At 40.9% G+C, this 556,909-nt stretch overlaps 7 protein-coding genes across 29 annotated transcripts in view; 3 read left to right on the forward strand and 4 right to left on the reverse strand.

The window, feature by feature from the left end:
* The window catches only part of LOC139752238 (ionotropic receptor 21a-like), a 30,565-nt gene extending 25,426 nt beyond the window's left edge, over positions 1-5,139 (reverse strand). Inside the window, exons 1-4 of the mRNA XM_071668273.1 lie at positions 4,952-5,139; positions 3,910-3,941; positions 1,964-2,134; positions 1,385-1,660 (exon numbers count right to left, since the gene is read on the reverse strand). Of these exons, the coding sequence (XP_071524374.1) occupies positions 1,385-1,660; positions 1,964-2,134; positions 3,910-3,941; positions 4,952-5,139 (667 nt within the window). The remainder of the gene's footprint in view (positions 1-1,384; positions 1,661-1,963; positions 2,135-3,909; positions 3,942-4,951) is intronic.
* A 14,652-nt stretch (positions 5,140-19,791) lies between these two features.
* Positions 19,792-34,874, reverse strand: LOC139751813 (glutamate receptor ionotropic, delta-1-like). Of its 2 annotated transcripts, XM_071667401.1 has the most exons (10): positions 33,407-34,874; positions 32,555-32,761; positions 30,639-31,611; positions 28,084-28,267; positions 27,220-27,461; positions 26,844-27,028; positions 26,285-26,521; positions 25,200-25,378; positions 24,660-24,822; positions 19,792-24,496 (listed from the first exon to the last, which is right to left on the reverse strand). In XM_071667401.1, the coding sequence occupies exons 3-10, from the start codon at positions 30,745-30,747 to the stop codon at positions 24,365-24,367; spliced, it is 1,431 nt and encodes a 476-aa protein (XP_071523502.1). In that variant the 5' UTR covers positions 30,748-31,611; positions 32,555-32,761; positions 33,407-34,874; the 3' UTR covers positions 19,792-24,364. The 2 variants fall into 2 exon arrangements, with proteins under 2 accessions (XP_071523502.1, XP_071523503.1); XM_071667402.1 differs by lacking the exons at positions 32,555-32,761; positions 33,407-34,874 and having other exon boundaries at positions 30,639-32,539.
* A 6,241-nt stretch (positions 34,875-41,115) lies between these two features.
* Positions 41,116-266,215, forward strand: LOC139751815 (microcephalin-like). 6 transcript variants are annotated; one of them, XM_071667407.1, is made up of 12 exons: positions 41,116-41,803; positions 114,837-114,942; positions 115,193-115,318; positions 131,722-132,923; positions 144,476-144,618; positions 157,939-158,094; positions 159,085-159,246; positions 168,912-169,066; positions 177,509-179,110; positions 180,885-181,125; positions 208,010-208,123; positions 236,167-247,950. In XM_071667407.1, the coding sequence occupies exons 4-12, from the start codon at positions 131,756-131,758 to the stop codon at positions 236,356-236,358; spliced, it is 3,933 nt and encodes a 1,310-aa protein (XP_071523508.1). In that variant the 5' UTR covers positions 41,116-41,803; positions 114,837-114,942; positions 115,193-115,318; positions 131,722-131,755; the 3' UTR covers positions 236,359-247,950. The 6 variants fall into 6 exon arrangements, with proteins under 6 accessions (XP_071523508.1, XP_071523507.1, XP_071523510.1 ...); XM_071667410.1 differs by lacking the exons at positions 41,116-41,803; positions 114,837-114,942; positions 115,193-115,318; positions 236,167-247,950 and adding exons at positions 130,425-131,486; positions 264,532-264,602; positions 265,184-266,215; XM_071667406.1 differs by lacking the exons at positions 41,116-41,803; positions 114,837-114,942; positions 115,193-115,318 and adding an exon at positions 128,116-128,234.
* LOC139751814 (XK-related protein 6-like) lies at positions 67,146-111,796 on the reverse strand. 2 transcript variants are annotated; one of them, XM_071667403.1, is made up of 8 exons: positions 111,538-111,796; positions 99,055-99,173; positions 95,724-95,825; positions 90,283-90,503; positions 86,368-86,523; positions 83,663-83,819; positions 76,732-76,895; positions 67,146-72,876 (listed from the first exon to the last, which is right to left on the reverse strand). In XM_071667403.1, the coding sequence occupies exons 1-8, from the start codon at positions 111,682-111,684 to the stop codon at positions 72,710-72,712; spliced, it is 1,233 nt and encodes a 410-aa protein (XP_071523504.1). In that variant the 5' UTR covers positions 111,685-111,796; the 3' UTR covers positions 67,146-72,709. The 2 variants fall into 2 exon arrangements, with proteins under 2 accessions (XP_071523504.1, XP_071523505.1); XM_071667404.1 differs by lacking the exon at positions 111,538-111,796 and adding an exon at positions 110,570-111,111.
* Nprl2 (Nitrogen permease regulator-like 2) lies at positions 247,223-280,422 on the reverse strand. 12 transcript variants are annotated; one of them, XM_071667417.1, is made up of 9 exons: positions 280,277-280,346; positions 280,013-280,076; positions 277,537-277,624; positions 276,846-276,953; positions 270,694-270,828; positions 269,738-270,473; positions 260,925-261,113; positions 249,587-249,783; positions 247,223-247,864 (listed from the first exon to the last, which is right to left on the reverse strand). In XM_071667417.1, exons 6-9 carry the CDS (start codon positions 270,467-270,469, stop codon positions 247,561-247,563), a joined length of 1,422 nt encoding a protein of 473 aa, XP_071523518.1. In that variant the 5' UTR covers positions 270,470-270,473; positions 270,694-270,828; positions 276,846-276,953; positions 277,537-277,624; positions 280,013-280,076; positions 280,277-280,346; the 3' UTR covers positions 247,223-247,560. The 12 variants fall into 12 exon arrangements, with proteins under 12 accessions (XP_071523518.1, XP_071523513.1, XP_071523517.1 ...); XM_071667412.1 differs by lacking the exon at positions 280,277-280,346 and having other exon boundaries at positions 280,013-280,251; XM_071667416.1 differs by lacking the exons at positions 270,694-270,828; positions 280,277-280,346 and adding an exon at positions 274,482-274,582 and having other exon boundaries at positions 280,013-280,251.
* Positions 280,423-280,788: 366 nt separating this feature from the next.
* Positions 280,789-487,180, forward strand: LOC139751820 (uncharacterized protein KIAA2013 homolog). 5 transcript variants are annotated; one of them, XR_011713427.1, is made up of 18 exons: positions 280,789-280,914; positions 283,829-283,903; positions 294,257-294,310; positions 294,501-294,610; positions 300,186-300,422; positions 305,288-305,442; positions 305,923-306,011; positions 332,258-332,378; positions 342,914-343,030; positions 355,282-355,446; positions 359,158-359,261; positions 363,425-363,512; positions 366,062-366,201; positions 385,506-385,658; positions 388,903-389,027; positions 400,126-400,297; positions 479,042-479,230; positions 482,758-487,180. XR_011713427.1 is itself a non-coding variant. In XM_071667425.1 (17 exons), the coding sequence occupies exons 2-17, from the start codon at positions 283,848-283,850 to the stop codon at positions 419,282-419,284; spliced, it is 1,890 nt and encodes a 629-aa protein (XP_071523526.1). In that variant the 5' UTR covers positions 280,789-280,914; positions 283,829-283,847; the 3' UTR covers positions 419,285-419,963. The 5 variants fall into 5 exon arrangements, 4 of the variants coding, with proteins under 4 accessions (XP_071523526.1, XP_071523525.1, XP_071523527.1 ...); XM_071667425.1 differs by lacking the exons at positions 479,042-479,230; positions 482,758-487,180 and adding an exon at positions 419,281-419,963; XM_071667424.1 differs by lacking the exon at positions 479,042-479,230 and having other exon boundaries at positions 280,790-280,914.
* Positions 487,181-522,563: 35,383 nt separating this feature from the next.
* LOC139751819 (LHFPL tetraspan subfamily member 3 protein-like) overlaps positions 522,564-556,909 on the forward strand; it is a 41,648-nt gene continuing 7,302 nt past the window's right edge. Inside the window, 4 exon segments of the mRNA XM_071667423.1 lie at positions 522,564-522,716; positions 523,267-523,459; positions 537,478-537,494; positions 537,496-537,712. Of these exon segments, the coding sequence (XP_071523524.1) occupies positions 523,273-523,459; positions 537,478-537,494; positions 537,496-537,712 (421 nt within the window). The 5' untranslated portion in view covers positions 522,564-522,716; positions 523,267-523,272.

Consider the following 556,909-nt stretch of genomic DNA (forward strand, 5'->3'; position numbering starts at 1 on the left):
TCAGCGGTGCTTGGGGTCAGCGGTGCCTGGGGTCAGCGATGCCTGGGGTTAGCGGTGCCTGGGGTCAGCGGTGCCTGGGGTCAGCGGTGCCTGGGGTCAGCGGTGCCTGGGGTTAGCTGTGCCTGGGGTCAGCGGTGCCTGGGGTTAGCTGTGCCTGGGGTTAGCGATGCCTGGGGTCAGCGGTGCCTGGGGTCAGCGATGCCTAGGGTCAGCGGTGCCTGGGGTTAGCTGTGCCTGGGGTCAGCGGTGCCTGGGGTTAGCGGTGCCTGGGGTCAGCGGTGCCTGGGGTTAGCGGTGCCTGGGGTCAGCGGTGCCTGGGGTCAGCGGTGCCTGGGTTCAGCGGTGCCTGGGGTCAGCGGTGCCTGGGGTCAGCGGTGCCTGGGGTTAGCGGTGCCTGGGGTTAGCGGTGCCTGGGGTTAGCGATGCCTGGGTTCAGCGGTGCCTGGGGTCAGCGGTGCCTGGGGGTCAGCGAGGCCTGGGGTCAGCGGTGCCTAGGGGTCAGCGGTGCCTGGGGTCAGCGGGTGCCTGGGATCAGCGGTGCCTGGGGTCAGCGGTGCCTGGGGTCAGCGTGCCTGGGGGTCAGCGGTGCCTGGGTCAGCGGTGCCTGGGGTCAGCGGTGCCTGGGGTCAGCGTGCCTGGGGTCAGCGGTGCCTGGGGATCAGCGGTGCCTGGGGTCAGCGGTGCCTGGGGTCAGCGGTGCCTGGGTCAGCGGTGCCTGGGGTCAGCGGTGCCTGGGGTCAGCGGTGCCTGGGGTCAGCGGTGCCTGGGGTCAGCGGTGCCTGGGGTCAGCGGTGCCTGGGGTCAGCGGTGCCTGGGGTCAGCGGTGCCTGGGGTCAGCGGTGCCTTGGGTCAGCGATGCCTTGGGTCAGCGGTGCCTGGGGTCAGCGGTGCCTGGGGTCAGCGGTGCCTTGGGGTCAGCGTGCCTGGGGTCAGCGGTGCCTAGGTTCAGCGGTGCCTGGGGTTAGTGGTGCCTAGGGTCAGCGGTGCCTGGGGTTAGCGATGGCTGGGGTCAGCGGTGCCTGGGGTTAGCGGTGCCTGAGGTTAGCGGTGCCTGGGTTCAGCGGTGCCTGGGGTTAGCGGTGCCTAGGGTCAGCGGTGCCTGGGGTCAGCGGTGCCTGGGTTCAGCGGTGCCTGGGGTCAGCGGTGCCTGAGGTTAGCGGTGCCTGGGTTCAGCGGTGCCTGGGGTCAGCGGTGCCTGAGGTTAGCGGTGCCTGGGTTCAGCGGTGCCTAGGGTCAACGGTGCCTGGGGTTAGCGGTGCCTGGGGTCAGCGGTGCCTGGGGTCAGCGGTGCCTGGGGTCAGCGGTGCCTGGGGTCAGCGGAACCTTGAGGAAGATGTGCGTCAACTAATCTATCCTCCATCCTGGGTAGGTGTGTCGTAAGTACTGATAAACGCATGTTCCTGCATCCTGCTGCTCTGTGTCTGGAAGATGTTGATCACTTTACACACATCTATGGTGGTGATGGGTGAGGACGGTGGGGATTTGAGGGAGATCTTGCTCAAATCAGGTTTGGCTGAAGGGTGAGGTTCTTGGGATGCGCCTGCAAGGTGTTGTAGACCCATTGCCTCGACATCGGGACATAACTGCTTGATTTCGTGCCGAGCAGGTTGGGAAACAGCAACACCGGACGTTCCCACCTCAGATGAGGGGAGGATGGAGCCTAAAATGGATGACGGGGCAGCAGTATCACATCCTCAGACATCACATGGCATGACTGGTGTCTGTAAGAGAGAGAGAGAGAGAGAGAGAGAGAGAGAGAGAGAGAGAGAGAGAGAGAGAGAGAGAGAGATTATTATCTAAGGAAGTTGCTCTGGACAGGAATTTCACTTTACTCTAATTGACAGTATTTCTGTTGTAGTTGCTCTTCTCTAAATACTCTGTGATAGCAGCTTACACATATGTTTTCTCTACATCAGTCGGCTTTCATTGGTATTGGAAAACAATGCGCCATGGTAGAACCCACTTTCTCTGGTGTTAAGATCAAGAGAAAACGTATAGGATGCAGCTCCAGGGGTGTCTGAAGTATGGTTACATGGGAGGTACGGAGTGTGAAGGCCCGTGAGCAAGAGATAATCTTTTGTCACTTTTTCATTCATCTCTACATCTCCGTTATTTGATTCAAAGCCTTCTCCATCTGTAGTTAGGAGTCAGACTGCAAAATGTCTCCCAGGAGAATAGTATTGTAGATATTTTAAAAAATCAATTTTTTGGCCAATTTTTGACAAAAAAAAATGACAAAAAGGGAGCGATCCTTTCTTTTACTCATGCGAGCTGATGACGAGATGTGATGTGTTCTGACTACTCCATGTTCCACAGGTCACAATCTCTTAGGAACATTTCGACAACTTTTCTCATGCCTTGCCTTCTGTTCTTAGATGTGTTTAGTACCGTCGTTCTCAAGGGCCGTACCGTCGGGCTCAAGGGTCATACCGTCGTGCTCAAGGGCCGTACCGTCGGGCTCAAGGGTCATACCATCGGGCTCAAAGAGTCGTATCGTCGTGTTCAATGGTCGTACCGTTAGCTCAAGGGTCGTACCGTCAGTTGATGGGTCGGTTGTGCTCAAGGGTCATAACACCGTGCCCAAGCGCCATATCGTCGTGCAGAAGAGGTTCTTAGAAGGCCAGAGAGTGACCTGGAGCCTCGCCTATCCCCTCACACACACACACACACACACACACACACACACACACACACACACACACACACACACACATTACCCTAGTGTTGGCCGTCAAACATTCATGGATGTGACAACATTTTTCATATATACATAATGTTTAGTAAACACAGTGGTATAGTGATGGTCGCTGATCACAACACATGTGCTCAGCTTGGCTGATGTGAACCTCCTGAAATACAACACTGTTATAATGAGGCTGATTTTTCAGTGTGTGAAAAATAAGGAGTTATTTCTTCACGTCAGAGTGACCTGTGTGTTGATGTTGTTATTTGCAGATTATTCCTCTGTACTTCCCTTGTGTAAGAATGAGAGAAAATGAAAGACAAATAAATGTGTCATTTCTTGAATGTGTTTATCCAGACGATGATATTCAGTCGTTTCCTTTGTGTTTGCTGGACATTCCAAGTTCGAAAATGTCGATCGAAATTTAGTAGTTCGTTGTAGAAACGGTTTGGGAATATACTTAAATGTCACAGAAAAGATCAAGTAGCGAACTTTAAAAAACCTTTCTAACTGTGAGAAAGTTTGAAGCCAAACGTCTTACAACTTACAACAGGCGACTTGCCTACAACATCCTTCGGGGCAGACTGACTCACAACCAGCTCTCATATGTTGATAACAACCACCAATAACATCCTGCAGGGCAGAGTGACTCACAACCAGCTAATATGTTGATAACAACAACCTCATATCATTACCAGAAAAACATCCTGCGGGGCAAAGTGAATTACATGCAGCTCTCATGTGTTGATAACAACAACCTCATATCATTATGCGAATTGATTATGTATAGATCAGGGAAACATATTATCTCAAGTGAGACAATGAAAAATTCCACGTAACAGTTGACATGGATAATCCATAACAATAAGTCATGAATAACAATCATAATATTATCATCAGTGACGTTCTGTAATGTTTACACTTTATGTATCAAAATGATGATGGAGATAACACAACTCCTCTGTACCAGGTAACCTAAACTTAAGATCATCTCCAAGTGTTATGATAATGTCAATAGCAAGATCTCAGTATTATGCAGAACACAGCAAACAAACATATGATTTGTGTATACCACAGAGGATCAAGCAAGTGACCATGCTCCCTCCTCGTTTCTAGATCACCATATGGTCATAGAGCGGGTGGTGTTGAAGCCAGATGTACGAGACTGACATGTACACTTCAGCAGCAGGTTTGTACAGAGTCAGATAAGCTAAACCTTTACTGACCACACGAAGGAATGATCTCAGGCAGAGCCGACCTGCGGGATGAGCGGTGGTCATACATTGACAGCAGCTACGGGGGCTTGTGACACACTTGTCTCGCATCATCTTGGCAGAAGGAAAGATGCAACACGTAACGCCACAGGCATGGTGTTCGTGAGGCTGGAGTGGTGGTAGTAATGGTTATGTTGGTGGTGGTAAAATCTAGGGTTAAGGTGATAATGGTGGTGGTGGTAGCTGGAATGGTGATAATGGTGATGGTGGAAGCTGAGATGGTGGTTGTCGTGGTGGTGGTACCATTGATTGGGTTGTAGTTGTTGTTGGTTGTGGAGAAGCGTTGTGATCCCCTGCAGGAGACGTTATAAAGGAACAACCAGAGGTAAGGGAGAATGTCATCTGTCTATCAAGTGAGTCACCTCACACAGAACCAGCACCGACGTCCAGGTCGGGCGATCTGTATCTCATCTCCCGCAGCTTACGCTAGGCGGCGCCCATTCATCAACCAATCCTGGGGGAAGAATGAAGTGTTATGGCGGCCGTGAGCTGAGTTTGTCTCCGTCAGAGGAGCTCCTCGGTGCCACAGAAGACTATCCACCTTGCTACTTGATGCACGTCTCATCCCTTTGTAGGTTAGGGCCAAGCGCCGCCGTGCCACATGTGCGTTAGCGAAGATTCCCCACTGCGGCGATGACCCCAGCAGACTGGAGAGATGGCCGTGGAAGCTGCCACCCTCCCACAAATGCCTCCTGTGACTCCTGCCATTATGGAAAATGCACCTGAAGGGTGAACTGCCCCCCTCTGTCGGCTTTTATAAGGCAAGTGAAGAAGTGTGGGAAGATATCCCTCCTGCTACGATCTACAGGTCTTCTGAATATCACCCATCCTGCCACCATTGCTTCGACAGCGTTGCGCTCCCTCTAAGGACAAAGGTGTGTCGGTCGAGTGACCAGAGGAGCACCGATACACTTCAGGATATCGGGAAGTGAGGCTGTTGGTGCCACTGGCAGGAGGTAGGCCATCTCTTAAGATATCTACAAGTCTTCATTACATTCGAGAGCCCAGCTCTCTGCATGACATTGTGGTCATTTCGTGAGAGTCATAGATATCCCTAGTTGGCGCCATTAAGTAAGGAGTTATGAACTCCTGGCACCTTCCAGGGTTAAGTCCTGGTAGATGATTTATCTGCACAGCGTGTGGACTTGGGTATGTCTGCAGCTGGGAGATGGGGCTTCGCATGAGGGACAGAGACAGCAGCCGTCACCACCGTGGCAGTGTTGTTGAGTTATAGATGTCGTCTTATCTCTAATGTTTCTTTGTTATTAACTTGTCCTCAAGATGAGTGCCATCATATCTCATGACTGAGATAATGGAGACTATCATAATCCTAGTGAAAAAAGAGGGTGAATTTCTTTTATTATTATCATTCTTTTGATAGCTGTACAAAAGAACAGATACTGGGAAATAGGACGGTAGAAGGGACATTCAACTGATAGGGAGGTGGACGGTGGGAGGAATAGGCTACTGGAGGGGAGATGGTCGGTACGGGGAGGTGATCAGTAGAAGGAACAGCCAAGAGAAGGGAGGAGAATGGTAGGAGTCACAGCCCAATGATGGGGTGGATGACAGGAGGAACAAACCAGTTGAAGGGAGATGGGTGGTAAAAAAAAAAATAGTCCAGTGGTAGGGATGGTTGTTGAGAATAGCCATGTACTGTAGATGGTGAACGGAAGGAGAAGCGGTCAAACTGTGGGAAATGGACGGTGAGAAGAATAATCTAATAACACTGGTCAACAACGCATTTTCATCACACATGGCGCGTAGTGTACTTGATGTAGTTTTGGACGTAGATTTCGAAAATGCAATCCATATTTTGGTACCAAGTCTACTTTTCATGAGAGATTTGGCTCTGCCGACTGATAAAGCTGCACTTTTACCATCTCGCCTTAACGAAAAATGTCAGCTCGAGTGGGACGCAGGCATAACGTATCTCAGGAGAGCGGGTCAGACTCTTACTTCTCATTTTTCCGTGATTGGGCCGATCTGTCTGTGCAACAGCATTGACACATCATTCTACTGCTTATCTCAAGAACGTGATCCCTCTCAATGGTGCTTGTTCATCGACTTAGAGAAGTCTGAAAGCGGTGCTGCTCCACAATGGGACCAAGAAACCCTCCGCTCCTGTAGGTCATCAGTGCACATGAAAGGGTATTATGAGAACATGCAGGCGCTCCTAGATGCCATGAAATACAGACACTACGATTGGAAAATATGTGGGGACTTGAAAGTGATCGGCATGCTGATGGGAATACACTCAGGATTCACGAAATGCAGCTGTTTTCTCTATGTCTCTGGGAGGGTCGAGCAACTTCCAGGCCTTTCGTGGAGTCGGACTAGCCTCATTGAAGATCATATGAGCCAGGAATCTCGAATGTCCAGGACAGGCCTGTGGTTGATCCACAAAATGTTCTTTCCCCGCTGCTCCACCTAAAGCTTGGTCTCATGAAGCAATTTGTGAAAACACTAGCCAAGGATGGCGTGGAAGTCTGTCCATATATACTTGGTCGTAACTTTTGTATACTCAAGAACACTCATTAATGAACTAACCGACTGTTTATGTAATCTTCTGACCTCCCTATCTCTGTACCTGATATTTACCATCCACATTCCACAGTGTGGCCCCCTGACTGCTGCTGTACCATACCCATGATACTGTGCAGGTACAGAGTACCACACAGTGTGGGCCCCTGACTACTGCTGTACCATACCCATGATACTGTGCAGGTACTGAGTACCACACAGTGTGGGCCTCCTGACCAATCTTGTACCACACTCAAGGTTTTCAGTACCACACTAAGGTAATGGAACACATTAGATACAAGAAACTCCAAATACATTTTTCACTTAATCCTTGGCACCACTGACATTTGACCTGACCCTAATGTGACAAACACGTTTTCATGACACAATCATATTTGTTTTGTCAGTCAACACCCATTGATATTTTCTACAGAAATTAATATCATCCTTTTGATTTCACGCATGGGCTTGCCCGGGTTCGAATCCTGGCGTGGTAGTCGGTCCACAGTTCACCCAGCTGTTCATCCTCCCCTTGTGGTTGGTTGATAAATAATGACACACTCCGATGTTCAGGATGATTCGGGGTCATAACTCAGTACCTTTAGCCCCGTCCTGACCTGTCCCCAGCCTACTGCTCCCACTGGTCTCTGCTGACCTGTGGTGACCCTCGGTCCTCGGCAGGTTCCTGGAGGTGTCGGGGCTGTGGCGACACCCGGAGACGTACGTCATCCTAGTGGGAAGGAACGAAGGAGAGCAGGATGTCCTTCTTCACCCTGGCCTGCGCAACACCATCCACGCCCTCTGGGTCCTCCCCAGCATCCGCGCCCTCCACGCCCGCCCGAGGTCCCATATACTCCACCTGGAGGAGGGTAACGTTACGCCTGTAGTAGCCAAGGTAGTAGAGTCTACTTAAGACGTGGTAACACAGGTAACACGTTACCTTACCACATGTTAGAAGGTCAGCTGGGATGACTGCAGTAAAGAACATATTTACTCAAACTTATCCAGAAGTTGGAAGACTGAATCTTGTTAATGATTGTCTTGTCATTATGGAAATAAGTAATTAAGTACTTCCTCTGCCAAGGTTTAACATAAGTTTTCGTCATCTGTGTATACAAACAGTCACAAATACAACAGTTTTCTTTATCTTTTGTTCATAATCTTACGACAGTCACAGTTAAGGACTTCAACAGATAGTAATATCTTAGTCTCTACATTGTAAAACGGGTCAAGGATTTACCAGCATTAGACAATCGACTGCCACCTAGTTACTTATATCACCAACATACTGACACAATCCTCGCAGCTCCAGTCAACACTCTGCCATTGTCTAAATGGTGACAGAATCATGAGGCCATCATGCTGTAACACAGCTTCCAGCGTCTTGATCACTGACAACACAACACCTGCATATTTTTTTTTTAACTGTGTATTACATTTCCTGACGACTACAGTGGACAAGAGGCCACACGAGCAGTCCGGATGATCGTAGGGTTGTGGATGTGATGTGGTTAACGAGGTTCCATTACTGTGGTCGCCAGCAGGAGACAGAGGAGGCGGTGGCTGGTGACAACAGGAGGTGCAGATGTTGGGTGTCTATACTGCAGTGAGGGGCAGGGCCCGGCCGTCAACGGCCCCGACCCTATCTCGGCCTCACGACCCCGCCCCGCAAGCACCCACTGTTCTTCCCGCGTAAATATCAGTAACTACCACAAAGTCTTTGTGATATTGTTGTTGATAAACTATTTAGCTTTATGACAGTTTACCTCCCTCGTCCCCCCCCCACCCCATCCCAATCATGATATTCACTCCTTGTTCCAAGGCCCTGGCATTTTCCTTCCTAACCATTCCGTCCATAAACAGATCAAACAGCCATGGTGACGTTACACATTTTTTGACGCAAACCCTTCATCACCGGAAACCACTCACCTAATACTCTTCTTGCTCTTCTGGGAAAAACTTTTATCTATCTATCTCGTTCCCGAAAACATATTGTTCCTCCTATAGTCTTATGGTCTTTCTACGGCATTTCCATTCCAATCACCACTCAACTACACCTTACCAGGTGTACTGAACAGACTCTATAATCATAGTATTGTAATCATTTTTGTTCTTATCACTTTACACACGGACGCTAAGTATCGCCAATCCTTTGCTCATGCACGACTCGAACAGCCTGCCGAACCAATCAGCAACATTGTCATCCACCTCTCTCGAGACTCATCTTCATTCCTATCCACTACCGACGCTTCGCCACGTTTTGACTTGTGCAGTTTCCACTCCTTCCTTCCTTCCTTCCTTCCTCTCTTGTTACCACTCCATTGGCCATGACTGTCACTTTGCAGCCCACTTCGTCCCAAACACGCCACAGGCCTGCCCAGTCATCGGTCCTTCGAAATGCTGTCTACTTCTCCTCATCATATTTGCCTGTCAACACTTCCTCATCTGTTGTCCCCAATGCCACCTTCATTTCTTCTCCTGATCTCTTCTTCTCCTGATCTCTTTACCCGAGTCAACCTCCTGAATAAATTTCCTAGTCCTTCTGAAGCTCACTGATCCTCTATCTCTTTACCCATCTCTCACTTGCCATTCCTCATTTCTTGTTTCAGAATAAGCAAAAGTAATATACTAATGAGTGTGAAATACGTTATGTATGTTCCCAGTAATGAATGATATATTTACGGATTCAAAACACAGATTATATATTTCCAGTAGTAAGAGATTGTGTCTTAGCGACATATATGAAACAGGAGAATTTCTCTCATCCAGGCTCAGTTTGCCATATCGTCGGCCAGCTCTCTGCTATGTAGACCTTCCTTACTAAGTTATTTCTCCAGGTTAAGACGTTCTTCAGCTCCAGATTTTGTCATGACGTCGACAGATGACGTTACTGGGTACATGGTCGAGACGCGGGATATATTTCCTCAATATAATGATAACATTTGTAGACACGACGGACTTATTGTTGACAACAGACAGCCTGAACTGTCAAGTAATAACAGAAGCTGTATGAAGGATTCCTTAACAGTGGAAAGAGATCATTTGACCTTAAACGACAGCCTTGGGATGAGGTCATTATGAGTGGAAGGTTAACGTCAACAGTACACTTACAGCATTTTAGTTTATTAATGTTATCACTAAGGTTCCGTAGGTCACACACTGAACGTCGACCAGCGTAGCTCAACACCAGGTGTCAGGTGGTGACCAGACTCCCCCATGATAGCATTAGATCCCACACGCAAGTCCCTTACGATGTTGGTACATCAACAGTGACGTAAATCTCCGTCTCAGCAGAGCGTGGGACAGACCTCATGGGTCGGCGACTGAGGGTGGCGATGCTTCCATACTTCCAGTTAAGTGACCACGAGAAGAGCCTCAGGGAGGAGGGGGAGGAGGAAGAGGGCTCCGTCCTCCTGACGCCCCGGGACTCACTGGACGTGCGCATCATCAACACCATGGCTGCCCACCTCAACTTCACGTATGGCTCACCTGTAAACTTACTACTGCTGATATGACCAGTGTACGGGAAGGAAGACTCGTAACTGCATCACACGAGTAATTCCTCACTAATGATAACGAGTTTACCTTCTCAGATCAGGTCCAGGTCCAAGGCTGAGGAGACGAATATTATGAATATTCTTCTTAACTGTTGACAGGAGGGACGGGTGGTAGAATCTGGCATGGTTTGGATAGACTGTTTGTTGCAGTTCTGACTAGAGACTGGTAAGAGAGGCGACTGAAATGAAGTATTTATGGGAGGGTTTTTGGGATTGTATCTTGAGGGACAGGTTGGAGGGTTTAACGTATTTTTACGATAGATGTATTGGAAGGTTTTTAGGACTTTTTCCCGGAGGAGCGGATCATCGGGGCTGAAGAATTTTGGAGGGGTTTGTTAGAGGTGTCCTGGGAGAGTTACCCTGAGTGAAAGGTTTCAGGAGTTGAGGAATTTGGAGCGGGTTTTCTGGAGTTGTTCAACTGTGTTGATGAAAAGAGAAAAAGGAAAGCAGCGTAGGAGGGTAACAGATCCCGATGCATCCCAGGTCCTTCATGATCAACCGAGTGCTGCCGGTAGAGTACATGCAGGTTTGTATGTTCTATGAAGGTGCGCGTTCATATACACTTTATTCGTATTCATATAACTCCGCGTTGTACAGCCAGGTTCGGTAAAACGCTATCAGCTGGCTATGTGTTCTGTTCGGAAACAACCGATAGACCCCGTTGCTCACCATTGTGAGACGAAGGGTATTCGAGTACTTAGTATTTCGAGTAGTTGTTTCCTATTATACAGTCCCTTAGCCTAGCGGTTAGCATGCCTGCCTCTTGCACAAGGTGTCCCAGGTTCGATCCTGGCTGTTGGAGGTTTGTATGTTCTATGAAGGTGCGCGTTCATATACACTTTATTCGTATTCATATAACTCCGCGTTGTACAGTCAGGTTCGGTAAAACGCTATCAGCTGGCTATGTGTTCTGTTCGGAAACAACCGATAGACCCCGTTGCTCACCATTGTGAGACGAAGGGTATTCGAGTACTTAGTATTTCGAATTGTTGTTTCCTATTATACAGTCCCTTAGCCTAGCGGTTAGCATGCCTGCCTCTTGCACAAGGGGCCCCAGGTTCGATCCTGGCTGTTGGAGGTTTGTATGTTCTATGAAGGTGCGCGTTCATATACACTTTATTCGTATTCATATAACTCCGCGTTGTACAGTCAGGTTCGGTAAAACGCTATCAGCTGGCTATGTGTTCTGTTCGGAAACAACCGATAGACCCCGTTGCTCATCATTGTGAGACGAAGGGTATTCGAGTACTTAGTATTTCGAATAGTTGTTTCCTATTATACAGTCCCTTAGCCTAGCGGTTAGCATGCCTGCCTGTTGCACAAGGGGCCCCAGGTTTGATCCGGGCTGTTGGAGGTTTGTATGTTCTATGAAGGTGCGCGTTCATATACACTTTATTCGTATATATATATATATATATATATATATATATATATATATATATATATATATATATATATATATATATTCTATTTATTATACTGTGTCGCTTTCTCCCGCGTTAGTAAGGTAGCGCAAGGAAAGAGACGATAAATGGTCCAACCCACCCACATAACCTGTATATACATACACGTCCACACACACACATATACATGCCTATACATCTCAATGTATACATATATATAAACACATAGACATATACATATATACACATATACATAATTCATACTGTCTGCCCTTATTCATTTCCGTCGCCACCCCGCCACACATGAAATGAAAACCCCCTCCCCCCGCATGTGCGCGGGGTAGCGCTAGGAAAAGACAACAAAGGACACATTCGTTCACACTCAGTCTCTAGCTGTCATGTAATAATGTACCGAAACCACTGCTCCTTTTCCACATCCAGGCCCCACAGAACTTTCCAGACGCTTCACATGCCCTGGTTCAATCCATTGACAAGCACGGCGACCACGGTATGCCACATCGTTCCAGTTCACTCTATTACATGCACGCCTTTCACCCTCCTGCATGTTCAGGCCCCGATCACTCAAAATCTTTTTCACTCCATCTTTCTACCTCCAATTTGGTCTCCCACTTCTCGTTCCCTCCACCTCTGACACATATATCCTCTTGTGTCCTTTGTTGTCTTTTCCTGGCGCTACCTCGCGCACATGAGGGGGAGAGGGGTTGTTATTACATGTGAGGCGATGTGGCGATGGGAATGAATAAAGGCAGACAGTATGAATCATGTACATGTTTATATATGTATATGTCTGTGTTTGTATATATATGTATACGTTGAGATGTATAGGTATGTATATGTGCGTGTGTGGACGTGTATGTATATACATGTGTATGTGGGTGGGTTGGGCCATTCTTTCGTCTGTTTCCTTGCGCTACCTCGCTAACGCGGGAGACAGCGACAAAGCAATACATATATATATATATATATATATATATATATATATATATATATATATATATATATATATATATATATATACTTAGAAAAGCAAATGGATTTGTATGTAGCATTTATGGATCTGGAGAAGGCATATGATAGAGTTGATAGAGATGCTCTGTGGAAGGTATTAAGAATATATGGTGTGGGAAGCAAGTTGTTAGAAGCAGTGAAAAGTTCTTATCGAGGATGTAAGGCATGTGTACGTGTAGGAAGAGAGGAAAGTGATTGGTTCTCAGTGAATGTAGGTTTGCGGCAGGGGTGTGTGATGTCTCCATGGTTGTTTAATTTGTTTATGGATGGGGTTGTTAGGGAGGTGAATGCAAGAGTTTTGGAAAGAGGGGCAAGTATGAAGTCTGTTGGGGATGAGAGAGCTTGGGAAGTGAGTCAGTTGTTGTTCGCTGATGATACAGCGCTGGTGGCTGATTCATGTGAGAAACTGCAGAAGCTGGTGACTGCGTTCGGTAAAGTGTGTGAAAGAAGAAAGTTAAGAGTAAATGTGAATAAGAGCAAGGTTATTAGGTACAGTAGGGTTGAGGGTCAAGTCAATTGGGGGGTAAGTTTGAATGGAGAAAAACTGGAGGAAGTAAAGTGTTTTAGATATCTGGGAGTGGATCTGGCAGCGGATGGAACCATGGAAGCGGAAGTGGATCATAGGGTGGGGGAGGGGGCGAAAATTCTGGGAGCCTTGAAGAATGTGTGGAAGTCGAGAACATTATCTCGGAAAGCAAAAATGGGTATGTTTGAAGGAATAGTGGTTCCAACAATGTTGTATGGTTGCGAGGCGTGGGCTATGGATAGAGTTGTGCGCAGGAGGGTGGATGTGCTGGAAATGAGATGTTTGAGGACAATGTGTGGTGTGAGGTGGTTTGATCGAGTAAGTAGCGTAAGGGTAAGAGAGATGTGTGGAAATAAAAAGAGCGTGGTTGAGAGAGCAGAAGAGGGTGTTTTGAAATGGTTTGGGCACATGGAAAGAATGAGTGAGGAAAGATTGACCAAGAGGATATATGTGTCGGAGGTGGAGGGAACGAGGAGAAGTGGGAGACCAAATTGGAGGTGGAAAGATGGAGTGAAAAAGATTTTGTGTGATCGGGGCCTGAACATGCAGGAGGGTGAAAGGAGGGCAAGGAATAGAGTGAATTGGATCGATGTGGTATACCGGGGTTGACGTGCTGTCAGTGGATTGAATCAAGGCATGTGAAGCGTCTGGGGTAAACCATGGAAAGCTGTGTAGGTATGTATATTTGCGTGTGTGGACGTATGTATATACATGTGTATGGGGGTGGGTTGGGCCATTTCTTTCGTCTGTTTCCTCGCGCTACCTCGCAAACGCGGGAGACAGCGGCAAAAAAAAAAAAAAAAAAATATATATATATATATATATATATATATATATATATATATATATATATATATATATATATATATATATATATATATATATATATATATATATATATATATAAGTGTGTGTGTGTGATTACTAATATACCTTTGAGGTGTAGACATATAAGGGTAGAGAGAGTTCATGGAAGAGGTAAGGACGAAAGAAGGCAGAGAACTTCATAACTGCTTGAGAAAAGGTGGTATCATTACGGTCTCCACACAATCTATGTGAAGCAGCCACCTGATTTATGCCACAGGTCCAAACCTCTGTGGCAGAGACACAGGCAAACATCTCACGAGATGATATAATATCAGTTAGGCCAGGGAGAGGACAACAACATCATGGTGGACGGATAGTAAAGAAATGGTTCAAGAGAAGGGATAGGTATACAGCTGGATGGTTAATACGCAGGAAGACTTACGATTTCACTCAAGAGAAACATTCTCTTTGTTCGTGTCTGCTTACGTTAGTTTTCTCTTGAACAATCAACACCTTAGCCTTCAGGTCAAAGGCTAGGGTGTGGTAAGTGTGAGTTTAACTTGTATCTTATGTATTTCATTCTTATCTGGAGAACTGTAGCAGATCTTGGGAGTGAGCATCATTATCTGGGGCGTGACCACCTGGCTATTGCAGGAAGCAGGGGTCGTGGATGTCCGGGAGCGGGGCCGTAGGGCTGGACGACGCCCAGAGCTCTGGCCAGCTAGGGCGCAATGATGGCCAACCCTTCCTCCAACACCACACTCGTCGCTAGACAGCGAGTACGACATAAAACAATAGCTTTTGAGTTATCACTGAAAAGAGTTTCTTTTTATCGCTATCATATATTCTTATCGTAGACGTTCGAATCTTTGATAAAAATAAGCTGTAAAGATGTGCACAGTTGGATCGTTGAAAAGCGTGATAAAAGTTGAGGAGGAGGGGCAGTTGCCAGTTTGCTTACCATTCGTGGCTTTTCACATAACAACATATAGCAGCACTAGTCTCTATCCATCTTTAGATGCCGCAGGTTGTCTCACAATAGTTTACTAAGTTCATTGCTCAGAGTGGAACTCGGTCAAAGAACACCTGGTAAGTGGTAAGAGTTATACAGTAGCTGTTGTGGACACAGCCTGTTGCCGCTACTGGTGGATGTTGGTGTAGACTCAACCGGTCGCTGTAGATGTAGCAGGTTGCTAGAGGAGTACCCGAACACTGTAGAGGTATGGTGATAGATGAATGGGGGGCGCCGCATGGGTACGCTGGTGAGCTGTAAACAAGCTGGTACCTGGGTGTTTCGTTTGTTTATTGGCCGCTTAAGACTTATCAGCTGTCAGGGTCATTCAGTTCGTCAACATCAAGCTACGTCTACCAATTGGAAACTCTTTACCACCTTCTTCAGATGTTGAGGATAATTATAAGACATACACTCATGGTGCATACTGCCCATGTTGTTTCTGCGATAGACACGTAATGAAAACCCATAACGGATCAAATCAGACAAAGCTAAACAGAGAAAGATTTCGGTTGGTAGATGTTGTTATGTTCATGTTTACGCACGCCTGCTAGGATAGAATCAGTACTCTTCACAGTATACTGTGAAGAGTACTGACGAAAACAAAGTTAAATGATTCAACGAACCATACTTACATATCTTTGTCATGAATGCCATGTATATTAAAGTGCATGTAGATACTTTGGAAACTGGCAACTGCAAATGATGGTATGGTGTGGGATTTTTTTTTTTTTTAATGATGAAGTTAAAGAATTTTTTGAGTCATTTTAGACAGTAACACCGGTATGTGCTCCCACTTCCCTGTTTAGCCATAATTGTAGCTTCCTCTTTCCTCATTTTCCATTCTAGAGCTTTTTCTTTGTAGTGAAGTAAACCTGGGAGAAAATAATTCTTAGTCATAAATAGATATATGCAGGTGGAAATAAATCTCAGGTAACAATTATAGTTGGCAAGCTACATCGCTCGGGAACTTTTCCATATGAGTTTACCCTAACTGATTTTCTGAAATCATGATATTCATTTTCTTTTGATGTCTGTTGGAATACCTATTCATTTATCTTGGTTAACGAAGCCAGTTATTTCTTACTAGATTCTTGCGTTAGGTTTTCGGTAAACAAAGTTCTGAATTGACAGTGAAGCTTAGATATATTTGATATATATTGTATATAAAAGATTAGAAATTTAGCTCTGTGAATACTTAGTAAATAGCCATCGCATTGGTCAACACACACTTGTCATTGATATCTTTTCTAAATTCTTTCTCTCGTCCGTGTGCTAGAATGTCCTCCTTTTGTTGCTGTTCAGCCCTTTCATACCCGATATCATACATGAAGGAGTTATGTGGTTAGTGTTCGGTGGGTTCTACACTTCCATAGATGTAAGTAGGTGTTAGCGGTCAGTATCCAGGCTGGACTAGATTTTGTAGCGTCTTTAGTTTTGACAACTGTAGAGATGATACATTTCATAGCACCGTGGCCTGACGAGTTACAACCTGACCTCCAAATCCCCGGAAGGAACAATGGTAAAGAGCTTGGCTTCACGAAACCAACAGTGGTGATGTCCCACGTATGTCATACAGTTGGGCGTCGGAGGAAGTCGCACTGCAGAGTCCCACCGGAGGATATCAAGAGTCACATGGTGGAGTTCTGCTGACGGTGCAGGAACCCACAAGGGTTCCTTGAGTCAGAGAGTAATGGCACAAAATTTCAGACATTAATTAGCACACATGTGTGTCTGAGTCATGGACTGCATGACTGATTTTCTTTCAGTGATGCCCTGGTAAACGAGGGGCGGCCTACACAGGCGACAAAGACGGTCTTTGGGAGCTATACAAGACGTTATATTGGCTTGAAAGAATAGAAACGTGCACATTATTGTTGATTGGCTGGAGATGAAGGGAAGGTGTTAAGGTCAAAAGTGGGTTTTTAGAGTCGAAAGTAGCAAGTCTGGTGACCCTGGTCAGGTTAGTCAAGCTGTGTGGCGTGGGCTGCCATTATCATTGTTACTTTACCATATGGGGTTTCAGGGCTCATGTGAGGTCACACATCTTAGTCATTCCATGTAGCGTCATAGCTACTGACTCAACATAACTCCCCTTACCCATGTGGTGTCATTAACTATTTCTTCTCTACCTGCAGATACTGTTGGGCTGGTGGCTGGTGTTCTGTCTGGTCATCACAACAGCCTATCGTTTGTTCCGTATGGCCTACCTCACTGTCCAGGGCAAGAGTGTACCCATCAACAGCTTCCAGGACTTGCTGGACAGAGACCATTGGAAGTGGAGCGACGAAAAGGCTTTGCGAACAAGTGCTTATGTGTAGATATTTAACAAGTCCTCGGACCCAACGTTGCGGAGGATGTATGCAATGACTGAGGTGAGAGATGGTTGTCACATAACTGAGGTCAGAAGTAGTTGTCATATATCTGAGATGAGTGTTAGTTGTCATAGGCTTAGTTATCAGTCGACGAGGAACGTTGCCTCCGCTCTGTTCTTACCGTAATTCTAGTTTTCTCTCGTCCTAAATCTATCCGTTGCAAGAGCTCCACGCTGTTTATAGAAACACCCTTTGACCCTTTCCCTCAACTACATCCTCCATCATCTGATTCTCAGTTTAGTATTCTAAAATGAAAATGAGATGATTGTGAACTTAAGCATTTCTCACGAGTTTTCTCAATAGTTCTTCAGAGCTTTTGGTAGCTACTGATACTGGTGTTTACTGGTACAGATCCAGGATGGTCTGACGCTGGTTCTCTAGGGCTGCTACTCCTTCATCACCTGGAAGTATTCCATCAGGTCCATTATTGCTATGAACTACACCGTCGATCTGGGCTACACTCCCTTCTACACCAGTAGAGAGGAGTACTCCTTGCTTGTAGGATACGTCTGGGGATTAATGTAGCTCTTATAGGTAACTCTTTTGTCATACTTAAAGGAAGGACTGACTACTCCTAAACTGTGTAAGCGCCTGTAGACCCAAAATCTTATATCATCAAAGTCCAGTCAGAAATATTGCAATCACTTGTCTTTTTTATGTAAGTAGCGTTCATACCATTTTACACAGTTTCAGAGGAAGTAGAACAGATTTTCAGTCCAGTGTATCACTTTTACCTTCCGTGATTTGTGTGTAGACCAGCCATACGAGGATTGACCGTTATAATGCCTCCACATATCCAGTTTTCCAGGAAGGATGACAGGTATAGAGGAAGGTAACTCATGTACTGTCAGTGACCTTTCATTGATATTTCATTTGTTTTTTGGAGCTTTTCTCATCCCAGCATAAATGTCTTCAGTCTAGTCCAATAATAACGTCAGTTATTATGTCGTCCTCCGTTAGAAAGGGTGTTTTTCGCTTTTGTTTTACTTTCTGATAATTAGCACGTCCATACTCGAAATGTACTGAAGGATTTAACAAAGAGGTTATCGTAAAGATCACTCAGAGGGATGTAGTGAAGATGAGGCTGTAATGAAAATGGTCTTTGTTCCGACCTTTATTGGTCAGGACGAAGGCCAGTGGTGTCTAGGATGTAACGATTATGAAGATGGCCTTTGACCTGACCCTCAAGGGTGTGCTGAAGATAAGGATCTAATGGAGATGAGAGTATCAAAGTCGGCCTTTGACCTGACCCGTCAGGGTATGTTGAAAGTAAAGACGAAGTGTAGCTAAGATAAGTTTGTAGTGAATGTGGGCTTATGGTGTGGTAGTGAACCTGTTTGGTCGTGTCTCCCTCCACAGTGAACTTCATGGTGAGTGATAGTGTGGAGAAAGACAAATGCATTCGTTGTCAAATGTTGGCTTTTCCAGGAAGGAAAATTGCTTTCTTATTTTCCCTCTTTCCAACAATCAGCACCCGAGCCTTGGCTTAGTGAAGATGGCTTTAATCCGATCCCTTAAAATGAATCTGGATTAATCGAAGATGTCGAGGGTGAAATGAAGATGGGAGTTGTTGGGGGTGGAGTGAAGAGACATATCGTTTTAAGGGTGAAGTTAATTTAGGTTTGTTGAGGGAATAGTGAAGATGAGCTTAGTCCTGTCTCCCTCGATAGTGAACATGCTAGTGAGTGATAGTGCAGAGGAAGGCATACTTCATCTATTCATATATATTGTTATGTCTTATATTAATATGATTTCGATGGGCTGGTTATCAATTTGTTATGTATTTTAGTCTTGATAAGTTTATCATTATTCTTAAACCCCAACAACAGTAACCTCAGATATGAAACAAACGATATCTATTTGTCTGTGGCTTTAATGGAGTCTGTCTGCTTGTGGTTACGCCGAGAGTGCAAAGTCGCCTCCAACGAGGCTACATTGTCGGAACACAATCTCGTCCTAGAAGTTCTCATTCCACAGGAGTCCTTTCCCACTCACCGACCGTAGCGCAGCCTGGAAGCTTCAGAAACTATGAGAACGGTTCTTAGTATTACTTATCAGTAACGATTATAATATCTTTCAGTTATCCTTAAATCCATTCCTTTACATAAGGTGGATCAAGTTCTCACACTAAGACGTCTGAAATTTTCTGTGATTTTTAGTTTCCAGTCAAGAACGTTGATCATCAGTGTCGTGACTGTTGACATACATGATGGCTACATAGGCAGTAGTTTCCTTGGGGGGTTTAAGATGTGAAATACAGTTGTGTGACATCTTCACAGCGCAGATAGATGTCATCTTCTGTAGGAAAGGTGCGCCTTCGGCCAGCTGGAGGCGCGGCTGGTGGACTACTGGACCAATGACGTCATGGAGACCGCATCAGAAACGACAAGAAACGAAGAGGAAAACAAACTTCAGTCGTCGTCTTCGTCAAAGAAAAGATTTGTTCTAGGCAAAGGAGAGAGAGAGAGAGAGAGAGAGAGAGAGAGAGAGAGAGAGAGAGAGAGAGAGAGAGAGAGAGAGAGAGTGTGTGTATCAGCATCACTAATATGTTAGTAATGTAGCCGCACATGAGAGCAGGCTAACACATACAGTGCCTCTACTGAACACCTTCCTCCCCGTGTTCAGGTTGATGGGGAGCGGCAGGTGGTGCTGGGGCTCAGCCATCTGCTGAGTGTCTTCCTCCTCCTCCTGCTGGGCTGCTGCCTCGCCTTCCTCGTCCAGCTGACCGAGCACCTCGCAGCTAACCACGAGAACATTGTATGATGCAGCAGAGCCTTTCATGCGACCGGTGCTGTCCTCGAGAGTTTCTGCTGCTGAAGAAGTGACCAGTTACTCACCTCACTCACCTCTCATTCACCCAGATAGAAACCTCTCCTAATAGAGGGCCACTCTCACCCTCAGCGGTGAGGTGTGGAACATTGCTTGAGAGGCATTGGTGAACTCGGGAATTATCGTGTTTAATTCTCTTTCTTGGTTGTCGGCAAATGTATATGTATCATACATGATCGATGTTTCCCGCGTTGGCGAGGGAGCGCCAGGGACAAACAAAGAAAGGCCACATCCACTCATATCTTTTCTTCAGTTGTCATGTGTAATGCAGCGATACCACAGCTCCATATCCAAATCCACTCTCTAGTTGTGATGTATTTTGCACCGAAACCAGACCCTACCATCCGCAGCCAAGTCCCATGGACATTTCCGTTGTTTTTTCCTGATCATTTTCTGTGTACTGAATCAGCCTGTTGACATCACGTTGCCTCACCTTCCATGCACTTCACGATACAATCATGACCTGAGCCCTCTATCCCACCCTATGACTCTCTTCAGCTCTCATGGCTTCCTGTGCCACTTTCTTCATTACCAGGCACCTAAAGCGATCTACTTTCTCCAGGTTCTCGCCATTCAAACTAGCACTCAAATCATCTTGCTTGGCTCCCCTACTTCACCTTATGACCGTACATTTGTTCACACGATATTCCAAACTCGGAAACCAGACTAGTCTTTCTCTCGAGTCTACCACCGGAGCCGCGTCAACTGCAAACAGTAACCAATTCACCCAGTCATCAAAGGCATTCAACAATCGCTCAGAATGTCACTCCATCTCCTATTAATGTCTGTTAACAGCTACCCATTTCCTTCGTGATTTTTTTCTTTTTACACCTGGCCTTCTTAATCAGTTGTTAGTCATCTTTCATTGTGGCTCAAACTGTATTATAGTTAGTCTAACGCTCGACGAGTGGCTCACTGTGAGGTAATCTAGAGAGGACATCGGGGGATCGAGTATGGTAATACCTGTTTACTGACACCTGAAGACCCCGAGACTGGTGATACTAGTGTTATTAGTGACCGCACGGAACCTGCTGACCTTATCAGCACATCGTCTCCCTAATGTGATTATTTCAGGGGCTCAGGTGCTGAAGGCCTATATCGTATGCTTATGGATCATGTATATATAACCAGCCTATCAGGAAGCTGGGATGAGATCTGAACCTATGAATGAAGGTATAATGAGTGAAATTACAGATTGTATCGCTTCCATTATCAAAGGAAGTCGGATTTAAAATCATGGAAATTTATATTCTCTGGTAATGTTTATACAACGTGCACGATACAGATGCTGACATAAGGACCATTCACCTGTGGACTGACATCAAATATAACAATATAAGCTTTAAAACGCCAATGGCAGTATCTCTTCTGCAATACCTCTTGTGCACCTGTCTGACTTCGAAGTCGGTGGGTTGTGTTAGAGCAGATCATTAACTCGCTGTGACGACAAACATTCAGATTAGTCGCCTGGAGCGTGTGTTCCCTTCTGCTGCGTCTATTAGCGACCCGTTCTGGGTATCAGCTGACGGAGGAATCGAAATTCTTAAGCCTAATCCTGGCTCCGTTTCATCCTGTACTGGTTGTAGCTGTGTAACTCGGTAGGTGTAGCTCCACACAAGAACACAGTGTATACTACGCTCCTGGTACACTTGACACTTGTCTGTTAAGTAAATAAAAATCATACTTGTGTGAGATTCATTTATCCAGCCCGCCTGGTCTGTTGCTCTGCTGTTATGACTTGTCATGAGATGAAAAGCTGGTCTGCAGGTTCGATGCCAATGCCTCCCAAACAATGTTCCACGCCTCACCGCTGAGGGTGAGAATGGCCCTCTGTTAGGAGAGGTTTATATCTGGGTGATGAGAGGTGAGTGAGGCGAGTAACTGGTCACTTTCCCCTGCAGGAGAAACTCTCGAGGACAGCACCGGTGTTCTTTAACTGTACTTTGTGCACGACGATTCGACCTTTGATGTAGACGGTACCGTTATTGGCCTGGCCTTTCACTTGATCCTGAGGAAACGGCAAATGACTAGGCCTTTATACCCGATAGTCGTACACTCGTGCTCAGGGCAGAACAATTTGCTAAGCTTGTAAAGTCTTTCCGTATGAGACTCATATTAGGATTAATTGAAACTATATATAACTAGATGCTCTCATTTTCCTACATTCATACCATCATTTTCTCATATTCGTAGCATCACAATGAAAACCTGTTTAATTTTTTCAACTAACGTCTCTCCTAGGCAAACATTTCTAATTCTGTTCAGATACGGGCTATTTTAGCAAACAAAAACCTGCCAGTACTTGCCATTACACAAATCTCTGATCACATCCTCATATCATATTAGAGGTCCCTAAGATTCTTTTTGGAATTACAGATATCCTAATTAGTACTCCCAGCACTACAAGCTTCCTACAGCTACCCTAAAACCTCTAAGTGGTGCTCTGTCCTGAATTACTTTGTTTTTCATGATGAACGACAGTCAGACTGTCCTACAGTGCTCACTTAACTTCATCCTGGGTGCCTACTCCTGTTTCTGTTCTCACTACAAAGCTCTATATCTAAATATTTAGTTAAAGTGCTCCCGACACGGTTAAGGCTAGGCTCATCTACCTTTTAATCTTACAACAATTTAAACCTTGTCTGTTACCGTTCATTTCTTATTACCTTGGGCTTCTAACCATTCTTAAGCACGTAAACTACTAATGCTACCTATTGTCATCTCTCAGTAAGTTACCAGTAAATTTACGTGACATCACAAGCTTAAGAGCACTGAGGAAAGCGCGATCGCCCTCGACCAGGGGTAGGTGAGAGGGAATATAGTATATGGTATATATATCATTATACATCACATTAAGATAGGTAGATATATATTATGTTTGACCATATGTCAATGGTATTTTTTTTTTCAAAGTTCAACCGTTTGTAGAGCTTTATCAACTTCATGTTTGAGAAAACGAAAGAAGATATTCTAAACATCATTTTTTATCAGTACGTACTAAAGACCCCATGTCAAAGTTTTCTTTTCACGATCCTCAAGCAAGAAATCATTAATATTTCTTGCCAGTGTCCCTAGGTAGCAAAAGATGTTGCCGTTTTAATGTTAATGAGGAAACTGTCAAAACCGAGCGACATTTGAGGTCTGCATCATCCAAAGCGGTTGACTTCCAATGGTCGTCCATTAACTGGGAAGACATTTTATCCAAGCAGGCCCACCTGCTCCTCATATCTGAACTTAACCCGCTGGAAAAAGTTGTTGTTTATAGTAACATTACGTATAAAGTGTCAGAAATTTTATGAAGCGTGAAAGCGTCTTTTAAAAGCAAAACTTTTTTCCTTTGACTCTTTATACTTTGCATGTATCTCGATCCGGCCCTGCTATTACTAACCGAAGAAAATATTTCTACTCGTAATGAAAATTTCTGAGGGCTAAAGATAATTTGCTAAAAAGTATATAGATAGATAAAATAAGATCAATACCAGAGTTTATCTTGTTTTTAGATAAACTCTACGGGGGACATGTTCATAACAACCAACCCTAGAGATATGAAAGACGTAAGTGTATACTATATATCACCGTGTAATGAACCATCAGATAAAGAAACCTGACAGAAGACAATGATGAAAAAGAGGTAAAGGTACGATCCCTTCTGGGCATATACGTAATCCTCGATTGAATATCGAGTTTTCCACAGCCTGTCTTTTGAGCGTTGCTGAAACGAAAACGGAAGATTGGATCGGACACAGTCACGAGAGCCACATTCATACATAAAAAAAAGACTAAGAAACAGTATGACACAACAGACGAAGCATTTTGAGGAATGCCCATTGTTCTGGCCTCACATTGTTAGCCCTGCATTCATGATATTATAATATATCGATTGTTAGCGACATTTCTTGTCAGTTGCCTAAGATATGTTATATTGATATCATAAGTCGATAGAAACAATCATAAACTGGGTCTACCTTGATTATTAGGATATTTGTTTCACATTCAGGCTTACCAACCCTACCGATACAACGCGAGTCGTATTGATCATTTTGAAAGTCATCGGACCCATCTGGGAAGATACTTTTTTTTTAACGTATGTACATAAAAAGTTCCAAGGGGGCACAGGTACTTTCTTGGGTCTTGGGGTGCCAAACTTGAGGTGTGTTGAGTGCATGCTACAGTAGAGGAAAATATTCTTGACTGAGTTTTTAAGTCTAGGCGAGATTCTTGGGTTCTCGAGATCATATCTCGTAGTAGGTAAGGTTATCTGTGATGGCGTGAAACAAATTTCTTGAGGCCAGCGGAGGCGAAGGAGAGGGTGAATTCAGTGGCGACGATAGGCGAAGTTCCAGAGGTTACCAGGGGAAACGGTGAGCAAAGTTTTCGGCCAGGAGGACGAGGAAGGCGAGGGAGTAGCCCAGCAGGAGGAGGAGGAAGACACTCAGCAGATGGCTGAGCCCCAGCACCACCTGCAGCTCCCCATCAACCTGAGCACGGGGAGGAAGGTGTTCAGTAGAGCCACTGTATGTGTTAGCCTGCTCTCATGTGCGGCTACATTACTAACATATTGTGATGCTGATACTCTCTCTCTCTCTCTCTCTCTCTCTCTCTCTCTCTCTCTCTCTCTCTCTCTCCTTTGCCAGAACAAACCTTTTCTTTGACGAAGACGACGACTGAAGTTTGTTTTCCTCTTCGTTTCTTGTCGTTTCTGATGCGTGTCTCCATGACGTCATTGGTCCAGTAGTTCACCAACCCTGCCTCGAGCAGTCGCTGCTTCAACATGCTCAACGACCGGCCGAAGGGCGCACCTTTCCTGTATATATATATATATATATATATATATATATATATATATATATATATATATATATATATATATATATATATATATATTGTCAAAATTTTGTTATAATACTTTCAAAACAACGACTGATCAGTGAGATGGGAACACAGATGTTCAAGAAATATATATCATACTCTATATAACCATTATCGTTCGCAATGTTCTGATAAACAAGGAGCTTATACCTCACCTATACCTTTGATATACTACCGTTACCAGTAGTGGAACCCTCACATCTGCTGGCTGACTGGTTGTACCCCACTGGCTGGTTGATCTGTTGGTTCGATGCCTCAGCTGAAATACCACACTACTTATTGAATCTTTTTTGTCATAGTTAAGTGAATTACCTGAAGGCCCAGATGAACCCCGCCCACAGGGTGTACTCCCTCCTGCTGATGTAGAGGGGCGTGTAGCCTCGGTCGTCGGTGTAGTTCATGGCGATAATGGACTGGATGTAGTACTTGCCCGTGATGAAGGAGTAGCGTCCCCGCAGCACCAGCGACAGGCCTTCCCCAGCCTCCCGGATCTGCTCACACCACACACAAAGACACACACACACCAGGGGAGACATAGAGACGTAGTTGTATAACTATGGCACCAACAATGTGTATTCAACAAACACACTTCAGCAGACCCACGTCACAAACTTTCCTCTTTAAAACTACTTCGTATTTGTAGCACTTTGCTTGCTCCGGCCAACCCCTTTTTTGACTCACTAACCACCAGTGATATAGAAAAGCGATAACCAATTGAGTTAGGCTTTACGTGTAAATCATATTCCTGTTTTACTTTCTTTTAATTTGAAGAGATTTTCAAGTTTCATTTCGGCGTCAGGCAAAATTTCTGCCCCGCGAAATAACCATTAAGGTGCCAGCGCGCATGCGCGCAGACTGAACACTGCCTCAGCTCGTATATTTGGCAAGGTTTTATACACGTTATTTACTCATAATCATTACTCACATTAGATGTTATATCTATCATATTCAGATCTCCCTTATCTCTAATTCCCTGTCTGATCTTATAACGTCGAAAAAGATTTCGACTTAGAGTGTATTGTTCCTTGTCGTCCTGATGAAAGTGAACTCTGCGCACTCTGGTGGCTCGTTTTAAAACCCTAGCCTGAGATTCTGTGCCAGCCTTGGCAGTGGAGGAAAAGAGGGCTTCATATATTGATCTAACGAGGGATTCGATCAATTACATATGTTTCGCTTTCAAGGTATAGATCTCTTGTGTATGTATATTAAGGAAAATTTAGAATTTCGTCGAAGCGAACGTTAGTAACTTAAACATCCATGATTATTGAGAAGGTTTCTGTTTATCAGTTCAGCCTGACGGAAAACTGAGAAAAACGATAATTTACGGAATCAGATCATGCCTCAAGAGATGAGTGAATCACTTCATGATGTTAATCTCTGGACACGGCAGATCTTACCTCGACCTTCTCATACATCTTCCTCAGCGTTAGGTCAGGTGTCTTCTGGAATATCTGCACATATGCACTCATACGGAAGGAGCTGAGGCTGCCCCAGGCCCACTGGTCTCTGTCCAGTAGGTCCTGGAAGCTGTTGATGGGTGCGCTCTTGCCCTGGACGGTGAGGTGGGCCACTAGAGACGAACGGTAGGCTGTCGTGATGATCAGACAGAACACCAGCCACCAGCCCAGCAGTACCTGCCGGTATAAGTACAGGTTATGAGACGGATCATCCACTATCCCTACACCAACATTACAAGGTGTGAGGCAAGTCAACCACTGTCCCTACACCCGCAGTATAAGACCCTAGACTTACTATGAGTGGAATCCAGGCCTCTTTGTTTCCAGGGAAGCGATACTAACAAGAACCCTTGATTTTCCTTTTTGGGATTATTTTGCGGTGGAAGAGGTGGTGAATATGGTACGTCACGGAAAATATTGCATATTACAAATCACCGGAAGTATTATCCTCACTAAAGGTCGTGCAGGCTGTAAGGAATAAATAGAACGAGCAACATACTCTCTCCACGACGTTGAGGCTCTGGTTGGTAGGTGGGTTGGCCAGCATGGTTCCCCAGCTATAAAGAAGGGCGTAGTCCAGCTCCACACCCGGCCTCCCAGACACCCAAGACCACGCCTTCTGCAGCAGCCAGGTGACGAAGCCCCAGCCTGCGATGCTTAATGCTAAGATCTCCCACAGTTCTCCTGCAAAGATGAACTTTAAGGATGATATGGCCAGTGAAATCGTGAGTGTTAATTGCTGGAGCCACTGTATATACTCAGCAATATATATGATGTTAAATGCACTATATGACGCACTGAGTGGCACTGAAAGTTTCATGTACGTTATGTAACGCTAATTCGGTCTTTTGAGTGGGTTCGGCTGCATGACTTACCTGTCAAGGGTCTGACTGTAGACAGATACTGCGGGAGAGGTTTTGGCTTGAGTGAGATGATGACGAGCGGGTCGTTAGTGTAGATCCTGGAGAAATCCATGACTGGCAGCCGGGGTGACGTGATGGTCAGACAGAAGGAGAGGTCGGCCCGCTCCTGCTGTATCATGCCTACCACGCCCGTCCAGTTCCCGTGGTCGTCCACGACCCCCCATTGGCCATCTGGAGGCTCCACCAACTCATACCTGGGGACCAGAAGAGCTAATATTACTGTACCGGCAACACTCGGTTGATCATGAAGGACCTGGGATGCGTCGAGATCTGCTACCCTCCTACGCTGCTTTCCTTTTTCTCTTTTCATCAACACAGTTGAACAACTCCAGAAAACCCGCTCCAAATTCCTCAACTCCTGAAACCTGTCACTCAGGGTAACTCCCCCAGGAAACCTCTAACAAACCCCTTCAAAATTCTTCAGCCCCGATGATCCGCTCCTCCGGGAAAAAGTCCTAAAAACCTTCCAATACATCCATCGTAAAAATACGTTAAACCCTCCAACCTGTCCCTCAAAGATACAATTCCAAAAACCCTCCCATAAATACTTCAATTCAGTCGCCTCTCTTACCTGTCTCTAGTCAGAACTGCAACAAACAGTCCATCCAAACCATGCCAGATTCTACCACCCGTCCCTCCTGTCAACAGTTAAGAAGAATATTCATAATATTCGTCTCCTCAGCCTTGGACCTGGACCTGATCTGAGAAGGTAGACTCGTTACCATTAGTGAGGAATTACTCGTGTGATGCAGTTACGAGTCTTCCTTCCCGTACACTGGTCATATCAGCAGTAGTAAGTGTACAGGTGAGCCATACGTGAAGTTGAGGTGGGCAGCCATAGTGTTGATGATGCGCACGTCCAGTGAGTCCCGGGGCGTCAGGAGGACGGAGCCCTCTTCCTCCTCCCCCTCCTCCCTGAGGCTCTTCTTGTGGTCACTTAACGGGAAGTATGGAAGCATCGCCACCCTCAGTCGCCGACCCATGAGGTCTGTCCCACGCTCTGTTGAGACGGAGATTTACGTCACTGTTGATGTACCAACATCGTAAGGGACTTGCGTGTGGGATCTAATGCTATCATGGGGGAGTCTGGTCACCACCTGACACCTGGTGTTGAGCTACGCTGGTCGACGTTCAGTGTGTGACCTACGGAACCTTAGTGATAACATTAATAAACTAAAATGCTGTAAGTGTATTGTTGATGTTAACCTTCCACTCATAATGACCTCATCCCAAGGCTGTCGTTTAAGGTCAAATGATCTCTTTCCACTGTTAAGGAATCCTTCATACAGCTTCTGTTATTACTTGACAGTTCAGGCTGTCTGTTGTCAACAATAAGTCCGTCGTGTCTACAAATGTTATCATTATATTGAGGAAATATAGCCCGCGTCTCGACCATGTACCCAGTAACGTCATCTGTCGACGTCATGACAAAATCTGGAGCTGAAGACCGTCTTAACCTGGGGAAATAAACTTAGTAAGGAAGGTCTACATGACAGAGAGCTGGCAGACTACAGGGCAAAATGACTCTGGATGAAGTTCAAGTCTTCTCTTTCATCCATCTTACTAAGACAGTCTCTTATTACTAACAATATGTAATCCATGTTTTAAGACCGTAAAGAGGTTGCCAATGAGCTGTAAGTGTTATTAGACATTTTATATAATTAATCACTGATACATGTTATGTCCACATCAAAGCTTGGTCTTAATTGAAATACAGAGATTAATTTTGAAAGAGAAAGTAGAGAGACAAGGAAAAGTCATTACGAATTTTGGAGGAAGTGAAAAATAATCTGCCATTTGCTATATGCCAGGTCGTAGTTATTGGGAAAGACACGAGAGGATAGAGAGCTCCAAAGCTTTTAGGTGTCAGAAACTTATCATAACGGCTCACCCTAGAGTTGCCGACTGCCACCAAGGAATCATAGGACGCAGCAACTTGACGAGTATTGCGTAGTCTAAACCTTGATTAAGATTATATTCCATAACCTGCTGATTGTGACGAAGTAATAGTGACAAATTCTGTGTTTCATTTGTGTACGTTTATGCACATCTCCCGAAGAAGGAAGAACGTGTTTTACATCCCTTGTTTTACCGAGGTTGCAGTAAGGATGTATATGTCATGGATGAAGCGAATTTAGCTTTATCAAGGATGTAGTGAATAAGGGTTTAATAGTGTTTAACCTTGTGAACAAGATTGTGAATGATAGTACGATTGGAAACACTGCATTCTTTCTTGAATGTTGGTATTTCTTTTTATATCTGTGTAAATGTCTCAGGAAGTTAGTACTTGAGTGTCAGTTTTGTCATTTGTGTTGTTGGTGATGTAGAGGCAAGTTAGGCTATTCCGTTCTGTTGTCCATATAGCAGAGGGTTATTATGTTTGATCAATTTTCCTTTCTTATTATTTTTCTCTAACCATTTAGGGCTAACTCTCGATGTGGACCTCAGTCCGTGACTGGAGTCTCAAACATATGTATATAAAGTAATCGTGTACTTTTGATATTTTCACCACACACACACACACACACACACACACACACACACTCAAGCGCGCGCGCATATGAAACAGAAAAGGTAGGTGTTTGTTTGGTCGGAATCCTAACGGACCGAAGTACGAATGATTTAGAGGACTTTCAGAGAAAACGGAGGGAAGTAAACAAAATGAAAGGATAACAGTTCAAGGAGTGATGGGATTTTAGTCGATGTTCTAAAGAAGGATGATGAGATTTTGATTGATTGTCAGGTTTTTAAACATTTATATAACCTGAGGACAAGCGATTTAACACTTTTGTGAATGATCTAATCACAAAGGCACAAGTCTGTAAAGTGTATCTGGTAAGATGTATAGGAGAGTGGTGCCTGAACGAGTGATGGCATGCCCAAAGCAGCTGACTGGAGAGGAGTAATATGGCTTTGGGAGTCATAGAGGAGTGTGTGGACCAGGTATTTGCCTTGAAAAATTTGTGTGAGATAGATTTAGAAAAAGAAAGGAGTTGCATCTGGTGTTTATGGATCTGAAGTTAGGGCTGAGAGAGATACCTTTTGGAAGATGCTACGGATGAGATGTATAGAAAATTACGAAATGGATTAAGAGCTTTGACGGGAGAGTATAGTAAGTGGGCTTGTTGGAGGAAGGAAGAATGTGTGGTTCTGGTAAAGGTGGGTTCGTGTCAAGGATGTGTAGTATCACCATGGCTGTTTGATTTGCTCATGGACGGAGCGGTGAGGGAGGTGAATTACGAGTCTTGGAGCAAGGTGTGAGCCAGTATCATGGTAAGGGTAAGGGTCATAAGAAGGAAACTGTTATAACGCTAATTCATTCATGAAAACCAATAATCATGACACTATACAGCGTGATGAGAGATACTGACGAGGGAAGAGCAGAGAGTGTGTGTGGGGAGGGACTTGGAGGCCGGGATAGGGCACGGGGTAGACGTCCGGCCCCTGCCCCTCACTGCAGAACAGACACCGGCCCAACATCCGCACCTTCTGCCGCCGCCACCCGTCGCTGCCGCTCTCTCTGCCTCCTGCTGGCGACAACAGTAATCACGTTAACTACCTTATGGTCATTCTGATTGGTAGCAAGGCCTCTAGACCCCTGTAGTAGTCAGGGAATACAATAAGGAAGGTTGAATGCTTTCCAATCGTTGTGTAGTCTGTGATCAAGGCGCTGGACACTGTGGTGCTGCAGGAGGATCTCACAGCAGAGTGTTGACAGGAGCTGCGAGGATTGTGTCAGTATGATGGTAATATCAGAGACTGGGTGGCAGTCGCTTGTCTAATACTGGTAAATCCTTGACTCTTTTTTTACCATATAGGAACTAAAACCTTATTGTCTGTTGAAGTCGACTACTGTGAGTGTCTTAAGAATATGAGTAAAAGAAAGAAAACTGTTGTTTTTGTGACTGAGTCTACACAGAAGGCAAATTCTAACCTTAAACCTTGGCAGAGGAAGTACTGAATTACTTATTTCCATAATGACAAGACAATCATTAACAAGATTCAGTCTTCTAACTTCTGGAGAAGTGTGAGTAAATATGTTCTTTACTGCAGTCATCCCAGCTGACCTTCTAACATGTGGTAAGGTAACGTGTTACCTGTGTTACCATGTCTTAAGTTGACTCTACTACCGTGGCTACTACAGGCGTAACGTTACCCTCCTCCAGGTGGAGTATATGGGACCTCGGGCGGGCGTGGAGGGCGCGGATGCTGGGGAGGACCCAGAGGGCGTGGATGGTGTTGCGCAGGCCAGGGTGAAGAAGGACATCCTGCTCTCCTTCGTTCCTTCCCACTAGGATGACGTACGTCTCCGGGTGTCGCCACAGCCCCGACACCTCCAGGAACCTGCCGAGGACCGAGGGTCACCACAGGTCAGCAAGGACCAGTGGGAGCAGTAGGCTGGGGACAGGTCAGGACGGGGCTAAAGGTACTGAGTTATGACCCCGAATCATCCTGAACATCGGAGTGTGTCATCATTTATCAACCAACCACAAGGGGAGGATGAACAGCTGGGTGAACTGTGGACCGACTACCACGCCAGGATTCGAACCTGGCCAAGCCCATTCGTGAAATCACAAGGATGATATTAATTTCTGTAGAAAATATCAATGGATGTTGACTGACAAAACAAATATGATATTCTGTGTCATGAAAACGTGTTTGTCACGTTAGGGTCAGGTCAAATGTCAGTGGTGTCAAGGGTTAAGTGAAAAATGTATTTGTCGAGGAAGTAGTGAAGTTGACTTTGGCGGTGTCTTTCCTCGTACTGAACATTATGGAAAGTGGCAGGACAACCGGGGAGACAAACTGTATTGGCTGGAGAATGTTGGAGTTTCTTGTATCTAATGTGTTCCATTACCTTACTGTGGTACTGAAAACCTCTAATGTGGTACAAGATTGGTCAGGAGGCCCACACTTTGTGGTACTCAGTACCTGCACAGTATCATGGGTATGGTACAGCAGCAGTCAGGGGCCCACACTGTGGAAGGTGTATGGTAAATATCAGGTACAGAGATAGGGAGGTCAGTAGATTACATATACAGTCGGTTAAATCATTAATGAGTGTTCTTGACTATACAAAAGTTAAGATTGTTAAAGAGATAATTCAGCAGTTATTGCTGTTGGTAGAATAGTTTTACAGGTGGGGGTAGTAGGGTAGTAGTAATAGAGAACTAGACATGATGGTGATTCTGGTACAATACTATCAACAGAGGGAGGCGAGTGATAGGTATGGGATGGTAGGCACTGCGCCAACCTGGTTCTCCTGAGTGGTCACTGGGTCATTTACCTGGTAGCCAGGGTGTGGTTGGTGAGGTCGAGGACCACGGCGCTACACACCACCCGGGGATCCTCCCACAGCGCCTGCAGGAAGTGTGTTCGTGCTGCCTGACTCAGAGAGAACAGGGACTCCAACTCCACCGCCACCACACTCGTCTCTGTGTCACATCCTCCCTCACCATCCACACACTCTTCACCACCACCAGACACGACGCTCCTGCAACACAACAGTTCACAATGTATTGTATGGTGTATAGTACACTTGGTGGGTGTCAGTGTCTCCTGCTGGTGTTGGGTGTACTGTGTACGTCTTCCCTTGTCTCCTGCTGGTGTTGGGTGTACGGTGTATATCTTCCCTTGTCTCCTGCTGGTGTTGGGTGTACGGTGTATATCTTCCCTTGTCTACTGCTGATGTTGGGTGTGATGTCTACATCTTCCCATCATCAACACAGATGACAGTCTGGAACTTGCTAACATCTTGTGTACTTGATTTGTTCCTGTAGTTGTGACTGATCCGTCACCTGAGTCGGAGACAGCCTTCACGTCTTCTGTCACGTGGGTCATTATACTAACTAAGGTTCAGGTTGACAGGCCGTCATCTGTCACGTGGGTCATTATACTAACTAAGGTTCAGGTTGACAGAGCCGTCACCAGTGGGGTTCCAGTGGGCCACGAGAGAGTTGCTGGTCTCACCGTCCGTCAGTTCATGTGTCATGTGTTGTTCACGACACGTACGGGTAAAAGGCTAATCCCAGTTGTCAGTAAATGTTCACACTATACACCTGGTCTGTGTTGCTGGTACTCCTAAGACATGGCCGGTATTATGGACAACTAGTTATATTAGGGATATAAATGTTCTTACTTGGTGAGGTCCGTGGCTGCAGATGAGGTGGTCACCACAGCCACCTGACAACCAGCTAGATGCTCGCCCACCATCTGCCTCACCACCACGCCCACACTACCACCTACCACTCCGGCCACACGCCTCGTTACCACGCTGACCACGCCCTCCACCTCTTGGTTAGTCTCCTGCCGCTCCTCGCCACCAGCAATAACAGCAGCTAGAAGAACGGCCAAGTATATATGGACAGACTTCCGCGCCATCCTGCTGGAAGATGAAATGTTGTTTCCCTGTCACACAAGTTGATTACCAGTCATCATAACGAGCATCGTATGCATGGTCCATGGTGAGGTGCCTCGAGACTGGCAGATCGTCTGACTAGTGCCACTGTATCATGGTGAGGGAGACAGAAATTAATGTTCGAATTACGCATTTATAAAGCTGTTGAGTGTACCTGATTAGATGTATGGGAGGATGGTGGCAAGTACAGAGCATCAGACTCGGGTGGAACAATATGGTTTCAGAAGCGGTAGAGGATGTGCGGAGCTGTAAAAGATTTGTGTGGGAAGTAACCGGAGAAACGGATTTGAAGAAAGCGTAAGATAGGGCAAGCAGAAATGCCTCGTGGTAGGTGTTACAAATATACGGCGTAGGAGGAAAACTGCTAGATGCAATGAAGAGTTTTTATCGAGAAAATAAAATTTTTATGGGAGCAACAGCATAGGAGGATGACTGGTTCCAGACGAAATTGTCTCCGTCAAGGGTTTATGATGTCACTATGGCTGTTTGATCTGCTTGTAGATGGATTGGTAAGAGAGGTGAGCGAGAGGATCATAGACTGAGAGAGGTGTCGGCAGTATTTTGATGTGGTAAGGAGACATGGGAGGAGAGATACTTACTGTTTGCAGATGACGTGGCTCTGATGGTAGAATCTACTGGGGAGAGAAACTCAAGGAACTGGTGGTAGAGTATGGGAGAGAGTGTGAGGAGAAAGCTGCGAGGTGATATGTATAAAAGTAAGATAATGAGATGTTTTGGGAAAATGAGGCTGGATGGGTTGTGTGTGATCTTGAATAAGGTACAGTTTTACATAGAATGACATGAAAGATGTAGCAAATTGGTCAGCTAGAATATGTTATCATGAAATCCGTGTGGTATTATTTTTTATCTTTGCTGTGACGGCATGAGCAACTGAATGCCCTAATCAAGGCCATCTCATTAACGGCGTGTATATATATATATATATATATATATATATATATATGTTACACATGTCAGCTAGAGACTGAGTGTGAACGAATGTGGCCTTTGTTGTCTTTACCTAGCGCTGCCTTGAGCGCGCGTTGGGGGAAGGGGGTGAACTTTTGTGTGGCGGGGTGGCGACCAGAATGGATAAAAGCAAGTATGAACATGTACATGTGTGTATATGTATAAGTCTGTGTATGAATATGTATGTATTCGTTGAAATGTATTGGTATGTATATGTGCGTGTGGGGGCGTTTGTGTATATACATGTGCATGTGGATGGGTTGGGCCATCCTTTCGTCTGTTTCCTTGCGCTACCTCGCTAACGCGGGAGACAGCGACTAAGTATAACATATATATATATATATATATATATATATATATATATATATATATATATATATATATATATATATATATATATATATCAGCCTTGAAAGGTAAATCCTCACTTGACTTCTTGCTGTTTCTTCTTTTGGAAAGTAATACAGGAAGGGAGGATCTTAATCGCCTTCTGCAACATGCAGGGTCTACGTGGGCAGTGTTCTCACTGCACTATCCCCTTATCAACCTTTTTATGCATGTAATAACGTTCTTCTGACTCATTTTGATATTTTGATCTATCTTTTTTTTCATATTCGTATTTTCTGCTTCCTTTCTTTTTTTGTATTTTCTCTGACATTATTCACTAATGTCAGAGTTTACTGATGATGCTTTGTATTTCCTTACACCAATTTCCACCGAAGGTGGCCTGGGCATAGTGTGTCTTTCAATGATTTTCTGTTTATCAAAATTGTTCCACATTCCTTGGCAGTATTTCCCCCTGAAATATGTATTGATACCAGGAAACCTGTGCGTTTCCTCTAAAATCCACGAACCCTTAAACAGTGGTCAGTATAAAGTAGTATCTATCATAATTGTCAGGAGATTCAGTGCTGAAGTGGTTAAAAACTCGACACCAGGGGTTCAAGGTCTCGCCTGAGCAGTCGAGGATTCAGACTGTTGACACTATCCTAGCTCACATATGGTAAACATTGTAGTGCTGAGTGATGATGATTAATCCCGGTGAAGTGTACAGTAACACATTAGTTATCTTGAAAACGTACGAATCAGAATTTTTGATAGATTTGAAATTTCAAAAGAGATCAGTCCCGAAATGTACCAGTTCTGTATTCAGTGACTTGCCATGTTTTTGTAGCCAAAAAGATATTTTTTTCTTTTACTTTTCAGTAAATCCGTGTGATACACAGAGGCTTTCACATGTGATTATTAATCCCAGTCTTACACACGATGTGTCTATAGAAAAAATCAAAAAATAGAAAAGTACATTGATTTATACAACATGTACTATTTAACCCCTAAATTCATACGAAAATTTTACGGAGGTATAAATTATTTGGTTTGGGCTTTACGCCTATTATGCACCGAGGTCATTAAGAACATGAAACATTCATCAAAAAAATAAGATTAGATTAGCGTATTCTTCGGTTGTTAACTAGGTATGTCTGTAACTGTACTTGGACGTACTCAGCACAGCGGCTGCAATTGTGTTGAGAGAAGCTGCCTCCTCTCGCCCTCGTTCACATTCGAAGTCACCCTTTCATTTAGGTATGTGAAGTTGCTTTATGTCACACACAACTATGATTAGCATCGGGAAAATGAAATAATAATCCTGCTGCTGAGTCAGTTACCCGTGGGTAATAGGGGTCGGTAGAGCTGCCTCGTCCGACCCACGGGTGTGTTCACACATTTCCTCACCGTGCAGCCGTGTCCGCTCGGCCCAGCAAATCAGTGATTGTTCTTAGGGCACCAGCGATAAGTGTTGATTCGTTAGATGTTGAACGTAATTTTGGTCACAATAGGAATACTTCCCACGTATTCCCTGCGTGTCGTAGAAGGCGACTGAAAGGGGAGAGAGCTAGGGGCTAGAAATCCTCACCTCTCGTTTTTAGTTTTCCAAAAGAAGGAACAGAGAAAGGGGGCTTAGTGAGGATTACCCTCAAAGGCTCAGTCCTCTATTCTTGACACTACCTCGCTGATGCGGGAGGTGGCGATTAGTATGAAAAAAACAAAAAAATGTTCTGGAACAAATGAGGGCAGGCATATATGTATATAGTTCATGTCAGTGTACAGTAAATAAACGTTTAATACTACAAACAAATTTGGAAATAGTCGCAACCGAATATTATGTAGATAAGACTCGACAAGTAATGTATCTGAAAATTACGTAGAAGTCATGTTGAAACCCTACGGTTAGTAGTGGAACATTCTATGTGGTCTTTATCTATTAATCCCTGAGTATTGTGTTGCAGTCTCGAAAACTGATGTGTGTCATTATTATGAAATCAAGACAAATACATGTAACGTAACTAAGCGTATTGATGGTCGAGCGCCCAGTTGACAACATAATGTAGCAGGTTAGCAACGATGACCACAGGCAGCGCACCATCGTCTGGTGAAGGAAGATTTAATGTCAAAAGCCCCAAACTAAGTAAGTTTTCTGGATTGTTTTTGTTCTTATCTTTTCTTATATTTTATAGCAATTGATATGACTAGAATCTCTGGACTAGGGCTCCCCCAAAATTTACGGGGCTTCTTAGTCAAGACCACATACAATATATATTTGAGGCGCATAATATTGGTCTGATTCGTCTTGATTTTTTTTAATAAGCGAAAGTATAATTTTATGGAAACATATTTGAATATATACGTGATCTAGTTTATGCATAAAACCACGAGGAAAATTATACACGATAAGTTCCCTAGTGCACTTTCGTGTAATGATCACATCGTCATGGGAGATACAAGAATAAAACAAGTAGTACAGTCAGTTAATATACCTGTCAAAAAGATTATATGTTTGCAAATTTTGTCTACGACAAAGCCATCCGGTCTGTATAGATCTTCATTGATAATGTTACAATTCTTTATGTATTAAATAATATTTCTTGTGGTAAAGGAGTTACAGTTAATAAATGAATTGTCGTTACTCAACTCCATACAATGGTCATAATTTTTTAATATGATTAAACAAAGCATTTGATTCTTGTCTTGTTCTTATAATATATTTATGTTGCTTAAGTCTGACATAAAGAGCCTTACCAGTCTGCCCAACGTACTACAGTTTTTACAAGGGATTCTGTAAACACAGCCCGCAGAATTTTCTGAGTATTTGATTAAAATTTTCTTTATAGTACTGCTATTGCAGAGGGTACATTTGCATTAAAGGATTTAAGCAACCTGAGAAGTAATATGAAATTATCACTAAAAGGGAGGACTAAAAGATTCTTGGTATCCAGGGAAGGTTTGGATTTAACTCTATCTTCTCAAACTCATCATCATCCTACATTGCGCAGAATAGAGACGAGGTCAGTGAGCATCAGTTCACCACATAGGTGAGAGAGTTATCCCAGCCCGTGGGACATAACGTTAACATCTTCCAGGAATCCCGGACAACAGTAGGAGCCGAGTGTCAACGGTTAGGGCCGTATGCCAGCTTGAGCCCAAAGAGAATCTTAGCAGTGTGTGTACGCAAACAGGGAGCTGTACCAAGGACGTAAGCCAGGCGAGGACTGCCGCAATGCCGGATCCCCGTGCACGTATAGACCAACCTGACCGGAAGGACATGTACATGTACTTTTCACATGCGATGATTCAGTGCATTGACAGCACGTAGAAACCCGTATACCCCATCGTTCCACTTCACCCTATCCCATGCAAGCCTTTCACCTTCCTGTATGTCAGTCCGCGATCGCTCACAACCTTTCCCACTTCATTACTGGCACAGATCGGATGTGTGTGTTCGCGGTGTCAATACTACCATAGGTCGGGTATGTGTGCTCGGGGTACCATTACTGGCACAGGGCAGCCCATATATAACTGCCGTGTTGTGGGCTTTTATGTGGATATGTGTGTTTGTAGTGTAAAATGTGATGCATCGCTTCATCCCAACAGGCTGAGTGATTAGATCTCCATGACGTGGTCCATGTCCTCTATTCTGCTAGTCTTCTGTTTGCTTATCTTACTATCTAATTGCAAATTGATTTAAAGAAAGTTTTCGACTCTTTATCTTGTCCTGCTAATCCTTTTCTTTTAATGGAAGTGTATATTGTTGGTTTTTGTGAAATCCATTTTCGTCATTGATCTGATTAACTTGGGTTCGTAAGCCTGTCACAAAAAAAATTATTTCCAGGAAGTGATACCATAGAAAATCTTGCTAATTTTCTTTTACATATGTCTTGCAGGATAAGTCCAATTACTTGAACAGATATTAAGAGCCATTTATTTTTATTTTCGGCCAGCAACTTAGTAAGAGCAGAAACAAGTTATGATTGGAGGTGTGGCATTTCCTGTCAAATCCTCGCTCATAAAATCATTGCTGTCGTCACATCTGTAATTGAATCCGATTCGCTTTACGTCTTACATATTGTGTTCGTGGTATTGGGTATTGTACGGCTAGTCTTACCTATGGTGAAGTCTGATAGCAGCGTCCGTCCAGCCCTGTGTGAGTGAAGCCAGGATGGTAGTAGTCTGGCAGCCTCGCCTGTAGGATAAATACCCGCCGCAGGGTTGCCAAGCAAAATGTTCACCACCCCAGCGTAGCACAGCACCAATCACAAGCCAGAAGCAAATGCCACCTGCAACACACCATTGTTAAGTTTCATACCTATGATTATGGTTCATGTGTCGTATTATATAGGCATTGGCATGTACTGTCTTGAATACCATATTCATACTTTAAGTATAAAAGATAACGAGTCTAGTAGTATTATGTAGATTCGACTTCCCCATTTACAATTAAAATATAGGAAGATGAAGCTTGAGTGCGAGTTTTGCAGATAACGTCAACAGTAATTCTGAGATGAACCATTGTTAGTAAACTTTGAGGATTTTCTTTTTATATAGAAACCGCCTTACAGCTTTAAATGCATGAATTATGCACGTCCTCTGATGTATGTGTAATTTCAGTTATGAACATGCCACGCAAAGTGAGAATGAATGGAGAACTAGCTTACAGATCAAGCGATGTAATAACCAATTATTGATATAAAGTGGAGGGGAAGAGAAGACCATTTTGAAGGGTAATGTGTGCCGGAGATATCTGAAGCTGAGCTGTTAAACCCTTCTTTTGAGAGGCTGAGTGGATAGGGTATTTCACTCATATTTGTGCCGGATCCAGAGGTCGTGGGCTGGATTACATATTTTTGGTTAAAGAATATCGTTAAGGGTAATTCCTAATATGGAGCTTTGTGAATAGAGAATCAATGCTTCTATGAGATTCACTTATTTCAAAAATTTCACTTATTTCAGAATGTAAATATGTATATACATAGAAGGCAGAGGGTGTCCAATTCAGGAGTACCCCACCTCCCACCCTGTGCTCCCAGACTAATACTGATTTAGTCGGGACATTCTTACAGAATAGTGTTCGTGTGACTCCGACAAACGAAAGAATCAGTTTCAAAACTTGTCATTTTTGTAGTATCATTCATGTTCTTGTTTACATGCTCATTCGCAAAGCATTCTCGTTCTTGCAATACACGCATTTTATCTTTGTCAGTAGCCATATAGGGATTGTGACTTTAGTTTGTTTTATATTTATCATCTCACCAGATTATCATCTCCCAGTTATTTTGCATCACTATTTGAAGGGTTGTATTCGATCGAACTGCTTCCATCAGTCATCTAAAGGTTCAATCCAGAGCTGGAAATAGGTCACAGGTGGGTCAGCGGGTCACTTGGGAGTAAAGTCAAGATGGGTCACGGGTCATACGGGTAATCCCCTTGATCCCAACCGCACTGAGGTTGAATAACCGCCCAGGATCCACCGTTTTTGCTTAGGAAACCAGCGTTAAGCTAGGTACGTTGTGGTTTGTCATATCCCTTCATTTAACGTCACATTTTGCTTTATCATCAAAGTCCAGCCATTTCTTTTATATTGACTTTTAAGTCACGACTCTTAACCCCGTGAATTACCTCAAATAAAGTGTTTTCAATGCCTTTTATTTTAGTATGAAAACGAGTAAATGCCAGACGTCACTGGACTAATGATACTACTTGTTGAAATATATATTTTGCAGTTTGGATGTGTCTCTGTCTTATTCATATTGTCTCATGTTAGTTAAATCCCGATCGTGTTGCATTTTCACATGAACGAATGCATCCAGCGAGTTATATGTACGCTGCGTGATGCCGCCATGTGGACAAATAACAGTTGCCCCGACCACTCGTTTACTGGTGTCTACGTTCGTGGGGTTTTATAAGCCTTCCTCGACTCTCAATTAGTAGGAAAACAAATGTCGTACGTTGTAGGCCTTAAAGGCTGTCTTTTTCACTAAAACAGAAAATCCAGGCGACTGGCATAAGTTTTTTACATGTAATAATAACTCGGTCAGACTCCCGGTTCGATGGTCAGACTGCAGCCACGACCCTTTGCTGCTTTTTCCCTCCCACACCAGAGGACCAGGTCAACGGTCAGTTTTCACTTAACCTCCTTGGTGGCAGGACGTGAGACAGACACAGTGCAGTATAGCTAGTGTGTGATATATTTCTCCAATACGTAAAGATCGGTTAAGTGAAGGTGATGTTAATATGATCATAACGTGCAGTACTTCTGTTTCACAGCGAAAATAAAGTCAGAGCAATCACTGATAATTCAAACTGCCACTGATTCATTTCCAAGGAAAAAAATCAAATGGAGTAATATGTAGAAATAGTCAGTTACATTTGTGATGCCAAAAAAAAATGCAGTGATAAGTTTGTGTTTGCTGAACTCGCGTGACTTGGGTTAGGTAGTGATGCAAAGACTGAGTGCAACATCCAGTCTAGTGTTGTTCAGGTCAGACTGAATTCTACCTTGGAAATGTTAGTTGTTCCTGCGCTGAGTAGCGTCAATTGTAATGGCTTTGCTGTAACATATATCACTTATGATTTGAAATGATGGGAAAAAAAGTGTATAGTGAGAGTGAACACCACAAAAGATACGAACATTAACCATTTGTAAAGAAAAGGATAAAATACTGGAGTTTGGTGAATAATGTGGTGAAAATATTGTTGTTTGAGTGATGGTAATGCGTACGTGCTTTTGGAAATGCATTCATTTCCTGAATATAACCAGGGAAAAACTTGAGTCTGATCACTCATGACTGATGGCTGTATGTTGGGCATCATAAGGTAAGTGATATATATACTTATTTATCCCCTTGTTTGTTGGGTTTCATTGAGGTTTAGGTAAGGTGACAGGACGTCACGATTTAGGCGGGACAGTGCCCTCCTCTTGAGCTCAATGTCTCGCTGTAACCTTGAGATTTTAAGGGAGGTAAAAATGCTCAGCTTTAGGAGATAATAACTTGAAATAAGCCACTTTCTCAAAAGTGTTTCCTGTTAACTTTGTGACCTCTTGGAACTTTTGCTGCCATAATGCAAGTATTTGAAATTATAAAAGGTACGATGTGATTATGAATTATAGGTAATATCTTTGTTAAACATGTTTAGAGGAAAAGCTTTTTAGCCAACTTCCGTCCTTCTTATTTTAACTTTCAAATGCGTAATTGTATCATAATTTCAGTGATAATGTATTCATAATTGTGTACTGTTAATCATGAATTGTTGTATATTGCTATTTGTTAACTTTAAACCATTTGACAGCATGTAGGAAACTCTTCGCTGACGAGACTTCCTTTCTTTGGTATTTTTTCTGTATTCTCAAATGCGTTATGTGTTTTTCCAGTTGCTCCGTTGACGTAGTCAGTGATGGAGCAATGTGTTACTATATCAACAGTGTTGCCCTTCAGGATTTTGCCCTATCACTTACCCTCTTCCTTCTCTCCATGAATGATCTTTCTTCACCCGCCAAACTCATTCACCCTTATACCGACTTTTCCATTCTGCATATTTTCCTTCCCACCCCCGCACTTCGACGCGCCTCTTTCTAACAGTAAACAATGAATATGGTTCCTCTCTTCATTTTGGACCTGTGCAACATTGCAGAATGGGGTAACAGTGACTTAATTAGATATAACAAAAACGGCAATTCCACCTGAATCTCTTTCGGTTTCATGAATATTCTGCTATTCATTTTCTAAGCATCTCCAACGCTGCTCGGCACACCACTCATTCATTCTGTCCTGGAAAACCCCACATACAGAACATCACAAAATATCTGCTTTCTAAATGCTAACAGTCTTGGGACCGCCCTTGTTCGTTATATAAACGATGTAAATGATATGGGAATGGCCGTAATTGACTCAGAAGAAAATTCATTGAATTTGCAGAGGTACTTAAATAGATTATCAGACTGAGCGGATACATGGAAAATGGAATTCAATATAGATGAATGCAGAACACTTAGTGTGGGTAAAGACAGGAACACTGATTACAAACTGGACAACATTACTATTGGTAAAACAGAATGCGAGAGATTTAGGATTACTGGTGAGCAAGGATCTTAACCCGGGGCAACAATATATTAGAATGTGTAATAAGACTAATAGGTTGTTAGGGTTCATTAATAGGACTGTAAGGTATAAAACTCCCAGAGTATTATTGAAACTTTTTCTTGCGTTGATGAGACCACATTTGGACTATTCGGTACATTTTTGGGCTCCATACTATGCAGTTGATATAAATTGTTTAGAGTACAAAGGCGATTGACAAAAATGATCCCTGGAATTAGAAACCTCGCTTGTGAAGAAAGGTTGAAGAGACTGAATTTACACTCACTTCAGAGGTGGGATAGAGGGAATATGATTGAAGTTCTTAAATGGGTGAAAGGCATTGATAAAGGTAACATGAATAAAGTTCTTAGAATGGCGCCACCGGATAGGACATGAAATAATGGATTCAGATTAGAAAAAAAAAAATCATGTAGGATGTGGGTAAATTTTGGTTCGGGAATGGGGTAGTAGATTTATGGAAGAAGCTGCCAAGTACAGAAGTGAAAGCTAGGTCTTTAGGTAGCTTTAAACGAAGGTTTAACTGTTCAGGGTTCAGGCGGTTGGCTGTAGGGTGGACAGACTCAGGACCTGCCTAGCATTAGCCATAAGTCTCTTACAGAGTCCTCACTTGTTCTTATATGTCACAGTTGCTACTGTGGTGAGCATCTATTTCCTATCTACAGAGGTCTCATTTATGTGTGTGTGTGTGTGTGTGTGCAGCGCTTTTACCTAGTACGGCTCCTCTTCAGCCTCTCTCGTGATCAGAAGCCTTCCACCCCATAGATATTCCTGCTGTCACCTCTTCAACCATTCCTTACATCGTCTGTAATCCTGTTTCCCTCCCTCTTTTTGTTACGGATATTATTTCGCTGGCTGTCTGCCTACGTCCCAGACTCCGAAAAATGCGTCCCCCTGCTGCTATCCGTAGCGCTTCCCTGTGGAGATCGTTGACACCCTTCCTTGGGCAGCGAAGCTGCTGGATTCTCTTCCATCTTCAGTCTTTCACTTTTCCATCGTTAAGGCAGAACAGCAAATTCTTGCTTGCTTTCTTGTTATACTTTTCATACAAGATGGTCATTACTGGGGCATGATTTTCTTTTGCCTGTTTCATCATGGCTATGACACACACACACACACACACACACACACACACTCACACACACACACACACACACACACACAAATATATATATATATATATATATTCTATCCCTGGGGATAGGGGAGAAAGAATACTTCCCACGTATTCCCTGCGTGTCGTAGAAGGCGACTAAAAGGGGAGGGAGCGGGGGCTGGAGATCTTCCCCTCTCGTTTTTTTTTTTTTTTTTTTTTTTAATTTTCCAAAACAGGGAACGGAGGGGGGGGCCAGGTGGGGATGTTCCCTCCAAGGCCCGGTCCTCTGTTCTTAGCGCTACCTCGCTGGCGCGGGAAATGGCGAATGGTTTGAAATATATATATATATATATATATATATATTTGTCCGAGCGGGTGGCTGGAAATCCTCCCCTCTCATTTTTTTTTCTTTAATTTTCCAAAAGAAGGAGCAGAGAAGGGGGCCAGGTGAGGATATTCCCTCAAAGGCCCAGACCTCTGTTCTTAACGCTACCTTGCTAATGCGGGAAATGACGAATAGTATGAAAAAAAAGAAAAAATATTTGTGTGTGTGGTTGTGTGGGTGTACATATTCATACTCTTTTCTTCATCCATTCCCAGCACCATTCCGCTCCAAAGGAAACGGCATCGCCACCCCCTGGGCCAGCGAGGTAGCGCCAAGAAAACTGACAAAAAAGGCCACATTTGCTCAACTCCCCATTCACATCCAGGCGCCCCAGAACTTTCCATGGTTTACCCCGGACGTTTCATATGCCCTGGTTCAGTTCGTTAACAGCACGTCGACCCCGGTATACCACATCGTTCCACTTCACTATGTTCTTTGCGCGCCTCTCACCCTCATGCATGTTCAAGCCCCGATCACTCAAAATCTTTTTCACTCTATCCTTCCACCTCCAATTTGCTCTCCCGCTTCTCCTTGTTCCCTTCACCTCTAACACATATATCATCTTTGTCAACCTTTCCTCACTCATTCTCTCCATATGCCCAAAACATTTCAGTACACTCTCTTCTACTCTGTCAACCACACTTATTATTACCACGCATCTCTCTTACCTTTTCATTACTAACTCGATCGAACTACCTCACACGACATATTATCCTTAAACATACCATTTCCAACACATCCACCCTCCTCCGTACAACCCTGTCATAGTATAGCCCATGCCTCGCAACCATATAACATTGTTGGAATCACTATTCCTTCAAACGTATCCGTTATCGCGCTCCGGAATAATTTTCTCATTTTACCCATTTTTGCTTTCCGAGATAATGTTCTCAACTTCCACACATTCTTCAACTGTCCCAGAACCTTCGCCCCCTTCCCACACTGTGACTCACTTCCGTTTCCATGGTTCCATTCGCTGCCAAGTCCATTCCCATATATCTAAAACACTTTACTTCCTCCAATTTTTCTTCATTCAAACTCACATCCCTCATCCCTGCTGAACCTAATAACCTTGCTCTCATTCACATTTACTCTCAAATATCTCCTTTCACACACTTTTCCAAACTAAGTCACCAACTTCTGCAGTTTCTCACTCGAATCAGCCACAAGTGCTGTATCATCGGCGAACAACAACTGACTCACTTCCCAGGCCCTCTCATGCCCAACAGACTGTATGCTTGCCCATCTCTCCAACATTCATGCATTTACCTCCCTAATCATCCCATTCATAAACAAATTAAACAACCATGTAGACATCACACACCCCTGCCGCAGACCGACCTTCACTGGGAAGCAATCACTCTCCTCCCTTCCTACTCGTACACGTGCCTTACATCCTTGATAATATATATATTTTAGCGAGGTAGCGCAAGGAAACAGACGAAAGAATGGCCCAACCCACCCACATACACATGTATATAAATACACGTCCACACACGCAAATATACATACCTATACATCTCAACGTATACATATATATATACACACACAGACATATACATATATACTCATGTACATAAACTCATACTGTCTGCCTTTATTCATTCCCATCGCCACCTCGCCACACTTGAAATAACAATCCCCTCCCCCATCATGTGTGCGAGGTAGCGCTAGGAAAAGACAACAAAGGCCACATTCGCTCACACTCAGTCTCTAGCTGTCATGTAATAATGCACCGAAACCACAGCTCCCTTTTCACATCCAGGCCCCACACAACTTTCCATGGTTTACCCCAGACGCTTCACATGCCCTGGTTCAATCCATTGACAGTACGTCGACCTCGGTATACCACATCGTTCCAATTCACTCTATTCCTTGCACGCCTTTCACCCTCCTGCATGTTCAGGCCCCGATCACTCAAAATCTTTTTCACTCCATCTTTCTACCTCCAATTTGGTCACCCACTTCTCCTCGTTCCCTCCACCTATGACATATATATCCTCTTAGTCAATCTTTCCTCACTCATTCTCTCCATGTGACCAAATCATTTCAAAACACCGTCCTCTGCTCTCTCAACCACACTTTTTATTACCACACATCTCTCTTACCCTATTATTACTTACTCGATCAAACCACCTCACACCACATATTGTCCTCAAACATCTCATTTCCAGCACATCCACCCTCCTCCTTACAACTCTATCCACAGCCCACGCCTCGCAACCATATAACATTGTTGGAACCACTATTCCTTCAAACATAGCCATTTTTGCTTTCCGAGATAATGTTCTCGACTTCCACACATTCTTCAAGGCTCCCAGAATTTTCGCCCCCTCCCCCACCGTACGATTCACTTCCGCTTCCATGGTTCCATTCGCTGCCAAATCCACCCCCATATATCTAAAACACTTCACTTCCACATTTACTCTCAGCTTTCTTCTTTCACACACTTTACCAAACTCAGTCACCAGCTTCTGCAGTTTCTCACATGAATCAGCCACCAGCGCTGTATCATCAGCGAACAACAACTGACTCACTTCCCAAGCTCTCTCATCCACAACAGACTGCATACTTGCCCCTCTTTCCAAAACTCTTGCATTCACCTCCCTAACAACCCCATCCATAAACAAACTAAACAACAATGGAGACATCACACACCCCTGCCGCAAACCTACATTCTCTGAGAACCAGTCACTTTCCTCTCTTCCTACACGTACACATGCCTTACATCCTCGATAAAAGCTTTTCACTGCTTCTGACAACTTGCCTCCCACACCATATATTCTTAATACCTTCCACAGAGCATCTCTGTCAACTATATCATATGCCTTCTCCAGATCCATAAATGCTACATACAAATCCATTTGCTTTTCTAAGTATTTCTCACATACATTCTTCAAAGCAAACACCTGATCCACACATCCTCTACCACTTCTGAAACCACACTGCTCTTCCCCAATCTGATGCTCTGTACATGCCTTCACCCTCTCAATCAATACCCTCCCATATAATTTCCCAGGAATACTCAACAAACTTATACCTCTATAATTTGAGCACTCACTTTTATCCCCTTTGCCTTTGTACAATGGCACTGTGCCAATCCTCAGTCACCTCACCATAAGTCATACATACATTGAATAACCTTACCAACCAGTCAACAATACAGTCATCCCCTTTTTACATAAATTCCACTGCAATACCATCCAAACCCGCTGCCTTGCCGGCTTTCATCTTCCGCAAAGCTTTTACTACCTCTTCTCTGTTTACCAAATCATTTTCCCTGACCCTTTCACTTTGCAAACCACTTCGACCAAAACAACCTATATCTGCCACTCTATCATCAAACACATTCAACAAACCTTCAAAATACTCACTCCATCTCCTTCTCACATCACTACTACTTGTTATCACCTCCCCATTAGCCCCCTTCACTGAAGTTCCCATTTGTTCCCTTGTCTTACGCACTTTATTTACCTCCTTCCAAAACATCTTTTTATTCTCCCTAAAATTTAATGATACTCTCTCACCCCAACCCTCTTTTTCACCTCTTGCACCTTTCTCTTGACCTCCTGCCTCTTTCTTTTATATATCTCCCACTCATTTGCATTATTTCCCTGCAAAAATCGTCCAAATGCCTCTCTCTTCTCTTTCACTAATAATCTTACTTCTTCATTGCACCACTCACTACCCTTTCTAATCCGCCCACTTCCCACGCTTCTCATGCCACAAGCATCTTTTGCGCAAGCCATCACTGCTTTCCTAAATACATCCCATTCCTCCCCCACTCCCCTTACCTCCTTTGTTCTCACCTCTTTCCATTCTGTACTCAGTCTCTCCTGGTACTTCCTCACACAAGTCTCCTTTCCAAGCTCACTTACTCTCACCACTCTTTTCACCCCAACATTCTCTCATCATTTCTGAAAACCTTTACAAATCTTCACCTTCGCCTCCACAAGATAATGATCAGACATCCCTCCAGTTGCACCTCTCAGCACATTAACATCCAAAAAGTCTCTCTTTTGCGCGCGTATCAATTAACACATAATCCAATAACGCTCTCTGACCATCTCTCCTACTTACATACGTATACTTATGTATATCTCTCTTTTTAAACCAGGTGTTCCCAATCACCAGCCCGTTTTCAGCACAAATCTACAAGCTCTTCACGTTTTCCATTTACAACACTGAACACCCCATGTACACCAATTATTCCCTCAACTGCCACATTACTTACCTTTGCATTCAAATCACCCATCACTATAACCCGGTCTCGTGCATCAAAACCACTAACACACTCATTTAGCTGCTCCCAAAATTCTTGCCTCTCATGATCTTTCTTCTCATGTCCAGGTGCATATGCAACAATAATCACCCATCTCTCTCCATCAACTTTCAGTTTTACTCATATCAATCTAGAGTTTACTCTCTTACACTCTATCACATACTCCCACCACTCCTGTTTCAGGATTAGTGCTACTCCTTCTCTTGCTCTTCTCTCAGTAATCCCTGACTTTACTCCCAAGACATTCCCAAACCACTCTTCCCCTTTACCCTTGAGCTTCGTTTCACTCAGAGCCAAAACATCCAGGTTCCTTTCCTCAAACATACTACCTATCTCTCTTTTTTCTCATCTTGGTTACATCCACACACATTGAGACACCCCAGTCTGAGCCTTCGAGGAGGATGAGCACTTCCCGCGTGACTACTCCTGTTTCCCCTTTCAGAAAATTAAAATACAAGGAGGGGAGGGTTTCCAGCCCCCCGCTCCCGTCCCCTTTAGTCGCCTTCTACGACACGTGAGGAATGCATGGGAAGTATTCTTTCTCCCCTATCCCCAGGGATATATATATATATATATATATATATATATATATATATATATATATATATATATATATATATATATATATATATATATAAGAGTAAATGTGAATAAGAGCAAGGTTATTAGGTACAGTAGGGTTGAGGGTCAATTCAATTGTGATGTGAGTTTGAATGGAGAAAAACTGGAGGAAGTGAAGTGTTTTAGATATCTGGGAGTGGATCTGGCAGCGGATGGAACCATGGAAGCGGAAGTGGATCATAGGGTGGGGGAGGGGGCGAAAATTCTGGGAGCCTTGAAGAATGCGTGGAAGTCGAGAACATTATCTCGAAAAGCAAAAATGGGTATGTTTGAAGGAATAGTGGTTCCAACAATGCTGTATGGTTGCGAGGCGTGGACTATGGATAGAGTTGTGCGCAGGAGGATGGATGTGCTGGAAATGAGATGTTTGAGGACAATGTGTGGTGTGAGGTGGTTTGATCGAGTAAGTAACGTAAGGGTAAGAGAGATGTGTGGAAATAAAAAGAGCATGGTTGAGAGAGCAGAAGAGGGTGTTTTGAAATGGTTTGGTCACATGGAGTGAATGAGTGAGGAAAGATTGACCAAGAGGATATATGTGTCGGAGGTGGAGGGAACGAGGAGAAGAGGGAGACCAAATTGGAGGTGGAAAGATGGAGTGAAAAAGATTTTGTGTGATCGGGGCCTGAACATGCAGGAGGGTGAAAGGAGGGCAAAGAATAGAGTGAATTGGAGCGATGTGGTATACCGGGGTTGACGTGCTGTCAGTGGATTGAATCAAGGCATGTGTATGGGGGTGGGTTGGGCCATTTCTTTCGTCTGTTTCCTTGCGCTACCTCGCAAACGCGGGAGACAGCGACAAAGCAAAAAAAAAAAAAAAAAAAAAAAAAATATATATATATATATATATATATATATATATTAGTAAAATAATTTGATTAGGAAGACAGCACAACGAGAGAATTTTGTCTTAACTTCTTTTGGCAGAGATAAATCAGAAAGGTGCTTGGGGAGAACAGGTACACAGGTAAAATGAGTGTGCTTTTATTGGCATGTGTGTATGTATGGTGGTGTAATTGATAGGCGAGCTGCTGCTTCTAGTTGGGCTCTCGTGGTCTGTGGGGAATCTTCGCTAACACACATGTGGCACGGCGGCGTTTGGTCCTAACCCTCGAAGGGATGAGACGTGCATCAAGTAGCAAGGTGGATAGTCTTCTCTGGCACCGAGGAGCTCCTCTGACGGAGACAAACTCAGCTCACGGCCGCCCCAACACTTCATTCTTCCCCCAAGATTGGTTGATGAATGGGCACCGCCTAGCGTAGGCTGCGGGAGATGAGATACAGATCGCCCGACCTGGACGTCGGTGCTGGTTCCTGTGTGAGGTGACTCACTTGATAGAGAGATGACATTCTCCCTTACCGTTGGTTGTTCCTTTATAACGTCTCCTGCAGGGGATCACAACGCTTCTCCACAACCAACAACAACTACGACCCATATCAATAGTACCACCACCACGACAACCACCATCTCAGCTTCCACCATCACGATTATCACCATTCCAGCTACCACCACCACCATTATCACCTTAACCCTAGATTTTACCACCACCAACATAACCATTACTACCACCACTCCAGCCTCACGAGCACCATGCCTGTGGCGTTACGTGTTACATCTTTCCTTCTGCCAAGATGATGCGAGACAAGTGTGGCACGGGAGGTTCAGTCAGCCACAAGCTCCCGTAGCTGCTGTCAACGTATGACCACCGCTCACCCCGCAGGTCGGCTCTGCCTGAGATCATTCCTTCGTGTGGTCAGTAAAGGTTTAGTTATCTGACTGTACAAACCTGCTGCTGAAGTGTACATGTCAGTTGTACACCTGGCTTCAACACCGCTCGCTCTATGACCATATGGAGATGTAAAGACGAGGAGGGAGCATGGTCACTTGCTTGATCCTCTGTGGTATACACAAATCTTATGTTTGTTTGCTGTGTTCTGCATAATACTGAGATCTTGCTATTGACATTATCATAACACTTGGAGATGATCTTAAGTTTAGGTTACCTGGTACAGAGGAGTTGTGTTATCTCCATCATCATTTTGATACATAAAGTGTAAACATTACAGAACGTCACTGATGATAATATCATGATTGTTATTCATGACTTATTGTTATGGATTATCCATGTCATCATGTTACGTGGAATTTTTCATTGTCCCACTTGAGATAATATGTTTCCCTGATCTATACATAATCAATTCTGATAATGATATGAGGTTGTTGTTATCAACACATGAGAACTGCATGTAATTCACTTTGCCCCGCAGGATGTTTTTCTGGTAATGATATGAGGTTGTTGTTATCAACAACGTTACGTAAACAAACTGGTCTGTGTTATCGTTAGGGCATACAGTACATGTGATATTGTGACTTACAAAGGCAATAGGATGAGAGCTGGTTGTGAGTCACTCTGCCCCGCAGGATGTTGTAGGTTGTCTTAATTAGTGATGGCAAGTCGCCTGTTGTAAGTTGAGATGTTGGGCTTCAAACTTTCTCACAGTTAGAAAGGTTTTTTAAAGTTCGCTACTTGATCTTTTCTGTGACATTTAAGTATATTCCCAAACTGTTTCTACAACGAACTGCAAAATTTCGATCGACATTTTCAAACTTGGAATGTCCAGACAAATCCGTTGGTAGATTTTCGTTACGCAAACAAACTGGTCTGTGTTATCGTCAGGGCATACAGCACATGTGATATTGTGACTTAAAAAAGGCAATAGGATTCCTTATTCTTCATTTGCTTAGAATTCAGCCTCATTATATCAGTGATGTAATTTAGAAGATTCTTTCCTGCATCACTTTAGCTTAGGTGCTATGATCGGCAGCCATCACTATACCACTTTGTTTACAAAATACTTTGCTACATGATGAATGTTTTCACCCATGAATGAATACGAGTTATCACGATGACGGTGTGGGGGTGTGTAGCCTCTTTGACCTCTTGTGCACGACGGTATTATCCTTGAGCACCGAGGTATGATGTGCTCTCTGCAGCAAAGTAGGATTTTATAATTCCATGGAAAGGAACACAGGAATCTCCATTGTGTCGACTTCTTTATAAAGTAACATTATTAATTATTGATCCCCACATAAAGAAAAAGATGAAGACGGCTTTGATATGCAGGGAAAACGTATGGTTTAAACTTGCTGTCAATCTTTCAGTTATTCTAATTCCTGGAAGTGCGCAAGCGTCGCTTGAGGGTGGTCGTATACAAATATCCTTCGGGTATGAATCTTATGAAAAAAAACATCAGTGCGGCTCCTTACCTACAGGTCAAGGCTTCGGCAGACACCTAATGTCCAGTGCTACTAACATATTGTGAACGCTGCTCCCATAGCTTGTGCCACAGATATCCAAACGACGCTTATTACCACCGTTAACCCCGTCACTCCTTTATGCGTGACCTTTCCGTCATGGCTGACCGGCTTACCTAGGTCTACATTTCCTAACTGGTTTCATCTTCTATCCAAGATGACCTCCGGCTAGGTCCACACACTAACACCCTCGGCCATCGGGAAGACGTTTTTGAATTAACTCGCCGCTCGACTTTAGCAGTTGTCAATAACCCCCAACAAAGAACTGCATCCATTGCCTTCACCACACCACAGCAGCCGGGCCTCAGCTGCTGCCACAGTTGTTGTTGTGCACTGGTCATCATATGCCAGGCTCCCTGGCAGGAAGTATTGATGGTTAGCATTCTCTCCTATCTGAAGGTGTTACTATCCATGGGTCCTATCTATCTCTGTCCGCCGGTTCTTCATCGCTGCCGTCACCGTCATCTTTCGTCAGCAAGACCCAAGCTCTGCCGTTCACCTCAGCATGACCTCCCTGCCACTGGTAACTCAGTCCCAACTTTTGGTTAGACGTCTCACCACAAACCTTGGGCTCCAACAGAAATTACAGGGGGTTTCTTCGTCTCATACCTGTTTCCAGACTACAGAAATAAAATTTTTCATCACTTCCACATAGGCACAACTGTGCTGTAACTCCAACCCCCTCCACACATGGTGCCAAATTCTGCCTCTGTTGAGTGGTATCCTTGTGGCCATTACCGTGTTGGTTGGGCCTCACACTCCATGTTCTAAAGGATACGTTCCATTGTGGATTAGTTTTACACTCTGGGTACCGAAGACGCAAGTGGTACAGCACGGTAAGAGGAGAGGTAGTTTGTGGTTAGGAAGATTTTGGCAGAAGCGGCGGCAGCTTCTAAAAAGTGTGGTGGTGGTGGGGGAGGAGCCCACTGGAGCAAAAGCTAGAGATCTGAAGGCGACGATGCAGCTTACTACAGGTCTGTACAAGTTAGTCTTAAAAAAAAAAATGGGAGGCTGAGACCCCTTGCTTTTTAAACTAGGAGGCCTCAGTCCCACACACACACACACACACACCGTGCCACCGCCACTGTTTAGGATTGGTACTTTGTTGTTGCGATTTCAGATATCAGGGATTTTGTGTAGCCATCATTGTTTGAAGATGACTGTAAGTGCTTACACTGCTATTGAACCAAAATGTTTTAAGGAAAAGTTTGATATGTTGTCAGAGTGTGATACAAGAAAATTCGTAAGGTTCATTAGATTGTGGCAGAGTTGTTTCTGGATGAATTTTATGTATAATTTTTTATAACTACCTTGTTGAGTGATATGACTGGTTTGTAGTTTATTTTTGAGTAGTGTTTCATGAGTATATTTGTGTGGTCGTTGGGAAAAGGGATGTCCATGGACTGGTTCAAAAGTGCTTCATGTGTGGAGTCTGGTTTAGGCGTGGGAGGTGTGGATTTACTCTGACGTTCGCCAGAGTTGGTTGCTGTGTTTCACTGTTCTTTTTCTGAGTGAAGGAGTATCAGTTTCAAGGAGTCAGTTTCGTTTGTGTCTTTATCAGAGATTAGGTTAGTGATGGTGTCGTTTGGGATTTGCACTTGTTCAGTGATTTCTGTCATTGGTTTTGTTTGAGCGGAGAAGTTTAGTTTATATTACTTTCTTGTGTGCTTTCTGTTCGCTTGGTTGATGTTGATGTTGTGGGACATAGGTAATATAAGGATGAGAAATCATTTGATATAAGATTGTTGGAGCCATGTGGTGAGTGAATGCTGACCAGTATACTTTCCTGTAATTTGTGTCTGTTTTTGGTGGCTGTGTGGATTGAATGGGTTTACGTCGTTATCAAAGGGTGTGTGAAGACAAAGGAGAGTTTGTTATAGCGTATCAAGATGGTCCTTGTGTGCAGAAACTAATATCTAGTAAGCTTGGCTGCTGGAGGTGGTGGATTAGTTGTCTGGGAGGTAAGTTACATAGGTAAAGGGTACAGATGATGTGTGAGTAGTTCATCCTCGGAGATCTTGTGTGTGAACGTTGAGTCATGCAGGAAATTGAGCTCTGCTTTGAAATTTGCACATAGGTGTTGAGCATGTTGATCATGTTCTGCAGTTGATAGGTGAGTTAGGTTGAACGGAAAGGTAATTTCGAGTTGATCATGTTGTAGTTAGTGTTATTTAGTTTTTTATGAATTATATGTCAGGTGTTTTCCTTGATTGTGATGTTTTGTGCTTGGAATAGTGTCTGAGAATAGGATGTTCTGGTGTATAAATGTCATGAGCCCTGTTCGTCTATATTGTTTGTCTTATCTTGGGTTTGTGTAATTATAGAAGAGAAACAGGAAGGATCTGAGTATAAGTTTGGTTTCTTAGAAGAGGGCCACTGTATGTGTATGTTATGTTCTTGATGGAGTACTTCCGCCTGCTCTCTTTCTGCCATTGGTGTTGAATGGGACAGTTTTAGTGAGTAAATTGTTTTTGGGGTGGAGGAGTTAGCTGATGAAGGGATAAGTTGTGTAATTTTTGCTGTTTAGACTGTTTCCGGACTGTGACGGCTTGGGTGGGTAGCGCCAGAATGTATGAAGGCAAGCATGAATATGTACATGTGTATATATGTATATGTCCTTGTATGTGTATGTATATGCGTATATTTTGATATCTATATGTGTATGTATGGGCATATATATATATATATATATATATATATATATATATATATATATATATATATATATATATATATATATATATACATATATATATATATATATATATATATATATATATATATATATATATATATATATTGTTTTTTTTATTTATTTTGCTTTGTCGCTGTCTCCCGCGTTTGCGAGGTTGCGCAAGGAAACAGACGAAAGAAATGGCCCAACCCACCCCCATACACATGTATATACATACACGTCCACACACGCAAATATACATACCTACACATCTCAATGTACACATATATATACACACAGAGACATATACATATATACACATGTACATAATTCAAATTCATACTGTCTGCCTTTATTCATTCCCATCGCCACCTCGCCACACATGGAATAACATCCCCCTCCCCCCTCATGTGTGCGAGGTAGCGCTAGGAAAGGACAACAAAGGCCCTATTCGTTCACACTCAGTCTCTAGCTGTCATGTAATAATGCACCGAAACCACTGCTCCCTTTCCACATCCAGGCCCCACAAAACTTTCCATGGTTTACCCCAGACGCTTCACATGCCCTGTTTCAATCCATTGACAGCACATCGACCCCGGTATACCACGTCGTTCAAATTCACTCTATTCCTTGCATGCCTTTCACCCTCCTGCATGTTCAGGCCCCGATCACTCAAAATCTTTTTCACTCCATCTTTCCACCTCCAATTTGGTCTCCCACTTCTCCTCGTTCCCTCCACCTCTGACACATATATCCTCTTGGTCAATCTTTCCCCACTCATTCTCTCCATGTGACCAAACCATTTCAAAACACCCTCTTCTGCTCTCTCAACCATACTCTTATTATTTCCACACATCTCTCTTACCCTTACATTACTTACTCGATCAAACCACCTCACACCACATATTGTCCTCAAACATCTCATTTCCAGCACATCCACCCTCTTGCGCACAACTCTATCCATAGCCCACGCCTCGCAACCATACAACATTGTTGGAACCACTATTCCTTCAAACATACCCATTTTTGCTTTCCGAGATAATGTTCTCGACTTCCAAACATTCTTCAAGGATCCCAGAAATATCGCCCCCTCCCCCACCCTATGATTCACTTCCGCTTCCATGGTTCCATCCGCTGCCAGATCCACTCCCAGATATCTAAAACACTTTACTTCCTCCAGTTTTTCTCCATTCAAACTCACCTCCCAGTTGACTTGACCCTCAACCCTACTGTACCTAATAACCTTGCTCTTATTCACATTTACTCTTAACTTTCTTCTTTCACACACTTTACCAAACTCAGTCACCAGCTTCAGCAGTTTCTCACATGAATCAGCCACCAGCGCTGTATCATCAGCGAACAACAACTGACTCACTTCCCAAGCTCTCTCATCCACAACAGACTGCATACTTGCCCCTCTTTCCAAAACTCTTGCATTCACCTCCCTAACAACCCTATCCATAAACAAATTAAACAACCATGGAGACATCACACACCCCTGCCGCAAACCTACATTCTCTGAGAACTAATCACTTTCCTCTCTTACTACACGTACACATGCCTTATATATGAGTGGATGGGCCATTCTTCGTCTGTTTCCTGGCGCTGCTTCACAGAAGCGGGAAATGGCGATCAAGTATAATGAAATTGATATATATATATATATATATATATATATATATATATATATATATATATATATATATATATATATATATATATATATATAAGAGGGATAGGGGATTAAGAATACTTCCCACGTATTCCCTGCGTGTCGTAGAAGGCGACTAAAAGGGGAGGGAGCGGGGGGCTGGAAATCCTCCCCTCTTTTTTTTTTTTTTTAATTTTCCAAAAGAAGGAACTGAGGGGGCCAGGTGAGGATATTCCAAAAAAGGCCCAGTCCTGTTCTTAGCGCTACCTTGCTAACGCGGGAAATGGCGAATAGTTATATATATATATATATATATATATATATATATATATATATATATATATATATATATATATATATATATATAAGAATGGCCCAACCCACCCACATACACATGTATATACACATACACGTCCACACACGCACATGTACATACCTATACATTTTAACGTATACATTTATATATACATACACAGACATATACATATATACACATGTACATAATTCATACTTGCTGCCTTTATTCATTCTCGTTGCCACCCCGTCACACATGAAATAGCATCCCCCCTCCCCCCGGCGAGGTAGTGCTAGGAAGACAAAAGGCCACATTCGTTCACACTCAGTCTCTAGCTGTCATGTATAATGCACCGAAATCACAGCTCCCTTTCCACATCCAGGCCCCACACAACTTTCCATGGTTTACCCCAGACGCTTCACATGCCCTGGTTCAATCCATTGACAGCACGTCGACCCCGGTATACAACATCATTCCAATTCACTCTATTCCTTGCGTGCCTGCACCCTCCGATCGCTCAAAATCGTTTTCACTCCATCCTTCCACCTCCAATTTGGTCTCCCACTTCACTTTCCCTCCACCTCTGACATATACCCTCTTTGTCAGTCTTTCCTCACTCATTCTCTCCATGTAACCAAACTATTTCAATACACCCTCTGCTCTCTCAACCACACTTTTTTTTTTATTACCACACATCTCTCTTACCCTTTCATTACTTAATCAAACCACCTCACACCACATATTGTCCTCAAACATCTCATTTCCAACACACCACCCTCCTCCGCACAACCATATCTATAGCCCATGCCCCACAACCATATAGCATTGTTGGAACCACTATTCCTTCAAACATACCCAATTTTGCTCTCAGAGATAATGTTCTCGCCTTCCACACATTCTTCAATGCTCCCAGAACCTTCGTCCCCTCCCCCACCCTGTGAATCACCTCCGCTTCCATGGTTCCATCCGCTGCCAAATCCACTCCCAGGTATCTAAAATGCTTCACTTCCTCCAGTTTTTCTCCATTCAAACTCACCTTACAATTTACTTGTCCCTCAACCCTACTGAACCTAATAACCTTGCTCTTATTCACAGTTACTCTCAGCTTTCTTCTTTCACACACTTTGCCAGACTCAGTATGTCTGTATATATATATATATATATATATATATATATATATATATATATATATATATATACGTTAAAATGTATATACATGTGTATGTGGGTGGGTTGGGGCATTCATCTGTTTCCTTGTTACCTCGCTAACGCGGGAGACAGCGACAAAGTATAATAATAATAATTATATATATATATATATATATATATATATATATATATATATATATATATATATATATATATATATATATCCCTGGGGATAGGGGAGAAAGAATACTTCCCACGTATTCCCTGCGTGTCGTAGAAGGCGACTAAAAGGGGAGGGAGCGGGGGGCTGGAAATCCTCCCCTCTCGTTTTTTTTAATTTTCCAAAAGAAGGAACAGAGAATTGGGCCAGGTGAGGGTATTCTCTCAAAGGCCCAGTCCTCTGTTCTTAACGCTACCTCGCTAATGCGGGAAATGGCGAATAGTTTGAAAGAAAGAAAATATATATATATATATATATATATATATATATATATATATATATATATATATATATATATATATATATTCCTGCTACTAGAAGCAGCATAACCTTTAGAAGGGTTGACCATTTTGATACCAGCTTCCTTTAAACAGCAAAGCTGTGGAATGCTCTTCTTTCATGTTTTCCTCTTCCTATGGTCTTTTTACCTTTAAGGTTCAGTTCTAGAATCACCTTTGGAGCCCTGATAAATTTCTACTATTTTTCTCTCACTCTATTCCCTCTACCTGGGATAGCCTGTGCCATTTTAATCCTATGAAAAAAAAATGAAATAGGCTATTTCCGAACATCCTTCTAGGGGTTACACTACAAGTGAGAAGTCATCTTTGTAAAGGCTGTATCATCATCAAAAAATGAAAATGACTACAGTCTCACTTCAAAGGAGTCCATCATTTTCTGCATTTATGTGGAGTGCTTCCTCAAAGCTGCAGGAGCCTCATAAGAGTCTTGGGGTTGTACAATGATATGGTACAATGAATTTTGCCTCTGTATTCCCTGCATGTCGTAGAGGGCAATGAAAGGGTGCAGGAGAGGAGGGCTGGGAACCCTGCCCTTCTTGTATTTAAGTTCTAAAAGAAGGAACTGAAGAAGCCAAGCAGGGAGTGCTCATCCACCTCAAAGGCTCAAGCTGGGGGTGTCTAAATGTGTGTATGTAACAAAGATGAGAAGAGAGGAGAGTTAGGTAGTATGTTCGGGCAAAGAAACTGGGTTGTTCTGGTTCTGAGTGAAATAGTAACAGTACTCTAGAAGCAGTTGTGGAAGTGTGTTCTAGAGAGTAAAGAAGTAAATTGTAGATTGATGTGGGTAGAATTGAAAGTGGATTGTTAGGGTGAGTGATTGAGTACTTGTGCACCTGGCCATAAAGGAACGTCCTGAGAGGCAAGTATTTCGGGAGCAACTGAGTGTGTCAGCAGTTTTGATGTACGATACCTGGTATTAGTGATAGGTGATTTAAATGGGAAGATAACTAATGTGGCAGTTGTGAGGATAATTGAGGTGCATATGGTATTCAGTGCTATGAATGGAAATGGTGAAGAGCTTCTGGAGTTGTGTGCTGAAAAAGGACTGGTGATTGGGAATACCAGGTTTATAAAAAAGAGAGGTATGCAAAAGAATACATTCATATGTGAATAGGTGGGATGGTCAGCAGGGTTTTTTTATATTACATATTAACTGATAGGTGTGTTACATTGAGAGGTGTCTGATCACTATCTTGTGGAGGCAAAGATAAAGATTTGTAAAGATTTTCAAGAGAGGAAACATCTACGGGGAAAAGAGAGCGGTGAGAGTAAGTGAGCTTGGAAAGGAGACTTGTGTGAGGAAGTCCCAGGAGAGATTGACTGTAGAATGGCAAAAGGCGAGAGTAAATGGAATGTTGGGTGCGGGTGAGAAATGGGAGATATTTAGGGAAGCATTAATGGCATATGCAAGAGATGCACGTGGCATACAAAAGGTTGGAGGTGTGCAGATAATAAACCCTAGTGAGTGCAGGATAAAGAAGTAAAGTTGCTAGAGAAAAAGAAAAGAGGTGTTTGGGCAGTGCTTATAGGAAAGGATTGCAAATGATTGGGAGATATGTAAGAGAAAGCAGCAGAAGGTCAAGAGGAAGGTGCAAGAGTTGAATAAGAGGGCAATTGAGAGTTGGATTGAGCAAATATCAGTAAACTGTAGGGAGGATAATATGTTTCTGAAAGAGGTAGATGTGCAAAAGACATGAGAACATAAGGAGAGTGGTTCGGTGAAGAGATGAGCTGGTGAAAGCTTTGTGTAAGATGAAACGCTGCAAAGCAACTGATGTTTATGTTTTGCAGTTGAGTTTATTTAAAATGGGTTGATTGCTTTGTTGATTGGTTGGTACGAATTTTCATTGTATGCATGGATCATGCTGAGGTGCCTGAGGATTAGCAGAATGCAGGTATAGTGCCACTTTGTAAAGGTAAGGGGGATAAAGGTGAATATTCAAACTACAGAGGTATACAAGATTGTTGAGTATACCTCGTACATTGTATAAGAGAGATTGAGAAGGTGAAGGCATGTAGAGAGCATCGAAGTGGGGAGGAGGATTGTAGTTTCCGAAATAGTAGAGGATGTGTGGATCAGATGTTTGCTTTAAAGTATGTGAGTGAGAAAAACAGTTGAATTTATTTGCTGCATCTATAGATCTGGAAAAGACATATGATAGCATTGATAGAGATGCTTTGTTGAAGGTCTTAAGAATATATGGTGTAGGAGGAAAGGTGCTAAAAGCGGTGAGAAGTTTTCATCAAGGGTGTAAGTCTTTTGTATGAATAGGAAGAGAGGAGAGTGAATGGTTCCAAGTGAAGGTTGGTCTGTGCTAGGGATGTGTGATGTCACCTTGGTTGTTCATTTTGTTTATAGATGGGGTAGTGAGGTAGGTAAATGCAAGAATCTTGGAGAGAGGTGTGAATATTCAGTCTGTTGGGGATGATAGAGCTTGGGAAGTGAGTCAGCTGTTGTTTGCTGATGATACAGCACTGATGGCCAGTTTGAATGAGAAACTACAGAAGTTGATGGCAAAGTTTGGAGGAGTTTGTGAAAGGAGAAATTTGAAAGTGAATATGAATAAAAGCAAGGTTAGTAGGTTCAGCAGGGTTGAGGGACAGGTTAGTTGGGGTGTGAGTTTGAATGGAGCAAAATTGAAGAAAGTGAAGTGTTTTAGGTATCTGGGAGTGGATATGGTAGCGAATGGAACCATGAAAGCTGAAGGTCCTGGGAGAGCTGAAGAATGTGTGGAAAGAGAGAACATTATCTGGGAGGGCAAAAATGGGTATGTTCATTGGAATAGTAGTCCCAACAATAATATATGGTTGCAAGGCATGGGCTATAGATGGGCTGTGCAGAGAAAGGTGGATGTTTTATAAATGAAATGTTTGATGACAGTAAGTGGTTTGTGGTGGTTAGATTAAGTAATGAAAGGGTGACAGAGATATGTGGTTATATATAGAGTGTGATTGAGAGCGCACAAGTGTTATGCTCAAATGGTTTGGACATATAAAAATAATGAGTACGGATTGGTTGTCAGAAATGGAGAGAATAAGGAGAATGGTGAGGTCAAATTAGAGATGGAAGAATGGAGTGAAAAAGATTTTGAGTGATCGGGACCTGAACATGCAGAAGGATGAAAGGTATGCATGGGATAGAGTGAACTGGAACAATGTGGTATACTGGGGTCGATGTGCTGTCATTGGACAAATCCAAGGCATGTGAAGTGTCTAAGGTAAATCATGGAAAGGTCTGTGGGACCTGGTTGTGGATAGGGAGTTTTGGTTTCACTTCTTTACATACGACAGCTAGAGAATGGATGCGAGTGAATGTGGCATTTCTTTGTCTGTTGTTGGCACTACCTTGTTAATGCGGGAGAGGGTAATCAAGTATGAAAAAAGGAATATCTAATAATGATAATAATATAGACAGCCATATAGATAGATATACACATTTAAGACTGATTATCTGGATGTATTGGTTGTGAAGGTGGTCCAGGTGACTGAAATTTCCTAAGAAGCAAGAAATTTGAAATCACACTAACATGACCTGAAAGCATGGCATCATTAAATGTTAAATGAAAAACATAAAATTGGTATGCATCTGACATGCTGAGGGGTGATACTATCCATTTATAGTGGGCTGTATGTGGTGATGATTGCTTGACATCAGTGCTCTCCAGTGGTGGACGACTCAGGTGTTCAGAGTTGTGGTCCATTAGGTCCCCAGGAAACTTTGAAGCAACCCTGGCAGTCACATAGGTTGCAAAAGAGGTCTTGAAGGATTGAAGAAGGTGGTGGTGTTGATGAGGGCCACCTTCAGCTTAATCACTGAGGATGATATCCAATGAAACTGGACAATCTCATTTATGAGAGTTCATAACGACAAGGAAATTGTCACTTTTTTTTTCTATCACCCATATCTGCCTGTGTTTCTTCTTTTAATCTGATTCTGTGATCCTTGACATGGTCATAGAATAGATGGCTTTGACAGTTGTAGTCTTAGTATGTAAATTAAGCATTAACTCCAGGTAACAGCTTACATCACACAACTTGGTTTTGGACCCTGAATTAGCAGCAGCCTCCCCCTCTTCTAAGGAAATAGTAGAGGGATTTGATGAGAGCATTGCAAGGAATTGCTCTTCAGTTTCTTGATGCTAACTTCAGTGATCTTCATCCATATAGAGCCAATCCTTTTTAGTGTCAACAGTGACTTTTGTTTCTTTTTTGCTGTCTTGTAGATTTTTGGGATCTACCAGTTGCAAGTGTTCAAAATCAGCATTTTCCTCCTCATTTTCTTGTTTTTCCACTTTTTCATTGTTTGACATCTCTCACCATTGATCAGTGTTCCTCTCTTTGTAAGATGGTTTTCAACCTAATTTGTTCTAAGCATCATTTTTCTCTTCTACTTGATTCAGAGTTCCTTGTCTTTTACCTAGAGGCCTCTTCTTTCAGTAAACAGTGTTTTCTGGACAGCATTTACAGTCACGTTGGATCAAGCTTTGTTAAAGGGTGCTTGAGCAGCTTCCAAGTTGTATGTGGGCTGATTTGCTGGCTCCTCAAGGCTCAGAATAAGTCTTGGTAGTAAGAAACTTTCCTGAGCCTGGATGTTGTAAGTTGGAGGTGAACACTATTATACTACTCATCTCATTTGTTTGTTTACTCAAAGCAAGTGCAATTTGAACCTTAATAAGTAATATGACCAAAAGTAGTTGTGATACCATCTAGTAAATTTAGGTGCTACAGAAAACTGTTTAATATGGTTTACAAAAAGTTTACTATTTGCAGTCACTCAAACATTGTGGGTTGGACCACGACACTGCTGATTTTGACTTACCATTTAATTGATAGTCATTGTGGGCATGAACAGCAATGAAAGTAAATACATGGCAAGGCTAGATAAGTTTTATATTGATAACTGTAACTGGTAAACTTACAGAAACCATCCTATCAGAACAAAACTTTTAGATAATTTAGAGCAACCCTAACACTTTTGGCTGCATAAGGCCAGGAATTATGTATATGTAGCAGGAAAAGTTATGTACAAAGTATGTTATCTGTGACCAACAAGCTTGGAAAGGTGACTAAGTTTGATTTGATTAATTGCATTTTGGTTAAACAAGAAACAGAAACAAGCAAAAGGAGGAAAGGTTCTGGAGAGAGGGAAATGACTTTGAAAGAATCACATTACAATACAGTATTTTTATAGGCTGTTATCAATTTTACCATGTTTGGTACTGAAAAAAGTTCTGTGTTGCCATTTTTAAATGGTCCCATATTAGGCTGGCTACTTTTTTGTTCTGAATATTTCAATATACAATTTAGATCTACATTTCTGATTGTTCATTTTTAGTTTTAATCCTTTCAAGTAGTTTTTTTTATATATATTGCCAGATCACTACATGTGGCAGTTGTGGCCAATTACTGATCACTTGCTTGTACAGTGGCCAATTAATTCATACACGTTGTGAACCAGATTTAGAGGATCACAACTTTGAAAATGTTCTGGATAGTTTTTAATAAAATCATTTACATATGATGATTCTGCATTATTTCTTTCATGATATAATCAACATGCATGATAAAACTAAAGAAGTAGAAGTCATCTGCTTAGAAATTCAGAGAGTATTTGATAAAACAACAGAGCATTGTACTTAGGTAATTATGAAATTGATTGACTAGCCATAAACAAAGTTGTGATTGATGGTAAAGGCTTAAAATGTCTAGACATAACAAGCAGTGTGTCATAGCAATCAGTCTTAGGATCAGTTCTCTTTCTCCTGTGTATTAATATTACTAGCATATTGAAGGCCCTTCTAAGCTTAGCCTACCAGAGGCTTCATTGCTTTCAGCACCAACATGGCACTTGTGGTACTAAGTTAGCTCATTTCACACACTTTTCACCTCAGTCTGTTATGTGAAGGAAACCAGTAAGAAATGTTAGAGAATTGGGTCATCTATGTGTAACAATAAAGTATAAGACCTCTTAGTATCTCTGTTTACTTTTTGCCAACTTTGCCAAAGGTCTTCTTTGTCACTAAACATTTGATTTAAAAACAGTCCCAAGTAAACAAATTACTGTATATCTCAGTATTTCAAGATTTTTAGACAATTTTACCACAGAAACTTTGACAAATATAAATCTGCAAATTAACACACAAATTGTTTTTTATGCATATCGCCACTGATTTGCACCCATTATCTGAGACTGATAATGGGTTACATTGTATGACACTAAAATTTGCAAATGATACAAAGCTGGGAAACAAATTTGCAACAGATACTGAACTTCTTCATAGACAAATTGAAGGACTGTGCTGATAGGTGGCAAATGATTTTAATATTGATGAGTGCTAAAGTTTTACATATCAGTGGTGTAAACTGGAGGGCAAGCTACAGTATGAATTCTTGTGAAATATAGAAGGTAAATTAGGAAAAGGACTTGGTGTAATTATCTCTGGTGACCTAAAGCCAGGTAAGCATTGCAAAAAGGTTGTAAAATGGGTGAACAAAATTCTTTGATTCATAGCTAGGACTTTCAAATTCATATCAAAGGAAATTCTCACTCTTTACAACTCATTTGTGCATCCTCACCTTTAATATCAAATTCAGTTTTGTTCACCCTCTTTGAAAAAAGATGTATACAAAATGGACAGAGTACAGCAGTGAGCTATCATGATTCCTCACATGAAACAAATCCTGTGACTGTTGGTTAACTGACTTAAAAAATATTTAGCTTAGAAATGAGAAGTTTAAGAGGTGATCTAATAGAGATGTTCAGAATTATCACAGGCTTTGATGATCATAATCTCACAAGCTACATACAGCTGGACTTGTTTGATATCACTCAAAGTAATGGATACAAACTTGTGGTCAAGGGTTTAACTTTGAATGAGGTGAGGTACTTTTCCTCAATAGGATTGCTAGTATATGGAATGATTTATGGCTAAAGTAGTTGAAATAGTATCAACTGATACACATGAGAATGGAATTGATAAATACTCTGCTTCAAGTCCATGGCTGACATTGCTTGCATCTCCTTAGTTACACTAAATTCTGCAGATATATGTTTGAATCACCCATATGTCTTTATACTCTTAAAACACTAATCTACGCGTTTTTGAGCCCTTACACTCATATCCTCGATAGGACTCTGTGGTCTGTTGCTAATGGAATTTATTTGTATTCCTCTTTACCTAAGATAGTCTGTCAATGCTGGAAAGGTTTTTAGATCTGAAAGCAGCATGCACTGTGCTCCTCAGATGTTGTACAGAAAGAAAGACGTGTTGTACATAGTTTTGTTATACAATGATTTTTCCTATACTTGCATTAAATTGCTGGAATCTCAGAATTCTCATAAAGTTCATATTTCAAGATACAAGTAAATAAAAAATACAATACAGCAAAATAATATGAAGGTTTAAAAAAATTCAGGGAATGCTGTGTGACTTATTTAATCAAAATTTTTTTATATCAATAGTTTGTTTGAAGTCACTTGTCACTGCATCCCCCTAAACCTAATAAATGTATTCTTCACAATGGCATGAAACTATACAGAAAGTATAAATAAGAGCAATAATTACAGAAGGGAAAATTCATCAATGAGTTAAGTCAAAAGTATTGCTAAATGTATAAACATATCCAATAGAAAAATCCAACTTCATCGCTTCTCATTTCAGCAAGTAAACAACAATCATGATCAAAGTCCAAATCATGCAGTGTCAGCTAGCTTTTAGCAAAGATCAGGAAATGCCCCTCTCTTTTTCTTTCAAGTGTTCATTATTCCTGCATAAGCAAGGGAATGTCATGAACATATAAATGAGGCTTGAGAGGAAATAATCCTTACTTAGCTCCTTCCTGTATTCAGTCCTTTGAAAACTAATACAGAGGGGAAAATTTCCAGTACCCATTCCCTTCTCTCTTAATCACCTCCTGTAATGGATGAGATATGTGGACAGCATTTTGTCTTCCATATCCTCAAGGATAAACCATTTAATATCAGTAAATAAACTCTCATAATCTGACAGTATTTTTTTGCTTTTCTGTTGTCCATGTGAATCTTTCTTGATCTTTTAAGGTAAATGAGGAAATAATATTCATTTATTATCAATGTATAATAAAGATTCGTACAGTACCAAACTCTCAGGTGTTTAAAACAGTAATACAGTTCAATGAAAATCCTCCAGAGGGAACAATTCTCCATTTTGTAATACAATAACTTTGTACTGTGCTATATTTTTACATGAGTATTTTCACATATTTTTCAGACCATTATGAAGAAGACTTGTAAATGAAGTTTTTTCTTCTGACAACTATAATCTACACCGCTTACAGCAGTACTATGAGGACTAGGTATTTACTTTTAGAATAACAGTCTTAGAAACCTAGGGGGATAAGAAAGCATACATGACTTTAATTCTTAACCTAATTATATTATATAACCCCAGGGCCCCTTTTATGGAGCTCTCACAGCTTCATGGCTGCATTACAATCAGTAGCTAGGAAACAATGAATTCCTTTGGAGCAAGAAGTTCCTCCATGAGATTGTACTCATTTTTGTTCATTAATGATGTTACAATCTTGCTGAAGGTAAGCAGTGTAGGTAGAGTCTGGTAATGCCCATGAATCTTATGAATCCAGAAAAGCTTAATAATGAGAAGACATATGCGAGGTATTTGATTTGTTAAAGGTGTTACCACCTTGTTGGATGTAAACAACGTAAGTAGAGTCTAGTAATTCCAGTGACTCTTATGAATCTAAAAAACTTAATGATGAGAAGACATGTATGAGGTATTTGATCTGTTAAAGATGTATAGTGAAGTGGTGAAGGTATTCTGCTCAACAAAAATATCTAAGAACAACCAGTGAAATGAGTGAGAGGTTTATAGTTTAGGTTAGCAATAAGAGAGAAATGTGTTCAGAATCAGTATCTTAATGTCTGTAACTCAGTATGAAAAAATCAAATAATTTTTTCCATACAGAATATGTCTATACCTTATGTTATTGAAAGAAAAAGTAATATACTTTCCTCTTTGTTGCTATGGGAGGGTGTTGAGTGGAAGGCCTGCATTGCTGGAATGGATGCTCTCTATTTATGTAAGTATATGATAAGTATGGCATTTTACCAGACATAATTTCATTCTGCCTATACATGTAATCACACTACACACTGTGTAGAATCATGGCTTTGATATCACACTTGCCATACATACCATTTTTGTGTCTTTTACCTACAGAGGTCCCTTGCCTGACACAGTTTTACCGACAATGGTTTTGAGTGTACACACTTAGAATAATGTATACCATGTTACAAACCAAAGCATGAAGTTCTGAGTATCTTTGGTTTTCCATGGCAGCACCAAAATTTTATCCATGAAATCAGTGAGTGCCATGTGGCTGTGAGCTGCTTGTGGCTCAGCCCAGCAGACCACCATAGGGAAAGGCAGGAGAGTATCATAACTAAGTGGTATTCCTTGGGCAAAGATGGGAGTAGCCTTTTGAGAAGCGTAGATGGTTGGCTGTATATGTAGGCACAGCATCAGTGGTGATATGTTACTATCATGGTATTACCTTACAGTTTCGTGCATAATTTCTTTTTTTTTTTTTTTTTTTTTTTTGAATAAGCATGTTGTTTTTGAATTCTTGAGGTAAAATGTGCTTATTTTCAATTTTGAAGTTTTCATTATAGGACTTTAGGTAGTATCTCAGGAGTTACTCGCCGTAACCCCTAATTTCCCATAGACCCTGTGCCTTGCCATCCATGCTTGACCAACCTCAGGGTCCTCTAGAAACTTTGTATGTTGATGGTTGGCAAGGGACTTCTGCATATATTCTATATATCAAACATATTCATATAAAGTATTGATACATAATTTGCATACACAGATCTTCATTTACAATGAAAAATATTTCTATCTTTATCAAATTATAAATACTTTTTCAAGATTTTTTTTATTAAAAAAGTGACTACAAACTTAGACATATAAATCTATCATATCAAGATGAAATATCTGCACTCTCTGATGATCTATGTTCCAGATCTGCGTGATACTTTTTCCAGCTGTGGTGGCCGGCCACTAATGATACCCACAAATAAGTCTTGGAATGAAACATCAGTTGGGAATTCAAAGAAGGGTAGGAACCATTAAATTTATGTATAGTCCAGAGCATCCCACGTTCATTCCTCACATGAGATCCAGAGCAGTGTTAAGCTTAAAGAGAGAGCTGTTACAAAGACTTTGGCTAGTAGTATGGGAAAATTAATTAAAAAAGAGAGAGTAGAAGGGGAATGAGAGCTGGAAATGTATGTGGTTTCAGTGTATTACACATAATGGCTAGAGACTGCATGTTAGCGGATGTGGCCTTTCTTCATCTGTTCTTGGCACTACCTCATTAATGCAGAAAATACAGAAAATAGTCATTGAGTAAAAAAAAAATAGATAAATATTCCTCTTTTCACCAAACCACTACAATCCATATTCATCCCTACCAACATGTGATTGGACATCCTACCAGCTACCTCTCTCAGCACTTTTACTTTCATATCTAACAGTCTCTCTTTTGCAAGTCTGTCCATTAGTGTGTATTCCAATACCTGTTGACCTCAAACCCTACTTTTCTAAGCATACTTATGCATGCAAGCCTTTTTCCAAAATTAATTAACAATGCTTTTTCAGCACATATCTAGAGAAGCTATTCACCATTTTCATTTACACTGAGTACCCCATGCTCCCAAATTATATCCTCTACTGACTCATTACTCACTCTTGCATTCAAATCTCCCACCATCTCACAACCAGGTGCATAAGCACTGACAATCACACATCTTATAGCCTGTTTTCATTCTCATCCACATCAATCTGGAACTTGCTTCCTTGCACTCTTTAACCCTTTGAAAGTGGTTGACCTCATATGAGAAATAGACATTGGAAGCAGTCAACTCCATTTGAGACATTTCAAAACCTTGAATGGCCATCTCTGCCTCCAGACAAACTATACAGCCAGTTATACAAATAGTGGCAACCCAGGCACTTGTTTCCAGACACTACAGGCCTAATCTTATTCACATACGGGTTAGTAAATGTAGAAATGTCAAGAACACCTGTAAGATATTTGCATCCTCATGTTAGGTAATATTTTTTGAATTTGTCTTACTCTTAAAAGATAATAGATATTACTGATGAAAACAGTAATTACATTTGTTTGTGATAAAAAATACTTAGGAAATATCATGCATCTTGCTCAGAATGCCTGAAAATATTCCTACAGTTCCCCATATGCCTGATAGTGGTGCAGCATACATTAAAGGATGCATTGCACTTATGAACAATGTCATGTAAAACCCACAAAAAAAAGGCAATGACATCTGATCACCCTCTTACCAAAAGACTAGAAATAAAAGTGAAGATCCTGCAGACGATTGTTATTAGGTCCAAACAGTGTAAGTGAGCATATGTAAATAAATTTGGATGAGGGACACTCGGCATCACTTTACCTCTGTGATGACATACTAAGCCTGAATGAGTTGGTATACAGTGGCTAAGTCCTGTGAATGACCATCTGTTAATCTAATATATTCTATGATAGTAAGGTGGGTGAATCATCATGGATAAATCTCATTAGGAGAATCAAAATGGTGTTTTAACTCTCAGAAGAGAAAGCGATCTCTTATATAATCAGAGGGTTCTGTCCATAATGGAATAGATGAAATTATATTTCAATGTTTGGTTCAACATTCTCTTTTCTTACCACCTGTAGTACAACAATATTGAAATATTATTAATTATACTGCTAACATTGTAAACTGGTACAAGAACAAAGTTTTTTGTTCAAAGTTACGTAAATGCTGTTGGCTTTGATCCTCTTGCAGTGTCCTCTACAAAAATCTGACAATACTGTTTAAAATAAGACTTTCAAGTGTTAGGATTTGTTATGCAAATGAAGCCAGACACATGAAAGCATTATCTTAGATGTTGTCATTTTTCTTTTTTGACACTACAGTAATACATCATCTGCAAAAAACCGAGTCCACCTCCCATCTATTTTCAAAGATGATACATGGCTTAGGTATATTGTGGGTACAAGCATCTGATGCTCTCATGGAGAAATCATCATACATCTGTTTGCTGAGACTCATGTTTGTAACAGTGTAAGCACCAGCAACCTGTCTTACTGTGTATCAGGCTATCTTTAGGGATATTCTTTCATTACTCTACCTGGCTGCCACTTCAATTTGGGAATTTTGCTTCTAGGCATTGTCTTTCGTCCACCTGTGCATCTAGGATCTTACCTTTCTAAGGAGGAAAAAGCCTGAATTCTCACCTGGAAGCAAGTAAATGTGGGTACATTTGACATTTCTATGTGCATTGGACACTCAGAACGCAAGACCAGGCAACTGCTTGCCAGCACTCATGCCTTCCCTGAAAACATCATCCAACCACCAAAACCTATCCTTGGTTACCCAAAGAAGACTTCTAGATCTACAGATACCCTCCATTTCAGCCACCAAACTCATGAAAAGCCATCCAAAACTTTTAAGAAACACCTCTCAAAGACAAGTCATCATCTCCAAAATGGAATGAAATGCAAATGACTCACTTTTGCAGGAAATAATAGGAATGGAGAGAGCACAGTGGATTAAGGCAGGGAAGGGCAAGGATGGGTGCCAGCTAGTATAACTCATTTCACAGTAAAAATGGTGAAATACCCAGATAGTGTGATGATAGAGGATTGCTTTAGTGGTGCAATGGGTAGGGGAGGGTTGTAATCCTTACCTAAAAACACTACATTGAAGAAAGAGCAGTGCATTAAGGTGCTAGAGGACCATCTGCTTCCTCTTTATGAGGTTGAAGGTGTGATCACTTTATGCAGGATAATGCCCCCCTGCCATAAAGCCGGAAAGGTGATGAACTGGTTATCAGAGAAAAATATTCAACAATGGCCAGGGAACTTCCCAGACCTTAACCCAAGTAACACTGCTCAAACCAGATGAAAATCAAGCTTGCTTCCTGCAATACCTCATCAGTGTCTCGCCTCATTCAGATCAAGACACTATGGACCCAAAACTTTGATGTAGAATACTTCAGGAGCCTTGCGAATTTCATGTTCAGCTGTCTGCAAATGGTAATCAAGGCTAAAGGAGAGATGACAGAGTTCCAAAATGTAAGTGTGATATTGCCTTTGAAAATATATGGGAGACAACCAATGTGTCTTGCAGATACTGTAACTAAAATAGTTTTTAGAACTTATAAGAAAGACTATTGAAGTCAAATCAAACTGCAATATTTACTTCACAAGAGGAACGTTTCTTCAGCTAACATAAATATGACAATTAAGAAGTACTTATCAGCACATGAAATTATACGACCAGAATTTCATGACAAAATAAGTAATTGAGAAACAAAATTATCTATTCATACAAATTCACAATATACATATAATTTACCTTTACTTTCATGTTTCATGTTTGCAAAACAATGAAATGGAAAAATGATATATGTACAACTTTGCCTAAGAAGTTCATAACAAAAGGGAACACAATATATTATACATAGTATATGAATAATGCTAAAACTCCTTTAAGGCACTATGGTGAGTAAAGCACATAAATACAAATAATGTCAGTCCTGAAAACACTGACTGTCATCAGACTGAATTACTTCAATCTGTTTCAGGAACATCTTGACTCTCTGAAAATCCACTTGGGGCTCCTGTTGTGTTTTGGCTTCCAGAAAGTAAAGTATGGGGCACCGTGGGATGCAAGAATCTGTAGTATATACTCATGAACGTTATTCCTAAAGCAAATGAAAAGAAGTGGAACACCACACCTGAAAAGTAAAAGTCAACTCAGTACAGTACCCTTACACATTATATGGTATCAGTGATTTTAAATTCATCAGATCTACAATTTTCAAACACAAGATATGCCACTTCCCATCATTCTCATGCAGAATTTCTGCCAAAACACTTCACAAGTTGCTCATAATTGTCCTTCTCTATGTTTTTCCAACTTATTTCTGCCTCATCCTACATTTACTGCTACTTTACTTCTCTTAAGACTTTGGCATTATCCACAAACATGTCTAGATAAGAGTTTAGTCCATCAAGCAAGTCGTTTATTGTATACCAAGAATTCCAGTGGGCCCAGGACCAAGCTCTGTAGCACACCACAGGTGACCCAACACATTTCAAGAATACCCTCTTAACTTGTGTCCTTTGCATCCCCTATGGTAATCTTCAAACCTATGAAGAAATCTGCCCCTTATTTCTACTTGTAAATCTAGCTTCTTAATCAAATTTTAATGGAGTACAGTGTCAAAGGCTTTTGGCGTCAAGGAATACACAGTCTACTCATTCATTACTTTGATATCAGATAGAGCTCACACTGTCATGAAAGTCTTGGAAATTCTCTGAATCTGTGGTGCCTCCCAGTTAAATGGCTTCTCTTTTTGCAATTGGTCATGTGTTTGCTTTCTGATTATCCTTTTCATGTATTTATGAACCACACTTGTTAGGGAGAGAGAGGTCTGTACTTCAGAGATATTTCCTGATCACATCTTAAACAAAGACACATATACCTTTTTTCACACCTTCCTCTGATGACCTGTTGAACAATATTTTAGTGTCCCAGCAAATGTCACTAAAACATTTCTTCAGGTAAACATCATCAGGATCATGAGCTGTTTTAATCCTAACTTGTTAATGTTGGGGCAACAGAGTCCTCCACTTTGAAAACACTTAAACTTATCATTAAGCTCAGCACATATTTTCTTATCATCCTTAATAGTTCTTCTGAATCCTTTAGCCTTATCAGCTGCTTTTTAACTGATAATTCATTCCTGATAAAGTTATGGAAGAAGTTTTGGGCAGTCACTTGCCTTATCCACAATACTATCTTCAAGGTTTCTGTGCTCCTCCCCCCTCATCTTGCATCTTGTGATCATTTCTTGCTCTCTCATTTCCTTTACAAGCTGGCTGATTATATCTAAGCTCCTTTGCTTTTTGGCACTCATTTCAACATATACGTATATATACATACACAGACATATACATACATAAACATGTACATAATTCATACTTGCTGCCCTTATTCATTCCCGTTGCCTCCCCGTCAAGCAAAACATTATCACTTTTTCTGAATGACGTAATATAACTGATATGTTTGATTTTCATGCTACTATATGTAAAGACAAAGTCAAACAGATATTTCATATCAGCCCCATGGTTGTGTCTCCCTGGCTCTTTCTCTACATGAAATTCCATGTTTTCCTAAAATGTATCCTCATATCTACAATCCACCAATATCTGGACTTTACCATATCTAAAGAAAAAGCATCCTTCTGCTACTTTTACCATCCTAAGTGTTCCTTCACTGTTCTCAATGTACATTAGATAAGGGTCACTGCAATTCCTTGTAGGGTTGTAAACTAACATCACCTCCTACAGTAATTTTACCCCATATGTTCTGTCTGAATATGCCATCCACTGATATTTCCTGAGATTTCATGGTACAAGTACACCATTGAATTTCCGGCAACTGATGGTTTGGTACCTCCTTTAGTTTGGACAAAATTACGTGAGGGAACTTGAAATTACTGCGGCCACCAGACTAGTTTACTGGGCGGCCACAAATGGCTTTGTGTTTAGGGCGTGCTTATTTACATTCTTTACACTGCACTTGTTGGTGGTGATACCACAATTCTGTGAGATTCTTAGCTTATTTTGCTTAGATTTAACCCTTGCTATGGCTTCTAAGACATATGAGAGTGTCAGTCGTGTTGTCAAATGTAAACACCAGTCCATATCGATCAAAGATAAAGTAGAACTGTTGAAAAAATGGGTCGTGGTGTTTCAATGCATAAGCTGTGTGACATCTACAGTATTGGTTGTACAACTGTTTATGGTATAAAGAAGCAAAGGGAAAAAAATATTGAAATTCTGTGCAGACAGCATTTCCAAGAAGCACTAAGCATGATCAAAAGATGATGGAATGGTTTTGACAGTGTTGGAGTGATGGAGGGGACTTGTCAGGTAGCATGATAATGAACCGGGCTAAGTTGTTCCATAAAGAACTTAAATTACAGCATGAGCGTAACTAATAGTGAAGGATGGATTCAAAGATTCAAGAAGCATCATGGAATTTCCATGAATAAAGTGTGCCGAGAAAAGCAGTCTGCAAACCACAAAGGAGCTGCCAAGTATGTGGACAAATTTGCGAAACTTGTAGCAGACGAGCACCCAGTCCTGAGCAGGTGTATAATGTATTTCATTTATTTATTTAATTTACATTTCATATTTGTTTAATTTAAATTTCTAGCAGTCCATGGTATACTTTAGACACATGGGAGATGTATAATTAGTGTCAGAGGTGTGTTGATGAATTATTATTATTACGTGACCACGGTTGGTCTGGTAAAATGGTTAATCTGGCAAGGCTTTGGAACCAAGAGTGCCGGAAAATTGGTGGCGTACCTGTATACCCTTTCCCTTATCTTTTTTGCCCCTCTTTGCTATCATGTACCCCTCTGAACTGGTTGTATCATACTTAAGCTCATTTTGGAGTTTTGTCTCCACTACCACAATGTCAGGCCTGCTTCCCCAGATAAAGCCTTTGAACTCTATCTCCTTTCCATACATCACTATTCTGTCTCATCTGAACAAAAACTTCTTCAGCCTAAGGCACACACTACTAATCAATTACAGCATCCCTGATCTAGAAGGGTAAATGTTGTTCCTCCCTCTGGCCTTATTGGATTTCTGTCATTCCCTGCCTTCTGTGTGGTTTCTCTGGCTGTCTCTTTCTCTCTCCTCTTTTGGTTTGTCACTCTTGAAAAATACTCCTTTTGATCCCCCTCCTTTCTTGACAAGTTTACCAGCCCACACAAGTAACTCTTGGCTGCACATCTCCATATCAAAGGTAATCCTCTATGTCCATCCTTTAACAATTTGAAAATTATCAATATTTCTACCGTTGGGACTAAAAGGTTTTCAAAATTATTAAAAACATATATTAGGCATCAATGAATAGGAAATATTAATAATTGAAAAAATGCTAAATTAACCATATTTGTTGCTGCAAAGACATTCATATTTGGCATTCTGCACATTCTGCACATGCCAGGCTTATCACATGTTAAATGACATTTGCTGAATCATCCATCTTTGTTCCTTCTCACCGACTAACAATGGATTCATGAAACACAAAGAACTTTTCTCAGTACTAACAGTTCAACACTTGCCAAATCATTATCACTATAACTAATCCCCTAAAGACTAAGGCCATTTAGCCACTAATCAACATGAGATGTGTTAGCATGCTTGCTAGAGATGTGACTTAATTCCTTGTACTATGTGTGTAAATGACACTGTAGGATTTTTCTCCAGTTCTAATTCTGCCCTGCCTTTCTTTGTTTTCTCACATACATACCGACTGTGCCTTTCTGTGGGTTGCCACCTGTGATCTGTAAATTTTGAGCCTTACTAGGCTAGAAGTAAATAGATCAACAACTTCAGCCTGATGGCAATCTCTGATTGGCCATGGGTAGGCCTGGAATTATTAGCATTTTTCTGAAATGAATGTGGAGTGAACTCTGTCCTGATCACACTTAGACGTTAAAAAAAACCACTCCCTACACTATATGTCAAACACTATACACTCATAAATAAAATATACCCAAACTTACCTGGTATGTAATACCAGAGAGAGGAGTCAGCATAGATTAGCCACAATATAACCATCAACAAATTCTCAATACCACAGAGAGTATAGTATGCTACATATTTTGTTCGTGTTTGTTCGTCCTTAACATTGATGAAGGTGAAAATGTAGACAGCACCCAAGATAAAACTGAAATGTTAAAATATCCGCATTAATGAACAAAGTATGGATTCATAAAGGGAGATTAAAATGTTATGAAAACTAAACACAACAGATAATGTAAAGTCCAGTATAGTCAGGATAATAGAATACCAAAAATTTCTTTCACTCAGATGTACATAATTATGTTAGTTTTTGTTCTTCAAACATCTCAATTTTTTATAAACATGGCACAAGCAAAAACATGCCCCAACTGTGGCCATCTTGGATGGAAGGAAAAAGATTAAGAGAAGAAGAATGCAAAAATTAATCAGGACTCCTGGAGATTGGGGAGAAAGAATATTACCCACATCTTCCCTACGTGTTGTAGAAGGCAACTAAAAGGGATGGAGGGGGGGCTGGAAATCCTCCCTTCCACTTTTACATTTCCAAAAGAAGGAGCAGAGAAGGGGTCATATAATAATTTTTCCCTCTAAGGCTCAGTCTCCTATTGTTGACACTACCTCACTAAAGTGAAAAATAGCAAATATGTATGATTATGTTATTATCATCATTATCATTATCATACTTGATCACCGTTTCCTGCATCAGCAAGGTAGCGCCACGAAACAGATGAAAGAATGGCCCATCCACTCATATGCACATATATTTACATAAACACCCATACATGCACATTTACATATACATATCAACATATACATAAACATAAACATTTTTTTTTTTATTTTTTTTTTTGCTTTGTCGCTGTCTCCCACGTTTGCGAGGTAGCGCAAGGAAACAGACGAAAGAAATGGCCCAACCCACCCCCATACACATGTATATACATACGTCCACACACGCAAATATACATACACAGCTTTCCATGGTTTACCCCAGACGCTTCACATGCCTTGATTCAATCCACTGACAGCACGTCAACCCCGGTATACCACATCGCTCCAATTCACTCTATTCCTTGCCCTCCTTTCCCCCTCCTGCATGTTCAGGCCCCGATCACACAAAATCTTTTTCACTCCATCTTTCCACCTCCAATTTGGTCTCCCTCTTCTCCTCGTTCCCTCCACCTCCGACACATATATCCTCTTGGTCAATCTTTCCTCACTCATTTTCTCCATGTGACCAAACCATTTCAAAACACCCTCTTCTGCTCTCTCAACCAAGCTCTTTTTATTTCCACACATCTCTCTTACCCTTACGTTACTTACTCGATCAAACCACCTCACACCACACATTGTCCTCAAACATCTCATTTCCAGCACATCCATCCTCCTGCGCACAACTCTATCCATAGTCCACACCTCGCAACCATACAACATTGTTGGAACCACTATTCCTTCAAACATACCCATTTTTGCTTTCCGAGATAATGTTCTCGACTTCCACACATTCTTCAAGGCTCCCAGAATTTTCGCCCCCTCCCCCACCCTATGATCCACTTCCGCTTCCATGGTTCCATCCGCTGCCAGATCCACTCCCAGATATCTAAAACACTTCACTTCCTCCAGTTTTTCTCCATTCAAACTCACCTCCCAATTGAATTGACCCTCAACCCTACTGTACCTAATAACCTTGCTCTTATTCACATTTACTCTTAACTTTCTTCTTTCACACACTTTACCAAACTCAGTCACCAGCTTCTGCAGTTTCTCACATGAATCAGCCACCAGCGCTGTATCATCAGCGAACAACAACTGACTCAGTTCCCAAGCTCTCTCATCCCCAACAGACTTCATACTTGCCCCTCTTTCCAAAACTCTTGCATTCACCTCCCTAACAACCCCATCCATAAACAAATTAAACAACCATGGAGACATCACACACCCCTGCCGCAAACCTACATTCACTGAGAACCAATCACTTTCCTCTCTTCCTACACGTACACATGCCTTACATCCTCGATAAAAACTTTTCACTGCTTCTAACAACTTGCCTCCCACACCATATATTCTTAATACCTTCCACAGAGCATCTCTATCAACTCTATCATATGCCTTCTCCAGATCCATAAATGCTACATACAAATCCATTTGCTTTTCTAAGTATTTCTCACATACATTCTTCAAAGCAAACACCTGTGGAGGCTAAGGTGAAGATTTGTATGGGTTTTCAGAAAAGAAGAGTTAATGTTGGGGTGAAGAGGGTGGTGAGAGTAAGTGAGCTTGGGAAGGAGACTTGTATGAGGAAGTACCAGAAGAGACTGAGTACAGAATGGAAAAAGGTGAGAACAATGGAAGTAAGGGGAGTGGGGGAGGAATGGGATGTAATTAGGGAATCAGTGATGGAGTGCGCAAAAGATGCTTGTGGCATGAGAAGTGTGGGAGGTGGGTTGATTAGAAAGGGTAGTGAGTGGTGGGAGGAAGAAGTAAGATTATTAGTGAAAGAGAAGAGAGAGGCATTTGGACAATTTTTGCAGGGAAAAAATGCAATTGAGTGGGAGATGTATAAAAGAAAGAGACAGGAGGTCAAGAGAAAGGTGCAAGAGGTGAAAAAGAGGGCAAATGAGAGTTAGGGTGAGAGAGTATCATTAAATTTTAGGGAGAATAAAAAGATGTTCCGGAAGGAGGTAAATAAAGTGCGTAAGACAAGGGAGCAAATGGGAACTTCAGTGAAGGGCGCTAATGGGGAGGTGATAACATGGAGTGGTGGTGTGAGAAGGAGATGGAGTGAGTATTTTGAAGGTTTGTTGAATGTGTTTGATGATAGAGTGGCAGATATAGGGTGTTTTGGTCGAGTTGGTGTGCAAAGTGAGAGGGTTAAGGAAAATGATTTGGTAAACAGAGAAGGGGTAGTAAAAGCTTTGCAGAAGATGAAAGCCGGCAAGGCAGCAGGTTTGGATGGTATTGCAGTGGAATCTATTAAAAAAGGGGGTGACTGTATTGTTGACTGGTTGGTAAGGTTATCTAATGTATGTATGACTCATGGTGAGGTGCCTGAGGATTGGCGGAATTCGTGCATAGTGCCATTGTACAAAGGCAAAGGGGATAAGAGTGAGTGCTCAAATTACAGAGGTATAAGTTTGCTGAGTATTCCTGGTAAATCATATGGGAGGGTATTGATTGAGAGGGTGAAGGCATGTACAGAGCATCAGATTGGGGAAGAGCAGTATGGTGACAGAAGTGGTAGAGGATGTGTGGATCAGGTGTTTGCTTTGAAGAATGTATGTGAGAAATACTTAGAAAAGCAAATGGATTTGTATGTAGCATTTATGGATCTGGAGATGGCATATGGTAGAGTTGATAGAGATGCTCTGTGGAAGGTATTAAGAATATATGGTGTGGGAGGCAAGTTGTTAGAAGCAGTGAAAAGTTTTTATCGAGAATGTAAGGCATGTGTATGTGTAGGAAGAGAGGAAAGTGATTGGTTCTCAGTGAATGTAGGTTTGCAGCAGGGGTGTGTGATGTCTCCATGGTTGTTTAATTTGTTTATGGATGGGGTGAGGTGAATGAAAGAGTTTTGGAAAGAGGGGCAAGTATGAAGTCTGTTGTGGATGAGAGCTTGGGAAGTGAGTCAGTTGTTATTCGCTGATGATACAGCGCTGGTGGCTGATTCATGTGAGAAACTGCAGAAGCTGGTGACTGAGTTTGGTAAAGTGTGTGAAAGAAGAAAGTTAAAAGAGTAAATGTGAATAAGAGCAAGGTTATTAGGTACAGTAGGGTTGAGGGTCAAGTCAATTGGGAGGTAAGTTTGAATGGAGAAAAACTGGAGGAAGTAAAGTGTTTTAGATATCTGGGAGTGGATCTGGCAGCGGATGGAACCATGGAAGCGGAAGTGAATCATAGGGTGGGGGAGGGGGCGAAAATCCTGGGAGCCTTGAAGAATGTGTGGAAGTCGAGAACATTATCTCGGAAAGCAAAAATGGGTATGTTTGAAGGAATAGTGGTTCCAACAATGCTGTATAGTTGAGAGGCGTGGGCTATGGATAGAGCTGTGCAAAGGATTGTGGATGTGCTGGAAATGAGATGTTTGAGGACAATGTGTGGTGTGAGGTGGTTTGACCGAGTAAGTAATGTAAGGGTAAGAGAGATTTGTGGAAATAAAAAGAGCGTGGTTGAGAGAGCAGAAGAGGGTGTTTTGAAATGGTTTGGGCACATGGAGAGAATGAGTGAGGAAAGATTGACCAAGAGGATATATGTGTCGGAGGTGGAGGGAACGAGGAGAAGTGGGAGACCAAATTGGAGGTGGAAAGATGGAGTGAAAAAGATTTTGAGTGATCAGGGCCTGAACATGCAGGAGGGTGAAAGGCGGGCAAGGAATAGAGTGAATTGGATCGATGTGGTATACTGAGGTTGACGTGCTGTCAGTGGATTGAATCAGGGCATGTGAAGCGTCTGGGGTAAACCATGGAAAGTTGTGTGGGGCCTGGATGTGGAAAGGGAGCTGTGGTTTCGGGCATTATTGCATGACAGCTAGAGACTGAGTGTGAACGAATGGGGCCTTTGTTGTCTTTTCCTAGCACTACCTCGCACACATGAGGGGGGAGGGGGATGGTATTCCATGTGTGGCGAGGTGGCGATGGGAATGAATAAAGGCAGACAGTGTGAATTGTGTGCATGGGTATATATGTATGTGTCTGTGTGTGTATATATATGTGTACATTGAGATGTATAGGTATGTATATTTGCATGTGTGGACATGTATGTATATACATGTGTATGGGGGTGGGTTGGGCCATTTCTTTCATCTGTTTCCTTGTGCTACCTCGCAAACGCGGGAGACAGCGACAAAGCAAAATGAATATAATAAAAATAAATATATATATGTTTTAGATATCTGGGAGTGGATCTGGCAGCGGATGGAACCATGGAAGTGGAAGTGAATCATAGGGTGGGGGAGGGGGCGAAAATTTTGGGAGCCTTGAAGAATGTGTGGAAGTCGAGAACATTATCTCGGAAAGCAAAAATGGGTATGTTTGAAGGAATAGTGGTTCCAACAATGTTGTATGGTTGCGAGGCGTGGGCTATGGATAGAGTTGTGCGCAGGAGGATGGATGTGCTGGAAATGAGATGTTTGAGGACAATGTGTGGTGTGAGGTGGTTTGATCGAGTAAGTAACGTAAGGGTAAGAGAGATGTGTGGAAATAAAAAGAGAGTGGTTGAGAGAGCAGAAGAGGGTGTTTTGAAATGGTTTGGGCACATGGAGAGAATGAGTGAGGAAAGATTGACCAAGAGGATATATGTGTCGGAGGTGGAGGGAACGAGGAGAAGAGGAAGACCAAATTGGAGGTGGAAAGATGGAGTGAAAAAGATTTTGTGTGATCGGGGCCTGAACATGCAGGAGGGTGAAAGGAGGGCAAGGAATAGAGTGAATTGGAGCGATGTGGTATACAGGGGTTGACGTGCTGTCAGTGGATTGAATCAAGGCATGTGAAGCGTCTGGGGTAAACCATGGAAAGCTGTGTAGGTATGTATATTTGCGTGTGTGGACGTGTGTATGTACATGTGTATGGGGGGGGTTGGGCCATTTCTTTCGTCTGTTTCCTTGCGCTACCTCGCAAATGCGGGAGACAGCGACAAAGTATAGAAAAAAAAAATATATATATATATATATATATATATATATATATATATATATATATATATATATATATATATATATATATATATATATATTTTTTTTTTTTCAAGCTATTCGCCATTTCCGTTAGTGAGGTAGCATCAAGAACAGAGGACTGGGCCTTTGAGGGAATATCCTCACCTGGCCCCATTCTCTGTTCCTTCTTTTCGCAAATAAAAAGAAAACGAGAGGGGAAGATTTCCAGCCCCCCGCTCCCTCCCCTTTTAGTTGCCTTCTATGACACGCAGGGAATACGTGGGAAGTATTCTTTCTCCCCATCCCCATGTCCTGTATATATACAGAACATGGCTTTAAAATCATAGCTTTGATTTGGGCATTCAGTTACCCATGTCAACTCAGCTAACATGTAAGAAACAAAATATGACTACCACAATTTCTTTGGGCACAATAATAGCAGTAACCTAGACAGCAGAATCAGCAATGAATCAGATGAAAGCAAAGTTGCTGCAGTAAACATTTGTAGTTAACATCTATATACCCTCATCATGCTCTTTAAGTAACCACAAATGCAATTTATCACCAGTAATCACATAGAGTATATTTCAAACATTTAATCTTTCCTCTTTACAAATGAAATCACTGAAATACAGACTGAGTATACTTGCTCCAATAATCTGAAGGGCTGTGCTGTGTATCCTTGAAGGTCTTAGGTAGAATTTCTAGGATACTTTTTCATTAAATAATTTGTAATATGGAGTGCATCCTTCAGGGTTTGGATAGAACTTATACATTTAAATAGACCTTATTTTTCAAGAAAACAGACTTTCTCTCTAAAAATGAGTTAACTAGACTCAAAGTTTACTCCCAGAAATGAGTTAGAAGATTCAACGGATCAGAGATGTGTAATGAATTAGAAGAGCAGATATGGAAGAATGAGAGATGTGCCAAATACCATGGCACTAAGCAGAGACTGAACACATGCCATTCTATTATTTTCTCAGAATTTACCAGAAATGCAAATAAAAAATATACATCCAGTAGTTTACGTGAAGCAAAGCAGAGAATTTCCAAACAAAATAATTAAACGCTTCATCAATGATTAACTTCACAAGTATTCTACGGTCTCTGGTTAACAGACTGTCCTTGATGACCAATGCTGGTATCAGCAGGGCTCTGAGTCACACCATTGTCAAATACAGGCAGTAACACATACAACCATCATTACAATTGAAGTTTACAAGTATTACAAGTCATATTGACTACTGACTAATTAATTTACTTACCTCAGAATACATTCTCCTAGTGGTGTGGGACATGCTTTTTTCAATGACCTGTGTGCCATTAACCACACCACCATGAGAATCCAATGTCCCGCACACACAAGCAAGAGATGGAGTTGAAATCTGGATGCAAAAAGAACCATGGCTGTGACCCGAGCACCTATGAAAAGAATTATGATACCATTGAGAATAACTTTATCCAGAAAGAATAATAATTAACTGATTACAGTAAAATACTTCTTTACAACCACATGCTTCTCCCTTCATAAGAAAGGAGCATCAAGAACAAATAATTGGCAGCTTCTTTACAAACATCCATTCTCTAGTTGTCATGTATAATGCACTACTAAATGCAGAGCCTACTATCCACGGTCAAATTCCACAGACTATTCCATGGTTTACTATAACTGTTAAATATGCCTGGTTCAGCCCACTGACAGCACCTCATCCCCTCCACCTCCACACACCACATCCAACCAGTTCATCCTTTTCCATGCATGCCTTTCACCTGGATGTTGAAGTCCTGATACCTAAATGCATACTTCACACCATTCATCAACCTCTTTCTCAGTCTCTCTCTGCTTCACATTAGCCTTATTATCATGGCAAAATCTCACTGTAGGTACTCATAAGTAGGAGGATACTCCTTACTCCCTCCACTCCTGACATACAGATCCTCTTGGTCAGTCTATCTTCATTCATCCTCTCCATAAGTCCAAACCATTTCAGTAAACCTTGTTCAGCTTTCTCAATCAGACTGTGCTTACTACCTTACCTCTCTCTTACAGACATTCCTTACTTGATCAATCAGCCTAACACCACTCACTATCCTCATGTGTTTCATTTCCAACACATTTACTCCCTACTTTCCTGTGTTTAAGGTCCAAAACACATCCATACAACACAGTCAGGACAAATGTATCTTCAAAAAAATTCCTATCAGTACCCTAACTGACAATGGCTACTCCTTCCACACGCACACTAAATGCACACAGGACCTTAGCACCCCCTCTCCCACCCTGAGACTCATTTCAGTCCCAGTGGTTGCTAAAGGTACCTAAAGCACTCCACTTCTTCCAGGTCATCCCTATTAAGACTTACATTCAAACCATCCACTCTCATCACCATGCTGCACCTCAAAACCTTATTTTTGTTTATATGTATTCTCAACTTTCTCCTTTCACACACTTCCAAACCCTCATCACAAGCATCAAGAGTTGCTCTCTTCAGTTTGCTACCAGGGCTGTTTTCTGCAGATAGAACCAATTTACCCCATACCCCTCAAACCTCAGGATACCATAAACACAACCCTAATTCTAACATCCAAGCATTCACTTCCCTCGTCACCCTGTCCAAATAACAGTTCAAACAACCATGGCGACACCATTCTTCATTGACGCAGACCCACCTTAAACAGAACCCACTCACTCTTGTCCCTTCCTGACTCTCCTGGTAAAAACTCCTTAAAAAATTTAGTACCTTTCAATTTACCCTATATATTCATAGCATTTTCTAAAGAGCCTCTATGTTAACCCATGTATTCACAGCATTTTCCAAAAAGCCTCTATGTTAACTCTATGATTCACTTTTCCTAATCCATATATGCAACAAAGAATTTCCTTTCACCAAGCATTTCTCACACATATTCTTCCAAGCATGCACCAGGAGGTTTTTCACGTACCAAAGCAGAAGATATGCCACAAAAAAATGACAACTGTTCCAGGAATGGATATGTTGTCCTCTCCTAGAGTCACAAAATGATCCTCCCTAAACACATGTTTTGTGCATGCCACCAAACTCTCAGTCACCATTCTCGCATTCACCTTACAGACTTATACCTCTGTAATCTGGGCATTAATATTTATCTGCTTTGCCTTTATATAAGAGCAATATACATCCATTCTTCCAGTCATCAACACTTCACCTTGGGAATACAAAAAATACCCAGACTATACTTAATGCTGGAAAAGGAAAATGTGCTACAAATCAGTAATACCATGTCTATCAGTCCAATATCAATAGCATTAACCTCATCTCATTTACAGATAGATATTATGAAGCAAAATGCATAATGTACATGAATTTTTCTAATTGTTTTTTCGTGAGGGCACTGTTTCTCGTGTTAGTGACGTAGTGCCACGAACAGATGAAGAAAAAGCCTTATTCGTTCACAGATATTCTCTCGCTGTCATGTGTTATGCTCGAAAAATCACAGCATCTATCCACAACCATGCCCCATAGACCTTTCTGTAGCCTCCCCTGGCTGTTTCATATGCCCTGGTTCAATCCATTGACAACATGTCAACCCCTGTATATGACAGCACTCCAATTCTGTTTTATGCATACCCTTCACCCTCCTGCATTTGCAGGTCCCAAAAACTCAAAATTTTATTCACTCCATTCTTCCATCTTCAGCTCAGTCTCCCAGTTGCCCTTGACACTTCTTGCACATATATCCTCTTTGTCAACCACACCTCCATCATTCTCAATATGTCCAATCCATTTCAACGCACCCTATTCAGCTTTCTCAACCATACTCTTTTTATTACCACACCTCTCTCTCACCCTATAATTACTTAACTTTTCTTACATCATCATACATTGTCCTTAAGCATTTCATTTCTACTACATTCAAACTTTTTCTTACATTCTCATGTATAGATCATGCCATTATATCATATAAAAACAGCAGGAGGTTTTTCACATACCAATGCAAAAGATATGCCACAAAAAAATAACAACTGTTCCAGAAATGGATATGTTGTCCTTTTCAGCATCAGTAAAGCGACTGCATCGTGCATATGCTGTCACTCCCCAGGCCAGGCTCAAGAGTGAAGTGATGCACCCAAGGAAGAGAACATACTCTGCAAATCAAAATATAAATGTATAACTGTCAGATTCATTTCATTTTATTTGTGAATTTTATCATTATAAATACCCTGGATCACTTTCTAAGAAAGAGTTCTAGTGTTACCTTTGACCTCTTTCCAAACATCAGAAGGGCAGGTTAACAGATTTTGAATTTGGGGTTCAGTTAAAATCCTGAGGATGGCATGTCTACTGGGTTGGCAGCATTGTTGAGCAACTAGGGATAAACAAACACGTGGTCCAGGGCCCAGGGAGTTATTGCCTTAATTGAAGCAGGTATGTATTCATGTCTTGGGGAAAGGGTGAATGTCATGTGCAAACAAGTGTAGATTGCTGTGGTATTAACTGGAAGCACAGGCGATAAGGATGTCATCTCAATTTTGGAAGGAATCTTGTGCATCTAAGCCTGAGGGGGGGGAGCCAGTTTAGAGCAGTGGAAATCAGGGAATAACTTATATGAGGGAGATTGGCTTTCTTTGGGTTGTGTCAATAGTAGCTATAGTAGCCCAGCTGTCCCTGTCAGCATGAAATGGAACTCAGTCCTTGCGTGAGGTTAGGCATTGTAACTCACAAGTGAAAGCCTGCAGCAGACAAACACCCATGACCGACAGAAGATATCCAGTGCCCACAGTGAACAGGAAAAATTGTTGCTTGGATTCACCCAAAGGATGACATTCTCAATTCTAATAACTAACAGGTGAATAAACTAATAGTTAATGGTGGTGAAGTGGAATTAAGAAAGAGATAATCCCTGTAATCTGAGGCCTTATTAGGTTAAGTGTATCATGATGTATTTTCACAGGAATTATTATGGACCAGCTATTATTTAACTTACTATATAAACAAACTTGAAGTTGTAACCCGAGCAAAAATATTGCATGTGGTGAGGTCAGCCAGCAGTGTTAGCTGGTAGTGGAGGGATGATTCTTTTTCTATATTTGTAATAAGGTGTGGGAGGAATGTGTGGCTATGAGATCATGAGATGTGGATGAGATCATGAGATGTGATAAGTGTATATACAAGATATTCTGTGCTGTTGTGTAATAAACAAGTTGAGCATAAATTTTATCATCATTCGCCCCTTGCAGGAATTTGGCAGTACATAGAAATTTTCCTGTAAATGAGGTGGGGTTAGCTCCAGGCAATAGGCTTTTAAAGGTGTTAGTTATTTAACCTCATTACACAAAGGTTCCAGCAGCACAATGCTGCACTACTTCCAGCAGCAGGGAAATGCTGACTCCTTCGGAGTGAGGAGCTCTTTAATGAGAATGTACTCCCAGTGACACAGCATCACCAAAAGTGACCCTTGCAGGTGGAGCCTGGTATCATCTGTGAATAATAATCTATATAAACTGCAAGACTGATAATTTTTTGAGCATGACTAGTGAGCTGCAGGTGCAACAGTCTTCATTATCTATCTATCTATCTATCTATCTATCTATCTATGAGTAAAAGGGATGAGTGAATAAGAGTGATGGCCCTGAACATTAATGGGATGGCTGCTGAGAAAAATTTAAAAGCTATAGATTGGATGTGCAGGGAATAGGGAAAGCCCATATCCATGTGTAGGGTGTACGGAGTGAAACTGGAAATGAGTACAAGTTGTGGGAGAGTAGCAGTATGAATGGGAATGAATGAAAATTATCAGGGTAGAAGGAAAGAAGAATGTTCAATTGTCCTGTCACTAAGAGTGTGGAAGGGTATTATAGGGCATGGATGGAATGCTTCAAGAACAGTATCGGTCAAAGGAAAGACTGGAATTGTATATGTGCCTGTGAATATAGAGACTGTCTGAGGTAAGGATGAAATGATGCATTTCTGGGAAAATATGTATGACTCTACTAATGGGTTTGAGAAAGAAAGAATGGAGTTTGTAATGGGTGATATGAATGTGAAGATGGGATGGGATGAAACTGGCGAGATAGTTGGTAAATGGGGAACAGCTGGAGTATATATGAATGGAAGTTATCTTGTGAATGTCTGTGATGAGAGGGGTTTATTCCTTTTTTCGACACAAGATGGTCCACCAAAGTAAGTCAATGAGAAATGATGGAAGAGAGGAACAAAAGGTTTGGACTGACTATTTAGCAGTGGATGAAAGGTTCAGAAAGGTTGTGCTGGGATGCTACGATAGAGAGAGGATTCTTTGGAGATTCTGAACATTTTGCAATTCTTGTGGTGATGAGGATAGGGAGAAGTGGAAGTATGGCATAATGAAGAATGGAGAGGAGAGGTAAAAGTTTTAGCAAGCAAGAGATGAATCAGAAAGAATGCAAGGAGTATGAAAGAAGGGTGACAGAAAGTTAGAATCTCATAGACCATTCCATGGTTTCCCCCAGCTGCTTCACATGTCCTAATATGTATAACCATATATATACATATTATTTTTTTTTTTATTTTGCTTTGTCGCTGTCTCCCACGTTAGTGAGGTAGTGCAAGGAAACAGACGAAAGAATGGTCCAACCCACCCACATACACATGTATATATATACACATCCACACACGCAAATATACATACCTATACATCTCAATGAAATTAAGAAGTGTGTGAGAAAAGGAGGGCAGGAAGGTAAACACATGACCCATACAAACACTTGAGACTCACAGGTGATGATTATGCTGGAAGACTGTGTGTACACTTACTGACCATACAGTAAACCAGTGTATACATTTCATGTAGGTATACCAAGTGGATATCAAGTGCATATATTTTCACAGTTGTGTTTTTGAATACCCAGTCTCAATAATTTAAATAAAAGTCCTTAAATAGTACCCATATCCCCAGTTAAGTCAAACATGGATATTTTTCCATGTAAGAATGGAAGAATCTAGCTGGCATGGTGTCCTCTTTGCAAATATCAGAAACAGTGGAGGCTGCTGATGAATCAAGGGGAGACTCACAGGTGATGATTATGCTGGAAGACTATGTGTACAGTTACTGACCATACAGTAAACCAGTGTATACATTTCATGTAGGTATACTAAGTGGATATCAAGTGCATATATTTTCACAGTTGTGTTTTTGAATACCCAGTCTCTATGATTTAAATAAAAGTCCTTAAATAGTACCCATATCCTCAGTTAAGTCAAACATGGATATTTTTCCATGTAAGAATGGAAGAATCTAGCTGGTATGGTGTCCTCTTTGCATATATCAGAAACACAGTGGGGGCTGTTGATGAATCAAGGGGAGGTCCTGGGTTAAGCCAGATCATTAACCATCTAGCAAAGGATTAACAGGGTGATAGGCATATACCTCAGCAGTAAGCTATGGAGTTATGATGTATGTATCCCCTGGAGGTCCACAATATTTCTATTATGGCTCAGAAGACAAATCAACTCTGGAGAGAAAATTCCACCTTAAATAATACATGAGACATGATTATGGTTTGGATTAAGTGTTTTTCTAGTTCATTTACCATAATATATTTTTCACTCAAACAGCCCATTACTCTGTCATTTGATTTAACATTTGTTTCTGACATTTCACCTCTTACCACATACTTCACTCATGGTTGATCTCTCATAGTGCCCTTCTTCAATACATATAAAAAAATGCTGTGAGGTCTTACAATGGGGACTTCTTGCGTAAATCTTTGTTACATCTTACAAAGATTATGAAATGATGATGACATAGTACAAGATAAAATCACAATCCATGTACTGTTTGAGATATGTGTTCAAAAAAGACTGTTATGGAAACCTATATGAATATATAGTAGTACTGCTCCTCTTAAAGATGTTGTAGGGCTCACCCCATTTTCGACCATATTCCTCAGACTCTGGCTGCTGGGTCAAGATGTAGAGCTGGAGTACCAACTGTGGAGCTGCCTCCATAAAGCACTCAAAAAGACGTAGAAGAACACAATCACTCTCCTCGTAAAGCATCAAGGTGTAAAACTCTTGCTGTTGTTTCTTATCACCTTTTTTCCAGTATCTTCGGCTGATTATTCCATAATACAAAGAATCACAGTACCTGTCAAGAAAAGGAGAGATAAAAAGCAAAAGCATTCCCATAAATCAAATTTACGTGTCAAACTTGTTTCAATAATTGGACAGAATATAAAAAAAAAATGTATTATGATATTTCAGGTAGTGTTCCTCAGAAGCCTAACAAAAATGAAAAAGACCTCAAAAACATTAACACTTTCTCAGGTGAAACACCTGTAAGAGCATCAATTATGGAACGAGCTTAACTGAATCCTCCAACCAGGATGTCCTCTCTTGGCTGGCTAGCACCCAACATCCTTCATCCCACTTGTAACTAGTGACACACTTTGTGATTAGTAATAGAAAGCTAGCTCCTCACTCAAGATTCTCCTATGAGACATCAACAGGCAACAAAGGTAAATGAGTGAGCAGTTAACTGTGTACTTCATACTGTGGCCAAAAACAGTATGAAGTATATCTAAAACTGTATCTGACACCAACCTACAATGAAAGTTGCTTCATGACCTCTAATTTGCAATGACATCCAAGCAATGAAATCTTAATTATTAACTACACCTACCATCCCTTAAAGCAGGTAACCTAATATTACATTTAGCAAAGGTCACTGAAAAGTATCCAGCCTCATGTCAGAGATGGAGAAAAATGTTTGTTCTGAGGTATGAGAACAATTTCTTTATCAGAGACTGAGCCCTTTGAGCATTATATAAAGCACATACTTACAATTGGCAGTTAATGCTCATTTATTGAGAGTCAACAACCATAGAGCATACTGTGCTGGTCTATGATGTTATTGGCACTTGTAATGCATGTAGTTTCCCAGCCTCATATCCACATTTTTCACTATCCAGTGGACTCAGTGTCTTGGATCTATTACTGTCAGGACTCATGCAGTTGTTCTTCAAAAAGAATGAAAGTATATCAAAATAAAGTTATCTGCCTTAAGTAATGTTTTCTACACTGGAAAACCTAATTTTTGTACCTCACGAAAGACACTTATGAACATTAGACAGCTTACCCTAATGAATGAGGAACCTTACATAAATCCCAAGTAAAATGAAATACAAAAAGATACATATCCTTAGTCCTTTCAAACTATACTATGAACATCTATTGATGCTTTACATAGCAGGATACTGTTGACATCTATGTACAAACATAATTTCCCACCACATGGTCCATAGGCTCTGATAGCTGGCCAGATATCTTTTGATTAGCTAAAGACATCAACCCAAACAAATGGTGAGTCACTGGAGCTGCCTAGGGGCCTTGGTAACCTGTTAGCAATGGATGGTCATGTGCCTTCCCAAAGAACAATCACCATGTCTGCGGTAATAATTGCCACCAATAGTACCCACCACTCATATCAGCACTGGCCAGCCTGATAAATTTTTTTTTTCTAAATGCTAAATCCTTGATTCATAAGAAAAATAATAGTTTTGATAACTTTTGTACATTAATCACATAGAATTTTATGATTTTTTTCCATACTAAGGATTGGGCAGTCTGGTAAATAATGTCTTTTTCTAAACTAGGAATGATGGTCTTATATTTTGTGTGCACATGCTCATAGTTTGAAAAGAAAATTTTTGTATTTTGTGCACTAAGGGAAAAACAATCAACTGTACACCAAAAGCACTAATGACAATTTGGCTATTGCTCTGGACTGTTCTGTTCTCAGTGCAGCACACCCAGAGTTACACCTGACATAGGCTACAGTGTGTGTGTGTGTGTGTGTGTGTGTGTGTGTGTGTGTGTGTGTGTGTGCATAAATACATGGGAGTAAAGATATGCATACAAAGCTGAGATGGGTCAACACACAAATAGTCATCACAAGGAAGATTAAACAGGTGTTTGATGAATGCCATAAACCAATTTTGATAAAACCACTTTTAATAATCTCATCTAAAGACAGACTCCATAAGGAAGCCAAGATGGAAGCCACTTTCCATACATCGTGGGCTCTACTAATCAGTTCTGGCTATAAAAGGAACACAAACTTTCTTCATCTAGAAAGAAATGTTCCTTGTCAACAAAGTTTTACTGAAGCTTGGATGAAAAAACAAATGTTCAGTTATGTAATTTTGTATATGAAAGATGACTAGATAAACCAAATCCTTGATGCTACTTACATAAGACTCTGGTCAGTCATCAACAGATGAAGAATATGCACAATTCAATCAACAGCTGTGGTTATGACCACCATAAACTAGTCCTTAACCAAGCCTTATATCATTCAAGATGTTGCACAGGCAAGAGTGAGGGGACCTGGGAATATAAGTTGCTAAAGTGTGAGGCAAGAGCAAGTTTCCTATTTCTATAAGCAAGTTAGAGATTAGTTATGGTTTGGTTTGGACACGATGGTTTTAGGACCATTGCAAAGAACTGACAGCCAAGAATATTGAAGTGAGATTGTATTGGAACAATTTTTTGTTTGATGTTAGTGATAGCTAGACAGCTATGTTATTTTTGCTTTTGGAAGGGTGGACAACCAGGCAGGGAAAGTGTGGAGTTTAGGGAGGAGCAGAAGAATTGTAAGTACAGGATACCAAGGAATTCTTTGTCTTGTCCAAATCTAGGGCAAGAGGGGCCATCATAGAACAACAAAGTTCCTAGAGATCTGTTATTGTTATGGAGTATTGTTGTATGGGTAATTGGAACCAATGTTTCCAGGGGGTTATGTTCCAGACCGAAAATTCATCCAATCTTATTCTCATGTACAGACTATACCCACAACATCTTAACTTATCATCACTATACCACAGTCTACCTTGATGTAAATCGGACTCTGATTCAGCAACTGTTGCCATTTCACTAACGAATCATATGATAATCAGTGAGTCTACTGAGAATGCTGGTGATGAGGGATTGAAGAAGGTGGTGGAAGAGTGGGATGGAAATAGCCTTCCAAAGTAAATTTATCCATTTGTACATTACAGTGATGTCTGCTGATGTCTTTAGCCATTATATTACCTTGTCTGCTGATGTCTTAGGCCATTATATTACCCATCTTAATGTTTTCAAGTTAGAATTCGCTTTTATTCAGAATTAAGAATATAACAACCTGGTGTTCCTTATTAGGTGACAGTCAGTGGCTGAAACACAATAAGAATTTGATGTTATTTTGATTTTACATTATAAAAGGACTTATGACTGAAAAACCTTACAATATAGTTGAATATTTCATTTGATTAAAGAGTAATTGAAAAAATATGAATTTTTTTCAAATCTGTCATCACTGTGAAAACTGTTATTCAATGAAATTCTGCTCTAATTCTCAGATGTCACCATAGAGAAACATCTCAATATGAATCATTGTTCTGTGAGGGTTATCTGTGGCATTTAATCTATATGTTGCTTTTGTATTGATGTTTGTGGTGCAGGGAATGAATGCCATGTGAGCATCATATGTGATGACCAGAACAGTTCATAGATGGTACTGTGCCACTGAGCCATACTACATATGCACATGATTATGCTCTAAGTTAAAAAGTCACCTTCAGAAAAGTTGTATCACCATCACTGGATTGAAAAGAGTACAGTGTCATTGAAGAACTTCTCTTTCCAAAGGAGTCCATTGTATCTTTGCTACTGGATGTAGTGCAGCCTTAGAGTTACAGGAGCCCCATAACAAAGGGGTCCTATGGTTAAAAACAACAATAATAATTATAATAGACATAAATGGTGTTGCTAGACTCTGCCTGCATGTGGTTACATTCCAACTGAAAAGTCTCCTTCAGCAAGGGTGTATCAATTCCAATGGACAAAACAAGAGTATAATATCTTTAAGCAACTTCTTACTCTGAGGGAATCCATCATTTTCTGGCAGCTACCTTGAATATGCAGGAACCATGTATAAAGGATCCTGGGATTATATAATCAAAGTGAATTTTTTTCATGATCACTGTTTCCTGCGGTAGTGAGGTAGAGCCAGGAACAGATGAAGAAAGGCACATCCATTCTTTAGCTGTCATGTGTAATGTACTGACAACTACAGCTCCCTATACACAACCAGGCCCCACAAGCCTTTCCATGGTTTACCCCAGATGCTTCATATGTCTAGATTCAGTCCATTGACAGCACACTGACCTCTATCCCATGCACACCTTTCACCCTTCTGCAAGTTCAAACCCGATTAGCTCAAAATCTTTTTCACTCCATCCTTGAATTAAGTAAATCATATGTATGATAAAATTCATAAATCAATGTCATATACACAGAAGTACCCAGACTGATGCCTGAGATGTGTTCCTGAAAACTAAATATTAACTGAAATGTCACACAATAAGGTAATTAGAATAAAACTCCAATTGTGATTCATGTTAGACGTCACCATTGCTCACCTGTACATGATATAGAAGGGCTTTATTCAAATTAAAGTAACAGCTCAAATACAGTAATGACTGAGTGCATATGATAAATGTTGTAAATGATAATGCCAGAGGAAAAATATAATTACAGTATCCACCAGTACAAATGGTCAGAACAGTATAAAGTAACCAGTGTCTGTCAACACTCCTACATGACAGAAGTGTGTAATGAAGAGAGAGAAGCTACTGCTTTGAGGATGAGCCAGGCTGAACTGCTGTCTTGGTTGAAAGTAATGAACAGGTGAAATGTAGAGAAGCTTACATCTTATCCTTATTCTTAAGAATTGATCAAATCATGGAGGTAGGCATGCCCAAGCTCCAACCATATTAGCTTGTTGTTCATCAGTCTTGGCAAGGCTTAAGGCATGCATCTTCTTTTCTAAACTGAAGTTTGTCCATAGTTATTTGGCTACATTACCAGTACTATCAACTGCCAGCATTTTTCCAGACAATTTGTGCAAACTGAACACATAAAGATAAGCAAAAATGAGAGAAATACAAGAGTAACCACTGTGCTGTAAAGATAGGTTTGAGGAGAACATTCAAAACTGAAGCAAGGCACTGATTTGCCAAGTGCTGATCAGCACACACTGTTCTCACTGACTGAGTATTAAGATTAGAGAAAAGAAGAGACAAGTGCATGAGACTTCTGAACCACTTGAGGGATCTTAATTTTTTTCCGGCAAATAAGAAATCTAACAGAAGTGGAGGTGTTCTAACAAAGCACCACTAAAAGGACTGTTAATCAAGGTACCTCTGTGCATGGTTACAACATAAATGCTTGTTTAACATGACTTTAAAACTATCATAATCCACTAACTTTCTTTTTCAATATACATTATGTTTAACAATATCATATAAAGATGAAATATGCATACCTAAGTACTGGTCCAAGCTGAAACATGAGTAAAATAATGCGTACAACCCAACGAGATAATGAAACCTCTGGAACATTTGGATCATCAGCATCTTTAATGTACCTGTAAATGAATGATAAAACTTAGTTGTTTTCAACTTACAAGTATGTACAGTGGTATAAGATATTGTCAGCAATGAAGGAGAGAGTAGTAAAAATAGGTTTACCAACAAAAACTATTGCTAAAACTTAAATTCTTTTGAATAATGATATTACAAAATTACTTGCATGATCCAGCATATGCTATAAAAGGCTTTCCTTGGCAATGGATGCACATATGGATGTATCTCAAAGTTACTCATGACTGCTCACATTCACTTTTAATTGTGATGGCTTTCTTCAACTCAGGGATGGTGCTGAGCCTCCCTGTTACACACTATACACTATCTCTGATAATTCCCCACAGGTAATGATCTGGGGGATTAAGATTAGGGGAGTGTGGGGACCACTTGACATTAGGAGGATGATTGATGATTTCCTCTAATATGAGAGGAGTTGTTCCTCATTCAATTAACATCAAACCAAGAATGCTTGACAGAGCACTTTGGTGAGAAAATCATCAGTTGCCATTGTGATGACAAACAGTCCCCATACTCCCCACAGATTTTCATTATAAAAAGACCTCAAGGACAGTGTCTATCAGAATATGTCAAGCATCATCCCTGAGCTGAAGGAAGCCACTGTAGTCGAAATTAGATAAATTCCTTTGAACAAATGAGAATGAATTATTAGTAACTCTGTGGGATGCATCCAAATAAATGTCCAGCACCAATGCTGAGCACTTAGAGCATATCCTTAATCATGCCTAACTCTGTAATGTTACACATTTAAATCTATGAAATTTTACTCCTAGTTTTGACATATGGAATTCATCTAAGTCTGTAATATCATCTTTTTTTTATAAAATTGAAATATTAACACTTCATTGGTTAGCCTTTTTTTACCACTCTTTTCTTTGCAATATAAAGGCAAACTGAGTGTATTCTTGGAACATCACCATGATACGGGGATTGGATATTAGTAAAAAGTACAAAACTTTCAAAAGTAAGAGCTAGAGATCAAATATCCATATCATATAATGATAAGGGTGTACAGAGTGAAAAAGTATGACAAGCTTGTACCATTATCCCCAAATTTGTAATCAGGAAATTCCTGGAAACCCTGTCACAAGGTAAGGCATTGTAAATCTGGGAAACCCATTATATAATGGAGGTTATGTTCCTGACCATATTCAACTTTTAAGCATGGAATATACATGAAACAGCATAAAAACGATATACAGGTACACTACCAAATTTCAGGCAACTGATGGTTCGGCACCTCCTTTAGTTCGGACAAAATTACATGAGGGAACTTGAAATTACCACAGCCACCAGACTAGTTTACTGGGCAGCCACAGATGCCGTTGTGTGTAGGGCATGCTTATTTACATTCTTTACACTGCACTTGTTGGTAGTGATACTGCAATTCTGTGAGATTCTTAGCTTATTTTGCTCAAGTTTAACCCTAGCTATGGCTTCTAAGAGGTGAGAGTGTCAGTCGTGGTGTCAAACTTAAACACCAGTCTATAACGATCCAAGATAAAGTAGAACTGTTGAAAAAAATGGACCATAGTGTTTTAGTGCGTAAGATGTGTGACATCTATAGTATTGGTTCATCAACTGTTTTATGATATAAAGAAGCAAAGGGAGAAAATTTTGTAATCTTGTTTCACTAATGTACAATTGTATAAGTACCTGTATTTCATTTATCTATTTAATTTACATTTGATGTTTGTTTGATTTAGATTTCTACCAGTCCATGGTATGCTTTAGACACAGGAGATGTATAATCAATGGGTTAGAGGTGTGTTGATGAATTATTAGTACATGACCACAGTTGGTCTGGCAAAATGGTTAATCTGGCAAGGCTTTGGGAATCCATAGTGCCAGAAAATTGGTAGTGTACCTGTACCACATTCTCTAATCATATATTTCAGACTTCTAGCACATTCTTTCAATCCGTGCTGGATACATATGTTAAGTCAAGCCAAAGCACAACCAATCAGTCACACTGGGTGGATGTACATGCCATCACATAGATGCACACACAACATCACTACATTTTATGACATATGGGCCCAACCAGTAGAGATGGCCAGTTTCCTGAGCCTAAGATAGAAGGGACTCCTGGGGCATAAGTAGAGTATAATGATAATGGTGAAAATCCTAGTACTGTTCTTGCTATGGTTAAAAAAGGAACAGCCCCAACTTTGTGCTTCTAGGAATATCCTGATGATTTTAATGAATATCCAAGAAGGACATAGTCTTGTGCTGGTAGACTGAAAAAGAGCCTCTCACTTCTTCAAACTGTAGTTTTAGTTAACTGGATATTTCCGAGATATAAATAACTGACAAATTCTGTGAGGGCTGCTTAGCATCAAACTAAACATTCCTCCAAGGTGAAATCTGAGAGAGTGAATAGTCAGACAATGACTGAACTAAGCTCCTTGAGTGCTGATGTCTAAGTTGTTCGAGTCATTAGGCAATAATTGGTCTCCATGAAAATAGCAATAAAGACTGACTTAAAGACAGATTCTGCAAGTGTGGACTCATGATCTGAAGTACCAGAATCATAGTACCCTAGGCCAAGAGATGGTGAATGATACCTTGCTGTACTGGGGTAACAAGAATTTTCCCTATTTTTTACTGTGATATTTCTCTTTTGTTTTTAATCATATAAACAATGCACTGTGCTTTCATTTGTTCACTGCTTACTCTTTTTTGCATGTATAATTCAATTACAATGTTTCACTACAATTATTTTACTTTTCCACCTTGATCATAAGAATTTTATTTATCATCTTTGGTTATTGCAGGGCAATGCTCTCTAATCAACTCTTTCTTCTGGTTTCTGTCACAGCATTCACTCATTTGTTGCAGAAAGAAAGTACTGAAGTAGCATGTGCATAAGGAGAAAATGAATATGGGTGAGGAAAGATTGTAAAGCAGTGGGATAGTATGGTAAATACATGTAGGAGGGCTGTATGATAAGTGGATCACTGGGAAATATACATGAATATTGTTGTACTGAGGTTCTAACCTACCCATTTCTTACAGAGTAAAAGAATAAATTAACGATTCAAACAGAAGTACCTAAATATGTACAATGATCTTTTAGAAGTCTGTACAGTTTCCTGCCCATTCATTCAATTAAGCTTCATATGAACAAACTTGATCATTCAGTTCAACACTGAATCATGTGTATCATAAACCAATTAAAATAAACTCAAAAATATTAGAGTAGGAAATTACCAGCAGAGTGAAACAACAGTCATAACTATAGACGGAAGGCTTATGAAAATTATGGTAAGCGTAAACCAGGTGACATCATTATGCCTCCAATGGGTAGTTGCAGTTACGATGTCCAAAGACTGAAAGGGAAAAAGAAATTATATGTTTTATATGATTGTAATATGATTTCATATCATATTTATACTTAATATACTAGAAGCTGACCTGAACTTTTGGAAAGAGACTGCCTTAATTCAGGAGTGTCTGACATTTGAATGAATAATGTATCTAGAATGTAGGGAAAGTCCTGTGAACTTATTTGTGCAAGGCATAGGCACTGTGTTTTCTTTCAAGATTCTAGGAAGCTGATTTACAACACATAGTCTCTGATGAACCAAGGTTGATTTCATTGAAAGTTTGATGACTTCTAGTAATACAAACAAAAATATCATAAACTCCACACTGCATTCCTTTGTAGATGAAAAGACTGACTCTCAAAAGAATGTTCACACCAAGAGGCTGTCTGCAGCATGGATCATTTGAAAAACTGAAGGATTACATGCAGAAGAAAAAAATCAGAGTTAAATACTGCTGCAAGCAGGCAAGTCCCACAATGAAACCTCACTACCTGCACAGAAAAATTTCCCTAAACTGTAGGATTTTAAGAACATGAAATTAAAAGCATTGTCAAGGCAAACAATTCCATGTGTCATTAACCTTATATTGATGGTGTCAGCTGTACTATAACCCTATTATAAAGCAAACCTTCATGGAAAAATTCTTGTACAAAACAAATTACCAATGTCAATTAAATGTGATAATACAGATAACCAGAAAAATACATTCATAGGGCTTCATTACAAAATAGAAAGGGGTACTTTATTACTTTACATGAGTCAGTTATACTTTAAGCACCTAAAGCTACATAAATATACTCAGTATGCATTATTTCCATATCTAAGAAAGACCTCAGAAATACATAAATGAAGTTTGATAAAACTATCGGCTAACACAACAGAATAGCTAATTATAAAAGTCAAGCTACACACTACCAGAGTAAGTCATTCTAATCATGGTAAAGCCATATAAAGTTCTGTCTGATAATTAAGGAAGAACTGTGTAGGTTGATGACAAAACCTTTTTGAAAAGTGTTAAGGGTTTAAAACCCTTGTCTGGAATATTCCTCCTTTGAAGGTTATTCATATATATTTAGTCATTATACATAATCGCTGCTTCCTGCATCAGTGAGGCAGCACCATGGCCCATCCACTCATATACAAGTACATATAATCAAACGCCCACATACGCTCATATACATACATATACATATCAATATACACAAACATACACATACATATACATACACACACAGACATATACACATGTACATATTCATACTTGCTTGCCTTCATCAATGCCTGTTGCTACCCTGCCCCACAGGAAACAACATTGCTTGTCCATTTCATCACAGTAAGTTTCTGGCTGATGCTCTGTAAAGTGACCTTCTTGAGTTTGTTTTAGTATGAGGGTGTTTAGAAAATCCATATCCAAAATCAAATGTTAACTAATGACTCTCTTTTTTGGACCAGAAAAAGAGTATTGATAAAATTGGTCCACTGCAGGCTCTAGATTTCCTTACAAAAATTTTAATGGGTGTCAGATTCCCAGGAACTTTTAACAACAAAAGTTCCTATCTCTCGGACTTCAGAAAACCTTGAAAGTTCTGGAATTGACCCACGATTGGTGAGGAGCTATTTTACGGGGAACCTAACTATAGATCCACCTTGATGGCCTCTGAAAGGGTTGCCTTGAAAAGGCACCTCTACCTACAGCAGAGCTGTACTGGCATGCAGTAATGCTCTTCCATCTCAATGAAATATGGAAAGAATGGCAAAGCCCTCTAGAATTAATCCTTTTAAGACATAAGATTTGGAGTAACAGTCCCAGCCTTAGTGTCTATTCCCTTCACTTTCCTTTGAAGGGTTAGGATTAATAACAAGTTTTCTTTACACTGATAGTTCCAGAAAGTCAAGTTCTAAGGACATTATAAATGGCCTCAAGGGGAAAAGGGAGTCACAGAATGAAGACTGAAACAATTCTAACTTCCTCCTTATCAAGAGAAAGCAGCCTGTCATCTGCTATATTGCCTAGTATCAGCAGTTGCATTAAAGTCCCTGTATGGAAAGGAAAGTTGCTTTAAAGTATGCCCTAAGACTCTCCCAAGGAGCTCCATTTTAACCAGTTTCTCTGTTGTGAGGAACAAAAGTCAAAAAAGAAACAAAAATCTCGTATTAGGACTTTGAGTAAGCTTCCAAATGAAATGGAGATTAATTAAACAACAGGGAGGTTAGATTTCTTAAAACCCATTTTACTTGGTAAGGCCTGCAAATCAGACAGACTGATAAATAAGACTCCTGCATCAGGGAGTTACAGTAAGGTGTACTATTTATATAAACACACACACACACACACACACACACATATATATATCCCTGGGGATAGGGGAGAAAGAATACTTCCAACGCATTTCCCACGCGTCATAGAAGGCGGCTAAAGGGGACGCAAGCAGGGGGCTAGAAAACCCTCCCCTCCTCACACAAGTCTCCTTCCCAAGCTCACTTACTCTCACCACTCTCTTCACCCCAACATTTTCTCTTCTTTTCTGAAAACCTCCACAAACCTTACTAGCTGTCATGTATAATGCACTGAAACCACAGCTCCCTTTCCACATCCAGGCCCCACAGAACTTTCCATGGTTTACCCCAGATGCTTCACATTCCCTGGTTCAATCCATTGACAGCACATCAACCCAGGTATACCCCATCGTTCCAGTTCACTCTATTCCATGCATGCCTTTCACCCTCCTGCATGTACAGGCCCCAATCGCTCAAAAGAATACTTCCCACGCATTCCTCACATGTTGTAAAAGGTGACTAAAGGGGACAGGAGCGGGGGGCTGGAAACCCTCCCCTCCTTGTATTTTAACTTTCTAAAAGGGGAAACAGAAGAAGGAGTCACACAGGGAGTGCTCATCCTCCTCGAAGGCTCAGATTGGGGTGTCTAAATGTGTGTGGATGTAACCAAGATGAGAAAAATGGAGAGATAGGTAGTATGTTTGAGGAAAGGAACCTGGATGTTTTGGCTCTGAGTGAAACAAAGCTCACGGGTAAAGGGAAAGAGTGGTTTGGGAATGTCCTGGGAGTAAAGTCAGGGGCTAGTGAGAGGACAAGAGCAAGGGAAGGAGTAGCACTACTCCTGAAACAGGAGTGCTGGGAGTATGTAATACAGTGTAAGAAAGTAAACTCTAGATTGATATGGGTAAAACTGAAAGTGGGTGGAGAGAGATAGGTGATTATTGGTGCATATGCACCTGGGCATGAGAAGAGAGATCATGAGAGGCAAGTGTTTTGGGAGCAGATGAGTGAGTGTGTTAGTTTTGATGCACGAGACCGAGTTATAGTGATGGGTGATTTGAATGCAAAGGTGAGTAATGTGGCAGTTGAGGGAATAATTGGTGTACATGGGGTGTTTAGTGTTATTAATGGAAATGGTGAAGAGCTTGTAGATTTATGTGCTGAAAAAGGACTGGTGATTGGGAATACCTGGTTTAAAAAGAGAGATATACATAAGTATACGTATTTAAGTAGGAGAGATGGCCAGAGAGTGTTATTGTATTACATGTTAATTGATAGGCACGCGAAAGAGAGACTTTTGGATGTTATTGTGCTGAGAGGTGCAACTGGAGGGATGTCTGATCATTATCTTATGGAGGCAAAGGTGAAGAGTTGTAGAGGTTTTCAGAAAAGAAGAGAGAATGTTGGGGTGAAGAGAGTGGTGAGAGTAAGTGAGCTTGGGAAGGAGACTTGTGTGAGGAAGTACCAGGAGAGACTGAGTACAGAATGGAAAAAGGTAAGAACAAAGGAGGTAAGGGGAGTGGGGGAGAAATGGGATGTATTTAGGGAAGCAGTGATGGCTTGTGCAAAAGATGCTTGTGGCATGAGAAGCATGGGAGGTGGGCAGACTAGAATGGGTAGTGAGTGGTGCGGTGAAGAAGTAAGATTATTAGTGAAAGAGAAGAGAGAGGCATTTGGATGACTTTTGCAGGGAAATAATGCAAATGACTGGGAGATGTATAAAAGAAAGAGGCAAGAGGTCAAGAGAAAGGTGCAAGAGGTGAAAAAGAGGGCAAATGAGAGGTGGGGCGAGAGAGTATCATTAAATTTTAGGGAGAATAAAAAAGACTTTTGGAAGGAGGTAAATAAAGTGCATAAGACAAGGGAACAAAGGGGAACTTCAGTGAAGGGGGCTAATGGGGAGGTGATAACAAGTAGTGGTGATGTGAGAAGGGGATGGAGTGAGTATTTTGAAGGTTTGTTGAATGTGTTTGGTGATAGAGTGGCAGATAGACAGTGGCAGATATAGGGTATTTTGGTCGAGGTGGTGTGCAAAGTGAGAGGGTTAGGGAGAATGATTTGGTAAACAGAGAAGAGGTAGTAAAGGTTTGCAGAAGATGAAAGCCAGCAAGGCGGCAGATTTGGATGGTATTGCAGTGGAATTTATTAAGAAAGGGGGTGACTGTATTGTTGACTGGTTGGTAAGGTTATTTAATGTATGTATGACTCATGGTGAGGTGCCTGAGGATTGGCGGAATGCGTGCATAGTGCCATTGTACAAAGGCAAAGGGGATAAGAGTGAGTGCTCAAATTACAGAGGTATAAGTTTGTTGAGTATTCCTGGTAAATCATATGGGAGGGTATTGATTGAGAGGGTGAAGGCATGTACAGAGCATCAGATTGGGGAAGAGCAGTGTGGTTTCAGAAGTGGTAGAGGATGTGTGGATCAGGTGTTTGCTTTGAAGAATGTATGTGAGAAATACTTAGAAAAGCAAATGGATTTGTATGTAGCATTTATGGATCTGGAGAAGGCATATGATAGAGTTGATAGAGATGCTCTGTGGAAGGTATTACGAATATATGGTGTGGGAGGCAAGTTGTTAGAAGCAGTGAAAAGTTTTTATCGAGGATGTAAGGCATGTGTACATGTAGGAAGAGAGGAAAGTGATTGGTTCTCAGTGAATGTAGGTTTGCAGCAGGGGTGTGTGATGTCTCCATGGTTGTTTAATTTGTTTATGGATGGGGTTGTTAGGGAGGTGAATGCAAGAGTTTTGGAAAGAGGGGCAAGTATGAAGTCTGTTGTGAATGAGAGAGCTTGGGAAGTGAGTCAGTTGTAGTTCACTGATGATACAGCGCTGGTGGCTGATTCATGTGAGAAACTGCAGAAGTTGGTGACTGAGTTTGGTAAAGTGTGTGAAAGAAGAAAGTTAAGAGTAAATGTGAATAAGAGCAAGGTTATTAGGTACAGTAGGGTTGAGGGTCAAGTCAATTGGGAGGTAAGTTTGAATGGAGAAAAACTGGAGGAAGTAAAGTGTTTTAGATATCTGGGAGTGGATCTGGCAGCGGATGGAACCATGGAAGCGGAAGTGAATCATAGGGTGGGGGAGGGGACGAAAATCCTGGGAGCCTTGAAGAATGTGTGGAAGTCGAGAACATTATCTCGGAAAGCAATATATATATATATATATATATATATATATATTATTTTTTTTTTATTATACTTTGTCGCTGTCTCCCGCGTTTGCGAGGTAGCGCAAGGAAACAGACGAAAGAAATGGCCCAACCCGCCCCCCCCCCCCCATACACATGTATATACATACGTCCACACACGCAAATATACATACCTACACAGCTTTCCATGGTTTACCCCAGACGCTTCACATGCCTTGATTCAATCCACTGACAGCACGTCAACCCCGGTATACCACATTGCTCCAATTCACTCTATTCCTTGCCCTCCTTTCACCCTCCTGCATGTTCAGGCCCCGATCACACAAAATCTTTTTCACTCCATCTTTCCACCTCCAATTTGGTCTCCCTCTTCTCCTCGTTCCCTCCACCTCCGACACATATATCCTCTTGGTCAATCTTTCCTCACTCATTCTCTCCATGTGCCCAAACCACTTCAAAACACCCTCTTCTGCTCTCTCAACCATGCTCTTTTTATTTCCACACATCTCTCTTACCCTTACGTTACTCACTCGATCAAACCACCTCACACCACACATTGTCCTCAAACATCTCATTTCCAGCACATCCATCCTCCTGCGCACAACTCTATCCATAGCCCACGCCTCGCAACCATACAACATTGTTGGAACCACTATTCCTTCAAACATACCCATTTTTGCTTTCCAAGATAATGTTCTCGACTTCCACACATTCTTCAAGGCTCCCAGAATTTTCGCCCCCTCCCCCACCCTATGATCCACTTCCGCTTCTATGGTTCCATCCGCTGTCAGATCCACTCCCAGATATCTAAAACACTTCACTTCCTCCAGTTTTTCTCCATTCAAACTCACCTCCCAATTGACTTGACCCTCAACCCTACTGTACCTAATAACCTTGCTCTTATTCACATTTACTCTTAACTTTCTTCTTTCACACACTTTACCAAACTCAGTCACCAGGTTCTGCAGTTTCTCACATGAATCAGCCACCAGCGCTGTATCACCAGCGAACAACAACTGACTCACTTCCCAAGCTCTCTCATCCCCAACAGACTTCATACTTGCCCCTCTTTCCAAAACTCTTGCATTCACCTCCCTAAGAACCCCATCCATAAACAAATTAAACAACCATGGAGACATCACACACCCCTGCCGCAAACCTACATTCACTGAGAACCAATCACTTTCCTCTCTTCCTACACGTACACATGCCTTACATCCTCGATAAAAACTTTTCACTGCTTCTAACAACTTGCCTCCCACACCATATATTCTTAATACCTTCCACAGAGCATCTCTATCAACTCTATCATATGCCTTCTCCAGATCCATAAATGCTACATACAAATCCCTTTGCTTTTCTAAGTATTTCTCACATACATTCTTCAAAGCAAACACCTGATCCACACATCCTCTACCACTTCTGAAACCACACTGCTCTTCCCCAATCTGATGCTCTGTACATGCCTTCACCCTCTTAATCAATACCCTCCCATATAATTTACCAGGAATACTCAACAAACTTATACCTCTGTAATTTGAGCACTCACTCTTATCCCCTTTGCCTTTGTACAATGGCACTATGCACGCATTCCGCCAATCCTCAGGCACCTCACCATGAGTCATACATACATTAAATAACCTTACCAACCAGTCAACAATACAGTCACCCCCTTTTCTAATAAATTCCACTGCAATACCATCCAAACCTGCTGCCTTGCCGGCTTTCATCTTCCGCAAAGCTTTTACTACCTCTTCTCTGTTTACCAAATCATATATATATATATTCATACATACGGACTTCCATGGTGTATCAGTTAGCGTTCCTGACCATGATGCACTGAAAGCCTTACTTACATTTTTATAGTTTCTGTTTTTAACATTAGTCATCTGGAGAATCATAGGAAAAAATTAGTGCAGTCACTATACTTTACAAATCTATGTAGTACAATACTGGAGTAAGTCATAAGTAAGCATGAACTGGTTGTTATCGTTTATCAATTGCATTAACATCTGACAATTCTCAGTTTTATCAAGTTAGCAGGATAATTACAGAAAAAGTTACAAAGGAATGTTTTACTATCATTTTATGTGTTGTCATACTGAGATTGAAAAAGTAAAACAACCAGATGACTCAGTAAGATATGAACACAATATCTACAGAGGTGCAAATAATGTCAGTTATTTATCAATGAGTGCACCAACATTGTGTGTCAGGGAGTGAGCTGCTGATGGGTGTCAAGAAGTAAGCCGGTGGTATGTATCAGGAAATAAGCTGCCATCATGTAAGGGAGTGAGCCACCATCATGTGTCAGGGAGTGAGCTGCCAATGTGTGTTAGTAAATGAGCCACTTTCATGTGACTGGGAGTGAGCTGCCAATGTGTCAGGAAGTGGACCATTTGATGTGTGTCAGGGAGTGAACCATCAACATGCATCAGAAAGCAAGCCACAGATGTGTCAGGGGCTGTGCTGCCTACATGTGTCAGGAAGTGAGCTGCCATCATGTATCATGGAGTGAGCCACTGACATGTGTCAGGGAGTGAGCCACTGACACGTGTCAGGGAGTGAGCTGCAATCATGTGTCAAGGAATGAGCAGCCATAGTGTGTCAGTGAGTAAGCCACCAGCTAGTGGTGGTGAGTGAGTCATTGACTTGTACTGGAATGAGCTAGTGACGTGTCAGGGAGTGAGCCAGCAACAGATATCATGGAGCGATACACTAATGTGTGTCAGGAAATAAGTCACTGATATGTGTCAGGGAGTGCACTGCCAATGTGTATCACAGAATAATCCACCACTGTGTGTCAGGGAGTGAGTCACTGGCATATGTCAAGGAAATCTGTGACAGTCATGACAACACTTCATTCATCTTGTAGGTATCAAAGACATGCACAAGAAAATACGAGAGGAGCTACTGGATGAATTTCACCAACTCATTTGTTGATTCATGAGTAAAACTACTGATATCACTGAATCTTTGTTACAAGACATTAAAAAAAAACTTCTTTGCCATATATATATTTTTTTTTTTTTCATACTATTCGCCATTTCCCGCGATAGCGAGGTAGCGTTAAGAACAGAGGACTGGGCCTTTGAGGGAATATCCTCACCTGACCCCCTTCTCTCTTCCTTCTTTTGGAAAAAAAAAAAGAAAAACGAGAGGGGAGGATTTCCAGCCCCCGCTCCCTTCCCTTTTAGTCGCCTTCTACGACACGCAGGGAATACGTGGGAAGTATTCTTTCTCCCCTATCCCCAGGGATATCCATATATATATATATATATATATATATATATATAACATCAACATACACTTACCTATGACAGAAGAAATAAAGCAAGCAATGATGTTTATAATTAGTTACCCTTACTTCCTTAAGACATAAAAAAAAGAGTACAGGAGTGAGCTACTAATAGAGTTCCTTCACTCAAATATCAATCCCATGAAAGCAGTCTCAGAGACCCTAATCTATTCAATTTAGAAAAGACAAGAAGAAGAGGAGATTTCAAAGACCAGCAGACTTCATCTAAGTACTTATATAAGGCTACATTTGTCTGATTTCACTCAAAATAATGGTTACAAACTTGTAGGCAAATGTTTTACTTCAAATGAGGCAAGGTACTTTTTCTTACACAAGATTGTAACATATGGACTGATTTACCAACAAATATAGTTGTATAAATCATATTCAAAATAATACGTGTTGAATACTGACATTGTTTGTGCCCCTGTAGATATCAAGTTCAAAAGTACTCTGTTTAATAATCACACAAATTCAATAAAAGGGATAAGGGTCTGATGCAAATACAATGACCAATTCAAATTCAAATGTTATCATTCTTACTCATGACTAATTTGACCATAATGCGCACAATTCTTTAAAATGAATTCAGACAAATTCAGTAATTACCTATTTTTGTTGGCATCAAAATATTGGAAAACATTTCATAGCAATGGGGAAAAATAGCCAGATCTTGTGATATGGTGATGTCTTAAATCAGGCCAGTATAAGATCCTTGTTGTACAGTACTATGGCTTTAGTATTCAGCAGTGTTAAGTGTATTACATTATGGATTAAGTCAACCAAAATATAATTATCTGTTTAGTACAATATAAGCATATCAAGGTGAATGCATATAAATCTGTAAAGCTATGTTAAGAAAATAATATTCATAAATGAAGTGATTGCAGCGTTTAATAGCATAGAAATAAGAATTAAGAAATTTGAGACTTATGAGTGCAGTGATATTTGGGTTTGGTCTAGGCTTGGTCTGGTCTTCCTTAAAATGAAAGTCATCACTACAGTCTACATAAGAGTGAGTCATATACTAATGTAATTCATATTTTTTCATGAACTCTGTTATTACTTAATGATGTTTGTGATGACCATGAACCTTTCAGAGTTAGTGATAATAGATTATGAGAACATCCTTAGTTCTGAAATACATTTGCAATATTCAGTAATTCTGAAATTTCGGTATTTCATTTATGGTAGAGTCCCTGAAGACAGCAAATAACTGAGACTGTCCTGTAAAAACTTCAAACAGCAGCAGATCACTATGTCCAAAGGCCATTTGTGATTGTGGAAGAGATCAGAAACTCATGGATTAGTGTGGTAAGAATAGAAAAACATACTGATGCTTTAAACTGAAAAGCCTTTAAACTTTCCATGAAACTAAGGAGGCACAAATGATGTCATTTGTGAATCTGAAGCAAATTATTTATTGTCAGCTTTTAAATGTAACCATGATACTACTTTCAAATGATATCAATAATGATATTAATGATAAGAATGAGTTGAGATTGTTGGGTGGATCATTTCAGTTGTAGATTTAATATGAAGTGGGTTTTGTGTCTGTGTATGTAATGAAGGAGAATGAATCATCATCTCATCACTCATTGATGATTACATCAAGATCAGTGGGCTGGGATCCAATTGGGCCAAAATGCATGGCACTCCAGCAGATATGGCCATAATAGCATATAGAACACCAATACACAGAAACCACAGAAAGGTATCCAAACTAGTGCCATAAAATATGGAGAAGTTAACCTAACATCAAATATAAAAAAGATAAAAATAACTATGAAACATCTGATTAGTAACAATGTCAAAAACAAAGGCCAGCACCAATTTGTACCTTGTTCAAGTACACAAATGTACTTAGTACACTACAACAATATCAAAAGACTCTGTTACCAGGTAGAAAATTGGGACATTTTCCAGCTTCTGCTAAAGCATTTGACAAAAGTAAGTGCATAATACTATTAAAGAATGTGGTGAGATGAAGTAAATTATGAAATTGGATTAAAAAAGGGAAACCATGTCTGATGAGGAAGAGATTCTATCTAGTGTACCACAAAGAACAGTATTAGAATGATTATTTGTATTTATGATTTTAGATACAGACAAGAATGTTAAGGAAGTTATCAACATATATTTTGCAAAAGATATCAAAGTGATGAAAATATCCTAATCAAAAGGGGAAAACAGCAAAAAGGCATGGATATGATTTACAAATTGGCAGAAGAGAACCTAATGGATTTCATAAAAAGAAATCCAAGCAAATAAGTCGTGGAACAATTAACAATATATCAGCATCCTTCTACAAAAGCCCTACTGGGGGAAAAATGCAAATTGAAGAAAATACCAAAGATCTAGGAGTTACTACAGCATAGAAATGTGAATTCAGAGAGCACACTGCTAAGACATTACTTTTACTCCAATAATGAGTAGTATCGTGGTGAGAACTTTCAAACAAGAGACAGAGAAATAACGAAATCATTTAATGCATAGACTGCAAAGACAGCAAAATTTAATGCTGCTTAGTTTCAATAGCCTCCAGTCAAACAAATGGCAACAAACAGAAAGACTACAGAAAGGATTGATTTACCTACTTTTACATTACAAAGGTCCCTTACCTACAACAGTTTTGAGTATGTACACTTAGAATTATGTATATTATTTTACCAACCAATGCATGAAGTTTTGAGTGTCCACGATTTTCTACAGCAACATGAAAATTTTATCCACATGGTCTCGGGCTGCTTATGGCCCAGCATGGTGATCACCATTTCCATGGAGAGGCATGATGAGTGTCATAACCAAGCAGGGTTGCTAGGGCAAGCGTTGAAATGGCCTTTTGTGAAGTAGCTGGCTGGCTGCTTTGAGGGAATACGGAGATGTGCATCAAGTGGTGACATTCTGTCATTGTATTATTACTTTACAGTTTTGAATTTCTTTGTACTTTTATAAAATAATCTTGTTGTTTTTAAGTATAACATGCTTATATTATACCCAGAAGTGTTTATTATAAGACTAATGTTATGAACCTCAATAATCACTCCCCCGAACCCCAATTTGTCATAATCCCTGCACCTTGCCAACCACGGATTAGCCAACCAAATGGTCTTCTAAGAATGTAACCCCAGTGGGTGGCAAGAGACTTATGTAAATAACTGAGTTTTTCCCTGTTATGAATCATCTTCATTTCAGTCGGCTTCTTTCATATCGTTCAATAAATTCTAATCTTCAGAGTCATCCTATTCTCTATACACTAGCACTGTGGAGCAAACTCGCTTATTATAAAGTTTATGGCGATATGGAGCTAAACTTTAACTTAAAGATGATCCAATTGCACTCTGTTTGTCTTATCATATTCTCCACACAGTACATTAGCATTTCAATACAAAAAGGATATCTAAAAAGTGATCTTGCCAAACTAGAGTTTTAGCCGGCCACACCCCTACATCTAAAACACCTTTCTAATAACATGAGAGTTTTCTTTCCTGTAAGAAGGCTTCCCCTAAACTTATCCATTATCCTTAATTGATAATATAAGCCAAAAAATCGGGGGAAAAAAAACAACAAAACTGTATATGGATTACTAAAGCAAGAAGTTAAACGGTCCCAGCCATGTTAGTATGGGGCTCAGAAACTCACCCAGTCTAAGAAATATGTGGCAATTCCTCCTATGATAAATGCAATATCTATCCTCCGATATACATAGTTATTTGGAGGAAAATCAACTTCATCGACACTGTTAGATAAATTATCGGTTTCATTAGGTGCTTGTTCCATTATTTCCATTGTTTGTAAACATTGAAAAGCTGTCACGATCCTCTTACAGAGGTATACAAAATATATATAATCATTTCCTCTTAGCTTTAAAAAATATTTCTTTTGCAGTTAAAGAAATAAGTTTACAATTACTTTAGAATTATTTATACATGAAGTAATAGCAGATAGAACTGGATGTTGAGAAGCTAATCGCAAATATTCTCCATGGCAACGAAAGTAAACATAGGAGCATGAACTTCCTGGTCATATTATGTGTGCAAACGCTATAAAAGATTTTTTTAGTCATATCTTTTATTTCAATAAAAATGGAAACACTATATATATATATATGAAAAGGCTGAATTTGCAATTAATTGATTTTGACTTCCATACGAGGCTTTACACACTGTAAATTGAGAAATTAGGATGAACACGGAATTGGACAAAAAACGCGAAGATATTAAGAAAAGGAGAAAAGAACTGTAAGTACGCAATTCAAGTGAATATCAAATCTACCATTTGTAATTCCTAATCGGAAATAGGGGATAATATATATGTTTATCTAGATGTATTCAGATTATATAAACACACACACACACACACACACACACTTATATATATATATATATATATATATATATATATATATATATATATATATATATATATATATATATATATATATTTAATTATTTATTTATTTTGCTTTGTCGTTGTCTCCCGCGTTAGCGAGGTAGCGCAAGGAAACAGACGAAAGAATGGCCCAACCCACCTACATACACATGTATATACATACACGTTCAACACACGCAAGTATACATGCCTATGCATCTCAATGTATACATATATATACACACAGACGTATACATATATACACATGTACATAATTCATACTGTCTGCCTTTATTTGTTCCCATCGCCACCTCGCCACACATGGAATAACAACCCCCTCCTCCCTCATGTGTGCGAGGTAGTGCTAGGAAAAGACAACAAAGGCCCCATTCGTTCACACTCAGTCTCTAGCTGTCATGTAATAATGCACCGAAACCACAGCTCCCTTTCCACATCCAGGCCCCACAAAACTTTCTATGGTTTACCCTAGACGCTTCACATGCCCTGCTTCAATCCATTGACAGCACGTCGACCCCGGTATGCCACATCGTTCCAATTCACTCTATTCCTTGCACGCCTTTCACCCTCCTTCATGTTCAGGCCCCGATCACTCAAAATCTTTTTCACTCCATCCTTCCACCTAAAATTTGGTCTCTCGCTACTCCTCGTTCCCTCCCCCTTTGACATATATATCCTCTTTGTCAATCTTTTCTCACTCATTCTCTCCATGTGACCAAACCATTTCAAAACACCCGCTTCTGCTCTCTCAACCACACTTTTTATTACGACACATCTCTCTTACCCTTTCATTACCTACTCGATCAAACCACCTCACCACATATTGTCCTCAAACATCTCATTTCCAGCACATCCACCCTCCTCCGCACAACTCTATTTATAGCCCACGCCTCGCAACCATACAACATTGTTGGAACCACTATTCCTTCAAACATACCCATTTTTGCTTTCCAAGATCACGTTCTCGCCTTCCACATATTTTTCAACGCTTCCAGAACTTTCGCCCCCTCTCCACCCTATGACTCACTTCCGCTTCCATGGTTCCATCCGCTGCCAAATCCACTCCCAGATATCTAAAACACTTCACTTCCTTCAGTTTTTCTCCATTCAAACTTACCTCCTAATTGACTTGTCCCTCAAACCTTCTGCACCTAATAACCTTGCTCTTATTCACATTTACTCTCAACTTTCTTCTTTCACACACTTTAGAAAACTCAGTCACCAGCTTACACAGTTTCTTACCCGAATCAGCCACCAGCGCTGTATCATAAGCGAACAACAATGACACTTCCCAAGCTCTCTCATCCACAACAGACTGCATATTTGCCCCTCTCTCCAAAACTCTAGCATTCACCTCCCTAACAACCCCATCCATAAACAAATTAAACAACCATGGAGACATCACGCACCCCTGCCGCAAACCAACATTCACTGAGAACCAATCACCTTTCTTTCTTCCTACTCGTACACATGCCTTGCATTCTCGATAAAAACTTTTCACTGCTTCTAACAACTTGCCTCCCACACCATATGTTCTTAATACCTTCCACAGAACATCTCTATCAACTCTATCATATGCCTTCTCCAGATCCATAAATGCTACATACAAATCCATTTGCTTTTCTAAGTATTTCTCGCATTCATTCTTCAAAGCAAACACCTGATCCACACATCCTCTACCACTTCTGAAACTACACTGCTCTCCCCAGTCTGATGCTCTGTACATGCCTTTACCCTATCAATCAAGACCTTCCCATACAATTTCCCCGGAATACTCAACAAACTTATACCTCTGTAATTTGAGCACTCACTCTTTTCCTCTTTGCCTTTGTACAATGGCACTATGCAATCATTCCGCCAGTCCTCAGGTACCTCACCATCAGCCATACATACATTAAATAACCTTGCCAACCAGTCAACAATACAGTCACCCCCCTTTTTTGATAAATTCCACTGCAATACCATCCAAACCCGCTGCCTTGCCGGCTTTCATCTTCTGCAAAGCTTTTACTACCTCATCTCTGTTTACCAAATCATTCTCCCTAACCCTCTCACTTTGCACACCACCTCGACCAAAACGCCCTATATCTGCCACTCTATCATCAAACGCATTCAACAAACCTTCAAATTACTCACTCCATCTCCTCACATCACCACTACTTATCACCTCATTAGCCCCCTTCACTGATGTTCCCATTTGTTCCCTTGTCTTACGCACTTTATTTACCTCCTTCCAAAACATCTTTTTATTCTCCCTAAAATTTAATGATACCCTCTCACCCCAACTCTCCTTTGCCCTCACATCACCACTAATTGTTATCACCTCATTAGCCCCCTTCACTGATGTTCCCATTTGTTCCCTTGTCTTACGCACTTTATTTACCTCCGTCCAAAACATCTTTTTATTCTCCCTAAAATTTAATGATACCCTCTTACCCCAACTCTCCTTTGCCCTCTTTTTCGTTAATGAGTTCGCCCTGATTATGGTAGTCACTTGTCTGTGTTAATCACATTTCGTGAACATATTGTATATAGTATTCTACTATTGGCAGGGCAGAGCGGCGCAAAACTCTGCAGAAACAGAGGCAAGAGGTTGGAAGTGAGTACTGCATAGGGAACTTAGCGGCGTCGTCTGCGCGTAACGCTCGTCTGATTCAGGTGCGTCTCCCGATAGCCTTCCTTCATACAGGTGCAACGTCAAAGCTTGCCATACTATTCTTATGTCGGTTGCCACAACAAAATTTTGTAACCTCTGAAACAGGAATCACATTGCAAAATGTTGTAAATTCTGAAAGAGGAAGGGAAGCATGAAATATGATTTCCAAGCAATTATGCGATGTTGATGTTTATTCGTTATTCTCTCCTCAAATAACAACTGTCACTGTTATATGTTAACCTTTCGTTACAGGAAGTGCAACGAGAAATGGCTAGGCTACGGACTCTCCAATCATCTCCCCTCACTTCCCGCATTCAAATGTTGAGGGACGACTACCTGGCTTCATGAATTTCCACTCAGATTGGCTGCATTCTTGCAGTATGTATTTAGAATTTGTTTCATTTGCCAGGTTGAGTATGAAAATAAGGTTACAGGGAAGGGATACATGCTTTAGATTTGCAGACCTAGCAAGAAAGAGGAGTGGGAGAGTGAAAATTCGAAGTGAGCCAGCTATTGTTTGCTGATGATACAGCACTGGTGGCAGATTCGGATGAGAAACTGCAGAAGTTGATGAAAGAGTTTGGAAGACGATGTGAAAAGAGGAATGGCTTTTGAGACCTGGCTGTAGATAGAGAGCTGTAGTTTCGGTGCATTACATATGACAGCTAGAGAATGGGTTTGAGCAAATGAAGCCTGGTCTTGATGTGGACTTTGTCCATAAGGAACCTCCAACGTGGAAAATAAAATACCAGGATCTTGACCCATGTAAGACACATAATCCTAATGAAATTTCTTCATAAGTGCTGAAGATTTATATAGTTGTACTTGACAGACTATTAGTAATTTTCAAGATGTCATAGGAGAGATGAAAATATGATACAATGGGAGAGGAAGAGGGGCAGATTACGGATGGGGTCTGTAACGAACAGGTAGAGATAATCCTAAAGCACTTTTACGCTGTTTTAGGTTAGTTTTTAGAGGAATTTGGATATGAACGACCGTAGAGAAATACACAGACACGTACATATATACACATGAACATATTCATACTTGCTGCCTTCATCCATTCTCGCTGCTACCCCGCCACACAGGGAATAGCTCCCCCCCCCCCCTTTCGGCAAGGTAGTGACAAGACAAAAAGGCCACATTCGTTCACACTCAGTCTCTATCTTTCATGTGTAATGCACCGAAACCAAAGCTCCCTTTCCACATCCAGGCCCCACACACCTTTCCATGGTTTACCCCAGACGTTTCACATGCCCTGGTTCAGTCCATTGGCAGCACGTCGACCCCGGTATACCACATCGTTCCAATTCACTCTATTCCTTGCACGCCTTTCACCCTCCTTCATGTTCAGGCCCCGATCGTTCAAAATCTTTTTCACTCCATCCTTCCACCTCCAATTTTGTCTCCCACTTCTTGTTCCCTCCACCTCTGACACATATATCCTCTTTGTCAATCTTTCCTCACTCAATCTCTGCATGTGACCAAACCATTTCAAAACACCCTCTTCTGCTCTCTCAACCACACTCTTTTTATCACCACACATCTCTCTTACCCTTACATTACTTACTCGATAAACCATCTCATACCACATATTGTCTTCAAACATTTCATTTCCAACACATCCACCTTCCTCCATAAACCCTATCTATAGTCCATGCCTCGCAACCATATAACATTGTTGGAAACACTATTCCTTCAAACATACCCATTTTTGCTCTTCGAGATAATGTTCTCGACTTCCACACATTCTTTTACGCTCCTAGAACCTTCGCCCCTCTTCCCTCCTCCACCCTGTGACTCACTTCCGCCTCCATGGTACCATCCGCTGCTAAGTCCTTTCCGGGATATCTAAAACACTTCACTTCCTCAAGTTATATATATATATATATATATATATATATATATATATATATATATATATATATATATATATATATATATATATATATATATACACCAATCTTTCTGCAGGCACATAGGCCTTGCTGTGTCTCAGATCATAACTCGAGCTGAGGTACTAGCTATCAGTTGTCACAACTGTGATGCTTTACTCCATCCAAAGTTAGAACTCCTTTATCCCTAAGCAGAGGAAAGATGAACACGTAGGTGAAATGCGCGCTGTCAGTCCGCGCAGGGGATCGAATCGAGGCTTATGAATTAGTTGTCAGCAAAGCTAACCACAGACTTCAGGCATTGCTCTCTCTCTCTCTCTCTCTCTCTCTCTCTCTCTCTCTCTCTCTCTCTCTCTCTCTCTCTCTCTCTCTCTCTCTCTCTCTCTCTCTCTCTTTTTCTTTTTCCAAAAGAAGGAACAGAGAATTGGGCCAGGTGAGGGCATTCCCTCAAAGGCCCAGTCCTCTGTTCTTAATGCTACCTCGCTAACGCGGGAAATGGCGAATAGTTTAAAAAAAAAAAAAAAAAAAATATATATATATATATATATATATATATATATATATATATAAATATATATATATATATATGTGTGTATATATATATATATATATATATATATATATATATATATATATATATATATATATATATATATATATATATACACACACATATATATATATATATATATACAGGCAAAGGGGATAAGAGTGAGTGTTCAAATTACAGAGGTATAAGTTTGTTGAGTATTCCTGGTAAATTATATGGGAGGGTATTGATTGAGAGGGTGAAGGCATGTACAGAGCATCAGATTGGGGAAGAGCAGTGTGGTTTCAGAAGTGGTAGAGGATGTGTGGATCAGGTGTTTGCTTTGAAGAATGTATGTGAGAAATACTTAGAAAAGCAAAGGGATTTGTATGTAGCATTTATGGATCTGGAGAAGGCATATGATAGAGTTGATAGAGATGCTCTGTGGAAGGTATTAAGAATATATGGTGTGGGAGGAAAGTTGTTAGAAGCAGTGAAAAGTTTTTATCGAGGATGTAAGGCATGTGTACGTGTAGGAAGAGAGGAAAGTGATTGGTTCTCAGTGAATGTAGGTTTGCGGCAGGGGTGTGTGATGTCTCCATGGTTGTTTAATTTGTTTATGGATGGGGTTGTTAGGGAGGTAAATGCAAGAGTTTTGGAAAGAGGGGCAAGTATGAAGTCTGTTGGGGATGAGAGAGCTTGGGAAGTGAGTCAGTTGTTGTTCGCTGATGATACAGCGCTGGTGGCTGATTCATGTGAGAAACTGCAGAAGCTGGTGACTGAGTTTGGTAAAGTGTGTGGAAGAAGAAAGTTAAGAGTAAATGTGAAGAAGAGCAAGGTTATTAGGTACAGTAGGGTTGAAGGTCAAGTCAGTTGGGAGGTGAGTTTGAATGGAGAAAAACTGGAGGAAGTGAAGTGTTTTAGATATCTAGGAGTGGATCTGGCAGCGGAGGGAACCATGGAAGCGGAAGTGAATCATAGGGTGGGGGAGGGGGCGAAAATTCTGGGGGCCTTGAAGAATGTGTGGAAGTCGAGAACATTATCTCGGAAAGCGAAAATGGGTATGTTTGAAGGAATAGTGGTTCCAACAATGTTGTATGGTTGCGAGGCGTGGGCTATGGATAGAGTTGTGCGCAGGAGGATGGATGTGCTGGAAATGAGATGTTTGAGGACAATGTGTGGTGTGAGGTGGTTTGATCGAGTGAGTAACGTAAGGGTAAGAGAGATGTGTGGAAATAAAAAGAGCGTGGTTGAGAGAGCAGAAGAGGGTGTTTTGAAGTGGTTTGGGCACATGGAGAGGATGAGTGAGGAAAGATTGACCAAGAGGGTATATGTGTCGGAGGTGGAGGGAGCAAGGAGAAGAGGGAGACCAAATTGGAGGTGGAAAGATGGAGTGAAAAAGATTTTGTGTGATCGGGGCCTGAACATGCAGGAGGGTGAAAGGAGGGCAAGGAATAGAGTGAATTGGAGCGATGTGGTATACCGGGGTTGACGTGCTGTCAGTGGATTGAATCAAGGCATGTGAAGCGTCTGGGGTAAACCATGGAAAGCTGTGTAGGTATGTATATTTGCGTGTGTGGACGTATGTATATACATGTGTATGGGGGGGGGGGTTGGACCATTTCTTTCGTCTGTTTCCTTGCGCTACCTCGCAAACGCGGGAGACAGCGACAAAGTATAAATATATATATATATATATATATATATATATATATATATATATATATATATATATATATATATATATATATATATGGAAAGTTGTGTAGGGCCTGGATGTGTAAAGGGAGCTGTGGTTTCGGTACATTACACGTGACGAGTAGAGACTCAGTGTGAACGAATGTGGCCTTTAGTCTTTTCTCAGGGCTACCTCTCGGGGAGGGGAGGGATGCTATTTCATGTGTGGCGGGGTGGCGACGGAATGAATTAAGGCAGCAAGTATGAATATGTACATGTGTATATATGTATATTTCTGTGTATGTATATGTATGTATATTTGCGTGTGTGGACGTGTATGTATATACTTGTGTATGTGGGTGGGTTGGGCCATTCTTTCGTCGTTTCCTCGCGCTATCTCTAACGCGGGAGACAGCAACAGTGTAATATATATATATATATATATATATATATATATATATATATATATATATATATATATATATATATATATATATATTCATCAATTCATTTTGCTTTGTCATTGTCTCCCGCGTTAGCGAGGTAGCGCAAGGAAACAGACGAAAGAATGGCCCAACCCGCCCACATACACATGTATACACATACACGTCCACACACGCAAATATACATACCTATACATCTCAATGTACACATATATATACACACACAGACATATACATATATACACATGTACATAATTCATACTGTCTGCCTTTATTTGTTCCCATCGCCACCTCGCCACACATGGAATAACAACCCCTTCCCCCCTCATGTGTGCGAGGTAGCGCTAGGAAATGACACCAAAGGCCCCATTCGTCCACACTCAGTCTCTAGCTGTCATGTAATAATGCACCGAAACCACAGCTCCCTTTCCACATCCAGGCCCCACACAACTTTCCATGGTTTACCCCAGACGCTTCACATGCCCTGGTTCAGTCCATTGACAGCACGTCGACCCCGGTATACCACATCGTTCCAATTCACTCTATTCCTTGCACGCCTTTCACCCTCCTGCATCTTCAGGCCCCGATCACTGAAAATCTTTTTCACTCCATCTTTCCACTTCCAATTTGGTCTCCCACTTCTCCTCGTTCCCTCCACCTCTGACACATATATCCTCTTGGTCAATCTTTCCTCACTCATTCTCTCCATGTGACCAAACCATTTCAAAACACCCTCTTCTGCTGTCTCAACCACACTCTTTTTATTTCCACACATCTCTCTTACCCTTACATTACCTACTCGATCAAATCGCCTCACACCACATATTGTCCTCAAACATCTCATTTCCAGCACATCCACCCTCCTGCGCACAACTCTATCCATAGCCCACGCCTCGCAACCATACAACATTGTTGGAACCACTATTCCTTCAAACATACCCATTTTTGCTTTCCGAGATAATGTTCTCGACTTCCAAACATTCTTCAAGGCTCCCAGAATTTTCGCCCCCTCCCCCACCCTATGATTCACTTCTGCTTCCATGGTTCCATCCGCTGCCAGATCCACTCCCAGATATCTAAAACACTTTACTTCCTCCAGTTTTTCTCCATTCAAACTTACCTCCTAATTGACTTGACCCTCAACTCTACTGTACCTAATAACCTTGCTCTTATTCACATTTACTCTTAACTTTCTTCTTTCACACACTTTACCAAACTCCGTCACCAGCTTCTGCAGTTTCTTACATGAATCAGCCACCAGCGCTGTATCATCAGCGAACAACAACTGACTCACTTCCCAAGCTCTCTCATCCCCAACAGACTTCATATTTGCCCCTCTTTCCAAAACTCTTGCATTTACCTCCCTAACAACCCCATCTATAAACAAATTAAACAACCATGGAGACATCACACACCCCTGCCGCAAACCTACATTCACTGAGAACTAATCACTTTCCTCTCTTCCTACACGTACACATGCATTACATCCTCGATATATATATATATATATATATATATATATATATATATATATATATATATATATATATATATGTGTGTGTGTATATATATTTTTTTTTTTTTTTTTTTTTTTTATACTTTGTCGCTGTCTCCCGCGTTTGCGAGGTAGCGCAAGGAAACAGACGAAAGAAATGGCCCAACCCCCCCCCCCCCATACACATGTACATACACACGTCCAGACACGCAAATATACATACCTACACAGCTTTCCATGGTTTACCCCAGACGCTTCACATGCCTTGCTTCAATCCACTGACAGCACGTCAACCCCTGTATACCACATGACTCCAATTCACTCTATTTCTTGCCCTCCTTTCACCCTCCTGCATGTTCAGGCCCCGATCACACAAAATCTTTTTCACTCCATCTTTCCACCTCCAATTTGGTCTCCCTCTTCTCCTCGTTCCCTCCACCTCCGACACATATATCCTCTTGGTCAATCTCTCCTCACTCATTCTCTCCATGTGCCCAAACCATTTCAAAACACCCTCTTCTGCTCTCTCGACCACGCTCTTTTTATTTCCACACATCTCTCTTACCCTTACGTTACTTACTCGATCAAACCACCTCACACCACACATTGTCCTCAAACATCTCATTTCCAGCACATCCATCCTCCTGCGCACATCTCTATCCATAGCCCACGCCTCGCAACCATACAGCATTGTTGGAACCACTATTCCCTCAAACATACCCATTTTTGCTTTCCGAGATAATGTTCTCGACTTCCACACATTTTTCAAGGCTCCCAAAATTTTCGCCCCCTCCCCCACCCTATGATCCACTTCCGCTTCCATGGTTCCATCCGCTGACAGATCCACTCCCAGATATCTAAAACACTTCACTTCCTCCAGTTTTTCTCCATTCAAACTCACCTCCCAATTGACTTGACCCTCACCCCTACTGTACCTAATAACCTTGCTCTTATTCACATTTACTCTCAACTTTCTTCTTCCACACACTTTACCAAACTCAGTCACCAGCTTCTGCAGTTTCTCACATGAATCAGCCACCAGCGCTGTATCATCAGCGAACAACAATTGACTCACTTCCCAAGCTCTCTCATCCCCAACAGACTTCATACTTGCCCCTCTTTCCAGGACTCTTGCATTTACCTCCTTTACAACCCCATCCATAAACAAATTAAACAACCATGGAGACATCACACACCCCTGCCGCAAACCTACATTCACTGAGAACCAATCACTTTCCTCTCTTCCTACACGTACACATGCCTTACATCCTCGATAAAAACTTTTCACTGCTTCTAACAACTTGCCTCCCACACCATATATTCTTAATACCTTCCACAGAGCATCTCTATCAACTCTATCATATGCCTTCTCCAGATCCATAAATGCTACATACAAATCCATTTGCTTTTCTAAGTATTTCTCACATACATTCTTCAAAGCAAACACCTGATCCACACATCCTCTACCACTTCTGAAACCGCACTGCTCTTCCCCAATCTGATGCTCTGTACATGCCTTCACCCTCTCAATCAATACCCTCCCATATAATTTACCAGGAATACTCAACAAACTTATACCTCTGTAATTTGAGCACTCACTCTTATCCCCTTTGCCTTTGTACAATGGCACTATGCACGCATTCCGCCAATCCTCAGGCACCTCACCATGAGTCATACATACATTAAATAACCTTACCAACCAGTCAACAATACAGTCACCCCCTTTCTTAATAAATTCCACTGCAATACCATCCAAACCTGCTGCCTTGCCGGCTTTCATCTTCCGCAAAGCTTTTACTACCTCTTCTCTGTTTATCAAATCATTTTCCCTAACCCTCTCACTTTGCACACCACCTCGACCAAAACACCCTATATCTGCCACTCTGTCATCAGACACATTTAACAAACCTTCAAAATACTCATTCCATCTCCTTCTCACATCACCGCTACTTGTTATCACCTCCCCATTTACGCCCTTCACTGAAGTTCCCATTTGCTCCCTTGTCTTACGCACCCTATTTACCTCCTTCCAGAACATCTTTTTATTCTCCCTAAAATTTACTGATAGTCTCTCACCCCAACTCTCATTTGCCCTTTTTTTCACCTCTTGCACCTTTCTCTTGACCTCCTGTCTCTTTCTTTTATACTTCTCCCACTCAATTGCATTTTTTCCCTGCAAAAATCGTCCAAATGCCTCTCTCTTCTCTTTCACTAATACTCTTACTTCTTCATCCCACCACTCACTACCCTTTCTAAACAGCCCACCTCCCACTCTTCTCATGCCACAAGCATCTTTTGCGCAATCCATCACTGATTCCCTAAATACATCCCATTCCTCCCCGACTCCCCTTACTTCCATTGTTCTCACCTTTTTCCATTCTGTACACAGTCTCTCCTGGTACTTCCCCACACAGGTCTCCTTCCCAAGCTCACTTACTCTCACCACCTTCTTCACCCCAACATTCACTCCTCTTTTCTGAAAACCCATACTAATCTTCACCTTAGCCTCCACAAGATAATGATCAGACATCCCTCCAGTTGCACCTCTCAGCACATTAACATCCAAAAGTCTCTCTTTCGCACGCCTGTCAATTAACACGTAATCCAATAACGCTCTCTGGCCATCTCTCCTACTTACATAAGTATACTTATGTATATATATATATATATATATATATATATATATATATATATGTGTGTGTGTGTGTGTGGGAACTTCAGTGAAGGGCGCAAATGGGGAGGTGATAACAAGTAGTGGTGATGTGAGAAGGAGATGGAGTGAGTATTTTGAAGGTTTGTTGAATGTGTTTGATGATAGAGTGGCAGATATAGGGTGTTTTGGTCAAGATGGTGTGCAAAGTGATAGGGTTAGGGAAAAGGATTTGGTAAACAGAGAAGAGGTGGTAAAAGCTTTGCGGAAGATGAAAGCCGGCAAGGCAGCAGGTTTGGATGGTATTGCAGTGGAATTTATTAAAAAAGGGGGTGACTGTATTATTGACTGGTTGGTAAGGTTATTTAATGTATGTATGACTCATGGTGAGGTGCCTGAGGATTGGCGGAATGCGTGCATAGTGCCATTGTACAAAGGCAAAGGGGATAAGAGTGAGTGCTCAAATTTCAGAGGTATAAGTTTGTTGAGTATTCCTGGTAAATTACATGGGAGGGTATTGATTGAGAGGGTGAAGGCATGTACAGAGCATCAGATTGAGGAAGAGCAGTGTGGTTTCAGAAGTGGTAGAGGATGTGTGGATCAGGTGTTTGCTTTGAAGAATGTATGTGAGAAATACTTAGAAAAGCAAATGGATTTGTATGTAGCATTTATGGATCTGGAGAAGGCATATGATAGAGTTGATAGAGATGCTCTGTGGAAGGTATTAAGAATATATGGTGTGGGAGGCAAGTTGTTAGAAGCAGTGAAAAGTTTTTATCGAGGATGTAAGGCATGTGTACGTGAAGGAAGAGAGGAAAGTGATTGGTTCTCAGTGAATGTAGGTTTGCGGCAGGGGTGTGTGATGTCTCCATGGTTGTTTAATTTGTTTATGGATGGGGTTGTTAGGGAGGTGAATGCAAGAGTTTTGGAAAGAGGGGCAAGTATGAAGTCTGTTGTGGATGAGCAAGCTTGGGAAGTGAGTCAGTTGTTGTTCGCTGATGATACAACGCTGGTGGCTGATTCATGTGAGAAACTGCAGAAGCTGGTGACTGAGTTTGGTAAATTGTGTGAAAGAAGAAAGTTAAGGGTAAATGTGAATAAGAGCAAGGTTATTAGGTACAGTAGGGTTGAGGGTCAAGTCAATTGGGAGGTAAGTTTGAATGGAGAAAAACTGGAGGAAGTAAAGTGTTTTAGATATCTGGGAGTGGATCTGGCAGCGGATGGAACCATGGAAGCGGAAGTGGATCATAGGGTGGGGGAGGGGGCGAAAATCCTGGGAGCCTTGAAGAATGTGTGGAAGTCGAGAACATTATCTCGGAAAGCAAAAATGGGTATGTTCGAAGGAATAGTGGTTCCAACAATGTTGTATGGTTGTGAGGAGTGGGCTATGGATAGAGTTGTGCGCAGGAGGGTGGATGTGCTGGAAATGAGATGTTTGAGGACAATGTGTGGTGTGAGGTGGTTTGATCGAGTAAGTAACGTAAGGGTAAGAGAAATGTGTGGAAATAAAAAGAGCGTGGTTGAGAGAGCAGAAGAGGGTGTTTTGAAATGGTTTGGGCACATGGAGAGAATGAGTGAGGAAAGATTGACCAAGAGGATATATGTGTCAGAGGTGGAGGGAACAAGGAGAAGTGGGAGACCAAATTGGAGGTGGAAAGATGGAGTGAAAAAGATTTTGTGTGATCGGGGCCTGAACATGCAGGAGGGTGAAAGGAGGGCAAGGAATAGAGTGAATTGGATCGATGTGGTATACCGGGGTTGACGTGCTGTCGGTGGATAGAATCAGGGCATGTGAAGCGTCTGGGGTAAACCATGGAAAGCTGTGTAGGTATGTATATTTGCGTGTGTGGACGTGTATGTATGGGTATGTGTATGGGGGTGGCTTGAGCCATTTCTTTCGTCTGTTTCCTTGCGCTACCTCGCAAACGCGGGAGACAGCGAAAAAAAAAAGAAATATATATGTATCTTTTTTTCTTTTCTTTTAAACTATTCGCCATTTCCCGCTTTAGCGAGGTAGCGTTAGGAACAGAGGACTGGGCCTTTTTTTGGAATATCCTCACCTGGCCCCCTCTGTTCCCTCTTTTGGAAAATTAAAAAAAAAAACGAGAGGGGAGGATTTCCAGCCCCCCGCTCCCTCCCCTTTTAGTCGCCTACGACACGCAGGGAATACGTGGGAAGTATTGTTAATCCCCTATCCCCAGGGATATATATATATATATTTTTTTTTTTTTTTTCATACTTTGTCGCTGTCTCCCGCGTTTGCGAGGTAGCGCAAGGAAACAGACGAAAGAAATGGCCCAACCCCCCCCCCCATACACATGTACATACGTCCACACACGCAAATATACATACCTACACAGCCTTCCATGGTTTACCCCAGACGCTTCACATGCCTTGATTCAATCCACTGACAGCACGTCAACCCCTGTATGCCACATCGCTCCAATTCACTCTATTCCTTGCCCTCCTTTCACCCTCCTGCATGTTCAGGCCCCGATCACACAAAATCTTTTTCACTCCATCTTTCCACCTCCAATTTTGTCTCCCTCTTCTCCTCGTTCCCTCCACCTCCGACACATATATCCTCTTGGTCAATCTTTCCTCACTCATTCTCTCCATGTGCCCAAACCATTTCAAAACACCCTCTTCTGCTCTCTCAACCACGCTCTTTTTATTTCCACGCATCTCTCTTACCCTTACGTTACTTACTCGATCAAACGACCTCACACCACACATTGTCCTCAAACATCTCATTTCCAGCACATCCATCCTCCTGCGCACATCTCTATCCATAGCCCACGCCTCGCAACCATACAACATTGTTGGAACCACTATTCCTTCAAACATACCCATGATACAGCGCTGGTGGAAGGTATTAAGAATATATGGTGTGGGAGGCAAGTTGTTAGAAGCAGTGAAAAGTTTTTATCGAGGATGTAAGGCATGTGTACGTGTAGGAAGAGAGGAAAGTGATTGGTTCTCAGTGAATGTAGGTTTGCGGCAGGGGTGTGTGATGTCTCCATGGTTGTTTAATTTGTTTATGGATGGGGTTGTTAGGGAGGTAAATGCAAGAGTCCTGGAAAGAGGGGCAAGTATGAAGTCTGTTGGGGATGAGAGAGCTTGGGAAGTGAGTCAGTTGTTGTTCGCTGATGATACAGCGCTGGTGGCTGATTCATGTGAGAAACTGCAGAAGCTGGTGACTGAGTTTGGTAAAGTGTGTGGAAGAAGAAAGTTAAGAGTAAATGTGAATAAGAGCAAGGTTATTAGGTACAGTAGGGTTGAGGGTCAAGTCAATTGGGAGGTGAGTTTGAATGGAGAAAAACTGGAGGAAGTGAAGTGTTTTAGATATCTGGGAGTGGATCTGTCAGCGGATGGAACCATGGAAGCGGAAGTGGATCATAGGGTGGGGGAGGGGGCGAAAATTTGGGAGCCTTGAAAAATGTGTGGAAGTCGAGAACATTATCTCGGAAAGCAAAAATGGGTATGTTTGAAGGAATAGTGGTTCCAACAATGTTGTATGGTTGCGAGGCGTGGGCTATGGATAGAGTTGTGCGCAGGAGGATGGATGTGCTGGAAATGAGATGTTTGAGGACAATGTGTGGTGTGAGGTGGTTTGATCGAGTAAGTAACGTAAGGGTAAGAGAGATGTGTGGAAATAAAAAGAGCGTGGTTGAGAGAGCAGAAGAGGGTGTTTTGAAATGGTTTGGGCACATGGAGAGAATGAGTGAGGAAAGATTGACCAAGAGGATATATGTGTCGGAGGTGGAGGGAACGAGGAGAAGAGGGAGACCAAATTGGAGGTGGAAAGATGGAGTGAAAAAGATTTTGTGTGATCGGGGCCTGAACATGCAGGAGGGTGAAAGGAGGGCAAGGAATAGAGTGAATTGGAGCGATGTGGTATACAGGGGTTGACGTGCTGTCTGTGGATTGAATCAAGGCATGTGAAGCGTCTGGGGTAAACCATGGAAAGCTGTGTAGGTATGTATATTTGCGTGTGTGGACGTGTGTATGTACGTGTGTATGGGGGTTGGGCCATTTCTTTCGTCTGTTTCCTCGCGCTACCTCGCAAACGCGGGAGACAGCGACAAAGTATAAAAAAAAAAAAAAAAAAAAAATATATATATATATATATATATATATATATATAAGAGACGTTAGGTTATTTGACATCTGACCACTCTTATCCTTCTTTTTTTTGTCATTAATTCTTAGTAAATGACAAGTCTGTTATGTAAGTTTGTTTTCCCATGGCTAAACTTTCTACGCCTCTTCTACGCTCGGTGGCACTTACAGTACAAAACTTTACGTTGAAATCATGATTAGATGTCTTGAAAGGGATCAAAGAAGGCAACATCAAAATAATATTGCGTTAATTCGTTATAATTTCAAAGAAATATACCTACAGTTACTAAAGATTTATATAGGAATTTATATGATACGTGACATGAATTTCTTAAAGGTATGTATCGTAGTAGATCTCTCTTTTTTTCAAGATTTATGTGTCGTTTTAAAACGTAGCCTTTGTTGTTCCTGGCTGGTTCTACGAGGCCGCGGAATAAACGCTTGTTTGAATTAGGTTGCATAATAACTCAGGAATTAGTGGTATGCATATATTTTTATCTTATTCTGGATTTCAGTTAATCATTAGATATAAACCTGTCGTAGTGATTGATATTTGTGTAGTGTTATTACTCTAGTGACCTTAACATTACTGTGTGCCAGAAGCTTAACGACTACGTTAAGTGGCAAAAATCACTTGTTTATCTATGTGTTGGGATGATAATTGAGTGATAATGGTGTTTGTTTCTTGTCAAACGAATGAACAGTGCTTGCTGATACCGGACGGGATGCGATTTTTGAATATATCGAGTCAGTAGCCCGAAAAAAAGCAAATTATGTTTTATTGATTTAGTTTCGTCACATCATTAAGTGTGGCATTTAGTAGTATTTACTTTGAAATGGAAGGATTTATAGTAGATGGTACATTTAGACCGGGTAAGTTTGATGAGTATCGTATTTGGTAACAGTATGGCTGTAAACTGGATCAGATTGTAATCTTGTGATAAGTATGAGTTATTTTGCCGATTGATTGATTGGTGGGTCTGAGGTTTTGCTAACTAGTATGTTTTTCTTTTTTGATTTTTTATTATGTCTAGATCTGCAGCATTCTAATGGAGAAGATATTGCAGATATAGAATAGATTTTAATTGCACTAAATTTATCTGGGTCATGGGAGAGCTCATACCGTCACCTCGAATTTTTGGCAAAGTTGTTGGCCAAAACACTTAAACCATTCAACCTCATGCAACCCCAGCTGGAGAGCTTAGTTCATATACCCATCAGCCCTTGCCCAATTTACTGCCAGATGACACAAAGGAATATACTTAATGTTGAAAATAAACTTCAACGTACTTTTCATTTACCAGCACTATCTAGTGGGCAAGATAATCACTGTCCAATGCTTCACTATCTAGTGCTCATGGAGAAATATGTTTGATTATGTAACACAAAATTAATGTTTTTTGTACAACCTCAGATGGCATGTCTGTTTTATCTCTGGTGTAACCGTTTTTGGGAAATGGCTGTTTTTGTTATAGTTGCTCTATGTATTTCATTGTCATTACAGAAATACTTTCAGAGCTTAATTTGTCAAAATGTATTTTATTGACCAATGGTAAATAAGTTTATGATTATGTGAAAGTTGGTTATACAAGTGTAAAATATCAAGGAAACTTTCAAAACTTCACTATACATCACCTAGAAGTCAAAAATTATGGTAGAAATACACTAACATATTTGTCTCTTGTTGATAGTGCTTCTGTTTACATTTTTACATTTGGTACAATTGTTGGTGGTGCATTTACGTGAGCAAGACAGCCATATTCAGGCAAGAATTTTTGAAATTAAGATAAATCTTGACCCTTATAGGGAGGTTAAGTGAGGTGAGTTTACATAAGTTCTGTGGATTTCTTTTAGAAGTGTATTACCTACTTTTACCCCTCATTCTTCTAACTGTTATGAGTGGGAAGTGCCCAAGTGAGTTTTTGTGCTTGTGAGAGGGAGTAGAGTTGGAAGAGCTTTAGCTTGGAGGTAAAGGTAGAGATTTAGTAAGATTTTGACTTTGTCCAATATAGAGCTGATGTTATCAGAGTCCTTGACTTCCCCGTTGCATCAATAAGATCAACTGGGCATGAATATGAAGTGGGGCAGTAAGTTTTCTTTCTGACACCTTTATGTGCAATGTAAATAACTCATACAAGAGATGATGTTATGGAGAACATGGACCAAATGTTTAGTGTAAGGTTCAAAAATCAGAATCATTATGAAATGCATGTACTTAGTAAATATTTTTTTTTTTTAAATCAGTATGTATTCTAATGGTGTTTCTGTACTGCACTGCATGTTTTTCAGCACTTTATTTTTACTTTTTTGAGTGAAAATTTTGTCAAGATCTCTCTGAGGAATGTAACCCTCTTATCCAATTGACTTTAGTCTTGAACACTTAAATACTGCTTAGATACTAGAATAGAAAGATATGCAAGCAGAATTCAGATTTGGGAAACACCTGTAATTTTATGAGATACGCATTATCGGGGGATCGTGCTTGTCACAACATCATTTTTACATAGTTCAGTGATAGTGTACCATGGCAATTCACGAGATGTCTTATGGGCCAGAAAAGCAATTACTTGGCTCTAGTGAATTGAACTGATTAGATGTAATGTTATATTTAATGTTGTGAAACACAATGAGTCTTTGTAAACTAAACCATTTGATGTCACATTATTGAAAAGAGATCTCAAAACAAAATCAGAAGATATACACAAAAGATCGATAAACTGCTAATATGAACATAAACTAGCTGATTTGGTCTCAACCAGTAGCACCAGTGTATTTTGTAAACCTGGTTGCAATCCTCTTGTGTTTTAATGTATTTCTGTGTATTTTGGGGTTCATAAGTTCACTTGTTATGGAAACTTTTACCATGTTGATGAATATGTTAATTTTTTTGTGTGAATTTCTGAAGGCTTTGACAGTACCTTCATTATTGGTTTATGAGTGCTTTGGGTGATGAAAGCTCTCATTGGTTATCAATGGTATTTTTCAACTTTATCAAAATATACCAGACACACCCACAAATCAGCTTATCGCTAACTGTCAAAAGAAATAGGTGATACTCTGCAGCTGCTAGCTCCATTGCCCTGCTGTTCTTTACACGTAGTTATTCAATGTGGACTTAAGCATTTAAACAGCAACCTATATTAATGTTGGGATATTTCTACAAAACTGTAGGTGTTGGGGAAGTTTTCATAGATTTGTTTGATTTCTACAAGTGTTTCATCACTTTTTGCAATAATAAACCCCATACTTTTCCACATTCTTCATAGACCTCTGCACTCGTGGTTATCGAATAACCAAAGGTAAGGAATTAAAGTTTTGTGCCTTTTATTCTAATATTGTATCACTGTATTGGTGTACCAAAACAAGATTGATCATTTCCAGAAGCTAGTTACGTTGTGGAGCTTTTTTTTTTTCATTTTGCCATTGGATATGGGGGATTTAGTGGTACAGTATCTGTCCTTCCCATGTGCTTCCCTGTACAAACATTTTACCCCCCTATACATTCAGCTTTATTTTGCTCAGTCAAAATATGCAAGTTTTTCTTTTGAAACATAGCACTTATCCCTCACTTTTTTCATCCTTGTTCCAGCCATGCCCATGACTCCCCAGCTTGAACCCTTCAAGGATAAATCTTCACTTGGCACCTTTTGTTCTTTTTGATAATAGTAATACAAGAGGGTAGGGTTTTCAGCTCCCTGTTTCTGCCCACTCATCAACTTATATGACACACAGGTGATATGTAGGTTGTATATTCACTCCTTTATTCCCTTAGATAGAGGATGTAATTCATACTTTCACTTAAATTACCATTGGATTCACCTTTTGGACTACAAATTAATGGGATTTTACTGTACTTAAGGATATTGAAATGTTGAACATCAAATTAGCATGGAATTTGCATTCATAGTAAATTAACATTATAATTATCGTGATTATCTGGCTTGATATGTTTTGTTTATAATTTCAGATTGTTTCAATGTGGTCAGCTTAAGTGTCACAATATGAAGAGAAAAGGGAGACGTTCATCTTTTGCAAAGAAAATTCTGTTTGATACATCAAAAGAAACGCCTCAAAGTATGCAGTCTGTGCTTTTTAATCCTCATCAGAGTGATGGTTCCACCTCAGTAGTCGTGCCAGAAACTCCGAACAGTTCTCCTTGCCCGAGTTCCAGTTTAACTACACATCCCACTTTTCTATCAGTAATGGAAACTCCAGAAAATGAATTGCAAAATCTCATGGCAGACAACAGTACGTCAATTAAACCTGGTATTTTAAGAGACAAGTATTGTAAGAAGAGTACAAATAGTTTAGAGAAAAATAGTGGTAGTAAAAGAGAAGGTGATCTTTCCAATAATTTTGATATTACACCCGACTTAAATTTAGACAAGAGAAAAAAACTATTGTCTCTTTTAGAGTCTGAACATTCTTTTACACAATCACTTAGATCACAGAAGACAAAAAATAGTTCAATGGTATTTGGTCCTAAAAATGATGGGAAAACAAGGATGGAATTAGAGGAGAGAGATATTGTTTCCTTTGGCAGAGGGAGAAAGAAAAGAAAATCATTTGCTGAGATTATATTACCATTTGATCTAAACAGTTCAGAAAATTTATCTAACAAATTAGATATGATAAAAGAAAACAAACAGAAGGTTAGATCTGTAAGTTCTATGAAATCTACTCAAGCAAACTCAAGGAAAGCTTTGCCAACACAGCAATTGAAAACTAATGATGATGATGGAGGTAAAAAGAATTTGACAATGCTGTTTGATAGTGAAGATGTCAATTTAACGCCAATCAGAAGTAACAGTCAGATATTGATGGAGAGCACAGTGCACAGCATCATAGATGGACTTTCAACACATTTGGATGAAACAGATGGTACAAGAATTGAGACCTGTTCAGTTAAAGAGAACCAGAAGGTCCCAGGGCTCAGTTTTAAGGAGTTCAGCACTTTTGGAGATTTACAAAGTCAGGCACGGACAGGAGGAACATTGCCAAAAGATCAAATGAATAGAAAACTTTGTGATAAGATAGGAAAGGGAGAGAAGGCAGGGATATCGTTAGTACCATCTAGTAACCCTGCTGATGATGTGAGGAAAGAAGACTCAGACATCACACAGGAGGAACTTACAATCCCTCAGTCAGCACTGAACTCCGCTTTGCAAGGTAAGAGTTTTCATTGTCATAATATTTTTTGGATTTTATTCATTAGACATTAAGATGTTTTTATTATTGTATTAGACCAGATAGGTAGTATGTTTGAGGAAAGGAACCTGGATGTTTTGGCTCTGAGTGAAACGAAGCTCAAGGGTAAAGGGGAAGAATGGTTTGGGAATGTCTTGGGAGTAAAGTCAGGGGTTAGTGAGAGGACAAGAGCAAGGGAAGGAGTAGCAGTACTCCTAAAACAGGAGTTGTGGGAGTATGTGATAGAATGTAAGAAAGTAAATTCTCGATTAATATGGGTAAAACTGAAAGTTGATGGAGAGAGATGGGTGATTATTGGTGCATATGCACCTAGGCATGAGAAGAAAGATCATGAGAGGCAAGTGTTTTGGGAGCAGCTGAATGAGTGTGTTAGTAGTTTTGATGCACGAGACCGGATTATAGTGATGGGTGATTTGAATGCAAAGGTGAGTAATGTGGCAGTTGAGGGAATGATTGGTATACATGGGGTGTTCAGTGTTGTAAATGGAAATGGTGAAGAGCTTGTAGATTTATGTGCTGAAAAAGGACTGGTGATTGGGAATACCTGGTTTAAAAAGCGAGATATACATAAGTATACTTATGTAAGTAGGAGAGATGGCCAGAGAGCGTTATTGGATTACGTGTTAATTGACAGGCACGCGAAAGAGAGACTTTTGGATGTTAATGTGCTGAGAGGTGCAACTGGAGGGATGTCTGATCATTATCTTGTGGAGGCTAAGGTGAAGATTTGTATGGGTTTTCAGAAAAGAAGAGTGAATGTTGGAGTGAAGAGGGTGATGAGAGTAAGTGAGCTTGGGAAGGAGACTTGTGTGAGGAATTACCAGGAGAGACTGAGTACAGAATGGAAAAAGGTGAGAACAATGGAAGTAAGGGGAGTGGGGGAGGAATGGGATGTATTTAGGGAATCAGTGATGGATTGCGCAAAAGATGCTTGTGGCATGAGAAGAGTGGGAGGTGGGTTGATTAGAAAGGGTAGTGAGTTTTGGGATGAAGAAGTAAGATTATTAGTGAAAGAGAAGAGAGAGGCATTTGGACGATTTTTGCAGGGAAAAAATGCAATTGAGTGGGAGATGTATAGAAGAAAGAGACAGGAGGTCAAGAGAAAGGTGCAAGAGGTGAAAAAAAAGGGTAAATGAGAGTTGGGGTGAGAGAGTATCATTAAATTTTAGGGAGAATAAAAAGATGTTCTGGAAGGAGGTAAATAAAGTGCGTAAGACAAGGGAGCAGATGGGAACTTCAGTGAAGGGCGCAAATGGGGAGGTGATAACAAGTAGTGGTGATGTGAGAAGGAGATGGAGTGAGTATTTTGAAGGTTTGTTGAATGTGTTTGATGATAGAGTGGCAGATATAGGGTGTTTTGATTGAGGTGGTGTGCAAAGTGATAGGGTTAGGGAAAATGATTTGGTAAACAGAGAAGAGGTAGTAAAAGCTTTGCGGAAGATGAAAGCCGGCAAGGCAGCAGGTTTGGATGGTATTGCAGTGGAATTTATTAAAAAAGGGGGTGACTGTATTATTGACTGGTTGGTAAGGTTATTTAATGTATGTATGACTCATGGTGAGGTGCCTGAGGATTGGCGGAATGCGTGCATAGTGCCATTGTACAAAGGCAAAGGGGATAAGAGTGAGTGCTCAAATTACAGAGGTATAAGTTTGTTGAGTATTCCTGGTAAATTATATGGGAGGGTATTGATTGAGAGGGTGAAGGCATGTACAGAGCATCAGATTGGGGAAGAGCAGTGTGGTTTCAGAAGTGGTAGAGGATGTGTGGATCAGGTATTTGCTTTGAAGAATGTATGTGAGAAATACTTAGAAAAGCAAATGGATTTGTGTGTAGCATTTATGGATCTGGAGAAGGCATATGATAGAGTTGATAGAGATGCTCTGTGGAAGGTATTAAGAATATATGGTGTGGGAGGCAAGTTGTTAGAAGCAGTGAAAAGTTTTTATCGAGGATGTAAGGCATGTGTACGTGTAGGAAGAGAGGAAAGTGACTGGTTCTCAGTGAATGTAGGTTTGCGGCAGGGGTGTGTGATGTCTCCATGATTGTTTAATTTGTTTATGGATGGGGTTGTTAGGGAGGTGAATGCAAGAGTTTTGGAAAGAGGGGCAAGTATGAAGTCTGTTGGGGATGAGAGAGCTTGGGAAGTGAGTCAGTTGTTGTTCGCTGATGATACAGCGCTGGTGGCTGATTCATGTGAGAAACTGCAGAAGCTGGTGACTGAGTTTGGTAAAGTGTGTGGAAGAAGAAAGTTAAGAGTAAATGTGAATAAGAGCAAGGTTATTAGGTACAGTAGGGTTGAGGGTCAAGTCAATTGGGAGGTGAGTTTGAATGGAGAAAAACTGGAGGAAGTGAAGTGTTTTAGATATCTGGGAGTGGATCTGGCAGCGGATGGAACCATGGAAGCGGAAGTGGATCATAGGGTGGGGGAGGGGGCGAAAATTCTGGGAGCCTTGAAGAATGTGTGGAAGTCGAGAACATTATCTCGGAAAGGAAAAATGGGTATGTTTGAAGGAATAGTGGTTCCAACAATGTTGTATGGTTGCGAGGCGTGGGCTATGGATAGAGTTGTGCGCAGGAGGATGGATGTGCTGGAAATGAGATGTTTGAGGACAATGTGTGGTGTGAGGTGGTTTGATCGAGTAAGTAACGTAAGGGTAAGAGAGATGTGTGGAAATAAAAAGAGCGTGGTTGAGAGAGCAGAAGAGGGTGTTTTGAAATGGTTTGGGCACATGGAGAGAATGAGTGAGGAAAGATTGACCAAGAGAATATATGTGTCGGAGGTGGAGGGAACGAGGAGAAGAGGGAGACCAAATTGGAGGTGGAAAGATGGAGTGAAAAAGATTTTGTGTGATCGGGGCCTGAACATGCAGGAGGGTGAAAGGAGGGCAAGGAATAGAGTGAATTGGAGCGATGTGGTATACCGGGGTTGACGTGCTGTCAGTGGATTGAATCAAGGCATGTGAAGCGTCTGGGGTAAACCATGGAAAGCTGTGGAGGTATGTATATTTGCGTGTGTGGACGTATGTATATACATGTGTATGTGTGTGGGTTGGGCCATTTCTTTCGTCTGTTTCCTTGCGCTACCTCGCAAACTCGGGAGACGGAAAAAAAAAAAAAATAGACCAGAAATGTAATCTTATGTTTTTGTAGGAGGTCATCTGCTGTATGTTCTCCAAAGCATTACCTGAATTATTGATCAATAAAAACCATGTGTAAATCCGAGAATTCCGGCCAGTTTCTTGTGGAAAGTTGATGTTGTATAGAAGAACCTGAAGTATGAGCTTAGGAGTATGGCATAGTGCATAGTTGAGGGAGCATCACCTTGCAGCTCCTAACATTACTAATCACAGGAAAACAACTTGTTTAGGTTTAGAGGAGCTTTTCCAAGATTTTTTTTTTTTTTTTTTTATACTTTGTCGCTGTCTCCCGCGTTTGCGAGGTAGCGCAAGGAAACAGACGAAAGAAATGGCCCAACCCCCCCCCATACACATGTACATACGTCCACACACGCAAATATACATACCTACACAGCTTTCCATGGTTTACCCCAGACGCTTCACATGCCTTGATTCAATCCACTGACAGCACGTCAACCCCTGTATACCACATCGCTCCAATTCACTCTATTCCTTGCCCTCCTTTCACCCTCCTGCATGTTCAGGCCCCGATCACACAAAATCTTTTTCACTCCATCTTTCCACCTCCAATTTGGTCTCCCTCTTCTCCTCGTTCCCTCCACCTCCGACACATATATCCTCTTGGTCAATCTTTCCTCACTCATTCTCTCCATGTGCCCAAACCATTTCAAAACACCCTCTTCTGCTCTCTCAACCACGCTCTTTTTATTTCCACACATCTCTCTTACCCTTACGTTACTCACTCGCTCAAACCACCTCACACCACACATTGTCCTCAAACATCTCATTTCCAGCACATCCATCCTCCTGCGCACATCTCTATCCATAGCCCACGCCTCGCAACCATACAACATTGTTGGAACCACTATTCCTTCAAACATACCCATTTTTGCTTTCCGAGATAATGTTCTCGACTTCCACACATTTTTCAAGGCTCCCAAAATTTTCGCCCCCTCCCCCACCCTATGATCCACTTCCGCTTCCATGGTTCCATCCGCTGACAGATCCACTCCCAGATATCTAAAACACTTCACTTCCTCCAGTTTTTCTCCATTCAAACTCACCTCCCAATTGACTTGACCCTCACCCCTACTGTACCTAATAACCTTGCTCTTATTCACATTTACTCTTAACTTTCTTCTTCCACACACTTTACCAAACTCAGTCACCAGCTTCTGCAGTTTCTCACATGAATCAGCCACCAGCGCTGTATCATCAGCGAACAACAACTGACTCACTTCCCAAGCTCTCTCATCCCCAACAGACTTCATACTTGCCCCTCTTTCCAGGACTCTTGCATTTACCTCCCTAACAACCCCATCCATAAACAAATTAAACAACCATGGAGACATCACACACCCCTGCCGCAAACCTACATTCACTGAGAACCAATCACTTTCCTCTCTTCCTACACGTACACATGCCTTACATCCTTTTCCAAGATGTTCTGGGTAAAAATATATCTTGATCCAGTTATTCCTATCCAAGGACAGTGTTTGTGGCAACTGTCCCCTTGTGTAAAACTGGAGATACATATGTTGGTAGTAACACATTGATTCTGATGGAATGGAGATATACTTGGGGAGCTACTCCTAAGGAAAGGATCCAGTTGAAAGCATCCTTCTATAAGGATTTGACTTTTTATGTGTTCTTGAAAGGGCATCTGCCCATAGGCTGCATGCTTCATGGAAATAAGAGGCACATGGAAAAAGACTTTTGGACTTGGTAGGGAGAGAATCTTGACTTTGTATTTGTTCTTGAAAGGGCATCTACCCATGGGCTGCATTCTTCATGAAAATATGAGGCACATGGAGAAATTCCTGTGGACTTGTAGGGAGGTAATCTTTTCCACACTCTTAAGAGATACAGATTTTCAAAAACCAAAATCCATGGAACCAAGAGCTACTTTTTGTTAATACTAGTGGACTTTTGTACCTCTTTCCATTGTTCTGCACCTAAATGACCCTCCAAATAATGGAAGCCGTGGTTGGGAATAGGTTAATGGCTACTCTCACTCCTCCTTTCATTGCCAAGCTGTGAGCAGTACTGTCAATGCAGTGACAAGAAATTCTGGGTGATTGTTATCTGTAACAGATGATTGGCTATACAGTTTTTGACTAGAAAGCATATGCCTTCGCTTGTTTGTACTTGCTTTGTGTTAGGTCCTCTTTTAAAGCGTGGGCTTTGTTCAGATATTTTTATTTACACTCAAGATGATAGTTAACTTATTTTTTAGGAAAACCAATGTTACCAATCTTAGTCGACATGATAAAGTCATGTAGGACTGGTGCAGCTTCTTTCTCACTTCTCTGGATTGTCATAGTTGCATTTAACCAAGTGAAATCTTTTTTCCTCTGATATTTATCATGCCTTTCCACAGAAAATACGTTCTTTTTGAACACTCTTCTTGTCGATGCTGAATATCATGCCATAATACCCTTTTCCTGCCACTCTCAGGAACAGTATGGCATGAATCTTTGAAGATAGCTGTGAAATTCTTGTAACAGAGAGTGTGTTAGCTATCATTGGATGATCATATCCATAGACTACAACAAATGAAGTTTATTGAACTGACTGAATATTTTCCAAGATTTTCTTTTGCTGTTGCTGAAACCTTTAAAACCTTTATACAAGTATGAAAGCTGGCAAGGCAGCAGGTTTGGATGGTATTGCAGTGGGATTTATTAAAAAAGGGGGTGACTGTATTATTGACTGGTTGGTAAGGTTATTTAATGTATGTATGACTCATGGTGAGGTGCCTGAGGATTGGCGGAATGTGTGCATAGTGCCATTGTACAGAGGCAAAGGGGATAAGAGTGAGTGCTCAGATTACAGAGGTATAACTTTGTTGAGTATTCCTGGTAAATTATATGGGAGGGTATTGATTGAGAGGGTGAAGGCATGTACAGAGCATCAGATTAGGGAAGAGCAGTGTGGTTTCAGAAGTGGTAGAGGATGTGTGGATCAGGTGTTTGCTTTGAAGAATGTATGTGAGAAATACTTAGAAAAGCAAATGGATTTGTATGTAGCATTTATGGATCTGGAGAAGGCATATGATAGAGTTGATAGAGATGCTCTGTGGAAGGTATTAAGAATATATGGTGTGGGAGGCAAGTTGTTAGAAGCAGTGAAAAGTTTTTATCAAGGATGTAAGACATGTGTACGTGTAGGAAGAGAGGAAAGTGATTGGTTCTCAGTGAATGTAGGTTTGCAGCAGGGGTGTGTGATGTCTCCATGGTTGTTTAATTTGTTTATGGATGGGGATGTTAGGGAGGTGAATGCAAGAGTTTTGGAAAGAGGGGCAAGTATGAAGTCTGTTGGGGATGAGAGAGCTTGGGAAGTGAGTCAGTTGTTGTTCGCTGATGATACAGCGCTGGTGGCTGATTCATGTGAGAAACTGCAGAAGCTGGTGACTGAGTTTGGTAAATTGTGTGAAAGAAGAAAGTTAAGAGTAAATGTGAATAAGAGCAAGATTATTAGGTACAGTAGGGTTGAGGGTCAAGTCAATTGGGAGGTAAGTTTGAATGGAGCAAAAGTGGAGGAAGTAAAGTGTTTTAGATATCAGGGAGTGGATCTGGCAGCGGATGGAACCATGGAAGCGGAAGTGGATCATAGGGTGGGGGAGGGGGCGAAAATCCTGGGAGCCTTGAAGAATGTGTGGAAGTCGAGAACATTATCTCGGAAAGCAGAAATGGGTATGTTTGAAGGAATAGTGGTTCCAACAATGTTGTATGGTTGCGAGGCGTGGGCTATGGATAGAGTTGTGCGCAGGAGGATGGATGTGCTGGAAATGAGATGTTTGAGGACAATGTGTGGTGTGAGGTGGTTTGATCGAGTAAGTAACATAAGGGTAAGAGAGATGTGTGGAAATAAAAAGAGCGTGGTTGAGAGAGCAGAAGAGGGTGTTTTGAAATGGTTTGGGCACATGGAGAGAATGAGTGAGGAAAGATTGACCAAGAGGATATATGTGTCGGAGGTGGAGGGAACGAGGAGAAGTGGGAGACCAAATTGGAGGTGGAAAGATGGAGTGAAAGATTTTGTGTGATCGGGGCCTGAACATGCAGGAGGGTGAAAGGAGGGCAAGGAATAGAGTGAATTGGATCGATGTGGTATACCGGGGTTGACGTGCTGTCAGTGGATTGAATCAGGGCATGTGAAGCGTCTGGGGTAAACCATGGAAAGCTGTGTAGGTATGTATATTTGCGTGTGTGGATGTATGTATATACATGTGTATGGGGGTGGGTTGGGCCATTTCTTTCGTCTGTTTCCTTGCGCTACCTCGCAAACGCGGGAGAAAGCGGCAAAAAAAAAAAAAAAAAGTATCTGCAGTTAAGGAATTGAAATAATCATTTTTTTTTTTTTTTTTACACTTATAGAAAAATGTATAGAATGTACAGATGATTTATTCTGTTTCATGACAAAAATTATTGTTTCAAATTGGTTACATCTCTAGAAACTTTTTGTAATATGTCAAACTCTCCATTTCACATACTAGTCCCTAAATGACCCCAGAATGAATTATGGCAAGTGGTTCAGTAAAAAGAGAAGAGTTGGTGAAAGCCTTGCTTAATATGAAATGTGGATGGTATTGCATTAGATTTTCATATGAAAGAGGGTGTTTGTTTTGTTGATTGGTATGTTAGGAATTTCAGTTTCTGTATGGATCATGGATTGGTGGAATGCACATATAGTGGTTTGAAATAGAGGATATATGGATCAGGTGTTTACTTTGATGAATGCATATGAGAAATACTTGGAGAAACATAAGGATTTGTAGGTGGCAGTTGTAGAAATTAAGAAAGTATGATAGGGTTGACAGAGAGGCCTTTTGGAAGGAGCTATAAATGTGTTGGATGATGGAAAATTGCTGAATGTAGTGAAGTTTTTGTTAGGGCAGTAAGGCATATGTGCAAAAAAGGAAGGGAGGAAGGCAAATGATTCTTAGTGGAGTTGGGTTTCTGTCAAGGAAGTGTGATGCCACCAGGCTTATTTGATTGATTAATGGTTGGGGTGGTGAGGGAAGTGAATGCTGGAGTTTAAGAGTAGGTGGTAGGTTTACAAAATATTGAGGCTGGTTTTTTTTTTTTTTTTTTTTTTTTTTTTTTTTTTTTTTGACTCCGTTGTTGTTTGCATTCTGCATAGTTTTGGTGGTAGACTTGAGAAAGAAACTCCAGAAGTGGGTGATAAAGCTAGGAAGAATGAATGGTTGAGAGGTAACATGAACTAAAGTAAGATGATGGGATGCAGCAGGAAGATGAAACAGGATAATTTGAGATTAAGTGTGAGTTGTGAGGGACCTTGAGGAATACCTGGGTGTGAATTTGGCAGAAGATGGAGGTTGAATTTAATCTTAGGTGGGAGAGGTGGACAAAGGTCCTGGGTGCATTGAGAAGTGTGTGGAAGAATAGATCACTGTCTGTGAGAGCAAAGATGGGTTTGTTTGAAGGCACACTGGTCATGAGTGTTGTATGAGTGTGAATCTTTGACCATGAATGGAAAAGAACAGGTGTGGGTGGAAGTGTTGGAAATGAAATGTCTGAGGATGATCTATGGTGTCAGGAGGGTTGATCGTGTAAGGCATGATTGTATGAGAGATGTGTGGTAGTAAGTGGAGCATGATTGAGAAAGCTGGCCAGATTATGCTGAAATGGTTTATGCATATGATGGAGGATAAGCAAAGAGAGACTGAGAAAGAGGTATATGTGTCAAAAGTGGAGGAAGCAAGTGGGAGACTGAAAAGGAGATCGAAGGATTGAGTGAAAGAAACTTTGAGTTATGTGGTCCTGAACATTAAGAAAGGTAAGAGGCAAGCATGGGGTAAAGCAAATTATAGTATTGTGTTATTCAGGGTGTAATGTGTTGTCTGTAGACTGAAACATGGCACATGGTGTGGTCATAGGAAACTGTACAATGGTCTGTAGGGTTGACAGTGCATGGTTTCTCTGGTTTCATTGAAATATAATCTCTTATTTGGTCTGTAAGGGAGGGAATTTTATACTCATAGAGCCCCACTTCTTTAATAACATTCTTGTCTATCATATATCTTCAATGTTCTGTAAGCTCTACATTTCCCACATTCTCGTTCAGTTCATTCCAGTCACCTAATACTGTAAGAGTACTTCTTCACGTCTTTGATAAGTTTCTTGCTTGATTTCATGTTATGTCTTCTGGTTATCCTGTGCCTACATATCCTGAATAGCAGAACTGTCTATATCATCAGTTTTTTAAAAACTTAAAGGCTGTGATGTGGTCATCCCTCATGCTTTTCTTTTCCATGGTGGATAAACTGAACACCTTTACTCTTTCCCTTTAACTCAGCTCTTTTGATTCTCAAACCATCATTGTTGATGTTTTTTACTCACTTTTCATTAACTCCCGGTGCCCTTTTTAGATGTGGTAACCAGATCTGAAAGGCATATTGTAGATTGGCATAATCCAGTAGGTAGGAGGCTCAGGGTGATACTACCATCCTGACTGAGGAACATTAAGGTGGTGCCTGGAACCATATTAGACCCCCCCATGTTAGGATTGCTGATCTTACTTTCAGTCTCTTGACTTAATGATCTTACTTGGTATTACTGTAACATGTGCCTGTTTAGATTTTGAAATTTTTTTCTTTAGAACAGTTGCTCTGTTTTTACATAGGATTGATCCATGCTTGTATGGAGTTCTGCTCTCACATCTGGGGTGCTTCTAGCTTTGTATCCTTACTTGACAGAGGTGAGTCAAAAGCTGTCCAATTTATAAACTCCTCTTGGCTAACTTTAAGAATTAGTTCACTTTCCCTCTTGTATAGGTATTACTATGATTTTTAACTTCTAGGACCTGGCCTATTGTGCGGATCCACCACTATCAAGACCACACAATACTCAACAAGCTGCTGTGTCACACAATTACCGTTTGGCCATTGGCAACTCAGGGGTGGACCATTTTGAGGACTGTTTCTTTCCCGGTACCTTCAAGCTCTAGATCTTTCTACCCTCTTATGTCTTTCCCAATGACTATGAACTGGCACATTTTAAAAGACAGGTTTTTCCTTCTTTCAAAATTTGTAAATTATACTTTCCCTTCTTTTTTCTTTTTCCCTTTCATTAACCTCAATAACTGTCGAGTAAGGCCCAGCCTTGATGTGGACTTTTGTCCGTGACTGGAGCCTCCAGCATGAAAAATTGATTTTGGCATTATGTATGAAGCAAACAGCTTGCTAGATATTTCCTTATCCATGAACTTGAATGCATGTTTAGTATATGCTAGCAGATATTTCATCTCAACTGTTCTTGTAGGGTAGGACCCTGTTAACAGGTTGGTATCATTGTGTGCTCCCAAGTCTCTCTCACAGAGTCTAGCAGCTTATTTCCTGCTAGTTGATATGCACATTAAGGCTTTCTTTCACTGTTACCCATCCTCATTGCTCTACATATGCTTAGGTTGAACTTCAGTCATGACTGCTAGATACTGAATGTAAACAGATGAGGCTGTATCATTTGCTTCTATCTCTGCCTTGCTGATGTGGAAATTAGATAAATATCTATTTTCTTGACAGTCTTAAGTCACGTACAGCAGCTATTGCTGTGTAGCTTTGAATTAAATACAATGCCAAAACAAGATGAGCTTGAGAAATAATACATCAATGTTAGGTAAAGAAATAAGGAATATGTTTTTATTAAGTCATATTTAAAGAATTTGTATCAAATTAAAACCCAATGGTTTGATTTTGATGAGACAAAAAGGGAAACCCATAATCCCGATGAGGATGATGTAAGATTGTTATGAGCATGCATCACCTGACCATTCCAGGATTTGAACAGTTGTACCATTAGAGGTTTTGAGCCGAATATATTTACGCCTTGGGGGTTAGAGATACACACCACCATATCCAATAGAGTAATGCATTAGTGGTGCATTGAACAATTTCATGAATACAGTTTACACTCTTCCTACTTACTTATCCTAACTTTGTTCGTGAACTTATATGAGTGATGTTGAGTTGGTGCAACAGTTGGATTGTTTTGTTACATGCTGCTTGTAAGATGGCCTCCTTAAATAACTGAATGTTAGATCCTCTGCTTCTTGAAAGGTTGGTTGCTGTTTTGGTCCTTCCAGGCTAGTGTAAACAGTCTCCATGGGATTTTGGTAAAAAGCTGGACCAGAGGAATAAGAAAGAAAGTTAGGGTGGGTGCAGTGAATGTGCAGTGCAAAAGGCATGGCCTCCTCCTTATCTCCTGAATTTTGTGAGGAAATGAAGGCAGCCCACACATCTTGAACAAAGCTGCATAGGACATTCTGATTAATTTACAGAATGAAAGCATATAATACTAATGTAATCTTCTGAAATTTCTATTATAACTTGATATTTATTAAAAAAAATTTGTCAGGTATTGTTGCATATGTTGAGGTACGGATGGGAAGTGACAATCGCTCTGCAGTCATTAAAGAACAATTAAAAGCTCTGGGGGCAGAGGTGCGGGAAAGGCTTACTGCAGACGTTACCCATGTTATCTTCAAGGACGGTTCAAAGGTTTGTGATGTTTATTTGAATTTAAGAATTTTTTTATTTTATGAAAATCATAGAGCTAACCTAGAATTAATTACAACCAATGTAGCACATTATATAGTGTCCACAAAAAAACATTGTCTGCTCCCCATATATCTTCAGAGATGATATACGGCTAAGGTTTATTGTGGGCACAAGTATATGGTGCTCTCAAGGTGAAATCATTGTACATCTGGTGATTGGAATTAGTGGATCTTCGAGATGATATACGGCTAAGGTTTATTGTGGGCACAAGTATATGGCGCTCTCAGGGTGAAATCAATGTACGTCTGGTCATCTGTGGCTATCTTGAGGGAAGGATGTTCTTTCTTTATTCTTCCTGCCTGCCACTTTATTTTGGGAATTTCAATTCTTGGTGCTGTATTTCTTCCACCTAGTTCCAAGATGGTTGGCTCTTACCTTTTGAAAGAGGAGGAAACCTGAATTTTTGTTTGGCAGCAAGAAAATGTGGGTTCATGTGAGGTTTCTGGATGCACTGGTTGCTCATAATGCATGATCAGGTGGCTGCCTTTTGGAACACCTCATCATTGCCTTGCTTCATTCAGATGAAAACCCTATGGACCCAAAACATGGACATAGAATACTTTAGAAGCCTTGCCAGTTCTATGCCCAAATGTTTGCAGATGGTAATCAAGGCCAAAGGAGAGATGACAAGGGACTACATTGCAAGTGTGACATCGCCTTTGAAAATGTAAAGGGAGAGGCGGACAAGGTTTTTTGGCAGACACTTTGGTATGCCGTTATTGTACAATATTTACAGATTTCCCTTACAGTATGTTGCAAGTGTTTGAATGGTTTTTGAATATCATAATTATTTGTCTCATAATCATCATTTCTCATCACAGGTAAAGGTAGGGGAGAAAGAATTCTACCCCCGCATGTTCTGTGGGAGACTGGAAACCCTCCCTTCATCTATAAGCTCTTCCCAACATACCACCAATGTGACTAATGACCATCCAAACATATGACTTGAAGAAATATGAATAGAAAATAAAAATGAAATATGAAGTAAAGAATCTTAAAAAGTAAAAAGAAACTACAGAATCATATGATAAAGCTGGCAAATAAGAAATGAGATATTCATGCTGACATACATCCAATCAGTTGGTCAGCTTGGGACTCGAATGTATGTTGGGGAATGGTTGTATTTCAATTTCTAAAAGGGGAAACAGAAGGAGTCATTGTACAAAGGCAAAGGGGATAAGAGTGAGTGCTCAAATTACAGAGGTATAAGTTTGTTGAGTATTCCTGGTAAATTATATGGGAGGGTATTGATTGAGAGGGTGAAGGCATGTACAGAGCATCAGATTGGGGAAGAGCAGTGTGGTTTCAGAAGTGGTAGAGGATGTGTGGATCAGGTGTTTGCTTTGAAGAATGTATGTTAGAAATACTTAGAAAAGCAAATGGATTTGTATGTAGCATTTATGGATCTGGAGAAGGCATATGATAGAGTTGATAGAGATGCTCTGTGGAAGGTATTAAGAATATATGGTGTGGGAGGCAAGTTGTTAGAAGCAGTGAAAAGTTTTTATCGAGGATGTAAGGCATGTGTACGTGTAGGAAGAGAGGAAAGTGATTGGTTCTCAGTGAATGTAGGTTTGCGGCAGGGGTGTGTGATGTCTCCATGGTTGTTTAAGTTGATTATGGATGGGGTTGTAAGGGAAGTGAATGCAAGAGTTTTGGAAAGAGGGGCAAGTATGAAGTCTGTTGGGGATGAGAGAGCTTGGGAAGTGAGTCAGTTGTTGTTCGCTGATGATACAGCGCTGGTGGCTGATTCATGTGAGAAACTGCAGAAGCTGGTGACTGAGTTTGGTGAAGTGTGTGAAAGAAGAAAGTTAAGAGTAAATGTGAATAAGAGCAAGGTAATTAGGTACAGTAGGGTTGAGGGTCAAGTCAATTGGGAGGTGAGTTTGAATGGAGAAAAACTGGAGGAAGTAAAGTATTTTAGATATGTGGGAGTGGATCTGGCAGCGGATGGAACCATGGAAGCGGAAGTGGATCATAGGGTGGGGGAGGGGGCGAAAATCCTGGGAGCCTTGAAGAATGTTTGGAAGTCGAGAACATTATCTCGGAAAGCAAAAATGGGTATGTTTGAAGGAATGGTGGTTCCAACAATGTTGTATGGTTGCGAGGCATGGGCTATGGATAGAGGTGTGCGCAGGAGGATGGATGTGCTGGAAATGAGATGTTTGAGAACAATGTGTGGTGTGAGGTGGTTTGATCAAGTAAGTAACGTAAGGGTAAGAGAAATGTGTGGAAATAAAAAGAGCGTGGCTGAGAGAGCAGAAGAGGGTGTTTTGAAATGGTTTGGGCACATGGAGAGAATGAGTGAGGAAAGATTGACCAAGAGGATATATGTGTCGGAGGTGGAGGGAACGAGGAGAAGTGGGAGACCAAATTGGAGGTGGAAAGATGGAGTGAAAAAGATTTTGTGTGATCGGGGCCTGAACATGCAGGAGGGTGAAAGGAGGGCAAGGAATAGAGTGAATTGGATCGATGTGGTATACTGGGGTTGATGTGCTGTCAGTGGATTGAATCAGGGGATGTGAAGCGTCTGGGGTAAACCATGGAAAGCTGTGTAGGTATGTATATTTGCGTGTGTGGACGTATGTATATACATGTGTATGGGGGTGGGTTGGGCCATTTCTTTCGTCTGTTTCCTTGCGCTACCTCGCAAACACGGGAGACAGCGACAAAGCAAAAAGAAAAAGAAAAAAATTAATTGATAGGCATGAAGAAGAGATACTTTTGGATGCAAATGTGCTGAAAGGGGCAGCTGAATCGGGAGAAGGCATATGATAGGGTTAGAAAAACAGATGGATTTGTATGTGGCATTTATGGATCTGGAGAAGGCATATGATGGGGTTGATAGAGATGCTAGAAGCAGTGAGTGTTTATCAAGGGTGTAAGGCATATATACAAGTTGGAAGAGGAGAGTGATTGGTTCCCAGTGAAGGTTGGTGTGCGGCACAGGCGTTTGATGTCACCATGGTTGTTTTATTTGTTCATAGATGGAGTGGTTAGGGAGATAAATGCAAGAGTTTTGGAGGGAGGGGCAAGTATGAAGTCTGTTGGGGATGATAAGGCCTGGGAAGTGAGTCAGTTGTTTGCTGATGATACAGCATTGATGGCTGATTCGACTGAGAAACTGCAGAAGAATTGGGAAAACTGTGGGAAAGAAATTTGAGAGTAAATGTGAATAAGAGCAAAGTTATTAAGTTCAGCAGTGTTGAAGGACAAGATAGTTGGGATGTAAGTTTGAATGGAGAAAAATTGGAGGAAGTAAAGTGTTTTCGATATCTGGGAGTGAACTTGGCAGTGAATGGAACCATGGAAGCAGAAGTGAATTATAGGGTTGGGGAGGGGGCAAAGGTCCTGGGAGAGATGAAGAATATGTGGAAAGAGAGAATGTTATCTCAAAGAGCAAAAAAATGGGTATGTTTAAAGGAATAGTAGTTCCAATAATATTGTTTAGTTGTGAGGCATGGGCTATAGACAGGGTTGTACAGAGAAGGGCGGATGTGTTAGAAATGAAAAGTTTGAGGACAGCATGTTGTATGAGGTGGTTTGATCGAGTATGTAATGAATGGGTAAGAGAGATGTGGGGAAATGTGTGTGCTTGAGAGAGCAGAAGAGGCTGTGCTGAAATGGTTTGGACTTGTGGAAAGAATGAGTGAGGAAAGATTGACATAGAGAATGTATGTGTCAGAGGTAGAGGGAACAAGGAGAAGTGGGAGACAAAATTGGAGGTGTAGGATGGAGTGGAAATTATTTTGAACAATCGAGGTCTGAACATACAGGAAGATGAGAGGTGTGCAAGGATTAGAGTGAATTGGAATGATGTGGTACACTGGGGCCATGTGGTGTCAGTGGACTGAACCAAGGCATGTGAAACTTCTGTGGTAAACCACTGAAAGGTGTGTGGGGCCTGGATATGGATAGGGAGCTGTATTTTTGGTGCATTACACATGACAGCTAGAGAATGAATGTGAACAAATGTTGCCTTTTTTTTGTCTGTTTTCCTGGTGCTACTTCGGCGAAGCAGGGGGTAGCAATCCTGTTTCCTGTGGGGTGGGATAGTGCCAGGAATGGATGAAGGCAAGTAAGTATGAATATGTACATGTGTATATATGTATATGTCTGTGTATGTATATGTGTATAAGTTGATATGCATATGTATGTCTACGTGCAAGTATGGGCATTTATGTATTTATATATGTATGTGAGTGGATGGTCCAATCTTTGTCTATTTTCTGGCGCTTCCTCACTGGTGTGGGAAACGGCGATCAAGTATGATAAACGAATAAAATGTATGTATTTATTATACTTAATTTCTATCTCCCGCATCAGTGAGTCAGCGCAAGGAAATGGACAAGGAATTGCCCAACCCACCCACATACACATTTATGCTGCTTTCATCCATTCCCGTCACCACCTCACCACACATGAAATAGCATTCCCCCCCTTCCAGTGAGACAGCATCAGGGAAAGACAAAATGAGACCACATTCGTTCACACTCAGTCTCTAGCTGTCATGTGTAATGCACCAAAATCACAGCTCCCTTTCCACATCCAGGCCCCACAGACCTTTCCATGGTTTAACCCAGACGCTTCACATGCCCTGGATCAATCCAGTGACAACACGTCGACCCCAGTACACCACATCATTCCAAATCACTCTATTCCTTACACACCTTACACCCTCCTGTATGTTCAGGCCCCAATCGCTTAAAAGTTTTTGCACTCCATTCTTCCACCTCCAGTTTGGTCACTCACTTCTCCTTCTTCCCTCCACCTCTAACACATATACCCTCTTTGTCAATCTTTCCTCACTCATTCTCTCCATGTGTCCAAACCATCTCAACACTCCCTTCTCTGCTCTCTCAACCACACTCTTTTTATTACCACACATCTCTCTTAACCTTTCATTACTTACTCGATCAGACCACCTCACACCACATATTGTCCTCAGATATTTCATCTTCAACACATCCACCCTCCTCCGCACAACCATATCTATAGCCCATGCCTCGCAACCATATAATATTGTCGGAACCATCTTTCCTTCAAACATACTCATTTTTGCTCTCCAAGATAATGTTCTTGCCTTCCACACATTCTTCAATGCTCTCAGAACCTTCACCCCATCCCCCACTCTGTGACTCACTTCTGCTTCCATGGTTTCATTCGCTGCTATGTCCACTCCCAGATATCTAAAACACTTCACTACCAGTTTTTTCTCCATTCAAACTTACCTCCCAATTAACTTGTCCATCATCCTTACTGAACCTAATAACCTTGCTCTTATTCACATGTACTCTCAACTTTCTCCTTTCACACACTTTACCAAACTCAGTCTACAACTTATGTGGTTTCTCACCCGAATCAGTCACCAGTGTTGTATCATCAGCGAACAACAACTGACCAACCTCCCAAGCCCTCTCATCCACAACAGACTGCATACTTGCCCCTCTCTCCAAAAGTCTTGCATTCACCTCCCTAACCACCCCATCCATTAACAAATTAAACAACCATGGGGACATCACACACCCCTGATGCAAACTGATATTCGGTGGGAACCACTCACTTTTCTCTCTTCCTACTCATACCCAAGCCTTACATCCGTAGTAAAAAACTTTTCACTGCTTCTAGCAACTTACCTCCAACACCAAATGCTCTTAACACCTTCCACAGAGCATTTCTATCAACCATATCATATGCCTTTTCCAGATCCATAAATGCTACACACAAATCCATTTGCTTTTCTAAGTATTCCTCACATACATTCTTCAAAGCAAACACCTGATCCACACATCCTCTGCCACTTCTGCAACCACACTGCTCTTCCCCAATCTGATGCTCTGTACATGCCTTTACCCTCTTAATCAATGTCCCTTATAATTTCCCCGGAATACTTAACAAATTTATGCCTCTGTAATTTGAAGACTCACCTTAATCCTCTTTGCCTTTGTTCAGTGGCACTATGTATGCATTCTGCCAATCCTCAGGCACTTCACCATGATCCATATATACATGAAATATCCTTACCAACCCATCAACAACACAATCACCTTCTTTTTTGATAAATTCTACTGTATTGCCATCCAGACCCGCTGCCTTGCCAGCTTTCATCTTTTGCAAAGCTTTCACTACCTCTTCTCTGTTTACCAAACCATTCTCCTTGACCCCTCTCACTTCGCACACCATGCTGACCCAAACACCCTATATCTGCCCTCTATCGTCAAATACATTTAACAAACCTTCAAAATACTCACTCCTTCTCCTTACTTCATCACTACTTGTTATTACCTCCCCATTTGCCCCTTCACCGATTGCACTACTCCATGATGATAGTTATGAAGGTGAAATCATTCTTTAGTAGGAGTTCATATGATTTTATTTAACATGTAATTTTTGTATACATGTGGCACATGTTCCATGGAGACACTCCATCTCATCAGGTGCCAATTATTGATAAATTTATTTTAACTCAGCATGACAATAGAGGTACCATCTTGCACCTACCATCAGAGACAAAACACTGGCCTGACTGAGAGTGACCATTAAAGGGAGAGTGGGGATGTCTTGTGGTTCAGGGGTGTTGTGTGTTGGGGAATGACCTGGTTAGCTGGATGTGCCTTGGACCATTTTTTTATGATTTTGCTTCTTGTTAATTCTTTCATAATGACTTAGTTGAGTATAGGACATGCTTTAAAGTTGCCAGGGGACAAATTAAAGTTCTTAGTATTAGCAGTTAAGACAGATTCAATGATGTTACGGGTAGCATAATCAAAAGAAGGGTATGAAATAACTGGATTTTTAAGGTCTGCAGGGTGATCATTTTCATAAGTGTTTAGTGATTGCATTTTTGTGGTCATCCCAGCATACTGAGTGATGGTGCTACTAACATCTCCCAGGTACTGTTTTTCCGGTCTGGCCAACATATACACCTTTACATGCCTTACATATAATGGAGTAAAGACTCCAAATGTGATGATATATTTTTTATTTTGCTTTGTCACTGTCTCCTGCGTTAGCGAGGTAGCGCAAGGAAACAGACGAAAGAATGGCCCAACCCACCCACATACACATGTATATACATACACGTCCACACACGCAAATATACATACCTATACATCTCAACGTATGCATATATATACACACACAGACATATACATATATACACATGTACACAATTCATACCGTCTGCCTTTATTCATTCCCATCGCCACCTCGCCACACATGAAATAACAACCCCCTCCCCCCAAATGTGTGTGAGGTAGCGCTAGAAAAGACAACAGAGGCCCCATTCGTTCACACTCAGTCTCTAGTTGTCATGTAATAATGCACGAAACCACAGTTCCCTTTCCACATCCAGGCCCCACAGAACTATCCATGGTTTACCCCAGACGCTTCACATGCCCTGGTTCAATCCATTGACAGCACGTCGACCCCGGTATGCCACATCGATCCAATTCACTCTATTCCTTGTACGCCTTTCTCCCTCCTGCATGTTCAGGCCCCAATCACTCAAAATCCTTTTCACTTCATCTTTCCACCTCCAATTTGGTCTTCCACTTCTCCTCGTTCCCTCCACCTCTGACACATATATCCTCTTGGTCAATCTTTCCATACTCATTCTCTCCATGTGACCAAACCATTTTAAAACACCCTCTCCTGCTCTCTCAACCACACTCTTTTTATTACCACACATCTCTCTTACTTACTCGATCAAACCACCTCACACCACATATTGTCCTCAAACATCTCATTTCCAGCACATCCACTCTCCGCACAGCTCCATCCATAGCCCACGCCTCGCAACCATACAGCATTGTTGGAACCACAATTCCTTCAAATATACCCATTTTTGCTTTCCTAGATAATGTTCTCGACTTCCACACATTCTTCAAGGCCCCCAGAATTTTTGCCCCCTCCCTCACCCTATGATTCACTTCCGCTTCCATGGTTCCATCCGCTGCCAAATCCACTCCCAGATATCTAAAACACTTCACTTCCTCCAGTTTTTCTCCATTAAAACTCAACTCCCAATTTACTTGACCCTCAACCCTACTGTGCCTAATAACCTAGCTCTTATTCACATTTACTCTCATCTTTCTTCTTTCACACACTTTACCAAACTCAGTCACCAGCTTCTGCAGTTTCTCACATGAATCAGCCACCAGTGCTGTATCATCAGCGAACAACAACTGACTCACTTCCCAAGGTCTCTCATCCACAACAGGCTACATACTAGCCCCTCTTTCCGAAACTCTTGCATTTACTGCATACTAGCCCCTCTTTCCGAAACTCTTGCATTTACCTCCCTAACAACCCCATCCATAAACAAATTAAACAACCATGGAGACATCACACACTCCTGCCGCAGACCTACATTCACTGAGAACCAATCACTTTCCTCTCTTCCTACACGTACACATGCCTTACATCCTCGATAGAAACTTTTCACTGCTTCTAACAGCTTGCCTCCCACACCATATATTCTTAATACCTTCCACACAGCATTTCTATCAACTCTATCATATGCGTTCTCCAGATCCATAAATGCTACAAACAAATCCATTTGTTTTTCTAAGTATTTCTCACATACATTTTTCAAAGCAAACACCTGATCCACACATCCTCTACCACTTCTGAAACCACACTGCTCCTCCCCAATCTGATGCTCTGTACATGCCTTCACCCTCTCAGTCAATACCCTCCCATATAATTTACCAGGAATACTCAACAAACTTATACCTCTGTAATTTGAGCACTCACTCTTATCCCCTTTGCCTTTGTACAATGGCACTATGCAAGCATTCCGCCAATCCTCAGGCACCTCACCATGAATCATACATGCATTAAATAACCTTACCAACCAGTCAACAATACAGTCACCCCCTTTTTTGATAAATTCCACTGCAATACCATCCAAACCTGCTGCCTTGCCGGCTTTCATCTTCCGCAAAGCTTTTACTACCTCTTCTCTGTTTACCAAATCATTTTCCCTAACCCTCTCACTTTGCACACCACCTCGACCAAAACACCCTATATCTGCCACTCTTATCATCACACACATTCAACAAACCTTCAAAATACTCACTCCATCTCCTCACATCACCACTACTTGTTATCACCTCCCCATTAGCCCCCTTCACTGAAGTTCCCATTTGTTCCCTTGTCTTTTGCACTTTATTTACCTCCTTCCAAAACATCTTTTTATTCTCCCTAAAATTTGATGATACTCTCTCACCCCAACTCTCATTTGCCCTCTTTTTCAACTCTTGCACCTTTCTCTTGGCCTCCTGCCTTTTCTTTTATACATCTCCCACTCATTTGCATTATTTCCCTGCAGAACCGTGCAAATGCCCCTCTCTTCTCTCTCACTAATAATCTTACTTCTTCATCCCACCACTCACTACCCTTTCTAATCTGCCCACCTCCCATGCTTCTCATGCCACAAGCATCTTTTGTGCAAGCCATCACTGCTACCCTAAATACATCCCATTCTAACCCCCGCTCGCCTTACCTCCTCTTTTCTCACTTTTTTCCATTCTGTACTCAGTCTCTCCTGGTACTTCCTCACACAAGTCTCCTTCCCAAGCTCACTTACTCTCACCACTCCTTTCACCCCAACATTCTCTCTTCTTTTCTGAAAACCTCTATAAATCTTCACCTTCACCTTCACAAGATAATGATCAGACATCCCTCCAGTTGCACCTCTCAGCACATTAACATCCAAAAGTCTCTCTCGTGCACCTATCAATTAACACATAATCCAATAATGCTCTCTGGCCATCTCTCCTACTTACATATGTATACTTATGTATATCTCTCTTTTTAAACCAGGTATTCCCAATCACCAGTCCTTTTTCAGCACATAAATCTACAAGCTCTTCACCATTTCCATTTACAACACTGAACTCCCCATTTATACCAATTATTCCCTCAACTGCCTTATTACTCACCTTTGCATTCAAATCACCTATCACTATAACCCGGTCTCATGCATCACAACCGCTAACACACTCACTCAGCTGCTCCCAAAACACTTGCCTCTCATGATCTTTCTTCTCATGCCCAGGTGCATATGCACCAATAATCACCCATCTCTCTCCATCGACTTTCAGTTTTACCCATATCAATTTAGAGTTTATTTTCCTACACTCTATCACATACTCCCACCACTCCTGTTTCAGGAGTAGTGCTACTCCTTCCCTTGCTCTTGTCCTCTCACTAACCCCTGATTTTACTCCCAGGACATTCCCAAACCACTCTTCCCTTGAGCTTCGTTTCACTCAGAGCCAAAACATCCAGGTTCCTTTCCTCAAACATACTATCTATCTCTCCTTTTTTCTCATCTTGGTTACATCCACACACATTTAGACACCCCAATCTGATCCTTTGAGGAGGATGAGCACTCCCTGCGTGACTCCTTTTTCTGTTTCCCCTTTTAGTAAGTTAAAATACAAGGAGGGGAGGGTTTCTATCCCCCCGACCCTGTCCCCTTTAGTTGCCTTCTACGACACGTGAGGAATGTGTGGGAAGTATTCTTTTTCCCCTATCCCCAAGGATAATTGATGATATATTCACATGTATATATTCATACTTGCTTGCCCTCAATCCATTCCTGGCACCATCCTGCACCATAGGAAACAGCATTGCTATGCCCTGCTTCAGTGAGGTAGTGTCAGGAAAACAAACAGACAAAGGCCACATTCGTTCACACTCAGTCTCTAGCTATCATGTGTAATGCACCAAAACCAATCCTGTATCGTCTGTGAACAACAACTGACTCACTTCCCAGGCCCTCTCATCTCCAACAGAGTGCATACTCACCCCGTTCTCGAAAACTCCTGCATTTATCTCCCTAACCACCCAATCCATTAACTGAATAACATGAATACATCTCGCACCCCTGCCGCAGACCGACCTTCACTGGGAACATTCACTCTCCTCTCTTCCTACTCATACACATGCCTTACATCCATGATAGAAAGTTGTCACTGCTTCTAGCAGTTTACCTCCTACACCATACACTATTAAGACCTTCCACAGAGCATCTATATCAACCCTTTCATATGCCTCTCCAGATCCATAAATGCTACATACAAATCCATCAGTTTTTCTAAATATTTCTCACACATTCTTCAAAGCAAATACCTGACCCACACATCCTCTACCACTTGTGAAATCACACCGCTTCTCCCAAATCTGATGCTTTGCACATGCTTTCACCCTCTCACTCAATACCCTCCCATACAATTTTCCAGGAATACTCAACAAACTTATGCCTCCGTAGTTTGAAGACTCGCCTTCATCCCCTTTGCCTTTGTACAATGGCACTATACATGCATTCCACCAATCCTCATGCACTTCACAAAGATCCATACATACATTGAATATCCTTACCAATCAGTCAACAACACAGTCACTCCCTTTCTTCATAAATTCAACTGCAATACCATAACTACATACACACACAAAGAAACCTCTGCCTCACGCTTCAGTATCCTCTAATCATTGATCCCATCTCCAACAGCATATATAACAGTAATAGAAAGCATACCCATTAAAATAACCTGACATGCAGTATAACAGCTAACCTTTCAACTTATTCTTAAACTCCAAACCACCAGACTAACACCCATAAGAATCCTGACTTGCCAGACAAACAAGAGTCACTCTCCTTCTTAAGCTCTGAACCTTACCCATCACTGCAACACTGTAAATGCTGTTTCAGCACATCTCAACACCTCTCCTTCCTATGATGCAGCCTTCTTTAAAGAAGACAGCAGCTCAATATTCCTGCACTCTTTGCACAAAGACTTGCACATAACACAGCACCTTATGACCTGTGGTCACGACTAGTGGATGTGGCTAGCTTTGTAAGTACTGCAAGAACTTCCTAATAATAAAAGGGACCATTGGGACAGGAAGTTGAATTGTAAATTTATAGTCATGTTTTTCTTTTTCAATGTTGGAGGCTCCAGTTATTGACAGAAGTCCACATTAAGGCCAGGCCTTAATTGAAATATAAAGAGGCTAACAAAAGGGAAAAAGAAGAGACAAGGGAAAGTATCTATGAATTTTGGAGGGAGTGAAAAATCAGTCTTTTTAGACATGTCAGGTCATAGTTATTGGGAGAGACATGAGAGGGAAGAGATTTCAAGATTCAAGTTGCAGGGAAAGAAACATTTATCAAAACTACCCACCTTTTAATTGCCAGTGGCCACACAGTAATTGTGTGACACAATAGCTTGCTGAGTAATGTATGGTCTTGCTAGTATTGGGAGCACACAAGCAGCCAGGTCTCGAGAGCAAAAACCAAAGTAACACCTACTGAAGAGGGAAATGAACCAACTTTGTGTCATTGGGTTGCAGGATCAAGTTTTGAAGTTAGCTTGGGTGAGTAGATAAGTTGGACTGTTTTTGACCCAAGTCAAGTTAGGATACATAGTTAGAAACACCCCAGATGTGAGAGCAGTACTTCATACGAGGATGGATCAATCCTTTATATAAGTATGAAATTACATTATTAGATATAGAAATACACCTTTTGAAAATGAAAACATCGCCAAGTGAAATTTGTGCCTGATGCCCTCTTAAATCCTTAAAGACTTTTCGTTTTTTATAGAGACTATGAGGTGAATATTATTTATGCTCCCTGAAACCTTGAAACCCCTTTGGCAGTGAATGTGTTTACATGGATTATGAAACGTTTTATTGGCTAAACCTGGACTTTACAAGAGAATGCATGATGTGAGGAAGTTGGCTGCTATCTTAACATTTCTTTGGAGAAAATGAGAAAATCAGGGTCTTTGAAACTCATTTGCCATTTGCCACCTACCTGAGACATCACCTTAGCTTAGATGTTGTGGTTCTGGGGATTCCTCTTTTAGGAGAGTGAGATTTAAGTATGCCCCGATTCATCATGGATGATGTTCTTTTCCAGCTTTGAGTTTACTTGTAGTATTCTTAACTAACAGCTTTTATAAACCATCATCCTTCACATGGGTATACTCTCTTGCTCAACATTTCCATACCATTTGGTATTTATTTCTTCTCTTTGTGTTCCTGGACTGCCTGCTTTGGTTTTCTTTTCCATTTAAACCACCAAGTTAAAGAAAATTGTATAAGAAAATTATTGAAGTAAAATTCAAAGCTTACTTAGGTTGTAGGAAAATATTAAAACTGAAGTTCTTTTTATCTGAATTTTTTTGATTCCAAAAGAGTTCTTACTTTGCTATTAATAGAAAGGATTTGATGGTGTGATTTCAGTCTGTTTTTGACCGAGCAATGAAACGTGGACTTCACTTAGTATCATCACTTTGGGTTGAAGCTTGCCGGGAGAAACGTCAACGTATATCAGAAGTCCTTTTCCCTAGTTCCTCAATAGAGTCTTACATGAAACCTCTTCATGTTACTAGACTTAGGGTGAGTTATTTAAATGTTTTTTTTTTCAGAATTTTCATAAAACTCAAGGTTTGCATATACACTGAGATATGTGGGGCTCCTAGGGACTGATGAATGGATTTTTAGGTGTGTGGGGCAGTGGCTGTGTAATTGTGTTCATAAACAGGTGGTTATCTTGTTGTAAGATGTGTGAGAGTATGCTTGTGAGTGGTGAAATATGACAATTTGTTTTGGAAGTTTTAGTTAGAATTGAGGTATTGCATTAACAGATCATCTAATCAACTATACATAGCAACTGAACCTGGTCTATAATTAGAAGATTCAACTAAAGCTGTAAGGGTCAGTTCAAATGCACCAAACTGTATACTTTATATGGTTGTTTCCAAAGTATCTAAAAAGAACTTTATGGTATAAAATCTCTCACTTTTGTTTGGCTCTTACATGACTTACTCCCCTAATAGAAATATGTAACCTTTGGCAGTGGACCTTGATGCAGGTGATTTTGATGTTTTATTGTATTCCTGATAACTGTGTTGGAGTGCAGGTGACAAAAGTGTCCCATGGAATACCCATTTAGTTGGCTTATTCTGTTCTTCCTTTTCTCAACAAATAGTTTTATGGTAACCTGTTAATTTTGTAGTGTTACCATGCCTAATACTCATATATCCCATTGAATAACTGACTGATTTGGAAGGAGGTAAATGGATTCAGAAGAGAATTTTAGGTTAGGTGTGAGTGTATTAAGCATGTCTAGGAAACTACATATGACAAAAGACTGAAATATGGAAAAGATGAAAACAACATTGTAAAGGACTGATTGAAAATAATGGTAAAAGATAAGGGGCGTTTGGAGCAGTGGTATTAGTGGTTACAAAAAAATTTAGTTTTAGGACAGCGCTTGTAGATAAAGAAAAAAATGGTGTTAGGACAGTGCTTGTAACACTGTGGAACATGAGTAAGATGGTTGTTGAATGTTAAGCAGAAATAATTATTTAATATATTTTGTAACAGAAAATGAGGTCCATGCAACCAAGAGAGTTTTCAGAAGAAGAGAAGTTAGCAGCTGCTCGTGTACAACGTCGAATGAAGACCTTGAAATCCCAATCATCCCCATCTCCTGCGCCAGCTGATTTGCAGTCGCTTTCTCCACAACATAATTCTCTCATGAAAGAGGTGTGTTGATGTATTAGATATTTGTATCGAGGAAAAGGTTTGGTCAAGTGATTTAGATTCAAACATGTAATAGTCTGATTATCTGTGATCATGTGACTTTAAGGAATGACAGTGAAAGAGAGAGGTATGATGGTAAGCAAAGTAAAATTGAGAAGGCTGAAGATGATATGCTGAAATGGTTTGTATGTATGGAGAGGATAAGGGAAGACAAACTGACTAGAGGATATATGTCTCAGAAGTGGAGGGAGCAAGGAGGAGGAAGAGGCTAAGAGGGAGATGTAAGGATGAAGTAAAAGAGGCTTTATTGGAGCCTAAACATGTGGAGGGGTGAGAGGAATGCAGTAGATGCAGTGAATCTGGACAGTTTGGTACACAAGGCATATGAAGTGGTCAGGAAACCACAGAAAGGCCATTTCCTGCATCATTGAGGTAGCACTAGGACCAGATGTAGAAAGGCTACATCCACTCACAACCATTCTCTAGCTTATTTATATAATGCTCTGAGACCACAACTACCCATGCACAACCAGGCTCATAGACCTTTCCATGGTTTACCCCAGATGCTTTGCATGCCCTGGTTCATTCCATTCACAGCACGTTGAACCCAATGTAACACATCGTTCCAGTTCACTCTATCCTCTACGTGCCTTTCACCCTCCAGCATGTTTAGGCCCCAGTCGCTCAAAATCTTTTCACTCCATCCTTCCATCTCCAATTTGGTCTTACTGGTCTCCTTTTTCTTTTCACTTGTGACACATATATCCTCTTTGTCAACCGTTCCTCAATCATTGTTTCCATGTGTCCAAACTATTTCAACGCACTTCTGTTCTCTCACCCACACTCTGTTACCACAAATCTGTCTTACTCTTTCATTACTTACTCGATTAAACCACCTCACACCACATATTTTCTTTATACATTTAGTATCCAACACATCCACCCTCCTCCTCACTGCCTTATCAATAACTCATGCCTTGCATCCATATCATAATTTTGGGACTACTATATACCTTCAGACTTACCTATTTTGTCCTCCCAGATAGCACTATTTCTTTCCACACATTCTTCAGTGCCCCCAGAACCTTTGCTCCTTAACCATCCTTTTAACTCACTTGTTTTTCCATATATTTTATATTTTATTATACTTAGTTGCTGTCTCCCGTGTTAAGGTAGTGCAAGGAAACAGACGAAAGAATGGCCCAACCCACCCACATGCACATGTATGTACGTAACTGCCCATACACACACATATACATACCTATACATTTCAATGCATACATATATACATATACATACACAGACATATACATGTATACACATGTACATATTCATACTTGCTGCCTTCATCCATTCCTGTCGCCACTCCACCACACATGAAATGGCACCTCCATCCCCTACGCTTGAGGTAGTGCTCGGAAAAGACAACAAAGGCTACATTTTTTCACACCCAGTCTCTAGATGTCATGTGTAATGCACCGAAACCACAGCTCCCTTTCCACATCCAGGCCCCACATAACTTTCAATGGTTTACCCCAGATGCTTCACATGCCCTGGTTCAATCCATTGACAACACATCGACCCCGGTATACCAGATAGTTCCAATCCATTCTATTCCTTGCATGCTTTTCACGCTCCTGTATGTTCAGGCCCCAATTGCTCAAAATCTCTCACTCCATCCTCCCACCTCCAATTTGGTCTCTCACTTCTTGTTTCCTCCACCTCTGACACATATATCCTCTTTGTCAATCTTTCCTCACTCATTCTCTCCATGTGACCATATCATTTCAATACACCCTCTTCTGCTCTCTAAACCACACTCTTTTTATTACCACACATCTCTCTTACCCTTTCATTACCTACTCGATCAAACCACCTCACACCACATATTGTCCTCGAACATCTAATTTCCAACACTTCCACTTTTTAATGATAAAAAAATATATTTATTTATTTATTTATTATACTTTGTCGCTGTCTCCCACGTTAGCAAGGTAGCGCAAGGAAACAGATGAAAGAATGGCCCAACACACCCATATGCACATGTATATGCATACACATACACACACGCACATATACATACCTATACATCTCAATGTATACATATATATACACACACAGACATATACATATATACACATGTACACAATAAAGGCCACATTCGTTCACACTCATTCTCTAACTGTCATGTATAATGCACTGAAACCACAGCTCCCTTTCCACATCCAGGCCCCACAGAACTTTCCATGGTTTACCCCAGATGCTTCACATGCCCTGGTTCAATCCATTGACAGCACGTCGACCCCGGTATACCACATCATTCCAATTCACTGTATTCCTTGCACACCTTTCACCCTCCTGCATGTTCAGGCCCCGAAACACTCAAGATCTTTTTCACTCCATCTTTCCACCTCCATTTTGGTCTCCCACTTCTTATTCCCTCCACCTCTGACACATATATCCTCTTTGTCAATCTTTCCTCACTCATTCTCTCCATGTGACCAAACCATTTCAAAACACCCTCTTCTGCTCTCTCAACCACACATCTCTCTTACCCTTTCATTACTTATTTGATCAAACCACCTCACACCACTTATTGTCCTCAAACATCTCATTTCCAGCACATCCACCCTCCTCCGCAACCATATATCATTGTTGGAACCACTATTCCTTCAAACATACCCATTTTTGCTTTCCAAGATAACGTTCTCGACTTCCACACATTCTTCAACGCGCCCAGAATTTTCGCCTCCTCCTCCACCCTATGATTCACTTCCACTTCCATGGTTCCATCCGCTGCCAAATCCACTCCCTGATATCTAAAACACTTCACTTCCTCCAGTTTTTCTCCATTCAAACTTACCTCCCAGTTGACTTGTCCCTCAACCCAACTGTACCTAATAACCTTGCTCTTATTCACATTTACTCTTGGCTTTCTTCTTTCACACACTTTACCAAACTCAGTCACCAGCTTCTGCAGTTTCTCACCCGAATCAGCCACCAGTGCTGTATCATCAGTGAGCAATAACTGACTCACTTCCCAAGTGAGTCAGTTATTGCTGACTCATCCACAACAGACTGCATGCTTGCCCATCTTTCCAAAACTCTTGCATTCACCTCCCTAACAACCCCATCCATAAACAAATTAAACAACCATGGAGACATCACACACCCCTACCGCAAACCAACATTCACTGAGAACCAATTACTTTCCTCTCTTCCTACACGTACACATGCCTTACATCCTCGATAAAAACTTTTCACTGCTTCTAACAACTTACCTCCCACACCCTGTGTTCTTAAAACCTTCCACAGAGCATCTCTATCAACTCTGTCATGTGCCTTCTCCAGATCCATAAATGCTACAAACAAATCCATTTGCTTTTCTAAGTATTTCTCACATACATTCTTTGTCATTTCCTGCATTAGCAAGGTAGTGTTAAGAACAGAAGACTGGATCTTTGAGGGAATATCCTCATCTAGCCCCCTTCTCTGTTCCTTCTTTTTGGAAAAAAATAAAAAAAAGAGGGGAGGATTTCCAGCCCCCCCCCCCCCTTTAGTTGCCTTCTCCGACACGCAGGGAATACAAATCCATTTGCCCTTCTAAGTATTTCTCACATGCATTCTTCAAAGCAAAGCACTGCTCCTCCCCAATCTGATGCTCTGTACATGCCTTCACCCTCTCAATCAATACCCTCCCAAACAATTTCCCAGGAACACTCAACAAACTCAGACCTCTGTAATATGAACACTCACCTTTATCCCCTTTGCCTTTGTACAACGGCACTAAGCAAGCATTCTGCCAGTCCTCAGGCACCTCACCATGAGTCTCACATACACTTAATAACCTTACCAACCAGTCAACAACACAGTCACCCCCCCCCCTTTAACAAATTACACTGCAATACCATTCAAACTCGATGCCTTGCCAGCTTTCATCTTCTGCAAAGCCCTTACTACCTCTTCTCTGCTTACCAAATCATTCTCCCTAACCCTCTCACCCTGCATACCACCTCAACCAAAACACCCTATATCTGCCACTCCATCATCAAACACATTTAACAAACCTTCAAAACACTCACCCCACTCACTCTCCCACCACCACTACATGTTATCACCTCCCCACCTTCCAAAATATCTTCCCATTCTCCCTGAAATTTAGTGATACTCTCTCACCCCAACTCTCATTTGCCCTCTTTTCCACCTCTTGCACCTTTCTTCCAACCTCCTGCCTCTGATTTATACATCTCCCAGTCATTTGCATTATTTCCCTGCAAAAATTGTCCAAATGCCTCTCTCTTCTCTCTCACTTATAATCTTACTTCTTCATCCCACCTCTCACTACCCTTTCTAATTTGCCCACCTCCCACGCTTCTCATGCCACAAGCATCTTTTGCACAAGCCATCACTGCTTTCCTAAATACATCCCATTCCTCCCACGCTCCCCTTATGTCCTTTCTTCTCACCTTCTTCCATTCTATACTCAGTCTCTCCTGGTACTTCCTCACATAAGTCTCCTTCCCAAGCTCTTTAACTCTCACCACTCTCTTCACCCCAACATTCTCTCTTCTTTTCTGAAAACCTCTGCAAATCTTCACCTTCGCCTCCACAAGATAATGATCAGGCATCCCTCCAGTTGCACCTCTCAGCACATTAACATCCAAAAGTCTCTCATTCACATGCTTATCAATTAACACATAATCCAATAACGCTTTCTGGCCATCTCTCCTACTTACTTACGTATACTTTTGTATATCTCTCTTTTTAAATCAGGTATTCCCAATCAAGCACACAATTCTACAAGCTCTTCTTCATTTCCATTTACAACACTGAACACCCCATGTACACCAATTATCCCCTCAACTGCCACATTACTCACCTTTGCATTCAAACAACCCATCACTATAACCCGGTCTCATGCATCAAAACTACTAACACACTTACTCAACTGCTCCCAAAACACTTGCCTCTCATGATCTTTCTTCTCATGCCCAGGTGCATATGCACTAATAATCACCCATCTCTCTCCATCCACTTTCAGTTTTACCCATATCAATTTAGAGTCTACTTTCTTACACTCTATCACATACTCCCACCACTCCTGTTTCAGGAATAGGAGTAGACTCCCACCACTCCTGTTTCAGGAATAGTGCTACTCCTTCCCTTGCTCTTGTCCTCTCACCAACCCCTGACTTTACTCCCAAGACATTCCGACACCACTCTTCCCCTTTACCCTTGATCTTCGTTTCACTCAGAGCCAGAACATCCAGGTTCCTTTCCTCAAACGTGCTACCTGTCTGTCCTTGACTCCTTCTTCTGTTTCCCCTTTTAGAAATGTTATATATATTGTATTTACTTTATGGATGGGGTTGTTAGGGAGGTGAATGCAAGAGTTTTGGAGAGAGGGGTAAGTATGCAGTCTGTTGTAGATGAGAGAACTTGGGAAGTGAGTCACTTGTTGTTCACTGATGATACAATGCTGGTGGCTGATTCGGATGAGAAACTGCAGAAGCTGGAGACTGAGTTTGGTAAAGCGTGTGAAAGAAGAAAGCTGAGAGTAAATGTGAATAAGAGCAAGGTTATTAGGTAGAGTAGGGTTAAGGGACAAGTCATTTGGGAGGTAAGTTTGTATGGAGAAAAAGTGGAGGAAGTGAAGTGTTTTAGATATCTGGGAGTGGATTTGGCAGCGGATGGAACTATGGAAGCTGAAAGGAGTCATAGGGTGGGGGAGGGGGCGAAAGTTCTGGGAGCGTTGAAAAATGTGTGGAAGGCGAGAACATTATCTTGGAAAGCAAAAATGGGTATGTTTGAAGGAATAGTGGTTCCGACAATGATTTTTGGTTGCGAGGCGTGGGCTATATATAGAGTTGTGCGGAGGAGGGTGGATGTGCTGGAAATGAGAAGTTTGAGGACAATATGTGGTGTGAGGTGGTTTGACTGAGTAGGTAATGAAAGGGTAAGAGAGATGTGCGGTAATAAAAAGAGTGTGGTTGAGAGAGCAGAAGAGGGTGTTTTGAAATGGTTTGGTCACATGGAGAGAATGAGTGAGGAAAGATTGACAAAATGGATATATGTGTCAGAGGTGGAGGGAATGAGGAGAAGTGGGGGACCAATTTGGATGTGGAAAGATGGAGTGAAAAAGATTTTGAGTGATTGGGGCCTGAACATGCAGGAGGGTGAAAGGCGTGCAAGGAATAGAGTGAAATGGAACGATGTGGTATACCAGGGTCGACGTGCTGTCAATGGACTGACCTAGGGCATGTGAAGCGTCTGGGGTAAACCATTGAAAGTTTTGTGGGGTGTGGATGTGGAAAGGGAGCTGTGGTTTTGGTGCATTATACATGACAGCTAGAGACTGAGTGTGAACGAAAGTGGCCTTTGTTGTCTTTTCCTAGTGCTACCTCGTGCACATGCAGGGGGAGGGGGTTGTCATTTTATGTGTTGTGGGGTGGCGACGGGAATGAATACGGGCAGAGAGTATGAATTATGTACATGCGTATATATGTATATGTCTGTGTTTGTATATATATGTATACCTTAAGATTTATAGGTATGTATATGTGCGTGTGTGGACGTGTATTTATATACATGTGTATGTGGGTGGGTTGGGCCATTCTTTTGTCTGTTTCCTTGCGCTATCCTCGCTAATGCGGGAGACAGCGACAAAGTATAATAAATAAATATAAATAATTTAATTTATTTATTATACTTTGTCACTGTCTCCCGCGTTAGCGAGGTAGCGCAAGGAAACAGACAAAAGAATGGCCCAACTCTCCCACATACACATGTATATACATACATGTCCACACATGCACATATACACACCAATACACTTCAATGTATACATATATATACATGCACAGACATATACATATATACACATGTACATAATTCATACTTGCTGCCTTTATTCATTCCTGTCGCCACCCCGCCACACATGAAATGACCCCCCCCCCCCCCCCTTCCATATGAACGAGAGGTAGCTCTAGGAAAAGACAACAAAGGCCACATTTGTTCACACTCAGTCTCTAGCTGTCGTATATAATGCATCAAAACCACAGCTCCCTTTCCACATCCAGGCCCCACAAAACTTTCCATGGTTTTCCCTAGACGCATCACATGCCCTGGTTCAATGCATTGACAGCACATTGTCCCCAGTATACCACATCGTTCCAATTCAATCTATTCCTTGCATGCCTTTCACCCTCCTGCATGTTCAGGCCCCAGTCGCTCAAAATCTTTTTCACTCCATCCTTTCACCTCCAATTTGATCTCACACTTCTCGTTCCCTCCACCTCTGACACATATATCCTCTTTGTCAATCTTTCCTCACTTATTCTCTCCATGTGACCAAACCATTTCAATATACCCTCTTCTGCACTCTCAACCATACTCTTTTTACTATCGCACATCTCTCTTACCCTTTCATTACTTACTCGATCAAACCACCCCACACCACATAGTCCTCAAACATCTCATTTCCAACACATCCACCCTCCTCCGCACAACCTATCTATAGCCCTTGCCTCGCAACCATATAACATTGTTGGAACCACTATTCCTTCAAACATACCCATTTTTGCTCTTCTAGATAACATTCTCGCCTTCCACACATTCTTCAACACTCCTAGAACCTTCGCCCCCTCCCCACCCTGTGACTCACTTCTGCTTCCATGGTTCCAGCATTTGCTAAATCCACTCCCAGATATTTAAAACACTTCGCTTCCTTTAGTTTTTCTCCATTCAAACTTACCTCCTAATTAACCTATCCCTCAACCCTCCTGAGCCTTATAACCTTGCTCTTATTCACATTTGCTCTCAGCTTTCTTCTTTCACACACTTTACCAAACTGTCACCAACTTGTGCAGTTTCTCACCTGAATCAGCCACCAGCACTGTATCATCAGCGAACAGCAACTGACTCACTTCCCAAGCTCTCTCATCCACAACAGACTGCATACTTGCCCCTCTCTCCAAAACTCCGGTATTCACCTCCCTAACCACCCCATCCATAAACCAATTAAACAACCATGGAGACATGCCACAAACTGACATTCTCTGCGAACCAATCACTTTCCTCTCTTTCTACTTCTTAATATTGATAAATTATTATTATTATTATTTATTTATTAACTTATATTTATTATACTTAATCGCCGTCTCCCATGTTAGTGAGGTAGCGCAAGGAAACAAGAGGAATCGCCCAACCCACCCACTTACACATGTATATACATAAACTCCCACTGACTCACACATACATTTCAGTGTATACATGCATATACATACACAGACGAAAATAGGGGAGAAAGAATACTTCTCACGTATTCCCTGCATGTGAAAGAAGGCATCTAATAGGGGAGGGAGCGTGGGCTGGAAATACTCCCCTCCCATTTTAATTTTTCCAAAAGAAGGAACAAATAGGGGAGCTAACTGAGGATATTCCCTGTAAGGCTCAGTCCTCTGTTCTTAACACTACCTTGCTAATGCGGGAAATGGTGAATATATATGAAAAAAGATATTATTATTGGTTATTATGTTGGTGTATTTTCAATGATATAAGTTGAATTTTTGTTGTATTGAGTTGGTTTAAGGCATTTGCTTGTTAGACCATGGCCTTGGATCCTTCACCCTGGGGGGGTCCCCTGTCTCTGCACTTACTCTTTGGGATGAAGCCTTAAACAGTCATAGATGTATAGATCAAGGGATAAGTAGATTGTCTGTTTATATCCCACCACATTCATGTGCCCATTTAAAATGGATTAGGGTCCCACAATTCTTAATTCATTTCTTGTACTGTGGCTTTAAATGTTTGAGAATTTTGGTCAGGGAGGTGTGGAAGATGTGCCTCACTACCTACCCTGCCTCCTTTGCCTCTTTTTCCTTTGAAGGTTCTTATAAAGATATGATACAGATAGACCTGTTGTTGCACTGATCTGGTTAGGGCTTTTTCATTATGCTGCTGTCTCTTTCTGGCATTTTTTTCCTTGCTGCAGAACAAAAAGCTGCCTCCTGAACTCAGTCTGCTTATTTTTCACTTGTGTAGTGGTAGCTGCATAGTGTCTTATGAAGAACTCTCTGTTACCTTTCATGAGTACAGGTGCAAGATGGGGGGAGGTTTTTAGTATGTTGTGTGGTACACATGTTGAGTCTGGGTATTGGATGGTCTTTGCATCATGCCACGTGCTATGCTGTTTCTTGTGGAAATGTCATGTATTCTGGCAACGTATCAGTGAACAAATGGAATTGTCAGTGAAACTTTTTAAGTTGGTCTTTTCTTCAAAACTTAGTTTTTTGTCAATCTTGCCTCATTTTATTAGTTATTAAAGTTGTTCAGATCTTTCTTGGACACTCTGTAGATTAAAGTAAAGCAGTTGACACTGATTTTTGACTTCACAGGTTGCAAAGTCATCTGTCATGAATTAGGATAATATTTTCATGTGTAATGATTGTGGAGCACAGGAATATTATGACAGAAAACCAAAAAAAGATGAATATTGAAATGAAAAGATTTACTGTTAGAATGGAATACTAGTAGTTATTCAGCATTGTCTTAGAATGTGTTAGAAAGTAGTATGTGTAGATTCAGTCATTGAAACAAAATTGACACTTTCCAAATGATTTCTTGTTCATTTCCATCATAGATTCTAAAGGTTATTTGTTTCATTATAGGCTGTAGACTCACCACTGTTTGGTATTAGTCACCTTTTAACCCCACGACGAAAAAACTCTGGTTCATCATCATCAAGTGAAGAGGAGGAAAACAACTCAGGAATGGATTTGCCAACTAACCTTAACACCCCTCTAGCAAAACGCCTTTATGATTGGTATGATCTTGTTTGAATAGATATTTTGCATCCCTTAAAGGTTGCATGTCATATACGAAAGGAGGGTAACAGGGATGTTGAACATTCTCTAGAAGCATGGTCTTGAAAGTTATGTTGGTGAGTGTTGTGCATGTAGTTATCTTTACTGTAATGGATGATGACTGTTTGGGAGAGGTAGTTTTTAAGATAAGCGTACTAGTTTTTCTTGGTTAAGTTAGCTGTTTTTCTTGAAAATAAGATTTTATACATATTAAACATTATGTAAGTTGAGTGTAATTTATATTGATATCACTACTTGTAATAGATCATACCTAACATTTAATCCTTAAATGCCAGCAGAAAGTGTGCAAGTTGCTCTTCAGTGTTTCTGTTTCCCTTTACAAAATGAGAGAAATGCATTTGAAGGTAAAGGAAATGTACAAAAAAATTGCGTGAACATAACTTGTATGGCCCTAGCACAGGGCCTAAGTTAACACAGAGCTCCTGGCAAGGGCTTGAAGAGAGGGGGGTGGAGGAGAGTGGAGGAAGGGAGCCTCTGATGCAAATTCAATATGACTTTTGTAGCTGTTTATGAAAGAAGTGGATGTAAACAGAGGATCTTTAAGAAATTCATTCAGGTAACCCCATTCTCTCTGACAGAGCTCTCCAAGTCCTCATCCCATTAAACACAAAGTATTTTCACAAGGCTCGCTTGCCTACAGTGATTACCTTTAAAACCAAGGCAAGGAATAGGTTGAATCTTGCTCATGACTTGTGATGTGCTCTAACTTTTACAAAATCTGAAAAGAAGAAGCAGTTACAGCCATCACACTGGTGTTTACATCTGTGAAGTATTGCTTATTTAAGTATTTGATCAATCTTAAGATAGAATTAATGGTGCTAGGGCATGTGAATTTTGATTCTAAGTAGGTTTTATTTTTAGTAACTAATAGATTGAAAATATCTTAGATGAATTATGAGAATATGATAAACTTGATATTCCCTCTTAATTTTGAGTCTTTTTCATATTTGTTGTTTAAAGAGGAAGGGATGGTAGGGATGATTTAAGTTTTTTTGGCTAGTATAAGGAGTAAGGATGCAAAAAGTATTCCCTGCGTGTCGTAGAAGGCAACTAAAAGGGGAGGGAGTGCGGGGCTGGAAATCCTCCCCTCACATTGTTTCTTTTCCAAAAGAAGGAACAGAGGAGGCCAAGTGAGGATATTCCCTCAAAGGCTCAGTCCTCTGTTCTTAATGCTGCCTTACTAATGTGGGATTTTGTGAATATGTATAAAAAGAAAAAAAATGATACACTTACATGATAGATTTATTTCCAAAGGGTGGTAGTATATGCATTAACCACCTATGATAACCAAGAGACACTTAGTTGCCATACAAAAGTCAAAATTTTGGCAGGTTCAAAATAAGCTTGCAAAATTTAGTGCTCATGTGATGACTCCCAGTGCCTGTCGCACAAGTTGTCATTTGATGACTTTTGATGTTTAAGGGTTAACATGGGATGGTGTTGCATAATGATTTCCACAGTTACAGCGTACAGTAAAAAAATCAAAAGACCATTATTCTTTGCACTTGAGATCAGAATGGTGCTGAGTTACAGGAGTCCTCCTTCACTGACAGATCAGATTCCTCACTACCACCTTCCATTGTTTGTGGGTATAGTGCTGTCACATTCTGCAAATGCCCATGTGAGTGTAATTTTCTTTTCACTGCTATATAAGACAGCATGGGCAACTGAGTAACACTGTTTGTGTATACCCTAGCCTCAGCCAGGTACCCATTTTATCAACCATCCCTGGCTTAACTGTGGACTAGCTGTTATGACCATTGTTGACAATGAGTTTTAAGAAAAAAGGGAAAAATCTATAGAATAAGATTTTTATGTTTACTACTAGTAGCTGAACAGAAGTGTTCAGCTGTTGACTGACTACACACACCAGAGTCCACCATGTTGCTAAAGTCTACAATCTGAAGACAGAACTGTGTCAGACCTTTACCCACCATGTGACAAACAAATCCTGTGAAAAGGATAAATTCCATGCACTCCAATTTTGCCCTGCTTACCATTCTGATATATTTGGCTCTCCACCTTATATAAATTTTCATCAAAAATATTCAAAAACTGTGTAGTAGTTCATAATTTAGTTGGTTGGCCATGATAAAATCTCAGCTGTACATGATTCTCCAATATCTGAGTGGACATTCCTACCATACTAGTGGCATATGGTATGCGAGTCACCCCTACTCTTAGTTATGAAATGGAATCCAACCCAAGTCTAAGAGCTCACAATCAGGCTAGCTGCAACATTGACAGAGCAGCTTCTCCAGCACTGCCGAGAGGGCAGGAGCATTAGAGATAATATTAGAATAAAGTTATACATTATGATGCTGATGGATTACCAGTTAATGGTAAAGAGCAGGAATTCAAGGATTTTATAGGGGAAATTGCTCTCAATGTTTTTGGAGTTGAGGAAACAAAGTTTACTAAAGAGATGAGATCTTCCAATTCTGCCCAGAGATGTACATGATAGTAAGGAGGGAAAGAGAAGTAAAGGAGAGAGAGGATTGTCAATTTTAATCAAAAAATGTTTTGATTTTCAATTAATAGTGGAGGGTGGCCCATTCAGACAATACATATTGAGAAGAATAACTTTAGGGAAGAAATGCATAGTGTTGTTGATAATATATAATCCTCCAAAGAATTGCAGCTATCCAAAACATTTGTACAATGAAGGAACACTCAGGATGGCATGTGAAGCAGTAAAGCGCTGACTTTTCAGAGATGGTAAAGAGTTAGTAATATGGGACTTCATTTATACAGAGATAGAATGGGGAATTTGGATTCCCTTGTTGATAGGGAGTCATTGAGACCCAGGTCTTTAGAGTGCATACAGGAGAAATTCCCATGCCAGCATATCTGAAAAGATGCGAGGATGAGAGCAACTAGATCTCATCGTCACATTACTAGTATGGATATTGAGAATATTACCAGAATACACCAGTTGGAAGAAGTTATCGAGTAATGCTCTAGTCTTACTCTACTGTAAATGAGGACATTAAAAGAGTGGAGGTGATGCAAGATATGAAGAGGAAATGTAATCATGGAAACTACACAAACCTTAACAATATCTGAGGTAACAGAGTGGAGAAATGAAGTTCAGTAACCTGGAGCCAGGGTTTTATGATAGGGGTTATATGAAATTTACAGTGAAGGAGTAGGAACAAGGGTACCTAAATCCTCAAATACAAAGAATAGTAAGCAAGAGCAGAAAATGATGTCAAAAAGCAGAGATTCTTCAAGATGTGCAGTGGCGAAGATTATAGACGGTACCCCAGCCAGCCAGCATATGTAAGGTATTAAGAAGCAAGTAGTGTGTGTTACAGGATAAGAAGGATGAACAAAAAAATTCAAAAGAATATCGTGGACAAATCAGTAAAAAATCCAAAACTTTTCTGTACAGTCTTCAGGAGTCAATTGTGTCGAAGAACAGCTAATTAGGCTTCTGGATTCAAAGGGAAAAATTGTAGAGGATGGTGTAAGGATGTGGGAGGAACTGCATAACAAGTTCAAAAGTGTTTTTAATGTGGAACTGTAGTTCCAATACCAGTGAGATGGAATGGGGAGGAGGTTTTTGAAATCATTGAGATATCTAGAAAAGTAGGAAAGTGGAAAGAGGGCATTTATGGAATAAGAACTAATTGATATGCAAAAGAGAGACTTTTATGTGAATGTGCTGAAAGGGACAGCTGTGGGGTGCTTGATTATTACTTGATTGGGGTGAAGGTGAAGATTTGCAGAAGGCTTTAGGAAGGGAAAATGATATGGATGATGAGAGGGTAAGCTGGGAAAAGAGGGATTTCTGAAGAGATTTTTTTGGAGAGACTGAGCTTAGAAAGGCAAGAGGTTAGAGTAAATGAAGCCATAGGAGTGGGCATAGAATAAGAGATATTTAAGGAACCATTGCCAACATGTGCAAGAGAAGCATGTGGAAAGTAGGAGTTGGGTATTTGAGAGAGGGTGATATGTAGTAGGATCAAGAAGATAAGTTGCAAGTTAAAGAGAAAAGAGAGATGTATGGGAAATGTCCAGGGAATGTGGCAGGAGGTCAAGTGGAAGGTGTATGTGCTGAAAAAGAGGGCAGGTGAGTTGGGGTGAGCAAGTATCAGTAAACTTCAGTGATTAAGAAAATGTTTTGGAAGGATGTTGACAGTAGGAGAAAATTAAGAGAGCAAATGGGAACATTGGTGAAAGGGGCAAATGATGATGTGGTAACATGTAGAATTGAGGTGAAGAGATGTGGTATGTTGAAGGATTTTTGAATTTTTTTGATGATGGGGTGGCACATGTAGGTGTGTTTGGGTCAGGGAAGTATGCTAATTAAAGGAGTCTTTGCTAGTGGTGCGATGAAAAGAGCTAGAGTGATTGGTTGTTTTATTTATTTATTATACTTTGTCGGTCTTCCGAGTGATTGGTATTGCAGTTAGATTTCTTAAGAAAGGAAAGGAAAGACTGGTTAATTAGTTGATTGGTTATTTAGGATTTTCATTGTATGTTTGGATCATGGTGGAATGCCATATTTATAAAAGAAAGGGGAGACAGAGGTGAGTGTTTGAAATACAAAGGTATAAGTTTGTTGAGTGTATCTTGTAAGTTGTATGGAAGAGTGGTGATTAAGGGTGTAGTGGTATGTACTGAGTATCTAACTGGGGGGACAGTGTGGTTCCAGGATTGGTAGAGTTGTGTTCATTGACGAATGTGTGTGAAAAATACATAGAGAAACAGGGATCCAAATGATCTCCCTTTTCAAGTACAAGCCAAAAAAAAGTTGGATATTGGTTATAGTTTCTTAGGCATAGTTCTTTCACTATTTTTCAAGGCATTTTAATCAGATGTAAGTATTGCAAACTAATGTATTGCACTACTACTGTAGTTTTTATGAGAAAATAATGGCTATACAGTATCACTCGAGAGAAGTTTTTTAGGTGATAGATCAGTAGCTACTCACGCTTTCCTAATGTAATTGCTAAGCAGGTATATGCAGAATTCTGTAGCATATGTGGAAATTATAATATTTTTTTTTTTTTTATTATACTTTGTCGCTGTCTCCCGCGTTTGCGAGGTAGCGCAAGGAAACAGACGAAAGAAATGGCCCAACCCACCCCCATACACATGTATATACATACGTCCACACACGCAAATATACATACCTACACAGCTTTCCATGGTTTACCCCAGACGCTTCACATGCCTTGATTCAATCCACTGACAGCACGTCAACCCCGGTATACCACATCGCTCCAATTCACTCTATTCCTTGCCCTCCTTTCACCCTCCTGCATGTTCTGGCCCCGATCACACAAAATCTTTTTCACTCCATCTTTCCACCTCCAATTTGGTCTCCCTCTTCTCCTCGTTCCCTCCACCTCCGACACATATATTCTCTTGGTCAATCTTTCCTCACTCATTCTCTCCATGCCCAAACCATTTCAAAACACCCTCTTCTACTCTCTCAACCACGCTCTTTTTATTTCCACACATCTCTCTTACCCTTACGTTACTCACTCGATCAAACCACCTCACACCACACATTGTCCTCAAACATCTCATTTCCAGCACATCCATCCTCCTGTGCACAACTCTATCCATAGCCCATGCCTCGCAACCATACAACATTGTTGGAACCACTATTCCTTCAAACATACCCATTTTTGCTTTCCGAGATAATGTTCTCGACTTCCACACATTCTTCAAGGCCCCCAGAATTTTCGCCCCCTCCCCCACCCTATGATCCACTTCCGCTTCCATGGTTCCAACCACTGCCAGATCCACTCCCAGATATCTAAAACACTTCACTTCCTCCAGTTTTTCTCCATTCAAACTCACCTCCCAATTGACTTGACCCTCAACCCTACTGTACCTAATAACCTTGCTCTTATTCACATTTACTCTTAACTTTCTTCTTCCACACACTTTACCAAACTCAGTCACCAGCTTCTGCAGTTTCTCACATGAATCAGCCACCAGCGCTGTATCATCAGCGAACAACAACTGACTCACTTCCCAAGCTCTCTCATCCCCAACAGACTTCATACTTGCCCCTCTTTCCAAAACTCTAGCATTTACTTCCCTAACAACCCCATCCATAAACAAATTAAACAACCATGGAGACATCACACACCCCTGCCGCAAACCTACATTCACTGAGAACCAATCACTTTCCTCTCTTCCTACACGTACACATGCCTTACATCCTCGATAAAAACTTTTCACTGCTTCTAACAACTTTCCTCCCACACCATATATTCTTAATACCTTCCACAGAGCATCTCTATCAACTCTATCATATGCCTTCTCCAGATCCATAAATGCTACATACAAATCCATTTGCTTTTCTAAGTATTTCTCACATACATTCTTCAAAGCAAACACCTGATCCACACATCCTCTACCACTTCTGAAACCACACTGCTCTTCCCCAATCTGATGCTCTGTACATGCCTTCACCCTCTCAATCAATACCCTCCCATATAATTTACCAGGAAATTATAAATTACATATAAATTATCAATTAACTTATAAATTACAGAGGTATAAGTTTGTTGAGTATTCCTGGGAAATTATATGGGAGGGTATTGATTGAGAGGGTGAAAGCATGTACAGAGAATCAGATTGGGGAAGAGCAGTGGGGTTTCAGAAGTGGTAGAGGATGTGTGGATCAGATGTTTGCTTTGAAGAATGTATCTGAGAAATACGTAGAAAAGCAAATGGATTTGTGTGTAGCATTTATGGATCTGGAGAAAGCATATGATAGAGTTGATAGAGATGCTATGTGGAAGGTATTAAGAAAATATGGTGTGGGAGGCAAGTTGTTAGAAGCAGTGAAAAGTTTTTATTTAGGATGTAAGGCATGTGTACATGTAGGAAGAGAGGAAAGTGATTGGTCCTCTGTGAATGTAGGTTTGCAGCAGGGGTGTGCAATGTCTCCATGGTTGTTTAATTTGTTTATGGATGGGGTTGTTAGGGAGGTAAATGCAAGAGTTTTGGAAAGAGGGGCACGTGTGCAGTCTGTTGTGGATGAGAGAGCTTTTGAAGTGAGTCAGTTGTTGTTCGCTGATGATACAGCGCTGGTGGCTGATTTGTGTGAGAAACTGCAGAAGCTGGTGACTGAGTTTGGTAAAGTGTGTGAAAGAAGAAAGCTGATAGTAAATGTGAATAAGAGCGAGGTTATTAGGTAGAGTAGGGTTGAGGGACAAGTCAATTGGGAGGTAAGTTTGAATGGAGAAAAACTGGAGGAAGTGAAGTGTTTTAGATATCTGGGAGTGGATTTGGCAGCAGATGGAACCATGGAGGCAGAAGTGAATCATAGGGTGGGGAGGGGGCAAAAGTTCCGGGAGCATTGAAGAATGTGTGAAAGGCGAGAACGATATCTTGGAAAGCAAAAATGGGTATGTTCGAAGGAATAGTGGTTCCAACAATGTTATATGGTTGTGAGGCATGGCCTATGGATAGAGTTATGTGGAGGAGGGTGGATGTGCTGGAAATGAGATGTTTGAGGACAATATGTGGTGTGAGGTGGTTTGATCGAGTAAGTAATGATAGGGTAAGAGAGATGTGTGGTAATAAAAAGAGTGTGGTTGAGAGAGCTGAAGAGGGTGTTTTGAAATGGTTTGGTCACATGGAGAGAATGAGTGAGGAAAGATTGACCAAGAGGATATATGTGTCAGAGGTGGAGGGAACGAGGAGAAGTGGGAGACCAAATTGGAGGTGGAAAGATGCAGGAGGGTGAAAGGCATGCAAGGAATAGAGTGAAATGGAACGATGTGGTATACTGGGGTCGACATGCTGTCAATGGATTGAACCAGGGCATGTGAAGCGTCTGGGGTAAACCATGAAAAGTTTTGTGGGGCCTGGATGTGGAAAGAGAACTGTGGTTTCGGTGCATTATTACATGACAGCTAGAGACTGAGTGTGAACGAATGTGGCCTTTGTTGTCTTTTCCTAATGCTACTTCGTGCATATGTGGAGGAGGTTGTTTTTTTTCATGTGTGGGGGGGTGGCGATGGGAATGAATAAAGGCAGACAGTATGAATTATGTACATGTGTATATATGTATATGTCTGTGCGTGTATATATATTTATACATTGAGATGTATAGGTATGTATATTTGCGTGTGTGGACATGTATGTATATACATGTGTATGTGGGTGGGTTGGGCCATTCTTTCGTCTGTTTCCTTGCGCTACCTCACTAACGCGGGAGACAGCAACAAAGCAAAATAAATAAATAAATATAAAATGTGGAAATTGTCAGTGACGATATTTGAAAGGAAAATTCAGCACATTACACCTTGCACTTAATGTAGGAAATGATTCAAACATAATAGAAAAATTAGGAAAGAATTACTTTGTTCATGTTTTTACCTCTTAATTTTTATTCATATTTTCAGGTTTGTCTCTCCCAAAACGGATAGTCAGAAAAGAGAACAACAGGGATTGTCCAGCAGGAAGGAACATTCTTCTTTAGACTCATCTTTAGAAGATATTACATTTGGAAGTAATGAGAAGAATTTAGGAAAAGGAAAGGTAGATACCTTGGCCATTGATAATATTGAGTGTGATATGAATGTTGGAAATAAAGATGTGCAAAGGAGTAAAGTTGTTGATTTAGATCACATTCAAGATGACTGTGTGACTGATGATAATAGTAATGCTGAGTTGATAGAAATGCCAGTAAGAATTGGTGTAAAATTATCAAATACTGAAATTGTGAACCCCATAAAATTAAAAGATCAAGCTCAGAATCAGGCACATATTTCAGAACCAAAACATAGAAGATCTTCTAGAATAAGTACAAGACTCACTAGACATTCAAAAAACAATAAGAAGTTAGCATTGGAGTGTGGAGATTCAGAATACAATGATTATAGTGCAGACTCTAGCCATGTACAGTCACATTTTGAGAGTAAGTCTAAGTTATGGAGCCATGTTCCTGAAAAATCTTCAGATTTAGAAAAGTGTAATTTAGACTGTAATGCTGATGATATTAGGTATCAAGCCTTGCAAAGAAAGTCTACATCATCTGAAGAGGAAGCTATATCTAAAATAAATGATATGATTGCTGAATGTGTTGATATGCCAGCACAAGCAGACTGCAAAATGAATACAGATATATCACAGAATAATGCATTTAGAGTCGCTAGATCTGTCCTGAACATAGATAATGACAAAACAGTTCAAGAGGGAGTATCGGATTTTCCAGAAGGAAAACCACACAAATTAGTAAGAGATTCAAATAAAAGAAAATTGGAAGTTCAAGCTTCATCAGGGAGAGAAACAGTCTTATGTACTTCTAAATGCAAGCAAAAAACATATGGGCATACCGTGTTTAGAAATAATGATAAAGAATTAAGTGGTGACTTACATAAAAAAGAAGGATTATGTGACAAAACCTATTCACTGAATGAAAATAATTTCACTTTTCCAGAGTCCCAAATGACTTCAACCCTCTGTTCTTCTCAAGCTAGGGGACGAAAACTTCTCTGTGTAGATGTTTTGGAGCCATCTCAGGATCTTATAATACCTGTTACTCCAGATAATCATAAAAGATCTGCTCAAGATCCATACACAGGATTAGAGATAAAGGGCAGCAAAACCCAACGTGCATCACAAAGGAATCAGAAAGGTAGTTCATCTATGCCACTTCCACGTAATACCACATCAGTTCATATAAGAAAAAGAGAAGTGAATTTCTCTTCTTCAGCTGTAGGAACAAACTCCTCATTTATTGAAGAAGATATACTCAAACTGCAATTAAGTACTTCATCAACTCAAAACTCATCATTTGAATCATCCAAACTTGAAGATGAAATAGGAAATAGCTCTGGGGATGACAGTGTTTTCCCAGAATCTAAAATCTTGTGTCTTCCACGACCTAGAAGATCTACTGATGAATTTCAGCAGAGTAAAGAGTTGAAGCCAAAAGGAAGAAGAAAATGTAAATCTAAAAGTGGCAGCCATCCATCAATATGTTTAACTAGTGTTCATTCCAAGTAAGTTAAGTTGTAGCTTCCTTTTATTTGTTCATGCTAAGAGATTCACTGTTTATGTTTGATAAAGAAAAAGGTTGTGGTCTTGTTGCTGCATGTTGTGAACCAGGTTTAAGGGGAATTTCAGCAACTGTGTCATAAGTTATGTCTGTAAACTGTTTCTGTGGTGTTTTAATTAAGTATCGGTAAGTTTCAGTTTGTTGTGCTGAGATTGAAAACTTAGGAGTGGTTTGTCAAGGACTGGATGATAAGATGCTATGCAGAAATCTGTTGCCTTTCCAGGAAAAGTAAAAGGGAGATTTTGTGGGATAACTGGCAACATTGAATTGTAGGAGTGGGCCTGTAGAGTCATTGGCATTTTCTTGGGTGTAAGATTTAGACCCCTAACCCCTAACAGTGCTTGTATAAGATGTAGTAGGTGTTGGAAGAAAAATTCTAATAATGTCTGAAAATTATGCATACATAAAACCACCTATGTGTAATACAGAGGCACAAATTAGATAAACCATTCAGTGCTTGATTACAAGCATGCCATGGTGTTATAATTAGACCTTAGGAAACTGGTAGGGTCAGATCTCTAAGGTGAATTATCTGCAGGAGCATTGGAGAAAACAGCAGGCTTAAAAGGAGAGGTTTCTCTCCAAAAGGTGAAGTGGGGATTCTCATAGGTCCTTAAGGTTATCTTCCTATCACTCTGTCTTCCCTGAAAGATAAGAGGGAAATTCAAGCACTGGTAGCAACTTGAATCATGGTTCAAGTAAGAGTGTAAACTTGGCCATCCACATTGTCTTGAAAGCTGGTACCCAAGGTGTGGTTACATAACCCACTTTGTGTGCCAGATCACCAGAGTAAGTGTTAGGCAGTGTGATAGAGAATCTTATTCCATCGGTGCCTGTTTGACCTAAGTCAAGTATCATCACCCTTTGAATTAGAAGAATAAAGACTTTGGTTCACACTGTTGGCTTCTTCAGGATTTTGAGATAATATAGTGTTCACAAAAAAAAAAAAATCCACACCCCAAAATTAAAGGTGATAATCGGTTAAGGTTTATTGTGGGTACAAGTAGATGACACTCTCAGGGTGAAATCATCGTACTTCTGGTTGCTGACACTATTGTTTTTAATGATGTGAGGACAAGCAACCTGCTTTAGTGTGCCTTAAGCTATCTTTATGGAAGGATGTTCTTTCTTTACTCTTGGCTGCCACTTCATTTTGGGGACTTATCTTTGGGGCGCTGCATTTCTTCGATCTGTGTTTCAGGATGGTTGGCTCTCACCTTTCAAAGGAGGAGAAAGCCTAAATTCTTGCCTGGAACAAGAAAATACAGGTACATGTGAAATTAATAGGTGCACTGGGTACTCAGATTGCACGACCAGATGGCTGCTTCCTGGATCACCTCATCAGTGCATCATGTCATTCAGGAGATTTAGACCCTATGGACCCAAAACATGGACCTAGAATACTTCAGGAACCTTGCCAGTTCCATAACCAGACATCTGACGATGGTGATCAAAGCCAAAGGAGATGTCAAAGTGCTAAGATATAAGTGAGGTATCACTTTTGAAATATATGGGGGGTTGGTCAAGGTTTTTTGCAGACACTGCATATTGCTGCATATTGATAGAGCAAGGTTCTCAGGTACATCTCCTCAACCTTATAACTTCAGTATTACCATCTCCATTATTTCATATATGTATAGATGTATGGTAATTATGATACAGAATGGCTATATCAGTGAGAAATAAGGAGATTTATTAGTCTATTGAATTATCAACAGAGACAGGAGCAGCCTAATTCCAATAATCAAGAAACTGGGAAGCTATGAAGTGACAGAGCAAGTAAACCACAGCACAACGCACGTCGTATGTGGGGAGGCCCGTCGTACATTAAACCTTCTGTTTGGCATTGCAAGGGGATGCTGGATTTTAGATGTGTCATGGCTCTACCAGTCCCTGGAAATGGAAGCTTGGGCACCAGAGGAGCCTTTTGAATTGTTTTCATTTTGTCCAGGAGCTAAGGTATTGAATTATAACTATTATTTCCTTTAATCTCTGTATTTATGTATTTTCCCCTCCCTTTATGATTCTCTGTATTTTTCTTTCTATGTCTGTTTCTCTTACCCAGTCTCTACCACTTACCTTCATTACCCATTTATGGTTATCTTACCCTCTTTTTTACTTCCCCTCGTCCCCACCCACACAGGCACGTACACACACACACACTGACACACACACACACACACACACACACACACACACACACACACACACACACACACACACACATACAGAGTTAAGTCTTCTTGATGTTACAAAAAAATGAATGAGACAGGGCCCCATAAGTGCAGATCTCTTTCCAAGTAATGACCAAATTGGTAATTTCACACAGAGGTACTAGATGGCTGTCAACCACCAACAAGGGACATACTTCCATCTAGTATCAGGTGCCTAGTGAAGGCAGTGCATTGAGACAGCACTACAATGGCTTTCAAGTTCCTCTCCCAAGTCTAGGAAACTGTTTTCTTTTTCTTTCTCATATAGACATGTGTTGTTGACATTCAAACCACAGTCACACACTCTCCCTATCATACATTGGAGAAATGTTGGGTGGTGTGGAGAACAAAGATGAAAAGTTGCCCAATATTCTTTCAACAGTTTCACTTAATTCTTTTTGCATCTTTGTACAACACTAGGTAAAGCTTTGTTCCTCTACATCAATCTTCATACTTGATGGCAGTTGATCACCAGTCAAAAGTGCTCTATCCTAAATTCCCTGCTCACTGTTGTCATTAGGTTCTGTATGTGTTCTAGTCCTTTCCCCTTTGCTGAATAAATGCAAAGATTGCTATGTCTGCCCCTCCCAACCCACTGTCGTCAGTATATTTTGTATGTGTTTTAGTCCTTGTCTTTAATTGAACAGCCTTTCAGACATTTAGGAAAGACCATCAGAACTTCTTTACTATTTTAAATGAATTCATCTTCTTTTCTCTGATTATTTATGTTTTATTTATTATACATTGTCGCTGTCTCCCGCGTTAGCGTGGTAGCACAAGGAAACAGATGAAAGAATGGCCCAACCTACACACATACACATGTATATACATACACGGCCACACAGGCATATATACATATATACACATGTACATAATTCATACTGTCTGCCCTTATTCATTCCCATCGCCACCTCGCCACACATGAAATGAAAACCCCCTCCCCCGCATGTGCGCAAGGTAGCGTTAGGAAAAGACAACAATGGCCACATTCGTTCACACTCAGTCTCTAGCTGTCATGTATAATGCACCGAAACCACAGTCCCCTTTCCACACCCAGGCCCCACAAAACTTTCCATGGTTTACCCCAGATGCTTCACATGCCCTGGTTCAATCCATTGACAGCACGTCGACCCCGGTATACCACATCGTTCCAATTCACTCTATTCCTTGCATGCCTTTCACCCTCCTGCACGTTCAGGCCCCAGTCACTCAAAATCTTTTTCACTCCATCTTTCCACCTCCAATTTGGTTTCCCATTTCTCCTCATTCCCTCCACCTCTGACACATATATCTTCTTAGTCAATCTTTCCTCACTCATTCTCTCCATGTGACCAAACCATTTCAAAACACCCTCTTCTGCTCTCTCAACCACACTCTTTTTATTACCACACATCTCTCTTACCCTTTCATTACTTAATCAAACCACCTCACCACATATTGTCCTCAAACATCTCATTTCCAGCACTTCCACCCTCCTATGCACAACTCTATCTATAGCCCATGCCTCGCAACCGTATAACATTGTTGGAACCACTATTCCTTCAAACATACCCATTTTTGCTTTCCAAGATAATGTTCTCGACTTCCACACATTTTTCAACGCTCCCGGAACTTTTGCCCCCTCCCCCACCCTATGATTCACTTCTGCTTCCATGGTTCCATCCACTGCTAAATCCACTCCCAGATATCTAAAACACTTCACTTCCTCCAGCTTTTCTCCATTCAAACTTACCTCCCAATTGACTTGTTCCTCAACCCTACTGTACCTAATAACATTGCTCTTATTCACATTTACTCTCAGCTTTCTTCTTTCACACACTTTACCAAACTCAGTCACCAGCTTCTGTGGTTTCTCACCCGAATCAGCCACCAGCGCTGTATCATCAGCGAACAACAACTGACTTACTTCCCAAGCTCTCTCCTCCACAACAAACTGCATACTTGCCCCTCTTTCCAAAACTCTTTCATTCACCTCCCTAACAACCCTATCCATAAACAAATTAAACAACCATAGAGACATCACACACCCCTGCTGCAAACCAACATTCACTGAGAACCAATCACTTTCCTCTCTTCCTACACGTACACATGCCTTACATCCTCGATGAAAACTTTTCACTGCTTCTAACTACTTACCTCCCACACCATATATTCTTAACACCTTCCACAGAGCATCTCTATCAATTCTATCGTATGCCTTTGACAGATCCATGAATGCTACATACAAATCCATTTGCTTTTCTAAGCATTTCTCACACACATTTTTCAAAGCAAACACCTGATCCACACATCCTTTACCACTTCTGAAACCACACTGCTCTTCCCCAATCTGATGCTCTGTACATGCCTTCACCCTCTCAATCACTGCCCTCCCAATAATTTACCAGGAACACAACAAACTTTTTTTTTTTTTTTTTTTGCTGTCCCGCATTTGCGAGGTAGCGCAAGGAAACAGACGAAAGAAATGGCCCAACCCACCCCCATACACATGTATATACATACGTCCACACACGCAAATATACATACCTACACAGCTTTCCATGGTTTACCCCAGACGCTTCACATGCCCTGATTCAATCCACTGACAGCACGTCAACCCCGGTATACCACATCGATCCAATTCACTCTATTCCTTGCCCTCCTTTCACCCTCCTGCATGTTCAGGCCCCGATCACACAAAATCTTTTTCACTCCATCTTTCCACCTCCAATTTGATCTCCCACTTCTCGTTCCCTCCACCTCCGACACACATATCCTCTTGGTCAATCTTTCCTCACTCATTCTCTCCATGTGCCCAAACCATTTCAAAACACCCTCTTCTGCTCTCTCAACCACGCTCTTTTTATTTCCACACATCTCTCTTACCCTTACTTTACTTACTCGATCAAACCACCTCACACCACACATTGTCCTCAAACATCTCATTTCCAGCACATCCATCTTCCTGCGCACAACTCTATCCATAGCCCACGCCTCACAACCATACAACATTGTTGGAACCACTATTCTTTCGAACATACCCATTTTTGCTTTCCGAGATAATGTTCTCGACTTCCACACAATCTTCAAGGCTCCCAGGATTTTTGCCCCCTCCCCCACCCTATGATCCACTTCTGCTTCCATGGTTCCATCTGCTGCCAGATCCACTCCCAGATATCTAAAACACTTTACTTCCTCCAGTTTTTCTCCATTCAAACTTACCTCCCAGTTGACTTGACCCTCAACCCTACTGTACCTAATTACCTTGCTCTTATTCACATTTACTCTTAACTTTCTTCTTTCACACACTTTACCAAACTCAGTCACCAGCTTCTGCAGTTTCTCACATGAATCAGCCAAACTTATACCTCTGTAATTTGAGCGCTCACTCTTATCCCCTTTGCCTTTGTACAGTGGCACTATGGAAGCATTCAGCCAGTCCTCAGGCACTCATCATGAGTCATACATACATTAAATAACCTTACCAACCAGTCAACAATACAGTCACCCCCTTTTTTAATAAATTCCACTTCAGTACCATCCAAACCTGCTGCCTTGCCGGCTTTCATCTTCCGCAAAGCTTTTACTACCTCTTCTCTGTTTACCAAATCATTCTCCCTAACCCTCTCACTTTGCACACCACCTCGACCAAAACACCCTATATCTGCCACTCTATCATCAAACCCATTCAACGAACCTTGAAGATACTCACTCCATCTCCTTCTCAAATCACCACTATCTGTTATCACCTTCCCATTAGCCCCCTTCACTGATGTTCCCATTTGTTCCCTTGCCTTACGAACTTTATTTACCCCCTTCCAAAACATCTTTTTATTCTCCCTAAAATTTATGATACTCTCTCACCCCAACTCTCATTTTCCCTCTTTTTTGCCTCTTGCACCTTTCTCTTAACCTCCTGCCTCTTTCTTTTATACATCTCCCACTCATTTGTATTCTTTCCCTGAAAAAATCATCCAAATGCCTCTCTCTTCTCTTTCACTAATAATATTACTTCTTCATCCCATCACTTACTACTCCTTTCTAATCTGCCCACCTCCCACGCTTCTCATGCCACAAGTATCTTTTGCACAAGCCATCACTGCTTCCCTAAATACATCCCATTCCTCCCCCACTCCCCTTACATCCTTTGTTCTCACCTTTTTCCATTCTGTACTCAGTCTCCCTTGGTACTCCCTCACACAAGTGTTCTTCCCAAGCTCACCTACTCTCACCACTCTCTTCACCCCAACATTCTCTCTTCTTTTCTGAAAACCTCAACAAATCTTCACCTTTGCCTCCACAAGATAATGATCAGACATTCCTCTAGTTGCACCTCTCAGCACATTAACATCCAAAAGTCTCTCTTTCGCACACCTATCAATTAACACATAATCCAACAGCGCTCTCTGGCCATCTCTTCTACTTGCATACGTTTTTATTATTTATTTTATTTATTTTGCTTTGTCGCTGTCTCCCGCGTTAGCGAGGTAGCGCAAGGAAACAGACGAAAGAATGGCCCAGCCCACCCACATACACATGTATATACATACACGTCCGCACATGCATATATACATACCTATATATCTTAATGTATACATATATATACACACACAGACATATACATATATACACATGTATATGATTGATACTGTCTGCCTTTATTTATTCCCATCGCCACCCCACCACACATGGAATAACAACCCCCTCCCCCTTCATGTGTGCGAGTTAGTGCTAGGAAAAGACAACAAAGGCCCCATTCATTCACACTCAGTCTCTAGCTGTTATGTAATAATGCACCGAGACCACAGCTCCCTTTCCACATCCAGGCCCCACAGAACTTTCCATGGTTTACCCAAGACGCTTCACATGCCTTGCATCAATCCATTGACAGCACGTCGACCCCGGTATACCACATCATTCCAATTCACTTATTCCTTGCACGCCTTTCACCCTTCTGCATGTTCAGGCCCCGATCACTCAAAATCTTTTTCACTCTATCTTTCCACCTCCAATTAGGTCTCCCACTTCTCCTTGTTCCATCCACCTCTGACGCATATATCCTCTTTGTCAATCTTTCCTCACTCATTCTCTCCATGTGACTAAACCATTTCAAAACACCCTCTTCTGCTCTCTCAACCACACTCTTTTTATTTCCACACATCTCTCTTACCCTTACATTACTTACTCGATCAAACCACCTCAAACCACATATTGTCCTGAAACATCTCATTTCCAGCACATCCACCCCCCTGCGCACAACTCTATCCATAGCCCATGCCTTGCAACCATACAACATTGTTGGAACCACTATTCCTTCAAACATACCCATTTTTGCTTTCTGGGATGATGTTCTCGACTTCCAAACATTCTTCAAGGCTCCCAGAATTTTTGCCCCCTCCCCCACTCAGTGATTCACTTCCGCTTCCATGGTTCCATCTGCTGCCAGATCCACTCCCAGATATCTAAAACACTTTACTTCCCCCAGTTTTTCTCCATTCAAACTTACCTCCCAATTGACTTGCCCCTCAACCCTACTGTACCTAATAACCTTGCTCCTATTCACATTTACTCTTAACTTTCTTCTTTCAAACACTTTACCAAACTCCGTCACCAGCTCCTGCAGTTTCTCACATGAATCAGCCAAACTTATACCTCTGTAATTTGAGCGCTCACTCTTATCCCCTTTGCCTTTGTACAGTGGCACTATGGAAGCATTCAGCCAGTCCTCAGGCACTCATCATGAGTCATACATACATTAAATAACCTTACCAACCAGTCAACAATACAGTCACCCCCTTTTTTAATAAATTCCACTTCAGTACCATCCAAACCTGCTGCCTTGCCGGCTTTCATCTTCCGCAAAGCTTTTACTACCTCTTCTCTGTTTACCAAATCATTCTCCCTAACCCTCTCACTTTGCACACCACCTCGACCAAAACACCCTATATCTGCCACTCTATCATCAAACCCATTCAACGAACCTTGAAGATACTCACTCCATCTCCTTCTCAAATCACCACTATCTGTTATCACCTTCCCATTAGCCCCCTTCACTGATGTTCCCATTTGTTCCCTTGCCTTACGAACTTTATTTACCCCCTTCCAAAACATCTTTTTATTCTCCCTAAAATTTATGATACTCTCTCACCCCAACTCTCATTTTCCCTCTTTTTTGCCTCTTGCACCTTTCTCTTAACCTCCTGCCTCTTTCTTTTATACATCTCCCACTCATTTGTATTCTTTCCCTGAAAAAATCATCCAAATGCCTCTCTCTTCTCTTTCACTAATAATATTACTTCTTCATCCCATCACTTACTACTCCTTTCTAATCTGCCCACCTCCCACGCTTCTCATGCCACAAGTATCTTTTGCACAAGCCATCACTGCTTCCCTAAATACATCCCATTCCTCCCCCACTCCCCTTACATCCTTTGTTCTCACCTTTTTCCATTCTGTACTCAGTCTCCCTTGGTACTCCCTCACACAAGTGTTCTTCCCAAGCTCACCTACTCTCACCACTCTCTTCACCCCAACATTCTCTCTTCTTTTCTGAAAACCTCAACAAATCTTCACCTTTGCCTCCACAAGATAATGATCAGACATTCCTCTAGTTGCACCTCTCAGCACATTAACATCCAAAAGTCTCTCTTTCGCACACCTATCAATTAACACATAATCCAACAGCGCTCTCTGGCCATCTCTTCTACTTGCATACGTTTTTATTATTTATTTTATTTATTTTGCTTTGTCGCTGTCTCCCGCGTTAGCGAGGTAGCGCAAGGAAACAGACGAAAGAATGGCCCAGCCCACCCACATACACATGTATATACATACACGTCCGCACATGCATATATACATACCTATATATCTTAATGTATACATATATATACACACACAGACATATACATATATACACATGTATATGATTGATACTGTCTGCCTTTATTTATTCCCATCGCCACCCCACCACACATGGAATAACAACCCCCTCCCCCTTCATGTGTGCGAGTTAGTGCTAGGAAAAGACAACAAAGGCCCCATTCATTCACACTCAGTCTCTAGCTGTTATGTAATAATGCACCGAGACCACAGCTCCCTTTCCACATCCAGGCCCCACAGAACTTTCCATGGTTTACCCAAGACGCTTCACATGCCTTGCATCAATCCATTGACAGCACGTCGACCCCGGTATACCACATCATTCCAATTCACTTATTCCTTGCACGCCTTTCACCCTTCTGCATGTTCAGGCCCCGATCACTCAAAATCTTTTTCACTCTATCTTTCCACCTCCAATTAGGTCTCCCACTTCTCCTTGTTCCATCCACCTCTGACGCATATATCCTCTTTGTCAATCTTTCCTCACTCATTCTCTCCATGTGACTAAACCATTTCAAAACACCCTCTTCTGCTCTCTCAACCACACTCTTTTTATTTCCACACATCTCTCTTACCCTTACATTACTTACTCGATCAAACCACCTCAAACCACATATTGTCCTGAAACATCTCATTTCCAGCACATCCACCCCCCTGCGCACAACTCTATCCATAGCCCATGCCTTGCAACCATACAACATTGTTGGAACCACTATTCCTTCAAACATACCCATTTTTGCTTTCTGGGATGATGTTCTCGACTTCCAAACATTCTTCAAGGCTCCCAGAATTTTTGCCCCCTCCCCCACTCAGTGATTCACTTCCGCTTCCATGGTTCCATCTGCTGCCAGATCCACTCCCAGATATCTAAAACACTTTACTTCCCCCAGTTTTTCTCCATTCAAACTTACCTCCCAATTGACTTGCCCCTCAACCCTACTGTACCTAATAACCTTGCTCCTATTCACATTTACTCTTAACTTTCTTCTTTCAAACACTTTACCAAACTCCGTCACCAGCTCCTGCAGTTTCTCACATGAATCAGCCACCAACGCTGTATCATCAATGAACAGCAACTGACTCACTTCCCAAGCTCTCTCATCCACAACAGACTGCATATTTGCCTCTCTTTCCAAAACTCTTGCATTCACCTCCCTAACAAACCCATCCATACACAAATTAAACAACCATGGAGACATCACACACCCCTGCCTCAAACCTACATTCACTGAGAACCAATCACTTTCCTCTCTTCCTACACGTACACATGCCTTACATCCCCGATAAAAACTTTTCACTGCTTCTAACAACTTGCCTCCCACACCATATATTCTTAATACCTTCCAAAGAGCATCTCTATCAACTCTATCATATGACTTCTCCAGATCCATAAATGCTACATACAAATCCATTTGCTTTTCTAAGTATTTCTCACATACATTCTTCAAAGCAAACACCTGATCCACACATCCTCTACCACTTCTGAAACCACACTGCTCTTCCCCAATCTGATGCTCTGTACATGACTTCACCCTCTCAGTCAATACCCTCCCATATAATTTACCAGGAATACTCAACAAACTTATACCTCTGTAATTTGAGCACTCACTCTTATCCCTTTTGCCTTTGTACAGTGGCACTATGCAAGCATTCTGCCAATCCTCAGGCACCTCACCATGAATCATACATACATTAAATAATCTTACCAACCAGTCAATAATACAGTCACCCCCTTTTTTAATAAATTCCACTTCAGTACCATCCAAACCTGCTGCCTTGCCGGCTTTCATCTTCCGCAAAGCTTTTACTACCTCTTCTCTGTTTACCAAATCATTTTCCCTATCCCTCTCACGTTGCACACCACCTCGACCAAAACACCGTATATCTGCCACTATATCATCAAACACATTTAACAAACCTTCAAAATACTCACTCCATCTCCTTCTCACATCACCACTACTTGTTATCACCTCCCCATTAGCCCCCTTCACTAAAGTTCCCATTTGCTCCCTTGTCTTACGCACTTTATTTACCTCCTTCCAAAACATCTTTTTATTCTCCCTAAAATTTAATGATACTCTCTCACCCCAACTCTCATTTTCCCTCTTTTTCACCTCTTGCACCTTTCTCTTGACCTCCTGTCTCTTTCTTTTATACATCTCCCACTCACTTTCATTTTTTCCCTGCAAAAATCGTCCAAATGCCTCTCTCTTTTCTTTCACTAATAATCTTACTTCATCCCACCACTCACTACCCTTACATAGGTATATTTATGTATATATATCTTTTTAAACCAGTTATTCCCAATCACCTGTCCTTTTTCAGCACATAGATCTACAAGCTCTTCACCATTTCCTTTTACAACACTGAACACCCCATTATACCAATTATTCCCTCATCTGCCACATTACTCACCTTTGCATTCAAATCACCTATCACTATAACCAGGTCTCGTGCATCAAAACTACTAACACACTCACTCAGCTGCTCCCAAAACACTTGCCTCTCATGATCTTTCTTCTCATGCCCAGGTGCATATGCACCAATAATCACCCATCTCTCTCCATCCACTTTCAGTTTTACCCATATCAGTCTAGAGTTTACTTTCTTACACTCTATCACATACTCCCACCACTCCTGTTTCAGGAGTAGCACTACTCCTTCCCTTGCTCTTGTCCTCTCACTAACCCCTGACTTTACTCCCAAGACATTCCCAAACCACTCTTCCCCTTTACCCTTGAGCTTTGTTTCACTCAGGGCCAAAACATTCAAGTTCCTTTCCTCAAACATACTACCTATCTCTCCTTTTTTTCTCATCTTGGTTACATCCACACACATTTAGACACCCCAATCTGAGCCTCGAGGAGGATGAGCACTCTCCACGTGACTCCTTCTGTTTCCCCGTTTAGAAAGTTTTAGATACAAGGAGGGGAGGGTTTCTAGCCCCCCGCTCCCATCCCCTTTAGTCGCCATCTACGTTACGTGAGGAATGTGTGGGAAGTATTTTTTTCCCCTATCCCCCACTTCCTAAATCCCTTCCACTAAACTGAATTTTTGTTCGTACCAAGTTATTGTATTTTTCTGATTCTCACTCATTTCATGATCCTTAAATTGCTTTTTCAGTTTCTTTGACTCGTCCTCTATTTGTGTTAGCTTTAAACTTTTCTTTATAACAATATCTCGTGCTTGAATGTAGTTGACCACTTTTGAAACTGTGTCTACTATATTGCTTAGATTTAGAACACTTACAAAAGACCTTTTGGTAAATGATGCAGTGTAGGGAGTATTGGGGAGAAACATTAGGTAGAAGAATTGGATAGAAGTGGTCAGTAGAAACTTTAGGTAGGAGCCTCTGCAAATACTGCACTAGAGTTGCCTTCTGCCAGTGGCCTGTTAAGGGTAAGGCACTAAAGGCTTAAAAGTGGCACTAGATTTCACTAGTTATGGAGACTGTTGCTGTGGCCACCTCCTTGAAGGAGTTCTAGTTGGAACAGACATCAGAGATATAGATAGATAGTTAGACAGGGAAACAGTATTCTGCTCAGCATTCATTTCTTTGACTTAGTCATGAGTTCTTTTCAGCATCCCTATTTCTTTTGACTGTCAAACTTGGAAATCCATGAATGATCTCCACCAATACACATTTATTGCCTTCAGTAAGTTTTATCCAGTCGCCATATCTTTCTTTGACAGTATTATTGCCAGTTCTTATGTTAACTCAAAAATTCTTGTGTAACTTGATTGAAAATTATCAGCCATGTTGTGTCTTGGACATCACAAGTCTCATTGAGTGCTAGTAAAAAATATTCAAAATTGCTAGCTTTGTCCTTTACCTGATATTAAAAGTTTAATATAATGATAGATCAAGTGGTGAGGGAGGTGGATGTGAGGATCTTGAAGAGAGGGGCATGTTTGCAGTCTGTTGGAAGAGAGTAGGGCTTGGGAGGAGTCAATTGCTGTTTGTTTGGCTCTGGTGGTAGATCTGAGTGAAAAATTGCAGATGCTGGTGTCTGAGTTTTGGGAGATGTGTGAAATGAGAAAATTGAGAGTTAATATGAATAGAAATAATGTCATCAAGTTGAGCAGTGAAGGGAGACAGGTTAGTTGGAGTGTGAGTTTGAAAGGAGAGAACCTGAAGGATTTTTTTCCCTGTTGGAGGCTCCAGTCATGGACAGAAGTCCACATCAGGCCAGGCCTTAATTGAAAGAAGTTAATGGTAAGGTAAAAGGAAAGACAAGGTTAAGTATTTACAAGTTTTGGAGGAAGTGAAAAACCTGTCTTTTAAAGAGTGCCAGGTCATAGTTTTTAGGAAAGACATGAGAGGATAGAGTTCTAGAGCCTTGAGTGTCAGAAAAGAAACAGTTTTCAAAACAGATACCCCCTTGAGTTGCCAATGACATGGTCATTATGTGATGCAGCAGCTTACTGAGTTTTGTGTGGCTAGTTAATGATGGGGGCACACAGTCAGCCAGCTCTCTGGTAATGAAAACCAGATTGATAAATATAGAACAGGGAAAGTGAACTAATATTGCAGCATAGGGCTGTGGTTTAGGGCAAGTGGGTCAAGTTTTGAAGTTAGCCTGGGAAAGGTGATGTCTCACTGTTTTTAATTGTCAGGTATGGATGCAGAGCTAGAATTACCATAGATATGAGAGCAGTGATCTATACAAGGATGGATCAGTTTCTGTTTAAACAGCAACTGTTCAGAAGAAAAGAAATTTCAACATCTTTATAGGACTCCCAGTTTCTTTTCGGCAGACTTAGCTGTTTCCATAATGTAAGGTTTTCAGAGATAGTGTGGATGTTATGGTAATACAAGTAAGTTCTTTGAGTCAAGAGGTGGAATTACAGATCCATCATAGAAGAGAGGAAAGTTGCGAAGAATTTTTGATGGAGAGATGGGCATAAGTTAGGACTTGGAGGCATCAAACTCAACCATATGTCATCTACCCCACTGAGATATCCTGTCCAGGTCAAAGTTTACTAAGGGAATTCTTTCAGGAGAAGATGAGATAGATTTACCAGATAGGAAACTAGATTTGAGGTAGGAAAGTGAGGGAGGGAAACCAAAAGTGGGATGCTTAGTCAAAACCTTTGGATTTATCAAGGGCAACTTTGTAGGATCCCAAAAATTTTAGGGATGATGACCAGACATTATTAAGATAGGAAAGAATATAACCAGTGGACCTCACCTTATGGAAGCCATACTGGTGAGATTCAAGATGTCTGAGGATATGGGAGCTGAGGAGGGATTCATAGGCTTTGGAAATAGTAAATGTCAAAGCAACAGGATGATAGTTAGCAGAGTTAAGATGATTGGCCTTCTTAGAGATGGGATGTACCAGAGCGTTTCCAGTAAGAAGGAAAAGTTCTGGTTTTTAAAAAGAAATATGGGGATGGATACCATCAAGTCCATAAGCTTTGCTTGTGTCCACAGAGAGAAGATTTTTTTGGACTTCAGAAAGTGATTATGATGTGCCTCAGGAGGAGGAGGAATGTTAGTCATCCATGGTAGAGTTAAAGGAGAAACAACCAAAGAGAGTTGCTGTGTCTACGGGAGAGACCACTAAAGTACTGTCAGAACGGAAAACTTAAGGAAAGGTAGAGTGATAGAACTTGTTAGTGATGAACTTAGTTAAAGACTAGAAAGACTTATTAGTGGATGAAGAAGAGATGATGTTGCACAATCTTTGAATAAAGGAATGCTTTTCCTCTTGGATATGTGAGAGTGGATATAGCAGCAGATGGGAGCTGAGGGAAGTCTTAGGGTGAGTGAGGGGGCTAAGGTTCAAGGCACATTGAGATGCGTGTGGAAGGAGAGGTCACATTGTTGACAGCAAAGATGGGAATGTTTGATGATTAAGTATTCTTGACAGTGTTGTGTGGGTGGGAGTCATGGGCCATAGATAAAAAATTATGTAAGTTAGTTGATGTGTTGTAAAGGAAATGTTTAAGGTCAAAATGTGATGTGAGGAGGACTAATTGAATAAGATATGATGGTTAAGAGTAAGGTGTGTAGTAGTAAGAGGAGTGCAGATGAGAGAGCTGAAGAGGCTGTGCTAAAATAGTTTGGACACAAGGAGAGGATGTTTGAGGAGAGGCTAGCTAAGAGTATGTGCATTTTGGAAATGGAGGGAACGAGGAGAAGGGGAACTGAGGAGTAGGGAGAAGGATGAAATGATGATCTGAGTGATCACGGGCTGTCGATGCAGGATGAATGTGATGTGTGCATGGAATAAATCAAATTGAAGCAATGCGGTATACAGGGGAAATTTGCTATCAGTGAGCTGAGTGAGGGAATGTGAAGCAGTTAGGGGAAACCATGGAAAGATCTTTTGGGCTTGGCCATAGATAGGGAGGCTGTAGTTTTAGTGCATTATGCTTGACAGCTTGAGAATGGTTATAAACAGTTGAGGCCATTCTTTGTCTGTTACCTTGGTTCCATAGACTTTGCTTCATGGGAAACAGCTAACAAATATTAGATAAAGAAATAACAACTGATTCAGTATCCTCAGCAAACTCATTTTCTCAGACTATTTTTTAGTGTGTGGACATAAGATAAAGGCAGCCAGCCATGTATTTCTTTATAAATTCTCCTTCTGAGAATGGTTTTCTGTTTTTGGTAGCTTTGTGATCACAGTTCATTCTTGTAGTGAAAATATGTTTCTTCTTTTGCACTTGAACAACCATTCCTAGGTTTTTTCTTTATAATGAACCTGCTTGTATGTGCTTGCATGTTTGCTCTCAAAATGGCATTGCAACTTGTAATTTTTTAGATCTTCCATACTTTCTTTGAAATTAAGCACACAGCTTTTCTACCTACACTAGTAAAGAAATATTTAGAAGTGTATTCTTTGATGAGTATTCAGCATTATACCCATTTTTCTCTTCTTTTGTAAACTTATTCTGGATGAACATGAGCAGGTATGATGTGAATACAAAATCCACAAATTGGCACGTATAGAGATTGATAATTCACAATGATGTCATTTTCAGTGAGAGGTACAGAGAAGAAAGTGCTTCTCATTGAAATGACCCATGATGTGCAGAAAGACAAATAATATACTAAGTGCCATTGAGGAGAGGTTATCCCAGGATAAGATTTTGTTGCCCATCTCTGTAACTTAGAATTACATTCTCACTCACTTACCCAAAGGTCAAGGAAAGGTACTCTCAGGTAAAGACTTAGTCACCTGCAGCCTTATTATTGGATCATAGTTTACCACATTACCCTAAACCATAACTTTTGTTAGGTCTTGGCAATCACATCAAATGATATATGACTTACCAAATCCTGAACAGATATTCAGTAGGACCTTGATTGGGTTGAAAAACTGAATAAATTTTCTAACTACTATACATGATGATATGTTGGATAGAATTATGTGATGGGCTTCATGTTGTCCACCTTGGCTGTTCATGCTGAAACTTAGTGAAAATGGAGATCATCTGGCATGTGTGGGAAGGATATTCAGGGTTTTGTTTTTTAAACTTTGTTTCACACTACTCTTATTTCATACATAAGCACAACATTAATGGTGAATAACATGAATATATATAAAGGAATACAATATTTATATATCCCTAGGGATAGGGAAGAAAGAATACTTCCCATGTAATCCCCGCATGTCATAGAAGATGACTAATAGGGGGGGGGCCTGGAAACCCTCCCCTCCTTGAATTTCAATTTCGAAAAGGGGAAACAGGTGTCAAGCGGGGAGAGCTCATCCTTCTTGAAGGCTCAGACTGGGGCGTTTGAATGTGTGTGGATGCAACCAAGATGAGAAGAAAGGAGAGATAGGTAGTATGTTTGAGGAAAGAAACCTGGATGTCCTGGCTTTGAGTAAAATGAAGCTCAAGGGTAAAGGGGAAGAATGGTTTGGAAATGTCTTGGGAGTAAGTCAGAGGTTGGTGAGAGGACAAGAGCTAAGGAAGGAGTAGCACTACTCCTGAAGCAGGAGTTGTAGGAGTGTGTGATGGAGTGTAAGAAAGTAAATTCTAGATTGATATGGGTAAAACTGAAAGTGGATGGAGAGAGAGATGGTTGGTTATTGGTGCCGATGCACCTGGTCTTGAGAAGAAAGATCATGAGAGGCTATTTTTCTGGGAGCAGCTAAGTGGGTGTGTCAGCAGCTTTGTTGCACAAGAGAGTGATGTGTGATTCAAATGTGAAGGTGAGTAATGTGGTAGTTGAGGGTATAATTGGTGTACTTGGGGTATTCAGCATTGGGAATGGAAATGGTGAAGAGCTTGTAGATTTGTGTACTGAAAAAAAGACTGGTGATTGGGAATACCTGGTTTAAAAAAGAGGGATATACGTAAGTGTAAGTATGTGAGCAGGAAAGATGGTCAAAGGGCATTATTGGATTATGTTTTAATTCATAGGCATGTAAAAGAGAGACTTTTAGATGTTTAATGTGCTGAGAGAGGCAGCTGGAAGGATGTAAGATCACTATCTTGTGGAGGCGAAGGTGAAGATTTGTAGAGGTTTTTAAAAAAAGAAGAGAGAATGTTGGAGAGAAGAGAGTGGTGAGAATAAGTGAGCTTGGAAAGAAGACTTGTGTGAGGAAGTACCAGGAGAGATTGAGTGTAGAATGGCAAAAACTGAAAGCAAATGTTGTGAGGGAAGCGGATGAGGAATAGGATGTATTTAGGGAATCATTGATGGCATGTGCAAAAGATGCATGTGGCATGAGGAAGATGGGAGGTGGGCAGATTAGAAATGGTAGTGAATCATGGGATGAAGAAGTAAAGTTGTTAGGGAAAGGGAAAAGAGAGGTGTTTGGACAATACTTATGAAGGAGAGGTGCAATTGATTGAGAGATGTATAAAAGAAAGGGACAGGAGGTTAGGAGGAAGGTGCAAGGGTTGAAACAGAGGGCAAATGAGAGCTGGGGTGAGAAAGTATCATTATACTTTTGGGAGAATAGAAAGATGTTTTGGAAGCGGGTAAATAATGTGTATAAGACAACAGAACAAATGGGAACATTGGTGAAAGTGGCAAGGGGGGAAGTGTAAACAGGTAGTGATGAAATGAGAAAGAGATGGAAGGAGTATTTTGAAGGTTTGGTGATGTGTTTGATGATAGAGTGGCTGATATAGTGTTTTGTTTGGGATGGTGTGCAAGGTGAGAGGGTCAGGGAGAATGGTTTGGTTAAGAGGGAAGTGGTAGTGAAAGCTTCACGGAAGATGAAACCCAGCAAGGCGGCGGGTTTGGATGGTATTTCAGTAAAATTTATTAAGAAAGGGGTTGACTGTGTAGTTGATTGGTTGATAAGGATATTCAGTGTATGTATGGATCATGGTGAAGTGCCTGAGGATTGGTGGAATTCATGCATAGTACCATTGTTCAAAGGGAATGGGCATAAAGGTGGGTGTTCAAATTTCTGAGGTATAAGTTTGTTGAGAATTCCTGGGAAATTATATGGAAGGGTATTGATAGAGAGGATGAAGGCATGTACAGAGCATCAGATTGGGGAAGAGCAGTGTGGTTTTAGAATTGGTAGAGGATGTGTGGATCAAGAGTTTGCTTTGAAGAATGTATGTAAGAAATACTTAGAAAAACAAATAGGATTTGTATGTAGCATATATGGATCTGGAGAAGGTATATGGTAGAGTTGATAGAGATGCTTTGGGAAAGCTGCTAGAAGCAGTGAAAAGTTTTTACAAATGATGTAAGGCATGTGTATGAGTAGGAAGAGAGGAAAATGATTGGTTCCTAGTGAAGGTAGGTCTGTGGCAGAGGTGTGTAATGTCCCCATGGTTCTTTGATTTCTTTATGGATGGGTTGGTTAGGTAGGTGAATGCAAGATATTAGGAGAGAGGGAGGAGTATATAGTCTATTGGGGATGATAAGGCCTGGGAGGTGAGTCAGTTGTTGTGCATCAATGATACAGCTCTGCTAGCTAATTAAGGTGAGAAACTGCAAAAGTTGGTGACTGAATTTGGAAAAGTGTGGAATAGGAGAAAGTTGAGAATAAATGTGAATAAATGGATGGGGTTGTTAGGGAGGTGAATGCAAGAGTTTTGGAAAGAGGGGCAATTATGAAGTCTGTTGGGGATGAGAGAGCTTGGGAAGTGAGTCAGTTGTTGTTCGCTGATGATACAGCGCTAGTGGCTGATTCATGTGAGAAACTGCAGAAGCTGGTGACTGAGTTTGGTAAAGTGTGTGAAAGAAGAAAGCTAAGAGTAAATGTGAATAAGAGCATGGTTATTAGGTACAGTAGGGTTGAGGGTCAAGTCAATTGGGAGGGAAGTTTGAATGGAGAAAAACTGGAGGAAGTAAAGTGTTTTAGATATCTGGGAGTGGATTTGGCAGCGGATGGAACCATGGAAGTGGAAGTGAATCATAGGGTGGGGGAGGGAGCGAAAATCCTGGGAGCCTTGAAGAATGTTTGGAAGTCGAGAACATTATCTCTGAAAGCAAAAATGGGTATGTTTGAAGGAATAGTGGTTCCAATAATGTTGTATGGTTGTGAGGCGTGGGCTATGGATAGAGTTGTGCGCAGGAGGGTGGATGTGCTGGAAATGAGATGTTTGAGGACAATGTGTGGTGTGAGGTGGTTTGATCGAGTAAGTAATGTAAGGGTAAGAGAGATGTGTGGAAATAAAAAGAGCATGGTTGAGAGAGCAGAAGTGGGTGTTTTGAAATGGTTTGGGCACATGGAGAGAATGAGTGAGGAAAGATTGACCAAGAGGATATATGTGTCGGAGGTGGAGAGAACGGGGAGAAGTGGGAGACCAAATTGGAGGTGGAAAGATGGAGTGAAAAAGATTTTGAGTGATCTGGGCCTGAACATGCAGGAGGGTGAAAGACGGGCAAGGAATAGAGTGAATTGGATTGATCTGGTTTACCAGGGTCGACGTGCTGTCAATAGATTGAATCAGGGCATGTGAAGCGTCTGGGGTAAACCATGGAAAGTTGTGTGGGGCCTGGATGTGGAAAGGGAGCTGTGGTTTCGGGCATTATTGCATGACAGCTAGAGACTGAGTGTGAACGAATGGGGCCTCTGTTGTCTTTTCCTAGTGCTACCTCGCACACATGAGGGGGAGGGGGATGTTATTCCATGTGTGGCGAGGTGGCGATGGGAATGAATAAAGGCAGACGGTGTGAATTGTGTGCATGTGTATATATGTATGTGTCTGTGTGTGTATATATATGTGTACATTGAGATGTATGGGTATGTATATTTGCGTGTATGGATGTGTATGTATATACATGTGTATGGGGGTAGGTTGGGCCATTTCTTTCATCTGTTTCCTTGCGCTACCTCGCAAACGCGGGAGACAGCGACAAAGCAAAATAATGAAAAAAAAGTAAGAGCAAAGTTCACTGGGGTTGAGGGATAAGTTATTTGGGATGACAGTTTGAATTCATCCCTGGGGATAGGGGAGAAAGAATACTTCCCACGCATTCCTCACGTGTCGTAGAAGGCGACTAAAGGGGACGGGAGCGGGGGGCTGGAAAACCCTCCCCTCCTTGTATTTTAACTTTCTAAAAGGGGTAACAGAAGAAGGAGTCACGCAGGGAGTGCTCATCCTCCTTGAAGGCTCAGATTGGGGTGTCTAAATGTGTGTGGATGTAACCAAGATGAGAAAAAGAGAGATAGGTTGTATGTTTGAGGAAAGGAACCTGGATGTTTTGGCTCTGAGTTAAACGAAGCTCAAGGGTAAAGGGGAAAAGTGGTTTGGGAATGTCTTGGGAGTAAAGTCAGGGGTTAGTGAGAGGACAAGAGCAAGGAAGGAGTACCACTACTCCTGAAAGAGGAGTGGTGGGAGTATGTGATAGAGTGTAAGAAAGTAAACTCTAGATTAATATGGGTAAAACTGAAAGTGGATGGAGAAAGATGGGTGATTATTGGTGCATATGCACCTGGGCATGAGAAGAAAGATCATGAGAGGCAAGTGTTTTGGGAGCAGCTGAGTGAGTGTGTTAGTAGTTTTGATGCACGAGACTGGGTTATAGTAATGGATGATTTGAATGCAAAGGTGAGTAATGTGGCAGTTGAGGGAATAATTGGTGTACATGGGGTGTTCAGTGTTGTAAATGGAAATGGTGAAGAGCTTGTAGATTTATGTGCTGAAAAAGGACTGGTGATTGGGAATACCTGGTTTAAAAAGAGAGATGTACATAAGTATACGTATGTAAGTAGGAGAGATGGCCAGAGAGCGTTATTGGATTATGTGTTAATTGATAGGCGCGTGAAAGAGAGACTTTTGGATGTTAACGTGCTGAGAGGTGCAACTGGAGGGATGTCTGATCATTATCTTGTAGAGGCGAAGGTGAAGATTTATAGAGGTTTTCAGAAAAGAAGAGAGAATGTTGGGGTGAAGATAGTGGTGAGAGTAAGTGAGCTTGGGAAGGAGACTTGTTTGAGGAAGTACCAGGAGAGACTGAGTACAGAATGGAAAAAGGTGAGAACAAAGGATGCAAGGGGAGTGGGGGAGGAATGGGATGTATTTAGGGAAGCAGTGATGGGTTGCGCAAAAGATGCCTGTTGCATGAGAAGCTTGGGAGGTGGGCAGATTAGAAAGGGTAGTGAGTGGTGGGATGAAGAAGTAAGATTGTTAGTGAAAGAGAAGAGAGAGGCATTTGGACGATTTTTGCAGGGAAATAATGCAAATGAGTGGGAGATGTATAAAAGAAAGAGACAGGAGGTCAAGAGAAAGGTGCAAGAGGTGAAAAAGAGGGCAAATGAGAGTTGGGTTGAGAGAGTATCATTAAGTTTTAGAGAGAATTAAAAGATGTTTTGGAAGGAGGTAAATAAAGTGCGTAAGACAAGGGAACAAATGGGAACATCAGTGAAGGGGGCTAATGGGGAGGTGATAACAAGTAGTGTTGATGTGAGAAGGAGATGGAGTGAGTATTATGAAGGTTTGTTGAATGTGTTTAATGATAGAGTAGCAGATGTAGGGTGTTTTGGTAGAGGTGGTGTGCACAGTGAGAGGGTAAGGGAAAATGATTTGGTAAACAGAGAAGAGGTAGTAAAAGCTTTGTGGAAGATGAAAGCCAACAAGGCAGCAGGTTTGGATGGTATTGCAGTGGAATTTATTAAAAAAGGGGGTGACTGTATCGTTGACTGGTTGGTAAGGTTATTTAATGTATGTATGACTCATGGTGAGGTGCCTGAGGATTGGTGGAATGCTTGTATAGTGCCATTGTACAAAGGCAAAGGGGATAAAAGTGAGTGCTCAAATTACAGAGGTATAAGTTTGTTGAGTATTCCTGGGAAATTATATGGGAGGATATTGATGGAGATGGTGTAGGCATGTACAGAGCATCAGATTGGGGAAGAGCAGTGTGGTTTCAGAAGTGGTAGAGGATGTGTGGATCAGGGTTTTGCTTTGAAGAATGTATGTGAGAAATACTTAGAAAAGCAAATGGATTTGTATGTAGCATTTATGGATCTGGAGAAGGCATACGATAGAGTTGCTCTGTGGAAGGTATTAAGAATATATGGTGTGGGAGGCAATTTGTTAGAAAGCAGTGAAAAGTTTTTATCGAGGATGTAAGGCATGTGTATGTGTAGGAAGAGAGGAAAGTGATTGGTTCTCGGTGAATGTAGGTTTGCAGCAGGGGTGTGTGTTGTTTCCATGGTTTAATTTGTTTATGGATGGGGTTGTTGGGGAGGTGAATGCAAGAGTTTTGGAAAGAGGGGCTAGTATGCAGTCTGTTGTGGATGAGAGAGCTTGGGAAGTGAGTCAGTTGTTGTTCGCTGATGATACAGCGCTGGTGACTGATTCATGTGAGAAACTGCAGAAGCTGGTGACTGAGTTTGGTAATGTGTGTGAAAGAAGAAAGCTGAGAGTAAATGTGAAGAAGAGCAAGATTAGGTACAGTAGGGTTGAGGGTCAAGTCAATTGGGAGGTAAGTTTGAATGGAGAAAAACTGGAGGAAGTGAAGTGTTTTAGATATCTGGGAGTGGATTTGGCAATGGATGGAACCATGGAAGCGGAAGTGAATCATAGGGTGGGGGAAGGGGTGAAAATTCTGGGAGTGTTGAAGAATGTTTGGAAGTCGAGAACATTATCTCTGAAAGCAAAAATGGGTATGTTTGAAGGAATAGTGGTTCCAACAATGTTATATGGTTGCTAGGCGTGGGCTATGGATAGAGTTGTGTGGAGGAGAGGGGATGTGCTGGAAATGAGATGTTTGAGGACAATATGTGGTGTGAGGTGGTTTGATCCAGTAAGTAATAATAGGGTAAGAGAGATGTGTGGTAATAAAAAGAGTGTGGTTGAGAGAGCAGAAGAGGGTGTTTTGAAATGGTTTGGTCAGATGGAGAGAATGAGTGTGGAAAGATTGACCAAGAGGATATATGTGTCAGAGGTGGAGGGAATGAGAAGTGGGAGACCAAATTGGAGGTGGAAAGATGGAGTGAAAAAGATTTTAAGTGATCGGGGCTTAAACATGCAGGAGGGTGAAAGGCGTGCAAGGAATAGAGTGAATTGGAACGATGTGGTATACCGGGGTCAACGTGCTGTCAGTGGATTGAACCAGGGCATATGAAGCGTCTGGGGTAAACTATGGAAAGTTCTGTGGGGCCTGGATGTGGAAAGGGAGCTGTGGTTTCGGGGCATCATTACATGACAGCTAGAGACTGAGTGTGAATGAATGTGGCCTTTGTTGTCTTTTCCTAGCGCTACCTCACACACATGAGGGGGAGGGGGTTGTTATTGCATATGTGGCGAGGTGACGATGGGAATGAATAAAGGCAGACTATGAGTTATGGACATGTGTATATATGTACATTTCTGTGTGTGTATATATATGTATACATTGAGATGTATAGGTATGTATATTTGCGTGTGTGGACGTGTATGTATATACATGTGTATATGGGTGGGTTGGGCCATTCTTTCGTCTGTTTCCTTGCGCTACCTCGCTAATGCAGGAGACAGCGACAAAGCAAAATAATAATAATAATAATAATAGTTTGAATGGAGAATAATTGGAGGAAGTGTAGTGTTTTAGATATCTGGGAGTGGACTTAGCAGTGAATGGAGCCATGGGAGCGGAAGTGAGTCACAGAGTGGGGGAGGCGGCGAAGGTTCTGGGAGTGGTGAAGAATGTGTGGATGGAGAGGATGTTATCTCAGAGAGGAAAAATGGGTATATTTTAAGGAATAGTAGTTTCAAGGTAGGAAGAGAGGAAAGGGATTGGTTCCCAAGTGTATTTGTGTATGTCAGTGGACCTACCCAACCAACCCATCCATAAACATATCAAACCACTATAGGAACATTATGTGGTTGTGAGGAGGATGGATATGTTAGAAATGAAATGTTTGAGGATATGTGGTGTGGGGTGGTTTGATCAAGTAAGTAATGAAAAGGTGAGAGATATGTGGAAATAAGTAGAGTGTGGTTGAGAGAGCAGAAGAGGGTGTATTGAAATGGTTTGGACATATGAAGAGAATGATTGAGGAAAGATTGATAAAGAGCACATATGTGTCAGAGGGTGAGGGAACAAGTAGAAGCGAGAAACCAAATTGGAGGTGGAAGGATGGAGTGAAAATGATTTTGAGTGATCAGGGCCTGAACATACAGGAGGGTGAGAGGCATGGAAGGGGTAGAGTGAATTGGAATGATGTTCTATACTGGGGTTGATGTGCTGTCAGTGGGCTGAACCAGGGCATGTTAAATGTCGGGAGTAAACCATGGAAAGGTCTATGAGGCCTGGATGTGGATAGGGAACTGTGGTTTCAGTGCATTACACATGACAGCTAGAGATAGTGTTAGCAAATTTGGTCTTATTTTGTTTGTTTTCATGGGGCTACCTCGCTGAAGCAGGGGATAGCAATGCTATTTCCTGTGGGATGGGGTAGTGCCAGAAATGGATGAAGGGAAGCAAGTATGAATATGTACATATGTATATATGTATATGTTTGTGTTTGTGTATGTATATGTATGTATATGTGTATATTCTGATATGTATATGTGCGTGTATGGACATTCGTGTATGTATATGTGTGGATGGACCATTCATCGTTTATTTCCAGGTGCTACCTCGCTGATGCAGGAAACGGCGATCAAGTATGATATATATATATAGACATTTCCATGGTTTACCCCAGACACTTCACATGCACTGGTTCAGTCCATTGACAGCACGTCGGCCCCAGTATACCACATCATTCCAATTCACTCTATTCCTTCCCTGCCTTTCACCCTACTGTGTGTTCAGGCCCTGATCGCTCAAAATATTTTTCACTCCATCCTCCCACCTCCAATTTGGTCTTATGCTTCTCCTTCTTCCCTCCACCTTTGATACATATATCCTCTTTGTCAATCTTTCCTCACTCTTTCTCTCCATATGTCCAAACCATTTCAACACACCCTCTTCTGCTGTCTCAACCATGCTCTTTTTATTTCCACATATTTCCGTACATCTCTCTTACCCCAAATATTGTCCTCAAACACTCCATATCCAACACATCCACCCTCCTCCGCACAACCCTATCTATAGCCCATGCCTCTCAACCATATGACATTGTTGGAACCACTATTCCTTCAAACATACCCATTTGAGCTCTCCAAGATAACATTCTTGCCTTCCACATATTCTTCAACGCTCCCAGAACCTTTTTACCCCTCCCCCACCCTGTGACTCACATCTGTTTCCATGGTTCCATCCGTGGTTAAGTCCAACCCCAGATGTCTAAAACATTTCACTTCCTCCAGTTTTTCTCCATTCAAACTTTCCTCCCAATTAACTTGTCCCTCAACCCTACTGAACTTAATAACCTTGCTCTTATTCTCCCCTGACCCTCTCACTTCACACACCACTCTGACCAAAACACCCTACATCTGCCACTCTATCATCAAACACATTCAAAAAACCTTCAAAATACTCGCTCCATCTCCTCACTTCATCGCTACTTGTTATTACCTCCCCATTTGCCCCCTTCACAGATGTTCCCATTTGTTCTCTTGTCTTACGCACTTTATTTTCCTCCTTCCTAAACATGTTTTCATTCTCTCTAAAGTTTGATGATACTCTCTCACCCCAACTCTCATTTGCCCTCTTTTTCACCTGAATGCAAAGGTGAGTAATGTGGCAGTTGAGGGAATAATTGGTGTACATGGGGTGTTCAGTGTTGTAAATGGTGAAGAGCTTGATTGGGAGTACCTGTTTAAAAAGAGAGATATACATAAGTATACGTATGTAAGTAGGAGAGAGGGCCAGAGAGCGGTACTAAATTACACGTAATTGATAGGCACTTGCAAGAGAGACTTTTGGATGTTTATGTGCTGAGAGGGGGAACTGGAGGGATGTCTGATCATTATCTTGTGGGGGTGAAGGTGAAGATTTGTAGAGGTTTTAGAAAAGAAGAGAGAATGTAGGGTTGAAGAGAATGGTGTAAATGAGCTTGGAAAGGAGACTTGTGTGAGGAAGTACCAGAAGAGATTGAGTGCAGAATGGAAAAAGGTGAGAGCAAATGATGTAAGGGGAGTGGGGGAGGAATGAGATGTATTTATGGAAGCAGTGATGGCTCATACAAAAGATGCTTGTGGGATAAGAAAGGTGGGAGATGGGCAGATTAGAAAGGGTAGTGAGTGGTGGTATGAAGAAGTAAGATTGTTAGTAAAAGAGAAGAGAAAGGCATTTGGATGATTTTTGCACGGAAGTAGTGCATATGACTGGGAGATGTATAAAAGAAAGAGGCAGGAGGTCAAGAGAAAGGTGCAAGAGTTGAAAAAGAGGGCATATGAGAGTTGGGGTGAGAGAGTATTATTAAATTTTAGGGAGAATAAAAAGATGTTTTGGAAGGAGGTAGATAAAGTGCATAAGACAAGAGAACAAATGGGAACATTTGTGAAGGGGACCAATGGGGAGGTAATAACAAGTAGTGATGAAGTGAGAAGGAAATGGAGTGAGTATTTTGAAGGTTTGTTGAATGTGTGTGATGATAGAATGGCAGATATAGGATGTTTTGGTCAAGGTGGTGTGCAAAGTGAGAGGCTCAGGGAGAATGTTTTGGTAAACAGAGAAGAGGTAGTGAAAGCATTGTGGAGGATGAAAGCCGGCAAGGCGGTGGGTTTGGATGGTATTGCAGGGGAATTCATTAAAAAAGGAGGTGACTGTGTTGTTGACTGGTTGGTAAGGATATTCAGTGTATGTTTGGTTCATGGTGAGGTGCCTGAGGATTGGTGGAATGCATGCATAGTGCCATTGTACAAAGGCAAAGGGGATAAAGGTGAGTGTTCAAATTTCTGAGGTATAAGTTTGTGGAGTATTCCTAGGAAATTATATGGAAGGTTATTGACTGAGAGGGTAAAGGCATGTTCAGAGCATCAGATTGGAGAAGAGCAGTGTGGTTTCTGAAGTGGTAGAGGATGTGAGGATCAGATGTTTGCTTTGAAGAATGTATGTGAGAAATACTTAGAAAAATGAATGTATTTGTATGTAGCATTTATGGATCTGGAGAAGGGATATGATAGAGTTGATAGAGATGCTTTATGGAAGGTATTAAGAGTATATGGTGTGGGAGGTAAGTTGCTAGAAGCAGTGAAAAGTTTTTGTCAAGGATGTAAGGCATGTGTAAGATTGGGAAGAGAGGAAAGTGATTGGTTCCCAGTGAATGTCGGTTTGCAGCAGGGATGCATGATGTCTCCATGCTGTTTAATTTCTTTATGGGTGGGGTGGTTAGAGAGGTGAATGCAAGAGTATTGGAGAGAGGGGCAAGTATGTGGTCCATTGTCGATGAGAGGGCTTGGGAAGTGAGTCAGTTGTTGTTCGCTGATGATATCTCTTGCCTTTTCTGTAATATTCTTTGCAGACATTGTCTTTTCCTCTTTTCTTATTTTGATATACTCATTTCTAGCTTTCTTTTACCTCTCAAATTTTAGCTAGCTGCTATACTATCAATATCTCTTCTATATCATATCCATAAATTATTCCTCTTTATTTCATATTGAAACACAAATGGCAATTTTTTTAAACTACCCTCCTTTTTTGCATTTAAAAGTACCCATATTCCTACTTTGTCATTGTAAATTCACAGGACCATCCATAACAGAGACCCATATCATGGCTGCATATCTCCATTTCCCACTTTATGTTTATGTGTTATGTATTATTTTTCGAAATTTAGGTTAGTTTCCTCTCTCTCCATGTTATGTTCTCATTTACTTCATACTTAGTAATCAAACTCAGGCATTACTTTGTGCCTTTTTACAACTGATTTCATATATTGTATTTTTGATTATTAAGTAAGCTACAATATGTAAAGATAAGATATAGTAATGATGGTGAATCAACTTACCTGAGACAGTTGATACACTAAATTTTCCTTTATTCATCCTGAGAACTTGTCTCTCTATGATCCTTGAGAATCCATATTCTCTGTATGACTGAAATACCCCATTATTAGAACTTTACCATCCTTGAGTACATGTTTCACTGCATCATTTACCATTTATCATTTTCTATATATTTTGACAGTCAATTGATTTTGTTTCTTTTATTTCAAAAATTGCATATGACATTTGTAGCTTCCAGTAGTCTGTTTATCAGTATTTCTTCCTTTCCACCCTTTCCTCTTTGGATGGTCTTCATCCAGTTCAAAAATAATCAGAAACTTAGGTCTATCTACCTCTTCCTTCACAAATGTTCTTAATTTTGTTTCTGCCCACTTGTCAGCTGTCTTCCAGTGTTGATTTGTTCAACTTTCATTGAAAATGTAAAGGTAGGTAGTCGTGTCTGTTAGAAATGTTTAGACACAGATGATATCCTCAGCTATCATGCAGTGTTATTTTCTCAATGATTTCAGATTTGTCGCCAGCAAAAAGAAAACCAAGGGGCTTCTTATCAACAGACATTGTTCTCTGGGGTAGGCAGCATTTGTGTCCTTGAGGGATGTATACCTTCATCAGCCCACTTAAGAGTAAGTATTCTCTATATTTATATATTTATTTTGCTTTGTCGCTGTCTCCCGCTTTAGTGAGGTAGCGCAAGGAAACAGACGAAAGAATGGCCCAACCCACCCACATACACTTGTATATACATACACGTCCACACATGCAAATATACATACCTATACATCTCAGTGTACACATATATATACACACACAGACATATACATATATACACATGTACATGATTCATACTGTCTGCCTTTATTTATTCCCATCGCCTCCTCGCCACACATGGAATAACAACCCCCTCCCCCCTCATGAGTGCGAGGTAGCGCTCGGAAAAGACAACAAAGGCCCCATTCATTCACATTCAGTCTCTAGCTGTCATGTAATAATGCACCGAAAACACAGCTCCCTTTCCACATCCAGGCCCCACAGAGCTTTCCATGGTTTACCCCAGACGCTTCACATGCCCTGGTTCAATCCATTGACAGCATGTCGACCCCGGTATACCACATCGTTCAAATTCACTCTATTCCTTGCACGCCTTTCACCCTCCTGCATGTTCAGGCCCCAATCACTCAAAATCTTTTTCACTCCATCTTTCCACCTTCAATTAGGTCTCCCATTTCTCCTCGTTCCTTCCACCTCTGACACATATATCCTCTTGGTCAATCTTTCCTCACTCATTCTCTCCATGTGACCAAACCATTTCAAAACACCCTCTTCTGCTGTCTCAACCACACTCTTTTTATTTCCACACATCTCTCTTACCCTTACATTACTTACTCGATCAAACCACCTCACACCACATATTGTCCTCAAACATCTCATTTCCAGCACATCCACCCTCCTGCGCACAACTCTATCCATAGCCCACGCTTCGCAGCCATACAACATTGTTGGAACCACAATTCCTTCAAACATACCCATTTCTGCTTTCCGAGATAATGTACTCGACTTCCAAACATTCTTCAAGGCTCCCAAAATTTTCGCCCCCTCCCCCTGCCCCACCCTATGATTCACTTCCCCTTCCATGGTTCCATCTGCTGCCAGATCCACTCCCAGATATCTAAAACACTTTACTTCCTCCAGTTTTTCTCCATTCAAACTTACCTCCCAATTGACTTGACCCTCAACCCTACTGTACCTAATAACTTTGCTCTTATTCACATTTACTCTTAACTTTCTTCTTTCACACACTTTACCAAACTCTGTCACCAGCTTCTGCAGTTTCTCACATGAATCAGCCACCAGCGCTGTATCATCAGCGAACAACAATTGACTCACTTCCCAAGCTCTCTCATCCACAACAGACTGCATACTTGCCCCTCTTTCCAAAACTCTTGCATTCACCTCCCTAACAACCCCATCCATAAACAAATTAAACAACCATGGGGACATCACACACCCTTGCTGCAAACCTACATTCACTGAGAACCAATCACTTTCCTCTCTTCCTACATGTACACATGCCTTACATCCTCGATAAAAACTTTTCACTGCTTCTAACAACTTGCCTCCTACACCATATATTCTTAATACTTTCCACAGAGCATCTCTATCAACTCTATCGTATGCCTTCTACAGATCCATAAATGCTACATACAAATCCATTTGCTTTTCTAAGTATTTCTCACATACATTCTTCAAAGCAAACACCTATTTTTCAGTTTATTTTACTCGGTTCAGCTTGGAATTTTTAATGTAGAAAAAATGTATTTGTTACATGTATAATCAGATACATACTTTTGCTGTGGTCCTTTATTGGCTTGAGTAAATGTCATTGTTTAAGAATGTATCCCTCCTATATCATCTCTCAGATTCAACCAGTAACATACACTGTACTTAGGTAATGAAAATAAATTCAAGCACAGTTACCCTCTCATGAAAGTGCACAATTTGATGTACCAGGTAACTCCTATCTCCTTATACCAGGCCTTACCTTGCAGTTGCATTGCTGATTCACTTTATGTTTTTTCCTGTAGGTGTTTCTCTTAGAGTTTTAGAAATTGGCAGCTTATAAGATTAAAGTGAAATATGAAGTCCTGAAATTGTTAGCCGGATCTTACCCGTTTTGGATGGCTCAGACTGAAGAAGCATAAAAGAAAGAACAGTTGTTCTTGGGCTTGATGATTTGTTTTAGAATTTGACTTTGTGTCATATTTGTGAATTTTTGATGCTCCTCCATTACTTTTTCCAATAATTAGGTAAGTGTAGGAATTTTTTGTTCCCTAAAACATTAAAGAAAAGTTAGTGATGTGCGTTATTCCTTTAACTATCACAATTGGGCATATTTGCCATGTGATCAACATCCACCAAGAGAGATCACCATGCTCAGTCTCCACCCAGCATTTAACCCATTCACTGTGATGTGGTATTTATTCCCCTTGATACCTCTGACAGTTGATTGTGGGTTTGCCTTATATGATCATGGGTATTTACAAATCCCAGATGCACTAAATAGCAGAGTAGTGACTTCAGAACTAACTACTGGCATCTCAGATAAATTTTCATATCCTTTACCTTTGTTTTCAGCTTAACTGCCCAGTAACTATTAAAATGCCATTGGGGTAGTAAATAATTTTTGTGCTGCAAAGGCAATAAAATCTGTGTAGATTGTGTACATGAAAAATCTATAGGGCTTGGTTGTCGATAGGGAGCTGTGGTTTCGGTCTGTTATGCAAAACATCTAGAGAATGGATGTCAGTGAATGAGGCCTTTTCTTCATCAGTTCCTGGTGCTACCTTGCTAATGTAAGAAACAGAAGACAAGTATGAAAAAAGTACATAGATTTATACAAATATTTCATACAGATTTACAATAAATAAATTCATAGTATTATTATTTCTTATTATACTTTGTCACTGTCACCTGTATTAGCAAGATAGCGCAAGGAAACAGATGAAAGAATGGCCCAAACCACCCACATACACATGTATATACATAAATGCCCACACACACATATACAAACCTATATATTTCAACGTATACATACATGAAAAAAGTATATATATTTACACAAATATTTCATACAGATTTACAATAAATAAATTCATAGTATTATTATTTCTTATTATACTTTGTCACTGTCTCCTGTATTAGCGAGGTAGCGCAAGGAAACAGATGAAAGAATGGCCCAAACCACCCACATACACATGTATATACATAAACGCCCACACATGCACATATACAAGCCTATATATTTCATCGTATACATACGTGATATATCCCTGGGGATAGGGGAGAAAGAATACTTCCCACTCATTCCTCACGTGTCGTAGAAGGTGACTAAAGGGGACGGGAGCGGGGGATAGAAACCCTCTCCTCCTTGTATTTTAACATTCTAAAAGGGGAAACAGAAGTAGTCCCGCAGGGAGTGCTAATCCTCCTCGAAGGCTCAGATTGGGGTGTCTAAATGTGTGTGGATGTAACCAAGATCAGAAAAAAGGAGAGATAGGTAGTATGTTTGAGGAAAGGAACCTGGATGTTTTGGCTCTGAGTGAAACGAAGCTCAAGGGTAAAGGGGAATAGTGGTTTGGGAATGTCTTGGGAGTAAAGTCAGGGATTAGTGAGAGGACAAGAGCAAGGGAAGTAGTATTACTACTCCTGAAACAGGAGTTGTGGGAGTATGTGATAGAGTGTAAGAAAGTAAACTCAAGATTGATATGGGTAAAACTGAAAGTTGATGGAGAGAGATGGGTGATTATTGGTGCATATGCACTTGGGCATGAGAAGAAAGATCATGAGAGGCAAGAGTTTTGGGAGCAGCTGAATGAGTGTGTTAGTGGTTTTGATGCACAAGACCGGGTTATAGTGATGGGTGATTTGAAAGCAAAGGTGAGTAATGTGGCAGTTGAGGGAATAATTGGTATACATGGGGTGTTCAGTGTTGTAAATGGAAATGGTGAAGAGCTTGTAGATTTATGTTCTGAAAAAGGACTGGTGATGGGGAATACCTGGCTTAAAAAGCGAGATATACATAAGTATACGTATGTAAGTAGGAGAGATGGCCAGAGAGCGTTATTGGATTACGTGTTAATTGATAGGCGTGCGAAAGAGAGACTTTTGGATGTTAATGTGCTGAGAGGTGCAATTAGAGGGATGTCTGATCATTATCTTGTGGAGGCGAAGGTGAAGATTTGTAGGGGTTTTCAGAAAAGAAGAGAGAATGTTGGGGTGAGGAGGGTGGTGAGAGTAAGTGAGCTTGGAAAGGAGACTTGTGTGAGGAAGTACTAGGAGAGACTGAGTTCAGAATGGAAAAAGGTGAGAACAAAGAAGGTAAGGGGAGTGGGGGAGGAATGGGATGTATTTAGGGAAGCAGTGATGGCTTGCGCAAAAGATACTTGTGGCATGAGAAGTGTGGGAGGTGGGTTGATTAGAAAGGGTAGTGAGTGGTGAGATGAAGAAGTAAGATTATTAGTGAAAGAGAAGAGAGAGGCATTTGGACGAGTTTTGCAGGGAAAAAATGCAAATGAGTGGGAGATGTATAAAAGAAAGAGGCAGGAGGTCAAGAGTTGAAAAAGAGGGCAAATGAGAGTTGGGGTGAGAGAGTATCATTAAATTTTAGGGAGAATAAAAAGATGTTTTGGAAGGAGGTAAATAAAGTGCGTAAGACAAGGGAGCAAATGGGAACTTCAGTGAAGGGGGCTAATGGGGAGATGATAACAAATAGTGGTGATGTGAGAAGGAGATGGAGTGAGTATTTTGAAGGTTTGTTGAATGTGTTTGATGATAGAGTAGCAGATATAGGGTGTTTTTGTCGAGGTGGTGTGCAAAGTGAGAGGGTTAGGGAAAAGGATTTGGTAAACAGAGAAGAGGTAGTAAAAGCTTTGCGGAAGATGAAAGCCAGCAAGGCAGCAGGTTTGGATGGTATTGCAGTGGAATTTATTAAAAAAGGGGGTGACTGTATTGTTGACTGGTTGGTAAGGTTATTTAATGTATGTATGATTTATGGTGAGGTGCCTGAGGATTGGCAGAATGCTTGCATAGTGCCATTGTACAAATGCAAAGGGGATAAGAGTGAGTGCTCAAATTACAGAGGTATAAGTTTGTTGAGTATTCCTGGTAAATTATATGGGAGGGTATTGATTGAGAGGGTGAAGGCATGTACAGAGCATCAGATTGGGGAAGAGCAGTGTGGTTTCAGAAGTGGTAGAGGATGTGTGGATCAGGTGTTTGCTTTGAAGAATGTATGTGAGAAATACTTAGAAAAGCAAATGGATTTGTATGTAGCATTTATGGATCTGGACAAGGCATATGATATGGTTGATAGAGATGCTCTGTGGAAGGAATTAAGAATATATGGTGTGGGAGGCAAGTTGTTAGAAGCAGTGAAAAGTTTTTATCGAGGAGGTAAGGCATGTGTATGTGTAGGATGAGAGGAAAGTGATTGGTTCTCAGTGAATGTAGGTTTGCGGCAGGGGTGTGTGATGTCTCCATGGTTGTTTAATTTGTTTATGGATGGGGTTGTTAGGGAGGTGAATGCAAGAGTTTTGGAAATAGGGGCAAGTATGCAGTCTGTTGGGGATGAGAGAGCTTGGGAAGTGAGTCAGTTGTTGTTCGCTGATGATACAGCACTGGTAGCTGGTGACCGAGTTTGGTAAAGTGTGTGAAAGGAGAAAGTTGAGAGTAAATGTGAATAAGAGCAAGGTTATTAGTTACAGTAGGGTTGAGGGTCAAGTCAATTGGGAGGTAAGTTTGAATGGAAAAAAACTGGAGGAAGTAAAGTGTTTTAGATATCTGAGAGTGGATCTAGCAGCGGATGGAACCATGGAAGCGGAAGTGAATCATAGGGTGGGGGAGGGGGCAAAAATTCTGGGAGCCTTGAAGAATGTTTGCAAGTCGAAAACATTATCTCGAAAGGAAAAATGGGTATGTTTGAAGGAATAGTGGTTCCAACAATGTTGTATGGTTGCGAGGCGTGGGCTATGGATAGAGTTGTGCGCAGGAGGGTGGATGAGCTGGAAATGAGATGTTTGAGGGCAATATGTGGTGTGAGATGGTTTGATCGAGTAAGTAATGTAAGGGTAAGAGAGATGTGTGGAAATAAAAAGAGTGTGGTTAAGAGAGCAGAAGAGGGTGTTTTGAAATGGTTTGGTCACATGGAGAGAATGAGTGCGGAAAGATTGACAAAGAGGATATATGTGTCAGAGGTGGAGGGAACAAGGAGAAGTGGGAGACCAAATTGGAGGTGGAAAGATGGAGTGAAAAAGATTTTGAGTGATTGGGGCCTGAACATGCAGGAGGGTGAAAGGCGTGCAAGGAATAGAGTGAATTTGAACGACGTGGTATACCGGGGTCGACGTGCTGTCAATGGATTGAACCAGGGCATGTGAAGCGTCTGGGGTAAACCATGGAAAGTTTTGTGGGGTGTGGATATGGAAAGGGAGCTGTGTTTTTGGTGCATTATTACATGACAGCTAGAGACTGAGTGTGAACGAATGTGGCCTTTGTTGTCTTTTCCTAGCGCTACCTCGCACACATGAGGGGGAGGGTGTTGTTATTCCATGTGTGGCGAGGTGACAATGGGAATAAATAAAGGCAGACAGTATGAATTATGTACATGTGTATATATGTATATGTCTGTGTGTGTATATATACATATACATTGAGATGTATAGGTTTGTATATTTGCGTGTGTGGACGTGTATGTATATATATGTGTATGTGGGTGGGTTGGGCCATTCTTTCGTCTGTTTCCTTGCGCTACCTCGCTAACGTGGGAGACAGCGACAAAGCAAAATGAATAAATAAATAGATACATACATGAACATACACAGACAAATACATATACGCAAATGTGCATATTCATACATGCTACCTTTATCCATTCTTATCGCCTCTGCACTCCACATGAGATGGCACCCACCTCCCCTCCCGCGTGCATGAGGTAGTGCTAGGTAAAGACAACAAAGGCCACATTTGTTCATGCTCAGTCTCTAGCTGTCATGTGTAATGCACCAAAACCAGAGCTCCCTTTCCACATCCAGGGCCCACAAAACTTTCCATGGTTTACCCCAGACACCTCACATTCCCTGGTTCTATCCAGTGACAGCATTTCAACCCTGGTATACCAAATTCGTTCCTATGCATTCTATTCCTTGCATGCCTTTCACCCTCCTGTTCAGGCCCCAATCGCTCAAAATCTTTTTCACTCCATCCCTCCACCTCCAATTTGGTCTCCCACTTCTCCTCGTTCCCTCCTCCTCTGACACATATATCCTCTTTGTCAGTCTTTCCTCACTCATTCTCTCCATGTGACAAAACCATTTCAATACACCCTCCTCTGCTCTCTCAACCACGCTCTTTTTATTACCACACATCTCTCTTACCTTTTCATTACTTACTTGATCAAACCACCTCCCACCACATATTATCCTCAAACATCTCATTTCCAACACATCCACCCTCCTCTGCACAACCCTATCTATAGCCCCTGCCTCACAACCATATAACATTGTTGGAACCACTATTCCTTCAAACATACCCATTTTTGCTCTCTGAGATAACGTTCTTGCCTTCCACACCTTCAACCCTTCCAGAACTTTTGCCCCCTCCCCCACCCTGTGACTCACTTCCACTTCCATGGTTCCATCCTCTGCCAAATCCACTCTCAGATTTCTAAAACACCTCAGTTCCTCCACTTTTTCTCCATTCAGACTTACCTCCAAATTAACTTGTCCCTCAACCCTACTGAACCTAATAACCTTGCTCTTATTCACATTTACTCTCAGGTTTCTTCTTTCTTACACTTTACCAAATTCAGTCACCAACTTCTGCAGTTTCTCACCAGAATTAGCCACCAGCGCTGTATCATCAGCAAACAACAACTGAATTGCTTCCCAAGTCCTCATGCACAACAGACTGCATACTTGCCCCTCTCTCCAAAACTCTTGCATTCACCTCCTTAACAACCCCACCATCCATAAACAAATTAAACAACCATGGAGACATCACACACCCCTGCCGCAAACTGACATTCACTGGGTACCAATCACTTTCCTCTCTTCCTACTGGTACTCATGCTTTACATCCTTGATAAAAACTTTCCACTGGTTCTAACAACTTGCCTCCCACACCATATACTATTAATACCTTCCACAAAGCATCTCTATCAACTCTATCATATTCCTTCTTCAGATCCATAAATGCTACATACAAATCCATTTGTTTTTCAAAGTATTTCTCACATACATTCTTCAAAGCAAACACCTGATCCACACATCCTTTACCACTTCTGGAACCACACTGCTCTTCCCCAGTCTGATGCTCTGTACATGCCTTTACTCTCTTAATCAGTACCCTCCCATATAATTCCCCAGGAATACTCAACAAACTTATACCTCTGTAATTTGAACACCCACCTTTATCCCCTTTGCCTTTGTACAATGGCACTGTGCATGCTTTCTGCCAATCCTCAGGCACTTCACCATGAACCATACATAAATTGAATATCCTCACCAACCAGTCAACAACACAGTCACCCCCTTTTTTAATAAATTCCACTGCAATACCATCCCAACCCGTTGCCTTGTCTGCTTTCATCATCCGTAAAGCTTTCACTACCTCTCATCTGTTTACTAAACCATTCTCCCTGATCCTCTCACTTCGCACACCATCTCAACTAAAACACCCTATATCTGCCACTCTATCATCAAACACATTCAAAAAACCTTCAAAATACTCACTCCATCTCTTTGCTTCACCACTACTTGTTATTACCTCCCCATTTAGCCCCCTTCACAAATGTTCCCATGTTCTCTTGTCTTATGCACTTTATTTACCTCTTTCCAAAACATCTTTTTATACTCCTTCAGATTTAATGATACTCTCTAACCCCAACTCTCATTTGCCCTCTTTTTCAACTCTTGCACCTTTCTTTTGACCTCCTGCCTCTTTCCTTTATACATCTCCCAGTCGTTTGCATTATTTCCCTGCAAAAATCATCCAAATGCCTCTCTTTCCTCTTTCTTTAACAACCTTTCTTCTTCATCCCACCACTCACTACCATTTCTAATCTGCCCATCTCCCATCTTTCTCATGCCACAGGCATCTTTTGTGCAAGCCATCACCACTTCTCTAAATACATCCCATTCCTCCCCCATTCCCTTTACATCATTTGCTCTCACCTTTTTTCCATTCTGCATTCAATCTCTCCTGATACTTCGTCACACAAGTCTTTCCCACTCTCTTATTCTCACCACTCTCTTCACCCCATCATTCTCTCTTCTTTTCTGAAAACCTCTGCAAATCTTCACCTTTGCCTCCACAAGATAATGATCAGACATCCCTCCAGTTCCCCATCTCAGCACATTAAGATCCAAAAGTCTCTCATTCACGCACCTATCAATTGACACATAATCCAGTGATGCTCTCTGGCCATCTTGCCTTCTTACATATACTTATGTATATCTCTTTTTAAACCAAGTATTACCAATCACCAGACCTTTTTCAGCACACAAATCTACAAGCTCTTCACCATTTCCATTTACAACACTGAACACCCCATGTATACCAATTATACCCTCAACTGCCTCATTACTGACCTTTGCATTCAAGTCATTCATCAGTATAACCCAGTCTCGTGCATCAAAGCTGTGAACACACTCACTCAGTTGCCCCCTAAACACTTGCCTCTCATGATCTTTCTTCTCATGACCAGGTGCATAGGCACCTATAATCACCCATCTCTCTCCATCCACTTTCAGTTTTATCCGTATCAATCTAGAATTTACTTTCTTACACTGTATCGCATACTAGCACAACTCTTGTTTCAGGAGTAGTGCTACTCCTTCCTTTGCACTTGTCCTCTCACCAACCCCTGACTTTACTCCCAAGACATTCCCAAACCATTCTTCCCCTTTACCCTTGAGCTTGGTTTCACTCAGAGCCAAAACATCCAGGTTCCTTTCCTCATCTTGGTTACATCCACATACATTTAGACACCCCGATCTGAGCCTTCGAGGAGGATGAGCACTCCCTGCATGACTCCTGATTCCCCTTTTAGAAAATTGAAAATACAAGGAGGCAAGGGTTTCTAGCCCCCCGCTCCCATCCCCTTTAGTCGCCTTCTTTGACACGCGGGGAATGTGTGGGAAGTATTCTTTCTCCCCTATCCTTGGGGATATTTCATAGTATGGGAAATTATAACATGACTGCATAGTTATGTGTGTATACATTACTCCATAAGGGGAACACAATGTATGCTTGGCAGTGTTGCAGCCTAAATATTTATAGATTTAGTAATGTTCATATGCATGGAAGTAATGTGTTATTGTGTTATGCATAAATGTAACTTTAAAAACAGCTCTTTCAATTACTAAGGAAAAATGATGACATTTTATTCATTTTATTGAAAATTGCCCCAGAAGGCATACTAGATATCAAGAATACCTTGTCAGTAGGTTAAAAGCTGGTCCAAAGGAATGGAGGGCTCACATAATTGCCACATACCAGGAGAATTTTTCACATGGGAAGAAATGGTGGGGATCACATAATTGCCTCCTACCAGTATAATTTTACGCATATGCAATCAGGCCCCAATCAGACTTAAGAGAAGGGAGTATCACCAGTTGATGAGCAATGAAACTGAGAAAATTTGGCTAGATGTAGAGCAAATTGTAGCTGATTGTCCAGAGGAATTATACTCTAAGAAATTATTTTCGAATGATGAAGGAAGTGATTTTGAGGGTGCAGGAGGGGTCCCTAGCACAAGTGGAGGCAATGTTACAGTGGGACTCTGCGTACCACTTCACTTTGCAAGCACTATGTGGTGGTACGCAGCTGGCAATTTTTCACCACAGCTGTTTGCTTTTAAGAGGACAGATAGTGATGTCTCCTAATGAAAGAATTAGTGAGCAAAGCAAAGATTTTTTAAGCCCATGATAAACTGATAGTGAGTATCTGTATGGGACACTGCCTCACTCATGCAGGAAAAATGTACATGTTTGAAACAATGAAAGAATATAATAATCATGATATATCTATATATCTGTATATCTGATACCTGTTCCTACCTGGAACTCCCTCAAGGAGGTGGCCATGGCAGTACAGTCTCTATAATTAGTGAGCTCCAGTGTCACTTCTTATCCATTAGTGCCTCACCCTTAACAGGTCATTGGCAAAGGGCAACTCTGTTGCATTGTTTGTAGAGGCTCCTGCCTGATGTTCCAACTAACTACTTTTTCCTAATCCTCCTGCCTATATGTTCCTACCTACTACTTCTTATTGCTCCTACCATTTTGCCAAAAGGCAGGGCTTGCGCTTAGTGCTCACAGCACGAAAATGTAGAGTTATGAAGACTGAGCTGTGTGAGTGAAATGTTGTCAGGTGTTATATATGAGAAGGAGAGATCAAATGTTTGTGGATAGAATGCCAATAGTCCACATGTGGGTGAGGCAGAGAGTAAAAGCAGCTACTTGGGTCAGAGGAGTGCAACTTGACGACTTCTGAAGTGCTGGCTTACTATGCAGCCGTCACTGACCCTCCTTATACCCAGGTTGGTAGTATTGGTAATATACCTCCTTGGTTGTTTGAGGCCTACCAACTATTACATACCTAAGAGTTATGATAATAATAATAACAATAATGCTTGAGACTTGGATAAGCATGTTTTTTCTATATTTCTAAGTATATGAAATTTATTAAGAAATCAAACTTGTGCATCTAGTTAGTATCCTAGGCTGTCACACTGGTATGAACGTATACCTGTGCTATTTTGTTATAATTTGTTAGTTATGTGCACAATGTCAGGTTTTCCTAGACTGTCACACCAGTGTGGGAGTATACTTACACTTTTTCTTGTGTTTGTTATGTGCACAATGTCTTAATACTTGTAAGTTGAATAAGAATTATGTAAATGATGCTTAAAGTCTAGAATTTTATCTTGACAAAGTTTTCCAGATTTCAGAAGTTACTAAATTCTGTCTTGATTTTTAATGTTGTGCCTCATACATTGTTCTTATATTATTGCATTTTGATATTAAAGCATATGTTAAAAGAATTGGCTCTTATTTGTAGGATATATGTGTGTGGTAATAAAAAGACTGTGGTTGAGAGAACAGAAGAGGGTGTGTTGAGAAGGTTTGGACACATGGGGAGAATGAGTGAGGAAAGATTGACAAAGAGGATACATGTGTGAGAGGTGGAGGGAAGAAGGAGAAGCTGCTAAATCCACTCCTAGATAACTAAAACACTTCATTTCCTCCAGTTTTTCTCCATTCAAACTTACCTGCCAATCATGCTTGAGACTTGGATAAGCATGTTTTTTCTATATTTCTAAGTATAAGAAATTTATTAAGAAATCAAACTATTGCATCTAGTACGTATCCTAGGCTGTCACACTGGTATAAACGTATACCTATGCTATTTTGTTATAATTTGTTAGTTATGTGCAAAATGTCAGGTTTTCCTAGCCTATCACACCAGTGTGGGAGTATACTTGCACTTTTTTCTCGTGATTGTTACGTGCACAGTCTTAATACTTGTAAGTTGAATAAGAATTATGTAAATGATGCTTAAAGTCTAGAATTTTATCTTGACAAAGTTTTTCCAGATATCAGAAGTTACTAAATTCTGTCTTGATTTTTAATGTTGTGCCTCGTATTACATTGTTCTTATGTTATTGCATTTTGATATTAAAGAATGTGTTAAAAGAATCGGCTCTTATTTATAGGATATATGTGTGTGGTAATAAAAAGACTGATTGAGAGAGCAGAAGAGGGTGTGTTGAAAAGGTTTGGATGCATGGAGAGAATGAGTAAGGAAAGATTGACAAAGAGGATACATGTTTTTTCTCGTGATTGTTACGTGCACAGTCTTAATACTTGTAAGTTGAATAAGAATTATGTAAATGATGCTTAAAGTCTAGAATTTTATCTTGACAAAGTTTTTCCAGATATCAGAAGTTACTAAATTCTGTCTTGATTTTTAATGTTGTGCCTCGTATTACATTGTTCTTATGTTATTGCATTTTGATATTAAAGAATGTGTTAAAAGAATCGGCTCTTATTTATAGGATATATGTGTGTGGTAATAAAAAGACTGATTGAGAGAGCAGAAGAGGGTGTGTTTGAAAAGGTTTGGATGCATATGTGTGAGAGGTGGAGGGAAGAAGGAGAAGCTGCTAAATCCACTCCTAGATAACTAAAACACTTCGTTTCCTAAGTTTTTCTCTTTAAACTTACCTCCCAATTAACTTGTCCCTCAACCCTACTGAACCTAGTAACCTTGCTCTTGTTCACATTTACTCAGCTTTCGTCTTTCACACACTTTACCAAACTCAGTAACCAACTTCTGCAGTTTCTAACCTGAATCAACCACTATCATTGTATCATCAGCGAACAACAACTTACTCACTTCCCAAGGCTTCTCATCCACAACAGACTGCATGCTTGCCCCTCTCTCCAAAACTCTTGCATTCACCTCCCTAACAACCCCATCCACTAACAAATTAAACACCATGGAGACATCACACACCCCTGCTGCAAACTGACATTCACTGGGAACCAGTCACTTTCCTCTCTTCCTACTTGTACACATGCCTTACATCCTTGATGAAAATTTTTCACTGCTTCTAGCAACTTACCTCCCACACCATATACTCTTCATACCTTCCACAAAGCATCTCTATCAACTCTGTCATATTCATTCTCCAGATCCATAAATGCTACAGACAAATCCATCTGTTTTTCTATGTATTTCTCACATACATTCTTCAAAGCAAACACCTGATCCACACATCCTCTACTACTTCTCAAACCACACTGCTCTTCCCCAATCTAATGCTCTGTATATGCCTTTACCCCTTCAGTCAATACCCTCCCATATGATTCCCCAGGAATACTCAACAAACTTATACCTCTGTAATTTGAACACTCACCTTTATCCCCTTTGCCTTTGTACAATGGCACTATGCATGCATTCCACCAATCCTCAGGCACTTCACCAGGAACCATACATACATTGAATATCCTCACCAACCAGTCAACAACACAGTTACCCTCTTTTTTAATAAATTCCACTGCAATACCATCCAAACTCACCGCCTTGCTGATTTTCATCTTCCGCAGTGCTTTCACTACCTCTTCTCTGTTCATCAAACCATTTTCCATGACCCTGTCACTTCGCACACCATCTCAGTCAAAATACCCTATATCTGCCACTCTATCATCAAACACATTCAACAAACCTTCAAAATACTCGCTCCATCACCTTCTCACATATGTATACATTTCAGTGTATGTATTGAAATATATATGTTTTTTTTTTTAATATACTTTGTCGCTGTCTCCTGCGTTAGTGAGGTAGCGCAAGGAAACAGACGAAAGAATGACCAAACCCACCCTCATACACATGTATATACATACACGTCCACACACGCAAATATACATACCTATACATCTCAACGTATACATGTATATACACACACAGACATATACATTTATACACATGTACATAATTCATACTGTCTGCCTCTATTCATTCCCATCGTCACCCCGCCACACATGAAATAGCAACCCCCTCCCTCTGCATGTGTGCGAGGTAGTGCTAGGAAAAGACAACAAAGGCCACATTCGTTCACACCCAGTCTCTAGCGGTCATGTATAATCACCGAAAGCACAGCTCCCTTTCCACATCCAGGCCCCACAGAACTTTCCATGGTTTACTCTAGACGCTTCACATGCCCTGGTTCAATCCATTGACAGCACGTCGACCCCAGTATACCACATCATTCCAATTCACTCTATTCCTTGCATGCCTTTCACCCTCCTGCATGTTCAAGCCCCAATCACTTAAAATCTTTTTCACTCCATCTTTCCACCTCCAATTTAGTCTCCCACTTCTTGTTCCCTCCACCTCTGACACATATATCCTCTTGGTCAATCCTTCCTCACTCATTCTCTACATGTGACCAAACTATTTCAAAACACCCTCTTCTGCTCTCTCAACCACACTCTTTTTATTACCACACATCTCTCTTACCCTATTATTACTTAATCCCTGTTTCCCGCTTCAGTGAGTTAGCGCAAGGAAACAGACGAAGAATGGCCCAACCCCTCATATACACATATACAGAGTGTCCCAAGAAATGTACTCACCTTCCGACACCCTATAAGTCAATGAATTCTTTTTCTTTTTTTCAGATCCAGTTGACCCTAAAAAAGAAATCAGTGAGTTATAGGGTGTCAAATATATGTATATGTATGTATATATGTATGTATAGGTGCATATATATGTATACATATGTGTATGTGAGTGGTTGGGCCATTTTTCGCCTGTTTCATTTTGCTATCTTGCTGATGCGGGAAACAGTGGTTAAATATAATAAATAATATTTACTTTTTTTTATTATACTTTGTTGCTGTCTCCCGCATTGGCGAGGTAGTGCAAGGAAACAGACGAACGAATGGCCCAACCCACCCACAGACACTTGTATATACATTCACGTCCACAGACGCACATATACTTACCTATACATTTAAACGTATACATATATATATACATACATAGACATACATATATACACATGTACATGATTCATACTTGCTACCTTTATTCATTCCCGTCACCAACCCGCCGCACATGAAATGACACCCCCCTCTCCCAGCACATGTGCGAGGTAGCGCTAGGAAAAGACAACAAAGGCCACATTCGTTCCCTCTCAATTACTAGCTGTCATGTATAATGCACCAAAACCACGGCTCCCTTTCCATATCCAGGCCCCACAAAGCTTTCCATGGTTTACCCCAGATGCTTCACATTCCCTGGTTCAATCCATTGACAACACGTCGACCCTGGTATACCACATCGTTCCAGTTCACTCTATTCCATGCACACCTTTCACCCTCCTGCATGTTCAGGCCCTGATCGCTCAAAATCTTTTTCACTCCATCCTTCCACCTCCAATTTGGGCTCCCATTTCTCGTTCCCTCCACCTCTGACACATATATCCTCTTTGTCAATCTTTCCTCACTCATTCTTTCCATGTGACCAAACTATTTCAATACACCCTCTTCTGCTCTCTCAACCACACTCTTTTTATTACCATACATCTCTTTTACCCTTTCGCTATTTACTCGATCAAACCACCTCACACCACATATTGCCCTCAAACATCTCATTTCCAACACATCCACCCTCCTCCGCACAACTCTATCTATAGCCCCTGCCTTGCAATGATATAACATTGTTGGAACCACCATTCCTTTAAACATACCCATTTTTGCTTCCCGAGATAATGTTCTCACCTTCCACACATTCTTCAACGCTTCCAGAACCTTTGCCCCCTCCCCCACCCTGTGACTTACTTCCACTTCCATGGTTCCATCTGCTACCAAATCCACTCCCAGATATCTAAAATACTTCACTTCCTCCAGTTTTTCTCCATTCAAACTTGCCTCCCAATTGACTTGTCCCTCAACCCTACAGTACCTAATAACCTTGCTCTTATTCACAATTACTCTCAGCTCTCTTCCTTCACACACTCTACCAAACCCAGTCACCAGCTTCTGCAGTTTCTCACTCGAATCAGTCACCAGTGCTGTATCGTCAGCAAGCAACAACTGACTCTCTTCCCAAGCCCTCTCATCCACAATAGACTGCATACTTCCCCTCTCTCCAAAACTCTTGCATTCACCTCCCTAACAACCCCATCCATAAACAAATTAAACAACCATGGAGACATCACACACCCCAGCTGCAAACCGACATTCACTAGGAACCAATCACTTTCCTCTCTTCCTGCTTGTACTCATGCCTTACATCCTCAATAAATACTTTCTACTGCTTCTAGCAACTTGCCTCCCACACCATGTACTCTTATTACCTTCCACAGAGCATCTCTATCAACTCTATCATATGCCTTCTCCAGACCCATAAATGCTACATACAAATCCATTTGTTTTTCTAAGTATTTCTCATACATTTTTCAAAGCAAACACCTGATCCACACATCCTCTACCTCTTTTGAAACCACACTGCTCTTCCCCAATCTGATGCTCTGTACATGCCTTCACCCTCTCAATCAGTTCCCTGCCATATGATTTCCTAGGGATACTCAGCAAACTTATACCTCTGTAATTTGAACACTCACCTTTATCCCCTTTGCCTTTGTACAATGGCACTATGCATGCATTCCGCCGATCCTCAGGCACTTCAGAGAACAAGGAGAAGTGGGAGACCAAATTGGAGGTGGATGGATGGAGTGAAAAAAGATTTTGAGTGATTGAGGCCTGAACATGCAGGAGGGTGAAAGGCATGCAAGGAATAGATAGAATTGGAATGATGTGGTATACTGGGGTCGATGTGCTGTTAATGGATTGAACCAGGGCATCTGAAGCGTCTGGAGTAAACCATGGAAATTTTTTGAGGGCCTGGATGTGGAAAGGGAGACTGAGTGTAAACAAATGTTGCCTTTGTTGTCTTTTCCTAGCGCTACCTCCCACGTGTGCGGGGAGGAGGGGGGTGTCATTTCATGTGTGGTGGGGTGGCGACGGCAATGAATAAAGGCAGGAAGTATGAATTATGTACATGTGTGTATGTCTCTGTGAGGATGTTCCCTCAAAGGCCCAGTCCTCTGTTCTTAACGCTACCTTGCTAACGCAGGATATGGCGAATAGTTTAAAAGAAAAAATATATATATATATATATATATATATATATGTATATATATATATATATATATATATATATATATATATATATATGAAGGCATGTACAGAGCATCAGATTGGGAAACAGCAGTGTGGTTTCAGAAGTGGTAGAGGATGTGTAGATCAGGTGTTTGCTTTGAAGAATGTATGTGAGAAATACTTAGAAAAGCAATTGGATTTGTATGTAGCATTTATGAATCGGGAGAAGGCATATGGTAGAGTTGATAGAGATGCTCTGTGGAAGGTATTAAGAATATATGGTGTGGGTGGCAAGTTGTTAGAAGCAGTGAAAAGTTTTTATCGAGGATGTAAGGCATGTGTACGTGTAGGAAGAGAGGAAAGTGATTGGTTCTCAGTGAATGTAGGTTTGCGGCAGGGGTGTGTGATGTCTCCATGGTTGTTTAATTTGTTTATGGATGGGGTTGTTAGGGAGGTGAATGCAAGAGTTTTGGAAAGAGGGGCAAGAATGAAGTCTGTTGTGGATGAGAGAGCTTGGGAAGTGAGTCAGTTGTTGTTCGCTGATGATACAGCGCTGGTGGCTGATTCATGTGAGAAACTGCAGAAGCTGGTGACTGAGTTTGGTAAAGTGTGTGAAAGAAGAAAGTTAAGAGTAAATGTGAATAAGAGCAAGGTTATTAGGTACAGTAGGGTTGAGGGTCAAGTCAATTGGGAGGTAAGTTTGAATGGAGAAAAACTGGAGGAAGTAAAGTGTTTTAGATATCTGGGAGTGGATCTGGCAGTGGATGGAACCATGGAAGCGGAAGTGAATCATAGGGTGGGAGAGGGGGCGAAAATCCTGGAAGCCTTGAAGAATGTGTGGAAGTCGAGAACATTATCTCTGAAAGCAAAAATGGGTATGTTTGAAGGAATAGTGGTTCCAACAATGTTGTATGGTTGCGAGGCATGGGCTATGGATAGAGTTGTGCGCAGGAGGGTGGATGTGCTGGAAATGAGATGTTTGAGGACAATGTGTGGTGTGAGGTGGTTTGATCGAGTAAGTAATGTAAGGGTAAGAGAGATGTGTGGAAATAAAAAGAGCGTGATTGAGAGAGCAGAAGAGGGTGTTTTGAAATGGTTTGGGCACATGGAGAGAATGAGTGAGGAAAGATTGACCAGGAGGATATATGTGTCGGAGGTGGAGGGAACGAGGAGAAGTGGGAGACCAAATTGGAGGTGGAAAGATGGAGTGAAAAAGATTTTGTGTGATCGGGGCCTGAACATGCAGGAGGGTGAAAGGCGGGCAAGGAATAGAGTGAATTGGATCGATGTGGTATACCAGGGTTGACATGCTGTCAGTGGATTGAATCAGGGCATGTGAAGCGTCTGGGGTAAACCATGGAAAGTTGTGTGGGGCCTGGATGTGGAAAGGGAGCTGTGGTTTCGGGCATTATTGCATGACAGCTAGAGACTGAGTGTGAACGAATGGGGCCTTTGTTATCTTTTCCTAGCGCTACCTCGCACACATGAGGGGGGAGGGGGATGGTATTCCATGTGTGGCGAGGTGGCGATTGGAATGAATAAAGGCAGACAGTGTGAATTGTGTGCATGGGTATGTATGTATGTGTCTGTGTGAGTATATATATGTGTACATTGAGATGTATAGGTATGTATATTTGCGTGTGTGGACGTGTGTGTATATACATGTGTATGGGGGTGGGTTGGGTCATTTCTTTCTTCTGTTTCCTTGCGCTGCCGCGCAAATGCGGGAGACAGCGAAAAAAAAAAAATAATATATATCTGTTTGAAGGAATAGTGGTTCCAACAATGTTGTATGGTTGCGAGGCATGGGCTATGGATAGAATTGTGCGCAGGAGGGTGGATGTGCTGGAAATGAGATGTTTGAGGACAATGTGTGGTGTGAGGTGGTTTGATCGAGTAAGTAATGTAAGGGTAAGAGAGATGTGTGGAAATAAAAAGAGCATGGTTGAGAGAGCAGAAGAGGGTGTTTTGAAATGGTTTGGGCACATGGAGAGAATGAGTGAGGAAAGATTGACCAAGAGGATATATGTGTCAGAGGTGGAGGGAACGAGGAGAAGTGGGAGACCAAATTGGAGGTGGAAAGATGGAGTGAAAAAGATTTTGAGTGATCGGGGCCTGAACATGCAGGAGGGTGAAAGGCGGGCAAGGAATAGAGTGAATTGGATCGATGTGGTATACCGGGGTTGACGTGCGGTCAGTGGATTGAATCAGGGCATGTGAAGTGTCTGGGGTAAACCATGGAAAGTTGTGTGGGGCCTGGATGTGGAAAGGGAGCTGTGGTTTCGGGCATTATTGCATGACAGTTAGAGACTGAGTGTGAACGAATGGGGCCTTTGTTGTCTTTTCCTAGCGCTACCTCGCACACATGAGGGGGAGGGGGATGGTATTCCATGTGTGGCGAGGTGGCGATTGGAATGAATAAAGGCAGACAGTGTGAATTGTGTGCATGGGTATGTATGTATGTGTCTGTGTGTGTATATATATGTGTACATTGAGATGTATAGGTATGTATATTTGCGTGTGTGGACATGTATGTATATACATGTGTATGGGGGTGGGTTGGGCCATTTCTTTCATCTGTTTCCTTGCGCTACCTCGTAAATGCGGGAGACAGCGACAAAGCAAAATAAAAAAAAAATAATTTTCCAAAAGAAGGAACAGAGAAGGGGGCCAGGTGAGGATATTCCCTCAAAGGCTCAGTCCTCTTTTCTTAACGCTACCTTGCTAATGCGGGAAATGGCGAATAGTTTCAAAGAAAAGAAAAAAGATATATATATATATATATATATATATATATATATATATATATATATATATATATATATATATATATATATATATATATGTATTCTTTTCTTTCTTTCAAACTATTCGCCATTTCCCGCATTAGCGAGGTAGCGTTAAGAACAGAGGACTGGGCCTTTGAGGGAATACCCTCACCTGGCCCAATTCTCTGTTCCTTCTTTTGAAAAAAAAAAAAAAAAAAAAAACGAGAGGGAAGGATTTCCAGCCCCCCGCTCCCTCCCCTTTTAGTCGCCTTCTACGACACGCAGGGAATACGTGGGAAGTATTCTTAATCCCCTATCCCCAGGGATAATATATATATATATATATATATATATATATATATATATATATATATATATATATATATATATATTTCCCTGGGGATAGGGGAGAAAGAATACTTCCTACGTATTCCCTGCGTGTCGTAGAAGGCGACTAAAAGGGAAGGGAGCGGGGGGCTGGAAATCCTCCCCTCTCGTTTTTTTTTTTTTTTCTTTTTTTAATTTTCCAAAAGAAGGAACAGAGAAGGGGGCCAGGTGAGGATATTTCCTCAAAGGCCCAGTCCTCTGTTCTTAACGCTACCTCGCTGTCGCGGGAAATGGCGGATAGTATGAAAAAAAAAAATATATATATATATATATATATATATATATATATATATATATATATAGTGGTGGGAGTATGTGATTGAGTGTAAGAAAGTAAACTCTAGATTGATATGGGTAAAACTGAAAGTGGATGGGGAGAGATGGGTGATTATTGGTGCATATGCACCTGGGCATGAGAAGAAAGATCATGAGAGGCAAGTGTTTTGGGAGCAGCTGAGTGAGTGTGTTAGTATTTTTTCTGCATGAGACTGGGTTATAGTGACGGGTGATTTGAATGCAAAGGTGAGTAATGTGGCAGTTGAGGGAATAATTGGTCTACATGGGGTGTTCAGTGTTGTAAATGGAAATGGTGAAGAGCTTGTAGATTTATGTGCTGAAAAAGGACTGGTGATTGGGAATACCTGGTTTAAAAAGAGATATACATAAGTATACATATGTAACTAGGAGAGATGGCCAGAGAGCGTTATTGGATTACATGTTAATTGATAGGCGCGCAAAAGAGAGACTTTTGGATGTTAATGTACTGATAAGTGCAACTGGAGGGATGTCTGATCATTATCTTGTAGAGGTGAAGGTGAAGATTTGTAGAGGTTTTCAGAAAAGAAGAGAGAATGTTGGGGTGAAGAGAGTGGTGAGGGTGAAGGAGACTTGTGTGAGGAAGTACCAGGAGAACCTGAGTACAGAATGGAAAGAGGTGAGAACAAAGGACGTATGGAGAGTAGGGGAGGAATGGGATGTATTCAGGGAAGCAGTGATGGCTTGTGCAAAAGATGCTTCTGGCATGAGAAGCATGGGAGGTGGGCAGATTAGAAAGGGTAGTGAGTGGTGGGATGAAGAGGTAAGATGATTAGTGAAAGAGAAGAGAGAGGCATTTGTACGATTTTTGCAGGGTAATAATGCAAATGAGTGGGAGATGTATAAAAGAAAAAGGAAGGAGGTCAAGAGAAAGGTGCAAGAGGAGAAAAAGAGGGCAAATGAGAGTTGGGGTGAGAGATTAGCATTAAATTTTAGGGAGTTTCTCACCCGAATCTGCCACCAGCGCTGTATCATCAGGGAACAACAACTGACTTTCTTCCTAAGCTCTCTCACCCAACAGACTGCATACTTGCCCCTCTTACCAAAACTCTTGTATTCACCTCCCTAACAACCCCATCCATAAACAAATTAAACAGCCATGGAGACATCACGCACCCCTGCTTCAAACCTACATTCACTGAGAACCAATCACTTTCCTCTCTCCCTACACGTATATCCTCAATAAAAACTTTTTACTGCTTCTAACAACTTACCTTCCATACCATATATTCTTAATACCTTCCACAGAGCATCTCTATCAACTCTATCATATGCCTTCTCCAGATCCATAAATGCTACATACAAATCCATTTGTTTTTCTGAATATTTCTCATACATTTTTCAAAGCAAACTCCTGATCCTCTACCACTTCTGAAACTACACTGCTCTTCCCCAATCTGATGCTCAGTACATACCTTCACCCTCTCAATCAATACCCTCCCATATAATTTCCCAGGAATACTCAACAAACTTATACCTCTGTAATTTGAGCACTTACTCTTATTCTCTTTGCCTTTGTACAATGGCACTATGCAAGCAATCCTCAGGCACCTCACCATGAGTCATACATACATTAAATAACCTTACCAATCAATCAACAACACAGTCACCACCTTTTTTAATAAATTCCACTGCAATACCATCCAAACCCGCTGCCTTGCTGGCTTTCATCTTCCGCAAAGCTTTTACTACCTCTTCTCTCTTTACCAAATCATACTCCTTAACTCTCTCTCTTTGCATACCACCTTGACCAAAACACCCTATATCTGCCACTCTATCAACAAACCTTCAAAATACTCACTTCATCTCCTTCTCACATCACTATTTGTTATCACCTCCCCATTAGCCCCCTAATTTATTCATTTATTATACTTTGTTGCTGTCTCCCGCATTAGCGAGGTAGTGCAAGGAAGCAAGACGAAAGAATGGCCCAACCCACCCACATACACATGTATATACATACACATCCATACACGTACATATACATACATATACATATATACACCTGTACATAATCCATACTGTCCCCCTATTCATTCCCGTCACCACCCCGCCACACATGAAATGACAACCTCCTCCCCCCGCATGTGCGCGAGGTAGTGCTAGGAAAAGACGACAAAGGCCACATTTGTTCACACTCAGTCTCTAGCTGTCATGTATAATGCACCGAAACCACAGCTCCCTTTCCACATCCAGGACCCACAAAACTTTCCATGGTTTACCCCAGATGCTTCATATGCCCTGGTTCAATCCATTGACAGCACGTCAACCCCAGTATACCACATCGTTCCAGTTCACTCTATTGCATGCCTTTCATCCTCCTATCCCTGGGGATAGGGGAGAAATACTTCCCACGCACTCCTCACATGTATTTGAAGGCGACTAAAGGGGATGGGAGCGGTGGGCTAGAAACCATCCTCTCCTTGTATTTTAACTTTCTAAATGGGGAAACAGAAGAATGAGTCATACAGGGAGTGCTCATCCTCCTTGAAGGCTCAGATTGGGATGTCTAAATGTGTGTGGATGTAACCAAGATGAGAAAGAAGGAGAGATAGGTAGTATGTTTGAGGAAAGGAACTTGGATGTTTTGGCTCTGAGTGAAACAAAGCTCAAGGGTAAAGGGGAAGAGTGGTTTGGGAATGTTTTGAGAGTAAAGTCAGGGGTTGGTGAGAGGACAAGAGCAAGGGAAGGTGTAGCACTACTCCTGAAACAGGAGTGGTGGGAGTATGTGATAGAGTGTAAGAAAGTAAATTCTAGATTGATATGGTTAAAAATGAAAGTGGATGGAGAGAGAGGGGTGATTATTGGTGCATGTGCACCTGGGCATGAGAAGAAAGATCATGAGATGCAAGTGTTTTGGGAGCAGCTGAGTGTGTGTGTTCGTAGTTTTGATGCACGAGACTAGTTATAGTGATAGGTGACTTGAATGCAAAGGTGAGTAATGTGGCAGTTGAGGGAATAATTGGTGCACATGGGGTGTTCAGGGTTGAAAAATGGAAATGGTGAAGAGCTTGCAGATTTGTGTGCAGAAAAAGGACTGGTGATTGGGAATACCTGGTTTAAAAGTACAGATATACATAAGTATACGTATGTAAGTAGGAGAGATGGCCAGAGAACGTTATTGGATTACGTGTTAATTGATAGATGTGCAAAAGAGAGACCTTTGGATGATAATGTGCTGAAAGGTGCAACTGGAGGGATGTCTGATCATTATCTTGTAGAGGCGAAGGTGAAGATATATAAAGGTTTTCAGAAAAGAAGAGAGAATGTTGGGGTGAAGAGAGTGATGAGAGTAAGTGAGCTTGGAAAGGAGACTTGTGTGAGGAAGTATTAGGAGAGACTGAGTGCAGAATGGAAAACAGGTGAGAACAAAGGACGTAAGGGGAGTGGGGATGGAATGGGATGTATTTAAGGAAGCAATGATGGCTTGCGCAAAAGATGCTTGTGGCATAAGAAGCGTGGGAGGTGGGCATTAGAAAGGGTAGTGAGTGGTGGGATGAAGAAGTAAGATTATCATTGAAAGAGAAGAGAGAGGCATTTGGACGATTTTTGCAGGGAAATAGTGCAAATGACTGGGAGATGTATAAAAGAAAGAGGCAGGAGGTCTCCTGCATTAGCGAGGTAGTGCAAGGAAATGTCGATAGAATGGCTCAACCCACCCACATACACATGTATATACATACACATCCACACGCACATATACATACCTATAAATTTCAACGTATACACACATATATATATATATATATATATATGTATATGTATATATATGTATGTATGACTCATGGTGAGGTGCCTGAGGATTGGCGGAATGCGTGCATAGTGCCATTGTACAAAGGCAAAGGGGATAAGAGTGAGTGCTCAAATTACAGAGGTATAAGTTTGTTGAGTATTCCTGGTAAATTATATGGGAGGGTATTGATTGACAGGGTGAAGGCATGTACAGAGCACCAGATTGGGGAAGAGCAGTGTGGTTTCAGAAGTGGTAGAGGATGTGTGGATCAGGTGTTTGCTTTGAAGAATGTATGTGAGAAATACTTAGAAAAGCAAATGGATTTGTATGTAGCATTTATGGATCTGGAGAAGGCATATGATAGAGTTGATAGAGATGCTCTGTGGAAGGTATTAAGAATATATGGTGTGGGAGGCAAGTTGTTAGAAGCAGTGAAAAGTTTTTATCGAGGATGTAAGGCATGTGTACGTGTAGGAAGAGAGGAAAGTGATTGGTTCTCAGTGAATGTAGGTTTGCGGCAGGGGTGTGTGATGTCTCCATGGTTGTTTAATTTGTTTATGGATGGGGTTGTTAGGGAGGTAAATGCAAGAGTTTTGGAAAGAGGGGCAAGTATGAAGTCTGTTGAGGATGAGAGAGCTTGGGAAGTGAGTCAGTTGTTGTTCGCTGATGATACAGCGCTGGTGGCTGATTCATGTGAGAAACTGCAGAAGCTGGTGACTGAGTTTGGAAAAGTGTGTGGAAGAAGAAAGTTAAGAGTAAATGTGAATAAGAGCAAGGTTATTAGGTACATTAGGGTTGAGGGTCAAGTCAATTGGGAGGTGAGTTTGAATGGAGAAAAACTGGAGGAAGTGAAGTGTTTTAGATATCTGGGAGTGGATCTGGCAGCGGATGGAACCATGGAAGCGGAAGTGGATCATAGGGTGGGGGAGGGGGCAAAAATCCTGGGGGCCTTGAAGAATGTGTGGAAGTCGAGAACATTATCTCGGAAAGCAAAAATGGGTATGTTTGAAGGAATGGTGGTTCCAACAATGTTGTATGGTTGCGAGGCGTGGGCAATGGATAGAGTTGTGCGCAGGAGGATGGATGTGCTGGAAATGAGATGTTTGAGGACAGTGTGTGGTGTGAGGTGGTTTGATCGAGTGAGTAACGTAAGGGTAAGAGAGATGTGTGGAAATAAAAAGAGCGTGGTTGAGAGAGCAGAAGAGGGTGTTTTGAAGTGGTTTGGGCACATGGAGAGGATGAGTGAGGAAAGATTGACCAAGAGGATATATGTGTCGGAGGTGGAGGGAACGAGGAGAAGAGGGAGACCAAATTGGAGGTGGAAAGATGGAGTGAAAAAGATTTTGTGTGATCGGGGCCTGAACATGCAGGAGGGTGAAAGGAGGGCAAGGAATAGAGTGAATTGGAGCGATGTGGTATACCGGGGTTGACGTGCTGTCAGTGGATTGAAGCAGGGCATGTGAAGCGTCTGGGGTAAACCATGGAAAGCTGTGTAGGTATGTATATTTGCGTGTGTGGACGTATGTATATACATGTGTATGGGGGGGGGGCCATTTCTTTCGTCTGTTTCCTTGCGCTACCTCGCAAACGCGGGAGACAGCGACAAAGTATAATAAAAAATAAAAAAATAATATATATATATACACAGACATATACATATATACACATGTACGTAATTCATACTTGCTGCCTTTATTCATTCCTGTCGCCACCCCGCCACACATGAAATGAACCCCCCCCCCCCCCCCCCCCACACACACACACACACACACACACACACACACACACACACACACACACACACACACACACACACACACACACACATGCAAACGAGGTAGTGCTAGAAATAGATAACAAAGGCCACATTGGTTCACACTCAGTCTCTAGCTATCATGTATAATGCACCGAAACCACAGCTCCCTTTCCACATCCAAGCCCCACAAAACTTTCTATGGTTTACTCCAGACACTTCACTTGCCCTGGTTCAATCCATTGACAGCACATTGACCCTGGTATACCACATCGCTCCAATGCACTCTATTCCTTGCATGTCTTTCACCCTCCTGCATGGTCAGGCTCCGATCGCTCAAAATCTTTTTCACCCAATCTTTCCACCTCCAGTTTGGTCTCCCACTTCTTCTCATTCCCTCCACCTCTGACACATATATCCTCTTTGTCAATCTTTCCTCACTCATTCTCTCCATGTGACCAAACCATTTCAAAACACCCTCTTCTGCTCTCTCAACCCCGCTCTTTTTATTCCCACACCTCTCTCTTACCCTTTCCTTACCCACTCAATGAAACCACCTCACACCACAAATTTTCCTCAAATATATCATATGCAACACATCCACCCTCATCCACACAAATCTATCTATAGACCACACCTTGCAACCATATAACATTGTTGGAACCAATGTTATACCCATTTTTGCTTTCCGAGATAATGTTCTCACCTTCCACACATTTTTTAAGCTCCCAGAACCTTCGCCCCCTCCCCCAACGTGTGACTCACTTCAGCTTCCATGGTTCCATTCACTGCCAAACCCACTCCCAGATATCTAAAACACTTCACTTCCAGTTTTTCTCCATTCAAACTTACCTCCCAATTGACTTGTCCCTCAACCCTACTGTACCTAATAACCTTGCTCTTATTCACATTTACTCTCAGCTTCCTTCTTTCACACACTTTACCAAACTCAGTCACCAGCTTCTGCAGTTTTTCAACTGAATCAGCCACCAGCACTGTATCATCAGCAAACAACAACTGACTCACTTCCCAAGCTCTCTCATCCACAACAGACTGCATACTTGCTCCTCTCTCCAAAACTCTTGCATTCACCTCCCTAACAACCCCATCCATAAACAAATTAAAGAACCATGGAGACATTACGCACCCCTGCCGCAAACCGACATTCACTGAGAATCAATCACTTTCCTCTCTTCCTTCTCGTACACATGCCTTACATCCTCGAGAAAAACTTTCCACTGGTTCTAACAACTTGCCTCCCACACCATATATTCTTAATACCTTCCACAGAGCATCTCTATCAACTCTATCATATGCCTTCTCCAGATCCATAAATGCTCCATACAAATCCATTTGCTTTTCTAAGTATTTCTCACAAACATTCTTCAAAGCAAATACCTGATCCACACATCCTCTACCACTATATATATATATATGGTTCTATGTGGATGAAAAAAATATTGAAAACATTGCATTTTTCCAGGAATTGTTACATTTGTGTGGTGCTGTACTAGTATCAAGCTCTCGTAATGCAAACTTAGTGATTGGAAAATACACTGTTGCATCAGGAGCAAGAGGAAGCATTGCCCAAATAACCCATGTCTCAGAAAAGTGGGCTCTGGATTCTATACAGCAGCATAAAATTCAGCCACTTGCAGACTACAAACTAAGTTAGATACCACAGGGCATAGCTCTGATTATTTTTCTAGACTGTTAGAGAATACCTGTAGTCTGTCAACAGTATTATTATAGTAACTTTCATTGTTGATTTTTAAGACAAAGCAACATTAACATCAGTCTGACTTTCATTATTAATCTTAAGAGTTACTCCCAAATAAAGCTCATCCTTTTTGCCATCTTTTGTGAAATAAGTAAATAGTAGTTGCCTCCTTATCTTCAGTACTGTAGTATGTTGATTAGTGTATTATGAAACTCTGTGAAATTTATATTCATATTTAACTTAAGTTATGATATTGATTAGGGTATGAAGAGATCCATATTATGAATTTAATTTATTGTGTTGTATTGTTATTATATGAACAGCTTCACTTTATGAATTTAATTCATTGTATTGTATTGTTATTATATGAACATCTCCACATTATGAATTTAATTTATTGTATTATATTGTTATTATATTTGCTATTTTATTCTGAGATGGCACAGGCATCTGAGTGCCATACTTCAGGCAGTTTCAGTCATGCTGTATTATTTATTTTATTTATTGTACTTGATTGCCATTTCCCGCATCAGCAAGGTAGTGCCAGGAGACAGATGAAGAACGGCCCATCCTCTCACGTACACATATATATACATAAACGCCCATACATGTACATATACATATTAACATATGCATACACAGACATATATACATACACATGTACATATTCTTACTTTCTTGCCTTCATCCATTCTCGGCACTACCCCACCCCACAGGAAACAGCATCACTACTTCCTGCTTCACCAAGTAAGCGCCAGGAAAACAGACAAAAAAGCTCACATTCGGTCACACTCAGTCTCTAGCTATCATGTGTAATGTACTAAAGCCACAGCTCCCTATCCACATCAAGGCCCCACAGACCTTTCCATGGTTTCTCCAGACGTTTCACATGCCCTCGTTCAGTCCATTGACAGAACATCAACCCCGGTATACCACTTTGTTCCAATTCGAATATTCTATTCCTTGCGCGCCTTTCACCCTCCTGTATGTTCAGGCCTCGATCACTCAAAATCTTTCACTTCATCTTTCCACCTCCAATTTGGTCTCCCGCTTCTCTTTCTTCCCTCCACCTCTGACACATACATCCTCTTTGTCAATCTTTCCTCACTCATTTTCTCCATATGTCCATACCATTTCAGCACACACTCTTCTGCTCTCTGAACCACATTCTTTTTATTTCCACACATCTGTCTTACCCTTTCATTTCTTACTCGATCAAACTTCCTCACCCCACATATTGTCCTCAAACATTTCATTTCCAACATATCTACCCTCCTCCATACAACCCTATCAATAGTTCATGCCTGGCAGCCACATAACATTGCTGTTTCAGTGTGGTAGCACCAGGAAGACAGACAAAAAAGGCCACATTCATTCACACTCAGTCTTTATCTGTCATGTGTAATGCACTGAAACCACAGCTCCCTATCCACATCCAGGCCTCACAGACCCTTCCATGGTTCACCCCAGACACCTCACATGCCCTGGCTCAGTCCATTGACAGCATGTCAACACCAGTACACCTCATCGCTCCAGCTCACTCCACTTCTCACACGCCTCTCACCCTCTTGCATGTTCAGGCCCCAATCGCTCAAAATGTTTTTCACTCCATCCTTCCACCTCTAATCCAGTTTCCCGCCTCTCCTCGTTCCCTCCACCTCTGACACAAATATATGTGTGTGTGGATCAGGCGTTTGCTTTCAAGAATGTGTGTGGAAAGCAGATGGATTTGTGTGTACCTTTTATGGATCTGGAGAAGGCATATGATACGGTTGATAGAGATGCTTTGTGGAAGGTCTTGCGAGTTTATGGTGTGTGAGGAAAGCTGCTAGAAGCAGTGAGTTTTTATCAAGGGTGTAAGGTATGTGTATGAGTAGGAAGAGAGGAGAGCAATTGGTTCCCAGCAAAGGTTGGTCTGCAGCAGGGTTGTGTGATGTCCCCATGGTTTGATTTGTTTGTGGATCAGGTGGTTAGGGAGGTAAATGCAAAAGGTTTGGAGAGAGGCGAGTATGCAGTCTGTTTGGGATGAGAGGGCCTGGGAAGTGAGTCAGTTGTTTTTTACTGATGATACAGCACTGGTGGCTGATTCAAGTGAGAAACTGCAGAAGTTGGTGACTGAGTTTGGAAAAGTGTGTGAAAGGAGAAAATTGAGAGTAAATATGAATAAGAGCAAGGTTAAGTTTAGTAGTGTTGAGGGACAAGTTAAATGGGATGTAAGTTTGAATGGAGAAAATTTAGAGGAAGTGAAGTGTTTTAGATATCTAGGAGTGGGCTGGTTGTTAAAGTTATTTAATGTATGTATGATTCATGGTGAGGTGCCTGAGGATTGGCGGAATGCGTGCATAGTGCCATTGTATAAAGGCAAAGGGGATAAGAGTGAGTGCTCAAATTACAGAGGTATAAGTTTGTTGAGTATTCCTGGTAAAATATATGGGAGGGTATTGATTGAGAGGGTGAAGGCATGTACAGAGCATCAGATTGGGGAAGAGCAGTGTGGTTTCAGAAGTGGTAGAGGATGTGTGGATCAGGTGTTTGCTTTGAAGAATGTATGTGAGAAATACTTAGAAAGTCAAATGGATTTGTATGTAGCATTTATGGATCTGGAGAAGGCATATGATAGAGTTGATAGAGATGCTCTGTGGAAGGTACTAAGAATATATGGTGTGGAAGGCAAGTTGTTAGAAGCAGTGAAAAGTTTTTATCGAGGATGTAAGGCATGTGTACGTGTAGGAAGAGAGGAAAATGATTGGTTCTCAGTGAATGTAGGTTTGCGGCAGGGGTGTGTGATGTCTCCATGGTTGTTTAATTTGTTTAGGGATGGGGTTGTTAGGGAGGTGAATGCAAGAGTTTTGGAAAGAGGGGCAAGTATGCAGTCTGTTGTGGATGAGAGAGCTTGGGAAGTGAGTCAGTTGTTGTTCGCTGATGATACAGCGCTGGTGGCTGATTCATGTGAGAAACTGCAGAAGCTGGTGACAGAGTTTGGTAAAGTGTGTGAAAGAAGAAAGTTGAGAGTAAATGTGAATAAGTAGCAAGGTTATTAGGTACAGTAGGGTTGAGGGTCAAGTCAATTGGGAGGTAAGTTTGAATGGAGAAAAACTGGCGGAAGTAAAGTGTTTTAGATATCTGGGAGTGGATCTGGCAGCGGATGGAACCATGGAAGCGGAAGTGAATGATAGGGTGGGGGAGGGTGCGAAAATCCTTGGAGCCTTGAAGAATGTGTGGAAGTCGAGAACATTATCTCGGAAAGCAAAAATGGTTATGTTTGAAGGAATAGTGGTTCCAACAATGTTGTATGGTTGCGAGGTGTGGGCTATGGATAGAGTAGTGCGCAGGAGGGTGGATGTGCTGGAAATGAGATGTTTGAGGACAATATGTGGTGTGAGGTGGTTTGATCGAGCAAGTAATGTAAGGGTAAGAGAGATGTGTGGAAATAAGAAGAGCGTGGTTGAGAGAGCAGAAGAGGGTGTTTTGAAATGGTTTGGGCACATGGAGAGAATGAGTGAGGAAAGATTGACCAAGAGGCTATATGTGTCGGAGGTGGATGGAACGAGGAGAAGTGGGAAACCAAATTGGAGGTGAAAAGATGGAGTGAAAAAGATTTTGAGTGATCGGGGCCTGAACATGCAGGAGGGTGAAAGGCGTGCAAGGAATAGAGTGAATTGGATCGATGTGGTATACCGGGGTCGACGTGCTGTCAATGGATTGAATCAGGGTATGTGAAGCGTCTGGGGTAAACCATGGAAAGTTGTGTGGGGCCTGGATGTGGAAAGGGAGCTGTGGTTTTCGTCATTATTGCATGAGAGCTAGAGACTGAGTGTGAACGAATGGGGCCTTCTTTGTCTTTTCCTAGCGCTACCTCGCACACATGAGGGGGTAGGGAGATGTTACTCCATGTGTGACGAGGTGGCGATGGGAATGAATAAAGGCAGACAGTGTGAATTGTGTGCATGTGTATATATGTATGTGTCTGTGTGTATATATATATGTGTACATTGAGATGGATGGGTATGTATATTTGCGTGTGTGGACGTGTATGTATATACATATGTATGGGGGTGGGTTGGGCCATTTCTTTCATCTGTTTCCTTGCGCTACCTCGCAAACGTTGGAGACAGCGACAAAGCAAAATATATATATATATACCTATCAACATATGCATATATATACATACACATATGCTGACCTTACGTACACATGTACATATTGATACTTGCTATGTGCACATATTGATACATTGCTATCCCCTGCTTCAGTGAGGTGGCACCCGGAAAACAGACAGAAATGGCCACATTCGTTCACACTCAGTCTCTAGCTGTCATGTGTAATGCACTGAAACCAAAGATCCCTATCCACATCTAGGCCCCACAGACCCTTCCATGGTTTATCGCACATACTTCACATGCCCTTGTTCAGTTCATTGACAGTATGATGACCCTGGTATACCACCTTGTTCCATTTCACCCTGTTCCTTGTACACCTCTCACCTTCTTGTATGTTCAGGCCCCGATCGCTCAAAATTGTTTTCACTCCCTCCTTCCACCTCCGATTTGGTCACCTGCTTCTCCTTGTTCCCTCCACCTCTGATACATATATCCACTTTGTCATTCTTTCTTCACTGATTCTGTCCATATATCCAAACCATTTCAACACACCCTCTTCTGCTCTCTCAACCATACTCTTTTTATTTCCACACCTCTCTCTTACCCTTACATTACTTACTCGAACTAACCACCTCACCCCACATATTGTCCTCAAATACTCCATTTTCAACACATCCACCCTCCTCCGTACAACCCTATCGATAGCCCATGCTTCGCAACCATATAACATTGTTGGAACTACTATTCCCTCAAACATACCCATTTTTGCTCTTCGAGATAACATTTTCTCCTTCCACATATTCTTATTGTTGTTTGTGGATGATACAGCACTGGTGGCTGATTTAAATGAGAAACTGCAGAAGTTAGTGACTGAGTTTGGTAAAGTGTGTCAAAGAAGAAAGTTGAGAATAAATGTGAATAATAGCAAGGTTATTAGGTTCAGTAAAGTTAAAGGACAAGTTAATTGGGAGGTAAGTTTGAATGGAGAATAACTGGAGGAAGTGAAGTGTTTTAGATATCAGGGAGTGACTTAGCAGTGGATGGAACCATGAAAGCGGAAGTGAGTCACAGGGTGGGGATGGAGCAAAGGTTCTGGGAGCATTGAAGAATGTGTGGAAGGCAAGAATGTTACCTCGGGTAGCAAAAATGACCCGGTATGCTTGAAGGAATAGTGGTTTCAACAATGTTATATGGTTGCGAGGCATGAGCTATAGATAGGGTTTTTTCTAATTTCTCAAAAGAAGGAACAGAGAAGGGGGCCAAGTGAGGATGTTCTCTCAAAAGCTCAGTAATCTGTTCTTAAAGCTACCTCACTAATGCAGGAAATGGTGAATGTGCATGAAAAAAATATATATATGTATGTATGTATTGTATGTATATATTTATAATTACCCCAGGACCACTTTCTAGAAAAAATCCTGATATTACTCAGGATCTGTTTCCAGAGGCTCCTGCAGCTCAAGGCTATTATACCTCTAGGACCAGGGAATGTAAAGTCCTTTGGAGTAAGAAGTGTTGTGATAATACTCTACTTTCAGTGATATAGCTTCACTAAAGGTAGCTTTTCACTTTCAGTGTAACCTCAAGCAGGCAGAGTCTGGGGTAAACCATTGAAAGGTCTGTGGAGACTGGATATGGATTGGGAGATTTGGTTTTGATGCATTACACATTACAGCTAACAAATGGATGTGAGCGGATATGGCCTTTCTTCGTATGTTTCCTGGTACTACCTCACTGACGCAGGGAGTCTGGGGTAAACCATTGAAAGGTCTGTGGAGACTGGATATGGATTGGGAGATTTGGTTTTGATGCATTACACATTACAGCTAACAAATGGATGTGAGCGGATATGGCCTTTCTTCGTATGTTTCCTGGTACTACCTCTCTGACGCAGGGAGTAGTAATGCTGTTTCCTGTGGGGTAGGATGTCACAGGGGATAGGTAAAGGAGAGCAAGTATGAATATGTACATGTGTATGTGTTCCTATGAGTCCACAGGGAAATGAAACACGATATATACAGCCATTCCCCAACATACGTCCATGGTCTGTTCTGACCAACCAGTCAGATCTCAAAAATGGATGTAAGTCGGACAATAGATGCTGTGATGTACACAATGCCAGGATATCATCTGACAGTCACTGTTGTGTCCATGCAGCTGTTAGCACTGTGTGACCAAGAGTATTTCCTCTATTTATGTTTATTTTTTTATATATATTTTTCCCAGTGGTATGTACAAATGGTCGTAAGTTGCATAGGTTGTAAGTATGGGATCAGATGTATGTATATATTATTTATTTTACTTGATCGCTGTTTCCAGTGTCAGCGAGGTAGCACCAAGAAACAGAAGAAGAAAGACCCTTCCACTCATATTCATACAAGCACACATACATATACATATCAACATACACATCCGTACACAGCCATATACATATATACATGTACACATTCATACTCACTTACCTTCATCCATTCCCAGTGCCACCCCACCCCTAAGGAAATTGCAGTTTCGTAACCAGCGAGGTAGAAGTTGCTGCTACTGTGGAATGTAAAGAAGCTTGGAATTGGGATGAGTAATGAGTTTCATTACCTCGAGGGGTACTCTAGTTTTGCTGGAGTAACCAAGTTTCACCCTGCCTTTTTGTGGTGACTTCGTTAGTACAACCCTTAGGGGTGGAACTAAAGGGAGAGGCATTACCCAGTTGCATCAGGGCAATAGTTTTAGATTTGGACAAACACCTGAGATGTACTGTTACTTTTAGTTTTGACAATTTTGTAGCCTTGCTGCCTCTGGAAATGCTGTGCTGGAGTTGCCCTCTGCCAGTGATGCATCATGGGTGAGGCATAAAATGCTAAGAAGCGACACTGGAGTCTACCAGTTATGCCGAGGGTTAAAAGGAACAAGTGATTAAGGGTGATGGTGCTGAATGTGAATGGGATGGCTGGTAAAAGGAGGGAGAGTGTAGGGAGGTTTGAAAGTTGTAGCATAGATGTGCTAGTGATTTGGGAAACCTATATCATCAGGCAGGGTGTGTAGAGTGAAAATAGACATGATGAATGCAAGTTATGGGAGGGCATGGAAGGAGGTATGGTATGGATAGGAACAAGTGAAAATTATCAGGAAGAAGGAAAAGAAGGATGTGCAATTTTGCTATCACCACGAGTAAGGGAGGGTGTTACAGAGGATGAATGGAATGGATCAAGAATAGTGTAGGTGAAAGGAATGATTGGGATTGTGAAATATGCATGGATATGTGTATATGCACCTGTTAATTTGAAGACTGTATGAGGTAAGGATGAAATGAAGCTTTTCTGGAGGAATTTAAATGTATAAATGGTTTTGAGAATGAGAGAAACATGGTTATATTGGGTGATATGAACGCGAAAGTGGGATGCGATGAAATTGGTGAGATAGTTGGTAAATGAGGAGTTCCTGGAGTAAATGAGAATGGAAGATATCTTGTGGATATTTGTGATGAGAGGGTTATGTTACTTGCACACTTTTTTTTTTCAGCACAAGATGATTCACAGATATACATGGATGTGGAGTGATGGAAGAGAAGTGCAAAGGGCTTTGATTGACTGTGTTGCAGGGGATGAAAGATTGGGAAAGGCTGTGCTGGATGCTAGAGTCATGAGAGGATCTTTGGAAACTCTGACCATTTTGCAGTGCTTGTGGGGATGAGGATCAGGGAGAAATGGAGGTATGGTGTGACCATTTTGCAGTGCTTGTGGGGATGAGGATCAGGGAGAAATGGAGGTATGGTGTAAAGAAGAATGGAGAGGTAAAAATGTTAGTAAGTGAGAAGATGAATCAGGAAAAATACAGGGAGAAGTATGAAAGGAAGGTAACTGAAAGCTTAGATGAAAGTGCAGTGAATGTTGGAATGCAGTCATGTGTGAATGAGGTATTTAAAATATATAGAGAAATACTAGTAAAGGTTGTAGAATCAGGAGTTGGATACAAGGTAGTAAGATACAGGAATAAAAAGGGATACAAGGTAGTAAGATACAGGAATAAAAAGGGATACAAGGTAATAAGATACAGGAATAAAAAGGGTAATGCATAGTGGACAGAAGAGATTAGAAATGCTCTTGAAGAGAAGAAAAAAAAGAAAAAGGCATATGATAGATTGCTCTATAGGAATGTACCGGTGGAAGTTCAGCAAAGGAGGGGGGAAGAATACAAAATAGTAAACAGAATGTTGAGAAGCTGGTGGAGAAAAGCAAAGAAAGAGTAAATAAAGATTTTGGAAGAAAGTTAAGTGAAAAGTTTTAGGATAATAAGAAACTATACTGGAAGGAGGTAAAAGAGGAAATTGGTGGATGTAAGATTAAAAATGTTGATGTGAGAAGTAGGGAAGGCGAATTGCTGTATCAAAAGGAAGAAGTGAAAGGAAGTATTTTGAAGAACTGGAGCATGTGGGAGAAGGGGAGGCAGAAGTTGTTACATGCATGGGTATGTTGGAGGGAAGGAAGAGGATACAAGTGCAGGGGCCTATAGCAAAGAGAAAGGTCAAAAGGGCAATAATGAGGCTGAAGTTAGGAAAGTCACCAAGAGTGGATGGGATTATGGCAGAAATGCCATCTTATATGTAATTTACGATGGAAACAGAAGGTTGTGCCTGAGGATTGGGTAAAAGCTATTACTGTTACTTTATTCAAAGGAAAAGGTGAAAAGGATGTATGTAGCAATCATAGGGGAATAAGTCAAGTATACCAGGAATAGCTATGCAAGAATATTAATTGAAAAAGTTTTTCTAAGTATTTCTCACTTGCATTCTTCAAAGCAAACACCTGCTCCACATATCCTCTACTCCTTCTGAAACCACACTGCTCTTCCCCAATCTGATGCTCTGTACATGCCTTCACCCTGTCAATCAATACCCTCCCATATGATTTACCAGGAATACTCAACAAACTTATACCTCTGTAATTTGAACACTTACCTTTATCCCCTTTGCCTTTATACAGTGGCACTGTGTGTGCATTCCGCCAGTCCTAAGGCACTTCACCATGTACCATAGATACATTGAATATCCTCACCAACCAGTCAACAACACAGTCACCCCCTTTTTTGAATAAATTCCACTGCATTGCCATCCACACCCGCCACCTTGCCGGCTTTCATCTTCCACAAAGCTTTCACTACCTCTTCTCTCTTCACCAAACCAATCTCCCTGACCCTCTCACTTCGCACACTACCTCAACCAAAACACCCTATATCTGCCACTCTATCATCAAACACATTCAAAGAACCTTCAAAATACTCACTCCATCTCCTTCTCACTTCACCACTACTTGTTATTACCTCCCCATTATCCCCCTTCACTGATGTTCCAATTTGTTCTCTTGGCTTACGCACTTTATTTACTTCCTTCCAAAACATCTTTTTATCCTCCCCCAAATTTACTGATACTCTCTCACCCCAGCTCTCATTTGCCCTCTTTTTCACCCCTTGCACCTTTCTCTTGACCTCCTGCCTTTCTCTTTTATACATCTCCCAGTGATTCACACTACTTCCCTTCAAAAATCATCCAAATGCCTCTCTCTTCTCTTTCTCTAATAATCTTACTTCTTCATCCCATCACTCACTACCCTTTCTAATCTGCCCACTTCCCACCTTTCTCATGCCACAAGCATCTTTTGTGCAAGCCATCATTGCTTCCCTAAATACATCCCATTCCTCCCCCACTCACCTTACATCATTTGCTCTCACCTTTTTCCATTTTGCACTCAATCTCTCCGGGTACTTCCTCATACAAGTCTCCTTTCCAAGCTCACTTACTGTCACTTACCTCTCAATTAACTTGTCCCTGAACCTTACTGAACCTATTAACCTTGCTCTTATTCACATTTACTCTCAGCTTTCTTCTTTCACATACTTTACCAAACATATACATACATACATACACATATTCATACTTGTTTGCCTTCATCCATTCCTGTCTCTATCCCGCCCCACAGGAAACAGCATCGCTACCCCGTGCTTCAGCAAGGCAGTGCCAGGAAAACAGACTAAAAAAGGCCACATGCATTCACACTGAGTCTCTAGCTGTCATGTGCAATGCACCGAAACCACAGCTCCCTATCCATGTCCAGGCCCCACAAACCTTTCCATGGTTTACCCCGGAAACTTCACATACCCTGGTTCAATCCATTGACAGCATGTCAACCCCGTGTATTTATTTATTTGGGAGAGTGTTTGAGAGGAGCGAGTTGAGGGTAAAAATGATTAAAAGCAAGGTTATTAGGTTTAGCATAGGAGAGATGTTAGATGGACTGTGTTAGTATGGAATGAACCTGGAGGAGTAGGGATGTTTTACATAACAAGGTGTGGATATGGCAGCAAATGGAACTATGGAAGCTGATGTGCGCCAGAGGATGGGTAAGGGAGCTCAAGGCCTGGGCATAGTGAAGATTTTGTTGAGAGAAAAAGGTCATTGTTGGGGAGAGCAAAACTGGTCATGTTTGATGGTATATTAGTCCTAATAGTTTTGTATGGATGTGATGTAAGGGCTCTAGAAGAGAAAGTATATAAGAGGGTTAATGTGTTGGATATCAAATGTTTGCTGACAGTATGTGATACAAGCAGGGTTAAGCAAGAAATTATATAGGGGGAGGTGTGGTAATAAGGAGAGAATGATTGAAATAGCTGAAGTGGTTTAAACATAAGTGTGAAGTGTAAAACAATGAGCAGGTATGAAAGAAAGACATGGCTGAACACAATCATCTTTACTTGACTGTATTATCTTTAACATCATGTATCTTATTCATGTAAATCATATTTATACTGCAATACAGGTACCTCAGTTTTCATATGTAAAAACCACATGGTCTGTTCAGTAAATTGCTCACTACTTAAGTAAGCTAACGCTGTTTGCTCTTTTTTCCACTGTGAGAAGATGTATCCACTTTAACATGAACTTTTAACATACTGAGAGTTAATTGCTTTGCATTTAGAACATAAAAAGACACTGTCAAACTGTGAAATTCAAATCTAAGTTTTACTGGAATGTGCGTGTTATGAATCTGTGACTATTGAAGACACTAAGTGTTTATTTCCATAGAATTAAAATGTTAGGATCTCTTTCTATTTTGTCATTTAGTTCTCTGAATGTTAGCCCAAATTTACAACAAATTTCATCATAGGAATGTAATCCATTGCACATTGTATGGATTGCACTTTGTTTGGTAGGAGTGTGATGTGGATCCTCTGATGGTAACAGGATGGGATAACAGTGGAGGCGCCGAATCAATCCATTTTGAAGGCCAAACTGAATTAACTTCCGTTCATCTATATTGAGAGCTTGAGGATTGAAACGAATACACAGATCCCTTACTGTTACTCCATATGTCATACTGTGGATAAATAAATTCATTATTAAGTTCTGCATAGAGAATGAAATTAATAATACAGCACAGTAAAAAGAATGCATAAAACGTTACCCTCTGCTTTGATTACCATCTAATATATACAGACATTTGTATAAAGGCGAGGAGGCCAAAAGGTGTGTTCAAATTATAAGAGGTACAAATATGTTGAGGGTAACTAGGTGGTTGTATGGAAGAGTGGTGACTGGGGAGAAACAAAGTGGTTACAAGACTGGCAAAGGATGTCTGGGTTAAGAGTTTGCTTTGAGGAATGTTTTGAGGACAAAAGTAGTTTCAAGAGTGGGAGAGGATGTATGGGTCAGGTGTTTGCTTTGGAGAGTGTGTGTGAGAAATACTAAAGGAAATAGAAGGATTTTTATGAGTTTTTTATCAAGAGAGTAAGGTGTGTGTAGGTAGGCAGAAAGAAGGGTGAATGCTTCCAAGTGAAGATGGGTCTGCAGCAAAGGTGTACAATACCAGCATGGTTGTTTAATTTGTTTTTGGATGGGGTGGTGAGATAGGTTAATGCAAGAACCTTGGAGTGAGGAGCATTTATACAGTCTGTTAGGGTGGAGGGGGCCTGGGAAGTGAGTCAGTTGTTTGCTGATGACATGGTATTGGTCATTAGGAGTTGCATTAGTTGGTGTCTGAGTTTAGAGAATGTGCAAACAGAGAAAGCTGAGAGTACATGTGACTAAAAGCAATGTTATGTAGTTTAGCAGTGCAAAGAGACAAGTTAGCTTGGAGAAAATTTAGAGGAAATGAAGTGTTTGGGATACTATGGCAATGAATGGAACCATGAAAGTATAGGTGAGTCATAGGGTGGGCTAGGGGACATAGGTTCTTGGAGTGAGAGGAATACACAAAAAGAGGTCACAATCTGGATGGGTAAAAATGGGTATGTTTGAAGGTATGGTATGTTATGATGCAAGGCTTGGGCTATAGATGAGAATGTATAAAACAGATTGGTGCCATAAACTGAAATGTTTGTAAGTAACTGATAGTGTGAGGAAAGTTGATGGAGTTTAATGATGAGGTAAAAGAGAGATTTGGTATTAAGAGCATGGTTGACAGAGCTGAAGATGTATGCTGAAATGGTTTGGAAACTTGGAGAGAATGAATGGGGAGAGATTGACAAAGATGTTATACATGTTAGAAGTGGAGACCAGAAGGGGAAGAACAAAATTGTGATGGATCAAGGAATTTTTGGTTTTCTCCATGTCCTCATATCTTCCCCAGGTCTACCATAGGTTTTCCCCAGGTCTTCCTAATAGGGTAATGCAGAGAAGCCTAATGCCCCTTCCTATTCCTCCCAGTAACTCTCACTCTATCCCAGACCAATCCACCACCACCACCACAAGCCCTCATCACCAGCAGCATACTAATTAGCATTAAATATTGTCCAGTTCATCTACAATATGGCAGCTGTTGTTGAATCAGATAGTCTAAACTGCATTATGATAAGAGCATGGTACACTTATGGTGAGCTGTTTTGGGTATAGTCCATTCAAGTGTGGATAGATAAATTTTTGGTTTGGAACATAATCCTCCTGATATCATGGGTTTCAATGGCTCATGTAAGAAAAGACCACTAGAACAACAAATCTCCAGGAATATAACAATGTTATATGAGGGCATGTGAAACTGTACATGATGACAATGCTGGATATTCTAGCTCTCGTACTTGAAATCAAAGACTACTTACAGTACCTGCAATAAAGCATTAAAATATGTGACTGCTGTGGTTGTGTAGAACAGTGTTTACAGACTGCTCGCTGACATTCCTCCTGAAGGTCTCGATCTTCATATAGCTTTTGGATACCAGAAGTAACTGTGTATATGTTTGAGTACTGGAAAATTGGAAGTAGTTGTACTTGATCATAGTACAGGAGGTTTTCTACACATGCCTGAAATATAAAAGATGCATTGTGGAGTCACACTTAAAATCTAACATGCCATTTTCTTCAAATGATTTAGGTTAAAACTCATATTTTTTTTTATGAAACATTTCTCGTGGCAAAGTTGGAAATTCTTTATATTACAAAGGTTTTTATCACTGTAAACAAAGATTTTATACTTCATGAACCAAAGTATTTTTCTAATGTAAGATGGCATAAAATGCAAATGCATGAGAATCAGAAATCAATTTCATGGGAAAGGCCTACCATTCTGTAATATCCCCCCCCCCTTATTTATTATACTTTGTCGCTGTCTCCCATGTTAGCGAAGTAGTGCAAGGAAACAGACGAAAGAATGGCCCAACCCACCCACATACATGCATATACATAAATGCCCACACACGGACATATACATACCTATACATTTCAATATATACATACATATACATACACAGATGTATACATATATACACACATACATATTCATACTTGCTGCCTACATCCATTCCTGTCGCCACCCTGCCACACATGAAACAGCACCCCCATGAGTGGGGAAGGTTTCCATCCCCCTGCTCCCTCCCCTTTTACTCGCCTTCTACAACACATAGGGAATATGTGGGAAGTATTCATTCTCCCCTATTCCCAGGGATATATATATATGAGTATGTTTGAAGGAATAGTGGTTCCAACAATGTTATATGGTTGTGAGGCATGGGCGATAGATAGGCTTGTGTGGAGGAGGGTGAATGTGTTGGAAATGAGATGTTTTGAGGACAATATGTGGTGTGAGGTGATTTGATCAAGTAAGTAATGAGAGGGTAAGAGAGATGTGTGGTAATAAGAAGTGTGGTGGAGAGAGCAGAAGAGGATGTATTGAGATGGTTTGGTCACATGGATAGAATGAGTGAGGAAAGATTGCATGTCTCTCTGCATGTTCAGGCCCCGATCACTCAAAATCTTTTTCACTCCATCTTTCCACCTCCAATTTGGTCTCCCACTTCTCCTCGTTCCCTCCACTTCTGACACATATATCCTCTTTGTCAATCTTTCTTCGCTCATTCTCTCCATGTGACCAAACCATATATATACATATAGGGGATAGGGGAGAAAGATTACTTCCCATGCATTCCTCACGTGTCGTAAAAGGCAACTAAAGGGGACGGGAGCAGGGGGCTGGAAACCCTCCCTCCTTGTATTTTAACTTTCTAAAAGGGGAAACAGAAGAAGGAGTCACATGGGGAGTGCTCATCCTCCTCGAAGGCTCAGACTGGGGTGTCTAAATATGTGTGGATGTAACCAAGATGAGAAAAAAGGAGAGATAGGTAGTATGTTTGAGGAAAGGAACCAGAATGTTTTGGCTCCGAGTGAAATGAAGCTCAAGGGTAAAGGGAAGAGTGGTTTGGGAATGTCTTGGGAGTAAAGTCAGTGGTTACTGAGAGGACAAGAGCAAGGGAAGGAGTAGCACTACTCCTGAAACAGGAGTGGTGGGAGTATGTGATAGAGTGTAAGAAAGTAAACTCTAGATTGATATGGGTAAAACTAAAAGTTGATGGAGAGAGATGGGTGATTATTGGTGCATATGCACCTGGGCATGAGAAGAAAGATCATGAGAGGCAAGTGTTTTGGGAGCAGCTGAGTGAGTGTGTTAGTAGTTTTGATGCTCGAGACCAGGTTATAGTGATGGGTGATTTGAATGCAAAGGTGAGTAATGTGGCAGTTGAGGGAATAATTGGTATACATGGGGTGTTCAGTGTTGTAAATGGAAATGGTGAAGAGCTTGTAGATTTATGTGCGGAAAAAGGACTGGTGATTGGGAATACCTGGTTTAAAAAGCGAGATATACATAAGTATACGTATGTAATTAGGAGAGATGGCCAGAGAGCATTATTGGATTATGTGTTAATTGATAGGCACACAAAAGAGAGACTATTGGATGTTAATGTGCTGAGAGGTGCAACTGGAGGGATGTCTGATTATTATCTTGTGGAGGCGAAGGTGAAGATTTGTAGGGGTTTTCAGAAAAGAAGAGAGAATGTTGGGATGAAGAGAGTGGTGAGAGTAAGTGAGCTTGGGAAGGACACTTGTGTGAGGAAGTACCAGGAGAGACTGAGTACAGAATGGAAAAAGGTGAGAACAAAGGAGGTAAGGGGAGTGGGGGAGGAATGGGATGTATTTAGGGAAGCAGTGATGGCTTGCACAAAAGATGCTTGTGGCATGAGAAGCGTGGGAGGTGGGTTGATTAGAATGGGTAGTGAGTGGTGGGATGAAGAAGTAAGATTATTAGTGAAAGAGAAGAGAGAGGCATTTGGACAATTTTTGCAGGGAAAAAATGCAATTGAGTGGGAGATGTATAAAAGAAAGAGGCAGGAGGTCAAGAGAAAGGTGCAAGAGGTGAAAAAGAGGGCAAATGAGAGTTGGGGTGAGAGAGTATCATTAAATTTTAGGGAGAATAAAAAGATGTTTTGGAAGGAGGTAAATAAAGTGCGTAAGACGGGAGCAAATGGGAACTTCAGTGAAGGGGGCTAATGGGGAGGTGATAACAAGTAGTGGTGATGTGAGAAGGAGATGGAGTGAGTATTTTGAAGGTTTGTTGAATGTGTTTGATGATAGGGTAGATGTAGGGTGTTTTGGTCGAGGTGGTGTGCAAAGTGAGAGGGTTAGGGAAATTGATTTGGTAAACAGAGAAGAGGTAGTAAAAGCTTTGCGGAAGATGAAAGCCGGCAAGGCAGCAGGTTTGGATGGTATTGCAGTGGAATTTATTAAAAAAAAGGGGGTGACTGTATTGTTGACTGGTTGGTAAGGTTATTTAATGTATGTATGATTCATGGTGAGGTGCCTGAGGATTGGTGGAATGCTTGCATAGTGCCATTGTACAAAGGCAAAGGGGATAAGAGTGAGAGCTCAAATTACAGAGGTATAAGTTTGTTGAGTATTCCTGGTAAATTATATGGGAGGGTATTGATTGAGAGGGTGAAGGCATGTACAGAGCATCGGATTGGGGAAGAGCAGTGTGGTTTCAGAAGTGGTAGAGGATGTGTGGATCAGGTGTTTGCCTAGAAGAATGTATGTGAGAAATACTTAGAAAAGCAAATGGATTTGTATGTAGCATTTATGGATCTGGAGAAGGCATATGATAAGAGTTGATAGAGATGCTCTGTGGAAGGTATTAAGAATATATGGTGTGGGAGGCAAGTTGTTAGAAGCAGTGAAAAGTTTTTATCAAGGATGTAACGCATGTGTACATGTAGGAAGAGAGGAAAGTGATTGGTTCTCAGTGAATGTAGGTTTGTGGCAGGGGTGTGTGATGTCTCCATGGTTGTTTAATTTGTTTATGGATGGGGTTGTTAGGGAGGTGAATGCAAGAGTTTTGGAAAGAGGGGCAAGTATGCAGTCTGTTGTGGATGAGAGAGCTTGGGAAGTGAGTCAGTTGTTGTTTGCTGATGATACAGCGCTGGTGGCTGATTCATGTGAAAAACTGCAGAAGCTGGTGACTGAGTTTGGTAAAGTGTGTGAAAGAAGAAAGTTAAGAGTAAATGTGAATAAGAGCAAGGTTATTAGGTACAGTAGGGTTGAGGGTCAAGTCAATTGGGAGGTAAGTTTGAATGGAGAAAAACTGGAGGAAGTAAAGTGTTTTAGATATCTGGGATTGGATCTGGCAGCAGATGGAACAATGGAAGCGGAAGTGGATCATAGGGTGGGGGAGGGGGCGAAAATTCTGGGAGCCTTGAAGAATGTTTGGAAGTCAAAAACATTATCTCGGAAAGCAAAAATGTGTATGTGTGAAGGATAGTAGTTCCAACAATGTTGTATGGCTGCGAGGCATGGGCTATGGACAGAGTTGTGTGCAGGAGGGTGGATGTGCTGGAAGTGAGATGTTTGAGGACAATATGTGGTGTGAGGTGGTTTGATCGAGTAAGTAATGTAAGGGTAAGAGAGATGTGTGGAAATAAAAAGAAAGTGGTTGAGAGAGCTTAAGAAGGTGTTTTGAAATGGTTTGGTCACATGGAGAGAATGAGTGAGGAAAGATTGACCAAGAGGATATATGTGTCAGAGTGGAGGGAATGAGGAGAAGTGGGAGACCAAATTGGAGGTGGAAAGATGGAGTGAAAAAGATTTTGAGTGATCCGGGCCTGAACATGCAGGAGGGAGAAAGGCGTGCAAGGAACAGAGTGAATTGGAACGATGTGGTATACCGGGGTCGACATGCTGTCAATGGATTGAACCAGGGCATGTGAAGCGTCTGGGGTAAACCATGGAAAGTTCTGTGGGGCCTGGATGTGGAAAGGGAGCTGTGGTTTTGGTGCATTATTACATGACAGCTAGAGACTGAGTGTGAACGAATGGGGCCTTTGTTGTCTTTTCCTAGCGCTACCTCGCACATATGAGGGGGGAGGGGGTTGTTATTCCATGTGTGGTGAGGTGGCGATGGGGATAAATAAAGGCAGACAGTATGAATTATGTACATGTGTATATATGTATGTGTCTGTGTGTGTATATATATGTGTACATTGAGATGTATAGGTATGTATATTTGCGTGTGGACGTGTATGTATATACATGTGTATATGGGTGGGTTGGGCCATTCTTTTGTCTGTTTCCTTGCGCTACCTCGCTAATGCGGGAGACGGCGACAAAGCAAAATAAATAAATAAATAAATACGTATATAAGTAGGAGAGATGGCTAGAGAGCGTTATTGGAGAGATGGCTAAAGAGCGTTATTGGATTACGTGTTAATTGAAAGGCGCGTGAAAGAGAAACTTTTGGATGTTAATGTGCTTAGAGGTGCAACTGGAGGGATGTCTGATCATTATCTTGTGGAGGTGATGGTGAAGATTTGTAGAGGTTTTCAGAAGAGAAAATGTTGGGGTGAAGAAAGTGATGAGAGTAAGTGAGCTTGGGAAGGAGACTTGTGTGAGGAAGTACCAGGAGAGACTGAGTACAGAATGGAAAAAGGTGAGAGCAAAGGAGGTACGGGGAGTGGAAGAGGAATGGGATGTATTTAGGGAAGCAGTGATGGCTTGCGCAAAAGATGCTTGTGGCATGAGAAGCGTGAGAGATGGGCAGATTAGAATGGGTAGTGAGTGGTGGGATGAAGAAGTAAGATTATTAGTGAAAAAGAAGAGAGAGGCATTTGGACGATTTTTGTAGAGAAATAATGCAAATAACTGGGAGATGTATAAAAGAAAGAGGCAGGAGGTCAAGAGAAAGGTGCAAGAGGTGAAAAAGAGGGCAAATGAGAGTTGGGTTGAGAGAATATCATTAAAGTTTAGGGAGAATAAAAAGATGTTTTGGAAGGAGGTAAATAAAGTGCGTAAGACAAGGGAACAAATGGGAACTTCAGTGAAGGGGGCTAATGGGGAGGTGATAACAAGTAGTGGTGATGTGAGAAGGAGATGGAGTGAGTATTTTGAAGGTTTGTTAAATGTGTTTGATGATAAGAGTGGCAGATGTAGGGTGTTTTGGTCGAGGTGGTGTGCAAAGTGAGAGGGTTAGGGAGAATGATGTGGTAAACAGAGAAGAGGTAGTGAAAGCTTTGCGGAAGATGAAAGCCGGCAAGGCGGCGGCTTTGGATGGTATTGCAGTGGAATTTATTGAAAAAGGGGGAGACTGTATTGGTGACTGGTAGGTAAGGTTATTTAATGTATGTATGACTCATGGTGAGGTGCCTGAGGATTGGAGGAATGCTTGCATAGTGCCATTGTACAAAGGCAAAGAGGATAAAAATGAGTGCTCAAATTACTGAAGTATAAGTTTGTTGAGTATTCCTGGGAAATTATATGGGAGGGTATTGATTGAGAGGGTGAAGGCATGTTCAGAGCATCAGATTAGGGAAGAGCAGTGTGGTTTCAGAAGTGATAGAGGGTGTGTGGATCAGGTGTTTGCTTTGAAGAATGTATGTGAGAAATACTTAGAAAAGCAAATGGATTTGTATGTAGCATTTATGGATCTGGAGAACTCATATGATAAGAGTTGATAGAGATGCTCTGTGGAAGGTATTAAGAATATATGGTGTGGGAGGTAAGTTGTTAGAAGCCGTGAAAAGCTTTTATCGAGGATGTAAGGCATGTGTACGTGTAAGAAGAGAGGAAAGTGATTGGTTCTCAGTAAATGCAGGTTTGCTGCAGGGGTGTGTTATGTCTCCATGGTTATTTAATTTGTTTATGGATGGGGTTGTTAGGGAGGTGAATGCATGAGTTATGGAAAGGGGGGCAAGTATGCAGTCTGTTGTGGAGTCAGTTGTTGTTCGCTGATGATACAGCACTGGTAGCTGATTTGCGTGAGAAACTGCAGAAGCTGGTGACTGAGTTTGGTAAAGTATGTGAAAGAAGAAAGGTGAGTAAATGTGAATAAGAGCAAGGTTATTAGGTACAGTAGGGTTGAGGGACAAGTCAACTGGGAGGTAAGTTTGAATGAAGAAAAACTGGAGGAAGTGAAGTATTTTAGATATCTGGGAGTGGATTTGGCAGCGGATGGAACCATGGAAGCGGAAGTGAATCATAGGGTGGGGGAGGGGGCGAAAGTTCTGGGAGTGTTGAAGAATGTGTGAAAGTCAAGAACATTATCTCGAAAAGCAAAAATGGGTATGTTTGAAGGAATAGTAGTTCCAGCAATGTTATATGGTTGCGAGGTGTGGGCTATAGATAGAGTTGTGCAGAGGAGGGTGGATGTGCTGGGAATGAGATGTTTGAGGACAATATGTGGTGTGAGGTGGTTTGTTCGAGTAAGTAATAATAGAGTAAGAGAGATGTGTGTTAATAAAAAGTGTGGTTGAGGGAGCAGAAGAGGGTGTTTTGAAATGGTTTGGTCACATGGAGAGAATGAGTGAGGAAAGATTGACCAAGAGGATATATGTGTCAGAGGTGGAGGGAACGAGGAGAAGTGGGAGACCAAATTGGAGGTGGAAAGATGGAGTGAAAAAGATTTTGAGTGATCGGGGCCTGAACATGCAGGAGGGTGAAAGGTGTGTAAGGAATAGAGTGAATTGGAACGATGTGGTATACCAGGGTCGACGTGCTGTCAATGGATTGAATCAGGGCATGTGAAGCATCTGGGGTAAACCATGGAAAGTTCTGTGGGGCCTAGATGTGGAAAGGGAGCTGTGGTTTTGGTGCATTATTACATGACAGCTAGAGACTGAGTGTGAACGAATGTGGCCTTTGTTGTCTTTTCCTAGCGCTATCTCGCACACATGAGGGGGGAGGGGGTTGTTATTTCATGTGTGGTGAGGTGGCGGTGGGAATGAGTAAAGGCAGATAGTATGAATTATGTACATGTGTATATATGTATGTGTCTGTGTGTGTATGTATATGTATACGTTGAGATGTATAGGTATGTATATTTGCGTGTGTGGACGTGTATGTATATACATATTGTATGTGGGTGGGTTGGGCCATTCTTTCATCTGTTTCCTTGCGCTACCTCGCTAACGCAGGAGACAGCGACAAAGCAAAATAAATAGATAAATAAAATATATATATCAATAAACATTTCATGTTTATTTATGTCATTTCATGTGTGGCTGGGTGACGACGGGAATGGATAAAGGCAAGTATGAATTATGTACCTGTGTATATATGTATATGTTTATGTATGTGTATATATATGTATACGTTCAAATATATAGGTATGTATATGTGCGTGTGTGAATGTGTATGTATATACATTTGTATGTGAGTTGGTTGGGACTCTCTTTTGTCTGTTTCCTTGTGCAACCTCGCTAACGCAGGAGAGAGCAAGAAAGTATAATAAATAAATAAATACAATAAATAAACATTTATTGTACTTAGTCTCTGTCTCCCACGTTATCGAGGTAGCGCAAGGAAACAGACGAAAGAATGGCCCAACCCACCCACATATACATGCTTTTTTTTTTTTTTTTTTATACTTTGTCGCTGTCTCCCGCGTTTGCGAGGTAGCGCAAGGAAACAGACGAAAGAAATGGCCCAACCCCCCCCCATACACATGTACATACACACGTCCACACACGCAAATATACATACCTACACAGCTTTCCATGGTTTACCCCAGACGCTTCACATGCCTTGATTCACTCCACTGACAGCACGTCAACCCCTGTATACCACATCGCTCCAATTCACTCTATTCCTTGCCCTCCTTACACCCTCCTGCATGTTCAGGCCCCGATCACACAAAATCTTTTTCACTCCATCTTTCCACCTCCAATTTGGTCTCCCTCTTCTCCTCGTTCCCTCCACCTCCGACACATATATCCTCTTGGTCAATCTTTCCTCACTCATTCTCTCCATGTGACCAAACCATTTCAAAACACCCTCTTCTGCTCTCTCAACCACGCTCTTTTTATTTCCACACATCTCTCTTACCCTTACGTTACTTACTCGATCAAACCACCTCACACCACACATTGTCCTCAAACATCTCATTTCCAGCACATCCATCCTCCTGCGCACAACTCTATCCATAGCCCACGCCTCGCAACCATACAACATTGTTGGAACCACTATTCCTTCAAACATACCCATTTTTGCTTTCCGAGATACTGTTCTCGACTTCCACACATTTTTCAAGGCTCCCAAAATTTTCGCCCCCTCCCCCACCCTATGATCCACTTCCGCTTCCATGGTTCCATCCGCTGACAGATCCACTCCCAGATATCTAAAACACTTCACTTCCTCCAGTTTTTCTCCATTCAAACTCACCTCCCAATTGACTTGACCCTCAACCCTACTGTACCTAATAACCTTGCTCTTATTCACATTTACTCTTAACTTTCTTCTTCCACACACTTTACCAAACTCAGTCACCAGCTTCTGCAGTTTCTCACATGAATCAGCCACCAGCGCTGTATCATCAGCGAACAACAACTGACTCACTTCCCAAGCTCTCTCATCCCCAACAGACTTCATACTTGCCCCTCTTTCCAGGACTCTTGCATTTACCTCCCTAACAACCCCATCCATAAACAAATTAAACAACCATGGAGACATCACACACCCCTGCCGCAAACCTACATTCACTGAGAACCAATCACTTTCCTCTCTTCCTACACGTACACATGCCTTACATCCTCGATAAAAACTTTTCACTGCTTCTAACAACTTGCCTCCCACACCATATATTCTTAATACCTTCCACAGAGCATCTCTATCAACTCTATCATATGCCTTCTCCTGATCCATAAATGCTACATACAAATCCATTTGCTTTTCTAAGTATTTCTCACATACATTCTTCAAAGCAAACACCTGATCCACACATCCTCTACCACTTCTGAAACCACACTGCTCTTCCCCAATCTGATGCTCTGTACATGCCTTCACCCTCTCAATCAATACCCTCCCATATAATTTACCAGGAATACTCAACAAACTTATACCTCTGTAATTTGAGCACTCACTCTTATCCCCTTTGCCTTTGTACAATGGCACTATGCACGCATTTCGCCAATCCTCAGGCACCTCACCATGAGTCATACATACATTAAATAACCTTACCAACCAGTCAACAATACAGTCACCCCCTTTTTTAATAAATTCCACTGCAATACCATCCAAACCTGCTGCCTTGCCGGCTTTCATCTTCCGCAAAGCTTTTACTACCTCTTCTCTGTTTACCAAATCATTTTCCCTAACCCTCTCACTTTGCACACCACCTCGACCAAAACACCCTATATCTGCCACTCTGTCATCAGACACATTCAACAAACCTTCAAAATACTCATTCCATCTCCTTCTCACATCACCACTACTTGTTATCACCTCCCCATTTATGCCCTTCACTGAAGTTCCCATTTGCTCCCTTGTCTTACGCACCCTATTTACCTCCTTCCAGAACATCTTTTTATTCTCCCTAAAATTTACTGATAGTCTCTCACCCCAACTCTCATTTGCCCTTTTTTTCACCTCTTGCACCTTTCTCTTGACCTCCTGTCTCTTTCTTTTATACTTCTCCCACTCAATTGCATTTTTTCCCTGCAAAAATCGTCCAAATGCCTCTCTCTTCTCTTTCACTAATACTCTTACTTCTTCATCCCACCACTCACTACCCTTTCTAGACAGCCCACCTCCCACTCTTCTCATGCCACAAGCATCTTTTGCGCAATCCATCACTGATTCCCTAAATACATCCCATTCCTCCCCCACTCCCCTTACTTCCATTGTTCTCACCTTTTTCCATTCTGTACACAGTCTCTCCTGGTACTTCCCCACACAGGTCTCCTTCCCAAGCTCACTTACTCTCACCACCTTCTTCACCCCAACATTCACTCCTCTTTTCTGAAAACCCATACTAATCTTCACCTTAGCCTCCACAAGATAATGATCAGACATCCCTCCAGTTGCACCTCTCAGCACATTAACATCCAAAAGTCTCTCTTTCGCACGCCTGTCAATTAACACGTAATCCAATAACGCTCTCTGGCCATCTCTCCTACTTACATAAGTATACTTATGTATATCTCGCTTTTTAAACCAGGTATTCCCAATCATCAGTCCTTTTTCAGCACATAAATCTACAAGCTCTTCACCATTTCCATTTACAACACTGAACACCCCATGCATACCAATTATTCCCTCAACTGCCACATTACTCACCTTTGCATTCAAATCACCCATCACTATAACCCATCACTATACATGCATATTCGTATATACACATATACATACCTATACATTTCAACGTATACATACATATACATACATAGACATTTACATATATACACATATACATATTCTTACTTGCTGCCTTCATCCATTGCCGTCGCCACCCAGCCTCACATGAAACAGCACCCCCCCCAAGGATAATATATATATACACATACACATATATACATAAACATTTATGTTTCCATACATGCTTGTCATTTCCTGCATGAAAAAGGTTGCATTAAGAACAGATGACAAAGCCTAAAGGGGAAAAAATCCTCCAATGGCCCCTTGTTCTGTTCTTTTTTTCTTTAAAAGTAAAACAGGAAGGGATGATTTCCAGCCCTCTTAGAAGCCTTCTACAACACACAAAGAATACATGTGTAGTATTTCACCACATGAAAACTGGCAGATGTTCAAAGTGAAAAGGTATAAGTGCTATCTTTGATACCTGACCAAGGAACTTATGTATGGGCAAAGGCCATTACTTTTACAATATACTTTGAGATAAAATCATTAAACCATACCTTCACCAAATTATTTTCGACATCTGCAGCAGCAGCTATTTTAGCAATGTGAGCAAACCCATCTATGTAGGGTAAAATCTGCTGAGTAGTGAGGTCCCAGTGATCTCCACGACTGTATACACGTTCAGAAATAAGAACAGGAACATGATGATCCAGTACACGTGGTGGATCGGGCCAGACACCAACAACCTAAAGATATATTGAAAATGAACGTGAGACTTTTAATAACAATTACTTAGTTCTTTGAAACAAAATCTGAAAATCCCAAAAATCAACTTCCCATGACATTCCAAGTTATTTATGTGAATTCTTTTTCAGCATCCATTAGTACTGTACATTTGGGACTAAAAATTTCATAACACTTACTTAACATAAAGAAAACAAAATAAGGCTAACAGATGGACATAAGGATGACAGCAGAATTCACAGTTTACATCTGATGGTTATAAACTATTCTGTATGGAGGTAAAATGTACACTACAAGAATGGAGTTTCTATGAAGACATGCTAATGAAATGAAGTACATGGTAAGAGAAATTTCTAGTTTCAGTGAAGAGAACCTGGGGAAGTGGACTGTTTTTAATACTTGGAAGTGGACATGGTAGTGGATGGAACCACATTTAGTGAAAGAGCCCAAAGGATGGCTTGGAGGGTTAAGGTCCTGCCTGGGTGTACTAAGGAACATGTGGAAAGAGAGGTCACTTTCTACAAAGGTAAATGTCTGATGGTATAGTAGTTGTGACAGTGTTTTATGTGAGGCATAAGCCATAGATACAAAAGTACAAAACAAGGCGGATGTGTTGAAAATTAAATGTCTGAGGGTAGCATGTGGTGTAAGAAGAGTTGATCAAATGAGAAATGGCAGGGTAATAGAGAAGTGCAGCATTAAGAAGAGTATGTTTCATAGAGCTGGAGAGTGTGCTGAAATGGTTAGAACTTATAGAGAGTATAAACAAGGAAAGAATAACTAAGGGAGTAAACATGTCCGAAATGAAATGAAGAAGGAGAAGAGAAAACTAAGGTGGTGAAAGGATGGACTGAAAGATATTATGATTGCTCTAGGCGTGTCAAAGGGTTGTTCAAGAGCATGTGATGCCACCAAAGGACACCATGATAAGGTCTGTAGGGCTTAGCAGTAGATAGGAGTTTCTGGTTTTGGTGCATTATGCATAACAGATAGAGAATGGATCTGAGTGAATGAGGCCATTCGTTGTCTATTTCTGGGGAACAGTGAACGAGTTTGAAAAAAAAAAGTAGAACACGTAATCATTTGTGCTTCTTTAAGTGCAGAGACCATAATTGAGAAACATTCTAATTTTGGCCTTATGTATGATGTGAACACCTTGCTGAGTATTTCCTTATCCATTTACTTGAATGCAGTTCTTATATATATATATGCCAGAAGACATTTTGTCTCCCTTACTATTTTCCTATGGTGGAACTCTGGCAATAGTATGGAAATTAATTTAAATTCCAAAGTCTGTCTTGCATATAGATTTCTGCGGCTTATTTCCTACTAGATAACATCCATGTGGAGGCCTTCTTTCTCTTTGTCTCATCCTCATTAATTTATATTTGCCTGCATTAAATTTCATTAACCACGTGTCAGACTAACTATGGAGTTTGTTTAGGGCTCCTTATAAACTGTAAACTGATCCAGTCTCTCTTACATACAGCTTATTACCTGCTAGTTAACATCCATATGGAGGCCTTCTTTCACTTTGTCCCATCCTCCTCAATTTATATTTGCATAGGTTAAATTTCATTAACCACATATCAGACCAACTCTAAAGTTTGTTTAGGGCCCTTTACGAACTGTAAACTGATCTATTCCTTTTCACTTCCCTTATAACCCCTGCATCATCTACAAACATATTCAGAAGGAATCCAGTCCTTCTGCAGTCTTGTATAAAGATAAAAAAGAACAGTGGTCATAAAAGAGAATTCTGTAGCATGCCACTGGTCATCTCAACCTATTTAGAAAAGGTTCCTAATATGCACCCTCTGGTTCCTTCCTCTTAAAAAATCTCCAGTTGATCAAAGTATTTCTTCCTCTTATTCCAGAGGTCAAGCTTCTTTACCAACCTTCTATATGGTACTGTGTCAAATTCTGGCAGTCCAGAGACAGTCTGCCCAGGATTCTCTTTTGTCTAGAATTGTGCACACTTGTTGAATCTTAAAGGTTCATTACACACAACATCCTTTCCCTGAAATCATGTAGCCTCTCAGGTAGATTCTTCTCTAAACAAATCAATCATTTGCTTTTTAATTATCTATAACAATACAGATTAATATTGTCAAGGAAATTGGTCTGTGGTTCACTAGATCCTCTTGGTCATCTTTCTTATAAACATGTATGACAATTGCCCTCTTCCACTCTCTTTGGCACTTCACCTTTCTTAAGTGACATCTAGAAAAATATTTCAAGTGGCTAATCAATTATATCAGTGTACACAGAGTAATTAAACAGGGCCATGAGCCTTATGTAGGTCATAACCCATGAGTATTTTGTCGATGCCTCTCCTAGATATTTCAATGCTTTCCAAGACCTCATTCCAGCTTACTTGTGATGGGGCTATAGTGTTTTCCATTGTGAAAACATCTCTAAACTTGTCTTTCAGTTCCTCACACATTCTTGCATCCTCTACAACTCTTCCATTTAAATCTCTTATTCTGATTACCTACTCCTTAAATGACAAATTATTCCCAATGAATTTATTGAAGAGTTTTGGATTATCTCCTGCCTTATCCACAATATTCTTTTCAATGTTTCTTTAATCCTCACATCTTATTTTACTATATCTGTATTTTCCTCTTACACCTTTCAATTGCTGGCCACCTGTACTTTCCCTCTGTATTTAAGGCTAAAGGTACCCATGTTCACACTTTTTTTCTGTAAATCTCGAATTTTTCACAGTACTGATTTGGTTCCTGGGTACTGAACCCCATTTCCTAATTAATGGAAACAATGAAAGTTTTAAGTAGGATGTAATCTTCATGATCATATCTTCTCTTTGGGTAAATTTTCATTCCTGCTCATTTTGTCCTCATTTATCATATAATCAGACTCCACTATTACATGACTGTATCAAATATATTCTCAATATCCATGCTACTATGTGTGAAGGTAAAATCTTGTAGTGATAATGTTCAGTCCCTTTGATCTTGGTGAGCTCAGTGACATGCAGGTATGGGAAATTTTAATGCACACACTTTAAGAACTCGGCTCCACAACTCTCTCTTTCCATGAGAATCCAAATTCTGCGAGTCAGTTCCTTTAAACTTCATCTCTGGCAAGTGCATGTTTTACTGCTTTATTTACCATCCTGATCGTTCCTTCAGTGGTATCATTGTATACTTACTCCATTAAAATTCACTAGAGGATTTTCTTATTAACATCAAAGTGCACTTCTTTCCTACAGTTCCTCTTCCTATTATGTATTGTGTGAGAGTGCCATTCACTTGTATTTCCTGAAATGTAAGGCCATCTCTTATAAAGAGGGCCAATCCTCCTCCAGATTTATTTTCTCTTCCCTCCTTGCTAACATGTATTTCTCCTGACGGAAAAGATGAGATCCTATCTATTTAATAAGTTTTTCATCCACAGCTCCAACAGTATCAGATGCATTTTCCCTACTCCAAAGTACAGCGTGTCTTCATTATATGTAAAGAATACAGGTAATTATAGTTTGTTATTTCTTAACGTTGTAAGGCTGTTCCATTATTTGCTGACTAGAAAGCACTTTTCACATTCTAAATATTTTTGTTTGTGTTTGAGATTATCCCAAGCTGCATCTAGTAAGACTTTCAGCAACAGTGTTGTTTCCTACCAGTTTCTTTTTAATGTGTGGTAAGTTGAAGTGCCCTATGAAGATTATGTTTGGGATTGGGTTTGCAAGGAGTTCAAGGGAGACTCTTATAATGAATGTTTTGAATTGTTTTTGGGCTATGCATGTGGTGCCTTAAAGCTTAGTGCAGTAACCAGGTTCTGGAATTCAACTTCAACAATAAGCATATATCCATCATTTGAGGAGAATCTTCTACATAAAGTCCACCTCCTCCAAATTTTCTTCAAGTTCTGTCTCATCTGTTCAGATTGTAATTAGATATGTAAACCTCACTTTTCGTGAGATCTTTAACCCTATCAAGTTCTGACTTGATCCACAATTCTTAGCCCATCGACATATTATGCCACAGAATGTATCACTAGGCACACATCATTGGATTTTCTTTATCAAATACACCATCTATGTACTCAGGTGGCATCTCTAAATCCATACATACATGATGCTACTTAGTTGCTGAGCCTGGTGAGTGGAGTCTGGATTTCCATAGCTGCCAACCCAGTCACAGCAAACCAGTTTCGTCCCCTGTGCTTACCACTGCAATGCAGCTCTTTCACTTTTATGGACTACTTTCCGTATTGACTATTGTTTTGATTTTCTGACACTGAAATGTGAAGAATGGCAACTATTTGAGTGTTTTTATATTTTGAAAAACTGATGAAAGTGTGGAAATGGAAGGATATCAAGGTATAGGCTCTGGGCTGTCTGCTCATGTCTATGTAGAAGGGTAAATTAAATATTAATGGATGGAAAATTTTGTTAACCCCACCCAAAATAAGTCACATATTGCTTGGGAGTCATTCTAGTAGTGACAGTGATGAAATGCACATGCTCCTGTATGGTTTCATGATTAAAGTGATGCCTCATGAAACTGGGAAATTCAGCTTTGTCTAGATAATGGGCAAAAAGAAGTACTGTAAATATGATACAGCAGACATCCACTCATCTGCACCATCACATACTTGTCTCGTTGTCAGTGGAAGGATTTCCTTATATCTTCATCATCAATCATAACTTGTGGTAACAACAGGCATCATTGGGGTAAGTGCAAATTTTATAGTCATGAGTTATTTGATGCGTAAAGACAGACATACAGAGAGACAGACAGACAGCTGTGACACAAGGTCAACAGGGACAAAGAAACTTTTATATTGCATCTGTTGCTTATGAAGGATTTTTTTTTCTATGTTGAAGGCTCCTGTCACAAACAAAAGTCCACATCAAGGCTAGGCCTTAATTGAAATAGAGAATTATGAAGTGGAAAAAGAAAAGACTAGAGAGAGTATTTATGAATTTTTGAGGCCATGAGATACCTGTCTTTTGAAAAGAGCTAGGTCATAGGTATTGGGAAAGACATGAGAAAATTGAGTTCCAAAGCTTCAACATGTAGGGAAAGAAGTTAACAAAATGGCCCACCCTTGAGTTGCCGATGGCCACACAATAATCATTCACTTTTGCTTTTTCATATAAAAAACTGTGAATATTGTATAAACACTACATGATGATTACAATTACAGCATGAAATACGAAAGTAACACAAAACTTTACAATACTCTTTATATTATCTCGTACACACACACATAATTTCATGCGTTTATTTATTCAAGATGGTACATAAACTAATGTACAAATTATATGAATAAAAAATGACAGCAATTCATCAAAAAACTTTTACTGCAACTGCAGCCATCAACTGAATGAGAGGAATCTGCTCTCTCAGAGTGGACAGCTAGCGGGATGGGTTGTTGGAGCCACGGGAGCCTTAATGACATATTCATTGTCATAGTCCTACATAAAGGTAAATGTTTATTTCCAATAAAGCTGTAAATTTCACATTCGTAAAAGGGATTTTGTTTAATTTGTGTGATTTAAGCCTATGTATGTTATTAAATATGAAGGAAGTTACACAGCTTATTTATGAGTTGTAGAGGGTCAATATGCCCTACTCTCCTCATCTTGAAGGAAGTTACATAGCTTGTTTCTGAGTTGTAGGGGGTTAATATGCCCAACTCTGCTCATGTTGACAGAGTGCATCAAGTTCCTTTATCATTTTGAAGAAATAAGCCAGTATTGTTTCTTCCTCTTATCTCTCCTGCTTCCATTTGACTCTATGCATGTCTGAATAAAAAAAATGGCCCCATTTTTATTTCTGCAATTACATGCATAGTATGCATTGTGATCAACTCAATATATACATCACATTGTCCCTGCCACATGGAGACCTTGGGAGTACTGATTTTGTCTTTCCTTCAAAGATATGTGCACATTTCTAGTTGGTGAAATCTACATCTGTCTACATCTCTCCCTCTAGTGGTATTTGTATTTCTTAAGTTTATACATTTTACAAGGGTGTTGAATGATACATTCTCCCATGTATAAAATGCTAGTCTTGCCAAATGTTTAAATTCCCTTCACATAGTGTCTATATACAGCAGACTTTGAGCGATTTCCTTGTTCTTTTAATGTTTTTGTTTTCTCATTTCCCTTCATATCTATGTCCTATCTGCTAGCTTCTTGGGCTCCACTTCCCATGTCACTTTCCACAGTATTTGCTCACTCTCTTTCCATATCTTGAGTCATTATCTATTGTGACTAATAATATACCTCCCACTGCATCACTTCCCATAGTATTTTCTATCTCACTTTCTATAGTTGGGTGCCTTCCAGATCACTTTCCATTGTATTATTTCCAATAAATCCTCTCTCTCCCTCAAACATAAAGTGTCAGACTGGATGCTGGATTTAAGAATTTAACTAACAGAAAATTCAGTGGTAGCAAATGAAACCATGTCTGAGGAAGATGATGACCTATCTGCAATACCACAAGGAATGGTATTAGCCTCAATACTCTTTATACTCAGTAGTGATATCAAACATTGAAAGAGAAGTAAAGAAAAGCATAGCAAGGAGCTTTGCTGATGAAACCAGAGTAAGTGAACCGACTGGATCAGAAATGGGAGATGCAAAGAGACTGACACAATTTGCAAATGGGCAGAAGTGAACCAGATGGAATTTACCAAAGAAAAATTTGAGCAAACAAGTTATGGAACAAGTAAAAATACATTGACGAGACCAAAGGCTCAACAGCGAAAGTGACAGAAAGTGAAACAAATATATAAGATTTGAGTATCATCAATGAGAAATTAGAATTCAGAGAATATACTGAGAAGATAACACTAGAGAAGCAAGTTTGAATGGTATGATTCTGAGAACAGAAACCTGCTGATGAAAATGTTTAATGTATAAGAAGTAAAATTTAATACCGATATGCTGTATAGTCATAAACATTACAAATAGAATTAAACAAATTAGAATACTGATGTACTGTACAGTTATAAACATTACAAATAGAAACAAATAATTTAGAATTTACAAGTGCTTCATAAGCAGATTCAAAGGAACAAAGTGTAATTATTAATAGGAAGGACAAATGAATTAGATCTATGTAGCCAAGAAAAATGAGAGATATATGATAATCTACACATGGCAACAAATTAAAGGTGTAAAGAAAAATGTAATCAACCTGAAAGTCTCTGAACATAGATAATACGGAACTATCAAATCTTCAAGAATACCATAGAACATGCCAAATATAAATCACACAAAAATCCATGACAGCCCAACCAGGGAGCTTAAACAATTTTTTTAGTAAACTACCAATAGAAAAAAACATTTATGGAACAACTACAGCTATGATTAAAAGAATACTTGACATATGGTGAACATTGAAACTGGTCCCAGATGAACCAAGAAAAGCTAGTTATGTAAAGCAAGATGTGCAGAAACGTTTAACACTATTCCTGCTATTATGGCAAACTCTTGTTATAGATACCCATAGGTAGGTAGACTTCTTCTATCAGTGTCTGTATTAATTGTGAGATGTTAAGTGTGCTTTTCCTCTCGTTTGTTGGAAAAGGTAAAAACTCGGCAAAATTTTCTCCTGACTATGGGAGAGTATTCCTACTGTGTTCCCACATGAATGATGGGATGAATCATCTGTAGAACATACCCATATGATATAATCTTTTTGGGCTACACTTCCGACTGCTTTTGTTTTGTTGGTGGACAATGGAATGTTTGCTCGAAAATCAAGCATTTTGATACCTTGATGTTGTCTGTTAAGGGTAGACTTACATTCAAAAGTTGTCAGACATCTTTTTTTCTTCTAATGATATTCCTTACTTTATTTTTCATTTATATTTCTTTACTTTTTATATCCACTGCTCTCCAGGATGCCAACTTACACTAATCATGTATCTCCTCACCACAAAATATTTTCTCTGAGTTAGCTGGGATAACCATTTCAAGAATTCACTGACATCTTGCATATTACAGTAAAATACAGCTCAGGCATGCCCTATTAGCCACAATTCACCACAAATACATATTTACTTCACAAACATCTCCACTATCTCCAACCACTTACAAGTTTCACAGAGGATGAACATTTTGGTCCACCTAACCCCCTAGGCCTGTGGTACATTAAATGTGCTGCACCTTATATATCCCCTGATAACCCGTTTTCAGTTGAAATAATCTTGAAATATGTTTACACACAATTACTCCCAAAACTGATAGCTTCACAAAAAGCAATCATGAAGGTGAACATGTGAAAATGAGACATTCTAAAACTTAAATGCAATGATGGCAGAAAAGTGCACATTTTTTTTTTTAAAGAAAGGAAAATGGATGACTTTATTAAAAAAACTTAAAAATATAAGACAAAGAGATGCAATTGCAGTGTTGCCACTTATTTTTAAACATTATGAATTGTTATGAACAAGGACAGTTTTGTCTACCATATTAAAGTATTTCAAGTTGCCATCTAAAGTGCACAACAACCCTAGTAACAGAATCATCATCATTTTGTCTCACTAATCCAAAGAAAATATGTATGAAACATATTACTTCAACCATCATATAACTGTTTAACCAATTTCACACTACAATTCAAAGGCTGTATATTACCTTCAAATGAAGAACAGATGTTGTTGAGCTGTCAGCTGAATTACGCCGAATTTTTGCCTCTGAGTATGATTGTTTTCTAAATCCTTTGAAGGCTGAGTCTACTTGTCTCTGATCAGTGATCATGCTCAATCGCCTCTCATGTCCATCATATGTAATCTTCCCCTCAGTGACTTGATGTCTTCTCTCATTTAGAAGACTTGGCCTGCGTTCTCCCTTGTCTCCGCCTTTGCGCTCTGAATTTTCATTCACACTTAGTTTCTGTTCACTAAGAGTAATGGTTACTGTGCATTTTCCAGTAGCATTCAGTTCTTCCAGAATATGCTTTAGCATATCAGGAATCTGCTCTCTACTGTCTTCATTTGAGAGAAACCCATTTTCCTGCTCTAAATTTTCTAGGTATTCTGAGAGTTTCTTAACAGCTGGCTCATAGTGAACAGTTCGAGCTGTCGAATCACATACAAAACACAAATTGAAAATCAATGCATTTCTTGCATACTTTGGATTCTTGATTTCATTAGGATACCCAGTAATTTTGACACCAAGGACATTCACAGTAATAATCCTTTTTAGTATTTGTGGTTTAGGTATGATAAACACTGACACAGCATCAAACACCTCCTTTGTAACATACTTTTCTGGATACTGATACAAAATTTTTGGTCCAGCAATATGGTGAAACTCAGAAAGGAATATACTACGGATTGGGCCTTCTTTACCAAACTCCTCCGTCATCTTCCTGTAAATGCAAGAAAAAGTTAAAAACCACTGACTGGCCAAGAGCAAAGAAATTATATTTCATGTATAACATGGTAACCTGAATAATAATGTTACTGAAACATTTAAATGTTCAAAACTGGTTTTCTCGTGTGAAGGACATCATGGAGATAGGAAGCTGACACCCTAGGAAAACTTACAGTGCATTCTATGGTTAGCTGAACTGAAGTGAAGTCCATTACCTGTGTGGAGTGGAAGGTCAACGTGAATTCAACTAGGATGCACCCATCCACCCATTGCTTCTTAAATGGGACAAGCAATTAAGAGAAACAGGAAGCATGTTAGAATGACCAGAAAGCAACCAAAGCACAAAGTTTCTGAGGAGAATATTGAGTGAATTAGTGATGTACTTTCATGGAATTCCTGTAAAATGATACAGACATACAGCTATGACTTGAGAATCCATTTGACAGTCCCTGATGATGACCACAAAAGGCAGCACATATAAAGTTACAAGCTACAAATGGTTCAGGAAGTTAAACCTACAGATAACAGTATCTGTAGGGACTTCACAGTGAACATGCTTTCCTGAGTTGACAATGCATATCTGGAGAAACGACTTTTCATAGATGTTATATTCCATATCGTCAAACAAGTAAAAAGCCACAAGTTTATCATCACGAAAGTAAAAATCCTTATACATATACATATACATATATATATATATATATATATATATATATATATATATATATATATTTTTTTTTGCTTTGTCGCTGTCTCCCACGTTTGCGAGGTAGCGCAAGGAAACAGACGAAAGAAATGGCCCAACCCACCCCCATACACATGCCTTGATTCAATCCACTGACAGCACGTCAACCCCGGTATACCACATCGCTCCAATTCACTCTATTCTTTGCCCTCCTTTCACCCTCCTGCATGTTCAGGCCCCGATCACACAAAATCTTTTTCACTCCATCTTTCCACCTCCAATTTGGTCTCCCTCTTCTCCTCGTTCCCTCCACCTCCGACACATATATCCTCTTGGTCAATCTTTCCTCACTCATTCTCTCCATGTGACCAAACCATTTCAAAACACCCTCTTCTGCTCTCTCAACCACGCTCTTTTTATTTCCACACATCTCTCTTACCCTTACGTTACTTACTCGATCAAACCACCTCACACCACACATTGTCCTCAAACATCTCATTTCCAGCACATCCATCCTCCTGCGCACAACTCTATCCATAGTCCACGCCTCGCAACCATACAACATTGTTGGAACCACTATTCCTTCAAACATACCCATTTTTGCTTTCCGAGATAATGTTCTCGACTTCCACACATTCTTCAAGGCTCCCAGAATTTTCGCCCCCTCCCCCACCCTATGATCCACTTCCGCTTCCATGGTTCCATCCGCTGCCAGATCCACTCCCAGATATCTAAAACACTTCACTTCCTCCAGTTTTTCTCCATTCAAACTCACCTCCCAATTGACTTGACCCTCAACCCTACTGTACCTAATAACCTTGCTCTTATTCACATTTACTCTTAACTTTCTTCTTTCACACACTTTACCAAACTCAGTCACCAGCTTCTGCAGTTTCTCACATGAATCAGCCACCAGCGTTGTATCATCAGCGAACAACAACTGACTCACTTCCCAAGCTCTCTCATCCCCAACAGACTTCATACTTGCCCCTCTTTCCAAAACTCTTGCATTCACCTCTCTAACAACCCCATCCATAAACAAATTAAACAACCATGGAGACATCACACACCCCTGCCGCAAACCTACATTCACTGAGAACCAATCACTTTCCTCTCTTCCTACACGTACACATGCCTTACATCCTCGATAAAAACTTTTCACTGCTTCTAACAACTTGCCTCCCACACCATATATTCTTAATACCTTCCACAGAGCATCTCTATCAACTCTATCATATGCCTTCTCCAGATCCATAAATGCTACATACAAATCCATTTGCTTTTCTAAGTATTTCCCACATACATTCTTCAAAGCAAACACCTGATCCACACATCCTCTACCACTTCTGAAACCACACTGCTCTTCCCCAATCTGATGCTCTGTACATGCCTTCACCCTCTCAATCAATATCTTCCCATATAATTTACCAGGAATACTCAACAAACTTATACCTCTGTAATTTGAGCACTCACTCTTATCCCCTTTGCCTTTGTACAATGGCACTATGCACGCATTCCGCCAATCCTCAGGCACCTCACCATGAGTCATACGTACATTAAATAACCTTACCAACCAGTCGACTGTATTGTTGACTGGTTGGTAAGGTTATTTAATGTATGTATGACTCATGGTGAGGTGCCTGAGGATTGGCGGAATGCGTGCATAGTGCCATTGTACAAAGGCAAAGGGGATAAGAGTGAGTGCTCAAATTACAGAGGTATAAGTTTGTTGAGTATTCCTGGTAAATTATATGGGAGGATATTGATTGAGAGGGTGAAGGCATGTACAGAGCATCAGATTGGGGAAGAGCAGTGTGGTTTCAGAAGTGGTAGAGGTTGTGTGGATCAGGTGTTTGCTTTGAAGAATGTAAGTGAGAAATACTTAGAAAAGCAAATGGATTTGTATGTAGCATTTATGGATATATATATATATATATATATATATATATATATATATATATATATATATATATATATATATATATATTATTATTACTACTACTATCGGTGTCATCAGTGAGAAGCCATGCATCACAAAATTCCACACCGTTCCTTCCTTCACCTTAGGCAACCACACCAAAGACACGTTACTACTGCCTTGCTTGCCTGCACCACTTGACTACTACAGCCCTGCCTGCACACGTGTATGCATAGTCATACGACAACAGCAGCAGCACAGAAAAAGAAGTAGCAGAAACACAGTACAGGGGCAACACGGAGATGTGCCAACAATGGGTGGCGGGTGAGGAGGAAGAAGAAGAAGAACTTTGCTGTGATGATGCAGAGGGCTTGGACACAAAATCAACAACACCAAAAGTAAGTCCAACACCACCACTACAACCTCCTTCACCTCGTCCAGTCCTGCGCCTGAACCCAGGCCCGCTTCCTGCACAGGCCCGACTGGCTCAATCCTCAGAGCCAATCCTTTTCCCGAGGTTCCAAAAGAAGGAACAGAGGGGGCCAGGTGAGGATATTCCAAAAAAAGGCCCAGTCCTCTGTTCCTAACGCTACCTCGCTAACGCGGGAAATGGCGAATAGTTTGAAAGAAAAAAAAAAAAAAATATATATATATATATATATATATATATATATATATATATATATATATATATATATTATATATATATATATATATATAGGTGGAAAATGCACTTAACAGCCCTAAGCAATTGTAATGACATCACAAGGCTTTTTTTTCTTTGCTGAGTCCACAGTCATGGGCATAATTTATCTGGACATGCTACTGATCAATGTAGTATTCCAAATGACTACAAGAACAACCTTTCAATATGATGGAGCTCCTCCATTTTTAATGCCTGTGTGTGACTTCTTGAATGAGCATTATCTGAACTGGTGGATTGGCAGGCATAGCCCCATTTCTTGGCCATTACGGTCTCCTGAAGTGACCTTACCGGACTTTTTTCTTAGAGGCTTCTCCAAAGACAATGACTTTGGACCCACAGAGAATAGTCAGGAAGAGCTGTGAGACAGAATAATTCGTGCAGGAAATGTATGGCAAGAGATCTAGCACTGGATAGACAGCTGTCATACAACCAATGGTGGACATATTAAAGTCTATTAACCATAACAAAACCTGAACACTCCATCAGACAATGAAAACAGATTCAAAATAAGCAGTTTTAGCATCAACATATGAGGCACCCCAAGTGAGAATTAGACAAGCAACAAGAAACTAGAAATATGTCTTAATGTACCATTATAATCTTGTAACTTCCCTCTTTGAAACAAAATACTGAGGCAACCAATTATGACATAAATAGTATGGTTAATTCTCCCAAAAATAGAAGTTCACTTTGCCTTTTCTTCTGAGTAGACTGGATTGTGCTGACTCATTTCATTACAGAGAAATCTTTGCCTATTCTGCCAACACCATCACCACTTCATTTCTTGTGTTTCTACTGAAATCAAATATAATTTGTACAATATATTAATATATTAATATGTATGTGAGAAATACTTAGAAAAGCAAATGGATTTGTATGTAGCATTTATGGATCTGGAGAAGGCATATGATAGAGTTGATAGAGATGCTCTGTGGAAGGTATTAAGAATATATGGTGTGGGAGGCAAGCTGTTAGAAGCAGTGAAAAGTTTTTATCGAGGATGTAAGGCATGTGTACGTGTAGGAAGAGAGGAAAGTGATTGGTTCTCAGTGAATGTAGGTTTGCGGCAGGGGTGTGTGATGTCTCCATGGTTGTTTAATTTGTTTATGGATGGGGTTGTTAGGGAGGTGAATGCAAGAATTTTGGAAAGAGGGGCAAGTTTGAAGTTTGTTGTGGATGAGAGAGCTTGGGAAGTGAGTCAGTTGTTGTTCGCTGATGATACAGCGCTGGTGGCTGATTCATGTGAGAAACTGCTGAAGCTGGTGACTGAGTTTGGTAAAGTGTGTGAAAGAAGAAAGTTAAGAGTAAATGTGAATAAGAGCAAGGTTATTAGGTACAGTAGGGTTGAGGGTCAAGTCAATTGGGAGGTAAGTTTGAATGGAGAAAAACTGGAGGAAGTAAAGTGTTTTAGATATCTGGGAGTGGATCTGGCAGCGGATGGAACCATGGAAGCGGAAGTGGATCATAGGGTGGGGGAGGGGGCGAAAATCCTGGGAGCCTTGAAGAATGTGTGGAAGTCGAGAACATTATCTCGGAAAGCAAAAATGGGTATGTTTGAAGGAATAGTGGTTCCAACAATGTTGTATGGTTGCGAGGCGTGGGCTATGGATAGAGTTGTGCGCAGGAGGGTGGATGTGCTGGAAATGAGATGTTTGAGGACAATGTGTGGTGTGAGGTGGTTTGATCGAGTAAGTAACGTAAGGGTAAGAGAGATGTGTGGAAATAAAAAGAGCGTGGTTGAGAGAGCAGAAGAGGGTGTTTTGAAATGGTTTGGGCACATGGAGAGAATGAGTGAGGAAAGATTGACCAAGAGGATATATGTGTCGGAGGTGGAGGGAACGAGGAGAAGTGGGAGACCAAATTGGAGGTGGAAAGATGGAGTGAAAAAGATTTTGTGTGATCGGGGCCTGAACATGCAGGAGGGTGAAAGGAGGGCAAGGAATAGAGTGAATTGGATCGATATGGTATACCGGGGTTGACGTGCTGTCAGTGGATTGAATCAGGGCATGTGAAGCGTCTGGGGTAAACCATGGAAAGCTGTGTAGGTATGTATATTTGCGTGTGTGGACGTATATGTATATACATGTGTATGGGGGTGGGTTGGGCCATTTCTTTCGTCTGTTTCTTTGCGCTACCTCGCAAACGCGGGAGACCGACAAAGCAAAAAAAAAAAAAAAAAAAAATCAATATACACAATATTAGAACATAAGAATTTGGGTTGTTTCGACACCATAGGTGAAAGGGAGTGGAGGATTGAGTTAGCAGTAGTGTTTTTAATTTTACCCATCTCCTCTCCTGCAACCATTACCACTGTCTCCAACCACCACCAACTCTACCATTCAAAAGCATCACAAAATACACAAAGTTAATTGAGGTCAGAGGACCATATGGATGATTTTGTTTGGTATTGGTATGACAGACTTGGAGAGTGAATATCATGTTTGACAGCTCTCTTAGGGGGATAGAGGCAGATGACCTTTCTTTCTTGTTAATGAAATAATTTTCCCACTAAAGTGTACTCCTGTCTCATATAAACCAACAATATTGATGGTAAATACAATACTGTAAATTTATTTACAAATACTCTATAGGAGAATAGGTACCCTAAATCCTTGCATCTTGAGGTTAAGCTGTATTTCTTACATCCTGAGGTTTAGGAATGTGAATTTAATATTGAGTTCAGTTGTAACATTAAATCTTTAACTTTCTCTTGGGTTTTATTTCTAACCCCAGTCATTCTAGAATGTATATAACTACAATTTTCAAAGATATTCATATAACAATGAAAACAATCACTTCAGAAATATACTTTGTCCTCAACATTAATTCTGATAAAATGTAGAATTTTTCCAGGTGTTTTGGCATAAAATGCTAAAAAGTGGAGGAGAAAAGGGTAAGTGTCGAGTTAACACTGCAAGATTTACAATTCATTTTACCAACATCAAAAATTATATTTCTTATATTTTTCTTATCTAATAAATTTTTCTTTGTTATAAGCAATGTGATTCACTAATAATTCTTTTTATAAGAGCAAAATTATAAAAGTTCGTAAAATTACCAGCTGCATCAGTTAGACACTGAGGTGTCACAGTCAGGCAGGTGCTGGCAACACTGCCTCCACTTGTGCTAAAATTACCTTCTGGTCCAGCTTGGTCAACTGTCAGTGCTGGAAAAGTCCATGTCCATAAAAACACTCTGCACATGATACAAAGACAGATCATCACAGTCAAGTAATTCAGGATCATTTGCCTTGTCTTCTAAATCCAGCTAAATGTCAATCAATATCCTTTTCTTTGAAAACTTACATGAATGCACTGTTATTGGCTCGACTGAAGAGGAAAGTATTATGCACGCTATCTTGGCAACCATCAGGCTTAGTGCACAGCCTTGAAATAGAGGTGTGCAACAATGCGTAAATTTAAAACTAAACTGTCACTGTGTTTGATTTAGAATTAACTCAAAAGTGCATAATATTTACTTTGAAGAGGTTATTCAAAGATTCAGAAGCATAGTGAGTAAAGTTCTAATCCATTCACAAAGGTGTCTGATAATACTTTCAAGTCTGGACCTTATCCATATTCATTGTACATAAGCACTACTTACAACCCGAAAAAACAAAAAATCACTGATTGCAAGAAACAGTCAAATGAATATAAGATAGATATAGAATTAGGAGTCAAGTGTGTACCAGTGCATACAGGAAAAGACAGAACATAAACTGTATGTACACCTTCTGTTTAATGGCTCACCTTATAGAGGACTTGGCTTTATAAAGAGGGCCTGGATCAGTGAGAAAGTTTTCCAATTCAGCTTCACTGGTAAGGATGTATCTTAGACCTGTGGAGGTTTTGTAAGCAATGTTTTTACTATACTTTACAAAACAGTGATAACTTAAACATGCCATGAAAAGTCACATTCATTGGACCAACCTGACTGATGCTCTGTCATAAATGTAGAAAAAGTACTCTGTGTTTATTACAGGTACAGAGGTTTTTGGTGAACCCCCACTTCAAAAGTATCACAACTAACATACTAAAAAATTCATAACAAACTTTCTTTTCAAAAAAGTTACCACAAGCATTTACCTTCTCTCAGTGGATAAAGCTTAAAATTACTATGACAACTCAGCAACATGTACAATATTTTCATACTTCACTTTCCCATGGCAATACTGAAATATTAGTGTACAATTTTAATAAATGTAATGAGCATCAAGGCTGTTATGTTCCTCCACCTGTCTGATTCTGATGACAGGATATACAAAACATATCTAGTTATCAAGCATCTGACATGCAGCAAGTTGGGGATTTTGTAATGATGCCAGTACATAAAACCTTAAATCAATGTTCTCTCTTTCCACACATTCTTCATCGCTCCCAGAACCTTTGCCCCTTCCCCCACCCTATGACTCGCTTCCACTTCCATGGTTCCATTCGCTGCTAAGTCCTTCCCCAGATATCTAAGACACTTCATTTCCTCCAATTTTTCTCCATTTAAACTAACATCCCAACTAACTTGTCCCTCAACCCTGCTGACTTAATAACCTTGCTCTTATTATATTTACTCTCAACTTTCTCCTTGCAAACACTTTTCTAAACTCAGTCACCAACTGCAATTTCTCACTTCAGTCAGCCACCAGTGCTGTATCATCAGCAAACAACAACTGACTCACTTCCAAGGCCCTCTCATCCCCAGTAAACTCCATACTCACCCATCTCTCCAAAACTCTTGCATTTATCTCCCTAACTGTCCCATCCATAAACAAATTAAACAAACATGGAGACATCACACACCCTTGCCGCAAACCAACATTCACTGAGAACCAATCACTTTCCTCTCTTCCTACACATACAAATGCCTTACATCCTCGATAAAAACTTTTCACTGCTTCTAGCAGCTTACCTCCCACACCATATACTCTTAAGACCTTCCATCAACACTATCATATGAATGCGTGCTTTTTTTCACAGAACACACAATGCCTTCCAAGAGCATGGATTCAAACCCCACACCATTTACATAGTTGCTGGGAACATTAACCACACAAATGGGGTAGAGTTCGAATCCTTGCTACTGAAGGGCTTTATGTGTTATGTGTACACAAATATATGTATATGTATGCTTATACCTTTTTGCTGATGAGGCAAAAATTCTCAATCTGATATTCAGCCAAAAAAATTGCCAAAGATTACAAGAGAACCTCAAGAAGATTGAGAATTGGACTGACAAATGGCGGTTGAAGTTCCACCCTTGAAAAATGGAAACGCATGCATATTGGAGAAGTCTAACTGAAAGTGCAAAATTAATGTGAATGAAGTACATCTGATATCAACAAAAAGAGATAAAGTTGAAATCTGAAGATCATATTGTAGAAAAATATAAGCCAATTCAATGACAGGTATAATAACATTCCAATTCCTTGATGTTAATACTTTCTTGCCCCGCCCCTTTATAAAGCAATGGTGAGATCTCACTTAAATTTTGCAAGTACAGTCTGGTGCCCTTGTGCCTAGAAAACCCTCAATAAGATTGAGGCAGAGCCATATATGGCTATCAGACAATGCCCATGGATAAGGACAATGCCCATGGACAATGCCCATGGATAAAGAAAGATTGAGAAAATTAAAACTGCTCAGCTTAAGCTCTAGACTACTTCGAGGAGATATGACATTTATTCACAATGATTCACAGCACTATAACAACAAAGTATATGACATAGTCCAAGTATGGATAGATTAAATGGTCTATACAAAGACTAGACATCAATACTACAGGAAAATAATCCTTTGCTTTGACTGCAGTTAAGGTATTGAATAATTTGACAGAGGAGGCTGTAACTGCTGGCAACAAATCACTTTAAAAATAGATCAGATAGACATTGGGCAGAATCATATTTATTTTACAATGACCTGAGAGCCGTCATTCCCTGCTGCACCTCTACGACACATAAGAACAAGGAGTCCAGTATGGGGGAACCCTGAGGAGGCTCTTTAATTGGAAATCAACTTTTTAGGTAACTAAACTAGTAAATGTCAATAATATTCCAAAGGTAATAAGTTAACCAGGTCAAATTAGTATATCACCTCAACCTTAACCCCACACAATGGGGTTGGACCCCCGTAATCCATAATACCCAAGTTGCCTGATGAAGACCTGAAACCAATGTTATCAAAAAACATTTTTTTGTCGACTTATGTCGGCAAAACGACCGCTTCATACACTTACTGATGGTAAAGATTTACTCCTTGATGGGAGACAATGGTTTCGGCCTGTCACTCTTGTCTTGATACTATTTCGCCACAATGCAGAAACCATGGAATAATGATAATAAAATATATTTACACGCCGAGAAAAGCGCAAGCTACCATTACTCTTCATATCTCACAAGTCTTTCACACTTAACACAATCCAGCCATAAAAGCAATTTATATAATTAGGTAAATATTCCTGACAGGTTCATAAAATATCTAAATTATTCTTGCAACATACATAATGATATATATTCTCCGACTACCGCTCGTCCATAGTAAATGTTTTGCTCTCCGGACCACAACAAACCGATTTTTATGTAATTATGAATGTAATTGTAACATTATATGTAATACATCCATAAATAGCTAATTTTCTGTCATTTTCATATGTGCGAAATGTAGACTATGTTTTCTGTTAGTATACTTCAGAAGTAAAATTATACTGTTATCTGATGATATCAACTTTGTTTGATACTGATATTCATCTTTGACGTTATTTGTCAAGGGACATTAATAAATAGAATGTTTTTCCTTTTAGTAGTCTATCTCATAATTAAATCAATGATGTCTACAGAAAAGATCCCTAGTGGAAACAATAATGTTATGAATTCGAATGCCTTGCCGAATTAAATGTTTATGAAATCTTGCAAAGGAGTGACATTCTAATCATTACTAGGTTTTGAAGCTTTTTTTGTATACCGAGGTAAATACACATGATTTTTTTCCCTGTATATATGAAGTCCTTTAAGAAATTTTACCAGATTTGGATACTAAGCCAGAGTCAGTGAAGACGAACATGTAGTATGACGGTGGCAGTGTGTGGGTCACAACACTGGGATGATGACGTTTGTGTCCTGCATTATACGCTAACTCTAGGTAATGCTTATTATTCACAGTCATCTTCACCACGCCCATTTATTCTAAGAAGAATATTATCTGTCATGGAAAGACGAAATATCCTGATGATGTCAGTGTAGTGGTTCAAAGGGATTTAGATTTGGACTTTCCTACCGAACTCTAAAGTACAGGGAATTTACAGCTGACTAATTATCATGGGACGTTAACCGCACATCGTTTGTGGGCGGGTTAGGTTAGGCTTCCATCTGACAGACCAATCAGGGAAATACAATATTCCACTGATTCACAATGGGAATGGTACTGTTTGATATGTTTTGATGTAGAACTTTTTAAGGATAAACCCTTAACTGAGGTCTGACACCTCACCTTAAGCTTAGCATTGTCTTGTGTCTTGCAAGTATTTACAGATTCTGACTTCAAGTTCGTTTGTATTTTGGCCGATTACATAATAGAACACTGTACCATTTAATTGCAGTTCTCTGGTTGAAGAAGTCGTTAAAAGAGTATGTTACCTCTGCACAGAAACTAGCTTTACAAAATGACTAATGTTTTAAGTGTTGTTATATGCTTACAGAATTGCATGCAGAGAATCAAGCTTTCATTTGTATTTATAAAAGTAACTGCAGAGAATTGGTCTTTCTTTTGTATTAAACTACAGTAGACGAGGTGGTAGAAATTAGTCTTTGCAAAAGTTAAGTTGTTCATGTATAAATTTTAAACAGAACCTGTGAACAACTAGCATGAATGTCTGATATTCTAAAAGGAATACTGTATATTGGCTTACACTGGTGAAGTGCAGAACACAATGGGCCAGTATTCAAAACTAATAATAATGATGAGCTGCTAAAGACATTTGCCAAGAACTTTTGTGTCATCTGTAATCTAGACCTCTTTATGTTCAATTTTACTGAAGAATTTCCTCCAAAAGTGTGATTTTGCATGTTTAAAGAACTACTATCTGTTTTCTCTTTACCTGTACTTATTTTGTAAGTTTATGTCAGATCTCATGTCCTTTTCTTCATTGTTTATAGCTTCAAGATCTTGCACCTTTCATCATAGCTTTTATTTTGTAGGTTGTCAGCAAGTTTGGTGGCTCTGTGTCTGATGTTTTTCAAATGAGTAATATGCAATATGGTAAAGCTTGAGCATGATATATGAGAAATGGACTTGTTAATGTTTTGTATAGTATGAAAAATAATTTTCTATCTGTCTGGCAAAAAGTTTTCTTTATACATCTTATAGTTAATACTGCTTGCTTTCCAGGCAGCTCTGATAAACTGCTTTGATGTTTTAATATTATTGCTTATCCACACTTCATTGTCTTCTTCAGTCTCATCCAGCATTCTTTTGTTACTCTGGTCTCTCATCCTTTATTTATGTCTTTCAATTTCCCTTCTAGACTGCATTCTTTGGCATTTTTCTGTATAGAATTTCAAAAACCATTCTCTTGACCAATCCTTTTACTTGCCTAAGTCTTCTTGTAGTAGCGCTATCCATGATGCTCTTTATGACATTCCAGGATTTTATGACATCTGCAAACATCACATAGCATTTTACAGTTTTAGGTATATGGCATTTACATAACTACAAAGAAAATACTGGTTGGTCCCAAAGCAGATACTTTACAAGCTGCTGCATCACATGATTGCTGTGTGGCTATTGGCAACTCAAGGTCTACTGTTTTGATAGAAGTTTTTTCCTACACCATGAAGCTTTGGAACCCTTTACCCTTTCTTGTCTTTCTCAATAATAATGACCTGGCGCATTTTTTCTGTTCCTCCAAAATTCGTAAACATTATCCCTCTTTTTAACGTCTTTGCATTTCAATTAAGGCCCAGCCTTGATGTGGACTTTTGTCCATAGCTAGAGCCTCCAACATAAAAAAAAGAATGTGGCCATGTCCACCAGGCAGGACACCGATCATAAAATTTGGTGATGTGTTGTCTGTCCATGTTAGGAGAGTGTGTAGCTACTGAACAGTAAATGTTCAGTGTTTTTGTTAGTTGCATTGTGGGTTTGAGGAGTCTTGTGCAGTGTTGAAATGGTGCTTTTCATGTTTGAGTGATGGTTAGTGTCCAGAGCATAGACAGGAAAGAGTAAATTATATGTCCAGAGAGTGGTTTTGATGGGTGTATGTCTGGCAGGGTGGTTATTGCTATAGTGCTTGTTAGGCCATTTCAGTGTGTATATGTTGTGTTTATTGGGAGTAGGGATTTGTGGGTATAGGTTGCTGAAATATGAGGTAGGTGTAAATTTTTTGATACCTACTTTGGGTTTGGGGTTTGGTTATGTAGTGGTTGGTTGCTACAGAGAGCTGTGTGCCATATATTTTATGATGAGACTGTATTTAGAGGATTTTTTTTTTTTTTTTTGCTATGCAAGTGTGAATATTGCAGTTGCTGGGTAGCTGGAGGTTGTTTTGAGTTTTCTGTTTTGTTAGGGTTTGCTGCTTGATTATGTGTTTTTGAAAAAGGTTAGATGACTAGGCAAGTGAAATGTAATTTACGGTGGTGGAGATGAATTGTTTGTAGGGGTTACGATTGGATTCTTTTTCTTGTCTAAAGTAGGTGATGGTAAGTGTTTTGAGGGTGTTTAGTTTGTTTATGGCCTTTTCTGTTGAAATATGTGGTGTGAGGAGTAAATGTCATGTGTGTATCATATGTGATACCCAGTATAGTTAGAGTTCTGGTAATCGTAATGCTGTGAAAGAAAAGTAGTCTTTAGCAAGGCTGTATCATTGTCAGTGGATGGAAAGTAGCACAGTCTTATTCTCCAAGGAGAAGCTGAAGGAGCTCCATAAAAGTGTACCTGAGGTTATATAATATCAATATATACCTTACCCAGCCTTCCTGCTGGATCCCCTCCTGTGGGGCTCCCACAGTGCCCACACTCACACACACAGTGTAACTTGTGTTTTTCTGCTTCATTTCAGTAACGTTGATTTGATCATCATGGATGTTAATGAACTGATAAAGAGGGCCAAGCGTGCTTTGGATGGTTATATATCGTAAGTTGAATAAAGTATTTTGTAATAGGTAAATTTTTTCATATGTTTTGAATTTGTTTCTTTTTTGTTACTGTCTATCCTTTTGAATCCTTTGGGATATTCCAAACACAATTCAGTGTGTATAGTGGTGTATGTTGTAGTTGGAAAGAGATTTTTGTGCTTTAAATTTGTTTGTTTAAGGGCTCAGACCACATGCTGATTACACCTGTTAGTGAATTAAGATGATGTTTGCACTTTTTCCACCTCATGTAACTGGGAGCGGAGTTGAAGATAGTAGTGTAGATAGTAAAGTTACACTTGTTTCAGATTCATATTGCAATATTCCCTCCCTGGTTCATCCCCCTTTTTTGAAAGAATGAGTAAATAGAAAGGTCAAAATTTTTTCTCCATGAAATTATAGATTTGCTTGCAAAGTACGGAAAACACTCAACAGCATAAAATACACAAAAGCGTCATATACCTACCTTTGTTTTGGCTTGTTGACTCCCTGAAAGTCACAGTAGATCTGAGCACTGATGTGCCTGGTGTGATTTTCATCGCTGTGGTGATAATGGTAGGCATGAGGGTTGTTTTTCTTTTTTCCCTTATCTCTGTTTGTCACATTACATTGATTTCTCACACAGGCACAGAGTTAGTGATGAATGAGATTAATGATATCTACCCAACTAAACTTTGACATACTTTCTGCACATTTTTAATTTACATACACAAAAATTTAATTTTCAGTGCTGTTATTGTTAAATAGCATACGGATATATCTACCTTCATTTTGGCACGTTTTAAGATGCAGTGATCTTTCCTTAACATAGTATAAGAATGATGCATGTATTTGTCATATTTTTGTTTGTTTCCAGCACATTTTGTCACACTTTACACTGATTTCTTACAGAGGCAAAGTATTGATGGTGAATGATATTTACACTTACCTACACCTTTATGTAATTCCCATACTTTTTGCTTTAATTTACAGTATAACTTTTATATGATTTTTGTATACTACAATTTTATGTATATGTTCAGCACTGTGTTATTGATACTAGTGCTTATGCAGGGGCACTTATGAATACACAACCTAACAACACATTCTTACCCCACGTCCCAACAAATTTTCTTTTTACACTTTTTTCTTACAGAGTACTTACATACATGGTATTGTCTTTGTTCCACTGTTATTTGTTCTTCTGGTGGTCTGGTTCTAAAAAGTGTTGTGACTTACCTTCATTGGCCAATGGTTTGTCAAGGGCATGGGTACCACTACCAGTTTGTTAGGGGTGGTGGTGGTGGCTTCTTATGCTGGCCTTCCTTATCTTTGTATAATACCACTTAAACCATTCTCTATGTCATTTAAGTATTCACATTTTTCTCATTTTTCTTTACTTCCCTTGTTAGTGGATACATATAATTGTTCCTTGTATTAAGTTACGTTATCAAACAAGATGCATATTTTCCATGGGGTCTCCGTGCATATGACCTCAGGTCAGTAGCCATGCACTGTTAATGATGGCTTCAAAGATTATGAAGAGAGCAGAAAATTTTTAAGCACATTTTGGGTAATGGAAGAAATGTCTGTAGGCTACCACTTTAGTGGGAGGAAAGTTTGTCTTCTCATGATGATGGAAGCAATCCTGTAAGGTTCATCAGATGACAATGGGAGCACTTGTTTAAGGATCATCAGATGAAAATGGTGGCAGTTTAAGTCTTAAAGGAAGATTTGATTCTCTTTCCTCTTTGCACCTCAAAATTTTATGACTTTTTAAGATAACTCAGAATTAGTTAGAGGGGAAAATGTCTGAGATCGAGGATGAATGAACACCTCTTGATGCATCTTTTATTTCTATTGACATTAGATTGACTTACTCACTCTTTAAATCTCATTACCATATAGTTTTATTATTCTGTCATATTGTATATAATGCACCTTATTAAAGACAGATTTGACATACACCACCTTACTGTTTGACTTGAATGATGCAATGTCTCCTCTTGTAGCTCTTGCAGGTTGAACCACTATAATCTGGCATTCCGTAGTTCCAGAAATATCTATGGTTTGGAGAGTTACAGTAGGGAATCAGTTGGTTTCATTATGAATAGAGGGCTCATGACCAAAGCCCAAAAATGTAGACAAAAAAAGCTTGCTAACTTTCAGGCCACAAATAAACATGCACTGTATGATTTTGAATAAAAAAGCATTGTGTGTTGAGGTAGAATATGGGAAAATTATAGTAAAAAATTAATGCTCAGGGTTTTCATAAATGTATAGTATACTCTCAGCCACCACTGTGCATTGTTTCATTATTCACTGTTTATTATATGTGGTGTCTATGAAAATGTAAACGATAATGTAGACATGAAAAAGAAATAAGAATTTCAAAAGCTGTGGGTGATTGCTCGTAAGCAGTGAAGGTAAGATGGTTGATTCACTTGAACATATGATAATTGTACAACTTTCATTTTTTTTTCCATAGTATTGCTTTTTTCACTTGAGCATACAGTGATAAAACAACATGCATTTTTGTGCTGTAGTATTGCTTGATAACTACCTTAAACTCCCAACATTTTTGAGTGGAAAGTGCACAGTTTTCCCTAATTAGCTGAGTATGGGAGACACCAGTCTTTATGGAAAGTGAGCATTATCTGTCTCTGATATTGAGCCTCCCACATTTTTTTTAGCAAAGTTCTAATTAGTGACTTATTCAGAAATGGATATTCAAGCAGTTTGTCATGGTTACATATCTCTGTTTCTTCACTTATGTAATGTCTTAGTTTCTCACTGATAGTGGCACTGCCAGATTTTTAGCAGTGTATTTTGATATACTGTACAAATTGATACTTTATTTATAGTGAACTCGAACATATCAGGAAAGAAGTAAGATCTTTATACAAGAGTTTCTAAAAACATGTGTCTATTTTATCATAAATTTTTGCAGAACATCATGTTTTCCCTTGATATCAAATCCAGCTCATTTGTAGTTAATAAAAATGATAATTTTTGCTCAAAAAATTAACAGGCCAATCCATGAGTGACATTGGGAGTTGAATGTAAGAGATGTTGGGGTAGGCATTGAGGATGTAGCCTCAACACCACTGCTTGTCATTTCTTTGCTGTACCACTGCCTCTGTCAATGGGCTTTTATAATTGGTTGTTTATTTGTTGCACAGTACTTCCAGTATTTTTTTTTGTTCGCCTCAAACATGATAGAATCAATACAGGATTGGTGGAATGCTTGTATAGTGCCATCATATGAAGGCAAGGGGGACAGAAGTGAATGTTTGAATAACAGAGATATAAGTTTGCTGAGTGTATCTGGAAAGTTGTATGAGAGAATGGTATGTTAGCAGGTGATGGTATGTACAGAGCTTAAGACTGTATATGGCCAATAAAACTTCAGGAGTGGAAAAGGAAATGTTGATAAGGTGTTAGTTTTGAAGAATTGTTTTAGAAATAACTAGAGAATCTGAAGGATTTGGAGATGGATCTGGAGAGTGTGTGGTAGGGTTAATAGTGATGCTCTATGGAAGGCATTATGAACATATGGTGTGGGAGGAAAAGCTATAAGAACAAGTGGAAAGTTAGTGTCAAGAAAGTGCACATGGGAAGAGTTATAGGGGTTGTTATGTTGACAATGCTGTTTAACCTTTTTATGGATGGTGTGTTCAATGAGGTGACTGTGAGCATCTTTGGGGAGAGAGGAAAGTCTGCAATCTGTTGTGGTCCAGGGAGGTGGGTCATTTTGCTGATGACATGGCACTGGTGGCAGTGAGAAACTGCAGAAGCTGGTTTCTTAGTTTGGGATAGTGTTTGAAAGGAGAAAGTTGAGAGGAAATTCTAATAAATGTTAGGTTATTAGGTTTAGCAAAAGTGAGAGACATGTTGGTTGTAGCATGAGTTTGAATGGATAGTACCCATTAGAAGCAAAGTGTTTTAAATGCTTAGGTGTGGATATGACAGCAGCTGGGCCATCAGAGCTGAAGTGAGCCATAGGGTAGGTGAGGAAGCTAAGATCCTGGGCACATTGAGGATTTTTTGGAAAGAGAGGACACAGATGGATGTATGATGGTGATGCTTGGATGTGAAGCATTGGCCCCAGAGTAAAAAGTATGGAGGAGGATGGATGTGTAGGGATTAAAATGTTTAAGGACAATATTTAGTGTGAGGACAGTTGATTGAATAAGAAATAAATGGGTAAGAGAGATGTTTGGTATTAAGAAGAGTATGTTTGAGAGAGATGAAAAAAGTGTGCTGAAATGGTTAGGATGTAAGAGAGCATGAGTGAAAGAGGCTAACTAAGATATACATGCTGGAAATGGAAAACAAGAAGAGGGGGAACTGAGGCAGAGGTGAAAGGATAGAGTGATAGATGCTTTGAGTGATCAAGGCCTGACATGGAATAAATGGATCTTCCTTTAGTACCACATTCCTAGAGAAACATACTGATGATATGTTTGGGTACTTTGAAGAAATGGCTTATCATTTACTTTTTTTTTCTTTTTTTTTTCGCTGTCTCCCGCATTTGCGAGGTAGCGCAAGGAAACAGACGAAAGAAATGGCCCAACCCACCCCCATACACATGTATATACATACGTCCACACACGCAAATATACATACCTACACAGCTTTCCATGGTTTACCCCAGACGCTTCACATGCCTTGATTCAATCCACTGACAGCACGTCAACCCCGGTATACCACATCGCTCCAATTCACTCTATTCCTTGCCCTCCTTTCACCCTCCTGCATGCTCAGGCCCAGATCACACAAAATCTTTTTCACTCCATCTTTCCACCTCCATTTTGGTCTCCCTCTTCTCCTCGTTCCCTCCACCTCCGACACATATATCCTCTTGGTCAATCTTTCCTCACTCATTCTCTCCATGTGCCCAAACCATTTCAAAACACCCTCTTCTGCTCTCTCAACCACGCTCTTTTTATTTCCACACATCTCTCTTACCCTTACGTTACTTACTCGATCAAACCACCTCACACCACACATTGTCCTCAAACATCTCATTTCCAGCACATCCATCCTCCTGCACACAACTCTATCCATAGCCCACGCCTCGCAACCATACAACATTGTTGGAACCACTATTCCTTCAAACATACCCATTTTTGCTTTCCGAGATAATGTTCTCGACTTCCACACATTCTTCAAGGCTCCCAGAATTTTCGCCCCCTCCCCCACCCTATGATCCACTTCCGCTTCCATGGTTCCATCCGCTGCCAGATCCACTCCCAGATATCTAAAACACTTCACTTCCTCCAGTTTTTCTCCATTCAAACTCACCTCCCAATTGACTTGCAGGGAAAAAATGCAATTGAGTGGGAGACGTATAAAAGAAAGAGACAGGAGGTCAAGAGAAAGGTGCAAGAGGTGAAAAAAAGGGCAAATGAGAGTTGGGGTGAGAGAGTATCATTAAATTTTAGGGAGAATAAAAAGATGTTCTGGAAGGAGGTAAATAAAGTGCGTAAGACAAGGGAGCAAATGGGAACTTCAGTGAAGGGCGCAAATGGGGAGGTGATAACAAGTAGTGGTGATGTGAGAAGGAGATGGAGTGAGTATTTTGAAGGTTTGTTGAATGTGTTTGATGATAGAGTGGCAGATATAGGGTGTTTTGGTCGAGGTGGTGTGCAAAGTGAGAGGGTTAGGGAAGATGATTTGGTAAACAGAGAAGAGGTAGTAAAAGCTTTGCGGAAGATGAAAGCCGGCAAGGCAGCGGGTTTGGATGGCATTGCAGTGGAATTTATTAAAAAAGGGGGTGACTGTATTGTTGACTGGTTGGTAAGGTTATTTAATGTATGTATGACTCATGGTGAGGTGCCTGAGGATTGGCGGAATGTGTGCATAGTGCCATTGTACAAAGGCAAAGGGGATAAGAGTGAGTGCCCAAATTACAGAGGTATAAGTTTGTTGAGTATTCCTGGTAAATTATATTATCATTTACTATGTCCCAGTTTGTTCCCATATCATGTATCAGTCATGTCTTATAGTTCCATGAGATGGAGCTTCATTCAGCCAGTTAAGAGAACTATTATGACTATGAATACATGAATTAGAATGGATAGATAGATAGATAGTTAAATGGTTACTTTGTCATTGATTTTTTAGGAATTAGGTAACTTCTGGGAGGCTCATGCCTTGATCCATTGAAGAGCATGAGTAATTTCCTGTTTTGTCAGTAGATCTGTAATTATTAGAAAAATGGTGAGACAAAATATCAAAGGAAAACTTGGAATGAGGGTTGAATAGTTTTTGACCTACAGAAAATTCGTAGTGATTGCAAATGAAACCACATCTGATGAAGATATGCTTTTAGGTGTACCACTAGGAACAGAATTAGCTTCATTACTACTGTATTTGTAATCTTGATGTCAAGAATAGAGAAGGATATAAGGGAGAGCATAGGGAGGGACAGTATAGGCTGGTGATATGTGGATGATGTGAAAGTGAGCGGTAAAGAATACCAAGAAAAATTTCAGAAAGAACTGGATATTATGTATAAGTGAGTGGAGGAGGACTTCATGGATTTTAATGAGGAGAGATTTTAGCGAATAACTAATGAAACGATTAAGCATATACCAGCATCTTCCTACAAAGGCCCTGCAGGGAACGAGACAAGGTTGAAGGAAATGTCAAAGACTTGGAAATTATTGTAAATGAAAAACTTGAATTTGGAAAGCACATTTGGCTTTCAAGCCAAATAATGAGTGGTATGATAATCAGAATTTTCGAGAGAGATAGAAACCTAATGATTATAATGTTTAACGAATATGCAAAATAGAATACTGCTGTGTTATATGGTTCAATGGAAAAAGAAAAGTTAGGAAGAATACGGAAACACTTCAAAAGCAAAATCAATGGTCCAAAGCCTATGACCTACCATGAGAGGCTGAAGAAAATTTGAATTCAGTATTTTAGAAAGCAGGAAGAGATACATGATGATATATGCATGGTAGCAAATAGAATGGAAAAAGGATATTCAATAGTAGGAAATTCATGGAATGAGTGCAGAAACATTTAAAAGATTCAACTTATGGCTGAGATCAGTCCCTGATGAACTTGGAATTGATGATTAATCAGAATTAGTAGCTGTTAAGGGAAGCGTTTTTAATAAGTGAGCAAGACATTGTGAAGAGTACCCACTAGCTGTACCTGGCTGGCAAGATTTTATTGTAGGAACTCATACGTAGGTGGATTAGATATGTGCATTAGAAAACTTGTTTGTTGGGCTCAACCTGGGCTCTATGCTATAGCATATGATGTGAGGAAACAGACCTTTGCCTCAGCCATCATCAGAAGTCTTTTATTGGAAGAAATAAAGAAAATTGGTCTTTGGTATTCATCGAACAGCTGTATCAGATGGTACCTTAGTTTTGACATTATACAGTGTCTACAAAAAGCCCCCCATATATCTTGAAAGGCAATTCATGGCTGAGGTTATTGTGGATGCAAGTATATGATGCTTTCAGAGTGACATCATTGTACATCTGGTCAATAAGAACTGGTGTTTATAATGATGTGAGCACTGTCAACCCACCTCAGTGAGCCTCAGGCTATCTTGATGGAATAATGTTCTACCTTTACTCTTCCAGGCTACCACCTCATTTTGGGAATTTCTTTTCTGGGCACTCTATTTCTTCCTGCTGTGCTTCAAGATGGTTGGCTCTCACCTTTCTAAGGAAGAGAAAGCAAAATTCTTTGCCTGGTAGCAAGAAAAGTGGGTACACTTGACTTTTAGGTGCACAGGGCGCTCAGAACCCAAGAATAGGCATCAGCCTCCTGCAGCACTTCATCAGTGTCTTGCTTCAGTCTGGAGGTCAAGACCACTTAGAACCAAAACATGGACCTGATATATTTTAGGAACCTTGCCAATTTCATGCCAAGATGTCTGTAGATGTAAATTAAAGCCAAAGAAGAGATGACAAAGTAATAACGTGTAAGTGTGACATTGCCTTTGAAAATGTATGGGGAAGCAGACAAGGGTTTTTGCAGTCACTATATATCTGCTTTGTGTGGCTTCTAGGATTCTTTTTTCAGGATAGGTTGATTCCACCATGCCTGCAGATCAGATCGCAGAAGAGAGAAATGAAAACTTAAAAACTTTTTCGTACCAAAATTGTGAACCTTGAACATGCTTATGTAGTTTTCTTACCCTGCTCTATTTTTGTTTTTTTTTCAAAAACATATCTCCCCTCACAAATATGAAAGATTTTGAGTTGATTCATGTGATCTTTGAAGTTGATGACATCACCTCCACTGTGGATCTCTGCTTTGACAAGGGTAGGCCTGAAATGACCAGTTTGCTTCTATCATGGGTGAGTGGACAGCAATAGGTGGGAAAGGAAGGACATCACTCCCTAACTGGAAACACTGAGAATCAGATGGTCCTAAATTTGATTTTCCAAGTGAATGACTTAAAAAGATATGCTCAAGGAGCATTGCCTCATGGACAAAACATTTTTTGATTCCCAAAACATACAGTTTTAAGAGGTTTTCATTTGGTTTTCCTGCCTTATGGTACTTTTGGGTTCTGGTTTGCTTTCTACATGTTGGAAATTTTATATTGCTGTTGATAATCAAAAGCTAGTTAAACTTAGAAGAATGACCTCCTTTGAAAGGTATTAGCAAATCAGGTGGGTTTTATGATAAGCTTGCTTGTGTCTTGTGATGTTGCTGGGTTCATGAGCTCAAGTCTGTTTATTTAATGGCTTGCCTTTTGGGGCAACTCATTGTAATGAAAATTGATTTGTGGTTTATGAGTGAAAAATGTAGCCAAAAGCGTCTTGAGTCTAATGGTGTATTGCATTTAGGCCACAAAGGAATTGGAAACCTTCATATCCTTATGAGAATAAAGAAGTGTGGAATGCTTCTTCATCATAGAACTTGGCACTTTGTCACCAGCCTAACACAGCTAATTACTTAGTGGATCTTGTCATATGGCTATGCTCAGCTGATTATGGTACTGCCCCTTTCTCTTGGGTAACAGTGCTGGTTCAGTGTTTATACAGCTTGTGGGAACTTTCAGACATGCTACTCTTGTTATTGATTAGTGGTAAATAATTTCTTCAGTGGAAGCAAGTTCTACCCTAGCCACCTTAGGATTTGGTTCACCTGAACCATCTGGTGTAATCAAACATTCCAGGAATATGGCATAGAGGAAAATGAAGGCCAAAATGTTACAGATGAGTCCAATAACACACAAAAGTGTGGAGGTGAAAAAGTTTAAGTATTTTCAGAGAAGTACTTGTAACATGAAGAAATTTTTTGTGACCATGGTGTTACAGCTTTTGTTGTGAAAATATTTTACTTATTTTCCATGGCTTAAGTAGAAGTTGTATGGATACTTCTTGTGTTAAGGAAGAGGTTGCTAATGGTATTCCTCTTCCTAATATCAGAGGTAAGGCAGGTACTAACAGAAAGTGAAAATTGTAGTACTTAAAATAGTGTAATTGTTTGTGCTGAAACAGTGAATACTAGTATTCAAACACTGACTTTTGTATCAATGTTTTAGAATGATTACCATAAAATTTATGAAATCTGTGAAATCTTAAGTTTTGAGAAGCTTAAGTAAAGAGATAAGTTTAATAACATTCCATATTATTCATTATGGTATGGAACTTGAAATATATTTTAAGTTTGGCCAGTAATCAGAAAAGGGTTCCATACCCGAGATGAAAACCACAAAGGATGAAGTAAGTGGTATGTACCAAATTCATACTCCATATTTAATTTTTCTAGTCTTAAGAACAGAATGCTTTACAGTGGTATTTCACTTCACATTTATGTATAATGCTGTTTGTAAGCAACAATATAATGAATAACTGTTATTTTCATAATTGTTACAGTAGTATGTAACACTGAGGCAATGATGAAATGATATCCACATGTCTTCGAGCATCTAATGTAGATGGTGCGGTATGGTCGTTGTTTATCATCACCACGCGTTCTCTCTCTCTCTCTCTCTCTCTCTCTCTCTCTCTCTCTCTCTCTCTCTCTCTCTCTCTCTCTCTCACTCTCAGAATCATTTATCCAGCAGGGTTCTCTTTTGGCTTTTCAGTTTTGGGACTTTAGGTGATCAACTCAGTACATCTATTGCCAGAATTCCATGCTCTTGTTTTCAGTAAGATGAAATCCCCAGAAGTAATCATAAAATTTTGAATGGCTAGATTGTGCATAATATGTTGGAAAACTTGTTTGAGATGTAGATTTTAAACATCAAGTATTTCCAGTTGTTTACTTGAAAAGAACCTTCATTATACATTTTCATAGTCATATAGCCTTTTGAAAATCTTATTTCTTTTTAGGTTTCATATAGAATCATGACATAAGGATTGCCAATATTACTTACTCCTCAGCCGATGGTGCTCGGAAATGCTGGTGTTTGGACGAGTCATCTTGCCTCGAAAACGGTAAAAGAAAGTTTATTAACCCTCTAGGTTTAAAACTATGTTTCAATATAGATTCTGATGTAGAATGACAGGCACCTTTGTAGAATTTGGGGTTCAGATTTATTATTCAACTGGTATGTTCAACAAAATTCCATATATTTGTAGTTTATGAAATGCTATGGCCTTAAGATTAAGGGGTTTATTTCTTCAGGTACCGGAAAGCAGTCTTGGTGGTTTTGGTCCTCTTGGTAATCCTCCTGTATTCTGGACCATCAATATTCAGACTAGTTCTTCACACAAGGCCATCTCTTACTGGTCAGGGTAAGTACTTTTGTCATTCTTCTGAAAAGGTTTACTAATTTCCTTTAAATTGCAATAGACCTCTCCATCTGTTTTGCTAGTATTCTTTTTATAGTATATTACATACATTAAAGTATTGTATTTCTTTTTAGCCCAACTGCTTTTCCCACCATGACATGTCAGCATTAAAATGAACAATCTCCTCATATGCACACATCACCTTAGCTCAGCTCTTGTATATGATATATCGAAACTAAAGCTTACCATCCACATCCCAGCCCCACACATTGTTAATATCGAAACTAAAGCTTACCATCCACATCCTAGCCCAACACATTGTTCTGTGGTTTACATGAACTGTTTCATATGGCTTAGTTCAGCCTGTTAATTACATGTCACTGCCCCATATAACACATTGAGCTAGTTCATTGTATCCCATGCACACTTCTCATCCTCTTACCCTTATAGATGTTCAGGTTCTTATAGCTCAAAGCCTCTTTCACACCATCCTTCTTTTGCCTTCTCAGTCTCCAGTATAGAAGATATACACTACATGGTCATACATAAACACTAGTAAACAAAAGGAAATCTAAATTAACATTAGAGAATGTAGATCAGTCAGTCTGACATCGAGAGTAGATGGTTTTTTTTATATAGTGACCAAAATGTATTGGACAAAAACGCTCCAAATGACATCTCGGGTGAAAGAAATAAAGTGACAGAAAAAGAAAATCGAAGTTGATAAGGGCTCCCCAGGTGTTTTTGAACTTGAAGCTTAAAGTTAGATAGATAGTAGGAAGAGGGAAAGACAAAAGTAGGAAGAGAATTCCATATTTAACTGTTCAAGGGAAGAAGGAGGTATCATAATGGTTAATCCATGAGTGAACAATCTCCATGCAGAAACTTCGGAAAGCAGCAACCAGAAACATGCCTGAAGTCGAAGCCGTAAGGGTGGGGATGTGTATGAGCAGCTCATGAGAATAGTGGCCAAAAAAAGACAATTAGAAAAGAGGGAGGGCAAAAGTATTGTGTTGTTCAGGGTTAAGGAGAGGCAATGTCAGGAAAATTATTAAAAGAGAAGGCTTTTAATTCCACTGTGAGTGATAGAGAGGTGAAGGAAGAGCCACCCTAGATATTTGAGCAGTACTCCATACTAAGGCAAAAAAACTGTGCAGATATGAAATAGCTGCTTACATGAAAAATGATTATGGCACATATACATTAACCCCAATTTTAGGAATCAGATTTTGTGATATTAAAAGAGAAGGCTTTTAATTCCACTGTGAGTGATAGAGAGGTGAAGGAAGAGCCACCCTAGATATTTGAGCAGTACTCCATACTAAGGCAAAAAAACTCTGCAGATATGAAATAGCTGCTTACATGAAAAATGATTATGGCACATATACATTAACCCCAACTTTTAGGAATCAGATTTTTTGATATTAATTTTGTGGGGTTTCCAGTTTAGGTTAGAGGTTATGGTTATACCCAGGTCCTCCTTGTTTTTAATCATTTAGAGGGTCTACAGCTCTTGAAAGCTATCCTGTACAAGTAAAGGGGGAAGGTAATAGAATGAAAAGGGGCCCCTAAATGATATATGCATCACCAATTTAGTTTGAGCATACTAAGTTTTGGGAGTTGAATAGGGCTGGTAGTGAAGGTTTCTTAAGTTCAAAATGAATGCTGAGGCTTGTTTCCCACTTCAATGAATCAGTTTCTTTTAATTATTGTGCTTTTAAAGGAGATGCAGTTATGAAAAAAGTGAGTAGCTAACATGTGGGAAATGAAAAAAGATTATCTAAGTTTTATTGTATGAAAATGCATCAGTAACCTAGACAAAAGTAGGAAAGTTTTAGTGCAAGCAAAAGGCAACACTGTCTTTGTTTTATGTTTGTATACTTGATTACTGTTGCTAGTATTCATTTGAGGAATTAATTTAAGGGCTTTATTATTACCTGTGCCAGTAAAGATATAGAGATCTCAAAGAAGGTAGAGAAATTAGAGAGGAAAGCTTGGACTAACCTCTCAAGAAACACTAACAAAGCCAAGTCCTAAAGTTTTCTACAATATGGTATTGGCTTTAATGAGGGAGTGTACCAAGGTCAGACAGTTATGATAAGGTCCACAAGGAAAGGGCAGTAGGGAGAGAACAAACGTTCAGAGATGTTATGAGATATTGTCAAGAAGGAAGACCAGAAGTCAACACAAGTAGAGGAGGAGTAAAAGAAACTGAGGAATCAGTTCAAGGATCAGAAAGTGTGTCACAAGATGACAGAAAAACTAAAGAAATTAAAGGTACATAAACCAAGGATAAGAAGGTAAAATTATTAACGAATAGGAAAGGTCAGAAGAGGCTATTCTAGATGTCCATAGAATGTTGAACAGGAGGATTATCTAAAATACGAGCTAGAGAAACTTGAAAATAGTGGGTTGGGAGGGGGAGGAGAATAATTTTTTTAGGGCTGCTCTATGGTTTCTGAACATGATTGCCAATGCAGTGGGATAGGAACCTGAAGACATTGTATCAGAGGAACCCAGGGGATTGAGCAAAGCTATGGATAGATGATATGCATTGTTAGTGACAGAGCAGTCAGGAAAATTTATGGAGTATATGATACATTCAGAAAAGTGCAGAGCATATAGAATCATTGTGTGTTTCTAAAGAGGGGAAGTTATAGAAGAAGGCAGAAGAGAGAGAAAAAAAAGCAAAGAATACAGTCAGATGGCAAAAGGTGGGAGAAGCCAGGTGAGGTAAGAGGTTCCTTATCACAGCAGTCACATCAGGAATCTTAGGTGATGGAAATATCAGAGTGAATTTATTATGTATAAATTCTGATGGATTAGTAGCAAATGGTAAAGAGGTGGAATTTAGGGGTGCTATTAAGGAAAATATTCCCTGATTTTGTTGAATTTGTGGAAACAAAGCTTACAAAAGAGATACTATATCAGATGTTTTACCCTGAGGGGTACATGATAGTAAGTAACTGTAGGATAGAAATGCATATTGGTGTTCGTATTATGTAAAACTCCAAAGAATTGGAACTATGCAAAACAAATATATGGTGAGAACAGTGGAGGAACAGTCATGATGGTACAGAAATCCATAAAACATGCTTTATCATAGATAGCAAAGAACTGATGTTGGGGATTTCAATTATAGGCAGACAGATTAGAGAATTATAGTTTCTCATGGTGACAGGGAGTTTTGAAAATGCAAGTTTTTACGGTATAAACAGGTAAGTTTTTCATACCATTATGTCAGTACATGTACTAAGATGAGAGAGAGTGATACCCCATCATTACTGGACCTTATCTTCACACATTCTAGCATGGATATAGAGAATATTATGTATGATATACCAGTTAGAAAAGTGATCATGTCATGCACAAGTTTGAAGACGAGGTGAATGAGGATATTTAAGGAACAGAGATAAAACAATCTTGGGAACGACATAGAGCCCCAAAATTTCTTTGGTAACATAAACTGGAAAGTGGATCTCAGTAGTGAAGAATCGGAGTATTGTGTTAAAAGGTTCTGTGAAATTTACATTTAGATTGCAGGAAATTGTGTGCTTTTAGCCTCAAACATGGAAGGACAGTTAAGAAAGATAGAAGAATGGTTTAATTAAGAATGTCAAAAAGCAAAGGAACATCAAGTTGTGCAGCGATGAAGATAAAGGGGACACCCCAGCTAGCCAGCTTTTACTAACTTTAAGAGAACAAAGGAATAGTTTAGCAGGCTAAGAAAGGAAGAAAAAAAGAATTTAGAAGAAAATTGTGTACACAGCAGGGGAAAATCCAAAAGTTTTCCTACAATTCATCAGGATTAGATTCTCAGTTAAAGAGCAGTTAATGAAGCCAAGGGATTCACAGTGAAGAACTGTAGATGATGATGTAAGGATATGTGAAGAACTGCATAACAAGCTCAGATGTGTTTTCTCAGTGGAAGACACTATAGCCTTATCACCAGTAAGCTGAAGTGGTGAAGAATTTTTAGAAAACATTACGATATCTAGAAAATTAGTTTACAGAATGCTAAAAGGTCTTGACCCATACAAGACTTATGGCCATCATGAAATATCACCGGAAGCACTTAAGATGTCCGTAGAGACAATAGAGAAAATACTGTCCAAGATGTCGCTGGAGAAAGGCAAAGTGCCAAAGGAGAAGAAAAAGGGCAAGTGACGTAGCTGTGTGTGAAAAAGAGCCTTGGAACAGATGCTGCTTTACAGAAGGAAAGTGGAAGACTTTCTTCAGAAGAGAAATTACCTGGATGAGAGACAGCATGGTTTTAGGGAAAGGAGGTGACAAACTTCTTATATTTCTTTGAAAGAGCATCTTAGGCAGTAGGGAAGCTGGATGTGTTTTTTGTATGTGGACTGCAGGAAAGCGTTTGACATTTTACCTTATCAACATTTTCTTGAATAAAGACCTGCATGGATTTGAAACATGTAAAAGAATGCAGAAACGACTGTTAGTTCACTTGAATGACACATATGAAACTATAACGTAAGGGAAGAGAATGACCGCTGTTTTTCTGAATTTTGCAAGAGCATTGGCAAAATAAACTAGGGAGTGTTATCAGAGAAAGTGGGCCTGTGGTAAATATAAGTGAGATATGGCAGAATCAAGTGAGAAACTGCAGAAACTAGTTCTGAGTTTGGGAGTGTTGAAAGGAGAAAATTGAAAGTAATGTAAATCAAAACAAGGTTGTTATAATGGTTTAGGAGTGAAAAGAATGAGTTTATTTGGAGTGTGAGTTTGAATGGAGACAACTTGGAGAAAGTGGGGTGTTTTACTGGAAGTGGATATGGCGGTGAATGGAACCATGTGAGCTGAAGCAAGCCATAGGGGGAATGAGTGGGCAGAGGTCCTAGGTGCATTGAGGAAAAGGTGGAAAGAGATCACTGTCTTTAAGGGCAAAGATGGTTAGTAGTCTCATCAGTGCTGTATGGATATAAGGCATGGGCCCGAGGCAAAAATGTAAAGAAGAGGGTGGAAGTGTTGTAACTGAAATGTTTAAGGACAGTGTGTGGTGTGAGGAGGTTTAATCTAATAAGAAATGATAGGGTAAGAGAGAGATGTGATGATAAGAGGGGTATGAATGAGAGAGCTGAAGAGGGTTTGCTGAAAGGGTGTGGACATATGAAGAGCATGAGTGAGGGAGGATGACTGACAAGGCATCCACATCAGAAGTGAATGGAACAAGGGATAGGGGGAAATGAAGGAGGTGGATGGATGGAATGTAAGATAATTTGAAGGTTTTTGGCTGAACATGCAGGAGGATGTGAAGCGTGCAAGATACAGAGCAAATTGAAGCAATATGGCATCCTGTACACACCATTACATACTCTCAGTGGGCAGAACTTGGACATATAAAGTTGGGGAAACCATGGAAAGGTCTTTGGGTTCTGGTTTTGGACAGGGTTCTAAGGCTTCAGTGCATTGTATGCGACATCTAGAATGTGTATGTGAGCAAATGAGGCCATTTCCTTTGCTCCTGCTGCTACTTTGCTGATGCAGAAAATGGTTAACATGTAAAAAAAGTTATACCTGAATATATGAAATTTTTCTTTCATAACTTATATTATTCCAGATTCAGCTAGTAGAAGCCTTTCACTCCGTCTAGATCGGTTTTGGCAGGCAGCTCAAGAGTACGATGCCCACATTCTTCATAATCCTGCATTGAGTGATGAACAGCCTTACCTTCCATATGTTGGCAATGGTCTTCTTGCCATGACTATGGATCAAGAAAGCCCAATTTACATTAGAAATGGGAGGACACTTTCATTACCTATCAATTATCGTCCAATTACTCTGGTCTCTCTTGATGGTAAGTTTTTGATTCCTTTGACTAAACCTGTGTCAAATGAAGTGTTTTCTCCCACCTTTTGCTGAATTCCAAATATTTGTTCATTGGATAACTTGGTATAATTTTCCACTCAAACATTTCTTCTCACTCTGAATTGTATCATAATTTCTCTTTGGGTTTCTTGCCTCATGAGCTAATAAGAATCCCCATGTATCTAGGAAGTTGGCAGCATCCAGCACCCCTACCTCTCTGGTAAGATCTATGCCTCTCACCTCTGTTAACCACTTAAGTAGTGGTTACAGCACCACTTCTTCTAGGATACCTGTCCAATTAACTACCTCTACAGTAAATACAAAGACAGCTGATAAAGCTGTTGCCAGGTAAAGATTTGTGAGAATAATAAACATGCCATAGGTATGCATTAAAAAGATGAAAAGCTGAAGATTAGGGTTAAGATTAAAAGTACCTTCACTGTTTAACCTGCACAAGATAAACCTTTTGAAAAACTGTTCAAGATGTCACTGGAGTGAGGCATGGTACTAAGGGAATGGAAGAGGGCAAATGTCATACCTGTCAGTAAGAAAGCAGACTGGGAACAAGCTGTAAACTACAGACCAGTCTCACTGTTGAGTGTGGTCTATAAGTTTCTGGAAGAGATAATTAGAAAGTAAATGGATGACTTTTCTACTGAGGAAAAATTACCTAAGTGAGAGAAAGCATGGTTTTAGGGAAAGGAAACCATATGCAACATACCTCTTTGATTTCTATGAGAAAGAGGGCTCAGTCTTAGACAAAAGAGATTGTTAGGTGGATTGTATGTATATGGACTTCCAGAAAGCATTTGACATTACCACATGGGAGACTGATGAGGATGCTGGATTGCTAAGCAGGAATAAGGGGGAAACTCCTTTGATTAAAGGATTATCTTTATAAAAGGGAACGAAGGATGCATGTTAGTGGAGCCTTCTCTAAATGAGTAAAGGTGACCATCTAGGAAGTGGCTCAGGGTTCTGCTCTGGAACAATTACTCTTCTTGATGTGTTTAGATAACTTGCCTGAAGGTATGGATGCCTACCTGAATATGCAAAGGTTGTAAGGGAAGTGAAAATAGAGGAGGATTGCATCATATTACAAATGTGTACCTAGATAGACTATCCCTGGGGATAGGGGAGAAAGAATACTTCCCACGTATTCCCTGCGTGTCGTAGAAGGCGACTAAAAGGGAAGGGAGCGGGGGGCTGGAAATCCTCCCCTCTCATTTTTCTTTTTTTTTTTTCCAAAAGAAGTAACAGAGAAGTGGGTCAGGTGAGAATATTCCCTCAAAGGCCCAGTCCTCTGTTCTTAACGCTACCTCGCTATCGCGGGAAATGGCGAATAGTATGAAAGAAAGACCTAGATAGACGTCAAATTTGGTCAGATGCATGGTTAATGAAATTCAGTCAAAACAAATACGAAATAATGAGGACGGAAGAAAGTGAAAGAAAGGCTTCAGTATGATAATTATTTCGCAGGAAATGAGTTTCAGGAGTGTGTGTGAGAAGGACTTGGAGAGTCAGCATCATCCCTAACTTGTCACCAGTCCCACATTATGGGAATAGTTAAGGAGACAAAGAGTCAGCTGTCAGTTGGCAAATATTAGAGTAGCTTTCAAGTATATAGACAATAAATATTTAGCAAGCTATTCATATCCTGCTTAAGGTCGAAACTAGAATGTGGAAAATAGTCAAGAGTCGTGTACCAGAAGAGCTAGGTGTCTTAGGAGAATCCAGTACGGAAGCTGCCTTGGGAATCATCTTTATTGACAGCTGAGTCAATTGGGCCATGTGCAGATTGACTTAATCTTTGTTAAAGATGTTGGATCTAGTTTTAATGCATTATGGCAACATAGGGGTAATTGTGTGCAAATGACATTATTTTTCATTTGTTCATGATGCTGCCATTCTAAGGAGAGGGAAAAAGTCATATATAAAAAAGAAAAGAGAAAGGGGGGTTAAAAACAAGAAAGTGAACACAGTGTTGATGGTTGTATTGTGTATGATGGGAAAAGATATTTTGTATAGCTTTAGTGCTTTAGTTTTAATGACACTGAAGGGAAGACTAGCAGTCCTGCCATAGGTGCAAGATGGTTTTGGATACTTCAGCAGGCATAATTCAGGTTAATATCACACTTGGGCTTAATCTTTGCAATCTTTGGACCCAGCATGAAAAACACCCCTGCCTCAAAAGCATTCTTTACAGGAGAGACCTACCACAGCAGCCCACTGCCTGCAACAGTAGCATAATTGTGACCTTTTTTTTTTCAATGCCTGCTCTCTGTCACCTGCCTTAGCAAAGGAGCATCAGAAACCAATGGCAGATTTCGAGGAGAAATACAATTAGGATAAAGGAGTCATTTCTTCCTTCCATGGTACTCTTTCCAGTTTGCATATTAGTGGGATCATTGCATTATTTAAGTTAATCTTTTGGTGCTTACTTTGATTCATCTCTTTATATGATGGCTTTATTCTACTACAAGTAGGGATGAAAAAAAGACAAATTTCATCAGAATCACGGTATGACAGGAATTTGTATTGCTAGCCTTCAGGTTTACAGGGAAATCTGTACATAAATTGCTTCTTTATGTAAGTGTTTGCAGATCACCTTGTCTCTCTCTTTCATGAATGCTGTATTAGTATTGTTTACATTTTATAATTCATCATATCATTCAACATATTGTCTGTTCTGCTCTGCTTTTAACTCTAACTCTTCGTATTGTATGAATAATGGTCTATTCAGAACCCTCTCCAGATGTTTGGTCCCCATCCATCACTTTGTTACATATCACGTCAGTGCCTTTCTCACCGACTTACTTTTTTGATAAAGAGCCCAATGTCAGTTGAGTTACAGAATATAACTTAGCACTTTATTTCATTTGTACTTTGTCCTTTATTCAAAGAAGGATGATACTTGCTGAACCTTTTACAAACACTTTGGGTATCAACCATTCAGCATCCTCAGTCTGATTTGCAGTGCTCAAAATGATTGTTTTTTTTCAGTTTTCTTTTGGCTTGGCTTTTCCTTTCTCTTTTAATGGCTTTTACTTCTTAAGTTTTGCACAGATATGTCTCTTAAGAACCCTCTTATGTTTACAAACATGAATCCCATTTCTCCATCATAACTCATCATCCTTTTTTTTTTTCTACTGCACATCTCTTTCACACACTCAACTGAAATTTTTTTTTTTTTTTGCTTTGTCGCTGTCTCCCGGGTTCGCGAGGTAGCGCAAGGAAACAGACGAAAGAGTGGCCCAACCCACCCACATACACATGTATATACATACACGTCCACACATGCAAATATACATACCTATACATCTCAACATATACATATATATACACACACACAGACATACACATATACACACATGTACATAATTCATACTGTCTGCCTTTATTCATTCCCATCGCCACCTCGCCACACATGGAATAACATCCCCTCCCCCCTCATGTGTGCGAGGTAGCGCTAGGAAGAGACAACAAAGGCCCCATTCGTTCACACTCAGTCTCTAGCTGTCATGTAATAATGCACCGAAACCACAGCTCCCTTTCCACATCCAGGCCCCACAGAACTTTCCATGGTTTACCCCAGACACTTCACATGCCCTGGTTCAATCCATTGACAGCACGTCGACCCCAGTATACCACATCAATCCAATTCACTCTATTCCTTGCCCGCCTTTCACCCTCCTGCATGTTCAGGCCCCGATCACTCAAAATCTTTTTCACTCCATCTTTCCACCTCCAATTTGTTTTCCCACTTCTCGTTCCCTCCACCTCCAACACATATATCCTGTTGGTCAATCTTTCCTCACTCATTCTCTCCATGTGCCCAAACCATTTCAAAACAGCCTCTTCTGCTCTGTCAACCACTCTCTTTTTATTTCCACACATCTCTCTTACCCTTACATTACTTACTCGATCAAACCACCTCACACCACATATTATCCTCAAACATCTCATTTCCAGCACATCCACCCTCCTGCGCACAAGCTCTATCCATAGCCCACGCCTTGCAACCATATAACGTTGTTGGAACCACTATTCCTTCAAACATACCCATTTTTGCTTTCCGGGATAATGTTCTTGACTTCCAAACATTCTTCAAGGCTCTCAGGATTTTCACCCCCTCCCCCACCCTATGATTCACTTCCGCTTCCATGGTTCCATCCGCTGCCAGATCCACTCCCAGATATCTAAAACACTTTACTTCCTCCAGTTTTTCTCCATTTAAACTTACCTCCCAATTGACTTGACCCTCAACCCTACTGTACCTAATAACCTTGCTCTTATTTACATTTACTCTTAACTTTCTTCTTTCACACACTTTACCAAACTCAGTCACCAGCTTCTGCAGTTTCTCACATGAATCAGCCACCGAGCGCTGTATCATCAGCGAACAACAACTGACTCACTTCCCAAGCTCTCTCATCCACAACAGACTGCATACTTTCCCCTCTTTCCAAAACTCTTGCATTCACCTCCCTAACAACCCCATCCATAAACAAATCAAACAACCATGGAGACATCACACACCCCTGCCGCAAACCTACATTCACTGAGAACCAATCACTTTCCTCTCTTCCTACACGTACACATGCCTTACATCCTCAATAAAAACTTTTCACTGCTTCTAACAACTTGCCTCCCACACCATATATTCTTAGTACCTTCCACAGAGCATCTCTATCAACTCTATCATATGCTTTCTCCAGATCCATAAATGCTACATACAAATCCATGTGCTTTTCTAAGTATTTCTCACATACATTCTTCAAAGCAAACACCTGATCCACACATCCTCTACCACTTCTCAAACTTTTAATAATATACACTGATATTCTCTTACAGGTATGATTGTTAAGGAAGCTCTTGTAACAGATTATACAACAGGCCTAGTCCATCGCATTCAGTCATGGGATCAACCGGGTATTGGGCCCTTGGATGTGACGTACCAGACTTATGCACACCGATCAATGCCAGCTTTACTTTTACAAGATATCAAGGTCAGAGCATAATTGCTGATTTTACTCTTAAGTTACAATATATGTTACATGCATGCAGTCCTTATTTAGATAAGGATTGCATGCATCTACCACAGATTTTAACATGAATAAAAGAAAAAATTAGGACTTTTCTTGTTGCTTAAGCTTGAGCATGAGTCTTCTTGTGTGCAGTTAACCTTTACTTAGCTTGTTCCACTCATCCATCAATGTTTTTATGGAAATACTATTTCATATGTCTGACTCATATCTTGCTAGGTTTCTTATTGTGTAAGATACATAATTTGTTCCTTTATGTTTCAAAGAACTGCTTAGTACCTGTGGGTTTGAGAAAAGCAGTAAGGTATGATAAAAGTTAATGAGAAAATTGTTACAGAAGTATTAACTTCATGTGTAGTGCTTTTTTTTTTTCTTTTTTCCACAGGTGATTGAGTTGATAGATTTTAACCAAGTATAACTTGTATTTCATTGTTTGTTCCACAGGTGATTAACCCAACTGATCAAGATGCTATAGTGGATGTAGAGCAGATTGGTCTAGGAGACTGGCCTATGGCTACTACCGAGACAATTAAGTAAGCATCTAATATAGTACAAGGTTTGAATTTAAGTCATATATCTAAATGTGTATTCATTTTGTTTGCTTTATTACGTACATTATATGAAAAAGAAAATTGTCGAAAGGTGAAACAAGAATTGAACACAGTAATCGACAGTTTAACAAGTAAAATTCTTTTTATATGGTGAGATGGCATGAAAATGAACCCTTAATCAAAGCCATCCCATTAATGCTGTGGTTTCAGTGCCTTACACATAACAGCTAGAGGCTGAGTGGTAATGAATGTGGCCTTTTTTTTATTCTTTTTCTGTCGGTGCCTTGCTGAAGCAGGACGGATAACGATGTTGCTTCCTATGGGGTAGGGTAGTGCCAGGAATGGATGAAGGCAAGCAAGTATGAATATTTACATGTGTATATATGTGTTTATCTGTGTATGTGTATGTATATATTGATATGTATGTGCATGTATAGGCATTTATGTATATATATGCGTACTTTCTGGCTCTGAGTGAAACGAAGCTCAAGGGCAAAGGATAAGAGTGGTTTGGGAAAGTCTTGGAAGTAAAGATAGGGGTTGGTAAGAAGACAAGAGCTAGGGAAGGAGTAGTAATACCTCTGAAGCAGAAGTTGTGGGAGTATGTGATAGAGTGTAAGAAAGTAAATTCTAGATTGTTGTGGGTAAAACTGGAAATGGATGGAGAGAGATGGGTGATTATTGGTGCCTGTACACCAACTCATGAGAAGAAAGATCATGAGAGACAAGTGTTTTGGGAGCAGTTGAGTGGGTGTTTTAGCAGCTTTGATGCATGAGACTTAGTTATAGTGATGGGTGATTTAAATGTGAAGGTGAGTAATGTGGCAGTTGAGGGTATAATTGGTGTACATGGAATGTTCAGTGTTGTAAATGGAAATGGTGAAGAGCTCGTGGATTTGTGTGCTGAAAAAAGACTGGTCATTGGGAATACCTGGTTTAAAAGAGAGATACACATAAGTATACATAAGTGAGTAGAAGAGATGGTCAAAGGGCATTATTGGACTACGTGTTAATTGATAGGCATGTAAAAGAGAGACTTTTGGATGTTATTGTGCTGAGAGGGGCAACTGGAGCAATATCTGATCACACTGTCTTGTGGAGGCAAAGGTGAAGAATTGTTGGGGCTTTCAGAAAAGAAGGAGAATGTTGGGGAGAAGAGAGTGATGAGAGGAAGTGAGCTTGGATAGGAGACTGGTGTGAGGAAGTATCAGGAGAGATTGAGTGTAGAATGGCAAAATGTGAGAGCAATTGATGTGAGAGGAGTGGGTGAGGAATGGGATGTATTTAGTGAAGTAGTGATGGCTTGTGCAAAAGATGCATGTAGTATGTGAAAGGTGGGAGGTGGGCAGATTAGAAAGGATAATGAGTGGTGGAATGGAGAAGTAAGATTGTTATTGAAAGAGAAAAGAGAGATGTTTGGATGATATTTGCAGGGAAGTAGTGCAATGACTGGGAGATGTATAAAAGAAAGCAGTAAGAGATCAAGAGAAAAGTGCAAGAGTTGAAAGAGAGGGCAAATGAGAGTTGGGGTGAGAGAGCATCATTAGATTTTTAGGGAGAATAAAAAGATATTTGGAAGGAGGTAAGTAACTTGTGTAAGATAAGAGGACAAATTGGAGCATTGGTGAAGGGAGCAAGTGAGGAAGTGATAACAGGTAGTAATGGAGTGAGAAGGAGATGGAGTGAGTATTTTGAAGGTTTGTCGAATGTGTTTGATGATAGAATGGCAGATATGGGGGTTTTGGTCAGGGTGGTGTACAACGTGAGAGAGTCATGGAGAATGATTTGGTGAAGAGCGAAGAGGAAGTGAAAGCTTTGCAGAAGACGAAGTCCGGCAAGGTGGCGGGTTTGGATGGTATTGCTGTGGAATTTATTAAAAAAGGGGGTAACTGTGTTGTTGATTGGTTGGTAAAGATATTCATTGTATGTATGGACCATGGTGAAGTGCCTGAGGATTGGCGGAATGCATGCATAGTGCCATTGAACAAAGGCAAGGGGGATGAAGGTGAGTGTTCTAACTACAGAGGTATAAGTTTGCTGAGTATTCCTGAGAAATTACATGGGAGGATATTGATTGAGTGTCAGATTGGGGAAAAGCTGTGTGGTTTCAGAAGTGATAGAGGATATGTGGATCAGGTGTTTGCTTTGAAGAATGTATGTGAGAAATACTTAGAAAAACAGATGGATTTGTATGTAGCATTTATGATCTGGAGAAGGCATGTGATAGGGTTGGTAGAGATGCTTTGTGGAAGGTTTTAAGAGTATATGGTGTGGGAGGTAAGTTGCTTGAAGCAGTGAAAAGTTTTTACCAAGGATGTAAGGCATTTGTATGAGTAGGAAGAGAGGAGAGTGATTGGTTCCCTGTAATGTTGGCCTGTGGCAGGGGGTGTGTGATGTCCTCTTGGTTGTTAAATTTGTTTAAGGATAGGGTGGTTAGGGAGGTAAATGCAAGAATTTTGAAGAGAAGGGTGAGTATGCAGTGTGTTGTGGATGAGAGGGCCTGGAAATTGAGTCAGTTGTTGTTCACCAATGATACAGCTCTAATGGCTGATTCATGTGAGAAACTGTCGAGGTTGGTGAATGAGTTTGGAAAAGTGTGTGAAAGGAGAAAGTTGAATGTAAATGTGAATAAGAGCAAGGTTATTAGGTTCAGTAGGGTTGAGGGACAAGTTAATTGAGATGCAAGTTTGAATGGAGAAAAATAGGAAGTGAAGTGTTTTATGTATCTGGGAGGGGACTTAGCAGCAGATGGAACCATGGAAGTGGAAGCGAGTCACAGGATGGGGAGGGGGCGATGGTTCTAGGAGCATTGAAAAATATGTGGAAGGTGAGAACATTATCTTGGAGAGCAAAAGTATGTGTGTTTGAAGGAATAGTGATTCCAACAATGTTATATGGTTGCGAGGCTTTGCTATGGGTAGGGTTGTATGGAGGAGGGTGGATGTGTTGGAAATGAAATGTTTGAGAACAATATGTGGTGTGAGGTGGTTTGATCGAGTAAGTAATGAAAGGGTAAGAGAGAGGTAGGGTAATAAAAAGAGTGTGGTTGAGAGAGCAGAAGAGGGTGTGTTGAAATGGTTTGGACACAAAGAGAGGATGAGTGAGGAAGGATTGACAAAGAGGATACATGTGTCAGAGGTGGAGGGAAGAAGGAGAAACGGGAGACCAAATTGGAGATGGAAAGATGGAGTGGAAAAGATATTGAGCGATTGGTGCCTGAACATACAGGAGGGTGAAAGGCGTGCAAGGAATAGAGTGGATTGGAACGATGTGGTATACCGGGTTGACATGCTGTCAGTGAACTGAATCAGGGCATGTGAAGCGTCTGGGGTAAACTGTGGAAAGGTCTGTTGGGCCTGGATGTGGAAAGGGAGCTGTGGTTTCGGTGCATTACATGTGACAGCTAGAGATTTAGTGTGAGCGACTGTGGCCTTTTTTGTCTTTTCTTGGTGCTACCTCACTGTATGGGGTGGGGGCTATATACTGTGTGACAGGGTAGTGACAGGAATGGATGAAGGCAGCAAGTATGAACATATACATGTGTATGTATGTGTCTATTTATGTATATGTATGTATACATTGATATGTATATGTATGTATATGTGCAGGTATGGGCCTATGTGTATATATATGTGTATATGAGTGGTTGGACCATTCTTTGATTGTTTCCTTGTGCTCCCTCACTGACACTGGAAACAGTGTTTAAGTATGATGATGATAATAATTATCTATTTCATTTGTTATACATAATCGCTGTTTCCCGCATCAGTGAGGTAGTGCCAGGAAACAGATGAAGAGTGGCTCATCCACTCATATACACATATATATACACAAACTCTCACATATGCACATATACATACATATACATATCAACATATACATTTTTTTTTTTTTTGCTTTGTCGCTGTCTCCCGCATTTGCGAGGTAGCGCAAGGAAACAGACGAAAGAAATGGCCCAACCCACCCCCATACACATGTATATACATACACGTCCACACACGCAAATATACATACCTACACAGCTTTCCATGGTTTACCCCAGACGCTTCACATGCCCTGATTCAATCCACTGACAGCACGTCAACCCCGATATACCACATCGATCCAATTCACTCTATTCCTTGCCCTCCTTTCACCCTCCTGCATGTTCAGGCCCTGATCACACAAAATCTTTTTCACTCCGTCTTTCCACCTCCAATTTGGTCTCCCACTTCTCCTTGTTCCCTCCACCTCCGACACATATATCCTCTTTGTCAATCTTTCCTCACTCATTCTCTCCATGTGCCCAAACCATTTCAAAACACCCTCTTCTGCTCTCTCAACCATGCTCTTTTTATTTCCACACATCTCTCTTACCCTTACGTTACTTACTCGATCAAACCACCTCACACCACACATTGTCCTCAAACATCTCATTTCCAGCACATCCACCCTCCTGCGCACAACTCTATCCATAGCCCACGCCTCGCAACCATACAAAATTGTTGGAACCACTATTCCTTCAAACATACCCATTTTTGCTTTCCGAGATAATGTTCTTGACTTCCACACATTCTTCAAGGCTCCCAGGATTTTCGCCCCCTCCCCCACCCTACGATCCACTTCCGCTTCCATGGTTCCATCGGCTGCCAGATCCACTCCCAGATATCTAAAACACTTCACTTCCTCCAGTTTTTCTCCATTCAAACTTACCTCCCAATTGCCTTGACCCTCAACCCTACTGTACCTAATAACCTTGCTCTTATTCACATTTACTCTTAACTTTCTTCTTTCACACACTTTACCAAACTCAGTCACCAGCTTCTGCAGTTTCTCACATGAATCAGCCACCAGCGCTGTATCATCAGCAAACAACAACTGACTCACTTCCCAAGCCCTCTCATCCACAACAGACTGCATACTTGCCCCTGTCTCCAAAACTCTTGCATTCACCTCCCTAACAACCCCTTCCGTAAACAAATTAAGCAACCATGGAGACATCATGCATCCTTGCTGCAAACCGACATTCACCGAGAACCAATCACTTTCCTCTCTTCCTACTCGTACACATGCCTTACATCCTTGATAAAAACTTTTCACTGCTTCTTGCAACTTACATCTCATGCCATATACTCTTAATACTTTCCACAGAGCATCTCTATCAACTCTATCATATGCCTTCTCCAGATCCATAATTTTTTTTTTTTTTTTTTGCTTTCTCGCTGTCTCCCGCGTTTGCGAGGTAGCGCAAGGAAACAGACGAAAGAAATGGCCCAACCCACCCCCATACACATGTATATACATACGTCCACACACGCAAATATACATACCTACACAGCTTTCCATGGTTTACCCCAGACGCTTCACATGCCTTGATTCAATCCACTGACAGCACGTCAACCCTGGTATACCACATCGCTCCAATTCACTCTATTCCTTGCCCTCCTTTCACCCTCCTGCATGTTCAGGCCCCGATCACACAAAATCTTTTTCACTCCATCTTTCCACCTCCAATTTGGTCTCCCTCTTCTCCTCGTTCCCTCCACCTCCGACACATATATCCTCTTGGTCAATCTTTCCTCACTCATTCTCTCCATGTGCCCAGACCATTTCAAAACACCCTCTTCTGCTCTCTCAACCACGCTCTTTTTATTTCCACACATCTCTCTTACCCTTACGTTACTTACTCAATCAAACCACCTCACACCACACATTGTCCTCAAACATCTCATTTCCAGCACATCCATCCTCCTGCGCACAACTCTATCCATAGCCCACGCCTCACAACCATACAACATTGTTGGAACCACTATTCCTTCAAACATACCCATTTTTGCTTTCCGAGATAATGTTCTCGACTTCCACACATCCATAAATGCTACATACAAATCCCTTTGTTTTTCTAAGTATTTCTTACATACATTCTTCAAAGCAAATACCTGATCCACACATCCTCTACCACTTCTGAAGTGACACTGCTCTTCTCCAATCTGATGCTCTGTATATGCCTTGACCTTCTCAATCAATACCCTCCCATATGATTTCACAGGAATATTCAACAAACTTATACCTCTGTAATTTGAACACTCACCTTTATCCACTTTGTCTTTGTACACTGGCACTATACATGCATTCCGCCAATCCTCAGGTACTTCACCATGAACCATACATCCATTGAATATCCTCATCAACCAGTCAACAATACAGTCACCCCCTTTTTCATAAATTCCACTGCAATACCATCCAAACCTGCCGCCTTGCCGGCTTTCATCTCGCGCAACGCTTTCACTACCTCTTCTCTGTTTGCCAAACCATACTCACAGACCCTCTCACTTCACACACCACCTCGACCAAAACACCCTGTATCTGCCACTCTATCATCTAACTTATTCAACAAACTTTCAATCAAAATACTCCATCTCCATCTAACATCACCACTACTTGTTATTACCTCCCCATTAGCCCCCTTCACTAATGTTCCCATTTGTTCTCTTGTCTTACACACTTTATTTACCTCTTTCCAAAACATATTTTTATCCTCCCTAAAATTTGCTGATACTCTCTCACCCCAACTCTCATTTGCCCTCCTTTTTCACCTCTTGCACCTTTCTCTTGACCTCCTGCCTTTTTCTTTTATACATCTCCCAGTTATTTGCACTATTTCCCTGCAAAAATAATCCAAATGCCTCTCTCTTCTCTTTCATTAATAATATTACTCCTTCATCCCACCACTCACTACCCTTTCTAATCTGCCCACTTCCCACGTTTCTCATGCCACAAGCATCTTTTGCACAAGCCATCACTGTTTCCCTAAATACATCCCATTCCTCCCGCAGCCCCCTTACCTCCTTTGCTCTCACCTTTTTCCATTCTGCACTCAGTCTCTCCTGGTACTTCCTCACACAAGTCTCCTTCCCAAGCTCACTTACTCTCACCGCTCTCTTCACCCTAACATTCTCTCTTCTTTTCTGAAAACCTCTATAAATCTTCACCTTTGCCTCTACAAGATAACGATCAGACATCCCCCCAGTTGCACCTCTCAGCACGTTAACATCCAAAAGTCTCTCTTTCACGCATCTGTCAATTAACACGTAATCCAATAATGCTCTCTGGCCATGTCTCCTACTTACATATGGATGCTTATGTATATCTCTCTTTTTAAACTGGGTATTCCCAATCACCAGTCCTTTTTTCAGCACACAAATCTACAAGTTCTTCACCATTTCCATTTACAACTCTGAACACCCCATGTATACCAATTATTTCCTCAACTGCCACATTACACACCTTTGCATTCAAATCACTCATCACTATAACCCGGTCTCATGCATCAAAACTGCTAACACACTCACTCAGCTGCACCAATAATCACCCATATCTCTCCATCCACTTTCAGTTTTACCCATATCAATCTGGAGTTTACTTTCTTGCACTCTTTAATCCTTTAATATAAATGTATCCTTCAGCAGTAACAGTGCTATAAAGAATATCTTAATGAAAAACTCACCAGAAAATTCTACAGACTATGTTTACACTGTACCTTGTAAAAATTGTGTTTTACGTTGGGCAGGCTGGTAAGGATCTGTATGTTAGACTTGAGCTCCAACATAAGTCAGAAGAATATGATGCATTTGCATTTAAAATATCAACAAATTTTTTTTTTTTTTTTTTTTTTTTGCTTTGTCGCTGTCTCCTGCGTTTGCGAGGCAGCGCAAGGAAACAGACGAAAGAAATGGCCCAACCCACCCCCATACACATGCCTTGATTCAATCCACTGACAGCACGTCAACCCCGGTATCGTACCACATCGCTCCAATTCACTCTATTCTTTGCCCTCCTTTCACCCTCCTGCATGTTCAGGCCCCGATCACACAAAATCTTTTTCACTCCATCTTTCCACCTCCAATTTGGTCTCCCTCTTCTCCTCGTTCCCTCCACCTCCGACACATATATCCTCTTGGTCAATCTTTCCTCACTCATTCTCTCCATGTGACCAAACCATTTCAAAACACCCTCTTCTGCTCTCTCAACCACGCTCTTTTTATTTCTACACATCTCTCTTACCCTTACGTTACTTACTCGATCAAACCACCTCACACCACACATTGTCCTCAAACATCTCATTTCCAGCACATCCATCCTCCTGCGCACAACTCTATCCATAGTCCACGCCTCACAACCATACAACATTGTTGGAACCACTATTCCTTCAAACATACCCATTTTTGCTTTCCGAGATACTGTTCTCGACTTCCACACATTCTTCAAGGCTCCCAGAATTTTCGCCCCCTCCCCCACCCTATGGTCCACTTCCGCTTCCATGGTTCCATCCGCTGCCAGATCCACTCCCAGATATCTAAAACACTTCACTTCCTCCAGTTTTTCTCCATTCAAACTCACCTCCCAATTGAATTGACCCTCAACCCTACTGTACCTAATAACCTTGCTCTTATTCACATTTACTCTTAACTTTCTTCTTTCACACACTTTACCAAACTCAGTCACCAGCTTCTGCAGTTTCTCACATGAATCAGCCACCAGCGCTGTATCATCAGCGAACAACAACTGACTCACTTCCCAAGCTCTCTCATCCCCAACAGACTTCATACTTGCCCCTCTTTCCAAAACTCTTGCATTCACCTCCCTAACAACCCCATCCATAAACAAATTAAACAACCATGGAGACATCACACACCCCTGCCACAAACCTACATTCACTGAGAACCAATCACTTTCCTCTCTTCCTACACGTACACATGCCTTACATCCTCGATAAAAACTTTTCACTGCTTCTAACAACTTGCCTCCCACACCATATATTCTTAATACCTTCCACAGAGCATCTCTATCAACTCTATCATATGCCTTCTCCAGATCCATAAATGCTACATACATGTGAATGAATAATTGTTTTGTATTTTTCCTTGTGTTCACAAACAAGGATTGACTGAATCCTTATTGGTTTTATACATAACTTTTTGGCTTTTGTGGGAAGGCAGCAGATTTATTTTAACTAAATTTGATAACATTGTAAAAAAAGTGACTTGGTAAAAAAAAAAAAGTGAATTGGTAAAAAAAGTGACTATCTGAGTGGAGGTCGGATGCATTCAACTCTGGCAGCATGCATATCATAAAATTTATTATAAGATAAGATAAGATAAGATACTTTATTCGTCAAATTGTTATACAAAATGTAATACAAAATGAAATTCGTTTTGGCTTTAGAGCTCCTTAGTAGTTGTAAAAAAACACATTAAAATATTAACAAGAAATATTGCATAGGTTATTTCATATAAAATGTTACTTTGCTATTGTGTACTTGCGATATCAGCTTGTCACCATCCCTATCATGAACCATCATGTGGACAAGAAAGGGAAGTTTAGAAATTTTATCCACAATAGAGCTATCCAATATGTATAGACTTTCATTAATAGTAATGTTACAATTCTTTGTGTATTTTATGGTAGAAGATTCAGTGATATTTCTCGTGGTACCGGAGTTAGAATTAATAATGAGATGGCATTACTCCAGTCAGTACAGTGATCACATTATGATTATTATGATTATTATGATTAAGCAAGGTATTTGATTCTTGTCCTGTTCTTATACTATATTTATGTCGTTTATCCCTGGGGATAGGGGAGAAAGAATACTTCCCACACATTCCTCACGTGTCGTAGAAGGTGACTAAAGGGGACGGGAGTGGGGGCTAGAAACCCTCCCCTCCTTGTATTCTAACTTTCTAAAAGGGGAAACAGAAGAAGGAGTCACGCAGGGAGTGCTCATCCTCCTCGAAGGCTCAGATTGGGGTGTCTAAATGTGTGGATGTAACCAAAATGAGAAAAAAGGAGAGATAGGTAGTATGTTTGAGGAAAGGAACCTGGATGTTTTGACTCTGAGTGAAACGAAGCTCATGGGTAAAGGGGAAGAGTGGTTTGGGAATGTCTTGGGAGTAAAGTCAGGGTTACTGAGAGGACAAGAGCAAGGGAAGGAGTAGCACTACTCCTGAAACAGGAGTGGTGGGAGTATGTGATAGAGTGTAAGAAAGTAAACTCTAGATTGATATGGGTAAAACTGAAAGTTGATGGAGAGAGATGGGTGATTATTGATGCATATGCACCTGGGCATGAGAAGAAAGATCATGAGAGGCAAGTGTTTTGGGAGCAGCTGAATGAGTGTGTTAGTGGTTGTGATGCACAAGACCGGATTATAGTGATGGGTGATTTGAATGCAAAGGTGAGTAATGTGGCAGTTGAGGGAATAATTGGTATACATGGGGTGTTCAGTGTTGTAAATGGAAATGGTGAAGAGCATGTAAATTTATGTGCTGAAAAAGGACTGGTGATTGGGAATACCTGGTTTAAAAAGAGAGATATACATAAGTATACTTATATAAGTAGGAGAGATGGCCAGAGAGCGTTATTGGATTACAATTAATTGATAGGCGCATAAAAGAGAGACATTTGGATGTTAATGTGCTGAGAGGTGCAACTGGAGGGATGTCTGATCATTATCTTGTGGAGGCGAAGGTGAAGATTTGTAGAGGTTTTCAGAAAAGAAGAGAGAATATTAGGGTGAAGAGAGTGGTGAGGGTAAGTGAGCTTGGGAGGGAGACTTGTGTGAGGAAGTACCAGGAGAGACTGAGTACAGAATGGAAAAAGGTGAGAACAAAGGAGGTAAGGGGAGTGGGGGAGGAATGGGATGTATTTAGGGAAGCAGTGATGGGTTGCGCAAAAGATGCTTGTGGCATGAGAAGCGAGGGAGGTGGGCAGATTAGAAAGGGTAGCGATTGGTGGGATGAAGAAATAAGATTATTATTGAAAGAGAAGAGAGAGAGGCATCTGGACGATTTTTGCAGGGAAATAATGCAAATGAGTGGGAGATATATAAAAGAAAGAGACAGGAGGTCAAGAGAAAGGTGCAAGAGGTGAAAAAGAGGGCAAATGAGAGTTGGGGTGAAAGAGTATCATTAAATTTTAGGGAGAATAAAAATTGATGTTTTGGAAGTAGGTAAATAAAGTGCATAAGACAAGAGAATAAATGGGAACTTCAGTGAAGGGGGCTAATGGGGAGGTGATAACAAGTAGTGGTGATGTGAGAAGGAGATGGAGTGAGTATTTTGAAGGTTTGTTGAATGTGTTTGATGATAGAGTGGCAGATATAGAATGTTTTGGTCGAGGTGGTGTACAAAGTGAGAGGGTTAGGGAAAACGATTTGGTAAACAGAGAAGAGGTAGTAAAAGCTTTGTGGAAGATGAAAGCCAGCAAGGCAGCGGGTTTGGATGGCATTGCAGTGGAATTTATTAAAAAAAGGGGGTGACTGTGTTGTTGACTGGTTGGTAAGGTTATTTAATGTATGTATGACTCATGGTGAGGTGCCTGAGGATTGGCGGAATGCTTGCATAGTGCCATTGTACAAAGGCAAAGGGGACAAAGGTGAGTGCTGAAATTACAGAGGTATAAGTTTGTTGAGAATTTCTGGGAAATTATATGGGAGGGTATTGATTGAGAGAGTGAAGGCATGTACAGGGCATCAGATTGGGGAGGAGCAGTGTAGTTTCAGAAGTGGTAGAGGATGTGTGGATCAGGTGTTTGCTTTGAAGAATGTATGTGAGAAATACTTAGAAAAGGGAATGGATTTGTATGTAGCATTTATGGATCTGGAGAAGGCATATGATAGAGTTGATAGAGATGCTCTGTGGAAGGTATTAAGAATATATGGTGTGGGAGGCAAGTTGTTAGAAGCAGTGAAAAGTTTTTATCGAGGATGTAAGGCATATGTACGTGTAGGAAGAGAGGAAAGTGATTGGTTCTCATTGAATGTAGGTTTGCGGCAGGGGTGTGTGATGTCTCCATGGTTGTTTAATTTGTTTATGGATGGGGTTGTTAGGGAGGTGAATGCAAGTGTTTTGGAGAAAGGGGCAAGTATGCAGTCTGTTGTGGATGAGAGAGCTTGGAAAGTGAGTCAGTTGTTGTTTGCTGATGATACAGCGCTGGTGGCTGATTCATGTGAGAAACTGCAGAAGCTGGTGACTGAGTTTGGTAAAGTGTGTGAAAGAAGAATGTTGAGAGTAAATGTGAATAAGAGCAAGGTTATTAGGTACAGTAGGGTTGATGGTCAAGTCAATTGGGAGGTGAGTTTGAATGGAGAAAAACTGGAGGAAGTGAAGTGTTTTAGATATCTGGGAGTGGATTTGGCAGCGGATGGAACCATGGAAGTGGAAGTGAATCATAGGGTGGGGGAGGGGGCGAAAGTTCTGGGAGCATTGAAGAATGTGTGGAAGTCGAGAACATTTTCTTGGAAAGCAAAAATGGGTATGTTTGAAGGAATAGTAGTTCCAACAATGTTATATGGTTGCGAGGCGTGGGCTATGGATAGAGTTGTGCGCAGGAGGGTGGATGCGCTGGAAATGAGATGTTTGAGGACATTATGTGGTGTGAGGTGGTTTGATTGAGTAAGTAATGTAAGGGTAAGAGAGATGTGTGGTAATAAAAAGAGTGTGGTTTAGAGAGCAGAAGAGGGTGTTTTCAAATGGTTTGATTACATGGAGAGAATGAGTGAGGAAAGATTGACCAAGAGGATATATGTGTCAGAGGTGGAGGGAACGAGGAGAAGTTGGAGACCAAATTGGAGGTGGAAAGATGGAGTGAAAAAGATTTTGAGTGATTGGGACTGAACATGCAGGAGGGTGAAAGGCAGGCAAGGAATAGAGTGAATTGGAACGATGTGGTATACCGGGGTTGACGTGCTGTCAATGGATTGAACCAGGGCATGTGAAGTGTCTGGGGTAAACCATAGAAAGTTCTGTGGGGCCTGGATGTGGAAAGGGAGCTGTAGTTTCGGTGCATTATTACATGACAGGTAGAGACTGAGTGTGAACAAATGGGGCCTTTGTTGTCTTCCTTAGCGCTACCTCACGGACATGAGGGGGGAGGGGGATGTTATTTCATGTGTGGCAGGGTGGCGATGGGAATGAATAAAGGCAGACAGTATGAATTATGTACATGTGTATATATGTATATGTCTGTGTGTGTGTATATATGTATACGTTGAGATGTATAGGTATGTATATTTGTGGGTGTGGATGTGTATGTATATACATGTGTATGTGGGTGGGTTGGGCCATTCTTTCATCTGTTTCCTTGCGCTGCCTTGCTAACACGGGAGACAGCGACAAAGCAAAATAAAATAAATAATGAATGTTGTTTAAGTCTAACATATATATCCTTACCACGCATTCCTCACGTGTCGTACAAGGCGACTAAAGGGGACGGGAGCAGGGGGCTAGAAACCTTCCCCCCTTGTATTCTAACTTTCTAAAAGGGGAAACAGAAGAAGGAGTCATGCAGGGAGTGCTCATCCTCCTCGAAGGCTCAGATTGGGGTGTCTAAATGTGTGTGGATGTAACCAAGATGAGAAAAAAGGAGAGATAGGTAGTATGTTTGAGGAAAGGAACCTGGATGTTTTGGCTCTGAGTGAAACGAAGCTCATGGGTAAAGGGGAAGAGTGGTTTGGGAATGTCTTGGTAGTAAAGTCAGGGTTACTGAGAGGACAAGAGCAAGGGAAGGAGTAGCACTACTCCTGAAACAGGAGTGGTGGGAGTATGTGATAAAGTGTAAGAAAGTAAACTAGATTGATATGGGTAAAACTGAAAGTTGATGGAGAGAGATGGGTGATTATTGGTGCATATGCACCTGGGCATGAGATTAAAGATCATGAGAGGCAAGTGTTTTGGAAGCAGCTGAATGAGTGTGTTAGTGGTTTTGATGCATGAGACCGGGTTATAGTGATGGGTGATTTGAATGCAAAAGTGAGTAATGTGGCAGTTGAGGGAATAATTGGTATACATGGGGTGTTCAGTGTTGTAAATGGAAATGGTGAAGAGCTTGTAGATTTGTGTGCTGAAAAAGGACTGGTGATTGGGAATACCTGGTTTAAAAAGCGAGATATACATAAGTATATGTATGTAAGTAGGAGAGATGGCCAGAGAGCGTTATTGGATTACTATTAATTGATAGGCACGAGAAAGAGAGACATTTGGATGTTAATGTGCTGAGAGGTGCAACTGGAGGGATATCTGATCATTCTCTTGTGGAGGTGAAGGTGAAGATTTGTAGAGGTTTTCAGAAAAGAAGAGAGAATGTTTGGGTGAAGAGAGTGGTGAGCGTAAGTGAGCTTGGGAGGAGACTTGTGTGAGGAAGTACCAGGAGAGACTGAGTACAGAATGGAAAAAGGTGAGAACAAAGGAGGTAAGGGGAGTGGGGTAGGAATGGGATGTATTTAGGGAAGCAGTGATGGGTTGTGCAAAAGATGCTTGTGGCATGAGAAGCATGGGAGGTGGGCAGATTAGAAAGGGTAATGAGTGGTGGGATGAAGAAGTAAGGTTATTAGTGAAAGAGAAGAGAGAGGTATTTGGACGATTTTTGCAGGGAAATAATGCAAATGAGTGGGAGATATATAAAAGAAAGAGGCAGGAGGTCAAGAGAAAGGTGCAAGAGGTGAAAAAGAGGGCAAATTAGAGTTGGGGTGAGAGAGTATCATCAGATTTTAGGGAGAATAAAAAAAGATGTTTTGGAAGGAGGTAAATAAAGTGCGTAAGACAAGGGAACAAATGGGAACTTCAGTGAAGGGGGCTAATGGAGAGGTGATAGCAAGTAGTGGTGATGTGAGAAGGAGATGGAGTAAGTATTTTGAAGGTTTGTTGAATGTGTTTGATGATAGAGTGGCAGATATAGGGTGTTTTGGTCGAGGTGGTGTGCAAAGTGAGAGGGCTAGGGAAAATGATTTGGTAAACAGGGAAGAGGTAGTAAAAGCTTTGCGGAAGATGAAAGACTGCAAGGCAGCAGCTTTGGATGGTATTGCAGTGGAATTTATTAAAAAAGGGGGTGACTGTATTGTTGACTGGTTGGTAAGGTTATTTAATGTATGTACGACTCATGGTGAGGTGCCTGAGGATTGGCGGAATGCTTGCATAATGCCATTGTACAAAGGCAAAGGGGACAAAGGTGAGTGCTCAAATTACAGAGGTATAAGTTTGTTGAGTATTCCTGGGAAATTATATGGGAGGGTATTGATTGAGAGGGTAAAGACATGTTCAGAGCATCAGATTGGGGAAGAGCAGTGTGGTTTCAGAAGTGGTAGAGGATGTGTGGATCAGGTGTTTGCTTTGAAGAATGTATGTGAGAAATACTTAGAATAGGGAATGGATTTGTATTTAGCATTTATGGATCTGGAGAAGGCATATGATAGAGTTGATAGAGATGCTCTGTGGAAGGTATAAGAATACATGGTGTGGGAGGCAAGTTGTTAGAAGCAGTGAAAAGCTTTTATCGAGGATGTAAGGCATGTGTTTGAGTAAGAAGAGAGGAAAGTGATTGGCTCTCAGTGAATGTAGGTTTGTGGCAGGGGTGTGTGATGTCTCCATGGTTGTTTAATTTGTTTATGGATGGGGTTGTTAGGGAGGTGAATGAAGAGGTTTGGAAAGAGGGGCAAGTATGCAGTCTGTTGTGGATGAGAAAGCTTGGGAAGTGTCAGTTGTGTTCGCTGGTGATACAGTGCTGGTAGATGATTCATATGAGAAACTGCAGAAGCTAGTGACTGAGTTTGGTAAAGTGTGTGAAAGAAGAAAGTTGAGAGTAAATGTGAATAAGAGCAAGGTTATTAGGTACAGTAGGGTTGAGGGACAAGTCAGTTGGGAGGTAAGTTTGAATGGAGGAAAACTGGAGGAAGTGAAGTGTTTTAGATATCTGGGAGTGGATTTGGCAGCAGATGGAACCATGGAAGCGGAAGTGAATTATAGGGTGGGGGAGGGGGCAAAAATTCTGGGAGCCTTGAAGAATGTGTGGAAGTGGAGAACAGTATCTCGGAAAGCAAAAATGGGTATGTTTGAAGGAATAGTGGTTCCAACAATGTTGTATGGTTGTGAGGTGTGGGCTGTGGATAGAGTGTTGCAGGAGGAGGGTGGATGTGCTGGAAATGAGATGTTTGAGGACAATATGTGGTGTGAAGTGGTTTGATCGAGTAAGTAATGTAAGGGTAAGAAAGATGTGTGGTAATGAAAAGAGTGTGGTTGAGAGAGCAGAAGAGGGTGTTTTCAAATGGTTTGACCACATGGAGAGAATGAGAGAGGAAAGATTGACCAAGAGGATATATGTGTCAGAGGTGGAGGGAACGAGGAGAAGTGGGAGACCAAATTGGAGGTGGAAAGATGGAGTGAAAAAGATTTTGAGTGATTGGGGCCTGAACATGCAGGAGGGTGAAAGGCGTACAAGGAATAGAGTGAATTGGAACGATGTGGTATACCGGGGTCAACATGCTGTCAGTGGATTGAACCAGGGCATGTGAAGCGTCTGGGGTAAACCATGGAAAGTTGTGTGGGGCCTGGATGTGGAAAGGGAGCTGTAGTTTCGGTGCATTATTACATGACAGGTAGAGACTGAGTGTGAATGAATGTGGCCTTTGTTGTATTTTCCTAGCGCTACCTTGCACACATGAGGGAGGAGGGGGTTGTTATTTCATGTGTGGCGGGGTGGCGATGGGAATGAATAAAGGCAGACAGTATGAATTATGTACATGTGTATATATGTATATGTCTGTGTGTGTGTATATATGTATACGTTGAGATGTATAGGTATGTATATTTGCATGTGTGGACGTGTATGTATATACATGTGTATGTGGGTGGGTTGGGCCATTCTTTCGTCCGTTTCCTTGGGCTACCTCACTAACGCAGGAGGCAACAACAAAGCAAAATGAAAATGAAAGAAAAAATTATATACACAGCCTGCAGAGCTTTCTGGTGTGTTCTTGATTGAAATATTCTTTATAGTATTGTTGTTGCTGAAGGCAACATTTACATTAAAGGATTTAAGCAAAATGGGAAGTAGTTCAAAATTATTACTGAGAACCAAAAGGTTCTTGGTGTCAAGGGAAGGTTTGTGTTTAACTATAAAATGATTTCTTTGCCAACTTGAGGGGTAAATTTTTCAATGAAATATCTAGTACTTCTTTCTCTGGACACAAATAAGGCTTGTCTGTTCTGTTTTTGTTTAAAATCCAGAACTTTTGCCTCTCCTTGGAAACATGCATTGATTCATCCCATCCCTAAGAAGGGTGACTGTTCTGACCCCTCTAACTGTCCTTCTGTTGCTTTGACATCTACCATTCCCAAAGTCTTTGAATCCCTCCTCAACTCCCATATCCTTAAACACCTTGAAAATCACAGTCTTTTCTCAGTTTACCAATATGGCTTCCGTAAGGGAAGATCCACTGGTGATATTCTTCCTTACCTCTCTAATGTCTGGTCATTATCCCTGGAAGATTTTGGGGAGTTGTGTAAAGTAGCCAGTGACATATCTAAGGCTTTTGACAGTGTGTGGCATCAGGATCTCATCTCTAAGCTCCCCTCTTTTGTCTCCCCTTCCTCACTATGCTTCATCTCTAACTCCCCTCTTTTGGCTTCCCTTCCTCACTATGCTTCATCTCTAAGCTCTCCTCTTTTGGCTTCCCTCCTTCACTATGCTCCTTCATATCTAGCTTCCTCTCTGGCCAATCTATCTCTGTGGTTGTTGATGGATCAGCCTTTCTCCTTTTCTCCACCAACAGCAGTGTCCCTCAAAGTTCTGTTCTGTTCCCTACACTTTTTTCTTTTTTTTCCAATGATTTCCTCCTCTCCACAAATAAATCCAATGCACTCATATGCTGATGACTCAATGCTGCATTTATCCACATCTTTTAATTCTGTTCCCTCTTCTCTCACTTGATCTACATCATGTCTTGACACAGCTTCCTCACAAAACTCAGACTTGGACCGGATATCTCGATGGGGTAAACAAAATCTTGTTAGTTTTAATGCCTCCAAGACCCAATATCTACCCATCTGTCTATCAGAAACTCCTCACACCATTTGTCTTTCCCTTTGGCGGTTCTGTAGTTCCACCTCTTGACTCAATGAACATACTGGGTATTACTGTAACATCCACTCATTCTTGGAAACCCCTTATTACAGGAATGGCTAAATCCATTTCTAAAAAACTGGATGTCCTGTTTTGTTGTTGAAATTTCTTCTCTTTTGAACAGTTGCTCTATTAATACAAGGAATTGAATCATCTTTTATGGAGTACTGCTTTCACATTTGGAGTGGTTCTATCTCTGTATGCTTACTTGACAGAGTTGAGTCGAAAGCGATCTAACTTATAAACTGCCCTGTGCCGCAATGTTGGTTCACTTTTCCTCTTCCATAGGTATTACTTTGGTTTCTGCTCCCAAGAGCTGGCTGTTTGTTTGCTCTCACCACTAGTTAGACCATGCAATACTTGGCAAGCTGTTGCATCACATGATTATTGTGTGGCAATTGGCAACTCATGGGTGGGTGGCTTTGATGCCTGCTTCTTTCCCTACATGTCAGAGCTTTGGATCTCCCTCCCCTTTCATGTTTTTTGCAATAACTATGACCTGGCACATTTCAAAAGACAGGTCTTTCTCCAAGATTTGTAAATTCTTTCCCTTGTGTTTTCTTTATCAATTTCATAATTCTCTCTCTCTCTCAATTAAGGCATGGCTTTGGTGGAAACTTTTGTCCATGACTGGAGCCTTCAGCATAAAAAGAAAATATGTAGGGTATTTTGGTCGAGGTGGTGTGTGAAGTTAGAGTCAGGGAGAGTGGTTTGTTGAAGAGAGAAAGCCTTGCGGAAGATGAAATCCGGCAAAGCAGTGATAGTGAAGGGTATTGCAGTTGAATTTATTAAGAAAGGGGGTTACTGTGTTATTGATTGGTTAGTAAGGATATTCAGTGTATGTATGGAACATGGGAAGTGCCTGGGAATTGGCAGAATGCATGTGTAGTGTCATATTATAAAGGCATAGGGGATAAAGGTGAGTGTTCAAAATACAGAGGCATAAGTTTGCTGACAGTTCTTGGAAAATTGTATAGGAGAGTATTGATTGAGAGGATGAAGGCATGTACAGAGCATGAGACTGGGGAGGAGCAGTGTGGTTTTGGAAGTGGTAAAGGATGTGTGGATCAGGTGTTTATTTTGAAGAATGTGAGAAATACTTTAAAAAACAGATGGATATGGATTAGATATATGATAGGGTTGATGGAGATGCTTTGTGGAAGGTCTCAAGAATATATAGTGTGGGAGGTAAGGTGCTAGAAGCAGTGAAAAGTTTTTGTCAAGGGTGTAAGGCACATGTATGAGTAGGTAGAGAGGAGAGGGATTGGTTCTCAGTAAAGTTTGGTCTGTGGCAGAGGTGAGTGATGTCGCCATTGTTGTTTGATTTGTTTATGGATGGGGTAGGTAGGGAGGTAGATGCAAGAGTTTTGGAAAAAGAGGTGAGTATGCAGCCTGTTGAGGATGAGAGGACCTGGGATGCGAGTCAGTTGTTGTTCACCGATGATACAGCACTGGTGTCTGGTTCATGTGAGAAACTGCAGAAGTTGGTGACTGAGTTTGGAAAAGGATGTGAAAGGAGGCTGTTGAGAGTTAATGTGAATAGGAGCCAGGTTATTAGGTTCAGCAGGGTTGAGGGACAAGTTAGTTGGGATATAGATTTGAATGGAGAAAAGCTGGTGGATGTTGAGTGTTTTCAATATTTGGGAGTGGACTTGGCAGTGAATGGAACCATGGAGGCAATTGTGAGTGATAGGGTGGGGGAAGGGCAAAGGTTCTGGGAGTGATGAAGAATGTGTGGAAAGAGAACGTTGATGAATTCAACTAACCATGCCTTTCCATCGCCTTGCTGGATTTATCATCCGCAAGGCTTTTGCCATCTCTTCTCACTCACTACCCCAACCAAAACACCCTTCAAAATACTTGAGCTTGAGCCAGGTACCCATTTTATCGACCAACCCTTGTTAGTGGATGAACAGCTGGGTTGACTGTAGACTGACTGCCAATGCACTGCTGCCAGTATAATGGTTTGAAACACATGTAGCAGCTTGATGTGATCTTAAAATCTTCAAAACATTTCATTACCTTATTTCATGTTTTTCCCATATGATCCCCATGTCCCCCATTTGTATCTTTCCCTTACACTTGTCCTTTGCTGTGAAATTGTTCTCTGTAAATGAATTGCTAAATAAAAGAATTGTTTTTTTGTCTAAAGATTTGATATGCAGAGGTGTGTTTTCCATTTTGATAAACATGATAGGGTGGGGAAGAGGCAAAGGTTCTGGGAGTGATGAAGAATGTGTGGAAAGAGAACGTTGATGAATTCATCTGACCATGCACTCCCATCACCTTGCTGGATTTCATCATCCACAAGGCTTTTGCCATCTCTTCTCACTCACTACCCCAACCAGAACACCCTTCAAAATACTTGAGCTTGAGCCAGGTACCCATTTTATTGACCAACCCTTGTTAGTGGATGAACAGCTGGGTACTGTAGACTGACTGCCAATGCACTGCTGCCAGTATGATAGTGTGAAATACATATAGCAACTTGATATGTTCTTAAAATCTTCAAAACATTTCATTATCTTATTTTATGTTTTCCCCCATTTGAGCCCCATGTCCCCCATTTATATCTTTCCCTTACACTTGTCATTTGCTATGAAAATGTTCTCTGTAAATGAATTCCCAAATAAAAGAATTGTTTTTTGTCTAAAAATTTGATATGCAGAGATGTGTTTTCCATTTTGATAAACAATCACAAATATGACTTGCACCATACATTTCATATTATAGTTGTTGCAGTTAATCATGAGAAGCTTGACTTATTATTTGCCAGTTTGCGTGTGGTTTTTGTTCTGTGAGGTCATTCTGAACATTGTGGTCATTCAAGAAGAATACTGACAAAATTAAAAGCTCTCTGAATTGATTAAGCATACCTTCTGCCTAGGTGAGATCAACATTGAGGAATCCATTATTGGAAAGTGTTGAAAGCAGTTGGCTCTGGAAATCAAAATAAAAAGTTGGTTGTACTGAGCTGTAGCAAGTGATGCCACAGATTGTTGTGAGGTTACATCTACAAATTAGAATACCACAGTTGAACAATGAAATTTGCTAAAAAGGAGCTTAAGCGAATTAGGAGATAAGTAATATTTAAATCATATATATAAGTTACAGTTTAACCCCGTAGACACCAGGTTATATTCTGTTTTTTCACCATGAAATGGGCCACAAAATGAAGGTCTTTAAATTTTCTGTTTTCGTTTATGAAGTTGAAGAAATACTTGTTAAAGAAAGAAAATATACAAACAGTTGAGCTAAGATAACTTATATGACCATGATTAATCATGAAGTTGATATGTAGATCACCTGGTAAGGTGGCTGAGGAGTTAGACGAAAGTGTAATGCAGTGGAGGATTGGTTGGGGAATGAGCCCCATGAGCAGATTCACTTTTGATATTTGTTAATATTTGTGGAAGAAATACATTTACGGATAAAAGATATTAACAAGTGAGTTAATATAACTTATTTGACAATTCGTGGGTCATGTGGGAGTAAATAATTTTCTACAAATATACCACTTGGAAAACAGGGTTAAGAAGCTGGAAGACATGGCTAGAGATCATGGAAAGTGAAAAATGGTATTAGAGAATGATATAGCTGACAGATTGAAGAAGCTGGAGGCCTGTGCTTAGGAAATACCTGAAAGAAATAGAGGTGGAAGAGTTAAGCAGAACTGTGGTGGAGTATGACAGTAAGTTTAGAAAAACTGGAGGATGCTGTCAGCATGGGTGTACAAGCTGAAGACAATAGACTAAGACCAAGACAGAATTTCAGAATAGAAAATGACTGCTCAGAAGTTGAAACAAGAGTGCTCAGAAGTTGAAACAAGAGGAAAACTCAAGCCTAGAAATCTTGAAATGGTTAGGCATAATTAAATATTGTGCAGTGTCATTGAGGAGGAAGTAAATGCAATCATGAACTGGTTAGATGAGAGTTAAAAGGGGCGAATATTGTCCAAGACAGCTGTTCAGCAGCAAAAATACAAATTTTAGATGAGATGCAAAATAAAGAGGACAATGCAAAACTTCAGGAGATAACAGATGAGTCACTGTGCAAATTGAGAGAAGCCATGCTGGAGAAAGATCATCTCCCAAGCAAAAAGGAAAGAGTTGCCAGAGAAGAGTAGAAGGCTCTTTAAGTACTTTAAGTGATGGATTTACCAAAAGGAAGTGGAGAAAAAAAAGAATTGAGGATTGGAAAATACAGATGAAACACCAGGAGTACACCAATTAGGGTAAGACTTAATTTGGAGATGTGCAGCCACAAGGCTTATACACTTAACAGAAATGTAAAATTCAAAAGACTGTCTCTTGAGTGATAGACTGAGGGTAATAAAAGAAATGGCAAAGAAGAACAGGCAAAAAATGGGAAAAGTTTCTCAAGAGAGACAGACTGAGGGAAGTGAAAGAAATAGTTAAGAAGAACAGACAAAAAATGATTGGCATTAGATCAGCCAGAGGGAGGGAAGCCCCCTTCCACTTCTTGTCCAAGGAGGTCAGAACTAGCTGGTAGCAAGTGCCTTAGGCTAAAGTTTCTGTTTACAAATACAGATGGCAAATGGAAAGGAGCTAGAATTTAGTTACCATTTATAAGAATGCAGCCCAGATGTTTTGGGAGTGTTGGAGATGAAACTCAAAACAAATGTAACTCCAACCTAGTCACTCCAGAAGGGTACACAAGAGCAGGAAGGATTAGAGAAAATAAAGAAGTGGTGGGCATAGTCCTCATGATGAGGGATTTCATTTGTTTCCTGGAAATATCAGTGAATGGTGTCTTCAGGGAGTGCATAACAAGGAAGATTGCGATCTATGTGTATCTCTGATGCCTGTTCCGAAGTGGAACTCCCATAAGGGCGTATCTTCGGCAGTAGAGTTTCCATAACTATTGAACTCCAGTGCCACCTCCCAGCCTCCAGTGCCCCACCCCTAACAGGCCACAGGCAGAAGGCAACTTCAGTGCAGTGTTTGCAGAGGCTCCTACCTGATGTTCTTACTGACAAATACTGCCTAATGCTCCTGCCTGATGTTCCTAACTATTACTACCTAAAGTTTCCACCTAATGCATCTGCCTAAATGTTCCTACCTACTAATTCTATCTACTGCTCCTACCATTTTGCCAAAAGGCAGGGCTAGTGCAAAGTGCTCTCTGCAGGAAAAGCTAGAGTTATGAAGAATGAGCTGTGTGAGTTAAGTGTTGTGTATGGCAAGGAGAGATTGTATGTTGTGGCCAGAATGCCAGTAATCCACATGTGGGTGAGGCAGAAGTTAAAAACATTTAATAGAGTATATGAGAGCTAGGGGAGATGATATGCCATCTGTACTTGACCTTACCTTTACACATTGCAGAATGAAAATAGAACTTATGAAGTATGATGCCCCTTTTGGAAAAAGTGATCATGTGTCACCTGTTTTTGAATATGTGATAATGGAGGATGCAAGAAGGGGATCAGAGTCAGTGCATGACAAGTGAGAAATTACAGTCATGGCAACTAGGTGAAACTGATCAAGTTCTTTAAGAGTATTGATGGGGAGAGGGAGTTTCATGATAAGTGTATGGATCAGTACTACAAAAGGTTCTGTAAGATCTACATTGAAGGGGTGAGTACTTGGGTATCTTTGATGGCCAATGGGGATGACGATCAAAATGGAAAGAGGTGTGGTTCAGTGAGAAATCTCATAAGGCAAGAGAGCTCATGGATGTACTATGGAGGAGGTATAAAAGACACTGCAGCCAACCAGCATATGAAAGATACAGGAGAATAAGGAGGGAGGAGCAAAGAGAGATTTTAATAAAAGTGAAATATAGTCAAACATACAAAAGTTCAAGAACAAAAACTTGGTGAAAGAGTAACTATTCAGGCTAAGTGTTCGAAGGAAGAATTATTTTAGGTGATGATGAAATGTGTCAGGAGGTGAGAAATGAGTTCAAAAGTGGTTTTACTGAGGAGGCAATAATGCTCTAGCATTACCAAGGTAGAAGGGGTATGAAATCTTGGAACATCTAGCAATCTACAGAAAGGACATTAACAAGCTGTTAGAGCAACTTGTTGTATATAAAGCCCATGGTCCTGATGAAGTCTTGCCATACATGCTGAAAGAATATGTGGATGCACATGCTAGACCACTAGAAATGTTGTTCAATAAGTTATCATTGGAAGGTGTAGTTGCAAAGTTGTGGAAAAGGGGAAAGGTTGTTCCTATATATAAGAAAGAGGATTGGGAAACTGCACTGAACTATAAGCCAGTCTCACAAACGAATTTGGCTTGTAAGGCATTGGAAAAATTAATCAGAAAGCAAATGAATGACCTTATACAAAGGAGAGATTTTCTAACTGGGAAACAGTAAGATTTAAGGAAAGGGGTTTATGCATGACCAATCTTTTAGACGTCTTTGAAAGGCTGACATCCATCTTTGATCAAAGAGAGGGATACATAAACTTTGTGTTCTTGGACTGCCATATCTTTGACATGGTTCCTCATTGAAAGCTGCTTAAAATGCTAGATCTATAGGCAGGAATAAGGGATAGGCATCTTCAGTGGATAGAAGACTACTTTATTGGAGAGTAGCAAAGAATGCATGAGAGGTGCATCCTCAAAGTGGGCTGGAGTTACAAGTGGCATACCACAGGGCTTAGTTTTGGTCTTACTATAATTCATGGTGTGTACAACTGACTTGTTTGATGGGCTGAAGTCATATCTAAACATGTTTGTAAACAATGCCAAGATCATGGGGAAGTAAAGAATAACATTGATTGCATGAGCCTCTCCAAAGTTGGTGAGATAAGTGGATGATGAGATTCAGTCAGACTCAGTGCATGGTGATGAGGATGGGACAGAGTGAAAGGTGAAAGAAGGCTTAGAGAAATTATTATTTACTGGGAAGTAGGAAGTAATTACTGGAATCTGCATATGAAAGAAATTATGGGGTTGACATTATGCCTATTTTATCGCCAGAACAGTACATTAGAAGAATTATGAAAGTAGCAAACTGGCTGCTGGCAAATATGATAATTGCATTCAGATTTACAAATTAGACTGTATTTGTAAAAATATTCACTACATATATCTGACCAAAGCTGGATTATGCCTCAGTTCTGGTCACTGCACCCAAAGAAGCATGAAAAGAAGCATGGGTACAGAGAAGAGCAATTAAGATAGTACAGTGAGAAGGCAACATCTTTACTCCTTTTAGGGCAAAAAAGTCAGCAACCTTGCCTACCACAAACAAATTACACACACATTTATACTATCCCTTTTGCACAGACAAGCACAGTTTCTCTTTCCTTTACTTCAATACTGCTATACATTGCAGATTCATCTCTTGTAGCAAGTCTTTATCTTGGTAGGCAAAGTCAGGAAAGTCTAGATTCTGTTGCATTTTAGTTCTGTCCAGGACAAAGGTTTTCATCTTTCACTAGCAAAGAATACTTGTGAACATACTTTTCAGCAGCCTTTTAGTCCTTTGGGATTTACTCTCCTCTCATAAAAGAAGTGAATGTTATGATCCATCTTAGATTTATACTACTCAGCCATTAAGTCATAAAGGCTCACTAATTCTAATTCCATACGCATATTTTGACATTTTCTCACAAAAGTGAAAAGTGACCCAGTAATAGGCACACCATCGCCATGATGTTTAAACCATCCTTGCACAAACCTTTCAAGGTTGTCTAATTCACTGTTATTTGTGCCCTTATTAGATTTGCTCTTAATTTAGAACTTTAAAATCTTTTCATGCTGCCTCTTGATATCATTGACAGTCATGTTACTGGTACCATAAGACTCAGTCAAGGCACCAAGACACCCATATTTGATTTTTTTAGGTCCTTTTTTTCCATAATGATAAGCACATTACGTGAGTGTTTGGTTTTAAAAAGCTTAGATTATCAAATCTTGACCTCTGTAATGCCCTTTGCACTTATAAAATAGGACTTAAATGTTTTGTATATTGCACTTATAGGGTAGGACTTAAATGTTTTGTTTATTTAAACAGTAAGTTGATATGTGGTTACACATGAAAGGGCTTGCTTTCCTAGAGTAGCCTGCCATCAGGTAATCCATTTTGTTCAAAGTTTTTGCTTCTGTCACACTCTTTGCTAGAGTTATGACTTGAGACTGTATTTCAAACTCACTTTGGTTTTGATCTTATTTTTTTAAAACTTCTCTCTTATTATCATTAAGACTAAGAAGATTTTTTTTTTCATAATGACAGTACAGTCATTAAATTTCCTCTTTTACTTTTTTGAGGGTTCAGGCCTGAAAAGATGAACTTTAAACATGTTTTTCCTTTTGCAGACTACAGCATGGTGAAGGGGAACATGAGTATGTTATGATCTCAGGAAGTATTGACTTGCCTAACTCATCAAAAGTTGTTCCAGTGGCAATAGTGACACTCAAAGTTCCATCCAGTTTACAGGTAAGGTAGTTACATTAGTGGAGTCTAAACCCATTCATTGGACTTTTTTATGGTAAGTCAGAGTCCTTCGGTTTGAATGATTTATATCTTTTACAGATTCATTTTGGTAAGTGGAAAAATAAGAATGGAATGAGGAAATGCACTATACTAAGAATTTTGGCTGCAAAAATGAGAAAAATTGAATCCCCAATCACATGAAAATTTTAGTAAATATTTTGATAAGATTGACAGGATCATTATTTTTTGCAACTCATTTTATCCAATCAATAGCAATAGCATAGTGATAATGTGACTAAGTGAAAAGTATGAGGAAATTTTATGTGTCAGAGTCCATGTTTCATAAAACACACTGGTCATTGACTGATGCTATGTGTAAGTGATTTTCAATATCTGATCGTACCCATTTATTTGGAAATGGAGTTATGATAATAGATGGATGGACAGTAATTTAGATCACATGTTCAGAGGGCCTCATATTAAGTAAGGATTGTATTTTATACCAGACGAAGTAAATTTGTGTCTCATGATAGTGCATTTTTAGAATACATTTTTTAAGTGGGTGTTATCGAGGCCCAGCTCAACTCGTATCATAGAAGAATCCTAACCTCCAAATCTTAATCTCCTCACATAATTCCCATACTCAGATACTATCATATTTTTTATCACTTGCAATCATACTCACACTGACAAGTGGACTGCAAGTTTGTGGTTTATTGCATTGTATTAACAGTATGCCAGATAACTGATGGACAGGTGCGGTAATCTTCAGAAATGTGTACCTGTGGTAAAAGCCATTACCTTCTTCTTTAATTATTTGAGGATTTTTCGCTACAGATTATGTCAGTGAAGAATACTAATTAATATTCAACGGATAGAATATTTTTTGTTTGATGTTAGTGAACCTTTTGTTATGCAAATTTGGTTACAGTTTGTAAATTTGATCTGCTCTGATATTCTTGCATAGTATTTTCCTTCATTAGTCTAGCTTTTTTTATTTTCAGTACTGATAACTTAGATGATGAAGAAAAGGTTTGATTAAGAAATGAATGAATGTGGAGTGTGTGTGAATTACATTTTTGAGTGAACAATTGTGCACTGGTCTATCTGACAATATTCCTCTTTCCTTGGTCCCCAGAAAACTTCTTGTTAGAGGGATAGTTATGGCAGAAAAGCGTCTAGGCTGTCTCATCCAAGCACATCTTGCTTGCCTTCTCCATCTCCCTCATGCTTTTTTGGATCCTTTGACCAGTACATTCCTTCACTTTCTCTTTCCAGAATGCTGGCTGTCTCTCCTTAGTTTCATTTCCTTCTACCTCACTTTATAGTCACTCATGTATATTTTCTTACCAACCTATCATTATGCATCTTCTCCCTTTGACAAAACCTTTGATGATTTACTTAGCCTACTTTATGATGCTACACCCTTGCTCTTACCATTCCCAGAACGTATCAGAATTTCTTACTCCAATCCACTTGCTAACACTGCAAGTATCCCTCTGATAGCTTTATTGTATATTCATGGCCACCAGTATTCCTCTAATTGTATGGGAGGGTATTGATTGAGAGGATGAAAACATGCACAGAGCATCAGATTGGGGAGGAGCAGTGTAGTTTTGGAAGTAGGAGAGGATGTGTGGTTTAGGTGTATGCTTTAAGGAATTTGTATGAGAAATAGTTAGAGAAGCAGATGGATTTGTATGTAGAATTAATGGATCTGAAGCAAGCATATGACAGGGTTGATAGAGATACCTTATTTGTTTAACTATATAGAACAGCAAGAGACAGATGATTTGGGGTGGGGCCCTGTGAGGAAGACAGGCGTAGCATAATGATGAAGGTGGGTACAGCTCTGCACTGGGTTCAGTTGATATAGTTATAGCTGATCGTAATGACACAGCAGTTCTTTAAATCTGTAGGTGCCACAAACAAGCAGACTACACAACTTTGAAACAGATATGTATGAAACTGAGTGATTGCACACAGTTTGGGAGACACAAGAGGAAGAAAGGAGGAAAATGCTGTCTGGTTTATGCCAGTAATAACCGTAAATAGAAAGCAACCACCCTCACAATACATGCTCAGAAGGATTAAATGAAACCAACAAATGTATGAAAGATACTACCACATGGATGTATCACTGTAGTCCTGAAGCCAATTACAGATGCTTCAGCCAACATATGTATAACGTAACACATAATCAAAATTAAATATTGGCAACTTTTCCCTAATAGTAGGCTAGTTGAATGTTAGGATGGTCAGTAGGCAATGAATGCATTATGTTTGTCACTAAATGTTATGATATGCGAGTATTACAGCATGCAAGTCACGCATATTGTAATATATCATAACAAATAACCTCAAAATAGGATGTAGACCAATTCCTGCAAAACTAACTACATGGTCAGGTAATTGCTTACCACTGTCCTGGTGTATTTACTGACGTTGTTGAAACATTGTTTATTATTTAGATTAGACGTTAAGATGATTTCATGTGAAGATGACGCAAAATATCCATAATGTATGTTAAGTTATAAAGTACGATATATAATTCACATGTCACGTGGTAATATTTATAGGATGAAGGAACTAAATGCAGAGTTGTCTACCATATTATCACAAACTATTATACTTTGTCACTGCCTCCTGCGTTTGCGAGGTAGTGCAAGGAAACAGACGAAAGAATGGCCCAACCCACCCACATACACATGTATATACATAAATGCCCACATACGCACATAAACATACCTATACATTTCAACGTATACATACATATACATATATACACATGTACTTATTCATACATGCTGCCCTCATTCATTCCCATTGCCACTCTGCCACACATGAAATGGCGCCCCCCTACCCCCGCATGTGCGTGAAGTAGCACTAGGAAAAGACAACTAGGCCACATTCGTTCACACTCAGTCTCTATCTGTCATGTGTAATGCGCCGAAACCACTGCTCCCTTTCCACATCCAGGCCCTACAAAACTTTCCATGGTTTGCTCCAGAACATGCCTTGGTTCAATCCATTAACAGCACGTCACCCCCTGGTATACCACATCATTCCAATTCACTCTGTTCCTTTCACGCCTTTCACCCTCCTGTATGTTCAGGCCCTGATTGCTCAAAATCTCTTTCACTCCATCCTCCCACCTCCAATTTGGTCTCTCAATTCTCCTCGTTCCCTCCATCTCTGACACATATATCCTCTTTGTCAATCTTTCCTCACTCATTCTCTCCATGTGACCAAACCATTTCACTTCACCCTCTTCTGCTCTCTCAACCACACTCTTTTTTATTACCACATATCTCTCTTTCCCCTTCATTTCTTACTCGATCAAACCACCTCACACTACATATTGTCCTCAAACATCTCATTTCCAACACATCCACCCTCCTCCACACAACCCTATCTATAGCCCATGCCTCACAACCATATAACATTGTTGGAACCACTGCTCCTTCAAACATACTCATTTTTGCTCTCCAAGATAACGTTTTTGCTTTCCACACATTCCTTAAGATTCCCAGAACCTCCGCCCCCTCCCCACCCTGTGACTCACTTCTGCTTCCATGGTTCCATCAACTGCCAAATCTACTCCCAAATATCTAATACACTTCACTTCCTCCAGTTTTTCTCCATTCAAACTCACCTCCCAATTTACTTGACTTGTCCCTCAACCCTACTGAACCTAATAACCTTGCTCTTATTCACATTTACCCTCATCTTTCTTCTTTTACACACTTTACCAAACTCAGTCACCAACTTCTGCAGTTTCTCACCCGAATCAGCCACCAGCGCTGTATCATCAGCAAACAACTACTGACTCACTTCCCAAGCCCTCTTATCTGTAACAGACTTCATACTCGCCCCTCTCTCCAAAACTCTTGTATTCATCTCCCTAACAACCCCATCCATAAACAAATTAAACAACCATGGAGACATCATGCATCCCTGCCGCAAACCAACAATCACTGGGAGCCAATCACTTTCCTCTCTTCCTACTCGTACACATACCTTACATCCTCTATAAAAACTTTTCTCTCCTTCAAGCAACTTACCTCCCACACCATATACTCTTAATACCTTCCACGGAGCATCTCTATCAACTCTATCATATTCCCTCTCCAGATCCATAAATGCTACATACAAATCCATCTGTTTTTCTAAGTATGTATGTATGACTCATGGTGAGATGCCTGAGGATTGGCAGAATGCTTGCATATAGTGCCATTGTACAAAGGCAAAGGGGATAAAAGTGAGTGCTCAAATTACAGATGTATAAGTTTGTTCTATTCCTGGGAAATTATATGGGAGGGTATGGACTGAGAGGGTGAAGGCATGTACATAGCATCAGATTGGGGAAGAGCAGTGTGGTTTCAGAAGTGGTAGAGGATGTGTGGATCAGGTGTTTGCTTTGAAGAATGTATATGAGAAATACTTAGAAAAGCAAATGGATTTGTATGTAGCATTTATGGATCTGGAGAAGGCACATGATAAGAGTTGGTAGATATGCTCTGTGGAATGTATTAAGAATACATGTTGTGGGAGGCAAGTTGTTAGGAGCAGTGAAAAGTTTTTATTGAGGATGTAAGGCATGTGTGCGTTTAGGAAGAGAGGAAAGTGATTGGTTCTCAGTGAATGTAGGTTTGCGGCAGGGGTGTGTGATGTCTCCATGGCTGTTTAATTTGCTTATGGATGGGGTTGTTAGGAAGGTGAATGCAAGAGTTTTGGAAAGAGGGGCAAGCATACAGTCTGTTGTGGATGAGAGAGCTTGGGAAGTGAGTCAGTTGTTGTTTGCTGATGATACAGTGCTGGTGGCTGATTCGTGTGAGAAACTGCAGAAGCTGGTGACTGAGTTTGGTAAAGTGTGTGAAAGAAGAAAGTTAAGAGTAAATGTGAATAAGAGCAAGGTTATTAGGTACAGTAGGGTTGAGGGACAAGTCAGTTGGGAGGTAAGTTTGAATGGAGGAAAACTGGAGGAAGTGAAGTGTTTTAGATATATTTGGGAATGGATTTAGCAGCGTATGGAACCATGGAAGCGGAAGTGAATCATAGGGATGGGGAGGGGGCCAAAGTTCTGGGAGCATTGAAGAATGTGTGGAAGTCGAGAACATTATCTTGGAGAGCAAAAATGGGTATGTTTGAAGTAATAGTGGTTCCAACAATGTTATATGGTTGCGAGGCGTGGGCTATGGATAGAGTTCTGCAGAGGAGGGTAGATGTGCTGGAAATGAGATGTTTGAGGATAATATGTGGTGTGAGGTGGTTTGATCGAGTAAGTAATAATAGGGTAAGAGCGATGTGTGGTAATAAAAAGAGTGTGGTTGCGAGAGCAGAAGAGTGTGTTTTGAAATGGTTTGGTCACATTGAGAGGATGAATGAGGAAAGATTGACTAATAGGATATGTGTGTCAGAGGTGGAGGGAACTAGGAGAAGTGGGAGACCAAATTGGAGGTGGAAAGATGGAGTGAAAAAGATTTTGAGTGATCGGGGCCTGAACATGCAGGAGGGTGAAAGGCGTGCAAGGAATAGAGTGAATTGGAACAATGTGGTATACCGGGGTCGACGTGCTGTCAATGGATTGAACCAGGGCATGTGAAGCATCTGAGGTAAACCATAGAATGTTCTATGGGGCCTGGATGTGGAAAGGGAGCTGTGGTTTCGGTGCATTATTACATGACAGCTAGAGACTGAGTGTGAACAAAAGTGGACTTTGTTGTCTTTTCCTAGCGCTACCTCGCACACATGAGGGGGGAGGGGGTTGTTATTTCATGTGTGGCGGGGTGGCAATGGGAATGAATAAAGGCAGACAGTATGAATTATGTACATGTGTATATATGTATATGTCTGTGTGTGTATATATACATGTATACGTTGAGATGTATAGGTATGTATATTTGCGTGTGTGGACGTGTATGTATGCACATGTGTATGTGGGTGGGTTGGGCCATTCTTTTGTCTGTTTCCTTGCACTACCTCGCTAACGTGGGAGACAGCGACAAAGCAAAATAAATAGATAAATATCCTTCAAAGCAAACACCTGAGCCACACATCTTCTTCCACCTCTGAAACCACACTGCTCTTCCCCGAACTATTATTACAAACTTTTGTTGACACATTACATTCATCTGGTAGGTTATTAATATCACACATTATGAAATACTATTAGTATGTAGATCAGATCATAGTGACACATTAGTAACATGCAACAGCATTGAATATCCAACTACAAACATGAACTAACACATCTATATTCTGTCATTCCTCCTTCATGGTCATTCACACTCTGCAAGCATTTTGGCATTGATTCTACCAGTCGTCTGACTATTTCCAGCTTTCTCCAAAATAGTTCCTACTCCTGATTTGTGTGTTGTTGCAAGGTTTGTGAAGTTCTTTCTGCAGCAGGTTCCCACGTATTCACTATGTTTGCCAATGAATTTTCAATGGAACTTCATTCAGTCTCAGGCTTTACTTGGCCAGTCTAATAGTTAGATGACAATGATCAGTGAACCAGCATTATACTACTCATGCTGTATGGAAGGGGGATCGGTCATGCATAAAGATAAATCTTTCTGGGTAGGGAAACGCATATGCTCACACCAACAGTTGCATAATTTCCTTGAGAATTTCTGGATATTGGTCAGTTGTGAACCATCCATGTATAGGTGTGATTTCTCCAGTGCCGTGTACGAACATTTACCCCCAATCATTACATGTCACATGACCACTTCGCAACTTCATATATATATTTTCATGCTCATATCTTGGATTATTTTGTCACTAACAATGTTGTTTACCATTGGTTATTGAAGAAAATGTCTTCATCACTAAATATGACATATCCCAGAAATCTATATCATTGTTGATGTGCTGCCTTGCAAATGTGAGTCGTCTTTCACAATGTCTGCCAGTTAGTGTTTCTTTATTTGTGGGTATTCTGTGGTGTATGCCAGTTTCATGCAATTGTCGTCATACTGTTTGTGCTGAAACATTGATGTGCAAATTTTCTGTAATGACAACCGCATTCTGGGAATGGTCTCCATCAGAAGCATCTCTGATGACCTGATCTTCATTTGCAGTTGTCACACATGGTCATCCTGTTCTCTGATGATCAAATAAACTGCCTTCTTCTTGCCATCTTTGTAACCACAGGTATACTGTGTCTCTAGTAATTCCCAATTCTCTTGGTACTTTTGTTGGTGATTTACCATTTTCTCTCATGCCAAAAATTCTTCCTCTGATTGTTACTTTATCACGATGATAGTCATTCATCTTGTATTGGCTGACACTTTTTCATGACAATAGTAGATATGATGTATTCTGAGCTGCTATGGAGTGATAAGTCACATGTTACCCACCCCAGCAAACTTTGACACCTCACATACGTTGTTTGTCTCTGGTTTTGTTAAGATGTCCCCACATTTATTCTCCAAATAACACATAGTAACACATGTATTTTGTACTGTGTCTGATATCTTACACAGGAATAGTCATATATATGATATAGAAGAAATTTCTTTAATAACCTGTTGTCATTCGTGAACGCTGCGAAGCCAGTTCAGTAGTTTTCAGTAATACAGCTGCCAGGTGTTGTCATGTTTTTAACTCTCAGAGTGGACACTAAATATTCCCTTGCTTACTGGTAGTGTAACTCACGTAGTATGTTGTGCATACAGCATAATTATGCTGATAGAGGCATTATATTGTTGGATCTAAGTATATTCAAGCAGTAATATAGTCCACTCATACTCTGTTTTTATGAGATGTTATACATATTGGCAAACATATTACGAACATACAAATAACTACATTACTTTCATAAGTGTGACGATCTTCATATGAACGTGTAATTATATTTTTTGTTTTTTACCACTTCAGACCATTGTAACTTGGGTAGGCTGGTTCATATTGTGTATTAGGACACATCCAGTGAATATGAAAGGATTATGAAGCATGTGTCCCTATTATTTGTTCCTGTTTAATTATGTCGTGTCCTTCTCCCTACCCTTGTCACTATTCCACACTTTAGTCTTCCTCACCAGACCCCACCCCAAATCATCTGCCTCCTCCTGTTCTGCAAATAATAATTCATGTTTCCAGTGTTGCCTCTTTTTTCTTTTTTTTTCAAACAGGGAATTAACACACAGTATAGGGATATATACCGGGTTTACTTCATATAGCATCCAGCAATAGCTAAGTAGTAGATGGATAATTTCTTATGCCAGAGTGTCACATATATCATTGTATTCCCTCATTAACTGTCACATTGTATCATCTGGTATTCTTTTAGTTTTTCCGTCTGGTATTCATTTTTAAGACATTACACCTGTGCTTCAACATATTTGATATGTCAGTATTATGCATGCTGTTTATAGAGGTTTCAAATTGATTACCTGACTGTTGACAAATTCATACCTGCACTGTTGTCTATGAATACAAGAAGAGCATTCAGCAGCAATGAACTAATAACTTGTCCCTTATATATGCTTTCGGAACCATAAATGAATACTGCGATTACTATATGTTTACAACGTCTGCCAGATGCCAGGTTTCACCAACAGTGTCAAGTGAATTTTGGCCAGAGCTGTACTTTCTTCCCATGGTAAATGTGGGTAACGGAAACTAGAATTTTTCTCAGGCGATGATGTAGTTACTTGTGATAATTGAACTTCTCTACATGTTGATGAATTCAGGTTTTTGACATGCAGGCAAAAACATGAACCCAGCAGTAATTGCTGACCTGTGTCAAAAGGCAGACTCCATGGTAACTTGTCATTAATGGTTAATGTGGTAATTAAAGAAGAGTGTAAAGCCCTCCATGTTTCTAGAGAATTTTTGTAGGCCATTGAAGTTTTTAGCTCCATTTGAAATTGTACTCCATGCAGAGAAAACTGTGCCATGCATTTTCTATCACATTTACTCAGCAATTGCTGACATAGTAGTCCCTCACACATTGTCAGACGTCGTATAATATCATATAATTCTGTAGATGTGAGAATGTGAGAAACTGCAGAAGCTGGTGACTGAGTTTGGTAAAGTGTGTGAAACAAGAAAGCTGAGAGTAAATGTGAATAAGAGCAAGGTTATTAGGTACAGTAGGGTTGATGGTCAAGTCAGTTAGGAGGTAAGTTTGAATGGAGAAAAACTGGAGGAAGTGAAGTGTTTTAGATATCTGGGAGTGGATTTGGTAGCGGATGGAACCATGGAAGCAGAAGTGAATCATACGGTGGGGGAGGGGGCGAAAATTCTGGGAGCGTTGAAGAATGTGTGAAAGTCAAGAACATCATCTCGGAAAGCAAAAATGGGTATGTTTGAAGGAATAGTGGTTCCAGCAATGCTATATGGTTGCGAGGCGTGGGCTATGGATAGAGTTGTGTGCAGGAGGGTGGATGTGCTGGAAATGAGATGTTTGAGGAAAATATGTGGTGTGAAGTGGTTTGATCGAGTAAGTAATAATAGGGTAAGAGAGACGTGTGGTAATAAAAAGAATGTGGTTGAGAGAGCAGAAGAGGGTGTTTTGAAATGGTTTGGTCACATGGAGAGAATGAGAGAGGAAAGATTGACCAAGAGGATATATGTGTCAGAGGTGGAGGGAACGAGAAGTTGGAGACCAAATTGGAGGTGGAAAGATGTTGTGAAAAAGATTTTGAGTTATCGGGGCCTGAACATGCAGGAGGGTGAAAGGCGTGCAAGGAATAGAGTGAATTGGAACGATGTGGTATACCGGGTTCAACGTGCTGTCAATGGATTGATCCAGGGCATGTGAAGTGTCTGGGGTAAACCATGGAAAGTTCTGTGGGGTAAACCATGGAAAGTTCTGTGGGGCCTGGATGTGGAAAGGGAGCTGTGGTTTCGGTGCATTATTACATGACAGCTAGAGACTGAGTGTGAACGAATGTGGCCTTTGTTGTCTTTTCCTAGCGCTACCTCGCGCACATGAGGGGGGAGGGGGTTGTTATTTCATGTGTGTCGAGGTGGCGATGGGAATGAATAAAGGCAGACAGTATGAATTATGTACATGTGTATATATGTATATGTCTGTGTGTGTATATATAAGTATACGTTGAGATGTATAGGTATGTATATTTGCGTGTGTGAACATGTATGTATATACATGTGTATGTGGGTGGGTTGGGCCATTCTTTTGTCTGTTTCCTTGCACTACCTCGCTAACGCAGGAGACAGCAACAAAGAAAGATAAATAGATAAATAAATAAATTCTGTAGAGATTGCTTTATCTATTATTGGTGCCTTTTCGTGCTTTTCTTGTGCTGTGCTTCTGGTATTGGTTAATTCTGTATAACTCTTGATTTTTTATATATATTTTCTTCCTTTCTTTGAATTTGAAATGCAGCCTATACAGAAAAGATATGCAGTACAAGGTATCAAAATATGACTTTTTAATGATTCTTTATTTACCATGAACTGCTTGTAAGCAAGTCCTTTTCTTCTTTGCATACTTTTTGTTTTGTATAGTTCCGAGTTACGATACTTTCATTTTATTTACTTGTGGCTTCATTTTTTTTTTACAGATCAAATCAAAGATGTCTACAACACTACATGTTGTGACAGCTGTTAACTACACGGATCCCATCCCAAAAAAAGCCTACTCAACCATAAAAAACAGTGCTAGCCAGAATGCTCTTGCAGTAAGTATAGCATATTATTTGTTATATCCAACTGCTATTTATATATCCCTCTGCATGGAAGTATTACCTCATAAATTTTTTCTTGGTAATATCACTGTTGGGCACTGTTTTTGCTTCTTAGAGCTGGCTGCTTGTATGCTCCCACCACTAGCAGGACCACAAAATATTCACCTCATAACTGTGGAACTCTAGCCTCTCCTGTCTTTCCTAATAAGTATGCCTTGGCACATTTTAAAAGGCAGGTTTTTCACTTCCTCCAAATTAATGGATACTTTTCTTTGTCTTTTCTTTTCCCATTCATTAACCCTTGTATATTTCAGTTGAGACCTGGCTTTGATGCAGACTTTTGTGACTGGAGCCTCCAACTTCAGAAAAAGTGAAAAGAAAATAACTTCCATATAGACAGTCCTTCATTCCTTATGATAAACAGTTGGAAATTTTATTAGGTAATTCAAGGACAGTTACTGGCACATACTACATTATCCCAGAGTAAGGAAGCTTTTGGCTTTTAAGTTTGGGAACCAGCATGGAAGTCCAAGTGATGCCCTTTCGAGTTCCACAGGATTTTCAAGACTGATAGCCTCCATGGTTACAAGAATTTCTTGTGCACAGTTCACAGTTGTTGTTTTTCTTCTTTCTGAAGAGAGTTCTGTTAGTTGAAAATTCAGAAGAAGAATGTGCCAGGCAAAGCTCAGGATTCCAGGGTGTCCTTTCTAGAAATAGGCTGTATTATCAACCACAAAAGTTTCGATTAATTCCCAGACACAAGTATTGGTTTGGAATAGATTGTTACACTTGGATGGGTTCTTCATGTCTTTCTAGCAAAAATGTTTTCATTAATATTGCTTCAAATCTGAACCCACTTTATGAGGTCTTGATGTTGATTGGAGCAACTGTCAGGTAACTTCATTTTGCAGCACAGTGCAAGGTTAAGGGCTAAGAGTGTGACTTTCTTGGTGTGCAAAGCCTTCACTTCTTCAAGTACACCCTTTGAAACTGATTGATGTGTTCTGATGGGACCCTTAAGATGTCATTGTTTTGATATTTTAAAAAATTCCTTTGGATAATATTTTAGTCTTGCTAGAGATTATCAAGAGAATTTATAAAAGGAAAAATCTGGTAAATCAAATGTATTTGTTATTGAACAGACATTTAATTTGGCATGCCCTGTTCATGCAGCTTATCGTGTGTTTGTTAAGTTTTGCTGATGAATTTTATCTCTTTTCTGCTACCCACAGATAGAGATGCTCTGCAGGGGGTATTAAGAATATATGGTGTGGGAGGCAAGTTGTTAGAAGCAGTGAAAAGTTTTTATCAAGGATGTAAGGCATGTGTACGTGTAGGAAGAGAGGAATGTGATTGGTACTCAGTGAATGTTGGTTTACGGAAGGGGTGTGTGATGTCTCCATAGTTGTTTAATTTGTTTATGGATGGAGTTGTTAGGGAGGTGAATGCAAGAGTTTTGGAAAGAGGGGCAAGTATGCAGTCTGTTGTGGATGAGAGAGCTTGGGAATTGAGTCAGTTGTTTTTTGCTGATGATACAGGTCTGGTGGCTGATTCATGTGAGAAACTGCAAAAGCTGGTGACTGAGTTTGGTAAAGTGTATGAAAGAAGAAAGCTGAGAGTAAATGTGAATAAAAGCAAGGTTATTAGGTACAGTAGGGTTGAGGGACAAGTCAATTGGGAGGTAAGTTTGAATGGAGAAAAACTGGAGGAAGTGAAGTGTTTTAGATATCTGGGAATGGATCTGGCAGTGGATGGAACCATGGAAGCGGAAGTGAGTCATAGGATGGGGGAGGGGACGAAAGTTCAGGGAGCATTGAAGAATATGTGGAAGTCGAGAAAGTTATCTTGGAAAGCAAAAATGGGTATGTTTGAAGGAATTGTGGTTCCAACAATGTTATATGGTTGTGAGGCATGGGCTATAGATTGAGTTGTGTGGTGGAGGAGGGTGGATGTGCTGGAAATGACATGTTTGAGGACAATGTGTGGTGTGAGGTGGTTTGATCGAGTAAGTAATGAAAGGGTAAGAGAGAGATGTGGTAATAAAAAGAGTGTTGTTGAGAGAGCAGATGAGGGTGTTTTGAAATGGTTTGGTCACATGGAGAGAATGAGTGAGGAAAGATTGACCAAGAGGATATATGTGTCAGAGGTGGAGGGAACAAGGAGAAGCTGGAGACCAAATTGGAGGTGGAAAGATGGAGTGAAAAAGGTTTTGAGTTATCGGGGCCTGAACATGCAGGAGGGTGAAAGGCGTACAAGGAATAGAGTGAATTGGAACGATGTGTTATACCAGGGTTGACGTGCTGTCAATGGTTTGATCTAGGGCATGTGAAGCGTCTGGGGTAAATCATGTAAAGTTCTGTGGGGCCTGGACGTGGAAAGGGAGCTGTGGTTTCGATGCATTATACATGCAGCTAGAGACTGAGTGTGAAAGAATGTGGCCTTTGTTGTCTTTTTTAGCACTACCTCACGCACATGAGGGGGAGGGGGTTGTTATTTCATGTGTGACAGGGTGGCGACGGGAATGAATAAGGGCAGACAGCATGAATTATGTACATGCGTATATATGTATATGTCTGTGTGTGTGTATATATATATATATGTATATTTGAGATGTATAGGTATGTATATTTGTGTGTGTGGATGTGTATGTAGGGGGGTTGGTCCATTCTTTCGTCTATTTCCTTGTGCTACCTCGCTAACACAGGAGACAGCGACAAAGTTTGATAATAACTCTGCTACTAGCACTGGATTACTGATGTGCAAAAAACTTTTCTTGGGGCTAATAGTTCAACGCACACTGAATAATTATCACTAATTAGTTTCCAGAAAAATTTCTAATTGGTCTTTAATTAGCATGGGCAAAGGAACACACATGCCAGGGTGATATTTTCCCTTTCATGGTGTATGGGTAACTGACACTGGAGAATTTTTACTAGTGATAGATATAGGTCTGTAACATGAGGTGTATCTTCTTACTGATAAAGCATGCCTTCCCGTGTAAATACTTGGCATGCTAACAAAAATGCAGAGCCTTCATCTTGGCCACCATCAAAATGCAGAGCCTTCATCTTGGCCACCATCAAAATGCAGAGCCTTCATCTTGGCCACCATCAAAATGCAGACCCTTATTAGTAAAGGTACTAAAGGGATGAAAAGTTTCTGCTGAAAGCCTTGCCCCCAAATTTTATCATTTCACTGATGTGGTGGACAGTTAAGAGAAAACCCCTAATGACCTTTACCATGGAGCACTTCACATAGGTTGGGCTTCCATTCTTCAGTGCCGACTTTTGGGAAGACAAGCAGCAGTCTGTACACATCAGTGTTAAGGAACTTTGGGCTCATTTCTTCATTTCCCATATTGTCCTAGATTTTGGATGCGATGTTGTTTTTTGATGGATAATGTAAATGGAGTTTGTTGGTTTATAAAAAGAAAAATCATGCTTCTACAGTGGACAAGTTTTCCTTATTTACAAGGAGCATGCAGAGTATGAGCTAATGCTTTATCAAAGTTTGTGTCCATTATTGTTATTATACAACCTTGGGCCCTTTTATGGGGCTCAAGCAGCTTAGAGGCTGCACTCCGCATAAGATTAGAGAAGAGCTTTGACAGGACTGTACTCCATTTCAACCATTGACCAGGAAGCAGGTTTGCCAAAGGTGATTTCTCACCAGTGGTGTAACCACTAGGAGGTGGAGTCTGGAAACACTGATTGGTGTCCATGTTAAGAGATATATTAAGGAGAGAGGCACTCAGGTAGAACCTTTCTTGTGTGGTAAGTATACTGGTAGATCCCTTCATCTCCATATGACTGCCCTATTACCAACATGTATCTCTGAGGTTTGATATTAGGCATTGGCTTTAGTCACCCTAATTGTACATATCCTAGAGAGAGTTTTCCCAAAACTTTCTGTTTTTTCAGTAGCCCCAAGGAGAATAAACATATAGCCTGAAATATGGGGAATGTGGAACAGTGACTTACTTCATAATGTTCATGTGTGAATAGAGAAAGTATCATGAAACTTTGGAAGCTTTTCAACTGTAGCAGAAAGATTCAGATTTTTATGTGATTTCTAAAGTTCTCTCTTTAGAATTCTAGCTTTTTTCATTATTATTTTTATTATTATTTTGCTTTGTCGGTGTCTCCTGTGTTAGCGAGGTATCGCAAAGAAACAGACGAAAGAATGGCCCAACCCACCCACATGCACATGTATATACATACATGTCACACACGCAAATATACATACCTATACATCTCAATGTACACATATATATAAACACACAGACATATACATATATACACATGTACATAATTCATACTGTCTGCCTTTCTTCATTCCCACCGCCACCCCGCCACACATGAAATAACAACCCCCTCCCCCCTCATGTGCGCGAGGTAGTGCTAGGAAACGACAACAAAGGCCACATTTGTTCACACTCAGTCTCTAGCCGTCATGTAATAATGCACCGAGACCACAGCTCCCTTTCCACATCCAGGCCCCATAGAACTTTCCATGGTTTACCCCAGACACTTCACATGCCCTGGTTCAATCCATTGACAGCACGTCGACCCCGGTATACCACATCGTTCCAATTCACTCTATTCCTTGCACGCCTTTCACCCTCCTGCATGTTCAGGCCCCGATCACTCAAAATCTTTTTCACTCCATCTTTCCACTTCCAATTTGGCCTCCCACTTCTCCTAGTTCCCTCCACCTCTGACACATATATCCTCTTTGTCAATCTTTCCTCACTCATTCTCTCCATGTGACCAAACCATTTCAATACACCTTCTTCTCTCTCAACCACACTCTTTTTATCACCACATATCTCTCTTACCCTTTCATTACTTACTCGATCAAACCACCTCACACCACATATTGTCCTCAAACATCTCATTTCCAGCACATCCACCCTCCTCCGCACAGCTCTATCCATAGCCCATGCCTCACAACCATATAACATTGTTGGAACTACTGTTCCTTCAAACATACCCATTTTTGCTTTCCGAGATAATGTTCTCGACTTCCACACATTCTTCAACGCTCCCAGAACTTTGGCCCCCTCCCCCAACCTGTGATTCACTTCTGCTTCCATGGTTCCATCCGCTGCCAAATCCACTCCCAGATATCTAAAACGCTTCACTTCCTCAAGTTTTTCTCCATTCAAACTTACCTCCCTATTGACTTGTCCCTCAACCCTACTGTACCTAACAACCTTGCTCTTATTCACATTTACTCTCAGCTTTCGTATTTCACACACTTTACCAAACTCAGTCACCAGCTTCTGCAGTTTCTCACATGAATCAGCCACCAGCGCTGAATCATCAGCGAACAACAACTGACTCACTTCCCAAGCTCTCTCATCCACAACAGACTGCATACTTGCCCCTCTTTCCAAAACTCTTGCATTCACCTCCCTAACAACCCCATCCATAAATAAATTAAACAACCATGGAGACATCACACATCCCTGCCGCAAACCTACACTCACTGAGAACCAATCTCTTTCCTCTCTTCTTACACGTACACATGCCTTACATCCTCGATAAAAACTTTTCACTGCTTCTAACAACTTGCCTCCCACACCATATATTCTTAATACCTTTCACAGTGCATCTTTATCAACTCTATCATACGCCTTCTCCAGATCCATAAATGCTACATACAAATCCATTTGCTATTCTAAGTATCTCTCACATACGTTCTTCAAAGCAAATACCTGATCCATACATCCTCTACCACTTCTGAAACCACACTGCTCTTCCCCAGTCTGATGCTCTATACATGCTTTCACCCTCTCAATCAATACCCTCCCATATAGTTTCCCAAGAATACTCATCAAACTTATACCTCTGTAATTTGAGCACTCACTTTTATCCCCTTTGCCTTTGTACAATGGCACTATGCAAGCATTCTGCCAATCCTCAGGCACCTTAGCTTTTTCATATAATGATTAATTTCGTAATATGTATGTCTTTGACAAATGCACCCTTGGGAGTCCTAATGTCGTTGTCTTTTGGATTAACCTGGATTGGATCTGCTTAGGATAGCGTTTTATATTTCATTATCTGGAGGAAGCCAGAAAATAACCTAGTTTGAGGTTGGGAGAGGTCTCTGTGCTGATATAATCAAGGTGTTTACTGGCAGTCCAACCATAAGAATGTAATTTTTGATAATAGCATGCTTTAAGATCATTCCAGCATATAACTCCTCAGAGGCTGCTTTTATCCTGTTTACTGATCTCATCCTCTGTGTCCAACAATCAGTTTTGGATTCCTCATGGTAAAAGATTTCCATATTGTATCTTTATATAGTGTTTATCTGCTGCTCACTGGCTTCCCAGGAAATGCTGCCCTTGCCTGAGGATGATTTGCACTACACCTAGGTGGGTTATGTCATCAGATGCCTCAGTTATCAAGTGATTTTTGGAATGAGATGTGGCTCAAAGAATGAAGAAATCAAGGGAATATTGAGAGAATATGGCTCAAACAATGATAAAAACACCTTTGAAATAATATGTTGGTGGTGATTTAGATGCTACCAGCCCTCTTCTTGTAGAGAAACTGATGATTTAGGAGAATGATGATGAAAAAGTGTTTGGATTCCAATACTGCCTTTGATTTCATCCGCTACTCTGGACTTTCAAGTCCCACAAACCAGGAAGAGCAATGAACTAGGAAGATGTGATGCGAATTAAAGCACCATGCTTGAAAATAAATTGCGGTGCCATTTTGCCTTTTTTTTCGTCATGCTTGATTGCCATATCCTGAGTTTGCGAGATAGCACCAGGAACACCTTTGAAGTAATATACATATGGGTGGTGATGATTCAGATACTGCCAACTCTTTTCATGTATGGTAAATGATGATTTCAGTGAATGATAATGAAAAAGTGTTTAGATACCTATACTGACTGTGACTTCATCAACTACTTTAGTCCCTCAAGTCCTGCAAGCCAGTAAGAGCAGCAAACTAGAAAAATATAATGAAAATGAAAGCACCATGAGGGAAAAAATGTTACGATGCTTTTCTTCATATTTGATCACCACATCCCGTGTCTGCAAGGTAGCACCAGGAACAGTTGAAGAAAGGCTGATTTTGCTCTCATTCATTCTCTTGCTTTCATGCATAATGCACCTAACCAGAGCTCTCTATCCACAACCAGGCTCTACAGACATTTCCCTGGTTTCTCCCTGTCACTTCATATGCTCTGGTTCACTCTACTGACAACAAGTTGACCCCTACATCCCGCATTGTTCCATTGCATTCTATCCCAAGCATGCCTTTTGCCCTCTTGCATGTTCAGGCCATGATCACTTCAAAATCTTTTTCTCTCCATCCTTTCCTCTCCAGTTTAGTTCCCCCTTCTCCTTCTTCCATCCACTTTTGATACATATATCCACTTTGTCAACCTCTCCGTACTCATTCTCTTGATATGTCCAATTCATTTCAGCACACCCTCTTCATCTCTTTCAGCCACACCCAATTTATTACCTTATCTCTCCTTTGGATCTGGCAGCGGATGGAACCATGGAAGCGGAAGTGAATCATAGGGTGGGGGAGGGGGCGAAAATCCTGGGAGCCTTGAAGAATGTGTGGAAGTCGAGAACATTATCTCGGAAAGCAAAAATGGGTATGTTTGAAGGAATAGTGGTTCCAACAATGTTGTATGGTTGCAAGGCATGGGCTATGGATAGAGTTGTGTGCAGAAGGGTGGATGTGCTGGAAATGAGATGTTTGAGGACAATATGTGGTGTGAGGTGGTTTGATCGAGTAAGTAATGTAAGGGTAAGAGAGATGTGTGGAAATAAAAAGAGCGTGGTTGAGAGAGCAGAAGAGGGTGTTTTGAAATGGTTTGGGCACATGGAGAGAATGAATGAGGAAAGATTGACCAAGAGGATATATGTGTCGGAGGTGGAGGGAACGAGGAGAAGTGGGAGACCAAATTGGAGGTGGAAAGATGGAGTGAAAAAGATTTTGAGTGATCGGGGCCTGAACATGCAGGAGGGTGAAAGGCAGGCAAGGAATCGAGTGAATTGGAACAATGTGGTATACCGGGGTCGACGTGCTGTCAATGGATTGAATCAGGGCATGTGAAGCGTCTGGGGTAAACCATGGAAAGTTCTGTGGTGCCTGGATGTGGAAAGGGAGCTGTGGTTTCGGTGCATTATTACATGACAGCTAGAGACAATGTGAACGAATAGGGCCTTTGTTGTCTTTTCCTAGTGCTACCTCGCACACATGAGGGGGGAGGGGGATGTTATTCCATGTGTGGCAAGGTGGCGATGGGAATGAATAAAGGCAGACAGTATGAATTATGTACATGTGTATATATGTATATGTCTGTGTGTGTATATATATGTGTACATTGAGATGTATAGGTATGTATATTTGCGTGTGTGAACATGTATGTATATACATGTGTATGGCGGTGGGTTGGGCCATTTCTTTCGTCTGTTTCCTTGCGCTACCTCACAAACGCGGGAGACAGAAAAAAAAAAATCTCTCTTTTAACCTTATATTACTCAATCAGATCTTTCCAAACCACATAGTATCCTCATATGTTTCTATAGCCCATGCTTGTCCGTATGGAATTTTTGGAACTACTTTACCTTCATACATATCCATTTTTGCCATCCCAGGTAACGACTTCTCATGCCACACATTCTTCAGTGCAATCAGGACCTTTACTACCTCACTCACACTGTGACTCACTTCCACTTTCATGGTTCCATTGATTGCCATGTCCACCCCAAGATTTCTAAAACACTTCACTTCCTCCAATTTCTCCCCATTCCAACTCACACCCCATCTAACCCATCCCTCTACTGTGCTAAACCTGGTAAACTTCTGTTAATCACATTTAGGCTCAACTTCCTCCTTTGACACACTTTTCTTTCAAACTCAGTCACCAACTTCAGCAATATCTCTCTAATCTGCCACCAGTGCTGCATCATGAGCAAACAACAACTGACTTACTTACCATGCATGAGCAAACAACAACTGACTTACTTACCATGCCCTTCTCATCCTACAGACAGCATACTTGCCCCTCTTCAAGATTCTTGCATATACCTTTCTCTGCATCCCATCCATAAACAAATTTAATTGCCATGGTGACATCACTCACCCTGATGCAGACCACCCTTCACTTGGAACTACTAACTCTTCTCCCTTCCTACTTTTTCTCATACCTTACACCCTTAGTAAAAACTTCTCTCTGCTTCTAGCATCTTTCTGCCAGGACTATATATTCTTAAAACCTTTTACAAGGCACCTCTATTAACCCTATCATATGCTTTCTCCAGATCCTTGAATGTTATGTACAAACTCTGTTTCTGTAAGTATTTATCATACACATTCTTTGAAGTGAACACATGATCCACACATCCTTTAATGCTTTGAAACCATACTGCTCCACCCCAGTTTGATTCTCTGTGCTTGCCCTCACCCTCTCATTCATTACTCTCTACATACAACTTACCAGTGTACTGAACAAGTTTGTACCTGTGTAGTTTGAACATTCACCTTTATCCCCCTTGCCTTTATACAGCGACACTATAAATGCATTCTGCCAATCCTTAGTTACCTCACCATGATCTTACATACCTTAAAATCCTAACCTGACTAGTCAATAACACCTTTCTTTAAAAACTCAAATGCAGTACCATCTACTTCAACTGCCTTGCCATATTTCATCCCATGTAAGGTTTTCACTACTTTTTTCATCAAACGTCTCTCCTAAACTCTCTCACTTTGCAAACAACCCAGACCCAAACACTAAACATCTGCCACCCAGTTGTTTGCTCCATTCACCGACGTTCCCATCTGTTTTCTTGTATTTTGCACACTATTTACTGATATTTACCTACCCCAAATCTCGTTTGTCCTGTTTTTCAACCCCTGCACCTTCCTCTTTATCTCCTGCTGCTTCTCTTATATATCTTCCAATCATTTGCACTCCTTCTCTTTCTTCACAAAGATGTCTTCCTTTTTCACTTACTATCATCACTCTTCTCACTCTCTTTTCCAAAAAACTCTACAAATCTTCACCCTAGCCTCCTCAAGGTAATGAGCAGACATTCCAAAAGTTGACTCTCTTAGAACTTTCTCATCCAAAAGTCTCTCTTTTGCATACCTATCAATAGAAAGTAATGCTCACTAACCATCTTTTGTCCTCACATGTGTATGCCTGTCCCTCTTTTTAAATCAGGTATTGCCAGTCACAAGTTATATTTCTTCACACAACTCCAGAAGCAGTTCATCATTTCCAGATATAATACTGAATACCCATGCCCCCAATTATTCCCTCAGCTGCCACATTACTCACCTTCACAGTTAAATCACCCACCTCCAATACCCAGTCTCTTGCATCAAAACTGCTGACACACTTACTCAGCTGCTCCCAGAACACTTGCCACTCATGATCTTTCTTCTCTTAGCTAGGTACATGAGCATTAACAGTCACCCATATCATGTAATCCATTTTCACTTTTACCTACACCAGTTTAAAGCTCACTTCCTTGCAAACTGTCACACACTCCTACATGGTTAACATTGATATTTATTTTTTAGCTGTAAACAGTGATATAAGCACAAATATCAGAATACTGTGACTAACCTTTTCCATAACTCATCTTTTTTTTTTCTCAAAGACAGTGCCAATCATTGAAGAATCTTTCGAAGAAGTGACTGAAGCCTCATGTTTGGAGTTCTTCTCTAGCTTTTCATGACAGGGATGATTGTAATAGTTGGTAGTAGTTGAGGATAATTGTAATAGTTGGTAGTAGTTGGTAGACAGCCAATGACCAGTAAGGTATATTATTAGTATTACCCACCTGGGTATAGGGAGGGTTAGTGACATCTGCTTAATTAGCCAGCACTTCATTGAATGTCAAGTTGCACTCCTCTGACCCAGGTAGCTGTCTTTTCTTTCTCCTCACTAACATGTGGACTATTGGCATTCTGTCTGCAAATGTACAATCTCCTTGTGACACTTGACAACACTTAACTCAGACAGCTCATTCTTCATAACTAGTTTTCCTGCTGTGAGCACAATGTGCTACCCCTGCCTGTTGGCAAAATGGTAGGAGCAGTAGATAGAAGTAGTAGGTAGGATCTTTTACGATAGAGCATTAGGTAGAAGTAGTTGGTAGGAGCATTAGAAAGAAGTAGTCAGTGGGAACATTATGTAAGAGCCTCAGCAAGCATTGTGCTAGAGTTGCCTTTTGCCAGTTAAGGATGAGGCACTAAAGGCCCAGAAGTGGCACTGGATTTCATTTGTTATGGTGACTCTATTGCCTTGGCCATCCTTTGAGGGAGTTCCAATTGGAACAGGCGTCAGAGATGTAGATAGATAGATTTTTCTTTCAAACTATTCGCCATTTCCCGCATTAGCGAGGTAGCATTAAGAACAGAGGACTGGGCCTTGAGGGAATACCCTCACCTGGCCCAATTCTCTGTTCCTTCTTTTGGAAAATTAAAAAAAAACGAGAGGGGAGGATTTCCAGCCCCCCGCTCCCTCCCCTTTTAGTTGCCTTCTACGACACGCAGGGAATACGTGGGAAGTATTCTTTCTCCCCTATCCCCAGGGATAATATATATATATATACACGTACACACACATATATATATATATATATATATATATATATATATATATATATACATATATATATATATATATATAACACATACATATGTATATATATATATATATATATATATATATATATATATATTTTCTTTCTTTTCTTTCATACTATTCGCCATTTCCCGCATTAGCGAGGTAGCGTTGAGAACAGAGGACTGGGCCCTTGAGGGAATATCCTCACCTGGGCCCCTTCTCTATTCCCTCTTTTGGAAAATTAAAAAAAAAAAAAAGTGAGAGGGGAGGATTTCCAGCCTCCCGCTCCCTCCCCTTTTAGAGATAGCTTTATAGAAAGTCATGGTAATACTGATTTAGTCAGTGTCTGCATATGTATCCTGTGCATTGTATCCCATTGTAGATAATGATGAAGAACTTCATCCTAACACTTCTCTCTCTACGTCTTCTATATACTAGTCACGTGCGCAGTTTCCATATATTTGGCCATTCACATTAATTTCTTCTTTCCCTTTAACTATTTCCACTCACCATGTTCAGTCACATTACTCTCTTCTTCCCCTTTACCAATTCCCACTCACGCTATTCAGTCACGTTGATATATATTTTTGATGGTATGTTAACCATGACGATCTTCATAGGTATTGAAGAGAGCAGTCACAGGAAACATCAAGAAACTTCGCAATGACCACTCACAAGTTTGGAAGGAGCTCTGGTCCTCAGGATTTGGCATTAGTCATTCAAAAGCTGAGAGTGCCCTGAATGGTGATCTCATCAATGCTACACTCTACCATGTGTTGTCTCAGGTATGTAAATGAAAATGCATTTCTTATATTGTTATTTGCGACAAAGCAAAAAAAAAAAAAAAAAATATATATGTTAAACATTACTGTTTTTGCTAATGTTCCCTGCTTTGAGGAACCTGATTCATGTCAATAGTGGAAAAAATGTGGCTGCAAGGCACCCACAACTAGGTTGCAAGGTATATATAATTTTTATGATTACCCCAGGACCATTTTCTGTTAAAGAATCCTGGTGTTATCCAAGACCTTTCTAAAGACTCATGCATCCTAAGGATGTGTCCTTCTGTTAGTGGAAAGATATAGACTACTTTGGAGTGATAAGTTCTTTGATGAGACTGCACTCACAGTGATACAGCCTCACCAAAGGTGACTTCACTCAGTGTAACCTCAAGCACGTGGAGTTTGGTAACATTTGTAGGTATGGTAGAACTTTTAGATATCATGTTATGGCCATGGACTGAAAGACCCAGCCTTATGTAGTAAAATGCCATCATACTTATTTATGTCATGAATAGATATTGTACAAGGCTGACTGAAAGTATTTTGGCAAATAAGTTTTTTTCGTAACTTACAACTTTATTTAAAAAGTGATAAGATACTAGCATTCAGGAAATAAGTGAATATGTTGAATATAAAAATGAAAGGGTGAAAAGTTGAATCAGAGAACCATGAAGGATTTTGTTTGAAGTTAATAAAGAAAATGAAGAAAGTTCTTTTTTTTTATTTATGAAAATAATTTTTGGGTAAAAGTTCTTGGAACACCAGAGCTCTGCTAGAAAACTATTATATGACATAATGGTTGAAAAGCAAGAAAGTTTTGAAGAGTGTTTATTGATTTATATAGAAAAAAATAGCAAAAATACATAAGTATTGAACGAAAATGTAGAAGAGCAAAGGTAGATAGTAAGCTGTGTCAGATGCAGAAATAATTTACAACTGATGTAATGTTTGGATTGAAACTTTTGTTGAAATTTGGAAATGCATTAAAGTTATGGTTCATTTTATTCTGTTACATATTGTTTATGTATGGACTACCATGGTGTAGCGGTTAGCATTTCTGACCGTGACATATTCAAGCGCCGCTCAGGGTCAAGTGCATAGGTTCGAATCCTGGTTGCAGCAGTTGGTCCACAGTCAACCCACTTTTTATCCTTCCCAAGGGGTTGGTCATTAAAATGGGTACCTCACTTAGGCTAGGTATAACATAGATAAGTAAATATTTATATATGATTATTTGTTTATTTTATTATACTTGATTGTTGTTTCCTACATCAGCGAGATGGCACCAGGAAACAAAAGAAGAATGACCCATCCACTTATACACACACACACACACACACACACACACACAAATATGTACATGTGTATATATGTATATGTCTGTTTATGTATATGTATGTATACGTTGGAATGTATAGTTATGTATGTGTGCGTGTGTGGGCGTGTATGTATAAACATGTGTATGTGGGTGGGTTGGGCCATTTTTTCATCTGTTTCCTTGCGCTGCCTCGCTAACGCAGGAGACAGTGACAAAGTATAATAAAAGATGGAAATAGTGATATATGGTAAAGTGTGTGAAAGAAGAAAGCTGAGAGTAAATGTGAATAAGAGCAAGTTTATTAGGTTCAGTAGAGTTGGGTGACAAGTTAATTGAGAGGTAAGTCTGAATGGAGAAAAGTTGGAGGAAGTGAAGTGTTTTAGATATCTGGGAGTGGATTTGGCAGTGGATGGAACCATGGAAGCAGAAGTAAGTCACAGGGTGGGGAAGGGGGCGAAGGTTCTTGGAGCATTGAAGAATGTGTGGAAGGCAAGAACATTATCTCGGAGAGCAAATATGGGTATGTTTGAAGGACTAGTGGTTCCAACAATGTTATATGGTTGTGTGGCATGGGCGATAGATAGGGTTGTGCAGAGGAGGGTGGATATGTTTGAAATGAGATCGGGATATGTTGGAAATGAGATGTTTGAGGACAATATGTGGTGTGAGGTGGTTTGATCAAGTAAGTAATGAAAGGGTAAGAGAGATGTGTGGTAATCAAAAGAGTGTGGTTGAGAGAGCAGAAGAGGGTGTATTAAAATGGTTTGGTCACATGGAGAGAATGAGTGAGGAAAGATTGACAAAGAGGATATATGTGCCAGAGTTGGAGGGATTGAGGAGAAGTGGGAGACCAAATTGGAGGTGGAAGGATGGAGTGAAAAATATTTTGAGTGATCGGGGCCTGAACATACAGGAGGGTGAAAGGCGTGCAAGGAATAGAGTGAAATGGAATAATGTGGTATACCGGGGTCGACATGCCGTCAGTGAATTGAACCAGGCCATGTTTCCTTGCGCTACCTCACTAACGCAGGAGACAGCAACAAAGTGTTATAGATAAGATAAATTTATATTTTATACTCAATCGCCGTCTCCCACATTAGCAAGGTAGCACAAGGAAACAGAGGAAAGAATGGCTCAACCCACCCACATACACATGTATATACATAAACACCCACACATGCACATATACATACCTATACATTTCAACATATACATACCTATACATACACAGGCATATACATATATACACATGTACATATTTGTACTTGCTGCCTTCATCCATCCCTGTTGCCACCCCACCACACATGAAATAGCATTCCCACCCTCCCCATGAGGTAGTGCTAGGAAAAGACAAAAAAAGGCCACATTTGTTCACACTCGGTCTCTAGCTGTCATGTGTAATGCACCTCCCTTTCCACCTCCAGGACCCACAAAACTTAACATTGTTTACCCTAGATGCTTCACTTGCCCTGGTTCAATTGATTGACAGCACATCAACCCCTGTATACCACATTGTTCCAATTCGCTCTATTCCTTGCACACCTTTCACCCTCCTGTATGTTCAGGCCCCAGTCGCTCAAAATATTTTTCACTCCATCCTTCCACCTCCAATTTGGTCTCCCGCTTCTCCTTGTTCCCTCTACCTCTGACACATATATATCCTCTTTGTCAATCTTTCCTCACTCATTCTCTCCATGTGACCAAACCATTTCATCACACCCTCCTCTGCTCTCTCTCAACCACTTTTTTTTTTAATACTAAACATTAGCGAGGTAATGTTCTCGCCCTCCACACATTCTTCGATGCTCCCAGAACCTCCCCCCCCAACCCTGTGACTCACTTCCGTTTCTATGGTTCCATCTGTTGCTAAATTCACTCCCAGATATCCTCCAGTTTTTCTCCATTGAAACTTACCTCCCAATTAACTTGTCCCCCAACCCTACTGAACCTAATAACCTTGCTGTTATTCACATTTACTCTCAACTTTCTCCTGGGAGGAACTTGATTTGGGCCTCAGCTACCCATGCCATCTCAGCTGAGAAAAAAAAATAATTTTTTTTGAGAATTATTACTGATCACTTATTTTGACTTTGCTCTGGGAAGTATTTTGGCCTAACTTGGATGTTGTGTAATTGAAATCCACAAGGTTATGTCAGTTCAGTTACCAGACAAGTTAAATATCCATGAGTAGAGGCTTGTTTTTACATTGCACCTTTATTCTTTTGCCCCTTGGGTTGGCACCAGGCTCAATCATAGAAATTTGAAACCTTACTGTATGCTGTTATAGCCAGAGAGTTGGTAGTTAGCAACTGAAACTTTGCTACCTTTAATCTGAAAGGTTTGATTTTGATATATAGTGAGTTCTGTGAATATATGATATTACTTTCACTATTCAGGCACCAGCTCCACTGCATGAAGTTTCAACTACTGAAGAACAGAGAGCTTCCATCCTCCGTGATATAGCATATGCTGAAGGTTGTTATGGTGATCTTCAAACGCTGTAAGTTTTATTCCATGATTTGTTATTATTGATTATAACCAAGTATTTTACTTGTAAGTTGTAAGTAGTAGTTGGTATGCAGCCAATGACCTGGGAGGTGCGTTACCAGTACTACTCACTTAGGTATCGAGAAGGTTAGTGACGCCTGCGTAGTGAGCCAGCATGTCATTGCTTGTCAAGTTACACACCTCTGACACAGGTAGCTGTCTTTTCTTTCTGCCTCACCCACATGTGCATTACTGGCATTCAGTCTACAAATATACAATCCCTCCTTGTCATACAAAACCCTTGACATTACTTAACTCACACAGCTCATTCTTCATAACTTTAGATTTTCCTCTGTTGAGCACTATGTGCTACTCCTGCCTTTTGGCAAAATGTTAAGAGCATTAGACAGAAGTAGTAGGTAGGGACATTTAGGTAGGAGCATTAGGCAGAAACAGAAGGTAGAAGTAGTAGATAGGAACATAGGCAGGAGCATTAGGTAGCAGTAATCTGCAGGAACATTAATTAGAGGCCTCTGCAAACACTGCACTAGAATTGTCCTCCAACAGTGGTCTGTTAAGGGTGAGGCACTAAAGGCTAAGAAGTGGCACTGGAGTTCACTAGTTATGAAGACTTTTGCCATGGCCATCCCCTTGAGGGAGTTCCAGGTGGGAACAGCCATTAGAGATATATGTAGATAGATAGTTGTCTTCAGTAATACAAAAGGCTATTTTTATCTGATCCATCCTGAGGTATTGGAAATCATTTTTATCGTGATTGACAGATATGTAGAAAGAATACACTGTTAGTTAGGGTTAGAAGTACTATGCTGTCCCTTGATCACCTCTTCAGTTCCAGTAAGGGACTTCAAGACTCTTACACATTGTGCTGCTCTCACCCTTATCTATCCTTGCATATCACCAAGCTTACCCAAGACAGCTTCTAAATACTTAGAATCTTTCACCTCTTCTGGTCTTTCTCCTCACTTATACAAAACACAGTTTAATACACTTTTCTTCTTTCACTCTGTTTCCTTTTAAACACCATTACATAAATTTACCTTCAATAGCCTATGCTTACACTCATCATAAAGCACACAACTTTCTGCAACTCCTCTTCACTCTCAGCACACATCACAGAATATCTGCAAACAGGCTTACCATTAGCCACCATACCTCACTACAACTCCATCTCTGCACCTCCTTTCCCTAGTTTTGCTTTCATCTCTGGAGAGAGATGGGTGATTATTGGTGCCTATGCACTTGATCATGAGAAGAAAGATCATGAGAGGCAAGTGTTGTGGAGCAGCTGAGTGAGTGTGTTAGCAGTTTTGATGCACGAGACTGGGTTATAGTGATCAGTGATTTAAATGTGAAGGTGAGTATGTGGCAGTTGAGGGTATAATTCGTGTACATAGGATGTTCAGTGTTGTAAATGGAAATGGTGGAGAGCTTGTGGATTTGTGTGCTGAAAACGACTGGTGAATTGGGAATACCTGGTTTAAAGAGAGAGATACACATAAGTATACATATGTGAGTAGGAGAGACAGTCAAAGGTCATTATTGGATTACTTGTTAATTGATAGGCATGAAAAAGAGAGACTTTGGGTTTATAGAGATAGATATACATGAGTATACATATGTGAGTAGGAGAGACAGTCACAGGTCATTATTGGATTACTTGTTAATTGATAGGCATGAAAAAGAGAGACTTTTGGATGTTAATATGCTGAGAGGGGCTCCTTGGGGGATGTCTGATCACTATCTTGTGGAGGTGAAGGTTTCAAAAAAGAAGAGAGGATGTTGGGGATAAGAGAGTGACGAGAGTAAATGAGCTTGGAAAGGAGACTTGTGTGAGGAAGTACCAGGAGCGATTGAGTGTAGAATGGCAAAAGGTGAAGCAAATGATTTGAGGGAAGTGGGTGAAGAATGGGATGTATTTAGGGAAGTAGTGATAACTTGTGCAAAATATGCATATGGCATGAAAAAGATGGGAAGTGGGCAGATTAGAAAAGGCAGAGTGGTGGGATGAAGAAGTAAGGTTGTTGGAGGAAGAGAAAAGAGGGGCTCTTGGATGATACTTACAGGGAAGTAGTGCAAATGACTGGGATTAGTATATAAGAAAGTGCCAGGAGGTCAAGAGAAAGGTGCAAGATGTGAAAAAGAGGGCAAATGAGAGTTGAGGTGAAAGAGTATCATTAAATTTTAGGGAGAATAAAAATATGTTTTGGAAGGAGGTAAATAATGTGTGTAAGACAAGAGAACAAATGGGAACATGAGTGAAGGGGACAATAACAGGTGGTGATGAAGTGAGAAGATGGAGTGAGTATTTTGAAGGTTTGTTGAATGTGTTTGGTGATAGGGTGGCAGATATAGGGTATTTTAGTCAGGATGGTGCGTGAAGTGATAGGGTCAGGGAGAATGGATTGGTAAACAGAGAATAGGTAGTGAAAGATTTGCAGATGAAATCCAGCAAGGCTGCGGGTTTGGATGGTATTGCTGTGGAATTTATTAAAAAAGGGGGTGACTGTGTTGTTGACTGGTTGGTAAGGACATTCATTGTATATATGGACCATGTTGAAATGCCTGAGGATTGGTGGAATGCATGCATAGTGCCATTGTACATAGGCAAAGGGGATAAAGCTGAGTGTTCAAACTACAAAGGCATAAGTTTGTTGAGCATTCATGGGAAATATATGGGAGGGTATTGATTGAGAGGGTAAAGGCATGTACAGAGCATCAGATTGGGGAAGAGCAGTGTGGTTTGAGAAGTGGTAGAGGATGTGTGGATCAGGTGTCTGCTTTGAAGAATATATGTGAGAAATACTTAGAAAAACAGATGGATTTGTATGTAGCATTTATGGATCTGAAGAAGGCATATGATAGGGTGGATACAGATGCTTTGTGGAAGGTTTTAAGAGTATTTGGTGCGGGAGGTAAGTTGCTTGAAGCAGTGAAAAGTTTTTATCAAGGATGTAAGGCATATGTATGAGTAGGAATGGAGGAAAGTGATTGGTTCCCAGTGACTGTCAGTTTGCGGCAAAGCTGCGTGATATCTGATTTGTTTATGGATGGGGTTGTTAGAGAGGTGAATGCAAGAGTTTTAGAGAAAGGGGCAAGTATGCAGTCTGTTGTGGATGAGAGGGGCTTGGGAGGTGAATCAGTTGTTCTGCGCTGATGATACAGCATTGGTGGCTGATTTGGGTAAGAAACTGCAGAAGTTGGTGACTGAAGTGTGTGAAAGAGGAAAGCTGAGAGTAGATGTGAATAAGAGCAAGGTTATTAGGTTCAGTAGGGTTGAGGGACAAATTGTTTGGGAGGTAAGTCTGAATGGAGAAAAATTGGAGGAAGTGAAGTGTTTTAGATATCTAGGAGTGGATTTGGCAGCGGATGGAACCATGGAAGCAGAAGTGAGTCACAGGGTGGGGGAGGGGGCGAAGGTTTTGAGAGCATTGAAGAATGTGTGGAAGGCGAGAACATTATCTCGGAGAGCAAATATGGGTATGTTTGAAAGACTAGTGGTTCCAACAATGTTATATGGTTGTGAGGCATGTGAGCCTTCAACATGAAAGAAAATGTGCATAGGGTTTAGATTGATGTTATTTGTGTTGCTAGAACTTGTTTTGAATATATGTACTGTACAGTAGAATTTTGATAGTTTGGCATCCAAGTACTCATAAAATACAATTGCCTGATTATAATGGTATCTCACAAAAATATATGAAACCATGTCCTGGAGTCCATGTTATGATACTCTCTGCATGTTAACAGAACTTACATCTCCACATTAGAAATGCTAGTATGATGGAAAGAGAGTGGAATGATTTCCTGAGAAATGGAAAGAGGAACTTGCTGAACTTGCAGTAGTTTTATGTAAGAAGTGCTTGTTAACATAAAAGGTAGAGTGCTGAGGTGTTGTGGGTATGTGGAAGGAATAGATGTTATCAGATAAGTGTTTTTAAGTAAAATTAGGGAATAAATGCAGAGGAAATCAGAAGATATAATTGATGGATAAAGTAAGTGGTGTTTCTCAGTGAAGCATTGTGCAGAACCTTGGTGGAACACGTGTGAAAAGAAGGATCTTCAAGAGCTTTGCAAGTGCAGAGGAAAGAGTAACAGGCCGATGATGAATAAATGATATATTGTCTAGGTAAATCTAATTGTTTTCTCTGTTCTCAGTCAAGCTAAACGCCTGTGGTCCAGACTCAACACGATTGATGATGTCAACAGAGTGGTTGGCTATTGGATGCTTACACTTGAAAAGCAAGTAAGTTATTGCACCAGGTGTTTTATTTCAGGTTTCTTTACTATTTTTTTTTGTTATTGACGTGGAGAAATTTTCAGTGAACTTATTTGCATTGGAGTTAGTGTTTGCTTTTTTTTTTTTTTTTTTTTTTTTGCTTTGTCGCTGTCTCCCGCGTTTGCGAGGTAGCGCAAGGAAACAGACGAAAGAAATGGCCCAACCCACCCCCATACACATGTATATACATACGTACACACACGCAAATATACATACCTACACAGCTTTCCATGGTTTACCCCAGACGCTTCACATGCCTTGATTCAATCCACTGACAGCACGTCAACCCCGGTATACCACATCGCTCCAATTCACTCTATTCCTTGCCCTCCTTTCACCCTCCTGCATGTTCAGGCCCCGATCACACAAAATCTTTTTCACTCCATCTTTCCACCTCCAATTTGGTCTCCCTCTTCTCCTCGTTCCCTCCACCTCCGACACATATATCCTCTTGGTCAATCTTTCCTCACTCATTCTCTCCATGTGACCAAACCATTTCAAAACACCCTCTTCTGCTCTCTCAACCACGCTCTTTTTATTTCCACACATCTCTCTTACCCTTACATTACTTACTCGATCAAACCACCTCACACCACACATTGTCCTCAAACATCTCATTTCCAGCACATCCATCCTCCTGCGCACAACTCTATCCATAGTCCACGCCTCACAACCATACAACATTGTTGGAACCACTATTCCTTCAAACATACCCATTTTTGCTTTCCGAGATAATGTTCTCGACTTCCACACATTCTTCAAGGCTCCCAGAATTTTCGCCCCCTCCCCCACCCTATGATCCACTTCCGCTTCCATGGTTCCATCCGCTGCCAGATCCACTCCCAGATATCTAAAACACTTCACTTCCTCCAGTTTTTCTCCATTCAAACTCACCTCCCAGTTGACTTGACCGTCAACCCTACTGTACCTAATAACCTTGCTCTTATTCACATTTACTCTTAACTTTCTTCTTTCACACACTTTACCAAACTCAGTCACCAGCTTCTGCAGTTTCTCACATGAATCAGCCACCAGCACTGTATCATCAGCGAACAACAACTGACTCACTTCCCAAGCTCTCTCATCCCCAACAGACTTCATACGTGCCCCTCTTTCCAAAACTCTTGCATTCACCTCCCTAACAACCCCATCCATAAACAAATTAAACAACCATGGAGACATCACACACCCCTGCCGCAAACCTACATTCACTGAGAACCAATCACTTTCCTCTCTTCCTACACGTACACATGCCTTACATCCTCGATAAAAACTTTTCACTGCTTCTAACAACTTGCCTCCCACACCATATATTCTTAATACCTTCCACAGAGCATCTCTATCAACTCTATCATATGCCTTCTCCAGATCCATAAATGCTACATACAAATCCATTTGCTTTTCTAAGTATTTCTCACATACATTCTTCAAAGCAAACACCTGATCCACACATCCTGTACCACTGCTCTTCCCCAATCTGATGCTCTGTATATGCCTTCACCCTCTCAATCATACAATTTGCCAGGAATACTCAACAAACTTATACCTCTGTAATTTGAGCACTCACTCTTATCCCCTTTGCCTTTGTACAATGGCACTATGCACGCATTCCGCCAATCCTCAGGCACCTCACCATGAGTCATGCATACATTAAATAACCTTACCAACCAGTCAACAATACAGTCACCCCCTTTTTTAATAAATTCCACTGCAATACCATCCAAACCTGCTGCCTTGCCGGCTTTCATCTTCCGCAAAGCTTTTACTACCTCTTCTCTGTTTACCAAATCATTTTCCCTAACCCTCGCACTTTGCACACCACCTCGACCAAAACACCCTATATCTGCCACTCTATCATCAAACACATTCAACAAACCTTCAAAATACTCACTCCATCTCCTTCTCACATCACCACTACTTGTTATCACCTCCCCATTTGCGCCCTTCACTGAAGTTCCCATTTGCTCCCTTGTCTTACGCACTTTATTTACCTCCTTCCAGAACATCTTTTTATTCTCCCTAGAATTTAATGATACTCTCTCACCCCAACTCTCATTTGCCCTTTTTTTTACCTCTTGCACCTTTCTCTTGACCTCCTGTCTCTTTCTTTTATACGTCTCCCACTCAATTTCATTTTTTCCCTGCAAAAATCATCCAAATGCCTCTCTCTTCTCTTTCACTAATACTCTTACTTCTTCATCCCACCACTCACTACCCTTTCTAATCAACCCACCTCCCACTCTTCTCATGCCACAAGCATCTTTTGCGCAATCCATCACTGATTCCCTAAATACATCCCATTCCTCCCCCACTCCCCTTACTTCCATTGTTCTCACCTTTTTCCATTCTGCACTCAGTCTCTCCTGGTACTTCCTCACACAAGTCTCCTTCCCAAGCTCACTTTGCTTTATTCCATGTAATTAAAAATGCATAAGAACTATTTGGGCATGCTGCTAGATTTGCCATTCATTTGATATTTTTAAGTAATCTCTTTATATTCATATTTTGTCTTTCAGGGTTGTCACCAGCTGGTTCGCGCAGGAGCTAATGGCATCATGCAAGCTATGCTACTCAGCTTTGGTGGGATGCGCTTCAAGAATCAGCACCTTGAGTTTAATACCCATCCAAAGGACCTGCATAGAGATTATTACTTTAGGTTTGTTTTTAGAATTTTTACTTGATGTGCTATGATGTGCATTAGTTGTGTAAGTACCTAGAATGAGAGAGGTTTGGTAACAAAGTTTGATTAAGAGGGTTGACTAGGGTATACAACAATGTGGTTTGGGAATGTGGAGAGGATAAACGAAGAAAGACTGATGAAGAGGATCTGTATTTCAGAAGTGTAGGGGGAAAGTGAGAACACCTAGTTTGTTATAAGTGCTTCCAATAAGATTAGCCAAATAGGCAGTGCTAGTGCAAAGCACTGTTGCACATCTTTGTTGATGAATAAGGCTATTGTTCTCAGCATTACATAATTATTGATTTTTGGTTCATCTGTGACTGATTTAAACCATATGACAAGTTTTCTTTTAAATTTTTTTATAGCTGTTCTATGCATGTTTATTATTTCTCCTGGCAGTACATTGAATGATTGTTCTAGCTTCCTGGTAGGGGTGTCGTATATTTTTGTCTGATTTATTTTTTGTATATTCCCGATGATTTAACATCTACCCTGCTGAGAAGCTTTCAATCTTCAATCTGTTGCCATGTGCAGATTATCATGTATCTTTTTCATCTTTCTAGGCTATGTAGTAGCAGTTCTTTCAGCCTTTTGGGTAGTCTGTATGTTTCATCCCCTTAGATTTGCTTGTGAACTGCTTCTCAATTGTCTCTAATATGTTTATTTCTGATTTTTTATGTTGGTGACTCTACAACACAGCAGTATTCAATTTTGCCTCGTATATATACATTAAATTGGAGGTGGAAGGATGGAATGAAAAAGATTTCAAGCGATCGGGGCCTGAACATAGAGGAGGGTGAAAGGCGTGCAAGGAATAGAGTGAATTGGAACGATGTGGTACACCAGGGTTGATATGCTGTCAGTGGACTGAACCAGGACATGTGAGACATCTGGGGTATACCTTAGAAAGGACTGTGGGGACTGGGAGTAGATATGGAGTTGTGGTTTTGGTGCATTACACGTGACAGCTAGAGATGGAGTGTGAACAAATGTGGCCTTTTTTTGTCTCTTTTTCTGGCGCTACATCGCTGAAGGAGGGAGGTAGCGATACTGTTTCCTGTGGGGCAGGGTGATGCCAGGAATGGACAAAGGCGAGCACTATGAATATGTACATGTGTATGTATGTATATGTTTGTGTATGTGTATGTATGTATTTTTTTTTTTTTTTTTATACCTCGTCGCTGTCTCCCGCGTTTGCGAGGTAGCGCAAGGAAACAGACGAAAGAAATGGCCCAACCCCCCCATACACATGCACATACATACGTCCACACACGCAAATATACATACCTACACAGCTTTCCATGGTTTACCCCGGACGCTTCACATGCCTTGATTCAATCCACTGACAGCACGTCAACCCCTGTATACCACATCGCTCCAATTCACTCTATTCCTTGCCCTCCTTTCACCCTCCTGCATGTTCAGGCCCCGATCACACAAAATCCTTTTCACTCCATCTTTCTACCTCCAATTTGGTCTCCCTCTTCTCCTCGTTCCCTCCACCTCCGACACATATATCCTCTTGGTCAATCTTTCCTCACTCATTCTCTCCATGTGCCCAAACCACTTCAAAACACCCTCCTCTGCTCTCTCAACCACGCTCTTTTTATTTCCACACATCTCTCTTACCCTTACGTTACTTACTCGATCAAACCACCTCACACCACACATTGTCCTCAAACATCTCATTTCCAGCACATCCATCCTCCTGCGCACAACTCTATCCATAGCCCACGCCTCGCAACCATACAACATTGTTGGAACCACTATTCCTTCAAACATACCCATTTTTGCTTTCCGGGATAATGTTCTCGACTTCCACACATTTTTCAAGGCTCCCAAAATTTTTGCCCCCTCCCCCACCCTATGATCCACTTCCGCTTCCATGGTTCCATCCGCTGACAGATCCACTCCCAGATATCTAAAACACTTCACTTCCTCCAGTTTTTCTCCATTCAAACTCACCTCCCAATTGACTTGACCCTCAACCCTACTGTACCTAATAACCTTGCTCTTATTCACATTTACTCTTAACTTTCTTCTTCCACACACTTTACCAAACTCCGTCACCAGCTTCTGCAGTTTCTCACATGAATCCGCCACCAGCGCTGTATCATCAGCGAACAACAACTGACTCACTTCCCAAGCTCTCTCATCCCCAACAGACTTCATACTTGCCCCTCTTTCCAAGACTCTTGCATTTACCTCCCTAACAACCCCATCCATAAACAAATTAAACAACCATGGAGACATCACACACCCCTGCCGCAAACCTACATTCACTGAGAACCAATCACTTTCCTCTCTTCCTACACGTACACATGCCTTACATCCTCGATAAAAACTTTTCACTGCTTCTAACAACTTGCCTCCCACACCATATATTCTTAATACCTTCCACAGAGCATCTCTATCAACTCTATCATATGCCTTCTCCAGATCCATAAATGCTACATACAAATCCATTTGCTTTTCTAAGTATTTCTCACATACATTCTTCAAAGCAAACACCTGATCCACACATCCTGTACCACTTCTGAAACCACACTGCTCTTCCCCAATCTGATGCTCTGTACATGCCTTCACCCTCTCAATCAATACCCTCCCATATAATTTACCAGGAATACTCAACAAACTTATACCTCTGTAATTTGAGCACTCACTCTTATCCCCTTTGCCTTTGTACAATGGCACTATGCACGCATTCCGCCAATCCTCAGGCACCTCACCATGAGTCATACATACATTAAATAACCTTACCAACCAGTCAACAATACAGTCACCCCCTTTTTTTATAAATTCCACTGCAATACCATCCAAACCTGCTGCCTTGCCGGCTTTCATCTTCCGCAAAGCTTTTACTACCTCTTCTCTGTTTACCAAATCATTTTCCCTAACCCTCTCACTTTGCACACCACCTCGACCCAAACACCCTATATCTGCCACTCTGTCATCAGACACATTCAACAAACCTTCAAAATACTCATTCCATCTCCTTCTCACATCACCACTACTTGTTATCACCTCCCCATTTACGCCCTTCACTGAAGTTCCCATTTGCTCCCTTGTCTTACGCACCCTATTTACCTCCTTCCAGACCATCTTTTTATTCTCCCTAAAATTTACTGATAGTCTCTCACCCCAACTCTCATTTGCCCTTTTTTTCACCTCTTGCACCTTTCTCTTGACCTCTTGTCTCTTTCTTTTATACTTCTCCCACTCAATTGCATTTTTTCCCTGCAAAAATCGTCCAAATGTCTCCCTCTTCTCTTTCACTAATACTCTTACTTCTTCATCCCACCACTCACTACCCTTTCTAAACAGCCCACCTCCCACTCTTCTCATGCCACAAGCATCTTTTGCGCAATCCATCACTGATTCCCTAAATACATCCCATTCCTCCCCCACTCCCCTTACTTCCATTGTTCTCACCTTTTTCCATTCTGTACACAGTCTCTCCTGATACTTCCTCACACAGGTCTCCTTCCCAAGCTCACTTACTCTCACCACCTTCTTCACCCCAACATTCACTCTTCTTTTCTGAAAACCCATACTAATCTTCACCTTAGCCTCCACAAGATAATGATCAGACATCCCTCCAGTTGCACCTCTCAGCACATTGACATCCAAAAGTCTCTCTTTCGCACGCCTGTCAATTAACACGTAATCCAATAACGCTCTCTGGCCATCTCTCCTACTTACATAGGTATACTTATGTATATCTCGCTTTTTAAACCAGTTATTCCCAATCATCAGTCCTTTTTCAGCACATAAATCTACAAGCTCTTCACCATTTCCATTTACAACACTGAACACCCCATGCATACCAATTATTCCCTCAACTGCCACATTACTCACCTTTGCATTCAAATCACCCATCACTATAACACTATAATGTATATGTTTGTGTATGTGTATGTATGTATATTTTGATATATGTATGTATATGTACATATGTGAGCGTTCGTGTCTATATGTGTGTATATGAGTGGATGTGCAATTCTTCGTCTGTTTCCCGGCACTAAGTCGCTGACACGGGAAACAGTGATTATGTAAAATAACTGAAAATATATGTATATTAATTTTTTTTTAAACTCAATTGCCGTCTCCCGCATTAGCAAGGTAGCGCAAGGAACCAGAGGAGGAATGGCCCAACCCACCACCATACACAAGTATATACATACACGCTCACACATGCACTTATACATACATATACATTTCAACAGATACATGTATCTTTCTTCTTTCATACTATTCGCCATTTTCCGCATTAGCGAGGTAGCGTTAAGAACAGAAGACTAGGCCTTTGAAGGAATATCTTCACCTGGCCCCTTCTCTGTTCCTCCTTTTGGAAAATTTAAAAAAAAAAAAAAAATGAGAGGGGAGGATTTCCAGCCACCTGCTCCCTCCCCCTTTAGTCGCCTTCTACAACATGCAGGGAATACGTGGGAAGTATTCTTTCTCTCCTATCCCCAGGGATACCACAGCTCCCTTTCCACATCCAGGTCCCACTCACATTTCCATGGTTTACCCCAGACACTTCACATACACTGATTCAATTCATTGACAGCACGTTGACCCCGGTTTACCACATAATTCCAATTCACTCGATTCCTTGCATTCCTTTCACCCTCCTGTATGTTCAGGCCCCAATCGCTCAAAGTCTTTTTCACTCCATCCTTCCACCTCCAATTTGGTCTCCTGCTCCTCCTTCTTCCCTTTACCTCTGATACATATAGCCTCTTTGTTAGTCTTTCCTCACTCATTCTTTCCATGTGTCCAAAACATTTCAACACACCCTCTCGTGCTCTCACAACCACACTTTTTTAATACCACACATTGTCCTCATACATCTCATTTCCAACACATCCACCCTCCTCCACACCACCCTATCTGTAGCCCATGCCTTGCAACCATATTACCTTGTTGCAACCACTATTCCAAAACATACCCATTTTTGCTCTGCGAGATAACATTCTTGCCTCTCTCACATTCTTCGCTACTCCCTGAACCTTCATCCCCTCCCCGACACTGTGACTCACTTCTGCTTCCATGGTTCCATCTGCTGCTAAGTCCACTGCCAGATATCTAAAACACTTCACTTCCTCCAGTTTTTTAACCTCCCAGTTAACTTGTCCCTCAACCCTACTGAGCCTAATAACTTTGCTCTTATTCACATTTACTCTCAACTTTCCTCATTCACACACTTTAACAAACTCAGTCACCAACTTCTGCAGTTTCTTACCGAAATCAGCCACTAGTGCTGTATCATCAGCGAACAACAGCTGACTTGCTTCCCAAGCCCTCTCATCCAGAACAGACTGCATACTTGCACCTCTCTTCAAAACTTTTGCATTCACTTCCCTAACCACCCCATTCATGAACAAATAATCAACCATGGAGACATTACGCACCCTTGCTGCAAACTGACATTCACTGGGAACCAATTACATTCCTCTCTTCCTTCTTGTACAAATGCCTTACATCCTTCGTAAAAACTTTTCACCACTTCTAGCAACTTACCTCCCACACCATATACTCTAAAGCCTTCCACAAAGCATCTCTATCCACCCTATCATATATATATATATATTTTTCTTTCTTTCATACTATTCGCCATTTCCCGCATTAGCGAGGTAGCGTTAAGAACAGAGGACCGGGCCTTTGAGGGAATATCCTCACCTGGCCCCCTTCGCTGTTCCTTCTTTTGTCGCTATCTCCCACGTTTGCGAGGTAGCGCAAGGAAACAGACGAAAGAAATGGCCCAACCCACCCCCATACACATGTATATACATACGTCCACACACGCAAATATACATACCTACACAGCTTTCCATGGTTTACCCCAGACGCTTCACATGCCCTGATTCAACCCACTGACAGCATGTCAACCCCGGTATACCACATCGCTCCAATTCACTCTATTCCTTGCCCTCCTTTCACCCTCCTGCATGTTCAGGCCCCGATCACACAAAATCTTTTTCACTCCATCTTTCCACCTCCAATTTGGTCTCCCACTTCTCCTCATTCCCTCCACTTCCGACACATATATCCTCTTGGTCAATCTTTCCTCATTTATTCTCTCCATGTGCCCAAACCATTTCAAAACACCCTCTTCTGCTCTCTCAACCACACTCTTTTTATTTCCACACATCTCTCTTACCCTTACGTTACTTACTCGATCAAACCACCTCACACCACACATTGTCCTCAAACATCTCATTTCCAGCACATCCATCCTCCTGCGCACAACTCTATCCATAGCCCACGCCTCGCAACCATACAACATTGTTGGAACCACTATTCCTTCAAACATACCCATTTTTGCTTTCCGAGATAATGTTCCCGACTTCCACACATTCTTCAAGGCTCCCAGAATTTTCGCCCCCTCCCCCACCCTATGATCCACTTCCGCTTCCATGGTTCCATCCGCTGCCAGATCCACTCCCAGATATCTAAAACCCTTTACTTCCTCCAGTTTTTCTCCATTCAAACTTCCCTCCCAATTGACATGACCCTCAACCCTACTGTACCTTATAACCTTGCTCTTATTCACATTTACCCTTAACTTTCTTCTTTCACACACTTTACCAAACTCAGTCACCAGCTTCTGCAGTTTCTCACGTGAATCAGCCACCAGCGCTGTATCATCAGCGAACAACAACTGACTCACTTCCCAAGCTCTCTCATCCCCAACAGACTTCATACTTGCCCCTCTTTCCAAAACTCTTGCATTCATCTCCCTAACAACCCCATCCATAAACAAATTAAACAACCATGGAGACATCACACACCCCTGTCGCAAACCTACATTCACTGAGAACCAATCACTTTCCACTCTTCCTACACGTACACATGCCTTACATCCTCGATAAAAACTTTTCACTGCTTCTAACAACTTGCCTCCCACACCATATATTCTTAATACCTTCCACAGAGCATCTCTATCAACTCTATCATATGCCTTCTCCAGATCCATAAATGCTACATACAAATCCATTTGCTTTTCTAAGTATTTCTCACATACATTCTTCAAAGCAAACACCTGATCCACACATCCTCTACCACTTCTGAAACCACACGGCTCTTCCCCAATCTGATGCTCTGTACATGCCTTCAGCCTCTCAATCAATACCCTCCCATATAATTTACCAGGAATACTCAACAAACTTATACCTCTGTAATTTGAGCACTCACACTTATCCCCTTTGCCTTTGTACAATGGCACTATGCACGCATTCCGCCAATCCTCAGGCACCTCACCATGAGTCATACATACATTAAATAACCTTACCAACCAGTCAACAATACAGTCACCCCCTTTTTTAATAAATTCCACTGCAATACCATCCAAACCTGCTGCCTTGCCGGCTTTCATCTTCCGCAAAGCTTTTACTACCTCTTCTCTGTTTACCAAATCATTTTCCCTAACCCTCTCACTTTGCACACCACCTCGACCCAAACACCCTATATCTGCCACTCTATCATCAAACACATTCAACAAACCTTCAAAATACTCATTCCATCTCCTTCTCACATCACCACTACATGTTATCACCTCCCCATTTGCGCCCTTCACTGAAGTTCCCATTTGCTCCCTTGTCTTACGCACTTTATTTACCTCCTTCCAGAACATCTTTTTATTCTCCCTAAAATTTAATGATACTCTCTCACCCCAACTCTCATTTGCCCTTTTTTTCACCTCTTGCACCTTTCTCTTGACCTCCTGTCTCTTTCTTTTATACGTCTCCCACTCAATTTCATTTTTTCCTGCAAAAATCGTCCAAATGCCTCTCTCTTCTCTTTCACTAATACTCTTACTTCTTCATCCCACCACTCACTACCCTTTCTAATCAACCCACCTCCCACTCTTCTCATGCCACAAGCATCTTTTGCGCAATCCATCACTGATTCCCTAAATACATCCCATTCCTCCCCCACTCCCCTTACTTCCATTGTTCTCACCTTTTTCCATTCTGTACTCAGTCTCTCCTGGTACTTCCTCACACAAGTCTCCTTCCCAAGCTCACTTACTCTCTATCCACCTCTATCATATGCCTTCTCCAGATCCATAAATGCTACATACAAATCCATTTGCTTTTCTAAGTATTTCTCTTATACATTCTTCAAAGCAAACTTCTGATCCACACATCCTCTACCACTTCTGAAAGTACACTGCTCTTCCCCAATTTGATGCTCTGTACATGCCTTCACCCTCTCAATCAGTACCAACACCCACCTTTATCCCTTTGCCTTTGTACAATGGCACTATGCACGCATTCCGCCAATCCTCAGGCACCTCACCATGAGTCATACATACATTAAATAACCTTACCAACCAGTCAACAATACAGTCACCCCCTTTTTTAATAAATTCCACTGCAATACCATCCAAACCTGCTGCCTTGCCGGCTTTCATCTTCTGCAAAGCTTCATGTATATTGCTTCCTGAAACCACAGCTCCCTTTCCACATCCAGGTCCCACTCACATTTCCATGGTTTACCCCGGACGCTTCACATGCCTTGATTCAATCCACTGACAGCACGTCAACCCCGGTATACCACATCGCTCCAATTCACTCTATTCCTTGCCCTCCTTTCACCCTCCTGCATGTTCAGAGCCCCGATCACACAAAATCTTTTTCACTCCATCTTTCCACCTCCAATTTGGTCTCCCACTTCTCCTCGTTCCCTCCACCTCCGACACATATATCCTCTTGGTCAATCTTTCCTCACTCATTCTCTCCATGTGTCCAAACCATTTCAAAACACCCTCTTCTGCTCTCTCAACCACACTCTTTTAATTACCACAAATCTCTCTTACCCTTTCATTACTTACTCGATCAAACCACCTCACACCACATATTGTTTTCAAACATCTCATTTCCAGGACATCCACCTTCCTCTGCACATCTCTGTCTATAGTTCATGCCTCACATCTATGTGAAATTGAAGAATGTAACCCCATTCCATAGATTGATAAAGAAGCTATGTGGCTGTACAATTACAGGCACAAGGAGGAGTATACTGTGGAAAAGATGGAAAGATGCACTGATCAGGGCTAAGGGTATACCAAATGATATACCAGAGGAATGATTTGGGATTAAATGCAGAGTAATTATTCTGTATAGAGAATGAATGAGAATGGAGATATTGGTCAAACTGGACAAATCAACTTTAACGTACAGAGAGAAAAAGTAATATGTGTTTATAGATGGGGTTGTTAGGGAGGTGAATGCAAGAGTTTTGGAAAGAGGGGCAAGTATGCAGTCTGTTGTGGATGAGAGGGGCTTGGGAGGTGAATCAGTTGTTCTGCGCTGATGATACAGCATTGGTGGCTGATTTGGGTAAGAAACTGCAGAAGTTGGTGACTGAAGTGTGTGAAAGAGGAAAGCTGAGAGTAGATGTGAATAAGAGCAAGGTTATTAGGTTCAGTAGGGTTGAGGGACAAATTGTTTGGGAGGTAAGTCTGAATGGAGAAAAATTGGAGGAAGTGAAGTGTTTTAGATATCTAGGAGTGGATTTGGCAGCGGATGGAACCATGGAAGTGGAAGTGAATTTTTTTTTTGTTTTTTTTTTTTTCCGCTGTCTCCCGCTTTGGGCGAGGTAGCGAAAGGGAAAAGACGAAAGAAAGGGCCCCAAACCCCCTCCCAAAAAACCCCCCCCACACATGATATCCAACAAACACGCAAATAAAACAAAACCTACACAGCTTTCCAGGGTTTACCCCGGACGCTTCAAAACCTTTGATTCAATCCACTGAAAAGCCGTAAACCCCCCGGTATACCACATCCCCCCAAATTCACTCTATTCCTTCCCCCCCTTTCCCCCTCCTGCATGTTCGGGCCCCGATCACACAAAACCCTTTTTCCCCCCACCCCTTTTCTTTCCACCCCCCCAATTTGGTTCCCCCCCCCACTTCTCCCCCCCCCCCCGTTCCCTCCACCTCCGACACAATACCTCTTGGCCCAATTTTTCCTAAACTCATTCTCTCCATGTCCCCAAAACCCATTTCAAAACACCCCCCTTCTCTCTCTAAACCCCGCTCTTTTTTTTTCCACACATCTTTTTTAACCCTTAGGGTTATTTACTCGATCAAACCCCCCACCCCCAACATTTTCCTCAAACTCTCATTTCCAGCACACCCATCCCCCTGCGCACAACTCATCCATACCCACGCCTCGCAACCATAAAACATTTTTGGGAACCACTTTTCCTTTCAAACATACCCATTTTTTGCTTTCCCCGGATAATGTTCTCGACTTCCAAAACATTTTTCAAGGCCCCCAAAAATTTTTTGCCCCCCCCCAAAAACCCCTATAAACCACTTCCGCTTCCAGGGTTCCATCCGCTGCCAGATCCACCCCAGATATCTAAAACTTTTTACTTCCTCCTTTTTTTTTATTTTTTCCATTCAAACCCACCTCCCAATTGACTTGACCCTAAAACCCTACTGTACCAAAAAACCCTTTGCTTTTTATTCACTTTTACTCTTAACTTTCTTTTTTCCACACCCCTTTTCCAAAACTCAGTCACCAGCTTCTGCAGTTTCTCAAAATGAAAACAGCCAAACCCGCCCTGTATCATCAGCGAACCCAAAAACTGACTCACTTCCCCCAAACTCTCTCATCCCCAACAGACTTCCCTAAATTGCCCCTTTTTCCAAAACTCTTGCATTTACCTCCCCAACAACCCCACCATAAACAAATTAAAAAAACCAGGGGGGGCATCACACACCCCTGCCGCAAACCTACATTCACTGAGAACCAATCACTTTCCTCTCTTCCTACACGTACACATGCCTTACATCCTCGATAAAAACTTTTCACTGCTTCTAACAACTTGCCTCCCACACCATATATTCTTAATACCTTCCACAGAGCATCTCTATCAACTCTATCATATGCCTTCTCCAGATCCATAAATGCTTCATACAAATCCATTTGCTTTTCTAAGTATTTCTCACATACATTCTTCAAAGCAAACACCTGATCCACACATCCTCTACCACTTCTGAAACCACACTGCTCTTCCCCAATCTGATGCTCTGTACATGCCTTCACCCTCTCAATCAATACCCTCCCATATAATTTACCAGGAATACTCAACAAACTTATACCTCTGTAATTTGAGCACTCACTCTTATCCCCTTTGCCTTTGTACAATGGCACTATGCACGCATTCCGCCAATCCTCAGGCACCTCACCATGAGTCATACATACATTAAATAACCTTACCAACCAGTCAACAATACAGTCACCCCCTTTTTTTATAAATTCCACTGCAATACCATCCAAACCTGCTGCCTTGCCGGCTTTCATCTTCCGCAAAGCTTTTACTACCTCTTCTCTGTTTACCAAATCATTTTCCCTAACCCTCTCACTTTGCACACCACCTCGACCCAAACACCCTATATCTGCCACTCTGTCATGAGACACATTCAACAAACCTTCAAAATACTCATTCCATCTCCTTCTCACATCACCACTACTTGTTATCACCTCCCCATTTACGCCCTTCACTGAAGTTCCCATTTGCTCCCTTGTCTTACGCACCCTATTTACCTCCTTCCAGAACATCTTTTTATTCTCCCTAAAATTTACTGATAGTCTCTCACCCCAACTCTCATTTGCCCTTTTTTTCACCTCTTGCACCTTTCTCTTGACCTCTTGTCTTTTTCTTTTATACTTCTCCCACTCAATTGCATTTTTTCCCTGCAAAAATCGTCCAAATGCCTCTCTCTTCTCTTTCACTAATACTCTTACTTCTTCATCCCACCACTCACTACCCTTTCTAAACAGCCCACCTCCCACTCTTCTCATGCCACAAGCATCTTTTGCGCAATCCATCACTGATTCCCTAAATACATCCCATTCCTCCCCCACTCCCCTTACTTCCATTGTTCTCACCTTTTTCCATTCTGTACACAGTCTCTCCTGATACTTCCTCACACAGGTCTCCTTCCCAAGCTCACTTACTCTCACCACCTTCTTCACCCCAACATTCACTCTTCTTTTCTGAAAACCCATACTAATCTTCACCTTAGCCTCCACAAGATAATGATCAGACATCCCTCCAGTTGCACCTCTCAGCACGTTGACATCCAAAAGTCTCTCTTTCGCACGCCTGTCAATTAACACGTAATCCAATAACGCTCTCTGGCCATCTCTCCTACTTACATAGGTATACTTATGTATATCTCGCTTTTTAAACCAGGTATTCCCAATCATCAGTCCTTTTTCAGCACATAAATCTACAAGCTCTTCACCATTTCCATTTACAACACTGAACACCCCATGCATACCAATTATTCCCTCAACTGCCACATTACTCACCTTTGCATTCAAATCACCCATCACTATAACACTATAATGTATATGTTTGTGTATGTGTATGTATGTATATTTTGATATATGTATGTATATGTACATATGTGAGCATTCGTGTCTATATGTGTGTATATGAGTGGATGTGCAATTCTTCGTCTGTTTCCCGGCACTAAGTCGCTGACACGGGAAACAGTGATTATGTAAAATAACTGAAAATATATGTATATTAATTTTTTTTTAAACTCAATTGCCGTCTCCCGCATTAGCAAGGTAGCGCAAGGAACCAGAGGAGGAATGGCCCAACCCACCACCATACACAAGTATATACATACACGCTCACACATGCACTTATACATACATATACATTTCAACATATACATGTATCTTTCTTCTTTCATACTATTCGCCATTTCCCGCATTAGCGAGGTAGCGTTAAGAACAGAAGACTAGGCCTTTGAAGGAATATCTTCACCTGGCCCCTTCTCTGTTCCTCCTTTTGGAAAATTTAAAAAAAAAAAAAAAATGAGAGGGGAGGATTTCCAGCCACCTGCTCCCTCCCCCTTTAGTCGCCTTCTACAACACGCAGGGAATACGTGGGAAGTATTCTTTCTCTCCTATCCCCAGGGATACCACAGCTCCCTTTCCACATCCAGGTCCCACTCACATTTCCATGGTTTACCCCAGACACTTCACATACACTGATTCAATTCATTGACAGCACGTTGACCCCGGTTTACCACATAATTCCAATTCACTCGATTCCTTGCATTCCTTTCACCCTCCTGTATGTTCAGGCCCCAATCGCTCAAAGTCTTTTTCACTCCATCCTTCCACCTCCAATTTGGTCTCCTGCTCCTCCTTCTTCCCTTTACCTCTGATACATATAGCCTCTTTGTTAGTCTTTCCTCACTCATTCTTTCCATGTGTCCAAAACATTTCAACACACCCTCTCGTGCTCTCACAACCACACTTTTTTAATACCACACATTGTCCTCATACATCTCATTTCCAACACATTCACCCTCCTCCACACCACCCTATCTGTAGCCCATGCCTTGCAACCATATTACCTTGTTGCAACCACTATTCCAAAATATACCCATTTTTGCTCTGCGAGATAAAATTCTTGCCTCTCTCACATTCTTCGCTACTCCCTGAACCTTCATCCCCTCCCTGACACTGTGACTCACTTCTGCTTCCATGGTTCCATCTGCTGCTAAGTCCACTGCCAGATATCTAAAACACTTCACTTCCTCCAGTTTTTTAACCTCCCAGTTAACTTGTCCCTCAACCCTACTGAGCCTAATAACTTTGCTCTTATTCACATTTACTCTCAACTTTCCTCATTCACACACTTTAACAAACTCAGTCACCAACTTCTGCAGTTTCTTACCGAAATCAGCCACTAGTGCTGTATCATCAGCGAACAACAGCTGACTTGCTTCCCAAGCCCTCTCATCCAGAACAGACTGCATACTTGCACCTCTCTTCAAAACTTTTGCATTCACTTCCCTAACCACCCCATTCATGAACAAATGATCAACCATGGAGACATTACGCACCCTTGCTGCAAACTGACATTCACTGGGAACCAATTACATTCCTCTCTTCCTACTTGTACAAATGCCTTACATCCTTCGTAAAAACTTTTCACCACTTCTAGCAACTTACCTCCCACACCATATACTCTAAAGCCTTCCACAAAGCATCTCTATCCACCCTATCATATATATATATATATATTTTTCTTTCTTTCATACTATTCGCCATTTCCCGCATTAGCGAGGTAGCGTTAAGAACAGAGGACCGGGCCTTTGAGGGAATATCCTCACCTGGCCCCCTTCGCTGTTCCTTCTTTTGTCGCTATCTCCCACGTTTGCGAGGTAGCGCAAGGAAACAGACGAAAGAAATGGCCCAACCCACCCCCATACACATGTATATACATACGTCCACACACGCAAATATACATACCTACACAGCTTTCCATGGTTTACCCCAGACGCTTCACATGCCCTGATTCAACCCACTGACAGCATGTCAACCCCGGTATACCACATCGATCCAATTCACTCTATTCCTTGCCCTCCTTTCACCCTCCTGCATGTTCAGGCCCCGATCACACAAAATCTTTTTCACTCCATCTTTCCACCTCCAATTTGGTCTCCCACTTCTCCTCATTCCCTCCACTTCCGACACATATATCCTCTTGGTCAATCTTTCCTCATTCATTCTCTCCATGTGCCCAAACCATTTCAAAACACCCTCTTCTGCTCTCTCAACCACACTCTTTTTATTTCCACACATCTCTCTTACCCTTACGTTACTTACTCGATCAAACCACCTCACACCACACATTGTCCTCAAACATCTCATTTCCAGCACATCCATCCTCCTGCGCACAACTCTATCCATAGCCCACGCCTCGCAACCATACAACATTGTTGGAACCACTATTCCTTCAAACATACCCATTTTTGCTTTCCGAGATAATGTTCCCGACTTCCACACATTCTTCAAGGCTCCCAGAATTTTCGCCCCCTCCCCCACCCTATGATCCACTTCCGCTTCCATGGTTCCATCCGCTGCCAGATCCACTCCCAGATATCTAAAACCCTTTACTTCCTCCAGTTTTTCTCCATTCAAACTTCCCTCCCAATTGACATGACCCTCAACCCTACTGTACCTTATAACCTTGCTCTTATTCACATTTACCCTTAACTTTCTTCTTTCACACACTTTACCAAACTCAGTCACCAGCTTCTGCAGTTTCTCACGTGAATCAGCCACCAGCGCTGTATCATCAGCGAACAACAACTGACTCACTTCCCAAGCTCTCTCATCCCCAACAGACTTCATACTTGCCCCTCTTTCCAAAACTCTTGCATTCATCTCCCTAACAACCCCATCCATAAACAAATTAAACAACCATGGAGACATCACACACCCCTGTCGCAAACCTACATTCACTGAGAACCAATCACTTTCCACTCTTCCTACACGTACACATGCCTTACATCCTCAATAAAAACTTTTCACTGCTTCTAACAACTTGCCTCCCACACCATATATTCTTAATACCTTCCACAGAGCATCTCTATCAACTCTATCATATGCCTTCTCCAGATCCATAAATGCTACATACAAATCCATTTGCTTTTCTAAGTATTTCTCACATACATTCTTCAAAGCAAACACCTGATCCACACATCCTCTACCACTTCTGAAACCACACTGCTCTTCCCCAATCTGATGCTCTGTACATGCCTTCACCCTCTCAATCAATACCCTCTCATATAATTTACCAGGAATACTCAACAAACTTATACCTCTGTAATTTGAGCACTCACTCTTATCCCCTTTGCCTTTGTACAATGGCACTATGCACGCATTCCGCTAATCCTCAGGCACCTCACCATGAGTCATACATACATTAAATAACCTTACCAACCAGTCAGTAATACAGTCACCCCCTTTTTTAATAAATTCCACTGCAATACCATCCAAAGCTGCTGCCTTGCCAGCTTTCATCTTCTGCAAAGCTTTTACTACCTCTTCTCTGTTTACCAAATCATTTATTTATTATACTTTGTCGCTGTCTCCCGCATTAGCAGGGTAGCACAAAGAAACAGATGAGAGAATGGCCCAACCCACCCACATACACATGCATATACATACATGTCCACACATGCACATTTACATACCCATACATTTCAATGTATACATATATATTTTTTTTTTATTTATTTTTTTTTTTGCCGCTGTCTCCTGCGTTTGCGAGGTAGCGCAAGGAAACAGACGAAAGAAATGGCCCAACCCACCCCCATACACATGTATATACATACGTACACACACGCAAATATACATACCTACACAGCTTTCCATGGTTTACCCCAGACGCTTCACATGTCCTGATTCAATCCACTGACAGCGCGTCAACCCCGGTATACCACATCAATCCAATTCACTCTATTCCTTGCCCTCCTTTCACCCTCCTGCATGTTCAGGCCCCGATCACACAAAATCTTTTTCACTCCATCTTTCCACCTCCAATTTGGTCTCCCACTTCTCCTCGTTCCCTCCACCTCCGACACATATATGCTCTTGGTCAATCTTTCCTCACTCATTCTCTCCATGTGTCCAAACCATTTCAAAACACCCTCTTCTGCTCTCTCAACCACGCTCTTTTTATTTCCACACATCTTTCTTACCCTTACGTTACTTACTCGATCAAACCACCTCACACCACACATTTTCCTCAAACGTCTCATTTCCAGCACATCCATCCTCCTGCGCACAACTCTATCCATAGCCCACGCCTCGCAACCATACAACATTGTTGGAACCACTATTCCTTCAAACATACCCATTTTTGCTTTCCGAGATAATGTTCTCGACTTCCACACATTCTTCAAGGCTCCCAGAATTTTCGCCCCCTCCCCCACCCTATGATCCACTTCCGCTTCCATGGTTCCATCCGCTGCCAGATCCACTCCCAGATATCTAAAACACTTTACTTCCTCCAGTTTTTCTCCATTCAAACTTACCTCCCAATTGACTTGACCCTCAACCCTACTGTACCTAATAACCTTGCTCTTATTCACATTTACTCTTAACTTTCTTCTTTCACACACTTTGCCAAACTCAGTCACCAGCTTCTGCAGTTTCTCACGTGAATCAGCCACCAGCGCTGTATCATCAGCGAACAACAACTGACTCACTTCCCAAGCTCTCTCATCCCCAACAGACTTCATACTTGCCCCTCTTTCCAAAACTCTTGCATTCACCTCCCTAACAACCCCATCCATAAACAAATTAAACAACCATGGAGACATCACACACCCCTGCCGCAAACCTACATTCACTGAGAACCAATCACTTTCCACTCTTCCTACACGTACACATGCCTTACATCCTCGATAAAAACTTTTCACTGCTTCTAACAACTTGCCTCCCACACCATATATTCTTAATACCTTCCACAGAGCATCTCTATCAACTCTATCATATGCCTTCTCCAGATCCATAAATGCTACATACAAATCCATTTGCTTTTCTAAGTATTTCTCACATACATTCTTCAAAGCAAACACCTGATCCACACATCCTCTACCACTTCTGAAACCACACTGCTCTTCCCCAATCTGATGCTCTGTACATGCCTTCACCCTCTCAATCAATACCCTCCCATATAATTTACCAGGAATACTCAACAAACTTATACCTCTGTAATTTGAGCACTCACTCTTATCCCCTTTGCCTTTGTACAATGGCACTATGCACGCATTCCGCCAATCCTCAGGCACCTCACCATGAGTCATACATACATTAAATAACCTTACCAACCAGCCAACAATACAGTCACTCCCTTTTTTAATAAATTCCACTGCAATACCATCCAAACCTGCTGCCTTGCCGGCTTTCATCTTCCGCAAAGCTTTTACTACCTCTTCTCTGTTTACCAAATCATTTTCCCTAACCCTCTCACTTTGCACACCACCTCGACCAAAACACCCTGTATCTGCCACTCTATCATCAAACACATTCAACAAACCTTCAAAATACTCACTCCATCTCCTTCTCACATCACCACTACATGTTATCACCTCCCCATTTGCGCCCTTCACTGAAGTTCCCATTTGCTCCCTTGTCTTACGCACTTTATTTACCTCCTTCCAGAACATCTTTTTATTCTCCCTAAAATTTAATGATACTCTCTCACCCCAACTCTCATTTGCCCTTTTTTTCACCTCTTGCACCTTTCTCTTGACCTCCTGTCTCTTTCTTTTATACATCTCCCACTCAATTGCATTTTTTCCCTGCAAAAATCGTCCAAATGCCTCTCTCTTCTCTTTCACTAATACTCTTACTTCTACATCCCACCACTCACTACCCTTTCTAATCAACCCACCTCCCACTCTTCTCATGCCACAAGCATCTTTTGCGCAATCCATCACTGATTCCCTAAATACATCCCATTCCTCCCCCACTCCCCTTACTTCCATTGTTCTCACCTTTTTCCATTCTGTACTCAGTCTCTCCTGGTACTTCCTCACACAAGTCTCCTTCCCAAGCTCACTTACTCTCACCACCCTCTTCACCCCAACATTCACTCTTCTTTTCTGAAAACCCATACAAATCTTCACCTTAGCCTCCACAAGATAATGATCAGACATCCCTCCAGTTGCACCTCTCAACACATATACATCCAAAAGTCTCTCTTTCGCGCGCCTGTCAATTAACACGTAGTCCAATAACGCTCTCTGGCCATCTCTCCTACTTACATAAGTATACTTATGTATATCTCGCTTTTTAAACCAGGTATTCCCAATCATCAGTCCTTTTTCAGCACATAAATCTACAAGCTCTTCACCATTTCCATTTACAACACTGAACACCCCATGTATACCAATTATTCCCTCAACTCCCACTGGTCTCTGGCAACAGTGGGATCACATATTGTGAATATTTCCTCTAACATGAATTACAGTCTTCAGATGGCCAAGGAATATCACTGTTTCGCAGTGTAAACACTTGAGCAATGAATTATGTATATGTGTATATATGTATATGTCTCTGTGTGTATATATAAGTATACGTTGAGATGTATAGGTATGTATATTTGCGTGTTTGGACGTGTATGTATATACATGTGTATGTGGGTGGGTTGGACCATTCTTTCGTCTGTTTCCTTGTGCTACCTCGCTAATGGGGGAGACAGCGACAGAGCAAAATAAAAAAAAAATAGAAAAATAAAAAACATTTAAGTTCGGAAGCTGATGCTTAAGCACACTGGTCATAGGTTGACAGTGTGTACAAATGCCTTAGATGCTGTTTGTTTCTGATCCACCTAATGGTATTTGGAGAACATTTTCTAATGGGTAGATGTTTCAGTGGATTTCAGTTTTTTGCGTGACTTAAAAGATAATAATTTCTTCCTGTGTTTCATTTCAGGAGGCTAAGCTATGGTAATGCAACTCATCTCAATATCTCTGTGATGGTTCAAGAAGAAGACTATAAAGCTGTCATCTATGCTGCTCTTGATAGATCTGACAGAAACTATTATGCCTGTGATGCTGGCTGTTTAGACCCTCCAGTTGAACTTAAGTAAGCAGTGGTTTAATTTTTAGATTTTAAGAATGCAGTTGTTTTAAGGTTGTAGTCATATTTAAAGTTATGATAAAGTTATGATAATGATTGGATTAATTTTTATGTATTTATTGGGATTATGGACAACTTTGATACCAAAAGAATTACTTGCTAAGGTTTTATTGGACCACTTATGTGATGTTTTTGGTGGTCCATCTAGGACACATATCCTTGAGTTTTCCACATTATCCTTTTTAGCTTTGGGGACACAGGACTTGTTATTGTACACTGCATTAACTGGGAGAGAGGTTGGAGACTGAGCACCACATGTATAATTACCATTCTTTTCAGTGGTGTTAATAGGTTCTGTGGGTGGCAGGTTACAATGTGAGGCTCCAAAGAATCTTCTCACAGCTTCAGCATCTAGCACAGCCTTTCTCAATCTTTCATCCACTGCCACATAATCAGTGAAAGCCTTTTGTTCTTCTCTTCCAGTTTTTCTCATCGATGTGTGCCTGTGGATCATCTTGTGCTGAAAAAAGATGTTTGCAAAGAATGAACTCCTCTCAGCACAGACATCCACAAGATAACTTCTATTCTTATTTACTCCAGGCACTCTCATTCACCAACTATTTTGCCAAATTCATCACATCTTACTTTTGCATTCATATTACCCAGAACAACCACATTTCTCTCATTCTCAAAACCGTTTGTACACTCATTCAAATTTCTCCAGAAATGCTTCATTTCATCCTTGCCATGTACAGTCTTGATATTCATAGGTGCATATACTCATACCCATGCATACTTTACAATTTGAATTTTTCTTCTCACCCATTCCATCCATATTCTGTAACACCCTCCCACAGTCTCTGTGATAACAACAATACATGTCCTTCTTTCCCTCTTCTTGATAGTTTTCATTCATTCCTGTCCATAGCACTCCTTTCATGCCCTCCCATAACTTACGTTCATCATTTCCATTTCACTCTATATACCCTACCCAAGGATATGGGTTTCTCCAATCCTTAGCACAACTTTTAAACTTCTTCACAAGTTCCCTGCTTTTACTCTCACTTTCTTTCTTTCTTTCAAACTATTCGCCATTTCCCGCATTAGCAAGGTAGCGTTAAGAACAGAGGACTGGGCCTCTAAGGGAATATCCTCACCTGGCCCCCTTCTCTGTTCCTTCCTATTTACATTCAGTGCCATCAGCTTCAATTGCTCATCTCTTTTACTCCTTGGCCAAACTGGTAGACTCCAGTGCTGCTTCGTAGCCCTTTGAGCCTCATCCTTGACATACCACTGGCAGAGAACAACTCCAGCACAGTGTTTCCAGTGGCAGCAAGGCTCCAACATTGTCTGAAAAACTAGAAACCCAGCACACCTCAAGTGATTGTCTGTATTTAAAAGGAAAATTACCATTACTATTGCACTGGTGCAGTTGGGCAACATCTCTCCTGCTTTAGTTCCACCCCCTAAGTGTGTAGTAATGAGATCACCACGGAAAGGCATGGTGAGACTTGGATGCTCTAGAAAACTAGAGCATCGCTCGGAGATAATGAAATTTGAAACTTTTCCCAATTCCGAGCCTGTCACAGTAGCAGCACCTAACCTGACTGGTTACAATGCTGCCACTTCGCACTGTACTTACATGAATAATGAGGATCTATTGTGCTAGTCAGGGTTTGCCCAATTCAACACTCCAACACCATTGTAGAGGAAAGTATGGTACTTTTAGGGTATTTCATTCATTGATATATTATGTAGAGATATTCTTTTAGGATTTTTCTTTTCCAGAGGGTAATACATTAAATAGAAAGCATGTGAAATGAATGGTTAAAGGACAACTAAGGTATTGCCATATTCTGAAACACAATAGATTGAGGAGGTTTTTAGCATTCAGAATTAGTACACTGGTCTGGCAGTTCTAGATGATACGTCTTATATGCATACCCAACAATTTTTTTTCAGAGAAATTTAATCTCTGCTTCCAAAGCTTATGTCCTCCGAAGTGATAGTTCTGGTTTACCGGGACAGCTTTTTTATTTCAGCTTCCAAAGAATAATGTACCGGACAAGGTCTTCAAGTTTTGAATGCCTTTCAAAAAGTGAATTTCATCTTCAGTCTGGTTATTTCACCTTGTATTTCCCAGCTAGAGTTTTTGTAGCTCCTTCTCTCCCTGAGAACAGTACTGGGAATACTTTACACTTCCTTAGATACCTTCTGACCTTTGTACTTTATTAGATATGTAACATTAGACCTCTTCATGGGACTCCAGTAGATTTGAGGCTGCACCCCAAATGGGAGGAAGTTAAGATGGACTCCACTAGGGTGAGAAGATTCTTGGCAATGCTTCACTCAATTTCATCCACTGGTGATGATACAGCCTTAGTGAAAGTGAATTCTCACTTGGAGTGTTACCACTTGCAGGCTGATTTCAGGAACAGTTTGTTTTGTTGATTATTCAGTCATTAATTATTTGACATTTTGTGAGGTGCTAGAGGACTAGCAGAATGAATATATTGTTCCCTTACAGAACGTCAAGGGAAATAAAAGGTAATGCTTCATTTACGTAAGTGTGATGAGAGCACCTGATAAGGTTTATTGAAGAGTTGTGATTGAGAGGGTAGTGACTGGGGAGGAGCATTATGACTTAAAGGGAGGAGGTTAGGAGTGTGTGGACCAGATGTATACTTTGAAGAAGCTGTGTGAGGAAATCGTGGAAGAAGAGAGTGAATTCTTTGTGGCATTTGTGGATCTGGAGAAAGTGTATGATAGGGTTGATAGAGAGACGTTGTGGAAGTTGCTGCAACTATGTGGGCCCATTTGAGAGCTATTAAATGCAGTAAGGAGTTTTTAAAGAGAGAGTATATCATGTGTATAATTAGGAAGGGAGAAGGGTTCCTGGTTCCAGGTAGCCTGCATCAAAGTTGTAAAATATTATTATGGCTGTTGAATGTCTTCATAAGTTCTATTACATAACAAATCTTAGAAGGCCACTAAGAGGGGTAGGAATGAGGGAGACTGGAAATCCTCCTCACCCTGATTATATCTTCCTAGAAATAGGAACAGAGAAAGGAGCTAAGAGAGAATTCTTTTCTGAAAACTTGGTTAGCCATTCCTGGTGCTACCTTACTGAGGTGGAAACAACAAAGAAGTACAGAAAAAGTACTTTATTCTGCTTAGTGAATTACATGATAGAGACATTTTCTTGTAATGTGTTTCATGGTATTTATGAGTATTTCTTTTCATGTTTCAGACAAGAAAAGCGGTCATTTCCTGTAAAATTGACAGACCCTGTAACTGCAATCTTGTATATTACTTCTGACAAAGCTCACATGGAGGAACTGAAGCACACTATACATGTCAAAGAGATTGCATTGGGTAAGCCTTTTTTTAAATACTTATGTGGTATGCTGGAATTAACATTAATTTGCATTGGGTAAGCCTTTTTTTAAATACTTATGTGGTATGCTGGAATTAACATTAATTTACTATCATTGTAAATAGCTGAGAAGTTGCTGATCAGGATCAAGGGTTATGGTTACCATTTATCTTCATCAGTCATCATGAATTTTGATCTTTTCTCACCTCTTTAAATAAATTAATGTTGTAGACATACACTCGTTGTCTATAGTCTGTTTGTTAACACTGTGTAAATGATCTCTCATAGATTGCATCTTTTTAGATTTTATGTGAATGATTCATCGTATACATTTAGTCACATGAGACCAGGGCCTTTCAGTAAGAGACTTGGAATTCATACATCTTTTTTTTTTCTTCACCCTTTTGCTGCATCAAGTGGGTTTGTCCACTCACACATTTATTCCCATAAATGACATTTCCCAATACTGTGATAAGCAGAAATACTCTTAACATCCTTGGCAAGCCCACTACATCTCCATGTGTGCTACCGTCTGTGACTGACCACACAGTAAATTGACCTCTTATTTTCTGTTTTGAGGTGAATTTTATTGCCTTATTGTGCATTATATCTTACAGATATATTCAGTTTTAATGCATTTACCCTCAGATATACTTTTATATGCCTGATATTTATTCATAAGTCGCAAAAATGCCTTTGTATGTTAATTTTACAGTTTCTGTGCTCATTATTCTTCATTCAGAGTCCATATATACAAAGTTTAAGTGTGGATTTTTATTTGTAGGAAAGATGCAGGTGTTTTATTATTTTCTGATATTTATGATGATGTTTTATATCCTCTTATAAATATATATAAGCCAAAGGTTATGGAGAGTGTCAGCAGTGCAAGTTAGTAACCATTAACTCTTGTGTCATTAAACTGTTTTGATCATGATAATTTTGTTTTATTTGTCGAGTATCTATTAACTGCTTTGTAACTAATGTAATTTATTTCCTTCTTATGCTGATATAGGCTAGAGGTTATAGAATAAACTCCTTAACAGTATTTTGTATCTTCATGGTTATGATTTTTTGAAATGTTTCATTTATCTCATAACAATCATGAGTAGCAATGATAAGAGGGCTGCAACTGATGGATTGATTCAGAGAGAACTGGTTAGGGCTATGGATGATTCAAATGCGATATAAGGTGAATGATTTTGAGTTCGGTGAATTTGAAAAATTTTGTGTATGAAGGTGGCGTGCAGGGAGATGTTGGTCTAACTTGAAGAATGAAATTAGTGTGCAAAATAAAATATAATAACTTATGTGAGAGTTAAAATCCATGTTTTGATTTTTGCACTCTGGTATTGGGTGGAGGATGTGTATAAGTGATGGTCAGAAGCCTTATGTACCTGATTCATCCCTTGAAAATTGGTATTAGATTGGATGAGGATAGATAGGACAGTAGACAATATCTCTTTAACTTTTATTTGTTATTACATTTATTTATTATACTTTGTCACTGTCTCCCACTTTAGCGAGGTAGCGCTAGGAAATAGACGAAAGAATGGCCCATCCCATCCACATATACGTATATACATATACGCCCACACACACATATACGTACCTATACATTTCCTGTCACCACTCCGCCACACATGAAACAGCACCCCCCTCATCCCGCGTGAGCATGAGGTAGTGTTAGGAAAAGACAACAAAGGCCACATTCGTTCACATTCAGTCAATAGCTGTCATGTGTAATGCACCGAAACCACAGCTCCCTTTCCACATCCAGGCTCCACAAAACTTTCCGTGGTTTACCCCAGACACTTCACATGCCCTGGTTCAATCCATTGACAGCACGTCGACCCTGGTATACCATATCTTTCCAGTTCACTCTATTCCTTGCACGCCTTTCACCCTCCTGCATGTTCAGGCCCCAATCCCTTGAAATCTTTTTCACTCCATCCTTCCACCTCCAGTTTAGTCTCCCACTTCTCCTCTTTCACTCCACCTCTGACATATATATCCTCTTTGTCAATCTTTCCTCACTCATTCTCTCCATGTGACCAAACCGTTTCAATACACCCTGTTCTGCTCTCTCAACCACACTCTTTTCATTACCACACATCTCTCTTACCCTTTCATTACTTACTCGATCAAACCACCTCACACCACATATTTTCTTCAAACATTTCATTTCCAGCACATCCACCCTCCTCTGCACAACCCTATCTGTAGCCCATGCCTGGCAATCATACAGCATTGTTGGAACCACTATTCCTTCAAACATACCCATTTTTGCTTTCTGAGATAACATTCTTGCCTTCCACACATTCTTCAACGCTTCCAGAACCTTGGCCCCCTCCCCCACTCTGTGACTCACTTCCACTTCCATGGTTCCATTTGCTGCAAAATCCTCTCCCAGATATCTAAAACACTTTACTTCCTCCAGTTTTCCTCCATTGAAACTTACCTCCCAATTACCATGTCCCCCTCAACCCTACTGAACCTAATAACCTTGCTCTTATTCACATTTCCTCTCAACTTTCTTCCTTCACACACTTTACCAAACTCAGTCATCACCTGCAGTTTTTCTCCATTGAAACTTACCTCCCAATTACCTTGTCCCCCTCAACCCTCCTGAACCTAATAACCTTGCTCTTATTCACATTTCCTCTCAGCTTTCTTCCTTCACACACTTTACCAAACTCAGTCATCAACTTCTGCAGTTTCTCACCCAAAATACCCACCAGCACTGTATCATCAGCGAACAACAACTAACTCATCTCCCAAACCCTCTTATCCACAACAGACTGCATACTTGCCCCTCTCTCCAAAACTCTTGCATTTACCTCCTTAACAACCCAGTCCATAAACAAATTTAGCAACCATGGAGACATCACGCACCCCTGCCGCAAATCAACATTCACTGGAAACCAGTCACTTTTCTTTCTTCCTACTCATACACATGCCTTACATCCTTGATAAAAAGTTTTCACTGCTTCATGCAATATACCTCCCACACCTTATACTCTTAAAACCTTCCACAAAGCATCTGTATCCACCCTATCATATGCCTTCTCCAAATCCATAAATGCTACATACAAATCCATTTGTTTTTCTAAGTATTTCTCATGTACATTCTTCAAAGCAAACACCTGATCCACACATCCTCTACCACTTCTGAAACCACACTGCTCTTCCCTAATCTGATGCTCTGTACATGCCTTTAACCTCTCAATCAATAGCCTCCCATATGATTTCCCAAGAATACTCAACAAACTTATACTTCTGTAATTTGAACACTCACCTTTATCCCCTTTGCCTTTGTACAGTGGCACTATGCACCCATTCTGCCAATCCTCAGGCACCTCACCATGAACCATACATACGTTGAATATCCTCACCAACCAGTCAACAACAGTCACCCCCTTTTTTGATAAATTCCACAGCAATACCATCCAAACCCTCTGCCTTGCCAGCTCTCATCTTCCGCAAAACTTTCACTACCTTTTCTCTGTTTACCAAACCATTCTCCCTGACCCTTTCACTTCGCACACCACCTTGACCAAAACACCCTATATCTGCCACCCTATAATCAAACACACTCAATAAACCTTCAAAATACTCACTTCACCACCACTTGTTATTACCTCCCTATTTGCCCCCATCACCAATGTTCCCATTTGTTCTCTTGTCTTACGCACTTTATTATTTACCTCCTTCCAAAACATATTTTTATGCTCCCTAGAATTTAATGATACTCTCTCACCTCAACTCTCATTTGCCCACTTTTTCCAGTCTTTGCCTTTCTCTTGACCTCCTGCCTCTTTCTTTTATACATCTCTCTGTCATTTGCACTACTTCCCCACAAAATCATCCAAATGCCTCTCTCTTCTCTTTCACTAACAATCTTACTTCTTCATCCCACCACTCACTACCCTTTCTAATATATCCACCTCATCCCACCACTCACTGCCCTTTCTAATATACCCACCTCCCACCTTTCTCATGCTACAGGCATCTTTTGTGCAAGCAATCACTGCTTCCCTAAATACATCCCATTCCTCCCCCACTCCCCTTACGTCATTTGCTCTTACCTTTTTCCATTCTGCACTCAGTCTCTCTAAGTACTTCCTTACAAAAGTCTCCTTTCCAAGCTCACTTACTTTCACCACTCTCTTCTTTTCTGAGAACCTCTACAAATCTTCACCTTTGCCTCCACAAGATAACGATCAGACATCCCTCCAGTTACCCCTCTCAGCACATTAACATCCAAAAGTCTTTCTTTCACATGCTTATCAATTAACACATAGTCCAATAACGCTCTGGCTGTCTTTCCTCCTTGCATACGTATGCTTATTTACATCTCTCTTTTTAAACCAGGTATTCCTAAGCACCAATCCTTTTTCAGCACACAAATCTACAAGCTCTTCACTATTTCCATTTACAACACTGAACACCCCATGTACACCACTTATACCCTCAACTGCCACATTACTCACCTTTGTATTGAAATCACCTATCACTATAACCTGGTCTCATGCATCAAAGTTGCTAACACACTCATTCAGCTGCTTCCAAAACACTTGCCTCTCATGATCTTTCTTCTCATTCCCAGGTGCATAGGCCCCATTAATCACCCATCTCTCTCCATCTACTTTCAGTTTTACCCATATCAATCTAGAGTTTACCTTCCTACACTCTATCACATACTCCCACAACTCCTGCTTCGGGAGTAGCGCTACTTCTTCCTTTGCTCTTGCCCTCTCACTGACCCCTGACTTTACTCCCAAGACATTCCCAAACCACTCTTCCCCTATACCTATCTCTCCTTTTTCTCATCCACACACATTTAGACACACCAATCTGAGCCTTCGAGGAGAATGAGCACTCCTCGCATGACTCCTTCCTCTGTTTCCTCTATTAGAAAGTTAAATACAAGAGGGGAGGGTTTCTAGCCCCCCCGCTTCTGTCCCCTTTAGTTGCCTTCTTCAACACGCAGGGAATGTGTGGAAAGTATTCTTTCTCCCCTATCCCCTATTTGTATTTATTATTTATTATACTTTGTCGCTGAGACAGACTTCCCCAGAACTTTTTTTTAAAGGGGAAGTAAATGTTTATAGTTGTGTTACTGGAGTGATAGTTTTCATACATGGTGTTTTGACAAGAAAATAGTGAAATTGGAGAAAAATGTAGCTTAGACATTGAAGTTTATTGATACAGTGGTTAAATTGATGAGAACTGCTATTGACGTTTGTGTAAATAAATTATACATTTCCTTTTTCCATAGCCAGAGGTTGAACCATTATGTGACATTCATTTTTTTCATTCATTTCAAGCTAGAAGTTTCAGTTTTCTAAATTGTTTCTTACATTTTTCATATGTATATATATGTATGTGTGTGTGTGTATATGTGCGTATGTATGTGTATGTGTGTGTATGTGTATATGTATATTTTTTTTTTTTTTTTTTTTTTTTTTTATACTTTGTCGCTGTCTCCCGCGTTTGCGAGGTAGCGCAAGGAAACAGACGAAAGAAATGGCCCAACCCCCCCCCCCCCCATACACATGTACATACACACGTCCAGACACGCAAATATACATACCTACACAGCTTTCCATGGTTTACCCCAGACGCTTCACATGCCTTGCTTCAATCCACTGACAGCACGTCAACCCCTGTATACCACATGACTCCAATTCACTCTATTTCTTGCCCTCCTTTCACCCTCCTGCATGTTCAGGCCCCGATCACACAAAATCTTTTTCACTCCATCTTTCCACCTCCAATTTGGTCTCCCTCTTCTCCTCGTTCCCTCCACCTCCGACACATATATCCTCTTCGTCAATCTCTCCTCACTCATTCTCTCCATGTGCCCAAACCATTTCAAAACACCCTCTTCTGCTCTCTCGACCACGCTCTTTTTATTTCCACACATCTCTCTTACCCTTACGTTACTTACTCGATCAAACCACCTCACACCACACATTGTCCTCAAACATCTCATTTCCAGCACATCCATCCTCCTGCGCACATCTCTATCCATAGCCCACGCCTCGCAACCATACAGCATTGTTGGAACCACTATTCCCTCAAACATACCCATTTTTGCTTTCCGAGATAATGTTCTCGACTTCCACACATTTTTCAAGGCTCCCAAAATTTTCGCCCCCTCCCCCACCCTATGATCCACTTCCGCTTCCATGGTTCCATCCGCTGACAGATCCACTCCCAGATATCTAAAACACTTCACTTCCTCCAGTTTTTCTCCATTCAAACTCACCTCCCAATTGACTTGACCCTCACCCCTACTGTACCTAATAACCTTGCTCTTATTCACATTTACTCTCAACTTTCTTCTTCCACACACTTTACCAAACTCAGTCACCAGCTTCTGCAGTTTCTCACATGAATCAGCCACCAGCGCTGTATCATCAGCGAACAACAATTGACTCACTTCCCAAGCTCTCTCATCCCCAACAGACTTCATACTTGCCCCTCTTTCCAGGACTCTTGCATTCACCTCCTTTACAACCCCATCCATAAACAAATTAAACAACCATGGAGACATCACACACCCCTGCCGCAAACCTACATTCACTGAGAACCAATCACTTTCCTCTCTTCCTACACGTACACATGCCTTACATCCTCGATAAAATGTATATATATATGTATATTATCCCTGGGGATAGGGGTGAAAGAATACTTCCCACGTATTCATCGCGTGTCGTAGAAAGCGACTAGAGGGGACGGGAGCGGGGGGGCCAGAAATCCTCCCCTCCTTGTATTAACTTTCTAGAATGGGAAACAGAAGAAGGAGTCACGCGGGGAGTGCTCATCCTCCTCGAAGGCTCAGAGTGGGGTGCCTAAATGTGTGTGGATGTAACCAAGATGTGAAAAAAGGAGAGATAGGTAGTATGTTTGAGGAAAGGAACCTGGATGTTTTGGCTCTGAGTGAAACGAAGCTCAAGGGTAAAGGGGAAGAGTGGTTTGGGAATGTCTGGGGAGTAAAGTCAGGGGTTAGTGAGAGGACAAGAGCAAGGGAAGGAGTAGCAATACTCCTGAAACAGGAGTTGTGGGAGTATGTGATAGAATGTAAGAAAGTAAATTCTCGATTAATATGGGTAAAACTGAAAGTTGATGGAGAGAGACGGGTGATTATTGGTGCATATGCACCTGGGCATGAGAAGAAAGATCATGAGAGGCAAGTGTTTTGGGAGCAGCTGAATGAGTGTGTTAGTGGTTTTGATGCACGAGATCGGGTTATATTGATGGGTGATTTGAATGCAAAGGTGAGTAATGTGGCAGTTGAGGGAATAATTGGTATACATGGGGTGTTCAGTGTTGTAAATGGAAATGGTGAAGAGCTTGTAGATTTATGTGCTGAAAAAGGACTGATGATTGGGAATAACTGGTTTAAAAAGCGAGATATACATAAGTATACTTATGTAAGTAGGAGAGATGGCCAGAGAGCATTATTGGATTACGTGTTAATTGACAGGCATGCGAAAGAGAGACTTTTGGATGTTAATGTGCTGAGAGGTGCAACTGGAGGGATGTCTGATCATTATCTTGTGGAGGCTAAGGTGAAGATTTGTATGGGTTTTCAGAAAAGAAGAGTGAATGTTGGGGTGAAGAGGGTGGTGAGAGTAAGTGAGCTTGGGAAGGAGACCTGTGTGAGGAAATACCAGGAGAGACTGAGTACAGAATGGAAAAAGGTGACAACAATGGAAGTAAAGGGAGTGGGGGAGGAATGGGATGTATTTAGGGAATCAGTGATGGATTGCGTAAAAGATGCTTGTGGCATGAGAAGAGTGGGAGGTGGGTTGATTAGAAAGGGTAGTGAGTGGTGGGATGAAGAAGTAAGAGTATTAGTGAAAGAGAAGAGAGAGGCATTTGGACGATTTTTGCAGGGAAAAAATGCAATTGAGTGGGAGATGTATAAAAGAAAGAGACAGGAGGTCAAGAGAAAGGTGCAAGAGGTGAAAAAAAGGGCAAATGAGAGTTGGGGTGAGAGAGTATCATTAAATTTTAGGGAGAATAAAAAGATGTTCTGGAAGGAGGTAAATAAAGTGCGTAAGACAAGGGAGCAAATGGGAACTTCAGTGAAGGGCGCAAATGGGGAGGTGATAACAAGTAGTGGTGATGTGAGAAGGAGATGGAGTGAGTATTTTGAAGGTTTGTTGAATGTGTTTGATGATAGAGTGGCAGATATAGGGTGTTTTGGTCGAGGTGGTGTGCAAAGTGAGAGGGTTAGGGAAAATGATTTGGTAAACAGAGAAGAGGTAGTGAAAGCTTTGCGGAAGATGAAAGCCGGCAAGGCAGCAGGTTTGGATGGTATTGCAGTGGAATTTATTAAAAAAGGGGGTGACTGTATTGTTGACTGGTTGGTTATTTAATGTATGTATGACTCATGGTGAGGTGCCTGAGGGTTGGCGGAATGCGTGCATAGTGCCATTGTACAAAGGCAAAGGAGATAAGAGTGAGTGCTCAAATTACAGAGGTATAAGTTTGTTGAGTATTCCTGGTAAATTATATGGGAGGGTATTGATTGAGAGGGTGAAGGCATGTACAGAGCATCAGATTGGGGAAGAGCAGTGTGGTTTCAGAAGTGGTAGAGGATGTGTGGATCAGGTGTTTGCTTTGAAGAATGTATGTGAGAAATACTTAGAAAAGCAAATGGATTTGTATGTAGCATTTATGGATCTGGAGAAGGCATATGATAGAGTTGATAGAGATGTTCTGTGGAAGGTATTAAGAATATATGGTGTGGGAGGAAAGTTGTTAGAAGCAGTGAAAAGTTTTTATCGAGGATGTAAGGCATGTGTACGTGTAGGAAGAGAGGAAAGTGATTGGTTCTCAGTGAATGTAGGTTTGCGGCAGGGGTGTGTGATGTCTCCATGGTTGTTTAATTTGTTTATGGATGGGGTTGTTAGGGAGGTAAATGCAAGAGTTTTGGAAAGAGGGGCAAGTATGAAGTCTGTTGGGGATGAGAGAGCTTGGGAAGTGAGTCAGTTGTTGTTCGCTGATGATACAGCGCTGGTGGCTGATTCATGTGAGAAACTGCAGAAGCTGGTGACTGAGTTTGGTAAAGTGTGTGGAAGAAGAAAGTTAAGAGTAAATGTGAATAAGAGCAAGGTTATTAGGTACAGTAGGGTTGAGGGTCAAGTCAATTGGGAGGTGAGTTTGAATGGAGAAAAACTGGAGGAAGTGAAGTGTTTTAGATATCTGGGAGTGGATCTGGCAGCGGATGGAAACATGGAAGCGGAAGTGGATCATAGGGTGGGGGAGGGGGCGAAAATTCTGGGGGCCTTGAAGAATGTGTGGAAGTCGAGAACATTATCTCGGAAAGCAAAAATGGGTATGTTTGAAGGAATAGTGGTTCCAACAATGTTGTATGGTTGCGAGGCGTGGGCTATGGATAGAGTTGTGCGCAGGAGGATGGATGTGCTGGAAATGAGATGTTTGAGGACAGTGTGTGGTGTGAGGTGGTTTGATCGAGTGAGTAACGTAAGGGTAGGAGAGATGTGTGGAAATAAAAAGAGCGTGGTTGAGAGAGCAGAAGAGGGTGTTTTGAAGTGGTTTGGGCACATGGAGAGAATGAGTGAGGAAAGATTGACCAAGAGGATATATGTGTCGGAGGTGGAGGGAACGAGGAGAAGAGGGAGACCAAATTGGAGGTGGAAAGATGGAGTGAAAAAGATTTTGTGTGATCAGGGCCTGAACATGCAGGAGGGTGAAAGGAGGGCAAGGAATAGAGTGAATTGGAGCGAAATGGTATACCGGGGTTGACGTGCTGTCAGTGGATTGAATCAGGGCATGTGAAGCGTCTGGGGTAAACCATGGAAAGCTGTGTAGGTATGTATATTTGCGTGTGTGGACGTATGTATATACATGTGTATGGGGGGGGTTGGGCCATTTCTTTTGTCTGTTTCCTTGCGCTACCTCGCAAACGCAGGAGACAGCGACAAAGTATAATAAAAAAAATAAAAAATATACTTTGTCGCTGTCTCCCGCGTTAGCGAGGTAGCGCAAGGAAACAGCCGAAAGAATGGCCTAGCCCACCCACATACACATGTATATACATACACGTCTACACACGCACATATACATACATATACATCTCAACGTATACATATATATACACACCCAGACATATACACATATACCCAACTCATAGTCTGCCTTTATTCATTCCCATCGCCACCCCACCACACATGAAATAACAACCCCCTCCCCCTGCATGTGCACGAGGTAGCGCTAGGAAAAGACATCAAAAGCCACATTCGTTCACACTCAGTCTCTAGCTGTCATGTATAATGCACCGAAACCACAGCTCCCTTTCCACATCCAGGTCCCACAGAACTTTCCATGGTTTACCCCAGATGCCTCACATGTCCTGGTTCAATACATTGACAGCACGTCGACCCTGGTAGACCACATCGTCCCAATTCACTCTATTCCTTGCATGCCTTTCACCCTCCTGCATGTTCAGGCCCTGATCACTGAAAATCTTTTTCACTCCGTCTTTCCACCTCCAATTTGGTCTCCCACTTCTCGTTCCCTCCACCTCTGACACATATAACCTCTGTCAATCTTTCCTCACTCATTTGTATTTCATTAATATTTATTAGTTCAGTTTTCACTGAGAGAGAAAAAGAGAAACTATTTTCTCTTTGTGATAGAAAGTCTTAAAGCTATAAAAGTCTTTGGGATGAGTTTCAGATTTAGAACAAGTTCATTTTGTAGGTGGCATCAAACCACAAATCTGTCCATCATTTTTTACATACTTTCTTATGTTGCATTATTGGAGCAGGAACTTTTCCATCAGCATATGGTGGATTTGGTCAGACTCATACTAGTGATCTAAACATGTTACATCCTGCACTGTAGATTATGATAATGAATTTTTTTATTATCCTTGATAAGATGCCATTTCAATGCTGTCAAGTCAATCTAACGTAGCCTTCAGTTGGGCAATATGTTGCCCTCCAACCAGTTTAGCAATATATGTTATATATGTTTTAGAGTCATTATCTTGTAGCTGCTGCATTCTAAATAATACTTTACATTTTCATCCTTAGATGTCTTGTCTTTCGTTTACAGCACCAGCCCATGAGCATCATGTCATAGCAATGCACAAACATGGCCATAAGTGGGGAGGATTGCCAACTATATTTTGGTTAACCATCATTGCACTTATTGTGATTTTCCATCTCTTTCTCATCAAACTGGTCATTAATGAATATTGTGGAGGTGATGTCAAACTCAGATACAGGTAAGGAGGTTTAAACTATTTTATGTTTTGATGTTTTCCTTATTATTGCACTATTAATGCTGTAGCAAAACCACTGTTAGCCTTGCACTTAGTTCTGGCTTCAGAATATATATGTATTAAATTTCTGCAAGCATCACATGCCTAACACTTCCCTTTCACTTTTCAGGTAGAAAGAATGTTGATTTGATTATTTTACTTGATTTTTCTGTCTTAGTCATAACCAGCCTAAGCTAGATTTTAGATGGTCCTTTCTTGCATCACTCATAAATGGCACACACACATAGTACGTCAGACTTAACCCCAGGAGCAGGTCATTCATAAAAATGGATTTTTTCAAGTAAAGAGAAAAGAAAGGACATCATGTAAGGGGAAAAAAAAGGAAGCAAGTAACACAGGGTTCAGCTTACCCAGGGACACATAACAAAGTTTTGGTAGAAGCTTATTTGCTTGGAGGGCACCAAGTGCTATCACCACCTCATTTATGTGGTGTTTTGATGCACTTGGCTAATTTCATAACCCAGTGTTTTGAGTTTTTTGTACAGAGAACTGCTGCTTTTTTTATATATTACAAAATTACAATCAGTTTGCAATACATATTTATTTTCTTTTTTTACATCGTGTAAGATGAAAGGTGTAGCAAGTACTATCAAGTTTTCTTATTTTTCACATATTTTTTCATCACACATAACACTTATGTATTTAGAATGAATTTGTGGCTTTGGGAAATGATTGACAAGCATCCTGTCTGTGATCGTGAATGACTGATTTTATGCTATAATTTTCATGACGATTGGTGCGTAGACCCCAATAATCACCCATCTCTCTCCATCAAATTTCAGTTTTATCCATATCAATCTAGAGTTTACCTTCCTACACTCTATCACATACTCCCACAACTCCTGCTTCAGGAGTAGCGCTACTCCTTCCTTTGCTCTTGCCCTCTCACCAACCCCTGACTTTACTCCCAAGACATTCCCAAACCACTCTTCCCCTATACCCTTGAGCTTTGTTTCACTCAGAGTCAGAAATCCAGGTTCTTTTCCTCAAACATACTACCTATCTCTCCTTTTTTCTCATCTTTGTTACATCCACACACATTTAGACACCGCAATCTGAGCCTTCGAGGAGAATGAGCACTCCCTGCATGACTCCTTCCTCTGTTTCCTCTTTTAGAAAGTTAAATACAAGGAGGGGAGGGTTTCTAGCCCCCCTCTCCTGTCCCCTTTAGTTGCCTTCTTCGACACGTAGGGAATGTGTGGGAAGTATTCTTTCTCCCCTATCCCCTATTTGTATTTCATTAATATCTATTTGTTCAGTTTTCAGTGAGAGAGAGAAAAAAGGAAACAAGTAATACAGGGTTCAGCTAACCCAGGGAGATATAACAAAGTTTTGATAGAAGCTTATTTGCTTTGATAGCTCCAAGTGCTGTCACCACCTCATTTATGTGGCGTTTTGATGCACTTTGCTAATTTTATAACCCAGTGTTTTGAGTTTTTTGTACAGAGAACTGCTGTTTTCTTTTATATATTACAATATTACAGTCACATTGCAATATATATTTATTTTCTTTTTTTTACATCATGTAAGATGAAAGGTGTACCAAGTACTATCAAGTTTTCTTATTTTTCACGTATTTTTTCTTCACACATAACACTTATGTATTTAGAATGAATTTATGGCTTTGGGAAATGATTGACAAGCATCCTGTGTCTGTGATCGTGAATGACTGATTTTATGCTATGATTTTCATGACGATCGGTGCATAGGCCCCAATAATCACCCATCTCTCTCCATCCACTTTCACTATCACCACCTCATTTATGTGGTGTTTTGATGCACTTGGCTGATTTTATAACCCAGTGTTTTGAGTTTTTTGTATAGAGAACTGCTGATTGTTTATATATTATTATTATTATTATTATTATTATTATTTTGCTCTGTCGCTATCTCCCGCATTAGCGAGGTAGCGCAAGGAAACAGACGAAAGAAATGGCCCAACCCACCCCCATACACATGTATATACATACACGTCCACACACGCAAATATACAGACCTATACATCTCAATGTACACATATATATATACACACACAGACATATACATATATACACATGTACATAATTCATACTGACTGCCTTTATTTATTTCCATCGCCACCTCGCCACACATGGAATAACAACCCCCTCCCCCCTCATGTGTGCGAGGTAGCGCCAGGAAAAGACAACAAAGACCCCATTCATTCACACTCAGTCTCTAGCTGTCATGTATAATGCACCAAAACCACAGCTCCCTTTCCACATCCAGGCCCCACAGAACTTTCCATGGTTTACCCCAGACGCTTCACATGCCCTGGTTCAATCCATTGACAGCACGTCGACCCCGGTATACCACATCGTTCCAATTCACTCTATTCCTTACACGCCTTTCACCCTCCTGCATGTTCAGGCCCTGATCACTCAAAATCTTTTTCACTCCATCTTTCCACCTCCAATATTGTCCCCCACTTCTCCTCGTTCCCTCCACCTCTGACACATATATCCTCTTGGTCAATCTTTCCTCTCTCATTCTCTCCATGTGACCAAACCATTTCAAAACACCCTCTTCTGCTCTCTCAACCATACTCTTTTTATTTCCACACATCTCTCTTACCCTATTATTACTTACTCAATCAAACCACTTCACACCACATATTGTCTTCAAACATGTCATTTCCAGCACATCCACCCTCCTGCGCACAACTCTATCCATAGCCCACTCCTCGCAACCATATAACATTGTTGGAACCACTATTCCTTCAAACATAGCCATTTTTGCTCTCCAAGATAATGTTCTTGACTTCCAAACATTCTTCAAGGCTCCCAGAATTTTCGCACCCTCCCCCACCCTATGATTCACTTCCGCTTCCATGGTTCCATCCACTGCCAGATCCACTCCCAGATATCTAAAACGCTTTACTTCCTCCAGTTTTTCTCCATTCAAACTAACCTCCCGATTGACTTGACCCTCAACCCTACTGTACCGAATAACCTTGCTCTTATTCACATTTACTCTTAACTTTCTTCTTTCACACACTTTACCAAACTCAGTCACCAGCTTCTGCAGTTTCTCACATGAATCAGCCACCAGTGCTGTATTATCAGCAAACAACAACTGACTCACTTCCCAAGCTCTCTCATCCACAACAGACTGCATACTTGCCCCTCTTTCCAAAACTCATGCATTCACATCCCTAACAACCCCATCCATAAACAAATTAGACAACCATGGAGACATCACACACCCCTGCCACAAACCTACATTCACTGAGAACCAATCACTTTCCTCTCTTCCTACACGTACACATGGCTTACATCCTCGATAAAAACTTTTCACTGCTTCTAACAACTTGCCTCCCACACCATATATTCTTAATACCTTCCAAAGAGCATCTCTATCAACTCTATCATATGCCTTCTCCAGATCCATAAATGCTACAAACAAATCCATTTGCTTTTCTAAGTATTTCTCACATACATTCTTCAAAGCAAACACCTGATCCACACATCCTCTACCACTTCTGAAACCACACTGCTCTTCCCCAATCTGATGCTCTGTACACGCCTTCACCCTCTCAATCAATACCCTCCCATGTAATTTACCAGGAATACTCATCAGACTTATACCTCTTTAATTTGAGCACTCACTCTTATCCCCTTTACCTTTGTACAATGGCACTATGCAGGCATTCCGCCAATCCTCAGGCACCTCACCATGAATCATGCATACATTAAATAACCTTACCAACCAGTCAACAATACAGTCACCCCCTTTTTTAATGAATTCCACTGCAATACCATCCAAACCTGCTGCCTTGCCAGCTTTCATCTTCCGCAAAGCTTTTACTACCTCTTCTCTGTTTGCCAAATCATTTTCCCTAACCCTCTCACTTTGCACACCACCTCGACCAAAACACCCTATATCTGCCACTCTATCATCAAACACATTCAACAAACCTTCAAAGTACTCACTCCATCTCCTTCTCACATCACCACTACTTGTTATCATCTCCCCATTAGCCCCCTTCACTGAAGTTCCCATTTGTTCCCTTTATTTGCCTCCTTCCAAAACACCTTTTTATTCTCCCTAAAATTTAATGATACTCTCTCACCCCAACTCTCATTTGCCCTCTTTTTCACCTCTTGCACCTTTCTCTTGACCTCCTGCCTCTTTCTTTTATTTATCTCCTACTCAATTGCATTTTTTCCCTGCAAAAATTGTCCAAATGCCTCTCTTCTCTTTCACTAATAATCTTTCTTCTTCATCCCACCACTTGCTACCCTTTCTAATCAACCCACCTCCCACACTTCTCATGCCACAAGCATCTTTTGCGCAAGCCATCACTTCTTCCCTAAATACCTCCCATTCCTCCTCCACTCCCCTTACCTGCTTTGTTCTCACCTTTTTCCATTCTGTACTCAGTCTCTCCTGGTACTTCCTCATACAAGTTTCCTTCCCAAGCTCACTTACTCTTGCCACTCTCTTCACCCCAACATTCTCTCTTCTTTTCTGAAAACCCCTACAAATCTTCACCTTCACCTCTCAGCACATTAGCATCCAAAAGTCTCTCTTTTATGAGCCTATCAATTAACACGTAATCCAATAACGCTCTCTGGCCATCTCTCCTACTTACATACGTATACTTATGTATATCTCGCTTTTTAAACCAAGTATTCCCAATCACCAGTCCTTTCTCAGCACACAAATCCACAAGCTCTTCACTATTTCCATTTACAACACTGAACACCCCATGTATACCAATTACTCCCTCAACTGCCACATTACTCACCTTTGCATTCAAATCACCCATCACTATAACCCGGTCTTGTGCATCAAAACCACTAACACACTCATTCAGCTGCTCCCAAAACACTTGCCTCTCATGATCTTTCTTCTCATGCCCAGGTGCATATGCACCAATAATCACCCGTCTCTCTCCATCAACTTTCAGTTTTACCCATATCAGTGTAGAGTTTACTTTCTTACACTGTATCACATACTCCCACAACTGTTTCAGGAGTGGTGCTACTCCTTCCCTTGCAATACATATTTATTTTCTTTTTTTACATCGTGTAAGATGAAAGGTGTAGCAAGTACTATCAAGTTTTCTTATTTTTCACATATTTTTTCTTCACAAGCATCCTGTGTCTGTGATCGTGAATGACTAATTTTATGCTATGATTTTCATGACTATTTTGTCAATAATTTTCCTGTTTCCATTTATAAAAGTAACATATAATGATAATGATGATAGTAATGATGAAAAAGAATACCTCCCACGTACTCCATGTGTCATAAAAGGAGGGAGCTGCAACCTGGAAATCCTCCCATCCAGTTTTTACTTTTCCAAAAGAAGGAACAGAGAAGGGGGCCTAGTGAGGATTTTCCCGCTTAGGCACAGTCCTCTGTTCTTGATGCTACCATGCTAATGTGGAAAATGGTGAATATGTATGAATTTTTTTTTTTTTCATACTATTCACCATTGCCCGCATTAGCGAGGTAGCTTTAGGAACAGAGGACTGAGCCTTTGAGAGAAATCCCCACTTGGCCCCCTTCTCTGTTCCTTCCTTTGGAAAATCAAAAATGAGAGGGTAGGATTTCCAGCCCCCCGCTCCCTTCCCTTTAAGTCGCCTTTTACAACACGGAGGGAATACGTGGGAAGTATTCTTTCTCCCCTATCCCCAGGGATAATATATATATATATATATATATATATATATATATATATATATATATATATATATATATATATATATATATATATATAAAAAAGAAGGAACAGAGAATTGGGCCAGGTGAGGGTATTCCCTCAAAGGCCCAGTCCTCTGTTCTTAACGCTACCTCGCTAATGCGGGAAATGGCGAACAGTTTGAAAGAAAGAAAAGAAAAGATATAAAAAAAAAAAAAAATATATATATATTTATTTATTTATTTTATTATACTTTGTCGCTGTCTCCCGCGTTTGCGAGGTAGCGCAAGGAAACAGACGAAAGAAATGGCCCAACCCCCCCATACACATGTATATACATACGTCCACACATGCAAATATACATACCTACACAGCTTTCCATGGTTTACCCCAGACGCTTCACATGCCTTGATTCAATCCACTGACAGCACGTCAACCCCGGTACACCACATCGCTCCAATTCACTCTATTCCTTGCCCTCCTTTCACCCTCCTGCATGTTCAGGCCCCGATCACACAAAATCTTTTTCACTCCATCTTTCCACCTCCAACTTGGTCTCCCCCTTCTCCTTGCTCCCTCCACCTCCGACACATATATCCTCTTGGTCAATCTTTCCTCACTCATCCTCTCCATGTGCCCAAACCACTTCAAAACACCCTCTTCTGCTCTCTCAACCACGCTCTTTTTATTTCCACACATCTCTCTTACCCTTACATTACTCACTCGATCAAACCACCTCACACCACACATTGTCCTCAAATATCTCATTTCCAGCACATCCATCCTCCTGCGCACAACTCTATCCATAGCCCACGCCTCGCAACCATACAACATTGTTGGAACCACTATTCCTTCAAACATACCCATTTTTGCTTTCCGAGATAATGTTCTCGACTTCCACACATTCTTCAAGGCCCCCAGAATTTTCGCCCCCTCCCCCACCCTATGATCCACTTCCGCTTCCATGGTTCCATCCGCTGCCAGATCCACTCCCAGATATCTAAAACACTTCACTTCCTCCAGTTTTTCTCCATTCAAACTCACCTCCCAATTGACTTGACCCTCAACCCTACTGTACCTAATAACCTTGCTCTTATTCACATTTACTCTTAACTTTCTTCTTCCACACACTTTACCAAACTTTACCAAATATATATATATATATATATATATATATATATATATATATATATATATATATATATATATTTTTTTTTTTTCATACTATTCGCCATTTCCCGCATTAGCGAGGTAGCGCTAAGAACAGAGGACTGGGCCTTTGAGGGAATATCCTCACCTGGCCCCCTTCTCTGTTCCTTCTTTTGGGGGGAAAAAAAAAAAAGGTAGCGCAAGGAAACAGAAGAAAGAAATGGCCCAACCCACCCCCATACACATGTATATACATACGTCCACACACGCAACTATACATACCTACACAGCTTTCCATGGTTTACCCCAGACGCTTCACATGCCTTGATTCAATCCACTGACAGCACGTCAACCCCGGTATACCACATCGCTCCAGTTCACTCTATTCCTTGCCCTCCTTTCACCCTCCTGCATGTTCAGGCCCCGATCACACAAAATCTTTTTCACTCCATCTTTCCACCTCCAATTTGGTCTCCCTCTTCTCCTCGTTCCCTCCACCTCCGACACATATATCCTCTTGGTCAATCTTTCCTCACTCATTCACTCCATGTGCCCGAACCATTTCAAAACACCCTTTTCTGCTCTCTCAACCACGCTCTTTTTATTTCCACACATCTCTATTACCCTTACGTTACTTACTCGATCAAACCACCTCACACCACACATTGTCCTCAAACATCTCATTTCCAGCACATCCATCCTCCTGCGCACAACTCTATCCATAGTCCACGCCTCGCAACCATACAACATTGTTGGAACCACTATTCCTTCAAACATACCCATTTTTGCTTTCCGAGATAATGTTCTCGACTTCCACACATTCTTCAAGGCTCCCAGAATTTTCGCCCCCTCCCCCACCCTATGATCCACTTCCGCTTCCATGGTTCCATCCGCTGCCAGATCCACTCCCAGATATCTAAAACACTTTTCTTCCTCCAGTATTGCTCCATTCAAACTTACCTCCCAATTGACTTGACCCTCAACCCTACTGTACCTAATAACCTTGCTCTTATTCACATTTACTCTTAACTTTCTTCTTTCACACACTTTACCAAACTCAGTCACCAGCTTCTGCAGTTTCTCACATGAATCAGCCACCAGTGCTGTATCATCAGCGAACAACAACTGACTCACTTCCCAAGCTCTCTCATCCCCAACAGACTTCATACTTGCCCCTCTTTCCAAAACTCTTGCATTTACCTCCCTAACAACCCCATCCATAAACAAATTAAACAACCATGGAGACATCACACACCCCTGCCGCAAACCTGCATTCACTGAGAACCAATCACTTTCCTCTCTTCCTACACGTACACATGCCTTACATCCTCGATAAAAACTTTTCACTGCTTCTAACAACTTGCCTCCCACACCATATATTCTTAATACCTTCCACAGAACATCTCTATCAACTCTATCATATGCCTTCTCCAGATCCATAAATGCTACATACAAATCCATTTGCTTTTCGAAGTATTTCTCACATACATTTTTCAAAGCAAACACCTGATCCACACATCCTCTACCACTTCTGAAACCACACTGCTCTTCCCCAATCTGATGCTCTGTACATGCCTTCACCCTCTCAATCAATACCCTCCCATATAATTTACCAGGAATACTCAACAAACTTATACCTCTGTAATTTGAGCACTCACTCTTATCCCCTTTGCCTTTGTACAATGGCACTATGCACACACATATATACATATATACATATATACACACACATATACATATATATATATAATGACAATAATAATAATGGGTATAGGGAAAAAACAATACTTCCCACGCATTTCCCACATGTCGTAGAAGGCGACTAAAGGGGATGGGAGCAGGAGCCTAGAAACCCTCTCCTCCTTGTATTTTAACTTTCTAAAAGGGGAAACAGAAGAATGAGTCATGCGGGGAGTGCTCATCCTCCTCGAAGGCTCAGATTGGGGTGTCTAAATGTGTGGATGCGACCAAGATGAGAAAAAAGGAGAGATAGGTAGTATGTTTGAGGAAAGGAACCTGGATGTTTTGGCTCTGAGTGAAACGAAGCTCAAAGGTGAAGAGGAAGAGTGGTTTGGGAATGTTTTGGTAGTAAAGTCAGGGGTTAGTGAGAGGATAAGAGCAAAGGAGGGTGTAGCGCTACTCTTGAAACAGGAGTTGTGGGAGTATGTGATAGAGTGTAAGAGAGTAAACTCTAGATTGGTATGAGTAAAACTGAAAGTTGATGGAGAGAGATGGGTGATTATTGGGGCCTATGTACCTGGGCATGAGAAGAAAGATCATGAGAGGCAAGTGTTTTGGGAGCAGCTGAGTGAGTGTGTTAGCAGTTTTGATGCACAAGACCGGGTTATAGTGATGGGTGATTTGAATGCAAAGGTGAGTAATGTGGCAGTTGAGGGAATATTTTGTTGTAAATGGAAATGGTGAAGAGCTTGTAGATTTGTGTGCTAAAAAAGGACTGGTGATTGGGGAATACCTGTTTTAAAGAGAGAGATATACATAAGTATGCGTATGTAAGTTGGAGAGATGGCCAGAGAGTGTTATTGGATTATGTGTTAATTGATAGGCTCATGAAAGAGAGACTTTTGGATGTTAATGTGCTGAGAGGTGCAACTGGAGGGATTACTGATCATTATCTTGTGGAGGCGAAGGTGAAGATTTGTAGAGGTTTTCAGAAAAGAAGAGAGAATGTTGGGGTGAAGAGAGTGGTGAGAGTAAGTGAGCTTGGGAAGGAGACTTGTTTGAGGAAGTACCAGGAGAGACTGAGTGCAGAATGGAAAAAGGTGAGAACAAAGGAGGTGGGGGAGGAATGGTATGTATTTAGGGAAGCAGTGATGGCTTGCGCAAAAGATGCTTGTGGCATGAGAAGCATGGGAGGTGGGTAGATTAGAAAGGGTAGTGAGTGGTGGGATGAAGAAGTAAGATTATTAGTGAAAGAGAAGAGAGAGGTATTTGGACAATTTTTGCGGAGAAATAGTGCAAATGAGTGGGAGATGTATAAAAGAAAGAGGCAGGAGGTCAAGAGAAAGGAGCAAGAGTGGAAAAAGAGGGCAAATGAGAGTTGGGGTGAGAGAGTATCATTAGATTTTAGGGAGAATAAAAAAATGTTTTGGAAGGAGGTAAATAAAGTGCATAAGACTAGAGAACAAATGGGAACATCGGTGAAGGGAGGTAATAACAAGTAGTGGTGATATGAGGAGATGGAATGAGTATTTTGAAGGTTTGTTAAATGTGTTAGATGATAGAGTAGCAGATATAGAGTGTTTTAGTTGAGGTGGTGTGTGAAGTGAGAGGGTCAGGGAGAATGATTTGGTAAACAGAGAAGAGGTAGTGAAAGCTTTGTGGAAGATGAAAGCCGATAAGGCGGAGGGTATGGATGGTATTGCTGTGGAATTTATTAAAAAAGGGGGTGACCCTGTTGTTTACTGGTTGGTGAGGATATTCAGTGTATATATGGCTCATGGTGAAGTGCCTGAGGATTGGTGGAATGCATCCATAGTGCCATTGTACAAAGGCAAAGGGGATAAAGGTGATTGTTCAAATTACAGAGGTATAGGTTTGTTGAGTATTCCTGGGAAATTATATTAGAGGGTATGGACTGAGAGGGTGAAGGCATGTACAGAACATTAGAATAGGGAAGAGCAGTGTGGTTTCAGAAGTGGTAGAGGATGTGTGGATCAGGTGTTTGCTTTGAAGAATATATGTGAGAAATACTTAGAAAAACAGATGGATTTGTATGTAGCATTTATGGATCTGGAGAAGGCATATGATAGAATTGATAGAGATGCTTTGTGGAAGGTATTAAGAATATATGGTGTGGGAGGTAAGTTGCTGGAAGCAGTGAAAAGTATTTATCGAGGATGTAAGGCATGTGTATGAGTAGGAAGAGAGGAAAGTGATTGGTTCTCAGTGAATGTTGGTGTGCGGCAAGGTTGCTTGATGTCTCCATGGTTGTTTAATATATTTATGGATGGGGTTGGTAGGGAGGTGAATACAAGCATTTTGGAGAGAGGGGCAAGTATGCAGTCTTTTGTGGATGAGAGGGCTTGGGAAGTGAGTCAGTTGTTGTTTGCTGATGATACAGCGCTGGTGGCTGATTCATGTGAAAAACTGCAGAAGCTGGTGACTGAGTTTGGTAAAGTGTGTGAAGGAAGAAAGCTGAGAGTAAATGTGAATAAGAGCAAGGCTACTAGGTACAGTAGGGCTGAGGGACAAGTCAATTGGGAGGTAAGTTTGAATGGAGAAAAACGGGAGGAAGTGAAGTGTTTTAGATATCTGGGAGTGAATTTGGCAGCGGATGGGACCATAGAAGTGGAAGTGAGTCATTGGGTGGGGGAGGGGGCGAAAGTTCTGGGAGCATTGAAAAATGTGTGGAAGTCGAGAACATTATCTTGGAAAGCAAAAAATGGTTATGTTTGATGGAATAGTGGTTCCAACAATGTTATATGGTTGCGAAGCATAGGCTATAGATAGATTTGTGCAAAAGAGGTGGATGTATTAGAAATGAGATGTTTGAGGACAATATGTGATGTGAGGTGGTTTGAGTAAGTAATGAAAGGGTAAGAGTGATATGTGGTAATAAAAAGTGTGTGGTTGAGAGAACAGAATAGGGTGCTTTGAAACGGTTTGGTCACATGGAGAGAATGAGTGAGGTAAAGGAATGAGGAGAAGTGGTAGACGAGATTCAAGGTGGAAGGATGGAGTGAAAAAGATTTTGAGCGATTGGGGCCTGAATATACAGGATGGTGAAAGGCGTGCAAGGAATAGAGTGAATTGGAACGATGTGGTATACTGGGGTTGATGTGCTGTCAGTGGATTGAACCAGGGCATGTGAAGCATCTGGGGTAAACCATGGAAAGTTTTGCGTGGCCTGGATGTGGAAAGGGAGCTGTGTTTTCGGTGCATTATAAATGACACCTAGAGACAGAGTGTGAATGAATGTGGCCTTTGTTGTCTTATCCTAGTGCTACCTCGCGGACATGCAGGGGAGGGAGTTGTCATTTCATGTGTGGTGGGGTGGCGACGGGAATGAATAAGGGCAGAAGGTATTAAGAATATATGGTGTGGGAGGCAGGTTGTTAGAAGCAGTGAAAAGTTTTTATAGAGGATGTAAGGCATGTGTACGAGTAGGAAGAGAGGAAAGTGATTGGTTCTCATTGAATGTTGGTTTGCGGCAAGGGTGCATGATGTCTCCATGATTGTTTGATTTGCTTATGGATGGGTTGTTAGGAAGGTAAATGCAAGAGTTTTGGAAAGAGGGGCAAGTATGCAGTCTGTTGTGGATGAGAGAACTTGGGAAGTGAGTCAGTTGTTGTTCGCTGATGATACAGCGCTGGTGGCTGATTCGGGTGAGAAACTGCAGAAGCTCATGACTGAGTTTGGTAAAGTGTGTGAAAGAAGAAAGCTGATAGTAAATGTGAATAAGAGCAAGGTTATTAGGTACAGTAGGGTTGAGGGACAAGTCAATTAATTGGGAGATAAGTCTGAATGGAGAAAAACTGGAGGAAGTGAAGTGTTTTAGATATCTGGGAGTGGATCTGGCAGCGGGTGGAACAATGGAAGCAGAAGTGAATCATAGGGTGGGGGAGGGAGCAAAAGTTTTGGGAGCGTTGAAGAATGTGTGGAAGTTGAAAACGTTATCTCGGAAAGCAAAAATGGGTATGTTTGAAGGAATAGTGGTTCCAACAATGTTATATGGTTGCGAGGCGTGGGTTATAGATAGAGTTGAGCGGAGGAGGGTGGATGTGCTGGAAATGAGATGTTTGAGGACAATATATGGCGTGAGGTGGTTTGATCGAGTAAGTAATGAGATGTGGGGTAATTAAAAGAGTGTGGTTGAGAGAGCAGAAGAGGGTGTTTTGAAATGGTTTGGTCACATGGAGAGAATGAGTGAGGAAAGATTGACCAAGAGGATATATGTGTCAGAGGTGGGGGGAATGAGGAGAAGCAGGAGACCAAATTGGAGGTGGAAAGATGGAGTGAAAAAGATTTTGAGTGATCAGGGCCTGAACATGCAGGAGGGTGAAAGGCGTACAAGGAATAGAGTGGTTTGATCGAGTAAGTAATGAGATGTGTGGTAATAAAAAGAGTGTGGTTGAGAGAGCAGAAGAGGGTGTTTTGAAATGGTTTGGTCACATGGAGAGAATGAGTGAGGAAAGATTGACAAAGAAGATATATGTGTCAGAGGTGGGGGGAATGAGGAGAAGCAGGAGACCAAATTGGAGGTGGAAAGATGGAGTGAAAAAGATTTTGAGTGATCAGGGCCTGAACATGCAGGAGGGTGAAAGGCATGCAAGGAATAGAGTGAATTGAAATGATTTGGTATACCGGGGTCAACGTGCTGTCAGTGGATTGAACCACAGCATGTGAAGCGTCTGAGGTAAACCATGGAAAGTTTTGTGGGGCCTGGATGTGGAAAGGGAGCTCTGGTTTTGGTGCATTATACATGACAGCTATAGACTGAGTGTGAAAAATTTGGCCTTTGTTGTCTTTTCCTAGCGCTACCTCACGCACATGCAGGGGGAGGGGGTTGTCATTTCGTGTGTGGTGGGGTGGCGACGGGAATGAATAAGGGCAGACAGTATGAATTATGTACATATGTATATATGTATATGTCTGTGTGTGTATATATCTGTATACATTGAGATGTATAGGTATGTATATGTGCATGTGTGGACATGTATGTATAAACATGTGTATGCGGGTGGGTTGGGCCATTCCTTCGTCTGTTTCCTTGCACTCGCTAACGCGGGAGACAGCGACAAGTTATAATAAATAAAATAGATAGTATGAATTATGTGCATGTGTATAGATGTATATGTCTGTATGTATATATACATGTATATGTTGAGATGTATAGGTATGTATATGTGCATGTGTGGACGTGTATGTATATACATGTGTATGTGGGTGGGTTGGGCCATTCTTTCGTCTGTTTCCTTGCACTACCTCGCTAACACGGGGACAGTGACAAAATATAATGAATAGAGAAATGAATTAATAATAATAATATAATGATCAGTATACGTATATTCACATGTATATATATCCATGATTATTTTTTATTACATTTGGACCCTGTGAGTAAATTTCTCTAGGACCCGTTATCCAGGGGCTCATAGAGCCTAAAGCCTTACTACACCCAGTTGTAGGGACAGGATGGACTCCTTTGAAGTGAGAAGCTCTTGATGAGATTAGATGCTGTTTCATCTGACAATAATATAGCTTCTCCGAAAAGGACTTTTCACTCACGATGTAATCTAAAGCAGGAGTTCAGTAACACTTATATGTATTTACATTTTTTTATTTGATTGCCATTTTATGGGTTGATGAGGTAGCACCAGGAACAGGTGAAGAAAGGCCACATTTACTCACATCCATTTTGTGGCTGTCATGTGTATTTCACCGAAACCACAACTCCCTACAGGCCTTACAGACTTCCCCATGGTTTATCCCAGGCATTTCACATGCCTTGGTTCAGACCACTGACAGCACTTCTGCTTCTATATACCACATCATTGTAATTAACTCTATCCCATGCATTTTCAGGCCCTCATCACTCAAGATCTTTTTCACTCCATCCTTCAATCCCCAGTTTGGTCTCTCTCTTCTTGTTGCTCCCTCTACTTCTGACACATATCCTCTTTGTAAACCTCTCCTCACTCATTCTTTTCATACATCTTAACCTTTTCAGCACACCTTCTGAGTTCCGCTCTCTCACCCACACTTTTTTATTAACTAGTCTCTCTCTTACCCTTTAATTACTTACTCGATCAAGCCACCTCAGACTGTATATTGTCCTCAAACATTTCATTTTCAGCATATCCACCATCCTCTGCACAGCTTTATCCATAGTCCATGCCTCATCCATATGATGTTGTTGGGACTCCTGTTCCTTCAAGGATACCCATTTTTGCCCTCTCAGATAACATTCTCTCTTTCCACATATTCTATAGTGCTCCCAGAACCTTGACCCCCCCTCTCCCATCCTATGACTAACTTCCACTTTCATGGTTCCATATGTTGCCATGTCCACTCCCATGTATCTAAAACACTTCACCCTATCTAACCTGTCCCTCAACCATGCTAACCCTCATGACCTTGCATTTATTCACATTTACTCTCAATTGCCTTCTTTCGCATGCTCTTCCAAACTCAGTCATCAACTTCTGCAGTTTCTCACTCAAATCTGCCACCAGTGCTGTATCATCAGCAAACAACTTACTCATTTCCCAGGCTCTCTCATCCCCTACAGACTGCATACTTACCCCTCTCTCCAAGACTTACACATTTACTTCCCACACCACCTCATCCTTAAACAAATTGAACAATTATGGTGACATCACACACCTCTTCTGCATAACAATCATCACTTGGAACTATTCACTATCTCCTCCAACTCATACACATGCCCTATACTCTCTACAAAAACTTCCCACTACTTCCACAGGGCATCTTTATCAACCTTTCTCCAGATCCATAAATGTCACATAAAAATGCTTCTGTTTCTATAAGTATCTCTCACACTCATTCTTTAAAGCATACACCTAATCCACACATTGTCTATCACTTGTTTTTATGACAGCATTTTATTTTGTGTTTTTAATTATATTAGCATGTTACCATGTAATATATTATTGTCACCCAAGATATAATGCTATTCTACTATGTATAATTTTCATGGATAGGGAGCTGTGTTTTGGTGCATTACACAAGGCAGCTAGAGACTGAGTGTGAACGAATGTGACCTTTTTTGTCTGTTTTCCTGGCGCTACCTTGCTGATGCACGAGGTGGTGATACTGTTTCCTGTGGGACAGGGTGGTGCTAGGAATGGATGAAGGCAAGCAAGTATGAATATGTACATGTGTATATTTGTTCTGGGAGCAATGAAGAATGTGTGGAGAGAGAGAACATTATCTCAGAGAGTAAAAATGGGTGTGCTTGAGGGAATTGTACTTTCAACAATATTATATGGTTGCAAGGCATGGGCTATAAATAGGGTTGTACAGAGAAGAGTGGATGTGTTGGAAATGAAATGTTTGAGTGGTGGTGGACTTAGCAGCAAATGGAATATGGAAGCGGAAATGAGGCACAGGGTGGGGGAGGGATAAAGGTCCTTGGAGCAATGAAGAATGTGTGGAAAGAGAGAACGTTATCTCAGAGAATAGAAATGGGTGTGTTTGAGGGAATTGTAGTTCCAACAATATTATATGGTTGCAAGGCATGGGCTATAGATAGGGTTGTACAGAGAAGAGTGGATGTGTTGGAAATGAAATGTTTGAGGACGATATGTGGTGTGAGGTGGTTTGATTGAGTAAGTAATGAAAGGGCAAGTGAGATGTGTGGAAATAGAGAGACTGTAGCTGACAGAGCAGAAGAGGTTGTGTTGAAATGGTTTGGACACATGGAGAGAATGAGTGAGGAAAGATTGACAAAGAGGATATATGTATCAGAGGTGGAAGGAAGAAGAAGAAGCAGGAGACCAAATTAGAGGTGGAAGGATAGAGTGAAAAAGATTTTGAGTGATCGGGGCCTAAACATACAGGAGAGTGAAAGACGTGCAAGAAATAACGTTTTCTCCTTCCACAAATTCTTCGTTGCTCCCAAAACCCTAGCCCCCTCCTCCACCCTGTGACTCACTTCCACTTCCGTGGTTCCATTTGCTGCCAAGTCCTCTCTCAGATATCTAAAACACTTCACTTCCTCCAATTTTTTATCCATTCAAACTTACATCCCAATTAACTTGTCCCTCAACCCTACTGAACCTAATAACCTTGCTCATATTCACATTTACTCTCAACTTTCTCCTTTCACACCCTTTTCTAAACTCAGTAACCAACTTCTGCAGTTTCTCTCTTGAACCAGCCACCAGAGCTGTATCATCAACGAACAACATCTGACTCACTTCCCAGGCCCTCTCATCCCCAACAGACTGTATACTCTACCTCTCTCTCCAAAACTCATGCTTTTACCTCCCTAACCACCCCATCCATAAACATATTAAACAACCATGGGAACATCACACACCCCTGCTGCATACCGACCTTCACTGAGAACCAATCACTCTCCTCTCTTCCTATTCGTGTACGTGCCTTACATCCTTGGTAAATACTTTTCACTGCTTCGAGCAGCTTACACCCACACCATATACTCTTAATACCTTCCACAAAGCATCTCTATCAACCCTTCTCCAGATCCATAAATGCTCATACATATCCATCTGTTTTTTTAAGTATTTCTCACACACATTTTTCAAATTAAACACCTGATCCACACAACCTCTACCACTTCTAAAACCACACTTCCCTTTCCAAGTCTGTACATGCCTTCACCTCTCAATCAATACCCTCCCATATGATTTCCCAGGAATACTCAGCAAACTTATGCCTCTGTGGTTTGAACACTCACTTTTATTCCCTTTGCCTTTGTACAATGGCACTATGCATGCATTCCACATTCCTCAGGCACTTCATCATGATCCATACATACTTTGAACATCCTTACCTACCTGTCAACAACACAGTCACCCCCTTTCTTAATAAGTTCAGTTGCAATACCATCCAAACCCCCTGCCTTGCCAGATTTCATCTTCCGCAAAGCTTTCACTACCTCTTCTCTCTTAACCAGACATTCTCCTGGACCCTCTTGTATCACACACCACCACAACCAAAACACCCTACATCTGCCACTCTATCATCAAACATATTTAATAAACCTTCAAAACTCATTCCATCTCCTCACTTCATCACTACCTGTTATTACTTCCCCCTTTGCCTTCTTCACCAATGTTCCCCTTCGTTCTCTTGTCTTATGCACGTTATTCACCTCCTCCCTAAATGATACTATCTCACCCCAGCTCTCATTTGTCCTCTTTGCACCTTCCTCTTGACTTACTGCCGCTTTCTTTTGTACATCTCCCAGTCATTTGCATTCCTTCTCTGTAAATATCGTCCAGACGCCTCTCTTTTCTCTTTCACTAACACCTTTACTTCTTCATCCCACCACTCATTACCCTTTCTGATCTGCTCACCTCCCACCTTTCTCATACAACATGCATCTTTTGCATATGCCATCACTGCTTCCCTAGATACATCCCATTCCTCACCCACTCCCCTCATGTCATTTGCTCTCATTTTGCCATTCTACACTCAATCTCTCCTAGTACTTCCTCACACAAATGTCCTTTCCAAGCTCACTTACTCTCACCACTCTCTTCTCCCCAACTTATGTGTAAGTGAACTGCATTTTCTTGGGTTTCTGGAATGCATTTAATTCTCTTGTAGGAGGCTTATGAAATTATTAAAATTTGAGGCAGGCATAACAAGGGGAACTCTTTGAATCAGTAATTGCTGTAAGCAGGAGGAAACAAAGGACACATATGAGGGATGCCTTTCCAAACTGAATTAAAAAACCATTGTTGTCTCGCACTGCTTATTCATAAAGCCACTATTGCTTTTACTGAAGATAATTAGTAGGTAGTAGTTGGTAGGCAGCCAACGATTAGGGAGGTATTTTACCAGTACTACCCACCTGTGTATCAGGAGAGTTAGTGACATCTGCTTAGTGAGCCAGCACTGTAATGGTTGTCAAGTTGCACCCCTCTAACCCAGGTAGCTGTCTTTTCTATCTGTCTCACTAACATGTGGACTATTGGCATTCTGTCCACAAACATACAATCTCTTCTTGTCATATGTAAATTTTTACTCATGCAGCTCATTCTTTGTAACTCTAGATTTTCCTGTTGTAAGCACTGTGTGCTAGCCCTGCCTTTTGGCATAATGGTAGGAGCAGTAGACAGAAGCAGTAGGCAGGAACATTTAGGCAGGTGCATTAGGTAGAAACATTAGATAGTAGTAGGTCGAGCATTAGATGGAAGTAGTCATTAGGAACATCAGGTAGAAGATTCTGCAAACACTGCACGAGACTTTCCATTTGCCACTGGCCTGTTATGGGTGAGGCACTAAAGGCACTGGAGTTCTTTAGCTATGGAAACTGTTGCCGTGGCCTCCCCTTTGAGGGAGTTCTAATTGTAACAAGCGTCAGAGATACATAGATAGATATAAGGAAATAAAATGTCAGATAGACTAGAATCATATTGGAATATATTTTCAGGTGATTATGAAATTTTTAAGTAAGAAGAGTGCAGGACTGCAGCAACTTACAGAGAGACCTAAACATGTTCCAGCTTTTGTCAGATATGTGGTTGATGAAACTCATCTCATCAACAGCTGAGTGATAATGATGGGACACATATAGACGAGAGCAGGTTATGGCTGTCGTGTGATAGGAGATGAATTGCAGAAATCATTGTATGAAAGGAGCATCAAGGCTGATACTTTAATATGCATGTTAAGAGGATCACATTAGGAAAATTGTAAAAGTTTTGAATTTTATCGGCTATTGTCTATATTGCAATATATATCAAGAGAAAAAAGGAATTGGGGAGCAGTTATTATAAGTCAGGTTTCAAAATTTGCATATTGTTGATATTGATAATACACTCCTATTGTAAGCTGTTTGTATGTGTTCCTTCCTTTAAGGTTTAAACACATGCACACAACTGGCTGCTGCTTCTCTTAGATTCTTACAGAGGCCTGCCACATAAGATCAACCAGTATGATATTTTCTTTTTTCCTCAAACAGCAAACCCAGGGGATCTTATTTTTTCCTTTTTTTTCTTCTTCCTAATCTTTCCACCTGTAAGAGTCAGGTGTGCAACCACTAAGGAGGTCTGAGTAATTTTATTATTTTTCTCTATTATCTATCAATATCTCTAATGCCTATTCCAAGTGGAACTTCCTTTAGGTAGTGGCCACAGCAATAGCATCTCCATAACTAGTGAACTCAAGTGCTGCTTCTTGGCCTTTAGTGCCTCACCCTTAACAGGCCACTGGCAGAGGGCAGCTCTAGTGCAGTGTTTACAGAAGATCCTCTTTTTCTTGTATTCCTCATATATTCTTTTCTTTTGAGATGACCATGATAAGGGCATGGTTGGCCAGTTCCATTTTAGTTTCTATAAAAAAGTAAGTTTGCTGTAGATCAGTAAGAGGAAACAAGAAACTAAGAAATGAGGTATAGAGTTGTGGAGAAATTATGTTTTACTGTGATGATGAATGTTGGATCTGTGGCACAAACCAAGTGAATAGCGAATGCAAAAAGTGATGAAACTTCAAAAGAGTTGCTTGATGGAAAAGGTAAACAAAGGATCCCTTGCATGTAAAAAGTTCCTTCCTTTGTGCACAGCTGAGTATTTCATGTCCATATGCACAAACAAACAGATGCACAGACATATGTTTAGTTTTTCTTTCATCATAGCTTTCAAAGCTTTAATAATATATTTGTCTATTCTTATACTTAGAATTGATTCTTGGCTTACATTTTCTGAATAATTCATGAACTGGGTGATAAATAGATTTGCACTTGGTGTCTAATTTTTACTTTCTTTTTTCCTGTTAGATTGTTAGAGAAGGAATGTTGCATACAACCAGGCCAGCCAGTTTAGTAGTGTGAGTTTGGTAGTCGGTATTTTCACAATGATGCTTTTTTGCACCTTAACATGTCAAAAATATGCAGAGGATGATAGCAGCATTTCAAAATCAGTTTCACTTTTCAAATTGAAGGGAAAACTACAGAGATAGCAAGTGTATCTTTAGAACGGTTTTTGCATGATATTAACATCAGGTATGTGTAAGTCCAAAGGGAGTGCTTACTTTTTGGATAACAGTCAAAGGTTTATGTGAAGTTGTTAATTTTCAGAAGATATGTTGATGTAGTTAACTGTGTTGATCAAAGAATATATCTACTACATCAGAGATGTAAATGCTACTGCTTTGTTCTCTTGTCTTGCGATTAGGTGAAAATTCAAAGATGTTAGTGCTAAATGGATGAAGTGACTGCTTGAGTCATTGGGATGTAGTTGCCTTTACTCTTTAATTGTTGCAGTGAACTACATAGTTTTGAGTGCTGTATTCTTCTGTTGAAACCTGAGTTATTCCAAACTAACTATGTCGATTGCTATATCATTGTTTGAGCACAACTAGCAAGCATGCATGGAACAAATTCTGCTCTTTTTCTTTGAAAATTATGCAGGCAAAGAAAGTTTTCTTTTATTTTGTGTACTGTATTACAATGTCAGTCATTGTTTATGACTTCTTTCTGCATATGTATGTTTTTTTGTGTATGCATGGTCTTCCAGAAGCACTTTAGTTGCCATGAATCTCAGGAAAATCAAGAGTTAAAGACTAAATAGCAGCATCAGAACACTTGCCAAAGAATTGTACATCCTTGTTTGGTTGCACTGTAAGCTTTAAGAATTTGAATTTCAAGAATAATGGCTGTCTCTATAAGCAAGTTGATTTACCAAAGGAGAAAAGTAAGATTTGGAAGCAAAACATTACATCAGAAAAATATGAGTAGGATAGTAAGAAAGATTAAGTAAACTATCAATGCTGTCTATTTAGATCTATTTAGATCCTCCCCTCTCTTTTTTTTTTTATTTTCCAAAAGAAGGAACAGAGAAGGGGGCCAGGTGAGGATATTCCTTCAAAGGTCCAGTCCTCTGTTCTTAATGCTACCTTGCTAACGCTGGAAATGGCGAATAGTATGAAAGAAAGAAAAAAGAGGATTCAAGGAATGTATAAGTGGTTGGAGGGAAATGGTTAGATGGAATTGAAGAGTTTAGATGTATGAGACTAGAAATGTATGCCACAGAACGTTAGTGAATTTGTGCTGTCATATATGAGAAAAGGATTAAAGAGAGATAGTTCGAACTAAATGTAGAGGAGTAAGCATTTACCAATATTTCCTCTACATATAAGGGGCAACAAGCACTGGGAAGCTGGAAACCCTCCCCTATTTATTTTATCACTTTCCAGAATCAAGAACAGAACAAAGAGCCAAGCAGGAATTTGATAGGATGAGAAGGGAGAGGTACATGCTGTGTTTGATGAGAACCTAGATCTTCATGCTTTCAGTAGAATTAAATTGAAGGGAAATGGGTGGGAGGTTAAGGATTGTATGTGGGTAAAGTATGCTGTAAGTGATAGGGGAAGAATAAGTGAGTACAGGATAATTATTATTGGACTATAAAGAGTTTAATATGCAGTGTTTTAAAAAGAGAATGAATTGTGATACATGTGATTAAAGTTCTTTTGATAAGAGTTGGTTGATGAGCTCAAAACATCAGTGAAATAGGTAGGAGAATGTCATTAAGAACAGTAATTAGTGGACAAGAGAGGAGATCCATGGAGAATATTAGAAAAATGAATATCAATAAATTGTAGTATATCATTACTTTTATTCCTCGTAGAAATCACTTGGCATAGATTCCTAAATATGTGTGTATATATATATATTTATTTATTTTCATTTTGCTTTATCGCTGTCTTCTGCATTAGCGAGGAAGCGCAAGGAAACAGACGAAAGAATGGCCCAACCCACCCACATACACATGTATATACATACACGTCCACACATGCAAATATACATACCTATACATCTCAATGTACACATATATATACACACACAGACATATACATATATATACATGTACATAATTCATGCTGTCTGCCTTTATTCATTCCCATAGCCACCTCGCCACACATGGAATAACAACCCCCTCCCCCCTCATGTGTGTGAGGTAGCGCTAGGAAAAGACAACAAAGGCCCCATTCGTTCACACTCAGTCTCTAGCTGTCATGTATTAATGCACCGAAACCACAGCTCCCTTTCCATATCCAGGCCCCACAGAACTTTCCATGGTTTACCCCAGACGCTTCACATGCCCTGGTTCAATCCACTGACAGCACGTCGACCCCGGTATACCACATCATTCCAATTCACTTTATTCCTTGCACGCCTTTCACCCTCCTGCATGTTCAGGCCCCGATCACTCAAAATCTTTTTCACTTCATCTTTCCACCTCCAATTTGGTCTCCCACTTCATCTCATTCCCTCCACCTCTGACACATATATCCTCTTGGTCAATCTTTCCTCACTCATTCTCTCCATGTAACCAAACCATTTCAAAACACCCTCTTCTTTTTATTACCACTTATCTCTCTTACCCTATTATTACTTACTCGATCAAACCACCTCACACCACCTATTGTCCTCAGACATCTCATTTCCAGCACATCCACCCTCCTCCGCACAAATCTATCCATAGACCATGCCTCGCAACCATACAGCATTATTGGAACCACTATTCCTTCAAACATACCCATTTTTGCTTTCCGAGATAATATCATCGACTTCTACACATTCTTCAAGGCTCCCAGAACTTTTGTCCCCTCTTTCCAAAACTCTTGCATTCACCTCCTTAACAACCCCATCCATAAACAAATTAAACAACCATGGAGACATCACACACCCCTGCCACAAACCTACATTCACTGAGAACCAATCACTTTCCTCTCTTCCTACATGTACACATGCCTTACATCCTCGATAAAAACTTTTCACTGCTTCTAACAACTTGCCTCCCACACCATATATTCTTAATACCTTCTACAGAGCATCTCTATCAACTCTATCATATGCCTTCTCCAGATCCATAAATGCTACATACAAATCAATTTCCTTTTCTAAGTATTTCTCACATACATTCCTCAAAGCAGACACCTGATCCACACATCCTTTACCACTTATGAAACCACACTGCTCTTCCCCAATCTGATGCTCTGTATATCCCTTCACCCTCTCAATCAATACCCTCCCATATAATTTACCAGGAATACTTAACAAATTTATACCTCTGTAGTTTAAGCACTCACTCTTATCCCCTTTGCCTTTGTACAGTGGCACTATGCAAGCATTCCTTCAATCCTCAGGCACCTCACCATGAATCATACATACATTAAATGACCTTACCAACCAGTCAACAATACAGTCACCCCCTTTTTTTTGCAGCGAAATAATGCAAATGAGTGGGAGATGTATAAAAGAAAGAGGCAGGAGGTCAAGAAAAAAGGTGCAAGAGGTTGAAAAGAGGGCAAATGAGAGATGGGGTGAGAGAGTATCATTAAATTTTAGGGAGAATAAAAAGATGTTTTGGAAGGAGGTAGATAAAGTGTGTAAGACGAGGGAACATGTACATAATTCATATTGTCTGCCTATATTCATTCCCATCTCCACCCCGCCACACATAAAATGACAACCCCCTCCCCCTGCATGTATGTGAGGTAGCGCTAGGAAAAGACAACAAAGGCCACATTCGTTCACACTTAGTCTCTAGCTGTCATGTATAATGTATGGAAACCACAGCTCCCTTTCCATATCCAGGCCCCACACAACTTTCCATGGTTTACCTCAGATGCTTCACATGCCCTGGTTCAATCCATTGACAGCACGTCGACCCCTCTATACCACATCGTTCCAATTCATTCTACTCCTTGCACGCCTTTCACCCTTCTGCATGTTCAGGTCCCGATCACTAAGAATCTTTTTCACTCCACCTTTCCAACTCCAATTTGGTCTACCACTTCTCCTCATTCCCTCCACCTCTGACACATATATCTTCTTTGTCAATCTTTCCTCACTCATTCTCTCCATGTGACCAGACCATTTCAAAACACCCTCTTCTGCTCACTCAACTACATTCTTTTTATTACCACCCATCTCTCTTACCCTATTATTACTTACTCGATCAAACCACCTCACACCTCATATTGTCCTCAAACTTCTCATTTCCAGCACATCCACCCTCCCTTGCACAACTCTATCTATAGCCCACACCTCGCAAGCATATAACATTGTTGAAACCACTATTCCTTCAAACATAGCCATTTTTCCTTTCCGAGATAATGTTCTCGACTTCCACACATTTTTCAATGCTCTCAGAACTTTTGCCCCCTCCCCCACCCATGATTCACTTCTGCTTCCATGGTTCCATCTGCTGCCAGATCCACTCCCAGATATACAAAACACTTCACTTATTCCAGTTTCTCTCCATTCGAACTTACCTCCCAGTTGACTTGTCCCTCAACCCTACTGTACCTAATAACCTTGCTCTTATTCACATTTACTCTCATCTTTCTTCTTTCACACAGTTTACCAAACTCAGTCACCAGCTTCTGCAGTTTCTCACCCGAACCAGCCACCAGCGGTGTATCATCAGTGAACAACAACTGACTCACTCCCCAAGCTCTCTCATCCACAACAGACTGCATACTTGCCCCTCTTTCCAAAACTCTTGCATTCACCCATCCATAAACAAATCAAACAACCATGGAGACATCATGCACCCCTGCCACAAACCAACAATCACTGAGAACCAATCACTTTCCTCTCTTCCTACTTGTACACATGCCTTACATCCTCGATAAAAACTTTTCACTGCTTGTAACAACTTGCCTCCCACACCATATATTCTTAATACCTTCCACAGAGCATCTCTATCAACTCTATCATATTCCCTCTCCAGATCCATAAATGCTACATACAAATCCATTTGCTTTTCTAAGTATTTCTCATACAATCTTCAAAACAAACACCTGATCCACACATCCTCTACCACTTCTGAAACCACACTACTCTTCCCCAATCTGATGCTCTGTACATGCCTTCACCCTCTCAATCAATACCCTCCTATATAATTTACCAGGAATACTCAACAAACTTATACCTCTATAATTTGAGCACTCACTTTTATCCCCTTTCCCTTTGTACAGTGGCACTATGCTAGCATTCCTTCAATCCTCAGGCACCTCACCATGAGTCATACATACATAAAATAACCTTACCAACCAGTCAACAATACAGTCACCCCCTTTTTTAATAAATTCCACGGCAATACCATCCAAACCCTGCCGTCTTGCTGTTTACCAAATCATTCTCCCTAACCCTCTCACTTTGCACACCACCTCGACCAAAACACCCTATATCTGCCACTCAATCATCAAACACATTTGACAAACCTTCAAAATACTCATGCCATCTCCTTCTCACATCACCACTACTCTTTATCACCTCCCCATTAGCCCCCTTCACTGATGTTCTCAATTAGTATACTGAAAATTCACTTGGGAAACTAAATCAGAGGGTGTCTGTAGTCATTAATTGCTGCTGCTGAACACTGGCAGTCTTTAATCTCTTCCATTTAAAGCAAGAGTCCATGCAAAACTACATGGGATTACTTCTACATGGAACCTTAGTGGACATTTGCCATCAGTCAGGGGAAAATTTTTGCTAGTGTGCTGATCATTTCATGACCCTCTGTTACAGATAGGGGAGATCAAGGCATGCCCAAAGACTTAAGTTCCCATGCTTCAGCTCGTGTGCTGATGATACAGTAGGGTAACTGACTTGAAGGGGTCCACCAAGAGAGAGTCCGTGTGACATTTCATGGGATTCTTCATTTGTGAAACCTTAGAGAGCTTTGATTGTCTTAATTCCACCCAATGCTGTGGTTTGTGACTGTACTGTGTAACTTTTGATCAAGTTGAGATCACCTCTTAATTGCCATTATAGGTGATGAAAGAAATTAGAGATTTTATTAGATGTCAGAAATGATTACCAAAAAAAAATCCAAAATATGTGTGGTAATCCACAGGATCACAAAATGTTTTTAAGATGGTACAGAGGTTGTAGGAAGAAACTTGGGCAGTGAAAGAGAATGTGAAAAGATGATTTCTCACAGTATCAATTCTTTAGATATAAAAGAAGAAATAACAGAACTACTGTACTCTCATTTTCTAACAATTATACCTAAGCAAGTAATACAGAGATATTGCTCCCTTACTAAACAGTATTTTGATTCTCAGATCACCATGAACATTTTTTTCAGTTTCGCCTCAAGAACTGCATAAATTTGCAGTGACATTATAAGAAAAATCAGTTTCATGTGATATTCAAAGCTATGATTTTAAAACTATTGAAAAGTGTTGAATATCAATAAACTAATTGGTCATGACAACCTCTTTTCTGGAATACTGAAAGAAGTATGCTGTGAAATAGCTTTTCTGATTGCTGAATTATTGAAAAAATATATACAAAAAAGAAAACTTCTGAATAACTGAAAGCTGGCAAATATAACATCTGTTTACAAAAAGGATGGCACTACCTCGCTGAAGCAGGGGGTAGCAATGCTGTTTCCTGTTGGGCAGGGTAGCAACAGCAATGGGTGAAGGCAAGCAGGTATGAATATGTACTACTTGTGTATATATATGTCTGTGTGTGTATGTATATGTATGTATACGTTGATATGTATATGTATGTATATGTTGATATGTATATGTATGTATATGTTGATATGTATATGTATGTATATGAGCTCTTACGTATACATATGTGTATATTATTGGATGAGCCATTCTTCGTCTGTATCCTGGCAGTACCTCGCTGACATGGGAAACAGCGATTATATATAGTAATGAAAAAAAACAAAATTAGCTCTACATTGGTTTTAGGTAAAATGGTACAGTAGAAGCAGTGATATGGGATAAAATTGTCAAATTTTGAAGATAAACTGATAACTGTAGAAACAGTCATCAAGGATAAAATTGTTAAGGTTTTGAATGAATTTGATAGCATTCTAGAATACCATCAGGAAACCATAGGCTTACAAAGTGTTTGATTATGTACCTCTTAAAAGGTTGTTTGGTTAAATCACATAACATAGGGAGTTGGCTATGTATATGGATCATGGACTGGCTTACAGATAGAAAACAAGTGGTCTTTAACAGGGAAACACCTTAAGTGGTGTACCACGAGGCTTAATCTTAGGCTTTCCAGACTCAAAATTCAGAATTTCATTTCAATATATTTGCCAGAAAAATGTCAGGTTTTACATATTTTAGACTAGGCCGTCAATTTATGCATTTCTTCTCTTTTATCACCTATAGCATATAAGTATTTATTAATGATTCATGTATGATATTGCAGGATTAATTTTTAGGTTTCATTCATATTCATTGTGGAGGATTATCCATGCCTTTTACCTTTTTTTTTTTTTTTTTTTTTTTTTTTCGCTGTCTCCCGCGTTTGCGAGGTAGCGCAAGGAAACAGATGAAAGAAATGGCCCAACCCACCCCCATACACATGTATATACATACGTCCACACACGCAAATATACATACCTACACAGCTTTCCATGGTTTACCCCAGGCGCTTCACATGCCCTAATTCAATCCACTGACAGCACGTCAACCCCGGTATACCACATCGCTCCAATTCACTCTATTCCTTGCCCTCCTTTCACCCTCCTGCATGTTCAGGCCCCGATCACACAAAATCTTTTTCACTCCATCTTTCCACCTCCAATTTGGTCTCCCTCTTCTCCTCGTTCCCTCCACCTCCGACACATATATTCTCTTGGTCAATCTTTCCTCACTCATTCTCTCCATGTGCCCAAACCATTTCAAAACACCCTCTTCTGCTCTCTCAACCACGCTCTTTTTATTTCCACACATCTCTCTTACCCTTACGTTACTTACTCGATCAAACCACCTCACACCACACATTGTCCTCAAACATCTCATTTCCAGCACATCCATCCTCCTCCGCAACACTCTATCCATAGCCCACGCCTCACAACCATACAACATTGTTGGAACCACTATTCCTTCAAACATACGCATTTTTGCTTTCTGAGATAATGTTCTCGACTTCCACACATTCTTCAAGGCTCCCAGAATTTTCGCCCCCTCCCCCACCCTATGATCCACTTCCGCTTCCATGGTTCCATCCGCTGCCAGATCCACTCCCAGATATCTAAAACACTTCACTTCCTCCAGTTTTTCTCCATTCAAACTCACCTCCCAATTGACTTGACCCTCAACCCTACTGTACCTAATAACCTTGCTCTTATTCACATTAACTCTTAACTTTCTTCTTTCACACACTTTACCAGACTCAGTCACCAGCTTCTGCAGTTTCTCACATGAATCAGCCACCAGCGCTGTATCATCAGCGAACAACAACTGACTCACTTCCCAAGCTCTCTCATCCCCAACAGACTTCATACTTGCCCCTCTTTCCAAAACTCTTGCATTCACCTCCCTAACAACCCCATCCATAAACAAATTAAACAACCATGGAGACATCACACACCCCTGCCGCAAACCTACATTCACTGAGAACCAATCACTTTCCTCTCTTCCTACACATACACATGCCTTACATCCTCGATAAAAACTTTTCACTGCTTCTAACAACTTGCCTCCCACACCATATATTCTTAATATCTTCCACAGAGCATCTCTATCATCTCTATCATATGCCTTCTCCAGATCCATAAATGCTACATACAAATCCATTTGCTTTTCTAAGTATTTCTCACATACATTCTTCAAAGCAAACACCTGATCCACACATCCTCTACCACTTCTGAAACCACACTGCTCTTCCCCAATCTGATGCTCTGTACATGCCTTCACCCTCTCAATCAATACCCTCCCATATAATTTACCAAGAATACTCAACAAACTTATACCTCTGTAATTTGAGCACTCACTCTTATCCCCTTTGCCTTTGTACAATGGCACTATGCACGCATTCCGCCAATCCTCAGGCACCTCACCATGAGTCATACATACATTAAATAACCTTACCAACCAGTCAACAATACAGTCACCCCCTTTTTTAATAAATTCCACTGCAATACCATCCAAACCTGCTGCCTTGCCGGCTTTCATCTTCCGCAAAGCTTTCACTACCTCTTCTCTGTTTACCAAATCATTTTCCCTAACCCTCTCACTTTGCACACCACCTCGACCAAAACACCCTATATCTGCCACTCTATCATCAAACACATTCAACAAACCTTCAAAATACTCACTCCATCTCCGTCTCACATCACCACTACTTGTTATCACCTCCCCATTTGCGCCCTTCACTGAAGTTCCCATTTGCTCCCTTGTCTTACGCACTTTATTTACCTCCTTCCAGAACATCTTTTTATTCTCCCTAAAATTTAATGATACTCTCTCACCCCAACTCTCATTTGCCCTTTTTTTCACCTCTTGCACCTTTACCTTTGTAAACTCCTTTATTTAGAGGGAAAGTTTAATCCTTAAACAGCAGCTGACATCAATTGATGATCTCTAAGGGAACAGAGGCCAACACAATTAATGGTTTCACTTTTTCCTCCTCTGTTTAGGTATTAGGTATCCCAACAGTCACCATTATGAATGTGTGGTAACCCACTGAAGGTCATTCATTCATGGTGACCCTGCTAAAGAAAACATAGGTTGTTGGATGGGTAAAGTTATTATGAGGATCTCTTATGACATGAATCAGTTGGTGAAGAAAGTGAAGGAGAATAACAGGAGAAATGTGAAGAAATAAGTGACTTATGGAGCAGTTTTAGTGGCGAACCATGTAAGAAGGAAAGGGAGACATTCCCAGAGGACTTGCTCTTATCAAAAAAACTACATGATGATTATGCCAAATTTTTTTGTGATACTCGGGTAATGGAGGACTTTTGGTACTTATGATATGTAAAGACCAAGAATACTTCCAAGGATATGACATCTCTAATATTCTCCCCACATATACCTGCCACTCAGTCTCCTCCTACTTACATATAGTGTGAATGGTGAAATTTTTTTTTTTTTTTTTTTTTTTTTTTTTTTTTTTATACTTTGTCGCTGTCTCCCGCGTTTGCGAGGTAGCGCAAGGAAACAGACGAAAGAAATGGCCCAACCCCCCCCCATACACATGTATATACATACGTCCACACACGCAAATATACATACCTACACAGCTTTCCATGGTTTACCCCAGACGCTTCACATGCCCCGATTCAATCCACTGACAGCGCGTCAACCCCGGTATACCACATCGCTCCAATTCACTCTATTCCTTGCCCTCCTTTCACCCTCCTGCATGTTCAGGCCCCGATCACACAAAATCCTTTTCACTCCATCCTTCCACCTCCAATTTGGTCTCCCTCTTCTCCTTGTTCCCTCCACCTCCGACACATATATCTTCTTGGTCAATCTCTCCTCACTCATCCTCTCCATGTGCCCAAACCACTTCAAAACACCCTCTTCTGCTCTCTCAACCACGCTCTTTTTATTTCCACACATCTCTCTTACCCTTACGTTACTCACTCAATCAAACCACCTCACACCACACATTGTCCTCAAACATCTCATTTCCAGCACATCCATCCTCCTGCGCACAACTCTATCCATAGCCCACGCCTCGCAACCATACAACATTGTTGGAACCACTATTCCTTCAAACATACCCATTTTTGCTTTCTGAGATAATGTTCTCGACTTCCACACATTCTTCAAGGCCCCCAGGATTTTCGCCCCCTCCCCCACCCTATGATCCACTTCCGCTTCCATGGTTCCATCCGCTGCCAGATCCACTCCCAGATATCTAAAACACTTCACTTCCTCCAGTTTTTCTCCATTCAAACTCACCTCCCAATTGACTTGACCCTCAACCCTACTGTACCTAATAACCTTGCTCTTATTCACATTTACTCTTAACTTTCTTCTTCCACACACTTTTCCAAACTCAGTCACCAGCTTCTGCAGTTTCTCACATGAATCAGCCACCAGCGCTGTATCATCAGCGAACAACAACTGACTCACTTCCCAAGCTCTCTCATCCCCAACAGACTTCATACTTGCCCCTCTTTCCAAAACTCTTGCATTTACCTCCCTAACAACCCCATCCATAAACAAATTAAACAACCATGGAGACATCACACACCCCTGCCGCAAACCTACATTCACTGAGAACCAATCACTTTCCTCTCTTCCTACACGTACACATGCCTTACATCCTCGATAAAAACTTTTCACTGCTTCTAACAACTTTCCTCCCACACCATATATTCTTAATACCTTCCACAGAGCATCTCTATCAACTCTATCATATGCCTTCTCCAGATCCATAAATGCTACATACAAATCCATTTGCTTTTCTAAGTATTTCTCACATACATTCTTCAAAGCAAACACCTGATCCACACATCCTCTACCACTTCTGAAACCACACTGCTCTTCCCCAATCTGATGCTCTGTACATGCCTTCACCCTCTCAATCAATACCCTCCCATATAATTTACCAGGAATACTCAACAAACTTATACCTCTGTAATTTGAGCACTCACTCTTATCCCCTTTGCCTTTGTACAATGGCACTATGCACGCATTCCGCCAATCCTCAGGCACCTCACCATGAGTCATACATACATTAAATAACCTTACCAACCAGTCAACAATACAGTCACCCCCTTTTTTAATAAATTCCACTGCAATACCATCCAAACCTGCTGCCTTGCCGGCTTTCATCTTCCGCAAAGCTTTCACTACCTCTTCTCTGTTTACCAAATCATTTTCCCTAACCCTCTCACTTTGCACACCACCTCGACCAAAACACCCTATATCTGCCACTCTATCATCAAACACATTCAACAAACCTTCAAAATACTCACTCCATCTCCTTCTCACATCACCACTACTTGTTATCACCTCCCCATTTGCGCCCTTCACTGAAGTTCCCATTTGCTCCCTTGTCTTACGCACTTTATTTACCTCCTTCCAGAACATCTTTTTATTCTCCCTAAAATTTAATGATACTCTCTCACCCCAACTCTCATTTGCCCTTTTTTTCACCTCTTGCACCTTTACCTTTGTAAACTCCTTTATTTAGAGGGAAAGTTTAATCCTTAAACAGCAGCTGACATCAATTGATGATCTCTAAGGGAACAGAGGCCAACACAATTAATGGTTTCACTTTTTCCTCCTCTGTTTAGGTATTAGGTATCCCAACAGTCACCATTATGAATGTGTGGTAACCCACTGAAGGTCATTCATTCATGGTGACCCTGCTAAAGAAAAATAGGTTGTTGGATGGTAAAGTTATTATGAGGATCTCTTATGACATGAATCAGTTGGTGAAGAAAGTGAAGGAGAATAACAGGAGAAATGTGAAGAAATAAGTGACTTATGGAGCAGTTTTAGTGGCGAAACCATGTAAGAAGGAAAGGGAGACATTCCCAGAGGACTTGCTCTTATCAAAAAAACTACATGATGATTATGCCAAATTTTTTTGTGATACTCGGGTAATGGAGGACTTTTGGTACTTATGATATGTAAAGACCAAGAATACTTCCAAGGATATGACATCTCTAATATTCTCCCCACATATACCTGCCACTCAGTCTCCTCCTACTTACATATAGTGTGAATGGTGAAATTTTTTTTTTTTTTTTTTTTTTTTTTTTTTTTATACTTTGTCGCTGTCTCCCGCGTTTGCGAGGTAGCGCAAGGAAACAGACGAAAGAAATGGCCCAACCCCCCCCATACACATGTATATACATACGTCCCACACGCAAATATACATACCTACACAGCTTTCCATGGTTTACCCCAGACGCTTCACATGCCCCGATTCAATCCACTGACAGCGCGTCAACCCCGGTATACCACATCGCTCCAATTCACTCTATTCCTTGCCCTCCTTTCACCCTCCTGCATGTTCAGGCCCCGATCACACAAAATCCTTTTCACTCCATCCTTCCACCTCCAATTTGGTCTCCCTCTTCTCCTTGTTCCCTCCACCTCCGACACATATATCTTCTTGGTCAATCTCTCCTCACTCATCCTCTCCATGTGCCCAAACCACTTCAAAACACCCTCTTCTGCTCTCTCAACCACGCTCTTTTTATTTCCACACATCTCTCTTACCCTTACGTTACTCACTCAATCAAACCACCTCACACCACACATTGTCCTCAAACATCTCATTTCCAGCACATCCATCCTCCTGCGCACAACTCTATCCATAGCCCACGCCTCGCAACCATACAACATTGTTGGAACCACTATTCCTTCAAACATACCCATTTTTGCTTTCTGAGATAATGTTCTCGACTTCCACACATTCTTCAAGGCCCCCAGGATTTTCGCCCCCTCCCCCACCCTATGATCCACTTCCGCTTCCATGGTTCCATCCGCTGCCAGATCCACTCCCAGATATCTAAAACACTTCACTTCCTCCAGTTTTTCTCCATTCAAACTCACCTCCCAATTGACTTGACCCTCAACCCTACTGTACCTAATAACCTTGCTCTTATTCACATTTACTCTTAACTTTCTTCTTCCACACACTTTTCCAAACTCAGTCACCAGCTTCTGCAGTTTCTCACATGAATCAGCCACCAGCGCTGTATCATCAGCGAACAACAACTGACTCACTTCCCAAGCTCTCTCATCCCCAACAGACTTCATACTTGCCCCTCTTTCCAAAACTCTTGCATTTACCTCCCTAACAACCCCATCCATAAACAAATTAAACAACCATGGAGACATCACACACCCCTGCCGCAAACCTACATTCACTGAGAACCAATCACTTTCCTCTCTTCCTACACGTACACATGCCTTACATCCTCGATAAAAACTTTTCACTGCTTCTAACAACTTTCCTCCCACACCATATATTCTTAATACCTTCCACAGAGCATCTCTATCAACTCTATCATATGCCTTCTCCAGATCCATAAATGCTACATACAAATCCATTTGCTTTTCTAAGTATTTCTCACATACATTCTTCAAAGCAAACACCTGATCCACACATCCTCTACCACTTCTGAAACCACACTGCTCTTCCCCAATCTGATGCTCTGTACATGCCTTCACCCTCTCAATCAATACCCTCCCATATAATTTACCAGGAATACTCAACAAACTTATACCTCTGTAATTTGAGCACTCACTCTTATCCCCTTTGCCTTTGTACAATGGCACTATGCACGCATTCCGCCAATCCTCAGGCACCTCACCATGAGTCATACATACATTAAATAACCTTACCAACCAGTCAACAATACAGTCACCCCCTTTTTTAATAAATTCCACTGCAATACCATCCAAACCTGCTGCCTTGCCGGCTTTCATCTTCCGCAAAGCTTTCACTACCTCTTCTCTGTTTACCAAATCATTTTCCCTAACCCTCTCACTTTGCACACCACCTCGACCAAAACACCCTATATCTGCCACTCTATCATCAAACACATTCAACAAACCTTCAAAATACTCACTCCATCTCCTTCTCACATCACCACTACTTGTTATCACCTCCCCATTTGCGCCCTTCACTGAAGTTCCCATTTGCTCCCTTGTCTTACGCACTTTATTTACCTCCTTCCAGAACATCTTTTTATTCTCCCTATAATTTAATGATACTCTCTCACCCCAACTCTCATTTGCCCTTTTTTTCACCTCTTGCACCTTTCTCTTGACCTCCTGTCTCTTTCTTTTATATATCTCCCACTCAATTGCATTTTTTCCCTGCAAAAATCGTCCAAATGCCTCTCTCTTCTCTTTCACTAATACTCTTACTTCTTCATCCCACCACTCACTACCCTTTCTAATCAACCCACCTCCCACTCTTCTCATGCCACAAGCATCTTTTGCGCAATCCATCACTGATTCCCTAAATACATCCCATTCCTCCCCCACTCCCCGTACTTCCATTGTTCTCACCTTTTTCCATTCTGTACTCAGTCTCTCCTGGTACTTCCTCACACAGGTCTCTTTCTCAAGCTCACTTACTCTCACCACCCTCTTCACCCCAACATTCACTCTTCTTTTCTGAAAACCCATACAAATCTTCACCTTAGCCTCCACAAGATAATGATCAGACATCCCTCCAGTTGCACCTCTCAGCACATTAACATCCAAAAGTCTCTCTTTCGCATGCCTGTCAATTAACACATAATCCAATAACGCTCTCTGGCCATCTCTCCTACTTACATAAGTATACTTATGTATATCTCGCTTTTTAAACCAGGTATTCCCAATCATCAGTCCTTTTTCAGCACATAAATCTACAAGCTCTTCACCATTTCCATTTACAACACTGAACACCCCATGTATACCAATTATTCCCTCAACTGCCACATTACTCACCTTTGCATTCAAATCACCCATCACTATGACCCGGTCTCGTGCATCAAAACCACTAATACACTCATTCAGCTGCTCCCAAAACACTTGCCTCTCTTGATCTTTCTTCTCATGCCCAGGTGCATATGCACCAATAATCACCCACCTCTCTCCATCAACTTTCAGTTTTACCCATATTAATCGAGAATTTACTTTCTTACACTCTATCACATACTCCCACAACTCCTGTTTCAGGAGTATTGCTACTCCTTCCCTTGCTCTTGTCCTCTCACTAACCCCTGACTTTACTCCCCAGACATTCCCAAACCACTCTTCCCCTTTACCCTTGAGCTTCGTTTCACTCAGAGCCAAAACATCCAGGTTCCTTTCCTCAAACATACTACCTATCTCTCCTTTTTTCACATCTTGGTTACATCCACACACATTTAGGCACCCCACTCTGAGCCTTCGAGGAGGATGAGCACTCCCCGCGTGACTCCTTCTTCTGTTTCCCATTTTAGAAAGTTAATACAAGGAGGGGAGGATTTCTGGCCCCCCGCTCCCGTCCCCTCTAGTCGCTTTCTACGACACGCGAGGAATATGTGGGAAGTATTTCTTTCGCCAAAAACACTGAGCCTGTGTATGAACTAGAATATATGCAAAATAAGAGCACAATTTTTTAGTGTAATACAAGAAAGAAATCCTTCCATGACCTCCCTTCACTTGGCAGGCAGTTTCATTCACACTGAATTTTAGTTTAAAAGGTTTGATATTCCTAAATGTATTTAAGATATTTACCACCAAATCTGTACCTGTGTATGAAATAAGAGTACTACACTAAAACATAATGAAGTAAAAAGAAAGAAATGTCATCTCCCTGTCATCCTCTGTTATTAGCTGTGAAACACCATTCACCCCACCTCTGATTTGTCAATTTTAACATGGACTATGCCATCACCGAGGTAATGATATAACGTTTTGTGAATTTCCTGTTACATCTGAATGCTAATCTGTAACTTCATAGGGATAATTTTCTTTTCATTTATTTATTTCTATTATTATCATTATTTTTTTGCACTTGGTAAGGAATTTTTGAACCGTGCCTACTAAATTAATTTAAGGCTTAAAAGTTAAAATTGCACAGAATGTTCAAGTGTATATTTCAGTTCATGAAGCTCCAGTCCAAAGAATCCCAGTGCTTGTGAAAAAAGTTATATCACCATGTACAGTTATGTTTTTATTTGCATTACTTTCAAGTTTCTTGAGCCATTTTCATGATTAAGGACCTTCTGATATGTCTTTTGAATAGATTGAGAATAAAATCAGCCTCAAAACAAAGCCCTGCTGAACATTACTGATTACTGTAACCCAACTTAAAAAGGCCCTTCTGCCATGCATTATCAGTTCCCTTATGCTTGATTAGTCCCCAGTAACCGTTGCTTTTGAAGTTCAGTTTTTCACAAGCCTCCTGTGGGGAACATTGGTGAGTTTCAACGGATAAAGAACACACAGTCCCCCCCCTTCTCTCTCTCTCTCTCTCTCTTTCTTTCTCTCTGTAGGCTAGTACAGTACTCACTGTACATAGAGATCTAGAAGAATATTGTCCATGAGTGCATGTATGCATATGTGTGTGTATGTGTCTTTTTTTCATTTGATATAGATTTAGGAAAATTATCCACGTTCCTCCTGGCTTTGAATATGAAACTTGCATTTTTATTTAGATAGCTAGATCGATACATGAATTATAACATGAAATGATATAATAGCATATATATATTGTCTTACTTTTCTTTGTTATTAGATAGCAGTTTTGTTGATCTTTGAAAATGGGGTCTTACCAAAAGGTTTTCAAAGGTTTTCCCTCTCCATTTAAATGAAGATCATTTTAGTAGTCTTCATATATTTAAATGAAGTCCATTTTTGTAGTCTTCATGCTTATAGATTTGGTATTTGAGTAAACCATTTGCACTTATTATTGCTTTATCATAAAATGCTTTATATTCAAAACTTTTTCTTCTTTCATTTGATAATGAACATGAAATTTGAATATTAAAGAAAGTGAGACAGGATTGAAAATTATTTTTTTGAGTTTTAGTTTTCCCAAGATCAAAGATTGTATTTTTGTTTTAGACATCCTTCCATAGAAGTATGTGATTTTAGCCAGAAACCTTAATGGTATATCTCATTCATATTAAAGAATATCCAGCTCCTCTGCTATCATTCTCTTAGTCCTCACAGTTCACAATTGATATTTGAGTCCATTTCCACTGATGCTGCATGAGTAGGAGCGGTTGTCAACTTTTTTTCATTTCTTTGTGAATATATATTATATTAAGTGAGATTGATGTTGATTTCACCCTTTTTTTTGCCTTTGTTCACTGATTCACTCTAAGTTGTGTTGTTTACTATCTCACCTGCTTGACTTTGTGTTCAACACCATATTTTGATATATCATCCTGTACTTTATTAAAAGAAATATGTGTTGATATTTCCATTTTGATGCTGTTTCAAGAATCAAGTGGATGTATGAAGCAGCTAAATGTCTTGTTTGTGTTGCCATAGTGCAAGCTTTCACTATGATATTATCCGTGCTAATACGAGAAAGTGTAATTGTTTAATGGTACTGTATTTATGATCATAAGTAGTATTCATTGTTTACTTGTTGCATAACAATGGTTATTACTGTCTGTCAGTTATTAGGGGGCACATGAATAATGCATCTACTTAAGACCCATCCTATAGTATATTTAGAAAGATAACAATTGGTGGTTAGAACCATGTTATCAGTGGCTTCAACAAAACACCATAAAAGATTGTTTGAAAAGTAAATGAAAAATACCGCATGAGAGGAAAAAGGAAAATTTGTGTAATTGCTGTTTGGAGCTTGAAAGAATATCAGTATCTTGTAAGATTAATCAGAGATTTGAAAGTTGAAAAATTGTAGAGATTTCAGGGCATTCTCTGTGTTACTGAAAATAACTCCTTTATAGGATTCCTGCAAATCTGAAGTTGTGCTACAATCAGGAACAAGGAAATGATGGACTCCTTTGGAAGGAGAAAGCCTTCAGTGAGATTGTATCCCTTTCATCCATTTACAATTATACAACCTCATGGAAGGTGATTTTTCATTTGTGGTGTAATCTCATGCAGGCACAGTCCAGTAACACTCTTAAGCTCCAAAAGTGGAATTTCCCAAGGATCATTTTTTTATCCAACCATCTTCAATCTTTTCCAATATGACTTCCTACTACTTTCAGCTAACCACAGTATGAAGGTCCTCTCGAATACAGGTGACCTCACAGTCACATCAAAACACCCTGACACTGTGATATCAGAGTAGCAAAAGCAAACATGCAGTGCTGCATTACACAATTAGAAGATTGGCTCACCCAAAACAGAATGTTTGGATCTTCACAGATGTCTTCAATCTTTTTTTAACCCCAGACAGACACAAATCCAACCTACACCCACAAGTTTCCTTGAATGGACAATCACTCTCACTCAAGCCTCACCTGCCTGGTCATCCACCCTCTCAAAAGCATAAAGAGCAAAGCTGTAAGCCACAAAAAACAGAGCACTTAGAAAAATCAGTGGTTGCTTAGAAACCATTAGCTTTCAGGCTACCACAAACACAACACCAAGACAATGAAACAAAGACCCCCCCTTTAATACAATCTCCCTTCAACATGCTTGTCACCTGATTATTTGCTGCATCATTTAACCACTTTCATCCAAACCTTCCCATAATTGATATAGATTACCAGCCTTGAAATAGAAATGATAAGCTTACCCCTGCCTCACACTTCAGCAACATGATCCCTTACTGCCTGCAAAGATAACACTGTCAGAACACATACACTAAACGCTGAAGTGTCCTGACAAACATTAAACAGCCACCATACCAACTAACTCATAAACATTATTCCAGTAGAGATGAATCCATCTGAAACCACACTCCTCAGATTAATACACATCACACTAACCCTTGTACCCTCTAGATATAACCCATCCATACATAACTGCAGACCAATTCAGGACATCCTAGGACCCTTCATGCCTACAGTGCAACTACCACAGTGAAGACTCTGAACACGTATTTCTCAGTTGGCCCTCACATTCCCCACATAGACACACAGCACAACATATTATAACCCATGGTACTGCCCGATGGATGTGATCGACTTGATGATCACTTTGGAAGTTTTGTAAGATTGCTGTGGGGCGGGTTAGCAGTGGGAATGAAGAGACGTAGCTAGGACACCATTTGGTAAACATGTGATTGCCTTGGACAATTTCTCTCTTGTGTCTCCCCTGATGATGTGATTATTACTCAAAAGTGCACTTGAGAACTTATTGTGTTTCATTTTCCCCGTGGACTCATAGGGCCATTCTTTCGTCTGTTTCCTTGCGACAAAGTATAATAGAAAATGAATGATATATATTCTTTTTCTTTCAAACAATTCGCCATTTCCCGCTTTAGCGAGGTAGCATTAAGAACTGAGGACTGGGCCTTAGAGGGAATATCCTCACCTGGCCCCCTTCTCTGTTCCTTCTTTTGGAAAATTAAAAAAAAAAAAAAAAACGAGAGGGGAGGATTTCCAGCCAACTGCTCCATCCCCTTTTAGTCGCCTTCTACGACACACAGGGAATACATGGGAAGTATTTTTTTTTTTTTTTTTTTTTTTTTTTTTTTTCAAAAGAAGAAACAGAGAAGGGGGCCAGGTGAGGGTATTCCCTCAAAGGCCCAGTCCTCTGTTCTTAACGCTACCTCGCTAATGCGGGAAATGGCGAATAGTTTGAAAGAAAAAAAGAAAGATCCCTGGGGATAAGGAAGAAAGAATACTTCCCACGCATTCCTCACGTGTCGTAGTAGGCGACTAAATGGGATTGGAGTGGGGGGTGGAAACCCTCCCCTCCTTGTATTTTAACTTTCTTAAAGGGGAAACAGAAGAAGGAGTCACGTGGGGAGTGCTCATTCTCCTCGAAGGCTCAGATTGGTGTGTCTAAATGTGTGTGGATGTAACCAAGATGAGAAAAAAGGAGAGATAGGTAGTATGTCTGAGGAAAGGAACCTGGATATTTTGGCTCTGAGTGAAACAAAGCTCAAGGGTAAAGGGGAAGAGTGGTTTGGGAATGTCTTAGGAGTAAAGTCAGGGGTTAGTGAGAGGACAAGAGCAAGGGAAGGAGTATCACTACTCCTGAAACAGGAGTGGTGGGAGTTTGTGATAGAGTGTAAGAAAGTAAACTCTAGATTGCTATGGGTAAAACCAAAAGTGGATAGAGAGAGATGGGTGATTATTGGTGCATATGCACCTGGTCATGAGAAGAAAGATCATGAGAGGCAAGTGTTTTGGGAGCAGCTGAGTGAGTGTGTTAGTAGTTTTGATGCACGAGACTGGGTTATAGTGATGGGTGATTTGAATGCAAAGGTGAGTAATGTGGCAATTGAGGGAATGATTGGTGTACATGGGGTCTTCAGTGTTGTAAACAGAAATGATGAAGAGCTTGTAGATTTATGTGCTGAAAAAGACTGGTGATTGGAAATACCTGGTATGAAAAGAGAGATATTCATAAGTATACATATGTAAGTAGGAGAGATGGCCAGAGAGCATTATTGGATTACATGTTAATTGATAGGCACGAGAAGGAGAGACTTTTGGATGTTAATGTGCTGAGAGGTGCAACTGGAGGGATGTCTGATCATTATCTTGTGGAGGCAAAGATGAAGATTTGTAGAGGTTTTCAGAAAAGAAGAGAGAATGTTTGGGTGAAGATAGTGGTGAGAGTAAGTGAGCTTGGGAAGGAGACTTGTGTGAAGAAGTACCAGGAGAGACTAAGTGCTGAATGGAAAAAGATGAGAACAAAGGACATAAGGGGAGTGGGGGAGGAATGGGATGTATTTAGGGAAGCAGTGATATCTTGCGCAAAAGATGCTTGTGGCATGAGAAGCGTGGGAGGTGGGTAGATTAGAAAGGGTAGTGAGTGGTGGGGTGGAGAAGTAAGGTTATTAGTGAAAGAGAAGAGAGAGGCATTTGGATGATTTTTGGCAGGGAAAAAATGCAAATGAGTTGGAGATGTATAAAAGAAAGAGGCAGGAGGTCAAGAGAAAGGTACAAGTGGTGAAAAAGAGGGCAAATGAGAGTTGGGGTGAGAGAGTATCATTAAATTTTAGGGAGAATAAAAAGATGTTTTGGAAGGAGATAAATAAAGTGCTTAAGATAAGGGAACAAATGGGAACATCAGTGAAGGGGCTAATGGGGAGGTGATAACAAGTAGTGGTGATGTGAGAAGGAGATGGAGTGAGTATTTTGAAGGTTTGTTGAATGTGTTTGATGATAGAGTGGCAGATATAGGGTGTTTTGATTGAGGTGGTGTGCAAAGTGAGAGGGTTAGGGAAAATGATTTGGTAAACAGAGAAGAACAGGTTTGGATGGTATTTCAGTGGAATTTATTAAAAAAGGGGATGACTGTATTGTTGACTGGTTGGTAAGGTTATTTAATGTGTGTATGACTCATAGTTTGGTGCCTGAGGATTGGAAGAATGCTTGCATAGTGCCATTGTACAAAGGCAAAGGGGATAAATGTGAGTGCTCAAATTACAGAGGTATAAGTTTGTTGAATATTCCTGGGAAATTATAAGGGAGGGTGTTGAATGAGAGGGTGAAGGCATGTACAGAGCATCAGATTGGGGAAGAGCAGTGTGGTTTCAGAAGTGGTAGAGGATGTGTGGATCAGGTGTATGCTTTGAAGAATGTATGTGAGAAATACTTAGAAAAGCAAATGGATTTGTATGCAGCATTTATGGATCTGGAGAAGGCATATGATAGAGTTGATAGAGATGCTCTGTGGAAGGTAGTAAGAATATATGGTGTGGGAGGCAAGTTGTTAGAAGCAGTGAAAAGTTTTTATCGAAGATATAAGGCATGTGTACGTGTAGGAAGAGAGGAAGGTGATTGGGTCTCAGTGAATGTTGGATAGTGGCAGGGGTGTGTGATGTCTCCATGGTTGTTTAATTTGTTTATGGATGGGGTTGTTAGGGAGGTGAATGCAAGAGTTTTGGAAAGAGGGGCAAGTATGCAGTGTGCTGTGGATGAGAGAGCTTGGGAAGTGAGTCAGTTGTTCTTCGCTGATGATACAGCACTGGTGGCTGTTTCGGGTGAGAAGCTGCAGAAGCGGGTGACTGAGCTTGGTAAAATGTGTGGAAAAAGAAAACTGAGAGTAAATGTGAATAAGAGCAAGGTTATTAGGTACGGTAGGGTTGAGGGACAAGTCAATTGGGAGGTAAGTTTGAATGAAGAAAAACTGGAGGAAGTGAAGTGTTTTAGATATCTGGAAGTGGATCTGGCAGCGGATGGAACCATGGAAGCGGAAGTGAATCATTGGGTGGGGTAGGCGCGAAAGTTCTGGGAGCGTTGAAGAACGTGTGGAAGTCGAGAACATTATCTCAGAATGCAAAAATGGGTATTTTTGAAGGAATAGTGGTTCCAACAATGTTATATGGTTGCGAGGCGTGGGCTATAGATAGAGTTGTGCAGGGGAGGGTGGATGTGCTGGAAATGAGATGTTTGAGGACAATATGTAGTGTGAGGTGGTTTGATCGAGTAAGTAATAATAGGGCAAGAGAGATGTGTGGTAATAAAAAGAGTGTGGTTGAGAAAGGAGAAGAGGGTGTTTTGAAATGGTTTGGTCACATGTAGAGAATGAGTGAGGAAAGATTGACCAAGAGGATATATGTGTCAGAAGTGGAGGGAACGAGAAGTGGGAGACCAAATTGGAGGTGGAAAGATGGGGTGAAAAAGATTTTGAGTGATCGTGGTCTGAACATGCAGGAGGGTGAAAACGCGTGAAAGGAATAGAGTGAACTGGAACGATGCGGTATATCGGGGTCGATGTGCTGTCAATGGATTGAACCAGGGCGTGTGAAGCGTCTCGGGTAAACCATGGAAAGTTTTGTGAGGCCTGGATGTGGAAAGGGAGCTGTGGTTTTAGTGCATTATACATGACAGCTAGAGACTGAGTGTGAACGAATGTGGCCTTTGTTGTCTTTTCCTCGCGCACATGCGGGGGAGGGGGCTGTTGGTTTATGTGTGGCAGGTTGGCGATGGGAATGAATAGAGGCAGACAGTGTGAATTATGTACATGTGTATAAATGTATATGTCTGTGTGTGTATATATATGTATACATTGAGATGTGTTGGTATGTATATTTGCGTGTGTGGACATGTATGTATATACATCTGTATGTGGGTGGGTTGGGCCATTCTTTCGTCTGTTTCCTTGCGCTACCTCGCTAATGCAGGAGACAGCGACAAAGCAAAATCAATAAGATAAAATAACATATTTTTTTTTTATCATACTTTGTCGCTGTCCCCCGTGTTAGCGAGGTAGCACAAGAAAACAGAAGAAAGAATGGCCCAACCCTCCCACATACATATGTATATACAGAAACACCCACACACACACATATACATACACAGACATATGCATTTACATATTTACACATGTGAGAGGGGTTGGTGAGAGGACAAGAGCAGGGGAAGGAGTAGCACTGGATGAAGGCAGCAAGTATGGATATTTACATGTGTATATATGTATATGTCTCTGTATGTATATGTATGTATACGTTAAAATGTATAGGTATGTATATGTGTGTGTGGGTGATTATTTAACATACATGGGTATGTGGGTAGGTTGGGCCATTCTTTCATCTGCTTCCTTGTGCTACCTTGCTAACACAGGAGACCGACTAAGTATAATGAATATAAATTATATATATATATATATATATATATATATATATATATATATATATATATATATATATATATATATATATATATTTATTTATTTATATTTATTTATTTTGCTTTGTCGCTGTCTCCCGCGTTTGTGAGGTAGCGCAAGGAAACAGACGAAAGAAATGGCCCAACCCCCCATACACATGTATATACATACACGTCCACACACGCAAATATACATACCTATACATCTCAATGTACACATATATATACACACACAGACACATACATATATACCCATGCACACAATTCACACTGTCTGCCTTTATTCATTCCCATCGCCACCTCGCCACACATGGAATACCATCCCCCTCCCCCCTCATGTGTATGAGGTAGCACTAGGAAAAGACTACAAAGGCCCCATTCTTTCACACTCAGTCTCTAGCTGTCATGCAATAATGCCCGAAACCACAGCTCCCTTTCCACATCCAGGCCCCACACAACTTTCCATGGTTTACCCCAGACGCTTCACATGCCCTGATTCAATCCACTGACAGCACGTCAACCCCGGTATACCACATCGATCCAATTCACTCTATTCCTTGCCCGCCTTTCACCCTCCTGCATGTTCAGGCCCCGATCACTCAAAATCTTTTTCACTCCATCTTTCCACCTCCAATTTGGTCTCCCACTTCTCTTCGTTCCCTCCACCTCAGACACATATATCCTCTTGGTCAATCTTTCCTCACTCATTCTCTCCATGTGCCCAAACCATTTCAAAACACCTTCTTCTGCTGTCTCAACCACACTCTTTTTATTACCACACATCTCTTTTACCCTATTACTACTTACTTGATCAAACCACCTCACACCACATATTGTCCTCAAACATCTCATTTCCAGCACATCCACCCTCCTGCACACAGCTCGATCAATAGCCCACGCCTCGCAACCATACAGCAACCATACAACATTGTTGGAACCACTATTCCTTCAAACATACCCATTTTTGCTTTCCGAGATAATGTTCTCGACTTCCACACATTCTTCAAGGCTTCCAGTATTTTTGTCCCCTTCCCCACCCTATGATTCACTTCCACTTCCATGGTTCCATCCGCTGCCAAATCCACTCCCAGATATCTAAAACACTTCACTTCCTCCAGTTTTTCTCCATTCAAACTTCCTCCCAATTGACTTGGCCCTCAACCCTACTGCACCTAATAACCAAGCTCTTATTCACATTTACTCTCAACTTTCTTCTTTCACACACTTTACTAAACTCAGTCACCAGCTTCTGCAGTTTCTCACATGAATCAGCCACCAGCGCTCACTTCCTAAGCTCTCGTATCCACAACAGACTGCATACTTGCCCCTCTTTCCAAAACTCTTGCATTCACCTCCCTAACAACCCCATCCATAAACAAATTAAACAACCATGGAGACACCACACACCCCTGCCGCAAACCTACATTCACTGGGAACCAATCACTTTCCTCTCTTCCTACACATACACATGCCTCATGTCCTTGATAAAAACTATTCACTGCTTCTAACAAATTACCTCCCACACCATATATTCTTGACTACCTTCCACAGAGCATCTCTATCAACTCTATCATATGCCTTCTCCAGATCCATAGATGCTACATACAAATCCATTTGCTTTTCTAAATATTTCTCACATACATTCTTCAAAGCAAACACCTGATCCACACATCCTCTACCACTTCTGAAACCACACTGCTCTTCCCCAATCTGATGCTCTGTACATGCCTTCACCCTCTCAATCAATACCCTCCCATATAATTTACCATGAATACTCAACAAACATATACCTCTGTAATTTGAGCACTCACCTTTGTCCCCTTTGCCTTTGTACAATGGCACTATGCAAGCATTCCGCCAATCCTCAGGTACCTCACCATGAATCATACATACATTAAATAACCTTACCAACCAGTCAACAATACAGTCACCCCCTTTTATAATAAATTTCACTGCAATACCATCCAAACCCACTGCCTTGCCGGCTTTCATCTTCCGTAAAGCTTTTACTACCTCTTCTGTGTTTACCAAATAATTTTCCCTAACCCTCTCACTTTGCACACCACCTCGACCAAAACACCGTATACCTGCCACTCTATCATCAAACACATGTTAATATGCTGAGAGGTGCAACTGGAGGGGTGTCTGATCATTATCTTGTGGAGGCGAAGGTGAAGATTTGTAGGCGTATTCAGAAAAGAAGAGAGAAAGTTGGGGTGAAGAGAGTGGTGAGAGTAAGTGAGCTTGGGAAGGAGACTTGTATGAGGAAGTAACAGGAGAGACTGCGAATAGAATGGAAAAAGGTGAGAACAAAGGACGTAAGGGGAGTGGGGGAGGAATGAGATGTATTTAGGGAAGCAGTGATGGCTTGCGCAAAAGATGCTTGTGGCATGAGAAGCATGGGAGGTGGGCAGATTAGAGTGAGTGAGTGAGTGGCAGTGAGTGGTGGGATGAATAAGTAAGATTATTAGTGAAAGAGAAGAGAGAAGCATTTGGACAATTTTTGCAGGGAAATAATGCAAATGAGTGGGAGATGTATAAAAGAAAGAGGCAGGATGTCAAGAGAAAGGTGCAAGAGGTGAAAAAGAGGGCAAATGAGAGTTGGGGTGAGAGAGTATCATTAAATTTTAGGGAGAATAGAAAATGTTTTGGAAGGAGGTAAATAAAGTGCGTAAGACAAGGGAACAAATGGGAACTTCAGTGAAGGGGGGTAATGGGGAGGTGATAACAGGTAGTGGTGATGTGAGAAGGAGATGGAGTGAGTATTTTGAAGGTTTGTTGAATGTGTTTGATGATAGAGTGGCAGATATAGGGTGTTTTGGTCGAGGTGGTGTGCAAAGTGAGAGGGTTAGGGAAAATGATTTGGTAAACAGAGAAGAGGTAGTAAAAGCTTTGTGGAAGATGAAAGCTGGCAAGGCAGCAGGTTTGGATGGTATTGCAGTGGAATCTATTAAAAAAGGGGGTGACTGTATTGTTGACTGGTTGGTAAGGTTATTTAATGTATGTATGACTCATGGTGAGGTGCCTGAGGATTGGCGGAATGCGTACATAGTGCCATTGTACAAAGGCAAAGGGGATAAGAGTGAGTGCTCAAATTACAGAGGTATAAGTTTGTTGAGTATTCCTGGTAAATTATATGGGAGGGTATTGATTGAGAGGGTGAAAGCATGTACAGAGCATCAGACTGGGGAAGAGCAGTGTGGTTTCAGAAGTGGTAGAGGATGTGTGGATCAGGTGTTTGCTTTGAAGAATGTATGTGAGAAATACTTAGAAAAGCAAATGGATTTGTATGTAGCATTTATGGATCTGGAGAAGGCATATGATAGAGTTGATAGAGATGCTCTGTGGAAGGTATTAAGAATATATGGTGTGGGAGGCAAGTTGTTAGAAGCAGTGAAAAGTTTTTATCGAGGAAGTAAGGCATGTGTACGTGTAGGAAGAGAGGAAAGTGATTGGTTCTCAGTGAATGTAGGTTTGCGGCAGGGGTGTGTGATGTCTCCATGGTTGTTTAATTTGTTTATGGATGGGGTTGTTAGGGAGGTGAATGCAAGAGTTTTGGAAAGAGGGGCAAGTATGAAGTCTGTTGTGGATGAGAGAGCTTGGGAAGTGAGTCATTTGTTGTTCGCTGATGATACTGCGCTTGTGGCTGATTCATGTGAGAAACTGCAGAAGCTGGTGACTGAGTTTGGTAAAGTGTGTGAAAGAAGAAAGTTAAGAGTAAATGTGAATAAGAGCAAGGTTATTAGGTACAGTAGGGTTGAGGGTCAAGTCAGTTGGGAGGTAAGTTTGAATGGAGAAAAACTGGAGGAAGAAAGTGTTTTAGATATCTGGGAGTGGATCTGGCAGTGGATCGAACCATGGAAGTGGAAGTGAATCATAGGGTGGGGGAGGGGGCGAAAATCCTGGGAGCGTTGAAGAATGTGTGGAAGTCGAGAACATTATCTCGGAAAGTAAAAATGGGTATGTTTGAAGGAATAGTGGTTCCAACAATGTTGTATGGTTGCGAGGCGTGGGCTATGGATAGAGTTGTGCGCAGGAGGGTGGATGTGCTGGAAATGAGATGTTTGAGGACAATATGTGGTGTGAGGTGGTTTGATCGAGTAAGTAATGTAAGGGTAAGAGAGATGTGTGGAAATAAAAAGAGCGTGGTTGAGAGAGCAGAAGAGGGTGTTTTGAAATGGTTTGGGCACATGGAGAGAATGAGTGAGGAAAGATTGACCAAGAGGATATATGTGTCGGAGGTGGAGGGAACGAAGAGAAGTGGTAGACCAAATTGGAGGTGGAAAGATGGAGTGAAAAAGATTTTGAGTGATTGGGGCCTGAACATGCAGGAGGGTGAAAGGCGGGCAAGGAATAGAGTGAATTGGATCGATGTGGTATACCGGGGTTGACGTGCTGTCAGTGGATTGAATCAAGGGCATGTGAAGCGTCTGGGGTAAACCATGGAAAGTTGTGTGGAGCCTGGATGTGGAAAGGGAGCTGTGGTTTCGGGCATTATTGCATGACAGCTAGAGACTGAGTGTGAACGAATGGGGCCTTTGTTGTCTTTTCCTAGCACTACCTCGCACACATGAGGGGGAAGGGGGATGGTATTCCATGTGTGGTGAGGTGGCGATGGGAATGAATAAAGGCAGACAGTGTGAATTGTGTGCATGGGTATATATGTATGTGTCTGTGTGTGTATATATATGTGTACATTGAGATGTATAGGTATGTATATTTTCGTGTGTGGACGTGTATGTATATACATGTGTATGTGGGTGGGTTGGGCCATTTCTTTCGTCTGTTTCCTTGCGCTACCTCGCAAATGCAGGAGACAGCGACAAAGCAAAATATATATATATATATATATATATATATATATATATATATATATATATATATATATATATATATATATATGCATATATATATATATATATATATATATATATATATATATATATATATATATATTTTCTTTCTTTCTTTCAAACTATTCGCCATTTCCCGCATTAGCGAGGTAGCGTTAAGAACAGAGGACTGGGCCTTTGAGGGAATACCCTCACCTGGCCCAATTCTCTGTTCCTTCTTTTGGAAAATTAAAAAAAAACCGAGAGGGGAGGATTTCCAGCCCCCCGCTCCCTCCCCTTTTAGTCGCCTTCTACGACACGCAGGGAATACGTGGGATTGGGGAGAAAGAATACTTCCCACGTATTCCCTGCGTGTCGTAGAAGGCGACTAAAAGGGAAGGGAGCGGGGGGCTGGAAATCCTCCCCTCTCGTTTTTTTTTTTTTTTTTTTTTTTTTTTTTTTAATTTTCCAAAGGAAGGAACAGAGGAGGGGGCCAGGTGAGGATGTTTCCTCAGAGGCCCAGTCCTCTGTTCTTAACGCTACCTCGCTGATGCGGGAAATGGCGAATAGTATGAAAGAAAGAAAGATATATATATATATCATCCCTGGGGATAGGGGAGAAAGAATACTTCCCACGCATTCCTCACGTGTCGTAGAAGGTGACTAAAGGGGACGGGAGCGGGGGGATGGAAACCCTCCCCTCCTTGTATTTTAACTTTCTAAAAGGGGAAACAGAAGAAGAAGTCACGCAGGGAGTGCTCATCCTCCTCAAAGGCTCAGATTAGGGTGTCTAAATGTGTGTGGATGTAACCAAGATGAGAAAAAAGGAGAGATAGGTAGTATGTTTGAGGAAAGGAACTTGGATGTTTTGGCTCTCAGTGAAATGAAGCTCAAGGGTAAAAGGGACGAGTGAGAAAGTCATGGGAGTAAAGTCGGGTTAGTGAGAGGACAAGAGCAAGGGAAGGAGTAGCACTACTCCTGAGACAGGAGTGGTGGGAGTATGTGATTGAGTGTAAGAAAATAAACTCTAGATTGATATGGGTAAAATTGAAAGTTGATGGAGAGAGATGGGTGATTGTTGGTGCATATGCACCTGGGCATGAGAAGAAAGATCATGAGAGGCAAGTGTTTTGGGAGCAGCTGAATGAGTGTGTTAGTAGTTTTGATGCACGAGACTGGGTTATAGTGATGGGTGATTTGAATGCAAAGGTGAGTAATGTGGCAGTTGAGGGAATAATTGGTGTCCATGGGATGTCCAGTGTTGTAAATGGATATGGTGAAGAGCTTGTAGATTTATGTGCTGAAAAAGGACTGGTGATTGGGAATACCTGGTTAACAAAGAGAGATATACATAAGTATACGTACGTAAGGAGAGATGGCCAGAGAGCATTATTGGATTATTTGTTAATTGATAGGTGCATGAAAGAGAGACTTTTGGATGTTAATGTGCTGAGAGGTGCAACTGAGGGATGTCTGATCATTATCTTGTGGAGGCGAAGGTGAGGATTTGTAGAGGTTTTCAGAAAAGAAGAGAGAATGTTGGGGTGAAGAGAGTGGTGAGAGTAAGTGAGCTTGGGAAGGAGACTTGTATGAAGAAGTACCAGGAGAGACTGAGTGCTGAATGGAAAAAGGAGAGAACAAAGGACGTAAGGGGAATGGGGGAGGAACGGGATGAATTTAGGGAAGCATTGATGGCTTGTGCAAAAGAGGCATGTGGCATGAGAAGCATGGGATGTGGGCAGATTAGAAAGGTTAGTGAGTGGTGGGATGAAGAAGTAAGATTATTAGTAAAAGAGAAGAGAGAGGCATTTGGACGATTTTTGCAGGGAAATGATGCAAATGAGTGGGAGATGTATAAAAGAAAGAGGCAAGAGGTCAAGAGAAAGGTGCAAGAGGCAAAAAAGAGGGCAAATGAGAGTTGGGGTGAGAGAGTACCATTAAATTTTAGGGAGAATAAAAGGATGTTTTGGAAGGAGGTAAATAAAGTGCGTAAGATTAAAGAACAAATGGGAACATCAGTGAAGGGGCTAATGGGTAGGTGATAATAAGTAGTGGTGATGTGAGAAGGAGATGGAGTAAGTATTTTGAAGGTCTGTTTAATGTGTTTGATGATAGAGTGGCAGATATAGGGTGTTTTGGTCAAGGTGGTGTGCAAAGTGAGAGGGTTAGGGAGAATGATTTGGTAAACAGAGAAGAGGTAGTAAAAGCTTTGTGGAAGATGAAAGCTGGCAAGGCAGTGGATTTGGATGGTATTGCAGTGGAATTTATAAAAAAAAAAAAAAGGGGGGGGTGACTATATTGTTGACTGGTTGGTAAGGTTATTTAATGTATGTGTGACTCATGGTGAGGTCCCTGAGGACTGGCGGAATACTTGCATAGTACCATTGTACAAAGGCAAAGGGGATAAGAGTGGGTGCTCAAATTACAGAGGTATAAGTTTGTTGAGTATTTCTGGGAAATTATGTGGGAGGGTATTGATTGAGAGGGTGAAGGCATGTACAGAGCATCAGATTGGGGAAGAGTAGTGTGGTTTCAGAAGTGGTAGAGGATGTGTGGATCAGGTGTTTGCTTTGAAAATTGTATGTGAGAAATGATCAGAAAAGCAAATGGATTTGTATATAGTATGTATGGATCTGGAGAAGGCATATGATGGAGTTGATAGAGATGCTTTGTGGAAGGTATTAAGAATATATGGTGTGGGAGGCAAGTTGTTGGAAGCAGTGAAAAGTTTTTATCAAGGATGTAAAGCATGTGTACGTGTAGGAAGAGAGGAATGTGATTGGTTCTTAGTGAATGTAGGTTTGCGGTAGGGGTGCATGATGTCTCCATGGTTGTTTAATTTGTTTTTTGGATGGGGTTGTTAGGGAGGTGAATGAGTTTGGTAAAGTGTGTGAAAGAAGAGAGCTGAGAGTAAATGTGAATAAGAGCAAGGTCATTAGGTACAGTGGGGTTGAGGGACAAGTTAACTGGGAGGTAAGTTTGAATGGAGAAAAACTGGAGGACATGAAGTGTTTTAGATATCTGGGATTGGATTTGGCAGCGGATGGAATCATGGAAGCAAAAGTGAATCATAGGGTGGGGAGGGGCGAAAGTTCTGGGAGTGATGAAAATTGTGTGGATGTCGAGAATGTTATCTTGGAAAGCAAAAATAGGTATGTGTGAAGGAATAGTGGTTCCTACAATGTTATATGGTTGCGAGGCATGGGCTATAGATAGAGTTGTGTGTAGTAGGGTGGATGTGCTGGAAATGAGATGTTTGAGGACAATGTGTGGTGTGAGGTGGTTTGATCGAGTAAGTAATGAAAGGGTAAGAGAGATGTGTGGTAATAAAAAGAGTGCGGTTGAGAGAGAGGAGAAGAGGGTGTTTTGAAATGGTTTGGTCATGTGGAGAGAATAGGTGAGGAAAGATTGACAAAGAGGATATATGTGTCAGAGGTGGAGGGAATGAGAAGTGGGAGACCAAATTGGAGGTGGAAAGATGGAGTGAAAAAGATTTTGAGTGATCTGGGCCTGAACATGCAGGAGGGTGAAAGGCATGCAAGGAATAGAGTGAATTAGAACAATGTGGTATAGCGGGGTTGACATGCTGTCAATGGATTGAACCAGGGCATGTGAAGCGTCTGGGGTAAACCATGGAAAGTTGTGGGGCCTGGATGTGGGAAGGGAGCTGTGGTTTCAGTGCATTATACATGATAGCTAGAGACTGAGTGTGAACGAATGTGGCCTTTGTTGTCTTTTCCTAGCACTACCTCGCGCACATGAGGGGGGAGGGGGTTTTCATTTCATGTGTGGCGGGGTGGCGATGTGAATGAATAAGGGCAGCAAGTATGAATTATGTACATGTGTATGTATATGTATGTCTGTGTATGTATATATATGTATGCTTTGAGATGTATAGGTATGTATATTTGCGTGTGTGGACGTGTATGTATATACATATGTATGTGGGTGGGTTGGGCCATTCTTTCATCTGTTTCCTTGCGCTACCTCGCTAACACAGGAGACAGCGACAAAGTATGATAGATGAAATACATTTCAATGTATATTTACATATATATACACAGACATATACATATATTCACATATTCATATTCATACTTGCTACCTTCATCCATACCCTTTGCCATCCCGCCACACATGAAGTGGCACCCCCCTACCCCTGTGCACACATGAGGTAGCGCTAGGAAAAGAAAACAAAGGCCACATTTGATCACACTCAGTCTCTAGCTGTCATGTGTAATGCACCGAAACCACAGCTTACTTTCCACATCCAGGCCCCACAAAACTTTCCATGGTTTACCCCAGATGCTTTACATCATGCCCTGGTTTATTTCATTGACAGCACATCAACCCCGGTATACCACATTATTCCAGTTCACTCTATTCCTTGCACATCTTTCACCCTCCTGCATGTTCAGGCCCCAATTGCTCAAAATCTTTTTCATTCCATCCTTCCACCTCCAATTTGGTCTCCCACTTCTCCTCATTCCCTTCCCCTCTGACACATGTATCCTCTATGTCAATCTTTCCTCACTCATTCTCTCCATGTGACAAAATCATTTCAATACACCCTCTTCTGCTCTCTCAACTACACTCTTTTTATTACCACATGTCTTTCTTACCCTTTCATTACTTACTTGATCAAACCACCTCTTACCACATATTGTCCTTAAACATTTCATTTCCAAGACATCCACCCTCCTCCGCACAACCCTATCTATAGCCCATGCCTTGCAGCCACATGACATTGTTGGAACCACTATTCCTTCAAAACTACCCATTTTTGCTTTCTGAGATAATGTTCTCTGCCTTCCGCATATTCTTCAACGCTCCCAGAACCTTCGCCCCCTTCCCCACCCTGTGACTCTTTTCCGCTTCCATGGTTCTATCTGCTGCTAAATCCACTCTCAGATATCTAAAACACTACGCTTCCTCCAGTTTTTCTCCATTCAAACTTACCTCCCAATTGACTTGTCCCTCTACCCTACTGTACCTAATAACTTTCCTCTTATTTACATTTACTCTCATCTTTCTTCTTTCACACAGTTTACCAAACTCAATCACCAGCTTCTGCAGTTTCTCACTCGAATCAGCCACCAGCGCAGTATCATCAGCGAACAACAACTGACTCACTTCCCAAGCTCTCTCATCCACAACAGACTGCATACTTGCCTGTCTCTCCAAAACTCTTTCATTCACCTCCCTAACAACCCCATCCATAAACAAATTAAACAACCATGGAGACATCACACACCCCTGCCACAAACTGACATTTACTGGGAACCAATCACTTTCCTCTCTTCATATTCATACACATTCCTTACATCCTTGATCAAAACTTTTCAGTGCTAGCAACTTGCCTTCCACACCATATACTTTTAATACCTTCCACAGAGCATTTCTGTCAACTCTATCATAAGCCTTCTCCAGATCCATAAATGCTACATTTGTTTTTTTAAGTATCTCTCACATACATTCTTCAAAGCAAACACCTGATCCAAACATCCTCCACCACTTCTGAAACCACACTGCTGTTCCCCAGTCTAATGCTCTGTACATGCCTTCACCCTTTCAATCAATACCCTCCCATATAATTTCCCAGGAATACTCAACAAACCTGTACCTCTATAATTTGAACACTTACCTTTATCCCCTTTGCCGTTGTACAATGGCATAATGCATGCATTCCGCCAATCCTTAGGCACTTCACCATGAGCCATACATACATTGAATATCCTCACCAACCAGTCAACAACACAGTCACCCCCTTTTTTTAGTGAATTCCACTCTAATACCATCCAAGCCCGCCGCCTTGCTGGCTTTCATCTTCCGCAAAGCTTTCACTAACTCTTCTCTGTTTACCAAACCATTCTCCCTGACCCTCTAACTTTGTACACCACCTCAACCAAAATACCCTATATCTGCCACTCTATCATCTAACACATTCAACAAACCTTCAAAATACTCACTCCAACTCCTTCTTACATCACCACTACTTGTTATTACCTCCCCATTAGCCCCCTTCACCGATGTTCCCATTTGTTTATGATACTCTCTCACCCCAACTCTCATTTGCCCTCTTTTTCAACTCTTGCACCTTTCTCTTGACCTCTTGCCTCATTCTTTTATGCATCTACCAGTCATTTGCACTATTTCCCTGCAAAAATCATCCATTCAGACTTATCTCCCAATTAACTTGTCCCTCAACCCTACTGAACCTAACAACCTTGCTCTTATTCACATTTACTGTCAACTTTGTTCTTTCACACAATTTACCAAACTCAGTCACCACGCTGTATCATCAGCGAACAACAACTGACTCATTTCCCAAGCCCTCTCATCACAACAGACCACATACCTGCCCCTGTCACCAAACTGTTGCATTCACCTCACTCACCACCCCATCCATAAACTAATTAAACAGCCATGGAGACATCATGCACCCCTGCCACAAACCGACATTCACTGAGAACCAGTAACTTTCCTCTCTTCCTACTCATACACATGCCTTATATCCTTGATCAAAACTTTTCACTGCTTCTAGCAACTTACCTCCCATACCATATACTCTTAATATCTTCCAGAAAGCATCTCTCTCCACTCTATCATATGCTTTCTATAAATCCATAAATGCTGCATACAAATCCATCTGTTTTTCTAAGTATTTCTCTCATACATTCTTCAAAGGAAACACCTGATCCACACATCCTCTACTGCTTCTGAAACCACACTGCTCCTCCCCAGTCTGATGCTTTGTACATTCTTTACCCTCTCAATCTATACCCTCCCATATAATTTCCCAGGAATACTCAATAGATTTTTATCTCTGTTTTTGAGCTCTCACCCTTATCCCCTTTGCCTTTATACAATGGCACTATGCATACATTCCGCCAATCCTTAGGCACCTCACCATGAACTATACATACATTGAATATCCTTACCAACCAGTCAAGAACACAGTCACCCCCTTTTTCAATGAATTCCACTGTAATACCATCCAAATCCGCCACCTTGCTGGCTTTCATCTTCCATAAAGCTTTCACTACCTCTTCTCTGTTTACCAAACCAATTTCCCTAACCCTCTCACTTCGCACACCACCTCAACTAAAACACATTACATCTGACATTCTATCATCAAACACATTCAACAAACCTTCAAAATACTCACTCCATCTACTTGTCACCTCACCACTACTTGTTATTACCTCCCCAATAGCCCCCTTCACCGATGTTCCCATTTGTTCTCTTGTTCTACGCACTTTATTTACCTCCTTCCAAAACATCTTTTTATTCTCCCTAAGATTTAATGATACTCTCTCACCTCAACTCTCATTTGCCCTCTTTTTCACCTCTTGCACCTTTCTCTTGACCTCCTACCTCTTTCTTTTTTACATCTCCCAGTCATTTACACTACTACTATGCAAAAATCATCCAAACGCCTCTCTCTTCTCTTTCACTAACAATCTTACTTCTTCATCCCACCACTTACTTCCCTTTCTAATCTGCCCACCTTTCACCTCTCTCATGCCACAAGCATCTTTTCTGCAAGCCATCACTGCTTCCCTAAATACATCCCATTCCTCCCCCACTCCCCTCACGTCATTTGCTCTCACCTTTTTCCATTCTGCACTCAATCTCTCTTGGTACTTCCTCACACAAGTCTCCTTTCCAAGCTCACTTACACTCACCACTTTCTTCACCCCAGCAATCTCTCTTCTTTTCTGAAAACCTCTACAAAGCTTCACCTTCGCCTCCACTAGATAATGATTAGACATCCCCCCAGCTGCCCCTCTCAGCACATTAACATCCAAAAGTGTCTTTCACACGCTTATCAATTGACATGTAATCTAATAATGCTCTCTGGCCATCTCTTCTACTTGCATACGTATACACTTATGTATATCTCTCTTTTTAAACCAGGTATTCCCAGTCACCGGTCCTTTTTCTGTACACAGATGTACACACTCTTCACCATTTCCATTTACAACACTGAACACTCCATGTACATCAATTATACCCTCATCTGCCACATTACTCACCTTTGCATTCAAATCACCCATCACTGTAACCCGTCTTTTGCATCAAAGCTTCTAACATACTTACTCAGCTGCTCCCAAAACACTTGCCTCGCATGATCTTTCTTCTCATGACCAGGTGCATAGACACCAACAATCACCCATCTCTCTCATCCACTTTCTGTTTTACCCATATCAGTATAGAGTTTACCATCTTACACTCTATCACATACTCCCACCACTCCTGTTTCAGGAGTAGTGCTACACCTTCCTTTGCTCTTTTCCTCTCACGAACCCCTGACTTTACTTCCAAGACATTCCCAAGCCACTCTTCACCTTTACCCTTGAGCTTTGTTTTACTCAGAGCCAAAACATCCAGGTTCCTTTCCACAAATATACTACCTATCTCTCCTTTTTTCTCATCTTTGTTACATCCACACACTTTTAGACACCCCAATCTGAGCCTTCATAGAGGTTGAGCACATGTATTCCCTGCATATCGTAGAAGATGACTAAAGGGGGCGGGAGCAGGGACTGGAACCCCCTCCTTGTATTTGAATTTCTAAAAGGAGAAACAGAGAAAGGAGTCATGTGGGGAGTGCTCATTCTCCTCAAAGGTTCAGATTGGGGTGTCTGAAGAATGTTTGAGGAAAGGAACCAGGATGTTTTGGCTCTGAGTGAAACAAAGTGCAAGGGTAAAGGGGAAGGGTGGTTTGGGGTTAGTGAGAGGACAAGAGCAAAGGAAGGAGTAGCACTCCTCCTGAAACAGATGTAGGAATATGTGACAGAGTGTAAGAAATTAAACTCTAGATTGATATGGGTAAAATGGAAAGTCAATGGAGAGAGATGGATGATTATTGGTGCCTATGCACCTGGTCATGAGAAGAAAAATGAGAGGCAAGGGTTTGAGAGCAGCTGAGTAAGTGTGTTAGCAGCTTTGATGCACAAGGCTGCGTTATAGTGATGGATGATTTGAATGCGAAGGTGAGAAACTTGGCAGTTGAGGGTATAATTGATGAAAACAGGGTTTTCAGTGTGTTAATGGAAATGGTGAAAAGCTTGTGGATTTGTGTGCTGAAAAAGACTGGTGATTCGGATTACCTGGTTTAAAAAGAGAGATATTCATAAGTATATGTATGTAAGTAGGAGAGACGGCCAGAGGGATTTATTGGATTACGTGTTAATTGATAAGTGTGTGAAAGGGAGACTTTTGGATGTTAATGTGCTGAGAGGGGCAGCTGGAGGGATGTCTGATCATTATCTTTGGAGGCGAAGGTGAAGATTTGTAGAGGTTTTCAGAAGAGAAGAGAATGTTGGGGAGAAAAGAGTGATGAGAGTAAGTGAGCTTGGAAAGGAGACTTGTGTGAGAAAGTACCAGGAGAGTTTGAATACAGAATGGCAAAACATGAGAGCAAATGACTTAAGGGGAGTGGGGGAGAAATGGGATGCATTAGGGAACCAGTTATGGCTTGCACAAAAGATGCTTGTGGCATTAGAAAGGTGGGAGGTGGGCAGATTAGAAAGGGCAGTGATTAGTGGGATGAAGAAGTAAGTTTGTTAGAGAAAGAGAACAGAGAGGCGTTTTGATGATTTTGCAGGATGTCGTGCAAATGATTGGGAGATGTATAAAAGAAAGCAGCAGGAGTTCAATAGAAAAGGTGCAAGATGTGAAAAAGAGGGCAGATGAGGGTTGGGATGAAAGAGTATCATTAAATTTTAGGGAGAATAAAAAGATGTTTTGGAAGGAGGTAAATAAAGTGTAAAAGACAAGAGAACAAATGGGAACATTGGTGAAGGGAGCAAATGGGGAGGTAATAACAAGTAGTGATGAAGTGAGATGGAGTGAATATTTTGAAAAATTGTTGAATGTGTTTGATGATAGAGTGGCAGATATAGGGTGTTTTGGTCGGGGTGGTGGGCAGAGTAAGAGGGTCAGGGAGAATGGTTTGGTTTAAAGAGAAGAGGTAGTGAAAGCTTTGAGGAAATTGAAAGCTGGCAAGGTGATGAGTTTGGATGGTATTGCAGTGGAATTTATCAAATATGGTGGTTACTGTGTTGTTGATAGGTTGGTAAGGATATTCAGTACATGTATGGACAATGATGAAGTGCTTGAGGATTGGCGGAATGCATGCATAGTGCCATTGTACAAAGGCAAAGGGGATAAAGGTGAGTGTTCAAATTACAGAGGCATAAGTTTGTTGAGTATTTCTGGAAAATTATATGGGAGGTTATTGATCGAGAGGGTAAAGGCATGTGCAGACCATCAGATTGGGGAAGAGGATTGTGGTTTCAGAAGTGGTAGAGGATGTGTGGATCAGGTGTTTGCTCTAAAGAATGTATGTGAGAAATACTTAGAAAAACAGATGGATTTGTATGTAGCATTTATGGACCGGGAGAAGTCATGTGATAAGGTGGATAGAGATGCTTTGTGGAAGGTTTTTAGAGTGTATGGTGTGGGAGGTAAGTTGCTAGAATTGAAAAGTTTTCACCAAGGATGTAAAGCATGTGTATGAGTAGGAAGAGAGGAAAGTGATTGGCTCTCAGTGAATGCCGGTTTGTGGCAGGGGTGCATGATGTCTCCATGGTTGTATAATTTGTTTATGGATGGGGTGATTAGGGAGGTGAATGCAAGAGTTTTAGAGAGAGGGGCAAGTATGCAGTCTGTTGTGGATGAGTGGGCTTGGGAAGTGAGTCAGTTGTTGTTCGTTGATGATACAGCACTGATGGCTGATTCGGGTGAGAAACTGCAGAAGTTGGTGAGTGAGTTTGGTAAAGTTTGTGAAAGAAGAAAGCTGAGAGTAAATGTGAATAAGAGCAAGGTTATTAGATTCACTAGGTTTAAGGGACAAGTTAATTGGGGGGTAAGTGTGAATGGAGAAAAACTGGAGGAAGTGAAGTGTTTTAGATATTTGGGAGTGTATTTAGCATCAGATGGCACCATGGAAGCGGAAGTGAGTCACAGGGTGGGGGAAGGTGCGAAAGTTCTGGGAGTGTTGAATAATGTGTGGAAGGCAAGAATGATATCTCGTAGAGCAAAAATGGGTATGTTTTAAGGAATAGTGATTCCAACAATGTTATATTGTTGTGAGGCATGGGCTATAGATAGAGTTGCATGGAGGAGGGTGGATGTGTTGGAAATGAATGTTTGAGGACAATATGTGCTGTGAGGTGTTTTGATCGTAAGTGATGAAAGGGTAAGAGATAAGCGTGGTAATAAAAAGAGTGTGGTTGAGAGAGCAGAGGAGGGTGTGTTAAAATGGTTTGGACACATAGAGAGAATAAGTGAGGAAAGATTGACAAAGAGGATATATGTGTTAGAGGTAAAGGGAAGAAGGAGAAGCGGGAGACCGAATTAGAGGTGGAAGGATAGAGTGAAAAAAATTTTGAGCTATCGGGGCCTGAACATACAGGAGGGTTTTGCTTGCAAGGAATAGAGTGAATTGGAACGATGTGGTACACCAGGGTCAATGTGCTGTCAATGGATTGAACCAGGGCATGTGAAGCATCTGGGGTGAACCATGGAAAGTTTTGTGGGACCTGGATGTGGAAAGGGAGCTGTGGTTTCAGTGCATTATGCATGATAACTAGAGACTGAGTGTGAACGAATGTGACCTTTTTTTGTCTTATCCTGGTGCTACCTTACTGGGGGGTGGAATGCTATTTCATGTGTTGCAGGGTGGCGACAGAAATGGATGAAGGGAGCAAGTATGAATATGTGCATGTGTATCTATGTATATGTCTGGGTACTCAACAAGGCTTTGCCTCTGAATGAGGCAAAGCCTTGTTGAGGTGTTGCAGGAAGCAGCTGCCTAATCATTCAATCTGAGCACCCAATGCTCGTAGAAATATTGTGTACCTACATTTCCTTACTTGAGAGAATTCATGCTTTCTCTTCCTTAGAAAGGTATGAATCAACCACCTTGAAGTACAGGTTGAAGAAATACAGTACCCAGAAGTGAAATTCCCCAAATAAAATGGCAGCCTGGAAGAGTAAAAAAAGAACATCATTCCTCAAGATAACTTGAGGCAGGTTGCTGATTTTTACAGTGTTAGAAACACTAGTCTCAGTGACCGGATGCACATTGATTTCCCCCCAAGAGCATCATATGCTTGTACCGACAATAAACCTTAGGCATGTATTACCTTTGAAAGTATATGGGGGTGGACAAGGCTTCCTGCGGATACTGTATTTCCATCAGCTGTATTGGAGTGTTAGTTTTTGAACAACAATTATATTGGTCATTCTTGTGTGAGTGATAGTAACTTTTTGGTTTATCATAGGATAGCAGTACTTCCCCACTTACTCAAGCTTGCATTTTAATTGAATTTTAATCTTTCTTGTGTGCTTATACCTCTTTCCAGTCTACAAACATAAATCTGTCTTGTGGAAATTAAAATAACAAAGCAGTAGCACTAACCAAACTTTAGTTCCAATAGCTTCACACTCAAGTATGGGTATTTACATGTGTGTGTGTGTATATATATATATATATATATATATATATATATATATATATATATATATATATATATATATTATCCCTGGGGATAGGGGATTAAGAATACTTCCCACGTATTCCCTGCGTGTCGTAGAAGGCGACTAAAAGGGGAGGGAGTGGGGGGCTGGAAATCCTCCCCTCTCGTTTTTTTTTTTTTTTTTTTTTTTTTTTTTTTTTTTTTTTTTTTTTTTAATTTTCCAAAAGAAGGAACAGAGGGGGCCAGGTGAGGATATTCCAAAAAAGGCCCAGTCCTCTGTTCTTAACGCTACCTCGCTATCGCGGGAAATAGCGAATAGTATGAAAAAAAAAAAAAAAAAAAAAATTTATATGTATGTATGCATTGAAATGTGCACGTATGTATATGTTCGTGTGTGGGTGTTTATGTATACACAAGTGTATAAGGGTGGGTTGGGCCATTCCTTGTCTGTTTCCGTGCACTACCTTGCTAACATGGGAGACGGCGATTAAGTATGATATATAAATAAATAAATGAATATTGTTATACTTGATCACCGTTTCCCACGTCTGAGAGGTAATGCCAGGAAATAGACAAAGGTAAACTCATCCACTCATATACATACATGTACACGCATACACCCATACACGTACATATACATACAGATACATATCAACATATACATGCACATACATAGCCATATATATATATACCGATGTACATATTCATACTCACTTGCTTTCATTCATTCGTGGTGCCACCCTGCCCCACAGGAAACAGCATCGCCACCCCTGTATCCATGAGTTAGTGCCAGGAAAAAAGACAAAAAAGGCCATGTTCCTTCACACTCAGTCTCTAGCTGTCATGTGTAATGCACTGAAACCACAACTCGCTATCCACACCCAGGCTTCACAGACCTCTCCACAGACATTTCATGCCCCCAGGTTCAGTCCACTGACAGTGCGTCGACCCCAGTATACCACAACGTTCGAATTCACTCAATTCCTTGCACGCCTCTCACCCTCCTGTATGTTCAGGCCCTTATCGCTCAAAATCTTTTTCACTCCATCTCTCCACCTCCAATTTGGTCTCCCACTTCTTGTTCCCTCCATCTCTGACACATATATCCTCTTTGTCAACCATTCCTCACTCATTCTCTCCATATGTCCAAACACACCCTCATCTGCTCTTTCAGCTACACTATTTTTATTTCCACACATCTCTCTTACCCTTTTATTACTTACTCGATCAAACCACCTCACACCACATATTGTCCTCAAGCATTTTATTCCCAACACATCCACCCTCCTTCATACAATCCTATCCATAGCCCATGCCTCACAACCATGTAATATTGTTGGAACTACTATTCCTTCAAACATGCTCATTTTTGCTCTCTGAATTAACTTTCTCTCCTTCCACACATTCTTCATTGCATCCAAAACTTTCTCCCCCTCCCCTACCCTGTGACTCACTTCCACTTCCATGGTTCCACTCGCTGCTAAGTCCCTTCCTAAATATCTAAAACTTTTCACTTCCTCCAGTTTTTCTCCATTCAAACTAACATCCCATTTTATTTGTCCCTCAACCCTGCTGAACCTAATAACCTTGCTCTTATTCACATTCATTCTTAACTTTCTCCTTTCACACTTCCAAACTCAGTCACCAACTTCTACAGTTTCTCCCTCAAATCAGCCACCAGAGCTGCATCATCAGCGAAAAAAAAAGACTTTTCCCAGAACCTCTCATCCCCAACAGACTGCATACTCGCCCCTCTCCCCAACACTTTTGCATTAAACTCCGTAACCACCCCATCCATAAACAAATCAAACAACCTTGGGGACATCACACACCCTTGCTGCAGATCAAGTTTCACTAGGAACCAATCACTCTCCTCTCTTCCTACTCGCACACTTGCCTTACATCCTTGATAAACAATTTTCACTACTTCTAGCAGCTTACCTCCCACACCACGAGCTCTTAAGACCATCCACAAAGCATCTCTATCAACCCTATCATATGCCTTTTCCATATCCATAAATGCTACATACAAATTCATCTGTTTTTTAAATATTTTTCACACACATTCTTCAAAGGAAACACCTGATCCACACTTCATCTACCACTTCTGAAACCACACTGCTCTTTCCCAAACTGGTGCTCTGCACATACCTTCAGCCTCCCAGTCAATACCCTCCCATATACATACACATACATACATACATATGCATATCAGCATATACATTCATATACATACACATACTCATACATATATACACGTGTATATATTCATGCTTGCTGTCTGGCCATGATCCATACATACATTGAATATCCTTACCAACTAATCAACAACACAGTCACCCCCTTTCTTAATAAATTCAACTACAATACCATCCAAACCCGCTGCTTAGCAATTTAGTAGTTCATACATTTCTATTTAACCTGTAATTTTTCTATATATGTGGCAAGACATGTTTTGTGGAGTACCAGTACTTAAAGTTATTTAAGTCCTAACGTCACACTTGATTCCCGCCATCCAATACTCTCAAAATGATTTTGTTAAGGCTAGAATGGGCTTTGAAATTGTTTGGCAATAAATTAAAGTTCCTAGTATTAGCATTAAGACAGATTCAGTGACGTTGCATGTGGCATAATCAGCAGAGGGGTGTAGAATAATGGGATTTTCAGGATCTATAAGGTGATTATTTTCATGACACTGTTTAGTGATCGCATTTTTGTTGTCATCCTTGCGTTCTGAATGACGGTGCCAATAACACCTCTCCGTTACAGTTTTACCTGTCTGGCCCATATAAGTATCTTTACCTGCCTTGATTTGATGGCATAAACACTTCCAATTGTTGCATGATTTGGCCTACTATTTATTAAGGTCTTGTTGCATGATTTGGCCTACTATTTATTAAGGTCTTACTGATGGTGTTATTGTACTGGAAAGCAACACTACAAGAGTTGTTTTTTAGAATATGTCTTAGATTAGCTAAGTTGGGAGCATAGGGCAACACTAAACATATAGACATCATTATTTGTCGCATATTTGTTACAAGAAAGAGAGAGGGATAGAGTAAACCATTGATTCATTGGACTATTTGGGGGAGGGGTTGTCCGTTAGTGCCAAAAGTCCATTAAATTTAATGTAACCTATGGGCCATTTCTTAGTACAAAATACATTAATACGATATACAGTTCCCATGCTTTCTTTTAACTCCTCCATCACTTAGTACCATTTTGAATTGTAAGAACTGAGAAATTATTTGATATATAAACAAAGCGAGTATACCCCATGCTACCAAAAAACAAGTGTGATATGAAATGTGCATAGTGCAGCATTTGAGATTTTTTATTTTTTTTATCATTGATAAATGTATTATTATTTGCCCGGTTCGTTAAATCAGAAATCAGTTGAATTGGGATCCATTAAATCGAGGGTTTGCTGTATATGTTTGTTTGTGTGTGTAGAATTGTCTACTTTAATCCTTAGGGTAGAGGAGAACCCCTTTCTTGTATTTCAGTTTCTAAATGAGGGAATAAAAAGAGCCAGGCATGGAATGCTCATCATCCTTAAAGGCATAGGCTGGGTTGACTAGATGTGTGTAGATGTAACCAAGATGAGAAGGCAGGAGAGATAGGTAGTATGTGTGAGGAAAGAAACCTAGATGTTCTGGCTCTGGGTGAAACAAAGTTGGAAGGTAAATGGAAAGAATGGCTTGGAAATATCATATGAATAAAGTCAGGGGCTGATGAGAGGACAAGAACTAAGGAAGGAGTGGCACTGCTTCTGAAGCAGAGTTGTGGGAGTGTCTGGTAGAATGTAAAAAAGTAAATTCTAGATTGATGTGGGTAGTACTGAATGTGGATGGTGAGAGACTGGTGAATATGAGTGCTTATGCACCTGGCCATGAGAAGAAAGATCATGACTAGCAAGTATTTTGGGAACAGCTGAGTGAGTGTGTCAGCAGTTTTGTTGTCAGAGACCATGTATTAATGATGGATGATATAAATGTGAAGGTAAGTAATATGGCAGTTGAGGGTATAATTGGGGTGCATGGGGTATTCGTATGAATGGAAATGGTGAACAGCTTGTCGACTTACATGCTGAAAAAGGACTGGTCATTGGGAATACTTGGTTTAAAAGGAGGGATATACACAAGTATATGTATGTGAATAGGAGAAATGGTTAGCAGGCATCATTTGATTACATATTAATGATAGGCATGGAAAAGAGAGACTTTTTATGTAAATGTGTTGAGAGGGACAGCAGTGGGATGTCTTATCACTATCTTGAGGAGGTGAGGGTGAAGATTTGGAGAGGTTTTTGGAAAAGAGGAAACAGTGTAAATGAGCAAAGTGGTTAGAGTAAGTGAGTTTGGAAAAGACTCATGTGAAGAGATACCCGGAGAGATTAACTGTAAAATGGCAAAAGTTGAGAGTAAGTGAAGCAAAGGGAATGGGTGAGGAATGGAAGGTATTTAGGTAAGTAGTGATAGCATATGTAAGAGATACATTTGGCCTGCAAAAGGTGGGAGTTGGGCAGATTAGAAAGGGTTGTGAGTGATGTGATGAAGAAGTAAAGTTGCTAGTGATAGAGAAGAGAGAGGTATTTGGGCGGTACATACAGGGAAGGAGTGCTAAAGTTTGGGAGGTGTGTGTAAGAGGAAGTGGCAGGAGGTCAAATGAGAGTTAGGGTGAGCAAGTATTAGTAAACTTTAGGGAGAATAAGATGTTTTGGAAGGCGGTAGGTATTGTGTGAAAGACGAGAAAACAAATGGGAACATCGGTGAAGGGGGGGGAGTGTTAACAAGTAGTGATGAAGTGAGGAGGAGATTGAGTGAGTATTTTGAAGGGATTGTTAGATGTGTTCTATGATAGAGTGGCAGATGTAGGGTGTTTTGGTTATGGTGGTATGGGAATTGAGAGAGTCATGGAGAGAAGAGATGGTGAAGAGATAAGGGAGTGGTGAAAGCCTTACAGAAGATGAAATGTGGCAAGGTAGCTGGAGTGAATGGTGTTGTAGTTGAATTTATTAAGGAAGGGGTGACTGTGTTATTGATTGGTTGGTAAGGATATTCACTTTCTGTGTGGATCATGGTGAGGTGCTTGAGGATTGGCAGAATGCATGTATAGTGCCCCTGTATAAAGGCAAAGTGGGGGAGGATAAAGGCGAGTGTTCAAATTACAGAGATATAAGTCTGTTGAGAATGCCTGGTAAGATGTATGGGAGATTGTAGATTGAGAGTGAAGACATGTACAGAGCATCAGATTGAGGAGGGGCAGAATGGTTTCAGAAGTGGTAGAGGATGTGTGGATCAGGTATTTTCTAAAAAGAATGTGTGTGAGAAATACTTAGAAAAACATGGATTTGTAAGTGGCATTAATGGATCTGGAGAAGGCATATGATTCAGTTGATAGAGATGCTTTGCGGCAATTCTTAAAAATTCATAGTGTGGGAAGTAGCTGCCTGAAGCAGTGAGAAGTATTTCCCAAGGGGTTAAAGTTTGTGTACTAGCAGGAAGGAAGGAGAGTGAATGGTTCCAAAAGAAGGTTGGTTTGCGGCAGGGACTTGTGATGTCACCATGGTTGTTAAGTTTGTTTATGGATGGGGTTGAGAGGGAGGTAAATGTAAGATTTTGGAAGAGGGGCAAGTATGCAGTCTGTGGAGGATGAGAGGGCTAGGGAAGTGTCAGTTGTTTGTTCGTTGATGATACAGCACTGATGGCTGATTCGGGTGAGAAACTGCAGAAGTTGGTGAGTGAGTTTGGTAAAGTTTGTGAAAGAAGAAAGCTGAGAGTAAATGTGAATAAGAGCAAGGTTATTAGATTCACTAGGTTTAAGGGACAAGTTAATTGGGGGGTAAGTGTGAATGGAGAAAAACTGGAGGAAGTGAAGTGTTTTCAGATATTTGGGAGTGTATTTAGCATCAGATGGCACCATGGAAGCGGAAGTGAGTCACAGGGTGGGGGAAGGTGCGAAAGTTCTGGGAGTGTTGAAGAATGTGTGGAAGACAAGAATGATATCTCGTAGAGCAAAAATGGGTATGTTTTAAGGAATAGTGATTCCAACAATGTTATATTGTTGTGAGCATGGGCTATAGATAGAGTTGCATGGAGGAGGGTGGATGTGTTGGAAATGAATGTTTGAGGACAATATGTGCTGTGAGGTGTTTTTGATCGTAAGTGATGAAAGGGTAAGAGATAAGCGTGGTAATAAAAAGAGTGTGGTTGAGAGAGCAAGAGGAGGGTGTTTAAAATGGTTTGGACACATAGAGAGAATAAGTGAGGAAAGATTGACAAAGAGGATATATGTGTCAGAGGTAAAGGGAAGAAGGAGAAGCGGAGACCGAATTAGAGGTGGAAGGATAGAGTGAAAAAAATTTGAGCTATCGGGCCTGAACATACAGGAGGGTTTTGCTTGCAAGGAATAGAGTGAATTGGAACGATGTGGTACACCAGGGTCAATGTGCTGTCAATGGATTGAACCAGGGCATGTGAAGCATCTGGGGTGAACCATGGAAAGTTTTGTGGACCTGGATGTGGAAAGGGAGCTGTGGTTTCAGTGCATTATGCATGATAACTAGAGACTGAGTGTGAACGAATGTGACCTTTTTTTGTCTTATCCTGGTGCTACCTTACTGGGGGTGGAATGCTATTTCATGTGTTGCAGGGTGCGACAGAAATGGATGAAGGGAGCAAGTATGAATATGTGCATGTGTACTATGTATATGTCTGGGTACTCAACAAGGCTTTGCCTCTGAATGAGGCAAAGCCTTGTTGAGGTGTTGCAGAAGCAGCTGCCTAATCATTCAATCTGAGCACCCAATGCTCGTAGAAATATTGTGTACCTACATTTCCTTACTTGAGAGAATTCATGCTTTCTCTTCCTTAGAAAGGTAGAATCAACCACCTTGAAGTACAGGTTGAAGAAATACAGTACCCAGAAGTGAAATTCCCCAAATAAAATGGCAGCCTGGAAGAGTAAAAAAAGAACATCATTCCTCAAGATAACTTGAGGCAGGTTGCTGATTTTTACAGTGTTAGAAACACTAGTCTCAGTGACCGGATGCACATTGATTTCCCCCCAAGAGCATCATATGCTTGTACCGACAATAAACCTTAGGCATGTATTACCTTTGAAAGTATATGGGGTGGACAAGGCTTCCTGCGGATACTGTATTTCCATCAGCTGTATTGGATGTTAGTTTTTGAACAACAATTATATTGGTCATTCTTGTGTGAGTGATAGTAACTTTTTGGTTTATCATAGGATAGCAGTACTTCCCCACTTACTCAAGCTTGCATTTTAATTGAATTTTAATCTTTCTTGTGTGCTTATACCTCTTTCCAGTCTACAAACATAAATCTGTCTTGTGGAAATTAAAATAACAAAGCAGTAGCACTAACCAAACTTTAGTTCCAATAGCTTCACACTCAAGTATGGGTATTTACATGTGTGTGTGTGTATATATATATATATTATATATATATATATATATATATATATATATATATATAATAATATATATTAATCCCTGGGATAGGGATTAAGAATACTTCCCACGTATTCCCTGCGTGTCGTAGAAGGCGACTAAAAGGGGAGGGAGTGGGGGCTGGAAATCCTCCCCTCTCCGTTTTTTTTTTTTTTTTTTTTTTTTTTTTTTTTTTTTTTTTTTTTTTAATTTTCCAAAAGAAGGAACAGAGGGGGCCAGGTGAGGATATTCCAAAAAAGGCCAGTCCTCTGTTCTTAACGCTACCTCGCTATCGCGGGAAATAGCGAATAGTATGAAAAAAAAAAAAAAAAAAAAATTTATATGTATGTATGCATTGAAATGTGCACGTATGTATATGTTCGTGTGTGGGTGTTTATGTATACACAAGTGTATAAGGGTGAGTTGGGCCATTCCTTGTCTGTTTCCGTGCACTACCTTGCTAACATGGGAGACGGCGATTAAGTATGATATATAAATAAATAAATGAATATTGTTATACTTGATCACTGTTTCCCACGTCTGAGAGGTAATGCCAGGAAATAGACAAAGGTAAACTCATCCACTCATATACATACATGTAAAACGCATACACCCATACACGTACATATACATACAGATACATATCAACATATACATGCACATACATAGCCATATATATATATACCGATGTACATATTCATACTCACTTGCTTTCATTCATTCGTGGTGCCACCCTGCCCCACAGGAAACAGCATCGCCACCCCTGTATCCATGAGTTAGTGCCAGGAAAATAGACAAAAAAGGCCATGTTCCTTCACACTCAGTCTCTAGCTGTCATGTGTAATGCACTGAAACCACAACTCGCTATCCACACCCAGGCTTCACAGACCTCTCCACAGACATTTCATGCCCCCAGGTTCAGTCCACTGACAGTGCGTCGACCCCAGTATACCACAACGTTCGAATTCACTCAATTCCTTGCACGCCTCTCACCCTCCTGTATGTTCAGGCCCTTATCGCTCAAAATCTTTTTCACTCCATCTCTCCACCTCCAATTTGGTCTCCCACTTCTTGTTCCCTCCATCTCTGACACATATATCCTCTTTGTCAACCATTCCTCACTCATTCTCTCCATATGTCCAAACACACCCTCATCTGCTCTTTCAGCTACACTATTTTTATTTCCACACATCTCTCTTACCCTTTTATTACTTACTCGATCAAACCACCTCACACCACATATTGTCCTCAAGCATTTTATTCCCAACACATCCACCCTCCTTCATACAATCCTATCCATAGCCCATGCCTCACAACCATGTAATATTGTTGGAACTACTATTCCTTCAAACATGCTCATTTTTGCTCTCTGAATTAACTTTCTCTCCTTCCACACATTCTTCATTGCATCCAAAACTTTCTCCCCCTCCCCTACCCTGTGACTCACTTCCACTTCCATGGTTCCACTCGCTGCTAAGTCCCTTCCTAAATATCTAAAACTTTTCACTTCCTCCAGTTTTTCTCCATTCAAACTAACATCCCATTTTATTTGTCCCTCAACCCTGCTGAACCTAATAACCTTGCTCTTATTCACATTCATTCTTAACTTTCTCCTTTCACACTTCCAAACTCAGTCACCAACTTCTACAGTTTCTCCCTCAAATCAGCCACCAGAGCTGCATCATCAGCGAAAAAAAAAGACTTTTCCCAGAACCTCTCATCCCCAACAGACTGCATACTCGCCCCTCTCCCCAACACTTTTGCATTAAACTCCGTAACCACCCCATCCATAAACAAATCAAACAACCTTGGGGACATCACACACCCTTGCTGCAGATCAAGTTTCACTAGGAACCAATCACTCTCCTCTCTTCCTACTCGCACACTTGCCTTACATCCTTGATAAATAATTTTCACTACTTCTAGCAGCTTACCTCCCACACCACGAGCTCTTAAGACCATCTACAAAGCATCTCTATCAACCCTATCATATGCCTTTTCCATATCCATAAATGCTACATACAAATTCATCTGTTTTTTAAATATTTTTCACACACATTCTTCAAAGGAAACACCTGATCCACACTTCATCTACCACTTCTGAAACCACACTGCTCTTTCCCAAACTGGTGCTCTGCACATACCTTCAGCCTCCCAGTCAATACCCTCCCATATACATACACATACATACATACATATGCATATCAGCATATACATTCATATACATACACATACTCATACATATATACACGTGTATATATTCATGCTTGCTGTCTGGCCATGATCCATACATACATTGAATATCCTTACCAACTAATCAACAACACAGTCACCCCCTTTCTTAATAAATTCAACTGCAATACCATCCAAACCCGCTGCTTAGCAATTTAGTAGTTCATACATTTCTATTTAACCTGTAATTTTTCTATATATGTGGCAAGACATGTTTTGTGGAGTACCAGTACTTAAAGTTATTTAAGTCCTAACGTCACACTTGATTCCCGCCATCCAATACTCTCAAAATGATTTTGTTAAGGCTAGGATGGGCTTTGAAATTGTTTGGCAATAAATTAAAGTTCCTAGTATTAGCATTAAGACAGATTCAGTGACGTTGCATGTGGCATAATCAGCAGAGGGGTGTAGAATAATGGGATTTTCAGGATCTATAAGGTGATTATTTTCATGACACTGTTTAGTGATCGCATTTTTGTTGTCATCCTGGCGTTCTGAATGTCGGTGCCAATAACACCTCTCCGTTACAGTTTTACCTGTCTGGCCCATATAAGTATCTTTACCTGCCTTGATTTGATGGCATAAACACTTCCAATTGTTGCATGATTTGGCCTACTATTTATTAAGGTCTTGTTGCATGATTTGGCCTACTATTTATTAAGGTCTTACTGATGGTGTTATTGTACTGGAAAGCAACACTACAAGAGTTGTTTTTTAGAATATGTCTTAGATTAGCTAAGTTGGGAGCATAGGGCAACACTAAACATATAGACATCATTATTTGTCGCATATTTGTTACAAGAAAGAGAGAGGGATAGAGTAAACCATTGATTCATTGGACTATTTGGGGGAGGGGTTGTCCGTTAGTGCCAAAAGTCCATTAAATTGAATGTAACCTATGGGCCATTTCTTAGTACAAAATACATTAATACGATATACAGTTCCCATGCTTTCTTTTAACTCCTCCATCACTTAGTACCATTTTGAATTGTAAGAACTGAGAAATTATTTGATATATAAACAAAGCGAGTATACCCCATGCTACCAAAAAACAAGTGTGATATGAAATGTGCATAGTGCAGCATTTGAGATTTTTTATTTTTTTTATCATTGATAAATGTATTATTATTTGCCCGGTTCGTTAAATCAGAAATCAGTTGAATTGGGATCCATTAAATCAAGGGTTTGCTGTATATGTTTGTTTGTGTGTGTAGAATTGTCTACTTTAATCCTTAGGGTAGAGGAGAACCCCTTTCTTGTATTTCAGTTTCTAAATGAGGGAATAAAAAGAGCCAGGCATGGAATGCTCATCATCCTTAAAGGCATAGGCTGGGTTGACTAGATGTGTGTAGATGTAACCAAGATGAGAAGGCAGGAGAGATAGGTAGTATGTGTGAGGAAAGAAACCTAGATGTTCTGGCTCTGGGTGAAACAAAGTTGGAAGGTAAATGGAAAGAATGGCTTGGAAATATCATATGAATAAAGTCAGGGGCTGATGAGAGGACAAGAACTAAGGAAGGAGTGGCACTGCTTCTGAAGCAGAGTTGTGGGAGTGTCTGGTAGAATGTAAAAAAGTAAATTCTAGATTGATGTGGGTAGTACTGAATGTGGATGGTGAGAGACTGGTGAATATGAGTGCTTATGCACCTGGCCATGAGAAGAAAGATCATGACTAGCAAGTATTTTGGGAACAGCTGAGTGAGTGTGTCAGCAGTTTTGTTGTCAGAGACCATGTATTAATGATGGATGATATAAATGTGAAGGTAAGTAATATGGCAGTTGAGGGTATAATTGGGGTGCATGGGGTATTCGTATGAATGGAAATGGTGAACAGCTTGTGGACTTACATGCTGAAAAAGGACTGGTCATTGGGAATACTTGGTTTAAAAGGAGGGATATACACAAGTATATGTATGTGAATAGGAGAAATGGTTAGCAGGCATCATTTGATTACATATTAATTGATAGGCATGGAAAAGAGAGACTTTTTATGTAAATGTGTTGAGAGGGACAGCAGTGGGATGTCTTATCACTATCTTGAGGAGGTGAGGGTGAAGATTTGGAGAGGTTTTTGGAAAAGAGGAAACAGTGTAAATGAGCAAAGTGGTTAGAGTAAGTGAGTTTGGAAAAGACTCATGTGAAGAGATACCCGGAGAGATTAACTGTAAAATGGCAAAAGTTGAGAGTAAGTGAAGCAAAGGGAATGGGTGAGGAATGGAAGGTATTTAGGTAAGTAGTGATAGCATATGTAAGAGATACATTTGGCCTGCAAAAGGTGGGAGTTGGGCAGATTAGAAAGGGTTGTGAGTGATGTGATGAAGAAGTAAAGTTGCTAGTGATAGAGAAGAGAGAGGTATTTGGGCGGTACATACAGGGAAGGAGTTCTAAAGTTTGGGAGGTGTGTGTAAGAGGAAGTGGCAGGAGGTCAAATGAGAGTTAGGGTGAGCAAGTATTAGTAAACTTTAGGGAGAATAAGATGTTTTGGAAGGCGGTAGGTATTGTGTGAAAGACGAGAAAACAAATGGGAACATCGGTGAAGGGGGGGAGTGTTAACAAGTAGTGATGAAGTGAGGAGGAGATTGAGTGAGTATTTTGAAGGGATTGTTAGATGTGTTCTATGATAGAGTGGCAGATGTAGGGTGTTTTGGTTATGGTGGTATGGGAATTGAGAGAGTCATGGAGAGAAGAGATGGTGAAGAGATAAGGGAGTGGTGAAAGCCTTACAGAAGATGAAATGTGGCAAGGTAGCTGGAGTGAATGGTGTTGTAGTTGAATTTATTAAGGAAGGGGTGACTGTGTTATTGATTGGTTGGTAAGGATATTCACTTTCTGTGTGGATCATGGTGAGGTGCTTGAGGATTGGCAGAATGCATGTATAGTGCCCCTGTATAAAGGCAAAGTGGGGGAGGATAAAGGCGAGTGTTCAAATTACAGAGATATAAGTCTGTTGAGAATGCCTGGTAAGATGTATGGGAGATTGTAGATTGAGAGTGAAGACATGTACAGAGCATCAGATTGAGGAGGGGCAGAATGGTTTCAGAAGTGGTAGAGGATGTGTGGATCAGGTATTTTCTAAAAAGAATGTGTGTGAGAAATACTTAGAAAAACATGGATTTGTAAGTGGCATTAATGGATCTGGAGAAGGCATATGATTCAGTTGATAGAGATGCTTTGCGGCAATTCTTAAAAATTCATAGTGTGGGAAGTAGCTGCCTGAAGCAGTGAGAAGTATTTCCCAAGGGGTTAAAGTTTGTGTACTAGCAGGAAGGAAGGAGAGTGAATGGTTCCAAAAGAAGGTTGGTTTGCGGCAGGGACTTGTGATGTCACCATGGTTGTTCAGTTTGTTTATGGATGGGGTTGAGAGGGAGGTAAATGTGAGATTTTTGGAAAGAGGGGCGAGTATGCAGTCTGTGGAGGATGAGAGGGCCTAGAAAGGGAGTCAGTTGTTGTTTGCTGATAATACAGCATTGGTGGAAGATTTAAATGAAACTCTTAATAAGTTAGTTACTGAGTTTGGGAGAGTGTGTGAAAGGAGAGTTGAAAGGAAATGTGAATAAAAGCAAGGTTATTAGGTTTGGCAGACTTGAGGGACTAAGATGGTTGGGAGGTAGGTTTGTATGGAGAGAAATTGGAGGAAGTGAAGTGTTTTAGCTATGTGGAAGTGGACATAGCAGTGAATGGAACCATGGAAGTGGGAGGGATGAAGGCTCTGGGAGTGCTGAAGAATATGTGGAAAGAGGGAGTGATATCTGGAAGGGCAAAAATTGTGATGTTTGAAGGAATATCAGTCCCAGCAATATCATAGGGATGCGAGGCTTGGGGTATAGATAAGGCTGTACAGACGAGGAAATAAAATGTTAGAGGACAATATATGGTGTGAGGTGGTTTGATCAAGTAAGTGTTGAAAGGGTAAGAGAGATGTGTTGTCATAAGAAGAGTGTGACTGAGAGTGCAGAAGAGGGTGTGCTGAAATGATGTGGACATGTGAAGAGAATGAGTGCGGAAAGGTTGATAGGATATGTGTTTCAGAAGTGCAGGAAACAAAAAGAATGAGAACAAATTATTAATAGAAGGATGAAGGGAAAAAGATTTTGAGCAATCAGAGCCTGAACATGCAGGGGGGTGAAAGGCATGCATGGGATAGAGTGAATATGAGCATTTTGGTATACTAGGGTTGATGTGCCGCCAGTGGACTGAACTAAGGCATATGAAGCATCTGGAGTAAACTGTGGAAAGGTTTGAGGGGTCTGGTTTTATTTAGGGAGCTCTGATTTTGGTGCATTACACATGACAGCTAGAGAATGGATGTGATTGGATGTGGCCTTTCTTCAAATGTTCATGGTCCTACGTTGCTACAGCAGAAAATGATGATCAAGTGTGGACAAATAAGAGAAAATTACCCCAAGGCTGTCAAGGAACCATGACCTAAAACATAGTGCTGTTCACTGTAGGGTTCACATTTTAAATGATGACTTTTATGCAAGGGATGTTTACCTCAGTAATGCTTCTTTAACCATGAGAGGTTTTTGGTATGTTGGGGTTGGATCCCTGCTTTTACTGCCGCTGACATACTTTTTGAACAACTTTACTTCCTTAGTTTGGCCTGTGAAAGAAAAGGTCAGATTTTGAAAGAGCCCACTTTTTGAATCCTGAGTGCAGGATGGACAGAGTCCCCATTTTCTTCCTGGACTGACTATCAACTTTGTTTTAGATCTTGGGTGCATCACTAATTGAGGGGGCTCCTGAACCTTCTCTCTCCTCACAATCATCAGAAGAGACAGATCCTGCAGGTTGATTTTGCCCCATTATGGGCTCAATATGGTCCTCTTCAGACAGGCAATTCTCAGTCCAGAGGTAAAGGAGGCCCTTTCAGATCATCTATCAACATTAAATCATGTCTATTGGATCCAGTTCACCATAAGTCTCATAGATCATATTGGGATCATGCTGCACAGCTTCTGTACTCAGACATTGTGTCATAGTCCCCTTGTTTTCCATTTGAGAAATTTTAGGCTTTATTTCTATGGATGAAGAACCCCTCCCATTCCCAAATATGCCGTAGGCCTCTCTCTCTCTCTCTCTCTCTCTCTCTCTCTCTCTCTCTCTCTCTCTCTCTCTCTCTCTCTCTCTCTCTCTCTCTCTCTCCCTCTCTCTCTCTCTCTCTCTCTCTCTCTCTCTCTCTCTCTCTCTCTCTCTCTCTCTCTCTCTCTCTCTCTCTCTCTCTCTCTCTCTCTCTCTCTCTCTCTCTCTCTCTCTCTCTCTCTCTCTCTCTCTCTCTCTCTCTCTCTCTCTCTCTCTCTCTCTCTCTCTCTCTCTCTCTCTCTCTCTCTCTCTCTCTCTCTCTCTCTCTCTCTCTCTCTCTCTCTCTCTCTCTCTCTCTCTCTCTCTCTCTCTCTCTCTCTCTCTCTCTCTCTCTCTCTCTCTCTCTCTCTCTCTCTCTCTCTCTCTCTCTCTCTCTCTCTCTCTCTCTCTCTCTCTCTCTCTCTCTCTCTCTCTCTCTCTCTCTCTCTCTCTCTCTCTCTCTCTCTCTCTCTCTCTCTCTCTCTCTCTCTCTCTCTCTCTCTCTCTCTCTCTCTCTCTCTCTCTCTCTCTCTCTCTCTCTCTCTCTCTCTCTCTCTCTCTCTCTCTCTCTCTCTCTCTCTCTCTCTCTCTCTCTCTCTCTCTCTCTCTCTCTCTCTCTCTCTCTCTCTCTCTCTCTCTCTCTCTCTCTCTCTCTCTCTCTCTCTCTCTCTCTCTCTCTCTCTCTCTCTCTCTCTCTCTCCATTCTATTCACTGTAGGACTCTGACTTAAGGCTTCTTATTATGAAGAAGTTTTGAAAGGATCTGTTTTAGAGACATGCTTGAATTGGAAGAGTTGAACCTCCATTCTCAGAAAGTTTGATAGTCAGTCATGACTCCTTTATCATGAAGACCACTTATCACCTTTAGGCTCATATAAATTGGACATTAACTCAGAGGTTTGTGTCAGTTGCTTTCAGAATTTTCTCTTCAGCAACTGTTTTCTTGAAGGAAAAACCTTTTCGTGGCAAAGGAAGCCCTCACAGATATCAGACGGCTAGTCACTGTATTTTTTAGGATTTATGTGAGAACCCCAAATTGTCAATTCCAGTTTTGGGGAGAGAGAAATAGTTTTTTTCACCTTCCAGACTGCCATTTTCCTGTGGAGATTTTCCAGCTAATCCTGTTAGAACATTTGATATTTTGTGGGTCCTTACGTTGTCCTTGTGCTCCATCACTCTTCATTGTAACCCATGCACCGTTTTCCTGATGTAAACTCTTCAGCTCCTCTGACATGCACCCTTTGTTCCCTTCCACCAAGATAATATGTCCATCGAAGGAGTCTTACCCTTATTTCTGTCTGGTGACCCAGCTTCTTAATTATCCTACCATGCAGCATTCCAGACACAAATCCACCCAGTTTTCTCTTTCATCTAAACCTATGCTTACTTTTTTTGTAGAAAATGTAAAAGTGTATCACACATGTCCTCCTTTCCTTGAAACTGTGTTGTCTTACAGAAGAACACAGGAATCTGGTGAAGCTATAGAGAGATTTGTGTGCATTGGTAAGATACAGAACATTCAATGATATTTATGGCTTAGCAGATGCAAGGATTACAAAAGCAGTATTAAAGGCCCTGAGGATGAAGAATTTATCCTAATATTTATTAGATTTGGCTTATATTTTAGCATTCGTAAAGCTACAGTTGTGCATTAGAATGCTCAATTTGTTTCAAACTTTCTCCTGAGTGATACCATACAAAGAGAAAGGATGGAGTCCCCTTTTTTTGAGTTGAACAGTATTTATACCTGGTCTTGCCAAGTTTGATGGACTTTGGAGAAGCTTATCCCACATGTTTGGTGCTTTATCTTTTGTGTATATCATTCTGGGCAGTCTTTTAAAATTCACTGCAGATATATCTACCCTGATGGAGCATTCAATTAAACTTGAACTTTCTGGGAAAGTCTTGCAGCATGCCTTAAAACAACTTCCAGTTGCTAGCAGAGAGGCTGTTGTACATTCATTAGTATCTCAACAACAATGCAGATGATAGGCTGTGATCTTTTTTTACAGGATAGAGCAAATGGAGTTATTGCAACCTTTGCCCTTTTATGACTCCCCTTTACCCTTTGAGGTTATGCAGAGGGTTCTTAGGATTAGATCTTATAGACCATTAAAGTGAAGAAAACTTTTTTATTTTATTAATTCTGTTTCTTCAAATTTTAGATCAGGGTAAAGGCAACAAGTTGAGGGCTCTTTTACCCCAAATTTCAAGAGGAATTATAGTAGAAGACTTATCTGCTTCTTGCATTCTCCTCTAAAACAAGACCTTTACTGCATCTAAGCTCTACTTTGCTAGCATCAGAGTTATCCCTTCAAGACAGACCCTTCAAGAGTGTCAAAGTGGATCTGAAGGTAAATGTACCTCAGAATAGCTATTTGTTAGTCAGGGGTCATTTCTAATACTTTCGAGAGTTTTGGAAGTTTGATACTTAGGTGTATCAAAAGTTTAAAAGAGGTCTGGGGTGGAGCTAGAAATCTCAGCCATTTTTGAAGAGAAACTTCCAAACAACCCCAACTCTGCTCTTACTGGAATTCATGGTAGTGATATCAGTCTAGGGCATCACAGAGTTAGGTCCAGTGTCTTCAACACTTTTTTCAGTCCAAAAGGTATTAAAATGATAGATTTATCTTTTCTGAACACCTATATTGAATCAAAAGTTCAAGGTGACTACTTTATAGAGTTTCCACCAGACATTACAGTATAACCATCGAACATACATCTTGTATTTAAAGCATACCCATTGGCATGCTTTAAAGGAGGCTTTGGCAATCAAGCTTGGTTTTAGGCAGTTCAGAGTGATGCCTTTTGCTTCATAGCCCCATGATTTTTTTTTAAGAACGATATCTGCTTTGCTCCCAGAACTTATATCGCCCACAATGATTGTTTTCACTTACCCCAAAAAGTTTTTAGTGATGTCTCCTTCAATGGGGAAATGTGCCAGACTTGGGCTTTGAGTAGTGAGGACCTTTCAGATTCATTTTTTTTTTTATCAACCAGAATGAATACCATTTGGATTCCAGATAAATCTTTGCATGGATAAGAATAGAATGGAATGCTTAGACTGACTATCTTTTTCTCTCATGGAACAGAGCTCAGGATTACCCAAATGCTGTGATTGTCATGTCAAACAGCTTCTGAAAAAGTTCAGTTTTGCAACCCTTTGTAATGATATGGTAAAGCTGTAGGTCAGAAAGGTTTCCATGGTAAACTCTCATTCCTGCAGGAGGCAGAGATCTTTTGAAAGCGCTTTTTCAGGAACTTCTCATATCTTTAGTTTGATTGACCAATATCAAGAACTTCCTCATGTGATTACTCTCAGGGTTTGGATGAACACGTTTAATCTAGGATGGAGCTTCCATTCTTCAGAAAGTCATTCAGCTGCAGGGTGTTGGGTACGGATTCAGAAATCCTACCATATTACCTGTAATTATTAACCCTCTTGCTGCATAAGTAATTTTCATGGGGCTGCTCTTAGAAGTGTCATCAGGGCACCAGAAAATGAAATTATTAATTTGACATTTCCTAGTTTTTCAATATCAAGGGGAGATATGTGTTTTTATACTTGCCACCAGGATTCTTTGAAATCTGTATTGGAAAGAAGAAAATTATTAACATGGAAAATTTTTGGAAGTCTGTGAAAAAATTTTTTACACTTGGTACATAAATTCACCAAACTAAGTCAAGGTATAGCTAAAATCATTATTCATTCTAAAAAGATGAACTTGAGTAACATCTTGCATTATATAATGATATCAATGTAAGAAATAAAGGATCTTGAAAAAGTGACAAACATCTGGTGAAAAATATAGGTTTTATCATTGGACATTCTCATCATGATGCTGTTTATGTATAAGTACTGGTGTTGCTGAATTGGTTGATATTTCCATCTCATCATCATCCATTTTTAACTTAAAGGCATCATAGTCAGCATTCATCATGTCCTCAAACTCAGTTGCACTCTCATATGTTGCCATAATGGCTTCAGTTTTTGCATTAGTTGCAGCTCTACTCCTCTTGCTACTTATGATTGCTTTGGAAAAGCAAAATGTTTTGGAAATCGAAACCGCTAACTTGAACACATAGTAGTTCATAGATAGTTGACGAATTAATCAATTAAATCATAATCAAACACAAAAGATAAGTTGGTAGTTGAATGATGAATTAGAAATATCATGATCAAAACACTAGATAACAGCTCAAGACTTAATTGTGTACTTACTCACTGTATAATCATTCAGCTGATAGAATGTAAACTAACACATCATGCTGTGCAGCATACACTGTCTAAGACTTCTGGCTTGTATATTCCTGCAAGAGGATAAAAAAACATCCTTACAAATATTACAGGATAATATAACATCAGTAACTTTTCAGGAAATAAAAGTACAAAGTGACTGTACACACATGGACTCTGAATAAAGAAACACATGTGCAAAAACTATAAACGCTGAAATACATAGGCATTTTAGCAGTGTATTTCAAAATGTTTATCATATAATGATATATCAGGGGATAGTAACTTTTATACTGAATATATATGTAAGATGTAAGTTACAAATTCATTGATGAATTAGTAAAGTCAACCTCAGAACACAGAGTGGGAGGTCACTCAAAGATGGCAGCACACACTGGGGTGTGGTTAGCCTTTTAAGGATGTAGAGGGTATTCTTAGCTTATTGTAGTTGAGGGAAGATTGTTTATGAAGTCATAGGTTAAGTTTAATTGCCAACATTAATTGGAATAAGTGTGATAGCAAAAATGACTGTTTGATGCAGAAAATGGGTTAAAGGATCTGTTGGTCCCATAGTTCTCCCAGAAAGTCCTGAGGCCGAAGTGCAACATTTTATCTATGATGCTTTTTGCCTTGATTAGAGTTGGTTGAAAAAAAATCTGTGCCTGGATCTGTCCAAGAACGTATTTTTCTGAGGCTCTTATCTCTAAGGAGTATGCAGTGTCTGGCCAGATGCTCTCTTGCATCATCCACAACATCAACAGAGATGTCAGTTGGGAAGGTGGCTGTCATGTGGATCCCTTCATTAGGAATGACACATCAAATGGGTGTCTTTGCAACTAGAACCAGTGCATTACTCCCAATTTACTCTCCTCACATTTTTATTTAAAGCTCATTAAAGAGATGTTCTTACTTTGTTTTTGGTATTTCTTGGACCGGTTCATCTTCTTGGCCAAGTTTGTTAAAAAAGAAATGGATTTCAAGGTTTACTAACACTGGTAGTCCTTCGGTGGGATAAACATCCTTTGTGCCTGAGACACCTTTAACTTTCCCACATACCTCGGTAGATTGTTTTGGCTCTTCAGGTTCACCTCAGCTATCTTGTAAGGTCATGACCTTAAAGTCTTGGATTCTGGAATTTTTGATTACGGATTTTCTCAAAACTTTTACAGACAGAGGTTTGGAGAACACTAAATAAATGACCTTGTACACAGCATTCACCCATCAAATGAAAGACTGTACTATTTGGTATAGAAATCTTTTCAGGCCTCCTTTAAAGAATCTGATGCCCTGGAAATTACAGAAGCATTATGTTTAAATTTTTTCTCTTGCCTTTTTCATGAAAAACATGGCTGTAATACTGTGACCTATTATAAGAGTGCCCTTCATAAACCCCCTTTTTTGGTTTTGGTATTGACCTGACAGGCCCTGTCTGGGATGAACTCTGGTCTTTTTTTTTTTAAAGAGACCGATTATTTCTGGCATTCAGCCTAAGTGGGAGTTTTCAAAAGTCTTTGGCTTTTTACAGGTTAATAGTTTTGTGTCAGTTTAGTTTAATGATTAGATTATGTATGTATGTATGTGTAGATTTGTAGATTGATAGATATCTCAGGCATATATTTACCACATTAATGTTTTTTTTTTCAGAAAACTCTCCGACTTTTAGCAGTCATGGAAGATGATTGAAATATCAGAATTATCCGTGGGTTTAGTGACAAGGAAGTCACTTCCCTGAAGGGTATGAAACTTTTGTCCAAGAGGTTCAGGTGCTATAGGGCTAAATAGGATGTGAATCATAACCCAGAAGTCTTAATTTCCTGAACATCTTTATCCTGTCGTGCTGCTGGGCCCCATCTACTCCCAAATTATGTTTGTCCATACTGTGAAATTTGATTTTTTCTTTATTGAGAATTATGAAATAAACTTGAATATAAGTAATACCATGTTTAGGATGGCTTTTTTGGAAAAGGGAAGCAGGGAAACTTTTTCAGTTAGGATTCACTCATTGTAAAGACAGAATGACAGAATAGAAAGGTTATGTAATGGGACTTATATGTCTAGGTTATTTGGTATGTGATGTATCTTGTACTACAACTGCTGTACAGTGTATGGTGAATTTTGGAGCCGTCAGATACCTTAGTATTTTAATTATATATTTATTTTTTATCCATATGGTTCAGGTAGTTCACAGTTTTTCACCAAAACAGTCTTGCATATGGAAATACACGTTCATTGTAGTTAATAACTAATTTGTAGATGTACAGTATCCCAGAACATTTTCAGGTTGAAGCTCTACCCATTAGTAACACAAGTGTCATGATTTCTTTCTGTCTTATTTGTTTGGTATTCCTAAACTCCAAAATCCACAAAAGTTTCCAAAATGTGGGGGCATTGCACTGGGGGAAATGAAGTACATCCATAATATTATAGGGGATGAAGTTAACTAATGGAAATTATGTTTATATTGGAAGTTAATTGTTTTTATGTAATTTTACAGTTTTGTTTTGTGATTTCTATCCCAATCATGTGATGTGAAATTCTTGGTCCTTCTGAAAAACTGGTGTTTTTTATTTCTCATTGAATAAGATAACTTTATAAGAATAAGAAAATAACTAAGAAACAAGTTTGGTCCTCAGCTTTCCCAGGGAGAAATAACAAACTTTTGGTGGGTGCATATTACAGAGATATGCTCCTATTAGAAATTCATTTGTCATTGGGTAATTTGGGGACTGCATCACTTGTTTCTCATTTATTTTTATTACTCTTTCATGGGAGAAAATTTTTTTTCACTTGACAAACACAGGTTTCTCAGAAAGACCAGGAAATACTGCATTGCATCATCAGTATGGAGGTCACAAAACAAAGTCAAGAAAGTTCTCACAAATAGACAAGAAACTGCTAACTTAGATTTCATTAGTTGACTAAGTCTTAACCTGTATTACAGGTGTATTTTGCTGACCCAATGCCAAGCTTGCTGTACTTTGGTGGATTCTAGTGGATTTCATTGTTTAAGAAGACCCTATTTATCTGCACAAAGATATCAAAATTGGTGTAGACTATGAGAATACATTGTAGTGTTGGATCACATAGTACTTTCCATATAAATCTGGTTGTTACAAGCTTAAGAAGATCAGTTTACTGTTTTCCTTTATTGTTATTATGTTTGTACAATTTAGAATTTTCTGTGATGCAAGAAAAGAAAAGAAAGTTCTAGTTTAGGAACATATGTAGTTATGGGTTTTGGTTAATTTTTTACATTGCATAGATGTATTGTATGAGTTTTTCAGGAGGTAGGGAGTTTAGCAGTTTAGAGCTAAGGTTGACTACATGCTTGTATATAAGATTATAACACACACTGTTACTCCTCTAACACACATTTAGAACTTATGGACTCAGAACTTTACATATAATATGAACTGTTTAAGGTGAATGAATTTTTCATGCATATAGTGTGAGCCATTCAAGGTGAGTGAAAAAGTTAGTCTGCGAGTGTTTATGTAATTTACATTGGGTGATTCAAGAAAGTACAGGATCTCAGTTCATTCACATAACTCTTCAGCCTTTGTTATATGTGTTGAAATAAACAAAGGTTTCCTTACTAAGTGTTTAATCGTTCACTTGGCCCCCCTTAAGTTTTTTCATCATAGAAGACTTACATCGTTAAGACCTTAACCTTCACACACAGGTGGGATGTTTTGCTTGCGAGGGTGGATTTTTTCTTGGGGAAATTAGTATCTCTCATCATATTTAGTCTTTAATGAAAATCACAATAGTACTGCAGGAGCCTTTTGGTTAATTTAGCACATAAGTTGAGTTGTGTTTGTGTGAATTGAGGTGTTTTTGGATTTGATCTAACCAGTTTGAGAATATAGTCAGAAATGTTAGATAGGTAGAAATCATAGTTTTCCAATATCTTGGCATAGAAAAGTAGTGACTGAGAGTGCACTTGTGTTCCTGATAATTTCAGCTTTGTTAAACTTAACATTGTTTGAACATAGCACACAATATATAAATCTAGTGGATACATCACATGATTGTGTAAATTTTAACAGGCTTTCATTATGAAAATGATATGGCAATGGTGATTCCCAGATTTACTGGATGTTCAGGAAGTTATAAGTTTTCAAAATTCTTTACTTCTTTTATGTCAGATGCTGTTAGGCACAGTATTGAGTTAATTCTATCATCCTTCTAATGCATACATGACTTTTGCTTATCATCTTGCTAACAGGGAGGCAGGTTGTATATCACTATCTGTGTTAATACAGAAAAATTGATTGAACCCACCAGCACACACATGTTAGGAAGCCATTGATAGAGTGGTTATTACATCAGCTTTCCTTCCACCAGCCACTCTTTTACCTCTTGGCAACTGCTCTTGCTACTTTCCTTTAAAACTACTATGCAGTACAGTGAATTGAAATGGAAATTCTCATGTCTAATATAAAGCTGGTCTTTTTGAAATGTGGATAGTGTCTTTAGTTTGTGTTGACCATGCTTTTTTGATACCATATTTTTCAATTTTTGAGCCAGTGTGTGTGTGTGTGTGTGTGTGTTGTGTGTGTGTGTGTGTGTGTGTGTGTGTGTGTGTAAAGATGTTGGCACAGAGGACTCATATTTTTTTGTTTTTGCAGAATTTTTACTTATGGATCCTCAACTTTTCCACACTGCCCCCATATGAATATAAAAAAAAAAAGTAAAAATGATCCTCTGTGATAGCCTTGTGTCCAAAGGCCCATGGTGGCCATGATTACACATTTATAGAACCAGGAATATGGAACATACTTGAATAAATGTAAAATAGTGGAAAAATAAACTAAGATTAACTTATAATACAGCTGGTTTTATATCAGGGCAAAGGGGAGAGCTGAATACACTTGCAAAGTAAGTAGAGATGTAGAAAGAGGAACAGTGCAAGGCCACTGTTTAGAAAGAGGAACAGCTCAAGGCCACTGTCCCTGTTCTATGTTCTCAGTGAGTATGTAGTACTTTTCTCTACACTTTATGTATGATTTGTTGATCTACTGATACTGTAATACAGTTATTACATTATGAGCTGTAAATGAATAATTATGGACCTCTGTGGTGTAGCAATTGCTCCTGACCACAGCACATTCAAAGGCTGCCTGAGGTCAATCCCACATTGGTTCAAATCATGGTTACAACAACTGGTCTGCAATCATCTCATCTCTTCATTCTCCTTTTGGGGCTGTTTGTGGCCTAATAAGGGTGAGGCACTAAAGACTAAGAAGCAGCAATGGATTTCACTGGTTATGGAGACTATTGCTGTGGCCACCCCCTTGAGGGAGTTCCAGAAGAAAACAGGTGTCAGAGATAGAATAGCATTAGTGAGATGGCTTTTTTAGGGCATTCACTTACCCATGCCATCACAGCATTAAAGATATAAGTATGGTTGCTTTGAGTTGTAAATTATGCCTGAGGTCATTTTCTTTTATATGTGTAAGTGTATAATGGCCCTAAGAACATTTAGTTGCCATAACAAGCCCAATGGCATGCTATAAAAGCTCCAAGTTTTAAACAATGAAAGCAAGGTCCTTCATGAAACTCTGAAACCTGTAAAAACCATGCTGCACATGGAATGATTCTTAAGGTTAGTGTAGATAAGAAGGTAGGGCAGTAGAGATGGAAAACTTATATAGTTGGAGGTAGAAAGAAAGATAGAATAAAGGATCAAAGTGAATGAAAGTTGAGTGATGTAAAAGAAATCGTATGAAAGTTATATAGAAGAGTCTCTTAAGATATTTGGTGGTCAAGAAGATATCTTTTCTCCTCATATTTCTTTTTACACGGGGTTTGTTGTATCATTTACCTCTTTTATCTGAAATCTGATTTGGGGTTGTGGTAGTAGCTCCAGTAAAAAGGTGAAAAGGACCCTGGAATGGTAATGTTTAATGATCAGTTTGGCTTTTAATGGTAGCCTAGAATCCAACTTTTGCAAGTTGATGTATCATTTTGATATTTGATGTCAGTGAGAGTATCTAATGTCCAACCTGCCTCATTCTGGATGAGATGGCAAGCAAAACTCGTAGCCAACACAAAGAAGGAAAAACCTCCATTTATGCTTACAGTGTAATTGTAAAGTGCATGAAATGTTAAGAAAGAAAAAGCAAAAGCATTACATGGGCTACAGTTTTGTGTTATGAACAGAAACTGGGTTACCATTTTCTGTGATATAACTCATTTAGGTTAATGGAAAGTAGGAAAGAAAGTTCCTGGTATCATCTCAGTTGAACAGTAAGCTTATTATAGAAATGAAGTCAGAAAGTACCCTTTGTCTATGATGTTCATTGACATTCAGTATAGAGAAAATTGATGTTTCTGAATGTTATTAGAAAGGGAAGCTTATCATCTTGCATTTGATTGCATCACTAATGTTATAATTTCATTTTGTTAACTGAACTGCTTGGATCAAGTGAAGCACATTAAAACTGTATTACTAAGGAGGTTAATCAAGCTGTGCAAGAAACTGACATTCTAGATGTGCATTATCTGTAATCTTCATTCATCTGGGCCCAGATTTTAACATAGATATTGGACCTAGTAAATATACATGAATTATAAAAACGAAATAGATTTCAAAATTGTGTGTTATGAATGTCTCAGACTTTGATTGGCTAGCTAGCATATCTCTCATTTTATTTGAAACACTTTGGTGCAAGGTTACGATTTTTTTCATGAAATACTTCCACTTTACATACACTGTCTCAGACTTCTGTATAATTTCAGTGTTTAAAGAAATACTCTGTACATTCAGCTTGCCACATTTTGATGTATTTCATTTCTCTAGAAGATATTAAGCATATAGAGTTTATGAAGCAAATTTTGCAAACACTTATGCCTCCCTCCAGTTATCATATTTCATGCATTTTTCCCTCAGAATTACATACTGTCCATTCTGAATTGTAAAATCAGACCTCATGCATCAGTTAGTGAGGTAGTAATGATTGGATGCAGTGATGTGTGATGCAAAGCTAAAAGCTTTTGGCAGCAAAAGTGTTGTGCTACTGCTCACTAAATTTCTCAAAAAAGTTTCATGGTATTGTTCTGAAGAACTTGTTTAATATGGTTGGTGTGCTGTAATCTTTGTGTAGGAAAAGATGTAAATATCGTAAACAATTATTTATTGACAGTTTGATTTACAAACTTCATGATTTATTTATTGATTGTATGGTATGATTTAGTTTGTATTGGTGTAAATGTTGAGCTGAGAATAATTGAATGTCATGATATGAATATCCATAGCTATATTTTGTTATTAAGTAAGTGACTTTAGTGATATACCTTGGCATGATTTCATTATCTGTAGAAAGAAAAGGAGTAACTATGCAAATTTGATTTGCTTAATGCTATCACTCTATACTGTATAGAATTTTTTTATGCAGATGTAATATAATCTTGTTAGTATGTTAAACTTTCTTATATGTCAGTTCCAAGTTTAGTGGTGGCAGCATTGTTCTTTGTATGACCTGTTTTGTATTAGTTTTACAGTTTGGATATTTGGTTCAGGGATCAGCAGCTATTTACATTCCTATTAGTTGCATGGCTAAATCATGATCTTAAGATTAAAGATATGTTTAATGTCTGTTTATGGTTTTGCATATTTTCTTCTGGTCAATAATCTTTCTTGAGCTAAGAGAAAATTTCAAAGATATGTGCTTAAAATATTTACCTACTTCTTAGTGAGGTTAATCATCATTTCTCTTTGTCCAGATGTCACATATTCTCCTGTGACCTGGAAGAGACATTGTCACAGATCTTTGAGGCTGAATCATGACCACTCATTCTCTGTGAGCTTAACATCCTCACATACTTTCTATCGAGATAGCATAACACCATAGAATTTTGGGTAATGAGATTTCTTTATTGTTGACAGCTTGAGGGGATTTAGGCTGACAATTCATGTTCTCTGTATCTTGAACGCATAGACCATATTCGAGTTTCATGGAACCAATGGAATTTGATGGTTTTGCTCTTTTAACAGTTGGAGACTTAGAATATTATTTTCTTTATGTAGATGGCTATCCATCATTACAGTCAGCCAGGCAAGATTCTCATAAACTAGAGTATCTTATTATTTCTATAATGTTAACCGGACCCTTCCATGGTCTCGCAGCTTAAAGGCTACACTGCAATGATTGCAGTCAGCAGGGAAAGAATGGACTCGTTTTGGAGGGAGAATTTCTACAGTGCCTTCTACCAGTTGCTTGTCAAAGGTGAGGCACAAAAGGCTGAGAAGTGGCACTGGAGTCTGCCAGTTAAGCTGAGGAGTAAAAGAGGTGAGTGATTGAGGGTGATGGAACTGAATGTAAATGGGATGAGTGGTGAGAGTGAAAGGAGGAAGCTTGTGGAGAAGTTTAAAAGTTATAGCTTGGATATGTTAGGGACGGGAGAAACCCATATATTTGGGCAAGGTGAAGGTGGAAATGATGAATGCAAGTTATGGAAGGGCATGAGAGGAGTAGTGGTACAGACAGGAATGAATGAAAATTATCAGGGAAGAGGCCAAGAAGGATGTGCAATTCTTCTATCACCAAGAGTATGGGGGTGTTACACAGGATGGATGAAATGGATCAAGAATAGTGTGAGTGAAAAAAAATTGAAATTGTGAAGTATGCATGGGTACTTTGTAAATGCACCTGTGAAAGTGAAGATTGTTTGAGGTAAGGATAAAATGAAGCTTTTCTGGAAAAAGATAGAATGACTGTATAAAGTTATTAACTGTATAAAGTTTTAAGAAAGAGAAACATAGTTGTAATGGGTGATATGAATGTCAAAGTGGGATGTGATGAAATTGGTGAGATAGTTGGTAAATGGGGAGTGCCTGGAGAAAATATGCAGACACTATTTTTCAGCACAAGATGATCCACAGGTATACATGGATGAGAAACTGTGGAAGAGAAGAGGAAAAGGCTTTGATTGACTATGTGGAAGTGGATGAAAGACTGAGAAAGGCCTTGTTAGATACTAGAGTTGTGGTTCTTGTGGGGAATAAGGATCAGGTAGAAGCAGAAGTATGGCGTAAGGGTTGGCAAGAGAGATGAATCAGAAAAAATGCGGGGAGGAGTATGAAAGGAGGGTGACTGAAAGTTTAGGTGGAAGTGCAGTGAAAAATGCATTAAAACAGGAGGGGAAGATATCCAGCCCCCGCTCCCATCCCTTTTAGTTGCCTTCTACAACACAGGGAATGCATGGGAAGTATTCTTTCTCCCCTATTCCCAAGGATGATATATATACCCATACATATGTAATATTACAAAAGATCACAGTAATGCGTATGATCTAATAAATACTTGTAATCCACAAGAAAATGAAACATGATAAGTTCCCAAGTGCACTTTTGTGTAATGATCGCATCATAATGGGAGCTACAAGAGAGAGATATAACAGTCAGGTGATATACAAGGAAGAGACTTAGCTAGGATGCCATTGGTAAATAAGCATTACTCAAAAGGTGGTGTTCGAGTCTGACAGCATGCATGTCATAGAATTTTATTGTGTGGACAAGAAAGAGAACTGTTTAAAAATTTTATCTACACTAAAGCTATCCAATCTGTGTAGACCTTCACTAATATTAGAGTTGATAACAGAATTGGCATTACTCCAGTCAGTACAGTGATCATTATTTTTAATGTGATTAAACGAGGCATTTGATTCTTGTCGTGTTCTTATACTATATTTATGTTTCTAAAGTCCAGCATAAGATCCTTACCAGTCTGCCCAGCATAAAACATATTAAATTTTTTACATGGTACTCCATAAATGCAGTCTGCAGAACTTTTTGGTGAGTTTTAGTGATTAAGATATTCTTTATAGTATTGTTGTTGCTGAAGGCAATATTTACATTAATAGATTTAAGCAACTGGGGAACTAAAGAAGATTGAAATAGAGGAGGCCTTTCACATTTCAAGAGAGAAGAAAGGTGCCTTTCAGATTGCTATACCGACACAATGAAAGAACTGTATGTTGAACTACTGCTATATTAGGTTAAGAAGTGAACGGAATAGGCTGCAAAGGAAATTGAACTGTAAGTTAAACCATCTCATGGATTGGACTAAGAACACAAACCCTTCCTTTGTGATGAACCTTTCCAGTGAACAACTGGACAAGGATTAGCATGATATTAAGCAAGAAACTTGTTGGGAAAGATATAAAGAAGGACTTTAATAGTTTGCAATAAGAGTAGTGGGTAATTGGACAAACTGAGTGCTGGAATAGTGGAAGTGGACAGCATACATGAATTTTAAAAGTGCAGGATAGTAGAAAGATCAAGAGTTGGGGCCCCACAAGTGTAGAACTCCATTCCCATACAGCACAAATAGGTAATTAGAAAAGAAGTATATTTTATTTATCTTCTTCCCTAATAGTGGTTGCAGATTAATGAGCAAGACCCATGGAATTGACTCTAGCCTGAGTTTTTCATCATCTTACTTCATATGTACATTAATTTCTTCTTGAGCTAAGAGAAAATTTCACAGATCTTTGGGGCTTAGAAATCTATGACCCCTACCTTCTTGTGAGGGTAACATCTCTCACCCTTTGCTAATCGCCAGATAGCAGTAACAGCCATAGTTTCCCCTAGGAGTCACCACCTGGAGATGTCATCATTGTCCCACTAGCTGTGAGGCTGGATCAGGCTGACCACTTCATAGTTCTCTGTATCTTGAAACCCATCAGACATATTCAGAGTTTCTTGGGAAGCATACACCTGTGAATTGTGGTATGGTTTTGCTTCTGTGTTTGAACAGCTTGGGAGGACTTTTGAGGAATTATGTTGGCAGTTTTCTTCCAGTGTGATGGTTAGTCCCAGTCAGCTTACAGTTCATGGCCCAGAGGCAAAGATTCTCATATAACTAGGATGTAGTCTAATATTATTTCTTATTAAATGTTTAAGACCGGAACCCTTCCATGAGTCTCTTGCAGCTTAAAGGCTACACTGCAATGATTGCAGTCAGCAGGGAAAGAATGGACTCGTTTTGGAGGGAGAATTTCTACAGTGCCTTCTACCAGTCGCTTGTCAAAGGTGAGGCACAAAAGGCTGAGAAGTGGCACTGGAGTCTGCCAGTTAAGCTGAGGAGTAAAAGAGGTGAGTGATTGAGGGTGATGGAACTGAATGTAAATGGGATGAGTGGTGAGAGTGAAAGGAGGAAGCTTGTGGAGAAGTTTAAAAGTTATAGCCTGGATATGTTAGGGACTGGAGAAACCCATATCTTTGGGCAAGGTGAAGTTGGAAATGATGAATGCAAGTTATGGAAGGGCATGAGAGGAGTGGTACAGACAGGAATGAATGAAAATTATCAGGGAAGAGGCCAAGAAGGATGTGCAATTCTTCTATCACCAAGAGTATGGGGGTGTTACACAGGATGGATGACATGGATCAAGAATAGTGTAAGTGAAAAAAAAATTGAAATTGTGAAGTATGCATGGGTACTTGTAAATGCACCTGTGAAAGTGAAGATTGTTTGAGGTAAGGATAAAATGAAGCTTTTCTGGAAAAAGATAGAATGACTGTATAAAGTTACTAACTGTATAAAGTTTTAAGAAAGAGAAACATAGTTGTAATGGGTGATATGAATGTCAAAAGTGGGATGTGATGAAATTGGTGAGATAGTTGGTAAATGGAGAGTGCCTGGAGAAAATAAGAATGGAAATTATCTTGTGGATGTCTTTGCTGAGAGGGGTTTATTCCTTGCAGACACTATTTTTCAGCACAAGATGATCCACAGGTATACATGGATGAGGAATGGTGGAAGAGAAGAGGAAAAGGCTTTGATTGACTATGTGGAAGTGGATGAAAGACTGAGAAAGGCCTTGTTAGATACAAGAGTTGTGGTTCTTGTGGGACTAAGGATCAGGTAGAAGCAGAAGTATGGCGTAAGGGTTGGCAAGAGAGATGAATCAGAAAAATGCGGGGAGGAGTATGAAAGGAGGGTGACTGAAAGTTTAGGTGGAAGTGCAGTGAAAAATGCATTAAAACAGGAGGGGAAGATATCCAGCCCCCGCTCCCATCCCTTTTAGTTGCCTTCTACAACACACAGGGAATGCATGGGAAGTATTCTTTCTCCCCTATTCCCAAGGATGATATATATACCCATACATATGTAATATTACAAAAGATCACAGTAATGCGTATGATCTAGTAAATACTTGTAATCCACAATAAAATGAAACATGATAAGTTCCCAAGTGCACTTTTGTTTAATGATCGCATCATAATGGGAGCTACAAGAAAGAGATATAACAGTCAGTTGATATACAAGGAAGAGACGTAGCTAGGATGCCATTGGTAAATAAGCGTTACCCAAAAGGTGGTGTTCGAGTCTGACAGCATGCATGTCATAGAATTTTATTGTGTGGACAAGAAAGAGAACTGTTTAAAAATTTTATCTACACTAAAGCTATCTAATCTGTGTAGACCTTCACTAATATTAGAGTTGATAACAGAATTGGCATTACTCCAGTCAGTACAGTGATCATTATTTTTAATGTGATTAAACGAGGCATTTGATTCTTGTCGTGTTCTTATACTATATTTATGTTTCTAAAGTCCAGCATAAGATCCTTACCAGTCTGCCCAGCATAAAACATATTAAATTTTTTGCATGGTACTCCATAAATGCAGTCTGCAGAACATTTTGGTGATTTTCCTGATTAAGATATTCTTTATAGTATTGTTGTTGCTGAAGGCAATATTTACAGTAATAGATTTAAGCAACTGGGGAACTAAAGAAGATTGAAATGGAGGAGGCTTTTCACATTTCAAGAGAGAAGAAAGGTGCCTTTCAGATTGCTATACCAACACAATGAAAGAACTGTATGTTGAACTACTGCTATATTAGGTTAAGAAGTGAACGGAATAGGCTGCAAAGGAAATTGAACTGTAAGTTAAACCATCTCATGGATTGGACTAAGAACACAAACCCTTCCTTTGTGATGTACCTTTCCAGTGAACAACTGGACAAGGATTAGCATGATGTTAAGCAAGAAACTTGTTGGGAAAGATATAAAGAAGAACTTTAATAGTTTGCAATAAGGGTAGTGGGTAATTGGACAAACTGAGTGCTGGAATAGTGGAAGTGGATAGCATACATGAATTTTAAAAGTGCAGGATAGTAGAAAGATCAAGAGTTGGGGCCCCACAAGTGTAGAACTCCATTCCCATACAGCACAAATAGGTAATTAGAAAAGAAGTATATTTTATTTATCTTCTTCCCTAATAGTGGTTGCAGATTAATGAGCAAGACCCATGGAATTGACTCTAGCCTGAGTTTTTCATCATCATCATACTTCATATGTACATTAATTTCAGAGTTACAATCATAGCTTTCCTTCCTTTACTCCATGAAGGAACTAAGGTATTTTGGGCTGACATACTTGAATGGCTACACTTACTTTAAAAGCAGGAAATAATGTGTAAATGCAAGCAAACTGTGGCAAGAGTGAACTTTGGCTTAAAGCATGGACTAGTGTGGCCATCAATGGGTGAGATATGAAACGCAAAGTATTTTGCTTTATCAATATGCACAAAGAGTAAGATACGACCAAAAATATTGTGAAGTATTTTATTATTGAAGGAAAAATACATTATATACATTAAACGTATGAAAAGAATTCAAATCCATCATTTGTAAGTGCAAAATGTTCTCTGAAGTGTCATCATATAGGGATTGGCTGTATTAAGAATACTAATTACATAGCTTTTATAAATCAGAATTGTATTTTCAGGGTGTCTGCAGGCCTTTAATCTTAGGGTAACCAGAGTAATGTGCTTATCATAATTTTGCCTATGTAGAAATGCAGTATTGATACCCAGGCCAGATGTACTATTGATTTCAACATTTGATTTAGCTGACTAGGTTTATAAGCACAAACAGAACTACTTTTAGTTATCTATATTTGCGGTGTTACTGTTTCCACGGTACACATGTCAAAATGAAGGCTTAAGAAATTCAGTTAAAGTCATTTAACCCCTAAACTAAACTTCCCATGAAGTTTTCCTCTCCAACCCTCAAAAGATTAGTGGCATGATTAAGTTCTTTTCTTTGACTAGATTGAATCTTTTCATATCATATATTGTTCTACTGGCTCATTTGCACATTGGCAATTTTGATAACATATAGTGTGCCCTTCAGTATATTTATGAGTTTTGTTTAAGTGAAACAGGTGTCCTTGAATTGTGGTTTGCGCCTTAGTCCTGAGACTGAGCAACAGAAGGGAGGAGTTGCTTAGAATATATGATTTATTTATTTAACCCTACAGTTTTAGATATTCATAGAACAATGAAAAAAATTATAGTTATTTTGTCCTCTACTTTCATTGTCAGAAAATGTGGAAGTTTTCTAGGTTTTCAGTACAGATTCATAAAGGTGAATGAGTAAGGCATGAATATTCATCAAGGGAGCTGCCACTATGCATTTGTGATGTTTATTTCACCTACATCAAAAAATTGATAACATTACTGATTATTGCTCTTGTACCTTATAAGATAAATATTTTCTTCTTGTGCTTAATGTGATTCATTAAAATATATTGTAGCAACAAAACTGAATTCTTGTAAAATTGCCAGCCACACTAGGTGGATGGAGTGTTATCAGAGTCAAGCTGGCATTGACTATACTGTTTTCACTTTTGCTAGACATTGTCTCCTTGGTCAATTTTCAGTGCTAGAGAAATCACTGTCCATAAAATCACTCAACACACGATCTGAAGACAGATCATCATCATCTAATAATTCAAGATCATCTCCATGGACCTTAAAGTCTACCTAAAAGCCGATCAGTTTCCTTCCAAGGAAACTCATGAAAAAGTGCTGTCATTAACATAGCTGTAGAATGGAAATTATCACACACTGCCACCCCAGTCACCACCCAGGCATGGTACATAGCCTTGAAATGGATGCACAAAATATCCATCTAAAGTTGCCGCTCCACCTGCATAAATGTCCACCTGGAGATGTTAAGGGATTAATGTCCTGAAAGCATAGATAATGATTCCAATCAGACATTTCTGATTCTAGAAATGTATTTGCAAGCATAAAGAATTTCTATGCTTCAAGTAGCAATCATTCATACCCTGACCCTTATGAAGAAGAAATTAAGCCTTTTGTATAATTATATATGGTTGCTCTGTCAAATAGCTCACTAAATGGAGCCTATTTACAAAGGGAAGGAGCATACTGTAGGGATCATAACTGGGATGATTACCCCTTTGACCTATACAGTAGCCAATAAACTTAGTGATGATTTATACATTTCTACAAATGTATAAATAAGTGTATATGTATATATGTCTGCTTAACTGTTCCAGTGATTTACATAAGTGACCAACAAAATGAGTGTGTCCAATTTACCTCTTTCCTAAAAGCTGAGGTGTTTACAGTAATTCTCACATTTTATAGCAGTGTGTTTCACCAAATGAAACTCCTTTCCTTTATGCTATCAGTTGTTTAATGTTATCAGATATCTTAAATCTGTTTTTACTCCAAAGTGGTAGCCTGTTGTGTAATAAACTTACTTCTTGACAGCAGCAGCATTTAGTTTTATTGGAATTTTTATGACAAATATCAGTAATCAAATTTAAAATCTAAGTAACTCATAAAGCTCTAAATTTTCATAGGTACATTGTGTTCTTATATCCCACCCTTATTTTAGACTTTTTCATCGTCTTGACAAGTTTAGAATCACCCTCTTCCAATTCCTTGGTACATGCCTGACAGAGGGTACTATTCTTTCTAAGTACATGTCATATTATTGATAAGATGTCCTCTGAAGGTGTCTAGCCAACATTCATATTGATGTAAGGCTACATTCTAGATATCACTCTTATTGTCATTTCCTTTTTCATTAGGTTGCACTTTGATAAATGCTAAATACATATTTTGTATTTTTTTTTATTTTATTTTTGCTTTGTCGCTGTCTCCCGCATTAGCGAGGTAGCACAAGGAAACAGACGAAAGAATAGCCCAACCCACCCAGATGCACATGTATATACATACACGTCTACACACGCAAATATACATACCTATACATCTCAACGTATACATATATATACACACACAGACATATACATATATACACATGTACATAATTCATACTGTCTGCCCTTATTCATTCCCATCGCGACCCCGCCACACATGAAATAACAACCCCCTCCCCCCGCATGTGCGCGAGGTAGCGCTAGGAAAAGACAAAGGTCCCATTCGTTCACACTCAGTCTCTAGCTATCATGTAATAATGCACCGAAACCACAGCTCCCTTTCCACATCTAGGCCCCACAGAACTTTCCATGGTTTACCCCAGACGCTTCACATGCCCTGGTTCAATCCATTGACAGCACGTTGACCCCGGTACACCACATCGTTCCAATTCACCCTATTCCTTGCATGCCTTTCACCCTCCTGCATGTTCAGGCCCCTGTCACTCAAAATCTTTTTCACTCCATCTTTCCACCTCCAATTTGGTCTCCCACTTCACGTTCCCTCCACCTCTGACACATATATCCTCTTTGTCAGTCTTTCCTCACTCATTCTTTCCATGTTACCAAACCATTTCAAAACACCCTCTTCTGCTCTCTCAACCACACTCTTTTTATTACCACACATCTCACTTACCTTATTATTACTTACCCGATCAAACCATCTCACACCACATATTGTTCTTAAACATCTCATTTCCAGCACATCCACCATTATTATGCTTTGTCGGCGTCTCCCGCGTTAGCGAGGTAGCACAAGGAAACAGACAAAAGAATGGCGCAACCCCCCACATACACGTGTATACACATAAACGCCCACACACGCACATATACATACCTATACATTTCACTGTATACATACATATACATACACAGACATATACATATATACACATATACGTATTCATACATGCTGCTTTCATCCATTCCTGCCGCCACCCCACCACTCATGAAATGGTACCCCTTCCCCCCACATAAGCCCGAGGTAGCGCTAGGGAAAGACAACAAAGGAGTGTTCACACTCAGTCTCTAAAAGGGAGGGAGCAAGGCCTGGAAATCCTCCCTTTTCATTTTTTTTTCCCAAAAAAGAAGGAACAGACAAGGGGTCCAGGTGAGGATAATCCCTCAAAGGCCCAGTCCTGTGTTCTTAATGCTACCTCGCTAATGCGGGAAATGGCGAATAGGATGAATAGAAGGTTTGCGGCAGGAGTGTGTGATGTCTCCTTGGTTGTTTAATTTGTATATGGATGGAGTTGTTAGGGAGGTGAATGCAAGAGTTTTGGAAAGAGGGGCAAGTATGCAGTCTGTTGTGGATGAGAAAGCTTGGGAAGTGCGTCAGTTGTTGTTCGCTAATGATATAGCGCTGGTGGCTGATTCATGTGAGAAACTGCAGAAGCTGGTGACTGAGTTTGGTAAAGTATGTGAAAGAAGAAAGCTGAGAGTAAATGTGAATAAGAGCAAGGTTATTAGGTACAGTAGGGTTGAGGGCCAAGTCACTTGGGAGGTAAGTTTGAATGAAGAAAAACTGGAGGAAGTGAAGTGTTTTAGATATCTGGGAGTGGATTTGGCAGTGGATGGAACCATGTAAGTGGAAGTGAATCATAGGGTGGGGGAGGGGGCGAAAATTCTGGGAGCCTTGAAGAATGTGTAGAAGTCGAGAACATTATCTCGGAAAGCAAAAATGGGTATGTTTGAAGGAATAGTGGTTCCAACAATGTTGTATGATTGCGAGGTGTGGGCTATAGATAGAGTTGTGCAGAGGATGGTGGATGTGCTGGAAATGAGATGTTCGAAGACAATATGTGGTGTGAGGTGGTTTGATCGAGTAAGTAATGTAAGGGTAAGAGAGATGTGTGGCAATAAAAAGAGTGTGGTTGAGAGAGCAGAGTAGGGTGTTTTGAAATGGTTTGGTCACATGGAGAGAATGAGTGAGGAAAGATTGACCAAGAGGATATATGTGTCAGAGGTGGGGTAACGAGAAGAAGTGGGAGACCAAATTGGAGGTGGAAAGATGGAGTGAAAAAGATTTTGAGTGATCTGGGCCTGAACATGCAGGAGGGTGAAAGGCATGCAAGAAATAGAGTGAATTGGAACGATGTGGTATACCGGGGTTGACGTGCTGTCAATGGAATGAACCAGGGCATGTGAAGCGTCTGGGGTAAACCATGGAAAGTTGTGTGGGGCCTGGATGTGGAAAGGGAGCAGTGGTTTCGATGCATTATTACATAACAGCTAGAGACTGAGTGTGAACGAATGGGGCCTTTGTTGTCTTTTCCTAGCGCTATCTCGCACACATGAGGGGGAGGGGGTTGTTATTTCATGTGTGGCGGGGTGGTGATGGGAATGAATAAAGGCAGACAGTATGAATTATGTACGTGTGTATATATGTATATGTCTGTGTGTGTATATATATATGTACACATTGAGATGTATAGGTATGTATATTTGCATATGTGGATGTATATGTATATACATGTGTATGTGGTTGGGTTGGGCCATTCTTTCGTCTGTTTCCTTGCGCTACCTTGCTAACGCAGGAGACAGTGACAAAGCAAAATATATATATATATATATATATATATATATATATATATATTGTCCTCAAACATCTCATTTCCAGCACATCCACCATCCTGCGCACAACTCTATCCATTGCCCACGCCTCGCAACCATACAACATTGTTGGAACCACTGTTCCTTCAAACATACCCATTTTTGCTTTCGGAGATAATGTTCTCGACTTCCACACATTCTTCAAGGCTCCCAGGAATTTTGCCCCCTCCCCAACCCTGTGATTCACTTCCGCTTCCATGGTTCCATCCGCTGCCAGATCCACTCCCAGATATCTAAAACACTTTACTTCCTCCAGTTTTTCTCCATTCAAACTTACCTCCCAATTTACTTGACCGTCAACCCTACTGTACCTAATAACCTTGCTCTTATTCACATTTACTCTTAACTTTCTTCTTTCACACACTTTACCAAACTCAGTCACCAGCTTCTGCAGTTTCTCTTGCCTTGCCGCCGTCTCCCGCGCCCGCGAGGCTGTGCAAGGAAACAGACGAAAGAAACGGGTGGTTTGATCGAGTAAGTAATGTAAGGGTGAGAGAGATGTGTGGAAATAAAAAGAGCGTGGTTGAGAGAGCAGAAGAGGGTGTTTTGAAATGGTTTGGGCACATGGAGAGAATGAGTGAGGAAAAATTGACCAAGAGGATATATGTGTCGGAGGTGGAGGGAACGAGGAGAAGTGGGAGACCAAATTGGAGGTGGAAAGATGGAGTGAAAAAGATTTTGAATGATCGGGGCCTGAACATGCAGGAGGGTAAAAGGCGGGCAAGGAATAGAGTGAATTGGATTGATGTGGTATACCGGGGTCGACATGCTGTCAGTGGATTGAATCAGGGCATGTGAAGCGTCTGGGGTAAACCATGGAGAGTTCTGTGGGGCCTGGATGTGGAGAGGGAGCTGTGGTTTCGGGCATTATTGCATGACAGGTAGACTCTGAGTGTGAACGAATGGGGCCTTTGTTGTCTTTTCCTAGCAGTACCTCGCACACATGAGGGGGGAGGGGGATGTTATTCCATGTGTGGCGAGGTGGCGATGGAAATGAATAAAGGCAGACAGTGTGAATTGTGTGCATGTGTATATATGTATGTGTCTGTGTGTGTATATATATATGTGTACATTGAGATGTATGGGTATGTATATTTGCGTGTGTGGACGTGTATGTATATACATGTGTATGGGGGTGGGTTGGGCCATTTCTTTTGTCTGTTTCCTTGCGCTACCTCACAAATGCGGGAGACAGCGACAAAGCAAAATGAATAAATAAAAATATATATGTGTGTGTGAGGAAGTACCCCCACATGTGATTCACATGTTTACCAAATGGCGTCCTAGCTTCGTCTCTTCGGTGTATATCAACTGACTGTTATATTCCTCTCTTGTGTCTCCCCTGATGATGTGATTATTACATGAAAGTGCACTTGGGAACTTTTCGTGTTTCATTTTCCCCGTGGACTCATAGGAATATCTTGATCATGCGCAAAATTGTGATCCTTTCCAATATATATATATATATATATATATATATATATATATATATATATATATATATATATATATATATTTTTTTTTTTTTTGTCGCAGTCTCCCGCGTTTGCGAGGTAGCGCAAGGAAACAGACGAAAGAAATGGCTCAACCCACCCCCATACACATGTATATACATACACGTCTACACACGCAAGTATACATACCTACACAGCTTTCCATGGTTTACCCCAGACGCTTCACATGCCCTGATTCAATCCACTGACAGCACATCAACCCCGGTATACCACATCGATCCAGTTCACTCTATTCCTTGCCCTCCTTTCACCCTCCTGCATTTTCAGGCCCCAATCACACAAAATCTTTTTCACTCCATCTTTCCACCTCCAATTTGGTCTCCCACTTCTTCTCGTTCCCTCCACCTCCGACACATATATCCTCTTGGTCAATCTTTCCTCACTCATTCTCTCCATGTGCCCAAACCATTTCAAAACACCCTCTTCTGCTCTCTCAACCACGCTCCTTTTATTTCCACACATCTCTCTTACCCTTACGTTACTTACTCGATCAAACCACCTCACACCACACATTGTCCTCAAACATCTCATTTCCAGCACATCCATCCTCCTGCGCACAACTCTATCCATAGCCCACGCCTCGCAACCATACAACATTGTTGAAACCACTATTCCTTCAAACATACCCATTTTTGCTTTCCGAGATAATGTTCTCGACTTCCACACGTTCTTCAAGGCTCCGAGGATTTTCGCCCCCTCCCCCACCCTATGATCCACTTCCGCTTCCATGGTTCCATCCGCTGCCAGATCCACTCCCAGATATCTAAAACACTTTACTTCCTCCAGTTTCTCTCCAGTCAAATTTACCTCCCAATTGACTTGACCCTCAACCCTACTGTACCTAATAACCTTGCTCTTATTCGCATTTACTCTCAGCTTTCTTCTTTCACACACTTTACCAAACTCAGTCACCAGCTTCTGCAGTTTCTCACACAAATCAGCCACCAGCGCTTTATCATCAGCGAACAACAACTGACTCACTTTCCAAGCTCTCTCATCCACAACAGACTGCATACTTGCCCCTCTTTCCAAAACTCTTGCATTCTTCTCCGTAACAACCCCATCCATAAACAAATTAACAACCATGGAGACATCACACACCCCTGCCACAAACCTACATTCACTGAGAACCAATTACTTTCCTCTCTTCCTACACGTACACATGCCTTACATCCTCGATAAAAACTTTTCACTGCCTCTAACAACTTGCCTCCCACACCATATATTCTTAATACATTCCACAGAGCATCTCTATCAACTCTATCTTATGCCTTCTCCAGATCCATAGATGCTACATACAAATCCATTTGCTTTTCTAAGTATTTCTCACATACATTCTTCAAAGCAAACACCTGATCCACACATCCTCTACCACTTCTGAAACCACACTGCTCTTCCCCAATCTGATGCTCTGTACATGCCTTCACCCTCTCAATCAATACCCTCCCATATAATTTACCAGGAATACTCAACAAACTTATACCTATGTAATTTGAGCACTCATTTTTATCCCCTTTGCCTTTGTACAATGGCACTATGCAAGCATCCCGCCAATCGTCAGGCACCTCACCGTGAGTCATACATACATTAAATAACCTTACCAACCAGTCAACAATACAGTCACCCCCTTTTTTAATAAATTCCACTGCAATACCATCCAAACCCGCTGCCTTGCCAGCTTTCATCTTCCACAAAGCTTTTACTACCTCTTCTCTGTTTACCAAATCATTTTCCCTAACCCTCTCACTTTGCACACCACCTTGACCAAAACACCCTATATCTGCCTTTCTATCATCAAACACATTCAACAAACCTTCAAAATACTCACTCCATCTTCTCACATCATCACTACTTGTTATCACCTCCCCATTAGCCCCCTTCACTGAAGTTCCCATTTGTTCCCTTGTCTTACGCACTTTATTTACCTCCTTCCAAAGCATCTTTTTATTCTCCCTAAAATTTAATGATACTCTCTCAGCCCCAACTCTCATTTGCCCTTTTTCACCTCTTGCACCTTTCTCTTGACCTCCTGCCTCTTTCTTTTATACATCTCCCACTCATTTGCATTATTTCTCTGCAAAAATCGTCCAAATGCTTCTCTCTTCTCTTTCACTAATAATCTTACTTCTTCATCCCACCACTCACTACCCTTTCTAATATACCCACCTCCCACGCTTCTCATGCCACAATCATCTTTTGTGCAAGCCATCATTGCTTCCCTAAATACATTCCATTCCTCCCCCACTCCCCTTACATCCTTTGTTCTCACTTTTTTCCATTCTGTACTCAGTCTCTCCTGGTACTTCCTCACACAAGTCTCCTTCCCAAGCTCACTTACTCTCACCACTCTCTTCACCCCAACATTCTCTCTTCTTTTCTGAAAACCTCTACATATCTTCACCTTGGCCTCCACAAGATAATGATCAGACATCCCTCCAGTTGCACCTCTCAGCACATTAACATCCAAAAGTCTCTCTTTCACGCGCCTATCGATTAACACGTAATCCAATAACACTCTCTGGCCGTCTCTCCTACTTACATACGTATACTTATGTATATCTCTCTTTTTAAACCAGGTATTCCCAATCACCAGTCCTTTTTCAGCACATAAATCTACAAGCTCTTCACCATTTCCATTTACAACACTGAACACCCCATGTACACCATTTATTCCCTCTACTGCCACATTACTCATCTTTGCATTCAAATCACCCATCACTATAACCCGGTCTCGTTCATCAAAACTACTAACACTCACTCACCTGCTCCCAAAACACTTGCCTCTCATGATCTTTCTTTTCATGCCCAGGTGCATATGCACCAATAATCACCCATCTCTCTCCATCCACTTTCAGTTTTACCCATATCAGTCTAGAGTTTACTTACATTTGTGGATCTGAAGAAAAGATAAGATAGGGTTGATTGAGTTGTCTTGTGGAAGATCCTTGGAATATATGGTGTGGGAGGAAAGATGCTAGAAGCAGTGATAATTTTTTATTGGTGTAAAGTATGCAGGAGTGGAAAGAGGAGAGTGAATGGTTTCAGATGAAGGCTTTTCTGTAGGAGAGGGAATGATGTTGCTGTGGTTGTTAAATTTGTTTATAGATGGTTTGTTGAAGGGAGTAAATGTGAGCCTTAGAGAGAGGAAGTTGACTATGGAGTCTGTGGGAGATGAGAGGGCATGGGAAGTGAATTGGGTGTTGTTGCGGATGACACAGCACTGATGGAAGATTCTAGTGAGAAATTTTAAAGTTGGTGACTGAGTTTTGAGGAGTGTGTGAAAGGAGTTGGGAGTAAAGGTTATTAGGTTTAGCAGGGTTAAGGGACTAGTTAGTTCGGGTATAAGTTAAAATGGAGGTAAATTATAAGAAGTGAAATGTTACAGATACCTGGGAGTGGGCATGGAAGCAGAAGCGAGTCATGGGGTGGGTCAGGGGTCAAAGGTTCTGGGAGTGCTGAAGATTGTGTGGAAAGAGAAAACATTATGTAGGAGGGCAAAAATGGGTATGTTTGAAGGAATAGTCGTCCCAACAATATTATATGGTTGTAAGGCATAGGCTACAGATAAGGCTGTGTGGAGGAGGGTGGATTTGTTAGAAATGTGATGTTATAGGACATTATGTGATGTATGGCAGTTTAATTAAGTAATGAAAGGGTAAGAGAGAGAGGTATGGTGATAAAAAGTTTGGTTGAGAGAGTGGAAGAGGGTGTTTTGAAATTGTTTGCATATATGGAGAGAATGGATAAGGATAGGTTAGCATAGATGATGTATGTGTCAGAAGTGGAGGGAACAAGGAGAATGGGGAGACCATATTGTAAATGAAAGGATAGAGTGCAAAAGATTTTCAGCAATCGGAGCCTGAACATACACGAGGGTGAAAGGTATGCAAAGGATAGAGTGAATTGGAATGATGTGGTATACTGTGGTCGACTCTGTCACTGGACTGAACCAGGGCGTGTGAAGCATCAGAGGTAAACCATGGAAAGGTCTGTAGGGCCTGGTCGTAGATAGGGAGCTGTGGTGTTGGTGCCTTACACATACAGCTAGAGAATGGATATAAGCAGGTAGGGCTTTTCATCGTTTGGTCTGTTCCTGGCACTGCTTGCTAACATGGGAAAGTGCAATCAAATATGAAAAGAATAAGTTTTATGCTTTCATTTGATCATTATTTGTCAGTCATGTTGCTGATGGGCAACCTTTGTATTTTACATTGTCATCAAAGATAGTTATACATACCCTCTACACTGTGTTTGGCAGTAGAATTCTTGGTAGATTTTTTGGAATTTTGAGCCAATAGATTTTGAGAATTGACCTTGGTTCTGACTTGAACAACATTCTATAGAATATCCTACCATCAACACTTCATTAGTTTGCTGAACATTATATGTGAATTATGCATAAACTCTTCTCATTTTAAAGATACTGGGTAACCAAGTTGTTACTCCTATTGTACAGGGGTTCTCCGAATTAACATGACAAAAGTTTTCCCAGTAGTTCATGTAATCTGCATGATATTTTAAGTCAATTATGTAAAGGCTTACAACTCTGCCAGGAATGTTAAGTACAATGTATTAGATCAAGGTGTAGATCATGATGAAGTTTTGTTGCTACAAAGCATTTAGAAATGTTTATTGGATGATGTTATTTAATGTTTAACAGCATGCAGACTTGAAATATGACTAGAATGTCATGAAATGTTCTGAGCTATGTAATGTATGAAAAAGCTAATATAGATTTAAGTTGAAATGATAAGTAGGCCTTAAGTGCCTTGTTTTCATTTGTATTAATTTGAAATATTTAGTATGCATTTGACTTATGAATATTATCATAGAATTACAATGCTTTTTTAATAAATGTCACCAGCATGACAAACATTATATTAAGTATATTTGAATCACAGATAAACTGAAAAATTTATTGCTGAGGAGTGACCATCATTAAGCAAACATGAGGAGTATTTCATGTAAGATCACTTAATCATTCTACCATCCCATATTCATATATTATGCGTGCCTTCATTCCACTGTACATTTCATTTGTAAATATGATTAAAGTGTGAACATAGCTTGTATTTTTTCTTTTTGTATCCACTAATTCTGTTAATCAATTGGACAAGGATGGCTTGGATTGAATCCTCCTGAAATACATGTTTATATATGTTAAACATTTAGGTTTCAAAGATACAACTCTGTTTCTTTAAAATAATACTAGAATTAGATGTTCAGGCATAGAATGAAGAAGGGTTGTCTGGGAAGTAAATTGGTATTCTGAAGGGGAAAAAATATCGAAACAGCAAACTGCAGTGAATGAGGAAATGTATGTTCAATAAGGATGGGAAGAGTTGCAAATGTGTGCCAGGACTATTAGTGGGGCTGCACTGTGAAACGGCCACAAGAGAACTATCACTTGGAGAAGACAAGAGAACTTTTCCCATTACCTTAATCATAGCTCGCTGAGAGGGATCTGAAGGCAACAGTTCAGCATACTGCAGTTCTGTACAAGTAATCCTAAAGAAAATTGTGGGGGGCTGATCCCTTTGCTCTTCAAAAGAAAAAACTACCACTGTCACTGCCTGTGGTCCTGACCAGTGGATGTAGCCAACTTCCTGAGTGCTGCAGTTACCTCCTAAGGATAGAAAAGATTCCTTGGGCTATCTCGCTGAAGCAGGGGGTAGCAATGCTGCTTTCTGTGGGGTGGGGTAGCTCATAGAATGGATGAAGGCAAGCAAGTATATGTACATGTGTATATATATATGTATATGTGCATATATTGGCATGGGGTGTGTGATGTCAATATGGTTGTTTAATTTGTTTATGGATGGGGTTGTTAGGGAGGTGAATGCAAGAGTTTTGGAAAGAGGGGCAAGTATGCAGTCTGTTGTGGATGAGAGAGCTTGGGAAGTGAGTCAGTTGTTGTTCGCTGGTGACACAGCACTGGTAGCTGATTCGTGTGAGAAACTGCAGAAGCTGGTGACTGAGTTTGGTAAAGTGTGTGAAAGAAGAAAGCTGAGAGTAAATGTGAATAAGAGCAAGGTTATTAGGTACAGTAGGGTTGAGGGACAAGTCAATTGGGAGGTAAGTTTGAATGGAGAAAAACTGGAGGAAGTAAAGTGTTTTAGATATCTGGGAGTGGATTTGGCAGCGGATGGAACCATGGAAGTTGAAGTGAATCATAGGGTGGGGGAGGGGGCGAAAGTTCTAGGAGTTTTGAAAAATGCATGGAAGTCGAGAACATTATCTCAGAAAGCAAAAATGGGTATGTTTGAATGGTGGTTCCAACAATGTTATATGGTGACAAGGCATGGGCTATGGATAGAGTTGTGCAGAGGAGGGTGGATGTGCTGGAAATGAGATGTTTGAGGACAATATGTGGTGTGAGGTGGTTTGATCGAGAAAGTAATAATAGGGTAAGAGAGATGTGTGGTAATAAAAAGAGTGTGGTTGAGAGAGCAGAAGAGGGTATTTTGAAACCGTTTGGTCACATGGAGAGAATGGGTGAGGAAAGATTGACCAAGAGGATGTATGCATCAGAGGTGGAGGGAATGAGGAGAAGTTGGAGACCAAATTGGAGGTGGAAAGATGGAGTGAAAAAGATTTTGAGTGATCAGGGCCTGAACATGTAGGAGGGTGAAAGGCATGCAAGGAATAGAGTGAATTGGAACGATGTGGTATACCATGGAAAGTTCTGTGGGGCCTGGATGCGGAAAGGGAGCTGTGGTTTCAGTGCATTAAACATGACATCTAGAGACTGAGTGTGAATGAATGTGGCCTTTGTTGTCTTTTCCTAGCACTACCTCGCGCACATGCGGGGGGAAGGGTTGTTATTTCATGTATGGTGAGGTGGCGATGATTAAAAGCAGACAGTATGAATTATGTACATGTGTATATATGTATATGTCTGTGTGTGTATATATATGTATACGTTGAGATGTATAGGTATGAGTATTTGCGTGTGTGGACGTTTATGTATATACATGTGTATGTGGATGGGTTGGGCCATTCTTTCGTCTGTTTCCTTGCGCTACCTCACTAATGCGGGAGACAGCGACAAAGCAAAAAGAATATATATATATATATATTTCATACTATACGCCATTTCCCGCAATAGCGAGGTAGCTAATATATATATATATATTTTTTTTTTTTTTTTTTTCAAACTATTCGCCATTTCCCGCGTTAGCGAGGTAGCGTTAAGAACAGAGAACTGGGCCACTGAGGGAATATCCTCACCTGGCCCCCTTCTCTGTTCCTTCTTTTGGAAAATTAAAAAAAAAAATGAGAGGGGAGGATTTCCAGCCCCCCGCTCCCTCCCCTTTTAGTCGCCTTCTACGACACGCAGGGAATACGTGGGAAGTATTCTTTCTCCCCTATCCCCAGGGATAATATATATATATATATATATATATATATATATATATATATATATATATATATCTTTTTCTTTCATACTATTCGCCATATATATATATATATATATATATATATATATATATATATATGGCGAATAGTATGAAAGAAAAGATATATATATATATATATATATATATATATATATATATATATATATATATATATATATCTTTCTTTCTTTCATACTATTCGCCATTTCCCGCATTAGCGAGGTAGCGTTAAGAACAGAGGACTGGGCCTTAGAGGGAATATCCTCACCTGGCCCCCTTCTCTGTTCCTTCTTTTGGAAAATTAAAAAAAAAACGAGAGGGGAGGATTTCCAGCCACACGCTCCCTCCCCTTTTAGTCGCCTTCTACGACACGCAGGGAATACGTGGGAAGTATTCTTTCTCCCCTATCCCCAGGGATAATATATATATATATATTTTTTTTTTTTTTTCATACTATTCGCCATTTCCCGCATCAGCAAGGTAGCGTTAAGAACAGAGGACTGGGCCTCTGAGGGAATATCCTCACCTGGCCTCGTTCTCTGTTCCTTCTTTTGGAAAATTAAAAAAAAACGAGAGGGGAGGATTTCCAGCCCCCCGCTCCCTCCCCTTTTAGTCGCCTTCTACGACACGCAGGGAATACGTGGGAAGTATTCTTTCTCCCCTATCCCCAGGGATATATATATATATATATATATATATATATATATATATATATATATATATATATATATATATATATATATATATATATTTTTTTTTTTTCTAATTTTCCAAAAGGAGGAACAGAGGGGGCCAGGTGAGGATATTCCGCAAAGGCCCAGTCCTCTGTTCTTAGCGCTACCTCGCTAATGCAGGAAATGGCGAATAGTTTAGAAGAAAAAAAAAAAGATATATATATATATATATATATATATATATATATATATATTTTTTTTTCATACTATTTGCCATTTCCTGCGTTAGCGAGGTAGCGTTAAGAACAGAGGACTGGGCCTTAGAGGGAATATCCCCACCTGGCCCCCTTCTCTGTTCCTTCTTTTTTGGAAAAAAGAAAAAACGAGAGGGGAGGATTTCCAGCCCCCCGCTCCCTTCCCCTTCAGTCGCCCCATACGAAACGCAGGGAACACGTGGGAAGCACTCTCTCTCCCCTATCATACATTGAAGAATGTATGTGAGAAATACTTAGAAAAGCAAATGGATTTGTATGTAGCATTTATGGATCTGGAGAAGGCATATGATAGAGTTGATAGAGATGCTCTGTGGAAGGTATTAAGAATATATGATGTGGGAGGCAAGTTGTTAGAAGCAGTGAAAAGTTTTTATCGAGGATGTAAGGCATGTGTATGTGTAGGAAGAGAGGAAAGTGATTGGTTCTCAGTGAATGTAGGTTTGTGGCAGGGGTGTGTGATGTCTCCATGGTTGTTTAATTTGTTTATGGATGGGGTTGTTAGGGAGGTGAATGCAAGAGTTTTGGAAAGAGGGGCAAGTATGAAGTCTGTTGGGGATGAGAGAGCTTGGGAAGTGAGTCAGTTGTTGTTCGCTGATGATACAGTGCTGGTGGCTGATTCATGTGAGAAACTGCAGAAGCTGGTGACTGAGTTTGGTAGAGTGTAAATGTGAGTAGTTTGGTAGAGTGTAAATGTAGAGTAAATGTGAATAAGAGCAAGGTTATTAGGTACAGTAGGGTTGAGGGTCAAGTCAATTGGGAGGTAAGTTTGAATGGAGAAAAACTGGAGGAAGTAAAGTGTTTTAGATATCTGGGAGTGGATCTGGCAGCGGATGGAACCATGGAAGCGGAAGTGGATCATAGGGTGGGGGAGGGGGCGAAAATCCTGGGAGCCTTGAAGAATGTGTGGAAGTCGAGAACATTATCTCGGAAAGCAAAAATGGGTATGTTTGAAGGAATAGTGGTTCCAACAATGTTGTATGGTTGTGAGGCGTGGGCTATGGATAGAGTTGTGCGGAGGAGGATGGATGTGCTGGAAATGAGATGTTTGAGGACAATGTGTGGTGTGAGGTGGTTTGATCGAGTAAGTAACGTAAGGGTAAGAGAGATGTGTGGAAATAAAAAGAGCGTGGTTGAGAGAGCAGAAGAGGGTGTTTTGAAATGGTTTGGGCACATGGAGAGAATGAGTGAGGAAAGATTGACCAAGAGGATATATGTGTCGGAGGTGGAGGGAACGAGGAGAAGTTGGAGACCAAATTGGAGGTGGAAAGATGGAGTGAAAAAGATTTTGTGTGATCGGGGCCTGAACATGCAGGAGGGTGAAAGGAGGGCAAGGAATAGAGTGAATTGGATCGATGTGGTATACCGGGGTTGACGTGCTGTCAGTGGATTGAATCAGGGCATGTGAAGCGTCTGGGGTAAACCATGGAAAGCTGTGTAGGTATGTATATTTGCGTGTGTGGACGTATGTATATACATGTGTATGTGGGTGGGTTGGGCCATTTCTTTCGTCTGTTTCCTTGCGCTACCTCACAAACGCGGGAGACAGCGACAAAGCAAAAAAAAAAAAATATATATATATATATATATATATATATATATATATATATATTATCCCTGGGGATAGGGGAGAAAGAATACTTCCCACGTATTCCCTGCGTGTCGTAGAAGGTGACTAAAAGGGGATGGAGCAGGGGCTGGAAATCCTCCCCTCTCATTATTTTTTTTTAATTTTCCAAAAGAAGGAACAGAGAAGGGGGCCAGGTGAGGATATTCCTTCAAAGGCCCAGGTCTCTGTTCTTAACACTACCTCGCTAACGCTGGAAATGGCGAATAGTTTGAAAGAAAAAGAAAGGTATATCCGAAAGCAAAAATGGCTATGTTTGAAAGAATAGTGGTTCCAACAATGTTGTATGGTTGCGAGGCGTGGGCTATGGATAGAGTTGTGTGCAGGAGGGTGGATGTGCTGGAAATGAGATGTTTGAGGACAATATGTGGTGTGAGGTGGTTTGATCGAGTAAGTAATGTAAGGGTAAGAGAGATGTGTGGAAATAAAAAGAGCGTGGTTGAGAGAGTAGAAGAGGGTGTTTTGAAATGGTTAGGGCACATGGAGAGAATGAGTGAGGAAAGACTGACCAAGAGGATATATGTGTCAGAGGTGGAGGGAACGAGAAGTGGGAGACCAAATTGGAGGTGGAAAGATGGAGTGAAAAAGATTTTGAGTGATTGGGGCCTGAACATTCAGGAGGGTGAAAGGTGGGCAAGGAATAGAGTGAATTGGATGGATGTGGTATACCGGGGTCGACGTATTGTCAATGGAGTGAATCAGCGCATGTGAAGCGTCTGGGGTAAACCATGGAAAGTTCTGTGGGGCCTGGATGTTGAAAGGGAACTGTGGTTTCGGGCATTATTGCATGACAGCTAGAGACTGAGTGTGAACGAATGGGGCCTTTGTTGTCTTTTCCTAGCGCTACCTTGCACACATGAGGGGGGAGGGGGATGTTATTCCATGTGTGGCGAGGTGGCGATGGGGATGAATAAAGGCAGTGTGAATTGTGTGCATGTGTATATATTTATGTGTCTGTGTGTTTATATATATGTGTACATTGAGATGTATAGGTATGTATACTTGCGTGCGTGGACGTGTATGTATATAAATGTGTATGGGGGTGGGTTGGGCCATTTCTTTCGTCTGTTTCCTTGCACTACCTCGCTAACGCGAAAGACAGCGACAAAGAAAAATAAATAAATGTAAATAAATAAATAAATAATATATATATTTTTTCTTTTTTTCTTTTAAACTATTCGCCATTTCCCGCGTTAGCGAGGTAGCGTTAAGAACAGAGGACTGGGCCTTTTTTGGAATATCCTCACCTGGCACCCTCTGTTCCTTCTTTTGGAAAATTAAAAAAAAACGAAGAGGGGAGGATTTCCAGCCCCCCGCTCCCTCCCCTTTTAGTCGCCTTCTACGACATGCAGGGAATACGTGGGAAGTATTCCTAATCCCCTATCCCCAGGGATGAAATATATATATATATTTTTTTTTTGCTTTGTCGCTGTCTCCCGCGTTTGCGAGGTAGCGCAAGGAAACAGACGAAAGAAATGGCCCAACCCACCCCCATACACATGTATATACATACGTCCACACACGCAAATATACGTACCTACACAGCTTTCCATGGTTTACCCCAGACGCTTCACATGCCCTGTTTTCATCTACTGACAGCACGTCAACCCCGGTATACCACATCGATCCAATTCACTCTATTCCTTGCCCTCCTTTCACCCTCCTGCATGTTCAGGCCCCGATCACACAAAATCTTTTTCACTCCATCTTTCCACCTCCAATTTGGTCTCCAACTTCTCCTCGTTCCCTCCACCTCCGACACATATATCCTCTTGGTCAATCTTTCCTCACTCATTCTCTCCATGTGCCCAAACCATTTCAAAACACCCTCTTCTGCTCTCTCAACCACGCTCTTTTTATTTCCACACATCTCTCTTACCCTTACGTTACTTACTCGATCAAACCACCTCATACCACACATTGTCCTCAAACATCTCATTTCCAGCACATCCACCCTCCTGCGCACAACTCTATCCATAGCCCACGCCTCGCAACCATACAACATTGTTGGAACCACTATTCCTTCAAACATACCCATTTTTGCTTTCCGAGATAATGTTCTCGACTTCCACACATTCTTCAAAATCCCAGGATTTTCGCCCCCTCCCCCACCCTATGATTCACTTCCGCTTCCATGGTTCCATCCGCTGCCAGATCCACTCCCAGATATCTAAAACACTTTACTTCCTCCAGTTTTTCTCCATTCAAACTTACCTCCCAATTGATTTGATCCTCAACCCTACTGTACATAACCTTGCTCTTATTCACATTTACTCTTAACTTTCTTCTTTCACACACTTTACCAAACTCAGTCACCAGCTTCTGCAGTTTCTCACATGAATCAGCCACCAGCGCTGTATCATCAGCGAACAACAACTGACTCACTTCCCAAGCTCTCTCATCCCCAACAGACTTCATACTTGCCCCTCTTTCCAAAACTCTTGCATTCACCTCCCTAACAACCCCATCCATAAACAAATTAAACAACCATGGAGACATCACACACCCCTGCCGCAAACCTACTTTCACTGAGAACCAGTCACTTTCCTCTCTTCCTACACGTACACATGCCTTACATCCTCGATAAAAACTTTTCACTGCTTCTAACAACTTGCCTCCCACACCATATATTCTTAATACCTTCCACAGAGCATCTCTATCCACTCTATCATATGCCTTCAACAGATCCATAAATGCTACATACAAATCCATTTGCTTTTCTAAGTATTTCTCACATACATTCTTCAAAGCAAACACCTGATCCACACATCCTCTACCACTTCTGAAACCACACTGCTCTTCCCCAACCTGATGCTCTGTACATGCCTTCACCCTCTCAATCAATACCCTCCCATATAATTTCCCAGGAGTACTCGACAAACTTATACCACTGTAATTTGAGCACTCACTCTTATCCCCTTTGCCTTTGTACAATGGCACTATGCACGCATTCCGCCAATCCTCAGGCACCTCACCATGAGTCATACATACATTAAATAACCTTACCAACCAGTCAACAAGTCTGTTGTGGATGAGAGAGCTTGGGAAGTGAGTCAGTTGTTGTTCGCTGATGATAAAGCGCTGGTGGCTGATTCATGTGAGAAACTGCAGAAGCTGGTGACTGAGTTTGGTAAAGTGTGTGAAAGAAGAAAGTTAAGAGTAAATGTGAATAAGAGCAAGGTTATTAGGTACAGTAGGGCTGAGGGTCAAGTCAATTGGGAGGTAAGTTTGAATGGAGAAAAACTGGAGGAAGTAAAGTGTTTAGATATCTGGGAGTGGATCTGGCAGCGGATGGAACCATGGAAGCGGAAGTGGATCATCGGGTGGGGGAGGGGGCGAAAATCCTGGGAACCTTGAAGAATGTGCGGAAGTCGAGAACATTATCTCGGAAAGCAAAAATGGGTGTGTTTGAAGGAATAGTGGTTCCAACAATGTTGTATGGTTGCGAGGCGTGGGCTTTGGATAGAGTTGTGCGCAGGAGGATGGATGTGCTGGAAATGAGATGTTTTGAGGACAATGTGTGGTGTGAGGTGGTTTGATCGAGTAAGTAACGTAAGGGTAAGAGAGATGTGTGGAAATAAAAAGAGCGTGGTTGAGAGAGCAGAAGAGGGTGTTTTGAAATGGTTTGGGCATATGGAGAGAATGAGTGAGGAAAGATTGACCAAGAGGATATATGTGTCGGAGGTGGAGGGAACGAGGAGAAGTGGGAGACCAAATTGGAGGTGGAAAGATGGAGTGAAAAAGATTTTGTGTGATCGGGGCCTGAACATGCAGGAGGGTGAAAGGAGGGCAAGGAATAGAGTGAATTGGATCGATGTGGTATACCGGGGTTGACGTGCTGTCTGTGGATTGAATCAGGGCATGTGAAGCGTCTGGGGTAAACCATGGAAAGCTGTGTAGGTATGTATATTTGCGTGTGTGGACGTGTATGTATATACATGTGTATGTGGGTGGGTTGGGCCATTTCTTTCGCCTGTTTCCTTGCGCTACCTCGCAAACGCGGGAGACAGCGACAAAGCAAAAAAAAAAAAAAATATATATATATATATATATATATATATATATATATATATATATATATATATATATATATATATATATATATATGTATATACATATATATATTATCCCTGGGGATAGGGGAGAAAGAATACTTCCCACGCAGTCCTCACGTGTCGTAGAAGGCGACTAAAGGGGACGGGAGCGGGGGGCCAGAAACCCTCCCCTCCTTGTATTTTAACTTTCTAAAAGGGGAAACAGAAGAAGTCACGCGAGGAGTGCTCATCCTCCTCGAAGGCTCAGATTGGGGTGTCTAAATGTGTGTGGTTGTAACCAAGATGAGAAAAAAGGAGTGATAGGTAGTATGTTTGAGGAAAGGAACCTGGATGTTTTGGCTCTGAGTGAAACGAAGCTAAAGGGTAAAGGGGAAGAGTGGTTTGGGAATGTCTTGGGAGTAAAGTCAGGGGTTAGTGAGAGGACAAGAGCAAGGGAAGGAGTATCACTACTCCTGAATCAAGAGTTGTGGGAGTATGTACTAGAGTGTAAGAAAGTAAATTCTAGATTAATATCGGTAAAACTGAAAGTTGATGGAGAGAGATGGGTGATTATTGGTGCATATGCACCTGGGCATGAGAGGAAAGATCATGAGAGGCAAGTGTTTTGGGAGCAGCTGAATGAGTGTGTTAGTGGTTTTGATGCACAAGACCGGGTTATAGTGATGGGTGATTTGAATGCAAAGGTGAGTAATGTGGCAGTTGAGGGAATAATTGGTATACATGGAGTGTTCAGTGTTGTAAATGGAAATGGTGAAGAGCTTGTAGATTTATGTGCTGAAAAAGGACTGGTGATTGGGAATACCTGGTTTAAAAAGCAAGATATACATAAGTATACGTATGTAAGTAGGAGAGATGGCCAGAGAGCGTTATTGGATTACGTGTTACTTGATAGACGCACGAAAGAGAGACTTTTGGATGTTAATGTGCTGAGACTTGCAACTGGAGGGAAGTCTGATCATTATCTTGTGGAGGCGAAGGTGAAGATTTGTGGGGTTTTTCAGAAAAGAAGAGAGAATGTTGGGGTGAAGAGAGTGGTGAGAGTAAGTGAGCTTGGGAAGGAGACTTGTGTGAGGAAATACCAGGAGAGACTGAGTACAGAATGGAAAAAGGTGAGAACAAAGGAGGTAAGGGGAGTGGGGAGGAATGGGATATATTTAGGGAAGCAGTGATGGCTTGCGCAAAAGATGCTTGTGGCATGAGAAGAGTGGAAGGTGGGTTGATTAGAAAAGGTAGTGAGTGGTGGAATGAAGAAGTAAGATTATTAGTGAAAGAGAAGAGAGAGGCATTTGAACGATTTTTGCAGGGAACAAATGCAAATGAGTGGGAGAGGTATAAAAGAAAGAGACAGGAGGTCAAGAGAAAGGTGCAAGAGGTGAAAAAGAGGGCAAATGAGAGTTGGGGTGAGAGAGTACCAGAATTTCAGGGAGAATAAAAAGATGTTTTGGAAGGAGGTAAATAAAGTGCGTAAGACAAGGGAGCAAATGGGAACTTCAGTGAAGGGGGCTAATGGGGAGGTGATAGCAAGTAGTGGTGATGTGAGAAGGAGATGGAGTGAGTATTTTGAAGGTTTGTTGAATGTGTTTGATGATAGAGTGGCAGATATAGGGTGTTTTGGTTGAGGTGGTGTGCAAAGTGAGAGGGTTAGGGAAAATGGTTTGGTAAATAGAGAAGAGGTAGTGAAAGCTTTACGGAAGATTAAAGCTGGCAAAGCAGCAGGTTTGAATGGTATTGCAGTGGAATTTATAAAAAAAGAAAAGGGGGTGACTGTATTGTTGACTGGTTGGTAAGGTTATCTAATGTATGTATGATTCATGGTGGGTGCCTGATGATTGGCGGAATGCTTGCATAGTGCCATTGTACAAAGGCAAAGGGGTTAAGAGTGAGTGCTCGAATTACAGAGGTATAAGTTTGTTGAGTATTCCTGGCAAATTATATGGGAGGGTATTGATTGAGAGGGTGAAGGCATGTACAGAGCATCAGATTGGGGAAGAGCAGTGTGGTTTCAGAAGTGGTAGAGGATGTGTTGATCAGGTGTTTACTTTGAAGAATGTATGTGAGAAATACTTAGAAAAACAAATGGATTTGTATGTAGCATTTATGGATCTGGAGAAGGCATATGATAGAGCTGATAGAGATGCTCTGTGGAAGGTATTAAGAATATATGGTGTGGGAGGCAAGTTGTTAGAGGCAGTGAAAAGTTTTTATCGAGGATGTAAGGCATGTGTACGTGTAGGAAGAGAGGAAAGTGATTGGTGCTCAGTTAATGTAGGTTTGCGGCAGGGATGTGTGATGTCTCCATGGTTGTTTAATTTGTTTATGGATGGGGTTGTTAGGGAGGTGAATGCAAGAGTTTTGGAAAGAGGGGCAAGTATGCAGTCTGTTGTGGATGAGAGAGCTTGGGAAGTGAGTCAGTTGTTGTTCGCTGATGATACAGCGCTGGTGGCTGATTCACTTGAGAAACTGCAGAAGCTGGTGACTGAGTTTGGTAAAGTGTGTGAAAGAAGAAAGTTAAGAGTAAATGTGAAAAAGAGCAACCTTATTAGGTACAGTAGGGTTGAGGGTCAAGTCAATTGGGAGGTAAGTTTGAATGGAGAAAAACTGGAGGAAGTAAAGTGTTTTAGATATCTGGGAGTGGATCTGGCAGCGGATGGAACCATGGAAGCGGAAGTGAATCATAGGGTGGGGGAGGGGGCGAAAATTCTGGGAACCTTGAAGAATGTGTGGAAGTCGAGAACATTATCTCGGAAAGCAAAAATGGGTATGTTTGAAGGAATAGTGGTTCCAACAATGTTGTATGGTTGCGAGGCGTGGGCTATGGATAGAGTTGTGCGCAGGAGGATGGATGTGCTGGAAATGAGATGTTTGAGGACAATATGTGGTGTGAGGTGGTTTGATCGAGTAAGTAATGTAAGGGTGAGAGAGATGTGTGGTAATAAGAAGAGGGTGTTTTGAAATGGTTTGGTCACATGGAGAGAATGAGTGGGGAAAGATGACCAAGAGGATATATGTGTCAGAGGTGGAGGGAACGAGAAGTTGGAGACCAAATTGGAGGTGGAAAGATGGAGTGAAAAATATTTTGAGTGATCGGGGCCTGAACATGGAGGAGGGTGAAAGGCGTGCAAGAAACAGAGTGAATTGGAACGACGTGGTATACCGGGGTCGACGTGCTGTCAATGGATTGAACCAGGGCATGTGAAGCGTCTGGGGTAAACCATGGAAAGTCTGTGGGGCCTGGATGCGGAAAGGGAGCTGTGGTTTCGGTGCATTATTACATGACAACTAGAGACTGAGTGTGAACGAATGTGGCCTTTGGTGTCTTTCCTAGCGCTACCTAGCACACATGAGGGGGGAGGGGGATGTTATTCCATGTGTGGCGAGGTGGCGATGGGAACAAATAAAGGCAGACAGTATGTTTTATGTACATGTGTATATATGTATATGTCTGTGTGCGTATATATATGTGTACATTGAGATGTATAGGTATGTATATTTGCGTGTGTGGACGTGTATGTATATACATGTGTATGTGGGCGGGTTGGGCCATTCTTTCGTCTGTTTCCTTGCGCTACCTCGCTAACGCGGGAGACAGCAACAAAGCAAAATAAATAATGATAATAATAATATATATATATATATATATATATATATATATATATATATATATATATATATATATATATATATATATATTTTTATACTAATCGCCATTTCCCGCATTAGCGAGGTAGCGTTAAGAACAGAGGATGAGGACTGGGCCTTTGAGGGAATATCCTCACCTGGCCCCCTTCTCTGTTTCTTCTTTTGGGGAAAAAAAAAAAAAGAGAGGGGAGGATTTCCAGCCTCCCGCTCCCTTCCCTTTTAGTCGCCTTCTACGACATGCAGGGAATACGTGGGAAGTATTCTTTCTCCCCTATCTCCAGGGATATATATATTACGTTAGAGAGTCCAGTCACGGAAAAAATCCACATCAAGGCCAGGTCTCAATTGAAATATGATGAGGTTAATGAAAGAGAAAAGGAAGAAAAGAAAAAGTATTTACGAATTTAGAAGGAACAGAAAATTCTGTCATTTCAAAACTGCCCGATCATAGCTATTGAGAAAGTCATGAGAGGGTTTTGAGTTCCAAAGCTTCGAAGTTTACAGAAAGAATAAGTTATCAAATGGACCACTTTGAGTTGCCAACGACCATTCAGTAATCACATGACACACCAGTTTGACGAATATTGCTTGTTCTAGCTAATGTTGTGGGCGCACAAGCAGCCAGCTCTTGGGAGTAAGAAAAAAAAGTAATATCTACAGAAGTAAAGTGAACCAACATTGCTGCGAAGGACAAGTAACACAACTTTTGAAGTTGGTGTGATGGAGTAGATAACATACTGCATACATACAAGGTCTGTATGGCCTGTTTGTGGATAGTAAGCTGTGGTTTCTTGTTTCTTCAACCCTCGTGTGTCATTTCCTACAGACCTCAGCGTGAGCGTCTTTGCATATGCAGATGACCCCAAGATGAAAAAAAAAAATGTTTTAACTGCATCTAGCGTATTAAAGGTATTTTTGCACCACCTTCCTTTTTCATCATTTATTAGTTTTTCCCATCTTCCTCATATTAGTTTTTCCCATGTTCCTCCTATATTATAGATGATTACTTCGTATTTTCTTTTTTCAGATTTTTTTTAAAGTCTGTATACATATTCGTACGTTATATCCAATAGACCTTTGATAGTGAATGTGTGGTGTGCGTTGAACAGTTGACTGATACTACTAGAACCTCCCACCGTTCTTTTTTCTCTTCTTTAACCTGAATATGTAGAGGATTCGGGTATCCTTAAACAATCCCAAGGCCTGAGTGTGGGGGGGTAAAGATGGAGGGACCTAAAATAGGAAGAAATGATGTTCCTTTAAATCAGTGTATCATGATTTACAACCCTGGTGTACTCGCGTCAGATGTTGTGGGGAAACTACAACCAGTAATTCTAGATTACTGAGTGACAGGGAAGAGTTGTGACCTCATGGTGTCCAGTAACCCACTTACATTGATCCTCAGGTATGTATTTTTCTTTAGTGTTGCATTGACTGCATTTTCTACCCGTCCTGAAATTATCCGAAGCTTGGAAACGCCGAAAGCTTATCTGATGTTGTCCTTGGTGGTCCTCTATGCCCACAGCTTGAACTAGGTTCAGGCTGCTGAGCTGAAATGGTCTAACGATCCAGTGTTGGAAGCCGCGGTCCATAGCCTTACCTAACCATCAGAGCCTAGCTGGTCGGGTACACGTTGTCAATACTTACTCAGGGTTTTTTTTTTTTTCTTTTTAATTTCTCCGGTATTCATCTCAGGGTATTTGATGGTTATTTGAAGTCCTGGGCACCGGAGGTTCGATTAATTTCCTGTATTGTGACTATCGTAATTTTGATTTTTGAGGTAATATTTTTGAAAGTCTTCCTTACTGATCGTGCCAAAAGAGGATTCTTTTACTTAAGTGTGGGTTGGGGACTATGCCTTCTAGAATCTGTCAAGTGAACTTATGTTAACCGTCTAAATTAATTTCAGTCGTTTTTAGTTGTGTCGTTCCATTGTCGTGTCAGTAAAGGCCATGAAAGAGCCGTGCACATCCACTGACTTATCTTGTAAGGCGATGATGATACCCAGCTGTGTTCTGTATTGATACCTTGAAGAGGATCATCCTTAGTTTCTCCTCTTTGAGTCTGATGGTCCATAAGATCAGGCTCAACAGCTTTTTCGGAAGAGGCAACTATTGCCTTTCTCAGAGAAGTCTTTCACGGCGTCCAGCTATGACATGATGGTGTCTCTCTCTGTCCAGTATCCTGTACTGTTATTAATTTCTCCTCTCACCTCGTACAGGAGGAGTTAGACCTTACTCTACTGCATAGCCTGTGGTTGACGTGTTTATATTTGTTTTAGTAACATCTTCAGATGATCATGTATGGTACTATGCTACAGTGTCAGATATTAGAATGTATATAGTTTTCTATGATCAAATTAGATAATATTATGCTGTATATTCTGTATTCGGCTTCGTAACATCTTTATTTTTCAAGTAATTGGAGGTAAGGGGGAATATTTTGACCTTGTGGGTTATTATACATCACCTAATGATGGAGATGACATGAATAATACGGGTATCTAGAAGGCGTGATAACTAGCACTCTTAACTAACAGCATAGTGAGGAAAACAAAGAATTTCATCATTTAAGAATGATTAAGCTGTAGATAGCTCGTTCGAGTCTGGTCGAACAATGTTTTAAGTGTACGTAGATGACTGCGGAGAGAGAGAGAGAGAGAGAGAGAGAGAGAGAGAGAGAGAGAGAGAGAGAGAGAGAGAGAGAGAGAGATAGAGAGAGAAGAAATTAAGGATGTTAGGCTCTAATATTGATTTCACTTCATCTGAATATTATTAATGCGATGCATTATCGATCTATCCATCTTCCTTGCCATCAAAATGTACTTATTCTATCAGTTTTTCTCCATTTCATTTCCTCCAAAACTTCCTCGTTCACTTTTCTATCAAATCATTCTTTTGTTTCAAGTTTAGAGTCTGTTTTTTCTTGTCTTTTTAAGTCTCTATTTCCTGTACTGCTGTATGTTTGTTTGCCATTCAAAATAACCATTTAAACACACACACACACACACACACACACACACACGACCTCTTCTCAGATCATTGTATACCATTTCAATCGTGTCCTACAATCCCCCAATTGTCATAACTTGACCCACAAGTAGGCTATTCTTCAGCCCAAATTACGTCTCATTCTGAGCTTTGCATCAGTGATTTCAATGCACGGTGAAGATGGCATCTTAGAAATGGCTTATTTATTGTCTACTTTTCTTACAAGGTAAGCTTCAGTATTGTACAGCACCGTCGCCGGAAATTCCTTTTAGTATCACACACGTCCATTATTTTGTTCCTGAGCGCGAGGACCAGTCCAACTTCCGGTAATGGGAATAACCCAGAAGTGTAGGCATAATTTCACATGCCCCTTGGGGGCTTTTACAAGCTTGCCAACGCCATACTTGGAATTCATCTAGTGATCGTTGCAAGACACTCCTCGATAATACAAATCATCTTCATAAGTAAAGTGCTTTAAAATAGAAAATATGACTTCCACTTCTGCTCTGAAGAATAATTGTCTAGGAAGCGGTAACAGGTAACTTTGAGAAGATCAAGGTTGGTAGCCATGTGTCTACCGGGTCAGGTAAGTGCGAGTGACCTAGTCAAGCAACCACAAATCCTAACGGAACGACAAGGAATATTTCAAGAATATAAATTATAGTACATTCCAGCAGTGGTGTAGATGTAATAACTTTCCACCGTATATATGGCTAAATGTTTAGAATATATATGACAACGATGTCGATAATAGATGACAAAACCAGAGAGGAAAATACGAACTAGTCACTCTTCTCCATTCTGAGTTGAGACGCCGTGTGGGAAGGAGGTGGTTAGTCTCTCTCTGTTTGTTTCCCGACCCTTGTGTATTCATTTAGAGACTGTGGATGTATTAAGAGTAAGAATAAGTAGGTCATACATGCAAGTTTGAAAATAATTACTAAAGCATCTTGAATCCGGTGTACAGTGGTAAATATTGAAGTCTACAGAGTGCGTCCGTATCCTTCTTGTGTGACCTTTTGTGTTGTGAATTTCCTTGAGATCATTTTCACCGTGGGAAAGTATACGGCTAATGTCTATTCATTTCATTGTCTGACTGTTATATACTTTTTCTCATTAGGTATAGTTAAGAGTAGTGTTTGTCCAACCGTTAGAGCGGGAGTGTTCTTAGATCTTACCCCGTCTGTGTGGAATACACAAGGACAGCCAGTGTCGTGTGGGGGGAGGACTGCTCGCCGCTGTCACCGATATACCGATGTGTATCAAGTCCTTTCCCTTTATTAATGCTTTCCACTGAGTGAATTAAAAAAAAAGTAGAAAAGGGGGGTCGTAAAGCGTTTCACCGGACAGGAATAACTAGTGTGTGTAATCTTCACCATTAGATAATAATGAAGAAAGGCGAGAAGAACATAGAGTACGCGGACCAGGCTCACATCTACACCACCAACTACATAAGGAACTCGAAGGCCATAGGTGTGTTGTGGGGAGTGTTCACCATCTGCTTTGCTATCATCAACATCGTCGTCTTCGTACAGCCTCAGTGGATTGGCGACACCCAGGATTCCAAGGGCACGGGTGAGTTTACCAAGACGGGTGATCATTAACCATATGGGCGTGGCGACTCGAACTTATTAGTATGGAGGAAAAATCATGTAAATAGTTTCGTTACATTTCTTGGAACTTTATTCCACTCGCAGTGATCATTTACGAGAATGGAAGGCTAGGTTCAGGGTTCTTGGGTCATAAAACAAAGATTTAAACCAACCAAACATTTTCGTAAGTCACTGCAGAAGGTGGAATGCAGTTCTGGCTGTGCAACAAGATCACATGATTTTAGTCGATTTAGACAGTCGCTACGCCTCTGATATAATAATTACCTATATTTATCCCGAGTGATCGTGTATTTTAGTGACGTCACTAATTGTAGATTACAATGGGAGCCTTAGATTGTTAATTGTTAATTTTGGCTGTCAGTCACATATTCATTACTGTGAGTAATGAATCTAGTATTAGAATGATACAGAAATATTTAATATTTTTCACCATGATATACAGAACATGATCGCGGAATGTATTTAGTTAAAATGTTTGTGAAATGAGTTTTCCTCTGTTGATTAATTACAATCATTTGTTCTCTACTGAAATTATTGATAAATTGAAAACATTATGATGGTATATGTGATAGGGGTGTGGTTTTCATCGGGTATATTTATTCGTTGTAAGTAATGTGGGCTTGTTTATGATGATGATGGTCTTTGTGATAGGAGTTGAATGACTGTTTTTTGCGTTGTTTAAACGTGGTATCATATGTCATGATGGCGTGAGTATGGTGATTGCGTTGTTGTACACTAGTGAAAATGGCAGAATTGCCATAGGTATTTAGGAACAATAATGATCCTGAAGACGAGATTTTTTGCCTCTATTCATATTTTCTCATCCTCGGGTATTTCCTCCTTGGCCGTACAAACACAACAGCTTATCGAACCAAGCAACAATTGGTTGTTTGGGTATTTGGGATTTAGGCTAACGGCTGTCGGGGTCATTAAGGTTGTTACGTCGTTATAATCACAGATCGAAAATCTTGAACACATTCTTCAGATGTTCATTGTTATTTTGTGATCGTCCCACTCTTAGAAAAGTTAGACAAACCCTGCAGTGTTGAGGCTAATCCTGACAAACTGCTTTCTGCTGTGTATAAGTGTCAGGTTCATCCATTTGCACGATGACGATTTACGAAATTCAAGTTTCTAATACACATGTATATATATCTTCTCGCATTTAGAGGTTCCCAAATTTATGTACATGATAATCCTCTCCTTGAGTAATGTAAGCGAATAAAGGCATTGTAAGCTAGGCTATGTGAGTTAGGTTATTAGTCAGACGTTAGAAATATTTAGTAATACATAATTGAAGTGGATTATTACGTCTGTTAATGACACACTACTGTCATTGTTACAGATTGACTTTCATTATTACTGATTTCATGAAGCCGTCTTCAAACTGACAAGGAATGTTATTCTCTGCATGAGGTATAGCTGTAGGCTGTCATGCCAGTTATCTAGACACACAGTGATAACACCAATATCGCTGTGCTTTGTTATAAATAATAATTACCAATGTTACATATGTTCATAAAAGACTATCCCGGTAATATTTGTTTGTAGAAAAAATTGGTTGAAATTATAAAGCGCCAGATGTAATGGTATAATCATATGGAGGTGAGACAGGAAGAGAATGATTTAAGTTTTAGCTCCTGGAATGAGGCATTTCACGGTCGCCGTAATTTCGTACTCGTACTTGGCATTGTCTAGCGTCACTGGCTCTGGATAATGAGTTAAGATTAATAGCGTATTATTATTGTTGTAATTATTATTATTATTATTATTATTATTATTATATTTTTTCATTATTATTGTTTCATCTTAGGTCCCTTCTATAGGGCTCTTACATCCCTTTTGCAGCGAGGTTCTCGACAAGACTGATATACTCTATATGTCCGCTGACGATGATAGTTACATCAAAGGTGATTCCTCGTTTGCGGTTTAACCACTTGCAGGGAGAGTCCGGTAAAACCATTAATGGACACACACACACACACACACACACACACACACACACACACACACATGCCAGGATTACCGTTGCGTGTGGTAACATCTGTCGAGAAAGAAAGCATGTTTCTCTGCGGGCAGACCTTTCTACTCTAAGCGGACCTGCCTTACCTGTTCCTCTTTGAATTGCAACCCCAGGCCCGGCTGCAAAAGCCTCATGTGAGGGGTCCTGAGGAGGTAGAGAAGTAATGTGGTAAATTTCTTTTTTGTTTTGGATGCTCTTTTATATACTTCTCGTTAAGGTCTCGTTATAATTCTTACAGATGGTCGAAGCTTTTTCCATTTTGGTACAGTTTTTTTTTTTTCTGTAAGGCTAAGTACTTTTCTTAAACAATGTAGTTCTCACAGGGTTTTCGTCATTTCCTTTGAGATTTCACTGTCATTCAGATGGAAATGCTGTCTTTATTAAATTCTAGACCATTCTTTATAAGGTTCATGTCATAAAACATATTTAATTAGATATATATATATATTATATATATATATATATATATATATATATATATATATATATATATATATATAAACTGTGATAGCAATGTGAAAGGAGTTTTTATTAAATTCCAGACCTTTCTTTATAAGTTCCATGTAAATATTTTTAACAAGGAATATGATGTGTCAAAAGTAAAACTGTGATAATGGTGAGAGGAGTTTTGCTTCATAAAGATAGAGAAGACTGGCTTGTAAAAATGTCATTGGTATATAAGATGGTGATAATCACTAGTTTAAATCCTTGAAACCGTGTTAAGTATTCATACCGGTACAAACATGTTTATTTTTCCTTTTTAGGGGCAAAAGTGTTCGAATAACAGTGGAAATATATCATCCATTATCATTATAATGTTTGATATATACAACCCTGGCGGCTGGGAGGGGAGGGGGGATGTACGCCCATGGGTTAAGTTCACCAAGTATGACTGGTTTCTTTCTGAGGTTTGACGTTGAGTAAAGTTTCATTTCTTGGGAAAAAACGCTTAACTTTCTCTTGTCGTTTGAGAAAAAAAAGAAAAAATAGAAAGTTTGATTCCTTCCGGTAGCACCGCGGTAAGTTACAACCAGGTCTGTGTGTGTGTGTGTGTGTGTGTGTGTGCGTGCATGCAGGATGTTGTGCATGACGTCAGGGGAGGGAATGTGGCCGATTTCTCATCACCCATGATGTTTGGAGGAAGAAAACTTTTATTCTCATGATCTCACGAATTATGGTTTTTAATAGGATACGTGTATGTAACTTAAAGAAGTGATAGAACAATTTATTGGATTCGTACTTTCCGCCGTCGTGTATTGTGGACTACAGCCTGGTATATGATTACTCCGTTTAAGGAAATAATATTTTATATTAGTTTTGAGAGAATAAGCATTAGGGATGTTAGTGATATTGGCTGTTGTTGAAATTGTGTTATGTTCATCAAAGTCATAACGCAGGAACTCCTTGTTAGACAAATGGAGTTACTTTTTTTTTTTTTAAATGTTCGATACATATTAATTTCTTGAAATCACAGGGCTAGGATGTTCGCCTGTAAAATGTATGTCGGTAAATTTTTTTTATGGAGGATCATAGGATGCAACCTATTGCATGGTCTCGGTTATTACAAAAAAAAAAAAAGTTGCCCTTGTGTGTACCTGATTTAGACCTCAGTTTTAGTCGTAAGTGAAATTAAATCAGACATATGAAATAGGTCTTGGCTTTATATCTAGATAACGTTTTTAGACTTACAGAATCTATAATATTTTTGAAGAATGAAGTTCTCTTTAACCCTTCTTCAGGCTATACTGTAATTATGTCTTGATTAGTTGACACGAGTGGCTCTCGAGGAGGATGTAACGCGTATTCGTGTTCACAATGTGGAAAATGTCATTACTATCTCTCTCCTACATCCCTCCTTCCTTTTCCATAGTCTTCCTTGTTCTCTTTAATTCCCCTGTATCCCCCCTCTTCATTATCCATTTCTCTTTCTTCCCATTCGGTAGTATTCAACTGCTAGAATGTGGAGACCCTGCTCCATGGCACATTGCAGTACCAGTTGACCTTTGCGCGGCCAACATCCTGTAGTCTACCCAGATGAAGTACAGTTAGTGCGGGGAGGGTCCTGCAGCCCCGAGTCACTAGCACACCCCTGACGTAAAATGACCTTGGCTTGATATCCAAATGTGATTCATCTACAGTCTAAAGTCTCCATGATCCTATATATATATATATATATATATATATATATATATATATATATATATATATATATATATATATGTGTGTGTGTGTGTGTGCGCTTGATTTTTTTGAACATTTTGAATCCAGGATTCCATTACGCGTCTATCTAAATTTTAGGATGGCTAGGCTAGACAAAGTTAGCTTGAGAATATCACTTACGTATTTTCCACTTGTCCATTAATGTGAACATCATTGTAGTTTACTTGTACCTCTAGTAGAATAAGAGGAAAAAGACTTTTTACTTGAATTCATTGTAGGATCAGAGGAAAATGATTTGGTTTTAAATATAAAACGATAGGCTCTTTTGTTTTATATCATTTTTCCCTTTACAAGTGAAATGGCATTCCTATTACGGTACCTCGTTTGAGGCACCAGTGACCCGACTGAAAACGATATTGCTCAAAATTTAGAAAAAGAATATCATTCCTCGTGGATTCCAAAGGCCACTGTTAGTTCTCTCAAATACTCTAAATATTTTGGCTCCCTCACTGAACTGTGAATAACTGCTTTGCGGCTGGCTTCACAAAGGTATATGAATGAGATGTTTACCGCGTCAGATGAGTCGTCATGCAAACATTACGATGCATCAGTGGCAGTGGGCCAGCCACAACATACTTTATGATTTGGATGATGTACTAAGAATTGACTCATTCTGTGTATTTGTATATGGTCTTGTTAAGCTTCCTCTGATTCTGTCGATATCCTTAATGTACGTACTATGATTGGGTTTATGAGGGCTGATGGCCTTGTTTACCTCAACATGTAGATTTGTATGATTCTCTTAAACCGTATTTTAACACTTTTTGCTTTGAGTTTGTTATAAGAGGCCTCGCCCCTTCCTCTTCTCTCTTTGTTTAGTAGGCAGCTACCGACCTAGGAGGTGTATTATCGGTACTGTAGTACTGTATCTGCCTGGGTGTTTAGAAGGTTACTGAGCTGACACTTCATTGGCTGTCGCATTTCACTCCTGTGGTCCAGTTCGCTGTCTGTTCATTTTGCGTCAACCGCACGTAGGCTGCTGGCATTCACTTCACAAACATGATCATCATCTCGAACATAACACGTGACAGCACGTAAGTCACACGACTCGTTCTTTGGAACTATAAATATTCTGCGGTGAGAGCAAGCAATGTGCTAGCTCTGCCCTTTGACAAAATCTCGTCTGAAGTATTCTCTCTCTCTCTCTCTCTCTCTCTCTCTCTCTCTCTCTCTCTCTCTCTCTCTCTCTCTCTCTCTCTCTCTCTCTCCATATCTATTCATTGTACAGTTGATTGATTTCCCCCCGTAAAAGCCCTTGTTAATTGCATATTCTTTTATCTTTTTTTATTGTGTATTTAGACGTGGGTACGTATTTCTCCTCTGTTTCACACTTCATGTGACATAGTATTTAAGGGTTCTTCTTCAGCATGATTCAAAAGATGGTTTGATTGATTTATTGTTATGGTTTAGAAAATGAGTCCACTTTGATACTTGCAGGAAAATTGCTATGAAAGAATGCTTCAGAATTCTCGCTGCTGACTATCTGTAGAAAGGAGTGATGTGTTGATTTTTTTTTGTTTGGCGGGAACGAATTGTGTTTTGTAGGTCTAATGTGGAGGGATTTGGGGAAGTGACGTTACCCTCAGTATCTGTGTTATGGCTCGTAATATGTGTTATAATTTTTCAGTGTCTAGAGTTATCATGAGTGGCGAGGTGCGCTGATGAGGTGATTTTGACCGTTTGTGTGTTTACGGGAAACTTAACACGATATGTAATGCAGGCACCTCTGTGTATTGTACGTGGGGTTCCCTTTCTCATAAGAATAAGCTTATGAAATCTGTAAAATGTGGGTATAAGGTAACTTAATCATGATTCAGCTCAAGTAAATATTGGGTATTATACGTCTTCACAGGAATATATTCGCCCACAAAGAAACTGTATCCGTAAATAATTAAAGAACTTTAGGTGGTAACAATATGACAGGAAACTGTATTTCATTGTTGGCTCGTGGAACACGTTCACTTTTGTGTGTGTAAGATTATCAAGTTACTTTTTATGTTATTAGGTATGTTGATGATCAGTAACGTATGCTGTTTGAATGGGTTTTATTTATTTCTTTTTATTTGCAATTCTTTAGTGGTAGAGGTATATCTAGATGATATAGTTTTGAGATTAGCTACTGTACTTGGGTTAGGTTCATAGATTTTTGTTCCCCTTTCTCCTTCACGTTCACACTGCCTTCTTCCTATCCCCCTTCCCCACCGTACGTAATACTGTTTAGTCATACGAAGGGAATGCTTATGATATTTATATATGTATTCATACGGAGGGAATATTTTTAACATCACTTTGATTTTCTTTAGTTGTGAATAATTTTTACAACTTTTGCCCTGTGTCTGTTTTCATAGTGATAAAGCATACCTTGGAAGAATAGAAGGAACAGATGAGGTATTAAACACGTGTTTTCACTTACAAGCAATCCCCTCCCCCTCCCTTCTCCATCCCTTCTGTCTTAAGGATTTGGTCCAAGGCCAGGCTATCATACCCAAGAGTCGAACCGTTTTGCTCAAGGGTTGTACCATCGTCCATAAGGTTCATACCATCTTCAAGCATTGTACTATTGTGCTCAAATGGGTCAGACTTTGGGACTTCTATCGTGTTCAAAAATATAGTTAGGGCTCATACCACACACTGGGCGTAAGGTCAGAAAAATTGCCTTGGGATCTAAGATGAAATTATACAAAACATTATGACGCTCCATTAAGTAATAAGCACACATTGCAGGTATCTGAGGGCCTCCGTTCTGAACGACAGGTGAACACTTTCATGATTTGCGAATCTACTACGGTCGAATCACACGATTTCACCTGCTTTCTGGTGGAATGCGTAGAGGTTCGTGAGCGAGTGACGAAAATTGAGTTTGTTGTCAGCGTAGGCGTGTGGTTGTCGACGTTTAAGCCCCTTGAGCACCACGATACCGGTTCGACCCTTGAGTTCGACGGTTCGACCCTTGTTTGTCTTCTTGACCTGACGTTTGACCGTACCCTTCAGGATCGAGTCATAGATCGGACCCAAGGGTTGTATACTCGAGATAACGGTTGAGCCATTGTACTCAAGTGTCTGGATATTACATTGTCGTACAATATGTACTTAGAAGTCTTTTGAGTATATTTGTACCAGGCGGTTCCTTGATCTGAAGGTCTTGTTCATAATTTCCTGTGAATGTAGCCACCTGCAGTGACATATAACATTGTCATTGTGTGCAGTGTGTGTCCATAAGCCCACGTGTCGTCGTGAGGCCACAGACCATAACATAAGACTTGAGTATTGTTAATCGTGGATGTGTTGCGTGTTCACTTGGGGGAGGGGGACGTGTTTTAAGCCCCACTGGGCGGGCGGCTCTCCCGGTGATTTCTCTCACGTCGACTTTCACCTTGTTAGAACGCTTTACCGAGTGTGATGTACCCCCTCTCTCCCTCTCCCTTCCTTTCTCTCTCTCTCCCCAGTGAGCCAGCACTTACGTGGCTGTCAAGTAACATTCCTTTAGTCAGGGTTACTGTCTTTGTGTCTCCCCCACACGTGAGCTGCAGGCATTCTCTCTGCAAATATACACTCTCATCATTTCTTGCTTAACACTTGACAACGTTATACGGTTACCCACACGACTTGTTTTTAGTAAGTAATCTTCCTGCGGTGAGTGCTACGCGCTAGCCCTGCTTTTGGCAAAAGCTCGTTGTAAGTAGTCATTAGTACTCTCTCTCTCTCTCTCTCTCTCTCTCTCTCTCTCTCTCTCTCTCTCTACTTAGCTGATTATGTTTTAAGATAGAATATTGATAGTGAAGCTTTTTGCTTTTTTTTTTTTTGCCATTATAGAAAGCAGTTTGTTGGATGTATTGCCTCGTCACGTATCTGGTTTATATTTGAAAAAAAAAAAAAATTGGTCCGCACTTTCCTCCAGACTTCAGAACGAATACATCTGTCCATTGTATTGGGTTAGGCCGTTGACAGACACAAACATACACGTAAGTTGTGCATCACGTGTGTTGGATACCAGTTACAGTACCTCACCATCAGGAACTGTGTTCGGTTGTGTAAAATTACAACCTTCTGTGGTCGTTTTGGGTGTCTGAAACTGTTAGTTGTGTACGGTCTCCTGATCAGAAGATGTACTACCTCTTACGATTTTCCCATTATGTGTTGGTTGGGTGAGGCCAGCCCTGATTTGTTATTACCCGTTTTGTACTGTATGGGGAGGGAGTTTTACGCTCGTGGGGGCCCATCCCTTGCACTTTCTCTCCTGTAATTTTTTATGATATAGTTAACCACGTCATTGGTAATTTTATTCCACTAGTATACTGTAAAATCGCTTCTTTACATGTCGTAGCAGTTGTCTTGGTTAGTTTCCTGTAATGTTCTCTGTGTGTATTTGAGTGTGTGATGACTGTTTGTGTGTTACGGGAAGAATTGCCCTCTCTTTATGTATGGCCACGCCTTTATAACCCGGCCCACGCCAGGAACCAGGCTGATCGACTCGTCCCAGGTAGGAAGAGCCCTAGATAGGATGAGGGTCAGCTGCGTTGTTCATGAGTTTAGTAAAAGCTGAAAGGGATACAACCAAAGATCAAAGAGTAGGAATCCTCAACTTAGCCAAGTCAAAGAGATAGTATCATCATGACATGACATGACATGACATGACATGCTCATGTCACCCATAGCTACTTGAAAGTCAAGTGGTGGAGAAAGATAGGTTCCCTATTGTCACCCCTGTCAACCTGATTTGACAGTATAACACATTTTAATGGAATGTGTCTTTTTAATCGCGAGCAGAGAGGAAATTCATTACATGGCAGGTCTATGAATGAACTGCTCGGTGAAAACTGTCATATTGACAGGTTAATGAAATTTTTAAGGCAAATTGATTTTTATTATAAATTTCAACGATTTCTATTGACACACACACACACACACACACACACACACACACACACACACACACACACACATATATATATATATATATATATATATATATATATATATATATATATATGATATGAATATATTTTATTCATGTATATGTCGCTGTCTCCCGCGTTAGAGAGGTAGCGCAAGGAAACAGACGAAAGAATGGCCCCACCCACCCACAATACACGTGTATATACATACACGTCCACACACGCACATATACATACCTATGCATTTCAACGTATACATATAAATACATACACAGACATATACATATATACACGTACATAATTCATACTTGCTGCCTTTATTCATTTCCGTCACCACCCCGCCACACATGAAATGACGACCCCGTCCCCCGCAGAATATTTTGATCTGTATCAAGAGCGCTGAATATCTTTAGAAGCTCCAGTGCTTGGCTTATAAACCTAAATTCTATAATCCAATCCAATCCATGAGCTTCGTGCCCGAGCCGTGGTTAGATTGATGGGTCATGCCACAAACCCACCCATGGGCTACGTGTTGTGTTAGGGCGCCAACGGTTGTTGCCCCATAAGGGTACTGTGTTCCCGCTCGCCACGCCACTCATGTCCACGTCCTTCTCTCCGCTGCTGCAAGACTAGCGTGACGATTTTGAGCAAACCCTGGTGGTGAGGTGGATGCCACCTTTCCTTATGCATTAGATAGACGGTTTCAGCTGGCGTGGAGGGTCTGGGGTGGAGGGTCTGGGGTTCCTTTACATACATATACACCAGTGTGAGACGGGAGAAGACAACTGCCTAAATCATGGCCACAACTGAAAGGAAAACGTAAGGAGTGCGAGAAAAAACGGATTAATCAGAGTTGGTTACATATTTGTAGACCTGTGTGCAGACAGACAGAGATACAGACAGTCAGACAGACAGGGCCACCTGTTTATAGTATAGATACAATGATAAAATCACAGGTGTTGATTTGGGAGAATATTTTGGGTCATTTGACGTTACCAGGATGAGTAGTGAGGATATGGGAGTTTTGTTACCAGGATGAGTAGTGAGGATCTGGGAGTTTTATGGGGGTTTGTAAGGGAGGATGGGAGACATGATGAGTGGAAGCTCCCGTATAATGGCTGCAGTTAGACAATCTACGCTTAGAATATTATAACGGGAGTCGAAGGTGAAGAATTTGAAGTCCATTGATAAGGATTATAAAAAGTACTGGAACACATTAGACCAAGTTGTTGAACTGAAAAACTGCGAGATGAAGAAAGTGGAGGATGCTTGAAACATGGATATACATTGACATGTAGGGTCTCGCAGGGAAGACGGACGAGGATGGATCAGGAAATAATGTGCCGAGTCTTCAGTGAAGGGAAGGAAGGTATCCGAGGTGTTCCTGCGGCTGGGAAGGAAAGATTCAGACTCGAAAGGGACTTGAACTGGAATGGGGAAGAGGAATGAGTGATGGTCGCAGAGGGAGAAAGAGCACTTTTAGGTCAGGGAAGCTGAGTGTAATGAGTAGTAAGTGCCATTGGCTAAAGTTTTAATGTATATGTGTACGAATACAAGTGGGCTGGTAGTAAGTATGGAGGTAGATTTCAAAGACCAGATCAGAGGAAGTATTCCTGACATCGCTGGAGTAGTGGAGACGAAACTCACTAAACCGTTGGAGTCTGGATGACATAGGTTCTCACCCTGGACCATCATTGGTGTCCTTCAGCACTCGGTGCCAACCCGTCCATCACCAAACATGACGACTCCATCGGGTTATGAACAGTAACAAGGAGGGACAGTCGAGGTAAAGAAGGGGGTGAGGATGGGTTCTCTTGATAGGAGATGCCATTGAATTTCAGGGAATGTTGACGGGTGGCATATGTGGACAGTATGTAATGGGAAAGATGATACAGTAAAATATTAATGATGAAAGAACAGTCAAGTTGATGAAGGAAGCTGTGACGCACTCCCTCCTCAGAGATGGCAAAGTTCCCAATAAAGGGGAACACCTAAGGAAACAAGTTGGGGAAAGGTATGATATCATAGAGAGTCACGAAGACTCAAGTTCCTTAAATTTATGTGCGAGAATTCCTGTATCAACGCGTCACGGAGCGTACGAGAACCGTGGCGACTGATACACCATCCCTGCCAGATTTTATGACACACACTAACATGTAAACTGGACATATTGTATGTAATACACCTGATGGGGAAAAAATGATCTCGTGTTGCTTGAATTTAACTCCGTGGCTGAGGAGGGTACACGAGGAGTAGATTGGAGACGTGACTCACGAGGAAATATATTCATGGCAGCTGTATTGAGCTGAACAATTTCTCTTGAGAGAATGAACTGGAGAGGGAGTTGTATAACGGAAGTATGGACTAGAGCTGTTGAAGGTTCTGTGGAATTTGCGATAGAGGAACGTGAGCAGTGGAACCGGTGAAGGCAAATAGAAGAGAAAGATCGGAAGATTTGATTGAGACTGCCACAAGCAAGAGAGATTAGAGATGAACTGGTGAGGAGATGTAAACATCACTATAGGCAGCAGCATGTGAAGGGTGTTAGATATCAAGACAAGAGTACTGCAAGGTCAGGATGGAAGGGAGTGGAGAAACTTTGAAAAGAATGTCGTGGCAGAGGAGAAAGGATCCAAAACTTTATCATCAGGTCAACTTACTGGTTAAAGAACAGCTAATCAGGCTAAGGCATTAGGGGGAAGGGAGTACTGGGGATGCTGAGGGAATATATGAGGAGCTGAATGATGAATTTGAAAATGTTTTCAGAGAGGAGGATAGTAGAGCAGGATGGAACGGGGGAGTCTTTGAAGCCATTGAGTTTGATAGAAAAGACATAACCAGGCTATTGAAACACCTTGAACAATATGGGGGTCATAGTCCTGATGAAATCTCTTCATATTTTCTTCAGGAATTCTAGGAGGTATTGTTCTGTGGGTCAGAGGAAGGTTTACAGCCAAAGACGGGGAAGGGGGTAAAGTATGTGCCTTTACGTACGTCAAATGATAGGGAAATTTGCTGAACTACAGACTAGTATGTGTGACCTGCATAACATTGAAACAAAGTAAAAAACAAATGGTCGACTGCTTGGAAAAGAAAAACTAGCTAACTAGGATAACACAGTCATGAAAAGGAGGTCGTATAATACAAACCTCTTAGACTTTTATGTCGAATTGAGCTCCGTCATAGATCAATGAATTGGATGGGTACACTGTGTGTTCCTGGACTTGCAAGACAGCGGTTAACACTGTACCACATGGGAGGTTGGTTAAGAAGCTTGATCTGCAGGCAGGAATAAAGGGTGGGTTTGTTTACCGATTAGATTATCTTACTGGGAGGAAGGAGAAACCACAGGTTGAGTGATCGTTCTGGAAGTGGGTTGGGGTGTTCAGTGGCTTGCCTAAGGGCTTGTTCTTGGACCCTCTGCTCCAGCCTCTTTTGGTGTATAGAAAAAGACTTGCTTGAAGGACTCGACTCTTGCCTGAATATGTTGGCAGATGTTGCTAAGATTGCGATAGACGTAAAGAGTGATGATTGCATCAACTTATATGTAATGGGACCTAGATAATCTCCAAGGTTGGTCTAATGAATGATTGATGAAATTTAATGCGAGTAAGGGTGGAGCACGGAGAGAATGTCTTGGCGCGATTATTTCCCAGCGGAAAATAAGCCACAGGGAAATAAATTACAGGTATTTTTATAAGAGAGACCTAGGGGTCGACTTTGTGGGTCATCTGTGGCCAGTGCTTCGTACTAGGAGAGTCGAAAAGGCGGCAAAATGGATTTTAGCAAATCTTATAAACATTTTATGTGGGTAAGACAACGTTTGTTAGAAAAAACATGGATTTGTTAGAATAAACATGGATTACACTAAAACTGGACTATACTTCTCAAGTTTGATCAGCGCAGTTAAAGAAGCATAAATGATCTAGTTGAGACTCCAGCGAAGAACATCTAAGATGATACAATGATTGAGAAAGTTGACCTACAGTGAGAAGGTTAGGGGCGACAGAATTGTCCACCGTTGACGAAAGAAGTGAAAGACGTGTGACTTGATTACCGAGGCCACACTGACCAGCGCTGGTTGTATAGCCCAATATGGCCCTACTCACATTGGACTTCCCGATATGGCACCTCTGTAAACCTCTTTCCTCCTAGCCCCTGACATTACTCCAGTGCACGGTTATTTAGGACCGACTGTATCCTCAAACACTGACACTTAGCTTATCCTTTCCTGCAAGTAGAACTCTAGTATATGCCTTTCTTCCCTGTACTGGATATAAATGTAACGTCTTACATTTGTAAGTGTGCAGTTATTTATTTACCTCCTTCCATGTGAATTAACGCTGGCATTCTGTCGACTTAGAGAAGAGGCTTTCCTTTACACAACACATTGTAATGTTGGATTTTAACAGCTGTCGACGACTCGGTTCATTAAGCCAGAATTGTAAACAAATGTTCAACATACATGATTGCGTATGATGTAGGTGATTATAGAAATATTTGATGGTTATTGCATATCCCTCACCACTGCAGGTTATTCCTGGCTCTTGATTATATAAAAGAAAAAAAAATTGATGGTTATTGCATATCCCTCACCACTGCAGGTTTTTTTGTTATGAGTCTTGATTATAAAAAAGAAACTTTATGGTTATTGCCTATCCCTCACCACTACAAGTTATTCCTGGCTCTTGATTATAGAAAAAAAGAGGGTTATTGCATATCCCTCGCCACTGCAGGTTATTTCTGGCTCCGGGAGTGCAGAATGTTGGGTCATATTTTGAATAGCGACCGTCTTCCATCGTGACAATATTGAGACTAACGTGTTGACGTCTCCTGCTGCAGGTTACTTCGGGCTATGGAAAGTGGTGCGCTATGAGCCAGGTGGGAGGAGAGATGGAGTGTACGGGTAAGCTGGACGACTTCAGCACCCTGCTCAACCTGCCCTCCAAGGCCGCCACAATCCTCGTCGGCCTCTCCGTCGTCGTCACGCTCCTCTGCATCTGCAACATGCTCCTCTTCTTCTTCTTCCACTCCTCCACCGTGTTCCACATGGCCGGCAGCATGCAGCTCCTCTCAGGTACGTCCCGTCTCTTTCCAGTTATGTGTGTTTGTGTAATCATCTGTGTAATTACTTTTTTTTGTACCATGTGGGGAGGGAGTTTTGCACTCAGGAGGATCTGTTGTGGGTATGTGTTTGTGCGCGCGCGCGACTTCGTAATCATGTAATTTTACGACTTGGGAAGAGTTCAACGCACAAAGGGTCTTGTCTCATGAACTGGCTTTACTCTTAAGTATTTTTTTGTGAATTTTTTATATTTATAACGTTCACAGTTTCATTTGTTGGTCTCCCAGCCTTCCACCATCCTTAATTTTACAGATAGATAGATAGATACGACAGACAAGTATATTCACCACAACTTTCTATGTGTAAAACATTGATAAAAACAATGTATAATTACAAAACGAACAATGTCACAAATTACCTACGTAACGCAACTGAAGTCTTAACATAAAAAATTCATAAGCTATTGAACACACAAAAGTAACTAGCAGATGAACTCTTTACATGATCGAAACAATAAAAAAGAGATTCAATTACACTCTAGACAAAGTGTTTATAAGTATTACATCCCTCTAGAAAGACTATCTCGTATCCTAACTAATCCGCTCCAAGCCTAGCTTCTGCTGCGTCTCGTGAACTCCGAGCCTAGCTTCTGCTGCGTCTCGTGAACTCCAAGCCTCGCTTCTGCTGCGTCTCGTGAACTCCGAGCCTAGCATCTGTTGCGTCTCGTGAACTCCAGCCTAGCTTCTGCTGCGTCTCGTGAACTCCGAGCCTAGCATCTGCTGCGTCTCGTGAACTCCAGCCTAGCTTCTGCTGCGTCTCGTGAAGAACTGTTCACTGTTGACGCCGTCCAGCTGATTCGGGCACTTGTACAATGTATAATCAAGTCACTCCTGTCTCTTCTCTCCTTCGTACTGGGCAGAGTTGTAGCCCTAAGCCTCTCATTGTTGCTCATTTCTTTTGCTTCAGGTTCCGTCCTGGATGCCTTTCCCTGGGTCGTTCTCGACCCAGTCATTTGTGCTTCTGTAGCTGCATTAGATACGATTTTGGTGTTTGCCAGCAGACGCTATGCCTCCGTAACGGTTGTCCTGATGTGCTGCAGTAACGACAGAATAAGCACAAGTGTCGACCTAAGGATCTGTCTTCACACACAGATTCCTGTAGTTCATCTCCTAGTGTAATCACATCGAGGCCACGTCTCGCTGTCTCCCATGTGTAATTACAATTAGGGGGAAAAATGCACTCATGTTGCCCCGCCTCTCAACCATGTTTATATGTATCATGTCATTACTCTTATGTTTGAATGAACACACACACACACACACACACACACACACACAAGCTTAAGACAGGTGTGTGTGTGTGGTACATGGAGGAGTGTGGAGGACGTGACCACACCGCTGGACTGAATGCTGTAGCGAAGGCTGTAACGTTACTACAGGCAGTGTTGCCATCATTATCTCCCTCCAGGCTACCCGCTGGGCAGTGTTGTCACCGTGTGACAACAGAAAGTTTGAGGTCACTCACATACCTGGTGATGTACGTAAAGTCATGGTGAACTGTGGATATAAACTGATCACCAGCACCATCCAGAATTAAGTGTGATAGAGAGATCGCACAGTAGATACAGAAATTATATATAAACTTAGAGAAGGGTGAGCGGGATAGAGTGAATTAGAGCGATGTGGTATACATGGGATGACGTACTTTCAGTGGATTGAACCAGCGCATGTGAAGCAACTTGGGGAAACCACTGAAAGATCAGTGGGGCCTGGTTGTAGTAGATAGGGGGTGGCTGTGGAAGTGAGCAAGTGCAGCCTTTCTTCGTCTGTTCCTGACGCCCCCTCGCTAACGCGGGAAACGGCAGTCAAGTATATATATATATATATATATATATATATATATATATATATATATATATATATATATATATATATCCCAACATATCCCTGGGGATAGGGGATTAAGAATACTTCCCACGTATCCCCTGCGTGTCGTAGAAGGCGACTAAAAGGGGAGGGAGCGGGGGGCTGGAAATCCTCCCCTCTCTTTTTTTTTTAATTTTCCAAAAGAAGGAACAGAGGGGGCCAGGTGAGGATATTCCAAAAAAGGCCCAGTCCTCTGTTCTTAACGCTACCTCGCTAATGCGGGAAATGGCGAATAGTTTGAAAAAAAAAAAAAAATATATATATATATATATATATATATATATATATATATATATATATATATATATATATATATATGACAATTGAACATCACTTTATTACACTTGTTAGTCTTGTAATGAAAGGTGGAATTCCTCACTCACACACACCTAATTGCAGCATCTTTATTGGGATATCTTCCCCCGCTGTGGCTGCTGTGGTTGTTGTGTTGGTGGTGCGTGACCAGTGTGGTCATGTGGAGGGAGGCTGGCGGTGGCTGGGGACTGCTACATCACTGGTGGCGTCATCTGGTCCGACCATGTCACTTTTACTCACGTCTTCGGTTGCTTCAGCTTCGTCCGGACGCTGCCCACCTCCTCCTCCTCATCCATCTCCGTGATGGCTGTCTCTCCTGGCCGTGTGACCCTCCCCGCCACGGATCTCTCACAGCCCCGCCACGGATCTCTCACAGAACGCGGCTGTCGGGGCCACTGCAGCAGCCCCCGTCACTGCTCAGCATTGCACCCTCTCAGGGGTCACTGGCGACGACGGAGGGCAGCGGTGTGTGATCGGTCACGACCGTGTTGGTGAGGTGTGGATGAGGTGTTCAGCGGGAAAGCTGGGCCACATTGGCCGCGGGACACCGTGCCAGCCTGAACCAGGCCGCTGGCACGCCTCCCTCACACAAGACTCGGGGAGAACTCTCTCGTTAAGTGACCGGCAGATCACAGCGCTCAGTAAGGACGTGAAAATATGAAGATTTTTCATTTCTTTCACGAAATAAGAATATTTAATGACGCCTGGAAACTATCTGCAGGTAAATCCAGTAATTTAAGTTAGAACAAGATGACACTATAGATGTTATGAGGCGAGAAAGTTACCAGTAGGGGCCTGAGGGGCTGGCCTGGTGGCCGTCCTGCCCCGCGCTTGTGATGGGTGGTAATGCCCAGCACTACTGGGCCTCCAGCCAGGAAGGCGAGGACGTTTTCACTTGTAGGAAATGTTGGGATCTGTTGGGTTAAGGTTTTTACCTCCAGGTGACCTGGAGAGCCAACGGAAGGGTGGATTGATCTGGGGGAAAATCTGGAATGTTTTGTCGTGGCTTCATAAGAATATGTGAAGGTTTGGGATGATCAGATGGGTTTAAGAAGCGTTCTCAGGATAGAAAAAAGGACTTGAGAGTTTATTGAAGGGTTGAGAGCTGTAGAAATGGTGGGTTGAGTGAGGGTTGAGAATATTGAAGGGTTGAGCGCTGCAGAAATGGTAGGTTGAGAACATCAGAGGATTTCATAACGTTCCAGAGGTTTGATAACATCCACAGTTACGTGAAGGTCGTACGGGTTGAGACCTCTGGGAGGAGTGGAGATCGTTAAAAAGTTTTTCAGAGTTTTTCGAAGCCTTGAGAGCTCAGGTAATGGTTACGAGTTGTGGGAAAGACGTGCTGGGATGGCTGAAGATCTAACGGTACATGATAGGGAAGGGAGGAGAGATGGGGTCAGGTATCAGATATAAGGAAGCTGGGTATTTAAAGGGAAACATGGGAGGTGAGGGAGGGCGCGAGAGTTTAGGGAAGTATGGGAGGTGAGGGCGGCTTTGTGAACCTAACCGAAGGCTTGATGACTGTGGGAAGCAGTGGCTTTTGAGTGGGGCTCAGGACTTCCTGGAAACTTGAGGTGGGGCACAGGCAAGGACGCCCTCGGTCATGCACGAGGAAACTCACCCTAAAGTGTGTGTGAGAGAGAGAGAGAGAGAGAGAGAGAGAGAGAGAGAGAGAGAGAGAGAGAGAGAGTTTATCATCTTGAGTGAGGGACGATGTTTTGTCGTCCGCCTCATGTGATGGTCTGCGCTGTCAGACACCGTTGGAGTGTATGGCTTGATCAGCGTAGCCGCAGGTAAACTGTAGTTGTAAACTGCTAGATGATTGACTGTTTCCCTCTGTAAACTAGGAGTAATACCCATCAAATGGGAGTCGAGTCTTAGGGTGGTGATGGCTCATGCATGAGGTTGCCCCAGCGGGTGTGGGGATGAGGAGCAAGACAGTGACGTCAGCTGGGGCTAGGTAGTCTTCACAAGCAAGAGCAACAGATCATTGTATCTGGATCCCTCTTCTTGGTTCTGGTTGTTGTCAAGCGTTCGTGTGTGTGTCTCTGCCACACACCGGACAGTCATTGCTCTAGGCCTGTCCGTAAATTGAACATGTTTGTAGATTGTAGATGTCTGTAGAGCTCTGTAGCATCTTGCTTGTCCTTTGATCCGGGCCAGGGAAGCGCTCCAGGCTTAGTGGGGTCACGCATAGACACGGCTGACCAGCACCAGACATGGTGGGGTCACGTACAGACACACCTAATTAGCACCAGACATGGTGGGGTCACGTACAGACACGGCTGACCAGCACCAGACATGGTGGGTCACGTACAGACACGGCTGACCAGCACCAGACATGATGGGTCACGTACAGACACACCTAATTAGCACCAGACATGGTGGGTCACGTACAGACACGGCTGACCAGCACCAGACATGGTGGGTCACGTACAGACACACCTAATTAGCACCAGACATGGTGGGGTCACGTACAGACACGGCTGACCAGCACCAGACATGGTGGGGTCACGTACAGACACGGCTGACCAGCACCAGACATGGTGGGGTCACGTACAGACACGGCTGACCAGCACCAGACATGGTTGGGTCACGTACAGACACGGCTGACAATCACCAGACATGGTGGGTCACGTACAGACACACCTAATTAGCACCAGACATGGTGGGTCACGTACAGACACGGCTGACCAGCACCAGACATGGTGGGGTCACGTATAGACACGGCTGACCATCACCAGACATGGTGGGGTCACGTACAGACACGGCTGACCAGCACCAGACATGGTGGGTCACGTACAGACACACCTGACCAGCACCAGACAACTTTCTCTGGTTATCTGCTGGGGAAGTGGACTGTGGCTGAGGTAATGGTTGCCTGTGCGGCTCACGCTCACCCCAGCCGTCCGCTGAGGACATGGTGGTGACGCTGTGAATGTTACGTCCTCAGTGGCAACATTGGTGACGCTGTGAATGTTACGTCCTCAGTGGCAACATTGATGATGCTGTGAATGTTACATCCTCAGTGGCAACATTGGTGACGCTGTGAGTATTGTGTTTCCAGTGGGGATATTAGTGACTTTGAATATTACATATGCTGTTGAATATTACCTCCTGTGTGGGAAGATCGGCGTTGTTCTGAATATTACCTCTCTGTGACTGATCAGGTATTCTTGTTCAGTGTGAGTGTGAAATATTTGACCGTGTTCCTGATCCCTGTGAATAATATAAAGTTCATAAAGAGGACAGTATAAACGGACCTAGTCAATCAATCTACACATTTTTTTTTCTTTGGAAGCTCTTGTCAAAGACGAATGTCCACATCGAGGCCAGACCTTGATTGAAACGTAGAGAGGATTATGAAAGGGAAACACGAGAAGACAAGGGAAAATGTATACGAGTATTAGACGAAGTGAAAACCCTGTCTTTTGAATTGTGCCAGGTCATAGTTACTGGGAAAGACATGAGAAGGTAGAGAGTTCCAAAGCCTCGAGGTGTAGGGAAGGACACAGATATCAAAACGGCCTTTCACAGCCTTAGCGAGGAAGGATGAGGAACACACACACAACTGCTCCCTCGAGGAATGAAAAAATAAATCCTCCCTTGGCTCCTTCCTCCGTTCCTACATTTAGAAAGTAATAATACAAGGAGGGGAGGATTTCCATGCCTCCATTCTTGACATACAGGAAGTACTTGGGTAATATTTCTCACATATCTCACGGGAGAAACTATATTTGTATTAATTGGACAGAGTGAATATATAGATTTAATGTCTACGTGAGTGTGGATTGTGATGATATGGGTTATAGGTGGATAGGTTAGCCTAGGATGTGTGTGTGTGTGTGTGTGTGTGTGTGTGTGTGTGTGTGTGTGTGAGGGAAGGTATGTGGCCAGCTGCCACTGGTAATGTGCCATGATAGTGTGGGTCGGGCCTCTTGCACTCACCTTGTCACTTGCCAACGTGTTTGGGGCCCCACTCAACCTGCCCCCAGGGTTCTTGAGTCACTTCCTCGCGACACCGACCCTCTTGTTGCGACGATATAACCCCCCGCTGCACGACACACACACCAGAGCACGACGACTTGATGTCATATGTATGACATCATACACCCGATATGTTCAGTGATGTGTACTCAAGAGAACGAGGACTTACCAACGTGTAAATAAGAACGTAAACTTACACGAGCTCGATGTCTGTGGTCATCATATGTCATCATACCCAAGGGTCGTACCGTCGTGTTCAAGGGCCGTACGGTCGTGCTCAAGGACCGTACCATCATGTTCAAGGGTTGTACCGTCGTGTCCAAGGAGCGTACCGTCGTGCTCAAGGACCGTACCATCATGTTCAAGGGTTGTACCGTCGTGTCCAAGGAGCGTACCGTCGTGCTCAAGGACCGTACCATCATGTTCAAGGGTTGTACCGTCGTGTCCAAGGAGCGTACCGTCGTGCTCAAGGGCCGTACCATCACGTTTAAGGGCCGCACCGTCGTGCTTAAGGGCCATGCCGTCGTGTTGAAGGACCGCACCGTCGTGCTGAGTGGTCGTACCGTCGTGCTCAGTAGCTGTACCGTCGTGCTCAAGGGTCGTATCGTCGTGCTCTGAGGGTTAGATTCTTTTGTGCAGTCTTGGCGGAGAGAGAGAGAGAGAGAGAGAGAGAGAGAGAGAGAGAGAGAGAGAGAGAGAGAGAGAGAGAGAGAGAGAGAAGGAGTGGTCAGTTATCCCTATACGGTACAGAGTGGGGCACCCCCCCTCCCCCCACAGCTAGGCTCCGGGAGGTCTTTCTCCGGTGACGTCACGTATCAGTTCCGCCCCCCTCCCCCCCTTTTTTATGACCACGTCCTCGTCGTGTCCGTGACGTCACGCACCAGCCTCGTCCCCTCCTGTGTCACCGTTCCCAGGCGGCCCAGGAAGCGCTGCCGTACATGACATGGGTCCCGTAACGTAATTTGAGTTGCTACGTGTCCATATCCGAGTCAGAAAAGATGATCGGAAATTGCCCAAGAACAATACACGTGTGAGGTTACGAAACTTTAGGGTTGGCTGTGAAGGGCACAGTTGAGTGGTGAGTGTGCTTCATACGACGAGCATCTCTGATGTGTGCATACAGAGGCTGTTTAGTTCCCCTTGTCACTCATTTACAACCCCCTGACAGCTTGTATGACCTCTTGTGATACCCGGATGGTTCGTCCGCTTCATCCTGCTACTTCACTCCCTGGGCACGCTGGTATGGCCGCCCATGGCTATGGTTTCCCTGGTCGTAGGTCAGGTCAGAAGCCAGGCCACAATACCCAAGGGTCGTTAGGTCGTATTCAGTGGGTGCAATAAGGTAGGTTACACCCGACTCTGAGCCTTATAGCTACTGGCCGTAGAGGTGTATAAGAGGCAGTCACCATAGACAGTGTTGTGTAGTCTGCGTCTTCGTATGAGTGAGGTTTATGTGTCTGTAGTCCATAGTGATGTGTGAGGTAGGATGATGCTGGGGTGTTGTGTAGTGGTGATCACGGTGTGATGTCGTGTGTCTCGCTCGGACACCAGTAATGCTGCAGTAATGTAGCGTGTCCTTGTAGTGTGGTCTGTGCAGTGTGGTCCGTGTAGTGTGGTCCACCTACTATGGTCCGTGTAGTGTGGTCATTTGTAATTTGGTCTGTTTACGGTGACCCGCGCACTATGGTCCGTGTACTATGGTCCGTGTAGTGTGGTATGTGTACTGTGGTCTGCGTGCTGTGGTCCGTGTAGTGTGTTATGCGTACTGTGGTCTGCGTGCTGTGGTCCGTGTAGTGTGGTATGTGTACTGTGGTTTGCGTGCTGTGGTCCGTGTAGTGTGGTATGTGTACTGTGGTCTGCGTGCTGTAGTCCGTGTAGTGTGGTATGTGTACTGTGGTCTGCGTGCTGTGGTCCGTGTAGTGTGGTATGTGTACTGTGGTCTGCGTGCTGTGGTCCGTGTAGTGTGGTATGTGTACTGTGGTCTGCGTGCTGTGGTCCGTGTAGGGTAGTCCGTGCATTGCGTGACCTTGTGGAGGGAGGAGGGTGGTTCTCAGCCAGCCAGAGGCCTGGGAGAAAGCTGCTACGGTGGTGGATGCTTGGCTGCCTCACCTCCCTCCCTACATTCTCCACCTCGCCTACAGTGTTCACCTGTGTATAACGTGCAGTAGAAAACCACACATTAGAATCACTCGATTGTTTTCAAAATGTTATCTTAGGAGCCATAGTATGGGCCAGCAAACCCAGATTTTCCCTCGTCGAGTGTGGATTACATATCCCTTTCTTGTCCCTACGAGTAATTGCGAGATGTTTGACATGGCGGCAGGACTAGCACGTTGTGCTCACCACTTGAAGTGTATGCCGACGCGCCTCCCGTCCGCCTCTTCTTAGATAAGGCGGGGGTTCGGTAGTTCCGTTATGGAGAACGTACAGATGGTTGTGCTGTGAGGTGATGGTTTGAGGAGGTGGAGCTGTTTGTTGGTACCCCTGGGAACGCAGGTGGTACGAACAATGGTTGTGGCCAGCGGGAGGACGTGACCCGGCCCCCTCACGTTGGTTGACGTGACCCAATTCCGAGCCGCAGACCCTGGGTGACCTCCTTGTTTCGTCATTAACAGCAGATATTGGAGTTTAGCCAATGCCCTTGCCTTTCTAAGGAAGAACAGCTATGATTGATAACTTATCTAGGTTCAGGATTATGCACGAAAAGCTAGACAGATAAGTCAATATCTTCATAAAGGTTTAAGATATCGCTTTAGGAACCTTGAAAGGTTTTTACGTGGGCCCATATCAGTCTGGCGAGCTGAGGCCATCATCAGAGTATATACGATTATTTCGTACAAGGGTGGCAGCTGCCTGGCCCCCTAGTGACGGCCGTACAACCTATATAAACCATAACAAGCCAGACTAGACCACTAGGATCATCAGGTCGGTGGGTTTGGTGAGTGTGTTGGGTGAGGGGATGCCTGTGATGGTAATGATGACGGCTCTGGTGTGAAGATCAGGATGGTGGAGCTCACCGTTAGATCAGTGGACGGGGCTGGCCAACGGTACACTACACAGACAGACGTCCTCCACACCTGCAAGACGTTCTCCTCACAGTGGCAATCTCGTGAAGTAAAAGCATTACTCAGGGACAATAGAAAGAGGGTGTAGAGGAGGAGGAGGAGGAGGAGAAAGACAAAGAATATTTCACATTACTGACAGAGGATCGATGAGATGCGTTGACGTTCGGTAGAGGAGTGTGTTGGCATTACTTAACGACATGCACAGACAATGGGATGACAATCAGCAAGTCCTCTAGTGATGTTGTAATGATAAAACAACAAACAAAACACTGGCGACGAGTTAGCTCCAAAGGGTCCGGTGTGGTGTGGCAGGAGGGGATGGTCCTCTGGCGGTGGACTGGCTTATTGACAGTAATGAATGTGATATGAAGGAGGGAAATATGATTAGGCGTGGAGGGCCGTGCAAGTGTAGTGCCACATATTGGAGGAAGGGGTGAGGTGCGGGGTTTCTTATGCAGCGTGAGTGCCTGGTTGGAGGAGTGGACGTGTTCAGTGGCTCTGTCTCAGTACAGAGATAAATGGGTTAAAGTCGTGTAAAAAAAAAAGAGTGGAAGTGGGGATTAGTTTATCAAGCTCAGGGGAGTGAGGGACCCGCTGCACTTATTTGATATAGAGGATTGAAAACATGGCAGGGGGTAGAGCAAGAGGGCTTCAAGGTGCTTCATGAACGGACCTTGTGCGAGATATTGTTTTGATCAGGATGAATATACTTAAGGGAATTTTAGAAAGACATGAGTTTAGAGTGCTCGTATGAATTTTGGATGATGTGTGTGTGTGTGTGTGTGTGTGTGTGTGTGTGTGTGGAGTTAGGATACCGGTTGGAGGTGATGAAAGTTTTGAGGCAAAAAACGTGATATTGCAGGTGTGGTGGATCGTGTTGCAAAACAGCTCACGTTACTCCGTCGTCAACGAATGGAACATGCCCACCCATTTAAGAACGCTCAAGACGACTAATAATACGCACTTTACTTTTCCTTATATTTATAAGACTTAGATTTAGAACAAGCTTAGTGGTCACATATGACAAGCAAACATGCGTAAATGGGATATGGGATAGGGGAAGTGGTGGTTCATAAACTAAGGGATGGAATGATGAGATGATGTGGTTATATGGAAAAGGTGAAATGTGGAACAGATGACGAAAATATGACGTTTTAACGAGAGGGGAAAAAAACGTGCACAAAAACGGCAAAAGTATGTGTGAAAGTTGATGACGAGTGAAAGTTTGAGATAGGCATGAGAATGAGAGACTGATGTGTGAGGCTTGAGAACGAGAGACTGATATGTGGTAGGCATGAGAACGAGAGAGGTGTGAGAAAGAGAGACAAATAGGTTGGGTGATAGGCATGAGAATGAGAGGAACAGACAAGCTAGGTGATTGGCGTGAGAATGAGAGACAGATAGGCTAGGTGGTAGGAGTAAGAATAAGAGACAGGTGTGTGGTGTGATAGGCGTGGGAATAAGAGACAGATGTGTGATAGACGTGGGAATAAGAGACAGATGTGTGATAGACGTGGGAATAAGACAGGTGTTTAATATACGTGGGAATAAGAGACAGGTGTTTGATAGGTGTGAGAATGAAAGACATACAAGGTAGGTGATAGGCGTGAGAATGAGAGACAGTGTGTGATAGATGTGTGTGTGTGAGAGAGAGAGAGAGAGAGAGAGAGAGAGAGAGAGAGAGAGAGGCTGTGTTGTAGCACGCAAGGTGTTTGGTATGCACGTGGGTGGGACAGCGAGAGAAAAGAGAAAGCAAAGCCGTGGAGTTGGAATAGAAAGATGAGCTTGTTGGTGACTAGCTGTTATGCAGATGAATCGGGTGTTGATAACAGAGAGTTGAAGAGCAACTGCAGGTGGTGAATGTGTTTTACATTTGTGAAAAAGAAATAGTATTGAAGTTTGAAGGTATTTGCAGGGAAAGTTATGTTTTGTTTTTTCCGAGAGGGGAAAATGAAGTGGTGGACCTTTTCAGTGCCAATGAGGAAAAGGAAAAAGGAAACAAGAGCCGAAGTGCAAAGTTAGGGACGGTTGTTGAAGTTTTGCAGGAGATTAAGACAACGTAAACGAACTCGGCTGAACCCAGCTGGGTACTGAACTCAACAAGAGTCCAGCAGACAGGGTACAGTGGAGGGATAAATGTGAGAGAGAGAGAGAGAGAGAGAGAGAGAGAGAGAGAGAGAGAGAGAGAGAGAGAGAGAGAGAGAGAGAGAGAGATGGTGTCAACCTGTAGGTGTGAATTATACGAGATTGTAACACGTTGTGTGTCTGGCCACAGATTGGACGTAGAGAGTTGCCATGGTTTGGTCATGTGGAGAGGAGGAGGATAGTTTGATGAGGAAGGTACGTGAGAGCGAGATAAAGGGAGAGTAAGTGAGAGGAAGAGAGGGAGGGGCAAGTCAAGGAGAGGACCCAAAAGGTGTTTGCCTATGCAGTCTGGGGACTTAAAATGCCATGGCCATCTCCACAGGGAGATATTCCTGTGGGCTGGGTAGTGGGGAGGAGGCCTCAGACATATAGGTAGAAAAAAGAGGAAGACTGAAAATGAAATGCAAAATTACATACTACAGACCAGATGAAGAAACTGAAGGTAGGGAGAGGGAGCCCGTGGGGAGTTGTGTCAAGACTGATGTATGGCTCAGACTGCATGACCTCTCTTGCTGCTTTAGTGGAACACGACACTACACACACACACACACACACACACACACACACACTCACAAATGATGAACGGAAACCATTGCATGAGCTTACATCGGGACCCGGACAAACTCGAAAGGTGATATGATGAATGGGATGGCGAGATTCAGTCCAAACGAGTTCATGGTATTGAGAATGGGACTCCGTGAAAGAAGGCCCCCATTATGAATACTACTTCGTGGGGAAGAGATGTGTGAATGATGCCTTTGGGGTCGACAGTGTACCCGATCTGCCACCAGAGCTGTACATCAGGGGAACTGTGAAAGGAGTAAACTGTCCTCTGGAAAATATTAGAATCATTCACATAATTGGATGAGGAAATATTTGGTAAGATATTCGCAACACAGACCGAAATTGGATTATATACCTCAGGTTTGATCGCCTCGTCTAAAAAACACAGATATGATGGAGAGGATTTAGATAGCTGATAAAATGGTACCGGAATTAGGATAGCTGAGTTACAGTGAAAGGTTGAAGGCTACACAGCTGCACACCTCAGGAAAGAGAGAGGGGTGACCTGATAACAGGTTTCAAGCTCCTAATCAGTTGAATGACGTTGGCATGAATTGGTTCTTCAGAAGGTGCAGTAGCAGAGTTTACCATAGGCTGTGAGCAGAAGCTGTGACAGAGTCTGGTCAAGAAGGATGTAAAGAAACACTGTTTTATTGTATAGGTAGTGGATGGTTGGGGCGGTCTAGACAAGGAGACGATGAATGTCGACAGCTTTAATAAGATTTACATCTTGATACAAAATGCACAAGAGACGGGGCCCCTCGATTTTAAAATCCTATCTACCCACAATGTTAATTACGAATAGGTAATACTTGGGTAGTTACACTCACGCACGCTTACCTGAATGTTATGAGACACCGGCTGCAAGTGGTGTAACACCTCAAGCGGGAAGTTACTTCGACGAGGCAATATGATATATCATCAACGAACGGGAAGGATCATGGCGTCGGTTAGGATCTTCCCAGCCCAAGCGAGCCAACAACCATACGTTTTCCTTCCTTATTTATTTCCAAAAGAATGAACTCAGGAAGGGGCCAATGGAGAAGATTTTCCTTCTAAGGCTTAGTCGTCTGTTCTGGACGCTTCCTCGTCTCACGGGAAATAGCGACAACGCATAAAGGAAAGAAATTATACATGTACACATACAGGTATGTACATAAGGGAGATGGATGTGAAAACATGGCCCACAAGCTCTCATTTTGTACACTTTGTGGACATGTGAGTCGTACCGCGTGACAGATCACAGGTACAAGAATTCAACAAGTGAAGCGTAGTCTGCTCTTATAAGTCACTGGGGCCGGGACTTGATCTGCTACCACCAGTAAGCCGTAGATAGGAACGAAGACACAATAATACAGTTGGTAAGTGCGACTAATGAGTGCTTATGACAATGAAAAACGTCTATCGGTACTTATAATGTCATATAGAATATCAAATTAACAGGAACACCCTATTTAGGGAAGTATCGCAAAAAGAGAAAAAAAAGAAATGAGGAATCAAGGAGCCGTATATTGGAAGTCCACATGATCGACTGTGCAGAACCGCTACGGAGGCCGACGCCAAAACTGGTTTGTGATGCGAGGATTAAAAGGCTACTCTCTCAACCGGACCAGTTCGTGGGGTAGTATGTTATATTTCTGTATGTCTCCTCTGTGGTGTATGATGTGAACACCTCCCTCAGGTGAGGTAGGGGAATGATGAGGTGGTAGACGGTATTAGCCTCATTGTCGTGTGCAGCGAGCTGGAAAGACAGAGTGTGACCTAACGCGTTCGTGGGTGGAGGGACGGCGTGGGGAAGGGACTCGGGGGAAGTCGCCCGCCACCTGTTCGGTCTGGGCGGACGCATCACCCACGCTCACTTGTCCTCAGCTGTGTGTGTGTGTGTGAGAGAGAGAGAGAGAGAGAGAGAGAGAGAGAGAGAGAGAGAGAGAGAGAGAGAGAGAGAGAGAGAGATTGTCTACTTGGCAGGATGTTAGGAATGTCCCTGTTTGTGTGTGTGTCAGCAGTTACGAAAACCAGTCACAGTACGCGATTTCAAAGGTGATGGTCTCTTGAGATGAAGCATTAAGAGGGAAATTCGTCATATCTATATCTATCTATCTATCTATATATATATATATATATATATATATATATATATATATATATATATATATAGCATTCCCGCCTCTTGCACAGGGGTCCCGGGTTCGATCCTGGCTGTTGGAGGTTTGTATGTTCTATGAAGGTGCGCGTTTCTGTGCACTATGTTCGTATATATATATATATATATATATATATATATATATATATATATATATATATATATATATATATATATATATATATTCCTATGAGTCCACGAGGAAAATGAAACACCAAAAGTTCCCAAGTGCACTTTCGTGTAATAATCACATCAGGGGAGACACAAGAGAGAAATATAACAGTCAATTGACATACATTGAAGAGACGAAGGTAGGACGCCATTTGGTAAACATGTGATTGTTTTGGACATATTTATGTTATATTTCTCTCTTGTGTCTCCCCTGATGATGTGATTAGTACACGAAAGTGCACTTGGGAACTTTTCGTGTTTCATTTTCCCCGTGGACTCATAGGAATATCTTGATCACGCGCAAAATTGTGATCCTTTCCAATATATATATATATATATATATATATATATATATATATATATATATATATATATATATATATATATATATTATCCCTGGGGATAGGGGATTAAGAATACTTCCCACGTATTCCCTGCGTGTCGTAGAAGGCGACTAAAAGGGGAGGGAGCGGGGGGCTGGAAATCCTCCCCTCTCGTTTTTTTTTTTTTAATTTTCCAAAAGAAGGAACAGAGAATTGGGCCAGGTGAGGGTATTCCCTCAAAGGCCCAGTCCTCTGTTCTTAATGCTACCTCGCTAACGCGGGAAATGGAGAATAGTTTAAAAGAAAAAGAAAATATATATATATATATATATATATATATATATATATATATATATATATATATATATATATATATCCGGCGAGGCTCTCTCATCTTTGGTGGATGAAAAGAAACTCATTTACGTCAAGGAACTTCTCGTTCCAAAAGAGTCCAATATTTCCCTGCTCTTGATTGGAACGCAGCCTGGAAGCAGCAGAATCCCACATAAGAGTGGTCCAGGGCTTGTATAATTAATCCTGTGTATCCCCAGGATCTCATTTATGGGCCTCTTCAGCTTCACGCACGAGCAGGGAGATTACGGACTCCTAAAAGCAAGAAGGTCGACCAGACTCCACTCCTTTGAAGTCACTGACAGTTATATAACATCTCAGAAGGTGACTTGATTATGGTGTCTCCGCTTGTAAGCAGAATCTAGCAACACCTTTATCTATAGAGAAGCTGAGAGTGAGAAATACATATGAAAAGATTTTGTCGTTAGGTTGGGCTAGAACGTAGCTGTCCCCACAAGAAAATGTAGACTGCCATGTGTCTGTGAAGTAAAAAGAAAAATAACTTGGGCCAGGGAGGAGACTATGAAGGTAAACTTCGTCAAGGCTGTATGTATATCATCATCAATAGACGGACTGTCATGTCAGGGTCCTTCTTACTCCGAAGGGGTGCATCATTTCCCTGTTCCTGAGTGAAGTGCAGCTTGTAAGCTGTAGAAGCTCCACAAAAGGGTTCCTAGTTTATATATATATATATATATATATATATATATATATATATATATATATATATATATATAACTACTATCTCCATCTATATTTATTTTTGGTGCGCCGAAAATGGTGAACTGGTAAAAGTGTTTTTTGCCAGCTCGGGAATTTCTAGTAAACTTGTATAGTTTGCTGCTACCTGCTCTCCTTACCCTGGATGCTTCTGTTCTTGCCTGAGTGCGGGCGGACCCCTGGTAGGGGTTGACAGGGTACCCTGCCTGCAGGTTATGTCGCTCGGCTGACTCTGATCGGTCTTGCACCTGCCTCGCATTGTAGAAAAAAAGATATATATATATATATATATATATATATATATATATATATATATATATATATATATATATATATATATATATATATTATCCCTGGGGATAGGGGAGAAAGAATACTTCCCAAGTATTCCCTGCGTGTCGTAGAAGGCGACTAAAAGGGAAGGGAGCGGGGGGCTGGAAATCCTCCCTTCTCTTTTTTTTTTTTTTCTAAAAGAAGGAACAGAGAAGGGGGCCAGGTGAGGGTATTCCCTCAAAGGCCCAGTCCTATGTTCTTAACGCTACCTCGCTATCGTGGGAAATGGCGAATTGTATGAAATATATATATATATATATATATATATATATATATATATATATATATATATATATATATATATATATATATATAAAACTAAGGTGGTAAGAGGAGGAGGAGGAGGAGGAGTTTGTCCCGCTCTGTTTGGAATGGTTGGTAAAATACTCTTACCGGTAGGGTATTCCAGCTCTTCAACTTTGTCTTGCAAAACCAGCTGTCAGTGATTTGTTGATAGTTGGAAAGTGGCGGTTAGTTCCTCTCTATATGGGTTACAGACGTTTTCTCTGTCATCTATATTCTCCCGACCCAAGTATGTGTCGGCAACGCCCGGACAAGTGACAGCCGAGTTGACGGAGCTAGGTTGCGTCAGGAATCCACTTCAAGGCAATAATTTTCAGTGTCCATTGTGTTCTTCGCCTAAGGTACGTGGGTGTAATACAGAGCCTGACTTGCACAAGTCGATACAGGGCAAATGACTGCCGTTGAAACTTGAAGTGCATTGTCATCCGTTTCCTAAGGTGAATTCACGATGAAGTGTTTTGTGAGTTCCTCATATACATTACATAACCAGACTCTTTGCCGTTCCATTTTTTTTTTTTTTTTGTCTTGTCAAAATAGATGAAACTAAAACTGATTTCAAAACTGATGACCGTAATGATTGTCAGTATAAACTGCTGATATAGGGCATTGTTGTGAGTGTACAGATTAACAGTAAATTCTTCGAGAATCGCGAGGGAATGCAACTGTGTGCCATCTTGTGGTGACGTGATCGTCTCGGTTCTCGTAGAAGTTTTTAACCGTATCTCAGATTAAGATCAGCTTTCGGATCGCTTTCAGTAATGATACAGTGAGGAGGAACAGAAGAATAGCGAATGGGGAAGTAAAAGGATGTAGAATGGCCTGCATAACAATCGAAACATGAACAATTGCTGCTGTAGCTCCTTGCTGTTGTTATGGTATGGTGTGGTATTGTTCAGTATAGCCATTTAAGATACAGGAAACATTATAAGGTAATTGTGGGTACCAGGGGCCTAGATTTAGGCCTCTTAGTGGCGCTATTATTAGCTGGTGATGACTAGGCTCCTACAAAAGACTGAGCTATCTCCAGGTTCAGGGATGCCCATTTTATACTTATTATTGACTGTGCTTGTTATATTATGTTTCGCTGGTTACAAGATATCTTTGTTGATTTTGAATTTCGTAAAGGAACGAGGTTAGATGATGGGTCCTGTTCTGAAAGTGTGATCCAGTTTCTGATGTGCCTTGCAAAGTTGCAACGAGTCTTCCTGGTATTGAGACATGTTGAAATGGGAAATTATGGCTCTCAAAACATAAGTATTTTAGGTATTTTTAGAATGGAAAGCGTAAAGTGATTGATGTTGGTTGAGGAACCTTCGTCAGCCTAACAATTTTCCATCGCCGGGCGTGAAGTGTCTGTGACCTAAACTCCTTGAGCACAGTGACCTAACCCTTGGGTATAATGACCCGGCCATCGTGCCCAAGACGCCGTGCACATGGGTCGTCTTGTCGTGCTTGGATGTAGGATTGACATGTCTGTGACTGTGGCCCTGAAATTCATACTTCATCAGTGGCTCCAAACCACTGTACCCCACAATTATCATGTTGTCGGCCTTGCGCTGTCTGTGGCTAGAGACAAGTGGCCGGAGACAATCGTAAATGTATCGAGCAGTGTGATGGTCTAGCATTAGCTCAGACCTTACACAACATAACTAATCAGTGTGGTGGGTGGTGCGTGAAGTGTAGCGCCACCTGTCACTCTTAGGGTGTGTAGAGGTTGATAGGTAAGCATATGTAAATATATATATATATATATATATATATATATATATATATATATATATATATATATATATATATATATGTATGTATGTGTCGGGATGTAATAATTATGTATTTGTACAGTTTGGAGGGAGAGATTTTACACTCATGGGGCTCCTTCATATGAACTTTCTTTGCCATCAGGTTTTGAATTATTGTATATATGACGGTGTTTCATGGCGTTTATTGCATTCATTCGCTACTTTGACTCAATAAAAGTGATTATTTCCATCTGTCTTCAACATGTTTCTTGCCTAGTTTCATGCAGTCACACATGTTTGCGCTTTGTATCATTTCATGTAAATGTTCACTGTTGACATTCCAATTTTGATATGGAAACCTTAGGGTTGCAATAGTCTCTCCGTACCTTTCTGTTCCATGTTGAGCAAATGTATACTATAGTCTCTAACCTACCCATGTAACTCAGCTGTCGTATTTCATGAAAGGTACCATCATTGTATGACGTCATTACGTATATGTACTCTATGGGTAACGTAATATTCGTGGGGCCTCATCTCTTGAACTTGTTGTGTCATCAAAGTAGCCTGTTAAACACTTTCCAAACTACCAGCGTTCATAGTTTCCTTGTTTTGTCTATAACATCTGTGTGATTACAATTGTGTGTAACGAGGAGAGAGTTTTACTTTATAATCGTACTTCTCAGTCTCAACCATATGTATATGGACCGTCTTCATCCCCGTGTGTCTTTACACATACATACATTGCAGTCTAAGCCAGGTACCTATAGATTTACCAGTCCTGAAGACACGATAAGCACTTGGGTGTGGGCTGACTGCCTCGCCCAAGATTCGAACCCATGCTGGCTTAACTCCAGACTAAGCTCATGCTAACTATTGGACATAAACGTTAACCATCATACCACGCAGGCCCATAGTGTGTGTGTGTGTGTGTGTGTGTGTGTGTGTGTGTGTGTGTGAAAGCCTCCCCTATAGAGGATGAATTTCTTTAATGGCCACTTTTCGGTAACGTTCTGTTTGGCAACATTTTTTCTGCCTTAAGAAATGATCTGTTTAACACTTTGTAAACTTAGTTCGTCTTACAAACACTGTCTATAGCTATTTCTCTCCCAGTTTTCACTTTTT

Source organism: Panulirus ornatus, chromosome 12 (genome assembly GCF_036320965.1).
Source record: "Panulirus ornatus isolate Po-2019 chromosome 12, ASM3632096v1, whole genome shotgun sequence".
NCBI lineage: Eukaryota > Metazoa > Arthropoda > Malacostraca > Decapoda > Palinuridae > Panulirus > Panulirus ornatus.

What these genes read in the sequence shown, in the direction of transcription:
- LOC139751813 (XM_071667401.1), bottom strand. Translation starts at nt 30,747, where the DNA reads ATGTTGGGCCGGTGTCTGTTCTGCAGTGAGGGGCAGGGGCCGGACGTC. An exon ending in ACACTCTCTGCTCTTCCCTC is followed by an intron (nt 28,268 to 30,638) that starts GTCAGTATCTCT and finishes CCGTCTCAACAG; the next exon opens with AGCGTGGGACAGACCTCATG. An exon ending in TCGTCTTCGTCAAAGAAAAG is followed by an intron (nt 24,497 to 24,659) that starts GTTTGTTCTGGC and finishes CCCCGTGCTCAG; the next exon opens with GTTGATGGGGAGCTGCAGGT.
- Nprl2 (XM_071667411.1), bottom strand. An exon ending in TCGAAAATAATTTGGTGAAG is followed by an intron (nt 249,784 to 260,924) that starts GTATGGTTTAAT and finishes TTTATATTTCAG; the next exon opens with GCATGTGTAGAAAACCTCCT. An exon ending in ATTTTAATGCTTTATTGCAG is followed by an intron (nt 247,865 to 249,586) that starts GTACTGTAAGTA and finishes ATTTATCCACAG; the next exon opens with TATGACATATGGAGTAACAG.
- LOC139751815 (XM_071667405.1), top strand. An exon ending in TCTTCAAGGACGGTTCAAAG is followed by an intron (nt 144,619 to 157,938) that starts GTTTGTGATGTT and finishes GTGTGATTTCAG; the next exon opens with TCTGTTTTTGACCGAGCAAT. An exon ending in GCAAAACGCCTTTATGATTG is followed by an intron (nt 169,067 to 177,508) that starts GTATGATCTTGT and finishes TCATATTTTCAG; the next exon opens with GTTTGTCTCTCCCAAAACGG.
- LOC139751820 (XM_071667424.1), top strand. Translation starts at nt 283,848, where the DNA reads ATGGATGTTAATGAACTGATAAAGAGGGCCAAGCGTGCTTTGGATGGT. An exon ending in GCTTTGGATGGTTATATATC is followed by an intron (nt 283,904 to 294,256) that starts GTAAGTTGAATA and finishes CTTACTCCTCAG; the next exon opens with CCGATGGTGCTCGGAAATGC. An exon ending in TGTCAAAGAGATTGCATTGG is followed by an intron (nt 389,028 to 400,125) that starts GTAAGCCTTTTT and finishes TTTCGTTTACAG; the next exon opens with CACCAGCCCATGAGCATCAT.
- LOC139751814 (XM_071667403.1), bottom strand. Translation starts at nt 111,684, where the DNA reads ATGGAAATAATGGAACAAGCACCTAATGAAACCGATAATTTATCTAAC. An exon ending in CTAGGAGAATGTATTCTGAG is followed by an intron (nt 76,896 to 83,662) that starts GTAAGTAAATTA and finishes TTAACATTTCAG; the next exon opens with TTTTATCTTGGGTGCTGTCT. An exon ending in TCTCTGGTATTACATACCAG is followed by an intron (nt 72,877 to 76,731) that starts GTAAGTTTGGGT and finishes TTTACTTTTCAG; the next exon opens with GTGTGGTGTTCCACTTCTTT.